The following is a 492,047-nucleotide window of genomic DNA, read 5'->3' on the forward strand; positions in this document are numbered from 1 at the left end:
TTCCCAACAAAATTAAGAAGAAAGAAAATAGACCTAATTTATTTATAAAAAAAAATGACGGGATAAATGTGTTAGAAGCAAGGGGGAGTATTTTGAGGGGGACTAATGGCAATGTGTCTTTTACTATAATAATTTTTTTTATTTAAACATTCACCATATTGTTTGATCACACCTCACATATAGCGCTTTCTGAGTAACTGGCACCTGAGTAACAGGCACTGTCGTAATTTAATCCTCATGCCACCTCTGAAGTAGGTACTATAATGACACTTAATTTACTGAGGAGGAAAATGAGGCACAAGGGGATGAAGTTATTTACCCAGGATAACACAGCTAGTAAGTGACAAAGCTGGGACTGGAATCCAATAAATCCGGTTGCAGGCTCCATTTTGCTATGTAGCCTTTTACAGAATTTACTTTTTTGTGTATGGGTTTCCCATGCAGCTGGCGCTCCACCAAAGAAGCAATGCACAGCTTCAGACTATAGCAGCCGCTCTCCAGTCTGCTGGGGCGCCTGAGGCAGGAAGCCCGGAGGCACCTCCCCTGTGCCCACCGGCCAGCGCTTATCGCCGACAGAGTATCCCGCTCAAGCGCGCTAGGCCAGACCGGAAAAGGCGTTCCCCCCATGCGTTGATGACTGATGGAGGATCAAGCAAATGGAAATGGATCTTTTCAGAAAGGGGGCGGGTTCCTTGAGCAGTTAAATCTGCGCGGGAATTGGCCCTCGCGCAGTCATGGCGGCCTTCCGCGACATGGAGGAGCTGTGCCAGGGGCTGCTGAGCCTGCTGGGTGCGAACCACGCCGAGGCGCAGCAGCGGCGGCTACTGGGCCGCCACGGGCAGATGATGGAGCGGATGCTGGAGACACAAGACGGAGCCGAGCAGCAGCTGCGAGGTGAGGGCCTGGGCCAGCGCGGGGGCGGGGGCGGGAGCGCGGCCCGGGCTCTAGTCCTTGTGATGGGAGGGGGCGGCCAGGTCAGCCCCGCAAATCCCTCCCTCCTGGGTGGCTCCATCCTCTGCCCTATTTCCGGTGGGACCAGTGGGCGGGCGCTGCTCACTCTGAGTCTCAGTTTCCCCGCCCATGAAATGGGCTTTGGGACAGCGCCACCTCCAAGGGTTTAGTGGTGAATATACAGGAGCTTGGAGCGCCTGGCCCAGTTCTAAATGTTATGTGAGCAGGGGTTGGGGAACTCCGGGTGTAAATTAGGGTTCAGGAGTCAAAGTGCCAGGTTTAAAACCCAGCACCCCCATTTCCAGAGGTGGTTCGGATGTTACACTGAGCACCTGCTGTGTCCCAGGCGTAGTGCCATCCCTGAGATGGCAGCAGGGAATAAAACAGACAAAATCCCTTAGGAGGCTGATATGCTAGTGGAGGGATTACGGAGAATAAACAACAACAAATGGATACATCAGGAAATGATGGGCTAAGAAGAAAAAGTAGGTGTAGGGAGGAGTGGTGATGTTTTGGAGGAGGAGTCAGTGGAAGCCTTCTGAGATGATGTTTTAGCAGAAGCCCCAAGGAGACGAGGGAGGGAGCCAGGTCTATGGTGAGGATTAAATAAATTGATGTGGGTGAAGTGCCTCCTACTTTACATGGAGAGAACACTGGAGAAATAGTACCATGGTTGTCGAATCTGAGACACCATCAAATGTAAGACTCTCAAAGGTAAGAAAAGAAAAGCTCCGCTAATAAATATCTTAATATGCCACAGAGAAGGCTAGATCCAGCCTTTCCCACAGGTGAGGCCCAGATCCTTTGACTTAGATTTCAACTGTAAACTCATGAGCCCTGTGGTCTCAGACCAGTGGCTTCCCACTCAAGCCTCAGTTTCCTCATCTGTGAAATGGGACTGCTGATAGCACCCATTGTTGCTTCTATTCTCAGTGCCAGGATGTTGTTGTTTTTTTCTTTTTAAGGCTACAGAAATTTTGTGGTGTGTGTGGTAAAATAGACATAAGATTTGCCATCTGAAACATTTTTAAGAGTACAGTTCAGTGGCAGTAAGTATAAGTACATTGTGCTGCCATCACCACCATCTATCTCTGGAACTTTTTTCTTATTCCACACTGAAACTTTGTGTACTAACTTCTCATCCCCTTTCCTTTCTACTTTCTTTCTCTATGAATTTGACTCCACTAGGGACCTTGTATAAGTGGTATCATGAAATATTTGTCCTTTTGTGTCTGGCTTATTTCACTGAGCATAATTTCCTCAAGGTTCATCCATGTTGTAGCATGGGTCAGAATTTACTTTTTAAGGCTGAAGAATATTCCATTGCATATATATGCCACATTTTGTTTATCCATTCATCCGTCAATGGACACGTGGGTTGTTTCCAACCCTCGGCTATTGTGAATAATGCTGCTTGCTGTGAACATGGGAGTACAAATATCTCTTTGAGTCCCCTGTTTTCAGTTCTTTTTTGTATTTTTCAGGAATGGACTTGTAGGATCAAATGGTAATTTCGGTTTAATTTTTTGAGGAACTGCCGTTTAGTTTTTCACAGTGATTTTTTTGTGCCAGGGGTTTTTAATGCCTATTTACAGTTACATTTAATGAGGAGGTGCCATTTGTGTTGAGACTTGAATGACCGAGGAGCTAAATGGGGAACGGCTCAGGGAAAGAGCGTTCCTGGCAGGCGGGAGGAAAAGGCACAGTCATGAAGTGAGGGTGAGTTTAGAGACCCAAGAGAAAGAGACAAAAGATGGGGTCAGCAGCCTCCAGACCCCACCAGGCCTGTGAGTCTCTAGGAGGAGTTTGGGTGTCCATCTAAGCATGATGGGTGTCCTGGTCAGGGTCATCCTGTTCTTTTCTCGTTTTCTCCTCCGCCTCTCTCCTTTCCTCTTTTATCTTTCCTCCTGCCCCCCCTCCATTAACTCCCTCTCTAGAGCTGGTTTCGGGAGAAGATTAGCATCACCGAGGCTGCCTGGGTTTTAGCACAACAGATGGATTTGGGGCTGGAAAGAGAAGAGTCAGTGTTCTAGGCAGCTGGGGCTTTGAGTCAAACGGATCTGGTTCAGATCCAGATTTCGGAGCTCTGTGTGCACACGTGGACAAGTTCCTGAACCTCTTTGGGCTTCTTTTTTTTTTTTTTTTTTTTTCCAGATTTTATTGGGGAAGGGGAACAGGACTTTATTGGGGAACAGTGTGTATTTCCGGGACTTTTTATTGGGGAACTGTCGTGTGTTTTTCCCAGGACTCATCAGCTCCATCCAAGTCAAGTTGTTGTCCTTTCAGTCTTAGTTGTGGAGGGCGCAGCCCAGCTCCAGGTCCAGTCGCTGTTGTTAGTTTCAGGGGGCGCAGCCCACCATCCCTTGCGGGTGGGAGTCAAACCAGCAACCTTGTGGTTGAGAGGATGCGCTCCAACCAACTGAGCCATCTGGCCACCCGGGAGCTGAGCAGCAGCCCATTGAGTTTGTTCTAGTTGCGGAGGGTGCAGCTCACTGGCCCATGTGGGAATTGAACCCGCAGCCCCGATGCCCAGAGCTCGTACTCTAACCAACTGAGCCACCCGTCTGCCCCCCTCTTTGGGCTTCTGTTCTTCGGCTTTCAAATAGCGAGAGGAGTTAAGCCACCTCCTTCAGAGGGCTGTGAGAATGCGCTGAGTAGGGGCTCCCAGGACATCCTGCACACTTAGCGCACACTCAGGAGGGTGAGTGGAGAAGGGGCAGGAAGGCTGCGTAAGAAAGCCAGACCCTCAGCTCTCCTAACAGGAAATCAGCAGGCACCATCTCAAACAGACAAATCAAGAAATAGCAGCATAAGCAAATTATTTAGAAATATGAAGGTCAGTGCCCAAGAAAACAGTGAAGAGTTGAAAGTGGCTGCTGCAGGGGGTTGGAGAGGTGTGTGTGTGTGTGTGTTTAAATTTTCACAGCCATATACATGTAATACTTTGATTAAAAATGAAGTTGATGTCAGTTTGTAAACACTTAAATGCCAGCCCTTCGGGAAGCATTTTCGTCTGTGCCTTCTCTGAGTCGGCATGTTCCTCCTACTCTGTGGGAAGGAACACAGTAACCCTTTTAAGGTGCTTTTGATCTTTCTAAATGTTTTGTTCAACAAGTGTTTATTCTGAGTAGGTGCTGGCGATACATGGTGACTATAAGATGCAGTCTCTGATTTGAGGAAGAAAGATGAGGAATAAGTAATTCAGTGTGATAGGGGCTGTCGTGGGGGCACAGTCGTGCCCCGGCAGGGAGAGGAGCGTGCCCCACCACCTGAGCTTTCATTCGAGTCTGGGTCCAGGTATGTCCCATGGAGGACAGACAGATGGAAGTCCAGGACTGTGAAAAACATGGCGCGTTTGCAGAATGAGACATCTATGCAGCCAAAGCAGAGAGAAAAACATGTGGCAGGGTTAAAAGCAGGGAGAAAGGAGGCTGGCAAGGATGGTGAAAATGCTCAAAGGGACCTGGACCTTATCTGGGAGACACTGGGGAGCCATGGGAGGTCTCTGAGCAGTGGAGTGACTTCACATTTGCCTCTGAAGCAGCCACTCTGAAGGCAGAAGGCAGAAAGGATAGGCAGGTTGGCAACAAGAGAGACCAAGGCAGGGCATGGTGGGGAGACTGTCCAGGGTGGTCCTGGAGGGAAAAAGGACATGCACGAGGGAGGCAGGGGGACCTGCCAGGCCTGGATGGCCAATTGGATGCAGAAAGTGAGTCAGTCCCAGGCTTATTGCTCGGGTGACAGGATCGATTGTGACATTATAAATTAAGAGTAGGTGTCAAAGAAGGACCAGAGTGTGTGTGTGTGTGTATGTGTGCCTGTGGATTCGAATGTGTTTCGGTGAAATGGCAGCACTTAGGCAAGGTCCAGGTGGAACTGCCTGGTAGGTGTTTGGACAGAGGACAAGCAGGTCAGGTTGCTGCAGACAGGGAAGTGGGAACATTTGTTGTTGATGGGGGTGTTTGAGGCCACAGTCCGGTGAACCGCCCTCTGCTCCTCGGGCTCTCCTGGGGGAAGGGCAGAGCCTGGGGAGCCAGGGTTGCGGGGCCTCAGCCTTCTCCCACCCTGCAGAGATCCTCGAAGCGGAGAAGGACGTGGCCCAGAGCCTTCTTGACGCAAAGGAGCAGGCACAGCAGGGGAGCGCTGCGTTGCAGCAGATTGAAGCCGAGCTGCAGAAGGCCAGCGAGGAGGATGCTCAGCTGAAGGCCAGCCTCCTATATCCTTTCCTGCGTGCCTGAAATGGCTGGGCCGCAGCCGCGTCCGGGAGGCGCAAGTTCGTTTACGCTACCGTGTTTCCCTGAAAATAAGACCTAGCCGGACAATCAGCTCTAATGCGTCTTTTGGAGTAAAAAGTAATATAAGACCTGGTCTTACTTCACTATAATATAAGACTGGATCTTATATACTATAACGTAATATAATACCGGGTCTTATATTAAGTTTTGCTCCAAAAGACACATTAGAGCTGATTGTCCGGCTAGGTCTTATTTTCGGGGAAACCAGGTAGAAAAGAAGCTTGGAGCCAGAGGCCCTGAGCCCCGTGTGGCTGGTGTTGGCCCCTAGGCAGCCCTCCCTCCAAAGCCGGGGATCCTTAACTGACTGCCTTACTCAGCTCAGCAGGGAGCTAGAGGACCTCAAGGAGATCGAGGCCAATCTCGGAAAACAGGAGAGGGAAGTTGATGAAGACACAACGGTCACTATCCCTGCAGCCACGTAGGTCCCACAAGGCCGGTGTGAGTGTGGCCTGGGTGTGTGCACTCCCACAGCGCTTTGCTGGGGTCGATGCTGGGGTAACTTTTTTCACTTTGTGTTTTTTTTTCTTATACAGGTACGTGGCTCAGCTTTATCACCGAATTAGTAAAATTGAGTGGGATTATGAGTGTGAACCGGGAATGATCAAAGGCAGTATCCTTTGTGGGGAAGAAAGGAGCCCTGTGCGCTGGTGGTGGGGGTGGGGGATGTAAACGGTGCAGCCGCCGTGGAAAACAGGATGGTGGGTCGTAAAAAGGAAACAGAATCACCCCGAGATCCAGCAGTCCCCCTTCTGAGTATAAATACAAAAGAACTGAAAGCAGGGACTGGACCAGATACTCGCACACCTGTGTTCGCAGCAGCGTTGGTCACAGGAGCTGCGAGGTGGAAGCCACCCTAATGCCCGTTGATAGATGAATGGCTAAACCTAATGGGGTGTCCACATACAATGGACTAGTATTCAGCCTTAAAAAGGAAGGACATTCTGACACCTGCTCCAACTTAGATGAATCTGGAGGACATTCTGAGTGAAATAAGCCAGTCACAAAAGGGCAAACACTGTGTGATTGCACTTACAGGAGGTCTCTAGAGGAGTCAGATCCATGGAGACAGGAAGTAGATGGTGGTGCCAGGAGCGGGGGCGGGGGAGGGGCGTGAGTGTTTAATGGGGACTGAGTGTCAGTGTGGGAAGGTGAGAAAGTTGGAAATGGATAGTGGGGATGGTGGCACAACAATATGCATGTGCTTAATGCCATTGAACTGGACACTTAAAAATGGTTGAGATGGTAAATTTTACGTTATATGTAGTTTACCACAATTAGAAAAAATGTAGTACATGATCAGTTTTAACTTTTTGTTCATAAAAATGTATTTCAGTCTCTATCTGAATAAGTTTTCTACAGCATTGTTCTTCCACGGTGGGGTTGTGGGAACCTGTGTGGCAGGTTTCCTTACATCCTTGCCCTCAGTCCATCACGGCCCCAGGGTTGCCCAGCCCGTCCACCTGGACAGCACCCAGCTCTCCAAGAAATTCATCAGCGACTATCTTTGGAGTTTGGTGGACACGGAGTGGTAGCCAAGAGCCTCGTGAATTGTGTCTCACACACAGTGGGAATCGTGTCTCACACACAGTGGGTGGTTGGTGCCTTGGTAGTAAGATAAGCTTAAAATTAAATGTTTGTACATAAGTGGGATTTTTACTGGATTTCTCTGCCACCCCTCCCTGATTTCAGCCTCAGATGCTAGTCTGGCCTGGGCTAGGTAACCATAGAGCTGATTTAAATGCTAGGCCTGTGACTTCACATCTGTGACAACACTCTACAGACGGCACCATAGTATATGATAATAAATTTCAGGTCTTTATCATTTATTATTCAGGTTTGTCCCTTTTTTATTCATTCACGGTATGAATATCTTTGAGTGCCACTGTGTGCCAGAACTATGCTAGGTACCCAAGATGAAGGTGACAAAGATCCTTCTAGCCCATGGAAGAAGCAAGCGTGAGCAGGTGCCACCCTTATGCCTGGTCAAAACACATTTCCTAGCCTCCCTTGCAGCTAAATTCAAGCCAATAAAATGTAAGTGGAAGTGTTATATGAGACTTCTAGAAGGCTTTTTAAAAGGCAAGGGAGTATCTCCTTTCCTTTCCCCTCTGTTTTCTGGAATTTGGGTGTGATGGCTGGAGCCCTGGCAGCCATAGTGCCGCATGCAAGGTATGCTGTCCTCTAGGGGTGCTAGGAAACTGGCTCCCTAATGATGGTAGAGCTGGTATCAATTCTGGACTCCTTGAACTGGAGGGGGATCCTAAACTCTCCTGTGGGGCGGCCGGACGGCTCAGTTGGTTAGAGCGCAGACTCTGAGCAACAGGGTTGCTGATTTGATTCCCACATGGACCAGTGAGCTGCGCCCTCTGCAACTAGAGTGAAGACAATGACCTGCCACTGAGCTCCCGGGCGGCTGGATGGCTCAGTTGGTTAGAGCGCATGCTCTCAACAACAAGGTTGCCAGTTCAACACCCGCATGGGATAGTGGGGTGCGCCCCCGCAACTAGATTGAAAAAAAAATATGGCAACTGGATTTGGAGCTGAGCTGCGCCCTCCTCAACTAAGATTGAAAGGACAACAACTTGACTTGGAGCTGATAGGTCCTAGAGGAAAAAAAACAAAAACAAAACACTGTTTCCCAATAAAGTCCTAGAAATACACACTGTTCCCCAATATAGTCCTGTTCTTCCCCAATAAAATCTTAAACAAACAATCTTGAGTGTGCCGTTGTTATTTTTGTGTTTCTATCAAACAGCCAAAATAAACCCTAACTGATTTAGTACACCACCTAGACCAGGGCTGGCCCAGCAATGTGTTCATCTAACCCTCATCCTCAGTGATTTGGGTACTACTATGAGTGGGAAGCTTGTGGCCTGCCTGCCTGCCTGCCTGAGGGGACAGGAAGTAGAGTCCCATTGGTACATTTTGCCCCCTGGATACAGCCTTGCCTGAAGCCAATAGATTATTAGTTACATGAACCTCTGGGTGTTGGGTTCCATGCACCTCCGTATAACTGAATTGTTTACAATAAGCGTAATTAGTATTTTCAATCAGAGAGGGACATTCTAGGCAGAAGGAACAATAAGTTCCAGCAGCATCTGAGCACATTCCAGTAGGCACTGAAAACATTCCATTTCAGTGACCCGAGTAGGTCCTGGGGCAGAGAAGCCTGCCTGTTTGGCTCCAGGGAGATGGACCCAAAAAAGAGGGCTCAGCCTCCCTGAAGCATAAAAAGCCCCAGTCCACTTGGCTTGAAAGATTGCCAGAAGTACTTCAGGGGCCTGTGCTTTAATGCCAGGGCCTGGCTTTACATATTCAAGTAAATGTTCACACAGCCCTTCTGGGCTACTTTCATTTTCTAGGTCGGTAGAGTTTTTTATGGTGTGAAATGGGAGCAGAGCCATCTACCATCAGCCTGCAAAAGCAAAAGACTAGACCTAGACCAGAGTTATCCCAGCTCAGCCCTGGTGACATTGGGGCTGGTCATTCTGTGCTGGGGACAATGCTGGACGTTGCAAGAAATTCAGTATATCCCTGGCTTCCACCCTCTAGGTGCCAGGAGCACCACTACCCCCAATGTAATGTTCACAAGTGTCTGGCTATTGCCAGTGTCCCTGGGGGGTTGCCACACACAAGGCTGCCCACCCACCTTGCAGCCTCATCCAGGAACCAATCAGGCATTGGCCAGTGGCGAGCTGAGTAACAGCTGTCACCTGATGGCCTTTCCTATTCCTGCTAACAGCTGGCCTCTACCGGCTCACCTGTGTGGGTAAAGGTGCCAGGAGTGCACCCCCCCCCCCCCAGCCCTGCTAGGCCCCGAGGACTTGGTAGAATAGCCAGCCCAGCTGAGAATCTAGGGCAGGAGAAGAGGCGTATTTTCCCTAGACCCAGAGTGCCTGGGAGAGTGTTCCGCCACAGAATAGGCCTATCTGTACCCCTGGCCCAGGGCCTAAGCCCCTGGGGGTCTGCTCTCAGGCCCAAAGCAATCACCTGGTTTTGTTCTGGGAGCGGACCAGGAGGCATTGGCCTGCCTGCATCTCAGTTTCCCCAAGAAGAAAGTCCCTTTAGGGAGGCTGCATGAACCCAGGCTCAGAAGGGCCGTGTCCATCCGTCTTGGATCCCCTAGCCTCTGTCTCCCCAGGCAGCCCCAGGGACTGACCCGAAGGAGTGAGCAAGTAGGGGAGGAACGTGGCCTGGCAGGGCCGAGGCTGGTGGGTGGGTTCAGGGAGGTTCCTGAGCTCACAGGGAGGGGAGAGGCCCTGGCCCTCGACATGCCTGAGCCCTGACTCAGGGCTGGCTTGACGCCTGGGACAGCCAGCGGGATAGCCTTGGGCCCGCAGCTTCCAGCCTGCTCGCCCCCTGCCCCCACCTCCCTCAGAGAGCTGCTCCATTGGCAGCCACCAGCTCTTTCTGGAATTCTGGAAGCCGGCCAGAGGCACGCTGAGCGCTAGGCCCAGCCCTGTTGAGGAAGGATCAAGATTATATCCCCAGAACCAGGGAGTGGAGAACCAGGTCACCAGACTCCAGAACTGAGGGTCAACTCCACACCACCGCCCCCATTTCTATTCTGGCACCCCCTCAGGTCCAGCATGGGCCCAGCACCATCGCAAGGGGGTGAGGAGTATCCATTTTCCTGGTGGGGAAACAGGAATGGCAGGGTTTAGTCAGTTGTCCCAAGTCACAGGACAGTGACACCCCTGGAGTCTGAACCCTGGCAGTAGGGCCTCAGGGCCCAGGGAGAAGCATTTTGGCTTTTCAGAGAAACAGCCTCTGAAGCACCTGCCCCTTGTCTAAGGTCACACAGGTAGACAGAGACCAAGCAGGGCCTGGAACTTGTGCCTCCACTTGGACAAGCTCTAAAGGGTGACAGAATCAGACAGGTTCTGTTACTGGAAGGCTGGCTGTTCTCGGCACGGTGTCCAGGTTCTTGGCGTCTCGAGCAAAGAATTGAACGAGATACCGAGGTAAAGTAGTGGAAAGCAGTTTATTAGAAGACATAGTACATTTCAAAGAAATAGAAGTGGACCCGAGCAGCAGAGAATGGCTCAAGGGCCGAAGGTGACATTAGGAGGAGAAAAGTACACTCCAAAGAGTGTGGAGCGGGCCGAGCAAAAGAAGAGGCTCAAAAAGGCTCAAAAACTGGCGAGAACTTGGAATTTTTATCCTTTTTTCTCCAGAAGGGTCTGTTCCTTTCCAGGCGTGGGGCCACTTGATTCACACCTGTGATTGACAAGAAGCTATTACTTCATCTTTTTAGACTGCGCAGGTGTGAGTGGCCGGTTTGATCTAGTTGGGTGTCTTGTACTCATTTGTTCCTCATAGGGGTGGATAATTACAATGAAAAGGGGAAGTTTTGGGCAGAGAGGGGAGGTCTTTTAGGCAGTTGAATACTATGGGTTATGCAGGAATGCAGAGACCCGATGCCCGTGTCTAACTGCCTGCCTTGTTTTCCCCTTGAGAGACGTGATCCCCATAAAATCTCTATGGGAAGTTGAGGGACAGGAGGTGTATTCTGTATCTTCTTCCTGCTGGGCAGGGGCATAGAGCTGTCCCTACGTATTGGGGGATTCATGGAACCCTCGCCCTGTCTGATCTCAGATGAGAGGAAGGGGTCCGCCTTGGAAGACCGCGTTGACTTCTTTGGTTGGGACTGGCAATCTTGCTGGGGTATCCTCTGTATCCCCAAGGCCCCTGAATGAGGAAAAATAGATTTGAATTAATAAATCCATTAGCTATACAGAACCTGTGGCCATTCAACCAGGCCATTCAGGTGGCATCAATTGTCGTGGAGCTGAGCCCAGAATAGGTTGGAAAGAACATTAGGCTTCAGTAATTACAATCAACAAGTACCCTGGCCTGGGAGGGGGGTGTCCAGAATGGCTTGGGGATGTTGGGAAGTCACAGGCTTTTAAGTATTTATCTGAGAGACATGCTGTGATGCAGGCCAGGAGCAATCTTTATAGTCTAGGATTCAGAAACTGATTAGAAGACTAATCAAAGCCGGGGCTAAGGAGCTAAGAAACTATGGAAAAGGAGACTTAAAATTTCTGTAGTGAGGGAGGCTTAAAACTTTTGTAGCGGGGGAGCGCTCCCATATCAGTTCTAGATACTTAAAGTCATTCTTGTTCAGTGACTGTGAATCAGGTATCTGCACACCAGGCCAATCTGGCTGACATTGGTGTTTCCTGGAAAAATAGCCAAGGGGCCGAACCCTTCACCAGGGACCTCTGACAAGCTTGGTGAGCTGAGGCTGGGGTAGGCCAGGACAGGTCTGGGGGCATCAACACAAAGATGCTTAGTTTCCCCGGGACTCTCCATGTGTGGCTTGCACTGGTCCACCCTCATGGTCCCAGGACCTCCCGGTGGCCTTCCTGACTGACAGAAATGTGGACTAAGCATCTGTGACCTGCCAGCCCCCCTTCAGGGAGCCACACTCCAGGGGAGGCCATGACAAACTGGAGTCGAGCAAGTGCTATGTGCCTGGCTCCGTGTTTCCTTACAGGTGAGGAAACTGAGGCACAGAGAGGCCAAGCTATTTGTGTAAATGTTTGCAGCTGATGGATGGCAGAGCTGGGGTTTGAACTCGATCCTCAGCTTGTGCACTTAACCCTGACCTACGAATGAGGTCATTTCAGAAGTCATTTCAGTTTGTGATAAACGCTGTTGCTATGGGAGGGAAGGCTCTATAGGGGACCCAGGGGGAGGTGTCTTGTGAGCCCAGACCTGGGGACAAAAGGCAGAGGCCAGTGTGAAGGGAACTTTGAGGTCCACCGGGTCTGGTTACGCTGGGCCTGCAGTCCAATGAGACATGGGGAGGATTTTCAGAGTCCAGGGAGGGCCCCTGAGTGGGGCCCTGGTAAAAGGGAGCCTGATGCGGGCTGGACTCTTGACAGAGGTCACAGTGCAGACGCCCAGCCTGACTAGGGGGGCTGGTCTTACTATGAGCCCCCAAGCTACCCCACTCCATCTCAGACAGCATGCGAGAGGAGACCAGGGTAAGCAGCTGGGCTGGGGAGGGTGGGGCTTGGGAAGGAGGGAGCCCCTCCACCCAGGGCAGGAAGCCACACTGAAACCTGAGCTGTGGGGAGGGGAGGCTGGACTGGACCCAGGAGTCCTGGGAGCTGGACCTTCTCCACTTCCCCGCGCCCGGCTGACCTGTTTAATTGAGTGGGTGATGTGACCTGTGCTTTCACACTCAAAGCCCTCAGCCTCCCATCCCTTCAATGATCATGGGAATTCACTTCCTGAGGAAGGGAAGGGAGTAGGAGTGGACCCCCTAGTGGGGGAGGGCCAGCTGGCCAGGGAGAGGGGGTTGGGGCAGCCCTCCGCCTCTTCCCCGCCTCCCCCTTCCCTCCCAAGGACCTGGGCCCAGCCCCGCAGGCTCCAGCCTGACTCACCGCAGGCAGCTGTGGTTTGGGATGCCAGGGCTGGGGGCGGGCAGCTGCAGAGGACAAGAGTTGGAACATCAGGCTTGGGGGAGCAGCTTCCCTCGGCCACCCACCCCATCCTGCCAGAGCTGTTGAGTTCGGGCCCCATCTTCAGGGGTGGCAGTCCCCAAGGTCCAGACTGCTCCCACCCCTGCAGGACCAGCACTGTGGGACAAGCACTGAACCCACAGACCAGGGAGCTGGTCATACGTCCAGGGGCCAAATCTTAACCTGGGTGATATCTATGCTTTTCACTATGGAATGCCATTCTGAGCGCAGAAAATCCCCCACGGTGACTCTCACACCAGCTGGCAGGGGAGAAAGGCAAGGGGAGGGGAGTCTGGGTCCATGGACCCCGAACCTCCCCTTTCCCATCTGTAAAGTGGGCGCGGGTCACTGTTCCCTCCTCAGGAGGCCTTCACATCATGAGGAGCAGATCAGTTAATCCCTGAGACAGGTTTATCTTTGTCAGAAAGCTCTTAGTCCATCACCTCTGGCCTCTTACGTGCGGCTCAGCTTACACGTCTGTCTCCTTTCCCCTTGAGGTGCCCTCCAGCCACCTCCTGGCCCCTCCTGTGTGCAGGCCATTCAGGATCATTTGTCCCATTTTCCACATAGCTGAGCATGGAATCAGTCAATCAACCAATTATCGACGGCCTATGTGCAGGCCCCGAACGCTTCCTGTGCGGCCTGTTTAGCTTTCGCCCCAGAGGCATTTTGGAACCTTCCCAAGACAAAAGGCGGAAGGAAGGAAGTGCCACCCTGTGGACACAGAAAAGATAACAGTCCCTGGGCTCCTGGCTTTTGCCTCCAACCACGCCTCCTCCCCACCCCCCACACACTCACAGAGCAGGGGAGGTGGGATCAGTTTCCCTCTTTTCAGTCGGGGAAACTGAAGCTCTGATGGGCCCACAGTCACCCATCTCAACCCAGGTGGCCTGGCCCCGTCTGTGACCCATCTGTGCTTTTTTTTTTAAATATGTATATATATTGTGGGGACGGAGCCAGGAGTGCAGTTTCCAGGCTCTCAGCCTCACGTGGAAAGATGCTCACTCGGGTAGTACAGGGCCATCAACTGTGATTGGATGGCCATCAGCTGTGGCTAGTTGGCCGTCAGCTGTAACCAGTGAGCCACTGGCCACTAATATAACTGCTGTGGCTACGCTAGCAGCAAATGGGGGCTAGAAAGCAGATGGTGGCTGAGCTAGCAAGAGCGGATTCCAGTTAGCAAGTGGGGTTGGTTGGTTGACAGAGAAGCAGAGAGCAGGTAAGCAGGTCGTATGGATCCTGTTTGCTGTGTCTCCAACCCAGCCACCAGCAAGAATATAGTGGTATGACTCCCCTATCTGTGGCTCCGTGGGTGTTCCTTTTTGGCCTCACCATGTCCTGCGTTCTTATGTGGGGAGCAGGACCAGAGACCCTGCATGACACCCTGCATGACAGATATATATAAGATTTTATTGGGGAAGGGGAACAGGACTTTATTGGGGAACAGTGTTTACCTCCGGGACTTTTTCCAAGTCAAGTTGTTGTCCTTTCAGCATGCACTCCAACCAACTGAGCCATCTGGCCACTCGGGAGCTGAGCAGCAGCTCATTAACTTCATTCTAGTTGCGGAGGGCGCAGCTTGCTGGCCCATGTGGGAACCGAACCCGCAGTCCCATTGCCCAGAGCTCGCGCTCCAACCAACTGAACCACCCGTCTGCCCACCCCCCGAACCCCCTCCCCTATCTGTGCTTTTTTCCACCCCACTGCCCCAACACTCTGGGTTGCCTGCTGCTGGGTCCATCCTGCCCTCCCTCGCTTCACCCTATAAGACAGGGAACCCCATTTCCCAGGTCCTGCTGGGTTCAGCCAATGGGGGCATTGGTGCAAGTGGGGGCAGGAGGTGGGAAGAGGCAGGGGTCTCTCTCTGTCACGGACAGTGTCTCCCCAAGGCTCACACAGCTCCTGGGCTCCACATCCTCCTTCTGCTGTGACTTATTTCTAGTTGCCTCTTTGTCCCCTATTTGTGTTTTTTAAAAATAATTATCACTAATTAGCATTATTTTAAATTGTGGTCCAATACACATAACATAAATTTACCTTTTAACCATTTTTGAGTGTACATTTCAGTAGTATTGAGCATATTCAAATGGTTGTGCAGCCATCACCATCATCCATTTCCAGAATTTTCTCACCTTTCCAAACTGACAACACTCTGTTCCATTACCTGCTAACTCCCACCCCACCCCTCCAGCCCCTGGCACCCACCATTCTACCTCTTGTCTCTATGAATCTGACTCCTCCAGGGACCTCATATAACTGGAATCATACTTGTCCTTTTGCGACTGGCTTATCTTACTGAGCGAGGTTCATCCATGTTGTAACATGTGTCAGAATGTTACTTTTTAAAACTGAATATTATTCCTTTGTATGAATACACCATGTTTTCTTTATCCATTAACCCATCAGTGGACAATTGGGTTGTTTCCACCTCTTGGTTATTGTGAATAATGCTGCCATGAACATCGGTGTACAAATATGTTTGGGTCCGTTTTCAATTCTTTTTGGGTCTATATACCTAGAAGTAGAATTTCCAGATCACATGGTAATTCTATTTTTAATTTTCCAGGGAACCGCCATACTATTTTCCACAGTGCCTGTACCATTTTACATTCCCACCTACAGTGCACAAGGGCTCCAATTTCTCCACATTCTTGCCAACACTTGTTATTTTCTTTTTGGTTTGTTTTTTATTAGTCATCCTAACGAGTGTGAGGTGGCATCTCATGGGTTGCCCCCTTTGTCTTTTATACTTAGGTCTCTGTATTAAGTTCTTTCTGTCCAGCGACATGCTGTGGACTCTGACCGTACCCAGTTGATATGCCAGGACTATTTGTGGTTTCACTGCCATGCGCAAGGCCAGGGGCCTGAAATGCCTACAGGCCCAGGCCCAGGTAAAGCTGGGGTGTATAAGAGAATGGGGGTACAGGGTACTGAGGAGGACCCATGTGGCGGAAGCCTGAGGCTCTAGCCAAATGTTAGGCGGAATCTGAAGCCAGATTCGCCAGAACTTAGTATTTGGATTTATGCTGAGAAATCTGACTTTTTATATCTCAGCGATAGTCACATTTTTATCCTTTGTCTTATCTTTTAAGGGGACCTCACACCAACCACTCATTCCAGGGGCCCAAAAGTTTGAAGGGAGGCAACCTTCAGAAATACCACGTGTTTGATGGAGCCTGTATGTATGTGTGTGTGTGTGTGGGGGGGTCTCAGCCCCAATCACTACCCCCAGATCCTCGCATGGCCAGTTCTAATTCTGGACTCAGCTTAAATGTCACCTCCTTAGAGAATCCTTTCCTGCCCCCTCCCCACCTGGTATTTGTCTGTCCCATTACCCTGTTTAACATTATTCTTCTAAAATATAGTAATTGTATCTATTTCCCCTTCTAAAATGTCAGGTCCCTGAGGGCACAGAGGCTTACTCACTTTCATTGTCTTTTATTCACTGCAGCATCCCATATGCCGAGAACAGGACCTGGCACACACACAATAGGTGCCCAGTAAATATGTGTTGTATGGATGGACAAACAGATTTAGCAAAACCCCAATTCAGGGAAGCACCCAGCAGAGTTGCTCCCCAGCTGAGCCCAGTATCACCCCTGAGCCTGCAGCCTGTCCTGAGCTTTGGGGAAACGCTCTTTCCAGATCCTTCTCCCTGCCGAGTCCAGTACATTAATATGGAGGACGTGCGGGAACAGAAGACGAAAGCACTTCAGGTTTAGCCAAATGGTTCATTTAAGAAATGTGATCCGTCACAGTAAGACATTCAGGCTATAAAAACATTCTACACAGTCGTTTAAAATCAAAACCCATCCTCCCAGAGCAGCCCACAAAGACAACACCGACGTGGTTTTCCCAAAGCGTGCGGCGCACAAGCCGAGTGAATCATCTGTACAGAAAGACGAAGCATCTCAGGGACAATCTCCCCCAGTGCAGACACCCCCAGGGGTCACCGGACAAATGCAGCACCCAGGGTTTGTAAAAATAAATAGATCTTTTTTTCATATATATGAGTGATAAGTGTTTCAACAAATATACAAAGTGCAAACATAACAAAATGCCTCACTCTCCTGTACGGGGTTTATTTACAGGCTTCAGAAGAGAAACACCGCTCAGTTTCCTACAGGATGGAGCAGCGTCTCGTGGGTGTAGTGCACAACTGACAAGGAAGCCATGGGAGGCTCCCCCCGCTGTCTCTTTGATTGTAAACGCGACATGTGTGACAATGTCGAAAAGCATTCTTGTTTCATAAGTCCCATACAATAACGGCACCGAGGGGATGTTTTCCAGGGCTGAAACGCCATGCATGTTTCAGATGGACACCCACCAGTGACAACGGTCTTGTCGGGGAAATTAATGGCTCAGGGGCATCTGCATAGAAGTGGAAACACTAGCCAGAGAGTCCTGATCTTGGTTTTGAAGAGTTGGGAGAAAGGCCCAAGACAGCACTTCAACCACCCTCCCACCCCTGGGGGCCCTCTAGGCCTGGGAGCCTATCCCGGCCAGAACAGAAAACAGTGCAAAATAATAACGAATGTTGACTTTACACAATGTACAAGCCTGAGCTGGAAAAGTGCAAAGGCACCTGGAAAGGGCTGGGGCTGGGGCTCAGGGCTGGTGTCCACATAGCCACGCCCGGGCTGGAGGACGCTGTTAGAGGTCGGAGGCCACGCATCTTCACGAACAAGGTACCCAGGTGTCTCAGGCACTTAATAAATATTAAGGGTGATGGGTGGCTCAGGCTTTCCCTGGGGAAATGTTGAGGTTTTGGTTAATGAATGAGGCTCAGTTGGTCACCCCCAATGTGCTGGGTTTGGCCATGTCAATACCAACACCAGGGTCGCCTTCCCGGCTTAAGGGGAGGGCACATACCCAGCTTAGAAAACACTAATTTGATCCTGATCTGGGGTGGCAGAGCAAAAGCTTATTCTGGTGTCCAGCAAGGCTTGCAAGGCAGAGGTAAACACATTTACTCCTGAGTTTAGGGGCCCAGCAGCTGCCTGGGACCCTGTGGGTAGCACCTGCTCCCCCATGTTCAGAGCTATTTGCTTTCTCTCACTCGGTGTCCATCCATCAGTCCCTCAGGTAAGGAGCCAGTCGAGGAGGAGAGAAGGTCAAGAAAAAAAATCCCAAGCAAAACCCATTCTGTGTGTGCCATCACCTGCCTCCCAGACGAATAAATATATAAAACAAAGCTCTGGCAGACAGGCCCATGGCTGCCAGCGCTGAGGTGCAGCCGCCAGCAGTGCTTTTGGCCACTTCTTTCTCTGAACGGAACAGGAGGGCGTCGAGGTCTCAAGAAGGGTTTTGGGCAGGTCAAGGGTCTGAGAAGAAAGTGTTCTTCCTGCCCTTGACGAGCTACAGCTTCTGGGGAAGGACAGGATTCGAGGCAGCAGCTCATGCCACGTCATCATCCAGGCTGACCATCTGTCTCTGTCAACAAAACGATAAACGCCGGAAATAATCAGTCCAACATCCAGTAAACATGGCCAGAGGCCACCTGCTCCTCATCACCAGCCTGGACCAGCACAGTCAGTCACCTCTGCCCTGGTCTCCTGGCTCCTGACCTCGGCCCCAGTCTGTTTCCCCCACTGCAGCCAGAGGGCGCCTGCAAGCACCCGAGTCAGGCCACATCCCTCCTCTTCCCAGAACCCTGCATGGCTCCCACCTCACTCAGAGCAAAGCCCAAGTCCTCCCCATGGCTCACAAGGTCTTGCTCCATTAGCTCGACCCCCACTCCCTGCCCTTGTCCCCTCCCTCTTTCTCCATCACTCTCTGCTCCAGTCACACTGGTTGCCTTTGTGCTCAAACACACCAGGCTTGGCCCAGCCTCAGGGCCTTTGCACAGGATGCACTGTCTGCACACAGCACACTCCCTGCTCAGGGAAGCCCGCCCAAACCACTGTATGTAAAAATGGCCTCCCCTCCCTCCCACCCCCCACTGACTTTCCTCTGCTCCGCTTCCATGACTTATTGTCTCCCCTTTCCAGCCCACAGCGTCACCCCACCATGAGGACGGATTTGGAGGATCCCCCATCTTCCTCAGGAGCCATGGCACCAGAGCTGGGCGGGGCACTCACCGAAGGGTAGGTGTAGCCGTCCTGGCTGTGGCAGATGTGGACCTCGTCCTCCGTGGTCTTCTGGTACACGGGATTGTCGAAGTGGATGCTGTTTATGCTCTTCAGCCGCCAGTTCTTCCAGAGCAGGAAGGTCCCAAGGCACAGGACGGTAAGCAGCACTGTGGGGGCAGGCGGCCTGGCATCACTCCCCATCCTGCCCCCGTGCCCCAAGTGAGAAGGGATGCTGCCTTCAGACTCCCCGCCTTTCTACTTGTTAATGGTTTTGTTCTGATTTAAAACAATACTTGTCCATTATAAAAAAAAAATAAAAAAAAAATCTATCCATAAAGCACAACAAATGTCTCACTTGAAGACCACTGCAACTGCCTCACCCCAGAAATGTTCTATTGTTGTGGATTATTCCAGGTCTCTTCTGGGATTACCCACACATCGGCTTTTTTAAAAAATGGCATTGTTCTCAATATACCGGACCACAACTCACTCTCTTCCGTTTCCACGTGGGTGGGGATGGATCGCTTTTCCCATCATTTATGGTGGGCATTGGGGTGGCATACCCTGTCCTCTCCCTGCTCCTTCCCCTTGATCCAGGGCACAGTGAAGGGCTCACCCAGCCCGGGTTTGTAAGAGTCTGGCCAGTGCTCAGGGCGCAGGAGAAACTGAGGCTCTGCTGGAAGACGCAGGGCAGGGGCCACCCTCGACAGCCACCAGGGAGGTGAGGGTCCCACCTGCCACCTGTCAACCCACAGTCAGATGACTGTTGAACACCAAAATGCAGGTCTCTGTGAGTAGGCCGGGTGGTGAAGGGACACCTCAAAAGGATTTCCTCAGAAGAGGAAAAAGGGCTGTGCTGCTCACCTGAGCTGTGATTGACAGGGCTGAGGGAAGGAAAAGTGGAGCTCCACAAACTGGCTCCTGCCAGAGAACCATTCACTTCATCTCCCCCAGGTGTCAGTGAGGCCTTACCTACAGCGCCTGTCACTGCACACACACCTTGGAGCTCGGCTCCATCTCCCATTTGACACATCAGCTCTCACTTTGTTCACTGTCAGCTCCCAGGGGGCGGGGTGTTTATTTCTTTCACAGTTGTGTCCCCAGGGCCCAGAAGCGGGCTGTACTGTGTACGTGCTCAACTCGATTTGTTAAGTGAATGAAGCTAGAAAAGGGGGTGCAGGGATGAATGGGGCATGTGGTGGGGACACCCCATTCCTGGGAGAAAAGGTGCCTGGGCAGGGAGGTCAGTGAACTGGGGGAGGACGGGCCAGCGGACTCACCAATCGGGAGGACAATGTACAACGCTCCCATGCTCCTTCCGCTAGCAGGGTCGTCCAGGGCTGTGGAGGAGAAGGCAGGAAAGTGATGCTCAGATCCTCAGTCAGAGCCATGGAAGAAACGCAGCAGGTGTATGATAACCCACACACAAAGGCTTCTCATTGCCCTTAAAAGTGCAGAGGAACTTGGTGCATCTCCCGAGCTTCAGGGGCCCCACGCTGGCCTGCCCCCAGACTTTATTTGTTAGCAATCAGGGTTATGGGACCCCACGTGGCTTGAAGAGGGTTCCTTAGACCAGCAGCGAGAGGTACTGGAGAGGACTTTCGGTCTCCAAGAGAGGAAAGCCTGCAGTTAAATTCCCAGTGGTCATTGGTGGAATTTTTCAATCTGGTTCTGCATCTGATAACAATGAATCTATTCTGGATGGGGTAGGGGTCACCTTCTGACCCTGTAATGCTCACCAATTCCAGAGTCTGAGTTGGATCACACCAAACCTCATAGTCCTGTGTCAACTGTCCCCAGCTAATAAAAAATATGGTGTGGGGGAGGAGACCTCATTATATAATCACTAACCACGCATGCACACCTGGGCCAGATAATGTAAAGGCTCCATGCAAATGAAAGCTTAAAGGTCTCTAAACAGGCAAATGGGGGCTGAGAAGACTTGAATAAACCACATCTGGGTAACACGCACACCGGTGAGATACGATTAACATCATGAGTCATTCAAATCTACCTGGGTTTTAATTCTACAAGCTGTTGGATGTGTGTGTACTAAGTTTATATCCAGTATTACATTTGTGCATATTTAAGAAACCTTATAACAATAATAATTTAGGGCAGCAGCAGGGTCCTTGAGTTTTTCCCTTAAAAGAGGTCCTTTGCGAAATTCCAGAAGCCCTGGTTGGGCCCATCTGTGAAATGGTTTTTTCAAGTAGTGGCCCCCTTAAGCGAGAAGGGTTTGACACCTCCCACAACCACAGCAGTTCCTGATTTATCTCGTTTATGGTTGAACAAAGGCTTCCGCTACTCTGAGGGGGAAAAAAAAAAAGTCTGAAACTTGCTGATGTGACTTTTTTTTGTCTGGCCAGAAAAAGTCCACGAGCTCCACTTCTGGATGCTCAAAAAACCAGGTCGGGCGCCCTCTGGTGGACAAAGACGTGAACGCTGGGTCTTTGGTCAATTCACGGAGAGCTCCACTCTGACCTCCTCCAAGGAGGTCATAACCTTTAGGACATAGATCATGACCTTGAGGCCACACTAGGGTGAAGAGAATGAGGCACTTGCCACGGGTACAAAACTTAAAAGGGCCCACCAAAACTCAAGTCATCTAATAGTATTTTAATGCGCTATTTTTAAAAATCAAAATTAATTCCAGTACCCTATGATGAACAAAATATCCAGGTTTTTAGGCTCCGATCATACTTTATGTACAAGACCAGGTGGTCTGCCCCGCAGGCTGTAGTTTGATGATTTGTTTTTTAAAAAATAACAAAACTTGAAATATTGTTTGAGTCCTGGGTTGGTTGGTGCTTCCTTAGATGCTGCATGAAGGGTGCCCCACCTACCTCACCCTCGTCCTGGCCCAGTCACTGAAAACAGGACAGTGAATGGGCCTGGATAACATTTCAGACTCTTATGCCCCCGCGTCTGGCAGACTCTGGGACCAGCAGCCACCATGCGAGCGCCCAGGCTCCTCACAGAAGGTAGACCCCGCGATCCCCACTGTTACCGGGAGGTGGGCGGGCACTGTGACTAGCCTCATTTTATAAGTAGGGAAACTGAGCCTTCGGAGATGCACAGGCCATGTCAGAGACAGTCAACGAAGGAGCCCAAACTAAATCCACTCTCTAGCTTGTCATCAAGATGCTCTGGCCTCTGAAGGAGCCCATGAGGTGCTCATCCCAGTGAGTGGATGTGGGGTGGTCCCAGCCTTTACCTTGGAAGGGCGTAGGACCCGTCTTAGTGGTGGGCTCAGGAACGGCCGTGCGCTTCGGCCCCACCGCGGTCATGTGGACTGTGGCAGGCCTCCGGGTGGTCACTACAGATTCAGGGTCTGAAAGAATAAACATTTCCTGAGTGCGCCGTGGCCCGAGGGCCGCTCTGACAGTGCTGCTAACAGTGCAGAGGAAATGAGTGCCATCAGCCACAAAGAAATGAAAACAAATGCAGTGAAAATACAAACCCATTAATATCTCTGTTATTACATTGTTTGTTTTTCAAAAAGGGAGATTTGCAGCGTTACTAACACACTAGCTTCAAATCGAGACTTTCTCTGAGGATGAGAAGAATTGAAAAGGACCGTTTCTCACTCGATGTCCGTATCTCAAACCTCCCAAGGGGGCCGGGCAAAGTGAACTAGACATCAAAAGTAAACTGAGTCTATCTAAGTGCCCAGCACAATGTTGATAGGCCCAACATTCAAGAAAGGCAGACTCTGGGTACCCTAACTCTACAGTCCTTACAGTGGCCTCCTGGGGCCTTGCTCTCGCATTTGGCAGATGAGCAGAGAGGCTCAGAAAGTTCCAGCTACAGGGCTGAGCTGCAAGGGTGTCAGGAGCAGGACTTGTGCTGGGCAGGCTGGCATCCCCACCTGTGAGGCAGTTCCTCTTGTCCTCGGCCAGCAGCATGCCGTCGGGGCAGGCACAGGTGAACTTGGGCGAGTGGGGATTGATCTGCGGCGCTGGGAGACACAGGTACTGGCAGCCGCCATTGGGGAGGGTGGGCCTCTCACACCAGTTCACCCCTGAGGCAGAAAAGGCGGGGAAGTTAGGGTGACAGTGAGGTCAGGAAATTCTAGAAAATTCCAGAGCACCGTTAGGGAAGTGGGGGAGGGGGCGACCATCCCATCTTTACCTCTTGGCTGGGTGAGGTTGTGAAAAAGGACAATGTCCTCTGGTGATAACAGGTTTTCCGCCATCAAACTAATGTCAGACCCCGTGAGGCGGTTGGCACTGAAAATGGCTTCGTTGATGATATCTGTCCAAAATACTTTATCCTACATGGGCATTAAGGTAGATGACAGGTCCCATTAGCCACTGGGATGGGACACAGACCACTGTCTTCCCAACCCCCAAATCTCTGGGGTTCTTTGGGAAGAAGCAGTTCTAAGTGGTAGCATCATTTCTTCTTTCTTTTAAAAAATATTTTTAATTGTGGTAAAATACACATAACATGTACCATCTTAAACATTTTTGTGTCCAGTTCTGTGGCATTAAGTACATTCACACTGTTGTGCCACCATCCCCACCATCCATCTCCAGAACTTTCTCATCTTCCCAAACTGAAACTGTCTCCATTAAACACTAACTCCCCATTCCACCACACCCAGCCCCTGGTACTCCCACCATTCTACTTTCTGTGTCTGTGGATTTGACTCCTCTAGGGACACTCTGTAAGTGTAGTCACACAGGATTTATCCTTTTGTGTCTGGCTTCTTTCACTGAGCATCATGTCCTTAAGGTTCATCCTAGTTGCAGCAGGTGTCAGAATTTCCTTCCTTGTTAAGACTGAATAATATTCCATTGTGTGAATAGACCACATTCTGTTTGTCCAGTTTTCCTTGACAGATACCCAGGGGTTGCTTTCACCGTTTGGCTATTGTGAACCAAGCTGCTTCAACATGGGTGTGTGAATACAACATTTCTTTAGAGCACAATTCTCCCACTGGGGCGCTATTTGGGGCCGGTAACCCTTCGTGGTGGCCCCCTCTTCTCTTGTAGGCTGTTCAGCAGCATCCCTGGCCTCTACCTACTAGATGCCAGTAGTAACTGCCCCACAAATTGTGACAACTGAAAAATCTCCAGATATTTCCAAATGTCCCCTGAACAGCAAGATGGCCTCCGATTGAGAACTGCTGCTTTAGACCTTTCAAGACTCTTTTGGCAAGAATAAAACAGAAATAACTCCAGGTCTAAGACCTCTTCATAGTCTTAGGCAGTTTTCTGAGTTAGTCTTGGCGTGAATGAACTAAACAATGTTTGCTGACCCATTCGCATGAGCGTTCATGCCTCATACATGAATGGTACCCAGTGAACAGCACTTGACCGTGAATTTTCTCAAGCCCCAAAGGAGCGATCATGTACTCCCAACCCCCACCTCAAAGATGGCCAAGGAAAAGGGGTGTGCCAGCATTTTCTTGTCCTCCAAAACTGTCTTCCGGTTCTGCCCATTGACATCAATGCTGGAGATGGAGTGGAGCTTGGAGTCGACCCAGTAGAGGCGGCCACTGGAAAGATCTAGAACCCACAGGTGGACAAGGAAAGGTCACATGATGAAACTGGAGGGGCCTATGAGTCTGGCCACTCTGCTCCCAGCAGGAAGGAGCCCCCGAAGGACCCAACTGAGATGTGACCAGAAAGGCAGCTCTGACCATACCCCCCAATGTGTGAGCCAGGGGCTGGGGTGGGGAAGCAGGGTGTGGGGTTTGGGGGAGGGTTTAGTTGTGGGAGCTGCACGGTCATGTTCAGCCGTGGCCTGGTCACTCTCCTCTCTTCCAGGATGTGCCTAACCCCCTGGGACCACAGTCCCACAAACATACCCAGGGTGATGCCATTGGGCCACTGGATGTCCTCTGTCACCAATGAGTAAACGTCCACACCATTCAGGCCCCCCTTTTTGATCTTGGCAGGAGTCCCCCAATCCGTCCAGTACATGAAGCTGGTGGGAGAGCAGGGAGAACAGACATGTGAATGCCGGCGGGGCAGCTCCCAGCCAACACCGAACAGTAGCTCCCACCTTTGGAGGCCAGGACTCTGAAACAGTGCCTGAGGAGGCCCCGAATTAGTTCCTTCTGCTCCCCCAACCTCACCTACTCTCCTCAGGCCTGCCACCTGGTGAGACCTGGAAGGATTTTAGAACCTTCAAGAACAAAAGGAGATTTGGATTCCACTATCAGGACAGGGGCCCTGGAATCTGCACCCTATGCGCTGCTTTCTGAGGGTTTTTAAAATTTATTTTTTGTAATTAATTTTATTTTTCACTTTTCAAATATGTATACAGGCATACCTCAGCGGTATTGAGGGTTTGGTTCCAGACCACCCCAGTAAAGCAGTGCTGCCTTGTGAGCGATAGGAGAAAAAAGGGGGACAAAATTCTAAATTTCCATGTGCTGAATATCAGGTAAATGAATTATGGCCCATGCAGTGGCCAGGGATGAAATCCCACCTGCCAAATGAGAGAGGCAAGTGCAGAACAGAGAGCGAAAATGGGCCGCTATTCAGGTATAGAGAAACACAAGAGCAGACACACACCCCACACACATACCCCACTTACATCTAAGTGGATTGTTTCTGGGAGCCTGCCTCTCTCTCTCTCTCTCTCTCTCTCTTGGCAGCTGAGAGGCTAAATTTACTGGACTGCATGTCCTTCTACCAAATGAGAGAATTTATCTTATTCAACTGGGGCCCAAACTTGACCGGCCCACTTCTACCCCAGGGTCGTACTCCCAGCCAAATGCTCCCTTTTCCTCTGATTACTGCTGCCCATCCTGGGGTTGTCAACATCCCTCCAGAATTGTGAAATTCCACACGTGACATGTTATGGCAGCAGATGTGGTTCCAACAGGTACAGAGTACACGGGATGGGGCCATGCTTTCCTCCAGGGGACACGTGGACTGGTCCCTGTGGACCCTGGAGTTGCTGAGCCAGCCAAGGTGTCCTGCAGACACCGCCTGTGGCCCCCACAGGGTGGTGACCTTTGGTCTTTGCAAAAACCGGCCATTGATTAACACTGGGCCTGTGTAGTTTCACCTTTCTCCAATCCTCTCCTGGCATAGGACACTGCCATAAAAGACTAAATCAGAATTTTATTTTCTAATTTCCAATAAGTATTAATTACTAATACCAACTTAAATCAGTATTTTAATTTCTGGTTTTGGATTCTATTGCACAAGGCAGGACTTTTCAGGGTCCACTTCCATGTCAGGTGACACAGCAGACATCAGAGGGATTGATCCTCATGGTCCCCAAAGGGCAGGTGGGGAAGGCCCCTGGTGCCAGCCCCCACCCCACTCAATCTAGTCTCCTTTGGACACAAACCTTGCCCCCTCACTCTGAGTCCTAACTGGTTCTTCATTCTCTCTGTATTCCTCAGCTTTGGGGATACCCACCCATGCACGGGATCCACCACAATGGCCCTGGGCTTGGACCCTTTCTCTTTGAAGAGCGTCTTTCTCTTCACGCCCTTGGTGTCGGCCACGGAGATGGTGCCCAGGATGGAGTCGGTCCAGTATATGTTGCTGTGGATCCAGTCCACCGCCAGCCCATCAGGGGCCTGGAGGTCCTCGCTGATGACAGTGTCATAGGAGAAGCTGGGTGCTCTGTCAATCTGGGTGCTGAGGAGGGAGGAGGAGGAGAAGGAGGGCAAGGGCTTCAGTGCCAGGGGCCATTATTTCACCTGGGTCGGGAGGGATGCAGGCTGAGGCTCACCTGTAGATCTTCCTTTGGGACAGGTCAGACCAGTAGACTCTGTTGCTGGCCACCTCCATGTCCAGGGCCACCACGTTCTTCAAGTTCGGGATGAGGCTGGTGTATTCTCTGCGGTCCAGTGTCATCTTCCTCACCTCGTGGCGGTTGGTGAAAAAGAGGTAGGCGATGGTGCCTGTGGAGGAAGGAAGGGTGCTCAGGGGAACGGGAGGGACTCCTGACCCCTGCTTGTCACCCTGGGAGGCCTGGCTGAACCAGAGGAGACAACCAAGGCACAGGGTGAGGTGCCTCCTTGGTGTATTAACCATGAGGTTCTGATGCTCTGACCTCTGGGGCCTCGCCAGTTCCCACAGTTACCCACTCGCCTCAAGTGCAAACTAACCGGCCCACACATACCACCTCCTTTATTGGGGTATCACACTCCAGGCTGCCATCTCCCTGTCCTGGTCACCCCAGGGCCAGGAATCAGACAACCAGGGACAGTCCCTACATCCCAGGGCCCACTGAAATTATGCAAACTAGCCAATCCTAAACTCTTTTACACTGCCTCACCTGTTCCTTCCCAAGGAAACCACAACAAAGGGTCCTGCTCACTTCTTCCCCTCACATCCTCTGCTTCCTGACCAACCTTGATGCTTCCCTGTGGGGCACAGTGTGGTGTGACATGTCCCCTCCTTTCAGGAACTGTGAGTTACAAACTGTCTTTACAGTGGCCGTCATCTCCTGATCTGTTGGCCTCACCAAAGGTGCATAATAATATAAACTACATTTTAAAACACCTGGGCCCCAGCATTTTACGTTTTAGGACCCAAAGTTAAAGAAATGATAATGGTTAATGTGCAGGGAGCAATTCCTTACAGTGCAGAATTCTTTTTAGTAATTTTCCTACGAAGTTTTCCCTCATTGATCCTCATACCCCTACAAGGCAGGGACTATTTTCAACCTCCCTTTACAGATAAAGGGATTGAGGCTCAGAGAGGGGGAAGTGACTTGCCCAAGGTCACCCAGGTAGTGAGTGGCAGAGCCGGGATTTGAACCCGGGTCTCTCGGACTTTGAGGTCTGTGCTATACCTATGACACCAATATTCACCAACAAACTGACCACTTCTGCAACTGACCTCACTCAGAATATCCCTTCCCATGATGCCATCCCCACCCCCAGGATGGCACCTGTATAGACACCTAATGCTACAGATTGGAATGAAAGTAAAAGGTCAAATCATGCAGGATTTCAGGAACTGTGCTCCGAGTTTTTCCCAGAACCGGGACGTGGGCAGGGTTGTGACCGAGGGTGGCCGGAGGCTGTCTAGAGGGATGATAACAGGGGCGAAGGACTTAAAGCCTAAGAGACTCTTAGGGAAACAGGCAAAGCTCGAAAATATTTCTGCAAAACTGGAATTACCCTGCAAGAGCAGAACATGACACAAAAAGAACATTTGAGGGACTGTACGGATGACAACTCTGCCAGAACAATTACTCCTCCAAAAACACAGGATTCCTTGATTTAGGTGATTTGAAGAATTAGTGCATGGTTGAAGTTCTAACCTAAACTTCAGGTAGAAAAGAAACTCAACTATTTCTACTGTTTTGTTTCATTATGATCTATTATATTTTGGTCTCTTTTAAATGCACTTACTTTTCTTTTTGGTACAGGTACTGCAGCTAATAAGAAGAGATAGAGGAGGTGCGGGCTGTTTGAGGCCATGGCTTTCCACCTCTTGTCCCCTGAAGTCCCTGGCGGGGATGGGGGCTGCAAACTGTCCCCCATGGGGTTGACCTGTGTCTGCTGAGAAGCTGGACACCTGAGAGCAGCCTTCCAGAAGCCTGATTTCTAACTGCGCTGTCATTCACCTGCCGGAGGTCTCAGGAGCAAACAGCCTGTCCCCGGGTCATTTCAGTCTGTGCAAAGTTCAGATGCTGAAATCCCTCACCTGTTTGCTTTGGGAGCGGCCAGGCCAGCTCCCTCCCACACCCTCTGTGTACTTACCTGTAGCCTTGCAGGCCTTGGTGAGGGCGTCGAACTGGAAGCCCTTCTCACACTCGCACTTGAAGCTGCCCTCAAGGTTCACGCAGAGCTGGCTGCAGGCATCAGGGTCCTCACACTCATCGATATCTGTGCGTTGGGACAGAGAAAGAGGTTTGGGACATCCCCATAGGCTACGGGTAGAGCGATGGGCTCTGACCCAAAGCCATGCCCCACATGCCTTGTTACGTAACAGATGGTGAAACCAAGGCACAGAGGGTTTGGCGACCATGTCGGAGGAAAAGGCCAAGGAGGCCCAGCGCCCACCCTGCTCGGGAATCACCTTCGCATCTTCGCTGGTCCGCCAGCCGGAAGCCCTTGGGACACAAGCACTCGTAGCCAATCTTGAGGTCATTGCAGATATGGGAGCAGCCGCCCTTGTTGTCCAGGCACTCGTTGGTCCCTGCACCGGGGGAGGGGCACAGACCAGTCACACTCAGGCCTCCAGCCACCCCTTCCCTGCCACCCTCACTATTTCACCATCGTTATCACAGTCACAATGACTTTGAGGCCGTACCAGGACCCCTAAGGTGACTTAAAATAATCACTGTCATGAGCAACAAAATGGATGAACCTGGAGGACGTCACGCTGGGTGAAATAAGCCAGACACAAAAGGACAAACACTGTATAATTTCACCCATATGAGGTCTTTAGAGGAGTCAAATTGATAGAGATAAAGAGTAGAACGGTGGGTACCATGGGGAGTTGGGGGGAAGTTAGTGATTGATGATGGGGAGGGACAGAGTGTCAGTTTGGGAACATGAAAAAGTTCTGGAGATGGCTGGTGGGGATGGTGGCACAACAGTGTGAATGTATTTAATGCCACTGAACTGTGCACTTAAAAAATGGTTAAGATGATAAATCTTGTTATTTTCTTCGATCACAATTAATAATTTTTTTCGATTATAAAAAATGAAAACCACATACCACGGTTACGTATATTAACTCTTCTAATCCTCCCAACAACCCTTAAGGTAGCTGAACCACAGCTGGAGAAACTGAGGCATAACCAAGTTAAATGACCTGCCCAAGATCACACCACTGAACTCAAACCCAGGGCATTGGCTCCACAATCCATGCTCTAGCCTCTACACCAGGCATAGCCCAATAGCTAAGAATGGTTTTCACATTTTTAAATAGTTGAAAAAGAAGAATGAGAATCAAAAGAAAAATGTTCTTTAACATCACAGAAAAATTCTATGAAATTCAAATTCCCGTGTCTGTAATAAAGTTTTCTTGGAACATACGTTCATGTGCACACATCTGCACGCGTAGGTATGGCTGCTTTCCTGCTACCATGGTCTAGTTGAATAACTGTGACAGAGACCACATGACCATAAAAGTCCGAATAGTTACATAACAATGCGTCGCAGAGAGTTCCCAAAACTTTACAAGCATCCCATCAGCCAATCCCAGCAGACCTAGGATGTGTGAGCAACTATAGTCCCTCCTATGGATGTGAAAACTGAAACGTGGAAGCAAAGCCTCTTATCCTCCCCATATCTGAGCTTCCCAGAGCCAAAGCACCTGGGGGCACGGATGGGCTGGAGCCTTGTGACCCCACAGCACGCATGTGCGGGTCCCACTCCTAGCTCCCCATGAGCTCGAGAGCTGCCAGCTCCCCGGGGCTCACCACACTCCTGGAGGGGCTCATCCGACCAGTCCCGGCAGTCCCGGACCGAGTTGCACACTTTGTCCATGGTGATGCATTCACCGCTGTGGCACTTGAACTTGTCGGGGCCCTGGCACAAAGTCACTATGAGAGCCAAAAAAGAGGGTTATGTGCTTCTGAGCTGCAGGACCCTGCTTAAGGCTTTTTAATAATATAGGTAATTTGTACAAAATTATATGCAAATGTGTTCACTAATAAAACATAATAATTATTGAACACCCGTGAACCCAGCTTAAGTATTAGGATGTCACCAAGAGTAGGAGTTGGCAAACTATGGACCACGGCCAAACCCACCCACTGCCTGTTTATTTAAATAAAGTTTTATTGGCACACAGTCTGGCCTATTCATTTATATACTGTCTGTGGCTGTTTTCTCGAGACAGTGGCAGAGTTGAGTAGCTGCAACAGAGACTGTGGCCCACAAAGACAAAAATATTTACTATCTGGCCTTTTATGGGAAAAGTTTACAGACCCCATGACTTAGATCATACTGTATTACCGTCCCATCCCCTTATGCTCTGCTACACCCCCAGAGGTAACAATGATCCTGATTGGGGGTTTACCACTCCCTTATTTTTCCTTAATGGTTCTATCAGACATGTATGAACAACATATTGTTGAATTTTGCTTGTTTTCGAGTCTTGTAAAATAGTTGTATTCAGTAATCTCTTGTAACTTGCTTCTTGCTGTCAGCCCTGAAGTTATGAGGTTTGTATGTGTTGCTGCTGAGGGTTGTAGCCTCATTTTCTGAGCTGTATGATAGTCTGATGCGTGTCTACGTCATCATTTTAATATTATTTCCACACACCTGTGTTCATAGCAGCATTACTCACAATAGCTGAAAGATGGAAGCCACCCAAGTGTCCATCAACAGATGAATGTATAACACAATGTGGTCCATCCATACAACGGAATATTATTCAGGCTTAAAAAAGGAAGGCAATTCTGACACGCTACAATGTGGATGAATCTGGAGCACGTTATGCGTAGTGAAATAAGCCAGACGCAAAAAGACAAACATGGTTTTACTTATACCCTAGAGTAGTCAAACTCAGAGAGAAAGTGGGATTGTGGGTACCAGGGGCTGGGGGAGGGGGATTGGGAACTTAAGTGCTTAATGGGGACAGAGTTTCAGTTTGGGAAGATGAAAAAGTTCTGGAAATGGATGGTGGTGATGGCTGCAGCACTACGTGAATGTACTGAATACCACAGACCTGAACACTTAAAAATGGTTAAGATGGTAAATTTTATGTGGTATGTATTTTACCAGTTAAAAAAAAAGATAGTGTATTATTAGAATTTAACTTTTTGTTCACTAAAATGTGTTTGGGCTTATAAATATCTTCACAAAAAATATTTTAAAAAGCAGTATCTTTACATGATGTGTATTTTACCACAATTACAGTTTTTTAAATTAATTCTGCTGCTGAGGAAGCCTTGGGCTGCTTCCAGCGTTTGGCTGTCAGCACGGTGCCGCTCTGCATGACCAGAGCCTGTCTGCTGGAGTCATTCCCAGGAACGGGACTGCTGTGTTATAAATTCAGGGAAGAGTTATACATGGAATCGTCTTGTGCGTGTAACTCTGAGCTCAAAGATCCGGACTGACCACGCCAACCTCACTAAATCTCGTAGTCCTGAAGTAGGTGCTTTCATCCTGTACATTTTTCAGATCAGGGGGTTCAAGCAAGTTGCCCAAGGATACACACTGGTGAGGGGCTGACCTGGGCACCTCCACGCTCGTCTGGAATCCACCCCGCTCGCCCCACGCCCCTCCTCGGGGCACGGAGCTCACCATTGACGCAGCCGAGCTCATCACTCTTGTCCTTGCAGTCGTATTCCTTGTCGCACTGCTGGCTGCCGTGGATGCAGGTCCCATCCAAGCACTGGAACTCGTCCGGCCGGCACGTGGTCTTAGCTGGGAGAGACAGAGATCGTGTAGATTTTTCTCAAGCATTAGCCAAAACGGGACAACCCCCACCTTTGAAGCAGCAATTTTCCAACAGCCTCACAGGAGCCTGCTGTCCTGGGCTTCGGGGACAGCGTGTGGACTGAGGAGGTTTAGACATGAAGAAACACATCCACCCTCCTCCACCAGCAGAAGACAGCGGCTCATCCATTTTATCTCCTTCTTCGAGCAGGATAAAGAGGAAAGAGGGGGTGTACCTTCCCACCACAGGGGGAAGACTCCCCAGGTACATCTGTCTTTGTATTCTCAAATTTAACCAATGTAGAGTTTAGAAGATTTTCTTTTATGGTGGTAAGCACTTTTTTCCTTAATGAAGTAGAATCACAGAAAGTTATTACTAAAGTAATGGAGCAAACGTTGGAAAATAGGAAAGGGGAGGAAAGCACCCACAATCCAAATACCCCACCACAACTTTTAAGGTTTTCCTAAACTTCTCTCCAGTTTTGCCTGATATGCATGTTTTAGATCACATTTAATTCATTAAAAAGCTACAGACCCAACAGGCCATTCTCAGCAGAAAAGCAATGATGTGATCTTAAGCTAGACAGAGGCAGGTCAAGTAAATTATGATAAATCAGATCAATACCACCAAGCATAATGCAATCATTCAAAGGACAGACTGCAGACATGAGAAATGTTAATGAAATGACGCTATGTGATAAAGGACTACGTAACAATTACATCTCAGAGGATACACAGGGTGACTGGAATAGGGTAATGGCCATGGTCCAGACCTTGACCTCACACAGGATTAGCTTTGTGCTTAAACATGTTTATGTTTTCTGCACTTTCCTGTGGGTTATATTGTACAATAAAAATGTTTACAGGGCGGCCGGATGGCTCAGTGGGTTAGAGCACGAGCTCTGAACAACAAGGTTGCCGGTTCAATTCCCACATGGGATGGTGGCTGCACCACCTGCAACTAAAGACTGAAAACGGCGACTGGATTTGGAGCTGAGCTGTGCCCTCCACAACTAGATTGAAGGACAATGACTTGGAGCTGACGGGCCCTGGAGAAACACACTGTTCTCCAATATTACCCAATAAAATTTTTTAAAAAATTAAAAATTTTAAAATTTGATTTCAAGATGTCAGTGAGAAGAGATAATAAATCTGTGGGCAGAATGATCCCCTCTCCACCTTTAAAAAAACAATGCAAATTTTGGGAGCTCTGTATGTTCAGGTGGATACTTCCTCTGCTGTAACATATGTAAAAAGGGGAATGATCTTATTTCTAACCCCTATGTAATCTTTGCAATAAAGAATAAAAAACAACCAAAGGTGACTTTAGCAAAGCACTAACTTGGATGACAGCTAAAATGGTAGGCAGACCGGATTTTTACTTTCACAGGTGTGTTCTCAGAAGATTACGCTGCCTTTCTGTGCCTCAGTTTCCCCATCTGTAAAGAGTAGGGGAAACCTGCACACAAGATATGGGGATGAAATGAGTTTGAGACTAGATCACATACAAAGTCATCCATTGTCTTTAATAAGTGATGTTAAAAATGTTTAATTACACCTACATAGCGATTACAACCCTATGAAATCTGCGCATGTGGGCAAAGATACTAAAGACACACAAAGATGAAAACACTTTCTCGACTGACAGTGATTCTCCATCGCGGTCCTCAAAATAATGGCCTGTGGGTTCAAGGAGAACTGACACAGGGCCAGGACCAAGGCCACATCCTTTATGTGCACCATCTCCAACACTGGAGCCACTAACCATGGGTGGCTATTCAACTTTCAATTAATTAAAATGAAACAAAACTAAAAATTCTGTTCTTCAGTTGCACTATGCAACGTTGGCAAGCGGCTACTGCACTGGGCAGAGCAGACGTGGGACGCATCCCAGAAAGTTCGCTATGGGGTAGCATTGGATTCTAATCGCAGATGGCCAAGGCCAATGCTATTGCCCCATTCTACAGGGGAGGACACCACAGCGCAGTAAGGTTGAGTCCTTGGCCAAGGGTCACACAGCTCTGATGTTACCAGCCTGGCCTGGAGCCCAGGATCCTTTGTAAACCAAAATATTAGGTCCGTGCCCAAGTAATTGCGGTTTTTGCAATTATTTTCAACCTTTTAAACCGCAATTACTTTTGCACCAACCTAATAATACTGCCACTTGTGGCTTGCGCCCCTTGTCAAAAAAGAGATTAATTAAATAGGCGTGTGACTGGAAATCGTTTAACCATCTAAAGGCACCTGGGGGAGCACGGGGACAGGTCAGGGGATCCCGCTAGGCGCCCCTACCGCAGTTCTCCTCATCAGACTTGTCCTTGCAGTCGGGGCCACCATCGCAGTGCCAGCTGGAGTGGATGCATTCTCCGCTGCGGCAGTGGAACTCCAGGGCCGAGCAGGGGTTTTCCCCATGTGTGGCGGATATGTTGCGGGCACCACAGTGCAGTGGCCATTCGTCTGAGCCATCATCGCAGTCGTCGTCACCGTCGCAGACCCACAGCTCAGGGATGCAGGTGGAGCTATTGCACTGGAAGCTGGAGGGGCCGCAGGTGGGGGTGGGGCAGGAGGCCTCGTCGGAGCCGTCCAAGCAATCCCAGTCCGAGTCGCAGACAAACCCTGGAGCTATGCACTTCCCGTCGTGGCAGCGGAACTCGTCCAGGGAGCACGTCTTGGGGGCTGTGCAGACAGATGGGAGACAACCCCGTCACAGGGAGACCCCCCCCCCATCTCTCAACACTAGCCTGTTCTACAGAATGAGGACACTGAGCAAGGAGAGGCCAGATCCCAGGTAGTGGATCCTGGAGAGGTGGGGGGGTAGTAGTCAGGGGTCTTAGACTGGACTTGGAACCACTGCCTAGGTGGGACTCCCCAGGGCCTCAGTTTCCTCATCTGTTTGTGCCTCTGGGCATTATTATGAGGACTGGTGAGAACAGATCTCAGGTTGGGCTGGGCACAAGGAAGCCTTATTTAAGGGTTATTATTATTAAAAGAGCCTCACCCCCAAAAAGGTGGTAATTATGTGAGGTGATGAGGTGCTAAGTAACCTGATTGTGGTCATCATTTCACAATGTAAGTCTCGGTATCCTTAGGGGATTGGATCCAGAAACCCCTGCAGATACTAAAATCCAGGAATGCTCAAGTCCCTTACATAAAATGGCGACGTATTTGCCTATAACCTGTATTTGCATCTAGGCCATCGCAGGATATGCCTACGCATCACTTCATTTGCATAAATTCAGCATAGTTCTTGGCATGTGGCAAATTCAAGTTATACATTTTGGAACTTTCTGGAATTTCCCCCCTCCCAATATTTTCGATCTGTTGGTTGAGTCCAGGGAGGCAAAATCCACTGATGCAGAGGGCTGACAGTATATATGTCATATTTTAATTATATCTCAGTAAAGGTGGAAGAAAAACTAAGTGCCTGGAAAAGAAGCCAATCCATTTCTTTTGTTTAAATGTTCCCCAAAGAGTTGTTTCATCAGATGACCACTAATGAAGGTTAGATGTGTGTTTCTAAGGTAAATGTAAGTGAACACTCACATCTTGGTTAAAAAAGAAAAACTCTCTTAAGGGTTTTTATATTTCACATCAACATGAAGATTTGATGTTATCTTAGTTACTTAATTTTTCCCCAATTATTTTGTTTTTGAGAGCCTTACTCCATTAAAAATAAAAATCTATACAACTGAAAATAACAATAAGTAACACATAAAATCAAAGAGCCAAGACAGACACCCAGCTCTGAAGTGGACTCCCCTCCAGGACTCGGCCTTGTTTCTTTGCAGAAGCTTCAGCTTGGTGAAGCTTTCCTCCTCTTAGCGGTTAGTTGGGTGAGCGAGTCTTGGTGGGTGAGCACCTACTGTGTGCTCAGCCTCCTGGGGCGGTTGATGGTGGTCACAGTGACTCACCCGCTGGAACGTGTGCCATGAGGTGGCCACTCAGCAAGGACAGGCTCACTGAGTGTGCTAATGACCCTAAGTGGGGCACCATCGCTAGCCCCTGCAATGCCTTCTGGTCAAAGTGGGGTTCAAAGGGTGGGAGGAGGGACTTGGTACGAGCCCCCAGGAAATGAAGCTAAGTGAAGAGCAGCTGACCCGCACCTCGGACAGGACTGCTGGGGGCACAAACTCTGACAGCTGCTGGATCCCACTTGGGCCACACTTACGACAGCCTTGCTCGTCTGAGCCATTCTCACAGTCCACCTGGCCATCACACCTCCAGAACTGAGGAATGCAACGGTTGACACGGCCACCGCAGCTGAAGTCCTCCAACTTGCAGGTGACAGACCCTGTGGGAGAAACAGGACTGAGCCTTAACTCAAAGGGAAGACCAATCTGCCTCGCCAGTCCTAGCTGTGCCAATGAAGAACCCAGAGTTTTCAGAAAGAGGGTGCCAATCCCACCTTTCTAGGTCAAATTTTAATGGGGCATGTTAAAAATTAAACATTAGGTGCCAAAAAGGATTTGGAATGAGATCGAGGAGCTGGTTATACAACATTGTGAATGTATTAACGTTACTGAATTGGTCACTTTAAAATGGTTAAATTTGTATTGCATGAATTTCACCTCAATTTTTTTTAAAAGAGCTGTTAAACGGAAGTTCTAGTAATATCTTCCCTCCCCATCTCCCAATTCATGGTTGAACACATCAGTCTGATGGCCAATTTCCAACTCATCTGTCACCCTCTCTCATCAAAAAGGGTTGAGATGGGTATCACGCCCAAAGGGGACTCACTGCACGTCTCCTGGGACTCATCAGAACTGTCCTTGCACTCAGCACTCCCATCGCAAACCCACTTGTAGGAGATGCATGTCCCATCTTGGCACTGGAACTCATTTCTTTCACATTTGTCTTCCACTGAGAGAGAAGGAAAGAGGAAGGAAGGTTCAATGCCAAGGTCAGAAACTGACCATACTACCTGTGTCTGTTTCTTGCCAACTGAAGAATGAACCAGAAATATAACCCTTTTGTAACAGTGGTTCCAGGAAATGAAACGTGCACAACAAATTAAATTTTATGAACCAAAAAATACAGCAGAGGGTGCAGAGAGAGAGAGAGAGAGAGAGAGAGACTTGTCAAAAATGTGTAATTGTTGTTGAATCCAAAGTGAGAATCCACTGGGATCTGGGAACAAAATATTAGAACTTCTGTTCACATTAATAAAAAAAATTATTTAGCATATTACACACCTGTATTGGAAACAGTAATGAAGAAAATTGACACTGCAAAAATAATTAAAACTTGGAGCCGACCCGGTGGCTCAGGTGGTTGGAGCACCATTCTCCTAACGTTGAGGTCACGGGTTCGATTCCCACATGGGCCAGTGAACTGCGTTCTCTACAGCTAAAATTGTGAACAATGGCTCTCCCTGGAGCTGGGCTGCCGTGAGCAGCCAGAGGTGGGTGTGAGCTACCGTGGGCTAGCGTGTGCTGCAGTGAGTGGCCAGCAGCCATCGTGAGCAGCTGACCAACGACCTGTGACCAACTGCCTCAGCCAGGGGGGAGCGCAAGGCTCATAATACCAGCATGGGCCAGGGAACTGTCCTACACAGCTAGACTGAGAAAACAACGTCTTGAACCGGAGAGGGAGAGGGAAGCAGAAAAGGGAAAAAAAGTCATTAAAACTTGAGGAAATTTTTCCAGTAGGTAGAGTGGAAATATTAAAAGAAAAAAATGAGAAATTAATGTGGAGGCCAGACAGCAGAGATCCCGCTGCAAAGATAATCACACAGAGGGTGCCAAAAAATATATATACACATTTTAAGAGGAAAACTGTATTAAAATTGTAATACTCAATATATACCAACAACAAAAGATGAATACAAGTCATGTTTGACTTCTCCAATTACAAGAGATGCTCAAAGTGGTTACTGTCAGCATCCAGACACTTCTGATTATGCTGAACTACTGCTTGAGCAACGTTGACCAAAGTGTCCACTTGTATACATTTTTTTGGCACTCTCGGTATATCTGAAGGTTGGATCCAAAGAAATGGAATAGAAAGAGTAGCCTTAGCTGTAATAAGAGAAAAGTTTTCCTAGAAAAAGAAAGACTCAGATTTTCACACAAAAATAAAGACAAAGTGTTTGGGAAATTTCCTAAAATACATGATTTTTGCACCTGGGAAAAGAGATCAACATTATATCGATTGCATTTTGTTTTAGGTATTATGCTTTGATTTAGAATGTATTGCTATGTGTGAACTGGAATCACAGCAAACTTTTATTGGGTGTTGATACCTGGTAATAAAAATCTTTTAATCCTGATGTATAAACTGATTTTCTATGTAAATTAAAACAATGAGGCCAATAAAAATTCTGATCTGACTTATCTAAACATGCTTTATATTGAATAAATAAGGAAATAAGACAAAAACAATAAATCCTGCAGGTAGCAGGATTTTCCTGATGAGTCAAATGTTCTATAGGCAAATAGTATATAAAATATAAGTTTTGATTGATGGCTATATTACTTACATGTTTCATTATCCTCGTAAGAAGATTAAGAAGGCTTTTCTATTTATCAATTAATTTTGAATGTTAGCCATAACCAAGAAAATTGTTTAATGGTTTGTGCAAAATTTGGCCACAAATTTCTACAAAAGTTGCAAAAATTTTGTGCAAAATTTTGCACAAAGGTAATTCATGCATGCATCATACTTGAAGCAGAAATCACATTTCCAGAAAGTGATTCCACTCCTGGGAGAATCTTCTGGACAAAAAAGAATTGGAGAAAGTAAATAATGATTCATCATTCTGGATCTTGACGAGAAAGGACCAAGATCTTACAAGCTGTGTCATACATAGTCTTTTTATATATTTAGATGTGTCTTTTCCCTTGATATTCTCTTTAAACACCATCAATTTGAAAATCACCTTCCTGAAAAATAGGACACCATTTGCTATATTTTATTACGTTCCTCTGCTTTACTGTGGGAAATTGTTCTGCTATTCAGAGTGTGTTACATTTATACAAGAGTCAGGCAGGTTTTTACCACAGCCATAAGATGCCAGGAAAAGGTAAGATGGGTTATGATTTTCCATGACCTGATTCTAGCTGTCAAGGAATATTCTGTATTTTCAGGACTTTTGGAGGACCTTGCAAAAAGATCATCTTTCACTGCCCTAGAGTCTGTGGAGCACAAATAAACATTTGGGTTGGTTTTCCTTGTAAATAACTACTTATTTATTTACTGACTCTTTACTTATTTATTTACTTATATATGTATGTGTGTATTTGAGGTCTCAGATATGCATGGACAGAGGGAGAAAACTGATTTGACATATCCAGTAAAGGGATCCATGGAAGAAAGGTATGCCCCCTTCTCACGTCTACTTTGATGGTCCACCCAGCCCCTTCATGCAGATTCCCTGAGAGGCACTGTGTGAGGTGGTTAGACGGACCTGGGTGTAAATGGCTTTCCGGGCCATTTAACTAGAATGACTTGGGCAACTGACTGAACACTCCTGGGCCTCAGTTTCCTCATCTGTAAAATGGGAGATCAATTCCTATTTCTAAGAGCATATTAAAGACCAGAACAAAAAAGGAACCCTGCCCAGAGGCTGACATAATAGACATCAGCTTAAAAACAGACAGATGATATGTTCATCCAATGGGACATGACTTTGAAATAAAAAGGGACAAGTAGCTGATAAACACATCGACACGGATAAATTGCTGAAACATTTTGTGTGTCTGGTTCCTTTTGTTCAAAAGTATGTACTCTGATTGCATTTATGTGAAGTGCTAGTTCAGGCAAAACTAACCTATAATGATAGAACTCAGATTAGCAGCTGCCTTTGGTATGTGGAGGCGGTAATTAAATTAGAGAAAGGAGCACAAGGAAACTCTCTGGGCGGCTAGAAACATTCTATATCCAAATGGGAGGTGATTACATGGAAATAAACATTTATAAAAACTCACTAAACTGTTGTTCACTTAATATCTGTCCATTTTATAGTATGTCAATTATTCCTCAATTTAAAAAGAAAACAAACTCTGGGTCTTCAAAGTTCAAGTCCCATGCTCTTGCCAAAAGTTAGGAAACCAGTTAGATGAGATTGGGACAGATAGGAGGAGGGCCCAAAGGAGGATAGAGGTGATAGAAATACAAGGAGTGTTTCCTCAGAACTTGGTAAGTGTGAATTACAAGGTCCAGGTGACAAGGACAATGAGCGGAAGAAAGGGAGGGAAGAGGAAGCAAGTGAGTTGAGCTTTGGAATTTGCCAGGGTCACACACACTGATAACTGTATTATTGCCCAACCGCTGATGGGAGCAGGTTGTCTCCTTCGGAAATGCATCTACAATACACCATGTTGCTTATGGCTGAATTATGATCGTTGATTCACTTCTCCTTGACGCTGGCACACAGGGTGGGCAAAAAGCAATTGGGATTTGAAGATTCTCAGGAAAAAAACTAAAAAGGAAGTTCAGGCAAGGGACACTGGCAACGAGGATCTTGGAGGAGGCGCCTGTCGTCACCCTCCCAACACAGCCGATCAAAGCTTTAGTTACCACCGTAGACTTAAGAATAACCAAACCTGTGGAGAATTGTATAAGTTTATTTGAGCCAAACTGACGACAATTGCCAGGAAGCAAGATCTCAAACGCTATGCAGAATTGATAGTTTTGCTGATTCTTTTACGTGTTTGAGATTAAGGAGGGAATGTAAGGCAGATTACATGGAGGTGGGAAAAAGCAAGGTGGGAGTTGAATTACAGGCGAGTTAACAGGATTATGTGCTCTCTTGTGGGTGGTTACTCTTCTTGCAAAAGTATGTTAACCTAGATGCACAGAAACGATGCATGTCCAACAATGGACAGGGTTTGCTTAAGGCAAAGATTAACCTTTTACTAAAGAAGTTGCATGGCTGAGGTGTGACTACCGGCCATGACCTGCCCAGTTAGGGATTTATGATCAGATCCTCCTGTGAGTTTACTTTCTGTAAAACCCCTTTTTCATCCACCACTAATGCTCTTGCCTCCCAACATTTGCACCAGGATCCATCCACAAACAAAACGTGCCACTGAAATAATAACATCTTAAGGCCCTTTAAAGAGGGATAAAGATTAAAAACAATAAACCTCTTTCCTGGACATCAAGACTTCACCTGGCAGTTCTCCAAATATTTGCTAACCACAGAAAGTTGAAGTCCTCACCAACAGGAAGACCCCACCACTACCTATTTCAGACAAGGTCATCCAACAGCTGGCCATCAGCTCCAGACAATGTTTGAAAAGTGGATAGATTTTACTGTTAGTTTCATTTAAATTTCAGCGAAAGTAAAACAGAGCAGACACCTCCATATCTCCTCCTGCTGAGGATGCCTAAAATTACATAAGCACTCCAAAAAAAGTCTCTAAACTCTAGCCCTTAGAGCTCTCTTGCTATGAGTGACCAATCAGGAACAAAGTTATCGAAACAGAAAAGGAGAATACACAGTTCTGCTTTTTCTCCAGCGCACAAATGAGGTAGCAAATGCTTTCGATGTTTGCTGTCCCGTGCTACTGAAGATAGTTGTGGTAAGGGAAATCAAAATTATAGATAGAATCATTTCCTGGAAAAAAAATAAATGGCTGGAACTAACAGAGTTAGCTGAAAATGAATGGGAAATCAATTTACCAGGATTCTTTTCCAAACTCAGATGCCCAGGTATTTTCCCCAGGAGTGATCTCTATCCCCAGGTTGATTTTATTGCCAGCAACTTTGGGGAGCAGTAGCCTGTCTCTGTCACTTCACTGTTCACTGCTGGTTACTTCCGCAGTTCTTAGCAACAAATGGTCACTTGCGTGACAGCTGGGTGAAGTGTGGATGTTATTAATGTACTTAATCAGAATGTGAAGAGACCATCAAAGCATGAGCAACAAAGGCTCTAGAATTGGATCTTATCAGGGGAGGAACCCTACAGATAAGAGCTGGACTAGCCTGGAAAGAAAGAATGAAGCACATCATTCCCTTTAGAGGTTTGCAGTCTCCAAAAAGCTCTCCCTATCTTTTACCAGTTTGCCTGGAAGAAGCTGCTAAAACAGATACAACTCTTAGGAGGACATTACTTTCTCTTGGAGTTTTGGTATGCCCTTGGCATATTTGATACTCTACTCACAACTGTTGTATACATGTAGATGTGAACAAAAAACCATCTCCATCTTTGTGTCCCTTCATGCTGTGACTTTTAACCAACCTCACTGTCCTTGGTAAGCATATCAAAGCCTTCTGGTGAATGAATGTCCATGTTCCTTAAAATTTAACCATAAATACTTTTGTTAGTAATGGCCAGGATGACTACTGAGATGAGTATCAAACTGGGATAATATGGGCCACAGGAGGTATGGCCCTTGGCACGACTGCACTGTCCCTTTGTCTTGTCCGTCATTTGTACCTAAGTTATACTATTGGAAAAAAAAGGTGCAGTAACAGGCGTCTTCAGCAGAGAACAATTTGTGTGAAACCGTTGGGTCTTCTCTTCCACTCCGACCCAATCTTCCCTTAAGTAAATTACCCTATAATAAATTCTGTTATATTCTATAGAGTTGCCTGCTTTGTTTGTCAGTCTTAAGATACCTTCTCCTTATGGAGGCTGTTACTGCACCTTTGCTCCAGTAGGACAACTGTTAACAGATTTTGATCCGGCTAAGTGAAGGCCTGCAGTTCAGATTCCAACTACTTCATTCACAAAGGAAACGGACAATTTCCCACCTCCCCGCCCCGAAATGCTTTGAAGACAGCTAAGGAGCAAGCTGGGGGCAGCCAGGGTTGCTACGAATGTAGGGCATCTTGTTTGCTCAGGACGAGAGAAGTAGCTGCCAGCTCTCAGGAGTTTGGGGAACACATCAGGACTCAGAGCTTCCTTGAGAACAGGAGATAGATCCCCAGCCACCCAGTGAGAGAGAAAACTAAAGTAACCATCACATCTTGCTCAAGACTTCATTGCTATTATTTCCTTCTAGGGAAGGAGTCAATCAGTGTATGAACTACAGGTTAATCAAGTGTCACTTGACCAAGCCACGCTCCCTCCACTTCAGGCAACTGGTGGTGAAATTATCACCCCAGTCCTCTGCTATGTGAGGGCAACCTCCCTCCCTTTCTCCCTTCCCGGCAGAAACCCATATGTCACAGGTAGGCATTCCACGAGTTCAAAGCTCTCTACTCAAAGTCAACCCTTTGCCCCATAAAAACAACTTCCTGCAATCCCGTTAACCAGGCAATCCCAGTCCTTTTATGGGCTGCGCTGGTTCAACATAGGAAAAGGCCCATGTTTATCTATTACCTAGGGCAAGGTCAAACGCCTCTGGAAGCTCATTTTAAAAAAACCACTCAGGATCATGCACCAACTAGCCTCTTGCCCAAATCTAAATTTGAAACCCCCTAAAATGAAAATCGCCATGTGATGTCGCTGGCTCCCGGTGCCTGCGCCTCCCCTAAGTGCCTGTCCGAGGAGGGACCGGCATTTCAGCCTCAGAAGGAACCCAGGCACGTCTGCGACTTAGTCCCGTGCAGGCGAAGCGAGGGAGGCCCTGAAAACAAAGGGGGATGAAGCCCTCGCCACAGATCGCGGAGGAAACCGCAAAGAGAACCAGGCGCTCTGCGGCGGCGGACCCAGGGGCCCGGGGCGTGTCGCCTCCTTTGTGACAGGAGCCGGGATCCGACACGAGGAATATCCTCGGCCCGCCTCACCCAGAACGAGGTGCAGCACGACTCCTGAGCCAGCCCCGCCCCATGCAGCGCGCCTCCGCAGTAGCCACCTACCATTGGTCAAGAGGAGAGGCTCGAGGCTCGCCTGTTTGAGTCGCGCCCAATGGGAGATCGGGGGCGGGGCGGGGGGCGTTGGCCTTCGGCAGAAGCGCGCGTGCAGCGGCTGGGGCCCACGCGTTCTGCTCTGCTCCGAGAGTTAGTGGCGCCCTCGGGCAGCACAAAGCCAACTAGGCCGCCTCGGTAACTCCTGCCCGCGGGCGGGCGCCGGGGAGCACCTGCAGGGACCTCCAGGCTGAACAGCGGGGCTTCGCGTCACCCTTGCCCCCAAAATAACTCGGGGGAGGGGTCCCTCATCCCCAGGGCTGGAGGTACTCGTGCCTTGCTCTGAGGGAGACAAGGGGATCCCCCCCTTCACAGAGACTTGTGGGGAAATCGCATCCTGTTTCGCCTGACTCCTCCAGATTCCCCAAACCCTTGCGCCCCTTACTCTCCCTTCAGCTGTTCCGAAAGGACTTCGTGCCATTTCCCCCGTCTCCCAAGGATGGAGTGATTTTTCGTTTTCCCCTTAAAAAAAAAAAAAATTACCACGGGGCTCTCGGAGTTCGAGGAGCTCACCTCGGCCCCGCGCGGGCGCCTGGAGCTAGCCTTACCTGCAGCCCCCGCCGCGGCGAGGAGCAGGGCGACGGACCAGCACAGCCTCATGCTCCCAGCCCCCTCCAGCAACAACCCGGCCCAGGCCGTTGTCCGCTGTCCGCGGCCCTCAGTGTCCCCGCTGGAAACCCGGGCTTCGCGCAGCCCAGCGGCGACTGCACGCGGGGCCCCAGTTATTTGCAGCATTTCAATGCGAGGTTTCTCGTAGGGGGGAGGAGTTTGCAGTGGGGTGATTTTCAAATATCTTCACCTCGCTGTGAGAGGAGGAGTTGAGAGAGGAGGAGTTTCGAACGGCTGATGTGACATAGGCCCCTTAACCCGTGAAGCCCTGACGGATTCCACTGCTTTCCAAAGCCGCTCCAGGGCGGGCTCCTTGCTTTGTCGAATTTGGGTAGCCCGTGAAAAACAGCCTCCCCAAACTGGAAATGTGCCTTCTAAAAGTGCCTCCTTAAGCATCCCTTAACTTCTAATTGCTACCTTTCTCTTTGGTGGCCAAAGATGAAACCGTCTGTCCTTCCAAAACATCTAATTGGCTAACGGCAATCTCCCCTCTGCCTCAAAAGGAAAAACTAGAAATGTTGGAAACTTACCCCTTCCTTTCTCTATTGCCTTTTCCTTTCTAGGAATTGTATATCGATTTCAACTGAGTTCAGTCCTATACAGTTTTTAGATAGCTTTTCCAAGTTACAGTATAAATGGTAATCAATAAGGCATTTAAATAAAATCCTCACAGAAGTACAGCCAAAAACTGATTTTTGGTGGGATCCGGCACTTACATGAATTAGGAGCAAAAACGTCTCTGAAATCAATTGACCCACAACCTGGAGTCTGGACATTAATTTTTTAAATTATTTCTTTATTAGCATTTATTTGATGCTGAATTTACTTCTGGGCCATAAGTTTGTGTTCCTTCAGTTTCTTCTGGGATATCTTTTTCTTCTGGGCAAGCTTCTCTTCTAATTAAGGAACAATCTGCTCCTTTTCAGTTAAGATCAGCTCAATGTGGCAGAAAGAGCTCATTATGGGATAACCTGCCCACGAACTCTAAGTTCTGCGCCACCGCATCTTGGGAGCTTTGTTCACCTGGCTGTGCTCGATCACCAGAGGGTCTACATCAAAACCCTTAGGTTCAGCATTACTCTCTGCATTTGTAGGTGTGTGCAGCAAAAATTCATCACTCTTTGGGCCGCCAATCTTTCGTCCATCCCCACTGTTTGGCCTGGGCACACCTCCCAACTCCACTATTGTAAGACGGAATTGCACACATTGCTTCTATAAAGTGACATTCTTCACATACGTGGTGGCGTTTTAGATCTGCATACCCTTGATGGCCTGTGCAGTATCATGAGTGTTTTTAAAGTGAACACAAAGATTTGAATCTCTTGATTTGCATGACTTTGTGGGGTTTTCTGGATCAAGTGAATAGCAAACAGAGCTGATAGAGAGCAGCTTTTAAGACTCAGAGTCTCTTTTGGGATTCCTGCAGTTAGTTGCCAGTGGCCCCTTGCCAAAAAAGACTCCCACAACATCTGGAATTCTTGGAGGGTTCCCCCAAGAATGAGCAGAGTTCTCTGGGGCTTACAAACTGAGCTTGGCGGGGCATGCTAAGCTCTCAGCACGCTGATGGGGAAACCCATGAGAGAAGACAAAAAGGGGACTCAGAAACACTCAGAACACTCAGAAAGAAAAATGGTGATTAATCCAGAGGAAGAAATTTATAAGCAGAGTGTTTGGCAGTTAAGAGCCCCAACTCCAGAATCAGACAGAGCTTGGGTGAGTAAATTAGCTTTCACAACCTGGAAAGGGGAGAAAATATGCCTGTTTCCCTTACTTGGCAGGTTCAATGTCAGAGTCAAATGCAATAATTAGCCATCACCTAGATAAATTTACAAGGATGGACAAGTTCTGGGAGTTGTTGCAAAATGTTCAATGTGTCACCGTTAAATTCTATCCCTTATACCATATGCTACTTTTTTTTTTTTTTCCAGTCAGTTAGGATCATAGATTTGATTTCCTTTCAGAAAAATTACAAGACATATTGTGTTGTTTCTATTGTGAGCCCAGCTTTCTCTTAACCGCCTGGGAGTAGGAGGTCCTTTCCCCTCAACAGGTCTGGAAAGAGTGACCAGGAAGAGGTTTTCTTCAGGAAGGGAACTTAGCTTAATGTGTCTCCGGAGCTAGTCCTATGTAGATGAAAGGGCAGGCCTGGAAAAGAGCCACAGAAACTCTGAAAAGAACATTGCTGGGGTGCCAAGGCCTGGGCAAGTTCTCCAGGATAGCTCTCCCCGGCTCTCTTGACCTGCCTGAGGAAATCGTGAAGCCCCTTCTGTCCCTAACACCACGCATGGACATGGTCATATAGTACCCTGTGAAGGGGTCATGATGATTCATTTCTCAACTTCTACCTCTTGGAGCCTCCATTGCTCTTCTGCAACTAGCTCAGAGGGTTGTGAGAATTAAGTGAATTTACATACGTACGTATATGAAGTGATTGGAGCCATGCTTGGCATAATAAACACCATACATGGGTTCGCTTTTTGTTTTTGGTTGTCTTTGTGTTACAACTGCAGCTTTTTTTCTTCTTCTCTTCAAGGAAGAGTTTCTTTCTCATTGGCTCTTAAAAGTAATCCTTCCCTGGAATCTGCTTCATTTGAAAGTTCCTGGGTTTGCAAAGTCGTCTAAAACAACCCAGGCTAGGCATTTTCCTTATTCTAATGGACAGCCCGCCTTGTCCCGGTCTTCACCTCGCTAATTCACCAGGAGGCTCAGACTACAATAAGGCTCCACCCAAGGAAGTCAGGCCTTTTGGCAGAGGTGAGCCATGGCACTGCAGTCTGGCCTTTGGCCCAGAGAGAGGGTGAGTAACCAACCACAGGTGCCTTGGTGCTTTTTAATAGGTGCGATTAGGGACCTGCCTTGACTTGGTTGCCATCAATTATCTCCATAAAATACCTGTTAGCCACGTGAGGGCACAGACCATGGCTTATATCTCCAGCACCTGTCTGTAGCAAGGGTTAAATAAATAAATGAAAATAAGAGAAAGTATCATGGCAGTGGCTGCAACATCAGAGATGCGCTATTTCTAAATTCCACTATCCTTGGGATTTTGATAATTTGGAATTCAAATTTTGTCCTGGGCTATGAGTCCTTCCTTTCAAATAGAACTCTAGACTCGATAACATGTCTATATTGAGAACACAGAGACAGCCCTGAGTCGGTGGTTGGTGGAGATTCAAAACTGACTGTCATGCCGGGTGTCATGCAGGGTCTCAGCTCCCGCTCCCCACATAAGACCGCAGGACATGGTGAGGCCAAAAAGGCACACCCACGGAGCCATAGGTAGGGGAGTCATACCACTATATTCTCGCTGGCGGCTGGGTTGGAGACACAGGAAGCAGGAGCCACACGATCCGCAACCCGCCGTCCGGTTCTCTGCCAACCTACCTCCTTGCTAGCCGCAACCCGCTGTGCTAACTGCAATCCGCGCTTGCTAGCTCAGCCACCATCTTCTTGCTAGCCCCCATTTGCTGCTAGCGTAGCCACAGCAGTTATATTAGTGGCCAATGGCTCACTGGTTACAGCTGACGGCCAACTAGCCACAGCTGATGGCCATCCAATCACAATTGATGGCCATTTACTACCTGAGCCAACACCTTTCCACGTGAGGCCGAGAGCCTGGAAACTGCACTCCTGGCTCTGTCCCCACACTGACCAAGATACCACCTTGTCCTCAAGGACTTCAGGAGAGAGAGCAAGGCAGGATGTACCTATAAACACAAGGCCACGCAGTGCCTGAGAATGCAGAGGCCAATTCTAGTACAAGAAGTGGAAGGGTACTAGAGGAAAAGGATATTTGCATTTAGTTTGAAGAGTTGAAAACATTCCCATGGTTCAAAAGCAAAAAGATTTTTTTTCAGATCAGAAAAAAGACAAGGATGCCGCTTTCATTACTTCTATTCAACAACGTAGTATTGGAAGTTCTAGATACTATAATTAGGCCAAAAAGGAAAGAAAAAAAAAAGACATCCAAATGGAAAAGGAAGAGGTAGAAAAGAAGTAGAAGTTGTATGTGTAGAAAACCCTAAAAGAGTCTACACACACACACACACACACACACAGACACACACACACACACACACACACACACACACACACACACAGACACACACACACACACACACACACACACACAATCAGTCTAATGTGTCTTTTGGAGCAAAAATTAGTATAAGACCGGGTCTTATATTATATTATATGACCTGGTCTTATATTAAAGTAAAATAAGATGTGGTCTTATATTAATTTTTGCTCCAAAAGATGCATTAGAGCTGATTGTCCGGCTAGGTCTTATTTTCGGGGAAACATGATAATATGCAAATTCAACAAAGTTGTAGCATGTAAAAAACAGTTGCATTTCACACACTACCAAAGAACAATTCAAAAAGGAAGTTAAGAAAACAATTCCAATTATAATAGCACCAAAAAGAAAAAAAAATCTTAGGAATAAATTTAACCAAGAAGGTGAAAGACTTGTACACTGAAAACTAAAATATGTTGCTGAAAGAAATAAAACAAGACATAAATAAATGGAAAGACATGCTGAGTTCATGGATTGGAAGGCTTAATATTGTTAAGATGAGATTGTTTGCAGTTTGAGGAAGGAAATTTCTGTTTCCTTCCTCACAATTTCATGAACAGAAGATTCATTCTTACCGTAGCTCTTAGCAACCTCAGCATCTGATTTCTTTTTTTTTCCTTTCCTTCCTTCCTTCCTCCCTCTTTCCCTTCTTCCCTCCCTCCCTTCCTTCCTTTCTTCCTTCCTAGGAGTGCACAGCTCACAGTGGCCCATGCGGAAATCAAACCGGCAACCTTGGTGTTATTAGCAACACGCTCTAACCAACTGAGCTAACTGGCCACCCTTTTCTTTTTTTTATTAAGTCAAGAACACTCACCTTGGGCCTGCCCTGTGGCTTAGGCGGTTAGAGCTCCGTGCTCCTAACACCAAAGGCTGCTTGGTTGATTCCCACATGGGCCAGTGGGCTCTCAACCACAAGGTTGCCAGTTCAACTCCTCGAGTCCCGCAAGGGATGGTGGGCAGCGCCCCCTGCAACTAAGATTGAACACGACACCTTGAGCTGAGCTGCCACTGAGCTCCCGGATCGCTCAGTTGGTTGGAATGCGTCTTCTCAACCACAAGGTTGACGGTTTGACTCCTGCAAGGGATGGTGTGCTGTGCCCCCTGCAACTGGCGACGGCAACTGGACCTGGAGCTGAGCTGTGCCCTCCACAACTAAGACTGAAAGGACAACAACTTGACTTGGAAAAAAAAAAGGCCTGGAAGTACACACTGTTCCCCCAATAAAATCCTGTTCCTCTTCCCCAATTAAAAAAAAAAAAAAAAAGAACACTCACCTTTTCACTTAAAGGAAGTACTTTAACGTATCTGAATTGCCAGCATCACTACTCTTGCACTTTGAGGACGTTATTAAGAAAAGTAAGGGTCACTTGAACACAAGCACTGTGATACCGTGACAGTCAATCTGAGAAACAATACACCTGCGAAGGGACTAACTGGCGGGGAGCATATACTGCACAGACACACTGGACAGAGGGGTGATTCACGTTCTGAGCTGGATGGAGCAGGTTGGTGCCAGATTTCATCACGCTACTCAGAACGGTGTACAATATAAAAGGTATAAATTGCTTATTTCTGGAATTTTTCATTTAATATTTTCAGTCCATAGTTGGCTGCTGGTAATTGAAACTGAGGAAAGCAAAACCACGGATAAGGGGGCACTACTGTATATAGGAAATCTCTGTAACTTTCCATACAATTTTGCTCTGAACCTAAAACTGGTCTAAAAATAAAGTCTATTAAAAAAAAAAAAAAAAAAAAAGGTTAAAAAGTCCAAAAGGTGAATATAGTGAAAAACCCCTTTGCTCTCCAACCATCATCACCCTCCCCTCTGACAAGTGGGTCAGCTCCAGTTTCAAGTGTATCCTTCTAGAAACATTTTAAGGATTTATAAGGAAGTAAGCATGTTGGAACCCCCTCCTTTTTTCTTCTATAAAAGTGTAGCACCCATTCAGCAACCCTGGCTTTCTCCTAAAGAATGTTCTGGAGGAGAAGGTGGGTTTCAAATCCGGCCAGCGATGGACAGGATTTTCGCAGACAGGAGAGATGCTGAGGTGAAGATGGAAGAGTTTAGCTGAAGGGCAGGGTGCGTGCTTCGTGGAATTGAAGGAGGTGCAAATAAAATTGGGGTGACACAGGAGGCCTTGGCATGCCTCTTGAATGCGGAAACTATTTTAGGGTTAGTGAGAATGCTTTGAGTTCATCAAGGCTGGGAGTGGCAGGATCGAAGTGGTAAATTGGGCAGATGGCCTAGTAATTAGGTCATGGGAAGAGGAAGGGAGAGTGACAGGAGGCCTGGGTGAGAGTTGAGGCGGGGCAGGGAGAACAGGAAAGAGGGGGAAGTTCACACCTCTTAAGTTTTACTTTATATTTAAGTCACGGGCTGGTTATTAATCCCCATGAACCCTGAAATGAAAAGCTTGGTCATGAATGGTCCTGGCTTTGTCATGGCTTATGGATTACATCCATGTGGAGTGCATTGCTTACAGCTGCTCCCAGGTGGAGAGTTTCCTGTATGGTTTTGAATTATCTGGAATGATCTGGAAGACCCCGGAAAGCTTCGGAGGTATGGGAAGTCTGACCAGAAGTGGGAAGAATCAGTGTTTCATTTCGATTAATGCACCTCTGTGACCTCGGACAAATCACTTCCCTTTTCTGGGTCTCTGTTTCTTCTTATTTATCCCTCATTCAACAAACTTTTCCTGAGTATCTACTCTGTTTCAGGAACGAACATTCTAGGTGCTGAGGACACAGCTGAAACTAGACAAGGATCCCACCGCACGTGGAGCTGATGTTCCAGTTGGGGAGAAAGGCAGGAGACACTTCAGCAAGAGGATTTTGGTAACCAAATTCATGGTAACATGAGGAAGAGAGATTGGTGTGGGAGGTGCCTATTTTTATTACTTTTTAATTGAGACATAACATACGTTCAATAAAGTGCACAAACCTCAGGTGTTCAGCTCCAGAGACTTGTTTTAAATAATTACAGCTGTGTAGCCACCACCTGGAGCAAGGTAGAGAATATTAGTATCGTCCCTCATGCCACTGGGCTGACCTTAGATGGCGGAAAGGAAAGGTGGGCTGTCTGAGGATGGAGACATTGAAGGTGAGACCTGGAGAACAAAATGGACCTGGCTGAGGGAAAAGCATCATGGGCCGAGGGAAGGGCAGGTGCAAGGCACCTGAGGGACTGAGGTTAACACATTGCAGCTTGTAGGGAGGCCACCGTGGCTGGATGGAGTGAGTGGGGGGAGGTGAGGGCAAGGTGTGACAGGGGCAGGTTGTGCACTGCCTTGTGGGTGGCAGGGAGGACACTTTTGCCCCAAGTAAGGTGGGAGCCATGGAGGGTTCTGAGCAGAGGAGGGATGGGACCTGAGTCCCTTTGTTCGCATTGGGGAGTTGTTCGCAGGGTGGGAGTTGGGAAGTCAGGGAGGAGGTGACTGTACTGGTCCAGGTGAGTGATGACAGACGGGGCTGGATCCAGGTGGGGCCATGAAGGTTAGCGATGGTCAGATTCTGTTTACATTTTGGCTGAGATGCCACAGGGGGTCCCAAAGGCCAAATCAGGTTTTCATTTGCCAGCAGTTTGTTGTTGGTCTGCAAAGTCCTGGCTACAAGGCTTCCTAGGCACAGATCCCCCTGGATGGCAGAACTGGGCGTGCATCTCCCCATGGTTGTTGGGAACAGACTTATGTATGTGAGTTTCCCTGGCTGCTGAAAAAAGAAGGTCGAGACACAGATGTAGGCAGGAGTGAAGGTGGGATGAAGGTCCTGACTCCAGTCAAGACTGTACGTCAGCTGTCTGGGTAGAAAGTGGTTACACCCTTGGGAAGCACATAGCCCTGAGTTCCAATCTGAGAAGGTGAGTGGGAAAGGGTGCTTTTCATTCCATATCCTCCTATGATGTTTGATGTCTCACAAGGATGTGACATTTTCATGTATAATTTATTACTTGTGTGATTAAGAAAAAAATGAAATAAACCAGCCACAAAAAGACAAGTGCTTGCACTTACAGGAGGTCCCTAGAGAAGTCAGACTCATAAAGACAGGAAGTAGGTGGTGGGGCCAGGGCCTGGGGGAGGGGAGTGAGTGAAGGGAAGATGAGAAAGTTCTGGAGACGGATGGTGGGGATGGCTGCGTAACAGTGTGAATGTGCTGAATGCCACTGATCTGGACGCTTAAAAGGGGCTAAAATGGTAGTTTTTATCATTATGTGTATTTTGCCACAATTAAAAATAGAAAAAGAAAGAAAAAGAAGAACATAAAGAAATAGAAAGAAAGGAAGGAAAGGGAGGAAAAGAGAAAGAAAGAAATGAAGGAAGGGAGGGAGGGAGGGAAAAAGGAAGGGAAGAAAGAAAAGAGGGAAAAAAACACCCTTCTGTCAAAGCTCCCGCAAGCCACATGTACGACCTTGGCTCTCAGCTTCCTACGTCAGCCATCAGCCATCGCAAGCAGAGGCCTCAGGGTCAAGGGCAGCGAAGCCTCCCAGAACTCTCTTTCAGGCCACCCTCACCCTGCTGCCAGGAACCCATGGGAATCCAGGGAGATAAACAAAGCCCATCAGAAATTTCTGAAAGGGACTTGCAGCCCTGTGCTGGCTCTTCTCATTCTGCACCTGAGGACGTCTGGGCCATTTGTTGTCCGCCTGGAATCCAGGGCTCTTTTCTCCGGGGTTGAATTGATGCAACTCTTGATCTTAGGTTAGGTAGAGACGTCACACCTGTCTGCAGGCTGCCGGCAGCTAGAGCGCTCTCCTTTTTCTCCCCAAATTTAAAGAATTAATTAATAATTATAAAATACACACAACATAAAATTTACCACCTTAACCATTTTAAGTGTCCAGGTCTGTGGTAATAAGCACATTCACACTGTTGTGTCACCATCCCCACCATCCATCTCCAGAACTTTCTCATTTTCCCTTCACTCACTCCCCTCCCCCAGGCCCTGGCTCCACCATCTGCTGCCTGTCTCTATGAATCTGACTCCTCTGGGGACCTCATATAAGGGGAATCACGGTATTTGTCCTTTTGTGTCTGGCTTATGGCTTATTTCACTTAGCTTAATATCCTCAAGATTCATCCATATTGTAACAGGTGTCAGAATTTTTTTTTTTTTTAAAGCTGAATAATATTGCACTGTATTGATACACCACGTTTTGTTTAGCCATTTATCTATCAGTGGACACTTGGGTTGAATAATGCTATCAACATGGGTGGGCAGACATCTCTGTGAGTCCGTTTCCAGTTCTTCTGGGTATACATTCAGAAGTGGGATTGCTGGATCATATGGTAATTCTATTTTTAATTGTTTGTGGAAACTTCACACTGTTTTCTGCAGCAGCTACACCATTTGACATTCCTTTTCTTTTTTATTTATAGAATCCCAGTTCTGTTTCAGCCTATAATGTACCCAGTTAAAAATACTTTCCCAGACTCCCTTGCCACAGCCGGTGGTCCTGAGACCCAGATCTAACCAATGAAGCAGGTGGAAATCTCTGCCCTGTTAAAAATACAATCCTTGACTGTTGGCTCTCGGCCCCTGGTATTCCTCTCCTCTGGCCTGGATGTTACATTGGTGCCTGGAAGTGAAGCTGCTGTCTCAACCGCATGGAGGTGAAAGTCATACTCTGAGAATACTAAGAGCACACAGAGCCGGGACTGCCTGCCATGTTATTTGCAAATAATAATAAGTCCCAAGTTATTTAAGTCAGCTGTTCTATTACATGCAGCTGAACGCAATCCTAACTGATCTGAAAGGTTTGAGGTAACTGCGCTTCAGGGATCTTTGGAAACAGTGTTTTAACTTTGCCTTGATTTTTATCCGTAAAGAACCATGGTGAGCACATACCTCTGAGACTTCCTGTGTGACCTTGGGCAAATACTTGACTCTTCTGTGCTTTTATTTCCTCCTTCATTAAATGGGGATGAGGATCACCCTCACTTGTTAGGACTAACATTTGGGTCAAATGTGTTAATGGTATTAGCTGGTCTTATTATTATTAAATATATATATATTTTATTTTTTTTATTGGGGAATGTTGGGGAACAGTGTGTTTCTCCAAGACCCATCAGCTCCAAGTGGTTGTCTTTCAATCTAGTTGCAGGGGGCGCAGCCCACCATCCCATATGGGAATTGAACTGGCAACCCTGTTGTTCAGAGCTCGCGCTCTAACTGACTGAGCCATCGGGCAGCCCCTAGCTGGTCTTACTATTATTGTCGTTGTGGAGATTCCAGACGCCTCATCCTGGCATTGAGATCTCATCTCTCAGCCTGAACACTAGGCACTGCACACTCTGACTTTGTTCATGCTGTTTCTTCTCTCAGAATGTTTTTCTTTCTACGCCTCTCATCTAACCTTAGTGGGCATATTGGGATTTTCCCTGCCCAGCAGCCATTCTCCCTACTTCTCGTAACAGGGGAAGGAGAGACTACCTCTCCCTGATTCTCAGTTCATATATTTTGGGGAAGGAATAGCCAGTCTCTGCTTCCAATCTCAAGGGACTGGCCACATGACCCCGGCCTGACAAAATAAAAAAATCACTCCCAACCTTAGAGATTGATTTATGGATGGGCATGTGACTCAAGCCAGCCAATGAGAGGATTAGGAAACAGGAGCTGTCTTTCTGTTGGAATAGCTGGGTTAGGGAGGATGGAGCAATGGGGAAGGCATCCCATTTGCCACCACTAGCGGAGGGCCTGCCAAGAGGGAAGCCCCCAGAGAGGCAGGAACAAAGACAAGGCAGGGAGTCCTGACCTCATGGCTAGATCTGAGCACCTAGATACAGCCATGCCTGAAAGGCACCCCCTGGATTTTTCAGTTACGTGTGCCAGTATATTTCCTTTTTTGCATAAGCCAGTTTGGGTTGAATTTCTGCCAGACATGACAAACTAACTCTTATCCTCTAAGGCTCAGCTCAAGTATCACCTCCTCCCCCACACCCCACCAGCCTCCTCTCCATGACTGGTGGCCCGAGTGTCCCTCCAGTGCTCTGCCACGATCACCCTGTACATCCACATGGTCACTAGAATGGGAACTGCTTGAGGGTGGGGACTTCATTCTTGTTCATGACAGCGCCCCCAACCCCCAGATGGAGCTCGATACACAATGAATGAATGAATGATAAATGCAATACTTCCTTGAGAAGCCTTTTTAGACAGTGGGGGTTTCCATAAAGTCACCTCAAGAATCACCTAAAGAATGAAAATTGATGTTTTTATTCATTTAAAACCCCCTGAAACCAAATGAAATCTTTTGTGCAATGTGAATTTTTTATGGAGAGAGGGGTCCTAGTTTTCATCAGATTGCCAAAGAATAAGTTTTACAACCTCTGCCTTACGGAAAAAGTCCCTCTAGGAGATGGAGGTCAGGAAGTTAATTCAGTCTGAGTTTAATTGTGTCCCTCTTACGTAAAACAGCCAGAGTTTGAACATCTTTTTCCCTTGGGTAAACTGGTTTTAGTGTCCTTAAAATATTAAATGTCTGTCTTCCTAAGGAGAATGAGAAAAATCGTTCATCCCCTACTTTAATAGATGGAGAAACTGAGACACGGGGAAGGGAAGGGGTTTGCCCAAGGTCACAGAGCAGGTTGGTAGCAGAGCTGGTCTCCCCCTCTTTGAGCTATGCCCCCTTTATTTTGTTCAGGATCTGAACCTCTTTACTGTTGTTTGGGGATCTGCCAGCTGCCTGCCACTTTAGACTTTCCAAAGGCCAGATATTTGCTTTCCCAGCATCCACTGCACAAGAACATGAGCATGTGACCTGGATTCAGCCAATTATATCCTCACACCCAAGACTGACTCCAGAGCCAGACTGCAGATCTGGCACCCATTGTCCTTTTGATTCTGAAACCACCCAATCCGTTTTGTGACATCTGCAAACAAGAATCTGCTTGATAAAATGTCTATTAGATTAAAACCGAACTGAAGTAACCCATGTCTGGGGCTAAAAAAACCACTCATGTCACTTCAAATGTCAAATTCTTGGTCTCATGATCTCCTACTTAGAACATTCCTCTGAGGTTGATCTGAATTCCATTTATTTTCATTGTTATCTTTGTTTAATTATAGCACGTACTTAAATGTAAAAACCTTAGAAAGTAGAAAACTTAGAAGCTTCTCAGAAGAAACCAATAGACAGACACCCACAATGAATTCAAGGTGATTGCTGTTTGTATTTCTTTCTTTCTTTCTTTTTTTTTAAAGATTTTATTGGGGAAGGGGAACAGGACTTTATTGGGGAACAGTGTGTACTTCCAGGCCTTTTTTTTTTTCCCAAGTTAAGTTGTTGTCCTTTCTATCTTAGTTGTGGAGGGTGCTGTTCAGTTTCAAGTTGTCCTTTCAGTCTTAGTTGTGGAGGGCGCAGCTCAGCTCCAGGTTGTTGCCGTTGCTAGTTGCAGGGGGCGCTGCCCACCATCCCTTGCGGGAGTCGAACCGGCAACCTATGGTTGAGAGGACGCGCTCCAACCAACTGAGCGATCCGGGAGTTCAGCGGCAGCTCAGCTCAAGGTGCCGTGTTCAATCTTAGTTGCAGGGGGCAGAGTCCACCATCCCTTGTGGGACTTGAGGAATTGAACTGGCAACCTTGTGGTTGAGAGCCCACTGGCCCATGTGGGAATCGAATCGGCAGCCTTCGGAGTTAGGATCATGGAGCTCTAACCGCCTGAGACACTGGGCGGGCCCCTGTATTTCTTCTAGTCTTCTCTCTCTCTCTCGATATATATGTATATATTTTTAAGTATATTTTAAAAAATATATAGCTATGTAGATTTTTATGAAATGGGATTATTCTCTATGCACAATGTGGTAGTCACTAAGCTTGTTCTTCTAGATCCAAAAAGGACTGCTCTTTTTTTGTTCCCAAGTGAAGTTAGTGTGGCCTTATTGATTGAGCCAGAGAGTTTTTCCTAGCTTGGCAACCCGTGGAGGCACATGTCAAGACAGAGCCTCCATATTCCTGGGTCTCTGAGTGACTACACAACACAAACTCGTGTGTGAAGAAAAAAAAATTGCCTTTTGCTGATGTAAACCAGTTAGATGATGGGGATGTTTGTTACAGCAGCATATAACCAGCCTGTCCTGACTGGTAACATGTTTTCTTACTCTTATTTTAAAATAACTATAGACTCACAAGAAGTTGCACAAATAGTAGAGAGAGGCCCCGCATAGCCCCTTCCCCTAAAATCCCTCAGGGTAGATAAGATCTTACCTCACTGTAGTACTTTATTAAACTCAGGAGATTGACATTAGTATAAAACAATTAACAAGACTATAGACTTGACTTAGGTTTTATGACCGATACCATATTGTGGCCCGTTCCCCCCCTTTCTGTCATGAACCCTTCCTCATGCCCGTGATATGAAATTTAATGGCTGTTCAGTATCTTCTGGATGCACCTTGGCAGGCATTGCCACTCCATTCCTGTTGAGCACTTTCCCATCAAAAACATGGAAATGATACCTGTTCATATATTTTTGTATCGCAAATGATTTCTTTAAGAGAAATTCCTGAGAAAAGGGTATATTTTTAACTCATCTTGTCAAATTGCTTTTTAGAAAGCCACATTCGGGTGCAGTTGTGGATATGAGGGCCTGCCTTCCACCACCTTGCCAACACTGCATGTTATCATTTCACAAATCTTTACCAATTTGCTAAGCCGAATAATAATAATAATAATAATAGTAATAAATTTTATCATTGTTTTAATTTGCATTTACTTGGTAGTTAATAGGATAAAATCCTGTTTCACGCACTTGTATTTCTTCTTTGTGGTTCCTCTGTGGAGTAAATAGGAAGAACTTCACGGTTGTTAGTTCCTCAAAGTGTGTGTTTAGTCAGCAAACAAGCTAGCATTTATTTTTCAGTTTCCACCAATTCATATTTACCACAGCCTTCTCGTTTGTTACTTATGAACAAGCCTTCATGGGTGTCATGGAGTGTACTTTGAAAACACCTTTTTAGGATTCTCTTAGGGAGGGCCTACATACTTCCTCCCCCAGATTGTCAACAAAGGCAAGAAGGGGCGGAAAGAGACATTTGAGATGAGGCTCATGCACGTGCAAGTGCTCAGAAGTCTGCGGTACAAAATTTCAGTGCGGCTGAGGTTAGACTATGGCTGGAGAGATGCCAGGTTCAGATGATCAGGGCCCATGTGCACTCAGGAATGGCAATAGTTTAGAAGCCTCTGGCTACGTGGGAAGAGCAGCCGGCAGGGAGTGAGGATGGCAGCCAGGGAACCAGGGGGGAGCTGACCACACGGGTCAAGACCAGTGATGGTGAAGGTGGTGGACCAGGTGGGGGAGGAGAGGTGGATAGACTGAGAGTTACTGAGAAAGGGCTGAGCTGGGGGACTGACTGGATGACGGAGCCTGAAGGAAAGGAATGACCACTGACTTGGATGGCTGGGGCCTTTGGGGCCACCTGTGAGGTGGCGATACAGGAGCAGAATCAGATGTGAGAGGAACGTGATGAATTGGGCTCTGGCCACCTCGTAAGTATTAATTCTCCGGAAGATACAAATGGCCTTATGGCAGTAGAAATCTTTGAGACCATGACATAAACTTAAAACCCAACTATTCTGTTGAATTAAACATTGATGAGGAATCTAGAAATGGTTCTTAAATTGTATGAACACGTGTCCAGAACCTCATCAACTTGGAGAAGCTCCCAGTTCCATCCTCTTACCCCTTGGCCCCAGGGGTACCAGCAGTGTGGGATGTGGTGTGTCTGGGATGTATCCTGATAGACCTTTCTCTAAATGTGGCAGTGACATGACCCAGAGCAAATATCTGGGATCCTGGGTGTGCACTAAAGATGGCATCTTGCTGGTCATTTCATTGTGCCACTTGCTTTTCTATCCTTAATAATGCTCTATAGATCTTTCCATGTTAATTTAATTAGACTGGTGTCATTGGAAAAGTTGTTTTAGGATGTTCTAGTTACTGTCGCTGCACAAGAAATCACCCATCAGCCTAGTGGCTTAAAACAACAGTTTAGTCTTTCTCATGGTTTCCACGTGTTGGGAATGTGGGAAGGGCTCAACTAGGCTGGTGCCCACAGCTCGGGGAAGAGCTGGAGCAGCTGGAGATTGGCCAGCTCTCTCTCTCATGTGGTCTGGGTGGTCTCAGCATAGGCTTGTTTGGGCTTCCTCACAACATGGAAGTCTCCAGGCAGTTGGGCTGTTTCATGGCAGCTGGTGGCTTCAGGTGTTGTATTCCAACAAGCAAAGGTAGAAGCTGTGGTGCCTTGTCTCCCTCTCAGCAGTCATGGTATCATTTCCACTGCTCTCCATGGGTTACCAGTGAGTCCCAAGCTAAACTCAAGAGAATTAGTCTATGTCTTGATGGGGGGATGGGGGATATTCTTGTGGCATTTTGTCACATGTGAGGTCCCATACTCTACCTGATTGCCCCCCTCCCAGTCTCAGTTGTCACGGCACTCCATGGCCCCCATCTTGCCCTGACATCTGACATTCCAGCCTTAAGCCATTCCATGGACATCCCCACCCATGACTTACTGAGGCCTCCTCTGTCCCCAGCCTGCACCCCATTGCTCAACCCACCACCCTTTCCATGGGGCTATTTCACTCTGCCAGACCCAGGCAAGACTTTTCTCCCTGAGGGCTCTTGTGCCTCCCAAACCTGGGCTCAAATCTGTGTGGCCTCGGGCAAGTCTCTCAACCTCTCTGAGCCCTCCTGCAATCTGCAAAATGGGAATAAAGTCTCCTCACCCCTCAGGGTTGTTGGAATAAATGGGGAAGGCAGGCACTGGCCAGCAGGGCAGAGATGGAGGGGAAGGGCTGTCCAGATAGATGGGTGCAGGGAGGGGAGGCAGCAAGCAGCTGTCACCAGGAGTGGCAGTTCAGGCTGGTGGAGGTCCTGGGTTTGTGGCCAGTGTCCACATGAGGGCCAAGCTGGTTCCAGGACCTCAGGTCAAGGGTGACGTGGGAGAGGCAGGCCCGCAGCTTTGACCTCTCATCCCCACCACAGTCCACGTGGCCCTGGGTGACCATGACACTTGGCTTTGCACATGTGGATGCTCAGCCAAACTAACTCCTGTCAATTCCCTTCCTTTTCCCTTCAAAAAAATTATTTTCCTTTAGTCACCATACAAAATACAGAAATGCCTCAAGAAGGAAGTAGAAACCTTCCTGAGCATCTTTTGGTTTATCTCCCACTGGGCTGAGAAGTGCAGAGAGCTGGCCAAGGTCACACAGCCTGGAAGTGGCAGGCCCAGGATTCAAACCCATGACCACCTGGAGTGGAAGTTGAGCACCGCTTGAGAACCACCGGTTCCAGGACTGGGTGCAGCCTTGGGCAAATGCTTCCCTCCTCTGTGCTGGCTTCTCATCTGAAAACGGGGTAACCACCAGTGGGTAGTGAGCTCACACCTCATTTCCTGTGTTTTCAGGCTTCATGAACCTCCTTCTCAATGTGGCCCCCAATGCCTGGCCCCTCAGCGACTGAACCCACATTAGCTGGGCACACAGGCAACAGTGGAAAGGTGGCATTTCTCAGCTTCCCGAGAAGGGTGTGATACAGCTAGATGTAACCATTTGACTACTATGCCAAGGGGCATGTAAGAGTGATGTGTCAGTTTCCAGAGAGGGTCTCTAAAGGGGGGGAGTAGAGTGGGCCCTTCTCCTCCCCAATTGCCTCCTTGTTGACAGCTGGAACGTGGAATGGATAGATGGAGCATCAGCAGCCATCTTGGGCCATGAGGCAACTTTGAACATAAGGGTGGTACATAGTGAAGCAACAAAACAGGAGTTTTTCTCCGACACTGTTAGGCACCAACTGTACACCCTGACATGAGAGATATAAAGTCACATCTAAAGTCAATTTTACTTTGGATTTTGCTCCCATTCACCAACAAACTGTATCATCATACTTTTCTCATCTTCAAGTTCTGAGTGTACTTTTTTCCCTTCTCAAAGGACCCATTTTTCAATTGACCTCATTTCGAATACCATGAAATCAAGGGTTTGGTGAACTGACTTTCTGTAAATATTAAAGTAAATGCAAATCTATTAAAATAAAGTCCAAGCTATTCAAAGAAAAAAGTGTGGATTTCCAAAATGATCGAGTGAGGATCCTGGAAAATCTGTTTCCTAACAGCAACAATAAAACTAGACAGAGTTGTCAAAAACAACCATTTCAGGATTTATCAATGACATCTGACAAACTAAGAAGTGTTGACTCAAGAAAACTGCCTGAATGGCGAGCAGTGGGAGACTGGTGTTTTTTTGCCTGGGGTTGCCCCCAGCCTGGGACTCCCGGTTCCTGCCTGCAGACCGTAAATATCACTGCTGGGGCAGTGGTGCTGATTTGATCTGGAGCTGAGTGGCAAACCCTCAGGCCTTTGGGCACAATGGAAACAGCAGGGCTCTCACAGTAGAATGAACGGGCCAGGCCACGGTCTCCTAACTGGCCCGCAGTTGCCAGGAGGTCCAGGAACCAGACAGCCTCAATTGGGCCCATGCATTCCGAGGGTCTGCGCACATGCTCAGGAGAGCCGGAGAGGGCCCCGCAATCCACAAATTTAAACCTGCTCAACGGGAGGCCATGTGCATGACAGAAAATTCAAGAGGCAGAGGGCAAAGGCAGGTCTCACCTGCAAAATGCCTGAGCCGAGGCCACCGGTATGTTCCAGCACCACCTCTGAGCCATCACTGGCCGACCCGGGGTGACTTCTAGAGGAAGCCAGATTGAAAATAAGAATTAAAACAAAACCCCCAAACTGAATAGAGTCACCAGTGGCTGCACACTGCGGGGGAGACAGATCCTACAGTCAGTTCAGCAATGACTAAAGAAACACAAAACACCACAACTCCCTGTGGGAGGAATCAGAATTCAGACTTGTTACAACCGATTATTTTTAAAATGTCCACTTTTGAACAAAAACATTTCAAGACATGCGAAGAAATAGGAAGCCGTGACCTACACTAGGGCAAAAAGCAGTCAATAGAACCTTTCTCTGAGGGGGTCCAGATGTTGGACTTGAAATCAACCATTATAAATATGTTCAAAGAACTAAAGGACACCATGTTTGAAGAATTAAAGGCAAGTATGACAACAGTGACTCAGGAACACAAGGTCTTAATGAAGAGACGAAAATCAGAGACAACCCAAAGGAGTTCTGGACTTGGAAGCCCTCCCTGCTCACTGGGCTCCCAGGTGCCCCGGGTTTCGTCATCACGACACTGCTCGCCATGGCACCTGCCTGTTCGTGTGACACCGCCCTGATCCCGCCTGGGCTGCAGGTAGGGAAGGGACCCAGCTGCTGTGTGTGGCAGGGCGGCTTGCATAGGTCATGGGGAATGACAGTGACCCCCGTAGGGTCAGGCACCTGAACTTGCTGTCAGACAGTCTGAGGCCTGGGTAAGTCCTTTCCCTTTGCCTCAGTATCCTCCCCTGGGAGAGGTCCCCTGGGATCTGGTGACAGGACAGGAGGCTCCATACAGGCTGCCAGGGCCTTGCACCGCCAATGCGCCAGGACCCGGGACGAGTCCACCAGAAGAAGGCACGGTTGTGAGTTTTGTTGTCGGTTTAATTTATTACTGTTTGACATCCAGTGACACTGACATACCCTCGCTGGGCCTGCGGAAGCCGGGCCCGGCGAGCGTGACCTGTCCAATAAAATACAGTACAAGGAGTGGACGGCTACACACATGCATCCACGGCTTAAACTACAGTGATTCCAAACTGCGGTCGCAACAGTACTGTCAGGAAAGGAAAAGAAAAACAGATGTCGTGTGTTCCCCAATTCTCAACTTTGTTTTTTGTCATTTTAAAACAGTTAATGCTGTTACAAATGCTACTGATGCCAGGGCAGGGCCAGACACAAACAGTCCTACATCTTCTCTGCTGTATAAATATGGAAGATTTTAGTTTATACAGTTCTCCTCCACGTCTGAAACTACATCTGCTGCTACCCATTACTGCTAAGGGCTACACCGTCTCGGCTCTGGAACGAGGGGCTCGGGGTCGAGACTCTGGAATGTCGGGACTCAGTCTTCCTCACTGCCACTTCCTGAGCGGTCCTGTGGGGGGACAGGAGGAGAGAGCATGAGTGGGTACCCTCGAGGGATCCCTGAAACGGAAACACCAATGTGGGCAACAGAGCCACTCCTCCTGGGGCTGTGTGAGCAGCATAGGTGCCGTGAGGCTCGAGGTGCAGTGGCCTCTGGCCTCAGCCCTTCTGCCACGACCATACCCCGACGTCACTTTTCTCCTGAGGCCGGGCCCCCTGTGCCCACACTGACTCTTCCTCAGGAGCTGGGAGTCTCACTGCTGTCTGCCCTCTCTGTGGCTGTTCCTGACCACGTAGGCTCTTGGCTTGCCCTGTTAAACATTTTAAGCAGCTTGGGAAAGGTCACAAAACGGCCTGCAGGGTCCGCACGGGGCACATGGGGCACCGTTATAGCCCAGCCGTCTTCTCCAGAAACACGGGCCACCTTTCCCCATCAGGATGTCACTGACACCCTCAGAAAGTCATGTGTGTTTTTGGTCAGATCTATGCCAAGGGACTTGGTTTTGCTGTTCTCGCAAATGTCTATAGAAGACCAGCAACACGGAAAAGGCGCTTACTGAGCTTGGCCAGGAGCCTGGCCCCATAATCCACTCCACCACCCTGCTCAGTACAAGTGGAAACTGAGGCTTCGAAGTGAAGTGAACTGCCCCGGACCCACGGCAGGGAAGGGTCAGGGGGCAAAGCTTACTTAAACCCAGCAAGTGGGTCTGCCCCCCACACCCCCGAAACTGTCCATTGCGGGCTCATGTAGCTTCCCCCATTTGTGGGGACTGCAGCTCGTGTGAGGGGACACACGTCACCACGGCACCATTCAGCCCCACTCTGTGTTTGTTCCGCATTGTTTTTATAACTGCGGAGCCAGGGGTTCTTGTTTTTTTAACCCACTAACACTGTTTGGAAATCCTCCTAGGCAGGAGCAGAGGGGCCTGGGGTGTGTCATGTGGGAGGAGGACATCATGACAGCCGTGACTGGATGGCACTGTGTGTGCTTGGGGAGGACATATGCCGAGGGGGCAGGGACTGTGTGGGGGCATCTTCAATCCCAGTGTCTCCTGCCACCACCCCGCCCCCCAACCCAGGGCTGCGGTAGGACAGGTGGCGTCCTGGGCAGGCAGCTCTGCAGCTGCTGCAGCGGGAAAAGGAGGCCCACCCCATCTCCCAGGTGCCCAGTGGTGCTAAGTGTCACATGGAATTGGGCTTGAGTTACATGCCAGGGAACGCTGAGCCTCAGTTTCCCCATCTGTGGAGTGGGGGTGTTAGAGCATCTACCCCCACAGGGACCGTGGGGTAAGGGCCCAGGACCTGGCATGGGGATGGACCTCCAATGACAGGCTGCTGCCCAGGGCCCTGTGGCCTCACCTCCTCCTGCTCCTCCTCACTGTCGTCGTCGCTCACCACAGGCTTGGCCCGCGACCCGCGGCTTGGCCGCCGCCGGCCCCCTTTCAGCCGATCCTGTGCCTTCTCCTTCCGGCCCAGCTTGATCTTCACTTTGACTGAGCGGGCTGGGGTGGCGACCAGAAAGAGGGGAAAAAGAGATGAGCTCAGGAGAGCACGGCACCTCCTGGGTTGGGGGCATCTGGGAGCTGGGTGGGCTGTGAACAGGCGGCGCCGCAAGGCCTCTCTGGTTCCCATAGGTGAGTGTGAACCCCAAGATGCCGACTGGCTCCGGAAGCCCCATCCACCCACCCAGGCACCCCAGGACTCACACTCGGACTCCGAGCCTTCCTCCTCGCCCTCGTCTTCCTCCTCGCTTTCCTCGCCCTCACTGTCATCCTCTTTCTCTATTTTCTGCCGCACACTGGTGAAAACGGACTGGAGGACAATGGAGTCTTCGTAGATCTGGTGGAGACACAGGCTCGAGTGGGCTGGGGCCCGACGGGGGCTGCCTGCCCATGCCACCCCACCTGAGCCACAGTTCTGGCCAGGACAGCCCACGTGGGGACAGGGGTAGCTCAATAATCCTTTCCCTATCGGTGTCTGAGAGCGTGTCAGGATTATGAAATCATCCTGGACAAAAGGTCAGGCGTGTTAGTTTAGAAACAGCCGCAGGTTCCTTCCTCCCCCAGAATCACAGTGAGCATCCACTTTTAAAGGATCTGAGGTCTAAAGCAACTAGAAACGCACACCCCATTTAAGCCAGCATTGCCCCCAACCTTCTGATGTAAAATCTCTTTTCCAGGAGGCACCTGTTCCAAACACTCTTGGGAAAACTTTGCTACGTTTAGGCTGTGTGAGTGTGAGTGTGTGTGTTGTTCATCTCATCATAGAAAAAGACACATCCACAGGATTTCCAAGCAGTCCCCTAGTGAATTCAAAATTAAATTCCAAGATATACACAGACCCCTCCCAGGGCCCTCCTCGATGGATGGGACTGAGTCTATTATCTGTATTTCACTTATCATTTGTTTTTCTGCCTTTTCAGTAACGAACACATATTGCTTTTGTAATTTGTAAAATATTCCAAGTTGCTGGGAATTATTTTTAAACCAATCAATTCAAAAGGGAGCAAGGGGCATGTTGGCCTGAGGCGGAGCTGTGAAGGTGGCAAAGGCCTGGAGTGGGTGCCTCCTCCCCCCGCGTCCTCACCAGGGAGCCCTCCAGGTTGAAGGTCTGCGCGTTCTGACACAGCAGCATGACGTCCTTCTCCAGGTCGTTGAGGCTACGGTACTTGTGGTTGCGGATGCGCTCCTGCAGGTGGGGGGCGGGAGAAGCAGCCTTACCTGGGGACCCTGCCTCCTGCCTGGGGACTCAGGCGGGGACTCCCTCTCCTAACAAGGTCACAGCCCAGGCTCCAGGCTCCTCTGTAGATGCAGAAGTCCAGACCCACTGAACACAAGGGCCACATGCACGACTGGAGGCCTGAGCTGCGGGTAACCCTGAAGGAGCCCTGAGCGCTGGCTGCCTGCTGACACAGCCCCAGGACCTTCAAGGCCACGAGGAACCCCAAGAGCCAATGGTGGGATCCCCGGCCAGGGGGCCCAAGGTCCTGGGTCAGATTCCCCTAAACGCCCACCCCGCACTTGGTCGTTACCTTAATCTTCTTGAAGTCCACAGGCTTGCGGATGAGCTCGTAGTACTCGGGCAGCTCCTTGCGAGAGGGCAGCTGGATGAACACCTCACTGAGCTGACGTCCACTACTACTGCAAGGGGACACAGTGGGCGTCACTCACAGGCCCTGCCCACTGGGGCAGCCCCCACCTGTCATTGTTTGTGGACAGAGAGGGTGAGAAAATCAAAGGCAACTTGGAAGTTCTTTCCTGTACACGTGTTGCCTTGGGAGTTCTGGAACATTCCCGAGAGGCAACCAGGCAGAGGCCTTGGCACTTGAAGATCACAATCATGCACGATGCAAAAATCACTTTGCTCACGTTGGGAGCATTAAGTGCCAGCATTTTCAGAGATGGATTTTGCAAGCACGTTGTGTGACCCCCACGAGCATGTTGTGTGTCTCTTGCGGGCAGCACTTAAGAGCAATGAACTTCAGAGCATTTTGCAAAAACCCGAGGAGGGAAGATGCCGCCCACCAAGACGTTAATGGAAGACAAAAGGCTGTTTCTAGTCCTTTCCCCTGAGAAAGCACTTGTTTTCCACAAGGGATCAGAGAAAAGACGTGCCACTTGTGGCCCTGAGAGGCAACGGGCCTCATGCACCGTCTCTTGGGTCTCACTTTTGGAAGAATCCATGCACTGAGCCAGGTCATGCCACACCTGAGCCTGGCTGTGTTGGAGACAGAACTCAGAGGCAACACCACTCCTGGGGTCTGCCTGAGGAGGGAGCGAGCAGGTGCATCAAGGACTGAAAGACCAGGATAGAAAACAAGCTCACTAGTGCGATTTCTCTTTGTTCCCACAGCCTTGCCTGACCCGCCCCAGGGGTCCTGCTGGGACTCCTGAGACAGGCAGCAGAAGCCCAGGGCTACGGCCCAGGGAGCTGGTGAGTTGGTGCCGATCCTGTTCTACAGGTGCCGTTTCCTCACCCAGGCACCCACACACTCTGGCGGTGGTTTCATCCACGTCCCACAGCCAAGGTGTCTGCCCTGCTGCCCATGGCGCCTTCTGCTGCTTCACCATTTGGGCTTTGCAGTCACTTCTCAGAGACCGTCGATCTGGGCCCAGCGCTGCCAGCGGGCTGTTTAAGCTTGTTTTGCTCCACTTCTCATACTTTCTTTTCAAGATTATTCTCAAAGGACAGAGCAGCCCGCCCACTCCATCCTGCTGCTGCCCATCCTGACTGCACCCCATTCCTGTTTCTGTCGACTATTGTGGAAGACAGTAGGGACAGTACAATTGCTTTTTGGGTTTTGTCCCTGGGTACTCCAATTTCACAATGCCTTTAAGGAGCAGCTTGGCCAGGACTGCCCCCCTGAGGCTGTTCCCAGCTGGATTGCGGGCAGCCCATTGCTCACTTGGGGTTTCTGTGCATCACGAGGCCTCTGGCCCAGCAGCCGGGCTGGAACCTGGTCCCTGCACCTTACTTGCCTTGCACAAGTGCCATCACTCAGTCCTTGCTCTGGGCCAAGCGCACCTTAACACTGGTTCCCACCAAGCTCTGTTATTGTAATTGTTGCAATGAGGAACCTGAGGCAAAAGTTCAGCCGGCCCTGGCTGGGCACAGCCCACCTTGGGCCTTGCCTTCCAAACCTTCCTTCCTAGTGTTACGTGATGACGCCAGCAAGTGGCAGCTTCCCTTCCAGGTGGCGTTTTCAGCCACATCCTGCCCTGTGCAGGGTCCAGCTGTCACAGATAAGGGAGGACGTGCGACCTCTAGGCCACCTTCCCAGTCAGCGAGCCCCTCCCGGGAGGCACAGGTTTCTTTTCTCTCATGAATGGGTTGTGGGTAAAGTTTGGCCACAGGCAACCGGAATTTATGTCAACTCCAAAAATGAGAACAGGTAACAAAACACGCCGGCTGCTCCACCACGGATAAACAGACCGGGGAGAAGGGAAAAGAGGTCAGCCCAGCTCCGCTCTGGGAAACTTTGGTCGTAAAGCTCAGGCAGAGCCTGGATCGGAACCCGGCCCACAACTCAGCTACACACATCTGGCTCTCCCCGTGGAACCCTCTAAGCAAAGAGCCCTCCATTTTACACTCTGACCCAGGACTCCTGTCCACAGGCCTAAAACAACAAGTTCCGCAGGGTGACAGTCTGTCTCCCAAACAAAGTACAAAGGACTCTGAGGTTTTCTATTCTGTTTCGTTGAGAAATGCCAGTTGGGGCCCAAAACATTCATTTCGCAGCCCGCTAATGGGTAGCCTCCCAGCTTGAAAAGCCCTGCTTGCAGCCCCGTCATCTATGGCAGCCACACAGGTGGCCAGCCTCGGGGGGGTGTGGCCCTCCAAGGAGCTCTGAAAGTGGGACTCTAGTGCTGTAATGCAGCAAAAAGTTTTGTAAAAAAACCCTTTCTCCTGTCAGGCTAAAAAATTGTTTGATAGAAAAGAACGGGAACAAACAAACGCTCCTCTTATAAACCTTGAAATTGTGCATAAACGCACACCCAGCACCGGGCCCCACAAGCCTTGTCTGCTGCAACAAGCTCTGAGTGCCGATGGCCTGGAACTGGGTGTACGTGAGCGAGGGACAAGTGCCAGGACCACAGGGGACTTTTAAAATTGTCCACTCTCAGACAGCCCAGACCTCTTGGAAAGCCACTGCCGTAAGATTTTAATTGCTCTTAAGTTCTCTAGAGAGCCCCCCCCCCGTCCCCCCGGCTGCTGCAATACACTTGGGGCCAAGCGCCGTGCAGGCTGACTCACCAAATTTCCTCACCTCTGTATTAGAGGTGGACACCTCACAGCTCCCCACCTCCTGGGAATAAATCCCAAAGTCCTTCTAATGGTCCCATGATCCTCCAGGAAGGGCTGCCCATGGCCTCTAATGTCGGTGTCCCTCTCTGCACCTCCTCACACATACCTTTGGGCCCATGAAACCACTGCTCTCCCAAGGACCTGAGACTCCCACCCTTACCTCAGCACAAATGTCACCTCTCCTGCGAGTGCTCTCGTCCATCTAGCCCTCACACGTCTTAATAAAAAAGGCATCTTGAGCTGTTAAGACGAAGGCACAAATCTTCAGCGCTCAAGTTCCTGAGGGGTCTGAGACTCCTGTGAGCGTCCCTCACATTTGATACCAGCTCAGTTTGGCCTCTTCCTCATGTTATGGGATCACACAGGGTGCGAGCTCCCAGGCCTGGCAGCAACCCCCTCCCCCCAATCACCACCTGTGGGATTTATCCCTGTTGGCGTGCGCTCATGCGCTCAGATAACTGCTCTGTGCCCCAGCGTGGCACCTGCCACAGCCCACTTGTCCATCTGCTGTCAAGGGCACCCAGGCTGTGTCTGGTTTGGGATATTACGAAGCAAGAGGCTGTGGACTCGCATCTCTCGGGGACTTACCCGGGGGTAGAAGCGCTTGGGCACACAGTGGGGGACACTCAGCTTTAGCAGATACTGAGTGTGTGTCCACCCCTGCAGCAGCGGGCAAGCTGTCGTGGTTCTGTGCACTGACACTCGCCCCTGTCACGACTCCTTGATGTGGCTGTTCTACATCTTACATGGGAACTGCTATCTCCCTGTGGTTTTAATTCCTAGCTCCTTGATGAACATGACGCTGGACACCTTTTCACAGGCGTACGGGTCAGCTGAAGGCCTCTCAGGCAGTACCTGTTCATATCTTTGCTTTCCCAGGAGTTCTCTGTGGGACACACTGATCGCAAACACCTTCTCTAGTCTATGGTGTGTCTTCCTACTCTCTTGGTGGTCTTTTGGTGAATGGATCTTAGTTTTAATCAAAGTCCAATTTATCAACATTTCCTTTTATACTTGATGTTTCTCCTGTCCTGTTACAGAAATCTTTGCCTAACCCAAGGTCACATATAACCCAAGAGCATTTTCTTCTTAGAAGCTTTGATATTTTCACCTTTTTGCATTAGCTATGAGGCCAGCTACCCTGATTAGTTTCTGTCTGTAGAGTTACCATCTACCCCACCCGACACCACCTAGAATATGAACCACAAGGGCAGAGACCTTGCCTGTTTTATTTACCTCTATCTTCGGCACCTGAAACAAAGGCTAGTACACAGCAGGTGCTTAATAAACATTCGTTGAATGGAGGAAGAAAGAGCTCAGGGTGAAAGTCTCAGGGTCATGGGGCGGGGTTTGAACCTGGGTCTCACCAAAGTCACCTCTAACCAGGGTGCCTCATTACCCCTCAAACCCTGTGTGGTCAGTTATATACCACCCTGTTCCAGAAAAGACTCTGGCAGCAACGACCAGGAGTCCTACTGCACAGAGGGCACGCGGTGTCAGCTTCCTGTCTTGTGACACTTGCTCTGAAGAAGCTTCTGCAGGCAGAGTTGCTTGAGGTCCACCCCCGACCCTGTCCCGTGTCCGCCTGCCTTGGCAGGGATAGGGATGGGAACGAAAGAGCCTGGAAAAATCCTGAGGCTGGCAGGATCAGGTCTGACTCTAATTTAGACACGAAGGCAGAAGTGCCCGCCCTGGCCCTAATGCCTCCAGCCTGGGCGATCACCTGGCTGGGCAACAACAGTGGCTGCTGCTGACAAGGCGTATGACGACGAGAATAGTGATGCCTCTAGATGTCAGCTCCCATAGCAGGGACTTTCCTCAACCTCGTTACCGCCATCCCATCATTACAATGGGACGTGACAGGCAGGAGAGGCTCAGAGAGACCAAGGCCCCATGTAGTTTCACGAGACCTTCTTCTTGGAGCCTGAACAGCCCTGGTGGGGACCCTTCTTATTTAACTTGCCTAGATAGTGTGTGCCTCTCTGTGGAAATGTGCCCTCCCCTACACCGACTCTGGGTGCTGGTGGGGCGACCCATCATCGAGTCCCATCCTCTACCAGGACACAGACAGGACCAAGCACAACACCTCACCCATCTCACCTCAGTGATTGGTCCAGGCAAGGGCCTGAAACACAGCCAGCCAATCAGAGCCCTTCCCTGGGATTTTCTACCAGGATTTGGGGAGCAACAGTCACTTTCCTCTTGGGATATGAGGCACTGAGGAAGGAGCCCAGAGCTGTGGTAGTCACGGTTCAGCTTTGAGAACTGGGTGGGAGAGGAGAGATGGCTGATGACGCGGGGCCTCGAGAGCTAGTCTTCACTAACTCCTCCATGGCCTCCAGGACAAAGGAATCCCTCCTCTGCTGAGGGACTTAGAACTGGGTTCCTGACATATAGAGACAAAAAGTCCAAACTGACACATCCCTTTGACTATAGTATTATATTTGTCTTGAAGATAAAATTATAACACACAGAGAAGAAACAAACAGAATCAGAAGAGACCAACAGCGCCCTGAATAGGACAGAACCATGGATTCTTAGTATCTAAGGGATCACCCATCCATAGCCCTCTCTAAACAGATGGAAAAACCAAAGAGGCTATGAAAGCTGGCTGCAGACACATAGAAACTTGGTGGCAGGCAGGACCCAGAGGTCCCCTAGGCTAAGTCAGGGACTCTTAACCCTTTCGTGGCCACTGCTCTAAACCAAGGGTCAGCAAACCTTTTCTGTAAATAGCCACTGTAAATATTTTAGGCTATGGGCCTCATACCGTATCTGTTGCAATTACTCAAATCTGCCATTGTTACACAAAAGCAGCCACTGACTTTATGTAGGCAAATGGCTTTGGGTGTGTTCCCGTAAAAGTTCATTTATAAACAATGAATTTTTAATTTCATATAAGTTCACATCATGATATCATTCTCCTTTTAATTCTAATTCCAAATCACCTAAGAAAAACCCTTTTTAATTCACAGGCTATCCATATGCAGCCGGTGGGCCAGGTTTGTTTTTTTGCCGATTTGCAGATTTGCTAATTCCAGGTGTGAAAACTAGAGGAATAATGTCTGTGACAGGGATGGTGACCTACTGCTCGCTGTCCTTACTTCTGCATCCTTGGACCAGGGCAGACGCCACAAGTGGAACACAGCACCAGGCACTGAGTTCCCATGGCCTCGGCCAGGCACCAGCAACCAACGGAAGGTACTCAAGACAGATAAGACTTGTCTAGTATAGAAGTGGTCCCGAGCCGCCTGGAAGGAATCCCTGTGCCCCTCAGCCCTGCTCTCCTTCCTGGAGTCCAGTTCACCATCTTCCTATGATATCTCTCAATGACATCTAGCCCTGGACGATTTTCTCTTTTGACTTTCAATCAGTGAATGGAGCCAGCAAGGGCCCTGGACTTGAGCAGCTCAGGGTTTTCAAGATTGATTTAGCAGAACATTTACCTGAAATAGAATCTCAAAAGATACTTCCTAACCGAAATAGGAAAATGAAACACATTTAATGTACAGAATTATTTCTTAGGTTCAATTTTTGGACACATGACCAAGTCAAGGATATCTTGATGATTAGAAAAGCGAGCAATCTGGGGCAGATCCATTTACTTACAAATATCTATTAAGAGCCTCCACCTGCGGGGCACCCACCCACCCACCCCTAGAAGATGCATCTCAGTGTTGGATTTATGGCTCTGCCGTACAGAAAAAATCCTGACTAAGCATGAGTGAAAGAAAATGATATTCACCAATGAGCCTGCCAATGAGAATGGTCTGTAGACCGCCTGCCCTGTCAGCACTCTTCCTGTAAAGGGAAGGTTTGGGGAAGCTCTGCTGTGGCAGCTGCGTGCAGAGGGCTAGATTGGCTATAGGTTCTGAGGGTGATTGTCTAATAAGCTGATAGTTTCAAATGAGCCAATGACACATCTGGGGGACACATTTCTTAATACAGTTCAACAATACAATCCAAATCTCCTTTTAAAGAACCCCCGCCCCCCCGCCACGGTAACCTAAGCCGGGAAACCACTCAGTTTGAAAACCTTATTTTGGAGGCCAGATCCTCAGCTTTGGAGGAGAGACAGAAGGCCCAGCCAGGGTCACAGAGCAAGGGGAGAAGCCGCATCGTCATCCACGCATGCTCCTAAGTGTGGCAGTGACTTTGCGTGTACACGCTGGCTTCCCCAAGCAGACAGTGAATGCCACAAGGGATGGCACTGTGTTGTGTTCTGCTGTGACACGCTCAGAAGGTATTCACTGGGGTGACAGGACAATGAATGGAGCACCCAGGACCAGTTTATGGCGGGCGGAGTTGGTCACGTGAGTGCAGGGAGGTCCGAGACCACTTTGTGCAGGGCTGGGGGGACCGAGGCTTGGAGAAGCGAGCTTGCTTTTCTGAATTAATCAGCGTCAGCAGCTCCGAGTGCTGAGCAGGCACACGGCAGAGGACCCCCACCCTGGGAATCCAGGGTGCCGGGGTTTCTCTGGTCTATCCAGAGAATGAGTAGGGGTGTGTCTGGGGCTCAGCGGGCTGGGAAGGTGCTGCAGGATGAGGCTGACAGACTCACCTCCACACCCATCTGGAGACCTTCACACGCACTCTTCCTTCCTCCTGCTAAGTTTTCACCTTAGCTGATTTACATTTTTTTACTAGGTTCACCACAGTTCAACGTTTCTCAATTCATCTTTCTATCCTCTTATCTGTCTCTTGGCTTAATTTTAAGTTTTACCTCCTTTTCAATTTCTCATTTACTCGCCCTTGTCTTCACACCTCTTTTTTCATCCTTTTCCTTTCTTTCGTTTTTTAGCCCTTTGGAATATTCCATTTTATACCTCCTGTGTTACTATCCTCCTTTCACAAACATCTCTTTACTGTTTTCCCTGCGCAAAGGAGTGGCATGTGCTTGCTGAAATGCACTGCGCACTTTAGAAGGATCTCACATGGATGGATCTCCAGGGGAGGCAGGGGGGCAGGGGATCCAGGTGCAACCTGCTCACCCAAATCTACTTGTTTCTAGAGTCCAGGTATCTGCCCTGTCCTGTTTGAAGCTTTATGTAATTCTAGTTTAAAACCATTCTAAACCTGCTGTCCTGTTTTTGGTGTGATCTGTGTCTACCATGGTGATCACTGGCAGAGAGCGAAGTCTGGGGATAGAATCAGTCTGATAAACAAGGCAGGTAGAGTTTCTTCCAGCAAATTCTGTGGCAGGCTCAGAACCTCTGCATGGCTCCCCAAGGCCACCCTGGCTAATCTTCCTGTGGCTCTGAGCCCCACTGGGCCCTTAGCCTGGCCCGCACCCACGCTCAGGCTGGCCCAGGGCCTGACGCTGTGCCGGGGATCACGCTGTTCCCACAGCTACCTCACACCTCTTATGCCAAGTTCCAGGCTGGGCGCCAGGCAGATAGGGCTGACCTCAGTCCTGGACCCGCAGGCAGACGCCCACATCCTCCTCCTGGAGCACACTCATTCTGAGCTCAGCCTCCAGATGAAGGGCGATCTGGCCTTCCAAAGGCTGAGGCTAGAGAACCCTGAGGCCCCAGCCCCTTCCAGGAAGGGCTCCCATACTTGCCTACACTCTGGCCTCTCCCTTCCCCTTAGAAGCCTGTCCTGAGGGGCCAGGAGCCAATTGCAGTGACCTCTCCTGCAGAATGCTTCCCTGGGACTTGTTATGTTGTTCCAGTTTTCTTGGAAATCAAGGCATAACATTTCAACTCTGAAGAGCCACCTTCTTCTTGATTTTAATCAAGGAAATGCAAGAGCAGAAGGGAAGTGCTGCCAGTCCCAGGCCTGGGCCGAAGGTGTCGCCATAAATCTGGCTGGTGCCCTTCTTCACCCACAGTGGATGTGGGTTGGTCTCTGGGCTGCATGTTTGGCCCACGTTATCTTATTGGGGGTCTCCCTCACCCCACTTAGAGACTTCTACTTTGTGCTGCAGACGTGGAAACTGAGGCAGAGATCCCTATAGGGCTGCTGCCTGTCTCTGGCCGTAGGAAGAAGGAAGGGGACCCCGAGGGCCTGCCCAGTAGGCTCAGCTGTGGAGAACTTAGCCTGGGCTGTATACATCACCACCTTTCTGAGCTGCCTGGGTGCAAGTTGCGAGTGGCTCCTAAGAAGAAAGATGTTCCTTCTGTGGTCTCAGCATGGTCAACAAGTTCAGGAGTCTCGGTGCTGACACCTGCCCCATATGCAGTCTTTACAGGAGACGATTCTGCCCTGTTGCTGGTAGTAGTTGAGCTCTATACTGTGGCCTGGGGAGCACGGAGAAGGTTCTGTGGGGTCCTCTGGAGGCTGCCTGCTGAGGCCATATCTCCAGCAGATGTACTTCTCTGAAACCTTTCAAGGGCCCCAGGGGTGTGGCCCAGAGCATATTCCGCTGACTGGCATGTGGAGATCGTACACCAACGCTCCTGAAGGATCAGGGACAAAGACCACTGGCAGCACGCATAGCCCCAAGACAAGGTCCCAAAGCTGACCCAGGATCCTGTGCGTGCCTGACTTACTTGCGTGTAAGTGCAAACTCCTCCTTCCAAATTAATTCCTGAATTCTGGTTTTGATTCTGGGTGTTGACCAGCGAGTCCTCTGATGCCATTTGAGATTTCCAAGCCCCAGGCCCTGCGTGCTGGCTTGGCCCCTCTGGGGCCCTCAGCTTCCTCTAGGCCTGGAACACGTGTGCACTTGGCCGGCAGGCCCCTACATGTGCTGATGCCTCTGCCCATGAGGTTTATTCCCTCCGCTTCTCCTGGTGGCCCCTGCTCGACTTCAGGCTCTGCTTATAAGGCGCTTCTCCAGGAGGCCGCCCTGGACCCGGGCCATCTGCGCCAACTCCGCTCAAAGGCAGAGTACTGCAAGCTCTCCAAGCTTTCCTGCTGTGGCCCCAGAGTGCAAAGGGAATTTGTACCACAACCCAGTAGAGGGCTATGGCTGTAAAGGCCAGATGCCACACAACTCCAGGAGGACCTCTGGAGGCACGAAGGGAGCAAAGCTTCCAACACAGGACGTTACGTTCCGGTGAATGAAGACGTACATACAAAGGGAATATCATACAAGACTGCATTGGTATTTAAATACAACGGGGGGATCATGAAATAAACAGTGAAAAACAACGGCTGGAGTGATGCCAAGCTGATGGAAGGGCGGCCCTGCCGAGACACGCAGCAGAGGCAGAGCTGGGCTGCTACCATGGAGGCACCGCACCCAGGTGCCACCCTGGCTCCCACCTGTGGTCACTGGGCAGTGAGAGCGGCACCACACCCTCCTGCTCCACAAAGCAGGCTCCTGACTGAATCCAAATGCTGACAACACTGTGAAATCATTCTTTGGTGTCCAGGAAGAACTAAGCTGTAACAATTCATTTCCTCCTTAGGCTCCAGATTTAACTCAAGTATAGAATTTAGCTAATTATAATTTGGTTCCAGAAAACGCATTTTTAAAAAAAATCCAATGTTTCATTTTCTCTTCTGGAAAGAAGCAACTAACTGGAAGTTTGAGAGAAGAAAGTGCAAGTTAAGCGACCTGTAATTGTATCCCATTCCAGTTCCCTTTGGTGTGGTGCAGTGGCCGGTCCTTCGGAACCTTCCAGGTGTGACAGGTGGCTCATAAAGAATGCAACCTGGCCCAGAGAGAGGTTTGGCCTTTGCCCTTGGCTCCTGGGAGGTGATCTCTCAGCCCCTGGAGTGTCTGCCTCACGGGTGCCTTGGGCCCAGACAGTCTAAGAATGTGATTTAGGGCAGGTATGTTGTGTCACATGGTATCAGCTCGACCCGCAGAGGGGCTGGAGACACGTCAGCCATGTGGGCAGTTGGTTAAGTCTATGTGACCAAGTTCCAGTAAAAATTCCACACACCAAGGCTTCCCTGGCTGGCAATGCTCTGCGTATGTTGTTTCATACAGCTGCCGGCACTGCGACTCCATGGGGAGAAGACAACAGGAAGCGCCAGGCGTGGAGCTCTCCTGGATGCTGCTCCACACACGTCTTCCGTTGGCTGATTTTAATCTGTATGCTTTTGCTGTAATAAACTTACAACCATGAGTTTAACAGCTTTCAGAGAGTTCTGCGAGTTTTCTAGAGAATCATCGAGCCTGAGGGTGGTTTTGGGACCCCTGAACTCTGCAGTGGGGTCAGAAGTGAGGGCAGTCTGTGGACCGAGTGAACCATATTGTTGTTTTCCCCGTGGTTTTAAATTCAGTTTGTCACGAACAACAAAAATATCCATTAAATAGGTCAACTTTGTACCCAAACATCTTTTGAAGGTATTTGCCAGGTTACGAAAGCTTTCAACCGGGAAAACATGAGTATTTTCCTGAGTTTATGTGCCTGCTTGAGCTCTTCCTGTGTGACCACCAGCAAAACTGTGAATCGACAGCCCCATTCCAACCGTGAACCAAACGTTTCTCAAGGCCAGCACGCGGTAGTTTCCTTCAATGCTTGTATTTGTTGCCCCCTTATTAACTCCTCTACAGTTTTTCCCTGTAAATGGAGAATTCTCAGTTCTGTGATGTCATCTGTTCCAGGAGGATCTGAGGTTAAATGTAAACCAAGCATCACGTCCCGCCACATGGCTGTGATGTCAGCCGGGAGAGCAGCCGCGTCCCAGTGTTGCTCTCCTTGAACTGGATGTCAGAATCCCTATGAGGATCTCAGCCCCCTGTAACAGCAGTCTCCGCACAGGGGTCACTGAACCCGAAAAGCTAGTTGTAATTTACTGCCTGATTTAACACTCCATCTTACGCAGTCTGGAAGAACAACTGTTTGTAGCAGCTGGGGAAGCTGTTCTCTTTTGGCACGTGATATACAGCTAAATATGATGCTAAGGAAGGTTTTTCAGTAAAGTCACAGGATGACTAAGAAAGTGGACTGACACCTGACATATTTTTTTAAATCTGAAAATATCCCAGGCCTCATTAACGAGTTCAGCTTTTTACAAACAGATGTGTAACATCACACAGGAAAGCACACACATCTTACGTGTATGTACACCTTGATGAATGTTTTTGTGTATAAACTCAGACTAATAGATAAATTTTCCCAACATCCCAGAAAGCTCCCTCGTGGTCCTTCCCTGTTAATTCCCCCGTCTCCACGTAACCACTGTTCAATGCCCATTATAATGGACCAGCTTCTGAACTTTGTATGAACTGGAAGCACACAGTAGGTACTCATTAGTGTCTGGCTTCTTTCACGTAATGAAAACATCTGGAAGATTCTTCCATGGAGCAGTGATATTTGTTTTTGAGGCGGTGAGAACTCCACACATTCTCCCGGGGGGAACACTGGGCTGTTTCCTTTGGGGCAGTTACAATAAAAGCTGCAGTGAACGCGCTTGCACAAGTCTCTTGGTGGACACGCATCAGCCCTCTCAGGTTTACAACGAGGGCTGGAGTTGCTGGGTTCGAAGGTTCTGTTCCTCCTTCTGTTGAGCTTTGGAAGATACTGCCGAAGAGCTGCACGCTCCCATGAGCAGCGTGTGAGGTCCGATTGTTCCACGTCCTCATCAACACCTAAAGGCATTACAGCCATCCTGTTGGGTGTGTAGAGGCATCTCACCCTCATTTTACTGTGCATTTCCTTGGTGTGGTCGATGCAAAGGTCCTGAGCACCATTTCACATGCTGACTGGTCATCAGGACATCTTGCAGGAGGTGTCTGTTCATGCCTTTGCCCCATTTTAAAATTGGGTTTGCTTTTCCCAGTCTGTGGCAGGAGTTTTCACTGCCCTCCGTCCTTTGATGTTCTGACTTTTAGTGAGAAGTGGTGTTTGCGTCCTGTTGAAGTCTACGTCTACTTCAAGGCCATGAAGTTTTTCTCCCAGGCCTTCTTCTAGAACTTTGTTTTCCCTTTCCCATTTATGTCTATTATCCATTTCAAATTAATACTTGTATGGTGTGAGGCAGGGTTAATGATAGCCAATGACCAGCATGACTTTTTGAAAAGTCCATCCTTGCCCCACTGACCTTCGAGGGTCTTCTTCACTTTGTAATTTTAAGTTCCCCCCACAAGAACATGATTGGGAAGAAGACACCAGGGTCTACTGGATTTTTGCACATTTCATATTTTACCTTCTACAATTTTCTTTGTGGAATTTGCCTCAAAGGTCAAGTTTGCACATTAGCATCAATATTTTCTTCTCAATACTGATACTAATTACATTTTTAGGTTCAGCAGTTGAACTTGCACATGAATATTTTTCAGTTTAACTGTTTCTCTTCTAATAAATTATTTTTAAAGGTCAATTTGTATCCTTAAATCACTAAAATTTTGTGCTTGTTAAGCCTCTCTCCAAAGATGCACCAAGGGCTCACATCTCGACACTTTTCTCTGCAACTGATTAAAATTCTCCCTTACTTTGCTTTATGACTAACTGCAAAGCGCTACTATAAAGTCTAGCGATACAACCCCCGTGATATGGGGACAAACGTAATAGCCAGCATGTATCAGGAAGTGGAGTAAGACATGGGAGCAGAAGAATAAGCCAAATTCTAGGCAAGGTGCAGGCCTTGCGTCCCTGGCCACCTTCTGCAGTTCCACACAACCCACACTGCGCTGGCAGAATGTGTAACGTCTCCTTGGAGGGCTATGGGAGAACCATTATTTTCTTATTATTTAAATGGTACTTGTGATCCACATACAGATCCACTGCAGCTGAAAGCATGTACTGTCCTGTTTTTGGTGCCTATGAGGACGGGTACCAGTGCTTGGGGCGAGGCCTTTATAACGTGGCTGACCTGCAGAGGCCCAGGGTGAGAACTTGCTTGTCGTGAAGTATGGGGAGATGGCAGCAAGGGCGGGAGAGTCTATAGAAGAAAAGCCACACCAGCCTCCACCATAGTCCACCGGCCTGAGACAGGCACCCACCACAGCGCAGACGCCCACCTCTCCGCCCACCTTGCTCCATCCCTGCCCCTGAACCCAGCGGCTACCCCTTTCCTGCCTCTGCTGGAGAACTCATCCCCAGAGCTCCCCTCCTCAGGGCTTTCTAACCCCCCCCCCCCACCTCGCTTTATTTCCCTCTTCTCACGCTGACACTGCTCATGTGCTTTCTTCTTCCAGAACCTAAGATTCACAAGGGCAGGGGCACCGAGACACAGATTCAACCAGTGTCTGTGGAGCGAGCGAGCCAACCAACACCAGCTCCCAGGTGCCGGGAGGACCCGCGGACGTCCGCCCGCCCCAGGCCTCGGCTTACCTGTCCTTGTACTTGATCACGGCATCCACAATCTTCTTCATCTTCTTGGTGAGGTTGGGTGGGTTGGGGGAGAGCTTCTCAGCGGGCGGCCGCCCTCGCTTCTTCTGCTTCTTGCTCTCGTCGTCCTTGTCGCGGCTGCGGGTGCTGGTGGTTGGGGTGGAGGAGCCGGCATCGCTGTCCCGCTTGCGCTTCCGCGACGACTTCTTCTGCCGGACCTCCTCTTCTATCTCCTCCAGCGTGCCCTCCTCGATGGCCTTCAGGGTCAATAGTGGTAAAATAGGACAACCAGCACCGAGGTAGACAAGCAGAGGCCGCGGCGCAAACCCGAGAGGTGGGCGCGGCTCCCAGACGCCGAGAGACCAGCGCTGCCTGCCCAGCGTGTACCCCGCACACACAAACGGTTGCTCTGTATGAGTTAAAGTGTCACAGCCTCACTGTGCGGAGCCCAAGGAAGGGACTCGTGAAATCCCTCCACCCAGAGGTGACAGTGCTAATACTTCTGCTTGCACATTTTTAAAAAATCTGGAGTAAAACAGGTATAATGTAAAATTCACCACTTTAACCAATTTTAAGTGCACAGGTCAGCGGCACTAGGTATATTCACACTGTGTGTGGCCACCACCGCCACCACCGCCACCACCTCAGGGCCCTCCCGCCCGCTCCACACACACTGTGCACTATCAAGACCGCACGGAATTGCATCCACATACCACATCGTGACTGATGTTTTTGATTACTACATCCTGGATATATTTCCTGTCGTTTTTCTGCAACATAATTTTTAATGCCTGTTTAGTATTTCATTGTACAAAGGGCTTTACTTGCTCTTGGGCATTGGGTTGTTTCCATGACTTGGGCAGAGGCGGCTAGTCTACATAACACCGTGACCAATCTCTATCTTTCTTGTAGACAGATTCCTGGGAGCGAAACTGCTGAGTTGAAGGACATGAATGTGAACAATAATAATTTTAAAATAATCTTGATTTATCCATTCTCAATAAGTAATTTGCACTTGTACCTCTGAAAACAAAGTGAAGGGAAGTCAGGTTCCCAGGAAAGCTTGGAATCAGAAAAGGAAGTGGGGCCTGGACCCAAAGAGATGTGCTGGTCACTCATCTCACATTTATTGGCCATGACCATGAGCTGGGTTTGGGGCCCGGTGTTGAGGACACAGCACTCAATGGAACCAGGTGGGCACGAGCCAGACAGACTTCCTGCAAACATGGTGGCAAGCGTGCTGAGTGCTAGTAGAAGGGTGAGTGCTCTGACTGTGGAGCAGACATGTCTTGTTTGGGGGTCGGGGAAAAGAGGTGGCACTTAAATTGAGATTTGAAGGGTGGAGGGAGGGCACCTGGCAGGCAGGAGGGACTGAAGCAAGGTTGGCATGGGGGAAGGCAGGCATGGGGGGTGAAGGGGTAGTGGGTTAAATGGTGTCCCCTAAAATTCGTATCTGCCTGGAACCTCAGAATGTGATCTTACTTAGAAATAGGTTCTTTACAGATGTAATTACTAAAGAATCATGATAAGTTCATCCTATGTTAGAGTGGGCTCCAAAACCAATGAGAGAGACAGAAAAGGCTAGTCAGACAGACACAGGGGAGAGGCCATGTGAAGACGGGGGCAGAGAATGGAGTGATGTGCCACAAGCCAAGCAATGTCGGGGCCACCACAGGCTGAAAGAGGCAAGGACCATCCCCTAGAGCCTGCGGAGGGATCAGGGCCCTGCTGACTCCTAGCCCCCGAGAACTGTGGGAGAATAAATGACAGTTGTTTTAAACCACCAGGTTTGTGGTAATTGCAATGGCAGCCCGAGGGATATCTATGATAACACCATGGTCTCTGGCTGCATGGCCAGCGAGACTAGGACCAGGACATTCGGAAGGGTTTGGGTGCATATGGCATCAGAGTGGCCACCAAAACAGTGGTGCCAACTACACACTCACCACTGAGAGAGGAGAGTACCTGTTTCAGGCAAATGTATTTTTTATTAATGTAAATTTTATTGCGTATGACACATAAAAAGGCATGTGCTTGCTCAATGGGGAAAGAATAGTCTTTTCAACAAACGGTACCAGGACCAGTGACTATCCACATGGTAAAGAATGAAAGTGGACCCTGACTTAATGCCTATACAAAAATGAACTTAAATAGGATCATGGACGTAAATGTAAAAGCTGAAACTCTAAAACTCTTGAAAGAAAACATAAGGGTAAATCTTTGTGACCTTTCATTTGGTGATGGATTCTCAGACATGACACCCAAGGACAAGCAAAAAGAAAAATAGAGAAACAGGACTTTATCAAAATGAAAAACTTTTGTGCTCCAAAGGACACCATGAAGAAAGTGAAAGACAACCCACGGAATAGGAGAAAACATTTCAAATCACACATCTGATAAGAATCTTGTAAAGACGATGTACACGTGGCGAACAAGCACATGGAAAGATGCTCAATGCCATTAGCCATCGGAGAAACGCAACTCAAACCACAGTGAGATACCACTTTGTACCCACTACAATGGATGGAATCAAAAAGACAGCTAATGGGCCGGCCCAGTGGCTCAGGCGGTTGGAGCTCCATGCTCCTAACTCCAAAGGCTGCCGGTTCGATTCCCACATGGGCCAGTGGGCTCTCAACCACAAGGTTGCCGGTTCGATAAAAAAAAACACCACCACCACAACAACAAAAAGACAGCTAATAAGAATTAATGAGGATATGGAAAACCTCCCCTATATTCTGCTGGTAGAAACGTAAAAGTGCGGCCGTTTTGGAAAACAGTTTGGCAGTTCCTCAAAAGGTTAAACACAGAACTACCATTTGATCCAGCAATTCCACTTCTAGGTATATACCCGAGACAAATCAAAACATATGTCCTCACAAAACTTGTACAGTAACGTTCACAGCAGCATTATTCAAAGTGGAAACAACCCAAAACTGGAAAAAACCCAAGTGTTCATCAACTGATGAGTGGGTAAACAAAATGTGGTATATCCACACAACGGAAGATTATTCAGCCTTGAAAAGGAATGAGATGTACTACAACGTGGATAAACCATGAAAATATTCTGCCCAGTGAAAGAAGCTAGACACCAAAGGATCACATATTCCACAATCCCATTTACATGAAATGTCCAGGATAGGGTGGTTGCCAAGGGCCAGGGGGAACAAAAAAATAGGAAGATAGCTAAAGAGGAAAGGGCTTCTTTGTGGGGTGATGAGAATGTTCTAACATTGACTCGTGACGACAGTTGCATGACTGAATATAGTAAAAACCACTGACATCTTAAATGGCTGATTTCTGTGGGATATAAATTACACCTCAAAAACATAAAAAGAAAGAAATGTGCACAAAATATTAACAACATATGGGCAAAAGGCAGCCACTGTCAAAAATGCGGGGCCGGTGACGCGCCATAGGAGCTGTTACGGGTCTATAATTGGGCCCAAGTTCCCTCGTCAGGGGTTTTCTTCTTGGCTCTGGAGCCCTGGGCTGGAAAGTAGGACACCCCACCTGCCCCACCCCAAGGTTCTCCTGGTTCCCCGGCATGTTTCAATGGCCACTCCCACAAACACCTTAGTGGGCGAGGTCACAAGTCTGGGGTCATCTGAACTCCCAGGAGGGGACTGGGGCTGCAGTTAAGCCAGGGGAACTTCAGGGTGTATGCCCAAGGGCCACATGTCTCATTCTGGGGTGTGGCACTCAGCAGAGTGCAGCTGAAAGCTGCCATCTGCCTTCTGGGAAGCGTTGCTTCAGAGACATTTTGATGAAACAACTGTCACTGGATTCTTAATTGTCACCTCTGCACTCTGAGCCCCGAACATGGAGAGGGGTCTGATTTATCACCATAACCCCAGTGGTGACCTCATTGCTGGGGAATATGCAGATGCAGTGGGCCCCTGGCTGGGGTGGGGAGGAGTAGGGTTGAGGGGCTGAGTCAGGAGGGCCCCCAGGCACCCACGGCCCTGACTTGGAATTCTGCAGCTGCGGCTACAAGGGCCGGTGCCACTTGTTGAAAATGAGTGCTCATGTCACCTCTATCAGCAGCTTCGGCTGCCAGTCGCATGAGGGGCTTGCGCCCCTCTGCCCCTTCCTCACAGTCGGCCAGGAGTCCAGCCCCCAGGTGTGATGTGCTACGGGGGGTGACGTGCCCAAAGTGGGCTGCCTGACCCCATCAGTCCTCCTGAGCACCTCAGAGGGCAACTGGACTCTCACGAGTCTCTCGCTGGGTTTCGCACGGACAGGCCCTCAGGAGGCCAGCACCGGGCTGAGATCGGCAATGTTTTGTATTAACCTCGTGAAGAGGGGAAGCCTCACACCTGAAAAGGCCAGTTATACCCAGCAGTGAGTTTTGAGCTGCTTGGGGACGGCATGGGTGCTCCTTCCCGCATCAGGTTAGGAGGAACGGAGCGAACCTGATCCTGTGTTAGAAGTGACGAATGAAAAGCAAGAATGGCCGAGCCTCTGCCCCCAGCCCTACCCCTTGCCGGCCCTCTCTGGCATGTACCTTGAGCCACTGCTTCTCCGTCAGTGAGTCACTATAGTCCACCTCTTTGCGGTGGCGGGAGCCGCGGCCGAACATCTTCTCCTCCTCCTCCTCGCAGGTCAGCCGCTCCACCTCAGCATCGTCCTTGATGATCCAAGAGGGGAGCTCGTCCTCCTCCATCAGGCGCGGCTTCCGCTTCGGGTTTCGGGCCTCCTCACGTCTGCGGTCCAGGTCCATGCGCTGGGGAGCAAGGGAAGGGGTGGGGACAGGGAGAGAGGCGTCAGCGCGCGAGGGCCAGTGGGATGTGGAGGGGGCATGCTGACAAGGGGCTGCTTCTCTGCCTCAGGGACCAATGCTGCAACGGTAGTTAAAACAGCAGCTCTGGGTGTTGTGGTGGCCAAGACAGCCTGACTGCTATGTCAGGCCCTGGCTAGGGGCTCTGCTTGGGGGGCAGAGAAAACTGGGAAGGATGGGAAAGTCACAGAAAGGGGGCTGAAATGGGGTGACAGCTCCAGGTATAGCTTTGCTAAGAGGCACAAAGCCTGCCGGGACCAGGAGCCCCATCCGATTCTATGCTTTCCACCCAGGGGCATAAGGCATCTATGACCAAGGCCCATGCCAGCTCCTTGGCCTTGGACAGTTAATACCCTCTGAAAGGGAGCATGAAGGACAACAGACTAAGGAGAACAGGCATTTGGGGATGAGGGTCACAAACAGGAGGGCTGGGGGTGTGTGTGTGTCTCACGACCCCCTTGACACGCTTAGGACACAGAAGGTAGGTCAGTTAGGAGGCACTGTGAGGCCACCCCTGGCTCCATCACTTGCCAGAGATACCACTGTCACTGAGACCTCTTGCTGTTTGAGGTCATCAGGATGGGGCATGTGAACCCGAGAGCCCTGCTTCATGTAGGTGGGAGACGGAGCACCATAAATGTGTGCAAGGCAGAAAAGGGCAACTCTGCCCCTGGCGACAGTGCTTACCATGAACAGGTCAAACTCCTCCTCGTGCCGGGCAATCATCTGGTTTACGGTCTCATCGTCCGGCACTTCATCTTCTTCCTACAAGATTTCACATGTTTAGTTCAAGGGCGGAGAGGCCGGGGTGGGCGGCGGCGTCCATGGGAAATGAGCTGGTGGTCCCAGTCCGGCTGCGGTGGATGGGGAGCCACACGGCAGCGAGAGATGCACACGCACACGCACACGCACGCTCCGTGGGATCAGGGCCCTTGCTGGCCGTCTCAGCCGAGAAGCCGAGGATTGAATGGGCATGGAGACTGAACTACCCCTCTCACCTTTAGAGGTGGCTCCTCCAAGTCGGGGTTGACGCCCGCTGGCGGAGGGGCAGTGTGGGCGAAGCTGGCACTGCCGCTGCCCGTGCTGCAGTGTCTGCTCTGTGGATAAATAGAGGACTTCAGTCTCCAGGGCTGTCAATCCGGCGTCTTTTACCAGCAGTTTAGAAAAAAAAAACCACTTCAAAGAAAAAGCAAGTACTCATCCTCTTTCCTTTCAGCCCACACTCCCTTTACTCCAAAGGGATGCAAAAAAAAAAAAAAAAAAGTGCAAAAAAGGTAAAAAAACAAAAATGAAAGCTGCTCATGCGTCCACCACTCACGCTGGGGGAGGGGGTCGGGGCCGGCACTGCCCTCACCTCGTCCTGCTCCTCGTGCTCCAGGATGGCCTGCAGGAAGGCGCGCCTCTCGTGGCTGGAGGACTTTTGGTCGAACATCCCGGCCTGGATCACCTTCTGGTCAACATTGAGCTTGTACTTGGCCGCAGCCAGAATCTTCTCCTCTACGCTGTTGACCGTGCAGAGGCGGAGCACGCGCACCTCGTTCTGCTGCCCGATTCGGTGGGCACGGTCCTGTGCTTGCAGGTCCTGGGGAAGAGAGCGCGGTCAGTCCCAAGCCAGCTCTTTCCAGTTTTAAGGGGACCTTGTGAAGCCATCGGGAGTGGTGTGGACCTTGATTCTCCAAGCCTGCCTCCTGCCTGGACATCCTGCTTGCCCCAACCAGCAGCTGCACGGCCGGCAGCTCAGGTACAGGACATAGAGCCTGTGCCAGGGCGATTTCACCCCAAGTTCCTGCAGAAGTGTCACTTTATACCCAAGTGGGATTTAAGAGATTCTTGAGAAGAAAGCAGTTTTGGAGGAAAAGCCTGTGGGGGGTTATATTCCCAAGCAGCTCCTGTCAGAGCAGCAAGGGGCCCCTCGCCTGCCCTAAGAGGGCCCTGTGCTCAGCGTGGCCGTAACACGGTGAGGGCACCATTCACAGGACAGGGCCAATGCTGAGCAGCATGCTAGCGATGCCCACTTTGGCCATGGACCCTGCTACTTCCTTGTGTGCAACCCGGGCCTGAGTCTAACCCTCGAGCCTCAGGACCACTCTGCCGGCACAATCCCATCTCCTGGTTACTGCAGCCTGAGAGGAGAGAATGGGCATCTAGTGCTCAGCCCAGTGCCTGGTGTGAAGCAAGATGCAGTGAAAGTGGTAGCTATGGCTGCCAATGCTGTTTGTATCATCACCCCCAACACACTACCAGACGGGCTCCCACGAAATCCTGTGCCAGGGGCCTGGCCTGTGTGGAGCTGAACTCGAGATTCGCACACAACGGGGGTGGCAGAGGCCACAACTGGTGGGAAACAGGAGTGTGCTGTATCTACTGTTTGGCTTTCTGGCAGGGCCAGCACTCAGTGACACACTTCCTAGCCCTGCAGTGAGCTTAGTGGCCTCTGGTGCCTCCCAGTGTGACAGAGGGAGGACATGGCTTCACAGGAACCACTGTCTGCTGTCTGCTAATGGGGGAAGCACATCTCAATCAACTCCCAGGAAACTGGCCAGTCACTGAGATCTGGGCCCGAACTATTCCCCAGGCTGACAGTAGAGACACTACAACCACCCAGAATGTTCGCCCATCAGATGAGCTACAGTTTACACACTGATAATTGGCTCCACCAGGCTATGGTAGGGGCACGTTCATACGTCGTCAGTGGGAGAGAAACCTGGAGAGCCTTTCAGAGGCCACCTAGGCAGAAGTGACATCATCATGAAGGGGACACACTCATGGACCAGGCAATCCCATCTCTCAGGGTCGCCTGGCCGGTGCTCCAAGACGGGAACAACAGGGCTTCCTGAGAGGGGCTAGAGGTCGTGCTGAGAAAAAGAAACCCAGATGCCTACCTAAAAGTCTCAGGATTAAAAGTCTCAGGGCCGCCATAAGCTGGGACAGCCAGCAGCTGATTAATGGCTGACTAGAGACCCAGTATGCTCACACGGAGGTAAAAGACACCAGCTGCTCATGGGAAGGGACATGTGCTGGAACATGCTGTAATTTTGTGGAAAACAGAACATACAGACAGATGACGGCATACGCTCAGAGAAGAGTGGGATAGGTCGGGAAGGGGGAGAATGGACTCTTAACTCTGAGTCACTGATATTTACATTTAAAAAACACATTACTTTTATAATAGAACATAGAAAAAGTTAAATACCTTAAAACTGTTGTACCTATAAAATACCACATCCCGGTATCTACTGGCATGAGCCCCGTGGAGGACGCACGGGTAAGAAACAGAGCAGCAGTATAGTGCACACAACGTGCGCCCAACGCTGTTTACAAAGCAGTGTGAGTGAGAGCACCCACGCGAAACACGGACGGGAGGACCTGTCTCACTGCAACAGCGTGAGTACTGCCGGCTGACAGGACTACGGCCTTGCCCCCTTTCTTTACAAATTTATGAAATACTAGGATTTTTACAAACACATAACAAAGGAATATATTTTTGTCACCATCAGAACAAAAAGCCACTTTTGGTTTGAGAAACGGAAAGGAATACTCTGGGCTTCTCTCCAAGGCCTAGAGAGGACCGAGGAGGCTGGCGGCGCATGACGACGGGCAGCGTCTCCCTGAGGCCTCGAGACCCTCCCCACAGCGTGCTGGCAGCTTTTACCTGGTGGGGGTTCCAGTCACTGTCAAAAATGATCACAGTGTCGGCTGACTGGAGGTTCAGGCCGAGACCCCCGGCCCGGGTGCTGAGCAGGAAGATGAAGTACTCGGAGCCGGGCTCGTTGAAGGTTTTCAGCAGCATGCCTCGGTCCTCCGCTTTCGTGGTTCCTGCCGGGCGCAGGGAACACCGGTTAGTGCGGCGACGGGGAAGGTGGACGGTGGTGAGGAGACACAGAGGAAGCCAGACTTTGCAGAGCGGAGACAGCATGCATGTGCCCCACAGGGGGCCACCTAAGCCACAGCCACTCTCCTCAGCTCGTGGCGGAGCTGCGATGACACCGAGCGACTCAGATTTACGCTGACACTACTGAACGCCACACTCCTGCCTCAGCAGGTGAGAAGGAGCCCCAGGGCTGTCTGCACCTCTGCGTAAAGCAGGACCATAAAGCGGGACCGCGACAAGAAGTAGACGAGTCAAGGGCTGGAGCTAGCAACACTCGGGCCCCAAGTGTTGTCATCCGTGTCACTCGTGTCATCCGTGCTGTTAGCTCTACCCCTGCCCAGCTCTTCCCCCAGGTGATGGGATACACCCTCGCTGAGGTCGGTGACACTGCTCACTCCCAAGACGTGAACCAAGCAACCAGCCAGAGGTCTAGCACTGCCCTCAAGCCTACTGCGATGGGCTTTCTTGGTCCACAAAGACAGGCAAGCACACAGACGCTTTATATCAGGGGCTCCTTTTCCTTTGGGCAGGACAGGCTTCCCCTCTTCATCAAGTCACAGGGACTCTCAGAAGATGGCCCAGGAGGAGAGCCTCAGCATCATGAGCATCTAAGCTCCTCGGGCTGCTGTCAGTTCATAGCAGAGCTGCTTTTGGCAAATTCAGGAGTCATTTTTGGTAAAACAAAAATTAAACACTTCCTGCCACTCACCTATAGGACATGCCTGGGCTGCAGACGTGTCCACAGCTGCCCCAGCTCTGAGCAGGGGTGGAGGCTGAGCAGGGTACGGGCAGGCCCAAGTGGAGGGGCTGCCTCCCCAGACGCCCAGCCTGCTCCCTCACTCTAACCACTCTGATAGTGGAAGGTTCCATTTCACGTGTCACTAACCCCCACCCTTCCTCCGTTCTTCACCAGAGTTTCTACCTCTGTAGTAATGACCACGAGCAGTACTAGGGATGAACCATGCCAAAAAGTATTCATCCTTTTGCAAAGAATGCTTCTCGTGGAGAAAAAGATGGGGAAAAAAGGGATATACAGGTACTGGAATGGATGGGAAGGAACTCACTCTGCATACGGCCTCTCTGGGGAGCTGGGACAGTGATAGACAAGAATGGGTCCTCCCAAAGGCTTGGCCCCTGAAGGATGGAGGTGCAGCTGGAGAGGCCGAAGAACAGAGGGAGGGATGAGGTGAGGCACACGATCAGATGTGTGTTAGTAAAAGCTGCCCGGGACGGAGTTCCAAGAACAAGACGAGGAAGGCACGTTGGGCACACAGAGCAGGTTCTGGGTGGGGACGAGGAGGGCACACACTGACAGATGGTCAGTCCAGCAACCACAAGTTCGTGGTCTGTGAAACCACAGTTCCCCAAGTTGCACAAAACAGGGGCACAGATGACTGGGGTGTTCAGCCATGGAGACGCACCCGGCAATGAGCTTAGATAACGGCTTTGAGAAGTGTAGGGAGAGAAGAAACCTGCTTAACCATTTTCGCCCCAGCAACTCCCAAGTTCACTCCCACCATCTGACAGAGGGTGGAGACTCTCTGTATGGCCTCCCTGCCCAGCTGACATGTCACACCACGTCCTGCGTGCTGTCAGCATCTCACTCAGCCCCCTATCCCCCAAGCTCCCATGTGCTGGGACAAAGGCAGGGATGCAGAACTTCCCATGAGTACGGGGTCACAGCAGAAGTGCTGTGTCCCAGGGGGACGTGCTCCCCTCCCTCCCTTTCCTATTGCTCTTGGTGCTCACGGTTCCGACGGGACAAGCCTGATTCCAGCTCCAGGCCTGACCAGTGACAGCTCTACGGCCACCTGGGCAGTGGAGAGAGATGGGCATGTGGCTCGCAGCAGCCTAATGAGAGCCAGCCCCCGAACCTCTGGGGAAACGGGCTGCCTCTCTGTTGGGTACACTGAGCAGGCAGAAGGGAAGCCTGGAGACAATGAAGCCTCGAGCTCCAGAAAATCTGCTCCGTCATCTGGACACCCGGATCCAGCAAGCACTGGGGTTCAGTTATGTGTGTACGCTTTTCTCCTTATGCACACAGGAAATGGGTTTGTCACTTCCAATCAAAACAGGACTACTGTGGACCCCTCACCCACTGGACCCAATGCTGCAGTACAAAGACCCAGCCAGTCTCCCAGGCCCTGGGCGCTGATCCAGCCACAGGACTTCCCAGTCCCGTAAGCCTGTGTCACTGAGCACGCTGTGACGCTCACTCTGACCAAAACACCCCGCGTCTCAGGGCCTCACCCTGCCTTGCGAGGGCGGGAACGCTGGCCAGAAGTTCCAGCAGCAGTGGATAATGAGGCCCCTTAACAAATGTCTCTCTCAGTCACACTCACCATCCAGCCTGAGGTATTTAAAGCCACGATATGCAAAATAATCTTCCATGATAGTCATGAGGGAGGTCATCTGACAGAAGAGCAGCACTTTATGGTTGGTGGCGCGGAGTTTGGGCAGGATTCTATCGAGAAGCTCGAATTTCCCTGAGGCTCGGTACAGGTCCAGCCTGGTGAGCGGAGAGAGGAGGGAAGAACAGTGTTAACGGCACCTTGTCGGTGGGCAGAGGAGGCCGCTCCCACCTCCAGCCTGACCTGGGCCAGCATACGGGGGCTGGTCACCATGGTCAAGGGCACAGAAATGCTTCCTAGGCAGACCGCCCCCACCCAATGAAGTTTCAGCAAAGCCATTTCTACCGAGCTAAAATCATCTCAGTCCATCCTTGGTCAAGGGTGACCCTGTAATCATCATCCAACTGGGATACTTGCAAGAGTGAGAAGAGACGCTGTTAGTGACTATTTTGGGACAATGTCACCATTTCGTTCAAGAAGCAGGAGCAAAGGCCTACGCTGTGGAGCCCACCCCACGCCATAGCAGGCTGAGGGGCCATTGCAGCTTCTCTAAGTCACTCCCGTCAAGAACCCCTGGTTTACACATGTGGACACTGAGGCTGATGGGACAGTGCTGATGGGGCCATGGCTGCTGATGTGGCCCAGTAGGGACTCAAACCCACGTCTGTGGGATCCTACTATACAATTTGGTATCAACAAAATACACACCAAAAATAACTTTTTGCTCTTTGATGTGGTGCCTCTGTTCTTGGAAGTGGTTTAGTACCCCCCAGAAATGACTGAGGCTTTAGCTATAGGAATGTTTTAGCAAGGCTGCTGGCAATGGTGAAATCTAGAGGCAGTTTCCATGTCCAACACCAGGGGCTGTACTTTATAATTATAAACAATACTGGAGAAAACACACCCACAGCAAGGTGGGGAGAGAATCTCTCTGTTGGTAGATAGTGTATAGGCTCAGAGTGGTTAAGAAAGCTGTCAAAGTTCACAGAGCCTGGAGGTGGCAGAGTAGGGCCTGGAAGCCAAGTCTCCCTTAGGAATTCTGCCTCTTGGGATTAATGGTGGGCAACTCTCAAAGTGTGGAGGACTTCATTTTATTTGAGTTTGTCTATATTTTCTAAAATTTTCTGCCATGAATAAGAGCTTTGAAATCTGACCTATATAACAATGGCAATAAAGCCAACAAAACAAGTGAGAAACACCGCCTGCCCGTCCCATCCAGCTGGGAAGCTTCTCACCCTTGGACAATGCCGCCGGTAAACCCCAGGTGCTCAGAAAAGGACTCCTGCAATGGAATGAGAGAGAATTCAGTGGGCGGCAGAAACAGGCCACCCGGCGCCGTGCCTCTGAGCCCTCACACCAGTCCTCAGCGACCACCCACAGTGGCTCCAAGGCCACACACCGACACCGAATGCTGCTTTTCTATCCCACCCTTGTCCCTTCCCTCATGATCCTCCGATGAAAAACTGGAAGTGACAATGTAACACTCTTAACCACCCAAATCAGCATGCAAAGACAGTGTGCCCCTGAGGTCATCCAGGGAGTGCTAAAAATGGAATCCCAGGGGCACCAGGGGATTGCAACAACCCTAAACATTACGCCGAAAAATATGGACATATACGTGCTTTCCAGAAGCAGGAATCCCGATTCTCAAGGGCACTGTGGCCCAAAAGGTTCTGACCTAGAAACTTCACGAAGAGGAAAGCTGCTCTCAATGCATCGCCCCAGGACGGCCCCATGTGTCAATTAGCAGGAAAAGCTAGTATGCTGATGAGCAGAGGCAGTGTGACCTCACAAGGTGGGAAATGACCCCAAAGAAGAGTTTCTGGGTACTTCCACCTGAGGGTGAGCTTTCAGGGGGTTTCATTTTCATCACACATTTCCCTACACTGTTTAGATTCTTTCCCATAAGCACTTGCAAACAGAAAATCAATAGACAAACATACAGGCATCACCTATTCAAAATATTAAAAATTATTTTTCTTCCAAGTTGTCAGAGAAAAGCAACACAGCTCTGCCTAGGGGCTCAGCACCAACAGATGTCTCTGAGAGGAGGGCCTTGTGGGGTGCTGCTGGGCCTGCTGTCCCCCGTGATGGATGGGTCCTCAGGGCAGGGCGGGGGCTGGGCAGAGCGGGCCTCACCTCGATGTGCTGGAACATGTACGGGTGGTTGCAGATCTTCCTCAGCTGCATGATGGTGTTCATTAGGGTCTTGGTGCCGCCTTTGCCCTGGAGAGGCAGAAGAGAGGATTCTAAATCGGGTCCTGTCCTTGGGTGGGTGGGTGGGGGGAGGACTATGGAGGGAGAAGTTTCGGGGGAAGGCGTGGCTCACAGCAGGGAAATCACGAGTGAGGAGCTGGCTCTTGCAGGGGCTCAGAGGCCTGAAACCAACTCTGGAGGGAACACAGCCTCCCTGGTGCACTGGAGGGGTGGGAGGAGGGGAGGAAGGGAAATAAGACCGACAGAGCTAAGGCCAAGTCACAAAAACTCTAAGAGGCCAGCTTTGTCCTGGGCACTATGGGGAGTCCCTGGAGGGCTGCAGCCAGATAGGCCATGATGACTCAGGAAGCTCTCTGGCTGCAGGGTGAAGGGAGGATGTGGGGGTGGCTGGGTGCCGTGGGCCAGAAGTAAACCAACAAACACACTGCTGCCATAGCTAAGGTAAAAAAGGGCCCAAACAAAACATCTAGAGGACGAAATGGGGAGGCAGGGTCAAGCTTGAGGTACTGGGCACAGAATCAAAGGACCTGGGAGGATAATTTCAGTCCTCGTAAGGGGAGCTAGGGGTGGGGTGGGGTGGGGACCCCAGAGCGATCCCAGAAAGCAGAAGCCTGCCCAGCTCCCCTCCTCTCCACTGTAATCCCTCCCCAACCCCAAGTCACTTGGTGACAAGTGGTCATGGCTGTTGAGGCAGATTTTTCCCAGATGGGAAGGTGGGGCTCACTAGAACCCTCTAACTCTGCTGGAGTTAGTACTGGGCCCCAGGCTGCCAATGGTCATACCTGTAGGAGCCAACATTTCATAAACTAAGGGGACACCAGACAACAGCTTACTTAAGAGGGTCTTGGGGAAGTAAGTGTGCCCCAGAAACAGGCCATGATCCTCTGCTCCCGCAGTCCTACTGACGGGGTGTGTTCACACCAGCTATGACTTCATCAGTGGCTCTGCCATGCCCTCAGAAGCACGAGCAGATTGGGCCAGTAAGAATCAAGGAGGTAGAAGGCCCGCCTGCTGGCTACAGCGCGCTGAGGCTCCCCACACCTGGCTGCGCCCAACCCGGTGGAGCAGTGGGGCCCAGGCCAACCTTCTTGTCCTTCTCGGAGCCGTCGGTCAGTAGCACCCCCTTGGCCTGCATGTGCCGGTACAGCACACGCTGCAGGGCAGACATGTCGCACTTGATGACGTACTCCACCTGCAGGGGGCACATGGTTTCGAGATTCTCAGAAGCATCCTGGGCCCTGGGATGTGTGCTCTGATCGGAGGTAATAGTGAGGAGCCCCCACAGCTGGGGGCATCAGGGGACTCATGGACTAAGGTAGATGTACCAGGACAGAAATGTTGTGCGGGGGGCGGGGGTGTCCTGGGCATAAGGGGCAGCTTGGCCACCTTCAGAAGGCCTCTCCACCACTGGCCAGAAACAAAGGGCAAGGATGACTGAACGGGGTACTGTAGCCAGCAACCCCAAACCCTGCCAAGGGGAAGAAGGGGGATCCTGGGGCTGCTCTGGGACTGGTTCCCTAAGCAAGAACCCAGAGCCATCTCATGGTGGGGAGCTGCCCAACACAACAAGCCCATGGCTTCGGAGCTCCTGTGACACGGTTAGGCAGGACCTGCCCAAGCATCTGCCCCACTGACAACGTGGGATTCTGTGCTCTAATCTAACACCTCTGTCTTCTGCTTTAGATGCTTTAGTGACCCAGAGGGGGTGAGTGGCTGCCATCAGGATGGATCGACTCTAGAATAACGGGGCAAGGCCAGGGCCATGAGACCATAGGCCCAGGCGCACAGGAGAGGCACCTGACCTGGCCCACTGGGGAGCCCTCACGGTGCTACACTGCAGCTGCTTCTGCTTAAAACTCCGTTACCTTTTCGGGCAACTGAGCCTCAACCTCCTTCTTGAGCCGCCGGAGCAGGAAGGGCCGCAGTACTTTGTGGAGACGACGGATGATGAGGATGGTCTCCTCCTCGTTCAGGTCCACCTGGCACACCGAGAGAGATGTAAATGAAGTGTGACTTCTGAAGGTAGAGCAGGGCCGTGTGCAGGCGAGCTAAAGGTTATCTGGAGTCGGCCTACGCCCAGCCTCTCCTTTTTAGACTGCTTTCTTCTTTATGGGGCTTGGCAGGGCACTTCTGCCTTTGGAAAACAGCAAGGATCTGGTCCTTCCCTGGAAATCCTGGGATGTGGCACTAAAGGCCCCTGGGCAGCAAGCCGTGTTTCTTCCCCAAAGTAATTCAAACTCGTGCCCAGACACCCACCAACATGTCCAAACGAAAGCTAAGTGGCACCGTGGGGGCCATTCATAAAAGGTATATACTGGATGATTCTCACAGAGGCTCCACCACTTGGAGCCCCATAACCGCTCTCCTTTCAGCCAGAGTGAATGGAAGGCAAGAAATACTGCTCTCCCAGGGTACCTGCTACTCTGATCAAATTTTTAAAAAGTGAAAATAAGACGACACCTAAACGTTTCTTCTTTGGGTTCCCTGAAAAAAAATCTCGTTTGGCAAAGCTTTTGCTCAACTTGAAAATGGATAAAACTAGAACGTGTGCTCCCCAACTCTTGAGATGGGGGTCCTGGGACTCTTGGGAGAGATTTGTTTCTTCTTCAGAAGGGCTTCAGTCTCAACTGACGCCAAGGAGGGAGGACCCCAGGGACGAGGTTAACAGAAGCCACACCACACACATGGTGTGGTGGCCCCAGCTGTCCTGCATTTGCCTGAGGAAAACCTCCTAATCAGGAACTAGAGAGCAGTGACACTCCTCGTTACCATCTGCAGTTGTGCCCACTTCCTCAGTCACCAGGCTCTGGCGGCTCAACTGCCTTCAACAGAAAACGCAGCTGGCCCACAAACACAGCTCAAAGCCAATAGAACAGGAGGCTCATTCTGGAGCTGGCTTGGGGACTTCATCACATAATGAAGACCTGACCGCTGACAGGCCACATGCCACAATCTGGTTTGCAGACTGACAGTGCCTCCCATGGCCATACAGACAATGAGATACACTGGTCACAGAGCTATTTAAAACAGAACTTACAGAATCTGACCATGTTGCTTCTGTGACTGAAAACTCCTGAACTTCCCACCGCCCTGAGGGTGGAACCTGAACACACTGAAGGGACCGACAGGCCCCTCAGACACTCCAGCTGCCAGGCACACCCTGCTCTGGCCCCACGGCTGCCTCAAGGCCATACTCCTCATTATGCCCTCCCCGCACTGGAGCGCCGGGTTAGGGAAGCCCTGAGCGTCTCCCCACTGTGCCCGCCCTGTGCCTGGAGCGCAGGGTTAGGGAAGCCCTGAGCGTCTCCTCACAGTTCACCCTCCCGATCTCTGCCTCTCTCTGGGGCCCTCGTGGCTCTTGCAGCCTCAAGGCCAAGGCTGATTTGTTCCATGAACACATGGACTCGAGCTCCGGCACCCAGCACAGGCCTGGCCCATGGTGGTGGGCACTAAATATGCACCCACTGAGGCAAGCAGCTGGCCCAGGACCGTCAACACAGGCACAGGTCCTCTGAGCATGACCCACCATGTCCACGTGGCTAGCCACCCACACACACCTTTTCTCCGGTCATGGCAAAGGGTGCATTGAACCACTGCTCGAAGGTGCTGCAGCTCTTGAAGATGGTGGGCAGCAAGAAGTTGAGGAGTGCCCAGAGCTCAGGGAGCTTGTTCTGCAACGGCGTGCCCGTCAGCAGCAGGCGGCGGGGGGCCACGTAGTGCGTGTTGAGGACCTGTGTCAGCTTGCAGTGGTGGTTCTTCATGCGATGGCCTTCGTCCACGATCATGTACTTCCAACGGATCTGTAGGCCCAAGAGCAGGTGTTCAGCGGAAAGGCCGCAGGGCGAGACTCTCACAGCCACTAAGCAAGAGGCTCTAAGGGGAGGGGCCATCGAGGCGGAGAACGTGGGCATGACGTCCCTACGGGGGGACCAGCACATAGATGCACCACACAATGCACCTCCGTAAGTCAGCATGGAGTGAGGACAGACAGACAGGCTGCTGGATGGACAAAAGCATGTTGCAGAAAAGTACTTTGGTTTCCCCCCAAAATGACATATGCTAGTACGGAGCAAGAAAAATCCCCAACAACACACCCTTCGCTGATTAGAGGCCCCCAGAGGTCTAGAGGGGACATGGTGCGGTAATGAGTCCATTTTCTAATCAGTAGGCTGTGCCTCTAAAGGCAAAAGTGGCACAGACAGGCGCAGAGTGTGAGCTCTGGGGGGCTGGGGCTGCGCCCCACAACCTGTTGGTGCCTCCACACCTGAGGGTACGGGTTCCATGCTGATCCTATGGGTGCATGGGAGCCCCAGAACCACCCTGCGTGAGTCTCCCGGGGACACAGTGAGGCCTGAGTGAGGCAGTACACAGCAGCCACCTCCCACGAAGAACCTCCATCACATGGCATTCACGTTAGTTAAAGCCCTTGCCAGAGACGCACAGGACGGCTCTGGACTGAGTTAGAGGGTGAGCCCCACCGCACGTCTGCTCCCTGGCCCTCACTTTCCTCACTGTTGACTTCGGGATGCCCATCAAGCCCCCAGTAGCATTCTGACTGAGTCCCAGAGGCGCGGCAGCATATAAACACCTCCTCGGTCCCTGGGTCAGACTCTACCCGTGACCTCACTGGATGGCTAGTGCAAGGCCAGGTGCAACATCTTCAGCCTTGACACCTCCCCAACCAGGAAACCAGCTTCTTGCAGGCAGGCACGGAACGGTGTGTTTTATATCTGGGTCACAGTTTCTTCTCAGTAATTAAATGTGGCTTAACTAGAGCCGCCTTCACAACTACGTCAGCTAAGAGGCTTGCATAGCCTCCACTGAATGCGCCAGCCCCGCAGCCCAAGGCTGACACGCCACACAGGGCCTCAGAGCGAGTCATGGGCTGGTTTCCCGTGGCTGCGATCGGGGAGGCACAGCCACCATGGAGGGAGGGCCGAGGCCTCTAGAGACAGGTGGAGACAAGGCTGGACTTCTCGTGGCCTTGCCAGGGACTCTGCAGGTGGGTCAAGAGGCACCTGTATGACTAGGTTCTTTGGGCAGAAGTACTGGGAGGAGCGAGCCCACAGGCTGTGTAGATGGTCCCATCTCTGGACCTGAACCTGGGAACAGCCAGAGGCAAACCCAGGGTCACCTTGACCAGGACCTTTCACACACACAGAGCAGCTGTCTTTAAACACACGTGCAGGGGTATCACTAAAAAATTACTTGCAAGGGGCTCTGAGATGATGAGACGTGTGACACAGACATGACAACCCTGGATCGGCAGGATCACGTGCCCCTGACAGCACTGAGTACCTGGGCCTGGTTGCTTTACACGAGGACACGCTACCTTTGCAAGGATGTGCTTGTCTTTAATGATGTACTCGTACGTTGTTAGCAAGACATTGAACTTGCCGCTCCGGAGCTGGGGGACAAAAGCCCTTCTGGCTGCTGGAGAGCCCTGTGAGGGAAAGAAGACATGAACACGTGAGCCTCCCAGGCCCCCAGAGGCCGAGTCCCAGCACCCCGATGACGGAGGAGAGCTGGGCAAGGCTGCTGGCTCCTGCCCTCCAACCCCAACGCGCGAGTGCCAACTGCAGGGAACGGAGAAAGGCATGTGGGGCATTGGCAGCCCGGACCCTCTGGGGGGCTTGCTGCCTGCACCACCCTCTGCCCCAGTTCCAGTGGCCAATCAGCTTCCACCTCTTCCTGGGTCCCATCTCAGGCCTCCAAGCTGGAAACCACAGCTTCCCCCTAACTGCCTCCCACGCGAGCGTCAGCCATCGAGATCACTTCGACGGCGGCTCCAGCCTCTTCTCAGTTAGCGAAGCTGCCCAGACCCTCCCAGTTCCAAACTCCTGGCCAGTGTGACCCAGGCCCCAGTTTTCTCCAGGCTCACATTCCAGACTGATCTTCACTAGGTCCCATAAGCTTTTGCCAGAACTGCACTTGACTCTCCAAACATACCAAGTTCTCCCCACACATGCTCTTCCCTTTGCCAGGACCCCCTTTACCCCACAGCAAAGAGCCTCACAGCACAGGGCGAAGGGCGTGGGCCAGGGAGCCCAACGGTCAGGCATCACCTGGCTCTGCCACTAAGAGGCTGCGTGAGGCCGTATGCCTCAGTGTCCCCACCAGGACAACAGGTACACTTAGGCCTCATTTCACAGGGTGAAATGATCTAGGTAAGTCCTCATACATGATGAATGAGTTTTAACCAAAGCTCAGGTGAGAAGGACGAAAGCTTCCAGTGAGTGCATCAGTCACCAGATTTCACAAATTAGCGCATAACTTCACTTTAAAAAAATGAGCATTACCCCCAAATAAACAAGTGATCTCAAACCGGTGTCAATAACACGATCCTATGTATGTACTAACATAGGAACATGCGCACCTATGCCTCATGTATTAATGCAGGCTGACATCCGTCTGCACTCACCTGCATTCCCCACTCTCCCACCCTGCCCTCACCCACGTTCACCTCGTCAGGCTGGGACATACCTTGTAGGACACCTTCACCACAGAGGGGGCCCACTTGTCAAATTCATACGCCCAGTTTGACAGTGTTCTGACAGAAACAAGGAAGCAACAGTCAGGTTCTAGTTCCGGGAACAGCAGCTCACTGTTCACCCCGATGTCCACTGGGAGGTGAGGCCCACATAGTTGTGACCCTCAGAGCTGGCAGAGTAATTAACCATCTCCAACGGTGGCCAAGCGAGGGAAGGAGGAACAGGGACACACACAAGGGTGGGGGTGGGTATAGGGACAGGGAAGAGCCTGGGTCACCCTCGGCCGAAACCGGGAGGCCAGAGTGGGCTGTAACCATGGCTGGACCTCACAGACCAGTTCTCTGTCACCACTGTGGGGGTCACAGCCCCATGAGAACAAGCCATGTGCTGCAGACCTACTGCCAGAAAAACCAGACAGACTCACGGTGCTTCGTTTCAGGTTCAAAATCGTGCTAGAGACCATGCTATGCTATGGAGAACTGGGAGAACAGGACACACCATCTGTATCTTTTTGCCACTTTGAAACAAAGATGGGAGCCACTGGGGGCTCTGGCCCAGTAAGAAACGGAACGAGGACAGTGAGCAGGTGAGACCAAGCTGGGCTCAGGCAGAGGGCGGAGTGGGAGCAGGATGGGAGTGAGAACTTGGGGGACTTCTGAGCAAGGCCAAGAAGAGGGGGGAGAGAGACAGGCAGTGACTGGACGTGAGGGTGGGCAGAGGCTGGTGAGGAGGCACAGGTCACTAGGAATGGAGGCAGCCTCAGGAGAGGGTGATGGCAACAATAAAGCCAAGTTCACAAGGGGGCGAGTTCTCAGAGAAATACTGGGACACAGATTTTCGGTGGGGGACCTCAAAAAGTCTAGGCTGGGTGGTGTGTAAAGCCAGAACGCAAAGGATGAGTGGTAGCGACTACCGGTTCATCCAGCTCTTCCCTCCAAGGAGCTCCATGAAGGTGGTGCCGTCTCCACCTTAAACCCACAGCTCCAAAGCTCCCTGGCAGCCAGGGCCAACCAGGTGCTCACAGTCGGAGCCAATGAGAAGGAAGCTCAAGTCACTGGGGGGAAAGCCAGGGAAAGTTCTTGAAGGGAGGTGGGGAGTGGGGAGACTCAGCTACCGTATGCTCCCGCTCCCCTTTGCCCTGCCCATTATGCTGGGAACTGAGATAAGATGACAGAGGCAGTGCAACCATCTTGCAGCCATGAGGTAAGAAGTCTGAGAGCGGAAACCACACGCAGAGTGACTGAGCAAAACAACGCAGGAGCCTGGGGCCGTGACAGCAGCTTCAAGCCACTGCGCCGCCTCAGAAGGCCTGGCTGCGGACTCCCCCTTACTGAGCGTCAGCAAGATCGCCTCGGCCCAGTCACCGAGGTCTGGCTGCTACCGCAGGGAGCAATGGGGGGCAGCTCAAGAGAAGCCGAGGGCTGAATCCTCAGGGGTGGGAGCACATGCAGCAGGAAGGGAAAGAGTCGGGGGGGGGGACTGAGGAGATAGGGGGAGCCAGAGGTCAAGAAGGGGGCAGGACATGCAAACTCATGGGGGACAGCTGCACCCCAACCACTGGAGGGTGGAGCAGGATGCTCACAGTCTAAAAACATTCTCCAGGGCATGGAACACATGACATTTGACAGACTGGACCCTTGTCTGGGGGCACATGGGCGTAACGGGCTGAAGGTGAACACATGGCATAACCTCACTGAAGGGAACGAGGGAAAGGAGCGCACGTAAATGACCTTGGGAAATGGGGTTTTAACCGGAAACTAAGTCGAAAGACGAAAGGAACTGGATCTAAACACAATACTCTAGTTGGTCAAGTTGGTTCTCACGGGTTAACTATTCTGAAAGTGCTGTACACTGGGAACGAACAGGGCGAAAGCCGTAGAATGAACTGCGGGGTCCCAGCTGAGTCGGAGACAACAGTACGAACATGTGTCTGACTTACTAAATGTCAGGTGACTAGACACAGCAGTGATGGCAGGCAGGTGCGTACAAGGCTTACACACACACACTAAGCCCTAGTGCTGTTCACGCAGAGGGCCCAGGACCTCCCAGAAGCAAGGAGCACACCTAGCATCCCCACGTCATGGTTTCCAATTCCATTCTCTGACAAGACAAACCAGGCGGATTCTAGGCCTGGGGCAGGAAACGGACAAGCAGAGCTTGGAGCCTCTTTGGGTGCTAAAGAGCAGAGCTCAAAACACCCCACAGTGATGGGGGCGTGTTACAGGGACAGAGCTCCTGATGGTGACAGCTGGCATGATTTGAGCGACAAAACAGATAAACGAGTATGGGCGTTTAGCCCAAAGTATAATATAAATACCTGTGAGTCCATGCTGATAGAAATGATTTGAATAAATGTACAATTGGGAGAAGAAATCTTCTGTACAGAATCCCAAATAATTTATGTATTTATTCCCCCTCAAGGAGGTAGAGCCCACCCCATGTGTACGGGCTGAAGGTAATGACTTTTTTCTAGAATACAGTATGGAAGGGGGGAAAATGAGCAACTTCACAGCAGAGAGAGCTGACAAATACTACCTCAACCAGGAGATCAAGGTCAACATCAACCGTGAGAAGTCATGGTGAGTGTAACTGCCCTTGATGTGATGCGATGAGAGGGGCACTTCACCTCTAGTCTTCCACCCCCAAACCCATCATGCCGCATAAACATGAGAAAATTACAAAACACCTGTGCCGTCCTTACCACCATCAAAGTCATTTAAAACATGGAAAGTCTGAGGGACAGTCACAGGCCAGTGAAGGCTAAGGAGACATGAATTAAAGGATCCAGGAATAGAAACTGGACCTTAGGGGGGAAAAAAACCATTGAAATTCAAAGTTCGGAGTTCAATGAACAGTAATGTGCCAGGGCTGGTTCCCAAGTTGTGACAAACGTAACAGTCATGTAAGAAGTTATCAACAGCAGAGGAAACTGAGGGGAGGGTATCCGGGAACTCTTTGTACTATCTTCACAACTTTTCCATAAATCTAAAAGTATTCAAATAAACAACCACAATACAATGACAGGGACATGTTAAAACCAACTGGAAGGGTCCCCCAAGGCCACATCTGTGACAAGTTAAGGAAAAAAATAATGACAGTGTCCATTCTGGGTTCTCATAATGGTAAGAGCCCACTGTAATATAAAGAATGCCCTGACTAAATAGATAAATTGGGGAGAAGAGACAGTTCTTTCCAGAGGAATTGCCATACACGTGGAAGGAATGATGAAAAGAGAAATCCACTATTTATTTGGTCCCTCCTACGGTAATAATTTCAGGTGAGACCTATCTAACAGATGCTGAAATTACTGGGACAGTACGATGAGAAATGGGGTATTTACATGGTTTCTAAGTGCCTTCCCACAAGATAGTTAGGATTACAAAGGACAACTCTTAGTGAGGAAACCAGCAGGCACCGCATAACCCTCCCGTGATGGGGCCCCTTGGCACGTTGCGCCTCCCAACAAGAGGCCCCAAGAAGGGCACAGCATGCCTCCAGAGTGTCAGAAACAAGCACATCACACAATCACCATCTGAGGGACGGTCTACCAAATGCCTGGCCAGGGTTCAAGTGTCAAGATCATGAAGGACAAAGATGGACTGGGGAACTGGCACAGATGTGCCACAGAAACGGGACAGCAAAACACAAAGTGGGATTCTGGACCACAAAAAGGTTATTAATGGGGAAACAGAATAAGGTCTCTAGATTCATTAACAGTTTTAAATCACTGCTCCCTTCCTGGGGTTAAGATTTGAGAGGCTGGGTGAAATGTATATAGGAATTCTTTATACTATTTTTGCAATCACTGTAAGTGTGAAATCATTTCAAAATGGAAAGTTAAAAACGAAAAACCCAGGCCGCAGTACAGCACATGGGAGAGAGCTATCCCGATGAAGATGAAGACACGTCTCGGGGGAATAAACAGAGAGAGGGGACTTCAATCTCTGCAGTGATGGGTGACAGTGTGCAGGCAAGTGCAGCAGGAAGCTGAGAAGCAAAGTTGGGTTTGACCTGGAGGTAGGAGGAGTCAAGGCCATCTGCCAGCCTGGGATCTCCTATTGCACCAGAAACAGCTCTCTCCATGAAGCCTGACAAGGCGGACCATTTTATACCACGAGGAAGGGAAGGCAGAAAGAAGAAATAAATTTCTCCAAGTTAAATTACGGGAGGCTTCTGGGGCCTCCCAGCTGTGGGCGCGTGGCTGGAGGCCTGGCTGTCTTAAAGGCAGGAGGGCACGAGTACTCTTCCCTTCATTTGCTGGTCTGATGGTGACGGGGTCCCCACTGAGCACTGGGCCAAAGTTAAGGGGGTTCCCCTCCAGGCCAGGCCAAGTATACACAGAAGCCTGGCCACCATCAGAGCAAACCATCCCCAGGACCGACACGTGACCTGCTCTGGGTCAATGAGAAGGGGCCATCAGACTTCTGGAAACACCCTGGTGCAGGTGAGACATTCTGTGGCACAGGCTGAGCTGGGAAGGGGGTGCCTAGAGAGGCTGGTGGACTTTTGGACCCAGAGCGGTGTCTGCTAGAAGAGGCCAGCGACACAAAAGGGTGGTGAATGAGAGCCTCCTGGGACGCTGTGTGGGTACCCCGGCCCTACCACACATCCACACGTGAGCATCCGTGATCCCTGGGCCGGGCGCGGACATGACTGCCAGGGTTCCAGTGCCACTAGTAAGGAGTGGAAACTGGGTTTACTCAAACAGCTCCACTCCACTCTCCTAGCAGGAGGATCTTCAGCCCGTGACTCCCTTGTGTGGGATTTGCTGGTTGGCAGGCTTGAAAAGAACCCTAATGGTATCCTGGGAGAGCTCCCCCAGTGGAGACAATGGATGGAGACTGTCACCCGCCCCTTTCCTATCATGTCCTTTGAAACCAGGGGCAGGCTGTTAGGGGCTAAGTTGTGGCCTCCTAATATCCACATAGTGAAGTCCTCCCTCCAGGACCTCAGAACAGGGCTGTGTTTGGAGAGAGGGTTTCTAAAGAGATAATGAAGTTACACTAAGGTCATCAGGGTGGACCCTAATCCAGTGACTGGCATCCTTGTAAGAGTAAACCAGGACACAGACGACACAGAGGGAAGACTACGTGAGGACACGGGGAGAAGATGGAAATCTGCAAGGCTGAGAGAGGTCTCAAAAGAAGCCAACCCTGCTGATACCCTGTTGTCAGACTTGTGGCCCCGGGAAAACAGTGCCTGCCGTTGAAGCCACCACCAGGCTGTGGTGCTGACTGGGGCAGCCCGAGCACACTGACCCACAGATGTCTGAGTGAAGGCTGGGGTGCCAGGGACAGCGGGGTGCCAGCAGCGGGCGCACTTACGAGAGAGGGACGATGATGAGGAAGGGCCCGTTGATGCGCTTGTGCTCCATGAGGTACGTGATGAGCGCGATGGTCTGGATGGTCTTCCCCAGGCCCATCTCGTCGGCCAAGATGCCATTCAGGTTGTTGTTGTAAAGGGACACCAGCCACTCCAAGCCCTTAATCTGCAAGGAGAGGGGTGGCTAGTCTGAAGCCCCCGTTGGGTCTGAGCACGCTCCCCACGCCTCGGGGACTTGAGCACATCAGCCACCCACCACCACGGTCGTCTTTATTTGGTACTTTGCTCTGAACCATCCTGGTCCTTTTTTCTTAGCCTCATCCTCAGCAATCATCCCCGTCAAATCACAGGGCTGCTGTGTTAGTAATGTATGTACAGTATAGAAAATGTCTTCTTCGGGTGCACATCTGAATAGCTAAGTTTCTATGTCACAACATCTGTCACTGACACCAAGCGACACAGCCACTGGGACAAACCTGCCCACAACCACGCGGCACACGCTTCAGGGGAGCATGAGGGCTTCAGGGGAGCCTGCCGATGAATCCACCACTTGGCCAACGGCTGCCTAACCATTATGTCAAGACTCACTGAGAGCTTTCCAAAGCCTGTGATCTTCCTGCAATATAGGCAGTTACAGAGAAGACAGTTTCCAAATTGAATATAATGTTATGAAGGAAAACTTGGATATTTTGTACCAGGTTAAGGAAGTTACTTTTGGCCAAGCTTTAATTCCTTTGATTATACTGGTCAGTGGAAATTTCCACTGGTCACTGGTTTCGACTCTTTGGAACTTGATATTGGCCTGGAGGTTCTGAGAGTTCTTTCAAGAAAAGTTGGGGTTCAGGGGTCACAACCAAATGGAAAATCAGGGAGACATGTTCTTTGGTTGGAGATAAACCAGATGCCTCTTAGGAGCTTACAGATGAGCTTGGGATGTGGGGACACAGAAAAGGGAACTAGCATGAGCAACTCCGGTTCATGGCTGTTCCAGGCCAGGCCTCACAAAGAGCTTTAGCACCGGCGTCACCTCACCCTCACAGAACGAAGTGGCTGAGCCCAGGGCTCTGGGCTCCTGATCTCTAAGCTCACTCCTGTCTCACACTGCACAGAGCTCCAGGGAACATGGACCAAGGGACTGTGGACCCACACCTGGGGCCTGTCCTGGTTTGACCACTCCAGAGCTGTGTGATTTTGAGGAATCACCGACCTCGCTGTTCCACAGTTGCCCCCCGACCTGTAAAATGCGGAGGATGACAATCCCTTTGTTAGAGTTGCTGGGGATTCAGAAGCTAACCTCATAGAACACACTGCTATCCTGCCCATCAGGCAGATCAAGCACCCAGCAGATACTGATATACTGCACCATTTCACTTCCTCCTGGTGGCTAACCTAACAGATCACGTGTCTGCATTACAGACAGGGAAACTGAGGCTTAGAGGGAAAGAGCGAGGTACCCAAAGACAAAGAGTGGAACATGAACTTGGGTCTCGCCTGACCTCAGCAGCCTCCCACAACCTGGGAACCCCTCTGCCAAGACTGCCACGTGGGCATGTCCTCCTCCTACCCCGCCTCACCTGGTACTGTTTGAGGACGCCATTGACCATCAGCGCCGACTGCTTATCCACTCTCTCAGTGACGGCGTGGGCCACTGCATAATAGGACTGCAGGCCACGAGCAAGGGCCTGGGACACGCCATACTCATCATCAACATCTTGCTTGGCATTCCTGGAAGCAAACAGAAGCACTGTGTGAGGACACACATCGCCATTTATGACAATGTACTTCTGACAGAAGACTCTGGAGCCCTTCCTGCTTGATGACCCACAACCTGAGCCTTAGGGTAAATAAAAGTGTAACTAGACAGTCTGAGGAGAGACAAGGTAGCAACTACTAACCCAGGGGAGGGAGAGGGGTGCTAAGACTGGACTCCCCTTTGTGTTTCCACGCTGGCTGCTGTCTGGATGGCGATGAGTGCCATCCAGGGAGAAGCTGGGATTCTAATGGTCCTGCCCGTCCCCCTGCGGGAAGCTGGTGGAGTAGGAGCGTGTGCAGGGACGTCTTACTCAATGATGTGCCGGGCGTCCACCTCGGAGACGTCATCACTGTCTGGATCTGGAATCTTCTTCTTCTCCTCCACAGGCAGAGTGGGAGGCTGCGCTGGCTGTGGCTGTTCCTCCTCCTCCTCCTACCAATAGATGAGCCCGTGTCACTTCAGGTCACCCCACAGGGACGGGCACAGGACTCATAGGGGAAATCACACTTTTGGAAGCAAGTGATGTTTTTACAACCCTCACGCCTCTTATCACGGAATGTGTCATGACTCTTCTTTGCATCTTTAATTGCTCAGTATATTATTTTTAGTTTTCTAAGCACAGAGTCCAGACATTCCTTTTTAAGGCTATCTCAGGGTATTTTGTACTTTTGTTACTAATAGTAGATTCCTTATGCTCCCCTGTACTCATTAAACAAAGTATACTACACATTTGTTGCCCAATCCATTCAAGCAGTTTTTCACTTGAATCTCATGGATTTTCTAAGTATTAAACATTTCGTAGCCAATTTTCAATCTTTATTGCTCTTTATTTACTTCCAGTTTTATTAATATGGCTAAAACGCCTAAAACTGTCAAATAATACTGGTGATAACAGGCATTCTAGTTTACTAAGAGGTTTTCTATAAACATATAAATTAAGTATGAGTGTTGTGTTTCATTAAAGCGATTTTTCAGCATTTACTGAGCAGGTGATAAAGGGATTTTGCATGACATGTTGATAAAATACACATGTGTGTATTTCCCAATATTAAACCATCCTTATATTCCTGTATAAGTTATATACAAAATCCCACCAGATTATTTTCTTTGTGTATAATGGAACTGCTATAAAACCAAAAAAAAATGTATTTGTAATTAATCAAAATTCAGTGGGATTTCCCTTGGGGCATGAAAAATGATTTCATAGATCACTTGGAATAATGAACAGATGATAATAGCACAAACGTTTTGCCCCCTCCCTCCCACCCAAAAAAACAAACCATAACTGGTACAGACTTATCCTAACTGATAGTAACATGTATAAAATTAAAACAGGGGTGAGACTTCTGGCTAAGTCTGAGTGAGGTGGTCAGCAATTTCTCTCCTCAAAAAGCGACTTTACAACTGGACAAAACTGGCAAAAGCAATCATTTCAGAGCTCTAGGAGACTGAGAAGTATTAATGCTTGAAAAACCACTGACCTATGGGTAAGAAGAGTGGGAACTTGTAGTGTTCTTACTTGGGACTGCTTGCATTTCTCCTGCCCCACAGCTCCGTCATGAAGGTTCTGCGGGCAGGCAGGCTGTGAGGGCTGGCTGCTGAAGCTGATGGGGAACTAATTCATTTTGTGGCGGTGGGCAATCGCCATTCCAGCGGCACTATTGGTGGCGGTGAGGCTCTCAGCAGTCATTGGGAAAGCATATTAGTAGCTGAGGCTGTGACTATGTGCGGGGGAAATGAGAAAGGGCCTGGCAGAAAGTAAAAGCCAGGGCAGACTTGAAAATGGCCTAAATGTGAAACTTGTTTCCGCTATACACATTAACCCATTGGCAGGAGACAGAAGCCTTACTGGCTGGCTCTAGGTGTTTAAGTACAATCTCTGCCCGATCGAATGACTTCTCCTTAAGAGTCAGGATTAAAAAAAAATGAGAATAAAATACAAACAATAAATTGATCAGAGACACCAAAGGAAGCACACACTGTAGGGAAAATAATTTCATATATTTAGCCCAGGTAAATTACTAAACAGGCAAACAAACAATACCACCAAAACAATCCCCACTAGAGGTGAAGTCAGACTCTAGAGTGGCTAAAATAGGCTTCCCCTAACAATGACAATACCAGCAAAAAGGAGGAAAGTGTGATAAGTACTCAGGAAAAAAGTAATTGAACCAGTCTTTATTCCCAGATGTTGGGACTTAGCATACAACCTTTGAAACTATTATTATACGTATGTTCAAAAATATTGTAAACAAGTCCAAAAAACTAAAGGAAACCATCTTTAAACACAATGAATCAAGAAATACAGAATATCAATAGAAGACAGAAACGATAAACTCCCAAATTTGATGGAAAGAATAAAACTACCCAGCCAAAAAGCTGAACAAACACCAAGGAAAATAAATACAAAGAGAGGGTTCACAAACTGCTAAAATCCAAAGACAAATAGAAAATCCTGAAAGCGAGAAAGATGAAAATGAATCATGAAGTACAGAGGAACATCAATACAATTAGTGGCTAAATTTTCATCTGATACAAGAGGCCAGCAAATAGTGGAACGACATAGTCAAAAAGAAAAAGGCTGTGGACAAAGAATTCTATATCCTGCTAAAGTATTCTTCCAAAATGTAAGCTAAAGAAATACCTTCCCAGATAAACAAAGACTGAGAGGGGCGGCTGGTTAGCTCAGTTGGTGAGAGCACGATGCTCTTAACAACAAGGTTGCCGGTTCAATCCCCCCATGGGCCACTGTGAGCTGCGCCCTCCACAACTAGATTGAAACAACTACTTGACTGGAGCTGATGGATCCTGTAAAAACACACTTAAATAAAAATAAAAGTTTAAAACAAAAACGAAGACTGAGAGAATTGTTGCTAGCAAACATGCCTTACAATAAATGATAAAAGAAGTCTTTAAGCCTAAAGGAAGTGACAGCAGACAGTAACTCGAATCCACAAGAAGAAATAAACAGCATCATACATGGTAAATACATGCATCAACATAAAAGACGCTATAAATACATTTTCCCTTACTTCTTCCCTAATAACTTCTTTAGACTAAGTATGGAGACTACATAAAGTATTAATCAGAAGACTGTGTGTTGGGTTTATGACATATGTAGATGTAATATATATGACAATAACAGCACAAATGAAGAACAGCAAAGAAGTTATACTGGAGCAAAATTTCTATATTTAACCAGAATGGAGTTATTATTTATCTTGAAGTATACTGTGATAAATTAAGATTCATATTGTAATCCTCAGAGCAAGTATAAAGCAAATAACTAAAAAAGGTTAGTAATGATTGAAACATACAGAATAAAATGTTACCCTAAAAAAGTCAACACAAAAGAAGACACTAAAGGAGGAACAGAAAAACAAAAAAAGACAAGAGACAAATAAAGAAATAGCAAAATAGCAAATGTAAACAAAAGTATATCAATAATTAAATTCAAATGAACAGACAGGTTTAAAGTAACATATAATAAACGAAAAACGTATATCATACCAACAGTAATCATAAGAAAGGTGAAGTGACTATACTAATATAGATCAAAAGACTTTAAAACAAGAAATATTACTAGAGACAAATACAGATATTTTATAATGATAAAATATTAAATACATCAGGAAGATATAAAAACGAAGTATACCTATCAACAGAGCATCAAAATATATGAAGCAAAAATTGACAGAGTTCATAGGAAAAATAAATTCAACAAAAATAGTTGGAGATTTTACTATTTCATTCTCAACAACTGATAGAACTAGACAAAAATCAGCACAGATATACAGGACCTGAACAATACTATCCACTAGCTCAACTACCATATATAGAACACTCCACCCAAGACTGCAGATCCTTTTTAAGTGAGCATGAAACATTCTCCAGAATGCTAAGCCATAAAATGAGTCTCAATAAATTTAAAAGAATTAAAATCATACAAAGTATCTTCTCCTACTACAAGAGAATTAGAAATCAAAAACAGGAAAAAATCTGGGAAATTATCAAATGCTTAAAATTTAACAACAAAATTTTCCCCCCCTTCTTCTGCCTCCCCCCCCACCCCACTCCGGTTCAAGCCGTTGTTCCTCAGTCTAGTTGTGTAGGACACAGCTCCCGGCACATGCTGTATTATGAGCCTTGCACTCCCCCTGGGCTTCCCCTGGCTGAGGCCAGCCGCTCACAGCAGTTCATGCCAACCTCTAGCTGCTCACGGCAGCCCAGCTCCAGGGAGAGCCGCTGTTCACAATCTTAGCTGTAGAGGGCGCAGCTCACTGGCCCATGTGGGAATCAAACTGGCCTCCTCGGGGTTAGGAGCATGGTGTTCCAATCACCTGAGCCACTGGGCAGGCCCCAACAACAAACTTCTAAATTACCCAAAGGGTCAAACAATCAATCAATCAATCATAAGAGAAATTAGAAAATATTTTGAACTGAATGATAACAAAAACAACTTATCAAAATGTATAGACTGAAGCTTAAGCAGTGCTTAAAAGAAAATTTATAGCTTTAAGCATCTACACGTCAATAAATTTATAGTTTTAAGCACCTCAAATCAATAACGCAAGCTTAGCACAATGAAAGAGATATCACTACCGATCCCACAGAAATATGGTAAATAACTTTATGTCAGCAAATAACTAAGATGAAATGGACAAATTCCTAGAAAGACAAATTACTAAAACTGACTCAAGCAGAAAAATCAGAATAAAACCTGTAACAGCTAATTGAATTATTAATGGTAACTAAAAATCTCACAATGGAAACACCAGGCCCAGATGGCTTCACTGGTGAATTCAATCATATATTTTATGATTAATACCGGGGCAGTCGGATGGCTCAGTTGGTTAGAGCATGAGCTCTGAATAACATGGTTGTCGGTTCGATTCCCACATGGGCCAGTGAGCTGTGCCCTCTACAATTAGATTGAAGACAATGAGCTGCTGCTGAGCTTCCAGAGGTGCAGCCAGATGGCTCACTTGGTTAGAGGATGAGCTCTCAACAACAAGGTTGCCAGTTCAATTCCCACATGGGATGGTGGGCTGCACCCCTTGCAACTAAAGATTGAAAACAGCAACTGGACTTGGAGCTGAGCGGACCTGGAAAAACACACTGTTCTCCAATAAACTAAAAAAAAAAAAAAAAAAAAAGACAAATACCAATTCTTCACAAACTCTTCCAGACAGAGGAGGAGGGAACATTTTCCAACCCACTCTATATGAGGTAAATGTTAACCTAATATAAAGCCACATAAAGATATCACAAGAAAACTACATACCAATAACCCTCCTGAATATAGACTCAACAGTCCTCAACAAAATATTAGCAACATTGACATACAAAAAATATTGTACACCAGGACAAAGAAGAACTTGTCCCAGGAATGCAAGGTTGGTTTAATGTCCAAAACTAATTTATGTAATAAAGCATATTATTAAAGGGCAAAAACCAATCAACTTAACAGAGAAAAAAAGTATGAGACAAAACCTAGCCTGTTCACAATAAAAACTCTCAATAAACTAGGATTAGAAGGAAATTTACTCAATCTGATAAACAGCATCTGTGAAAAACCGACAGCTAACACCAATCAGCACTGATGGACTAAATGCATTACTCCTAAGTTTGGAAACAAAGCAAGGATGTCTGCTCTTGACATTTCTATTCAACACTGCACTGAAGAATCCAGCCAGTGCAATATGGCAAGAAAAAAGAAATTAAAGGCACATAAACAGGAAAGGAAGTAGTACAATTGCCATTATTTACAGTAACATGATCCTTATGTGAAAATTCTAAAGAATCTACAAAAAACAGGGGCCGGCCAGGTGGCTCAGGCGGTTGGAGCTCCGTGCTCCTAACTCCGAAGGCTGCCAGTCCAACTCCCACATGGGCCAGTGGGCTCTCAACACAGGTTGCCCGTTCAACTCCTAGAGTCCCTCAAGGGATGGTGGACTGCGCCCCCTGCAACTAGCAACTGCAACTGGACCTGGAGCTGAGCTGCGCCCTCCACAACCTCCACAACTAAGACTGAAAGGACAACTTGAAGCTGAACGGCACCCTCCACAAATAAGATTGAAAAGGACAACAACTTGACTTGGAAAAAAAAGTCCTGGAAGAACACACTGTTCCCCAATATAGTCCTGTTCCCCTTACCCCCCCAAAAAAAAATCTACAAAAAACAAAAGCCAAACTATCAGAACTAACAATATGAGTTTAGCAAATTAACAGGATAAAAGATCAATATTTTAAAAAATCAATATAAAAAATTGTATTTCCATGTAATAGCAATAAAATGTCCAAAAATACAATTAAGAAAATTCTATTCATGACAGCATCAAAGGAATGAAATATTTAAAAATTTAACGAAAGTATAAAAACTATACTCTGAAAACTACAAAACACCACTAAGAAAAATTAAAGATTATCAAAGTAAATAGATCATCAAAAATAAATTCCATGTTCATGTACTGGAAGAGTAAATAATGTTAAGTTGCGATTTTCCCCAAATTGGTATATAGATGCAAGTCAAACATAGTAAAAATCCCAGCAAGCATTTTTGTAGTAATTGATGAGCTGACCCTAAACTTTATATAGGAATGCAAAGGATCTAGAATAGACAATAAAAGCAATAAAGTTAGGGAAATAACACTACCTGGTTTCAAAATGAATTAGAAACTACAATAATCAAGATAGAGTGGCAGTGGCACAATGTTAGACACAGAGAGCAACAGAATAGAACTGAGTCAGAAACAAATCCTTAGACTTATGGTCAACTGATGTCCCACAAAAGTGCCAAGACTATTCAATGGGCGGAGAGTGTAGTCTTTCCATAAAATGGTGCTTTGTAAAATGGATATCTATATACAAAATAATAAACTTAGACATAGAAATCAACTCAACTATGACCCCAAATGCAAGACATTAAGCTATAAAACCTCTAGAAGAAAACACAGGAGAAAACTCTTTGTGACTTCAGAGTTTTTAGATACAACACCAAAAGCACAATCCATAAAAAAAAAAAAAAAATTTGAAAAACTGGATTTTACCAAAATTAAAAAATTTTGCATTCCAAAAGACATCATTGATAAAAAAAGGCAGACCACCTAGAGATATTTACAAGATATATCTGATCAGGGACATGCATCAAGAACATATAAAGAATTCTTACAACTCAATGAGATGACAAACAACCCAATTAAAAATGTACAAAAGATCAGAGCACACTTTCAGCAAAGAAGATACATGAGTCCCGCGTATCTTGGTCGTGGAGCAGTCTCACGTGGTCTCCTCTGCAAATGGGCTCCGGGGCCTGGCGCCTCCATCCCTCGCCCCATCACCCGAGATCTCGCGCTGAGGCCCCGAGGGGTCGGCGCCGAGGTTTCTACCAGCCCACAAGCAAGAGCATGGCAGCCAATCCCTCCAGTGGCTTGCTCACAGCCACCCACAACTACTACCGGTGCCACCTGGGTTCCACTTCCAGTCACAGCTCCTGTGGAAGTGCCGAGTACCCCGGGGAAGCCATCCCCCACAACCTGGGTCTCCCCAAGGCTGACCGGATCACTGGTGGGCAAGTTTCTTTTTCGGGAAGTCCACTGTCCCATTCAGGGCCACAGTGCTGGAGTCCCCAGAGCACCCACAATCTCCCCAGGACTCCAGCAGCACGATCTCCTGTGACCTGGCTCAGGAAGCCACAAGGAAGCAGCCTGGTGGCCAGCCCAGCAAAGCCAAGGCCGGGCCCCATCCTGAGTGGCCACCTCCAGCCACCAGACTTCCAAACGCTGGGCTCTTCTGAGCCCCTCCCCACCTTGCCCCACAGGCTAGGCAGGCTGCAGCAAGCGGAAGCAGTTGGGCTCTTTTGTATCAAAACAGCAAAACACAAAAAAGGAACTTGAGCCTCTCTGAGCCACACGTGAGCCTGCTGCCATCCCGTAACTGTGTGCCTTGCACCAAGTGGCAAATAAACAATCATCCAGCCAAAAAAAAGAAGCTATATGAATGATACATAAGCCTCAGAAGAGATGTTCAACAACATTTGTTACTAGGAAAATACAAATCAAAACCACAATAAGTTATCACTACACACCCACTAAGATGACTATAATACAAAGGGCAGATAATACCAAGTGTTGGTAAGGATATGAAAGAACTGGAACCTGTGAACTGGCACAACCACTTTAGAAAACAGTTTGGCAGTTTCTTAAAAAGTTAAACATAAACTTACCATATGACCCAGCAATGCCACTCCTAGGTATCTACCCAAGAGAAATGAAAACATATGTCCACACATAGACATGTACGGAAATGTTCACAGCAACATTATTCATAATAGCAAAAAATGGAAACACAATTGCTCAACTGGTCAAAGGGTAACAAAATGTGGTGGAGCTATACAATGAAATATGACCCAGGAATAAAAAGAAGTGACCTCTTGATACACAGAACAATATGGACGAACTTCAAAAACATGTTAAGTGAAAGAAGCCAGATATGAAATACTACACGTCATGACTCCATTTACATGATATACCTGGAAAAGGCATATCTGTAGAGACGGAAACTACATCGGTGGTCTCTGGGCCTGGAGGGGGCAGGAACAAACTGAAAACTGACAGGAGGGAGCTTTTGGGGGTGACGAAAATGGCATATAGCGATAATTGTACGCGTACAACTCCAAAAATTCACTAAAAATCATTGAATTGTACACTTACTATGGGTGCATTTTATGGTATGTAAATTGTACCTCCATAACTCTGTTAAAAAAATTACAACAAAATGTTACACTGGTCTAAGAATCATTAGAATGGTAAAAGAAACCGAACAGGTAATCCTAAAAGGACTCTTGTGGATATAAATACCAAATACACCATTTTTCAAAAATACCATAGGTCAATGGAGAAGGGATGGGTTACGTGGCACGCCAATTCTCTTAGTACCACTGGGAGGGGGAAAAGTTAGAGCTCCACCCCATATTCTACACCAAATAAATTCCAGATGACCTAAAGTGGTAAGGAGGGAAGGGAGTGAAAACAGGACAAACAGAAAGATATGTATAAGTGAACAAAAGCTGACTTCAGGACGAGGTAAATACCTCAAGAACACTTAAAAATTCAGTTGGAAAATACAACTGAATAGAAAGAGGCAAATGAAGCAAACCATTCACAGAAGAAACTTAAATGGTAACACCTAAAACAATGTTCAACCTTAATAGAAATCAAGGAAATGCCCATTAAAATGTCCTTTTTAAAAATGTATGGGAGTGGCGAAGCTTTTGAAGGCCCTTAAAAGCCTCTCAGGACACTGACCCCAGCTGAAGAGGAGAGCAGGAGAACCCTTTGCTGGACGGATGCTAACTGCGAAGCACGCCTGCCATAGAAACTCTGTCCCTGGGCTCCCTGAGTTACCCTCCCAAGTAGGCAATGCACGACGGACAGAGGAGCAGGCTCTCCAGCAGAGCTTTGTCAACCAGGGAGGAAATAGCCATCACCTTAACGTGGCATAATTAAATGACTTAGAGAATATGCACAAAACCATTTATGATGTTTCCAAAGAAGAGATTATAACAAGCAAACGTACGTGATCTAATGCTCACAACTTCACACTGGTTATTTTGGGGGGACGGCGTAGGAGGCAGTTGAGCACTTGAAAAGTAACTATGATCAAGGACATTAAATTCTACCAAATTTGATTAATTCAGTTTAAAATTAAAAGTCATGTGGCCAGAGGCTACTGCATTGGACATCGCTTCTCTAAAGCACCAACTTTCCACCAGGCCTGGGGCGTCGGCTGCCCTCTGCCTCTGCCCATCTCTTGCCCCCTATGATGCCCTGCCGGAGTACGACAGGGTCACAGCATTCAGGGGTGTGACAAACGCACAAGGGGTAGAGGTCACCGCTACAGAGTGCTGAGGGCCTCAACAGCAGGAAGTGGATTCTTACCTCCTCCTCTTCTTCTGAGCCACTTTCTTCACTATCAGATCTTGGAGCTACTTCATACCTAGAAAAAATATGACTGTTTTTAATATAAATCTCCCCGACTGGCATGATTCACTTTCCTTAGCAAACTGGCTTGTTTCCAAACGCAAGCAAAATCGCCCCCAGCTGCCAGCCAGCTCCCAGGGAACGAGGCTGACTCAGGATCCTGGAACTTGCAGCTGGAACTTGAGGTCCAACTCACCCCGGGTTCATCTCGAGCCAAGCCTCCAGCTGCCCTGCTTTGGGGGCGTCCGTGCCCGTGAGGATCTTCCCGCTCTCCACGTGGATCACTTTCACAGGCAGGTCACTCATCTGGCTGGTCTCGTCCAGAGGCTGAAAAAGAGCAACCTGTGTGACTGTAGGTTCGGTGGTGTCCATACCTCTGGTGTTCGCTAATCATGGCCAACTGGGAAAGTGCCCTCCCAACTCCATGGCCAGAAAATGGCACTCACACGTGGCCAGTAGTTGTGAAAAAGGGTTACCTGCATATTTATAATTCAGGAAAAATATATAACCCATTGATGACAGCAGTTTCTTTGAGGTAATTGACATACATGTTTTCATTTCCAAACAAGTACTATATTCATCGTTCAAAACTCGAAAGAGTAGAATAAAGTGTGAATTCTCCCCCGTCCTGTCCCCCCGCCTGACAGCTCTCTCTTCACAGATGCCCACCAGTATCAGCTTCTCGTGCATCCTTCCAGACCAATTCCATGCACAAGAAACAAGGACTGGTTTCTCCCTTTTACACAAATGACTGTACTATTCATATTCTCTGGCCCTTGATTTTCTTCCATCCATACTGTGTTTGATGTTTCATTCTTTTTTGTTAAATAGCTAACTAGAATATTTGAAAAATGAAACAACTAATTTCCTGTTAGCAACAAATATGGAATGCTTCGATTTCTCATTTTCAGATATCAACTTTGGATGAACATTTCCCCCTTCAAATTTCCTGATCCTTTCAGGATCAGGATGGAGTTCTTAGTTTTCACTGTGAAAACTAATAAAGGAAAAATTGGATACAATTAAATTGGACTAAAATTGAAGGCCAGAAGGCCTATAGAGGGAGCTCTAATGCCCTACCACTCAACAGCAATTATACCAAATAAGTCAATTACAGACCCCAACAGGAAAAGACCTACCTTGCACTCCCAAACAGGAAGTGCATCTACTTTACGACCCAAACAGAAAGGTTTTCCTCTTGCCCAGCAACAAGCCCAGCCAACTGAAACCCAGCTCAACCAATGAGAAGCTGTCATCACCTGAACTTTTACTTTATTCCAGTGAATTTTCCTTTTTCTTGCTGATGATTTCCTTGCCCCACCCTTGTTTCTATAAAAGCCTTCCATCTTGTGTAATCCCTCAGGCTATCTAGCTGCTTGCTACATGAGATGCTACCCAATTCATGAAACGTTTAATGAAGCCAATTATATCTTCACATTTACTCAAATTTTATTAACAGCATCTTCCAGGTACTTGTACCTCCCCCTCCTCTCTCCAAAGTGCTGTATCTCACCATCAACACAACCCACAGAGCATAGAGATGACAATTTCACCCTCAGAGTGGCCCACCATGGAAGGTGGCACAATCCCTGCCACACAAACCCTCTGTGACTTTCACCCCTGAGTGTGCCTTGGGAGTGGTTAACGGTGCTGATGCCTGCACCTGCCCCCCCCCTCACCCCACAATTCTGATTCAAGTGCTCTGGGGTTTTATAAAAGCTCCCCAGGTGATTCAGATGTACAGCCAAAGCTGAAAACCACTGGCTGGGAACAAGGACAATTCACAGCCATCTGTTACTAAACAAGAGGAATAGCTGCAGTAATTGCCCAACAGAATTCCCTGAACTGACGTTTCCTTTGAACGTCCCAAACAGTCTTACAATGACTATACTATAGTAAAATGCCACCCCATATTTTTCCCTAAAAATTCAATACAACATTTTAAATAAAATCATGTGAAATAAATATATTCAAGTTAATCACTAGTTGTTACCACCTAGGAAATGGCCCACAGGAAAAAGTGTTCATCTGCTATGGACTGAATTGTGTTCCCCCAATTCAAATGCAGAAGCCCCAACTCTCCAATGTGACTGTATTTGGAGAGGGGGTGGGGAGAGTAGGGTTAGATTAGGTCATGAGGGAGGGGCCTTTGTGATGGGATTAGTGTCCCTCTAAGAAGACACCAGAGTTCATGCTCTCATCCCATGTGAGAACACGGGGGAGAAGGCAGCCGTCTACCGGCCAGGAAGAGAGCCCTCACCAGGAACCAACCTAGCTACTTGCTACACCCTGATCTTGGATTTCCAGTCTCTAGAAATATGAGAACATAAATGTCTGTTATTTAATCCACCCAGGCTACGGTGCTATGGTATTCCGTTACGGCAGCCCAAGATAAGAGAGCATCAAAAGGTAGTGTACAAGGAGGCTCATTACAACAATGTCTGCAACAGGAGAAAAAGGAAACAATGGAAATAGACAACAATAGGGGAGGAAGAACAGAGCTGCTCAGTGCAGATCTTTGTAACAACTATAAATGGGAAGCAACTTAAAGAGCTATCAGTCTGAATGATGAAATTGATTCTAATATATCAACACAATAAAATGAAAATAGAACTACTGGCTTGATATGGAAAGTGTCTCAAGATATTCGACTAAATGGGAAAAATCTAGCTAATGCCTAGATTAACCCAAATAGTCCCCAAAAAAAAACAATGAGGATATAAGCATAAAGACTTTGGGAAGTACAGAGAAGATGTCACCCAGGGATCACCATGCGTGCCTGAGGCTTCTTACTTTTCATGTTATCATTTATATTTTTTCTGTAAGAAATATGACATTTCAGTGACGTCCATGAGCTAATGTGGGAAGATGTCTGAGATACAATGCTAGGTATGAAAAAGAAAACCATCCAGTGGCTCATGCATAGAAAAAACCAGAAGCAAATACTCCAATGGTTACTAATGGTTTCCCTCTGGGAAGTGGGACGAGGAGGGGTCAGGGGAGGATGTATACTAGGACATGCTTCTTATTGACACATCTCAGTTTTATACATTTCTCTTCCAAATGAGTGTACTACATTGGAACGGCTGCCTTCAGGAGGCGGGCAGGAATGTTATGGAAAGATGGGTATGTGGTACAGCACTTCTCTCTGAGTGGGCCACTTTGTATGGTTATGACTTTTGGAACAAGCTAGTATTTCACACACTAAATAAATAAACAATGAATAAATAAAACCAACAAAGGTAGAGCAAACCACACCATTGGGGCACAAGAAGGAAACTATGCCAAGTAACTTTTGTACCCAGTATTTGGAGCACAGACTCTCGGGAGGAAGATCGCCAAACAAAAACTGACCTCTAGCTAGGAGACTCCTTTTGCGGAGGGGAACACGCTAGCAATTCTGAATATACATCCTGCATATTCTAGGACTGAGCAAATAAGGAAACACATCGTAGCTAATGGGAGCCAGGTTTCTGCTGTTTCAACATGGAAAGGGAGGAGGACACAAACAACCCCATGGTACTGGGTGAGAACTGCTGGCATCAGTGTGACGCCAAGGTTTTTTACATAGCTAGCAATGCAGATGTGGAGCACACATACACCTATTTCCTACATCTGTCCACTGAGAGGGCCTAGAAGCAATGACACTGCAAGAACAATGAGCCCTCCTAGACCCTGGTTTCTAAATATCTTTCTCCAAGAAAAGGAGCCAGGGTTCCATGAAGAAATGGTTCACTCCAGGGCTTAGGCAGGAAAAGCAGACGGTGAGCCTGAACCATTCTGGTGTGCAAAGAAGTCAGGAAGCCCCCAAAGAATGATGGGGACATGTCAAAAGGATGCAGGAGCCAATCTGAAGGGGCTCCTACTGGCCTAAACTGGAGCAATTTGAGCATAAATGACAGTGAAGGATTAAACTACGTGAATCCATTAAACTAAATGAGAATCCAGGAATCGGCACCAGGAGCTGGAGAACTACAGCCCATGGGCCAAATAGGAAAAAAAAAAAAAAAAAGCTTTTCCTTCCTACAGAAAGCCAACTACAAAACCCAAAAGAATGATGGGGAAATCACCATTCCGTAACCATTGAAGCAAAAACTGATACAGGCAGAGATAATCAATAGATGCTGAAACCAGTGGGTGGAAGTATGAGGAGTTTACAATATGTGTACACAGCCTCAAGTATCTCCCCACAAGGTACTTAATAATTACAACAGGAGAAGCAGTAACTTTACAGGGGACATGCCTTGGCCGACACCAAGGGATCAAGGTCAACAGCACCAGTGATGGAACAAATCTACGCCATATACTCGATGTGACGCACCAAGAAATACAGAGTGTCACTTCAGGGTCTTCCTGAGAAAACACATAACCTGAATCTAATCACAAGGAAACATTAGTCACACCCGAACTGGAGGCCACTATAGGAAATATCTGGCCTGTGCTCTTTAGAAATGCCAAGGTCATAAAAGGCAAGAAAAAGTGAGGAGCTGTTCAATTTCCAAGGAGATGAAAGGGACCACCGAGAGTGATGTGTGACCGGGGCTGTCTATTGCCGTGAAGGACAACAGGACAACTGGCAAAACCTTAATAAGGGCTGTGGATTAGATCATAGTATCGTGTCCATATTCATTTCCGGTTTTTGATCATTGTACAGTTATGAAAAGAATGACCTTATTTTTAGGAAACATACACTAGAACATACAGAAGTAAAGGGCCATCATGTTTACATGACTCTCAAATGGCTTAGGAAAAAATGAGATGTGGTAGGTGAATGTGATGACCACTACACTACGGAAATGGGCGAAAAAATGATACGTGAAAACGGAAGCTGGGTGAAAAGTACGCAGGAATTCTCTGTACTGCTCTTACACCTCTCTTGTGAGTCTAAAACTGTTAAAGTCAAAACTGAAAAATCAATAATGTGGCACGTGAACATAAAAAGATCTGGAATATTTACAACGCTTCTCTGGGTAGTGGGATCAAGGAGGGGGTGGGATGGTGGCAGGGGACATACATGGCTTCTTACCATCATCACATACAGCATTTATAGTTTACAGAAAAAAAAAAAATTTAAAAGATGAAACAGACCTAAGCTCCAGGGCTGATATTGCCACGAAAAGAAACCCCTGGTTCCTCACCTCACCATCGGGTCCAATTGCAGGCGTCTGTCCTTCTGCGTTTTCTGCCTTCTGGAAGTAAAGAGAGACACGGTCACTACCTAATGGCGGAGCTGAGGCAACACACGCTCCCATCCCGCCAAGGGGCAGGCACGCGGCCAGGCCCCAGCGAACCTTCTTTTTCTTCTTCTTCTTTTTCTCCTTGGCGACCTGGGCAGCCTTGTGCTGCCGCACCAGCTCCGTGAGGTTAGCCACATACTCGTCCGTCTGCTGCAAGAGGTAGGCCAAGCGCTTGTCCTTTTTCTGGTCGATGAGCTTGCGGTATCCTTCCTCATCTTCGGCCTGCAAAGGTGTGTGGTTACAGCGCTTGCTTGTGAGACATGCTCGTCCATTAGCACCCAAGGCAGGCAAACCAGAACGAGAAGTCTACGCGGGCTGTTAACCAGCAGCCAGACCCATATTCAGGTAGCGCTTACGCACTGCGGCACTGTGCTGTTATGTGCCAAATGTGCCTTTCACGCCACCGTCAATGCTCCCTTCAGTATTTCCCCAACTCCTGCCCAGGGCTAGGCCCTGGAGGACCTGCTACACAGAACACAGCTCTGCTCTGACATGTTTAAAAAGGCCAACAGCAAGTTCTGTCCCCTTTGCCCACAGACACACCCCAAATCCAAACCCTTCTCTCCACGTGGTCCAAGCCACATGGCCCCCACAGACCCCCGGGGCAAAGCCCTCCCAGCTTTCTAAGAATAAGGTGGATCACATCACCCTCTAGCTTATGCCTCCCATGGTTCCCCTGCATGTTCAGAATTAAATCCAAAGCCCTGCCCATGGCCTCCCTTGGGTCATGGCTCCACGTGACCTGTCATTGGGACTGACTTCTCTCCTCCCGGGCACGACGCCATTGCAGGGACCACCTGCTGTGCGTAGCACTTGGCTTTTCCCCATCTTGGATGCTTGCCCTTGGTTCCTCTATCCCTAGGAGGCACTTCCTCCACATTTCCACACTTGTGGATTATGCCCACCCTTCCTGTATCACCCTGTCAATCCCATCCTCATCCTGCTTCATTCCCTTCAGTGCACTTGCCACCACTCAAAACTAATTGTTGGTTTCACCCGGGCCTCTCTCTCCCCAGGGCTGGCACCAGCCCCAAGGGCGGCGCGGGTCCTACCCTCACTGCTGTGTCCCGTACACACAGCAGTGCCTGGCAGTATCTGCCCACAGAGAAGGATCTGCACAGTGGGTGCGGTATGGGATTCGGGGCTCACCACCAGCAGCTGACGGCAAAGAGGGGTTGTACGTCTATGTGCTGGAGAACGCAGCAGCCAGCTAACCGGCTGACGTCACCCCATCACTCTGACCATTCGGGCAACGGTCTGAGGCCAGTTCTTTCAGAAGAAACCCAAGCCCTTTCTTTCTCTCTCTCCCACATCTAACTCTGAGCAGTAAAACGACTCAGTGTAATGCAGGAAGATGGGTCTCTTGTCCCTGCGACCCCCAGTGCATACAAAGGGACACGAAGTCACAAATGCAGAATCTTACCATGAGCCTCCGCATCCTCTCCTTCTCAATTCTTTCATTTTCCTTCTTCTGTTCCCGCTCTGTGTTGGCGTGGTATGTGGCCACTGCCTTGGTGAGTTTCTGAATTTTGCCAGTGACCGATCTGTGATACTCTTTGAAATCCTTGGCATGCTGAAGAATGCTGTTGAGGTATTCCTGCAACGACAAACACAAGACAAGACTACTTGACAGGAGTCACTGTCACACTTCCCCAAGAGAGGCAAAACTTTCAAGGCAGCTTGTTTAAAACCAAGAGGACATAATCAGAACAGTACTGTGACAGTTTGCCTTGGTGGGTCTGCATTCTCTGTGTGAGGATAAAATTGTGTTGGCAGCTGGTGAGAGGCCCTCCACTGTACACCGCAGACAGGCAATCAACCTCGCTGAGACACGCTGTAATGGACATCAACTGCTTCCAAATGCCCCCACCCTCCAAGTTATTCCACTTGGAATTTTAAGGAAATAGCAGAGACTGGCTGAAAAATTCAAGTACGAGAATGCCTATTCCAGTGTTATTTTTAACACCGGAAAGTTGAGAATACTCTAGATGTCCCCAAGCAGGAAACAGTTACATAAACTACTGGACACTGGACACATTGAGATGGAATACAATGCAGACATTAAAAATCACGCTTCACGATACTTTAAACAGGTCAATTTGTGTATATACATGTTTAAAAAGCACGATTTAACTTTTGATTACTATACGTATACCGAAAAAAATAAGGTTGGAATGATACATATACCCAAATATTAGCAGTAGACTACACTGATTGTTGACTTTTTTTTTTTTTTAATGAGGGCGCAGCTCAGTGGCCCATACGGGGATCGAACTGGCAACCTTGGTGTTATCAGCCCCATGCTCTAACCAACTGAGCCAACTGGCCACCCCACTTTTTGTTATGTTAAATGATACTAGTAATAGATGTTGATTATAGGAAAACTTCAAAAAATATAAATGAGGGGCTGGCCCAGTGGCTCAGGCGGTTAGAGCTCCATGCTCCTAACTCCGAAGGCTGCCGGTTCGATTCCCACATGGGCTAGTGGGCTCTCAGCCACAAGGCTGCCAGTTCAATTCATCGAGTCCCACAAGGGATGGTGGGCTCCGCCCACTGCAATTAAGATTGAACATGGCACCTTGAGCTGAGCTGCCTCTGGAATGGCTCAGTTGGTTGGAGCGTGTCCTCTCAACCACAAGGTTGCTGGTTCGACTCCCGCAAGGGATGGTGGGCTGTGCCCCCTGCAACTAGCAACGGCAATTGGACCTGGAGCTGAGCTGCGCCCTCCACAACTAAGACTGAAAGGACAACAACTTGACTTGGAAAAAAGGCCTGGAAGTACACACTGTTCCCCAATAAAGTCTTGTTCCCCTTCCCCCAAAAAATCTTAAAAAAACAAAAAAAAACAAAGAAAATATAAATGAGTGAACAATAAACAGAATCAATCAAAATCCTACTTGAGTACAGATCTTGGTCTCCTTGACTGCTCTTTTAAAAACCTAACTCAGGTCAGTCCCTCTTCTCTTCAGGACTGTCCGTGGCTCCTACCTCACTGCGAGCAATAGCCCAGTTGTCCCCTCAGCCAATGGACCTGCACGCTCCAGCCACCCCTCCCTGTCCTCACCACCTTCCACTCTCCCTCTTGCTCACTCCACTCTGATTACCAAGGGATCCTTGCCTTTCATAGAACACACAGGCACATTTCAGCCCCAGGGCCTTTGCACCTCCTCATCAATCTGGAAAGCTCTTTGCCCACATATCTATGTGGCTCTCTTTCAGGTCTCTGCTTAGAGCTCACCTTCACAGAACGAACTTTCCCAGCCATCCTGTGTCAACAGCTCCCCGTCACACTCCACCCCTGCTTCATGCTCCTCTATATCCTATCACCTCCCAATGTTGCCTGCCCACTGGATTATGGCCCGTCTTACCCTACCACTCAGTTCTTTTCACTAATACATTCTTAGTGCCTAAAATACTATTACAAACAGAAAAGAAAAATTGCATGTTTAGACACAAAACAAACAAGACTCAACGATGCGCGAGGTGAGGACCCAGGTACACAGGTGGGCTGGCATGGAGAGCCACGCGGCCACTGGGGACGCACCTGGTGCTTTTGCCGGCGCTTGCGCTCCTGCTCGATCTTCTGCTGCTTCTCCAGCTTCTCGGTGATGCGGGCCTCGCGCAGGGACTGCCGCTTGCTGCGCTTGTAGGCCTTGGCGTTGAGGGCTGTCTCAAGGGCCGTGTCCCTCCTCATGCACACCACCACTTCCTGCCGCAGCTTCGGAAGAAGAGGAGAAACTGGGATGGGTACACCTTGGTCAGGTCCACACAACATGCACAATTACAGTACAAGCTAGGCAGACCACGACTGCTTCCACACGGGGCCTTACGAAACGCCAGAGCACAGATACGTGTGTGGAGGACGCCGGGGAAGTGCCCAAGGCTGGAGCAAGCAGGAGACACTGCTTCTGGACACCAAGCAGCAGGTCCTCTGACACCCGCCGGTCTCCAGCTTTGCCTTCGCTCAGCCACACAGCAGTATTTCTTATGGGTCACTCAAGAGTTCAGCACCCTCAGATAATAGACCCATGTACATTTCTGCTTCAAGCTGGTAACTGCCGCCTTAGGGAACAGCCAACGTGCTACCACTGTGCAGAGCATGGAGAGGAAGGAGGGCACAGCGAGCTACCGAGTGTCGGTGCGCACTGCTGCTTTTAATGGCTGAGGTACATTTAACAACTGCCCAACGAACAGTTATTTGAATCTAAGCATCAGCATTGGCAGAAAGGGCCCTTTCCCTAAAGCAACAGGCCTGCACCTATGCCCACCTGCCTCTGGAAGTTCAGCAGCCTGAGGGCCTTGAGCTCAATGGTTGCTTTGGTTCGCAAATCCCCGGCCAGCGACCCGGGAAGGTTTTCAAGTTCCTGAATTCGGTGAGCGATGCGAGCCTGCAGCCTGGGAGGCAGAAACAGAGAAAGGGACAGGCAATGAGAGGTCTGCTTACGAGGAGTCCGCCTACACCATTTCTTGAAAGCTGGAGGCTGAGAAGAATCCATCCTTTAAGAGAGGAAGATGCTGGTCATGAGGCAGGAGATGGCTCAGAAAACGATGGCGGCCACCGAGCACTCAGAGCCACAGGAAAGCGGACAGGGTGCAGCTGGCTCACGGCATCTCAGCGGCATGAGCCAGGCTCTCTCTCCCAGCCCTAGGAACTGACTTAGCCTGGGAGCCCGTGTCCTCATCTATAAACTGGGGAGATCCCTCAAGAGCAATGCCACAGGCTGTGCCTGCAGTTCAGAGAGATAATCCCCTTACTCAGTCTTTCACACATATTTACTGAGCACCTACTGTGTGCCCACCACCTTATCAGAAAGACAGGCCATTAAGGAGTTAAAATATCTGTGGGAACTCCAGAATGGCAAGTACTTTGAGAAGGGGGCTGGAGGTGAGGGAGTGGGCAGGGGTTCTCTGAGGAGGTGACCTCAGCAATGAAGCCTCGGTGAGCACAAGGAGTCATGCATCACCTACGCAAAGGCCCTAGGGCAGAAATGGGTCTAAACTGTTAAGGAAACGGAAACTGAAACCAGGAAAGTGGGGCTGGCGAGGACAGAGCATGGGCAGATGCGGAACTGAACGGAGTTTACTGGATAGGGACAGAGAAGCCCACACCAGGTTTTAACCTGGGGAACAGATCTAACATTAAGTGTAAAGAGAGACTTCCAAGTACTGTGTGGGAAACAGACTGTATAGGCAAGGGTGAGGGCAGGGAGGCTGGGAGGAAGTGCAGAGCAGGGGGCAGAGTTACAGTGAGGGGTGGGCAGCCATTGCTGGGGAGGGGAGGGGAGCTGAGGATCCTGCGATGGGACACAGGGGTCAGGGAGGGCGAGCAAGAGTCAAGGGGCTGCGGGCGGGTGGGCACATGGGACAGAGACAGCAGGGAAAGCAGGGGATATGAGGACACCTGGACAGGCCATCTTAAAGCCATCCAGATGGAGCTGGGGGGCGGCGGGGGAGGCTGGGTACAGAAGCTGGAGCTCCAAGCACTGTCACAGCTGGGAAGCACCTTAGATGGTCATCAGGCAGATTTACTGCTGCATCTGGGGATACACAGTGAACGAGGCACAGCCCCTCCCCTCAGGGAGCATACATTCACCAAGGGAGGCCTGCTCTGTGTAAGCTATGAATGCAGTGGGGAAACGGGAAGCGTCAGGTGCTTGGGAAGTGACTCTGAGACAACCCCGGCGGTGTGGGATGGAGCACACATACCTGCTGTGCCCCAGGCATCTCACACGGCGCCTGGCGCCCAGGAGGCCTTGGCAAAACAGCCAGCATTACTGACATGTGAGAAGGAGCCACTGCAGAGCTTGCAGGGGGGTTTTTGGGTTTTTTGTTGAGTGCTGATGAACCATAAGTTGGATACACTGCGTTGGCGACGAGAAACAGGCACGTTCATTCCAACACACATTGCCCGATCCCTATGGGGGCAGTTTTGCAGCATCTACAAAATTTCCCTGTGCACGTCCCCTGTACCCCAGCAATGCCACTTTCAGGGACTTATTCTGACATATGTGTACACATGTGAAATGAGAAACAAACACACAGTATATTTACTACGGCATTGTCTTAACGACTGATTAGAAACGTAATGTCCATTTAGCCAGGTCACCGGCTGAATAAATGATGGTATCACAACCAGGCAAAATACTGTGCAACCAGGCAAAAGAAAAGCTCCTTTTGGAAAGATAGGGAATGATCTCCATAATGTTGCTATGGGAGGAAATACATCATGAACCGTTTAGGGACAACTGGGCTACCTGCACCTATCTGCCTGTATACGCACAAAATTTCTCTGGAAGGATACATGCCAACCAGGGAACTGGGAGCCTGGGGAGAGAGGCAGATGGTGATTTTTGGTTGCAAACCCCACTGGCCTTTAGAACTGTGAACCACACCAACGTGTGGGGCTGAGCGGGTTGGGGGCGGCACCCTGGAGTCCTCACCTGTACTCCCGCTCCTGCAGAATCTCCACGGGGTCCAGGCCTCGCGGTTTCTGGATGGGGGTGATGCGGCTCTGCTTCTGGTGCAGCGGCACCATGGGGGCGGGCTGGGCTGGCTGCCCTGGTGACTGCGTCTGGGGCGGCATCACGGGGGAAGCAGCGGGCGGGACAGCGGGGGGCGCAGGAGAGGGACGGCCTGTAGGCTGAGGGGGGATCAGCTTCTGAGGTGTGCTCGTGGGGGCAGCAGCATTCGCCATGGGTCCTGGGGAGAGTCAAGCAGCAGGTCAACTGAGCTCCAGCTCAGTCCCAGATGGAAAGGAAAAGCCTGCTGGGTGCTCACTGCCCTGGGGTCACACGAACTGCGAGGGCCGCACCTCCCCATCTCCCCCTGAACTGGCAGGTAGCTTCGCTCTCACTCAGGGGTCTCCTCATTCCTGTCTCAAGGTCCAAGCCCCTTCCAGATCTCAGCCTCCAAGCCCTTTCCTAAAGCCCTGCACTGATCCGAGGGCCGACCCTGAGCTCGGGCTTTCTGGGCTGTGGCCTCACAGGACCGGCATCCGCCTGACTCCCATCCGCCACGATGCCAACAGAACCTGACTTCAGCGATTAGCTTGTCAGTGCCCCTCACTAAACCTCCGGTCTAAGAGGATGGGAAACAAGTCCATTTTTCCCACTGCTTCAACCCAACAGAAGTGACCCTCAAATACTTGCTAACAACTACACTGACAGCAGACAGAGAGGCCACACATGGTGAGGACAGAACCCTGAGCCGCTGTCAGGATGCCTGCCTCCCATAGCATCAGGGAGTGGGGATTCTCAGGATCAGGGGGTCGCTGCGACCTCCAGGCTTGGAAGCACCACATCCTGAAGGACTGCGTCTGTGGCTGCAGCCATGCCTCCCCGTGGCCTCTCCCTGGAGTCATAGGGGATACATTCATTCATATCATTCTCTTCTTGTTATCTGTTTAGAGACCCCAGAATCTCTGCAACCCACAGGACAAGGGTGGGCAAGAACCGTGGAGTGGAAGCAACCCAAGCATCTGGGAAATAACCAAGAACAGGTAAGGCCCCAAGAAGCGAGGATGTGTCCTCGGCCGTCTACCTGGCCAGGCTCCTCTTAGGATAGATACAGCACAAGTTCGTCATGGGACTCAGGGCACAGACACGACCAAGACAGAGGGAACTCACCTTCAGGCCAGGGCTTGGGAGGCCCTCCAGGGGGCTGGCCCGGCATCCCGGGGGGCACGCCTGAGGGGCCCGGGGGAGGCATGTTGGGCCCTCCCATTCCTAAACACAAGGAGAAACAAACAAGAGGATAAACATGTTCTGTTCTCCTCCCTGCACCTATCCCGTGGACTGTCCTATTTCCAGGGGGCACCCAACAATCCCGTGTGGGCATCGGGGGTGGAGGGGAGCTGGAGAACGAGCATGTATCCTGATAGCAGCCCTGCCTACCCGAGCGCCCTGAGCACTGGGCACTGTGCTATTCCCTAGGTCTGCCTGACACTGCTGCCCCCACTATGTGTGGTTCACTAAGAGACCCTTCCCTCCCCCAAGGGCTCGGGACAGCGGGCCTTACCGTGAGGCCTGCTGTAATTTGGAGGTGCTGCTCCCGGACCTGGCCCAGGGCCAGGGCCGGGGCCGGGGCCGGGGCCAGGGCCTGTTGCAGACACAGAGGGTGGAGGTAGTGTTGGCACCTGCTGCTGCATCCCGGGCATCGGCCGCTTGCCCTGCACTGCCATCTGCAGGTGGTCGGGCAGAGGCTGTCCCCTGGCCAGCATCTTGTAGGCCATGATCTGGGCTCTGAGCTGGTGCAGCTGGTTCTGGTTAAACGGGGTTGGGCCCCGGTTCTGCTGCCCCAAAGCCTGTGGGTCAGCGCCATCCAACGGGGCCCCTCCTGGACCGGACGACATCTGAGGGCCTGAGGCTGGGCCGCTGGCTGGAACTGGACTAGAGGCATGCTCAGAGCCACCCAGGGGCGAGGGGTAACCTGCAGGGAAATGCAGACCCGAAAGGTCGCTCAGCAGCGTATTTTTAAGACAAAGATGGTAAGCTTTCCACAAGGCTTGTACTGGCACCTATCCTGAAACATGGGATGGCCAAATGTTTTCATTCTTGTCCAAATAAGAGGTACCCAGAGTGCACATACCAGCAGCCTGACCGGTGGCTAGAATGATTAGTTTTGTTTGGCCCACCTTTCAGTAAGTTGCTGATGGTCCATACTGAGAGGTTACATAGATCCAGGCTTTCTCTAGGCCTGCCCTCCTGGCCCTCACCTTGGCCAGGCCACTCCCCTCACTTCTGTTATCTGGGGATCCCTGAGCTTCCTGCCTTAATGACAGGAAGTCAACTATCCATCACTTCTCAAACTTCTGGAAATGCCATCTGGAGCACTTTAGTGCAGAGTCTGTGACTCGGCCGGTCAGGATTAGGCCCAGGAATCTGCATTTAGAATATGCTCCAGGATGGCAGCAGAGCTGCTAACCTGAGAAGCCCACTCTCCCGGGCTGCTGTCACACACCCAGTGCTACACGGCTCCTTCCCACCAGCGTCTGCCCTTCTGGGGCTTCCCTGAGACAAGATGGCCTGAGCAGGGCACCAGCCAAGGCCAAGCTCCATAGCCTCCTGAAGCGGGTCTCCCACCGGCCTAAGTCCTGCCTGGGGGAGACCCGATTAGGAAAATGACCTCAGGACTCCGGGGGGTGACCAACATGAGGCAAGAAGGGAAACAAGGTAATACCTTGGGAGTGCTGGTCCATGGGGCTCGGCGGGGGGCCCATTCCTGTGTGGCCACCCGACCGCATCCCCATCCCCTTCATCTGGTTGTAGCGGGGGTCGTCTGACATGCCTTTCTCATGCATGGACTCCATTGGCTGCGAGGGGGCAATGACAAGGCACCATCAGCAGGAGCAGGAGGAGGTGTCACAGCAAAGCATTACCCGAGAGAAGTTCAATGTCACTGAAAACATCCACCCAATGTCGCCACGGTATTTACTGAATCGCGAACATGACCAATCAGCTTATGTCTAAGACATGGAACTGACAGCTACTGATGTGTCCCGCAGATGCATAAAATAATGCCGTCCAGGGGAGGGTGACTGCCTGGGAAACTGGGGGTCCGGAGGCAAGGGGACAACTGGACCAGGGTGCCTGGCGAGAGCAGGAAGACACTTTCAGATGGCCAAAACCCCATGAGGAAAGGACACGAGTGACAGTTCTGGTTGGGGCAGTTTTAGCTAGGACGTAAGACTCTCTGTTCATTGTCATAAGGAGACCTCATAACCACAAATCTTTAGATTAGGGACTCTCTTCCTTGCGAGACTGTAAATAAGAGGGCTACATAGAAACTCCTGTCCACAAGTATGGTACCCACATGTCAGATGTCCTCACTGAGCCGAGGGCAGCCTCCTGCCCGCTAGCTGAGGGAGTCTGTCTGTGCCATCGTTCTGTCCCTCCTAGGAGGCACTCTCAGGCCGTGGCTGATCGATGACACCTACTTTCCTCCTAACGCTCAGCACGGAGCACTTCCTCTATGGGAATGGCTGCCTATGGGGACATGTCCCAAGACACTCCCAGGGCACTCTGCTAGGCCCTGGTGACGCAAATGTCCCGCTCTCCGGGAATTTAGTTTAATGGGTGACCCAGCAAAGTCAACTGCAGCTCAGTATGTGCAGTGAGAGGAGGCTGAGAGGGTGTCTGGCTGGGACATGAGCAGCTGCCTGTACCAGAAATGAGTGGGGCCCTCAGGAGGCTGACAGGAGCCCTGGGTGCGGGCCTGCCCTCCACACCCTCTTTCCTGGGCTGGAAGAGCTGCCCGATCGGCTTGCTTCCACCCAGAGCATGAGCTCAGTACAGACAGGGGGGTGTCCTGTCATCATCAGACGCGGCTCCTAGGCTCCGGACACTGGGTGGACACATGGCAGGCCTCTGACAGACGTCTGTGAACGTGCATGTTTGTATGAGCAATTCTAGGAGGAAGAAATAAAAGGGGCGGAGAAGGATAGAGAGGGCTGTGCTAAAGGAGAAGCTGGCCTAACCAGTGTGTGTGTGGAGGAGTGAGTCACCAACAGCTTCCCAGCAAGGCAGTGACGAGACATACTGTCCCGAAGTTAACAGAAATGTACAGGAGATGGGAAGGCAGGGAGGGGGTTTCCTTGCTATGCTAGAAGCCACTGAGGTGTCACAGGCCTGGGGTACAGACAGCGACGGAGGGATGAGACAGCTCTGCCACCTACTAGCTGAGCGACCATCTCTCTGAGACCCTGGTTCTCATCTGTAAAATGGGCATAACACCCACCTATACCTGATGGATGGGGGTGGGGATGAAGTGGAATATGGTGCAATCACATGGGCAGCCCTGGTAGGGAGCCCGGAGGGTCAGCAAGGACCCCTCACCCCAGGCCACACCACGGGCATCTTTCACCTGAAGGCCTCCTGTGGTCCCTGAGGCTGGGAAATGGCACCTTTTCCTGCTAATGCTAATCTATATAAGGAGATAGTTCCTTGTTTCCTCCAACCACCTCCCAGGAACACAGAGAAAGAAAGGAAAACTATTTGTGTTGAGAGGTTTTTTCACCTCATTGGCAAAAGGAGACCTGATCAGGTCAGGTAAGCGGTGAGACGGTGGTGCCCGAGTGTGGGACAAAGGGCCTACATTGCCCTGCTCTGTGGGTTCCCTGGGTACGCAGAGCAACCCCAGTGGAGACCACGTGCCTTAAGCTATCTTTTAGGGATCTGAACATTTTTATCCAAAGGCAACTTAGGAGCAACGTTACCACATTTCCCATGTAGAATGGGTGTGGGAGACACGGGGCTGGGGTGCGGGGGTGGGGGCAGTGCGGACAGACATGGCCGCCAGCCCCAGCAGGGGCCAGGATGCACGGCTCCCCCTCCCAGCTCTAATCACGCAGACGAGCTGGTCAGGACGGGGGGCCAGGGCTCCCTACCTTGTGCATCTGGTGCATGTTGTCCTGAGCGTACCCTCCAGGCCCCTGGCTTGGGATGGGGTGTCCTGCTGAGGGAGGCCCTGGGCTGGGCCCCATCATGCTGTGGGCAGAGCCAGGGGAGGGACCCGGGCTAGGGCCCAGCATGGCTCCAGGAGAGGGGCCAGGGCCCGGGGAAGGGCCTGGCCGAGGAGTTCCGCCCAGGGGTGGGTCTGGAGTGGACATCTTCACAGGAGCTGCAGACAGTGGCCTCCTGCTGGAAAAAAGTCTCAGTCAGTCTGGGGGTCATGGCCATCGGCTAGGTGGGTCAGGGTATCGCGGGAGGACCAGTCATGTTAGAAGCACCCATCTGACAAGGAGCTGGCACATTTGACATGCAAGCCCCTGTCACCAAGATCTTTCTCCTCTATTCCCCTGGAAGGAGGGCATACATCAGGCACACAAAATCAAATCAAAGTCCCCTAAGTAAGGTGGGTGCCTCGCTTCTGATTACAGCAAAGGGTGACGCTGGCCTGCACTTCACAGCACACTGCTCAAATGCTCACCTTCCAACTGAACAAAAAAGGAGAGCATGACTAAGGCCCAAATCCTTTGCTGGCAACAGCATCTGACCGGACCCTTGTAAATTCAACAAAACCAAACAGTCATGGCAAGTGACACTGGTTTTCCATTTAAGGCAGCGAGACCAAGTTTCCTTTAAAATAAGTGAATTTAAGTTTAAAAAGTAGGTACACTTAAAAATAAGTATTTACATGAATGGCACTCTGATATCTCAAATACTTCGACAGTGATAATCAAGTGTGCAAAGTTTGGTGACGGTTGTTGTAAACTAAAAACTGATACCCGGAACTCTGACCTAGAACCTCCATAAAGAACCATAAATAAATAAGCTTAAAAAAGTATCTAATGTTGATAAATCATGCTTGCTAAGAGGAGCTGATAAATTTTATAAAGGCTCTCTACAGTAAGTGTTCAATTTTCAGGTAATCCTTAATCTGTTATGTAGTTATACAGCCTTAAATAAAATTCTCTTTAATAACCTCTTTCATCATGATGGAGTAATACAGCCTCAGTGCTGAAATCTGGAAAACACAAAAAGAATACAGAAGCTTAAAATCACTCATCACCCACCAGACACAGAAGTTAAGCGCTTGCTGGTCCTGAAGAGAGGAAGAAGCAACTCCGCCCTCCTTACCCCTCCCTCCCAGCAGAGCAGAGGAGGAGGTGTGTGGGGAGAGAGGGCCGGTGGGGATCCTCAGAGCCCCCAGAGCAGTGAGGGCGGATCTGAGCCATCCAGCCTCCTAACGCTGAGGCTGCTGGTTGATTCCCACATGGGCCAGTGAGCTGCGCCCTCTACAACTACGATTGTGAACAACAGCTCTCCCTGGGGCTGGGCTGCCGTGAGCAGCGGGAAGTTGATGTGAGCTGCTATGGGCTGCCATGGACTGTTGTGAGCTGCTGTGAGCGGCCAGTGGCTAGCGTGAATGGTCGGCAGCCAGACCGAGCTGCCATGTGCTACCTGAGTGGCCGGCAGCCACTGAGAGCTGCCGTGAGAGGCCGACTGACTACTGACAACCGGTGACCGACTGTCTCAGCCGGGGGAGCGCAATACCAGCAAGGGCCAGGGAGCTGTGTCCTACACAACTAGACTAAGGAACAGCGGCTTGAAGGGGGGGGGGTAGAAGGGGGGGGAAGGAAAGCCCCTTTCCTGTTGGCATGTCACATACATGGTTTTTGCTTTGGTTTCCAAAAGGAATCTTGTTGCCCCTAAACTTTACTGGGCACTTCTGATTCTAAGGGACAAATCCTGTTAAGAAGTGTAAGAACACTTTCACTTCTCTTGATTAATAAAATACTTAATTTGAAAGGTGGGGTTATTTTCCTCGATAATAGATGAAAAGCCCAAACTTCTTCATTCCAGTTTCCTGATCAAATAATTGGAGCAGAGAGGGTCCAAAACCTCGGCAGGGAGGGCAGGGCAGGCACCAGCGGCCGGCACAGTGGCCTGATGGGAACAGACCCCAGTGTGAGGAAAACGCTCTCCCAGCCTCTGGGCGTCCTGGATTTCCTCCAAAGTGCAAAGAGCCTCCGTACTGGACCTTAAATCAACCATACAGAGTCCCGGAAAATTGCTGTCTGCTCACAATCACTTCCCCACAAATCCAAACCCAATAAGCTGGGGTTGGGGAACGGGGGACCCACAAATTTTAAAATACAGATATATTTGATACAAATTCATTTGGGAGCAAAACCTGATCTAATTCACTTCTATGTGGATATTCACACATTCTGCCAAGGAAACAGAATCCTGTTTGATCCTGAGATGCCATCTAAGTCTCTGCCATGTGACACAGGTCTGTGCCCTGTATTTCTTTTGCTAAAATGCTGATTCTGGAGTCTGAAACCTCTAGTCCAGGGGAGGATGCCCCTGTGGTCACATTTCACAGGTGAAGCCAAATGACACGGACATGGCTGCAGCTGCGTGGACAATTATGGCGCCCCAGGGCTCCCCTCTGGCCCCTCTTCGTCCACAGGCCCTTTCAGGTCCACAGAGCACTGCAGTGAGGTGGGAAGAGGCACAGTGGTCCTGCAAATCCTTAAGGATTCCTGCAGCATCTGGCAGTCCAGGGTTTCTTTCTCACCTGGAGGTCTCTAAGTCAAGCCAACTGCAACTGACAGCAAAACAGACTCCATGCCACCTCGGGGACATCATCTCCCTGTCTAAAGGCAGACATGCCAACCAGCCAACACTGGAAGTGTCTTTGGAATGATGGCTCCTCTAAAGGTGGTTTATACTTAGAATCAGCCTTTCCCCCTCTTCTTCCCATCAAAGCGCATGGCACCTCTAGGAATTACCTGCCTCCACTCAGCAGTGCTAACTTCATCGACAATACACAGAGGCCACCACAGATACTGGAGGGCACACAAAAAGACTCCCGTGCCCAAATATGGCAATGTTGGCTTCCGAGAAGCACAGCACTTCACAACTTTGAAAATGATATTTGCTTCAGAAGCTGCCACCTCTGAAGGGTCAGGCTGCAACGAAGCAGGAAGCGCACAGAGCCACTACCAGCAATGCTTCTGGAGTGAAAGCTCAGACACATGGGGGAGCAACAGTAATGGGGACCCAACAAAAGCGCAGACACGATACAAAGCTGTCCTAAGCAGCACAACAGGTAGGGCTCCATCACACACTGAGGTGCCCAACCAAGTGCTGGCCTGCAAGTGGGCATGCGCCGTCGTGCTGGAGACGACAGGACAAGTGGAACCGGGAGCGGCTCTCTGATCCTCAGTGCAGTGCTGAGGAGGGAGGGGCTCTTCCTTTCATTTACCTGACCTGAGGTGCAGCATACCTGAAGTGCCCGATTCTAGGTGCACGGCTGCATGAAGCCTAGACCCGACATCGCACTTCCAACATTTCAGAAGGCACCCTCGGCCCCTTTCCCAGTAAGACCCTCCTCCCAGGCAGAACCACAGTCCGGCCTCGACCACTGCACGTTAGTTTCACCTGATATTGAACTGCATCTGAAAAGAAGATCACACAGCAGCGTCCTCTGGCTTATCTGGGCGGGGGTATGCATGTTGCTGGGTAGCAGTCATTTGTGCTTATTTGTCCTGTTCATGGATCTCAGGCTACTAGGTTTGGACTAGCGCGAATAAAGCTGCTACAAACAACATCATCTGGGGAGCGTGGGTGCTCATTTTTCTTGGGTATCCAAAACTCGAACTGTTGGCCATAAGGAAAGCTTAACTTAGCTTGGGTGGATAGTGTGCTTTTCCCAACTAGGACTGAGGTCTGACACACCGCCCTCCCCAACCCTCTACCCCCGCAGTGCGTCAGCCTTCCAGTTTCTCCACGTCAACACCAGCACTGGGCGCTGTCAGTCTTTCTAGTTTGTAACGTCCTTTGGGCATATGTATAATCATATCTCATTACAGTTTTAATTGGTATTTCCCTTATGACTAATGGTGCTGAACACCTTTCCGTATTCTTACTGGCCAGTGAAATAGCCACTTCTGTAAAGGTTCTACGTTTTTGCTAACATTTGATTGGGAATAAGTGGTTGGCATTACCATGTCCCAGTCTATGACTCACATGTGCTCACTTACTGGTGTCTTGTGATGAAAAGGAGATTCTCAATTTTAATCATGTCTGATTTATCAAGTTTGTTCCTTTATGGTTAATGGTTTGGGGGGGGTCCCGTTTAAGAGATTTTTGTCTACCTGTGACATACCAAAAAATATGTATTTGCTTTCTACCTTCTATACCTGACACAGAGCTTCTAAAACCCTTGTAATTTCCTAAGTGACAGGGGTGATAGCAGCATATTCCATAGAGCTCCAAAATCCCTTAGAAATTCCTGAGTGATACACACGCCTTTTGTTCTAATGAGGTTTGTTCCTAGAAAGCTTCAGGATGGGGGTTGGCTGCCAAAAAGACAAAGCCATGGTTAGAAGCTTGAAACTTTCAGTCAAACTCCCCAACCTCCGGGGAGGAGAGAAGGGCTGGGGTTTGAGTTAACTGATCACTTACGTGGTGCAGCTTCCATAAAAACTAAATTACACCGTCCAGAACCTTCTGGGTTGGTGAACATACCCACATGAAAGGAGGGGGACGCATCCCAACTCCACGAGAACAGAAGCGCCTGCACCCAGGACCCTTTCCGACCTCACCTTCTGTATCTCTTCATCTGACTGTACGTCTAATTCTTTAGAATAAACTGGGAAACATAAGTAAATGTCTCCTTGAATTTTATGAGATGTTCTAGCACATTTTCAAAACTGAGGAGGGAGTTCTGGGAACTCCTGATTTGCAGCTAAGTCAGACAGAAGAGTGGGGAGCCTGAGGGCCCACTAGCTGTGACTGGCATCAGAAGTGGGGACAGTTTGGGGGACTGCGCCCTTAACCTGTGGAGTCTGCACTAAGTGCACTTACTCCCAGAACGGAACTGCAGAATACCCAGTTGGTGCGCAGAAACTTGGAGAATTGCTTGATGCGGGAAATCAACGTCTGGTGTCAGAAGTGTGAGCAGAGGAAACAGGTTTCCCTCTACTACCTCAAGCTCATGGGATAGAAGGGAAGGAATACTTTAATATCCAAGGGGATTGTGACTTGCCCCTGCCCCTGGTGACTTACAATTGCTGAGTCACAAAGAAATTACAGGGAGGAGGATCCAGCCCGAGAGGGAAGCAGGGCTGTGGGCAGGACCTGGATTTGGTGGGCAGGACCCGGATATCCTCACCAGGCCTTCACCACCACACGACACGCAAGGACTATCACTGGCCTTGCGGACAGAGAGGTCCCTGAGGCTCGGCAACCACACAGCAGGTCAGTGGAGGAGCTGGGGTCACAAGGCCAGGCTGCAGGGCAACCCAAACTTCGAGCATGGACTCTGTCATCTGCCATGTGCGCAACGCTGGGTGAGTGACGTGACCTGAGCTTCTGGTTCCTCCTCTGTAGGCTGGAGCTGAGACCCGTGCCTCCATCAGGGGTCACAGCCAGCATGAGATGAGCTAACACATGCAAGGCTCAGACAGGCAGGATGTGCTACCACACTTCTGCTGAAATTGAGGGTCCTCACATTTACCGAGCAATTGCTTATTACTGGTCACTGCTGTCCTAGAAGTGTCACTCAGATGAAGTCCTTCCACCCTTCTTTCCCCATACAGAGATGAGGGAATGAGCCACATAATAAGTAACCACTCTGGAGAACTCCCTAAGTGTAGCCTCCCTGCAGGGCAAACCTGGATTAATGCTCCCGGCCCTCGGCGCTCACGACACCTCGCTCGCCTGTCCCGTCCAGAAGCAGAGTCTACACAAGGCAAACTGCAGAACTGGAGGGGCAGCGGCTCCCTGAAGAGCAGCACAGCACTGGGCAAAGTCCAGCCTGGAACTCAATGGGCAGGATTGAGTTCCTAACCTGGGAACCTAACCTCCAGGTTCCCACTGCCACAAAATGTGCCAGCCAACCCTTCCTGAGGGGCGGGGGTGGGCCTGGCCCTGCTGAGAGCTGGGACGGGTGTGGGATGGGGTACCGCTGTCCTCCAGCGAGATGCCTACCCAGGAGGGCCAGATAGGAATTCGAGAAGAAAGAGGGCAAGGGACGCCCCTTTTCGCCACCCCTTCCTTCATCACCAAACACCCGTGCCCTTTTCTCTACAGCAAACTAAAGAGCTGGCTTTTCCAGCAAATTCCTTGGGTCCCCGAGGTCATGCTAAGTCAGGTCTCGGAGGTTTCGGGTGGCTTCTATGGTGCTGCCCGGATTCCTGAAGCAAGTCTCTCTCTGACCTGTCACTTGGTCTCTGGGCTGGGAAAGGGAACGCGTCTTCACACAACACTGAGATCCATCTCAAACCAGACAGCCGCACCTAAGCGGATGAGAAAGAAATGACGAACAAGGGAATGCAGGGGCCAAAATGGCGAAACCGCTAGCATGTGTGTCTGGGAGCGTAATCCAGATGTGTGTGGCACATGGGTTGGGTGCATCACGGCTCCATGAGGAGGAAGGGAGCCTGGGAATCCAGGCATGCAGCCCAAAGGAATGTGACTGGAAGTCAAACTACTAGGGGCAAGAATCAAAAAGCTGAAAATTAAGACGTTCAGGAGGACACAGATAAAAACAGGCTCCCGGGTTCCTAGGGCCAAAGGGTCTGGAAGTGACTTGGCCACAGTACCTCGATTTCTCTGAGAACCACCTCAATTGCCAAACCACCATAAAATGCCCCCATGATCCGTGCTGCAGAAGTCGTGGCACCGTTAACAATGAATGAGGGAGCTCTGTGCACGTGGACACAGGATGATCCAAAAGAAGCAGGGGAAAGAGTCAAAGTGCTTGGAATGAGCCCCATTTTGGTAGGCAGACCCCTGAACATGGTTTGAACTGCATGGGTCCACTTATATGAAGATTTTTTTCAATACTGTAAATATATTTTTTTCTCTTATTTATGATTTTCTTAACATTTTCTTTTTCTCCAAATTATAATACAGTATATAATACACGTAACACACAACGAATGTGTTAGTTGACTGTTTATATTATCGCTAAGCTTCTGGTCAACAGTAGGCTATTAGTTTAGTTTTGGAGAAGTCAAAAGTTACACGTAGATTTTCAACTGGGTGGGGTGGGGAAGGGGGGACCCCTAACCCACACATTGTTCAAGGGTCAACTGTACTGTGTACACGTTAATCTAAGCCTAGAAGCCAGCCCAAAGAAAATATATACCAAACTGGTTGGCAGCGGGCAGCACACAGCTTTCTGGATGGGGAACGTACATTTTCCACATCACGGATTTCTAGTGTTTTTTTCCTTTATGTGTGTTTGTCTTTTACAATAATCCTCTATTACTTTTTTTTTTTTTTTTTTTTTTTTTTTTTTTTTTTTTTTTTTTTTTTTTATTAATTAGTTTCAGGTGCACAAGACAAAGCAAAACTTAGACATTTAATCCTCTATTACTTTTGTAATCAGATTTTTATAAAACACTTAAAAGAAAACAACCCTAGGTCAGAAAAATACCCGAGAATTAAATACCCAGAAAAGATGCCTTCTGTGGAAATAAAAGAGAAAAATGAAAGGGTCTGAGGACTGCATTATTTTCCATCTACTTTCAACTTCATCAAAATTATCATTTAAAATAGAAACGTCTGTCGCCATTCAAATGAGGAACCAGACTGCTGGAGGATTAAAGGTCTAGTTTCTTCTTTCCTAACACCCTTGCTTTTCTCTTATAAATAAAAAAGGACCCTGATGGCCAGCCATTGTAGCAGGGACCCTCTAATATCTGCTTGCTGGAATTATGGTTTGTTTTGCTGCCAGAAAAACAGCCCCAGGTTGGCCCCAGGATATCTGCCATGTAGTCTTTGGGTGTGGAGAAACACGTTTCATCAGCAGATACAACAGGGCAGTCAAGTTATGGCAGGGTGCTCAAAGCCATCCAGGGCAGCTGGGCAAAACCAGCCCCCTTCATTACATTTAAAATACAAAACATTTCCCTCTGAATACTCACTCTACTAAGAAAAGCCTCCACACGGGACCTGATGCTGTGGGGCGCTCTAGTCCTTGAACCTGGGATGGACTTAAGGGGCGAGGCATCTGTGGTCTTAAGGATCCAGAGGAAATGGCTTATTCCTGAGACTGTGCTTCCCCAATGCTGGGTGTCCTGTAGCATTTTCCTTGCAATATAATTAAGCAGCAAAACCTTGCCCTACATTTAAAAGGGAATGCCTTTCAGAAAGGAAAAAGTCATGTCATGATGATCAATGAGAAACTCAGTTCTACCATGTTTCCCCGAAAATAAGACCTAGCCGGACAATCAGTTCTAATGTGTATTCCGGAGCAAAAATTAATATAAGATCCGGTCTAACTTTAGTATAAGACCAGGTATAATATAAAATAATACCAGGTCTTATATTAATTTTTGCTCCAAAAGACGCATTAGAGCTGATTGTCTGGCTAGGTCTTGCTTTCAGGGAAGCAGGGTAGGTATCTAAAAGGTAGACAAGCCAAATTGTTAACAGGTATTATTTTTAGCACTGGGAATTATGTATCACTTTATTCGTTGGAATCCACCCCTTACTCTTTAAAAACTTTTTCATTCACCTGAAAACCACTGGTTTTCTGCCCTGAGGCAGTTCACAGTCTAATCCAGAAGACAGGTATAGTGTCCACACGGTAAGAACACGAACACCGTCCTATCTATCCACTAGATGGACGCTTTTCAAACTCTTTTGACCATGACCCAGAGTCAGGACATGGCCCAACACAAACACACCTCAGGTAATTGCAACAAGTTTTACAAATCCCTCCTCACCCTGGTCCCCTGAAGGCTGGCCAAACCTAGATGGATGTCATTACTCACCGCTGGGTATGTTGTGGTGCCTGCTGTGCATATGCAACACTGAGCACGACGCGGGGAGAGGGCAGGAGAGCAGGCTTCCAAGGTGGGAGCTCAGAAACTGCAAGCGTGGGCAAGACTGAGCTGGGAGGCATGGCACCCACACCTGCCGAGTATCACTTGGGACAGGCACTCCCAGCCACCCAAAGACCCACTCTGGGCTGAGCAAGGTTCCAGGCAATGGGCATCTAGCAGAGAACAAAGTCCCTGCCTGGTGGGACTGATAACTGAGTGACAGAGACAAGCACATACACAAATATGACATGACATCATGTAGGAGGTAGAAGTGCTATGAAAAAATAATCAAGCAAACAGTTTAGCTGATGGAAGGTGCTCTTTCAATCATGGTGGCCAGGAATGGTCTCAGTGATGGGGACATATCTGAGCAGAGACCTGAAGTGAAATGGGAGTCACATGGCTATCTATGGGCAGAGGGACCAGCAAGTGCAAAGGCCCTGGGGTGGGACCTGGGGGCAAGGGGTGTGTGGCAGATGAGGTCGGAGACGGGTAGGAGAGCAGATGGCAGACCTTGAAGGCAGTGGTGAGGAAGGAGAAGTCTTACTCCAGGTGCAATGGGAAACCACTGGAATATTCTGGGCAGGGCAGTGGCTCAATCTGATGATGGTTTTAGATTTCTCTGAACAGGCTGATGGAACAGATGTGGGGCAAGGGGGGTCAAGGACGACCAAGGTGACCCTGCGGAAATGGCTTATTCCTGAGACTTGGGGCTGCTCAGCCCTGACGCCAAGCTTGGCAAAGCCCAGCCAGGCTAGATTTCAGCCCCAACTCACATCCCCTTCGTTCAATACTGACAAGTGTGGAGACTACGGGAGTAACAGGATTGTATGGTCAGAGAGGTTAAGTCATTTGCCCCAAACCACACAGGAAGTAGAATCCTGCCTCAAGTCTGTCTTGAGTAACTGATTCCGGCTGAGGATCAGAAAGCAGAGGAGAGCCTGGCAGGGTGTGGAGTGCGGGCAAAGGGAAGCCCTCCTCCAGGCAGGAGCACATAGGGGGTGTTCTGTGGAGGTGGCCAAGGCACTCAGCACACGTGCAGCCCAGGCTGTGATCAGTGGTCACCAGGGCCAGATGCAGCTCACAGGGTGCAGTGAGTGTCACCATTAGGACCGTGATACTTTACTGGGACACCACTCCGGGCAAGTCAGGATGGCACACTTCAAACCCTGCCGCCTCAAGTCTCCAACTGTCACAGGTGAAGCAGCAACTGTCATGTGGCCACCTGTTTCCTGAGCCAGTGGGGCTGACCTGCTGCCTAAAGAGGAATCTAAAGCAGCCCAAGGAGACATTTGAAAGGCCACTGCTACTAAAACTGGGGCCCATCCTCCTTGATCACACTCACAGCTGGTGAACTTCACACTGAACAAAACTCAGACTGTTCTCAGCAAAATGCAAAAATGAAGACGTGCCCCTTCAGCAAAGTAAATGAGTCCCAAAGTAAAGCTCTGGAAACAAATCTGGGTGCAAAGGCCAGGAAGGGGCCAGAGCAGGTTTATGTCCTGCTAACACATCCCGTTTTCTAAAGAAAGCCCCTGCCGTGAGATAACTGGAGGGAAACCCATGCATCCCCTCCCTTCCTCTGCCTTGTGAAATCTAATCCCCCCACAAACCCAGTTACACCTGGCGCTTCCCGAGGCCCTTTCCCATATAGGAAGATGAGTAGAGGCCAAATTTCCCATGTCTGTCAATTCCATATCCTGAAAAATTAGTAACAGCCGCGTGCAACTAGAAAACTCCAACCAAGGTATCACTGATCATATTAATGAGCCTAATACTTCTTCAGGGTGACAGCTATAAGGTTGACAGCAACAGCAGCTCCATTTTGGCCTCAGACCCAATTCTGACATGTTGCTCCTCTGACATTTCCCCCCATATTCCTAGAGCTGTTACTTCCTTTTTATAGGTTTTCCACACCCCTTTTATTCTAATTTTTTTAAAAAACTTTGATTCGCTTTGAAATGTTCCAATCAATGTTACAAGTTATGAGGAAATACATGAAGTGAACAATGAACATTTGATATCTTCAAAAGCCATGCCACCAAACACACTTCCCTCTTTCTAGTGCCTTATGGTGAAATTGCAAAGCATACAAACTTTTAAGTATTAAGGACAAAATGAAGGAGTTGATGCCTTCGTTACCACCTTGAAAACATATGGAACTACTGCAAAGGGACAAAAATATATTCTGTACCCACCAAGGTATTGTAGGAATCTTCATAAATGACAACAGCTACCAATATGCGTCAGGCACCTTTCGACGCACTCTACATTTGTCATTTTGCTGTTGAGTCTGTAGCAATCCCACGAGCTGGGTACTATTACTGCCCCCTTCTGCAAATAAGGAGATGGATCTGAGCGAACCAGAACGGGGCCCTTGCGTGCCTGCTGCCGATGGAATCGCCAGCCCCTAGCAGTGCCTGGCTCGTGGCAGGCACTCAGTGCACGTCTGTTCACTGCATGAATGGGAAATGAGTGCTTAGGCCGCTTCTTGCACAACTCCATTCACACTGTGTTCTATCTGTGGTCGGTGTGAATGGGTCCCTCTTGGACCACATCTTGCACAACTCCAGGAGGCACCTTTCACATTGTGTTTGTTCTACTGTCAATGTGAATAGGTCCCCTGTGCCATGGCAGCCCTGATGACCGAGGCCAAAATCAGCTGGCAAATCTGAGGACTTATTATGTGCCAGTAAGCTACTGTCAACCCCATTTCTCTGAGGCACCAAGAAAAAAAGTGGCAAAGCCTGGCATCAAAACCCCGGACGGCTGACTGGAGAGCCCCAGGTGAAGAAATAGCCCTGGATGTCAGTTTCTTCATTAGCAGAATGTTTTCACCAGACATTCACCCAAAATATGGGGTTCCTCCCACCTTCCCACATGTGCTCTAGGGTTACCTCCCAGGGTTTTGAGGGTCCACAAGGAGTGGCAAAGGTATGTAAATAAAAATGCGTGTATGTGGGATGCTTTGCACAGACAGAAAAAACTTTGGAGACCACGGCACTGATGTCACCCACCCCCACCGAACTCAAACCCTGAAAGATCAATGTCTCCAGAAGAGTGAGACACAAAATGATTTTAGAAGGCACGAGGACAAACATTTGTTATTTTCACAATTATGTATGCATTGATTGTAAGGCAAATTAGTAAAATATATATAACTAGCTCACCATATGCGGGGTGCTGCAGTGTGTTAAGCAGCTTCAAACCGTGTTTCCCCGAAAATAAGACCTAGCCGGACAATCAGCTTTAATGCGCCTCTTGGAGCAAAAATTAATATAAGACCTGGTCTTATTTCACTATAAGACCAGGTCTAATATAATATAATATATACCGGGTCTTATATTGATTTTTGCTCCAAAAGGCACATTAGAGTTGATTGTCCGGCTATGTCTTATTTTTGGGGAAACACGGTATGTTATCTCATTCAATCCTCACAACCACCGTTTGAGGTGGCATCACTGTCATGCCTGTTTCACAAGTGGGGGGACCCACTGATAAGTACCTTGCCCAAGGTCAAGCTAAGATTTAGAGAGTTGAGTGTGAATCCAGGAGGTCTGATTCCAGAACAGCACTCCTCACCACCGTTCCACACTAACTACCAACCCACACCCTCCTTCTGGGGGAATGAGGTTTGGGAAACAATAGCCTAGAAAGTTAAAAACCAACAACTAAAATGTTTACTGCTTACAACCCACCACTAATCAGTCCTGTACCAAGCACTTCACGCACATGTTCACTCAATCCTCCCAAGAGCCCTTTACTCATTGCACAAACGTTTGCTAAGGGCCTACCATGTGCCAGGCCCAAAGAACACTGCGGGAGACACCACCCTACTCTGATGGCCCTCAGAGAAGACTGGATGTGGAATTACAACCTGGAGTTAACTTCTACACAGGAAAGGATCAAGGCAATGTGCGAGTGTAGCAGAGGGAACAATGACTATCACAGGGCAGTCAAAAAACAAGCCTGGACATCCTCCCTGACTCTTGAGTAGAGGCCCCCTCTTCCAGGCAGCCTCCTTGATCTCTGGCTCCAGCTACTCCCCTGGGTATCCACTGTAGTCCTTTCACAGTAAGAGTTGTGAAGATTAAATGAAAAGCCCAGGGGAGTTGTTCCCACATTTACCACCTGTTCTCCTACAAGATTGGAGAGTCTCCTCAGGGCATCCAACCACCAATCATCTGACACCCAGTTAGGGACTCAATGGATATTTGCTGAACAATGAAGAAGGAGATTGAACCAGACAGCAACAACAGGGCTTCTCACTTCCCAGGAACCATTTTCAGGCTTTCACCAGCTCCATTTGTGACATTATTCCCATTTCACAAAGGAGGAATCTAAAAGGTACAGAGATTAAACTATTTACCTAAAGTCACACAGCTAAGTGACCAACAGCGCAAGGAATCAAACCCTAATTCTGTCTGTCAATTCAAACCGAAAACTTGTTTCAAATTCCTGGGAAGTGGCTCTTTCACTTATTTATTCCCTACTTTTCCAAGGATTCACTGGGAGAAAAAAAATAAAATCAAGACTGGTGTCTTCCAGACCGTCAAAACACTCTCTTAAAGGACCATGCTTTAAATAAAAGCCTTCATCTGGAAAATCAATTGGGAGGAAGGGAAAAGGATGCAAAACAAATACACTGCTTTCAATAGCAAACGGTGCCGGTCCTCCGCCACTTTGCTGTCGACCACTCAGGGCAAACATTCTGAAGTCACTACTTGCAAGGGATGGGCCAAGTTATTTACCTTTCCTTGAAAATCTAGAATACGTGCTTTTTAAAATAAAATCTTAGGTCGGCTAACCCAGGGGTGCTGCCAGGAGGCATTGGACACATCTGGGTTTTTTTCTTACGGAGCCGCGATCACAGCCTCCCTAAAGGGCAATATTCGGTTCGGACCTTTTACAACATAGCCAGAAAATCCCCGAAGCCCGGCTATTGTTGCAGCCGCCGCAGAGACCCCTGGCCCGCCGAGGGGGTAGCAAGCTTTGTCCCACGACCCTGGCGAGAGCGCGCGCGGGGGTCGCGCGGCCTCCACGCGGCCCGGGCCCCCACCCCACCCGCCCGCGGATGCTGTAGCCGCCGCGGCCTCGCTACACTGTGGCTTTCCCCGCGCGCGCGGTGCCGGACAGGCTTCTTGACCCTCGGGCGCCGCCGTACCCCAGCCCTGCTCTGGGCGCCAGTGGCCCCCTCCCCCCTCGGCCCCCCGGCTCCATTCAAACCACCCTCCCAAGCCCCGCGCGGCGCTCCCCCCGCGGCCCGCGTTCCTTACCGGGAGCCGCCGGCACCGCCGCCTTCCCGGCACCTCCCCCGCCCCTCCGAGCGGGGCCGGAGGCAGAGTAAGCTTCTCGCCTCTCCTCACGAAACAAAGAAGCCGCCGCCGCCACCGAGCGAGAGTAAGCCTCGTGCGCGCGCCCGCCTCGGCCGCCCCCCCACGCCTCCCGCGTCCCCGCTGCGCGCGCAGTCACCGGCTTCCTCCCCCCCACGGACGGCCTCTCTCGCTTCCGCCGCCCGCCCGGCCTCGTGCGCGCGCCCGCCCGCCCTTCCGCTCTCAGCGCGCGTGCGCGTCGGACGGGGGACAGGGGAGGTGGGCCGGGCCAGAGAGAGCATACGCGCCCGACGCACCTCCCACCGATGTCCAGGAAGGTCCTGCGCCTGCGCACAGGGGTCTTCTTCTTCCGCACGTCGCGCGTCCCGACGCCGCCGAGCGTGCGCAGAACGAGCGCCACTGCGGCGGTGGTGGTGCCGGCGACGGCAGGTTGGGGGATGGGACGGGGAGGCGGTGGCGTCTGCAGGGAAGGGATGGCCGAGTGGCCCTGATAGTCGGAATGAGGACCTGAGACCCTGTGAGTGAAGCTGGTCTGAGGTTGAGCAAAGTCGGCCAAGCGCGGTCCTGAGAATCGCTTTCATCCCTGGTCGGGGGATGGCTGGGCCTGTTGCGAAGCCAGGTGGGCCGCCACCATAGCTGTCTTTTCTGCCTACCTAGTTCTATTAATTAGTTTAGCAAATATTTGTTAACCTGCTCCTGTGTCCCAGGCGCAAGTGCAGCGGCACAGAACACAAAAATCTCAAACCGCTGTGGTGCTCACGGTCTAGTAAGGGAGGCAAGTGAGAGACAAGAGAAATAAGTAAAATACGTTGTGTTGAAACAGAGACATCTTGGGTCGTGAAGATTTTAAATGGGACAGCCAGGGAAGGGCTCGATGCGAAGAAGACATTTGAGTCAAGACATCAAAGCAGTGAGAGAGCCTTGTTCCTAGTGTGAAGGCCCAGAACTCTAGGCGGCCTCTTCTGTGTTCTGAAAGTATCTGCAGCGCCACCTCATTTAGTCCCCCAACTGGACAAACGCTCCCCAACGTCAGGTTCCACTCTCCCCACCTTGCCTCTGAGGCCTGCTCTTCATTTTTTAGGTGTCAGCTGACTCACCAACTCAAGCCTCACCTCCTTTTTGATCACTGATTCCTTTTCCCTTCACATTTCTTGTGTACCCTCTTTTCTGTTGTCTGTCTCCCTCCCCTCAATTTAAATGACAAAGATGTTAATTTTAGTCATTAGTGAATACCCAGCATCTAGCATGCTGTTCCCCTCTGCCGCATACTACATACTTCACATTTTTTCCAATTGAAAGACTAATAGGTCGCCTATTGTGTGTCATATCTGCATCAGCGTGTTGAGTCTTTCCAAGCCCACCCTGAGCCGCTTGTAGCGTAGAGTAGAAGAGGATCTCACACTGGAATCAGAAAGACCTGGATTTAAAACCTGACTCCATGTTAGTAGCTGGTGGGTGCCAGGCAAGTTCACTGGACTCATCTGCACTACCCGTTCTTCACCTGTAAAATGGAAATAATAATGGCGCCCATCTCCACAGGCTGGTTATGAGGAGTCCATATGCAGGTCACCTTGGAGTTCCCTAAACCTTACCTCGTAATGTTGAGTAATACACAGTAAATGGGCAAGTGGGGTCTCAACATCGATCTTTAAGTAATATTTCTTAAGCGCCCTCAACTTGCTAAGCACTGAGCTGATCTGGCCTGCAGTGATAACACTGGGAAGGCAGGGCTCCTGCCCGTGGAGCGGACAGTCAGTGAGTTCAGTTGACAGTCTCCCATATTGATCACACACGTAATAGAAAAACCTAAGTGCAAGGAAGAAAAGCCTAGGGTGTGATGAGGTCATACCATGGGATCTTCCTGGGACTGAGAAGTCAGGTAGACCTCTCTGAGGGAGAGGTACGTATGTCGAAATCCAAAGGATGAGCAAGAGCAAAGAGGAGGATGACACTAGAGAGGAAACAGGATGTGCCAAGGCCCTGAGGAGGAAAAGAGTGTGGGAACAGAAAAAGGCCCAAGGGGCCTTCAGGGGGAGGTGAGTAGCAGCCATACCAGGTAGGGCCTTGTGGGCTTTGGTGAGCATCTTCAGCTTTTTCTGGAGCACAGTGGGAAGCAGTTGAAGGGCTTTAATCAGGAGAATCCCATGGCTGTTCTGGCTGCTGGGTGGAGACTGGGCCAGCAGGTAAGGAGAGGAAGTGGGGAGTCCCTTTAGGCCATAGCAGTGGCCCAGGGTAGAGAAAGTGGTGGCTTGCACTAATGTGAAGGTGGTAGAGGTACAGAGAGTTGGAGGAAGAATAGATAGAAATTGGAAGAGTGGACCTGAGAGATAAAGGAGGGTCAAGAGTGAATTCCCAGCTTTCTCTGCAACTGGGATGATGGGGACATGGAAACTCTGGCAAGGAAGGGTCAGGAGTCCTGTTTGAAGGATACGATATCTGTTGGGAACAATACTATACACCAGTGGTTCATGGCTGTACATAGGAATCCGGGTTAAGCAAAATGGATGTCTTTAATATATATATATATATAATTTGATTGGAGAAGGGGAACAGGACTTTATTGGGGAACAGTAGTGTGTTTTTCCCAGGACTCATCAGCTCCATCCAAATCAAGTTGTCCTTTCAGTCTTAGTTGTGGAGGGCACAGGGGGCGCAGCCCACCATCCCTTGTGGGTGTTGAACCAGCAACCACAGAGCCCGCGCTCCAACCAACTGAGCCATCTGGGAGCTCAGGGGCAGCTCAGCTCAAGGTGCTGTGTTCAATCTTAGTTGCAGGGGGCGCAGCCCACCATTCCTTGGAGGGAGTTGAGGAGTCGAACCGGCAACCTTGTAGTTGAGAGCCCACACTCCAACCAACTGAGCCTCTGGCCACCCGGGAGCTGAGCGGCAGCTCATTGACTTCATTCTAGTTGCGGAAGCGCTGCTCGCTGGCTCAGGTGTGAATTGAATCGGCAGCCCCATTCCCCAGAGCTCGTGATCTAACCAACTGAGCCCCCTGCCTGCCCCATACTGGCCTTTTAATAATGACCTGCCCCAGGACTCAGACCTTTGTCCTCTCTCTACATTTACCCCTTTGGCTTCCAGTCTTGTGACCTGAAAAAACTATCTACTTCCTAGGTAGTATCTACCCAAAGGAATTGAAAACATATACTCAGATACTCGTAAACAAATGTTTATTGCTACTGCACTATTTACAGTAGCCGAGATGGAAACATTTCAAATGTTCCTCAACAAATGAATGGATAAACAAATTGTGTTGTTATACATTCAATGGAATATTTAGCCATAAAAAGTAATGTAGTCCTAAAACACACTACAATGTGGATGAACCTTAAAACATGCTAAGCAGAAGAAGTCAGACACAAAGGGCCACACAGTGTATGAATCTATTTCAAATGTTTAGAATACGCAAATCCATGGAGACAGCAGATTGCCAGGGGCGGAGGGTAATAGGGGGAGTAACTGCTTAGTGGGTAAAGGGTTTTATTTTGGGACAATGAAAATATTTTGGAACTAGATAGAGGTGGTGCTTACACAATATTGTGAATGTACTAAATGCTATGAAATTGTTCAGTTTAAAATACTCAGTTTTGTTACATGAATCTTTTAGAAAAATGTCTACATGCTAATGATTTCCAAATGTTTATTTCCTGCCTCGACCTCACCCTCGAGCTCCAGAAAATTACCTCTCAGACACCACCACTTGAGTATTATATAGGAGTTAAAATTTCAGTTCTATCGTGTCCCTCTTTTGCTCAGAACCCTCCAATGGCTCCCATCTTGCCAAGAATAAAAGGCAAAGACCATCAAGAGAAAGAGAAGGCAAGCCACAGGCTGGGAGACAGTGTATGAGAAGACACGTGAAAAAGAACTGTTACCAAATACACAAAGAGCTCTTAAAACTCCACAATAAGAAAATGAACCCAATTTAAAGATGGACAAACCTGAACAGACACCTCACCAAAGACGATACACAGATGGCAAATAAGCATATGAAGAGATGTTGAACATCGTGTCATTAGGGAATTGCAAATTAAAGCAACAGTGAGATACCACTGCACAGCTATCAGAATGGGAGCAATACAAAACTCTTGAAACACCAAATGCTAGAGAGGATGTGGAGGAACTCTTAGTCGTTGCTGGTGGGAATGCAAAGTGGTTCAGCCACTTTGGAAGATAATTTGGCAGTTTCTTACAAAACTAAACATACTCTTACCATGTGACCCAGCAATCATGCACCTTGGTGCTTACCCAAAGGAGCTGAAAACATGTCCACACCAAAGCCTGCAAATGGATGTTTATAGCAGCTTCAATTACAATTGCCCAAACTTGGAAATGATCAAGAAATCCTTCAGAAGGTGAATGGATAAACTGTGGTACATCCAGACAATGGAATATTATTCAGCACTAAAAAAGAAACGAGCTATCAAGTCACAAAAACATGGAGGAACCTTAAACTACATATTACTAAGTGAAAGAAAGCAATCTGGGCAGGTTTATCCATATCGTTCCAACTATATACTAGCACTCTAGAAAAGGCAAAACTATGTGGACAGTAAAAAGATCAGGGGTTTCCAGGAATTAGAGGGGAGGGAGGGACGAATAGGTGGAGCACAGAGGATTTTTAGGGCAGTGAAACTACTCTGTAAGATCCCACAATGGTGGTAGAGACATGTCACTATACATTTGTCCCAATCCATAGAATGTACAACACCAAGAGTGACCATGTTGTAACCTACAGCCTTTGGGTGCTGACGCTGATTCAGTGTAGGTCCATCGCTGATACCAAACGCACAGCTCTGGTGAGGGATGTGGATAACGGGGGAGGGGGTCTGTACACCTGTGGGGCAGGGGGTATATGGAAACACTGCTTTCTGCTCGATTTTGCTGTGAACCTAAAACGGCTCTAAAAAAAAAAGTTTATTTTTAAAATGTAAACAAAAAAAGCCAAAGTCAGTTACCATAGGGGCCTACAGGCAGGCCCTTTGCTCCTTCCCTGACAGCATCTCCTCTTACCCTCCTGACTCTCCACCTCAGCCACCCATCTCCTTGCTTGTTTGTTGTTCTTCAAACCTGGCACATTCCTGCCCTGGGGCCTCGGTCTGTATGCTCCCAACCCCTGCATGGCTCTGTCCCAGAGGCGTGTAATGTGCGGATGCCCCGTCCTGCATGCCCAGGTCATTTTTCTCTGTGGTACTCATCCCCCATGCTGGAACATAAGCTTTGTGTCTGTCTCTGTCACCCACGTATTCCCCAGCACCTAGCACAGCACCGGATTCCTGGTGCAAAGAAGAGGATGAATGAATGAGTGGGTGGGTGCTAAGGAAGGAGCTCTCGGGGTGACTCAATGCTGCTTCTCCTCACGTGGAATCTGGGTCTATGAGATGCTTGCTGAGGCTCAGTACTATACCCCCAGCTTCCCAGGTGCCAATAGGGAAGAGAATGCGCAGGCCCTGGCCTGGAGTTACACTGCACTGGGCTCTGCCCACATCTCGTGTCCTTGGCCACGGCACCTTCCCCATCTGCCCTGTGGGGCCATAACACCTGACCCTACTGCCTTCCCAGGCAGGAAGGGTAGTGTGAGGTGCATGGGGAAAGGTGTACTGGTAATACAAAAAGGTGTGTGAAAGACCAGATGTTCCCAGTGTCACTCCCCATGCAGCAAAAATAAAACTCACTGTTGGTTTTTACCATCTCAGTCTGTGTTCATGTCTCCAACCTGTGTATCTGTTGGCCTATGAGGTGGGAGTTTCTCATATTTTTCACATGGCTCAGAGGATCTGTTAGGGGGTCTCCAGAGATGCAGAATCAATAAGATGTTGGATATATGCATATACATCCTATTGATACTATTGATACTATTTCTCCGAAGAAACAAAATATACAGAGAATATGTATATATGTATATGTATGTATATATATATATATATACACATATATATGTGTGTGTGTGTGTATATATGTGTGTGTGTATATATATATATATTTGGGGGAGGGGAGAATATACATATATTTAGATTTAGATAGGATAGAGATTTTTTTCGTTGGTTTATTTTCAGTTTTTATTCTACCTTTTTTGTTGTTGTTAGGTAGAGATTTATTTTAAGGAATTGGCTCACGTTGTAGGGTCTGGCAAGTCCAAAATCTAATCTGCAGAGCAGCCAAGCAAGCTGGAAATTCAGGTAAGAGTTGATATTGCAGTCTTGAGTCTGAATTCTGCCAGGCAGGAGGTTGGAAATTTAGGCAAGGTTTCTATGCTAGAGTCATAAAGAGAATTTCTTCTTTGGGAAACCTCAGTCTTTGCTGTAAAAACCTCAACTGATTGGACAAGGCCCACCAACGTTATGGATGTTCATCCACTTTATTCAACATCAACTGATTTAAATGTTAATCACATCTTAAAAAAATACCTTCACAGCAATATCTAGTCTGGTGTTTGACCAAACAACTGGGCACTGTGGCGTAGGCATGTTGATGCATAAAACCAACCATCACAGAGAAAAATTGATTTCTCTCCGACTCAGCAGCAAGGGCTTCAAATAAAAAAGCTCACCCACGTGAAAATGTAAAATGCATCCTCGTCAGTCGTCACTATAAAGGAATAATATTTGAGTAATCTCTCCAGATCTTCCTTGCAACATGAAATCGCTTATTTGTTAACCAAATGTGTATTTATTCCTCAAACATTACCTACTACCCTGAAAACGGCCTCACAAGGAAGTAATTTTCCCAAATCAGACAGTGAGACATGTAGTATGGGAAAACAAGAAGCAGTTCTTCTAAATTACAAACGCAGGACAATAGATTTCTTTTAGCAGGCAGCCGTGATTTTAATTCAACACAGCAAATAACCAGCATGTCACATTATACTTGCACTAAACCATACCACTTCCTGCAACTACAGGTGGAAATCTACCCACATTTGTCATAATTTTACAGGTGTTTTGTTCTAGGTAGAGTATGTTTTATTTTAGGTTGAATTTATTAAACTCTTCTAAAACACTAGTTCTGAATCATTACACTTTGGGCCTCCATCAAGAGTAATTGACAATAGATTTTATACACACACACATTTGACATAGACATTTGACCAAAGAGGATATACAGATGGCAAAGCAGCACAAGAAAAGATGTTTAATGTCATTAGTCATTAAGGAAATGTAAATTAAGACCACAACGAGAAATTACTACATACCTATTAGAATGGCTAAAATAAAAATTAGTGATAACACCAAATGCTGGTGAAGATGTGGAGAAGTGGGAATACACTGGAACACATGAATACATTGCAGGTGGAGATGTAAGTGGTATACCTACTCTGGAAAACAGTTTGGTAGTTTTAGAAGAAACTAAACAGACAACTATCACATGACCCAGTAATTATACTGCTGGGAGTTTATTGTAGAGAAATGAAAGCTTCATGCAGAAATCTGTGCATGAATGTTTACAGCAGCTTTATCTGCAATAGACAAAACCTGGAAGCAGGCCAGGCGTCCTTGAATGGTTAAACAAGGTCCGTCAGTACCGTGGAATACTCCTTAGCAATAAAAGGCAACGAACTATTGATTTATGCAACAATTCAGATGAATGAATCTCCAGGAAATTATGCTGAGCACAACGTTTTTAAAAAGCCATTCTCAAAAAGGTTAAAGACGATCTGATTCCATTTATATAACATTTTCGAAATGGAGGACAGATTAGCACTTGCCAGGAGGGAAGTGGGCATGGTTATTAAAAAGCAGCAGTGGGGATCCTTGGGGCATCGGAGCTGTTTGGTATCTTGACTGTGGTGGTGGAAGCACAAACCCACACACATGATAAAATTGTATAGAATTTAATACACACACCCACACACAAATGAGTACAAGTAAACCTGAGAAAATCTGAATAAGATCAATGAATTGTGTCAATGTCAGTATGCTGACTCATATATCTCAATAAAGCTGGGCAGGGAATAATGGAGTTATTTACATGAAATAAATATAAATATATCCTGGCTGTGATATTTTACTATCGTTTTACAAAAGATTACCATTGGGGACTCACACAAATAATTGTACAGCCATGTTCATAGCAGCATTACTTACAATAGACAAGATATGGAAGCAACTTGAGTGTCCAAACAGGTGACTGAATAAACAAAATGTGGTCCATTCATACAGTGGAATATTACTCCGCCTTAAAAAAGGAAGGAAATTCTGACACATGCTACCATATGGATGAATCTTGAGGACATCATGCTCATGAAATAAGCCAGATGCAAAAGGACAAATACTGTGTGATTCCACTTATATGAGGTACCAGGCAAATAGAGACAGAAAGTAGAGTAGAGGTTACCGGGGACAGGGGAGGGAGATGGGGAGTTAGTGTTTAATGGGGACAGAGTTTCAGTATAGGAAAATGAAAAAACTCTGGAGATGGATAACAGTGATGTTTGCAAAACAAAGTGAATGTACTTAATACCATTAAATTGTGCACTTAAAAAATAGTAAATTTTATGTTATTTATATTTTACCACATGAAAAAACGGGGGTTACCACTGGAAGAAGCTGAGAAAGTGTGTGAGAATCTCTCTGTATTATTTCTTACAACTGCAAAACCGGTTAAAAAAGAAAAGAAAAACCAACTGCATCTAAATCAACAATGATCTCAATAAAATTTTCCATTAAAAACTTAAGTCAGTATGCAGGTAATTAATCGATCCTAACATTATTTTATGCTTTGACTGCTATACAAGTATTTCGTTTTATACTGCAGTGTAAGAGTCTCCTTCAAAGTTTTTAAAACATATATGTGTATATGATGGGATAAATTTTTCATAAAAATATTAAGATGAGATTAAACAAAGCAAAGCTTCGGATCACTTGTATTTCCTCGGATGTCTTTAAGCTGCTATTCAGGCAGAGAGTGAGAGCGAGAGCGAGAGAGAGAGCGAGAGAGAGAGAGAGAGAGAGAGAGAGAGAGAGAGAGAGAGAGAATATCACACTCCTTTCCTGGAGATTCATTCGTCCCTTTTATTGCTGAGCAGTATTCCACGGCACTAATGGACTAGTTTGTTTAACCATTCACCTGTGTGAAGGACGCCTGGCCTGTTCCAGGTTTTGTCTATTACAAATAAAGCTGCTCTGAACATTCCTGCACAAATTTCTGCATGAACATAAGTTTTCATTTCTCTATGATAAATTCCCAGCAGTATAATGACTGGATCATGTGATAGATGTCTGTTTAGTTTCTTCTGAAACTACCAAACTGTTTTCCAGAGTGGCTGTACCACTTACATCTCCACCTGCAATGTATTCATGTGTTCCAATGTATTCCCGTTTCTCCACATTTTCACCAGCATTTGGCATTGTCACTAATTTTTATTCTAGTCATTCTAATAGATACGTAGTGATTTCTCATTGTGTTCTTAATTTACATTTCCTTAATGGCTAATGACATTAACATCTTTTCTTGTGCCTTTTTGGGCAACAGCGGGAGCAGGAATGAGATCTGGTGAGTGCACTCAGCTTCTCCTTCCCAGTTCATTCACGATGAGGGCACAGTTTAAACTCTGATTGTGTCACTCTCCCTCCAAGATCCGTAGGATCCAAGGAGGGAGGCAGAGAGAGCATTCTGGCTGAGCAATCCTGTGCAAACATCAGGGGACCTGCAGTTAGGTGTGTATGACGATTGTTATGAAGCAGGTGGTGAAGGAACCCCAAGGGGGGAGGCAGGAGGGGTGCAGAGACTTGTGGGCCATATTAAGACATAGTCAGGGCCTATTCTGAGCCATTCAAGGATTTATGTAAATAGATAAGGCAGGCATTCTGCCCCGAGGGGTGTCGGTGTCTTTCCTCCTTTCTAGACAATGGCTCCTCCCAGAGATCAGACCCGAGCTCTGCTGAGACAGCCTGCCACCTCCAAGCTCCTCAGCCCTGCTGTGTGAGCCGGGACAGCTTTCTGAACTTCTGGGCTCAGCTGCCTCACCCGTGACAAGGGCAGCAGGGTGACAACCGTCTGAAATCTTGCCAGATTGCCGAGAGGATGCAAACGGTCCCTGGCCAGCAGTGACAGCATCACCTGGGAGCTCGTCAGCAATGCAGGTTCCCAGGCTCTGCCCCAGATCTGCTGACTACGAGGCTCTGTGGGCGGGGCCCAGTGATCTGTGTGTTAAGGGGTCTTCCAGGGGATTCTGACAGCCACACTAAAATCGTGTTTTTTAGCACACATTTAAATCTAGAGTTTAAAAAAAATGGTCATTTTGAATTAATCACGTGGCCACAATAGGTGGGCATACCTTGTTGGAGTTCCACAGCAAGCAGGTGGGGAACGTCTGTGAGCCTGTGGATCTGAAACCTGCTTCCTCAGCTGTTCACAGACGTTCTGGATGGTGGGACCACCCGGGGCACTCTTTAAGAACACATGCCAGGGCCCCAACAAGAGGGTCTCAGAGTCTCCAGGAGATTCCCCAGGCTGTGTTTTAAACAAGCCCCCTCAGCAGTTCACCTACCTGGTGAATGTGGGGAGCGCTACACAGGCCAATGTTATGTCTTTGGATATTTCTTTAAAGTATGACGTCCATCAGGACGGAGGAGGTGCACAGTACATACCATGTTTCCCCAAAAGTAAGACCGAGCCGGACAATCAGCTCTAATGTGTCTTTTGGAGCAAAAATTAATATAAGACTCGATCTTATTTTACTATAAGACCAGGTATAATATAATATAATACCGGGTTTTATATAACACCGGGTCTTTATAATATAATATAATGTAATGTAATATTGGAAGCAACCAAAATGTCCCTCAATAAGTGAATGGGTTGACAAACCCTGGTACATCCAGACAATGGAATATTATTCAGTGATAAAGAGAAATAAGCTATCAAGCCACCACAAGAAGACATGCAGGAACCTTAAATGCATGTTACTAGGTGAAAGAACGCAATCTGAAAAGGCTCCATACTGTATGATTCAAATTCTATGACATTCTGGAAAATCTACATGTGAATGTTTAGAGAAAACTGGAGACAGTAAAAAGATCAGGGGTTTCCAGGGTTAGAGGGCAGGGGGAGGAATTAAGTGGAGCACAAAGGATTTTTAAGCACTGAAACCATTCTGCATGATACTATATTGATAGATACATGTCACTACAGCTTGTCTAAATCCATAAAATGCACAACACAGAGAGTGAACCCTAATGTAAACTATGGACTTTGGGGGATCATGGTGTGTCAATCAATGTAGGTTCCTCAATTGCAACAAATATACCACTCTGGTGGGGTGATGCTAGTTGTAGGGGCAACAGGTATATAGGAAATCTCCGTACTTTCTGCTCAATTTTGCTATGAACCTCAAAATTCTCAAAAAAATAAAGCCTATTAAAAAAAGTGGACAACATCAAGAGTGAACCCTAATATAAACCCATGGAATTTAGTTCAGAATGAATCAAAATGGGTTCGATTGTAATAATTTCAATTGTAAATAATGTTCCACATTAATGCAAGATGTTAATAATAATAGAAGCTGAAATCAATGGGGTGGAGGGCTGAGGAACGGGAAATGTGAGAACTCTGTAATTGCTGCTCAATTTTCTGTAAACTAACACTGCTCCGAAAAATAAAGTCTATGCGTTTACAAACTATATGTACTTACTTATATGAGCGTGGTCCTCAGCAAACCCTATGCTGTATCTACCATCGCCCCCATGTTATAGTTGGAACTGAGGCACAGAGAGGGTAATAATCAACCCAAGGTCAAACAGTCCTGGCAGAGCTGGCTTATTCACACCAGGGCAGGCGGCCTATGGCATCCGTGCCCTTCACCACTGCACTGTACCACCTGCTACAAATGACAGAAGCAAAAGGAGATGCAGAGCTAGAGACAGGGACAGGAGTAGCCTGCCTGCAGGTGACAGGTGAAGCCATAGAAGGGAGAGGACCCCAGGTGACCGCTGTCACTTGTGCCTAATGGTCTGTGACAGTGCTGGGGTTGGTTTATTTAGGTCTTATCTTACATACTATTATTCGTCAGTGTTCTCCAGAGAAACAGAAATAATAGGGTGTGTCCATAGATAGAGATTTGCTATGGAGTTGTGTCCCCAAAAATTCATATATTGGGGCCCCAACCCTCAATGTGACTATATTTGGAGATGGGTCTTTATGGAAATAATTGAGGTTAGATGAGATCATGAGCGCGGGCCTTGATCTCATAGGATCAGTGTCCTCACGAGACAGCAGAGGGCAATCTCATGTTCACTTTCTCTGCCATTTGAGGACACAGTGAGAAGGTGGCCATCTATAAGCCAGGAAGAGAGCCCTCACTAGAAGTTTCTGGCACTTTGATCTTGGACTTCCCAGCCTCCAGAACTGTGAAAAAAAATTAGCTTCTGTTTCAAAGCCACCCAGTTTATGGTATTTAGGTGTGGCAGCCTGAGCAGACTGATACAAGACTGATTTTAAGAAATTGGATCCGGTGATGATGGAGACTGACAAGTCCAAAATCTGAGACCCAGGAAGAACTGATGCTGCAGTTCAGGCCCCAAGGCCCTCTGCGGGCGGAATTCCCTCTTGCTCAGGGGAAGCCAGTCTTTTGATCGATTCAGGCCGTCAGCTGATTGGACGAGGCCCACCCACATTATGAAGCGCAATCTGCTTTTCTCAGAGTCTGCTGATTTCAATGTGACTCTCATCCAGAAACATCCACACAGAAACATCCAGGATAATGTTTGATCAAATATCTGGGCACGGTAGCCAGCCAAGTTGACAGATAAAATTAACCATCACAGCACCAACAAAGGCTAGAAACATGTGGGCACAGGAGACTGTGTTTGCTGGACACTCTGGACAACTTTGGTGTGGACACATTCCATTGTCTGGATGGACCAGGTTTGGTTTATCCATTCACTTATTGAGAGACATCTTGATTGCTTCCAAGTTTTCACAATCAGTGAATAAAGCTGCTGTAAACGTTCACTCTCTTGCATGGACATAAGTTTTTAACTCATTTGGGTAAACACCTAGGAGCATGATTGCTGGGTCATATGTTTTGTAAGAAACTGCCAAAATGTCTCTTAAAGTGGACATACCAACAAATTCAATCTTCGTCCCCAGGGCTGGCAGAGGAGCTCTGTTTTCTCTCCTTTGCCGGGTGAAGCTGGCCACAGGGAGTGTGAACTGAAACAGCTAAAATGTAGCATCTATCCCCCTTCTCTGAGGAGAAAATGGCCCACGTTGGGTCCATTTTCTCAAGGGTTTGTCAGAAGACGATCTAAGGCGAGGGTCTCAACCACAGTGTCAGTGACACTTTGAGTCAGGTAATCCTCTGTTGCGGGGACCATCTTGTGACTGTAGGATGTCAAGCAACAACCCTGGCTTCCACCCATCACTGCTCAGCACTGAGGCCAGAGCCCAGGCTTTGTCTGGCCTTCCCTATAGAAGCTTCCTCACGACAGGGGGCCCAGTGTCCTGGGTTCCTGTTCTTTCTCTTCTGTTTGGTCCTTTACTGTAATTGACCATCTCACTGTCTGGTGGCTGCTCAGTGATGATTGGTTTGGTGTGAGCCAGTGAAGAAAGATAGGATTAGGTTTTATCTCTCTCCTCTGTGTCCACTCTCCTCCATGTCCTCTCTCTAGAACTGCCCATGTCCCCACCACCAGGACCCCGTTGGTTGTTCAAAAGACTAAGAATGGGAAGGGGAGACAGTCTTAGGCCCAACAGCTCCTTTCAGCCTTCAGCTGGGGGTCCAGGAGCAGGGATAACCCTATAAGACATCTGTTCCCTTGCCCTGCTCTGCCCTCCCCACTTCCCTGGACATGGGTCTAAACCGATCTCTCACCACTTACAGATGTCTGTACACTGACTTGAGTACAGATGCTGGGCCCACGGGGGATGGGACTGTCTCTACATGTTGATGTACAGAACTTTATCAGTCCACAAGACTAATTAACTTATAAAAATTCAGTAACTAGTATTTAACGCTGATCCACTATTATAAAGTATTCTATAGGAAAAAAAGAAAAAAGGATTCTATATTTATATGACTTCAGAAACTCTTATGTAATAAAGGACACCCTCCCTCCAGTGTCCAATGTCTAGTTCCAACTCCAGAGGGGGGACAGATTTGCATATTTATTTGTCTGTTATGTAGTCCATGTCCATGTTTACATGTCCAGAATCCTGTTTAAGGTTTTAGGATGCCTTCAATACTTTCTGAAATAAAAATATTTCCTATTTTAAAAAATTTCACCTCCTTGACCCCTGGGTTCTGACCACCAAAAAAATGTCTCCAAACATGGCCAGATGTCCCTTGGAGGTTAACATTGAGAAGCCCTGATTTGGGTAGCTAACCATCCTTTCACCTTCACCTGTTCTTTGGAGGATCACAGCAGGAGTGACTCATCACCCTGCCCCCGGGGTTTGTGCAGACCCTGCAGGAGAGCAGGGGTGTTACAGAGCCAAGTGGCTGTCCCATCCACCCCTTTCCATCCACCTCCTCTTTGCCTCCCCTGTAATATCTCCTCCCTTTCTTCACTGACCTCATTCGCAGTGCAAATTAAACCTGGGAGTGGCATCTGTGAGATTGTGGCAGAACAGGTTGTCCAACCCTGAACTGGAGAAACGAGAACCTGTCTCTGCCAGAGCTGAGGGTTCCATGAACCTCACCTGCACTTGTGCTCCTGTCTGCAGGGTGACCTTGGGAAAGGCACAGTGGGTGGGGCCTAAGTGGCTCTGTTTCTTCCAGGGGAAGGGTTTCACTGTCCTGGGTTTCTCTGGCAGTTACTTCTCCCTGGGGCTGCTCACCAGTTCTAATGACTTTATAAACCCAAAACACTTCTAGGAAGGCAGAAGCAGACTCAACACTGGGAAGTGACTACCACCTCACCCCCATGAGAGTGGCTCCTATCAAGAAAACAGAAAATAACAAGTGTTGGTGAGAATGTAGAGAAATCAGAGCTTTTGTGCACTGTTGGTGGGAATGTAAAATGGTTCAGCCACTGTGGAAAACAATATGGCGGTTCCTCAAAAAATTAGAAATAGAAGTACCATATGATCTAGCAATTCTGCTTTTGCGTATATGATCAAAAGAATCGAAAGCAGGGTCTCAAAGAGATATTCGTACACCCCTGTTCATAGCAGTGTTGGCCTTAAAATTTATTTTACCAGCAAAAATGGGTTTATTCAGAAATAGCAGAGAATTGCAATTTGGGATATGCAAACTATAGCAAAACCATAGGCCAGTCAGAGAACAAAGGAGAAGAACTGTTCTTTTATAGAGGAAAGGGGTTAGTTGGGAGAACTTTTATAACCAAAGTGCCTATTGGAAGAAACTGAGAGCTTGGAGTGCAGTGGCTTTTCATTGGCTGGGTTGTGACAGTCTCACATTGGCTCAACTGTTGCCAGGAAAGAGAAAAATCTTCCTTTCTCCTGCTGGGATATAGAGTAGAAAACATTTTCCTCTTGGAGATGCAAGGTACATCTCTTCCTGTTTGAGGCAACCAATGATGAGTGGTAGGACCTGAAAGCTCCCCCTACAGGCCCTCCCTACTCCAATCTTAGGTTTCCTTTATTAATTTTCATAGCAGCATTATTCACAATAGCCAAGAGCTGGAAACAGTCAAGTGTCCATTGACAGATGAATGGATAAACAAAATATGAGTATATCCATACAATAAAATATTATTCAGCCTTAAAAAGGAAGGACATTCTGACACCTGCTACAATGTGGGTGAATCTGGAGGACATTATGCTGAATGAAATAAGCCAGACACAAAGTGACAAACATTGTATGATTTCACTTATAGGGGGTCCCTAGAGGAGTCAAATTCAGAGACAGAAAATAGAATGATGGGTGCCAGGGGCTGGGGGAAGGGGATGGAGAGTTCGTGTTAATGGGGAGAGTTTTAGTTTTACAAAATGAAAAGAGTCCTGGAGATGGATGGTGTGATGGCTGCACAACGATGGGAATGTGCTGAGTGTCACTGAACTGGACACTTAAAAATGGTTATGATGGTAAATTTTAGGTTATGCATATTTTACCTGAATTTTTTGAAAACCTCATAAGCAATAATAAATCCAAGTCACCTATCTCACCTCCGCTGAGCGCAGCCAGGTAGTCATGACCGACCTCCGATGCAGGCTGAGAGATGTGAAGAATCTCCAAATGAGAAGCATCAACTCGATCGTTAAGAATCGACTCTACTGGCCTATCCGGTCACCCTGAAAAAAACATGGAGACAATTTTCATCTGATCAAGATCATGACAGTCATATTTATGAGGGGACCTGGAGGTCCCCTTCACAATGCTCTCTTCAGCAGCCTGAAGAGAGCATTGTGAAGGGGACCTCCAGATCCCCTCATAGACTTTGTCTCATCTGACAGGATGGAACTATGAAAGTGCCAGCCAGTCCCTGAGTCAGCGCGCACGTGGTAATAACTGCTGGCGGCTGAATCAACCACCAATGGCCAATGATTTAATTAATCGTGCCTATGTAAGGAAACCTCCGTAAAAACCACAAAAGGACAGGGTTCAGAGAGCTTCCAGTTGGTGAACCAGGTACATCCACATTCTAAGCCCCAAACTGCATGGGGACAGAAGGACCTCGCCCTGTGTATCTTTTCAACTGGCTTTTGATTTGTATTCTTTAATATCCTTTGTAATAAACCAGAATCTAATAAGTGAAATATTTCTCTGAGTTCTTTGAGCTGTTCTAGCAAATTCATCGAACCCGAGGCCCAGCTTATGGGAACGTCTGATCTATAGTTGGAGGGTCAGAAGCACAGGTGACGACCTGGACTTGGTGATTGGCATCAAAGGGGTGGGGAGGTCGTATTAGTCTTGTGCAATAGAGCCCTTAACCTGTGGGGCTAGATGCCCCAGGTGGGGGGTGCAATATGGATCTCATTCTCAAACTGTGGCTGTGCAGTTTGGTCTGTCCTCAGGGCCCTCTACCCAGGGACTAGCACAGAAGCTTGCTTTTGTTTTATCCTCTCAGAGCCGTTCAGGGTGAGGCAACTTCCCAGGTGACATCTGCCAAAAGCTATAGAGACATATGCTACCCACCGCCATCTGGGTCAAAGGATGGCAGAAGGACCAAGCAACAGGCAGATCAAAAGCCTATGAAAAGGAAATGAGGGTGGGATCAAAATGGGACACTAGAAAAAAAAAGGCAATCGAGCACAAAAGAAGGCAGGAACAGAAGAATGAAGGAACAAAAAAGAGATGAGACATAGAGAAAAGAAAATAGTCCCATGTATTTCTCAGCAGATGTTTCCCCAGCACTGACCATGGCCAGACACTGGAGATTTAACACTGAAAAGTTTCTGTAGGGCACAGGGGTGCATCCTCCTCCACACACATCAATTTGCAAAAATAAGCGAAGATTATTGCCAACCAGGGAAGCACAACCAAGTTTCAGTGTTCAGAGTTTTTCCTGGGGTTAGGTAAGCATTGTTAGGTCAGCTGCGGGCATGGTCAAAGTGGCCAGGAGCCAAAAATACCCCTCTGCCAAGTCAGACCCCTCCTCGCATGATAGAAACTGGGGCCCCTGGTGATTCCCAGAAAAGGCAGCAGACCCTGGTGCGATAAACAGCTCCGGATGCAGCCGCTCACGCCAGATCTGCACTGGGGGTGCCTGCTCACCTGCCACCTCACTCAGCCAACCCCCACCCCAAAAACTGCATATATACCTCCCTCCCTCTACCCTGGGCGCGACTTTACCGGCCCCCCCTCTGCGGACCGGTGAACCTCGCTGGATTGTGGAGAATAAAGTACTCACTTTGCTCAACCCGCCTGACTCTCTCAGTCTCATTATCTCACCGCAAGCCTTACAAGCATCACTGATTGAATTGTTACACGACTCACTGAAGCATTTCCACGGTGGCTCAGTCTCTGGCGCCCTCTCCCTTTTCTGGAGCTCCAGCTGATATCACGTGGCTCATCCATCTAATCACGTGGTTGGTCTTCCTGGTGTGGCCAGCCCTCATTCTGAGTATCTCCTTAGCCTAAGTGATCCAGAGTCCCACCATGAGTCATCTAAACAGCACAAACTACTAAGTGTGGCCCAAAGGGCCCACCATGAAGCCAACACACTCGTGTTACAGGGGAAATCCCAAGGGTTTAGGGGTTACCTCCCAGGAGCCAAGACAGAGGCCAGAACTTTCTTTGGATAATTCTTCACTATACAATGTTATAGTTGAATTTAAAATTTGTCAAAATAATAACTCCTGTCTAGATCAATTGTAATAAAATTGTAAAACATCAAAAGCGAAGAGATGACTTTCAGATCAGCCAGAATAAAGAGATTATCCTCAAAGAAACAACAATTATACTGACAGCTGACATTGCAAAAGCACCATTGGAAGCCAGAAGACAGGGAATCATATCTTCAATATACTGATTTTTAAAAAAACAGAGTCAACTTTGCATCAAAAATCGTTTTCAAGAACACAGTGAAATGAAGACATTTGTAGGCAAATAAAATAGTTTGCCACCAGCCAACTTTCATCAAAGGAAATTTTAAAGAACATTCTCCAAGCAGAAGAAAATTTACCCCAAACTTCGGAAGGGCCAAGACCCAAGAAGGAACATTGAATGAAAAACGGTAAATGCGGTTAAATATAAATGGATGTTGAACTTGAAATTCTAGTAATAATGAAAAATACACAGGTTAGCACTATTTTTTTAAGTAGTATGCTGGCCAGAGTTCAGCCAATGTTTCCTCAGCACAGGAGACAGACCAGATCCCTGACGCTTATGTGTCATGTGACACGGCAAACATAAATGTACGAATCCCTGTGTGATCTCCTTGTGGCAAGCGCTCTGAAGGCTGAGGGTCTGAGCAGGGGCTGGGCCCCGGAAAGTTCTCTAGAATGATGCTGCAGGGACAGCTGAAGAAGGAACTGGAGTTAAGGAGGTCGCGATGGGCGGAGACTGTATAGAGAGAGCTGGCCTCTCAGGACAACTGGTTTCTGTGAAAATGAAGCCTGTGAGCGTACAACATGGTGCGTGTCCGACGTGGTTGTGCAGACTGCCACCTGCCCTCATGCACCAGCTGAACTTCTGTGTCTGTGTGCACTGGGCCGGCTCCGTTTGCATTCAAAGCCTGGCACAGGTGTGTGGCGCTACTGCACAGCTGGTGTTGTGTGCAGGGAAGTGTGCCATTTGTTTTTGTTTTAAGTTGAAAGAAGCTGTGCTTCAGCCCAGAAGACGGGTAAGAACCAATCTGAGCGTCGCTGTCATCTCTGAACACAACGTGTGGCTGTCTGTTATGTAATTTGGGTACTTCTGTGATCTTGAAATAATTCCTAACTTAAACATATTTTCTCAACAACACTAATCATTAGGGAAATGCAAATCAAAACCACAATGAGATACCACTTCTCCTTGGGGTGGCTATTCTATTTTTTTATATGAAAGAAAATAACAAGTGTTGGGAGGATGTGGAGAACTTGACACCCTTGTGCGTTGCGGGTGGGAGTGTGAAATGGTGCAGCCGCTGTGGAAAACAGTTGCAGCTTGTTGTAGCACATGGCAGAATTTGCTTCCTTCTTAAGACTGAATATGATTCCATTGCGTGCATATATCACATTTTGTTTACCCAGTCACCCATTAATGGACACTTGGGTTGTTTCTACCTTTTGGCTCTTGTGAATAGTGCTGCTATTCACATATCTGGTCAACACCCTGCTTTCAGTTCTTTTGGGTACATACCCAACAGTGGAACCCCTGGATCACATGGTAATTTTATGTTTAATTTTTTGAGGACCTAGCTATTTTCCATCGTGGCTGCAGCATTTTACTTCCCACCCGTAGTGCCAAATGTTCCAATTTCTCCACATCCTCACCACCAGTTGTTATTTACTATAACAACCTGATGCATGTGAAATGAGAACTCATTTTGGCCATCCTCATATTTTGAAAAGTGTTTTAACTCTGTAACAGCTTTCATAAACCCCCAAAGGGTGAGACTTACAGGATTATTTCAAAAGCCGACACCCAAATGCTTAACTTTTCAGGAGAAGTAGGGAGACTTTTCAGAGGACTGAAGGCCACAGATGAGAAGTGAAGCTGGGAAAAAACAGAACCGCAAACATCATGGCCTCGCCGAAGACGAGCGCCGTCCCTGCAGGGATGCCGACCACCTCCCACAGACGCTGTCCCAGGAGTGACATCAGAACCGGCCCACACAGCACACTGCCGACTCTGTGCCTGGCCAGTGCTCAGCAGGACCCAAACAGTGGAACATTCTAAAAGTTCAAGCATGAATAGCATCCAGGAGTGCTGGTTTCTCAGAGCACCCCTCCCTGTTTTCAATTCAAAGGACTATGAGAATTTCAATTAAATACCAAGAGGGTACCAAAAAAATGTATACACATTTTAAGAAAGGAAAACTGGATTAAAATTGTAATACTCAATATATACCGGTAACAAAAGATGAATACAAGTCACATTTGACTTCTGCAATTACAAGAGGTGCTCAAAGTGGTTACCATCAGCATCCAGACACTTCTGATTACGGCCAACTACTGCTTGAGTAACGTTGACCAAAGTCAATGTTGTGTACGTTTTTTGGCACCCCCAGTATTTTTCATTTAATTATTTGCTGTGAAGGGTGAGAGCCAACTACAAAGTTTAAGGATACAGTCCACTCAAGACTGCCTTCATTTCTGATATTAATTGCAAGATCAGAAGTCCTCAAGACCACCCAGGGGTTTGATAATTTACTGGAAAGACTCACACAACTGACCGAAAGCTCTTATACTCATGGCTATGGTTTATTACAAGGAAAGGATATAGATTGATATCAGCCAAGAAAGAGGAACAGAGGGCAGCGTCCAGGAGAAGTACCAAATGTGCAGTTTCTGTCAAGCTTTACTCTCCTGGCATCCATTTGTGACAATACACACAGATTATGACCAACCAGGAAAGCTCACCCAAGCACAGGGTTCCGAATTTTTACTGGGGCTCCATCATGTGGGCACAATTGCTTAAGTGGTTGATTACCCAGGTCCACTGATACCACATGACCCAAAGGCCCCACCTTAAATGACATTGTGGATCTTTCTGGCCAAAATCATCCCAAGGCCCCGAGGCAAACAAAGACACTCCTATTAGACATGCCATCTTAGAGTTGAACTCCCGGAAGATGGGGACAAAGGCCAGAACTCTTTTGGGGCAAGGTTAAACTCTTACTACACAGTTTCCCAGTCCATTTTCTTCAGAAAATGGTAAACTCCATGAAGGCAGGGACTGGAGCCATCTTTGCTGTCTCCCAGTGCCAGGGAGTTTGTTGGATATAAAGAGTGGGAACCATTTCTTTTTTAAAAAAAGATTTCTTCCAGTATTGACTCAAAGGACAGGGTGTGAATGTGCCACCAATGATGGCCTGGGTCCTCAGCAGGAATCAGAGGCTACTAACTTCCGGCTGCCCTCTTAGCTGTTGTCCATAGTAAAGGTTCTTCCTTTGATGATAATGGCCACTGCAGTGCATTGAATTCTTGTGTCTCGCAAAATTCTTACGTTGAAATCCTAATGCTCAGTGGGATGGCATCAGAAGGTGGGGCCTTTGAGAGGTGATTAGGATATGAGGGTGATGCCCCCATGAATGGGATTAATGCCCTTATAAAACAGACCCCACAGAACACTCTGGCCCTATTTCTGCTGTGTGAGGATACATTGAAAAGTTGGCCATCTACAACCCAGAAGAGAGACTTCACATTGTCAACAGGCTGCTATGAACACAGGTGTGCAAGCAAGTATCTGTTCAAGATCCTGCTTTCAATTCTGTGGTGCATATACCCAGAGGTGGAATTGCTGGATCATATGGAAATTCTATTTTTTTCTTCCTGGGGACCACCATACTCTTTCCCATAGTGGCTATCATCACATCTGTTTTCCCTGTTATCTTCTAATTAGAACAAGTGATGCTGTCTGCCATGTATGATGACAATAAAAAATTTACTTTGAGAAAATTCATTAGATGAAATGGTGAAGTTACTGAAATAAAAATAAAATTCTGCTAAAAAATCTGGGTGTAGAGCATATAGAGGCGTAGCTCCAGCTCTCTGACTGCTTCAGGTGATTTATAGACCAAGTATGAACTTTCCAGGTGGGCTTTTTTTTATTTTTGCCTTATGTTTTGTTTTTGTTCTTTTTTCATTTATGCTTACAATTAATGATGCAAACATTTCTGCTTTATCCTGCTATTAATATGGGACAAACCTCCAACAAAGGGGTAGACTAGAAGCTTTTCCTGACATCTTTTCTGTCAGTTTTGTATATTTCATTTTCATGATGGTTCCAGGCAATATTCACGGATTTGTCAGTAGAAACACAAACTAACAGACTTTTGGCAGTAGATATCCTAGGAGCTGCTGGCATATTAATTGCTTCCCACCCTTTCTTGCCATGACTGCAGCTAATAGATCCAGGCCCCGCTGTCTCGATGGTAATATTATACCATATCGACGTCACTGTCATCCCTACAAGAACATGGTCACACAGGGGCCCAGGGAGAGCCAGGAGGTGAAAAAAATACTGGTACAGTTTTTAAAGCTCCTTTTAAAGCATTGTAGGTCAAGTTTACAATGCTTTATGAGCAGAAAGACTCACAATGGGCTTCGATTGTTTTGCAAGGTAGCATTTCAAAGCAGAGCTTCATGGAGCAATGAGTGGCCTAAAATCCAACAGGCAAAGGGACCGTCCCCTGACCACATGCTAACGTGGAATAACCTTCAAGCTATGGTCTCAAGAGCAGAGACAATAAAGAATCTTACTCTTTGGGGGGAAAAAAAAAGCATTATGATGGTAAGAAGCCTAAATATAATCTATGGCCACCAGGATCTAATGCTTGGGATCCAGTAAGTGTCATTCATCGCTCAATGATTGGACAGGATTTTCCATTTGCAGCAAATCAGGCTGTCATTTGAGGTCACCTCAAATCCCTCCCTATAAAAGATATGCTGCAGGATCTGAATTCATGCATTTAACTACAAGTAATGACTACCTTAGCCCATTCAGACTGCTGTAACAGAATACCATAGGCTGCATGGCTTACAAACAACAGGCATTTATTTCAGCTCTGGAGGCTGGGAAGTACAAACAAGATCAAGGTGTTGGCTAATTTGATGTCTGGTGAGAGCTCGCTTTATGGAGGGACATCACACGGTGTCCTCATATGGTGGAGAGGCCAAGAGAGCTCTCTGGGGTCCCTTTATAAGGGCACTAATCCCATTTAGGAGGGCTCCTCCCGCATGACCCAATCACCTCCGAAAAGCTCCACTTCCTAGCACCACCTAGGGAGTTAGGCTTTCAACATGAATGGAGCTAGGGCACAAACATTCAGACCATAACATTGACTGTGCACTACAGGCAGCCACCTGCTCCTTCACACCTTCCAGTGTGGGTAACGGACAGAGAAAACATTAACAAGTACTAACCAGAAAGGCAAAGCAGGGCAAGAGGCAAGAGAGTGATCTCAGACAGGGTGCTCAAGGAACACCTTTTTAATAAGGTGATGCTGAGCAGAGCTCAGAATGAAGGGACGGAGCCAGGCAGTTATGTGGGAAAAACAGCTTTGGGGTGGAAGAAACAGCAAATGCAGAGGTCTGACCATGCTCTGTGTACTTGTGTTTGAAAGACACTAGGTACTGCATGGGGAAGGGGAGAGTAGTGACACATCAACCAGGAGGGGTTTACAGGCCACTGTGAAGACTTTGGTGGTTACTGGATAATCTGTTGCCCTCACAGGCACCTAGGAAGCATTTAACAAGTGCTGAGGGCTGAAGAAAAGGAGGCCATCTTGTTTTTATCCCACAGTGTGGTATGTACTAAAAATTAGTTACCTTAAATTGCTTTCTGAACAAGATAGACAGAGGTTTTCTTTTCTTTTTCTAGTTTCTTTGAATAATTTTTTTAAGCCAATAAGCAGCTACAGACACAATTAAAAGGTAAACAATCTTTAAAAAAAAGGAGATGAGAAACAGCAGACACATCCTTCACAAAGCACAACTCTATTAGTGTTCCCCCAACATCCCATAGGAGGCCCAGCTCTCCCTGTAGTCAGGAGTTCTCGCCATTATTGTGCAGGGGGATGAGAGAGCATTGTCCTGCAGGGTCTCTGGTCCCGCTCCCCGCACCAGAACACAGGATATGGTGAGGCCAAAAAGGAGCACCCACAGAGCCATGGATAGGGGGTTCATACCGTTATATTCTCACTGGCGGCTGGGTTGGAGACACAGGAAGCAGGAACCACACGATCCGCAACCTGCCGTCCACTTCTCTGCCAACCCACCAACCCCCTAGCGTAGCCACGGCAGTTTTATTAGTGGCCAATGGCTCACTGGTTACAGCTGATGGCCAACTAGCCACAGTGGCTGGCCATCTGATTACACCTGATGGCCATTTACTACCTGAGCCAGCACCTTTCCATGTGAGGCCGAGAGCCTGGAAACTGCTCTCTGGGAGTCTGTCCCCACAAGCATTCAGCATGATGGTGTCAAATGGAAGGTGTACAGGCACTGCTGGGATCAAGGTCTACAGGTTGGGCCCTAGACTTGAGTGGGGGTTGATCACCCGTAATCTCTGCCAGGCTGTGCTGGATTCCAGAGCTGCAGTCGACAGCAAACCCAACCAGCATCCAGACCCCAAATTGGTCCCCGGTGCCAGCTATCCTCTGCATCATAAGGTAAACATTCACAGGACGCTCATTAGTGGGAGGAGAGGCAAAGCAGATGCCTTCAAGTGAAGGGGAATGGAGCTCGGTGCTGTCTCCAGAAGACCCGTGGGCCCAGTAATGACCATCAGGAGCTGCACGCCACTGCAATCCACACTGGGTCTCCAGACAGCAGTGGAATTGGCCACTGGGCCAGCACCAGGCAAAGGACACTCAGCAGTAGAGTCAGCATGAGGAACAAACATAGACAACTCAGCCGGAGAGTAGAATGGGGAGGGAGTGGACAAAATAGTCCCTGCAAGGTCAGCTCTTCTGCTTCAGGTATCTTCTCCTCCTGCAGCCCCACTTTTTGTTGTATCTTTTGTTTTGGATTTTTTTTGTAGGCTAAGATACATGGTCTCACTTTAACTCATGTCATCTGATGGGGTCTCTTGCACCCTGGGCCTTGGATCCTCTTAGGTAGCTACTAACCAGGAAGTCCTAGGGTGGTGTGCACCACAGAGCCCAATAAAGGTGATGACATGGGCAGTTATGAAAACTGGCATTATTTTAACAATGGTTTGTACCTCCACTGTTTGTTTTCTACATGATTTAAGAGATTAATACATTTTTTAAAAAATGAATTATTAGTCTAAAAGCCAGTATTATTGTAATGTTGGTTTGTAAGCTCTACATTTTTATACATAATTTAAGAGACTAATACATTTTTTAAATTGTTTATTGGTTTTGGACACACAATGTATAAAAATGTAATTTTTTGACACTAACAACTGAAAGGAGTGGAGATGTAAAGAAGCACAGTTTTCATATGCTATCGACAGGAAGCTGGTATAAATCCAAATTAGTGTTATATCTTTAGGATGTTAAATGTAATCACCGTGGTAACCACAAAGAAAATAGCTCTAGACTATCCACAAGAGGAAATGAGAAAGGAATTTAATGTTTCACTACAATCAATTAAAATACAAAAGAAGACAGCAAAGCAGGGAATACGGAATATAGAAACAGCTATCAGGTGCGTGGAAAACAAACAGCAGCGTGACAGAGGTTAAGTCCCTTCTTATCCATCAGCTTTAAGAAGGAAGGGAATTCTGACATGTGCAATCACGTCGATGAACCTTGAGGACATTATACTGAGTGAAATAAGCCAGTCACAAAAAGACACATACTGTGTGAACTCATTTATGTGATTTCCCTAGAGGAGTCAGATTCATAGAGACAGAAAGTGGAATGGTGGGGGCCCAGGGCTGGGTGGGGGAGACGGGGAGTGAGTGTTTAATGGAGACAGTTTCAGTTTGAAAATATGAGAAAGTCTTGGAAATGGATGGTTGGTGATGGCTGCACAACATTTGTACATGCTTAATACCACTGAACTGTACGCTCCAGAATGGTTAAGATGGTAAATTGTATGATATGTGTATTTTACCACAGGTTTTTAAATTGCATAAAAAAGAAGACATATCTTTCGTGGGGACAGAATTTCAGTTTAGGAAGATGAAAAGGTTTTGGAGGTGGTGGTGGTGGTGATGGCTGCATGTGCTGAGTGCCACTGACCTGGACACTTAAAAATGGTGATGATGGTGGGCCGGCCCGGTGGCTCAGGCGGTTAGAGCCCCATGCTCCTAATAACTCCGAAGGCTGCTGGTTCGATTCCCACATGGGCCAGTGGGCTCTCAACCACAAGGTTGCCAGTTCAACTCCTCGAGTCCCGCAAGGGATGGTGGGCTCCGCCCCCTGCAACTAAGGTTGAACACGGCACCTTGAGCTGAGCTCCGGGATGGCTCAGTTGGTTGGAGCGCGTCCTCTCAACCACAAGGTTGCCAGTTTGACTCCCTCAAGGGATGGTGGGCTGTGCCCCCTGCAACTAGCAACAGCAACTGGACCTGGAGCTGAGCTGCGCCCTCCACAACTTAGATTGAAAGGACAACTTGAAGTTGAACGGCACCCTCCACAACCAAGATCGAAAGGACAACAACTTGACTTGGAAAAAAGGCCTGGAAGTACACACTGTTCCCCAATAAAGTCCTGTTCCCCTTCCCCAATAAAATCTTTAAAAAAAAAATAGGGTGAAAAAAAAACCATAGGGTGGCTGAATGGATAAGAAAACAAAACCATTACATATGCTGCCTACGAGAGACTTAATTCAGATTGGAAGACACACAGACTGCAAGTAAAGGGATGGAAAAAGTTATTTCATGAAAATGGAAACAAACAAGCAAAAAGCAATACTTATACCAGACAAAAATAGACTTTAAAACAAAGGCTATAACAAGAGACAAAGAAGAACCCAGTAATTCCACTTCCTGGTATTTATTTGAAGAAACAAACCCAAAATGCTACTTCGAGGGGATGTGTGCATACATATATTCGTTGCTGCATTGTTTACAATGGCCAAGATGTGGAGGCAGCTTGAGTGTCCATTGATGGATGAATGGATAAAGAAGAGGTGGTACCTGTATACAGTGGAATATTGCTCGGCCAGGGAAGGGAGTGGGTTCTTGCCATCTGCAGTGACATGGATGGACCTGGAGGGTGTTGTGCTGAGTGAAGTATGTCAGACAGTGAAAGACAGATGCAGTGTGTCTTAGCTTATATGTGGAATCTAAAGAATGAAATAAAGAAAACAGAAACAGACTCATAGATACAGAGAACAATTTGATGGTTGCCAGATGGGAGGGATTGAGGGAGTGGGTGTAAAAGGGGAAAGGATTAAGAAGTACAGATTGGTAGTTACAAGATAATCATGGGGATGTAAAGTACAGCACAGGGAATATAGCCAAAGATATGGTCATAACTACGTATAGTGCCAGGTGGGCACTAGACTAGTCAGGGGGATCACTTCTTAAATTATATAAATGTCTAACTATATGCTGTACACCTGAAATTAATATAAAATAATATTGAATGTCAACTGTAACTGAAAAATTAAAAGGGGAGGAAAGGTGAAGGGGAATAAATTGTCCAAATCTCCAGGTATAAAACCAATAAGTCATGGGGGTGTAATGTACAGCATAAGGAATATAGTCAGTAACAGTGTAATAGCGTGGTACAGAGGGTTGCTGGACTTATCATGGTGATCACTTCTTTAGGTATAAAAATGTTGAACAACTATTGTATACACCCGAAACCAGTATAATATTGTATGCTAACTATATTTTTAATAAAAATCTTTCAAAAAAACTGATAAGGAGGTGGCTGGCGCCCACCCCAGGAGATAGAAAAGGGGGGAATCTGATGCCCTCTGGTGGTCACCACGTGCCACACATTTGTCAGTTCCACCGCCACCCATAGCCCAAGTCAATTGATGTCACCGAAATGTCCTTCAATAGGTGAATAGATAAACTGTGGTAATCCAACTAATGGAATATATGTAGTGATTTTAAAAACTGAGTGATCGAGTCACAAAGACATGCAGGAACCTTAAATGCATATTAGTACATGAAAGAAGCCAACCTGAAAAGGCTCCATACTGTATGATTTCAACTTACACAACAGTCTGGAAACGGCAAAACTGTAGAGACAGTAAAAAGATCAGTGGTTGCCAGGTGTTGGGGTGGGGAGGGATGAACACATAGAGCGCAGAGGATTTTTAGGGCAGTAAAACAATTCTGTGTGACACCATATGGTGGAGACATGTCATTCATTATACAATTGTCCAAACCCACAGACTGTACAACACAGAGAGTGAACCCTATGTAAACTATGGACTGTAGGTAATAATAAATGTATGAATATTGGTTCATCAATTGTGACAAATGTCACCCCACTGAAGCGAGATGTTAATAATAGGTGATACTAGGTGGTAAGGGACAGAGTATGGGGGGGGGCTGTCTATACTGTGTGCTCATTTTTTGTGTAAACCTAAAACGGAAGTCTATTTAAAAAACAGCTTTATTGAGGATAACTGGCATAAAAACTAACACCAAAGGACAAATACTGTATGATTGCACTTACATGAAGTTCCTAGAGGAGTCAAATTCATTGAGATGTAAAGAAGAAGGATGGGTGGCAGAGGCTGGGAGGGGTGGACGGGTAGTGAGTGTTTAGTGGGAACAGAGTTTCGGTTTCCGGAGCTGGATGGTGAAGACAGTTACAATGCGAAATGCAACAATGTGAATATACTTAATGCCACTGAACTGGACACTTAAAAGTGGTTGAGATGGTCAATTTTAGGGGTATTTTAACACAATTAAAAAAACTTAGAGAGGGGAAAATGGGAAATCATACAATTATTTGAAGAAACTGGAAAAATCCCTTTCTAAACTTGACATAGGAAAAGCCTTTCTAACTATGGCTCTAATTTATTTAATTTATCAATAAAGTATTGATAAATGCCGCTACATAGAAATAAACTTTTTTTGTGGGGAAAAAAAATATTTACAACTCAGGCCACAGGGAAAAGCCTAACAGGCTAATATGAAGAATTCTCATCAGTAAGTAAAGATTAGTAACCAAAGAGGAAAAGAGCAAAGGATGTGATCAGTCACTTCACAGAAAGCAAAATGAAACCACGCCTCAAAATGCAAATGGCTTTTAAACCTATCAGAAGATGCTCAACCTCACCCCTAAAAGAAATGCAAATTACAATTAGCATTTTTCAACTATCACATTGGCAAATTCCCAAAGCTTGGTAACAGGCCCAGTGGTAGAGGCTGTGGGACAACTGGCATTCCATACACTGCTGGTGGGAGGGGAAAATGGGCCGACTCCTGTAGGGAAATGGCAATACTGACCAAAATGACAAATGCACACACATGAAATTTACCATCGTAACCATTTTTAAGTGGCATTAAGCACATTCACATTTTTGTGCAGCCATTACCACCATCCATCTCCAGAACTTTTTTCATCTTATAAGTATGAAACTCTGTCCCCACTGAACACTCACTCCCCATTCCCCGTTCCCCAGCCCCTGGCACCCACCATTCTACTTCCTGTCTTTATGATTTTGACTACACTAAGTACCTCGTATAAGAGGATTCATACAGTATTTGTCCTTTTGTGACTGGCTTATTTCAATCAGCATAATGTCCTCAAGCTTCATCCACATTGTAGCAGGTGTCAGAATGTCCCTCCTTCTTAAGGCTGAGTAATATTCCATTGTGTGGATGTATTCATATTTTGTGTATCCACTCATCTGTCAATGAACACTGAACTGTTTACACCTTTTGGCGATTGTGAATAACGCTGCTATAAACATGGGTGTGCAGATAGCTGTTTGTGTCCATGCTTCTAATTCTTTTGGTATATCCCTAGGAGTGTCATATTCCTGTGTCATATGGTCATTGCATGCTTAACTTTTTGAGGAACCACCAAACTGTTTTTCACAGTAGCTGCGCCATTTTGCTTTCCCATCAACAGTGCACAAGGATGTCAGTTTCTCCACACCTCACCAACATTTTTCATTTCTGGTGTTTTGAGTATAGTCTCCCTGATGGGTGTATAGGCACCCATCTTATAACCCAGCAATTCCAGTTTGGGGCATTTACATTCACCCTCTGCTGAAACTTGCATTTGTTAGTTCATTCCGTACCCTGGCCACCCTCCCATATTGGTGCAGATAATCTTGCCCTCTTGTTAGTTTCTGTGGTATTCCATAAGGGGGTGGGCCTGGGGTTAACTGTTGTTTATTTGTGGACATTTTTATTGATTTCAATTTTTAGAGTTATACATATTTAGACAAATACTTTTTTTGGTGATACTCCAAGAAATACAGTCTTCATAACCTACTTTCAAAAACCCAGCTTTCACTCTTAATTTGCTAAACTGCACTAAAAGACAGGAGTCCAGGGGAGGCCGGATGGCTCAGTTGGTTAAAGCCCGAGCTCTTAACACAGGGCTGCCGGTTCTATTCCCACATGGGATGGTGGGCTGCACCGCCCACAACTAGATTGAAAACAGTGACTGGACTTGGAACTGATAGGCCCTGGAAAAAACACTCTTATCCAATTAAAAAAATTTTTTTTAATAAATAAAAGACAGGAGTCCATGGGCTATGTGCTCTCAAGCAGAGTCGTTTGGTCTCTGAAAACTCTCCTCCAAAATGACCCAAATTTCTGTGCTAATATATCTGCTAAGGGGATAAAGGTGGTTCCATGCTCATCTTTAACTCCAAACTGGAATTCTCCCGTGACCCCAAGCTTGGGCAAGGCGAGTGGCTGACCCCATCTGCTGAAAAATGTAAGGCCAGCAGGCTACTCAGCTGTTGTTCCTTGAACCACTCCCAGTTTTGTTTGATGTCCCAGATTTTACTCTACACAATGTAAGGGATGCAAAATGTATAAAGACTAACCCAACCAATACCCAAATACCCGCCACCCAGATCTTCCACTATAGCTAAAGTCTCCAGCGTGCTCCTCCCCCATTTCCTGCCCTGGACCCTGCCAGAGATAGTGACTGTCCCAAATCTGGGGTTTAACCTACCCTGGCACGATTTTATATCATTACAGAGAAGTGGCTTTTGTCGGCTTTTAAACTTTATTGCTCTTTGAATGTGAGCCTTCCTGTTTGATTGATCCTTTCAATGCATGGTTTCATCTCTGAAATCCACTGAACACTGGCTACTTGGAGGAGTAAAATTTCCATTTTAAAAGGCTGGTTCCTCACAAATATTCTTAAAGCTTCTCCTGCAAACTGTCCAGGTCATGACCTTGTGAGGCTCTCCTAAGGCTCAGCCGGCTGTTAGCTTATCGCTCTGGTATTGTTGGTAATGAATCCAATCACTGTTGTCCGTGTGTTTGGTTTTGTTTCTTGTTTTCCTTTGAAGTTTTGCTTTATTTGAGGTTGTTTGAACCTGTTGTTAAACTTTTTTTTTTTTTTTTTGGAAGGGGAACAGGACTTTATTGGGGAACAGTGTGTACTTCCAGGACTTTTTTTTTTTCCAAGTCAAATTGTTGTCCTTTCAATCTTAGTTGTGGGGGGCGCAGCTCAGGTCCAGGTCCAGTTGCCGTTGCTAGTTGCAGGGGGAACAGCCCACCATCCCTTTTGGGAGTCGAACCGGCAACCTTGTGGTTGAGAGGATGCACTCCAACCAACTGAGCCATTCAGGAGCTCAGAGGCAGCTCAGCGGCAGCTCAGCTCAAGGTGCCGTGTTCAATCTTAGCTGCAGGGGTTGGAGCCCACCATCCCTTGCGGGACTCGAGGAATTGAACTGGCAACCTTGTGGTTGAGAGCCCAATGGCCCATGTGGGAATCGAACCAGCAGCCTTTGGAGTTAGGAGCACGGAGCTCCAACCGCCTGAGCCACCGGGCCGGCCTTGTTGTTAAACTTTTGCTAGAAGGCATTATGCCATACGCAATCAACTTCAACTTGCTTTGATCTCACCCCACGTTATGTTTGGGTCAGGGGTATAGAGGCACATAGAGGTGGTTCATTCATCTTCACTGCCGAATGATGTCTGACAGGGTCTGAATCTTCATGTGCCTCCAAATTCATACGTGGAAATCCAAACCCCCAGTGTGATGGTATTAGGAGGTGGAGCCTCAGGGAGGTGGTTGGGTCACGAGGGAGGAGCCCTCCTGAATGGGATCAGTGTCCTTGTAAAGGCACTCAGGGAGCTCCCTTGGCCCTTCCACCACGTGAGGACACCAAGAGAAGTCTACAACGCAGGAGAGAACCCTCAGCTGACCATGCTGGCACTTACATCTCAGACTTCCAGCCTCCAGAACTGTGAGAAATAAGTTTCTGTTGTTTATAAACCACCCGCTCTAAGGTATTTTGCTGTAGAAGCCCCGACAGACTGGGCCGCCCCCAGCGTCTGCACATACCACACATTATCTATATATACATTGACGGAGACGTCATCATTTCCTTTGGACAATCTTGAGTGTCTCCAGGCATCCACGGAGTTCTCTAGGAATATCATACCTGTGCTCACAGCAGCGGAAGACACACACGTGCTTTGACGCGACTGTCAAACAGTTCTTCTAGGTGCTGCACCAATTTCCATCCCACCAGTTGTAAGAACTCCTGGTTTCTCCACACCTTTCCACACTTGGTACTGTCCGACTTTAACGTTTGCCAGTCTGATACCTGTGAAATGGCATTTGTGTTGGGATCACCGGCCTCCTTTTCCAAGCTGACTCAGGTCCATGTGGGCACGCCAGGAGACAATGTGGCTGTGGTCTCCACCCGACCAGTCCCACTGCCTCTTCCAGAGACTGACCGGAGGCTGGGACAGCAGCTCTCAGGAGCCTCTGTCAACAGCCTCTCAAAGCCTTAAAGAAAACAAAGATCAAACACTGAGCCAGTTTTCTGAAGGAAAAAAAATCTGATTACCTAATTAGCATTTCTTATTACATCCTATCCAGTGATATGCTGTCATTGGGATATCTACCAAACAGCTTACGTGGGTAGTTTTTTTGGGGGTCAATTTAACTTTACTTCCTGTTTTTCGTTATATATACATGTATATATATGAGAATATGTGTGTGTGTGTGTGTGTGTATATATATATATATATATGTGTGTTTTAAGGCTCTGGCGAGAGTCTGGAAGAATATGTTAACTCAGGGGGATGGGATTATGAGGCTGAATTTCTCCTACTAATTTCTGTATTGTTTTGATTTTATACAGCAAGCATATTGCCTTGGGAAAAAAGAAGAGTTTTTAAAAAAAGCTTTATGACAAGGGATATCAAAGAAATACTTGCACACAAATGCTCACAGCAGTACTATTCACAATAGCTCAAAGGCGGAAACAACCTGAATGACCATCTTTGGATGAACAGATAAACAAAATGTGGTCCATCCACGCAGTGGAATGTTACTTAGCCATGAAAAGGTACAGAGCCCTGACACACACTATACGAGAACCTTGAAAACACAGGCTAAGTAAAAAGTCAGACATAAAAAGTCACGTATTATATGATGCCATTTATATGAAATATCCAGTCAGTAAATATTTAGAGACAGGAAGCAGATTGGTGGTTGACAGGAGCTAGATGGAAGGGGGAATGGGGAGTGACTGCTTAATGGGTACAGGGTTTTATTTTGGGGTGATGAAAATGTTTTTGAAATAGACGTGGTGCTCACACAATGATGCGAATGTTCTAAATACCCCTGCATTGCACACCTTAAAGTGGTTAACTTCATATTATGTGAGTTTTACCTCAATAAAAATAAAAATAAACAATAAAAAAACTTACAGCCTTACCAAGGCCAACTATCCTAGCATTTTTTCCCAGATTCAAAGTGAGTCGCGTAAGAAAAAAGGGGGTAGGGAGGGAATCCCTGGCACATCTCTGTCAACTGCAGTGGATCTAAGAAACAGTTGTCGGCAGGCCCTCCTTGGCCGCACACAAGTAAGATGCTTGCAGCCTCCCAGGCAGCTTCTGGTTCCAGCTGACTCTAGGATGGCTCCTGGCTGTTGCCCTTGTTCTGGCCTCACCTGGTCCAGAGGTGGCCCTCCTCACAGATATTGTTTGCAATAATGAATGACTGTTAGTAGCAGCCGTCTGTTCTGCCTCAAGTTGGAGGAAGAGACACGGCACCCTTGCAGCCGCCCTCCGGGAATTCTCCAAAGGGCAAATCTGGGACTTGTCATGGGTGGCAGCGATCTCTCCCAAAGTCCCATCTGGTAGCTCATGGTAAATCAATGACAGCATATGGATGGATGCCTGTGCCTCATTAATTCCACCTAAGATTGCAAGAACTAAAGTACTGGGCTCCATTTCACTGGGCCCCTAGTGACATGATACACGCATTTTATCAGAAAGGATAAAGTTGTGAGAAGAAAAGCTGACAGGAAACCTAATGGGAGGGACCAGTCTTACACAGTGGGACACCGAGACATGGTGTGCTCTCCATGTGATGCAATAGTAAGCAGCAGCGCCCTCTAGGAAGGACCGTGCTGGAACACATGAACGGGATTCTGATCAAACTTCAGCCCTGACTTCAGCCACCATCTACCTACCATCTCTAAAGAGCAGTACACGGATGTGTGCTGACAGCACTACCTACAAAGCTGCTTCGCAGAACAAAAGCAAACTAACTGGTCAGCGGGTCCCACGGGGTAAGCCTGAAGAGCCAGCCGGCGTCTCTGAACTGAACCTCGGGTGCCCTCTGCTGGTCTCTCTGATTACAACAGCCGGCACTAAGGACATTCTGAAGGCCAATTGCAGGCCTGGCCTGGCCGGGCCAAATGATGAAAGCGAATCAAGAATACATTTTAAGAGGAAGGGAGAACTGGAACGTGCTCATATTAGATTCAAGTGTCTTTTGGCTCCGAGCGACGCCCACACCCAGGCTCCGGGCTCGATGGGTCCTCCATACACCGAGCTCTCCCCAGGGGGCGGTCCTGAGCCAGCTCCACGCCGGCAGGCTAGGCTGTCCACAGCTGGGGAGGAGCAGCTGCCCCTCCAAGGTAAAGGGGGAAGGGCAGGGATGGACTGAGAGCCTCAATCTTCCACACACAGCTACACCACGGACTGCAAATGATTTCGTGTGTTTTTTCCCTAACAGTCCTGAGCAGAATCATTCCCATTTACAGGTAAGGAACTTGAGGCAGAGAGACGTCACTTCACCACTCCCAGGTCAGTCACAAAGCTAGTGTGAAAGCTGAGATTCAAGTGCCTTTTTTTTTCTAAACATGCAACACAGTATTAACTGTAGTCACCACGCTGTACAGTACAGCCCCATGACTTATTTATAAGTGGAAGTTTGTACCTTTTGACTCCCGTCACCATTTCATCTACCCCCGCCCTCTCAACAGCAACTAATCTGTTCTATGAGTTCGTGTTTTTCTTTTTTAGATTCCACACGTAGGAGATCATATGGCATTTGTCTGACTTATTTCACTTAGCATAATGCCCTCCAGGTCTATCCATATGCTGCAAATGGCAAGATTTCCTTCTTTTCATGGCTGAGTAACATTCCATTGTGTGTACACACCACATCTTCTCAGTCCATTCATTTACTGATGGGCACCCAGGTTGTTTCCGTATCTATTGTAAATAACGCTGCAGTGAACATGAAAGTGCAGGTATCTTTTCAAGTGTTTACTTCAGCTAAATATCCAGAAGTGTAATTGCTGGGTCATATGGTAGCTCTATTCTTAATTTTTTGAGGAATCTCCATACTGTTTTCCATAGCGGCTGCACCAATTTACATTCCCACCAACAATGTGCCAACACGTCATTTCTTATCTTTTTGATAATAGCCATTCTGACAGATGTGAGGTGGTATCACGTTGTGGTTTTGATTTGTATTTCCCAGACTAGTGATATTAAGCACTTTTTCATGTACCTTTTGGCTGGCCATCTGTATGTCTTCCTTGGACAAGTGTCTATTCAGATCCTCTGCCCATAATTTTTAATTGGATTGTGTTTTTGCCATTGAGTTGTATGAGTTTTTATATATTTTGGATATACATGATTTGCAAATATTTTCTCATTCATCAGGTTGCCTCTTCATTCAGTTTATGTTTTCTCTTTAGTTTGATGTAATTCCACTGGTTTTTCTTTTGTTGCCTGGTGTCAAATCCAAAAAACCACCAAGATCGATGTCAAGGAACTTATTGCCTATTTTCTTCTAGTTTTATAGATTCACTAATTTGTGACAAAAGAGCCAAGAATGCACAATGGGCAAAGGACAATCTATTCAGCCACATGCAAAAGAATGCACCTGGACCATTATCTTACACCATGCACAAAAATCAAGTCACATGGATTAAAGACTTGATTGTAACAATGGTATTTGTGTATCTAAACAGAGAAAAGGTACCATGTTTTCCCAAAAATAAGACCTAGCAGGACCATCAGCTCTAATGCGTATTTTGGAGCGAAAATTAATATAAGACCTGGTCTTATTTTACTGTAATATAAGACCCGGTCTTAGAGTAATAAGTAATATAGTAAACTAAGTAAACTAAGTAAAATATAGTAAAATAAGACTGGGTCTTATATAATATAAATATAATATTAATACAATACCAGGTCTTATATTAATTTTTGCTCCAAAAAACGCATTAGAGCTGATAGTCCAGCTAGGTCTTATTTTCGGGGAAACACGGTATGTTTATCTAAACATAAAATACGGTACCGTGTGTAGCCTAAGTGTACAGTGTTTCAAAGTCCACAGTGGTGGACAGTATGTCCTAGGCCTTCAGTCACTCACCACTCACCCAGAGCAACTACCAGTCCTGCAAGTTTTATTCATGGTAAGTGCTCTATACAGGTGTGCCGTTTTTCATGTTATACCGTGTTTAGCTAACATACCTTTTCTATGTTTAGATACACAAGTATTTACCACTTTTACAATTGCCTACAGTATTCAGTACAGTGACACGCTGTACAGGTTTGTAGTCTAGGAGCAGTGGGCTGTACCGTGTGGCCTAGGAGTGGTCAGCCATACCACCTAGGTCTGTGGAAGTGTACTCTGTGATGTCTGCACAATGACGAAATCTGCTAATGACACACTTCTCAGAACACATCCATCATTAGGTGGCACATGACAATAGTGACAGTGTTACTTATGATTTGCGTGCCTTTTTTCTTGCCTAATTGCTCTGGCCCAGGTCAGTTACAAAGCTTATGAGTGTGAAAGCTGAGGTTCAAACCCTACTTTAAAGCCCATTTCTTTCCCAGATCCTACTGCCCTTATGGAAACCGAGACAGTATGTCCACTTTGCTCTTTGTGGCTCTGGGCAGGGCTGAGACCAGAAGGCCTCTTTCCCTGGGCTGGCCAATGGAAGGGGAGCCAACCTCGGTCTGCTTGCCACTTGCTAGCCTGACGATACCAGCTCCCACCCACAATGGCCATGTGTAGTATCTCATTTAAGTCTTTCCACATTTGCTGGGGCTCACACTGGGCTGAGCACTGTGGGGAGATGGGAACTCATCAATGAACAAGGAGACCTGGACCTGTCCTGTGGGAGCCTGTGTATGGTCCAACACGCAGAGCATGAGGAATACCTGGTCCCCAGTCTAACAGCTCCCGGTCCACACGCCTTCCATCAAACTCAGGAGGCCAGAGGTACTGGAGTGGGGAGTAAAAATATGGTAGGATTCCTCTGGGAAAGGCCAACCCTCCTACCAGAGACAAAGCCACACGGACTTCAGGTCTATAGCAAGCCCCTTAATTCCTATGAACACTTTGAAAGTTGTTTAGTTTGTTGCCAACCACTGCTGAGCTTGTTACAGGGGGTTTGCATGGAACACACCGGGGCAGGAAGTCAGAAGGGGCACTTAATAACTGACTCAAGCAATGTAGACGTGCAGTCCTCCAATACTTCTGATCACAGTGAGGAACAAGTCTCACTTTGATGCCAATGTGGCTTAAACACTTCCCTGAAGTTGGCTAATCTCTCTCTCTCTTTCTCTTGAACAAAAATGTCAGGATTTAAGTTCAGAGCCTTTGGCATGTCACACTGTAGGATTAGAATACAGTACAATATTATTTGTCTTTTGTTTTCATTGCGTTCTTAAATATTTATGTATTCAAATTTTATTTATGGCTAATGATAGCAGTACTTAATTTCTGGCAGGATATTATCAAGATCAAGGATGGCACTGTGAATTTGAGAATTAAGTGGGAGGGTTGGGAGTTACAGTTTGAACCTTGGCTCTGCCACAGTATTGGAAAAATAACAAACTTTTTGAACCTCACTTTTTCCTTTGTAAAATGAAAATGCTGACTTGGAAAACACTCCCCTGCCCCCAAAATAAGGATAAAAATTACCACGTGTCGAATGCACCCATAGTACGAATGGAGGAAGGTTCAACTACCAAAACTTAATAGCAAAGCACACGAATACAAACATGGTAACAAAGCTGGCTGTTTCATCTCCTGGTTTTATTAACTAGCCACAGGCCACCTAGTTAGTCTCATTCTTCTAATAACTTAGTTTTTAAAGTATGATTACCATAACCTAGCTAAGTACCAGCTATGTACACTAACATATTCCTTTCCATAGGATTCTGTTTTCAACATTACTATAGTATAACAAAGGCAGAGTCTGATTCCATATAGACTTCCAGTTCAGAAAACTTCCAAGTTTTATCCTTCCAAGTTTCTTTAACATCACTATCAATACGCAAATGGTACAGAGCAGCTTGTTTTTGCAAAAAGTTTCCCTGTAAAATCCAAACAGTCCTACAATGTCAATCTCTAGTTTGGTATTGCTTATGTAAAATGTTATCATTTGGGGGAAGCTGGGCAAAGGGGACACAGGATGTCTCTGTATTATTTTTCCGGTTTCCTTTGGGACTATAATTATTTCAACATTAAATTAAAAAAAAAAAAAAGTTACTCATGAACATGAGAGTATAAACATTACAGCTAAAAATTTAAAACAATCTGAAAGGCCTGAGAGATATACTATACCTCCGGGGGATGGTGAGGCCCAATCAAAAAGGCTTACACATGTGTAAGGCTCATTACAAATTCTGGCAGTGATAAACATATGGTCTTGTTGCTCTGCTCTCCCCAACTCCTAGACCAAGAAGGCGCTGAATTAGCTTCAGCTAACAAGGAACGATGTGAAAGGAAAAAAAGACCCCCTAATTTTATGAAAACCCAGCGGGGGAACACTCTGCATGTTATTCAGTCACTCTGCACTTGAGGCTCACTCACACCAACTGCATAATCCGGGCAAACAGTCTGCCAGGGCTCGGAGCTGTGTTGGGACCCTGCCCTCACTGTTTCATCTTGGGTCCTCCGACTGCATAAGCAAGTCGACCTGGCTCAGGGCCAGCTTGTCCTTCTTCTCCTTCTGCAACACCTGCTCCTCCCACAGCACCTGGTCCACCTGATCGTCGGTGAGCACGACAGGCTGGTATTTCTCGTCAAAGAGCCGCTCGTTGGCCTCCGAGTGCAGCTGATGGGGCCCGACGACGCGCAAATGTGCCGGCAGGTGGAGGAACTCGTCGTCATTGATGTCACAGTCGCGCATCCGAGCCCCCAGCACCCACCAGCGACCCACGAAGCCCACGTCCAGGATCCGGTCCGGGAACTCGTCCCAGCGGGGCTGCAGGTAGCGGCAGCGGGCCTGGTAGAGACTGGCCTGGGCGTCGTAGGGCGCCTCATACACCAGCGAACAGAGGCCCAGGTTCACGTGGCGCAGGCAACCGCGGCCCCGCAGCCAGAGCAGCCGCTGCACGTACGCTTCTGAGTCGCGATTGCGCGTGGCCGGCGCCAGCAGCAGAAGGGTCCCCGACGCATCCAGCAGCGCCTCCTCGAAGGATGCCTCGCTGGGCGCCAATGAGCAGCAGGCCGCCGCACCGCCCAGCAACCCCACGTACACGGCCGCCCTTACTGGCCGGGCCCGCGCAGCCGCTGCCGCGTCCCCGCAGGCCTCGGCGTAGTCCCGGAGCAGCGCGCGGGCCCAGACGCCTAAAAGGAGAGAAGCGCGGTGAGAGAGGTCCAGCCGCTGCGGCTACCTTTCCCTCCGCTAGCGGCTACTCACCCAACCGCGCCCACGCGCCTGGCTTAGAGGCCGCCGCGTCCTCCACCCCTCCGCGGCTTCGCGACCAAAGTCTCTTCAGAGCGGCCGCCGCCATTCCCTTCCGGCTTAGCGACCGTTCTCCGAAGAGAAACGCCAGGTGTTAAAGTAAATGGTCCGGGCAGTCTTATCTGCGCAAGCGCTAAAATTGCCGGAAGTGGCTTCCCATCGGAAGAGGATAGAAAACGGACAGGCTCCGGATGTTGCTCTCTGGGCCGAGCTGGATTGATTGACCGGTAGGCGGGCCGCGCAGGCGCAGAAACCCCTGGCCACGCGAGCTGAGACGGCCTCAGGTAAAGAGGGGGGTGTTGCACCTGTGGGGCAGGGACGGCGAGTTCACGCCCGGGTGAGTGCGGTTAGCCGCCAGACCCGGCTCGGGGCTGACTCCACGAAGGGTGCCGCGTGGGATTGCGGGAGGGCCTGATTGGCCTCTGTCCTCAGAGCGAGGTGCGGTGATGCTCCTGAGCGACCATGGCAGCGGCCGACGAACTAGCCTTCCATGGTGAGTGCGGCTGCGACCTGGCCAGAACCTCCTATCCAGGTCCCAGCCCATATCTAACAGGAGCGGCAGTCTGTTGTAAACCCTGACTCCAGGCATGAAACCGAGCCCTAACTCAAACCCCACTCCAGCCCTGAACTGTGACCTCATACCCAGACCACTACCCCAGACCTGACCCCATCCTCGAACCAGCCCTCAATTGCAGTCCCTTGTTTGGAGTGAGAACACACCTTCCTACTCCCCAAAACTGAGGCAGCTGGGCCAGGCCCTGAGTTGGGGAGAGCACTGGGATGACCCTGGTTAGTCTTGGACCCCAGATGAGCAGTGGACCAAACCAAATTGTCTTGATCTCACACACATGCCTGTGTCCCATATTTATTCTCGGTAGAGTTTGAGGAAGCTACTAATCTGTTGGCCGAGACCCCAGATGCGGCCACCACCAGCAGAAGTGATCAGCTGACCCCACAGGGGCACGTGGCTGTGGCTGTGGGCTTGGGAGCTGAGGACGAGGTGGACGACAGTGACAAGACTTCGGTGAGTCACATAAGTCCCTGTGCCCCGCCTCCGTCCAGCCCCCCGTTGACCCAGGGTGGAAGGGCAGGCACTGACAGCCCGCACTGTGCAGCTTCTACAGGAGGAGAAGCAGCAGCCCGGATTCTGGACCTTTGACTACTATCAGAGCTTCTTTGACGTGGATACCTCGCAGGTCAGGCCCGGGAGCCTTGGTGGGATGGGCTCGGAGTCACGCTTAGGGTTCAGCTACTATTTACTGAGCACTTCCTGTGCACCTGGGCAAGTTGCTGGAGATACACACGTGGAGAACAAGAGCTTGCACCCAGGCTAGCAGAAGTAACAGGTGCACTGTGAGGATTATGACGCTATAAGGATTATGACGTGATGACTGGGGCTTTTGGAAACATGATGCGCATGATGTGGTAGGTTAGAGAAAGGCCTCCTGGAGGAGGTGAGAGATTTGCTGAGACATAGAGGAAAAGGAAGACTTGTCAGGGCAGAGTGGAAGGAAGCATAAGTATGTTCCAGGCACAGGGGACATCATATACAGAGGATCAAAAGATGACAGAAGGCATGAACTATACTCAATCTGGTTGGAGAGAGAGGTGGGGGATAGGTAGGCAGAAGCCAGATCACAAAGGGCCTTGTTAGCTGTGTTAAGGAGTTTGGGTTTTATCCTGAGAGTGCTGGAGAGTTATGGGTCTAGAGCAGAAGATTGAGTGGAACGAGCTGATATGCAATGTGGAAGGTGGATCAGAGGCCCCAGGCCAGAGTGGAAGATAATAAGCCAGGGTTAGAGTAGGAAACCTGTAGGAGAGACATGTGGGAAGAATACTCAGGACTTGTTGACTGACCATACCTGGGTTAGAGGAGGCAGCAAGGGCGGCCTAGTAAAGAGGAAGATGGCAGGCCCAGAAGTCTTTCAGAGTAATGGAACACTGGAATATTGAGTGGGGTCTGGCCAGGGGAAGGGGCTCCAGGCCATGGGAACAGCCCATTACAATCCCAGAGGGAAGAACTGATTCCTTTCAAGCAGTATGGAGAGGGGTGGGGGGGCAACAGAAAGCCCCTAAGGTCAGGGGAGGAGCTTGGCCCCTTTCCTCTGTGGGTGGTAGGGAGCCCTGGCAGGCTTCCATCCTGGGCCCTGGCCTCGCCTCCAGGTTCTCGACCGGATCAAAGGCTCGTTGTTGCCCAGACCCGGCCACAACTTTGTACGGCACCATCTGCGGAATCGGCCGGACCTGTATGGTGAGTGAGGTTGTGCTTTCAGCTCATTCAATTATTCATTCAGCAACTGGGAACTGAGTGCCAGGCCCTAGAATACAGCTGAGAAGAAAACAGAATCACTCACGGAGAGCATGAAACTTATACTGTGCAGGGTGACAGAGACAAAACGATTGCAGAGAGTGATGTGCAGGAAGAGAAGCAGCTGGTGTAGAGGATGCGAGTTGCCACTTTGCATGGGTTGCTCAGGGAAGGCCCCTCTGAGGACGGTGAGGGAATGAGCCTTGTTGGTGTCAGGGCTCGGGGGTGGGGAGATCTAGGGGAAGAACACTCCAGAAGGGGCATGAGCCCCGTGGCCAAAACACACCTGAACTGCAGGGCACCATTGTCGTTGGAGCAGAGTGACCTGCCAGGAGGCCACCAGGGTGACAGATGGCACAGGCCTCCTAAGCCTCAGTGAGAAGGGATCTTACTTCAGTGCTCTCAGGTGCCCTCTGGCCACTGTGCAGGGCAAGGGTGGCAGCCCTGGTTCAGGTGTGGGATGGTGCTGGGGCCCAGCTCCAGGGGAAGGAGTGCTTGGATTTGGGCCTGTGTCTTGACGGTAGACCTGATGGGATTTGCTTACCCACGTGGTGTGGGATGGCCAGAGAACAGTCATGGACGACACCAAGGTTTATGCCTGGACTATGAGGAGGATGGAGTTCATTGATGGGAAAAGCTGGGTAGGTTTGAGAGGCAAGTGCGAGCGTGGAGGAGGAGGTGCCCATGTGGAAACACGGACTATAAACCCAACATTCAGGGTAGAGGCCCGGACTTGAGACGTTTGGGAGTCATCCGCCCAGAGGTGGCACAAAGCCTGAGGTTGAATAAGGTCATGCGAGGGGTGAATACAGATGGAGAGGGGGCCGAGAACTGGGCCCCTCTGGCTCCCTATTGTTAAAGAGATCAGGACATTGAAGAGTTTGAGGAATTGCCGGTGACATGAGACAGAAGCCAAGAATGTGGAGAGTGTTTCCAGAAGGAGGGAAGATCAGCTACAGCACTGTTGAAAGGCCAAGAAAAGTGAGGACTGAGAGCCAGCACTGGCTTCAGCCACCAGGTTGTCATGGGTGTGAGCTGAGTTAGTTGGGGTGGAGACAGCCCAGAGCTTGGGAAGAGGCTGGGACAAAACAGGGCAAGTCAGCTGTCCTAGGAGCTCTGGGCCTGGGACCCTGATCGCACCCCACCCGCAGGCCCTTTCTGGATCTGCGCCACACTGGCCTTTGTCCTGGCCATTACCGGCAACCTGACCCTGGTGCTGGCCCAGAGGAAGGACCCCTCCATCCACTACAGCCCCCAGTTCCACAAAGGTAAGCAGAGCAGGCAAGGCCCAGCCCTGGGGGAGGGAAGAGGCGGGGGGGGGGGGGACGAGGCTCCGGGGATGACTGCCTGCCTTGCCCTGCAGTGACGGTGGCTGGCATCACTATTTACTGCTATGCCTGGCTGGTGCCGCTGGCACTGTGGGGCTTTCTGCGGTGGCGCAAGGGCGTTCGGGAGCGCATGGGGCTGTACACCTTCCTGGAGACCGTGTGCGTCTACGGCTACTCCCTCTTTGTCTTCATCCCCACCGTGGTGAGTGTGGCCCTCGGGGGGCGGGGGGCAGGTACCGTGGAGACACCTGTTGCTAGCTGCCATGTCACCCCCAGGTCTTGTGGCTGATCCCTGTCCCGTGGCTGCAGTGGCTCTTTGGGGCGCTGGCTCTGGCCCTGTCAGCCTCTGGCCTGGTCTTCACCCTCTGGCCCGTCGTCCGCGAGGACACCAGGTTGGTAGCCGCTGTGCTGCTGTCTGCCGTCGTGCTGCTCCATGCCCTCCTGGCCATGGGCTGTAAGGTACGGGTCTGGGGTGGTCACAGCTGGGCCTTGGGGTTGGAGGTCAGCTTGCTGGCCCGGACGCTGACCCCAGGGGGTCTCGGTTCAGTTTTATTTCTTCCAGCCGCTGCCTCCGGAGCACATAGCACCTCCACCCCAGGTCATCTCTCTGTCCCCAAATACACTCCTGGCATCCACCTCACCAAGGACCATGGTGACCTAGGAAGGCACGAGCCTGCAGGTAAGGAACTGTTTCCAGCTGTGGCTGAAGGGCTTCCGGCCTTCTCCTTCCCCTCCAACTGAGAAGTCACAGGGTCATTGCTAGTTTCTCTTTTTCAGGTCCAACACGAGGGATGCCCTTGCCTGCCCTGCCCCCCAACGATGACTGAAGGCTCCCTTGACACTTCGAGATCACTCTGCTACTTTCCACACTTTTCTTACAAAGCAAACACTTTTATTTTCTATGCAAAGGTGATTCAGAGAATTTATATAAAGGCGGGAGAGGGGTGGCTGAGCAGGGAGCGTCCAGTGCAGCTGTCAGCCCGCGGGCCGCCTACTGCGCATGCTGCTTTCCCCAACAGGACAGGCAGGAGAGCAGACAGGGCCACCCTAGCCTCCGCTGTGCCCACCCTTCCCAGCGTGCCCAGTTCGCAGGGCCTGACCTCAGCTCCACCACATCCAAGTTAAGGGTTGTTAGAATCAGGGCGGGGGGCAGAAGTAGAAGAAAATTGCCTGTGCTGAAACATACATTTCCTTGTTTATTTTGTTTTTTTCTATTTTTTGGAGGGAAAGGTCCCTGCAAGGTCCCTTCCCAGCCTGGGAAGGGACCAAAATGCCATCATTATAGTAGGGACTGAAACGTCTACAAATATGGAGGGAAATACACAGGCCTAATTTTCGCTACAAGGAAAAGGACGCCTTCCATGACAGATCCTTGAGGTTTCTGTGCCTGCCCCCAGCGGCTAACAGTGACCCTCCCCATCCAGGCCTGCCTGTTCTAGCTCTTCTTGGGGGTGGGGGACCCGCAGGGACTTGGGGACAGGACAGCAGCAAGAGGCATGGGCCAAGGACGGAGGGCCTTCCCGACAGCCAGGGTGGGTTGTACATTCAAGTGTGAGGTGAACCCTTTTGTGGGAGGGGCTGTGGGGCTGCGCAGGCCCAGCCCCACCCTGTCCTGAAGATCTGGCAGGGCCACCCCTCACCACTAACCTCTGAGTTGGGGAGGGGATGCTGGCTCGGCCCGGCCGGCCTGGTTTCTCAGAGGGTCTGTGAATTGACACTGGTTCTTTTCGTAAAAAAATAAAATTAAAAAAAGCAGCATGTCACGCCCATCGTGACCAAGGCCTGGTAGTTGAAGGGAAGGCCCTGCCTGGCCAGGGCTGCTTTCCCACTGGAGACAGGCGAGCGGGGCAGGCGCCGGGGATGGGGCGGCAGCTGCTCCCCACAGGGCCCACAGCTGTGAGGCCTGGACACGCCTGTTAGGGGTGATGTTAAACCCAGGTCAGGGTGGAGGGCAGGAGGGGGAAACAGGGCTCCCACGACATGATCTTCTGTAAAACATGGCAGCGACACGCCATATTTGGATGGAGGGCCAAGATGTGGGTGGGCGGTAGGGTGAGGGTGGTAGCGGCAACATTGTGTAAAAAAGTGTCCGAGTTCCCATAGCAAAGAGGCTGTGACCGGTGTTTCGGCTTCTCCAGTACAGGGGTGAAAGCCGCCTGGGCGGAGGGGTGGGTGGGCAGGGTCTTCATTTGGTTTCCTGGTGCTGTCAGTCCATTCCCCGCTGGAGGGGCCTAGCTCCCATAGTGCATGGTGTTGGTTGGGATGGACATGGGCGAGGCCATCGAGATGGCGGGGCCACCCATGGTGAACTGGCTGTTGACCGCATAGTGGGCACTGGAGCTGCCGCCACTGCTGCCCTGGGCGCCGGAGGAGCCTGTGGGGCGAGGCGTGGACATTGAGGGCTGGCTCTGTCCCCTCGCCCGCCCAGCCCCACAGCAGAGTCAGAGGGAGAGAGAGAGCAGGCGAGAGGGCGGGTGGGTGGCCCGGCGTTCAGAGCGCTCACACCCGCGGGACCCACTCCCTCGTTACCTTGGACAATCCCCGTGCTCATTATGGAGCCCATCCGGGAGTGGGTGTGATTGACAATCCCCGTGTTGGCTGCGCAGCAGAGGGAGGAAGGAAGGGAGACGGCGTCACCGCCCCCGGCCAGCCCCAGCCCACGTTCTGCCCGCAGTGGGCGCTCCCACTCGCGAATTCACACCAGGGTGCAGAGAGGGTGGGCACAGTGGCGGCAGAGCGAGGCAGAGAGGAATGGAGGACCTCAGCCAGGAGCCCCAGGAAGAGGAAAAGGATAACGGCGATGGTGATACAGAGGCCCAAGTACCCAGGTATCCTGGGGGGCACCCCCCCCTCCGCACCCAGACCTGGGGATACTCACCTAGAGGGATCAGGTTGTTGTGGCCCACGCTGGAGCCACTGGCGATAACACTGCTCAGGTCATAGGCGGTCGGCATCCCTGTGCCCAGAGAGGGAGGCGTCAGGGGAGGGGACAGGGTCCTGGGCGGGGTGTGAGGGGCCAGAACTGCCAGCTTTGCCCTGGGAATGCAGGCAGGTGTGACCAGGAAGTGGACCTGCTGCCACCCACCCGCATGGGGGCCTCACCAGCCACGGCCATCCCACTGCTGAGGTTGTAGCTGCCGCCCGTGTTCCACATGTTCTCCGAAGGGGATGTGTAGTGGGAGCCAGGCGGGGGCGACGGTGTCGTGCCTGTGTATCTGCGGCAGAGATGGACCCATGGGCAGGGCCGAGGGGCTGTGGGCCAGGAAGGCGCCCCCCACGCAGGCCAAGGACCCATCGTACCTGAAGAAGGGGTTTTTCAAATCTAGGAGGTTACTGGATTTGGAGCCCGTCTGGTCTACCTGGGCCACAATACTGATGTCGTAGCTCTGTCTGTGGAGAGGGCAGGGGAGAGTGGCTATGAGCTGCTGGGTGCCGGGCCCCTGCCTCCCCCAGCCCTGGGCGGCAGCTCACACCTTTTGTTGGCAATAAGCAGACATGTCCCTGAGAGCGTGTCCCCGGCCTTGGCGAACAGTGGTGACTGGAACAGGCACCGGACCTGGTACCAGTGGGTCAGGGGCTCTGTCGGGGCCGTGGACAGCCACACGGTCATTCTGCCGAGCAGGGACAGGCATGTACTTTACCGGGCTGGAGCTGCTGCCCTGTGCACCTTCAGCTCTCTCTCCCCAGGTGTCTGCCTCTGACAGGGGTCCCCTGGGGCCCTGCAGCTAAGAGGCTGGCCACGCAGGCAGCCCCAGCTGCGCACACACACACACACACACACACACACACACACACACACACGGGGAACCAGCCATGGGTGCCCATCCACCCTGACATCTGTGCCAAGACACAGACCAGGCCCTGTGAAGGACAGTCACTCAGAACAGGGTAGACACGTTCCCCTCCCACAACCACCTCTGGCTCAAAGGCAAGCTCTCACTGCCTTTTGGAAGGGACGGGGGAATTTGGAGGGGTTGCGTGCTGCCCTCCCAGCCCCCAGCTCAGCTTCCGAAGCAGCCAGGCCTGTGGATCACAGCTGCAGGGAAGTCCTGGGGGGCCGGGGACAGCATGCTCCGCTCTGTTGCACTCACATGGAGCCAATGAATGCGACGTCAAACCAGAAAGCCAGACCATGAACCAGCCCGGAATGCAGCATGTGGAATTTGAATGGGATTTCTATCCTGGAAGGCAAAGGGCAGTGATTGCCGGGGAAGCCGAACGGGCTGCTAGGAGAGTAGAGGGGTTGGCGGTGCGCAGTCCTGGACCCCGCCCACCCACCTGCCCTGGGGCAGCAGGATGCCTATGGGAGCCAGCCGTGGCCCGAGAGGAGGGGCACGGGGGCTGGTACCTGTGCAAATCCCCTTCTTTGGCTTCTAAGAAGTTCACTGTGTACTTGACAGACTTGGCCATCAGGATCCGGATGTCAAATGTGTCCTGGAAGAGACCACAGGGGTGACCTGGCTTCAGGCTCAGGGCCAGCGAGGCACGAGGCACGGGAGAGCCCTGCCCTATCCTCGAGTGTGGCTATGGCCTCTAGGCCATTCAGCAGCTTAAACAGTTCGCCCTTCTCAACCATACTGGGAAGGATGAATAGGTACGACACCATGGAGGACAATTAGGTGACAGCTCTCAAAATGACAAGTGTTCATATGGATTAAAGATATGGCAGTTTCACTTCCAGGAGTCTAACCTATGGGTAGATATGCACATGTACAAACTCACACGCATAATAAGATTGTCTATAACAGTGACGTACTAGCAATCCTCTAATTAAATCAACGATGGCCCATCCATAAAAGGCTGTGCGTACATACAAAAGAACGAAGAGGCTCTTTGTGAACAGATGGGGAAAGATCTCCGAGATAAATTGTTAAGCAAGTCCACAAAAAAAAACACAAGTTAGAGAACTGTGTGCTAATGTCCGTTCCCAGCTACGATGGAGATTCTCTATCAGACTGACAACACTCCGGCCAAGAACTATAAGAGCCGAATAAAATACAGAGAAAAAGCCCCAGTTGTTTGAAAGCACTGGAGAGGGACTGCAGCAGCCACAGCTTTGGGGACCAAGAACCTAGAGAGACAGGAGATGTTTTTTGGCCTGCGCCTTTCCCCCTTGGGGTGGGACCTTTCAGCAGCCTCCCTGCATAGGGAAAGCAAAGTGGGGGCTCCAGGTTACCAACGCAGTTGGGACTCAAGGGGCCAAGAGTTAAAAGAACAGGTAAATGTGGAAATGCAAGGTGGACGTTCTGTATGCGATTTCACATCGTGGCATTTGCCAAGTCATAAGTTATGCATGGGATGGGGTTTAGAGACCAAGACACCAAACAGAAGACCACTTCTAAGATGCTAAAAAGCCAAGGAAAGGCTTAGCATTGGTGCTGAGAGGCTGGAATGAGGGGCTCTGGGAACCCCCAGGCTCACTGAGACCACTGAAGCTCCTGCCCAAAGCCCTGGTTCTCCAGGTGTGGTCCCTTCCAGACTGAGCACCCTCAAGGTCAAAACTATTTATATAATAAGACTCAGATGTTTTCTGCCTTTTCCATTCATTTGCTCACCTGTGATATCACAGCAAAGGAATGCAGAAGCAGAATCCAACTGTCTTCTGTTAAGCCAGATATTAAAGATTTGCAAATCTTTAAAAACCCACTATTCTCGCTGAAAAGTTTTGGAAAATAATTTTTTCTTAAAAATACTATTTATGTTAATTAAATGAATATTTTTAAATTTCTTGGGCTTAGTTTTTAATACCCATAGATACTGACAGTTACCAATATACACAACACACTTAAACAGAGAAGTTCTTTGGGATCCTCCATTTTTAACAATGTGAAGGGGTCCTGAGACCAAAATTTTGAGAACCACTGCCCTACAGGGAAGCCAGGAAATATACCAGCCAAGTAAAGTCTGAAAAGCAACCACCAAATATCTTAAGTGCATGACAGGACCAAGGTGATCTGTCCATATGGCTAACGGCCTAAAGAAAACAAATCCTTGGAAGGAAAAACACCATCCAGAACCTCTATACTTTCTCATTCTAGCATTGGATGACCAGGCACCAAGAGACACCAAAGGATGAGAACAAAAAAACCAAGAGAATAAAACAACAGAAATACACTTAATACTTAGCCAGATACTAAAAGTGATCAAAGACTTATAATTAATATATTTAAGAAAAAAGGTGAAAATATTTCACAGAGAACTGAAATAATAAAAAATAAGCCAAATAAAATTCTAGAACCGAAATTAAGAATTAGAAAATCAGATTAGACACAGCGAAGAGAGGATTAGAACTGGAAGGTAGATCAGTAGAAAATAGGAAAATGACGCATTTGAGAGACTAAAGGATGGAAAACACAGAACAGAGTGTAAGACTCATCTGAGACATGATGAAAAGATCTAATGTATATGTAATTAGAATCCTGGAAGAAGAAAGAGAATGGTATGGAGGTATATTTAAAAGAGATACAGCCTGAGAATCTCTCGAAAATAGTGAAAGACTTCAAGAGGAGAAAGCAATAATATAGACTATATTAAAACAAAAGAAGGCAAGAAAAGAGTTAAAAACAAAAACAGAATAGAAAAACAATAAAATGACAGATTTATACCCATAAAGAGCAGTATTCACAGTAAATGTAAATGTTCTAAATATTTTAATTAAAAGACAGAAAACATTAATCTGGTTCAAAAACAAATCCCAAATATATTCTACTTACGTAAGAAGACAAAAGGCTGCAAGTAGAAGGGCAGAGAAATATATATTATACAAAAATTAACCAAAATAAAGCCAGAGTAGCTGAACCACTATCAGGAAAAAAATAGACTTTAAGGCAAGAAATACCACGCAAGATAAAAAGAGCCATTTTTAATAATGACAAAAGGATCAACCCAACAGGAAGACATAATAATCCTAAACCTATACGCACCTAATAATGTGGTGTCCAAAAATATAAAGCAAAACCTATCAGAACTAAATCGGGAAATAAATCTACAATCACTGATAGATAGGAAAAGGAGATCGAAAAATCACTAGAGACAGAAGATTTGATCAACATACTAACAAATGCGAGCTAATTGACAGTAATATAATTCTGCACTCAACAAGCGATTGATACACAATTTTCTCAGTACACACAGAACATACACCAAGAGACCATATACTGGGCATACAGCAACTCTCAAATTTCAGAGGACTAATATTATACAGTGCATGTTCTCTCACCACAAAGTAAGAACAGTATGTTGATTATGCTATATATATATATATATTGAGAAAGCAAGGTTTACACACACACGCGCGCACACACACGCATTTACGTATAAAACTTCTGGAAAGCTACAAGAAATACTGTTTGCCAATAGGAAGGAGAACTGTGTCTGGGGACAGGAGTCAGGAAGCTTCACACTTATACTTTTTGATTTTTAACCATAGGTCTATATAATCAGTTCAAAAATCTCAATAATTAAAGTCAATCAAATAAAATCATTTGACCAAGGACCAATTCATCTAGTAATAGTTAACGTGCTTACTGTGTGCTGAGCCCTCTACATGCCTGTCACTTTATTCCTGACGTCTCTGTGAGAGAGCTCTGTGCAGGGGCAGAAGTGAGAGCTCAGAGAAGGAAAGTGGATTCCCTAGGGCTGCACAGCTTGCACAAGGCCTGAAGGAAAGCCTGTGCCCCTGACCTGTCACCGCCGAGGAGGGCCATCCCCAGTGCTAACGCGACAGCAGCCTAGCTGCCCCACTCACCACCACAGGCTGCCGGAAATACTCGTCCACAGCGGCGCCTCGAAGGGCCGACAGGTCCACTCCATGGAAGGATGGCTGGTACCTGCAGAAAGCCCCCGCCCCCCACGGCAAGGTCACCAGAGCAGGAGAGCCAGGTGGGGCAGCCTGCCTTCTCTCCCAGCTGGCCCCCGTCCTGCAGTCCTACTGAGAAGGGGGGAAAGAGGCGGGGCCGCCCAAGAAGGCACCAAACGGGCTCTCACCAGAAGTTGGCCTTGGTGAACTGCTCCATGTACAGCTGTTCATCCGTGAAGGGCGCGAGGTGGACATCACCAATGGTAGGGAACATGTTTCCTGGGAGGCAGGGAGGGGTGCTGGCATCATGGTGGGACATCCCTAAGGCCAAGGCCTGGCAGAGCCTCCAGAGGGCCCCAGAAGCCTCTTCCCAGTCCCTCATTCATTCACGCGTTCGTGTGACAGAGGTACTGGACACCTACTCTGCCAGCGGCTGTGACGAGCACTGACATGCAGCATCTCACTGAACCTGGACAGTCAGCTGGGCCTGTCCTTATGTCCCATCACTATGGCTGAGACAGGAAGTTACCCACTAGTTTCAGGGGTAAGCAAGTGGGGCCCAGGGTGCGACCACACCTCCAGGGCCCTGCTCCATAAGCCAGGCAGTGCCTCTTGCACCGGCATCCATGGCCGTGCAGCCTGAGAAAGTGAAGCAGGGGGCCTGGACAGAGTGAAGCTGAGCCCCAGACTGTAACACTGGGGCCTTAGCTGAGGCTGGAGGCAGGGAAGGGGGTCAGCTGCATCCCCGCGGCTGGGACAGGCTCTGGCAGGAAGGTGGGCAGCTTGGCCACCCTGTCTGGCCCATGGCCTGAAAGGGGAACGGGGCAGGGTCTCCATCTGCGTGGCCCAAGGAACAGGTGAGTCAGGGCCAGCAGCACGGAGATACGGGGCTCCCTAGGGAAGCCCAGGCGCCGAGTCACCTGGCTTCAGGTTTGTGGGCCTCCCTCCCTCCCCCTCTGCAGGGAAAGGGCCGAGGCACTAGCAGGAATCAGGCAGGGAGGAGAGCTGTTCCACTCTGGTCCAGAGGTCACTTGTGGGACCACCTGCCAAGGAGGAGTCTGCAGGACCCCTGGCGACATCATGGGAAAGTGCCCCAGCCCTGAAGGCACCTAAAGGGGCGCGTCCTGAGATGGAAGGAAGCCACACTCATGCGGTAGACAGGGGTCAGCGCTGGTCCCGGGCTACTTGACGGGGGGGGGTGGGGTGTGCAGCTGCGCGGAGAGCCTGACTCCTGTCCGTCCTTATGTTCCATAAGGAAGACCCACTCTGCCAGGGCCTCCACCCCTCGCCAGGCTTAGCCACCTAACGGGCATAATGGGAGGAAAGTGGGTACAGACAACCCCCCCCCCCCCGGCAGCCTGGCTTCCCACACTTACACCTGGGACATGAGACACAGGACACGGCCGTGGGAAATCCAGGAGTGGGGCCTGAGGCAGGTCCCTGCAGCCTGGATCCAGGAAGACTGGAGGACCAAAGTGGGCGCTTCCCGCAGACTAAACCACCCCTACCCTCCATGAGGACACCGTCCCCTGGCTTCCCACCCATGTCCTGGCCAGGTACTCCTGTGCCACACGCACACGTGCACGCACACACCCTTGTTTGTATAGAAATACTCAAATACAAACACCCAAACTGAAAAATGGACACACGAGTAGACCTTCAGAATCAGGCGCAGACCCCCGGGACAGATGGGCAAGTCCAAACAGTGATTTGATGACCCAGGAGCACTGTCCATGCCCCACTGCCCATGTCCAGGCAGTGACACAAACAGGAGCCACAGATGGCATGCCAGACAGCTGCCCCCGCTACACACCAACCCCCACCCTGTCTCCCTGGCCCAGAGGAGCACAGGGGCCTGTCCAGCTGAAGGCCAGGGGACAGGGCTGGGAAGGAAGGCGACCCATCAGCTCCTCTGTGCCCCCCACAGAACACCTTCTGCACCTGCCCACTTCCCGGACACCAGGCAAGGCACGAGACGGGAGGCAGCCCCTCTGGACCCTGACCAGGTGAACTGGCAGATGGATGTGTAGTCTGTCTGGGGCCCAGGGTTCCCAAGCCACAGCCGGCTGGGAGGGGAGGTGTGGGGGGCAGGGCCAAGGCCCCAATGCCCTTAGCACCCCAGGATACTGAAACAGGCTAGCAGGGCACTGAATCACCACTGTGCCCACTGAGCAGCTGCCAGGGGCTCCCCACGGGGGCCCCAGGGCCAGCAGGGACACTTACCGCCAGGCCTCAGGTACTTCTTGGCATGGAGGTAGCTCTCGAGCATGCGCTCATTGAAGAGCATGTAGCCCATGGGCTCCGAGATGATAATGTCCACCTGCTCGGGGAGGGAGACCTCCTCCACCTTCCCAGGGATGACGACGATCCGGTCGGTGAGGTTGTTACTCTTCACCAAGACCTGCAGGCGAGAGGGCTGCTGGGTCAAGGGGTCCCCGAGCCAGCCGCCTGCCACGCGTCCCCAGGGGAAGGAGGGCCTCCGGCCACATGCAGCCACCCAAGTCCCTCTGCCTCCGTTGGCACCCTACCCACGGCCATGACCAGTCACGGGCCCAGCCCTCCCTCAGGGCTTTCCCCGCTGCAGCTCCAGGTCCCCTGATGACAACTACTAATGGGAGGAGAGATGGGGATGGTAGGCTTTGCTACAGCCACCAAAGCCGAACTGGGACACACCTTCCACCCCAGCAATTCCAGGGCTAGAAATCTGCCCTACAGACACAGTCACACAGGGGAGGTGACACGTGTATGAGGAGTTCAGTACAGAATCTGTCTGTGCTACAAGAACTGGAAAGCAGCCCGAGTGGCAATAATAGTCTGTGTCTAAACAAAAGTGGTCCGTCCAGGCAAAGGGACACTCTGTGACCACTAGAAAGGTAAGGAAGCTTCATGATGACAGCTGCAACAAGCAGGAAGGGAGCAGAGCACGTGCAGGATGGTGGTGGGCTACCATCTGCGTAAGAGCCGGGCGGGGCAGGAGCACACGCTCGCCTCCGGAGCCCCCACGAGCTCTGCAGACTCACGATGCATTAGGGGGTAAAAAAGTATTTTGTCTCCCTCTGACAGGGCTGCGCAGCTGGGAGCCAGGGGTGGGGAAGGAAGCACCTTCACTGCTCACCCTTTTGTGACTTTTAGGTTTTGAACCTTCTGAATGGTTTCAGCGCAAAAGGGAACAACAACAAAATGACAGCTTAAACTAATGAAATGAAACCCTGTTGTTACTCATATTTCACAAGTGTGGGAAGTGGGGTTCAGAGAGGTGGGGCGTTCGCCAAGGCTGAGATCCCACCCTGGTCTGTGTGACTGCATAGTCCCCTGAAGCACGAGGCTGTCCAGCCTCTGAAAACCCCAAACATCCCCTGAACCCAGTAGGTGACCACCAGTCATGGAAGGGACACCACCTCAGGTCCAGCAAGCCTCTCCCTCCTGTAACCACTTGGTTTTGGGGACAAGAGACCAAAGTAGACAAATGATGTCTTCAGGTTCCCCTGGATCTGGGGTTCAGGTCTCCTGGGGGCTCCCAGCAGGGCCAGTTTCCCCAGGCTGGAGCGGGCACCAGCTGCAGGACGAGAACAGGCTGGGCTCGCGTGGGCTGCTGACCTCTGCGTGCTGGGCCATGGTGCTGGCCTCTACCGCGTAGATCTTCCTCGCTCCAGCTTGGGCGGCGAAAAATGACAGGATCCCAGAGCCACAGCCAACATCAAGAACGATCTAAGGGAGGAGAGGCCAGTGAGAAGGAAGCCCCGATGAAGCAGCGGTGGTCGCAGATGTGCACATCACCAGGCCCGGGCTCCTGCAGACCCACGCGGCCGAGCGCACCCGGGCCCTGCAGACCGCCTCCCACAGCACGTGCAGCTGCCCACAGCGTGGTTTCTGAGCGGCCTGGAGTACACGGGGGTCCCCGGTTCTGGATCTGGAGATGGTAGAACAGGATTTCTGAAGTCAGCTAGGCTGTTAAGACCATCACATGCTCTTGGACCCGATTCAAGAAGGACTAGTTGAGGGGTGGCCGGTTAGCTCAGTTGGTTAGAGCGTGGTGCTAATAACACCAAGGTTGCCAGTTCGATCCCCGCACGGGCCACTGTGAGCTGTGCCCTCCTTAAAAAAAAAAAAAAAAAGGACTAGTTGAGCTGTGAACTATCTGTGTAGCACAGTGGACACCTGGCTGTCAAACGTGATCCTGTAGTTTCTCTGGGAAAGAGCGCTCACAAGGGAAGGACACCTCTGAGCCCCTCAATGGGACCACCGAGGTCCACACAGCGGGCAGGAGGTGGGCAGCCTCCGACCCCAGGCCCCTCAGGGTTTCCCCACAACCTGGGAGGAGCCCCCGGGGAAAGCCTACACAACCCCAAGCCCACAGGCTCCATGGCCTCTGAATCAGCCAGGCCATGCTGTGGTCCTCCCTAGAAACTGGCTTGGGAGCTAAGAAGTGTCCTTCTGGGGCCTCTGCAGCCCTCAAAGGGGGGTGTTGGGGGTGTTGATGACAGTATCTCCTGGTTGCATGCTGACCCCAGCCCAGAGAAGCAGCCAGTGCCTGGGCTGGGGCAGGTGAGCTGCCCAAGCCCTGAGGCCACTGGGCACAGTCTCAAGAGCTGCTGGCCCCCATAATGTCGGCTCTTGGAAGAGTCCAGGCTAGTGTATGGTACAGCATCGCTTATTCTGGATTTCTCTGATTGCTCCTGTGTTAACGGAACCTGGATAAAAGTGCCTGGTGGACATGTGCACCTGCTTTCTAAAGCAGAACTGCTCTGGGCACAGCAGCGGGCAGAGCGAGCGCCCAGAAGGGGCACGGGGACAGTCGGACAGGAGGGCCTCAGGGTGCCTCTCAGAACTCAGGATGAACCAATAAGTGGATCCCTGTCCTGGGAGAGCTGGAAGGTACTTTGCTGAAGGAGCGTCGTGCCATTCCCGGGCCCCACACGCTGCTCCAGCACAGCACACACCAGCACACACCAGGAAGCTTGGGGCGCCAGGAGTGCTAAGAGGCTGCTGCTGTGTCCAGGACAACCCCTCCCCAGGTTGTGGGGGTCAAGCCCTGAGGCCCAGGGGGCTTTGTCCTGAGGGAATTCTCAGCAATGTTCGGGGGGGGGGGGGTATAACCAAGACAATGGAGGAGACAGATCCACCCAGACCATGCTGAGAGCCCCCAAAGATAAATCGAGAAAAACACAAGCTCCCATTTAGTTCAAAGGGGGAAAAGAAGAGAATAAACTTTCACTTCTGAACACAGGTGCCCTGTGCTGCTCTTTTTACTGCTCATGAGTATATTGCGTGTCCTCAAATAATGTGATTTCCTTCAACATCGTTCATTACGACATTGAGGAGATGCTGCAGGAACCTAACTCCCATTTATACCATTAGCCTACATAAAGCTGATCTCCTTATACGTCCTTTCGCCTTTAAGTCGGAGAACTTAGCAACACTGAGGACTCACTTTACACTACTTGGTAATATTGAAAAGATATTAAAAGGAACAACAGAAATAACTAGGTAGTTACACTATATCCATGTGACTTCATAGTATGTCTCAAGACACACCGTTAGGGGGTAAAAAAGTATTTTGCCGGACGAGCATGTAGTAGAACACAATCTGATTCTGTACATATATAAACAAGATTAAAGAACTCTAAAGTATGTATGTCGTACATGCGTGGGAAACATCGGGCAGTGGTTGTTTTGGAGGGAAATGACGGAGACCTTTCATGTCTACATTTGTACATGCTGGGTTGAGTTTTTACAATAAGTGCATTTTGCTTTTGTAATCTGAAACAATTAAAGATCAAATCCATAAGCAAAGGCAAACGAGAGAGGCACTGCCATGGCGGGGCGCGCTAGGAGCCTGAGGGAGGGTGTGGGGACAGGAGGGGGATGCAGGGCAGGTCCCGCTCACCTTGTCCTTGAAGTCTGTGTGGTTCTGCAGGATTGCGCGCTGGTAGGTGCCCGTCCGCACGTAGTCCTGCATCATGTTCTGCTGCTGGGACAGGTAGCCATAAAACTGGAACAGAGACACGCCAATGGCACAGGGCACGCGGTGGCACAAACGGCCAAGGCCCTGGCCAGCCCTCGATAGAGGAGGGCGCACTTTGGGCACAAACCTCCCGAGGAGGCCGCACCCCCTCTGCCAGCCCAGACCCTACTGGCAGCTGCTGGCTGCTCTGGGAGAGGGACCGGGAAGCCAGAGGCAGCCCCCAGGAGGGACACCGCCACCATCACCGTGGCCAAAGGACACAGCTGGATGCTACCTGCACCTGGAAGCCACCAGGAGAACTCAAGATTTGCCACAGGCAGGGTTCTGGGATCAGGGGCTACTTGCCCCATCTTAGGGGCCCCAAAGTGGAGTAGATCAAAACAGAACCCTAGGACTCAGAGCGCCAGGCGGGCGAGGTGCTGCGGGGTCTCTCTGTAAGACAACGGGCGATCGGGAGGCAGCGTGGCACCTGGGCAGGGGCATAGGCTTTGGCATCAGGCAGGCCTGGCTTCCCATCTTGGCTCTGTTGCATAATAGCTGTGTGACTTGGAGCAAGTCACTTAACCTCTCTGAGCCTCAGTTTTCTCATCTGCAAAATGGGGACAATAATAGTACTTACCTCCTAGAGTTGTTGGGAGGGCTCAAGTGCTTCTGTACCTGTGAAAGCGCTTGCACCACTGCCTGGCGTGCCCTACGTGGTCAGTACAGTCTAACTATGCTACCAGTACTCAGAAAAGCCTGTGCACCTGAACTTCACCTGCACTCAAGTCCTTCCAGCAACCCTCCTAGACAGGTCCTGGCATCTGTTTCACAGATGAAGAAACTGAGGCCCAGCAAGTGGAGGAAAGCTGCCCAAGGTTACGCGGCTAGTAAGGGGCAGAGCCAGGAGGTGAACGCAGATGGGCCTGCCCTGTGCTGCGCGGCCTCCCGGGGGCCACTGGGTGGCGGTGGCCTGGCCGGGGACTGCACGTACCCACCTGGAAGTACTGCACGGCGGAGGACTCCTCCGTCCGCTCGCTGAACACCGACCGCTCCAGGGTATGGCCCCGGCAGGTCTTCAGGATGTTGTAGAAGGAACAGAAATCTGGAAGGGGGAGTCAGGTCAGGCATGGCTGTCTCAGTGGACTTCTGTCTAGCTATGTCCTGACTGTCTTGTGTTGAGCATGTGTGACTTGGCAATTTCTTTTTTCCAAAAGCAATGTTGAAACTTAAGGAAAAGAAGGGCTGCCAAACCCGCCACTTGGTGGCTGACACAAGAAGGTAGGCGAACGTGCTCCCCATGGTTGCGTGGACAGAAATTTCACAGGGCATAAGCCCCCAGACCAGGGTGTCAGACTTCAGGGATTCACCCCAGCGAGTAAGTGCAAGTGACACACGGCAGTGTCTGAGCATAGCAGTGGACACAAGGGACGCCACCTCTGTGTCCTGTAACAGAGGACTGGTCAGACCCGAGTGGACACAGAGAAGCACGTCAGGGAACGATCGCCATGGGTCTGCCGGACGGGATGGTATCCAGCCTTTAAAATGAACTCTATTAACACAGAGTGGTGACCACTAACTGTATCAAGTATAAGAAAGCAGAACAAAATGAGAGACAGACAGTGGAATGGTGGGTGCCCAGGGCTAGGGGAGGTGGGTGGGGACTTAGTATTTAATGGGGACAGAGTTTGGAAGGATGAGAAAGTTCTGGAGATGAATCGGTGGTGACAGCTGCACAACCTGAGTATACTTAATGCCACTGGGCACTCAAAAAGGGTTAGAGTGGTAAATTTGTTTTGTTACATCTCTGTTACAATTTTAAAAACTGATAGGAATGAAAGAAAAAAAGTAAAATATAAACATCCACGGAGTAGAAAAAGACTACAGGAGTTGACAACACCAACTCTTAAAGGTTATTAGTGGTGGTGTTTTTTCTTATTTTTTTAAACAATGAATTTAAATTTTTTATGTATATAAAAAAAGGAAAGGAAGTATGGAGCATAAGAATGCCTCCGGGTGGGGGATAGTCCCCACCTAGCTGCTTTCTCCACATCCTGACCTTCTCTGCAGGGGGCAGCTCTGAAACCTAGTGCACGAGGGGAGGGTGGGCGGCCCTAGGCTGGCCCAGGCATGGGGAGTCCCCTCCATGGTGGCACTGAGCCAAGTGAGGGGGCTCTGAGGCGCTTGTGGTGGCCGTGGGCAGATGGCCTCTCCGACTAGGGCTCTCTCCCCAGCCCCAGGGCCACCACCAGGCCCACTGCCTTCCGCTCTGCAGTGACCGAGTCCTGTTGCTGGACCGTCAAGCAGTCTCCAGTCTTGGGCATCCTACTTCCTCCACCTGCCCCCCTCCAGCCACCCAAGCCCTCCTTAGTAAGCTCATGTGTCCACTTCTGTCCCTGCAGACAGGTCTGTTTAGGACCCTCCAGTGGCTTCTCTCTGTGCTCAGAACAGAGCCCCCACCTGCCTCAGGCCTTAGTCTTGCCCCCTCCTGTGCTATCAGGAAAGTCGGGCCCCAGGCCCCATCCCACAGGTTCCTCCTGGAGGCCTGGGGTGCAGCCCAGCTGGGGGGTCTGGAAAGGCCTCTCAGAGGAGGGGACTTATAAGCTAAGCCCAGAAGGAGCCAAAGGAGCCAGTGAGGGAGGCTCTATGGCATTCGTTCCAGGCATCGAGAATGTGCTCTGACCAGGACAGACCTCCATGTGGGAATGTGATTCTGAACGGCAGCAGAGCCTTCGCTGGGACAGAGGGGCAGCCTGGGATTTAACGGGGCGCCAGGCCCCCAGCAGCCGCGGCCCAGAGCCTAAGCCACTGGCACTGGGCACTGTGCGTGCTACCGGGACAGGAGGGCACGTACCGTTGGGGGTGGCGAACTGGATGAGGACACTGTTGCAGCCCAGGGTGATGATGAAGGACTGCTTGCCCACTCGGCTGCACTCTGTCTCACGGGACACCGAGCACTTGAATACACACACATCTTCATCTGCAAGGAGAGAGGCGGGCGTGAGCCGACGGCCCCGGCCAGCGAGCAAGGTTCCCGCCGGCGGCCTTTCAGTCTTCTCCTCACCACCCTCCGCCTTCCTTGGTTACCCCATTTCTTCCGCGGTGCCACAAACCCCTCCCTGGAAGCGCTGCCGTGTGCCCTGGCTGCCCACCCATGCAGTTAGGACACAGGACACAGCCTGTCCAGTGGGAGAAGACTGCTGCCCTCAGGGGACCAGGACCAAGACGGGGGGGCTGCCAGAAGCTGTGGGGCCCAGCAAGACATCTTGGCCCAGGACATTCCCTTCTGGAGCGAGTCCTGGTACTAGGTCCCCTGTCCATCCAACAGACACTAAGGTGGGAAGACAGTGACAAAAGGGCAACTTTGGCAGGGTCAGAGGGTCCCAGGACCTGGCAGGAAGCCCAGGCCCAGGTGAGGGCGTCAGGCATTCACTCTCCTAATGTTCGGTGTCACATGGAGGCAGGGGACCAGCAGCCTTCAGGGCTGAGCGGGGCTGGGGTAGGTAGGGGTCAAGAAAGAATTCTGGGTGACATCTCTGCTTCATTTAGCTGAGCCCTCTCCTCCTTGCATTTATGTGATTATAAGTGTGGCCACTGGAGGCAGACAGCCTGGATCCACGTCCTGCCTATGCCGCTGAGTGTGTCACTAGGACAGATCACTTAGCCTCTCTGAGCCTTGCTTTCTCATCTGTCAAATGGGACTAATGGTGGGAGAGGCACAGGGCCCAGCATACCTGCAGGATGCACTGCGTCATGTGCCACCACTATTACTGTCACCAGTTATTTATTCACTGGCACACAGTACATCCACGTTGGCCCAACTCAGCATCACCAGGCACAGGACAAACCCACAGGACGCTGTGGCTCTGATGTGATGCAGCAGGACAGACGTGGCATCTGTGATGCGTTTTTGACACAAATTTTACCCTGGTCCTATCACAAGGGGACACCAGACAGTATGAGATCGTGGGACAGTCTTCGATACAACCTGCCTGGTCTCCTCAAAATGGCCAATGTCAGTAAACACCAAAGTTTCTGGAAACTATTCCAGAGGGAGGGAGACTATAGAGACGTTGACCATCAAATGCCAAGTGTGACTGGACTGGAGCTGAAGGAAAACTTTCTCAAAAGCTATAAAGGACGAGTGGGGAATGTGAATGTGGACTGTAGATGCGATCATTTTAAATGATTTGGATGTGACGGTAGCACTGCGGTTCTGCAGAAAAATAAGAATGCCTTTATTCTTAGAAGACACATGTGCAAGTATTTTGAGTGGATTCTTGTGATGTCTACAACTTGCTTTCAAGTGGCTCATCAAATCCTCAATAAAACACACGTATAGAGAGAAGCACAAGTACAGATGTGGCAAAAGGTTCCCCATCACCCAGAATACCCAAAACAGTCTTGAAAGAGAACAGAGTTGGAAGACTCACACTTTCTGATATCAAAACATACTATCATGGTATAGTACTGTGTTTCCCCGAAAATAAGACCGGGTCTTATATTAACTTTTGCTCCAAAAGACACATTAGGGCTTATGTTCGGGGGAGATCATCCTGAAAAATCATTCTAGGGCTTATTTTCCAGTTAGGTCTTATTTTTGGGGAAACACGGTAATAAAAACAGAAAAGTGCTGGCAAAAGGACAAACATATAGATCAATGGAATAGAACTAGAGTCCAGAAACAAACCCTTATGTTTAAAGTCAACTGATTTTTAACAAGGGTGCCAAGAACAATCAATGAGGAGAAAATGTTATCTTCAATGAATGGTGCTGGGACAACTGGATCTCCACCTGCAAAAGAATGAAGTTAGATCCCTACCTCACACCATATTAAAAAACCTAACTCAGATGGACTAATGACCTAAATGTAATTGTGAAAACTATAAAACTCCTAGAAGAAAACACCAGAGTAAATCTTTATGACCTTGGATTTGGCAAAGGATTCCAAGACATGAAACCAAAAGCAAGAATATCAAAAGAAAAACTATATATATTGAACTTCATCAAAATTAAAAACTTTTGTGCATCGAGGACACTATAAAGTGAAAAGACAACCTATAGGATGGGAAAAAAATATCTGCGAATCATGTACCTGATTAAGATCCAGAGTCCAGAATATACAAAGAACTCTCAACAACAACAAAATAAACCCAATTCAAAAATGGGCAAAGGTCTTGAAAAGACAGGTTTCTCCAAAGACAACATGCAAATGGCCAACAAGCCCATGAAAAGACATCATTAGTCCTTAGGAATTGTACATCAAAACCACTATGAGATACCACTTCATACCCACTAGGATGGCTATAATTTAAAACAAGAAAAAGGGTGGGGGGATAACAAGTGTTGGCAAGAGCGTGGAAAAGTCGGAACCCTCCTCGTACCCTGCTTGGTAGGAATGGAAGATGGTGCAGTGTCTCTTTTCCACAGAGGAGATTCTTCAAAAAGTTAAACATAGAGCTACAATTTGACTCAGCAATCCCACTCATAGCTATATGCCCAAAAGAACTGAAAGAAGGTATTCAAACAAATACTTGTATGCAAATATTCAAAGCAGTACTATTCACAATAGCCAAAAAGTAGAAACAACTCAAATGTTCATCAATTGCCAAATGGATAAAAAAAATACGGTGTAATCCATACAACGAATTGTTATTCAGCCATAAAAAGGAATGAAGCCTTGACACATCTAACAGAATGAATGAAGCTCAGAAACATTACGCTCAGTGCAAGAAGCCAGACACAAAAGGTCACCTATATATGATTCCATTTATATGAAATATCCAGACTTGGCGAACCCAGAGACAGAAAGTAAACTGGTGCTTGTCAGGTGCTAGGAGGAGGGAGGACGGGGAATGATTGCTTAATGAATATGAGGCTTTCTTCAGAGTGATGAAAATATTTTGGAACTAGACAGAGGTGACAGTTACACAATACTGGGAATGTACTAAATGCCACTGAATTGTATGCTTTAAAATAGTTTATGTTAAAAAAAAAAGTTTATGTTATGTTAATTTTATCTCAACAGAAAAACGTTCCCAATGGGTGGCCCAGATATGAAGGGTGTTCACTGGGCCCCCTGCTCTCCTCCTGTGTGGACTGGGCCGGGGCTAGGCCCTGAAGGAGGGCTCCCAGGGCCACAGTGCAGGTTCTGCCAAACCGCCTCACACCTCAGGAGCCAGGTGCCGCCCTGCTGGGGGGTCGGGGCACCGAGTATGGCCAGCCTCCTGACCACACGTAGGTAGGAAGGGCATATTGGCAGGGCACTGCTGCAGGCTCACAGGGGACCCAAACAAGGTGCTCCCAAGTCCAGCTCTAAGCGGATCCCAGGAAGGGGCCCCACATGTTGGCATGGTGCCTGCACCCACACCCCTTCTGGGGCAGGAGATAAGCCAATCTGTCAGCTGCGCCAGGGTGACAGCAAGCAGACCAGGGAGGACCTCTGTTTACGAAGCAAACCGATCAGTTGCCCTAGGTGCCCTGCAACCTGGCACTAGGCAGGCAGCCACAGGACCCGTGGCTGAGCAAAGCTTGGCTGCGTCCAGAGGGCCTGGGCTTGGGCCTGGGAAGCTGGAGCTGAGGACAAGCCACCTGTCCCATCATTGCAGTGGCTCCCAAAGCCCTGAGACATCCTTCTGTGAGAGTCAAAGCTATGCCACCCCACAGGCCAGTCCCTGGCACATAGGAGGTACTCGATAAATATTTAACAAACCCCCCCAAAAAAAAAAAAAAAAAAAGCTGGACCATGTTCCTACGTGCTTTGAAAAGCCTCAGAAGACCAAGCTCTCTAATTGGCAGTGACGGCTCTGCGTGGCCTGTACCCCTCATTCCCCCACCTCTCCACTCACCAGACCCTTTCCCACGGCCACACTCAACCGTCCCACAGACCAGCTCTGGGCCTTGGCACGTGCTGTTCCCCTCTGCCCTTCCCTCACTAGAGCCGGCCCTCAGGATGATGGCACAGGTGGTGACATGCCTCTGCCAGCTGCACATGGCGCTCAGGCTCACCCACTGCCGTGACCTGCAGCTGGGCAGAGCACAGCTGGAATGTACACCCTGCCTCCCGGCTCCCTAACGGCTCCCCAAGGGGAGAGCGTCCCCCTAGGAAAGGGGGCCTAGGACCCAGAAATCACGGGGCCTGGCCCGCAGTGATGATTAGGTCCCAGCAAAGGCACGATCCTCTCGCCACCCTCTATTCAGCCATCAGTGGGCAAGCCACAGAAGAGGCAGGAACTTGAGGCCTCTGTGCCTTGCCCCCAGACACCAATCTAGAAAGCACCGGCCTTATCCCATCAGCCAGTGTTTTCGGGGGCTGTGTGCACACGGCTGGGAGAGGTGAGGGACAGGGAAGCAAGAGGGGTTAGCACGCTGCTGTGACAATATAAGTGGGGGAGACAGACCACAAAGGGGACTGAGGCCAGGAGGCTGTGCTGGGGTCCCTCCAACGGGAGTTGGCAGAGCTGTGGTTCATTTCCTTGCAGTAACAGGAACAGCAGCGGAGCTGGGACCAGGCCTGCAGGGGACCCAATCTTCTCCCAAGAGGCTCTCCCAAGGTAGGGTGTGAACGCACAGTGTGAGAGAGACCAACCCAGACCGAGGGACGTTAGCCATGGCATGGATACCATAATGTGTGCCCTGCTCCTGGGCCCAGCTGCGCACCATGGGCTGGCCTCCCACCTGCCAGCTGGCCACGTCTGTGCTGCTAAAACTCGGGGGCCCGCAGATGAAGGCCTGGAATCACCAGGGACACCACCACTGGGTTGCCCAAGGGGAACCCCAGTGAGGTCGGAAAGTTGCCCCACCTGCCTTGCTCCGTGAGAAGCAAGACCCCTGTACATCCATGTCACAAAAACAGAGTTCCCACGGAGAGCCAGGCCCGAAACCCAGACACACCCGGGGGCGGGGATGTGAGGATGTCACACTGCAAGCAATACTCTCCCAGTGCAGGCTGTTCCTACGCTTTGCCTGAACCCCTCAGAGCACCCCTGTGAGTATCCACTGTCACTGCCCACATGGGTTCAGATGAGGAAATGGGCTCAGACAGGTTAAGTATCGGACTCAAAGTCACACAGCAAGTGAGTGGCCCAGATGACTGGCTCTCGGGTCTGTGCTCCTACCCAATGTGCTGTCCAACCTTTGTGCTTCCTAGAGCAGGAGCTGGCCAATTGTCTCTGTAAAGGACCAGACAGAAATATTTTCAGCTTTGCGGGCCGTATAATCTTTGCTACTACAACTCAACCCTGCCACAGCCAAAGCGCCTTTCCTTGGGAGGACGCTTGTTTTATTGGCACAAACAAGCGAGTGTGGTTTTGTGCCAATAAAATTTTATCACAAACCCAGCAGGGGCATCTGGAACTGCAGGTGCAAAGGGGCTGAGCGCTGAGCCCCCTTCTGCACCCACTTCCTCATCTGCTCACCAGACAATGAGCATGGAGACACCGTCCCCATCCCGGAGAAGGTGCGGAGAGTGGGTGGCAGTGACAGGAACGAGGATCTGAGTTCGTGATGAGGGCTGGGGCTGGGGGACAAGGGAACCTGCGGTGACACCTGAGCCAGACTGGGAAACGGACTGGGAAGGAATCCTCCGCTGAGAGAAACGGCACGTGGGCTGGCAGGGAAAGGGGGCTGTGGTACCGTGATATATCATATATGTATTTGGTCCCTGGCACAGAGCTCCTAACACTCTTGGAATTTCCTAAGTGATAAGAGTGATAAAGGCGTTTTTGATTCATAACAAGCCACTTTCAAGCACTGCAGAACTTGTCAGTGAGGTGACTTTCGGAAAGCCCCTAAGAATCAGGGGGACCAACTAAGTAATCAGAGTTGGAACTTGCAGTCTCCACCCGGTGGCTGTCAATAGCCAATGATTTAATCAATAATGAAGCCTCCATAAAAACCCAAAAGGACTGGGTGCGGAGCGCTTTCGGGCTGTTGAACACTGGGAGAATCGGAGACAGTGGCAGACCTTCCAACATACCTTCCTATCCGTCTCTTCCATCTGCTGTCCTGAGTTATATCCTTTTGTACTAACCTGTAATCTAGTAAATAAAATGTTTTCCTGAGTTCTGAGCCACTCTAGCAGATCTGTCAAACCTGAGGATGGGTTATAGAAAAACCTGCCGTATAACCCGTCGCTCAGAAGTGCAGGTAACAGCCTGGATCTGTGACTGGTGCGGGGAGAGCGGGGAGTCCTGTGGGACCGAGCCTTTCACCTGTGGCAGCTGATGCTACCTCCAGGTAGCAGTGTCAGGACTGAACTGAATTACAGGGCACCGAGCTTGGGGTGTGGGAAGCCCCCCACACGCACACCCACACACATACTTGGTGATCAGAAGCGTTCAGTGAGACACACAGGAGGAGTGGTTTTCCTTGGGAGGGCGCCAATAGGGAGAATGGGGGTGACTGACGGGGGCCCGGGGAGGTTGCGAAGACAGACTGGCAGGCAAGACAGGTGCTTTGTGGGAGGGTTGTTGGGTCGCAAGAGGCTGAGGGAGGCGTGGCTCAGGCGTCTGGCTCCTCCCACAGCCACATGCACTGAGACAGACAGATGACAGGGACAGAACTGGGAGGAGGAGACGGAAGGCTGGGAAGGAGACAGCTCCAGGGGGCACAGGCTGCCTGCTCCCCACCCCCCAAAGCCCACCTCCTTGTCAGCTCCCCAGACAGCACCCTGCGATCCAGGCAGCAGAATCTGGGGGACCCTGAGGGGAAGGGGGCTCCCTGGGCCTGGTTTGAAGGAAACTCCCTGCTCACCATCTCACCCTGGGCCCGGCCCCCGGAAGGGCCTCAGGAGCCAGCGTCCTTAGGAAGAGGGGGACATAGGGACACCCGGCTCAGGGGCACTGACCAGCGGTCCCAGGGAGTGTGCGAGCCTCCAGTCCCCCCCAGTCACAGCGTCTAACGCAGCTCATCTGCTGTGGTCTCCTGCCTGCTGACGACCCCTCCATGGCTTCCCAGGGCCAAACTCCTTACAGGGACCATGAGCCCTGCAGACGTCTGCAGCTTCACCACACCCCTCCGTCTCCCTGTCGCACCCCACCCCCAGGCAAAAGGACTTCTCTCTGGCCTTCATGCTCCTGAGACCCAGAGCACCCTTCCTCTGTTCCCTAGTGTCCCTGTCACCTACTGCTGGAGGTCCCTCAGCACTTCCTGCACAAGCCCGCATCGCAGGATGGCTCCATATTTACCTCCCGTCTTGTACAAACCCAGGGCTCCGGGCGTGGGGGCACTCAGGGATGCTGAGCGAGGACACGCAGTCAGGAGGCTTCCCTACATGCAAGAGGCAGGCAGCCAGTGTGGGGAACCTGGTACACGGCCGGGGAAGATCCCTTAGCGGCTCAGACACTGGACACTGGGGAGCCCCACACAGTAACCTTTCTGCTCCTAATGTCCTTGCCCTGCCGCTGGCTTCTGGAAAACAATGGGGGGGGGGGCTCAAGCCCTCAGGCTGGACAGACCTAGGTCAGAGGGACCCTGTAAAACAGGGACAAATGCCTGGAATTAAACTCTCCTCCCGGAGAACCTTCCATCCTCATGCAAGATGGGGGAAGTTCTTTCTCTCATGGAGAACAGGGAGGTGGAGCACGAGATGGGAAAACAGCCTCTAGCTCAGGGGAAAAACAACAACAAAAAAGCCACATTTCAAGTCCTTGATTCTCTAGCAGGAAAACTATTACAGCCACCAAATGAGAAATAATTAAAGCTATTTATCTTGGCAGACTTGGGGGAGTGGTGGAGGGAGCAGAAACACTTGTCCAAATGTGAGGTCTTTTATTAAGTCGCCTCCTGCTGCCAAATAAAATATAGGCCATTCACCTTCTAAAGGAAAAATATTCCAAGTAAAGGGGGGAGTTAGGTGAAAAGAAGGATGAGGTACGGAAAAATCAAGGTGCTCTCCCCACCTGCCCAGCGCCTTCCCTCTGCTCAGGGCCCCCAGGCACTAGCTCCTGCCTCCAGCTGCCCCGCGCCAAATGCAGGCACAGGGACCCCAGCGGCGAACAGGATTCCAGGCCCTGCCTTCCCACTTCCCACGCTCGCAGGCAGCAGTGGGAGGCCGCTGGCATACGGTACACCAGTGAGAAGGTAGGAAGAGGAGCTGGAAAGAACTTGGAGTGGGGGGGTCTGGTCACAGATGTGGGGTACGATGCAGACTGCGGACTGCTTCGGGGAGCTGGCAACATCCATGTCAAGCCAGGTGCTGGGTGACACAGGGCTCGGATCCTGGAAGGGCCTCTCGCCTCCCAGAGGCACAGGCCCCACTGCCCTGGCGGCAGCAACTGAGTTTCCAAACTGTGGGCCCTGGAAGCTTCCCTGTGTCCCTGCGTGGCATGGCGCCTCCGTGGCCAGGAGAGGGAATAAGTCACTCTCCGACCACCCAGCAGGGAAGGCCAAAAAGGGCAGTGGTTAAAATGATGCATGAAGATGGACCTGGGTTCGGGAACGGACTTGCCGTTCTCCTGTGACTGGAGGCCTGGGTCCTCCTGTCACATGGCGATCATGACAGCCCGTGCGGTGAGATGACACAACCCGCATGGAAGGCCTGGAAGCTAAGCCCACCACCTGCCTGCACCCCCGACCTCAGGAGCCCCATCTGTGAAATGGGAATGAAATAATGATAAAGCCCCTCCCTGCTGTGAGAATTCGCTGAGATAGTAGAGGTGACAGTAAGTATACTAAGTACTCAGGGACCGGGAGCGGCCATCATGGCTGTCATCAGATCAATCCCACCCCGGGAATCCTAACCCAACCCGGCCTCCCTCTCCAGCAGTAACCGAAGCCGGGTGCTCTGGTGCTGTCCTCAGAGACATGCCGAGCAGCTGCTGCCACACACTGCCCAGAGCCTGGGTATTTGAGGACCATGAGGTCACCCGAGGCTCCATGGGCCGGCCCCACGCACCTGCAGCCTGCATCTAGGCACCTCTTCCCAGGACAAACTGTCAGGCCCCGACCTAGCAATCCCAGCGCCTTCCTCCACAGCGCTACTTGTAAATGTCACACAGGACCTAACTGGATCGACTGCTCAGAGCAGCAGCAAACCTAAACACCCACTGAATAGTGAATGAGGGTGCAGCCAATGAAGACACAGACTTCAATCTGTAGAGGCAGCCGCGTTAAGACGACCAAGCCACACCGTCAGGGACGGAACAGTGTAAAACACAGAGGGTGACAAAAAAATGAATATATATTTTAAGAAAGGAAAAAATTGTATTAAAATTGTAACACTCAATATATACCAATAACAAAAGATGAATACAAGTCATGTGTATACATTTTTTTTGGCACCCTCGGCATATGCGCCATAGGTGTAAAATTGAGGGGGGGGGAGGGAGGAGCCAGGGGCACTGCACACCTGGGGCTTGTCTAGAAACACAACAGAATGACTTCAGTGGCTGCCTCAGGAAAGGAGGGACACTTTTCATGGACACGTTCCTCTCCCATTGTTGAAACTGCAGAACTTTCAGCACAGTGGGGTTCTGGGACAGATTTATGCATGCATGCCTGCATGCGCCTAAAACACCGCGCAGGACAGTCCCACCACAAGACCAAAGTGTAGGGACAGGCCAAACTCGGGAGGGAGGAAAAGACAGGCTTTTCACATTACATCCTCCTGAGTGGTTGGAATTTTTCATTCTGTACTCAAAAGATAACGAGACAAAAGGCAATCATTACATCGCCAAGACCCTCCCAGAAGTGAGCAGGTGTGACTAGGTGCCCCTCCCAAACCTGCTGGGCCGGGAACATAGTGGGAACAGGCCCTGTGCCCTCTCCTGTGCAGCCTCGGGCCCTGTGTGACCTAAGGACCTTCTCGGCTGGAAGGTGGAGGACACTGGGTATCTCAGCCTGCAGCCATGCTATCTCCCAGAGCAGGCCCACCCCCACCCACTCCCTCTTAACTGGGATATGATGGAGGCGGGGCAGCAGGCTGGCCAGGTCGGGGTGCCCACGGCCATGAGAGGCTTGGGTTCTAAGCCTGGGGCAGTGGGCCTCCATGCCCGACAACTGCTACCTGGAAGGGAGGCCACACGGCAGGGTCCAGTTACCAGAACCCTGGTTCTGGAGTCAGTTAGGCCAAGGTTTGACTGAGCTCTGCCAGCTGCAAACAAGGGGACCGTCACCCCTCCCAAAGCCTCAGCTTTCACGTCTAAAAATAACAACGCATTCTCAGTGTTGTCATAAAGACTAACACCCTGTGCCCACCCCAAGACACAAGGGCCACAGCAGGTGGCGTTGGCCACCATGTCCCTAAGGCACTGTGGCCAGATGAAAAGAAACCCAGAGAAAATTCTGGCCACAAGACCATGCTGGGCGCAGACCAAGCATCTGGCCCTGTCCCCAGCCTTGGTGACCAGACCAGGATCCGGGACGCTCCTCAGGAACACGGGAGCAGCCACGGGGCAGCGGCTGACACACACTGGCCTCACACAGTACCTAGGCACATATTCACTTAGGTTGGGTTTTCAGGCCAGGTCACAACAGCTCCTGGAAAAGGCTGATACCCCCGAGTTGCGGGAAGATGAGGTTACCTCCCTGGGAGGAGACAAGATGGGGGGTGCCTTCCTCTTAGTGGCGTTTTATTTCTTAAGGTGGGGGTGGAAACACAGTGTTTGCCGTATTAGCCTTCATTCCTTTCAAAATATTTCGCAATAACTCAACACAGCCACCTCTGCTGGCCCAAAAGGCTCACACTGAGGTCCAGCGTTGGCAATTTACAGGGCAACTCAAAAAAAAAAAATCAAACAATTCAATCTACTCCAGGAGGGGCCTGAGAATACAAGTTTCCCATGAGGGCTAATCATTTCCAAAGTCACCCAGCAGCAGAACTCCGGGGGGTGCATGAGCAGGGCTGAGGATGGAAGCTCTGGGACTGAGAGGTAGCCATCTGGGGGCAGAAAGGGGGTGCAGAGTTGGCGGGTGAAGAAGGCAGCAACTCCCGGCCTACCTGGGGCTTCCTGTTGGCATCTGGGGAAGGCAAGCCCCCTGCAGGCCCAGCACTACTCAGGCCACAGGCCTCCCCACCTCCTGCTGGGTCTCAACTCAGCTACTGGCTGAGGATGGGGGGTGGGGTGACGACACCTGAGAAAGGCAGGCAGGCCCACCCTGGGCTGCCCCCGGGCTGACCACAGGATGGAGAAGGGCCCCTGCACTAGAGACACCCAAAGTCTATAAATCAGCGATGGTTTGCTTCCCAAAGTCAGAGGCCAGAGAGGGATACTCAGCAGGGGCTCCTCTCCATGGGGAGGCTGGGGGTGGGGGGGGCGGCGGGGGTGAAGACCTCTGTCTTCAGGGGTTAAAGGCTTCGGGCCCTGTAGGCCTGGTCTGGAGGGGCCCGAAAACAAGTCTAATTATGGGGTGTTGGAAGGGCAACTCCAAGCAAAGGAGGCCCAGACAAAGAAAGGGCCTGGCTTTTCTGAAAAGAATCCCAGGGCACCGATTGGGCGGGAGCTATTACATGCAAATGTCTCCCCATCCATGCTAATCAGCCGAAGCCTGGCTTTGTGAGCTACAAAAGGGATGGCAGATGTGCGCCAGTTCCTCGGCCCCTGCAAGCACAGGGGCTCAGCGGATAACTATGAAGAAGGCGGGGGTGGGGTGAGCAAGGAAACAAACAGGCCGCCCCAGCCCCTCGCTGCTCCACAAGCTGGGCCTCCAGCCTCCTTCTTCTCCTGACCTCTCTTTTCCAGCCATGACTTTGAAGCTGTAATTTATGCAATACTAGGCACACCTACTGCCACGCAGTGTGCTGGGTAATGCTCCCAACCACATTCAGCAGAACACTTAGCTTGTATCTAAGAGGGGAAACTGAGGCACAGAGTGATGACATGCTGCGGGTGGCTCAGCAGCCTGTAGGAGACAGCCTACCCACACCCTGACCTCTGGGAGATTTGGGCCTGGGAGGCCAGAGAAGGCCAGCCTGGGGCGCTGGGAAGGACACAGGCTCCACGTCTGGGCAGAGCCAGGCTGCAGACGGTGTCCCCGAGCCACCACGACAGGGAGGCAGTGAGCCTGCCTCCTACAGCTGTGAGGGGGCACCCGAGAGTCCCCACCACCTGCGACACATGGCAGCGGGGAGGACAGTGCTCTGCAGGGACAGAGGTGGGCAGGGGAGGCTCCTGGCAGGAGAGACACATAAGGAGGCCTGGGAAGCCGGGGTGGCATGAGGTGTGTCATGCCACCCAGGCTGTGCTGGGGGACTGGCCCTCAGGGCAGTGGGTATACTCCACACTCTGGCTCCTGCCGCTGCTGGGCACAGAGTACCCAGGGCAGGAAGTGGAGCCGGGAGGAGTGGGAATGTGGCTCCTAGGAGTGGGGAGCTGCCTTGGGCAGCTGAGGGGCCTCAACCCGAAGCCCGAGTGGCTGGGGAGAGGCAAAACTGGTAGAGGCCAGAGAACAGGACAGGGTTAGCCTCGAAGGGAAATGAGTGACAAAGGAGACTGCAGCCCAGGGCTGAGGCGACTGGAATCCTCACCAAGGGCCCGTGTTGAAAGAAAGGTGTGACCACTGGCGCAGAGGTGAAACCGGAGGGCCTGAGGCTGCACCACTGGGGGAAGGGCCCCCGCCAGACCCCTGAGGCTCCAGGAGTTCCGCAGGCTGCACAGCAGGCTCAGAGGACAGGATGTTTGAGGTAGGAGGGCTGCCTCCCACCCACCTCACCAGATGTGACTCCAGATGTAGCACAGGCAAGAGGGGACACTGTAAGGACTCGGCAACTAGGCAGGAATGAGGAAAGATTGGCTTTGGGCTCCAGAAGAGCCCAGGGGCCACTGCCCTGACACAGGCCGAGGACGAGGTAGGTACCTCCTCCACATCAGGTGCGGAATCTCCTGGTACGGCTCACCGGCGGCCCAGAGGCAGCAGGGCTGATGGAGGCCCCTGAGCCCACCTGGGGGGCATCCCAACTCTGCTGCCCACCACCACACAGTGCCTCAGTTTCCTCGTTTACAAAACGGGGGTAAGATCTGTGGCTACTGTGGCTCCCGATGGGCTGTACATAGTGTAGGGAGCAGAGAATGGGGTGAGCCGAATCACACCTGTGCCAAGCGCCCTTGTGCCAACAGCACACAGCAGTCAGCGCCCTTCAGAGCTGTTCTTTGGTTGGGTGAGTCAATGAACGTACAGAGCCTGGCTGACACATGCTTGTGCTCGGTAAACATTAGCCATGGGAGGGCCTGGAAGCTCGATGAGCATGGCCTGGAGCTAAGGGGAGTCAGAGCCACCCCGCGAGGAGAGGCCGCGCAGGCACACAGAAGTCTGAAAGCTGCAGCCTGCCTCTGCCTTCCCCTCCAGCTCCAGGAAGAATGTGGCGAGACCTCTGGAATGTCCCTTTGGGTCTGCAATAGGCCCCCCCAATCTGTCTCTGATTATGGATTCCCAAGCCCCCTGCGGGGGATCACAAGAGCATCCCTTTTTCATTAAGGCGCTTTCCTCGCTCAGAATCCCACCCGTGCCTGGTTGTCATGCAGGTTTCTATCCATAAAACCATTCCCCTCTGACATGTGTAACGCATCCAGTAAAAATGAACCCCAGCCACAGCCACAGGAACACAATTAGCGGGGGAGCAAATCCACTAACAAGCTAAAAGAAAATCAGCCCAGACCCACTCTTGCCAAAGCTGTCAGTGATGAATCACTTGAAAGAGACAGACAAAAACACGGAATAAAAGGGGGTTCTCTCTTCTCTATGCAAGGAGTGAGAAGAAGACAGAGCCCCTCCCTGCCCCAAAAAAGGTCTGGACTTGTTTTCATGAATGCCCAGTGTGGCGGCCGGGGACAGACCTGACAAAAAGTACCCAGAGGCTGAGGCAGTGGCCTGAGTTCTCATCTGGCGTCGGGTGGCAGGTGTACAGGTGGACACAGCTGTCGAGTGCGCCAAACAGAGCACCTAAGGCCTGGGTGTCTGTGACTAAACATTTAAAATAAGCAAAAGAATAACCCCCCCCCCCCCAGGAGACACACGAAGGCCACAGAGTCTCCATATCCGACTCCCGCAGGCCTGGGTGGGGCTCGGTCTCAATTTCCTTCATATAACTGGTTTTCTGGGAACAAAGGGAATGGGGGTGGGGGGAAGTCGGGAACTCCAGATTTCTCACCCAAAAGGCAGAGCTGGGCAGAGGAACAAGCGTCAGGGCAGGTGCCATGGTTTCCCTGGGCAGAAGGTGCCCATGTCCCCGCCCTGCACTATTCTAGGTCCTGAATCCTGAAACTCCCAAACCAGTCCCTGAAGAGAGGACAGGAGGGTGACCACATAAAGGGAGGGGCTCCCTCCGGAGTCACTGCAAACCAGGAGGGGCTCAGGCAGGCTCTCCAAGGCCACTTCTCTGTGCCCAGCCCAGGCTCTACTTGTCCTGGGGTTGAATGACCACCCCCCACCTAGGACACATCTTCTCTTCCAGGCCACCCAGCAGCTTGAGGTGATATTTATAATACATATTATACTGTGTATTACTCATCTGCTGTGTGTACTGGGCTGACACTAGCGCACAAAACCGTCCTCCATTTTCCAGAAAGGAAACTACAGCAAGATCTAGGGTCACTTGGCCAGGGTCACAAAGTCACATCAAGGTTAGGCTCCCAGCCTATGCTAATCATCCAGCAGCTTCTGATTCAGAGCAGTGGCTAGACTCCACCAGGAGGGGGGAGAATATTCTAGCCAGGGAATGCAGAGCAGGGGAGAGACAGGGACCCAGGAGAGCAGCAGGACTGACCTAGAGACACTGCAGACCCCAGCTGCCTGGGAGCAGGCTGGCCCCCCAGCCGAGCCACTGGCCTCTTATCCTAGAGTTAGTTCCCTCCTTCCCGCCTCAGCTCTCTCTCTGGCCTGAGCCTCCTGGCCCCACACTTAAGCTCATCAGCTGCCATTCTCTTCATCCTGGGCCCATGAACCACATTCAGAGAGAAGGCAGAGAAGGAGCCCCACAGTGGGAGATGGGGCTCCTTCTCTGCCTTCTCTCTGCTCCCCAAGACTGGACGTGTGCCCGGGTGGGGATCGCGTCTGATTTGGGCAGCAGGGTTGTGCCTACAGTCCAAGCACAGACGTCCACCCTCGCCAAGGCCACCTGCCACCAGCTCAGCCCCAGTGAGGCAAGGGAGCTGAGATGCGGGCGTCTCAAGCTCCCCAGGATCACCCTGCTGGGAAAGAACAGGAGACAGAATGGGACTGGCCCACAGTCACAGGGGTCATTTCCCTCCCAACACTCTTGGAATAAACGCCGAGCCCCTTTTCTGGGGCCACCCCTCCCCAGGTGTGCTGCTCCAACCACGCTGGCCACTGGCTCCTCTTGGCCATGCCAGCCCCCAGGCTCACTCCTAGAGAAGGTCTTCCCTCCTGCTGGAGAGCAGACCTATTTTAAGCACTTTTAGTTCTATTAGCTCACAACAACCCCCCAAGGTAGATGCCATCAAGATCTCCATTTTATAGTGGAGGAAACAGGCAGAGAGGAAATGCGGATGGTGAGGCATGGGGGTGGGACTTGGCCGCAAGCCCCCACCTGCTTTCCCCCTGACAGCTTTAATGCCCCATCCTGAGCAGGACCTGGGGATTCCACAACCCTGTCCCGGACCCACCACCCTCCCCTGGCGTCCCAGAACTGCAGCGCATGTTATTTTCTCCCAGGCACAGACCACTAGGAGCACAATCACATTCAGGTACTTACTTAGCACATGTCACACAACACCGCCAGGCCCGAAAATGTGGGGCCACGTGCTTACTCAGGTGTCACTGTATCTCGAGCTCCTAAAACAGTAACTGGCACACAGCAGGAGCTCAGTAAAAATTTTGCTATTTAAAGTTAGACGCATGGTAACTACCACATAGAACGACAGCAAGCCCACTCCCCATATATTTTTCCAGTTGAAGGAATGAAAGATCGGGTCTCCCCATCTTCAAAGAACTGTTGGGTCCTGTCATCTTGGGTGAGGTCAGCTCCTCTACCTCTCTCTCTGTGCCCCACCCCAGATCTGCCATCTGGCTGGGTCCTCGCCACACCCCAGCCCTCCAAGGGGGGCCTCTCAGCACAAGCCCACACTGCAGACCTTATTCCTACCCAATGAAAGCCACTGCCCCAGACCACAGACATAGAGTGCCTTCCTCTCCCACTGCCCACCCCATCCCTTACAAGCCAGCGGCACAGTCTCCACTCCCCAATCTGGTCCTGTCCTTCCAGGGCGGTCAGCCTTTCTTGGGTCACAGATCCCTTAGAAGGAGATCAAAAGCAGGGGAACTTCTGCCTCCCACCAAATGCAGAGAGAACCAATGGCAACGCTACGGCCCCAGTTTACCAGATACAAATGGAGTGAAGCGTATTACATGTGTTCCCTCCAGAAAGGTGCCCTTTCTGTCACCCTTTTCTACAATCAAGAAGGCTCCTCCAAGGTCACAGCCACCAACTCTTGTCCCTCTACCCTTATGCAAAACGGCACACCATTTCAGGGGATCATGAGTCACCTCTCCACCCCAGGAGCCTTGCACAGACTTCAGGTTAAGAGCCCCAGCTCTGAGGCTCCACTCTCCACCAGGAGCAGCTAGCTCTGGCCCCGGTCTGGCCCTCCAGCCCACCCACTCTGGGATAGACATCTTGCCCAATGCCCTGGGAAACTGAACTTACCCCCTCCCTGGGTAGCAGGTAGATCCCAGAGAGGGCTCCCCAGAAAAGGAACCCCACTTGCCACTAAGGGTTCCTGAGCCTCCTCCATTCTGCTAAATCTGGCCTGATCCGAAGTCCGCCACCTGAGTCATCGTAAGTCCACACAATCCTCCTCCTTCCGCCGAAAGGCCCTATACCCCCACTAAGTCCAGACCCCCACATGTAATGCTGGCTTGCGTGCCACGTGATGCCTACTCTCTTTCCAGCTGTGATCTCACATACAGGCCCCAACAATCCCTACAGGGGTAGCATGCCGAGTCCGCGGCCCCTTGTGTTTGGATCACAGGCCGACTTGAAAGACAGTGTGGGTTCAGTTCCAGGCCACCAATAAGGCGAGGATCACAATAAAGCAAGTCGTGACCTTTTTGCTGGTGGAAGGTTTTGCCTTCAATTTGCAAAAAAAAAAAAACACCTGTGGAGTGCAATAAATGAAAGTGCAATCAAATAAGGTGCGCCCATACCAAACTTTTCAGTTTTATAAAGGTAACAAGGTACAGAGGACGCAGACCGTCCCTGGCAGAGCATGGCCTGTAACCATGTTTCACAGGGAAACATGGGACCAGTCACACTAAATAGGATACGTGGAGACAATAAAGAGCCCCACGTGGCAGAGTTCGGGTCAGGTTAGATTCTGCTGTCAAATGAATAGTAGGCTAGGTTTTCTTAACGTCTGGATTTCCAAATTACCAAGGAGGGGCTGTGGGCCTGAACAGGTGCAGGTGGAGGTGAGGAGGGGAAGGGGCTGGGAGGTGGGCAGTGGGTGGGGCCTGAGACTGGAAACCAGACCAAGTTAGGACTTGGGGTAATAGCCCTCACCTGCACAGGGCTCAAATTCAGCCGTTGGATGGAGTGTCTGGGGGCCAAAGGAGGCTGTAATCTAAGGGAAAGATGGCTTCCCACACCCAATGGAGCCCTCGATTCAGAGAAATTCTTCTGTATTTGAAGAAACAGACCACTGCAAGTGACAGGACAGACGGCTACTGGCGCGAGGACTGTGTTGGGGCAGCATGACCAGGGCCAACTGGGGTGGCATGCCCCTTCTGAAGGTGGCACCATGATCTACCTGGTCTCAGGGCATGTAGGACTCAGGCTGCCAGGCTTTCTGATTTTTCAGAAGTACGAAGACAGATTTTGATGAGAAGTCACCCAATTTAAAAAATATTGGACGTCTACTTTTATTTTAATCGCACAGCCAAGCAAACTCTGCGGGCAGGTCATTTACAACAACCCTGATCAAGGGTCAGGGCCTTTGCCATCTTGTCCCCAATGCCCTGGGCAGAATTTACCTTTTGTTCCATATCACAACTTCTAGACCTCTGACATGCTTCTGGGGCAGGCTAAGGTGAAACTTATTTGGTTACATTCCTGTTGCGTTCTCTAGTTTGGAAGCTTCCACAGGCTTCTCTCTCCCTGCTCCCATCTACAGCATAACCTGCTACCAGAGTAATCTTCAGAAATACCATTTTTATCATGTTAGGCCCCTATGAAAAATGGCAGACAATTCCTGACCATATACAGGAAAAGGCCCTGTCACTTATAAAACGTGACTTGGGCCCAATCCTGTTACCTCCTCTTTAGCTCCTCCGTTCCTCAGAGGGATCCCTTTTCCTCCGTGCCAGTCTGCTGTCATCACCCCCCATCCACTTGACCATCTCTCCATAAACCAGGAATGTGCTCCCCAAACACTCTGGCTACATCCACATCCTACCCACTGTGGCCAAGGGGACTATCTCCCAGTGTCTGTTCTCCCTGTTACCTACAGGGAGAGAAATCCTGAAATTAGCTAAACACATAGTCACTCGGACTAAAGACTACATTTCCCAGCCTCCCTTGCAGCTAGTGGTAGCCACATGACTATATTCTAGGCAATAAGATGAAAGGAGAAGCCCCCTCAGCCAGCTTCTGGGCACCTCCTTTAACAGACACCCCGCCTGTGCCCTTAGTATGTTTTGTCCCTTCTTTATCCTGCTGCCTGGAAACCAGGGTGTAATAATAGCTAGACTCCAGCCACCACGCTGATCTGCAATGACAAGACGTCACTCCAGGAAAAGTCTGGGTCCGAGAAGTTCCTTGAGCAGAGGCTCCACACCAGCCCTGGTCTGCCAATCTCCAGACTTTAATACAAAGAGCATGAGAAATAAAATGCCATCTTGTTTAAGCCACTGCTGTTTTGGGTCTGTGTTATGCACAAATTGAACCCTGATCACCTTTCTTCACTGAATCACTCCGCAGTGAGACGGCAGGTCCAACAGCTCTGAACTCCAAAGCCAGCTCTGCTGCCTGCCAGCCATGTCACTTGGTCAAGCCTTTCCACCTCTGGTTTTCCTCCAATAAAATGTGAGTGGTGTCCTTGACCTCCCAGGACTTTTTTTTTTTTTTAAGATTTTATTGGGGAAGGGGAACAGGACTTTATTGAGGAACAGTGTGTACTTCCAGGACTTTTTTTCCAAGTCAAGTTGTTGTCCTTTCAGTCTTAGTTGTGCAGGGCGCAGCTCAGCTCCAGGTCCAGTTGCCGTTTTCTAGTTGCAGGGGGCACAGCCCACCATCCCTTGCGGGAGTCGAACCGGCAACCTTGTGGTTGAGAGGACACGTTCCAACCAACTGAGCCATCTGGGAGCTCAGCGGCAGCTCAGCTCAAGGTGCTGTGTTCAATCTTAGTTGCAGGGGGAGGAGCCCACCATCCCTTGCGGGACTCGAGGAATTGAACTGGCAACCTTGTGGTTGAGAGCTCGCTGGCCCATGTGGGAATCGAACCAGCAGCCTTTGGAGTTAGGAGCATGGAGCTCTAACCGTCTGAGCCACTGGGCCGGCCCCTCCCAGGACTGTTTTAAGGACCATTGGTAACATACAGCAAGGGCCTTACCTGTCAGGTCAACTGGCCCGCAGTCCAGAAAGTGTACTCTATCTGGCCTGGGCAATCAGCACCCAGCACAATCAAAACAGAAACACACACAATGAAAGGCTTTCTGCTTTCTCTAAAAGCTGTGGCACCCCTGGCTGAGGTCAAGTTCCCACAGTGCCCCCTCCTCCTGCCCGCTTCATTCATTTATCCCAGGGGTCCACAAGCTTCTTCTGTCAAGGGCTAGCAAATAAATATTTCAGTTTTGCACAATACTATGATCTTGATTGAATATTCTTTAGGCTTTTTTTCTCCCCCTTTTTCCGCCTCCCCCCTCACTCCTGTTCCAGCCATTGTTTCTTAGTCTAGTTGTGTAGTGCACAGCTCCCTGGCCCATGCAGGTATTAAGAGCTTTGCACTCCCCCCAGCTGAGGCAGTCGGTCGCCAGTTGTCGGTCAGACACTCACAGCAGCTCACGGCAGCTCTCGCCAGCTGCCGGCCACTCACACTGGTCACCGGCTGCTCCTGGCAGCACAGAGCAGCCCACAGCAGTTCACACCAACCTTCAACTGCTCACTGCAGCCCAGCTCCAGGGAGAGCTGTTGTTCACAATCTTAGCTGTAGAGGGCGCAGCTCATTGGCCGATGTGGAACTCGAACCCGCGACCTTGGCGCTAGGAGCAGGGTGCTCCAACCACCTGAGCCGGCCCTAGGCATTTTTTTTTTTTAATTTTTTTAATTTACTTTAGTGTGTTTTTCCAGGACCCATCAGCTCCAAGTTAAGTAGTTGTTTCAATCTACAGGTAGTTGTGGAAGGTGCAGCAGCTCACAGTGTCCCACGTGGGGATTGAACCTCAACCTTGTTGCTAAGAGCACCAAGCTGTAACCAACTGAGCCATCTGGCCGCCCCCTTTTTTTGTTTTCTGTGTTTTTGTTTTTTTAAACCAACCCTTCAAAAATGTACAAACCTCCCTTAGCTCTGACTGCAGGCCTGGCCTGGCCCACAGCCCACAGTGCCCACAGGCCCTAATTTATACCATGATCCTTTCCCCAGCTGCCCCCAAGGTCAAGTACTTCAGTCTGCCAACACAAGTTCATGTAGAGCCCGGGACACAGTAAATGCTCAATAAGGGACAGCAGCCAGTAGCAACTCATAGGCACCAATGATAAATGTGAATGTCCTTCCAGTGAATGCCCTAACTTGTCACCTCAGCATGACACTGAACGTCCTAAAGGCTAGGCACACAGGACAAACTCTTCTGTGCCCACTCCCCCTCCCCCAGCTGTCAGGGGGACTACCAGGAGCGTGACTGAAGAAGTCTCAAGGGTTCCCGATCTGTGGGAGCAGGCCATTCTTCACCTTGTTTTCACAGGGGGTTTTTCTCTGGGGTTTCCACACTCTGGCATGCCCCCCCCACAAACTGAAATTTAGCCCCTGTCAGAGCAAGTGCTGCTCTATAGCTCTTCCTAGCCAAGAGGGAAGAGAGAGTCCAGAGAACCAGCCTTACTGACTCGTGCTGACCAAGAAAGAAAAGTGACACAGTCATCTCCAGAAAGGCCGCCGTGGGGCTGAGGAACTGAGAGAAGACTCTGCTCTCCTCCTCAGCCACCCCATCGTGGGCTTTCCCGAAAAGCTGCCTCCTTTCAAGGGGAGCAGCCTGCATCCAAGAACTCCAGAGGCTGTGCCAAAGCTTCCTTAAGCCCAGGAAGCCTGCACCTCTGCCCAGGGAAAATGGCCTGCTCTTGGTAGCTCCCATTTAGCCAGTGCCATGGACACAGGCCAGGGTGACCTCAGGTGGCAAGAAGGGATGGGGAGAGTTACCCTTCACTGCAGGGTGACTGGAACAGGGCCTTCTGGAGATGTCATTGCTCCTACATGGATGGTGCAGACATCAAGGAACAGGGATGGATGTCCTACTACCCACAGCCAGTTCTCAGCCCTGCCGCCTGAGGCAGAGGTGGCAGCCCAAGGGTCCCTCTCCCATCTGCTGGGGGAGTGAGACAGTTGGGCAGCCCTGCAGCTTAAGGTCTTCCCTCCTAGAAAAGCCAGCTTTTCACCACTTCACAACAATCACACCACTGTCGATAATATCTTAGAAACATCGACTGTTTACTGCTAGACACCCTGCTTCACACCCCCACGGTCCACTTCACCCACATTCCCAGGTCCCAAGTGGCAGGAGTCCCACTACAGATGAGGAAAGCAAGGCTTTGTGCAGGTGTGTGTTGCTAGAGGTGAGGAAACAGGCTTGGAGAGGTAAAATGGCTAGTTTAAGGCCACACCAGTCAGACTGCATATTCAGAACCCTTGCCAATACTCAAGGTTGCCTCTGGTCCACCTCCCATATGTGAGCCACCGGGAGAGTCACGCAGGTGTCCTGGCCAATGCCCCGTCCTCACCCAAACACAGATTCGAATCCCAGGGGGTGTCCTGGAAGCACAAGCAGCTAACAGGACCCCCACCTCATGAGAGACAGGTGAGCAGAACTGGGCTCCTGACGCCTTCTCACCTGGCCAAAGCATTCAGGTCCCAGAAGGGTCCAGGTGGGAAAATTGAGACCAGGGAAGGAATAAGTTCATCCCAAAAGAAGGCCTAATGCTCCCAGCAGCCCGGTTCACCCACAAGTCCTCCCCAGCTGTCACGTCCCCACACGTCCAGTGGCTGACCATCTCTGACCTTCTCCAGGGGACTGTTGGCCAGCACTCCACACCCTGCAGGCAGGCTCTCACATCCAAGAGCAGCATGCAGCCCACACCCCAGCCCTGGGACTTTGCACTCCCGGACACCCTTCAGAGCAACGTGTTCTGTGCACCCACCCTCTCCAGGCCTGCTCAGGAATCAGTGCTGCCTCACCCTCAGCAATAACCCAGCCAACTTTGAGGCCATCGCCAGCCCATTATGGGAGCAGGTGCTACCTCCAAAGAAGTGTTCATTTCATTTATTGAGGAAATACACTGTGCCACACCCCCATTCTATCTATAAGGAAACTGAGGCACAAAGACACACGGCCACTGCAAGGGCACCAGTCTAGCCCACGTAGCAGACCAATAAAAAATACACAGAAGCCCTAACCTCCAGAACCTATGAAGGTGACCTATTTGTTAAAGGGTCTTTACAGATGTCATTAAGGATCTCGAGATAAAATCATCCTGGGTCTAGGGTGGATCCTTAATCCAAAGACAAGTGTCCTTATAGCTAAAGACACAAAGACAGAGGAGAGGCTGTATGAAGACAGAGACAGAGATTGGAGTTCTGTTGCTGTAAGCCAAGCAACACCTGGAGCCACAGAGGCTGGAAGAGGCAAGAAAGGGTCCCCTCCAGAGACTCTGGACGGAGCGTGGCCCTGCCAACACCTTGATTTTGAACTTTTGGCCAGGAACTATGAGAGAATACATTCCTGGTGTTTTAAGTCACCAAGTGTGTTATGTCAGCCCTGGGAAACTAATACAAGCAGGTTCAGCTGACTCCAGAACCCTGTTCTCAACCACACACCAATGTTATGTGAGCATAAAAGGGAAGAAAATCTTTCAGACTCCTGGGACTCTATCATCCCAGACTAAGGATCTCAGTTTGAGAAACACAGACTTTTTCTTGTTTTACAAACAATGTATCAGTTACGAATTACCTCGAAAAGAGAAGTGTTATCTTCATAGCTTGTAACAATTCAAGATTATCAACAAAAGCAAAAAAGTAAAAGCTCTCCTGGACAAAGACGTGAATAGGGGAAACTGGGTATGGAGCAGGTATATGGAACCCTGTGCTATCTTCTCAGTAATCCTATAAACTTTGAACTGTTTTAAAGTAAAAGAAAAAGTTTAAGCTGGAGTTTAAGTGTCTGTCCTGAGCTCCGATGCCCACCTGGGACACCCTCTCCTCGTCTGGTCCAAAAGACCCAGCTCTGCCCCAGCAAAGAGAGGTGCGACATTGGGGAAACAGACCTAGCTCCTCTAGTTTGGGTTTTTCAAGTCAAGGCACAGGGAGAACCCTGTGTGAATCAACTGCTCCACAAACTTCTCTCACACCCCATTCCCAAAGTGTAAAACAAAAATCACACAGACCAATGCAAATTAAGGGACCCGACACATCAGTGCAAGAAACTCTGAGAGACAAGGCTGAATGAAACTGAATAGCAAAAAGTGAAGGAGGAATCAGGAATGGGAGAGAAGGGATAAGAAAGAGTAACTAGAGGAAGAAAAAGGATGAACTCGGGGTACTTGGCAAACACATTTGTAATTTTTTTCCCCACTGAAATGTCAGTTTTGAAACCAGCTTCTGAAAACATACCCAGCTTCGCATATCCCCTAAAAGAAAGATCAGAGGACTTGTGGCGGGGGAGGAAACTGCTACCTCTTCGAAGCACGGCAACATGAAGGGGCCCCACTGGTCCACGTTTTTACCAGGAGCACATCCAGGGGCTCGCACCACCCTCGCGTGGGCCCCTCTCCCCTTATCTAGAAGTTTCCCACTCAGGCCATCCGCACACCAAGCCCTCTAAAAGGGTGAAACCGTTCCTCTATGTCGCCCCAGACTGGGCACCACTTTCCAACTGTCCTTAGTAGTCCAGGGGGGTCCCCCAAGATGGCCAGAGGCTGCCCACACCGCTCCCTCCAGCCCGCCAGGGTGGCCACACCCGCCCGCGAGACTCCTACCTCTCCCAGGGCCCCCTCCTTCCCATCCAGCCCCCACAACCCCGGCTTCCTCCGAATTCACCTTCCACTCTCGGCCCCCCACTTCCTGCCCACCCCCTCCCAATCTCAGGGCCCTCACTCCCCGATTTCCCGCTTCCCTCAGCACTCGGGGCACCTCACCTCTGGCCACCACGCACGCCCTCTTTTCTCCCTCTGCCCCTTGACACGTTCCTCCACACCCCTCACTCGGGGCCCCCCACACCCGGCTCCCTGGGCACAGCCCCACGCACCCCACACCAGGCCCCCACGGCTTGGGGCCCCTTTACCCTCCGGACGCCGGGCCCCTCACCCACCGCGTCCCTCCCATCCCGGGCCCCCCGCCCGGCCTCGTGCGCAGCCCACGCGCGGCGCACGGCCCACGGCCAGGCTCCGGGACCCCGCACTCACGGCTGTAGAGGGCGATGCCCGCCGCGTCCGGGCCGGCGCGCACCTCGAGGCGCAGCGCCTGCTGCTCCGCGTGCCGCTGGATCTCGCCGTTCGCGTCGCCGATGGTGAGCAGGCGGGCGCCGGTGAACACGGACACGGCCGCGCAGGGCCCCGCGACGCCCGTGCCCGCCACCCCCACGACTCCCGTGCCCGGCCCCGCCGCCGCCGCCGCCGCCGCTGCCATCTTAGACCCGGCTCCAGGCCCCGCCGCCGCCGCCGCCGCGCCTGGGCCCAGGCCGCCGCCGCTGCCGCCGCCGCCGCCGCTGCCGCCGCGCAGGCCGAGGCAGAGGCCGAGCCCGGCAGCGCCGCCTGCCGACTACGCGCCGCCTCGCTGATAGCGCCGACGGCCCGGCCCGTGGCGCAGCGCCCTCTGCCGGCGGCCCTGGACGCAGGGAGGGAGCACGCCGGGGGATGGGGCCAGCCCAGCCCCGCCCCGCCCCGCCCCGCCCCGCGCGAACGGTCGCCGCTTTGTGAGGTGGCTCCGCGTCCCAGGAACGGCGGGGGCGGGAGCGTGCGTCAGAGGGCGGTGCTCGGACGCGAGGACACGCCCCTAGGCCTGAGACCCGCCCCCAGTGCGGCGCGGCTGGAACGGCCGCACTAGTAAGGCGGTGCCGGTGCGGAGGCCTGGGAGGGGCGGGAGTGCGCCAGGGAGCGGTACACGGAGGTGTGACACGCTCCGGGTCCCGCCTCGCGCAAACCGCAGCGCTTTGTGAGGCGGCTCCCCTGCCCCTGGAACAGCAGGGGCGAGCCTGAAGCCCGACAACTCCGACACGCCCCTGAGACTGGGCTCCGCCCCCTGGTCCTGCAAGGCTTTGTGAGGCGGCTCGTTGAAGTGCGGAGTCCAGCTGCGACGGGGCCCCGCCCCTGTACCGGCCCTGCTCCCTCCCACTGGGCCTTGCTTTGTGAAGCATCGGCTCCTGGGGAGAACCAGAGTGAGGGGCGGGGCCAGGGCCTGGGACACGCCCCCAACCTGTGGCCCCACCCCCACCCCCAGCCCACCCTCCTGGAAAAGCAGTTCCAGGTGGGACTTGGTCTCTACACCGCACCTAAACCTCTTGGGAATGCTCCCTCCTGCAGCACTCCTCTCTTCCCCATCATCTCCATTCCCGTCCCACTGCGCTCCTTTCTCCCATCCTTGGCCCTTCACTGTCTTCACTGTCTCCTCCCCCACATTCTTGGACCCCCTCCCTCTGAGCCCATCACTTGTCCCCTTGCCTCCCCTAATTAACTCTCCCCCCAATGATGGCTGGCTAGTTGGTTCACCAGAACATGGCCAAGTGACCCTCTTCATACACACACGTATACACATCCATCTTCCCTCCAAGTACCCCCCTTCACTGCTCCAGGGCCCCATTCCCTTTTGGGGGAGCCAAAGAGGCTTGTGGATACTTTCCATCTCCTCAGCTCCCACCCTTCCCATACCTCCTCATTTACTACTCTTTTTTTCCTAATGTCCCTCTGCCCCCACACCCCATCATTCCACTTCCTGTACCCACCAGTTCTAGGACTTCAGCAGAGACTCCGTGGGGCACTGTCCCCTCCTTGTATCCCATGGGCCTCCCGACACACCACCCTGCCTGCAATTGAGGGGTACTCCCCTCACCCACCAGGCATCCATCTGCTGGACCCCAGAAGTCCCTGGCTTGAAGGATTATACTCCGTAGAGGCCTTGGGAACAGCTCAACACGTGCTATAATTAATAACTTAGGCATGCCAGCAAGGCAGACACACAGAACACACCCTCAAGTACCCTATGTTCCAAAAACCCAGTTGGGTTGGCCAAGGCAGGTGTGCCAAGGGAAGAGGAAACCAGAGGGCTGTGTGGAGAGCTCAGACCTCTTGTGGCCCAGCTGGGGGTCAGAAGGGATCCTAACATTTCCTTCCTTGGAGATCTGAGAAGCTGGGAATCCAGAGAGGCTTCCTGCATTCTGTCCAGCCTCTGGGCTAATGCCTGCACCCCCTCTCCCACTCCTGCTCCTCTGTGAAGAAGGTCCCAAAGCCAGGGGTCCCTTTGTCACTGTTCAGTTCCCTGAGAAAGCAGCAGCCAGAACCCCTCAAAGGAGCTGAAGGGACCTTGGGCCCCACGCAGCCCAGCCAGTTCAAATGAGAGAATGCTGAATGGAGGGCAGAGCACGCGAGAGAGGGGGACCCAATTCTCAGCCTCACTGGCAAGCCCGGAAGGTGCTGAATTCAGGGGGCTCAGGTGAAGATGATGTGGAGGTGGGCCTCTTCCGGGGCCCAAAGTTGCTGGGAGTCGCAGTGGAGCCTGAGAGAGCATCCAGGGTGGCTGTATCTCCTTCTGAAGTCATTTTCTTTGTCCATGGAAGAAAAATAGAGAGAACCAGGTGATTTGGGGTTTCAGGGTCTAGGTTTCCCCATGTTCTGAGCCTGAGACTCCCTAGTCCATCAGGTCTCATCTCATCCACATACACATACCCCACAGCTTCAGGGCGTTTATCTGCCTTCTGTCCTCCTGCCTTCCTCTCTGCTGAATAGGGGAACAGGCAGCTTGGGTTCAAATCCCAGGTCCAGCACTTCCTAATGGTACGACCACAGTCGAGTGATTTAACTCCTCTGTGCCCAGTTTCACCTTTTGCACAATGGAGAGACCGCTAATACCCCCTCCTGGGGTTGCTATAAAGCATAAAGGAATTAAATAGATCAAGCATCTGGCCTATCATAAGCATTAAACATTTGTTAAGTGAACACAGTTATTACTATTATCTCCAGCCCCTCCCGTTCTGGGCTTCCTCCACCTTGAAGGCTCCTCATCCCAAATGTTAGTCAAAAAGAGAGAAGTTTGCTAAAACTGAAGCCACTCCCAGTCCTGCTCCTCCCTAGCTAGGTGACCACAGTACAGCCCATAGACAGCTTCAGTCACCTTGTTAAAAAAAAAAAGTCAGCCGCACCCCTTAGGGTGTGACAAAGTCAATATCAGTGCAGTAGCACAGTATACTGGAGACCTAACAGCTGCTTCATTTTCATTTCAGCCAACAGCACAGCTTTCTAACACTTGTAAGAGAAACTAGAATTGAAAGCAAGGACTGGCATAGATACTTGCATACCCATTTTCATAGCAGCATTATTCACAATAGCCAAAAGGTGGAAGCAACCCAAGTGTCCATCAGTGGGTGACGGGATAAACAAAATGCGTATACATACAATGGAACACTATTCAGCTTTAAAAAGGAAGGAAATTCTGACACGAGTTAAAACATGAAAGAACATGAATGAACCTTGAAGACGTTATGCTAAATGAAATAAGCCAGACACAAAAGGATAAACATTGTATGGCATTATTTCTCTATAAAATGTCCAAAAAAGGCAAATCCCCAGAGACAGAAAGTAGAGTGGTGGTTGCTAAGGGCTGGGGGGAGGTAAGATTGAGAAGTTAATGTATAGTGGTGACAGTTTCAGTTTTTCCAAGATGCAGCCTGGAGATGGATGGTGATGATGGTTGCACAACGTGAATGTATTTAATGCCACAGAACTGCACACTTAAAAATGATAACAATGGTACATTTTGTTATGTATATTTTCCACACTTCTAAAAAAGAAACTAGAAAAGATCACTAGAATTTACAACTAAGGAAAAGAAGCACCGTGCAGTGTGTCTAGCATGCTCCCATTTGTGTTTAAAAGGGTGAGCATACACATTTGCTATTTTCACCTTTGCTTGCATTTTCCAAGAAGCTCCTAACAATGGTTAGTCACTATGTGTGGGCAGAGAGGGAGACCAGTGGGTGGAGAAGGGTTAAGTGATAGAAGAAAATACTACTGTATATATAACTTTGACATATGGATGTATTTCCCAAAAATTTTTAATTAAAAAAAAATATGGGCAGTCAGTTGGCTCAGTTGGTTAGAGCACAGTGCTCATAACACCAAGGTTGCCAGTTCAATTCCCACATGGGCCAGTGAACTGCACCCTCCACGACTAGATTGAAACAACTACTTGACTTGGAGCTGATGGGTCCCGGAAAAACACACTGTTCCCCAATAAATAAATATAAACATATTATTTATATATATATATACTATGTAAAATATTATTAATGTATATTATATATATAAGAACAAAAATACTGAGAAATAAGTTGTTTTTCTGTTTTTCATTGTTTCATTTTAAATATCTTTGTAAAAAAAGAAAAATCACCAGGCTAGTGCCTTAAGCCTCGTGGCTTCTCACGGAAAATTTTAGAACTTGCCCTGCCTGCTGGCTTTTTCTTAACAGTTCAGGATTTGTTCCCTGAGCAGACCTCTGAGGGCTGAACAGACTGGCGCCAAGCTCCTTCCTTGCCACCACCTGTTTACTAGTGACTGGGGGGTCAGTTTAAACTTCCCTGCTTCTTGCTCCAGAACTCCAGACTCACGTCTCCATCTGCTCTTGGTCATCACCGGGTGAGGTGGCCAGTCCCTTGTCCCTCCAAGCCTGCCCCTCCCTAGAACTCCTCCACGCCCCCTCCTTCTCCCTCAGCCCGCTTATCGAATCCAAAATAAGTGCCGTGTTTCCCATCCGCAGAATCTACCTGATCTGCATCTGTTGCTTCTTCCACCTCCGCTGCCAATACGCTGGATCAAACCACTTCACGTACCCGGCCCATTACGTCCACACTCTCCAAATCTCTCCTTCCAGCAGCCGCAAGAGGGCGCCTGTGAGCACCTGCCTAGGTTACCCTCCTCTGCTCTGAACCCTCCATGGCTCCCACCTCACTTTGGGGTAAAAGTTAAAGTTCTCCGCGGGCGTCCTCAACTCCCCACTTCGTTCCATCCCAGTTATATGGGCCGGGCCAAGAACGTGTCCTGAGCTTGGATCAATCTTCCATAGCTACCTCCTGTTTGCCGCCCATCTCTGAGACATCTTGGATCTTCTAAGTGAGAAATGAGCTTCCTGGTCACTCCTAGCCCGTGTACTATCATCTGTCTCCCCCCACAGAATTAAGAAGCTCTGAGGGAGTGCGGCTTCGTCCTGTTCTTGTCCAGACACCTAGGAAGGGTGTGTTGACCAATCCCATCCTCCCCCCGCCTCCACCCCCACCCCCACCCCCACTTCCCATCACGGTGCCTCAAGCTGACTAACTCTACCCCAGATGCCCTGACAGCAGTCCTAAGGCGTCCACTTGTCCAAATGGGACCTCTGAGGCCACCTCAAGTGGGACCACCTGCTCCCCAGACCTGTACCTCTCTCTGTGTGGAGAGGAGCAGCTGAACATTTTCTTGATCCATGGTGTTCCATGGCTTAGATGTCTCTAATTTAGTTTAAACAAAAAATAGTAATAAAGTACAAAGACCAAGGCCACCCCAAGATTCAGCTATGCAGAGGAGTCCTATAGACCCAGGTTCAAATCCCAGCCCGTGTGATCTGGGGGAGCAACACCCCTTGATAAGCAGTGTGTGTGCAGTGAGAGACCTTCCCCACTAAAATGGAAATGCACAACTGGGACATTTAAGCTGAAGTCCCAGAAACTGAACGCAAAATTACGCTTTTATTTATACCAAGAGGGGACCACAGTGTGCATCAGATTGTCACAAGGCTCCATGACCCCCAAAAACTACCAGGCCACCCTGAGTCCCCTCTGTCACCATTCTGAGGGGTTGGCCCAACTGAATGCAAAGGCAGTGCTGACCCTGACAGCAAGCACCCCCACAGCTCTGCCCATCGCCACATGAAGGCCTGGACATGGCTGCCTCCGATACCCCAGGATTTCTCAGAGCCAACTCTGAGCTCACAAACAAATCCCTGCTCAGTGATTCTGGGCTTTTTCCAGGCCCCTGAAACTCAGAGAGAGCAGGTGGACCAAACCCGGTGGTGGCCCCCACCTCCCTGGGGTTAAGACAATCAGCAGAAAACAGGGACTAAGAAATGAAATGACTTACGGTCGAGATGGCAAACAGGGAGTTATCGAAGGACATGTCTGAAAGATAAAGAGAGAGGAAAACCAGGACTGGAGCCAGTTTAAATAACCTGCTCCGTGTCCTCCCCCCAAAGCCACAGGCTCAATGTCAACCCAGAGGAAGGGATGGGATCCATCTCCCAGAATCCTCTTTGTTCCCTTCCAGCCCATTCTGCAGGGTGAACCGTTCACAGCTGCAAATTCACAGCTGCAAATTCACAGCTGCAAATTGCATCGTGTCCCTCTCCTGCTCCAAGCCTTCCTTCAGCAGCCTCTCACTGCCCTCCAGAAAATGGGTGCCTCATCTCAACTCCCACTTTCTGGAACACCTTTCAGCTCCTCCCCCCACCCACAGTTTCTCCCCAAAGTGCCTCATGCATGTCTCTGCTTAAACATCATTTTTGGGGGGAATCACCCGCCTAGCCCCAGACAGGTCTGGCAGGCCATAGGCTGTTTTCCCACTGGAATGTGGGCAGAGACCACCTCTGTCTTGGTCATCGACAGAGCTCCCCCAGATCTCAACACACAATAGGTGCTCAACAAAGGTATGGGGCAGTGAAACAAGTAGAGAGAACGGAGTTTCTCTGTTAGGGCCTCTTCCTGAGCATCGCACATCACAGTCTGGCTGCCCCTCGCCCCCTGGTGGAAGCCGGCAGAACGACATGTTTGGACCACAAGTAGGGCTCCATTTAAGGACGGCGCCAGGCACTGTGAAAGCACCCGGCTGCCCTGGTGGACAACACAGACTCAGTCTGTCCCCGTGGAGCTGACAGTCCCGCGATGGAGGCGTATATTACATACACAACAAGCAATGATTACTTGATTGTGTTTTACTGAGGTGTAAGAATGACACGGTGCCTGCCCAGCAGCCGCCAGAGGGCGGCATGGTTACTAAGTGGAAAGTGCAGATCCTGTCTAGGGAGTCAGGGGAGGCTTCCTGGAGGAGGTGATCTTCAGACTGAGACCAGAGGGATGAAGAGTGCTCTAGGCAGAAGGCAGAGTGTGTGAAATGCCTGAAGATGGGGCAAGGAGAGAAGATGAGAGGTGAAACCTGGGGGAGGAGGTGAGTAGGAAAGGGGAAGGGTGTATTCTTGACCCTAAGGAAAGTCATCAGCCCTAGAAGAGGTTCAGTAGTAAATAGTGAGGCCTGATGGCATTTGGAGGCACCCCCCACCTGGGGGTGGAGGGCGGGTACAGGAGGGAGAAGGAAACACAGACCTGTGGTGGTGAAGTTGATCTGGGCCCAGCAGGATTCTTGCTCTCTGCAAAGGGATTCAGGAGACAGTGATGACTCACCCATCTCAGGCAGGAGGCTTGTTCCAAGGCCCTCAACTTGACCTTCACTCCCCACCCACTCTCATACTCTCGTATCCTCTGTGAATCCTATCAGACGGAAATTCTCTTGCAGGAGCCCCACAAGCCTGATGAAGTCATGATTAGATCTTGGGGCTGCTGCTAGCTCTCTGCCACCAGGCAGCAGGGTGTCCTGGCCGTAGGAGAAACTAAGTCCAGGACCAGATGGGACACCCTAATGTCGAGGAACCAGGGCATCAAAGTGGGCACTGCACAACCCCAGGGGACACCACTCGCCTCACCTCACTATCAATTTCTAGAGTGACTAGACCCTTTGGAGGTAAGCGGAAGGCTCAGCTACTTGCTCCCTGTGTGACTGAGTGCTGTGTTTCAGTCTCCTTGTCTGTAAAATGGGACTATTCATAATGCCTGCTTCCAGGGCTGCTATGAAGATAGTGGGAGCTCCAGTTTCAGAGTCTCCTAGCACAGTGCCCCACACACCAGTTCTTATCAAAAGGCCCTCCCATCTGAGGGCACTGTTTGGAGTGGAGCTGTCACCCAACCAGGGAAGTGCCCTTATGTTGCCAGGACCTGGCCAGCTTTCAGCATCCCTAACACCCATCAGGAACTCCCGCCCCTGATTAGTTCTTTCCCCCAAACCACCCTCTGAGGGTCTCCAGAGATGGTCTCACCTTTTCTTCTGCAATTTTTTAACTTTCACTGGGGACAAAAAATAAATAAGCATTTGTTAGATTTTGGTCCTGGGTGCATCCTGGTTGCAAGTTTCTAAAAGCCAAGAAACCAAAAGCCCCTCTCAGACATTTCTGACCCAGCCTTGCTTTCTCCACTGGCAAATTTGCTACTCAACAGGAGAGTTACTGCAAACATTTATTTTCCCCAACTACATGAGTAATGTTTGTTGCTAAATACTTGAAATAAGGTGCAAGCATGTAAAAAAAAATTTTTTTTTCCCCCTCCAAAATTTTTTTTTAATATTAATTTTAGTGGGTGCCAAGGGCAGGGTAGGGAGATGGGGAGTTAGTGTTTAATGGGGACAGAATTTCAGTTTTGGGAGATGAAAGAGTCCTGGAGATGGATGATGGTCATGGTTGCATAAGAGTGTAAACGTGCTCAATGCCACTGATGTGGACACTTAAAAAGAGTTAAAATGATAAGTTTTATATTATGTATATTTTACCACAATAATATATATAAATTTCCCCTGCCCAGCACCAATGTTGTATTTCTGGAGGGTTCTTCACTGCTAAGTGTTGGAGTAAGACCTCCTCAACTCCATGCTCCTAAAAAATAAGTGTGAGTGGGAGTGCATTCACATGTTCCAGGGGTGGCACATTGAAGCCGGTGGACCACGCTTTCTTTGCTGACTGGTTACCTTTCCTGATCACCATGGCAATGGCCACCAGTCCAGCAAGGAGGAAGGCTCCAGCCAGGCTCAAGGAGAATGGCAGGATCCATGTGGTCGCTAGAGGAAAACGGAAAAAGAGAGAGTGGTCAGGTCATAGAGTTGTGACAGGGAGGAGGGATACCTGTCATTCCTGCAGGTTATCTTGGGGGAGCCATCCTACCTCCCAAAAACCCCAACTATGTGGCTTGGATGTAGCTGGACCCTAGAGACAGCAAACCTTGTGTTTAGCCAAGTAGCATAGTCGCTCTACTGGTCATCGTGAATGATTCTCAGGGATGGGCATGTGACCCAAGCTGAGCCAATGAGAGCTAATTCTGGGACTTTGGATAGACCACTGGGAAGAGAGGTTTACTCCTCTGGCCAGTATTACAAAGCTGGTAGGATATATACTTCTGGAGCTGCTGGGCACGATTTTACCACCATGAGAGGTAGGGCTTGCCTGAGAATAAGACACAGGAGAAAGCAGAATTGAGAGGTGGTAAATGAGTCCTGACACCTTTGGGCACCTGGATCCAGCCATGCCTGAAGTCAGATCGTGAACTGACTTCAGTTCAGTGAACCAACAAATCCACTTCTGTTGCTGAAGCCAGTTTCTATCAAGTTTTCAGTTACTTGCAGCCTGAAGAGGCCTGCTGGGTTCAGTCTGGATATCAGGGGGTCAGAGGACATCCACCCCAGCCTCACAGTGGACCCTGAGGCCCACGCAGAGGTCAGCCGCAAAAGCAATGAAGCCCCAGCTTGAGTTTCCTTCTCTGCAAAGGATTTGGGTCCCTTCCCTGGAGAGAGAAGGGATCTCTCAGAGCAGCCGGGAGCAGATGCCCTGACCCCAGTGGAGGTCAGGAGCTAAGCCAGGAGGGGGGAGGAGAGACACACACTTGGTATTCTCACAGTGTTAGCCCTTGTTCATTCATTCATCTGGGGCAGGAGTGGAGTTATAACCTCCCCACGCTGAGACCACAGTACCAAGGTGATAGAAGGGGGCCTTTGACATTGGAACTCAAGGCCAGAAAAGACACAGAGACTGTTCTGTCATCACAACATGTGAGCCTCTGCTGGCAACAAAGTTCTCTTTGCAGCTAGAAAGTCCCAGCTGATGGTGAAGCACAGGCTCCACCTGGAGGCTCCTCCATCCCTCCCACTCCTGGATCCAGAGCCCACCCTCCTCCTCATCCTGGAAAGACCACAGAAACACAGCAGTCTTCCCAGGACTCTGTTCCACTCAGATAACAAGCCAGAGTCTCTGCTGTAGCCACAGGCCCTGCACAATCCTTTTGGCCATATCCCTGCTTTCGTCTCTCCACTTTCTTCCATGCTCACTAGGCTTCAGCCAAGGGCGCCTCCATGTTCCTCAAATACACCAGGTGCACTCCAGCCTCAGGGGTTTTGCACAGCCTGTTCCTTCTACCTGGAACCCTCCTACCCCAAACACCCATGTGGCTGGCTCCTTATCATTTAGGTCTTTGTTCAAAAATCACCTCCTCAGAGAGGGCTTCCCTGGTCACTCTCCTCTGTACTTAAAATGACACTCTTCACCAGGCTGTACTTCATCCTTGGCACTTTACTTGCCCCGTGCCGGCAGGTTGTATATTTATTGGACTCCTTGTTTATCGTCTGTTCCCATCCCGTCACAATGTCAGCTACAAGAGGGCAGGGACATTGTTTCTTTTACTGCTGAAACTGCACTGCTAAGGACAGTGCCTGGCACACAGACACACAAATTTATGTGGCCAGGAGCCGGGGAGTAGCAGAGCATGGAGGTTTAATGCCTGGGGTTTGGAGGCCAGTGGAACCCCAGCTGTGCCTCCTGCTAGCAGTATGACTTGGGAAGTCCCTTCATCTCTTGTGCCTTGGTTTCCTTATCTGCAAAATGGGAAGAATCATTGTACCCATCGCATGAGGATTAAAGAAAAGGTGAGTAAGTCCTGGCAAGTTGGAAGCCTGGCTCATCCTGTGATGACTTCCACGCAGAGGGAATGGCACATGGAAAGGCTTGGCAGTGAGAAAATGGAGCCCCGGGCAGTGAACGCCAATGGGTGGGTCTTACCTGGGAAGGAGACATTCACGGGCTCACTGCGGTCTGACAGCTGAGGTTTCCTGTGCTCGCCTAGCACACCGTACTGGCAGTAGAATGTTCCTCCCGCAGCCTCCCTGCTGCCACTTAGGTTGAAGGTGACCCCAAGCTGGTCTGCAGGGGCCTGCAGGAACTGGACCATATTCTCCTCTTGGTACAGCGTAAAATTGGCCCCTGGGAAGCCCCTGGGGGCCATGCATTTAATGTAGATGGGGTCCTCCTGGCTGCTGGGGTGTGGGGGTACCAGTAGGATGGATGGCGCTGGGATTGCCATGGAGCCTGCAATGCAGAATAAGGGAGGGTGGGTGGGTGGGTAGCTAGAGCAGAGGCCAACCTGGCTGTGTCCTTGGGCAGGTGGCTCGCCCTCTCTGGGCCTCGGTTTTTATGTCCTACTGGAGGCTAGTCATCCCACCCCCACTGCGGTGTTGAGGAAATCGAGTGCCTAGCATGTGGTGAGGGGTCACTGCTTTTGAGCCATGTTATTATAGCAACAATGGTTGTTACACAGCGATGCAGTTACACTCTTGTTACTTCAATCAACAGCACTGACTATATGCCAGGCCCCGTTTTAGGTGCTGGGGACAGAGCAGTGAGTGTAACAGACAGGCAGGCAGACAGACATGCCCACCTCAGGGAGCTGAAGTTCTCAAGGAGAGAAGGAATGCTACTCAGCACATCAGAGTAATAAGGCTGCGTTAGCTGGGGTGGCCGCGCAGGGCTTCCCTGAAGAGGTGACATAGAAAGAGCTGGGGAAAAGCATTCAGGCAGAGGGAACAGCATGGGCAAAGGCTGGGAGACTGACAGGGGCTTGGGGTGTTCCAGGAGGCCAGGGTGGCTGGAGGGGATGAGTAGGGAGAGAGCGGGAGGGGAGGACAGAGGGCTTCTGTCTTGCTTCCCAGGCTGTGGTGAGGAATATGGATTTCCGAGTTCGGTTTTCTGCAGGAGGGACCAATGTCTCCCCAGCTGCACAAGTCTCCTGAGCAGCGTGTCTGGCTCAGGTGAGGGCTACACAAGCCCTCCCTTGTCCCCCAGCAGATCTCCCGTTGCCCTGGCCTTGGAGGCCTCAGGGGCCCAGCAGGCTGAGTCATAGGGCATGGCCCCACTGTCTCCAGCGGGGTGCTGTTTCTGATATCCGTGATGTGGGGGTAATGAGGAGCCCAATAAGAGAAAGCCATGCTCCTGGGGCATTTCCAAGGCTCTAGGGCAAATCTGTCAGGGCTCAGCCTTCTCCAACATCTGGGGAGGGCAGCCCCGCACTGGTTTCTGCCCCCAGAGCAGAGGCCAGGTGGGTGGGCATCAGGGGGAGCGGTGTCGGGGTGGTGCAGGGGTGGCAGGCTCACCAGCTGCAAAGAGCAGGACAGTCCAGGGCATAGCTCCTCCTGCGTTTGGCCGAGCAATCTGGCTGAGGCCAGCGCAGCCCACAGCTTGCCACAACTCCTCCTGTGAGGCCAGAGAAGGGAAAGGAGAAGCTGGGCTAATTTGAGTCGAGTGTTTCGTCACTGGCAGGAAGTTGCACACACACTAGGGTGCTGAAAGGGACTCTCTCCTCTCCCCACCCCTTCCATGGACACACAGAAGACCCTGGCATCTCTCCGTGCCTTGGTGGCCATGGTTCTGCTGATAGGAGGGACAAACAGATGAGATGGTTGGGGGTGTGTATATATTTTTCCTAACCCTGAGAGGACTGCTGGAAATGAAGGACAAGGGCCGTGGACTGTTTGGGAAACTGACTCATGCCCAAGACACACTGCAACCCAACCAGTGCCAAAGTTCATACACACGTTGGGCAGAGGTGGTTAGGCATGGTGGTTAGAGCTTGGCCTCTGTGACCTCAGGCAAGACATGGTCTTTCTTTGAAGCCTCATCTTGCTGCTCTGTAGAATGGGGCTAAAATAAGCAGACAGAAGATCCAAAGAACTCATGGTATGAAGTGCAATGCCTAGTGGGGTGTGAGCCCTCCCAATGTGAAGCCACAGGAAAGAAAAGCCTCAGGAGCTTCACCAGCCAGGAGAAATACTAGTTCCAGAACTGAGGTGATGATATACTTTGCAGGATAAATTGCCTCCCATTTACAGAAACTTCCAAAGGTCTCTCTGACCAGTAGGTTTGCTTAGGTCTCTAAACATTTCTATTCACATCAAGCAGGTCCACCTGGAGGTTTACACCCAGGAAGGACGCAAGTGTGTGGTCACCAATCACCAAAAAGGGCATAAGAGTAGCCTTTTTTCTTTGGACACACAAAGCTCATCCAACCTCAGGGCCTTTGCACATGCTGTCTCCCATGCCTGAGATACAACTCTATCACCCTGATCAAATCTCACTTTTCCTTCAAGTCTCAGCTTAAATACCGCGTTTCCCCAAAAATAAGACATAGCTGGACCATCAGCTCTAATGCATCTTTTGGAGCAAAAAGTAATGTAAGACCCGGTCTTATATAATTATAAGACCGGATAATATAATAGCAGTCTTGTATTAATTTTTGCTCCAAAAGATGCATTAGAGCTGATGGTCCAGCTAGGTCTTATTTTCGGGGAAACACGGTATTACATCTGGGAAATCTTCCCAGATCCTTCTGAACTTAGAAAAAAAAACCTTGCTAAAATCTCCCATAGTGCCTTGTAATTTTATTTTCTTGCAATTAGCATGCTTGTTATTTCCAAGGAATTTGTCCATTTCATCTAAGTTGTCAAAATGTACTGGTATAGAGCTGTTCATAGTCCCTTGATATCCTTTTAATGTCTGTAGGGTCTGTAGTGATATTCCTTCTTTCATGCCTGTTGATAATGTGTTTCTCTCTCTTTTTTCTTGCTTTGTCTTACTATGCGTTAATCACTTTTATTAATCTTTTCAAAGTAGCAACTTTCAACTTTGTTGTTTTTCCTCAATTTCCAATTTTCCATTTCTTTGCTTTTTGGTCTTTATTTTTTCTTTCTTCTATTTATCTTGTGTCTAATTGGCTCTTCTTTTATTACCTTCTTAAGATGGAAGCTTGGTTTTAAACCTTTATATTTTAAACCTTTTAATATTTATATTTTAAACCTTTATATTGCATTTAAAGCTATACACTTCCATCTCAGCACTGCTTTAACTACATCTAACATTTTGATATATTGTGCTTCATTATCATTGTTAGAAAGGTTATCTTATTTCCCTTGAGAATTTTTCTGACCCATTTTCATTTAGAAGGTGCGTTGCTTAATTTATAAATATTTGGGCTTTTTTGATAACTTACTGTTAGTGGTTTTTTAATTTAATTCCTTTGTGGTCAGAGAATATGCTCCATATAATTTCAATCCTTTGAAATGCATTGATTTTTTTAATGGCCCAGCATATCTTGATCCAAATTCTATGTGCAGTTGTTTGATATATTCTATAAATGTCAATTAGATTAGGTCAAGGTGGTTCACAGAACATGCTTGAATGTATTGAATTCATCCAGCGCTCTTCCTCCAGAGGCACAGGGCTGGGGTCCTTGCTGTCTCCTGCAGTTTCCCAATGCCTACCAGTGCTTGGCACACAGTGAACCATAAATATCTCGATTGTGTGACCTGAAAGCCAAAAAACATTCATTCAGTCTATTTTTGTGGTCCTATCCTATGGGTGTAGAAGACAGAGTTGAGATTCCTTCCAGATTTCTGACTCCAAAAGCCTGGAGGAGGGGCATTCTAGGTAGAGGGAATAATTTATGTAAAGGGCTTTAGATATATGTAAAGACTTCATCTTGAGAGCATTTAGTATGGTGCAGGAATCTGTAACCTGGAATTCTGAGTTCAGAAAAACATCGATTTATGCCTGTATTGGTCAGCTCTCACACTGCTGTCACCCTTAAGAGGGACAACTGAGGAGTCATGGGCAGGGTAAAGGGAAATCAACAATGGATGGTGACTCCTGGGGGCCTGGGGGCTGTTACCAGCTCAGGCCAAAGTTGCTGGGGAGGAAGCAGTCCTGGCATTTGGAGAAAGCTGGGATTGTAGGCCTTGGTAGAGATACAGACCAACAGGGTGGGAGCCAGGGGATATATACCTAGACTTACCTCTCCTCCAGGCCTCAGATCTCCTGCCAGGGCTGAACCCAAGTGGCCAGGTTGATCCAGTGTATAGAGATCACCCTCCTGGGGAACGGAGTGGTGCAGGGAAGGGTGAGCAGCTCTGGTGTGGGGTACACAATGACTGCTGAGCACATACTGTTGGAATATTTGGTTATAATCTCGGGGGATCCCTGAACTTCAGAAGCCAGTCTGCAAACTCCCCATTATTGTAAGAACCCTAGGCTAAGATTCTAGGCCAATACTACAAAAGGACCTTACATGATGTGGCCTCTGCTGACAGCTCCCATCTCTTCTCTGGTTACTCTTCTCACCTTCATCACCCCCTCACCTCCTTTCTGTCCCTGGAGCCCTCTGAGTACTTTCTGACCTCAGGGCACTGTTCTCTCTCCTCGCTTTCTCCTGTCCTTTCTACTTCCAGTCTGAGTGTCAATGCCACCTCCTCAGGGAAGCCTTCTCTGACTCCATCCAGGCCATATGAGCCATACCACCTACAACCCAGCATTGACTTAGTGCCTGTGACTACCTGAAATCATCTTAGTGGAGTGACACTAGCATGATAGCTCCACAAGGACACGGACAGTGTCTGTTTGATTCACAATGTCAGACCTCAGTAAATATTTGTTAAATAATGGGGGGAGGGGAAGAGTTTTTGTTTTTGTTTAATTGAAGGAAATAAGAATCACCCATTCAGAGCCCAGATGTCAGTGAAAATGAAGGAGTCATTAGCTCCAAGTCCCTCCAGAAACACTGACAAATCAAGCAAAAACAGTCAGAATCAATTTTATCTGAACTCTGGAAAAGAGCCAAAGGTTTATGCCAACCAAGCAAATGCTCATCTGGGAAAAAGGCAATGTGAACATGGCAGGGAAGCTTTGTGGTGATTTCCCTTTCTCTCATCTCCTTTCCCAGCATGGTGGGTCTCGAAGATAGCAGCCTGTGCCCCCAATATGGGGCCCTGATCCCTCCTTCCTGAGGGAGCAGAGCAGCCCTCTTTCTCATAGTATTGTTTGTCTGTTCTGACATGTCTGGAAGCTACCTTCAGCACTGACTCCATATACTTGTCTGTTTAATTCAGAATGCACTCCTAGAAAATGCTGTAAGGCAAAGGGAGACCCACAGCCACCTGGGCAAAAGATTACAATTGAGGACAATGATAGACATGCCAAAAGCTGGGAGGAAAAGCTGGGGTGAGAGTTGCTTTGGGTAATTAGAGCCTTCAAAAGTACCCATATATATTGGGGAACTTAGAAAGCAACATGCATGCCTGGAGCAAAACAAATCCTCAGAAAAGACTTGAGAAGACAAGCTTTCACTTCTGGCGGATCTCTAGGTTCAGCACAAACAGGAAGCGAAGGTTAAGGCAGAGCTGAAAAATGCTCTGGTGAAGAGTTGAAGGAATGCTTCATAGGTCTGCAGAGTGGGAGAGGTTTTTCATTGTTTCTTTTTCTTCCTTTTTCTCTCCATAATATATAAATAACTCTTATAACTTAACAGCAAAAAGACAACCTGATTTAAAAATGGATGAAAGACTTGAACAGACAGTTCTCCAAAGAAGATATACAAATGGCCAACAAGCACATGAAAAGATGCTCAATATCATTACGGAAACGCAAATCAAAACCACAATGAGATACCACTTTACACCCATTAGGATGGCTATAATAAAAATAAAATAGAAAATAAAAAGTGTTGATGAAGATGTGGAGAAACTGAAACCCTCCATACATCGTTGGTGGGAATGTAAAATGGTGCCGCTATTGTGGAACAGTTTGGCAGTGCCTCAAAACATTAAACACAGAATTACCATATGATCTAGGAATCCCACTCCTAGGGACATACGCTAAGGAATTGAAAGCAGATACTCAAACAAATACACATGCATGCATGATCATAGCAGCATCATTCACAATGGCCAAAACGTAGAAACAATTCAAATGTCCATTAACACATAGATGAACGGATAAACAAATGGTGGTATACCCATACAATGGAATATTCAGCCATAAAAAAGAATTAGATACTGATATATGCTATGATGATAAATCTTGAAAACATTATCTAAGTGAAATTAGCCAGTCACAAATGATCATATTCCACTTACATAAAATATCCAGCATCAAGAAATCCATAAAGGGAGATTGGCTGTTGCCAGAAACTGGGGTAAGTGGGGGAATGAGGAATAACTGCTTAATGAGTACAGGGTTTCCTCTTGGGATGATGAAAGTGTTTTGAAATAGGTAGCAGTGGTAATTGCACATTGTGAATGTACTAAATGCTACTGAGTTATTCACATTAAAAGGGTTAATTTTATGTAATGTGAATTTCACCTAATTAAGAAAAATCCATTAAAAAAAAAATCACCCATTCTCCACAACTACTTCAAAACGTCCAAGCAGAGTCTGAACAACAGAAAAACTTTAAGTTCCACAAACATGACTGAACATAAACTTTGACATTTAAAAGTGGCGTTATGTTCCCCAAGTTCTCCAAGTACAGGAAGGAGCTAACAGCCACCAGCTGTATTTGAAGAGTAACTGTCACCACCTGTCAACTTCTCCCAGGCCTATCTTTTTTTAAAAGACTCAAAATTTCTGTCTAAACATTTTTTCTTATATTTAGACAGAATCAACCAGCAGAGTCCATTTCTCCAATGACTTCTTTGCTTATCTGTCTGCTTCCCAGAGGAAGGTCGCCTCCAAATCCTCTAAGCCAGACTGAGGGACAGGTTAAATGGTTGGATGATAAACCTGGAATATAACAGATAATATTTACTGAGCGCCTATAACGTGCCAAGCACTGAAAAAGCATTATCTCAATCATCACAACAGTCCAATTAAGTAGGCCTAGTATCACCCCTATTTTACAGATGAGTAAATTGAGGCACAGTTGGGTGACTGCTTCAAGTAAAGGGTGGGGCATGGTTTGAACTAGGGAACCAGGCTCCCAGGCCCACTTTTCACCTTTTCTCTGCTGACTCTAAGCACCTGGGCTATTCTTCCCCTGGGCCACTTCAGTCACCCTATTTACCTGCCGGCCCCTCCCTGAGTTTGAGACCCTTGGGGTGCCGGGTGGGCCCACGCCCCTCTATTGACTGCAAGGAAAACCAAGCGCTACGGGCCAGCTCTCATCTCACTAAATTCGCATCATTTCCAACCAGAGAATGATGGTTCTAAGGAGCAAAGATAATGAGGGGTTGGATTCCAATTTGGGGAACACGCTTACAGAACAGGGGAAACATGATACCCGGTTAATATTGGAAAAGGCTCTGCCCGGCCCCAGCTGAGTCTTTTTATACACGAGCCCTACGGGTCGCGTACAGGGACGCTTCCTGCCTCTCTTTTGGCCGGGCTCCATAGTCCGGATCGCCCAGCTGTCCGGACCCGAGGCGTATTCTGGGAAAACCGCAGGGCTGTGCCTTAATAGAAGGACCCGGCCGCCTCCACTTTAGTTGTCTTAAGGTTTGCCTGAGAAGAACGCATCATTATGGTACTTATTTATTTTTCCATCACTAGCAATTGAGACTAGAAGTGGAGGCTTTTCAGAAAAACGTCTCTAAAAGGTTTAACTTTTCCGAGAGCATCAGGGATTCATTCGGGCAGCTACACTCTCAGAGGTAATTCACTCCCGACTCCGCTGGTTTCGGACAACGAGAAGGGGCTGCCAATGAGCTCCGCCGAGTAGCAGAGGGGCAGGGCTAGCCCTTAAAGGAGCCGCTACCCGTTAGCAGACCGGAGGGTGACCCGGATGATGGCGGCCGGCGCGGCCCTAGCCTTGGCCTTGTGGCTACTACCGTCAGTAGGGGTGGGAGGTGCAGGACCCCCACCAATCCAGGACGGCGAGTTCACGTTCCTGCTGCCTGCAGGAAGGAAGCAGTGTTTCTACCAGTCCGCGCCGGCCAACGCAAGCCTCGAGACCGAGTACCAGGTAGAGGGGTCCCGGGCGGGCCAGCGAGTAGAGCTAGGGGAGGGGGCGTGGCCAAGCAGCTGCGGCGAGGCTTGCATTAAAGAGGGAAGGAGGAGGAGCCCCTACGTTAGGAACACGGGGGCGGAGCCCGGGACAGCGAGACGGAGAGGGTGGGGACAGCGCGTGGGAGCGGAAGGGGTGGGAGTAATGGAAGGCGGGGCTAGAGTGAGACGCCCCCTCGGGGCGGGGCCATAGGGAAGAAGAGAGGAGCCCTTCAGGGGATCGGACCCTCGCGGGTGGGCGTAGCCAAAGGGTTGTGTAAGATTGAGTTGGTGGAGTGACCAGGATTCGCTACGAGAAAGGGCGCGGTTTTTCTCCGGGATTGGGCTGAAGGCTGGACCCTGTGGTTTTATGTGGGGCGTGGCCAAGTACGGAGTGTGGCCAGGTAAACGTCGATCAAGGACTCCCGACGGGGTCGTGACCAGATGAAAGAGCCGATCCCAAAGCTGTCCTATCAGTGGGGGCGGAGCCAAAGCAAGGGGCGCGGCCCGAAGGACGGGTAGGGACAGGACCAGGTTGCAGGTGTAGGTGTCAGCACTCAGGTAGGCCCCTGGTGGTCTGTATGGGTCTGTGCGGATTGTTCAGCCCTGGCCTTCTCTGACCAGTGCCCTTAGCCTAGCCCTATACCCATCTTACCTGCCCCCCAGGTGATAGGAGGTGCTGGGCTGGATGTGGATTTCACGCTGGAGAGCCCTCAGGGAGTGCTGCTGGTCAGTGAGTCCCGCAAGGCAGATGGGGTGCACACGTGAGTTAAGTCCTGCTGCCTGCTGGGGTTCGGTTACAGCCCTGCCCCTCCCAGCGGCCTCGGGTTACCGACCTGACTGTTCACAAAGTCCAGCAGGCCGGCCATTCAGGGTCATGTCTGTCTGTCTGCCCAGGGTGGAGCCCACTGAGGCCGGGGACTACAAGCTGTGCTTTGACAACTCCTTCAGCACAATCTCCGAGAAGTTGGTGTTCTTCGAACTCATCTTTGACAGCCTGCAGGATGATGAGGAGGTTGAAGGCTGGGTAGAGGCAGTGGAGCCCGAAGAGATGTTGGATGTCAAGATGGAGGACATCAAGGTGTGCCCAGGCTGAGCTGGGGCCACCTCTCCCAGATCTCTGGCATTGGACAGCAGTATACCCCTACCCTCCCACCTTGGCTGGGGTCCTCCTTGACCTGACCCAGTCTCCTCTAGTAGTGGTGTTCCCAACTATGTTATATTAACAGTAGCACCTCAGTTAAAAGTAGCACATTTCTAGGTTAAACCCTGTTTTAAGGGCTTAAATAACTGATTAAATCTCCATAACCATCCTAAGAAGTAGGTAATGTACTTAATCACCCATTTTATTGAGGCACAGGATGGCTAAGTAACTGTCCTAAGGCCACACAGCTAGCAACTGGCCGAGCCAGTATTTGAATCCAGGCAGTCTGGCTTCAGCAACTGTGCTTTAACCACTAGTAAATACATTCTTTACACTTACTTAAGCATTCAGTTCTCATAGCAATCCTGAGGAGCGAATTGAGGCCCAGAGAGGGTAATTAACTTGCTCATGGTCACACAGCCAGTGAATGGCAGAATGATGATTTAGACTCAGGCAGGTAGCCTGGTCAGAGTCTGTGCTCTCAGCTCTCTTCCCCTTTGCAACATGGACTCACCCCATTCCCTCCAGTTTTATCGGTCTCTGCTCCTCAAAGGACTGAGGCCTGACTCTGCTCCTCCCTATGCCCCACAGGAGTCTATCGAGACCATGAGGACGCGGCTAGAGCGCAGCATCCAGATGCTGACACTGCTGCGAGCCTTTGAGGCACGTGACCGCAACCTGCAGGAAGGCAATCTGGAGCGGGTCAACTTCTGGTCAGCTGTGAACGTGGCTGTGTTGCTGCTGGTGGCCGTGCTACAGGTCTGCACACTTAAGCGCTTCTTCCAGGACAAGCGCCCCGTGCCTACATAGCCCCTGCCCCTGATGAAGTACAGGGAAAAGGAATGGCAGCACGGTGCATGCGTGTGAGACTTGGAGGTCCCTTCCTGAACTTAGTTTCCTACGGAATTCGGAAGGCTGTGTAGTCCTGGCCTGAAGTGGGGCCCATATGCGTGTCTTGTCTTCTGGGCCGGAAATACTAGCCGGCTTGCAGGCATGGGCCATCCAGAATGGGTGGCTCAGCGGTTGCACCTGCTTTCCTGGAAATTATGCACAGGGGGGATTGTAGCACTTGAATGCAACCCTGGGATTTTTCTGGCCCCACCTGTCCCCTACTGTAAATGTGCCTTAGCCTGAGCCTTTCAGTTGCACCAGCACTGTCTGGTGCAGGAACGGGCCCAGGAAGCAAACTTCCCCTTCCCTTCCCCACTGGCCCTAGGAGCCAGGTGGTGGTGGGAGGGGTCTGGCGGCTCATGAGACCCTATGCCTTCCTCTCCTTGCTGCTCAACCTGAAGCCTGTTGCTGCTGCTGGGAAGGAGACGAGACTGCAGTGTTCTTGCCAGGACAGTCACTTTATTAACAGGAAGGGGCCCAGCCCCTCGGCCCAGCAGGGGTGGGTGTGAGGTCTGGTAACAGAATTCCAGGAGAGGGGCCTGCAAGACCACCCGCCCCTCCCAATCTCCCTGAAGGGGCCCCGACAGGGTTGAAAGGTAGCCCAGCCTGCACAGGAGCCTCACAGAACAAAGGGTAGTCTGCCTGGGGACTGGAGCCAATAAATTATGATCATAAAATCACAGAGCCTGGTGATTGGGGCTCAGGGAAACCAGCTGGGACAGACCTGCCCCCAAGGGGGCAGCCAGGCAGGCGGGAGAGGTCTCCCACGAAGCTCAGAAGAAGGGTCTGGCGGGAGCCGATGGAGGTGGTCGCCTGGGCATAAGAGAAAAATCAGAAAGCAAAGTTTAACTGTGTCATCGGCTGGGCCAGGCCTGGGGCCCTGAGAGGGGGAAGTGCTCAGGACTGCAGGGTAGAGAGGGGGCCTGACCACTGCAGTTTGGGGTGGCGGGCCAGGATCCCTTTTCCCTTCAGTGATTCTGGCACCTGCCCCAGGCCTTTGTGTGTGTACTGTGGTGGGGTCGTGGGGGTTATCTGCCCCAACTCCTGAGTATTAAGGAAAGCAAAAGCTGTCCTCTGTAGAGCATAGATTCCTCTAGAAGTGAACCCTCTGCACGAGAGCAGAGGCCCCATGAGTGAGGTGTGGGGGGAGCCCATGGTAGGAGGGGTGGAGTCCTCTTCAGAGGTCTCCGGGGGAAGGCCCTGCTGGGGGAAGGCAAGCAGCCCACGTCCTCAGCCTGAACACCAACACAAAAGGCCCACACAGCAGCCACCAGAAGCTTCTTCCCTTTATTTTAGTTTATTAATAGGATACAGAGTGCAGGCACTTACAGTGGTCAAACCGAGCGAGGAGCGAGCAAGGGTCTGCTCAGAGAGTGGCCGCCTGGGGCCCGCCCCATGGGGGAAGCCTTGGTGGAAGCCGAGAGGCCCCCCAGCCTCCCCACCCACTCAGCCCCAAGCCCAAGCCACCCTGGGGACCCAGGAGGAGAAAGGGGCAGAGAGGAGAAAGACAGCGAGGCCGGCAGTGCTGAGGGTTCCGGACCTGGCAAAGGCACCTCTGGCAGCCGAGGCTGGGCCGTGCAGTTAATACGGCCAAGGAAGGAATATGTACAACTCGGGCAGGGCAGGTAGTGCTAGGCTGGTGGGCCTGGCTTGCCACCAGGCACTCCCGCTGCTGAGAATCGGACACACTCCTTGCGCCCCAGCAAGGACTGAGGGTACAGGCACCCTTGGTACCCAGTTTTGAGAAGGCCTAGGCCTGGTCTACTCAGGCTTTCTAGTCCAGAGAAGCCCCTTGGGCAAGTCTTCCCCATCCCAGCTGGGATTCCTCATTCAAGATGGCGCTCGGGGTACAGCTCCCTCCTCTGCTACCAGATGCCCCATCCCCCAAAGTGCAACACCCCAGCTGCCCCTGCCCCGGGGCTCCAGGGCCCCTTCATTCAGTGCTGTGTCCAGCTGGGGATGGGGGCCAGGCCAGCCCGACTGGGCAGGGTAAGGAAAGAGTCAGGGAGCCTGGTCCCGACATGGGGATGGGAGGGCGAGGAGTGGCAGAGGGGCCCAGACCACTGAAGCTCCGGCACTAAAGGTGCACAAGGACCCCCCGAGAACGTGCCCCCCGCAGCCTAGTCGAGCAGGGACGGCTCGGTTGGGCGGATAATGGTGGGCCGGCTGGGCGCAGCCGGGGGTCTTCTGCTGCAAAGAGAATAAAGACAGACAGGGAGGGGGAGACGCCAGTGAGGCAGGAAGCAGGGCAACAATGAAGACCCAGGCCCCACCACCCTGCCCCAGGGTGCTGCCCTCTGCTGCCAGGGTGCCAGGTAGGAGTTTGCCAAGCCTAGGCATCGGTACCCTTCACTCGTTCTGCTACTCTGGGCAGGTCCCCCACCCACCCTGGACTCAGGTTCCTCATGGGACAAATGTGGGAGTCTGGCATGCAGGGTGGGGAGAGGAAGGCCAGGATTGTGCCGTGACTGACGTGTGTGTGTCCTGAGGAAGCAAAGGCCAAAACCATGAGAGTCCCCACGTGAGGAGTCCCAAGATCCGTGGGGGGTCCACCCACTCAGGCAGAGGACAGGCCGGGAGCCCTGGAGTCACCTGACTCCACCACCCCGTGATTTTGGGCAAGGGACTTGGCTTCTCTGGGCCTCAGTTTCCACACCAGTCAAATGGAGATGCTGGTGACTCCACTTCCTACAGGGTGTAGGCCGGTGGCTCTAGATGGCAGGTAGTGAGAGGGGGCTAGCTTACCTGGGCACTCCGGGGGGGATGCCGGGTGGAATCCGAACGGGCCGAGATGGGATCTGAGGCGGGGCCAAGAAGGGGTCATTATTGGCAAACACGCTTTGGGGTCCAGGCCGGGATGGGATGGGGGGTGCTGACAAGGAGGCTGCTACCCCCACGGGCACAGGCATCATGGGAGGCCCCGGGGTGGGGCCCCTCACTGCTGGTGGCCGGCCTGGGGGGTGCACGCTGGACATGGGTCGGCGCTGCAGAGTGGGGCTGTGGAGGAAGGAGAGGGTGTGAGCTGGAGATGGTGAGCAGGAGCACCAGGCACGCCAGTATGCCCGGCCGCCTCTGTAACGGGTAGGCACCAGCTACCACCCAGGGAGATGCGAGTAAGCGCCTGGTTCTGGGCAAGGGGTAGTACAGATGCACTGCAATCCTCCGCCCATTCCCCGACCTGTCCTCCCGCCCAAAATGCTTGGCCACCAAAGGCTCCTGCTTCCCTCTGACCTCACTCCCGCAGACATTTCCCTCTCACTGGCCTGGCTCGGGCCTCCCTACCTCCATGACTCCTCTAATCCACCCTCCATAGTCCAAGATCCTACCACAGCCCAGCCCTGCCCTGCAAATCCAGTCCAAATGCTTCCAGAGGCCGCAAGCCCCTGCCCTAGGTGTCCCCCTGGATCCCCCTGGGTCTGAGCACCTGCTGCTTCCCAGGCTGGATACTGTGTCTTCTCCCTAAGTAACTCCATGGTTCCCTAAAGTCTCAGTGAGGCTGATACCTTGAGATTTCCCTGACCTACCCTCTCCTCCTACCATTTGCCTCCTAACCCTTCCACTGGTTAGGTGTCCCTGCCGGATACTCTGTGAATTGCCCACGCCAGTGTCTCACTTCCATCCAACAGCTCTGGGGCAGAGGGGAGGGGATGTGCTTGTTATGTCCTATGCCCCTCCCGGCCCCCCCGCACATGTGATTGTAGGCTGTACTCTGTGCCTCAGGAGACTGACCCCTAAGGCTGGTGTCGCCCAGGCCTCTTGCCCTCTCTGGCTTCCATTTGGGCTAAAGAAATGGAAGGCACCAGGAGACAGGTGGCACTTGACCCCTTCTCTCTTCTGGTCCCTTCAGGCTAGGTGGGCTAGCAGCTCCCATTCTCACTAGCCCTGGGTGCTGTGCCATCCGGATCAGGCCCCTTCAACCTGCCCACCTGCGGGTTGTACCCTGACGAACACATGGGGTGGGGTGGAGGGAGCTGGGAGCCCCCAGGCAGCAGCCTCTGTAGCATGTGGGTGGTGGGTGACCAGACCTCTCGGACCTGTGGCTGCTGGTGTTCTGGAGCCAGGTGTCATCAACAGGTGGGGGCACGGGCGTGGACACGGTGCTGGTGCTGATGTCCCCGATGATGTTGAGCGCCTCCTTGAGCGCATGGTACATGCGCAGCATGTCGTCCCGCCGCTGGGCCTGGTCGGCCGACTCCTCCATAAGGCTGCTCTGGTCCGCCGACGAATATAGGTAAGCCAGGAGCTCGTGGTGGATGAAGGCCTTCGTCTGGGGACAAAGGTCAGAGAAGTCAGGACTTCCCACCACACCGCCCGTGAACTCAGCCGACCATTGCAACTGGCTGGAAAAGCAGCCACCACACTGGGTCGGGCAGTCTTTGTCTTTAATTTATCGTAGAACACGTTTAAAATGCAGGTGAGCTTTCCACCCAGCAGTGTTCCAAATGATTCAGGGACGCTTTCAAGTGTTCTTCCAACCCATTTCAGGAGATTCTTATTAAACTTATTCCTAGACTCTTACCTCTTTTATTGCTATCTTTTCTGCTATCCTTTTGTCTTCAAACTGGCTTTTGTTCAAAAACAACAGCAGGTTTTCCAATAATATTTATTTATACTGTTGATGCAATGTCGTAGGAATCTAACTCTTATTTATTTATATCAATTAGCCTATAGTATTTTTTTAAAATTTAAGTATAACTGGTATACAATACTATATTAATTACATTAGTTTCAGGTGTACATCAATTAGCCTATTGTAAAATTGGTTTTGTTATACCTTATTTTGCTTAAAGTTGCAGAACCTATTGATGATAAGTGAGGACATACTGTACTAGTTTCTGTTCATTAATTTTATACTTAGTTCGTGAATCCTCCTACAGGGTACAGCAGTTTTGCAGTTACTCTTCTTGGGGTTTCTAGGTAAACATGTTCCTGTGTACATGAGCTTCAAGAAATAGGAAACATTTTTCCTATTTTTATAATGTTCACACCTCTAAATTATTTTTGTTGTCTAAGTGCATTGGCTGGTAACTTTACAGGAAAGTTAAATAAAAGTAGAAATGGCCAACTCGTTCTTGATTTTAGAGGGGATGCTTCCAGAGTGTCCCCATTAAGGTCAAGAGTGGCCTGAGGCTGTAAATACATAAATTCAGTGGATATATGACACCTCATAACAGAAGACTCCTATAAATTGTCTATATTGGAAATTTTCTCAAACTTTCAACATTTGCAAAGATGGCCATACTTCATAGTTTTTGACTTGTGAACCATGTGAATGCATCAGCTATTTAAACACTTAAATTTTGAGAAACTAGTAAAAGGAAAAATAAAATATAATCTTAAGGTACAGTGACAACTCCTTTGTTCACTCTGGCCTTAGCCCCCAACTTCCCCTTCTAAGAAGCTTGTACAAACTCCCAGAGATTTCTATGTATATACAATATGTATGTATTTCCCCTCCGTTTTTTACACAAATGGAGCCTTCCTGTATATTCTGTTTACTCCATACCTTTTGCACTTAATAATGAAAGTAATTATAGATATGGAGATATTCCTCATTCTTTTTTTGTGTCTGATAGAATGGATATTCATTAAACAGAGTATATTAAATGGATGGAAATTTCCAATATTTGGCCACTACAAAACAATGCGGAAAAGAATAATCATGTATGTGTTCAACTGGCATGTGGCAAATGTCTCTGTGGGAGAAATTCCTGCAAGTAAAACTGAAGGGTCAAAACATATATGAATTTAAATTTCAAAGCTGCAGAATGATTTATATCATAAATCTCATTTAGGGCCTCCCCAGTGGCTCAGGTGGTTGGAGCACCGTGCTCCTAAAGCCGAGGTTGCCGGTTCGATTCCCACATGGGCCAGTGAGCTGCGCCCTCTACAGCTAAGATTGTGAACAACAGCTCTCTCTGGAGCTGGGCTGCTATGAATAGCCAGAGGTTGGTGTGAGCTGCCTTGGGCTGCTGACTGCTACCACGGGCTGCTGAGTACTGCCGTGGGCTACCATGTGCCTCCATGAGCGGCCAGCCGCCAGCAAGAGCTGCCATGAGCTCCTGTGCACAGCCGACCGATGACCAGCGACCGACTGCCTCAGCCGGGGGGGCTGACTGACTCAGCGCAAGGCTCTTAATACCAGCATGGGCCAGGGAGCTGTGTCCTACACAACTAAACTGAGAAACAGCGGCTTGAACCGGAGTGGGGGTAGGGGGGAGAAATGGAAGAAGGGAGGGAGAAATCTCATCCATATGTGAAGAATATACCAGGGCACCCACGACACTTAAGAAAGGACTGTGAAGAAAGGAGCGAAGGGAAGAGACAGGATTTTTGCTTTAGATGCTGTTATACCCTGTTTCCCCAAAAATAAGACCTAGCCGGACAATCAGCTCTAATACATCTTTTGGAGCAAAAAATAACGTAAGACCCAGTCTTATTTTACTGTAATATATGACCGGGTCTTATCTAACATAATATAAGACCAGGTCTTACATTAATAATTGCTCCAAAAGATGCATTAGAGCTGTTGATTCGGCTAAGTCTCATTTTCAGGGAAACACGGTAGTTAGAGCTTTTTAGTCATAACACAAATCAAACCTGGTCTATATAGCTTCCTGAATACCTACTGCCGAGCAAAAGGCCTGAAACTGTGAATCACTGAACCCTCCCAGCAGCCTAGAGTGGGAAACAGTATAGCTGCATTTCACCAGAGAGGCCTAAAGCGCTGAGAGGCTTGCGAGCCCAAGGGCAGGCAGGTAACTCCCTAAAGGTAGGCTGGGCCACAGGCCACCAGGGGGCCAAGGTTGCCAATACCAGACAAAAATTGGGGACAGACTCAGTCTGGCTTTGAATCCCACCGCCCACTCCTCTGAGTGGCTTTGGACAGGTTTCTTGACCTCTCTGGGCCTCTGTTTTCCAGTCTACAAAATGGAGGTGATAGCAGTCCCTCTTCTAGGGTTATTGTAAGACTAAAAAAAATAATTTAGAGAAAGTGCATACGTGTTGTATTAGCTTCAATTACCGGATTAATGGGAGGGTGGGCTCCATGTGGCCTGCACCTTCCAATTTCCCAGGACAGGCTAGGAATCCTGATTTTGATGGTTAAAAGGTGGTGACTCACTAATTTTAAATTTGATAGTGTGTTCAGGTCAAATATAGCTGTAGCTGCCTGAGGCCCTCTCCGAGACCGGTGGCCCTGGGGGACAGGCACTCACGTTATTGATCATGAGGTGCATGATGGTCTTTGGCATGAGGTCGCGGATGGACTTATTGATGATGGCCACGTATGAGTCCACCAGGTTGCGAATAGTCTCCACTTGGCGCTCCAGCTGCGGGTCCATAGAGAAGGTGTTCTCCTGTGCTCCCTCCTCGTTTTCTGCCTGCAAGTGGGGAGGGGAGGCGGTGAGGGGTGACATCAGCCTCAGGCGAGTGTGGGGAGTCTCCCTTCTTTGGAAATTGCTTGCCCTGTCCCACCCACAACCAACCCTCCAGGGCTGGCCCCCGATGGCCACTTTGGCACAATGTGGCCCTGCCTACCCTTGGCCTGAGCTGCCCAGACGGGGGGCCCATGGCACAAAGTGGACTAGTTCTTCTCACTGGGGGACTGCAACAACATGTTAATTTGTTCACTCTGCCTCAAGGACAGGAGGAGAGAAAACAGATCAGACAGGATGCAGTCCCTATGCATCCTTGTCTTTGCCTTCAGCTGGAGAATCTTCTGGACCCTGATAACAAAACCCTCCCCTAACTTTCTGCTTTGTTTGCTCGAGGGCATTGGGCTATGTGCCTTCAAAGAGTTATGGCAAATACAGCCTGGACATAACCCATCCTATGAGACCCCAGTCCCCATCCTCTACAAGATGGGGTTCGCTTAGCCAAAGGTATGCCAGCCAGACAGAGCGGGCGGCTCCTCACCTGGTCCTTCTCGGGGTAGACGCCAGCTCGGAGGAAGGAGGCCTTCCAGCTGTCCACGTCCTCCTGTGAGTCGCAGGCCAGCTCTATCTGCCGCAGGTCCTTGTACACGTTCCTGTGGGGGAGACGCGCGTGCTGACCCTGACCGTGGGTGCAGTGAGCTCTGGAGTCTGAGTGACTGGGATTCACTTAAACCAGACACACACACCAGAGACTCCAGGATGGTAGCAGCACCTGTACCCTGTCCTGTCCCACAGGGCAGGCATGGCTGAGATGGCCAAGCTGCCCCAAAGCCTTGGTGTGAGATTTGGGTTTGAGGTTAGGCACAGCCCTGTGACAGAGCTCTGGCCAACTGGTGATCAGTAAGTGGCTGCCCTGAGAGACTTCTGGAAGGAGTTGTGAAGGGAGGGGCATGCCTTTGTTGCTATTCCTCCTCTTCCGTGCTGCCTGGCAAATAATCAGGATGGCTGGAGTTTGGGCAGCCACCTTGAACAGAGAAGGAAAGCTGAGGCGTAAGGAGGGCCTAAGCCCAGATGCCTGTGGAGCTGCCCTGGATGGGAAAGTCTGAAGTTGATTTATATAAAACCCCAAAACTGCTATCTTGTTTCTGCTACTATTATTCTGGATTTTCTGAACTCTTAAATAATACATTCGATAATATCTTCACCCCCTGCCCTGGGGGCACAGGACCAGGGAGGTGGGATAGCTGCCTTGATGTCACACAGCCCAGAAGAGTTTCCCAATAGGCCTGTCCCACTGCAGAGGCAGGGTCTCCCACGTGCCCCCGAGGGCTTCTTAGACAGAGGAGGGAGGGGGGAGGCGGATGAGCCTAAAAGAGCTATAAAGGTTTTTGGAACCAGTTGATGGCCAAAGTAGGTCTCAGAGCTTTAGGCCTGTCCAGAACAAAGCAGGACAGAGCTTTTCTTACACAAAACAGGAGGCTTGACTGGAATTGGTGGTACAGACGGGGGCGCCTGTGAGCACCGGAGTCAGGTCCATTCTCACCTGCTCAGAACTCTCCACGGCTGCATCATTTCATCCCAGTCTCTGTACAGAGAGGTCTTCCCTGACCACCCATCTTCCCTGACCGCCCATGGCATTTTTGTTTCTCACCTGACTCCCTTTCTAGAATGTAAGACTCCAGGGCAGGGACTATAAACCTCAGAAGTGCTCAATGGATGGTGGTGAATGACTGAAGGAATGACTGGGGGAAACATCGGTTTCCCCCCTGGGACCTCATGGGCCCTCACCTCTGCTCTGTGTTGAAGATGGCGAAGACGTGCTTGTTGGACATGAAGCCCTTCTCTACATCACGGATTTTGAGGTTGTCCAGAGGCAGCATGTACTTCTTCTCTTTTTCCTGAGGATGGAAGGGGTAAGGTCATCCTGGGCTGTTTAACTGAGGATGTGAGGATGCGCAGGGCTGGACTCGACCATGAGGACCACTGCTAACACCTGATGCTTCCCATACTGGCTGCTTTACTCAGATTAACTCATCAGCCACCATCATCCCCTGGCTCAACCCTGCCCCAGCCATGCCAGCCTCCTTGATGTTCCCTGAACATCTGAGGCGAGCTCCCGCCCCAGGGCCTTTGCACATCTGGGGCTGCTACCTTGAATGCTCATCCCTCCCAATGCCTTTGTGGCTCCCTCTTTGCCTCCTTCAAGTCTTTGTGCAGAGGGGACCCTCCTGGCAACACCTGCCCTGCCCCTGCCTGGATCTCCCTCCCACTCCCAGTTCTCCCCTTGGCCCTTCCCCTCACGACACAACACACTATATATCTTGCTCATTAACCTAGGTTGCCATCTGTCACCCGGACTGAATTCATCAGATCCTCGAGGGCAGGGACTCCTATTTTAGTCACTGCTTACACACAGTGACTGCTCAAAACTGGCCAGCTCTGACTCTATGCAGAATCCACTTCTCCCCTTCAGGCTGAGGGAATGAAACCATTAACTTGGCTACAGCCTCACCACAAGACTGGGAGTGCGTTACCACTATGTTCCCACTTACAGAGGGGAGACTAAAGCACACAGAGGGGCAGCAGGGTGTCAGGGGCAGGGCTGGGATTTCGGATGATCCCAGAGCTAGAAAGCAAGGCCCCACCAAACTGATGCCTGAAGCCTGAAACCACAGAAGTGTCACTCGCTTCCTAAGGGCAGCCCCGTTCAGGAAATACCAACCAACGGCGGGGCACAGCAGTCTTAATGGCTTCTGGGGAAGCAGGTCTGAGAGGATGGGTCCCCTGGCCAAGGGCATGGGCCTGGTGAGTCATACTCCGGAGTCCAATGCTCACCCACCAAGCACTTACTGTGTGTCCAGCATGGGGCTGGTGCATCATTGTTAGTCCTCACAGTAGCCACCTGTGGGTGTGGTACGCATGCACATACTAACTAGGTTTTCACATGAGGAAACCAGAGCACAGAGCCACGTGACCCACAACAGCCCTCAAGGACCAATGAGAAGTGCTGTTTGTCTATCAGCTCACAGAAACCTCCCCATCCCTGCCAGGGAAGCATGATGCTCAAAGAAGGACGTTGGCTGCCAGGGACACACAGAAGGCAGAGTGGGCCACACTGGGACATGTGCCCCAATGCCAGGTTTTCTCCACCACCCTCCTGGCCTTTTACCTTCTAGGCAACTTTGGAGACCCACTCCCTCACCCAGCAGTTCACTTCTTTTCACCTCTCTTGTCCCTGGCTCACAGTAAGACCCCAGAAAGAAGCCCAAGATGGCTGCTGCTTCCAAATTTAAGAGCAGCGAGTGATGGAGGGAAGGGGGCCGGGGCTCCATGGCTGGTGGGGGCTGGCTGAGTTTCAGGATTATGGGCAGGGAGGCAGGAGCAAGCTGCAGGCTTGGTGCGTGGGCTCAGTCCTTTGGCGTTAGAAGCTCAGTGAGCTCTGTCCCTCCTTGACCATGTGTCTTTGGGCAAGTCACTTCCCCTCTGCCTCAGCATCTGTCAAAGGTAGACAGGAGTCGTGCCCTCCTGGTTTGAGGTGAGGATTCACACAATGTCACAATGTGTGAAAGTGCTAAGCATGAGCCCACCGTAAAGCTGGTGCTTACGAGGCACCAGGGGTTTTCTTTTGTCTGTCTCGCTCTCGTGGCTCAAGGATCGGCCTACCAGGCTTTAGGCAGGGGGCAGAGCAGGGCAGAGCACTCTTCAGGCTGAGCCACAGTCAGACAGGAAGAGGGGCCTGGCGGCCCCTGAGATAATAGTCCCTACATTCAGGCTGCGGACTCGGAGTCCAAGGGAGGGAGGGTGGTAAAGAAATGGTGGACCAGTCATCCCAGGCAAAGCCTGGGGTCCTCCTACTTCTCAGGGAAGTTTTGGGGGCTTTAGAAGGGGCCTGACCAGAAGTTTTAGAAGGGCCTCCCTTGCCCCCACCCTGCTGTGTCATGAGGAAGGAAGCTTCTCGTCAGCCAGACAGGCCAAGGAACTGAGTCAGTCCTTTCAGACCCCAAGCGAGACGCCACATCTGGTACTGTTTATAGTGATTCCACCCAGAGTACGACGGCTGCCTCCCTGATGTTGCTGGCGCGCGCGTGCGCACACACACACACACACACACACACACACAGAGGCATGTGTGCGACACACACACAGGCACGCATGCACACACAGAGGCATGTGTGCGCCTGCCCCCACCCTGACCCCCAAGGAGACCGTCTCCTGCACACAGAGGCTTCAGATCCAAACCCTCCCTTCTCCCCACCCCCTCCTTAGGATTTCCTGAAAACCCACAACTTTCTCCAGATGCAAGCCGGCCCAGCCTTGCCACGTCAGAAGAGCCAGAGCAGATTGTCACGGGCAGAGCGGTGGCTTCCTCGCCTGCTTGGAGGTGCTGAGGCATGGTGGCCCTTCTGCTGCCTGGGGGGCCCATGGGATGAACAGCCGGCCCCGCCAACCCAGTGTTCAGACTACCTGTTCAGGGGGCTCTGAATGTGTACAGTAGTCTGCACATTGGTTAGGCTGGGCTCGGGCCAGCAGCACGTCAGGACTGGGCCCCCCAAACTTGCTGCCACCCCCTCAGAGAGGCAGACCTGGAGGTGAGTGTCATCGCCCACCACCCTATTTCCCACCGGGGTGGAGACTTGGACAGAAGATTCTGCATTCCAGAAGGGCCTGGGGGGGGGGGGGGAACAGGCACCAGGGAAGGCAGGGAGCCCCAACACTGAGGTTGGGGGTCCCTGGCTGAACCACCCTCCTATTCCTACCCTGTACTGTAACCACCTCCTCTTATTTATTTTTTAAATAAAGCAATGTGGATAGACGCCTTGCCCCTCTCCAATGCTTCTCTAAGCCATAGGGATGGCCGCCATGTGTGACTGAGGGTCCCAACTGAGACACTAACTTGGGAGGGGTACAGGACCTCACTCCTGCCCCTCCCGATCTGAGCCTGCTTTGTGTCTGGGGCACACATAGGGCCTCTTTCACGGGCTGCTGGTTCTCATTACTGCCGGCGGGCACTCCACTTTCCTCCCAACACTGCCCCTGCCTCTGGTCTGGGGCCCCAAGGGAAGAGTCTGGCGCTCCTGCTTTCAACCCCCAGATGAGGGGAAAACAAAGGGTCCCTCCTTAAGTTCAAGAAAAGAAGCTCTGAAAATTGGACACACAATGGCACCATGCAGCGAACTAAGCTGGGGTTTGGGCCCAGAAATTATTCTACAGCTGCTCAAGGCTGGTGTCAAGCCCTGGGGACCCCCAAGCCCAAAGGCGGGGACCAGCCCTGGGCTTGCCTGACAGCTGACAAACCACAGAGCAGGTTGGGTTTCAGACTGCGGGGGCGGAGAGACGGGAAAATGTAAAAGCGTCACCTCACCCCTCACCCGGCCATTTTGAGGAGCTAATCTGGCTACATAAGTTCCTTGAGGAACGCCTGGTTGCCCTCCCTCCACATCCCAACACCACGATGTTGTGGAGTCATGGACAACCCCCAACCCTCGTTTAGAAACAGCTACCCAGGCAGGGTCCCTCCCTTTGGGGTCTCAGAGTTCCTGACGCTTCCAGAATGTTCTAGGGTTGAGTTTCTGGCCTTGTGTGGAGTAGGATGATGTTACCCTTTACACCCTCCCTTTGGAGGAACCACATCCAGCCTAGGCTGTGGGGCAGTGGTCCAGGCCTGGGCTGAGGTGTCTCATGGGTCAGAGAGCTCATGCTCTTATCCATCATAGGAACCCAGTTTTGCTCTGTGAAATGGGCAGAGTCACAGCTTGGAGCTTCAGTTTCCTCACTGACAAAGTGTGAGGATTTCCTGAGGAGGAGGAGGAGGAGGACGGTGCCCTTTACATGCAGCCTCGGTGGGTTCCCCAGCCAGTGAGCCTGGAACAGACTGTGGGCTTCATAAACGAAAGGGCCACAGACGGGCCTTGACAGATCTCTACCTGCCTTCTGTCGGAGCCTAGGTGGAAGTATACATGGTTGGACCCAGGCCTGCCTGATCCTGGATGGTGTCAGTGAGGCATCTGGTGTGAGCCACTTCTGCAGGGGGTCTTCCTAAACCCCAGGTAGGATGGCTCCAGGGGCAACGAGAAGACTGACTTCTCCTCCAAGGGCACCTGGTGCCAGTGCCATCCCAGTTGAGCAGGACACATAGCGGCCATGTGTCTAGATTCTGGTCAGGAACGCATGAGCACTCTTATTTCCCTTTTTGGGGCTGCTAGAGGCCACGTGGTGATGGGCATGGGGGCAGCCATCTTGGACTGTGAGGGGAGGCAAAGCCCAGGCTCTGGACAGCATCGAAGCACAGGGCCACCAAGCTCACCAGGGGCACCGGCAAGAAACAGACTTCTGTGTTTGTAAGTGCCTTCACTTTGGGCTTCTGTCACAGACGTCTACCAATGCCCTGGCCAACAGGGTGACGCAGGAAAATGACAGAAGCACAATGCCCCTTGCAGGTGACCCTCAGCACGTGACAGTGGCAACAGGAACCGAAGGAGTGGCTTCACTCCTCGGCCACTATGCCACACTTATGTTGTTCCCTTAAGAGAACTAAGTAAAGAAATAGGACACTCAGGATGGGAGGATGGGCCAGGGCAGAAGCGGAGGAGGGACACGGACAGACAAACTGCTCACTGGGCCGGGGGTGCACTCACTCACAGCCGCCTACCCACAGGTGTATGGAGACCAGAGCAGAACGCAGCATGCAGTGCTGTTCCTGGTGCTGTTTTGTGAAGCCTCCCTCTGTCCTTCTGATAAGGACAAGCACATGTGCAATGTTCTAAAGACAGACAGTATGGCTAAGCACTTCGCAGTTGGCAGGGGCCACTCTACCCACTTCAAAGATGAGGAAACTGAGGCCCAGAGAGACTAAGGGCCTGGCTGAGTCTATGTAGGTTATAGAGCACAGAATCCCAGTACCCCAGCAGCCTGCCTGTGAGCCTAAGTCCCTGACATCAGGCTGTGTCCCCTCAGAGTCAGGGTCCCCCTTGCTGTGACTTTGGAGGCTGAGGTTAATTTCCAGCCTGCCAGTGGCTCCGAAGGGCTGGAGATGTGCGATGCCTGGCACACCCTCCATTAATGGTGAGCTCTAGGCACAGTGGCACTTGGGGAACCTTTCTTTAATGAACGAATGAATGAAAGCACAAGCCAGTAAGTAAATGAGTAAAAGAGTGTGTGAACAAGTAAGCAACCATCCAGGCCACCCATTCTCGCCCTATGGCCACATCACTGCCGGCTACTCACCTCCTCATTCTTGTACCAGGACAGAGACTCGGCCGTCAGCACAAACCAGTACTCCTTGGAGCCACCCTTCATCAAGCTGATGTTGTTGATGGTCAGCCAGCCCCTGCGGATCACCTGGGGGGAAGGGTGCAGCTCAGTGGGGGACCCATCGCCCAGCCCGGCCCACCCCCAGCACAGCAGCCAGTGCCCTCGTCCCCAGCAAGGCGGGAAGCCAGGGGACCATGGCAGAGACACCTCCAGCCCCAAAACAGACAACCCAACTCTGCCTTGCCCCAAGTACTTCCCGCTGGAAACTGGCATGAGGCACTCGAGTAGACAGTCACCCATGCAATGAAGCAGCTCTTTTTCTCTCTCTTTGGCTCTTTTTCTCTTTTCAGGAGCCAACCAGCAGATGCTCAACTCGCAGCTTCAATTCTGCTGCCTGCTCTGTCAGCTTATCTGCTCAGCTCGCCGGGGTGGGTACTCAGTGGGCACAGGGACCTGCCCTGACAACCAACCCCTCCCCCATCCCCGGGCTCCTTTCCCCACAGGCTCTTTTCAGAGTATAACGATGCAGGGACGCCTATACCCAGAGGGCTGGGGACAAAGGTTTGAGCCCGGGGGAACTGCATGGGATATGCTCCATACTGGCCTCAAGCCCCACGTCCCACTTTTCTCTGCCTGACACGTTGGGGTTCTGGGCTGGGAGACCCCATGGAGGGGGCTTATCAGGCCATAACTGTCACCTGAGTGAGAGGCAGAACCCAGGCCTGTGCGGGAAACTCACCTGACAGTTAAATGCAAGCAGCCTGGGGGGCCATGCTCCCATGTTCCCTGGACCATGGAGGCATGTGTGGGCCAGAGCCCTCCACCACTCTGGACTGGGGACCCCGGGGCAGTGGGAAGCACATGGAGGCACAGGAAGGGTCGCCCCAGGCCAAGGCAGCAACAGACTGGGCCAAGCTGCAGAGGGTGGGCTGCATGTGGTTAGACAGCTGGGAAAGTGTTGTGACCCCAGATTGGGGTGGGGCAGGAGCACACTAGATGGGGCTGCAGGGATGCCTCTGGGGCCCACATACCTTCCTAGTGGGTGGGTCTCAGGAGGGGCTTCACCCTGCCTACTCTGATCTGTCCCCAGGCCTGTTAAATCTTAACAGGTGCCCAGTCCCCGGCCCTCATCTCTCCTGGGGCTGAGTGTGGGGCTCTCAGCACAGAGCCCATGAAGGTGGAGGTGGCCACAGAGCGCCCAGAAGTCCCTGCCCAGGCTGGGGATAGCATGAGCTCCACCTAGGAGCCCTTAAGGCCAAGAGTATAAACTTCTCCACATCTGGGATGATGAGATAGCACTTGAGTGTTGTGGCCTTCAGGAAACAGGCAGTGACCTCTGGCACCTACCCACCCATGGGCTCCCTGGTGGGCGAGGGGGCAGAGGCCATCAGCCCCAGCAAGATCATGGAATCCTCCCGGGACTCAGGGTGACCAACTCACCCCGGTTTGCCCAGGACTCTCCCGTTTAGCACTAGAAGTCTCGAATCCTGGGAACACCCTCACTGCTGGGCAAAGCAGGACAGCTGGTTATGCTGGGGGTAAGGCTGATCTCCAGAAGTAGGCCCAAGGCCATTCTGCGTAGGACCCGGGAAGGAGCCCCTGCATCTGGCCACCAGTGCCAACCCCAGAGCTGTGTGGCTCTGGTCATGCCTGTTCCTTTGCTCCCCCAGCAGCAGGTGGAGGGTCTTCCCTGACTTAGTCCAGGCCCACAGAGTGGGTGCTTCTAACCTTCAGTTCAGTCACTGATTGATAGCCAGGGGAGGGAAAGAGGCGGGGTGGAGAAACAGGTTTTCCAGTGCTCCCCAGAGCCCTCCCATGGCGAGGCCTCCACATTCCCGGGTCCAACCTGGTTCCCGAGGGCAAATGTGCCCTGACCACCCCTTGGTGGCCTGGCTTGCCTGCATCCACTATTGGTTAATAGTTGCCACAGCTGGCAGGCAGGGCCTTGGCTGTGCTATAGGGCATGTGGCCACGGGGTGGAGGCCACGCCAGGAATGGTACATCTGAGCCTCAAGGAAGGAGGTTGCTTGTCAAGCCTGGAGAAACCCTCAGGTCTCTTCTCCCTCAAGCCACCCAAAGAGATACCTTCATGGGGGCCCAACTGGGGTCAGAGACTAAATTCCACCCTGGGATGGTGCAAGCTGTGGGTGGTGGACACAGGTGCTGAATCTAGAGGAAAAGGAGTAGTTGGTTCTCCTCATCCAAAAGCCAGATTTGTGCCCAAGGGGACTGGGCTTAGAACGAGGTGGGGGATGGGAGTGGGGTAGGCAGGGGAGACAGAAGAAGCAGGTGGGGCTCCCACACTCTAGGGTGTATAGCAACAGGCATGCCGGGGAGGGTGCAAGGGCCACAGGGACAGGAAGCATGGGCAGCAGGCAAGAAGCAACACAGCTAGGGACCACCAGCAGGGTGTACCAGCCTCCTACTGGGTAAGGGTCCCAGCCCCTGTCGCCTGGACAAGGATGGCAACCAGAGCTGGGAGACTCAGGGACCAGCCACACTTTGTGGCCAGGGGTGTGGAATCCATTAGGAAAAGAATGACTAAGCCTCTCGGGTGAGGGGGTGTAGGGAGAAGCAGGCCCCTGGGTTCTTTAGAGGCAGGAAATCATTCAAGTTCAAAGGGGGTTGGGGGTGACACATGGGAAAATGGGAACCATGGGCCAACGGTAATCCATTTATCCTGCCACTGACCCACACCCCACTTGGCCAAACTCTGGCCCTTTCTGCATCTTTTGAGAGAATTCTAGGCTCTGGGCACAAGTGAGGCCCAAGCACAGTATCAGATCAGCTACTAGACAGATCCTGGGTCCTCCACAAGATCCCTGCCACAGGGCAGCAGTGGGGCCAGACCACTGCCTCAGTGGCTGGGGGTAGGAGAGTATTCTGGAAAAGGAGGCCTGTATTAGGGCTGGAGGCCCAGGCCGTGCTTTCTGAGGTGGAGAGCTGGGGCTGAAGCCAGCTGCCCAGAGGTGGGCACCTTGAAAAGAACTCAACTCTCAGATATGTGCAGTACCTGCTCCCCACTGGGCTGGGCCACACATGGAGAGGAGGTATAACCTACAACAGGGATGGCAAATACCACTCAATGTGGGGGCCACACCAATCAACGAGTAGGAACTGCCCGGAGTCCTATACTGAGAATTCTAGGCTCAGTGGGAAAGGTTGCTAGAATCAACTAGTGATGTCTGCCATAAGCAAAGGTATGGGACGGGGACAAGAGGAACAAAAGAGCTTAATCCATCTTCGTATCTGCCATGGAGGCAGGATAGTGGCAGCATCCAGAAGAGAGTTCCCTGATCAATTAGTCATGTCTGTCATGGGACTGTGTCACATACAAAACTATCACATGGGGAAAAAATTTTTCTTGCCAGTTAGTCACATCTGCCACAGAATGGGGAGTGGTGGCATGTTTAGGAAAGAATGGCAGGATTGATTAGTGGTGTCTGCCATGGATGGGCACATGAAAGAAGAGAGGCACAAGGGAAAGAGTGCTGGATCAATTAGTAATGTCTGCCATGAGCACAGGAGAGGAGAAATTTCTGCATGGTGATGTCTGCACTGGAATTGGAGTGGCGGCAGTGGCAAGTTCCAGCAGGGCTTGAATAAAATCTTCCCTGGCCAGGGATGTGAGGGGAGGGAAGTGTGTGGTGTTACCCAAGTATTTGCCATCCCTGACCTACAGGAAACCAGGTCAACGTGTCAGGAATGGGCTGGAGGGGTGGGCCTCTCACCAGGGCATGTTAGTGTCTGTGTGAGTCAGCTTATGCCCAGGGCAACATGACATTGGGCATCAGCTGTGGCAGGGGGTTTTAAAGTTAGATGTTTAGTTGTTTTGTTATTTTGGGGGGAAGGGAATGTTAAGGGGTGGCAGGATGTCCACCCTACTAGATTCTCTAATGTTTGCTACCACACTAAGTGGGTACTTACCAAGATCTCCCCCTTTGAAAATGCAAAGTTAGGATTGTGGATAAATCAAAGAAGAGCAGGCGGAGGAAAAGAGACGTAAGGGACATGAAGGAATGGAGAAAAAGCAGGAAAAGCACAAAAATGGGAGGAGAGAAGAGCAGAGGAAAAAAACAGCAAAAGAAAAAAAATTACATGCTATTAATTATATTCATGGTGTTAATATTTAATTCATTATCATCTCCTGAAACAAAAAAGCAACAACATATGTATTACCTACAGCAAGCGCAAAAAAATCATGCAGTGGTTACAGCCTTCTTTTACAGAGGGCTCTATAATCGTGCAAGATAAACAGCAGAGTCCCACCTCCCCCAACGATGTGGAGAAGTGGGGGATATTGGCAGAAATTTTCACAAAGATGATGATTTTCTCAAAAATAAAGTACCTAATACTCGCAAATATAAGGCTGTTCCTATTTCACAGGCCTCTGGTTGGGCACAACATCAAGGAAGAAAACCCTGTGTGTGGCTTAGGGTTTCTCCAGGTGTGGGGGTCAAAGCACCTCCAGTCTCCTCAGAACTGCTTGTCACAATGCAGCCTCCCATAGGCTCCAAGTCCTCGGAGATGGTAACCCAACATGGCCACACACACCATGAGTGATTGAGCTGCCCTGAGGGTGAAGTTCTAACCATGGCCTTAGATGTTCAGACAGGGCCTTCCAGATGCATAAAATCTGCCCCCTTGACCCTGCCAGAGCTCTCTTTGGCTCTCAGAATCTGGTGGGACAGGCCACAGGCCAGGTGCCATCACCAGGCTCAGCAGTCCCTTATTGCCCTCCCGCCCCTGCCCAAGGGTGGAGCTGCGGGCCCTGGATGGGTGGCTACCTGGTTGGGAATGGCTCTCTTCTTGTTCAGCTGTGTGCTCCTCTGCTGGGCGCTGAAACCAAAGCACAGAGAGACTCGTGTGGGCAAGACACCGGGAGGACAAGGAGCAAGAGGCTCTCATGGCCGCGTGGGCTACACTCCCACATGAGGAGGCCAGTGACCAGTTAAGGGCCAAGTCAGAGAGAAGACCCCCTGCACACAAAGGGCTGCCCAAGGGAAAGAGCTCAGGTTCATGGGATGGGAAAACGTACGGAGTTAAACTGAGGCTTTTAGGCCCTGACATTAGCCACTCCTGAGTACCAGCTATTTCCAGAAATCACTGGGTCCTGGAGCCTCAAAGAGTGGGCATGAGAAACTGGATTAACAGGTGGCTGGAAGGTAACCATGGTGGCTTCAGAGTAACCTGAGCGCTGGGCCGTTTGGGGTTCCTCCCACTCTCAACCCTGCCCCTGACCCCAGACCAAATCCTAAGTGGTTCTGACCTGAGATGTCAGACTGTGGGACAGCTGCTCGCCAATAAAACATCACTCATCCTGGATGGCTGCTGGCCCAAACCAGAGGACACTCAAGGTCAACAGGGTGTGTTTCTACAAGGTCTCTTATTTGTCTACAGTCTCAGATCTTTTTTTCATCTAGCCTGTTTCCTAGCTAGTTCATGCCAGAAAATGAGTAAATGAGTGCAGATGAAGTCCGCATATCTTGCACATGGGCACCTACTTATCTCCCTTATTGTCCTAATATATTTCCTACTTGGACAATCACATCACCATCTGCAAACAATTGACATCTCCTAAGACGTCATATTTTCTTATCGTATTGCTTTAGTTGGACTTCAGAACAATACGAAAAGGCAAACCACCTTATTTCATTCCTTTACTGACTGCCTCTGGGGTTTTACCTTAAAGATGAAGCGGGCTGTTGGGTAAGCTGTGTGTGTGTGCACGCGCAAAGGAAAAAGCCTTCTGTTTCAATAAAAGTTGAAACATTAAGAATGGAGGCAGAATTTTACCCAATGATTTTCCCAACAATGAGTTTATTCAATAGGGTTTTTTTCTCAGGGCCGTTTTTAATGTTTAGAGGACAGTGGGAAGGCAGCCCAGAACATCTGAGCAAACCAAGAAATTTGATCAATGTCTGAAGCAGACAGGACCAAGCTAAGCCACACATGGTGATGGCTCAGTGCTAGAGAGGTCCCAGATATGCTATTTCCTAAGGGCTTCCTGGCTCCCTCCTTTTCCTGGCAGCCACCGTGGCTGCACCTGTCCCTTGCCTGTGCCCAATCAGGGAGTCCTCACTTCCCTGGGCAGGGGTTAAGTCCAGTCTTTCCCTTGGTCTGCAGGGGCCTCCTGGTGATGGGGCCTGGCCTCTCATCTCCTCCTTGCATAGGTCTCGCTAGGCTCCTGCTCCTCAGCTTTCCTTCCCTGTCTTATAACACTTTCTTGGGGTCCCCTGCCTGTCATCTGGCTGTCATGACTTCCTCAAGAGGGTCTCTCCAGGACTCGTCCTTTGTGCCCCTTTCCCACAACCCCTCACTTACTCTACTTTCCAACTCTCATTTTCCTGTGACAATTTGCTCAATGACAAGGCGTCCTGAGCCTCTGGGCTCGGAAAGGGCAGGCCCAAGCTGGCTTGTGCACTGTGCTAGGCCAAAGGCTCTGAGACAGCACTTTATGGCTGTTCAGTGGGCCCCTGGGATATCCCACCCAGAGCTGGGGTCCTGGCTTATACCTGGGCCCCACCCCCAGCCATTCACACACCAGAGAAAAGGCACACAGCAGGCAATACCCACCAGGTCACCAGCTGCTCAGTATAGTAACAGCTGGGGGAGGTGGGAAGGCCCAGGAATCCAGAGGAAAGAGTGGAGTGGTCAAAGGAAAAACAGGAGAGATTGTGAGAAGGAACTGTGGATGAAGTGTGAGAAGCAGAAACATCAAGGTGAGGAAAACAGCAGCAAACCAAAGAGGGGGAACCGGCGTTTTCAGCCCACACACATCTGGCTGCTAGGGGACAGGAGCAGGAGGGGCTGCTCCCCAGGCTCTGAGAACCCCACCGGAGAGGCGGCCCACGGCTAGGGCCCCTCAGCCCAACTCCAGCAGGGACAGCCCAGCTGGGGCCCAAAGCTTCTGATCATGCCCTCATTCATTCATTCATTCATTCATTCCACTCACCTACCCTGTGCTCAGCACAGAACAGCTGCCCAATCAACTGTGTTGAGTGCACTAATGAATTTTCTACCCAGGTAACTACTTAGCCCAACAGAGAGATCCCTGACAGAAAGACCCTCTTGCCCCAGCCGCTAGCCCAAGACTGGGTTCTAGCAGGCCCCTCCTCAAAGAAGCCCCCACGCACTCTCAAGGCCATGCCAGAAGGCCGCCTTCTGGACTCCCATGGGCCCTCCACAGTCCCGCCCTGTCACTAAGCACACTGTATTTTAACTGCCCATGTGCATGTGTGTCCCCAGCACAGGACTTTCCTTGAAGGGTGGGGATCTGGATCTATGCTTGCTCACTGCTGTCACACAGGGCCTGGCACGGAGAAGGCACACCAGCAATATTTGCTAAATCATGCAAGGGAGTTGGCTATCCAACGGTCTGTTATTTTATTGGGCTCAGGCAAGATCTTTGTGAGCTACCAGAACAATCCACATGGCACCCAAGCTCGCTGAGGAGGGCCCAGGAGCTGATGGAATAACTGGATGACGCCTGAGACCACCAGCATTTATATCTATATCCAGCTAAAATCAGAGCTCCCTGATCTGGCCCTTTATCCAGGTCCCATGGAAGGTTCTGGTTTAAAACCTATATTGTACGGATGGATGCCATGGGCAATCCTAAACCCGTGAGACACTCACAAGTAAGTAAGTGTGGGGAGTCTGGAAAAGCTGCACCAGTCTACGAACAGTTCTGAGAAGTCCCGTGGGAGAGGAAGCACGGGATGCTGGCTAGCCCTGCCCCTTCCTAATGAGTCTCACCCCAGGACTGCCCTTTCCTCCTTCACCTAACCACAGGGTGCCCCATAGGAGGTGTGCTGGGGACAGTGGGGACGGGGCCGCTCCTGGCCCAGGCAAGCTTCCAGATACTCTCACCCCAGGACCCCTGATAGAGAGACCCTCGTGCCCCAGCCCACCGAGGGAGTCCGAACTCGACTGTGTGGGAGCGACACTGGAGGCACCCACCAGCCGCTATTCTGAAAAGCACGTACTTGGCAAATCCGATGAAGTCCTCGTGGTTTGTGTTGATGTAGGACTGCTCGATGTCGATGAGAAGAAGAATCTGAGGGAAAGAAGGGGTCACTGTACGTTCAGACGGTCCCTGATTTCCTATGATTTGATTTACGACTTTACAATGGTGTGAAAGCCATACACATTCAGTAGAAACCGTACTTCCCATTTTGAATTCTGATCTTTTCCCAGGCTGTCGACATGCGGTATGACACGTTCCTGTGACGCTGGGCAGCGGCCGTGAGCCGCAGCTCCCCGTCAGCCACATGATCACGAGGGTAAACAGCCAATACTCTGCAGTGTATTCTTTGTGTTAGATGACGTAGGCTGATGTAAGTTCTGAGCACATTTACAGTAGGCTAGACTAAGCTATGATGTTCTGTAGGGTAGGTGTTAAATGCATTTCCAACCTACAATATTTTCAACTAATAATAGGTTTATCGGGACCTAACCCCATTCTAAGCTGAGCACAGCAGCTGGAGCACTTCTCGCACCAGCCAGCAGGGGGAGCCCAGAACCACACTGCTTCCCAAGCAGAAGAACAAGGGTAACACATACATATTGGGGAAGGGGACACGGGAGCTTCCAGGCGTCAGGGCCTCACAAGTAAGACTGGGCCAACAGAGCAGAGCAAGGCAGTTCAGCGTGGTGGTCACGGGCACACCCTTTGGGGCTGATCACCTGGGCTGCAGGTTCAGCACAGCCACTGCCAGGCTGTGTGACCCCAGCCCTCATGTTACCAAGCCATGGAATGGGGGAGACAAAAGCCATACTTTAAATAATTCACAGTATGTAAAGTATTAGCTAGCACTTAGCATTTCCTAAGTGCCGCATTTAGACAGCAAAGATAATGTGGTCAGTGAAGAACATTAAAATGAAACACACGCACATACACACAGGTACACGTAAGCCAGTCGGATGTCATCTCAGATAAGGGGCAGGCCCTTAAACAAACCATACAATGTCCATTCCTGTCACCTCACTGTGCCTCCGAGCCCTCGAGCATAGAACGGGCCGGGCACTAGTCAGACTTTGTGGGGCTGCAGGAAAATACTGGGGTGCTCTGTCCGTAGGATCCACTGTCGCTGGTTTTATAAAACCTGAATCCTGTCACCCTGGAGCCCATGGATCGAGCCTGGCAGTGTTGACAGTGAGGCAACGAGGGGCTGTGGTGTGTATAGAAGGGACAGCAGGACCCTTGCCAACAATGCCAACAAAACAAATTGGAATCTCTCAAGCTTTTTTGATACAGCTTCCAATCTACAGAAGCTACGAAGGAACAGGGCACAAGATGGCTAGGGGAATCCTCTGTGGGACAAATGAGCGGGTTTCTTTTCCATCAATGTCAAGGGAAAAGGAACCATTCTAAACAAGGTGATATCACAACCAAATACTACACGTCAGCTTGTTTCGGTTCTAGTTTGAACAAACGGCTGCCAAGAGACCACTGGGTTCGGGAAAGTGACTCAGAACAGGTGTTGGGCCGTGTGCAAACAGAATGAAGGCCCTGGGTGCATTCAGCAGGGGACATGTGAGACTCACGCTTGACTACGTGGAGGAGTCCGACTCTCTACCTTTGTGTGTGGTTAGATGGTCTTCACAAGAAAACTAAAACGCCTCTGGCAGGCAAATAGATAAACAAGCTGTGGTCCACACATTCAACGATCAGAAGCAACAAACTTTGATAAACCATAAACAGGGATGAATCCTGAATACATACAGCATGCTGCGAGAAGGAAGTCAGAATGAAAAGGCTACATATCGCAGGAAACCATTCACAGAACATTCTGGAAAAGTCAAAACCACAGGGATAGGGGCAGCCAAGTGGTTGCCACGGCCTGAGGTGACGGGAGGGGTTGCCAACAAAGGCGTAAAGGATGAGAATTTTAGCGGGGTGGTGGTGATAGAACCATTTTATATCTTGATTGAGGTGGGGTTACTGTATGCATTGGTCAAAACTCAAAGAACTGTACACTCAAGATTTACTGCAAGTAAATTATACCTGAAAATTAAGACAAAAAACCAATACCTGATCCTTGGTTCTCCCCTCCCGTTCCCGGATGTAAGTGGTGACAATTCGCTCTGTCTCCTCTCTCAATCGGGGGTAGGAGCTGAGCTGGGGGGAAAGCAGAGTGGCAGCGTTGGCTAGGTCCTCATGGAATGGGGAGAAACATGAACCACACCAGAAACACAGGGGAAGGTGGGTGACATGGGGTGGGCCCACTGAGTCCCCACCCCACTCCTGTCTCATAGCTGCTCTAGCTGGGAGACAGGGGGACAGTGGGGAGACAGTGGGCCAGAAAGAACGACAGGGTGAACACGCATAAGCAGAGAGGCTTTTCGGGAATGTAATTTGGAGGTGGAAAGTGGCAGAAAAAGTGGGTGACAGCCACCCCCTCCCGCCCCGCACTGGGTAAGAGCAAGGGCACTGAGTGTAATTAAAGCCGCCAGGTCACTGGGGCGAGCGCTCTCACCGAGCTTGTGAGTGTGTAGTGCTTGTTCTAGGATGGTGGGTCAGCATCTGGGCCATCTACCTCGGAGGGACCCCCTTGTGGAAAACTGTTCCCCATCATCTCACCTTTGGAATCCACTCCTCCAACACCCCCAGAGCCTCAGCCTTTACAGCAGTAACCAAACCAAACACATGGGGAGCCCACCTTCCACAGTTTGGGTTAAGTCCCCAAGTTGGGGAAAATTGAGTGAACAGTCAAAAACTCATGGAAAACCTATTAAATGTCCCATGACATAAGAACACAGGTCTGCACATTGCAATGTTTCACTGCTTTGGTGATAGTTCAGAAACCCCCTTTCCTTAAGGGTTCCAGGACCGGGCACTGACTCTCATCCCCACCGCCTACTTAGTAATCGCATTTGGCAACACCGAAGTCCTCCCAGCCCCTTTAGTAGCCCAATCTGCAAAGGTGGGCACACGTGCAATATGTCCCCCCTTTTGTCTGCCGATGCAAAGTTGAGATGTCACTAAATGACAAGGGGCCCACAGAAGGGGGTTCCTGCCAAGGCAGAGTCTCCCAGATGCGTAGGTTAAGACTAACAACAAAGGGAGAAGATGGGAGACAAATGCATAGGTGATAATAACAAAACCTTCTGTTACCTTCTCGGCACACTTTTTAATGACCGTGGCCAGTTCTGAGACCACGAGATCAACACACTTCAAACTCGGCTCTTTGAGTTTTACAATCTGTTTTTTCACAATGGCTTCAAAGGCCATGTCGGGGGTGAAGAGCCCCGTCCTGGGTCATGCGGAAGGTGGGACCAAGTAGAAAGACACCCAGGGACAGTGCAGGCCACACACCCGGGACGGGAGACAGAGAGAGAGAGAAACGAGAGTCAGCTGGTTAGTGACATGCATGAAGGAGCCTGTGCCCGCATTTGCCCCGGAAGCTGCTTCGGATCAAAGAGGCGTCCTGGGTCCGAGGGGTGGGCTTGGTCTGGGGTTTAATTATAGAAGTGCTTTATCGGTATCATCATACAGACGGATAAGGGCATGCGGATGCCTTAAGTTTTCGTATCTGCGACAACAGGCTGCAGGATGATAATCTCCAACCCATCTGCGTTTCTTTCCCCTCCCTTTTCCAATCGAAGAAGCTTAAGAAGCAAATGTGGGCTTTTCCAGACTGAGAACAGAAGGCTCAAGCAGAAATCCCCTGCCTGGGAGGCCGACCCAGAGCCATCGTGGACGTGCAAGCATAAACCGCCCACGGGGAAGAGCTTCAGCTGCTTGGCCAAAGCATGCTGCCCTGGGAACCAAGCCCTCGGGGGATCCCAGCACATCCTGCCGGGTGGAGGCCGTGGCCTGTGAACACAGGCGCTTGTGACCTAGTGGATCTGACGACGGGCTGCCTGGGGGACAGCACTGCTCCTAGGGAGAGCAAGGAGAATGGCAGAGGCAGTCAGGAGCCAAGCCCACTTTGGGACCCGAGAACTTATTATGCTGTTGGTCTTTGGGCCTTGCTTGGTAACTAGGGACAGAGAAGTGGCTGGCACCAGGGCAGCCTGAGCGCTCTAGGCATCTGTCAAGAACGGGTGACCACCAAGGAGGTTCAGGGAGCTTGGCCTCCAGCAGCTGACGCGGGGTCCCTCTCTGCTTCCCAGAAGGCAGCAAAGCAATAGCCCAACGACACCCCCAATTCCATCAGACACATGCTTGGCTTGGTATCAGGGTCCCAGGGAGCCCTACCCACCAATATGGCCAGTTCTGGAGGTCTGGCACCACCACCCCACAAGTTGCATCCACCCCAGCCTCTGGAAAGAGGCCCTGTTCTTAGAAACCGAGGCAATATGGGGGATAAAGGCACTATGGGACACAGGCTGGAGCAGCACTGGGAGTCTGATACCAAAGCCCCGAACCCCAGTTTCCACACGGCCAGGAGTCCCCTGCCAAGGGGCCGATACCTTACTGGTACACTGCCTAACTGTATTGATTAGCTCCTGGATAACCAGGTCGACACATTTCAGACAGGGCTCTTTCAGCTTGACGACCTGCTTTTTCACAATGGCCTCGAATGCCAGGTCCGGGGTGAAGAGCCCAGTCCTAAAACCATCCGAACCCGGGGGCAAGGGAGATAAGTCAGAGAGAAACAAAGCACGGTCAGCAATTTCACAAGCACGGGGCAGGTTCCCAAGAAAGAACCAAGGTCATGGCAAGTCAGACGCCTGTATCCACTACCTGAAAACCCCCAGGGTAAGCTGAGGACCCCGTGGAGATGTGGGAGTGGACGACTGAAGTGACGGCTGTTGTAGGAACACGAGGGGACCCAGGAGGCTCACAGGGGACAGATGCTGGGTTCCTGTCATCAGGATTCAAGTCTGGCTCCCCACCCTCAACTCCCAGGACAAATATGAAGTGAACCTCCTTGGCTGACCATGGTAACTAGGGCTCATGCCAACCGACTGGGGGGCTTAACCAATGTTTAATCCAAGGGCAGCAGGCAGTCCTGTGGCCCATGACAGACTCACAAGGACCGAGCACACCCGCCTTCGAGTACACCAGGAGACACACAAGGACAGACTTACAGCTACTGAGAACCACCCAGGAACCCTATCAAGGCCTCACAGTCAGGGCACCCAGAGGTTTCGGGGGACCAACTGGCTGGAGGGTGGCACCGCGGAGGTGAAGGGAACAGTGGCGACACTCCCTGTGGAACTTGCCTGACTCCGTGAATGTTCTTAATGGCGTAGCTGATCTCCCGTCGTAAGTCCTTCTCATCGAACTCCATCTGAGAACAGAGAAAGCAAACGTATGCAAGGACGTACAGGTAATCCCAATAGGTGTGTGTTCAGGGAATGTTACCTCCCGTGTGCATCTGCATTCACGTGACAGAATATTAAACTGGTCAACATTTCTAAAAATATTAACACATTGCGTACAGATCACGAGAATCTTCACAAAGGATTTAAACCCTGCCATACGCAACGTGTTAAAAACTCAGTATCAGCAACAATTCTGTGAAACTAACACTCTTGTTCTTTTAGAGGAAACATAAATTCATATAAACTTTATGAACTACTTGCAGTACAAATCAAGAACTTCCTAAAATATATCTATATTGTCACTTGGTAGTTTTTAATGCACTAGAAACTTATCTTGAGGAATTAATAATTAGTTCCATTCATAGAACTATTCATAACTGCTGAAAAATATGAAAACAGCCTAAACATCCAAAAATGGTAAACTGGTTAAATGCATAATAAGACATCAACAAAATAAAATATTGTTTTGTCACTGACAATGCATGAAATGTTTATAACTAGTTTCAAAAGATGGCCACCACACGAAAACAGCAGGGGCAGAGACACATAATTTTTAAAAATATACAGAGGGTGCCAAAAAAATGTATGTACCTTTTAAGAAAGGAAAAAACTGTATACCGATAACAAAAGATGAATACAAGTCACGTTTGACTTCTGCAATTACAAGAGGTGCTCAAAGTGGTTATCATCAGTCTAATTTTAATCAGTTTTTTCCTTTCTTAAAACGTGTATACATTTTTTTGACACCCTCTGCATATGTGCACACAAGTACGGATGAGTGAATATATGTGCCGTGCTTGTGTATGCAGGGGGCTTCCTCATTTGCATAAAAATTCTGAAAGGATACACATCCAGGTGCTAATAGTTGTCTGTGGGTATTAAGATTATAAGAGTTTTTTTGCTTTTAGCATTGATCTTTAGTTGAAAAGAATTTTACTGGTGGTTTTTATCAAAACGATTACGTGGGCTCCATAAAAAGTAAAACTTCAAGCAAAATTAAAAAAATAAATCTCAAATCCCAGCATCAAGAAGTATTAAGAACATCCTTGCAGAGGTATGCAAAGACACACATCCGGACATACATGTGCGATTTCATATGGAAGGATATTATACGTATTATCCATTGCACATGCTGGCTCCATAACTTGCCTTTTTGTATTCTCTTTCTTCAACATGGTGGGGACATTTTCTCATATGAAATTACCTCTATTTTCTATGTATTTTGCAAAGAACACATACTGGTTTTTGTCAGAGGGAAAAAAATGGAACATTTTGTATAGCTCTGCCAGGAATCTGTAAACTGCCTGCTCAGGGAAGGAAGCCCGAAGGGGACGCCTCCCCCAGGCCACTCTGCTCTCAGCGGGCTCCGGCCTGGAGGCAGGAGCTCAAGACCTCAAGCCCTGGGACGAGGCTGGGCTCGAGACTGAGCAGAAGGGTGCCTGGCAGAGACAGGAGGGCCCAGCCACGCTACCTTCACCAGCTCAAAAGGAAACCGCTCGTGAAAGATGCGATTGATGCGGGCACCGCCAGAGAGCTCCAGTGTGTCCACTTGGTCTCCAGAGCCCTCGATCCTCTTTTCAAAGTCCACCCCAAACTGCTGGACCATCCTACAAGGAAAAAGAAAAGCTGAATGTCAAAGCGGAGGTTTGGACGCAGCTCCAGCGTTATGTCCCTCATCAAGCTAATTTACATCTTTTCACTTTTTAGCAGCAAAATGTACACACAGGTGAAAACAAAGAAACAAAATTCAGGGGCTGTAGGTGGCAAGCATTCGCTATACACCAGGCCTACTCTGTACTCCTGCTATGATTATTCGTTCATTGAATCAAAGGGGGTGGTTACTACTCCCACTTTGCAGATGACAAGAGGTACAAGGGTCATCTCTACCCTGAGGCTTGGCCTGATCCAACAGGACGATGGCCCCTCCACACAACTCGGGGGGCTTCCGCTGGTTCCCACCATCCCCAACCTGTGTGGGGTGGTACACCACCACCATGGGCTGTGAGGCCTTGGATGGGTGGCTCTGTCCTCTGAGCTTTAATTTCTTCATCTGCAAAGTAGGTGGATTGTTACAGCACCTCCACCCAGGGTCACTGTGAGGAGTCAAGGAGCTTCTAGATTTCATCTACTCCAAGAAGTCATCGATCCTAAACTGTACCATCAGTCTATGCACCCACAAAAAGAGAAAAAAATGCTGTCTATTGATGGTAATTCACCTAAAACTTCCAAATTCAGAGAAGTGAAATTTTTATTTTTAAAAAGTGCTCCTATAATTGACAAAATGTGCTAATACCACGTGTGGCCCCTTAGAATCCAGATCGTAAAAAGCGTCGCCGAGGAGCACTGTGATAATGTGAGCAGCAGAGAAGAACTAAGGTCTTTAGTAGCGTCTTGGTTTTGCTTAGCACTTCTTTCTAATCACTCCCCACAAGTCCCTTGCACTGTCTGCCTTAATCATTTCCTTACTTCTGTCTTTCCAATTCTTGATCTACTCAAGTACAGCACACCTCGGAGATACTGCAGGTTCCGTTCCAGAGCACCGCCACAAAGCGAGTCAACGAATTTTTTGGTTTCCCATGGCAAGTTTGACCTTTACATTATACTGCAATCTATTAAGTGTCCAATAGCATTATATCTAAAAAAACAATGTAGATGCCTTAATTAAAAAATACTTCATTGCTAAGAAACGCTAACCATCATCTGAACCTGCTGCAAAAGTGCTGATAGACTTTCATGATGGAGGGTTGCCACAAATCTCCAATTTGTAAAGAACTCAGTATCAGCAAAACTCAATAAAACAAGGTATGCCTGTATTGTGCGGGGTTTCTCCGAAGGGGAGCTGCTTCAATGGGGACCAGCCCCCACGGGGCCTGCAGCATGGAGCCCCCAGTGCTCTAGCAGAGAGAAATCTAGCTCTTACGAGCAAATCCAGGAGATGTCAGTGTACTGCTGGGGTGGCCAGACCCAGCGCTATGAGCGCCAGTCTCCCAGGGGCCCTAGAGTACAAGCCACGCTCACAGAGCACCCTTACCATCTGTCACTGGTTAAACTGTGTCCCCCGAGCTCATGTTGATGTCCTAACCTCCAGGACCTCTGAATGTGACTTTATTTGGAAACAGAGTCGTTGCTAATGTAATTCATTAAGATGAGGTCATATTAGAGTGTGACCCTAAGCCAAGGTGACTGGTGTCTTTAGAAAAAAGGGAAATTTGGATGCACCCAGGGAGAAGCCATGTGAAGCTGAAGGCAGAGACTGGGAACACCGAAGACTGTCAGCAAACCACCGGAAGCCTCCAGAAGGAACCAACCCTGTTGACACCTTGATCTCAGACTTTTGGTGTCCAGAACTGCAAAACAATAAATTTCTATTGTTTAAGCCACCCAGTTCGTGGTGTTTTATCACAGCAGCCATAGCGAAGGAATACAGCAATTGTCCAGGGCAGGGGAGATTGACAGATGACCAGCAGTCACCAGAGACGAGTGGTCCTGAGTGTATAGCCATAGTTGCACGTCTAGGAAACAAGCATTTCTGTTTCTAGTTCTAGAGGAGAGAGATCCATGTGCAAAGCAGAAAAGTTGAGGAAGGAGAGTAAGCCTGAGAGATGCTGCCATCCCCTCTGACTGGGGAAAGAACCTGCCGGGGTCTTTTAAATGATCTGCATTCTAGTCACAGCTGGTAGGTAAAGAAAGAGGTTGTACAACTTCATTCCCTGACACGGAGTGATGACCAAGCTGTGCTGGGGGGGGGATGAAGCCAAATACAGGACAATCTATCATAACGTTGGTGACAAAAGTAAAAACGGTCAGCTTTTCTGTCACTGGCTTCCTGTGGGCCACATACTGCACATGCCTGCAGACATGGGTATCAGTAACACCTTCCTGCAGACGGTGTAAGTGACACAGATTCAAACTTAAGTGCTGCTCGACCCAGCGACCCCTCTTAGGAGTCTGCCCTGCAGAAATCCTCCCATGTGCGCTCAACGATGAATATGAGAAGCATCTGTTGAAGCAAAAAATACCCAAATGTCCCTGAGAGGCGTTGGATCACAAAAATAACCTACGGGATGGGCCAGGGGGCCAGAAGAAATGGAAGGTTCTCAGTGATGCTTCTGTCATTTGTGCTTATTCTGTTGTAAGGCAACAACCTGAAGACGGAACCAGGGTGCAGAGCAGGGAGTTTTCAGCCTCTGCATCTCTTTTATAGTAAAGGCTGAGGAGAAAGTTATGCAACAAGCCATTCAAAGGGACAACCACCAGTGGAAAAGGAAGAAACAGGGTCTCCGCCTGTCTGTGTGGCCTGCAGGAGCCAGGACCCACGGATAAGATGCTAAGGAAGAAAGGCCCAGCCCTCCCGGAGGCTGCAGAGTGACAATAGAGCACTTCCATTGTGATGTCAAAACTACCTGCAGGGCCCTGGTGGAAAAGGACAATTAATGTGCTAGGCCCCGGAGGATGTGGACTGTCTGGAAAGCATCCCCTGGCCCAGTCCTACCAGGCTTCTCGGACAGCATTGAGCAGTATTTCCACAAGATCCCGCAATGGCCACGAGATAACAGCCACTGCTGTCATTTTAGTGGCAAGGAAAGTAAGGCTCAGAGAGACATGGTCACCTGCCAGTGGTTGCCCAGCAGGCCCAGGCTTACTCCCAGGCCATGGCTTTTGCAGTATGTGGCCTCTAAATCTCCTCTTAAAATCTGCACAAGACCATGGTTCGCTCTGTAGAAAGCTTTGCAGAATGCAGTTGAGGTTATCTGGGCTTAAAAGCATTCTCACCCTAATCCTACCACCATGCACTGCCATGTGGCCGAGAGGGTAGGGGAATGTCAAGCCTACCATGGTCACAGGGGACAGTGTCCCTCTGGTGTGTCTGTGGGAGGAATCTCATGCATGGAACCATCTGCCATATGAGCTGCCAGGGACTTTCTGGAACCCACTATAGCCAAGCCCTTCCAGCACTCAGGGTCCCCGGCAGGGCAAAAACCAGGAGTCCAGGAGCAGGAGGGGCCCCAAGAGGCACACCCACTCCCCAGCCTCACAGCTACACAGCTGCAGTGGGTCCCCCATGACTCTGATCTGGACTGAGAGTCAGGCTGTGGATTCCGAGACCAAGCAGCAGCAGCTGACACAGGGTCCGGCTCCAGCCCCCACTCCCGCCCCCCCCCCCCGCATGTCCTCCTGGCAGCAGCCAGAGGGCACATGTGAGCACCTGAGCCAGCCCATGCCCATCCTCTCCTCAGAAGCCTCCATGGCTCCCACCTCACTCAGAGCAAGAGCCCAAGTCCACCCCATGGCCCACAAGGCCCTGCACACTTGGCCCTGAACACCCCCGCTCCCTACCTCTTCCCAACCCTTCCTTATTCACTGTGTGCCAGCCCCATGGCCCTCCTCCAACATTGCCGGGCACAGTCCTGCCTCAGGGCCTTTGCACTGGCCAAGCCCCGTGCCCCAGGACTCTACATAGCTTCTTCCCTCACCTCTTTGCCTGACTCTCACTGTCAGAGAGCTCTTCTTGACCTCTCTATTTGCCCACCCTGGCACTCTCTGGCCCCTTCCCCACTTTAATATTTTGCCATTTCACATACTGTCCATTTTCTGATTTACTTATTTTCTGTCTCATCCCTCCCTCTCCCCTCTGTGAGCACATAGGGCAGGGGTGGGCATCTGCCCTGTTTACTGCAGGGACCGCAGTGCTCAGGACAGGGCCTGACACACAGGAGGCCCTTGGGAAATGTTTGTTGAGTGAACGGATGGATAAATGAGGATCGGTGCCCAGCCCGACCCAGGACCCTGTGGCTGGGTGGAGGTCCCAGTGAGCCAGGCTGGGGGATTGCAGGATACATACTGCAGCAGGGCTTTGGTTTTGCGTGTGGGGTCGTCGGGCCGGAAGTTCTTGTACTCCTCCACCTCCTTCTCCAGAGATAGCAACTGGCTCTGCAGCTTGCTGCGCAAGGTCGGCAGGGACTCCCGGATGTGGTTTGTCAGTTGCTGTAGGAGAGAGGCCAGAGGTCAGAGGTCAGTGTAGTCATGAGGAAGGGGCAGGCCCGCTCTGCCCACCGAGGGCCATGCCACAATGGCCTCTGAGCCCAGCACCCTGCTCACAGCCTCAAGAGAAAGCTGGAGACTCGAGAGAACATCCAGCTGGAGTCACACTTGTGCCATGGGGCAGGGAGAGGCGGCACAAGGCCGTCCACAGCAGTGACACACTGCAAACAGCCCGCAGGGCCTCTGTAGCACCGACCAGCTAGGGTGCTCACGCCATGGAAGACACGCAACCGTGTGCAACGACTGGGCAGAACGGCGTGTGCTGACCCAGAACAGCCACCCACCAGCGCCGCTCAGTGAAAAGCCCAGGAGGCCACCGCAGGACCACGGACTGAAGGACCGACTGACAGGCGACCGTCCACGCTGACTGCAGGACACCAGGTGGGTGTGCAGGCATGGGGATGGGCCTGACAAACTAAGTTGGACACGACTCCCCAAAAAAGATACAGAATGGATGCATGAAGTGCTCCCTCTGTGAAACAGAGTAAGAACATGTTTTCATTTGCAGAAATAGAGAGAGGGAAGCTTCACAGGAAACAAATGCAGAAGGAAAGGGCAGAACAGAGCAGGGGGCCAGGAAGGAGACCTTTCACCGCAGCCCCCTTCCTTCCACTGCTCTGCTTTTGCATCATGTGGTTTTATTAGTCACATATTTTAAAAGGAGACAGCACTGCAAAAAAGGCCAGGGCAAAATGAATCTCAAGAGGTGTCCTTAGAGAAAAAGCCAGGTACAGAATAGTGGGTAAACACCTTACTGCCCAGGTAGGAAAGAAAGGCGGGAAGGAGGGAAGGGCGATACAGATACTTTGGCCCTCCAGGCCCCGAGTGTCTCTAGAAGGAAGTCCAGGAAATGATGCCACTCGCACCTCTGGGGAAGGGACCCATCATGGGATGGGAGGAAGTGGAACATTCACTAAATTTGGGCCATATGCATTCACTTTTTTCTTTTTTAACTAGTATGGAGGTGGGGGAGGGAAAGAGAGGGAAAAGAAAAGGAAAGAGGAGGGCAGGGAAAGGGAGAAGGGAAGGAAGGGCAAAACAAAAGCCACAAAATCAGCTAATACCCCAAAAGCTAAAACCTGCATTTTGTTGCCATCTGACCTACAACAGTAAAGAAGTTACAAAGTGTCCATCAAGCTAGACATAGGGCTGAAGGAGCATCATACTCTGTGGTATGAATCCGGGCTAGTGACCAGTGGCCTAAGCAGGCCCCCCGCCCCGCCCCGCCCCCCCCCCTCCTGTGGGAGCGGAAGGTCTCTAAAGGTCAGGAGCCATGCTACATGCTCTGCAGACCACTGTGGTTTCCAACAGCAACCTAGAGCATTACAGCAACTCCAAGTAACTCCTGGGGAAACGGAGGGGTGGAAGGACAACTGCTCCAGGAAGCACCTGATATGGAGCCAGGCCCCCAGGAGGCCAGCGGGGCTGCAGGCCCTCAGAGGAGGCTGCAGCGACCTGCAGGGGATTTTACTTCCAGGGAGTTTTACTTCCCGTCCCATTCCTCCACGCCGCTGCCCAGGCAGACGTGCTTCCTTTCCTGGAGGGCCCCTCCTACTGGACACTTCCTTCCCTCTTTGCTCCCCTAAGCTGGAGCCCGCTCTCTTCCTGGCACCCATCACTACCGAACACTTGATCAAGCATTTATCTGGTGACTTGTTCCAAGTCTGTTCCCCCATTAGAAATCTGCCTTCCCAGAGGACAGGGTCCTGCTCTCATGTTGCCACTGTGTCCTCAGGGTATACATGAAGGAATGACTCTTAGATTGTAGCTCTGAGACCCTGCCACCATCCAGGAAGCTGCCATCAAGTATCAAGGAGGGAATGTCTTGCAACCCCAGACAGGCAAATCAGGACAGTCCGTAAGGACAAGCACTGCCTGTTACACTGTGGCTACATAAACCCCCATCAGGGACGTTGAGTAAATCAGCACATATGCAAAATGATGTTATTAACGGCTGCCTTTCATTGACTAGAAGAGGAGAGGCCATCCCAGTGGCCTCCAAAGTGAGACTGGTTAAACAGATTGGGGCCCATGTGCTTAGGAAACACTACACAGCCACAGCAGACAGAGGAGGGCTCTTCCTGCAGGAACAGAGCTCCAGGAGAAACTAACTGCTGAGTAGAAAAAAGCAAGGGCGGCATCCATGACTGTGTCATCATTTATGGTAAGAGTGTGATTCGCAAAAGTCCTTTTTGCTTTTATGGACAGAAAAAAAGTTGCGTAGTACTAACAGTGGTGCCCTGTGGGTTGGACAGAGGCACTTCACTGTACACTTTTTATACTGGTTTTGTTTAGGAACCCTGTGACTATATATACACACACACACAAATAGCGAGAGAAAAATAGTGAAATGCTGGAGTTATTGACGTTTGGTACGTCCTGCATTTCACGCAGCGTCTGCACTGAGCACTTAGCAGACGCCAGCCTGAGGGGGCGGGGATGGTGATGATTCCCGATTGATGGATAAGGGAGGGCGGCTTGGAGAGGGTGGGCCCCTGGTCCAGGGCTACTGGGTCAGAAGCTGACCTGGGCTTTTTTTGGACCCAAGAGGGTCAGGCTCTGAAGTCTTCCCACTTAGCAACTATCTGCTATTACTAGCTGCTCTGCTTTGGTGCAGGCCAGGTGTTCATAACCCAGGTCACCAACCTCAGGAACTGTATGCAAACTTCTGGATATGTGACTAAATCATTACAATGATAATTAAAATAATAGAAATAGAAATAATAATAGCAAGGGTAATAACATTACTGGTACCAACTTACTCTTCATTAGGCCCTGAATCAAAAGTGGATTGAACCCATTCTGCTAAAACAAGAACTGCTCTAGACCAAGGCCAGTGCCATCGTGGACGATAGCTATTGTGCAGTGTACAGCATGCACAACTGTACAAAACCACTGCCCTACCTGATTCAGAGTCTTCTGTAGGTGTGGAGTGCCCATGCGGTCAGCCATGTGCCGGTAGGCTGGGTGGGAGAGGAAGAACTTCCTCTCGGCCGCCAGCGCCGCGCGAATGTCTTTCTTGCCCTCGATGTCCTTCTGGCTGCGGTTCACCACACCAATGTAGCCTATGGGGAGAGAGGGTCAGGGTAGAGGCACTGCCAGGGGGGCCAAAGTGCCCAGGTGCCCACTGCAGCCCAGGCACACAGGGCCAAGCAAGGTGCAGGTGAAGACGTGGATTCTATCCTACAGGTCACTGACAGTCACAGGCTGTACGTATTACTTAGAAAAAAATACAGAGAATGCAAATACCGGGCAATCGAAAAGCAACGTTAAGTGTCTTCAGGAAGATTACATCACATCCAGCCTGGTTTGAGGGGGGTAGATAGAGACAAGCTTTGGAGAAGCTGAAAGCCACAAACTGAGCTTTAAAGATAGGTAAGAAAAACGTCTCAAAAAGTACAATTTGGGGACAGCTAATTTTGACAGACATTAAAACCTATTCTAAAGCTATTATACTGCAAAAGATTGGGTACATTGGGGTATGTAAGTCCAGAGAGATGAATGGAACAGAAAGTCCAAAACCACCCAGCAGCAGGTGGGCGCTAACAGCTAACACTTCCAACTCTGGAGGAGGGAAGCTGGATTATTCAATGGTTGCTGCTGGCAAAACTGGGTGCTTCCCAAAATTGATTCTTGAGGGATCATAGATTTACACATAAAATATGAAACTACAGAAGTATTGGGAAAAAACATGGGTGAGTTTTAAAAATGTATTTATATTAAAATACTCTGAATGAAACATCTTAACAGCTAACCATGAGTACATGAGAAATGGGACTTGGGGAAATGGGTTGAGAGAGTGTCTCCTCAATTGAGAACCTTCAGTATTATTTTGGAATTTTTTTTCCAAATGTAAGAAACTATATTTTTCAGGCTAAAAATGCCAGTGTGAAGAAAAGATCTGTACTATTTGGACACAAAGAATAGATAGACAAAAACATAAAAAGGAAGAGAAAAAAGACAGGGGAAGCAGGATGGTTGGTGTTCAAAATGCCAGAACCGCCAGGAGCCCCCGGGCGTGGGCATGATGCACCGAGCGCTACGGGTGTACGAATGGGTGTCATGGGAAATAATGAAGTCAGCCTACTGGTAGGTGCTCAATAAACAGAGGCAGTTATTCACTGTTATTAATATAATTAAAGTTGGAAAAGTAGACTGGGGATAGGTGGCAAAAGACCTGTTCTCTCAGCAGTGGGGGTCTTTCAACGTTTCTCTTGGGAAGAAGGGGAGTGGCACCTGCTGAGTCTTGTGAAGACCTGACTGCTTTTTGTCCACTCCATATTTGTCAGTATGTCCACTTTACAGATGGGGGAACCAAGGCACGCCCAGAGAGGATCACAGAAAGGATCAGTAGATCCCAGATCTGAACCTAGATCCATGGGAAGCCCAAAGTTTCCAATCACCTGTGTCATCGTGAGCAGAAGGAAGCAGCTGGGGCAGAGCGAGGCATCTGGCTTGGGTTTTGGTTCCTCTAAAGGTGCCAGGGGTCTGAGTCTTTCATAAGCCAAGAAAAGGATACGGGGCGGCCGGATGGCTCAGTTGGTTAGAGCACGTGCTCTTAACAGGTTGTCAGTTCAATTCCCACATGGGCCAGTGAGCTGCGCCCTCCACAACTAGATTGAACACAACTAGCTGCTGGTGAGCTGCTGGTGGGCAGCTGGATGGCTCAGTTGGTTAAAGCCTGAGCTCTCAACAACAAGATTGCCAATTCAATTCCCACATGGGATGGTGGGCTGCGCCCCCAACAACTAAGATTGAAAACAGCGACTGGACTTGGAGCTGAGCTGTGCCCTCTACAACTAGACTGAAGGACAACAACTTGACTTAGAGCTGATGGGCCCTGGAAAAACACACTGTCCTCAATATTCCCCAATAAAATAAAATAAAAGATAAAATAAAATTGGAATGCCCTAAATATTAAAAAAAAAAAAAAGAAAGAAAAGGATCCAGCTGGAGGGATTGTGAAAGCCACAGGACAAAGGAGAAAGCTGAAAGAGAGCCTGAGGTCGTAAGTCAAGAGGAAGCATATAAGTGAACGGAGACAGGAAGAGCCACTTTCCTGGAAACAAACAGGAAGGCAGAGGAGGCAGAGACAGTGAGTAAGGATGAAGGAAGGTGAGGAGGTTCATGTCATCTGGCAGCAATGCTGAGCCCCACTAATATCCCTCGGAGTCTAAGATGGTGGCCTGAGACGTGTGTGAGGGAGCATGGGGGCAAATGGGATCTGCTTCCCTCTTCAGCACAGACCCTTCCTTCCTAAACCTCTGACATCAATTTGCTCTTCAGCCTCTGATCCTTGCAACCAAGCAGGTTTTTGGGTTTTGTCCCTAACTACATTCTGTCCTGATCTGCAGCCACCCCATGTCACTTAGTGTCTCAGCAGTGCTGAGGGAAGGTGGCAATCAAGGTCTGAATGTTTCCCCCATGCCTATACCAGATATTGCAGAGGGAAACTCCGGGAGCAAAAGATAAGACCTAAATGGTGCTGGCAAGGTACGAGAGCCAGAAGGTGCCCACAGCTGAGAGCTGATCCCAGAGGGCAGGAATGGGAAAGGAAGGAATGTAATTAGGGAAGAAATGGCCTAAAAAAAAACAAAGACCTAGATGGACAGTCAACACTACGCCACAGTGAAAATCCAGAACCAACCTAAGTGTCCAACAAATGGGGAATAAGTAAGAAACAGCCAACACACCTCCATATAAGGGAATCCACAGGACCTTTTGAAATCATCTTGATGAAATCAAAGATGTTGAATTCATCTTTGAATTCATCTTTGAATTCAACATCTTTGAATTCATCTTTGAATTCCCTGTTGTGGGAAAATTCCCTGTTGTGGGAAAATGTTCTGCTATTCTGCTATGTGAAATGGAAAATCAAGTCACAAAGCAGCACGGTGCTGGAGGGCTGGCGTTCAAAACCAGCTCTGCCACTTGCTAGCCGTGAGAGCTGGAGCAAGAGATTTAGCCTCTCTTTGCCTCAGCTTCTTCATCCATAAAGTGGGAATGAGAATAGAGCCATCGTGTTGGTTATCAGAATGAAGTGGGCTCTTACACATCAAGAGCTTAGAACAGTGCCTGGTAAATACCAGACACTTAATAAATAAATGTTTGCTATTCTCATTTTTTGGAAAGGAAAATACTTAGGGGACCCGTCCAAAGATCTGAACCTGAAACTGAGCCTAATCAGGCCTCTGTCTAGATCTAATTAGCAGTTTACATGGACCTACCATTGGCCAAACCCCGAGTGTGGGATGTGATCTGGTTTCTTCCACAAATGAATGTTATAGAAAAAACAAAGGGCCTGGGAGGGGGAACTGTTCAAACAGAAACTTAGGTATTTATGTGTAAAATGATATGATGCCTAGGATTTGCTTTATAATCCCCCAGGAAGACAATGACAACAGAAGGTAAGGACATGCGGGGGATTCAAGATGAGCTGTGTGTTGATAACCACTGAGGCTGAGTCCATAGGGGCTTCTTGCACTTCTTTACTTTCAAGAATGTTGAAAAATGTTCATAATACAGTGGTACCTCGGTTTTCGAATGTCTCCGTCGACGAATATTTCGGTTTATGAATGCCGTAAATTTTATGGGTCTATGGTATCAATAGATAGTAGAATTCATGCTAAATTTGAAGTTTTCGGGGTTGATTTTAAAGGTCTGGAAGGCATTAATCCATTTTGCATTACTTTCTATGGGGAAGACCACGAACGGTCTTCCGGAACGGATTACGTTAAAAAAACCGAGATTAAAAAGAATAAACAAACAAAAACCCGCGATACCACTGTAGTAAGTATGAAAATTAATAAAAGTTACAAATTCTGGGAAACTTTTTGGAAGGAGAGCCACAAAGTGGTAACTAGTGACTATCTAAAAAATCATAAACAGCTGACCCTTGAACAACTCGGTAGTTAGGGATCCCGACCTCCAGTGCAGTCAACAATCCACATAAAACTGTAGCTGGCCCTTTGCAGAGCAGGTTCCCAACCAGAGTTGACCCTTGAACACGGGTTTGGACCGCATGGGTCAACTGAACTGTGGTCATTTGAACTGTGTGGGTCAACGGAAAAAATCCATATGTAATTGGACCCACGCAGTTCAAACCTGTGTTATTCAAGGATGAACTTTATTTGTTTTCCCATGTTCCCCAAATGAGCGGTGTTAACTGTGTAATTGAAAAATGAATGTATACAATCAGGAACAAAAAGACATGTATGTTCACTCAGAAAAAAAGGAGTTAGAAAAGCTGGGAAACAGGTGACAGGGGAATGTATCTGGGAGCACTTGCCAAGGTCTCAATAACGAGAACAAGAAAAACAAATTTTGTTCACAAAAAGCAGGGGTGCACCAGCTCTTCTGCTCAACCCCACCTATCTTCCCTGCCCTCCTGTGGCCCTTTGGCCCCCCAGGTCTCCCTTCCCTGGCCCTGTGGCCTCCCACTGCCCCACCCTATGGCCCCACCTCGTGGCCCCCAGACCCCACCAAGCCACACCTCTTCTCAAGGGGAGCAGCTTGTTCTCCAAGATGTCCCTGGCATCGGTGCCCTCGTCCATCAGGTCGAGCTTGGTGATGACGCCAATGGTCCGCAGGCCTGAAAGAGCCCAGAGGTCAAGGGCGCCATGAGGAAGGAGCCCCAGGCCACCATGGGCCCAACCGAGCCCCCCAACTTCCAGGCTGTGCGACCTGGCACAAGCCGTAATGTCACCTGCCTGAACACCAGTTTTCCTCATGTCAAATGAAGACAGTAACAGCACCAATCTCAGGAGGTTAGCCATAACAATAAACCTGGCACGGCAGGTTTTAGTAAAGCATGGCAAATGTTTCATTAATAAACCCTAGCCACCGTCATCGTCATTCGTATGATCAGTGACCGCATCTTACGGCTGCAGCATCAGGGGAAACCTCATCACACTTGCGGGTCAGAGGCGCCATGCTGTGCTCTCTGTGTGCAAAGTCCCAACAGAAAGTGCAAACCATGGTGACTGTTTCTAGGGTAACCTTTCACCTGAATGGCCAAAATTCCACTCTGGACGCCATCTATTGAATTCCACTCCTCCCCAGGTCACCCAGAATCCAGAGGGCCCTCCTAGCAAAGCCTGACACCTGTCGGGATTGAGGGAGGCCCAGGGAGATCTCCGGTAGGTGCTAACTTGGGCAATTAGAGGATGACAGCATGCCCTCCCTGGGGCCCCTGCCTGCTCCCATTCTGCTGTGAGGTTGGGAGCTGGCATCACCTCTTCAGAGGCCACAGGTGTGCATATGCACAAAGCTCATGCCTGGTGGGGAGGGGAGAGGCAGAGCAAGGTAAAGAGATGTGACGGGGGAGGGGATCTGTGGGTATCAACTCTATTGGAAATGTCCAATGTCACCAGAACATTGTTTATTAGAGACCTGAAACAACCCAAATGGTCGAAAACAAACAAGGCAACAATGGGGCGCCTGGTGGATGGCTGTGTATATATGTCCCTATGGTAATAGGAATGCATGCACACATCACAGAAAAATAAATGAAGATCATCCCATTTTAAAAATGTGCGTTTAAATGGAAGAACAAACTTTGAAAGGATATCTGCCAAGTGTGGTCACCAGTATCTCTGCAGGGGGAGAGGGGCTGTCACTTTCTGGGTTCTATATTCTACAATGGTGACATTTTTTGAGTAGTAATTATGAATACTTTTACACTTGATCTTAGCCAAAAGGCCGAGAAGCGATTATGAATACTTTTAAAGGCAGAAAAACACTTTTTTAAGGAAGAATGCCAGCATCAAGTTCACAAATGGTGCTCAACGATATTCAATCAGATTTTCTCACCACCTGATCAATCCTCTGCAGCGTCTCTGTCACAGTCACACCCCATTTGGTAGGACCAGACTGTGGGGATAGGGAGGCTGTCGGCAGGGGTGGGCCCTCCTGGGAAAGTGTGCCTGGGATGACTTTGGGGGGGGTGGTGGAGCCAGCACAGCCGGTCCCCCACAGAACAAAGACGCTTAACACACAGCCCTAGACTTTGAAGAGCTTGCAGTCCAGGGAGGGAAAGGGTCATCGGCAGCCACCCAACACTGATCACCCCCTGGACGTGACTCAGAGCTAGAAACTGGGGAGCGTGAGCCACAGGCCCCGTCTCCCCCAGCTCCTTGCTGGTTCCCGACTCCCTCGAAACCACTATGGAATCAGGCAGTTGGAGGACATTTTGTAAAATGTATTTCAGTCTGTATCACACTCCTTTAAACCTCCGACACTCTCAGAATCCAGCCAGGTCCCACGGTGGCCCACGAGGACATGGCCCTGGCCACAGCCCCGCTCTCCCCTCCCCAACCCTCCCTTCAGTTCACTACTCCAGCCACCCAGGCCTCCTTGCTGTGTCTGGGGCACCCAGGCTCAAATCACACCCAGCCTATTTGGCATCCACTGTCCATTTTCCTGGGTTTTGCCTCTTTTTATTCTTCTGGTCTTGCCTAAAACCTCACATCTTTACAGACCCCTGACCCCTCCCACCCCAGGCACTCTCAAAGGGTTCTATTTTATTCCAGCACTGTCCTCTACCAGAAATTATCCTACTTGCTTATTTCCTTGTTGGATTCTGTCTTCCCCATTGGAATAGCACCCAGTGGCCGGGACCCTGTCAATTTTGTCCCCTGCAGGGTTCCCAAGGCCTAACAGAGCCTGGCACAGCAGGTGCTTAACTGAGATTTATTGAATAAATAGCCACTGGAAAAGTTTGACCCAGTACAATGTTAAAAGGGGCAACAAATTGGGAGGTGTGAAATGTCTATTACATTGTTTTGTACACCTGAAACTTAAAAAAACAAACAAAAACAACTTACACGATTTCCGTAAATAATGTTAATAAATTCTTGCATAAAGGAAAAAAACAAAGTTTCACCCGAATGGCCTGAGCCCGAGATGCCACAGTCGTCCCCACTGCTCTCTGTTGCCCCAACTGGCTTCATTAACTCGTCATTCTTTCATCTCCCCTTCCGGCCCTGAGCAGTGATGGAGACATCTCTGTCTTCTCAACAACCCTGCAGGTGGGGAATGCTGCTCCCATCTGGGGAGAAAGGGGACCAAGCCTCGGGAGGGTAAATAACTTCTAGAGGTGGGATTTGGATTTGCACCTGGGCTCTTCCCATTTCCCTAAACTAGCTTTCAGTGCAGGCGAAGTGGGGACCACCTTGTCCGAGGAGGACTGCCCAACTGCCACACAACGGCCTCCCAGGGGACGCCCTCCAGCACCACGGGTCCGCATGGGAAATGCCATGTCCCAGATGGCCTTTTCCTAGAGAGGCGAAGTGCCGAAGAGAATGCCAATGACTTGGAATTAAAGATGCTGGACAAGTGGCAATGCTCCGAGGCACCTGGAAGAGGGAGCTGCTGCTGCTGCTGTGAGGTTTGACGGTTACCTTGGGGGTCAACCTCCTTGGCCATCTTGAGGGCGTCCGAGTTGGCCAGGTCCATGTTGGCAGGGGTGACGGCAAGGATGAGGCTGCTTTCCCGGCTGATGAACTGCAGGATCATGTCCTTGATCTGGTACTCAATGTCTGGGGGCTGGTCCCCCACGGGCACCTTGGTGATGCCTGGGAGGTCGATGAGGGTCAGGTTCAACACTGGGAGGGAAACCAGAGGGAAGGTCATCAGAGCCTGGGGAGGGGAGGCACACACAGCCACTGCAGCCACTCAGCCCATTTCCCCAAAGGCCAGGGGGTCAGGCCTCAGCATTCCTCCTGCAGCAACAACTGGATCACCACTTTTGATCCAGTAACTTCCCTCCTAGGATCCTATCCTACAGACACCCTCTATCCACTCTATTTCAGTGATGGTTTTAAATGAGGACATCTGCATTTGCAGACCGGAATCCTTTTGAATGGCTAAATTAATTCAGCACAAAGATTCAGCCAATACCAAGACTCCATTAAAAACAAAAAGATGACACTCTGATTAAAAAAACACACTCCGAGATGCATTCATACAAAAAGCAGGAATAAATCATTTTTATATAATGCTACAATTTAATATACGTGGTGAAACAGACATATATGATAAACACATGTATATATTCAGAAATGCTTACATATGTAATAAACACATGTATATATTCAGAAATGCTTACATATGCATTATCATTTGAAGAACATGAAAAATATTTGTAATATTGGGGGCCAGGGTAGGTTTTTGCTCCATATTCTTTTGTAATTTTTTAATACGAGTCATGTGTAGGGATCATTTATTCAAAAACAAATTTTAAAACTCATCGCAAGGAACCCACACTGAGGAGTTAGAGTCTGCTGGAATATTCCCCAAGCGCTGTCTGAGCTGGCGATCTGTGCTCTGGGCCAGAGGCTGTATGTGGCCAGAGGCTGCTGTATAAATGAAGCACTTTTAAAATCAGGACATTCTGCAGAGAAATCTGTCCTTCTGGATCCTCCTGAGAAACAGAAATCCTGGCTACCTTGGGCTGGTTTCACTAGCCACTATGTGCCATCATCACCTGGGAGTCAAGTGGTTGTCTGCCTCTTTAAAGGACCACACAAAACTGGCAGTTAGAAAATAGCCACAGGGATGTAAAGTACAGCAAAGGGAATCTGGTCAATAATAATCATAGTCAACAACAATAACCATGTACGGTGTCAGGTGGGTACTATACTTATGAGGGGATCACTTCATAAGTTATATAAACGCCTAACCACTGTGCTGCACATTGAAAAATAATAAAATATGGACTGTCAACCATAATTGAACACAATTTAAAACAAACAAAAGGAGAAGCATACAGCTGCAGTTTGTCCCGGTCCCCACGGCTTCCAACAGTCTGCCTGGCATGCCGTTTTTCTTAGAGCTGAGATCAATTTCTCAGTGCCACGTTCCTACCAAAAGTGGGAAGCTACAGGTCAAGAGGACAGTGTGTGTGTGAAGAAGATGGGGGGCACATGTTCTTTGGAATAGCGAGGCCAAGCCGACCTGTTAGCTTTCCTGAGCCCCCATGACAGGTTTGTGCCCGCGCTGCCTACCGTGTGGAGAGTACACCCGCAGGTTGATGGGAACTGGGGAGATGCCTTTGTTGGTCCCCGTGACCCTGTCGGTCTCCGCTTCGATCTCCTGTCGAACTTCATCAAAGTCTGTAAACTTTTTGGACTTGCAGTGCAAAAACTCGGCATATTCTGCAAAGGGAAAAAAGGTGCTCAAAAGGAGAAAGAGAAGTGGTCTTGCAGTAGGTGGGGAGCAGACAGCCTTGTGGAACAGGCGCTTTGCAAGCAGAGAAAGTGAAGAATCAGTTACAGTTGCTCTAGGAATCTGGGGAGCAATAGATTCCTCCTCGTGACAAGCATTTGAGGGGGGCACTCCTATAGACCGAGCCCCCTTCCCGTCCTCAGGGATTCCACAAGGAACAAAATTGGCAAAGATCCTGTCCCCATGGAACGGACATTCTCTTGAAGCATTTTGCAAAACTACACATGGTAATAGGTGTCAAAGAAAAAAAAATCAACAGGTGGATGTGACCAGCATTTATTCTTTTATTTATTTATTTATTTTTTCTATCCAGCATTTATTCTTTTTTGAGGAACAGAAGAGGAAACATCGGTATTCGTCACTCAGAACGTGGGTGATGTACATTTGATGAAACTTCTGCTGTAGTGTCATGTGTCACTGAGCCCTGAGTCGTGAGGTAGAACCTGCCTCACTGTGGGTCACAGTCAAAAGAGACACAAGCTGCTATCCTAGTGGGATCTCAAGCCACCAGCGCAGCTGGCATATGTCCCTGGGACTCATCTGTCCTTCCCCAAGGCACTCACACAGTACCGGAACAGGGCACAACTGCTGGCCTCAGCAAAGCCTCTCGTTGCCCCTCCTCCCCTTCTGGCTATTCAAGTGGTCCCCCACCTAGACATGAACCGCTCAGAAGAAATACTTTCTAGGTAGGGCCTCCAGTCGATGTAAGAGATCTCTTCTGAGCCCAGGGTGTCTGAAAGCCATACTGATCCTGAGATAAAGGGAAATAAATCAGTGACTAAAGAGGCAAAGCTGGTCTTATCATTAGGCCAGAGTAATCCGAAGCACCAGTGTAAGATAAAGCAAGAAGAAAAATGCTCACTGTAGGATGTAGGTGCTGAGTTTACAGGTGTTTACGATACAAATTCCTCAACTTTTCCTTATGTTTGAACTTTCATAGTAAATATTGGAAACAAGGCTCAAAGATCACAGCTCCTGCAGTGATGCTAGAAAGAGGGAAGTCATGTGGCAAACAGCCTAAAGAACTGGACCACTGCAGAGATGCAAAGACGTGTAAAACCGTGCTCTTTCAAAAAGGGAAAACCTGGAAATCGTCTCAATGTCCACCAGGAGGAGACCTGGCTACATAAATCAGAGCACAGACATGCCATCAGCTGCCTCAAAAGAAAGGATGGTCATGGAAGCCTGCGACAGGGAAAGGCCAGGCAGGTCTAGAATCTCCACCCACAGGTGTTAACGAGACAGAAAGAAATGAGTGCAGGGAGGTTCGCCATCCATCACAATAACCTAACAAACTACCGTGTTTCCCCGAAAAGAAGACCAGGTCTTATATTAAGGTTTGCTCCAAAAGATGCTTTAGGGCTTATATTCAGGAGATGTCATCCTGAAAAATCATGCTAGGGCTTATTTTCCGGTTAGGTCTTAATTTTGGGGAAACACGGTATGGCCAACACTCAGCCCTTGCTCGCTCTGGCCAGGCCCAGCGTGTGGTCCCATGTGCTCCTTATGAGTGAGGACCTTAGCAGGCAGGCATCTCTGTGATGCCCATCAGATAAGGAAACTGAGGCCCAGAGCGGTGAAGTGACAGCCCAAGCTCAGTGGTGGAGCTGGGATTTGAAATTCAGATCATCTATGTCCAGGCAGTAGCTCCCAAGTTGCCTGGCCTTTCTGAGGCCACCTGCAGGCTCTTCCCCGCTGTGGCCAGCGTCAGGGGGACTCCAAGGACTCAGATCTCTGAGGACCTTGTCCAGCATGGGCACCAGCCACTCGACAGCAGAGGCAATGCCAGCTGGAGGATCCAGGATCACCCACCCCACCCCCATCAGCTGACCCAGGTCCCAAGGACAGTCATGCTGTCCCAAGGACAGCCCTCCACAAGGGCAAGAGGAAACATTTGGCTGCTCTTCCTGCAGCAGCCACCCCAAAATGGAACAGTCCTCCAATCCCTACAGCAAACCTCAGTTTTCTACCTGCTTAAACCCTGGGCTCAGCACCCCAAAGAGATCATCTCCCTTCCAGGAGGAGTGCAGGGGGGCGTGGGATGAGAAAGGGGTTGGGTGCCACGACATGGGCCCTCCCCCTGCAGATGTCTGCCCCGCCAGGCCTGCTGCCTAGAAGGCCCAGCCCCACCACCTCCTCTTTCAGGGACTGCCTGCCTGTCACCTCTTCCAGGGAGCCTTCCCTGACTCCACACCACCTGGCACCCCATCCTGCATCTTGGGCCTCCACCCCTGCAGAGCCAGGTCACTGTGGATCACGTTTATGGGACCAGAACCTGCCAGTTGTGGCTTCCCATACCCCAGTGAGTGCTGGCAGCCTCCTATCTGTGTGGGTGAAGGATATGCAGGAGACAGTGCTGGAAAGCTCTGCTTCTTCCTCAGCAGGTCAATGAGCAGCAGGAAGGTTCAGGAGCCAGCCAGGCCCATCCCGCATCACCTGCCTTCTTTACTAGCTTCCTTGTCACTTTGGAACCATGTGTTAAATTCCAGTTATACCAACATTAAAAAGCTTTCACCCAGCCTGCTTTCCCCCCATCTCACTGACCCTCTTAAAGCCAAACCTTGGCCCCCCTCTCCTCAAAACCCTCCATGGCTCCCACCTCACCCAAGTAAAAGCCAAAGTCTTTACTACATCCCACAGGGGACTACAAAATTTCCTTCCCCTCCAATTTCTGACCTCAACTCACTCCCGTCCAGCCATGCTGGTTTCCCGGCTCACACTCCAGGACTGCTCCTGCCTCAGGGCTCTTCTGTTTGCCTGCTGGCAAACTCATGGCTCAGTCACCTCATTCAGGTGTCACCTTCTCTGTGAGACCTGCCCTGGCCCACACCTCAGATGACAGAGCTCCCCGTTCAGTGTCTTATCCTTATGCTTTATCATCCTCCAAGCTCTAATATCATTTACCTTCTTATTCTGTGTATTTTCTCTGGTTCCCAGCTGGAACCAGAAAAGAAATCTGTGTTCATTCTGGTCCCTAGGGCTCCCTCTGGGCATGCAGTAGACGCTTAATAATTATATGCATGACTGAATGATTCTGTAAGAACATGGTCCCTACTTCAGCTTCTGTGAGGTGGCCCAGCACCTCCAAAGCCACCACGCTGGATATATAGGAGGCTGCATGGGGACGGGGTCTGGCGAGCCACCTGCTGTCTCTTCTCCTCCCTCCCTCCCTCCCTCCTTCCCCAAGCACTTACTACTTGAGGACATAGGCCCAGCCCCAGCCAGGTTCCTTGTCTGACAGGGAAGATGGACACTGCGCAGATGTGTCACAGCAGGTACGACAGAGACCCAACAAGCCAGGAACCGGGAGGGGTGGCCCACCCAACTCCAGCCCCAGCCCACCCCAAGATGATGGAGGAAGTAAGGGCGGGGATAGGCAGACAGCCCGTGCCCAAGCCGTCTGTTTCATGGGCGACCTTTCCGCCGTCCTAAGGATGCTCGGGACCAGGGGGAGACTACAGAGCAGGGAGGGGGGCTGCCCACTGGCCAGCCTCACTTTCTGTACTTTGGTTTCCCTGTGAGGAAAATAAACACAGGAGAAACAGACAGGAGGGGTTAGCCTGGGCCCCCACAGCGCTGTACGTGCTTGGATACTGGAGACGATTTAACTACACCATCTCAGTAAGTCAGAGGCGGTCTTAGGACGAAGCCCCTAGCTTGCAATACCCGAACGGCTCCTTCTCAACTCATCCCCAGCAGACAAGGGCAAGCCCCTGCCCACTCTGCCTGGCCAGTCCCTGTTGCAGAGCTGCGCCTGTCAACGCCCAGCCGCAGTGTTTTCAAACCTTCTGTTTCTCATGTGCAGGTAACAAAGCCAGTCCCACCGGTCCCTGGTCCCTGCCACAGCATTTCGACAGCCACACAAACACCCCTGCACTCCTGGCAGACAAGCAAGCAGCTTCCCTGGAAGAAGGGGCAGCATGTGTACTCAGGCCTCAGGGCTCCGTGGGACTGGAGCACAGCTGGAATGAAGGAATAAAGCAGGCCCTCATCCAGCAGTCACACTGCCAAGCCTGAGGAGCCTGCGCCCTTGCCCACCACAGGGCTTCCCCCCTCAGCCCAACTGTGGGGTCAGTGAATGCACTTGCATTTATTTTCCAGAAGGAGGTTCTGCTCTCCCCACAGAATTTGTTCCCTGCCTCCTTCAGGTCTCGGCTCTAAATTCCTTGCTTGGGGAGGCCCACCCTGACCTCCTGATGCCAGCAGCACCCCTGCCTGGCACTGCTCACACTGATACACCATGTGTGTCCCCTGATAAAGCTGGAGTTCAGGAGAGGGACTGAGGGATTTGATTTCAGTCATACTCTACCTAGTGTGTGGTACAGAGTAGCTGGTCAATAAAGTTTTATTGAACAGCCTATTACAAAGTATTAGGTGCTGTAGCCTGGGAAGATATCACCCCATGACTGCTAAGTGGGTCCCCCCTGTGCTAAACAGCTCATCCCCCAGCTTGGGCATCCCCTCGGCCTCTCAAGAAGGTGTTCTCAGAAGGGAGGTGACAAGTGCATACCACTGCCTTCTGGGGGTCAGGCTACCTGGGGCATGAGGAAGCACCCCCGTGACAGAGGCCATGCCCCAGACCTGGCTTTTGGACTCTCCTGTTTGAAAGGCGCTCAAGGAGACCCATAGGACTGAAAGCAAGGTAAGAAGATCACCCTCTCTACCCCAAACACAGACCAGGTCACATGCCTGCTGGCATTTCTTAAGAATTGTGAAATGTCTTGCTGGAACAACCTGACTTCAGCCCAACCCCGCAGCTCAGGCACCACGTGATGTAAGGAGCCGACAAGAAGAAAAGACGGAGGTGGGGTGCCTCGCCACACCCATCTATGGGGGCTTCAGGTGTCCCACAATGAAACGACACAGAACCCAGCGCTGAGACGACAGGAGAAAGCGATCAAACACAGCGCTGGGCCCACGGGGAGCCCACAAATAGCTTAGATGCTGGTCTAAAGGCACTTGCAAGGCTGCCTGGAGCCTCAGTGCTCTGCATGGAAGGGCTCTGCCCTGATCTTCATGGACAGATCCCATCCTCTCTCTGCTCAGAACCCAGCAAAGAGCAGAACCACCAGGACCACCCATGGCAGCCGGACACGGGGCCTGCCTTCCCCAAACCTGGCGCAGGCAGTTGTGCAGGTCTGGTTGACTTGGCCCGGGAGGAATTATGTGGGGCAGATTTGATCTCCAGGGACTATTCAGAGCCTTTAGCCAACCAAGAAGGGACAAAGCACATGGCATCTCCGAAGTTCATTTGGTCCTCAAGCTCCCTCTGACTTGAGACAAGCAAACATGTCCCAGTCTAGGACACACTGCCACCCAGGGCCTGTGATTTACAGTAAGAAATATATTTGGTTTCCCTTCTTTCCTGGCACAGAGCTCCTAAAATTCTTGGCAAGTCCTAAGTGATAAGAGCCATAGAAGAGTCTAGATACTCGTAAGTCCCTTTCAACCACACCTGAGTTTGTATCGGGGGAACCAACCATGTGATTGGAGGGATGGCACTTTCCGCCTCACCCCCTGACCTCCTGGGGGTGGGGATTGAATCAACCACCGATGAGGAATGATTTAATCAATGGTGCCTACATGACGAAGCTTCCATAGTAACCTAGAAGAACAGGTCTGGAGAGCTTCCAGGCTGGTGAGCACCGGCAGCGCTGGGACAGGGCATGGAAGCTCCACCCCTTCCTCACGCCTTGCCCCACGCATCGCTTCCATCTGGCTGTTCCTGACTTATATCCACTCATAATAAACCAGTAATCTAATAAATAAAATGCTTCTCTGAATTCTGAGCCACTCTAGAAAGAAAATTAATTGAACCCGAGGAAGACGTCACTGGAACCTCCGATCTATAGCCAAGCTGGTCAGAGACACACGTGACAACCTGAACTTGCAATTGGTGCCTGAAGAGGGTTCTTGTGGCACCGAGCCCTTAACCTGTGGGACCTGACACTATCTCCAGGTAGGTAGAATCAGAACTGAGCTAAACTGTAGGACACCTGGTAAGTGTCTGCTTAAAATTAGGGTAAGTACTTGATGGTGTGGAAAAAGAAGACACACCGAGAAGGTGACAGCCCTGGCTGGCATCCTGACCAGCCCCCAGGCTGACCCCAGCCAGCTCCCAGCTTGGTTTCCTCATCAAGACACAAGGTCTATAGGCTTTACAGAAAGGACCCTGCCAGGGCCTGGCTCACAGGTAAAGGTGAAACACAGCCATTGATAATCCCACCCACAGAAGAGAAGGGGCACCCAGCCCCACTGGGGGGACAGCGCTGGACAAAGCTGATCAGTGCCCCTGCTCTTGTGGCACCGGAGTTGGAGCAGGGGGAGAAAGACCATTAAGAAAATAAAAGGACAGGATGATGTCACATAACACGGGCTGCATAGGAACTAAGGCAGCCGGGACTGGGGTGAGGGAGGGGGTCCCCCAGGGGAGCAGGAGGATGGCAGCGTGTGCCGGGCAGGGAGCACAGTGAACACGCGCACAGCCTGAGGATGAGAAGGGAGATTGTGGCTGCAGCTGGGGACCAGGGGCCAGCAAGGCCACATCAGGGACACAAAGCCACAAGGAGGAGGCCGGGAGCCAAGTCCTGACATCCCCTCTCTGGCTCCTGTGAGTACCAGCCAAGGTCAAGGCCAGGAGGGGAGGCCCAAGAGGCCCCGGTCATCTGCATCCACAGAAGAACAGTCCTAAGCACCCAGGGTTTATGAGGCCCAGGCGTTGTTCCCAAGGAGGAGCAGGATTCACCTGTGAGCCACCAAACTTCCTAGTGGCTGAGGTCTGAGGTAATTTTTAAACTAAACCAATGAAAAGTAATGTCTCACCAAGACCAGTCTGGAGGAAGAGAAGCTGGACGCCACTGGGCGTCCCAGGAGCCAGAGAGGAGTACTGAGCCCCAGCCTCAGGGCCACACCACACCACAGGGGGTGCCGGGGCTACAAGGGAGGCGCCATTGCCACCCCATTTTACAGATGAGGAAGCCAAGGCACAAGAGAGTGAAGCTACTTGTCCAAGGCCCCAGACAGTAAAGAGTGGCAGCCTGGCTCCAAGTCATGTCCCAGAGAGCCAGGGACACAAAAGTTCAATCTCTAGGAACAACATGGCCCCCGTAGCCCCTAGAGGGCAGCAGGAGCCCCAGCCATCACTGCATCCCACACTGCACTCAGCTTCCTCCCTCCAGTCAGTGGGGTGTCCCACCCCCCACCCACCTCCCTTAAGAGACCTGGAATGCCATGATCAGGTGGGGAAGGGGGAGTATGCAAGCCCATGTAGGACACCTGGCTCCTCTCCCCCACTTGTACCCCCACTCCAGCCCAACAGAATCAAACTCCATCTCCATGGCTGCCACCCTGTCCCTACCTGCCCCTGGGCACCTGATCCCTCCTCCTCCTAGGGGTACCTGCCCCTGCAGTGGTCTCTCTGGTCTCTTCTCCACCAGCAGCTAAAGGATCTGGTTAAGTCACACCTCAGCCTAAGGCCATACTCCCCAAGAGTGAGTTTAAGACCGGGCTTTCAAGATGACCCTCCCCTGTGCCCTCAGACAAGTGGCTTCAGCTCAGAAGCCTCAGTTCAGTCCTCTGTGAAGTGGGGATAACAAGAATAGAGGTTTCAGCATGAATCTGGGTCAGGCACTGGGCACATATGCGCCCGCAAGTTCCTGCCCTTGGTGTTCCCTGAAGGCTGTTGCTCATCATGTGCTTCTCCTCCCTCCCCACAGAAGGAATTTCAGTTCCTCCAAGAGGCCCCTGGGCCTGGGGCCTCATGGTCCTCACACATAGTGCTCTCTGCTGGGAAGGGCAGTCCCTCCTTCCCCGACAGACCCATTGCACTGTCAGCCTCAGCGCACACATCGCTTCCTCGGAAAAGCTCCCCAATGTCCCCACCTGCTGTGATGGAGTTAGTTGTCATCCCCCCACCACACAGGCTCCCATCTGATGAGGGCCAGGCCTGTGTGTCTCCTTCCTGGTCTGTCCCTAAGTCTCCCTTATCTGTCTCCAGGCACTAATGGGAGTGCCAGGAGGGCGGTGGCAGGTCCTGGTCCTGCTTCTCTAAGTGTCCCAGCCCGGGACCAGCCCATGGCACACAGTAAGTGCTCAGTAGACCAGTGCTGGGTGACAGCCACTATGGAGGTGAGGAGGGAGCCCTCCCACCATGACATGGTCCTGACCTTCCAGTGCAGGAAGCCAGCCAACCTGTTCTCCCAGCAAGCTGACCCCTAACAGGCTGGCAACAAGCACACCACAGCGGCTGGTACAGACCCCGCAGTGAGGGCCCCTGAGTGTGCCAGACACTGTTTTAAGGGTGTACCTATATTAAATAACATTGTCTTCATGGCAAGCAACCCACAAAGGCGGTGCTATTATTATCTCCACTGTCCAGACAGGAAACACGGCTGTGAGCAGCAGTCCTCCCTAGGGGCCAGCCAGCCAGTAAGCTGCAGAGCCAGGACTGGAATCTAGGCAATCTTAGCTCCCAGCCCCTACCCACCAGGGCAGAGGTTTCCCAGTGTGGCCAGGAGCCCGGAGCATCAGCACCACCAGGGAACTCATTCAAATGCAGATTATCACCCTTCTTCCCCATCAACTTGCAAACCGGAAGCAGAAACCCAACAAGCCAAGTCCCCTGAGGCTCTGATCCACAGACTGAAACCTGCAGCTCTACGGCTGCTCGTTGCAGCACAGCTGATTGGACAGCTGAACCCACAGGAGGCAGCCCATTGGCTCGTCCATGGCCTATGACATGGCAGAGCTCACATAGAGGAGACACCCCGCCAATCCACTGCTGCCTCTCATTGGAGCCACGCCCTCCCACAGGTGGGTGGGGCGGAGTCAGAAGAAGAAGACAAGAGGACTAGACTGGGGCACAGCTGCAAAATCAGATCCCAGATCTGGTGCCAGCTTCTTAAAAAGGCAGATAACCTGGCCTGGCCTTAGTTTCCCCGTCCGTAAAATACGATTATATCAGCTGCTTTCTCAGTGTTGAACCGGCCAGGGCTGGCACTCCAGGTCAGTGGGGAAGCAGCACAGAGACCCTGAATGGAGACCTCCCGAGGGCTGTGGAGAGAAGAGAGGACCCACCACTGATGGCTCCCTTCTCTCTTCCACCTTCTCACCTGAGATGCTTTCCAAGGAGGCCTGAGTGGGTTTCAAGCTGGAAGACATGCCCATGTCAGGTCAGACTTACATGGGAAGAGCAGAAATAAACTGAGGCCACCCAGGGGAAGACAGAAAAAGAAATCTACATGTGGGCCATTCTTTATTCAACAGGAAGTTCTCTCCCAAAAGTCAATGTCATAATTAAAAAAGAAATGGCAGGGATGCTGCTCTAATGAACACAGGAAACATGGCAATGGAGTGTAGCATGGAATTGATCAGGGCATGTAAACCAGCCATGGAAGGCATTTGGGGGACAACTGGCAACCTGAGTATGGACTGGCCATGAGATAACGTGCAGGAATGATCACCTTTCTTGGGTGTGGTCTATGACTGCAGGAGAGTGACCTTATTGCAAGGGAAGGCACACTGAGGCATTATGGGTCGATGTCACAATGTCTGCTACTGACTTTGAAAGCATTCAGCAAAAACATGTTATTTGCAATACAGCAAGCACACATGGCACCTGGCAGCCTGTTCACGGCTGAGGACTCTTGGGGTGGGGGTGGGTGTTCAGTGAATTGTGCTTCAACTTCCCTGCACATGTGGAAAACGTGAATTCAAATCCAGCCATCAGAGACTCTATCATAAGCCCTCTGGCTCCTGCTGGACATGGTATCTACATTAGTTTCCTGCTACAGCTTCGACGCACCCCACTGTACCTGTTTTTGAGAAGATGAGCTGCAGAATGAGAGGCCGCCGGGTGACGATTCCTGAACCTCGGGGAAGGAAGTCCCTGTGGGAGGGGAAAGGGACAGAAATTACTCACGAGGCTGGTTTTGCAGGACAGGAAGTATGACCACACATGGTGGAGCAATCCCCTCTTGCAATTTGGGCGACCTCAGCAAAGACACCAACCCCAGCAGGGCACTGGGGAATACTCTGGCCTTGGAGGGTCCTGAGATCATAGGGGGTGGGGGACGGGAGGACTGGATGGGAGGTTGGTGGCAAATGGAACCATTTCCCCCAGCTGGCTATGCTCCAGCCCCAGCACAACCAAAGGGCGCTTTCCTTAACAAATATTTGAACCATCTCCCCCAGATTCCAAAGAGATTAGTATACATGTTTGAAATTAACAGAAGGCCATGTATACGATAGAAAGACTGAAAGGAAAAGTAGTTGATGACAAAATATGTGTTTTGTATCCCAAAAAAACAAACCAGCTATACAGGCAGGAAGAGGACAAGTGGTTGCCCAGGGGTAGAAAACAGAGACGAGGGAGCTTTCTGGGGTGACGAAAATATTTTAATACTGGACTGTGGCAATGTTTGCTAATATTTACTGTAAATTTACTAAAAGTCACTGCATTTGAAATGGGCAAATTTCCTAGCATGTAAGTGATCCCTCGATACAGCTTTTTAATAAAAAAAAATACCTGTTATGTATTTCTATACGGAAATACTACCTGCACCAATTTACACTAGTACGCGTGGACTCAGGCAGAGTGGGAAGACCGGAAGCCGCCCCGGACCAGTAAGAAAGGAAAGCAAAGGAGCAGGGATCAGGTAGGCACTGGAGCAGAAGCAGCATTTTCAGAGATTATTAAAGCTATGCAAAGGACCCTGTCATTTCATGTAAAGTGGAGAAAGAGTCTAGGCTCAGGGAATGTCAAACAAGGTTTGCACCCAGGTAAACGTCTGGATTATCTGAAATCTGTGCAGGACACAGAACAATTGGGACTCGACAGGTGTGTCTCATATGCACCAAGACAACAGTGTCCCTGGGTTCCTAGCATAGTGTCACTGGTGCCACCTCACTCCCCAGTACTGTGGCAACCATTGTCTCAGGGGGCACCCGACCCGTGTTGGGAACCCCATCTGGGACCCTGGAGGGCGCCAAAGGCGGCCCTCAGCTGGAGCAGGGCCTCAGCATCCCTGAGAATGTGCACACCCAGTGAGCAGAAGGAAGGAGGAAGTGGGAAGTGCACCTGCGCCACCACACTCTGCACAATGGAATCCGTGCCCCAGTACCCTGTGGGCTGTCCCACCACACTCATGCGGCGCCGCCCCCCGGCTGGGAGCAGGGACACAGCAGTGGCCACACAACATGTGGAACTGCAGCCCAGCCTGCAAAATGAGGGGCCTCCATAGGGGTGCTGGACGCAAGCAGCAAAGCGGGGCACTCGACTGGACAGGCCCACAAAGGGGTAAGGTGAGGGTGGTGCTGGCAGTCGTGATGAGAAGGCTGGTCGTCATTATTAGGGCGAGGCCACTCAATGGGGTTCAGGGGGTTATAACTGTGTGCACTTGTATAGGTGTGTGACTTGAAAAGACCCTTCTGGCTGCTGCAGGTATGAGAGTGGAGCCATGAGGCAGGGAGAATGCACCTGCGCTGTTCCAGGTGAGGAGGATGGGGCTGAACCCGGGGCAGGGGGTGGTAGGGACCCAAACAGCAGTGGACAGACACTGGATACAGTCAAGAGGAGTTTAAGAGATGAGCGCGGCCATGACCAGGGGCCAGGCTGGACTGAGAAGAACCATGGAGGGCGGGAAGGGCCAAAACAGAGGAAAGAACATCCACAGGACATGCACAAGCCCCTCTAGGATTAGGGGAGCCCAAAGCTCCTGGTGACATAGTCAACCTTCCACACCTACGCTGCTACCCATGCAACCTAGCTCCCGAGGGTGACGAAGACCCCACGGACTATGCCTGCCCTTCGAGAAGCATTTCATACCCACTTCACGCAGCGTGACACATTAAACTACCGACTCCCATTCTCCCATTTGGCAGATGAGGAGACTGAGGTGCAAAGAGGCAATGTGGCCTGGCCAAAGTCACACGCTCGCTCACACAAGTATGACTCATGCCTACAAAGCACGATGGAGGCGCTGGTGCACCACACCAGCATCCTGAGATGGACCACGTGAGACGTGGGGGTGGGGACAAAGAAGACCAGCCATGGGCGATAGAGGGCTTGGGGCTGGCATGGCCAAGAAAGGCCCCTCTGAGAAGGGAAAATGAGGGGCAAGCTACATGTAGGGGTGCGGTGGGCAGGGCAAGAGAAACAGCAAGGAGGCCACATGCGGGTAACCAGACCCCAAGGTAGGCTTTATCTCAGCCCTCGCCAAAGGGGGGTACCCAGTGTCTCTAGGAGAGCAGCGCCCTTTCATAAAGGATGCCAAGCTCTCCCAGGGAGGTAGCGGGTCTGCTGGGGGCTATTTACCTCTAGAGCACCACACATGACCTTGACCCTGGCTCCCTGAAGCTGCAGGCCACCTGGCTCACAGGCAGGGCCCTGACAGGTAGGGACAGAGGCACCTTGCACATCAGAGACTCTGGGAGCCAGCCCTCTGACGTAGAACCCCCAGCCGCAGCAGTGACACCACTCGCGCGCCCTTCACAAGAATCTCCCACTCTACCTCTTCCGTGCGACTGGAACGTGTCAGTGAGCAAACAATACAGGAGCAGTGTGTGACTGAACCCCCATGCTGACACGTGCGACCAAAGCTGGGTCCTTTTCCTTGCTGACCCATGTTCCACTGCATGGATGGACAACAGTTTGTTCATCCATTCACTAGCTGATGGGACATTTGGGGTCTCCCTAGTGCAGGGCCATGAGAAAACTGCTACGAACATTCTCGTACATGCCTTTTGTAGACATATGCCCTCGTTCCTACTGCTGAGTCATAGGGTAGACTTGAACTTGAACAGGCAAAACTAGTCTCGACTGATAGAAATCACAGAGCAGATAGTTCCCTGTGGGGAAACGGACTGGAAGGGGCACGAGGGGACTTTCTGGGATGATGACAGTGTCCCTTGTCTTGATCTGCCCCGCGATTACCGGGGTGCATGCATTTACTTTAAAAATCAAGGTGTATACTTAAGATTGAGTGACTTCCTGCATCTAAGTTACATCTCAATAAGGTCACAAGTACAAATCAAGTCCAGGAGGACAAGCTCATGAAGACTCAGATAGGAAAGTACAGAGAGAGCAGAGCATTAAAATTTGCCCACGGGAGAATCATTACCGTCTGGTTAGTTTCCCCGTAAGACTAGCTCAGATCCAAAGTACTTTAAAGCCCATGGGGGTGGGGTAGACTAATTAAATAATTTATGGCCTATCCACACTACTGTGCAGCCACCAAAAACCAACCAAACAAACAAAACTCTTTATCTCCTGACGTGGAACTTCCTTCTATATATACAGAGGAAAACAAAAGGTGAAGAAATGTGTCTGTTTTGCGACTGAAGGAAGAAAGGAACAAACAAACAAACAAACAAAAGCCCGAGCCCATGGAAGCGGAGCCTGCTGGGGGGGAGGCGATGCATGTTCTGGAACATCTCTGAATTGTGCATCACCCACATGGATTCATGACTTTAAAAAGTTACTTTTTTTTAAAGTAGTTAACCCTTGTCAAGTGCTCACTGTATGCCAGGCGAGGAGCTGAGAACTTCCTGGGGATTTATCACCTTTAGCTGTGACACAATCTACCAGGATGGTCTGAGCCCCACTTTACAGATGTAAATAGGCCTAGAGGACGCGCAGCTGTGTAGGGTCACCCATTGTCCAGGCGGCACAGCGTGGACGGAAACACATGGAGTCTGAGCTTCTGACCAGCAGGTCACCAGGCCTCTGGGCCCTCACCGCTGACGCAGAAACTGCCGGCGTCTCCGGAGCCGGGGCCAGGCCTTCTGCCACTGGTGTTGGCACGTGCTGTCCTGTGCGTGTGTGTGGGTGGGGGAAAGGCACCGCGAGCACAGCGGTGACACCACAGACATGGACAGTGAGAGCCTGAGAAGAACACGAGGGCAAGTGTGATGCCCAGGAAAACCGAGGGCTCTGGGCACGTGCAGGGGAAGTCGGCTTTCTGGGGCTGGGACCTGGTGGAGAGTGGGAAGGACAAGTGGAAGACAAGGCCTGGGTGAGGGAGGCAGAGCCTGAAGGGGAGAAGGCTGGGCAGGTGTGAGGGGCCTCGCAGGCCAGGAGCCCTGGGATTCGTCCGACTGTGTTTCTAGAAGCTCCCGGGCTGCTGAGTAGAAAGGGCAGGGACACCCATCGTTGGCCTGGGCAGCCCCCAAAAAGCAGCCCCCCAGAAATCTCCAAGGGGCTCAGTGAGCAGAGGCCTGTCCAGCTGTGCCTTAAGGCTACCCACAGGGTTTCCTGGCACACAGCAGCAGAGGCACTCTTGGGACCTTTCCAGTGGCATGGTGGAAGGAACCCTCCTCCCAAGCAGCTCTACCCAGCACACTGACTGTCCACTTATCTGAAGGCGACTTTCAAGCCTCAGTCATCTGCTTCCTCCTCTTGACCCCACCTATGTTCCATGGGTTACCACATCCCTCCCTGTGACTCAAAGCATCCACCTGCCTCCTCCTCCTCCTCCCACAATGCCCTTCATGCTGTGTGACCTTGGGCCAGTTTCCCTGCCTCTCTGGTCTGGGTTTCTTGGTTAGTAAGATGGGGATAACACCACCCACCTCACAGGGCAGCTGGGTACCAGAAAAATAGGCATCCCATGACTTGCTCCCCACAGCCTTGGCTCAAACACCTCCCTAGGGAGACTTTTCCCACCCTCATTCACAGCTCCACCCCCACCCCACCTTCCTTCTGTGCCTCATTTTTCTCCCCAGCACTAACATTCGATGTATCACTTATCTGCTTCTTGTCTGCCCCTCCCCCATGTCAGCACCCTAAGACAGGATCTTGGGTTTATTCTGTTCCCTAGGACACAGCAGGTGCTCAGTAAGTGTTAACTATGATTATTTCAGCACCTGGCCTCTAATCCATGGGTCCAGGCCTGGCCCGAGGCTTTTGACCTATCCTTCTCCTAGGCTATCTATGATCTGGGCTCCAAATCTCCTTTGTGCAGAGACCACTTGACCAACCCCAGGTTTGACAGGGTCCCCCATCTGCCCATCCCACCGCTCCTTGCACCCTCCATTAAGAGGGTGCACTTCTGGTCTCCAAGCCTTTGGGGGGCTGTACCCTCTGCCAGGAAACCCTTCCCCACAGGCCCTGCTTGCCCACCTGTGGGCAGGTGCAGTCGATTGCACCCCTCCCTCCCAAATGCACGTTTCCTACTTCCTCCAACCCAGCCTCCAATGGAGGCCTGTGACAGGCTGGGACTTCTTCACCTGGCCTGATCACTGCTGGGTGTCCAGTACCTACAACAGTGTCTGGCATACAGCAGCTTTTCATAATACGTGCCGAATGGACAAAAGGAACATGGACTCTGGAGCCAGACAGCCTGGGTTCAAAGCCCAGCTCGGCCCCTGTGAGCCGTGAAGCCCTGGACAGGTCCCCACCCTCTCTGGGCACTCATCCCTCGCAGAGGGCCTGCCTGGCTGTGTGACCTGGCATGAGTCACTTCACCCCTGTGGAGCCTCGGAGCACGGACTCAGGGCTCATCCTGCCTCTCAGCCCCCACGCTGCCTCCACCCCCAAATGCAACCACTTGTCTCCGTGTCCAAGGCCACCGGCTCAGCCCATCAGCGCTTGCCTGGACCATTGCCACATCAGGCAGCCCACCCTCAGCCCCACACTCGGCTCTCCCCAGAGTGGCCACAGGGCACCTGTGGATGCCAAGTCAGGGCATGTCCCTTCCTGCTCAGAGCCCTCCCAAGGCTACCACCTCCCTCTCGCTCTTTTTTTTCGTTAGTTTCTGGTGTACAAAGCAATGTAATAGACATTTGCACCCTTCACAAAGTGATAACCCCCCCAATCTACTACCCCTCATATATAGCTGTTACAATACCACTGACTATATTCCCTATGCTGTACTTTACATCCCGTGGCTACATATATGTATGTATTTAATTATAGTTGACATTAAATACTATTCTACTTCAGCCTCAGGTGTACAGCACAGTGGTCAGACATGTACACAGTCTATGAGGTGATCCCCCTGGTAAGTCCAGTGCCCATCTGGTACCCTACATGATCTTTCCAACATTATTGATTATATTCCCCACACTGTATCTCGTATCCCTGTGGCTATATTGTGACTACCAATTTGTGCTTTCTAATCCCTTCACCTTCTCCCCCCTCGCATCTAACAACCACCAGTTTTTTTTTCTCTATATCTCTGAATCTATTTCTGTTTTGTTTGCTCATTTATGCTGTTCTTTAGATTCCACATATAAGTGAGATCATATCGTATCTGTCTTCCTCTGTCTGACTTATCTCACTTAGCATAATATTCTCCACGTCCATCCATGTTGTTGCAAATGGTAAAATTTCATTCTTTTCTATGGCCAAGTAATACTCCGTTGTATAAATGTATCACAGTTTCTTTATCTAATCACCTATCAATGGGAATTTCGGTTGTTTCCATATCTCAGCTATTGTGAATAGCACGGCAATAAACATAGGGGTGTATATATACTTTCTAATTTCTTTGGATAAATACTCAGGAGTGGAATTGCTGGGTCAAAGGTAGTTCCATTTTCAATTTTTTGAAGACCCTCCATACTATTTTCCCCAGTGGCTGCACCAACCTGCAATCCCACCAGCAGTGCACGAGGGTTCCCTTTTCTCTAACGTCCTCGCCAACAAACACTTGTTTGTTGATTCAGTGATGATGGCCATTCTGACAGGCGTGAGGCGGTACCTCATTGTACCACCTCCCTCTCCCAAAAGGCCCTGCACGACCTGCCCAGGCACGGCGCTGCCCTCACCTCCTCCTCTTCTTCTCCTTCCTCGGTTCCTGCCACACTGGCCTCCTCCATGTTCCCCAAACATACCAGGCAGGGTCCTGCCTCAGGACCTTTTTTTACAGTGGCTGTTCCCTGTGCCTGGAACCCTCTCCCTACAGCATTCCCAAGGCCAGCAGGCAACTCCCAGTCAAACTGTCTCTTCCCAACCCCCACCCCCAATGAAGCAGATCCCATCTGTCACACAACATCCTGCTCAATTCTACCCAACTGACAACTTCCAGGTTACTGATTTGTTCCCACGGCTGTGATCTGTCCCTTCTCAGCCATTAGAAGGGCAGCCTCACAGGCTGCCACTGCCATGGCCACTCCTCTGCCTGGCACATTGTCTGGCCTCTCCCCAGCTCCTAACACAGAGCCAGGCAAGAGGCAGGTGACCAATGCTTGTGGGATGAAGGATCAAACCTGCCACTGGAAAAATGAAACTGAGGCTTAGACAGCAGTGGCGTGGGACCCCACTCCGGACGCCACCCCTTCACAAAACTCCCAGCAGGTTCCTCCCTGCTCAGGAATCCTGCAGGTTCCAGAGCCAGCCCCGCCCTTGGCACTCAGCCCTAGTGTCACCTGCTCCATAGTCTCATCTGGCGACCAGGCCAGGAGCAAAAGTAGGAAGTGACCCATGGCGACAAGCAGCCCTGGCTTTGGGCTTCTCAGGGCCCAGCTGGAATCGAGGCACTGCCCTTTCTTTGTGGACAATCTGGGCAGCTTGGGTCACCTCTTTGTGCCTCGGTTTCCTTGTCTATTCAGTGGGAGTAATGCCACATGCCTCAGAGGGTAATTGGAAGAGTCTGCACAGTTCTTACCCAAAAGAGAGCATTTAACCCATATAATCAAAGGAAAACTCAATACAAAGTGAGCCAGCTCACATCCCTTCTCTGCTGCTAAGTGTTCCCATGGCCTCAAGGCCCTGAGCAATCACCCTGTCAACTCCCTACCCTCAGCCCCCACCTCCCTCACTAATTGTAGCCAAACCTCGTGACCAAGGGACAGCCAGGAGTCCAAACCTATTCCTGCCTCAGGGCCTTTGCTTGTGTTGATTCCCTGAGACGTCTCCTCTGTGCCTTTCCACAATCCTGGTTTCCTCTGTTCACTCAGGACTCAACACAGATTTCAACTCCTCTGAATGTCCCCTGCTGCCCCGTGTCCTACATCACCCCGTTTTCATTCTCCTGAGTGGGTTTACAAGGACGGCCACTCCCTGCGGCAGTGCTTTCCACAGTGAAACGCATTAATCACACAGATGTCCGTCAGTAGGGAACTGGCTAAAGTGGCCTTGGAACTGGCCCAGGAAGCAACCCAGGCTACGGTGTTGAAAGCCAAGTGCAATGCACAGAACCGATTATGTCCTTTTTTTTTTTTTAATGCTTGTGCACGTTTCTGGCCTACATAGGGACAAGAAAATTGGAGGTGACACTCAGCCCCTTGACAGACGTGGTCTGTGGAGTGAGAAAGGAAAATTTCCTGTTTTAGAGTCTCCAAAGTGATCTTTTACAACTTTTGTAACAGGCAAATATTAATTTTTAACTTCTCAGTTGTACTGAGAAGCCCCAAAGCAACTGGTCAGCCAAGCAGCCTTTTCAAGGGCGACAGGAAAGCCGCTGGCATTTTGGGATCAAGGTCTCAGTGCTGAGGGTCCCCTAAGGGACCTTCTTATTGCTCTACACAGCATCACTCAAGGGCTGGCCACGTGACCTAACCAGCGCGGTCACTCACATCCTCATCTGTAAAACAGGGTGTGGTGAGGATGGGAAGAGAGGGTGCAGGTGGGGGGGATGGGGACTGGGGAGCACCACCATCTCTGCAGCCCCCAGCCGGTGGTCGGCCACATGTGAACTCCCAGCTCTGCTATGTCACCACCTGGAGGGGCTGAACTGAACCCAGGCAGGATGTTAGTGAACATACAGGAAGGAAAAAGCCAGACAGCGCCCCACTCCATTCTTGACATTCCAGAACCATCCTCCTTGCAGGTTTTTTCATTCAATAGAAGAGTGGGCAGTGGCCCCTGGGGCCAAGCTCCTTCTCAGAGCCTCTTCTAGTGTGATGGTGCCACACTGTGAGGAACTGTCCCGGCAGACGGAGTGCAGTGTGACAGAGACACACCAGGCTCACTGTCCTCCCATCGTCTCTTCCCCACCCCCTACAGCCAGCTCTCAGCCAATCCTGTCCGTTGCCTAATACCCAGACCAACCCCTTCTCTCCTGCTCAGCCCCAACCCTTAGGCTAAGTTCTCTGGGTCACAGCCACACTCCCCCCATCTCCCTGGGCCTGGCCCTGCCCCATGTGTTCTCAGCCCAGCATCCAAGGAGAGCTTTTCAAACTGCAAGTCAGATCATACTGCACATGTACTTAAAACCCACCCGTGGCTTTCGGCACACTCAGGACAAAATCAGTCTCCTCCCTGTGACTCACAGAGCCCTGTCCTAGCACTCTGTCACCTCCCGGCCATTCCCTGCTCGAGGCCCTGGGGGCTGATGCCTCAGCCTGGGCTGCTTGGCCACGAGATGCCCCCACCAGCACCCTCCACTCTTCCTTAGGACACTGGCTGGCTGCTGCCTCCTGGGAGAGCCTGACTCCCACCTCCCCAGACCTGGCTCTGTCCCCTCCCCCTACACAATCATTGCTCTGATCTCAGCATATAAGCTCCCTTTCTGCCTCCTGGACGCGAATCCCACAGCCTGTCAGCCCCATGAAGAAAAGGATTCTGTCTGCTTTGTTCACTGTCGGATCATAGTGTCTGGCACAAAGCAGGTGCTCAATAAACACCTGCTGAGGAGTAAATGGCAGGACCAGCTTCCGTCTCTGGGGTACATATGACACAGCACTGAGCTGAACTCCATGCATTCAAGTCTTTCTTTCACCCTCACAGGGGCTCTCGCTAACCCCTTTCTTAGATGGGGAAACTGAGGCTAGATCATTCAGACCAAAGTCACACAGCTAACAGCGCCCCCACCAATGAGGCACCAACCCAATCTGCCTCATTCCTGTCCCCATCTGCAGGACACCATCCAGGTCACCACATCTAACATCCAGGAACAAAGATGGAAAGGAGACCCTGAATTCTGAAAACAGGAAGGCCAGTCACATCGCCCTGTAGGGACAACTTAGCAAGCAGACGTGGTGGTGGAGAGACGAGTCTACAGCTGAACAGCTCAGCCACAGCCTCGCTGTGTGACCCAGACAAGAGTCATCCCATCCCCAAACCTCACTTATTCCACCTGTAAAATGGGATAACAGTGCCCACACCATCAGGCTGTCAGCAGGACTAGAAGGATAAGACACGCGAAGTCCAGTACCTGGCACATGTAAGGCCCTATTCAACAGGACAGTTCACAAAGGTGACAGGGCAAGGGGACTCCCCTCCATGGCACCTCAAGAAGGACCCTGGCACAGACTTTCCTGGCAGACCTGGCAAGATGATTCTAAATCCTCTTCCTGTCCAACACAGCAACCCCCTTCCAGGAATCAGCCCTGGGCATAGTGGATGCATAAGCCTGAAAACCCTCAAGGCTCTATCAGGAGGGGAAATCTAGAAAACTAAAAGCTCGAGTAGGAGAGTGACTGGACTTAGTGGCACTGGGCCAGACTGAGGAACACTACGCAGCTGTAAATAAAGCACAGGGCAGGGGAAATACAGCAACTCAATAATAAAAGCTGGAGACATCAATACCCCACCTTCAACAATGGATAGAACCAGAGACATAAGTCAACAAGGAAACATAAAATGTAAACACCATAAATCAACAAGACCTAACAGACATGTATACAACTCTCCACCCAATAGCAGCAGAACACACATTCTTATCAAGAGCACATGGAACATTCTCTAGGATAGGCTGTATTTGAATGAAGTTGGACTCCTCCCCTACACCATTTGTAGGAAATGTGCAGAATAAGTAAATTCATAGACAGAAAGTAGATTAGTAGTTGCTAAGAGCTGGGGGTGGGGAGTGACTGCTTAATGGGTACAGTTTCTTTCGGGGGCATGAAAATGTTCTGAAATTACATAGTGGTGATGGTCATTGCACAACAATTTACAAGAAGAGGGAGATGGTTTCTCGAGCATTTAATATGCCAGGCAATGAACTGGGGCACCCACAGGAACAAAGCCACGCCATCAGGGCACTCATCTTCTACTGGGTGGAGATGGACAATAAACAAATAAATAGGCAGGACAATGACAGGGAGTGACAAGTACTTCCAAGAAAAATTAAACAGGGCTCGAGGATAGAGTAACAGGGTGGGGGCATTTTAGCAGAGTGGCCAGTGTGGGCCTCTCGAGGAATGGACATTTGAGCAGAGGCCTGATGGAGGTGATGAATAAGCCATAGGACCATGTGAGGGGAAGAGCTTTCCAGGCAGAGAGAACATGTGCAAAGGCCCTGAGGTAGGACTATCTGTGTCTGACATGTTTAAGGAACAGTGAGGAGAGCAGGTGGCTGGAACAGAGCAAGGGAAGGAGTAGCGAGAGACCAGAGAAGACAAATGATGGGGCAGGGAGGAGGGTAAGGAGATCACACAGGGCCTTGTGGGTGGGAGTGAGGACTTAAGCTTTCACACTGACAGAGCTGGGAGCCATGGCGGGTTTTGAGCAGAGGAGGAGCGTATACTTACACGCTCCCTTTGGCCACTGTAAGGAGAACAACCTGGGGGGTGTGGGCAGCAAGGCCAGAGATGCGAGACCTAGGAGGAAGAGGCTGCACTGGCACAGGAGAGCAGTGACATTGGAGGAATAACACTACTGTAAATACTAATAGCGAAGCTCTCGATGTACTGCTACATGATCTTTTCTGTGGAAATCAGCAAGCTGATTCTAAAATTTACCTGTAAAGGCAAAGGAACTTGAGTGGCCAAAACAACTTTGGAAAAGACAAACAAAGAAGACTCATCCCAGAACAAGACAAACGGAGAAACAAAAACTCATAGACACAGACAATAGTTTGGTGGTTACCAGAGGGTAAGGGGGGAGGGGTGATGGTAGAAGAGGCTAAAGGGGGTCAAATACATGGTGACAGAAGGAGAACTGACTCTGGGTGGTGAGCACACAATGTCATGTATAGATGACGTATTACAGAATTGTACACCTGAAATCTATGTAACTTTACTAACAATTGTCACCCCAATAAACTTTAATTTTTTTAAAAAAAGACCCATCCCACCTGATTCAAGACTTACTATATAAAGCTACAGTAATAAAAAAATGTGGTTTTGGTCAAAGGGCAGATGCATAGAATGGACCCCCACAAACATGGCCAACTGATTTCTGATAAAGGCAACTCAATGGAGAAAGGATGGTTTTTACAATAATAGTACTGGAACAACTGGACACTCATACGCAAAACAAATTATAAACCTTAATCTAGGGGCAGCCCGGACTGCTCAGCTGGTTAGAGCATGAGCTCTGAGCAACAGGATTGCCGGTTCGATTCCCACATGGGCCAGTGAGCTGCGCCCTCCACAACTAGACTGAAGACAACAACTTGAGCTGAGATCTCAGTGGGCGGCCGGATGGCTCAGTTGGTTAGAGCCTGTGCTCTTAACAAGGTTGCCAGTTGGACTCCCGCATGGGATGGCGGGTTGCGCCCCCGGCAACTAGATTGAAAATGGCAACTGGACTTGGAGCTGAGCTGCGCCCTCCACAACTAAGACTGAAGGACAAGAACTTGACTTGGAGTTGATGGGTCCTGGGAAAAACACACTGTTCCCCAATCAAGTCCTGGAAATACACACTACTCTCCTTCCCCAATAAAATCTTAAAAAAACAAAACCTTAATCTATACCTCGTAAGTCATACAAAAATTCACTCAAAAATGTTATCCCACTTATAAACCACACAGAAACCTGCACATAAGTGTTTATATCAGCATTATTTATAATCATCAAAAAATGGGAGACAATCCATTTGTCTTTCAGTGGGTGAATGGTTCAGGAGTTGGTGGTCCAGCCATAGCAGAAACACGCCTCAGCAATAGGAAGGATCCAACTATTGCTGCACACAGCGCGGATGGCTCTCAGATGCATTGCGCAGAGGGACAGGGATGCATGAGCCCACTTCCATGACATTCTACAAGACAAAATCACGGGGTGGAGTACCCAGCAGTGGGCTCCAAGTGCAGGGAAGGGGAGGCATGACTACAAAAGGGCAGGGGATTTGGGGGATGACGGAAGTGTTCCATGTGTTGATTGCAGTGGTGGTTACTCAACTCTCTGCATTTGTCAACACTCTTAAAACTGCACGCTAAAATGGGTGTGTCTACTATGTGTAAATTATACCTCGAGAGAGAAAAAGAACAAACGAGCAAGCACTCTGTGCTAATACACTAAAATCTCCAAGAAGTACTGTTAGTAACAATTTCACTGCTCAGAACAGGATGTAAAGCTGAGTATGGGGGAGGGGATATTCAAAACACATTCTTATTTGATTCTATTTGCATTGAGAAACTGGGGGGATGCACAGGAGACTGAGAAGGGTAGTTAGCTATCGGGGTGCTGGCTGGAGAAGAGGCCTCTCTCTGTTCATCCTCTATGATGGTTTTGAACTTGGGGCCATGTTGGACATATCATATATTCAAACAATTATCGAACCCTCAATGCTTCAGAAGAAGAATGTACACAGAGGAGAAAAAGGAACTTTGCGGTGGGGAAAGCTGAGCCCCACACCTAACCAAGAGATGACGGGCAGCGTCCCCCTGGTCAGCGTTCCCCCACTAAGCCTTGTTGACACCATGGACCCGATAGGATGCAGAGAGAGGGACACTTCACCTCTGTGGTCTTCCCCCAAACCCACAGCCCCAGTAAAGCATGAGAAAATACTAGATAAAACCTTAAATTTGGGGGTCATGAGAAACAAGAAAAGATGGTGGCACTGTCACAGACCAGCAGAGACTAAGGAGCCATTCAAAGGAAACGCAATGTGAGATCCTGGATGTGGCCCTGGGATAGAAAAAATATATAGTGGGAGAACTTGGGACAATCTGAATAAAGTCTGGCTTTCAGCCATGACAATAATATACTAAGGTTAATTTCTTAGTTGTGAGAAGTGTCCCATTGTAAGGTTAGGATGTTAACCTTAGACAAAGACAGGTGAAGGGTATATTGGAGCTTCCTGGATCTTTGCAACGTTTTTGTAAATTTAAAGCTTATTTATCTTTCATAAATCTAAAATTACTCCAAAATAAAAAGTCTGTTAAAAACAAAGGTAAAACCCCCTCAAGACACTAAATAGCAAGGACTTTGCATGAGGTGGTCACATTCTGGCAAGACTTCACGGTCAGAGATGGACTTACAAACACATTGAAGGGGGCACGGGGGACATTTACACATAGAACTATAGAAGAAGGATCTGACAAGAGCCACACACTGAGGGAGGTGGTTCCCACACATAGGGCAATGGAACCTCTGCCTTACTCTGTGCCTGTCCTAAAGGAGTGAATTTTATTTTACAATGAACAAACAGTAGAATTATTCTGTGATTAAAAAAGAGTTGAAAAATCATGCCAGCAGTCCTTTTTCACTTAGTGCTGAGAGTGTGTTCCAGGTAGGGCCTCCCCACCTCAGAAAGCAGCCTGCCCTGAGCTCCTCAGTGATCTGTGCCAGGCAGTGCCACTCGGAGATGCCACCAGACCAGATGCCGCAGAAGCCAGGCTTCTGTCGAAAGGGCTTCCGCCCCGGCCAGGGAAACTCCGTGTTGCAAAGACATGAAGGCATGCCAGCCCAAACCACAGGAAGGCTCTCCAGCTGAGTGGGTTGCTCCTAGCCTTGTTCACAGGCCTTGGTCTAGATTTCTAGATTGCTGGCACTCATCACCCTGCCAGGTAAAAGGTAACTTCTCAAGGCATCATCCTCAAAGCCACTAACTGCCCAGATACAAGGGTCCAGAAGGACCCTGCCCATCAGTGCAGAAGACAAAGGTCCTGAGCCTGGGACAGATGGGCCTGTGTCCCGGCGGGGGCTGGCCTGGCCGTGCCAGGGCGTATCACCCAGCAGGCGGGTGTAACCCCAGCTGGGACTGTTCCTGCCTGCTCTGCTCGCCTGCCAGCCTACCAGCCACAAAACATTCTTATCACTGGGAAAACGTGTCATGGGGCACAGTCTCCGGGGCGCCTCCTCCTACGTCTGGACATAGGAGTGTCACCGGAGCCCTGGACAGCTCTGCTGACTGCTTGTCCAGAGCCCCATGGGTCTGTGCTTGAGTGGATTCAAGTTTAACCAGAGGAGGTCTCCCGTGACAAACAGAGCAGCTGTTCTCCACGCTTTGGCACGTGCCTGGAAGGCTCCTGGGAGTTTAAGTTGGTGTGGGGAGGGGTCTGGCACTGGGCGCTACTATGTTACGGCATCTCCCGTGGTGGGTATTAATGGGCTGCCAGGACTGAGGAGCAACAACTCCCAGGGGCTTCCTTTCTTTCCTTGGTTCTTGGTCTAAGTGGGCACTTGGGGGGAAGGGAGGTTGCCTTCAAACCTCAAGTCTCTGTTTTAAGAGTGCTAGAATGCCTGGGCAGAGCGGTGCCCACTCCTGCTGGGGCACCCAGACAGGAAGCAAGAGTCAGATGGGGCACCTGACTGGTAGCTGTGCAGGGCCTGGGGAGGGGGCACCATCCTACAGGTGGGAAGCCAACCCAGAGAGACACCCATGCCTGGCCAACCTAGGGGTCTTAGCCTGTTATTATTATTACTCTTAGTTTCAACGGGGCAAATTACAGCCCTCCCCATATAGACAAGCACTTGCTCTGTGCCCCTGAAGCACCCCATGCCCCGGTCCATTCACGGTCCCACACCCCTAGTGGAGGGTGACAGCAGGCACTGGGAGAGCAGGGTAAAGGTGACGGCACCGAGCCAGGCTGTGAAGAGGTGAGGAGGCGGTACAGACATGCTGACCAGTTCCAAAGCTGCTCCTTGGTGGCATCCTGGACACCATCCCCAGGTAGGTGAGGGCCACACACCCAGTACTGGCCATCAACTTCCCCGTGTCCTCCTCTCCCACAATCTTCTACACAGGTATCCCCTGTCCATGTGCAAATCCTGGGCTGGACGACTGGAAACAGCCTCCACATGCATCGCCAGGGGCTGGTAAATAAACAAAGATGCCTTCGTATCGTGAAAGGCCCGATGGGTAACAGGCGTGAGCACGAGCTGGGGCCCGCAGCCAGGCGAGGTGAGCACACAGGTCCGAGTTCAGCGGCCACCTGTCTGCTTCTAACCAGCAACTGCCTGCCCCGCTCAGCTCAGCAGAAAGACCTGCCGCCTCGTCCCAGGAGCTTTCCCTGGCCGCCATCCCCGTCCCAAGGCTCCCTATCGGGGCCTCCAGCTTGCACGCGCCTCCACTCACTTCGCACTGAAACGTGCCTTCTGAGAGGAAAAGGACCCCTGGAGCCTCACTCACCATAACGGCGCATGCGAACACAGCCTCTGCTGCTTGCTATGACGGCGCCATTCTCCACCGGGGACAAATACTGGCTGAGCGGACAAGTGGGTAAGTATGGGGGCTCAGAGCCCCCACGTGCCTGCCCCATTCTGCCCCTTTACTGCCTTGTCTGTGAAATGAGGCCGACCCAAGAGGATGTGCCGGCAGGACTCCGCCTGGCACATGGAGGTGCCTCAAAGACGTGGGAAGGCCATTCAGTGCGGGAGGAAAACCAGAGTCACGCCCTGCTCACCACGGAAGGAGGCAAATCGAAGAGGGGAGGCACAGCACTGGTCACCCCAATGGGCACTGCGAGGACTCCACAAGGGTTTGCATTACTCCTTGACCCCTGCCTTGTTCTAGAAACTTCTGAGGCCACGCTGAGGCACAGACAGTGCAGGGGGAGTGAAAACTAGACCCTACGAAGCCAGGCCCAGGGGAAAAGGAAGTTGAAAAGAACAGACAAAGCCAGGGGTGAGGGTGCTCCTCCACGAGCAGGCCAGCAGGCCTGGGGAGGAGGCGTCCCAGGCTGGTTGAGGCCCTGGGTTCAAGTCTGACTACCTGCACCCCATCATCCTTGGGCAAGCCTCTGTGACTCAGTTTCCTCATCAACAAACAGGGATCCAGCACTGCTGGCCTCAAAGTAAGTGGAGCACCTTGTGCCAAGGCCCCAGTGCAGACCATGGCACAAGGAGGGCGCTGTCATCGACCGTCAGGACGGCCACAGCGACCTCGCGGGCCCCTGGCCTCCATTCCCGAGCCCTGGGACAGCCGGGACGCTCCCAACGGCGTTACAAACATTCCAACCCGGAAAGACCTCTAAGATGTTTTGAGTGGTTGGAAAACAAGTTGCCAAATTGTATAAACGGGGTGATCCCAATTCGGGAAAGGAGACATACTAAACAAGAACCCCTGCAATGCGGTGTATCTTCTATAGCTGCCAGCACGTACATATGTACATAAATGCATGGGGGGTCTGGCAGGCTATACCCCAAACCGAGATGGTGTTCCCACGCAGAGCTGGGAGGAAGGGACAGGTGGGCCGTGTGTTCTTCCCCTCATCTGATTTCCCTTTTCATAAGAACACTGTCACCAGTGTTTACTTGTGTAATTAAAATTTAGGACAAGGAGGCCTCCGACGGGCAGCTTCCTGACCCTCACGTGCCTGCTGGTTCTTGCCTCCCTCTCAGGCCCTTTTCCACATGTGCAGCCGGCACCTGGCAGGCCGGGCATGCAGGGCCGTCCATGCTTGCCTTTCCATCTGCCTGGGACACACTTCTCTGGGGTCTTCAAGGGGCTGGTTCCATTGCAGGGCATCCACCCCGACACCTCTCCTGAAGCAGACCCCACCCTCTCACTACTCCCACCATTCTCGATGCACTTCTTGATCCTCAGAACATTCTTCCTCATTTAACCATTCACCTGATCTCTGTCCATCTCTGTCCCCACTGGGTCCTCAGCACCCGGCACCAAGCAGATGCTACTTAACATGTTGAGTACGGCGGGGTTTAAATCCCTCGTGAAGATTCTCATGATCCATATGCAACGTGTTAATCATGCCAACTGGACACACAGTGAATCAAACGATTCCAAACGCCAGAAGCTGCTCAATCTGTGACCTCAGCCCCATCTTTAGACACAAGGGCCATGGCGTCCACTGTCCACTCCGCTCCTAAGAGCTATGGCCACACCTTCCCGTTCCTGCTGTCCCCAGGTGTCTGTCTGGCTCTGGATAAGGAAAGTCCAGCTCAGGTCCTGGCTCCTGCACTCATCCCTGTGTGACTTCAAGCCAGGGTAACTCCAAGAGGGAAACCCCCCCAGCACCCAGCAGGGGCCTCACCACCAGTACTAACAGGAACTCAATCATACACAGATGCAGTCTTTCCTCTCTATCCAGCTTCGGAGGCAGGGCAATTGTTCTTTTATTCAGATTGCAGCTAATGCCCTATAAATATCTCATTATTGGCTTGTATTTTTCCAGAGTTTTAACACAATAAGGGCTTAATTATAGCATGCACTTGGCAACCCCAGTAAATTAAGGGTTAGCTGATGTTCCCATTTTTCTCTGTAGTCAAGGGGCCTGTAATTTCGGCATTTTCATTCAAATCAGGCAAAAGCTTGGCAGATGTGGCTCTGAGCCACATGCAAACACCCAGAGAGGCATGGGTTCCATTCTAAGACAGGCCCCTTCCTCCCGCAGTATCTTTGAAAACTCTCACTCCAGAACTTTCCATGAGACCATCTTCTGCCCTCACCCAGGACTGACCTGGCTGATTACCAGGGGATTTCAATCTGTGTACGTAGCAAAGGCCATTATCCTTAAACAAATAACTCTGAACTTTAGAGAAAGTCGTCTTCCTGGTTATGAACATAATCCCAAAATGAGCAAAAACAAACCAAGAATCCACGGGGAGACAACCCCCACATGGAGCTCAGGGACATACATCTTTCAAGGCTTTTTACTACATAAATACAACTGTTCCGAACAAGATGGGATCACAAGCCATTCGGTTTGCGACCTAACAGGTCTTACAAGGCTTTCTGGTCATTAAATCCTCTTCTAGATCACTCCTGAGTAGCGATTTCACAAACAGTTATCTGTACACATTGTTTGTCCAGCCAGTTCCCTACTGTAGGGCATTCTTGCTCCCAATTTCCCACCACCATAAATAAATGAGTGGAAATCATTTTCAGAGCCAAATATTTGCTCACAGCCACCGTTCCTACTTAGAAACAAACCAGGAACAGGACCCGGGGAATGGGTGTGCATGTGATTCCCCAGCTGGGTCTGCCTTTCACTGACAGGCACTCAATTAGTGTTTGTGCTAAAATGCACTGTGACTTATGTTAACAAAGTCATTAGGAATTCCTTTTCTTTAATGAAAAAGAAATTAAAAACTGACCCTCAGAGTCCTGACCCAGGGTTATGCCAAATGCAGGGGTCTAATGTTTCACAAGGATTAACTAATTTGATCCTAGGCCCACTCCCAGGAGAGAGGGACCACTGTGATCCCCATTTTCCAGAGGAGGAAACTGAGGCCCAGAGACCTGAGATCATTCAACTAATGTGCAGCAGCACGTGGACGGCCACATTCCCACAGGCACCTCTGGACTCTCCCTGTTGTGGCTGACCTGGGTGTGACAGACCACCAGGCAAAGGCAATTTGGTTTTGCCCCAAAGAAAGGACAATGGAAATAGCAGCCATATTTCCAAGTGGCTTTAAACACTTAAGATCCATTAGGGAACAAACCAGCCCAAAGGGTAGACCATGTGCCCCATGTCTGGCAGGGACATGAGCCAACGGTCATCCTGCATTTGTCCAGCACCCACTGCCAGGCAGAAGCCATGTCTCCCTGGAGGGACACATCACCAAAGACCAAATGGAAACACAGCTGGAGATGGTAGAGTCCCACGGGCAGCTGTTTCTTGTTAAAAGAAACATTTTTCTGTACTAGGTGTACCAGACTAGTACAGGCATTCATGGGAGCCACTCACTGAGAAAATCCAGGTCAGGCTGAAAATCAAAGGCGAGGCCCTCAGCTTGCCCAGGAGGTAGGTCCCAAAAGGTAGTAAGGACACCCCCCACAGCTGTCCCTCAGCTCAGAGCCCTCCCCGTGGCCTACACCCCCCTACACTGACCAGAACACCTCCCTAACGTCATCTCCTCCTCTGTACTAGCCTCCAGGCACACTCCACCTCAGCACCTCCGTACTGGCTGTTCCCACAGCCTCAGATGCTCTTCCAGCAGATCTCCACTGGTGGCTCTTCCTTCACCTCCTTAAGTCCCTGTTCAAATGTCCCCTTCTCATGGAGGCCTTCCCTAACCCCTCCCCCATTTAAAACTGTAAACCTTCCCCCACCCCCCTTCACGTGCTCTCCTTAATCCTGCTCTTTTTTCCCCATAAGTTATCACCTTCTACCCTGTTTCTTCTTTATCTGGCCCCTGCGGCAAAGCCAGCTCCCCCAGAGCAGGAGTTACGGTTATCTTGCTCAGGGCTACGTCTACAGCCCCAGAACAGGGCAAGAAACACATTTCAATGAATGAATGAAAAATGCAGAGCGTTTTAGACACCCTCTCAAGCACTCTAAATGGTCTCATTTAATCCTCACTCCACCCTCAATGTGGGGCACCCGGTGCGTGACATTATCTGCCCTAAGAGGTGAAACACACCTAACAAGGATGCCTGAATGGGGCCTATGAGTAGATATTGTTAACAGCTCCATTTCCTAGCTGGGGAAACTGAGGCTCAGAGAGGAAAAACGTACAGGCCTCAGGAGTTGGAGGCCTCAACTCTGGCCTCCTCCAGCTCTTTTACCAAGGAAAAATTTCCCAAGCCCCCTCTTACCAGCTCCTGAGGCTAAATCACAAGGGTGAAGGTATCTGCTGGTGCAGAGCAGGACAAGCCAAGGGCCAGGAGGCAAATGTGAAATGGGCCTGGGCAAGCACTAGGGAGCGGCGGAGACTGGCAGCTCAAGTGGCTGGCCAGTCCTAGTCTGACCAGGCAGCCAGCGGCTGCTGCTTCTGAGATCCAGGCAGCGCGTGCCAAGTGAGACATAGGAACAGGCGGCCAGAAAACACTGATTGTAACAGCAGCAACCATGGGTACACAGGTACAGCCAAACACAGTGGAGCTGGGCCTCGGGACGAGAGCCTATGCCCTACGCTACTAAGCTCTAAAGATCTCTCGGTGTTTGTTAGCACTGCAGAAATCTGGATTTTTATGCAAAATCTAACTTTTAAATATTGACAGCTAATTAAAAACAAAACATTTTAAACACCGTGCAGGTGAAACAAAAGACCCAGATTTAGGCCCCGGGGGCCACTGATATGCAATCCCCATACAGGACTAAGTTAACTGGGTCATTCCCACTCCAACCACATTCTTAGAAAATCCACGAGGAGGAGGCAATGAAATGGAGCAACCTGTGCTGACCCCCAGGCACATACCTTGGACCCTCTCTTGTCTGTTCCTCGAAATCAGTGGGGCATCCACTGTACTGGTTCACAATAAGAAGAACAAAACAACAGTTTGACCAAATGCCCAGAAAGAAGTAGGGAGTGGAATTCAAAGTGAAGTCCATCTGCCATCCCCTTGGATCAGGGCTTTGTAGCTGAGTGGCCTTCCCCACATTCCAGAAATAATAAGAAATTTGTTCTGCTGGAACACACCTACCCAGAGAGGCCTTTTGACAACTTTGGTTCTCAGGCCCCAAATTAATGCTCTTAATGAAGGATGTCGCATTGCGGGTTTAGGGGAGGAGGTTGCTACAAAAGCCAGCTCAGTAGTAGTTGGCAGTCACCAGAAGCCAGCGTGGATGGGAGAGAAAGGCAAAGGGCAGAGGGACAGAAGAAAGGTGGAGAGAGAAGAGAGACTCTCCCCCTCAAAGCCCCCAATTCCTCACTTAACAGGCTCAAGCAAAAGTGCTCAGCTCTCTAAGCCTCAGTTTCCTGCTCTGTAAAATGGGATCATAGCAGTACCAACCTCATAAGGCTTAAATGAAGTTGTGTGAAACTTGAGACCACTTTAACTTTGATTAGCTTTTGTTGTCAATATGAGAGGAACCAGCACAGTGAATAATGGCCATATAGACCTACTGTGTGCCAGGTACTATGCTAAATAAGCACTTTCAACACACTTTGTCACTGCATCCTTCCAACAGTCTTGAGGGACCATCACCCCATTTTTAGGAGGGGGAAACAAGGCTCAAAGAGGTCAAAAACCTGTGCAAAGTCAAAGGCAACTAAAATGGACAAAGCTTTGCAGATGTCCACCAGAAGCCTGGACAGACAGAGAGGCCCACAACCCAGGCCGAGCTGACCCCACACCTTTCTGTCACAGTGGACAGAGGGCAAAGTGCCAGAGACAAAGCAGCAAAGGAGGAAATTCATGCCAGTGGGAACAAAACCCCAGGCCTCCGGGAAGGCAGAGACCGGGCCGCATGTTTAGCTGGGCTCCAGTGAGCACCAAACTGGTGGCCTCGGGCAAATGGCAGGGCCTTTCTGAGCCTGCCTGCTCATCTCTAAGGTGGGGATAACAACCTCCACCCCACTTGCTCATAAAGGAACTCAAGACTCTGAACCAAGAAAGAACTCAGCCTGGTTGCCTACTGGATGAACATTACTCTTTCACACTGATAACAGGAACAGTAATCATGACAATGACTATGACGTTATCATTTGACAGCCAGTCACAAATGGAGTCCTTCCCAGAATGGAAACGTGGCCGCCCATCTGGGAAGCGGAAGAGCAAGAGGCAGAAGAAGGGAGAGGGGAGAATCAACCGCCCTCAATGGCCACAGGACCACTTCTCTATGTTAGCTTCCTGAATCCCCGAAATAGCACAGAGAGTGAAATCTGCCCACTGAAAAGATGGGCAAACTGAGGCTTCTCAGGGCTGTCCTGGGAAGACCTTATCCCAGCTCTTACCACGGAGGCCTGATCAGACAAGAAGTCCCTTCCCAGGCTTCAAGAGGGCCCCCCATTTGCAGGCTTTAGCTTGGTGTCTGGCCCCTGTGTTCCGGGGTCCTGGAACACCCTGTCATGGGCCAGGAAAGAATCCTGGAGAAAATTCGCCCCAGAGTCCTAATTCCAACTGACAAAGGAGTAGTTCAAGTCTCATCCTTCAACTCCCTTCTCTTCTCTAAATTCCTATCACCCCCTACCACAGAGGGTGGGCCAGACAGGGGCTGTTAAGGGCACTGATGGGCAGACTAGACGGACAGACACTAGGACAGAGGAACTAAAGGATCCACTTGGAAGAGAGGAGCCAGTGTTTGCCAGAGACCAAACTGAAGAGTCAGGCCAGGAAAGCCAGACAACAGGCTCCCCTAGGTCCAGACAGCCAGTCAGATAGCAGAGGCCAACTGGGGTAACCCAACAGAAGGATGGCTAAGTGTTAAAGTCTTTCAGGGGCACGGATGGGCGGCCAGACTACACTGGTCATCCTGGACAGCGAGCCAGACAGCAGGGGGCTGCCCTGCAGAACTGGACAGATGGACAACCAAATGGTGGTGGCAGGCAGGTCTACCCAGGACAGAGAGACAGCTAACCAGACGGCAGGGACTGCTCCAGATAAATGAGCAGCCAGCCAGACCGCAGGGGTCGGCCCAAAACATATCTAGGTTTTGGACAGAGAAGAGAGACCTATCCGTGACCCACAGGCAACCAGATGGTAGAATTCACCCACTAAAAGTGGGGACCAGAGTCGGCAGCGGTCCACTGCAGCTCCTGGCCCACCCCCTGACCCCCAGCCGGTCAGACCCTCCTTGGGCCTGCGCCGACTCCCCAGCCTTTGCAGGGAGCCCTACACTCAGGGCGTCCAACAGGACCCGCCTCCCAGTCCCGGTCCCCACCGCAGGCACGCAAGCGCCGCAGTTACGCCGGCGGCGCAGGGCGCGCCATTCCCGGTCCGCCCTCCGCGCCCTAGGCCGCCGCCCGCCCGCGGTCGCCGCCGCGCTCGCTCACCGGCCTACGAAGTTCTCCAGCACCGAGCTCTTGCCGGCGCTCTGGCCGCCCACCACGGCGATCTGCGGAAGGTCCAGGTGGCAGCTTTGGCCGATGGAGCTAAAGGCGTCCTGCAGCTTGTTGACCAGCGGGATCAGCTCTTCCATCCCGCGGTTGCCCATGGCGCCGGCAGCCCCTGCCCGAGCGCCCAGCGCTCCCCGTCCGCCCCCGGCCCTCAACGACGCGGCCCCGCGGCGTCCGCGGCCGTTGCTCCCTGCCCGCCCGGACCTCGGCGCGACGCCCGGTCCGGCTCGGCCTCACGGTCGCCACTTCATCCGGTTCTCAGCCGACACCCGACCCGAGCGACCTCCCGCCCGGGCCTCGGGGCTGCGCCCAAAGCCCGCGCGCCACGCTCAATTGGCCGGCCAAGCTGCCACTTGTGAGCACGAACCAATGAAAGTGAGGCACGGACTTAAGGCTGAGTGAGCCTTCCCCCTGGGGACCGCCTCGCGGGCTCATTGGATGTTAGAACTGTCGCTGTTATGCGAAAGCCAATAGAGACGGGTACCGAGATGTCAAGGCCGGTAGGTGGTGTTTCGGCAAAAGGCATGTTGGCTCCGCCTGCTAGAGGGAGGCATGAAAATCTGCCAGTTTTATTGGCAAGAAGATCCTCCAGTCAACAACGCTGGCCAATGATGTTAGGGATCGATCCTTTAGACCTGGGTTTGTCATTTGACGCTACCTACTTCTCTAAAAATTTCCCATTGGCTTATATAAATATCACTCCATTCCATTAGCCAACAAACCGAAAGAGGGCGGACTTTAACCTCCGAATCTTAACTCTGATTGAGAACTGTACCTGTCAATCAACAATATCCCGTTCTTACTCGTATTCTGTATGTATGTCTATTAAGTTTTCTGGAGCAGAGGCTAAGGCCCATCGAACCCTCCGAAGGGCGACACTTATTGGTGGAAATCGGTGGTGATCAGCACTTGAGGGTTTCCTGGCTCTAAAGAAAACTACCAGTCCCAGAATACATCTCGGCCCGGGGCTTGCAAACCACCTCTCTGCGCGGGGTTCCAGGGCGCTTCGAAGGTGGGAGTTCAGCGATGCTAATGGTTCCTAAGGAGAGGCAGTCTAGCTCTGCATTGTCGTCTCCCACTCTCATTCCTATATAAAGTCACACCTCCACGCCTTTGCGAATGCTGTATCCTCTCCTCGGATTACCTTCCGCTCACACCCGTCTAGATGAGACTAACGCATCCAACGTTGTTCCCCGGCCTCTTTAACTTCGCGTCATGATCTTTTTAAGTACCTATTGAAACTCAGCGGATCTTCTGTCCATGAAAAGACATGTTAAGAAGTGATTTGATCCTCCTGGGCATAGATGGATCAGAGAGAAACTGAGGACTTCGGAGAATGCAGAAGAGCCCAGTAGGGAGTCAGGAGCTATGGAGGTGGGAAAATGCACTGGAGAGGAGGATGGCAGAGCGGCCTATACTATATGACTGCTTCAAGACCCAAACTTCAGGTCTCAGAGAGATGGGCAAAAGGAGACCAACAAGATTTGGCACTGCAGCCTTGGCTAGAATAGCAAAATAACCTGGAAACACTCTTAACTGCCCATCCATGGAGCTAGTTAAATAAATACTGTGCAGCAGCTATAAATAAGATGAGGAACTCCTCATGTACTGACATGTAAACAATTTGAAAAATACTAAGGGGGAAAAAAGCAAGGTAAAGAACTGTATAAAGGATACCAACATTCATGAAAATATGTACACATGGAAAATTTCTGGAATACACAAACTGATCAAAATAGTTGCATTTTTATGTTATTTGAATGGTGGATCCTACGTATGTATTACTTTTTCAATTTAAAACCCCTTATCTTCTAAAAGCACCAACTCTGTAATTGACCATATCTGGGTTACATGCTGGGCCTGTTTATTTGCTGGGTGATAAAGACCAAGTGACTTGATTCCCCTAAACCTGTTTCTTCATCTGTAAAATGAGGAACATAGCTATTCATGCAACATAAAGTTGCAAAAATAAAATACACATAACAACCATTTAGAACAAGGTCAGGCACAGTGTAAGCACTTGCTAGATCACACCTATTGTCATTATCACTGTGTTTTCTGACAAGATTAAGCCACATGTTGGAAGAGACAAGGCTAAGGGCATGAGCTCTGTAGCCAGGCTGCTACTTCCTCAGTGGTGACCTTGGGCAAGCTACTTCCCCTCCCTGGGCCTGCTTCCTCACCTGTAAAAAGTGGGAGGACAAGAGTGCCCACCCCTAGAGTGGCTGGGGGGCCTGGGCAACGGGAAAAGGAATGCAGCTCTCACTTTGGGGCACTCCCTACATACTGGGCTGTGCCAAGTGGTTTCCAGATACCAGCTGTTACTATGGTTATTAGTTACTACTATCAAAGGGAAGCAAGGGACATCAGACGCGATGACACTCAGACCAGGAATGGGACCAATACAGGCCACCGGCCCAAGAAGGCACAGACACACTCTGAGTTACAATAAAAAACCAAATCCTTCAATACCTTCCAGCCCCTCCCCCTGTCCCCCAAGCCGGGTCAGCTCAGTGTGATTCCCACAGAGGCCAGGGCTTCAGTGGCCCAGGTGGGACAGAGGGTGGGGTCCCCATACATGGTGCCCATGAAGTCCCGCACGAAGTCGGGAAAGCGTTTCTCCACGATGCTGGCGCGCACCGCTCCCATCAGCTGCAACTATGGGGTGGAAGTGTCAGTGTCAGCCGCCTGCCCTGAAGACCCCGCCCCCACCCTGCCTCGCCCACCCAAGCCACAGGCCCACCTGGTAGGCAATGTTGTGAACAGTGAGGTGGTGCAGGGCGGCAGTGTTGTCGCTATGGAGTAGCGCGTGCAGGAAGGCCCGGCTGTGCCTGGGGACAGGAGGTCAGGGCTCAGCAGTGTAGGGTCCTGCCTCCTCCACAACTTCCCCCCGGCCCCAGATCCCATCCTCTCCTACTTCTGGCAGGTGGGACAGGAACACTCGGGGTCTATGGGGCGGAAGTCCTTCTGAAAATGCTTCTTCTTCAACTGCAGGTTCCCGGTGGGCACCAGGGCAGAGCCAAAGCGCTGGGAGAGGAGAGGGGGGAGGGAAGGCAGGTCAACCATGTTTTCACCCTCTGTCCCCCACACCCACTTTAGCACCCCCCCAGGTTCCTGCCTCTACTGCCCAGAGCCTCACCGCTGTCCGCGTGGGGAAAACGCAGTCGAACATGTCGCATCCAAGAGCCACGCAGACCACCAGATCAGTGGCATAGCTGGGGGTGGGGCCATGGGGGGAGACGAGCACAGTACCTCAAGCCCTGGTCACATACCCAGGTCCTCCTCCCGACCCTCAGACTCCCCCTGGACTGAGACCCTCAGAACCACCCCCAGCAGAGGGCCATGTCGTCCTTAGTCCCCTCCCAGGCAGGTCTGTCTTTCCCCCCATACCACTGGGCAGGGGGTGCCCAGAAATCCACTTCCTAAAGGGGGGCTCTCTGCCCCCTTTTGGACATACCCAACCCCCATCAGGTATCGGGGCTTGTCCTTAGGCAACCTCGAAGTGCTCAGCGCCACCATCCTCCAGAACTGGCCCTTGCTCTCACCCCCACTCAGGCCCCCGATGGCGAAGCCCGGCACGTTCCTCTTGGTCATCTCTGGGGGTACAGGGCAAGGTGAGGGGTGGCCAGACAAAAGGAAATACTGCTCCTCTTCTTCCTCCTCTGTGTCCCCATCTCTGCCTCTCCTTCATCTCCATAGCCTTGTGTAGTCCTGTCACCCTTCCTCTGGGCACCCACTCCAGCCTCCTCATGGGCCTGTGCTTCCTGTCCTACTGGGACTTTTCTATGGTTCCCCATCGGTTCCTATCACACTCCTACTCAACAGCCCTCCATGGTTCCCCAGGCCCTCAGTGTATCAATTAATGCTGTAGAGTCTAGAGCTCAAGGCCTGGGCCCAAATCCTAGCTCTGCAACATCTGACCTGTCTGGCTTGGGTTGAGTGACTTAACAGTTCTATGCCTCAGTTTTCCGGTCTGTAACCTCAGGAACGTGGTAGCTCCCACCTTACAGGATGGTTATGAAAAGTCAGTGGATCAGAACTTAATCAGATCCATGATCAGAACGTGGCATAGTGTCTGGTAAACACACCAAAATTGATGACTATTGGAATTACTATTATTCTGCAAACATTCTACTCCATTCTGCCTCGGCCTTTGCTTCAGCTGTTCCTTTTGCTTGGAGTGCCGTTTCACCCATTAACAACCACTGTCTGAGCACCATCGCATGTCAGGCCCTTGTGGGGCCCCCAGCGATGTGACAAGCTCTGTTCCTGCCAGCACATGGCTCTACCTTCCAGGCAGGTGGCCCGGAGATCCGCATCTAGCCCACCCTGGATGATGGCGAAGAGATTTTGCTTGTCCGGCCGCCGATGGGCTGCAATGCAACGGTCCAGCCAGCGGATTGATCTGCAAAAGGACCAGTTAGCAATTTGGACCTGGTGAAGTGGTAGGGAGACAAGGCTAGTGCGCGCGCGCGCGCGCGCGCGCGCGCACACACACACACACCTGTACATGGCCTCCTCTACACGTGGCCCCGTCACAGTGCTACTGACCACGTCGTCTAGCTGCATGATGATGTCCGAACCTGAGGGGTGAGAATGGGGCACTATCACTAGGAAAGCTCCCACCTCCTGTTGGGGACAGACTGGACCCCAGAAGTCCCTCCTTGGGTCTTGCTGACTTCCACATAACCCCCTAATCTGTTTATACAACAGCCAGAGGGAGCTTTCAAAATACATATCTGCTCTTGCCTCCCCCAGCACATAGAATAAAATCCCACTTCTGCAAATTTACCCTTCAAGAACAAAACATTGTGCGTACAAAGTGATTCATCGTGGTGTGGCAAACATAGCAAGATGGAAACCCAAGTGTCCATCAACAGGGGTCTCGTTAAACAAACCATGGTCCATCCCTTGACATCCCTGTACCTTCTTCACGGTTCCAAAATACAGACACTTCTCAAAATAAAAGACTTTTTCTAATGTTTATGGCACATTCATTTGGTAGCAAAACCCAAGATGGTTATAAACCCTTTCAAAAATCCAATTTAGTATGAAGATTCAAAAAGCGTTAATCCAGGGGCTGCTGGTTGGCTCAGTTAGTTAGAGCACCGTGTTCTTAACAACAAGGTTGCCAGCTCTATCTCCACATGGGCCACTGTGAGCTGCGCCCTCCACAACTAGATTAAAACAACTTCTTGACTTGGAGCTGATTGGTCCTGGAAAAACACACTTAAAATGAATTTTAAAAAGTGAAAAGAAAAAAAGTGTTAATCCAATGAAAGTGAAGTGAATGGTATACCGTATGATACAGCAATTCCACATTTGGATATATACCCAAAAGAATTAAAAGCATGGTCTTGAAGAGATACTTATACTCCCATGTTCATAGCATTATTCACAACAGCCAAAAAGTGGAAGCAACCCAAGTGTCCATCAACAGATGAACAGATAAACAAAATGTGATGTAGACATAAAACGGAATGTTATGCAGCCTTGAAAAGGAAGGAAATTCTGACACCTGCTACAACATGGATGAAACTTGAGGCCATTATGTTAAGTGAAATAAGCCAGTCACTAAAGGACAAATACTATATGATTCTATTTATATGAGGTCCCTAAAGTAGTTAAATTCTTAGAGGAGAAGGGTAGCTGCCAGGGACAGGGGGAGGGAAAGGAATGGGGAGTTATTGTATAATGGGGACAGAGCTTTAGTTTTGCAATGAAAAGGGTTCTGGGGAAGGATGGTGGTGATGACTGTACAACATGTGAATTTGCTTAACGCCACTGAACTGGACACTTAAAAATGGTTAATGGTAAATTTTATATTATATGTGTTTTACCACAATTGGAAAAAAAAAAAGTGACATGTAATACCACAGGATACTGCCCCACTGAGATGCTGTGTAATAAATGGTACGTACCCTCTATTATCTTTCTAAAATTTGAAAATTCTGACACCAATCCGGCCCTGAGAATTTCAGATTAGGGATTGTATACTTTTATATTATATGTTAGAAAAGCTCAAGGAAATATTGCCAATACGTATCATTATAGAAATTATCACAGTACGCCACATTAGCCAAAGATGGGGCTATTTGACAATCAGTAAAGAATGATCCAATTGCAGTGGACTGAGATGCATTAAATACATTTAAACCCATGAGTTCATGGTGATCCTAGAAAACTAAACATTAGTTTGTCCCTGCTAGAGATGCTAAGTAATCAATCCATAAAAACTAGTAAATAAGGGAAAAGAATGAATCCCACATTTCTTACATAAAATGAACTACTTGGTCTCCCAGGAGTAGGTGAGAGACAGTTCTCTTTACAGAAGTAATATGGATAATAAATGAAAAAAGAATGACAGAATTAGAACATCACCATTTTGCATCTCCTAATGGTATAATGGTGCCAGGCAAGAAGCATGGATGATTCATTGGGAGAGAAGGGCAGACATTAGGCGCCCCTTGATGGAAATATAAGCAGTGAAGTCTTGCCAAAAGGAAGAACTTAAATTTGGCTGGAACCTCTAGATCCATGTGCCAACCTACAGGAAATCTAGGAGGCAGCGAAAAACTGTTAATCGACACCATGGGAAAGTGATCAGCACAAATCAGACTGTGTGAAACACTACAGGCAAAGAAACCAGCCTTCAAGAAGCCAATTGCAAAAAAAAGAAGAAACTATATACTATGTAATATACATAATATATGAAAGAGCTTTATGAGACCTTTCAAACAATTGTAGTATCTGCACATTATTTAGAGCCTGAAGTAAACAGATTACAGACAGAAAAATATATCATTTATGAAACAACTGGAACTTGGAACACTGGCCAGATATATGATGATGTCAATTAATTGTGAATTGTTTTTAGGTAGGATGATGGTATTGTGGTTATGTTTTTTAAAAATCCAACTCCTATGTTTTAAAGATACAAATTTAAATACTTATAGATGAAATGATAGGATGTCTGGGATTTGGTTTGATATATTACAGATGATCTACGATTAACTGGCTAGAAAAAAAAATGGGGTGGCTAGATGGCTCAGTTGGTTACAATGCAAGCTCTGAACAACAGGGTTGCCAGTTGTATTCCCACATGGGCGAGTGACCTGCGCCCTCCACAACTAGATGGAAGGACAATGACTTGGAGCTGATGAGCCCTGGAGAAATACACTGTTCCCCAACATTCCCCAATAAAATTTAAAAAAGAAAAAGGAAAGCCTTTAAAAAAAAAAAAAAGCTAGAAAAAAAAGACCAAAGCCAAAAAAAATTTAATTAATTAAAAAATAAACAGGAGATGTAAGATGGCAATTATTTTAAATCAATGAAGCATAACTGTTCAATGGTATATTATTTGACTATAAAGAGGAATAAAGTACTGATCACACTATCATATGATGAACCTCAAAAACATTATACTAAGTAAAAGAAGCCATTCACAAAAGACCACACATTGTATGATTTCATTTACAGGAAATGTCTAGAATATGCAAATCTATACAGACAGAAAGTAGATTAATTAGGGCTTGGGGAAGGAGGAAAGAGGAGTGATTGATAATGGGTATGGGATCTCTTTTTGGGGTAATAAAAATGCTCTGAAATTAGATTGTGGTAATGGTTGTATAATTCTGTGAATATACTAAAAACCACTCGAGTGTACATTTTAAATGAATGAATTATATGTTCATCATATCTCAATAAAGTTGTTTAAAAAAAAAGAAAAGAAACAAAACAGAACACAAAGGGAGAAAATAAACCAACCAGAAGTTGGGTTTTTTGGGGTTTTTTTTAAGGAGGGCGCAGCTTACAGTGGCCCATGCAGGGATCGAACTGGCGACCTTGGTGCTACCGGCACCATACTCTAACTAACTGAGCTAACCGGCCACCCCCAGAAGTTGGTTTTTGGAAAAAATCAACAAACTCAAAATCAATAAACCTCTAGTAAACTGAAAAAGAAAAAAAGAAATTAGGTGGTAGCCGGTTAGCTCAGTCGTTTGGAGCATGGTACTTCACCAAGGTTGCTGGTTGGATCCCCACGTGGGCCACTGTGAGCTGTGCCCTCCTTAAAATAAATAAATAAATAAATAAATAAATAAATAAATAAATAAATAAATAAATAAGAAATCACAAGTTGCCAATATCAAGGATGAAAAAGGAGACATCACTACAGACCCTATGACATTAAAAGGATAATAAGAGAATATCATACATTTTATGCCAAGAAAGTTGAAATAAAGTTCAATGGCCAAATTCCTTGAAAAATCCAACTTACCAAATCTGATCTAAGACGAAACACAAAATCTGAACAACCTTATCACCATGTTAAATAAAGTGAATTAATCATCAAAAAACTTTCTACAACAAAACTGCAGGCCCAGGGGACTTTACAGGAAAATTTTATGAAACATTTAACATAATGGCCGTGACCTGGTGATTGTTGAAACTGGGTGACAGGTGGATGAGGTTGTGTCTGTTTCAGGATATACTTGAATTTAATAAAAGAAAAGCAAGTTACAGAAGAAGACTGTGCCATAAATAACATGTTCTCATAATGAGAAAAATTAGAATAGAATTGAACTTGCTTGTATTTACATAAACTCTAGAAGAATGTATAAGAAACTAGAAATACTGGTGGTCTGTGGGAGTGACAGAGATGAATGGAGGACAGTCATGGGAAGGGCACTGTACACATTTTTGTCTAGAAATGTATACAAAATGTATTCTTGTTCAATTGTTTTTTTAAGGACAAATCAAAACTCACAAGGCCCTCAGGACATACCCGAGTCACCTCCTTGTCCTCACCTCCCACTCTCCCCATTTCCTCATTCTGCTCCAGCCAGACAGGCCTCCTGACTTTTCTTCCAACATGCCAGTCTTGGTCCTACCTCAGGTCCTTTGCACTGGCTGCTTCCTCTTTCCAGAACATATTTTCCCCTTTGGACACCTAGTTTATTCTTCCTCATCCACTGAGCCTGCAGACTGAATCATGTCCAATAGTTCTGTGTACTTGGCCTTCATGGTCATAGTTCCAAATTTATACGTGTCTTTTAGAAATTTTTAAATAACTTATTTGAAAAAATTATACATACACGATTCCAAATGTTCGAAGTACCCCCAAATTTTAAAAACTATAACAGGATATTCAGTGAAAAGTCTCTTGCTCACCAAGAAAGGAATTACAAAGGGGTACAAGTAAACTTTTAGGGGTGATGGATATATTCTCTATTTTGATTGTGGTGAACGTTTCACAGGTGGATACATAAGTCAAAACCTATCAGAGAGCACATCTTAAATATGCACAGTTGACTGCAAGTTCATTATACCCCAAGTTAAAAAAAGGAAAAAAAATTAAATGTGCCCACCCGTCTACCAGCTCCCCATTTCCTGTCCCCCAGGGAATCTATATTAGTTTCTTATGTTTCTTTCCATAGATATTGTATGCAAATAAAAGCAAGTCATATATGTAGGTTTTTTCCACACAAATAGAAACATACAATGCACTCTATCTGTACTGTTTTAGTCCCTTTTCTAGTTGTGACGTTCTCACCAATGCTTGTCTCCCTTGTGGATGTAAGTTCCATGAATAATGTTAACACCCAGCACTATGATTATGAGTAGATGCCAAAGAATTTATGGAGGAACTTAAAAGCACCATCTGGTTAGAAGATGGGAAAGTTTGAACCTGTTTCTTTAGCACTTTACAAGATTGAGAAAATGTTAATTGTCCTTATCAAGGAACTCGGGAATATTGTTGGAGATGGGAGGGGCCTAAAGCCTTACCAATCACCTCTTGTTGAATCCATTATTTCAACATATCTTTGCTCAATTAATTTGCAATTTGAGTAATAATAGCAATAGGGTAATAATAATAAAAGTTACTACATGTCAAGCACTGTGCTAAGAGATTTACCAACATCACATGAATCTTGTGAGCTTATCCGCTTTTAAGTTGGCTCAAATGAAGCTCAGGGAAGGGGAGTGATTAGCCCACAGCCACGCAGCACGTAAGGGGCTGGGCCCGCCGTACCTCTATCCCCGAAAGGCAGGGAAAGGGGCCGCTCCCCGGAGTCTGCTCACCCAGCGCGTTTTGGATCTCCACGGACCTCTCCGGGCTCAGAAGGGTCTCGTCGCCGTCGTAGGGGGAGTGGAAGCGGACGCCCTCCTCCGTCACCTCTGACAGGGACACTAGGGACACCATCTGGAAACCGCCGCTATCCTGGGGGAAACCCCACCGCAAGGCAGTCAGGAGAGGGGTTGGGGAGCTCCACCTCGGAGGAGCGCTTTCGCATTCCGGCCCCGATCCCACCTCACCGTCAGCAGATTGTGGGGCCAATTCATGAAGCCGTGGAGACCGTGCGCTTTCTGGATCAGCTCGGGGCCCTGGGTTGGAAGGGAGGGTCAGGTTAGGGGTGAGCGCGACCCTGAGAGCTCCTGTGCGGGAACAGGGATAGCCAACTTCGGTCCCCGCCGTTTTCTCGCGCCCAGCACAAGGCCTGGGCCACCGGGAGCGCTCAATAAGCGTTTGTCGACTGACTTTTGGAGGAGTGCCCGGGTCTAGGAAATGCACTAGGGCTCCCCAAGCACCGCCACCTCCCGGGACAGGCAGAGCCCACCCACCGGCCTCAGACCCAGATGGTAGGTGTTGCCCAGGCAGATGCGGCAGCCCAGCGCGTCTAGCTGCTCCGCTGTGATGCCCTTCATGGTGGCCTGTGTGCCCACTGGCATGAACACTGGAGTGGCCACCGGTCCGTGCGGCAGCCGCAGCTCTCCTGCCCGAGCCCTAGAGAGGCTGCACTCCGCCACCAGACGGAAGATCCGCGGGGCCGACTCAAGTGAAGTCGGGCTCGCTGCCGCCGCCATCTTGCCTGCCAGAACCACGTGGGCAGAATTCTGGGCGGCGCCATATTGTCTAATGCCACGTGACGTGTGATGCGTCACAAATCTTGGGAGAGCGTCAGGGGGACCATGGCAACAACTACGGTCGTTTGCTAGTCCTATCTGGGTTGCCAGTTCTCTCCCACCCGCAGAGCACTGTTGCGTATCAAAAATTGTCTTGTGATCACTTTGTAAGTTATATAATTGTCTAATCACTATGTTGTACACCTGAAACTAATATAATATTGTATGTCAATTGTAATTGAAAAATAAAAATTTTAAATTGTCTTGAGTTCGAGTCCCATTCTTGCCACTTCCTCGCTCTACAATCAAAGCTTCTCTAAGCCATAATTTTCTCCTCTATAAAATGGGGCGAATAATAGCATCGTGGTATAAGGACATTGTGAAGATTGAATTAGGAGGATGGATGTGTATATAGATCATTACACGTTGCCTGGCACAGGCTTTTGTCTGTCCTGTTCATTGCTTTGTCCCAAGAGCTTAGAATAGGACCTAGCACATAGTACCTGTTCAATCAACAGTAGCTTATTCAATGAAGCAGGAATCCCAGATTTACAGAAGGGGAGGCTGAGGTCCTGAACCTGGCCATATCTATTCAATCAATGTACACCTACATATACATCCCCACTAATGCCAACCTCCATGCTGCACAGGGATGAGAGGCTGGGTCACGGATTTGTTAAGCACTGACTGTGTTCCACTAATAATAATATAAAAAATACGTAACACTGATCGTTGTTGGAAACGGAGCTGATAGTTATCCTGGCCAGCAGAGTGCGCCATTGCCCAGAGTCCTTCCTCTCAGGACCACTGGCCTAACGGCTGATCTGAGCAAGATTCTGACCTTCAGGAGCCTTGGGTTAATGATGACAGTTTCTCAGGGTGGTGGAGAGTCTCACGGGACTACATCTGGAAAACACCTTCCCCCCCAGGAGGCCCACCTCAGGGCCTTTGCATTGCCATTGTCTGCATCACTTTTCTGATTTTTCCCATGGCTGGATCATATTTCACCATTAGTTGCTCCTAACTCCCCCAATCTTAACAACCGTTCATTCTCCATAACTCTGTATCACATAGCTTTTTAAAACTTCTATACACTGACAATGCCCCAAATTTTATTCCTCTCTTCTGAACTCCCATCTCCTAACAGATGCCTCCTTGACATCTCCATGGGTGTCTATAGGTATCCAAACTCTACATGTTGCAGAGCTCCTGATTGTTGCCCATCCCAAGCTTACCTCCCAAGCTACACCCTTCCATCTTTCCCTTTTCAATAATAGCAACTCAATCTTTCCAGGAGCTCAGACAGAAACTTAGGGATACTCCTTGACCTCTCACTGTTTCTCACACCCCACATCTGATTTATCAGCAAATCCTGGCTGTGCTTTCAAAATCTAGAGAGAATCAACCACTTCACACTCCCCTCCATAGCTCTTTCCCTGGTCCAGATACCAACAGCTCTTGCTGGGATTATTGCAGTCGTCTCCTCACTGTTTTCGTTTCTGTTACTCCTTACACCTGAAGGCATTTTAAAACAAATGTTTTCAACATTTCAGTATTATGCATAATATGATGTCTATTGCAGGTTTTTTGAAGATGCACCATATTAAGTAAAGAAAGGGCCTGTCGATTCCTAGTTCACTCACAGATTTTTATCATAAATAAAATTTTATTGTACACTTTTCCATAGAGAGATAACCATATAATTTGTCTCATTCAATTTAAAATGCCTGATGACAAGTTTTCTTTTCTAAGTTATTAATAGATGTTATTTCCTTTTCTGAGATAAATCCAACTTGATCATGGTATCTTTTTCTATATTTTGGCATTTTATTTAGAATTTTTGCATCTCTGTTATAAATTATATTGGTCTATAATTTTCCTTGCTTGTAGTTGTCTTTGCCTGAGTCTGGTGTTCAAATTATGATAATCTCATCAAATAAACTAAGGCGTTTTCCTTACTCTTCCTATTTTCAGGAAGAAATTCTGCAAGATTGGAATTATCTGTTCCTTGAATGTTTTATTGACTTCACCTGTAAATCCTTCTGGTTATGTATGTTATTTTCCTTATAGGAATATTTTAAACTACTGATTTAAGTTTTCTAATGATTAAAAAGGACTATTCAGGTGTTCTATTTCTTCTCAAGTCAATTCAGGTAAGTAGAGTTTTTCTAAGAATTTGTTCATTTCATTTAAGTTGTCTAATTTGTTGGCCTACAACTGCTCCTAAAGTCCTCACATTATTATATCCCCTCTTTGTGGATTTCAAATGCAGAGATTTGAGTTATTTATAGTCCTTGAATGATGGCACTTTATGAGAATGATCCATGTAAGGGCTCTCTCTCCCTCCTTTCTTTTCTTTAATCCTTATCTCCACAGCCTATGGATTTCTGTACATCTTTTTATTTGATATTAAAATAACTACTACAGTTTCCTTTATGTTATGGTAACCCTGAAATATTTTTGTACATCCCGTGACTTTGAAATTTTCTGTCTTGTTTAAGATGTGTCTTTAGAAAACAACAAAGAACTGGATTTTGTACTTTTTAACTATTCCAATAATCTTTGCATTTTACTGACAAGTTTACTCTATTTACATTTATAATGGTTACTGGTATGTTTGTATCTGATAGTATCTTTTACAGACTTTCTACTTGTGTAGCATCTGTGTGTTCTTTCATTTGCTTTTTCTCTCCCATCTCTCTTGCCTTTTCTGAATTGATCAAAACAAAATTTCCCCTTTATCAATTTATTTTTTCCTCTTATTTTACTGGAACTTATATGCTCTGTCTTTTTTTGTGGACTTGCTAGCCATATTAAATGGCATACTTAACAAATTAAAGATTACCCAGTACCTCTACCATATCCCAGTCAACATAAGGCCTCTAGACACTTTAATTCAGATCTTCAAAGTCTTATTTGTCCAGTGTTTGATATCTTGATTGGGTTTTCTGCCCACAAATTAGGTGTTGTTGTTGCTGTTGCTGTTTTACACAATCAGTGCAATATACAGCAATATCTTTGTAACTTCTACTCACTGAGACGTTGAATCTCAGATGAATTTCTGTTTGTCTGCAGAACATCTTTGAGACTTCTTTCAGTAATAAGAACCCTGTATTGATAGACTAAATTTTGTTTACAGAAAAATACATTTATTTTGCCCCGATTCTTGACAGATAATTTCACTGGGTATAAAATGCTAAATTGATAATTATTTTCTCAGCACATTGAACATATTCCACTTGTGGCTTCCATTATCACTATTAAGAAGTAGAATCACAATCTACGTATAATTTATTATCTGTTTTTGTCTTTCTAGTTTCTTTAAAAAATCATTTCTTTTTCATTGCCAGTTTGCAATTTCACAGGATGTGTCTAATTGTGGATTTCTTTTAATTTACCCTGTTTTGGATTCCCTGAATTTCTCCTATCTGATGATTGGAGTCTTTCCTTAATTTTGGAAAATTGTCAGTTATTTTCTCTTTGAAGAATTGCACTTCCTGGAACTTAACCTCAGCACAGGTAGCTGAGGGCAGGATGAGAAATTCTGACGTCTTGCTGCCCCTCCTGAGGAAAAAGCCCTCTGACTGGGGTCTGGGGGAGAGCAAACCCTATTGCACCAGTCTGGAGTGGAGTTTCCATTTCACTGAACTGGTAGAAGGCAGGTAGGAGATGTCAAACACCACAGACACTCACTGTTCTAACCAAATTTTCTTGTAGATTTTCTTGAATAGATGTTTCCTCATTTACTATATGCCATAGGACCATTTCCAGAAACTTTAAATAGTTGTTTTTTGAATAGTTTTTGCCAACTTGACTGGGGAGTGGATCTGTGAAGCTCCTTACATTAGCGTGCAAGAAATTGATTGCCTTTTAATACTTTTTGATGTTATTTCCCATTTAAAATGTTAAATACATTTGCAATGCATACATATATCAAATAATTATATTGTACACATAAAACTAGATACAATGTTATATGTTAATTATATCTCAAAATGGGGGGGGGGAATAAATCTCTTAGCAAATATGAAAAAAGGTTAAAAAGATAAATTTTATACTTTGTGGGCCGGCCCAGTGGCTCAGGCAGTTAGAGCTCCATGCTCCTAACTCCGAAGGCTGCCGGTTCGATTCCCACATGGTCCAGTAGGCTCTCAACCACAAGGTTGACGGTTCGATTCCTTGACTCCTGCAAGGAATGGTGGGCTGCACCCCCTGCAACTAGAAAACGGCAACTGGACCTGGAGCTGAGCTGCGCCCTCCACAACTAAGATTGAAAGGACAACAACTTGACTTGGAAAAAAAATCCTGGAAGTACACACTGTTCCCCAATAAAGTCCTGCTCCCCTTCCCCAATAAAATCTTTTAAAAAATATATACTTTGTATACCTTACATAGTACAAAATTTATATTAATAAATAAAAACACATGTACACTAACAAAAAAATTAAATATAAAGAAAAATTTTAAAACACAGGCATATGGGCAGCCGGTTGGCTCAGTTGGTTAGAGCGCAGTGCTCATAACACCCAGGTCACCTGTTCGATTCTCACATGGGCCAGTGAGGTGCGCCCTCCACAAATAGATTGAAATTAAAAAAAAAAACGACTTGACTTGGAGCTGATGTGTCCTGGAAAAAGCACACTGTTCCCAAATAAAAGTTTTAAAAAACAAATCACAGGAGTTTAACAAGCTTTACTTATGACTCAATTTTTTTTTTAATTTATTGGGGTGACAATTGGTAGTAAAATTGCATAGATTTCAGGTGTACAATTCTGTATTACATCATCTATAAATCCCATTGTGTGTTCATCACCCAGAGTCAGTTCTCCTTCCATATGACTCAATTTTAAGTAAATAGATTTATTCAAGGTTTTAAAATACATAATACATTACCACATGGTTTAAAAATACATGGATAAAATGTATACTGTGAATTATCTTTCCAACTCCTGTCTCCTGTCCAAATAGTTCTCACCTCTAATATTAAGTAATATTTAGTATTCATTCTTGTAACACTCATAGGCATGTTTATCATCATATACAAGCAAATATGTTGTTTTTTATTGTTGCTGTTGTTTTGTTTTCAACTGATTATATAGACCAATGGAGTTTTTTTCATTTTCTGGAAACTTTAATACTTTAATACTTTTTATAAACTTATGGAGTTTTTAAGTTGTCATTTTGCATCAGTCATGGATCATTGACTCATGGAATTGCCTGAACAATATTCCCAAAACATTATTACTTACTCCAATATAAGTTTCATAATAGTTTTTAAAAATTCAATAGCAAAAAGAGGAAGTATGGGAGAAATTTTGCTGGTCATCCCCCAACATTTATTACACTAATACAATTATATTTTACCACACCTAGTCCCTGTGACTTGCTTTATGTTTTTTACAATTGTGTTTCTAAGATTCATGCATGTTGTATTTAGTTGTGGTTCATTCATTTCTTTTGCAAATCAATGTACCATTATGTATTGGTATAAATACACCAAAGCATACCTATCCATTCTCCCATCAATGGACTTGTGGACACTTTAGCCTTTTTGTGTTGTTTGTTTTTGCCATTATAAACAGCGCTGTGAGAATTTGTGCACACATCTTGTTCTATTCCATGGCAAGAATCCTAGGAATGGAATTGCAGAAAACTAGACCAGGTAGATAGCCAACTTTACAAGGCAGAACCAACTACTTTTAAGTTAATTACACCAACTGATATCCACAAAAGCAGCATAGGAAAGCTCCCTTGTGTCACATCCTCTCAAACTCTTGTATTTTCAGAATTCTTAAATTTTGCCAATCAGGTGTGTGTGAAATGGCATTTCACTGGGGTTTCAATCTGCATTTCCATGAGTCCTACTGATATTGAACACCTTTTCAGATGTTGGAGCCATTTTATCAACATCTGTCATTACTCAACTTAGGTTATTTGGCAGCAGAAATCAACATGGCCGAGCTGCTGAGCACTTCATTTTTTAATTTAGTGTTTGTGTGTGTATATATATATATACACATATATATACACACACATATATATATACATATGTTTTTTTCCTTTCACATGAAACAAAAATACAAAATGGCAATTTTTAGAGGTTGTAACTACAAGAATCTTCATTGACCTATACTTTTATGTTTTACACATTTCTGCATTTGTAATATTTTAGTTTCAAATGTATAAAAAATTCAGAAAGTATAAAAGTCAAACTCATTTCCACCTCATCCCCTATTCACTTTCCATCTCAGCCTTTCCTAGTTATATGTTTGATTAGATTCTTGTGTCTTTCCAACCTTTCTTCATGCAAGCAGAAGCAAATACAAAGCTAAATACTTATATTTATCCTTTTATTTTTTCACAAAAATGGCCTTGCTAGTTACACTGATATGACGCACCTTGCTTTTTGTCTACACTTTGGAGACCGTCCTATTGTCAGTACATAGTCTCCTTTTTCTTTTTAACAGTTGCCTTGTAGCCCAAAGTAGGGGTAGACCATCACTCACTTATGGGGTCTCCTGTTGATTCTCACTTGAGTTTTGAGTAATCTTTTGCTTCTATAAACAAGGCTGCAATTAACAATCTTGTATTTAAGTAATTTCACTTGGCAGCAAGTATATCTTTAGGAACAACTTCCAGCAGTTGGATGACTGGGGTCAAAAAGTATATGGAAGTAGCCGTTTCCCCACAGCCTCTCCCTCACAATTTCACCTGTCCACTTGACAGAACTGTGGTAACTCCATGTCGTTTTAATGTGCATTTATTTTTCTTACTCCCACTGAGGATTGGCATCTATCCTTTACTCCCACCTTCTTGAAACACTGTCTTCCTGTAGCTTTTCTGGCCTCATTATCCTAATTTTAAAAAGTTTTTATTAAAATTCATCCAAATAAAAATAATATGATGATGATGATCACCAGCCAACACCGCCAATATTAATGGAGCAGGTGCCAATGTGTCAGGTGTCTGGTAAGCGCTACACTCTCATTGCCTCACTTGACCCTCACAGTACAATGAGGTGGGTATTATTTTTATCCCCACTTTATGAATGAGAAAACTGTGGCAGACACATTAACTGACTTGCTCATGGTCACATGACTAGTGACCAAGGAACAGGCATTGAAATCTCGTCCTGTGGAGCCCTGTGAAGTCATCCTCTTATACAACTTCTTTACCTGAAGGAGAGGCAGTGTTAGGGATTGCAGCACGGAGGAGTGGAAAGATTACAGCCAGAGAAACATGAGAAGGAGGATTCAAGCTCTGCCATTCAAAAGCCAGGTGATTGGTAAAGTGATCGTCACTCTCTGAATCTCAGTTTCTTCATCTTTAAATGGGGGCAGAGGGTCATTATGAAAGTAAGCAGGGATCGTCGCACAGTAAATGCCCAAATACACGCATGAATATACATGCGATAAATAATACGGAACACCTACTCTGTGTCAGGCACTGTTCTCACTGCTGGCAACATAGCAGTGAACAAGCACACAAAAATCCTTGCCCTGGAGGGGTGAACAATAAAAATTACTAAAACATACGTCTCAGGTAGTGAGGAGTGCTGGAGAATAAAGAGGGCAGGGAAGGAGAGGAGGAGTTAGAAGTGACTATTTTATGTAGGGTGGTCAGGATCAGACTCACTGAGGTGACATTTGAGTTAAGGCCTGAAGGAGGTGAGGGAGGGAGGAGCCATGATGGGAACTGAGAAAAAGCATTTCATGCAGTGGAAACAGTGAGAGCAAAGGCCCTGAGGTGGGATTTGTCTGGATGGTTTGCGGTGGAAAGGAGGTCAACGTAGCTGGAGAGAGTGAGGGAAGGAGCAGAAGATGAGGGTTGGGAGGTCAAACCACGAAATTTTGCGTTCGTCTGAGCTAGATGGGAGGGTAGGGTGGGATGTGGATTGAAGCGAGCTCTTTGTATCAGTTAAAGGTAAAGGGGGGGTGGCGGTGGAAGGGGGTGCGGCCGAGGTTCAGTGGCATCGACTTTAGGATTTTTGCGTCGCTCAGTAAGGTGGGCTGGGGGCATTAAGTCGGCCCTTGAGTACGCGTAGGGAGAGCGGTTTCAGCACGCTGGACAGCGCCCCGCACGTTGCCTGGAGACTCAGGGAAGCGGCCGCCTTGTGGGCTGAGCCTTCGAAGGCGTCCTATTGGAAGCGGCGCGCTGTGCGTGACAGAGGGCGGGGCCTGTAAAAGCGTTCTATTACAAGCGTTTGTTGACGACACAAAGACGCAGCGGGCGAAGTCAAGGGGCGAGGACTGCTGGGGGTGGAGTCTGTGAAACGCTTCTTTTCCGAGCGGGGCCTATAGATTGGGCACGGAAGAGCTGGGCGGGGTGGAGCGCATTGGCCTAGGGGCGAACAGCAGCTTTGAAAAGGGGGCTGTTTGCAGAAGTGGGGCCTCTGCCAACATCCGCGCCCCTCAGGTGGAGGCCTACGCATCACCCAAGGTGCGTGACCGGGATTAAGGATGCTCAGTAGAATCCCCCCGACCTCCTCTTCCCAAGGATCACTGCAGCTGCCCAGGGTAGACCCCCAAACTGGCCTTGAGAGGGTATTGAGGTCCTGGGACCCAGAAGGGCAAGAGCTGGATTTTTGAGCAGAATGGGGAATCCGGAAACCTCTGGAGAAGTGGGGGTTTCGAATACCTCTAACATTGAAGTGGGGGTCCTTACAACCCTGGGAGCCTGGGGTTTTTTGTTTTTGTTTTGGCTTTACCCATCCGAGGATGAGGGGGGCACTCCTGTGATATTTTCACACACACCCTTCGCCTCCTGGGTGTTAAGGGGCTGAGCTTAGGTGCCAGCTTCTTGGGATATACTGGGAAGACCACGTATCTAGGACTTAAAGACCCTTGGGTAATAACCTTTGTGGCCACTCCCTAGACATTTCAGCTAGTTTTTGCTTGTTTCCCCACAGCAGAGGGGAGGACCTGTCAGTCTGGGCACTCCCTCTTTGCTGTATCCTGTGGCAAGGAAATGCCCTTCCCTTCCCTTTCTGGGACATGCAGTTTTTACCCCTCGAGTCTGGGGGCTATTCCCTCACCAAGTCCAGAGGACTCTGCTGCCTAAGCACCTCTGAACCTCACAGCCTGGATGTTCCAGAATTCAAGCCACTTTATTGGCCTGTTGGCCTCCATTCTCACCTCTCCCACACACCTCTGCCCAACAACCTAAGGACTGTTCTGAGGCTCCATTCAGCCTGGGGTTTTCCCAGTTCAGAATCCTTCCATGACTCCCAATTACCTTAAGATGTTAGAATTCCTCTGGCTGACTTTCAAGGTCCTGCCCTGTGTGCCCCTCACTGGTACAGCCACACTTTTGCCTTTTTGCAACCAAAATGCTTCACCCACTTGACTTCAGCTCCTTTAAGTCCATTCCCACCACTTAGCTGACTTTCTGTGCATGCTGTTCCCTCTACATGGCATACCTTTCCCTCCCCCTCCCTAATATACCCCTTGTTCAGATTCAACTGTCCTGTCTCACTTGAAACACAGAAAGCCTTTCCCGACACTCCCTGCCCAGCTGGGACAGGGCCCTCTTGGTGTCCACTGCCGTAGTCCCAGCACCCTCTGCAGGACTGATACATAAGCAATGCCCAATAAATACATATTGAGTGAATGAAACAGTGAACACAGGAAGTTTCCATTTATTCTGGAATGGGTTAGAATGAGCATCCGGGTCAAGAAGGCTTGCTGCTAAGGGCAGCCAACATGGGGCTCACATTTGGAGACTGAATCCTGAGGCTGAAAGCCCAGCTGCATAGAGCCAGGCCTCAGGTGGAAAGGCCCTGGTGACTATGGAAGAATGGTCAATGGTCTGAGGGAGTGAATGCTTCTCTGCCAGGGCCGAAGGTAGCTGGGCAGCTCGGTGAAAACTTCCAGGTCAGACTGGACCTCGGCCCAGACACACCAGGGTGCCTATAACTGCTCATCTGGGGAAGTGGAAATCCTGGATCTATGCCCCATTGCTGCTCAGAGACCGCCTTTGGTCCAAGGTAGCTAATTCCCAATACCTCCCCCCAAAATCAGTCCAAATTCCTGGAAAGGCCCTGTACTTCCCCTCGGATGTCATCTCAACCCACCATGCCCATGTCCAGCTGTTCCGGTTGTGTCATCTTTCTTCTGTCCTTTCTTCCTTCCCTCCAAAGGCATCCTGGGGCCCTCGGAGGTGTTGTATCCAGTCGCGGGTCACTGACCCCCCGGCCTATCCACCGAGTACCGTAACTTGATCAACTCAGAGTAAGCATGTGAGCTGCATGGTTCCTCCTGCTCAAGCTCCTGGTGATCTCTGGTGGTGACTGAAAGATGCACAAGCACTGTCCTCCTGCAACGTGTAGGCCAAAGCAACTCTTCATCATCAGCCAGCTGTTGCCCACCACAGTCCTGGCCGAGGAGGAGTTAATGGAGAAGCAGCTCAGTGAGGCCCTCCTCCAGGATGGCTTCCTGGGCTTGAAGGGCAACAGACCCGGGAAAGCCTTGGTCAGCTCTGAATGGGTGATGCGCCAGCAGCAAGGCCTTCTCTGTGCTCGAGGCAGAAGCCATCTTCCTGAACCCAGCTCCTCGGGGTAGCATGTCCTGAAGGCTGGATACTACTATCGGCCAGCTGCATCACCGTATCAGCACCACCAGTGCTTCTCCCAGAGGCCCCCAAGCAGAGTTGGGGTGCCAAGAAATCTGGGCTCATGAGCTGTTCCCTTGGGACAGGTATTCACTGTGCTGCAAAGACACTGCTGGCTCTGTGCTGTCCATCCAGACCCGACCAGTGATCCTGGCTAATCAACCCCCAAGGCTGTGCCAACAGCCCAGGGTGGGGTGGGTGAAGCCTTCATCCAGCCTGTAGAGGGTTGAAGTGTTCCCCAAAAGGTTATGTCCAAATCCTAACTGCTGATTGTGAATGAGACCTCATTTGCAAATAGGGTCCCTGTAAGCATAATTACGGATCTTGAGATGAGCTCATCCTGAATTAGGGTGGGCCCTCATCCAACGACTGGGGTCTTTATAAGAGGAACAGTTGAGACAGTGAATCTTGTTCAGGAATTTGAATGTGGTGGTGGTCACTGCTTGGGAAACTGATGGAGAGACCTGTGTTGACAATGCAGGTAGAGTTTGAAGGCATTTGGCAGGTTTCTGAGTGACACAGGCTCTATCCACAGCCTGTATCCTCTCATCTCAAAGACAAGGTCCCAAAGATCTCACGTGGGTCTTTTCCCCCAGCCCCTAGATGTGTTTGGGAGGAGCTAGGATGGGTACCCATCCCTCAGGTCTGTCTCCTCTCCCCACTTGTGCACACACTCAAGGGATTCCAGGGCACTTCAGGCTGACCCAAACGTTCACACTGTGAGCCACCTCTGACGGGCTTCATAGGAGGTGTCCTCTCCTGACGGGCTGGACCACGTATCTGGGGCCTCCTCTGTACCAGCAGAAAGCAACTCTTCCAATATGTTCGAGTGCAGGACACCTTTCTTTCATTTCTCCAAGAAGGCAAATCCTCAACATCTGAAGGCACACTGGAGTTTCTGCTTCAGCAGAGTGATCCTGCGTCAAGAATGGTTTGTGCTTCTCCTAGGGGCCACGGTTAAACCAAGCACAGGAGGCCAAAGGGCTGTCTGGGTGGGGCTCAGGCCACAAACACTGCCTGTTCTGAGGGTGAAAAGGCAGCAAGTCGAGAGGTCCCTGCAGAGGGGGCAGTCCCAGGCCTTGCCTGCCCACAAGGCTCTTCCAAAAGAAGCCACCTCCTGGGAAGGTCCGAGTTGAGAAACGCTGCTCTGGGGAGGGCTCCCCCACCTCCGCACTGCTGACATTTCAGTGTAGAATGTTCTGCAGCATCCTTGGCTTCTACCCACTAGGTGACAAATGTCCCCAAGCACTACAAAATTGCCCAGGATTAAGAGCACTGCTCCTGGGGAATGTGCTGGAACAGGGCTGGGCCACTGCCAAGAACCCCAACTGAAATTCTGGACAGCGGCAGTACCAGAAATGAAGGCTGCGGCTGTCACAGAGCGCCATCCCACCACAGACGGTTCTGTGGCTGGGCTTTCTCCTATGTTGGGGTACTTCAGCCAGATTCAGTTGAGCTTTTTCAAATCAGGTTCCACCTGCCAAACCCACCAGGACGTTTTACCCCATGGTGACTTGAACTGCACTTACACCACACCCATTCTTAGAATGGAGAAAACAAAGCATGCTGAATTATGTGAGCAAACCCCAAACAGCAGCATGGGCCACGAGGTCGCACTGCAGAAGGCCGGGAACGGGGTGTGGCGCTTGCTGGGACACGAACTGGTTGCTGGCCCTGGCCAACTCAGAGTAAGGTGTCTACTGGCCTGGAGCTGGGCCCTGGAGCCTCTCTGGTGACCAGGGACCGTCCTGCCACCCATGCCGCACTTTCTCATGCTGGCAACAGAGTGGAGAAACCTGCCCATTGCTCTGCTGGAGGGTCAGACACCCAGGCCTACGACGGTGCAGAGTTTTCTTTCTTTTTCTTTATTTGTCTACATTCAGCTGAATTCAGATGTACTGCCTGAATGATCCAGACATACAAAAAACCCACTCTTTCCCACTGGTTTTTAAAATAAAATCTTCACTTATAAAACTGAAACACTAAAGCATTAAAATACAGAAAGCTCGTTTAACTCACTTCACAAAAGCATTAACAGATGAGGTATCCCTTCTGTAACTATTTCAAGACAAACTGAGTTAACACTAACACCAATTGTAAATAGACAGAGGGATACTGAACTGCAAGAACTCAGAAAACTCTACTCAGACAAAGTTGTAATGGCAACTAACAAACCATTGAAGACGCAGAGTCCCAAACACGGCTAAATATGGGTCACAGGACGGGTCACAAGAGTGCCCAGCTGCACCTCACAACACAGCAACGTGGACGGGGTAGGGCGAGGGGGCCCGGAGGGGCCACAGACATGTTAACTGTGATGCATAAAACTGAATCTTACAACGAGGAGGGGTAAGTGCAGAAGGTACAAATCTTCACCCTCGGGGCTTTATCTGTACTGGTAGTTCATGCTGTGGTCTGCGTTCCTGCCGTAGCCGCCTTGTGATGACTGGTAGGAGCTGGGAGGGCCGCTATAATTCTGGCCGGACCCCGGGGAGTTGTAGTTCGACTGTGACGAGTAGCCTCCTAAGGGAGAGAGGGAATGCGATCAGCCCAGCAGAGGCGGCGGCAGCAGCAGCAGCGGGAGCTGTGACTGGGGCCGCCTGGGTACAGACTGGGCCTACCGCCCCGCACCAGGCTGTGTGACTCTCAGTATTGTCAGCATTTTTTCATGTAGGTGTTAACATTTACGAGTAAGGCAATTTCTGGCCTCTGAAAAGCCAAGAAGCTGGAAGTACGCCTAAGTCCATGCTCACACAAGGCCCCAAGTGCCCGCATCTTCTACTTCGTTCTCTCCCCACGCAGAAGCCAAGAGGCAGCTGCCACTGCAGCCTTGCCCACGCTGCCACACCCCTCCTCATAGCCTGTGTGTGGCCCAGGGCCCCCCATGCTGTGCCACCTGCAGCTCCAGGCCCACCTTGTTTGCCTTGGTAGGAGGAGCTGCCCCCAGAACCTCCTCCGTAGCCCCCATGTGACCCTGGGTTGTAGGATGACCCGCCTGAGCCGTAGCTGTTCCCACCGCTGCGGCCTCCGCTACCACTGTAGTCTGGGGGAGAGAAGACAGCGTGGTTAAGGGGCCTTGCACTGCAGCCCTGGACGTGGCAGGCCCTTGGCCAAGACATTGGCATAGGCAAACTTCCCTGTCCTAACTGCTTACATTTGGCATGTCAGTCCCTCCATGAAGTGCTGGGGGTTGGCTGGGGCCCTGCAAGGTTACCACGCCCTGGGCGGGTCTGATCACACTCAGAAGCCCAGTTCCGAACCACCTTCCCACCTGCTCCTCCAACTCGAGCAGTTCAGGAACCGGGCAGCCAGCCCAAGTCCTGGCCGCTGCTGCTGCTGCCCGCTGTCCCATCATGAGCCACCAAACATCTACGCTTCCCTAGCTGGGCCACCAGCACAGTAGCCCACCGGGTCTGCACAGGAGGGAGGGAGAGGTGGAGCGAAGTTAATTCAAGCTCTTGCAGGAGCTACTCGGACCCCAGTCTCCAGAGTTCACCTCGCAGCGGCTGCCCAGACTGACTCCAGCCTCTAGAACCAGCCTCAGCTCACAGCCGCCGGGGCTTTGGCCGGGGCTCTGCTAGACCCGCCTTCAGAGAAGGCGACAGAAGGGAACAGCCAGGTGCTAGGCCAGGGGTACTCTGCCAAGTCCCTTTTAGTCTCTCAGCCAGAGGCGGGGCAGTGCTGCACTTCTGGGGGACTGGACACCAACTCACTGAATTTGCTCTCGTAGCTGTAGTCAGAGCTGCCGCCACCCCCGGGGGAGCTGTAGGAGTTGGAGTAGGAGGAGTAGTTGCCTTGGCCGTGACTATAGCCTTTCTGCTTGCCCTGCGGGGGGCCGTAGTTGCTGTACTGGCTCTGGTTGTACGACTGCTGCTGGCCTGGGTGGGACTGGTAGCCGGAGCCATAGGAGGGCTTCTGCTGGCCGCCATGCGGCTGCTTCTTCCCAGCATGTTTCGGGGGCACTGGGGAGTTGTAGTTGTCGCCTTGGTAATACGAGCCGTAGCCGGAGGAGCCACCACCGCCCCCGCCGCCGCCGCCACCACCGGCATTCCCAGAATGCCCTCCATTGCTGTAGAACTGACCTAAACAGGAAGGCAGCAGGTCAGGTGGAGGCTCGGGGAGACGGGGAACGTAGAGGAGGGAAGGTCGCAGCTGTGGGCCCTGAAGGCTGACCCACTAGCCCACTGCCCAGGCGGGGGCAAAGTAAGAGGCAGGAGAGAGGAACATCGGCTCCGGTCCCTAAAGCAGCCTGGTCTGGGCTGGCCCAGCCTTCAGCTCCACTCACCCGTCAGCTGATGACAACAATGGATCTTTGCCAAGCAGCAGCACGAGAGCAACTTTTGCAGCAGATGTCAATGTTACAATGAGATGGGCTCCGAGTGCAGGATGACATTCACGACTAGCTGACCTCTACCCAGATGTCCCCAACGGTGACAGGAAAAGCAAAGCCCCGGAGAAGCAGCTAGCCCTCCCCCGCTGTGCTGGGAAGAGGATTAGTCACAGGCCTGGGTGACCCCACGAAATGCTCTTTAATGAGGCCCCCAAACCTGGTTTCATTCCTGGAAGACCAACTGGTCTGATCTGGTTCTTGGAGAACCTGGAGTAGAGACTTAGCCACATGACCTGGGGCTTCTCCCTGGTGGGACTTGTGCAAACATGTCTTAAGGAGCAATTCAATAGCCTTGTGGGAAAAGGAGACTGACTAAGGCTGGGATCAGGAGATCCAGGTGGGCACTCAGGCTATAGCCTCAGGGCCCCCCAAAGGGCCCCTCCTTGTTCCCAGCACAGCTGCTGGGCGCGGGCAGGAATGAGAGCAGGACTGACAAGCGTGCAGCAAGGCCGCCACATTCTCAGGCCCTGGAGCCGAGAATGTCACGGAGAGCGCCCCTCCCCCCTCTGGTCATTCGTTAAGGCCCCCAGAACACACGTTCATCAAGCTACAGCCCCCACCAGACACTCAGGTGGACCTGTGGGGGACAGGTCAGCTAAGGTGAGGGGGGAGGGGGAACAAGGGTTGTGTGGGTGGCCATCCAGCCTCGGCAGTGGAGCTCCTGGGCTTCCAGAGCAGGTAGGCACGGGCATATCTTTGCTGGCTGTAGCTCTGCCTCTTTCCACAGAAGGCCAGGGCTGGTGCCTGGTCAGCCAGGCTATGGCCAGTGTGGGTGGGAGGGGGAGGGGATGCGCCCACACAGCCTGTCCCTTCTTCCTCCCTCCCCATGTTTAGCACCAAGGGTCCCCTGCCTCTTGGGTGGAGTGAATTTGGGAGTCCTCACAAGCCTTCCACCCACTGAAGATGTGCGCCCCACAACAACGTGCCTTGGGTTGTTTGAACAATAATTTGGATAAAACTGATCTCCGCCATAGGTTAATGTCTTCAGGCGGGCTGCCTCCCCTCTCCCTCCCCCGCCCCCGGCCCCATCACAAAACCAAGAAGGACGTGCCCCGCAATGCAAGAGAGCACACATGCGAGGAGCCAGAGAACAGGAGGTCCTCTTTGGGTCCCCTCTTAGAGCTCTGCCGCATCAGCGGCCCTTCCTCAAACACGGGAATGAATGAAGACGCCGAGTAGTGAGGGCTTGTTACTTTAACATGTATTGATTAAAAAAAAATAAAGGGATGGGGAAGTTTTCAATGTCATTCAGGATAACTATTTCCTGGTATAAAAAGACATTATACTCAAACAATAACTTTCTAAAAAAAAAAAAAAAAAAAAAAAATACATCATGCAATCAAAGTTTTAAAAAGTTTCACTGAATGTTTCAAACCTCTGGGAACACATTATGCAGTAACCGTTTTGACCAGTTTTTGCCTGAATAAACGCAAAATCTTGCAAGTCAACGCAGAGGCAGACTTTGCTGCAAAAAAATCTGCTGATGAGAGCCAAAACCAGGCTTGTTTCCAGGGACTCCCACCAGGACACAGGGGCCTAAATAAAGAGCCCAATCACTGTGTGTGTCTCTGCACACAGGGAGAAGTCACAAATGCAAATCTGCACCCTAAGGTGAGAGGGCGGAAGCTTCCCGGGCTTCTGGAATCTGCCACAGCTGCACGCCCCGGCAACAGGCCCTGCGGAGGCCAGTTCTTCACTGGAGAATTGAGCTACATACTAGGCTCTTTCTGCTTGCTTTGGAAGTCCCATAAAAAGATTAACAACAGAAATTCTAGAATCCCATGCATTTAGAACTGTGATTAGACTTGCAAAATTCTGCGTTATCGCTCCCTTAAAGCCTGTCTGTTTCTTGCACTAAATGATGGAAGCACAGTTTTGATACCTTTGAGAGTTCACTTCTAGCTAAACCAGCCATAGACTATCGCCTCCCCAAACAAACCCACCAGAGCATTTACAAGAGGCGGGAGAGGTAACTTAGCACAAGATACAATTCCCAAATGTTCCCAACGTTTTACATGCTTATTAAAAAAAAAAAAAAAAAAAGTCGGTTGCTCTGGATACAGATGTGGTGAAATTGTTTTCATCACTGTCAAAGGCATCAACCAGATTTGGGAATTTGTTAAAAGGTTAAAAATTCATACAAAACCTGCTGTAAATTAAGACAAAGGTAGATTAAAATGTATCATTATGTCTCTTAAATAAAGTAATGCTTTCCATAAAAAGCAAAGGTGGGCTTTTGCCTTGATGCTGACCAACGCTGGCTCTAGAATTCTGTGCAATTCTGCACAAAAAAATGCACTCTGAAAATTGCTTTCCACTTATTGTGAACTTCAATATGACCAAGTTCAAAGGCAAATCACGATAAAAACTGCCATTGTCTTAAATTCTGCAGGCTAAGAGTTTCAGACAAGCTGCGGTGACAAGCCACGGTTGAGAAACCCAGTGAAGCACAGGGGCACAGCACGGACACTTTGGGTTTTGGAGTTCGAGAAAATTGGAGTAAAAAGTTGATTTTGTGTGCAATACTTTTAGATGCTCTAGGAAGACCCAAAATCATGATAGCCGTAGCAGTCTGTGAAAAAGTCACCTACAAAAGGGGGAGACAGAGCAGAGAAAAAAAATTAGAATTCTTTTGAAAAATGGCACAGAGCGCCACATTTGAAATTCATGTTTTAGATTTCTCTGCTCCTGTAACCCCCCAGTGAAGGCTCCTTCTCAAGACAAGAGCTGTGCACTGTCAGGAAAAGCATATTCACAGAACTGGTGCTTCGTTCGCATGGCTTAAAGCAGAGAAATTTAAAATTTTGACTTTAAAGAAATTTTCAAGTCACACGTGTGTGTTAACATCTACAGAGTAAATCACACTTTTGCAGGATGGGGGGTGAGGGTGGGGGAGGGGGCTTTGAGGACCACTTGACCTAATCACTAAGAACGTGTGGACCACTCTGAAGTCTCAGGGAGGCTGTTGGTGGGCCACCCTGCTCTAACTCAGGCACAGGAGCTAAACTGCAGCTTCTTCCCAAGCTCAGACAAAGAGAAACACACACTTACTGTAGCCAGCTGTTGCTGAGTTGCCTCCGTACCCGTAGCTGCCATACCCAGCGCCTGGAAGGAAATAGAGAGTTACCAGGGCTGGAGACAGGTCTCCCCTGTGCCTGCCTCTCCCAGCATCTCAGCTTGACCCCAGGGGACTCACACCCCCCAGGGACCAAGCCTGGCCCACGGGAACAGGACAGGACAAGGGTCCTCACCAGCATTCATGTAGCCTCCATGGTTGGCACCACCAAATCCTCTCCCTCTCCCTCGACCACGGATGTTCCCTCCTCTTCCCCGCCCTCGAAGGTTTGGGGGCGGGGGCACTTCGTTGTGCATGGGGCCTCCCATGCCAAAGCCAGGGTTATGGGGCTGGACAGGAGAGAACAGACAAGTTACATTCGCCTCATGCTAAAATAACCAGAGAATTTGTGCTGAGGCCAGAGATCGCAAGGGCAACCAGTTACCTTAGCAGCAAATTTCGGTCCACCTCTGACAGGCACGGGCGCTCTCTTCTTTTTATTGGCTTCGAGGGCGAGAGGGGCGTCAGGGAACAGCTTTTCTAGTGCCGCAAGGGCAGCGTACGCTTTTGCCACCTTTTTGTTTGAGCCAGCACCTTGAAACTTCTGTCCATCCACCTCGACCTGGGGAGAACGGACACATGTCCAGAGTGATTCAACGCCTCCCTAAATGTCAGGGGAGTTCTCCAAAGACCACAGGCCTTCAGGGGAATGGCCCCAGGGCCACTCACCTCCATGACAAAGCGCTTGTCATGGCTGCCACCGGTCTCTGAGATGAGCTCGTACTTGAGGCCACGCCTCTTCTCATTAAGCTCCATGACAGGGTTCTTGCCATGCTTGGTCAGGATCGGCCCCTGCTGTTTTACGTTCTCAGGGGAAACAGAAAAGAAAACCAACACACTCAGCTAAGGGCTGTCCAGCAAGTGAAGGACAGCCATACCCACGTCCTGGCCGAAGCCCTCTGCTCCATGTATCCTGCTGTTCTTTGCCACCCTCACCTCCCAGCAATGCGATCACCTCCCCCCGACTCTCTCTCTCTGGGGAATGGTCTGTCCTCGACCAAGTGCCACCCCAGTGCAGATGTGAGTGCTGGGTCAACATCGGCAAAGCCCTCTTGAGTTGTGGCTCAAAGGCTCACAAGCTCTAAGTTCCCAGACTGGAAGGTGACTCCTTTCAGGGGAAATGAAAAGGACCAGTAACCATCCAGGCTCACAGGACATGGCTGCCTGCTCCATCCTGTCAGGCACTCCGCGGAGCCCACCATGGGCTCACCTCGGCAGTGGGATCTGAAGTGAAGGCAGCGCTGGGGGTCGAGGCGGCTTCTACCACAGGCGGAGGGGCCACTACAGCTGGCTTGGCTTCAGTCTCCTCAGCCGAGTCCTCCCCTTTACTGGAGTCCCTGCCTTCGGCACCCGTAGGCAAGCCCATATCCTGTAACACCTGGGAAGGAGACCCACGGGGACGCCAGTGAGGGAGGGCTCAGCACTGGGGCACCCCAAATCAGAACCTCCTCGGGTGGCATCCAACAATATGGAGGCAGTTTTTTCCTTTAGCTCCTCACATGCCCAGCTATGTGTGGACACCTTCTGCCCATCAGCCATGACAAAGGCATGCCTGCCACATGTGACGTGGCAAACACTCGAAAACCTACCCATTTCAGCGTTCACATGCACACCCTCACGATGCCTTCCCCAAGGGCTTAAATAGGGGACAATGGCTCTGAAGGAGCGCCCGAAGAAGAAAATGCTTTTGCTGTCCGGGGGACAAGGACAGGCTGCACAAGATGGCCGCCCACCCTACCTTAACAGCAACGTGCAGCTTGGCAGTCTTTTTGGATGGTCCAGAGGCCTCGAATGAGCTGCCATCGACCTCCACAGACATAGTGAAGATGGGGGCGTGGACCGGGCCGGCCTGGGAAACCAGTTTATACTGCAGCCCCGGCTTCAGCTGGTTCAGCCTCATCAGGGCGTTCATGGCCTGCGGAGGCTCTGCCTTCTCCTCTAGAGAGAGACCAACATCACTCTGCAACATCAGTCAAGCCGGAACCGTGGCAGGGCACTGGCTGCTGACACCTCTTCGTGGGACAAGCGGACTAGGCGGCCACATCCGCCAAGGCCTCCCTGTGCTGTTCCCAGCACGCGCCACCCAAGGGGTTGCCAGCTGGGGCACATCCACCCCACTGGTGTTTCATACTCGGGTTGTACTTAATAGTTTAAAAAATGACTTAAATATGCCCCCCAAAAGTAAGGTTTTAAAAAGCAGGCATCTCCCCACTTTGGGGTGAACCTTAACTGGAAGCAGATAGAGAGTAAAGAAGACCCAAGAACGAACGCCTATACCTTTCTTCTGAATCTTCTTCTTCTTTTTGCTCGGAGATTTTTCCTCCCCATCCTCCTCCATTGGGCGTTTCATGGGCGTAATGGCATAGGTGGTACTGGGGGGGATTTGAACTGAAAGAAGAGATGAGGACAGAAGCGACTGAGTCCAGTCTGGCACTCTGCGGAGAGTCTATGAGGCCGCCCAGCCAGGCCCCCTCGGCACGCTTACCCGTATAGTCCACTGGGTTTTCATTCTTTGGTTTCTTGGGCATCTTAGAAGGCAGAGGGTCCATACCCAGAACTTTATGCAGCTGGCCAAACGCAGCGAGTCGGAGAGCATGCTGGAAAAGGGGAAGAGGAACAGGAACCTGACTCAGCCACCCTGCACTCCTGGCCAACGTGTGTGCGCTTGCTAATGCCTTCTGCAAGGGGCAGGAGCTGAGGGGTTTGCTAACAGTCTCCCCTACAACAGCAAGGGGTCCCCCAACAGCCAGGGGAGGGCCTGACTACCAGGGCCCAGCCTTGCTGTGGGGGAAGGCCAGCCTGTGACCACCCGCCTGGAGAGGAATACAGGAGACCCCAACCTGGGGACTGGTTGCCACACGGAGCCACGTGGGGGGCCTGCAAGGGAAGGACCCCTGGAGCAGTCCACACAGCAAATACATCTCCCCGCTGAACTCGGTGTCTGAAAACAGCACTCGAGCAGGCTGAGGGGCAGGCGACAACCACGCGTGGCGCCAGGGGAAAGAAGCAGCCCAGATTGGGGCGCCCTGTATCAGGCATGATCCTTTTGCCTTCAATCCCCAACCTGAGCCTGTGAGTCCAGTGGTGACCCTGAGAATACCCAGTAATGGAACTAGAAGCCAGTGATTACAGACTGGGTAAGGGCTCACGGTGGCAATGGTGATGACTATACCTGCGCACTCTGTGTGATATCTTCCCGTTGCTGTCTGTCTAGATGCCCAATAGCATCAGTGGCTTCTTTTTCACAAGGGTCATAAATGCCAGAACCATCTGAAGGCAGGAAACAAGGAAGATATGCAGAGGATTATCTTTTAGCATCTCGGAAGAGTTGTGCTGGCTGAGGGAACCAGATGCGTTACCCCCCACGCCCCATCCACACCCAGCTCTGGAAAACACGCCGAGCTCGGTGACCCACTCAGCATCCAGCCCATGAGAGAAATAATCCACATGTGTCTCAGAGCAAGGAGCTCACGTGGGAGTGGGTCACCACTGTCCCGGATCCGCCCTGAGTCACAGCTGCGGAGCCGGCACAGGGCTGGATATGATGGTGCAAGAGGGTAGTCACATGCTTCAGCCCTAGGGGGACACGGTGCTGCTGCTGCCCTAACCCAGTCAGAGGGACCCGCCAGGAAGTGGCCTCGGGGCCTTGATCCCTGTCCTTTCCCTGCAACTTGCAAAGCACAAGGCCCCAACCTGGCATCACGATGCCTGACGCCAAGCATTCCAGCACTCTCCGCAGGGCCTCGCCAGCACCCATGGGTCTGTTGGCTGTGCCGATGGACTTCTCACAGAGAAGCTCGAGGGGCTGAAAGGTAAGAGGGACAGTTAGCCAGTGTCCAGGAGGGGGCCAGCTGATGCTGAGGAGCTGTCACCGTGTGGTGTGTGGAGACGGGCTGGCACAGGGACTCGTAGCCGTCCAAGTTCACAAGTCAGGGCTAAGCCAAAGATAGGACACCCAGAGCCAGGCTCAGCAGATTTTTTTTTTTTTTTTGACATTTCTTAAAAGAAGCACATGTTCCATCCTTTAGGTTGCGTAGGCCAGGAGGCCAAGTTGAGGCTATTGTGTAGGTACTTGTATTTGAAAATAAAAAAATCATTCTTAACTGTGGGCTGTATAGGAAAATAGGCCAATGGCTTGAATTGGCATGTAGGCCCATGTGCTGACCTCTGAACAAGAACGGCTACAAAGGCTTGGTGATGGAGTGAAGCATGTCATGGTACGTGTGCCCTGGCCAGTCACCTCCCTAGGTTGAGCTGTGCACTTGCCATGAGGGTTCCTGGTCTCACTGTCACCTCCCACCCAGGATGTGGCATACAGTAGTTGCTCAACAAGCAGCTATGATGGGGACACATCAGCCACACCCCCAAAGAGCCACTCCAGCCATTACCATAAGGTATTCCTGGACTATGGGAGAAGGTCTCTGCCCACGTGACCCCCAGGGGGCCATAGCTACAAAGCGCCTTACCCATCCTCTGAGAGGTCCCCAGGTGGGCACACGGGTGCACAAGTCTCTCAGGACCCGGATGACAATGACACATGACTTCAGCCCGTTGGCTCTGGCCTAGAAGAACAAAGCACAGGCTCTTTATACCAAGACACTTCCCGGAACACAAGGCAAACGTGAACAACACAAGTCTCAGGGCGCTACTTTGTCCAGGGTAGAAGGGTGAATATTCACAACCATCAAATGTGTGGTCGCCAGTCATGTGGACGAGAATAATGGCACTCTTGGCACAAAGCAGCAGCAGCCCATCTACTCAGTCACAAGCCTCCTTGGGGGTGTCAAATTGTTATGTGCGCTGTGTTAGCAACTGCACACCTGCAGGTGCTAAGTTCAGCACGGCGCTCTTCAATGTTACCAAAAGTTTATGGTGCAAGTTAGCCAAGTTAAAACTTAGGAATTCTCTACCGAAAGACAAATAGAAGAACAAAATGCAAACCTGGAACCACTTGGCGTGTCGGAGAGACGCCAAGGCAGCAAGGCATTTCTGCCTGTCCAGGACGTCCGGGGGGTCGTTGACTGATAGCGTTTCTATTCATGGATGGAATAAGAAGACAAGGCACAGTTTGACCAAGGGGTTTCTGTCAGGTGGAAAGGGGATGTGGCAGCTTCCTAAAGGGCAGCAGAGGCTCCCAGAATCTCAAGTCATCTCCACCCTGGACCAGGGAAGGAGAAGCCAGAGTATGTTAACTCTGCCCAGAGAGGAAATCTTAAAAATCGGAGGCCCCTCAAAAAAAAACAAAAACAAAAAACAAAGCAAAACAAAAAAAACAAAAACAAAAAAAACCCAAAAGAAAAAGAAAAAAGAAAACACAAGTGGGAAGTTACTCTACAAGGAATAATCCCATAGGGAATGGGACACAGATAGGTGGATCCTATCTTCCAACAGACTGTTACCTTGCTTCCTTCCCATGATCTCCCAATAAATTAGCTATGCTAAAAATTTCAATGGGGAGGGGGGACCCCACACACACACATACACAACACACACACAAAAAACCCACAAAAAAAGGTGGGGGGAGTGGAAATGAACTCCCTCTGTGCTTCCCACAACAGCCATCCCAAGGCATCTGCAGCAAAGGGGACCACCTCTGCCCACCAGGCGGGACTGCCCTAGCCCCAGCCCTTGACAGAGAGAGTCCTGTTGGTCAAAGGTCCAGCGTCCCTAAATTGATAAACTAGTAGGGCTTTGGTAGTTGAAATCAGATATCAGAACCAAGGTAATCAAAGAACAGCAACAGGAGTGCCAAGTGTGAGCCTCTGCTGCAGCAAAACCAAAGTGTTTGTCCCTTCTGCCGGCTGTGTATCAGGGATTTGGACAAGGCCTGTTTCCTTTATTTTGTGGTGTGAGATTTGTGATTAATAAACATCCACACAGAAGAGACGCATGAGGGGCTCTGGGTGGACTTGAAGTTGTGAAAGAATTATTAGCACCTGAGGTTTTGTTTTGAAAAAAATCACACAACTGTTTAAAACTTTATCCAAAACTCTGTATCTTTGTGTTTCAATCACTGCACTGATAAAAGCAGCCAATGGAAGGAAAACAAACGAAGAGGCCCTCAGTTCTGCGGCACCACAAGCTGTTAGCACAACTCCAACATGATGTTCATGCAGAAAGCATCTGGTTTTCTTCCGTATTTTAAAAATTGTAACATCACCCGAGACACGCCTTTCCAAGGCCAGAGAATGGCTCAACAGAAAACCCAGGTATAACACTGATGACAGATTCAAAGATTAAGATAAACCAAAATGGTGCAATCATCTGAAAAGTGCTACTCACTTTTAGTGCAACGGTTTGGTCAAACTCCCCAGTACCAAAACCGAATGGGAGATATGATCTCAGAGTAAAGGTGGGCAAAACTACACCGATATCCTTTTAGCAACGCAGTCTAAAACTGAATAGCACATTTGAACAGTGAGGGAACACCACGTTTCCCAAGTCCTGCTGGCCTTCTCAGCCTCCCTACCTCCAGCTAATACTTTCTCCATTTCTTCTCTCACAACAGGAGATGTCAGGTGGATGGTCAAGGACAATGGAGGTTCTTTTGTGTTTTTTATCACAATCGCAGCGTCATCAGCAGATTGGAGTATTTCGTATTTGTCTTCTGTAACGGCCTAAAAAAGAAAAGGCAACTTTCAAAACACTTTCTCCTCAAGGGAATCAACACTTCTATTTAGCCCTGCTTGTTACTGCAGTAGACAGGCCAACTTCTTGGGGCATGACAGATAGCAGTCCCTTCATCCAGGGGGTCAGGACCTCCCTCTTGATGGCTATGTCTTGGCCATTTTCTGGGTATTTCGTAAAGAGAGAAGTGATTTTCACAGGGAGCTTCATAATGCAACAAGTAAAAGTTTAAGTTCTGTGAGGAGACAAGAGTATGAATCCTCATTTTGTCATGTGCTGGTTGCATAACTGGACAAAGCATTAATCTCATTAAGACTGGCTTCTAATTTGTAAAATAGACTTAATGACATAACCTACACCACAACGCTGCAGGAGGCTTCAAGCAGGCCCTACATGGAAAGCAGTGCCCAGCACAGAATGGGCATCCAGCCACCGCTATTTCCACACCTGGAGGAGTTGTGTGGAGTAAAAATGGTGTGAAGTAGTTTGTATCACATGTTGCATATTAAAGTATGTACTTGCTGCAAATGAATGTGTCTACAAGGATGGTTACAACAGTCTGACTTCTGCTTTCTTCTTTGTACCACTTATATACCTTGATGAAGAAAATTCAAGCTTTTATGGTTTTTTAAAAAGGTAAACATAAAGTATGACGTTGTGGGGAGGACAACCGCACTTTGAAAAATCTAAACTGGGGTTTCTCTCCCTCAGCAGTACTGGCCTTCGGGCCGGAATATTCTAGGGCGTGGGGCTGTCCTGTGTATTGTAGGATGATGAGCAGTATCTCCAGCTTCCACCCAACTGATGCCATTAGCACCCCTACTCGTCATACTGTGACAACAAAAACTGTCCCCAGAATCTGCCATAGGTCCCCTGGGGGACAAAACTGCCATAAAGAAACACTAACTTAAATCAACAAAAATACACTTGATTTATATCTTTCTCTAAAGAACCAACTCTTTATAAAAAATTGTCCTTCGTTTAGAAACACACCAACTTAATTTTCTTCAATTAGTATGCTTTTTATAGACGAGGATAAAATTAAGTTAAAAATTACTTAGTACTAAAACAGGAAAGCTTAGGGATTCATCTTAAATACCTCCCCAAAAGTATCTACTATATTGCATTAGTTCCACATTTCAATTCTGACCTTTGTCCTGAAACCTAAATTGTTAGTCACATGCGACAGAATGCATGCTTACATAAAAAAGTGAATAGTGTTCCTAAGGAATGAGATTTTTTTGTTTTTCCTTTCTTCTTTTACTTATCCTGTCATTAAATCCAGAGTGACTGTGTCCCCAAGAGGCAGTATGTGGCCGTGATGAAGCCCAGAACTCACCAACTGGGGATGCTGGGGTCAGTTACTCAGCATTCCTGCACCTTAGTTATATCTTCTCAAATACTTAGACGATAAAGCCCTAAGAGGAGCGTTGTGAAGATGAAATGATACTTGTGAAGAGCACGCCTGGCCTAGGATGGGGTGCAGTAAATGCTCAAGAAATGTCATAGGCTATTCTTTCTGCAATACTTTTGTAATGAAACAAACTGGTATTTTGCTGTTGTGTTTAAGGAGGGCGTGGCTCACAGTGACCCACGCTGGGATCGAACTGGCAACCTTGATGCTTTCAGCAGCACGCTCTAACCAACTGAGCTAACCGGCCACTCCTTAAAATGGTTTTAGAAAGTTTTTGTTTATGGCCAGGTTTGGATCGGGGAGGAAGAGCTAACCATTGTACAATCTATTCCTCTACTCAATGGTGTCTGGATGTGAAGCTCACGCCCAGGGAGGTCCTAGAACCGCGCTCTGGCAGCCGGGGGCCATCGCAGTCTGCCAGCCGCTGTCCACAGAACCTTGGTGGCTCTGGGGCATCCTGCCTGTTACCCATCCTGAAGGCGTGCGAGTTAACAGGTGCGAGGGTGGGTTTGGAGAGTGCCTCGTAGCGCACGGCACACTTGGGCATCGCCTCCTCTGCCCCCATCCCCACTAAGCAACATCCAGCCCCACCCAGTGGAGGCCGTCACTCACAGTGAGCTGGATGGCCAGGTTGTCAGCCACTTTGTCCAAGAGGGCGGTCGTGGGCTTCTCCTTGCATAGCAGCACCAACTCCAGGTCCAAGTCTCCCTTGAGCAGCAGGCCCTTCGCCACAAGGCCAACACGCATCACACCCCGCAGGGTTCTGGTCATATGCTCTGGCTTCTGCTCCCTGAGGGACAGATCAATGCATGGTGAGGGATTCAGTCTAGCCAGAACCCAGAGGACCCAGAGAGGCTGGAGTTTCTTTAGAAAAGAAGATGCTCACCTTTACACTGGCCAGTCTCCCTAGGGGGAAAAAAGAAAAAAAAGAAACCCATAAAACTTCAAACTTACCCTGCCCCTTCTTTGGTCTCGTCCTCCGGGGGCATGTCCAAGTTCTCAGACTCAGCGTGCTCGCTACTGCCTTTCTCCTGCTCATCGATCCAGTCGGACACAGCTTTGAGAGCCCGCTCTGTGTGGGACACCATGTTCTGGACTGCCTCCAGCTCCTCTTGGGTTGGATACACGGAAGAATGCTTTGCCATCACATGGCGATCATCATTCACAAAAATTCGCAATGGACGCTGAAAATGTGGAAACTCAGTAAAAAACAATGCAAAGAGACAAAGCAACCCACCACTTATCTTTTAAGCTGCACAACTCATAACTATGCTTTATCATTCGTGTGAAAATAAGATTACAGTAGTCCCCCCTTATCCGCGGGAATACATTCCAAGACCCCTGGTGGATGCCTGAAACTTCAGGTAGTACTGAACCCTATATATACTATGTTGTGTTTTTGTCCTGTGTGTATAAAGCTCTGATAGTTTTTTATAAGTCACGCACAGTACGAGATTAACAATAAATAATAAGATTATAACAATATGCTATAAGTTATGTAAATGTGATATTTCTCTCTCTCAAAATATCTCATTGTACTGTACTCACCCTTCCTCGTCTTCTTGTGATGTGATGATGACACAATGCCTACGTGATGAGATGAAGTGAGGTGAATTTGAATTGTTTATTCCTGGAATTTTCCGTATAATAATTTTGGACTGCGGTTGACAACAGGTAACTGAAACCGCGGAGAGCAAAGCCGCAGATAAGAGGGGACTACTGTATATGAACACGAATGAAGGTCAGAAAAGTACACCAAATATAACAGTGTCCTTTCTTTCTCTAGGCAGTGGGGAAAGGGGGTAATTATACATTTCTATGGTAATTTAATTGTTACACTATGCAGTATAATTTAAAAAGTCTAATGAAAAATGACAGAATCAAACGTTTTGAGGCAATACTACAAATACTTGTACACAAACGAAGAAATAGCATCTATGATTTAAAAAACAACTTTCTTACCATTTTTATTTCTTCGGTAGTGTCTGGAAATCAAATTTTGCTTATCTTTTCAAATTATGACAGATTTCCTTGGTGTTATCAATACTTCGGCTATCTATAAGATCAGAAAACCTTTTTAGTTTCAAGTATTTCATAGATGGATGAATTTTAGCAGCCAGACAGCGGTGCTGCCTCATGAAGGAGCCCTGTTAGCACAGCAGGACACATCTTTGTTTCCAAGTAACCACCACTAAGCCAAGGTATAAACAACCAATTATAAAACTGCCTAAAAATGAAAACTGGTTTCTGGAAACCAAGTCTCACTTCAGGCCCACAACACTCAAATGATTTTTACTTTTTCTGTCTTTCAACATTTCTTATATAAAGTATGCCAATTCTTACAAATACAAAAACAAAAATATTAACAAGCCTCCAGAAAAATGGTACAGGTAGAAATGTTCAGCAAAATCTTGTGGTATTTGGAGAAGGAAGGAGCTCTGGTCCTTGAGGATAATGAAGACACAATAAGGAAAGCAGGAGACACAGGGCCCCAAAGGCCTCTACAACCTGGAAAGGCCAAGAACCTTCTGAAACATCAGGTGGATGTGACCACTAAACCACATGGACACACCTGTGGGTTCAGCTTTGCAGAAGCCGAGACAACTGAAATGCACAATAGAAGTCTTCAAGACAAACGCAATTATAACTATAATTTTGGACTCTTTAAATAGCATGCTGACTACAACCTACTCAATTCCCACTCTGTGCAAATAGTCTGGTCCACAATGAAATCTTCCAAATAAGAACAAAAAAACCCATCATCATGACATGCAAAAGATGAATGCACCCATCGCATGCCAACCACCTAGCAGCCAGCTCCTTCAATCTAAGCCAGTTACCAGCCAGGGCAGCAGGCTCATCCTGGAAAGGCAGCCACTTCTAGGACAAACATCGATGTGATTGGCCAAAACAAGAATTTCCCACAATTCTTCAGGATGACCTAGCAATCAAAATAAAAAATTTAAAGGTTCCAAAGTAGAACTTAAAAATTTAAGAATGGAATTGAAGGTGATGCCCCTGCAGAGCCAGACAAGACGAAGGGATCAAAGGCTTCAGGGATCAAAGGCTTCGTGGTAGGGGAGGGAGAAGGAAGGGGAGAGGGGAGTGGAGGACCAGTCCCTGGGCTCAGCTGCTGGCTGTGCGTGGGCTCTTGGTGAGCCACTTGGTTGTCACCAAGTGGGAGCTTCCACACACACCTGGGTCTGAAACCCTGCTTGCCCAGTCGCAGTACCCATGTGGCCTTAAAGCTTCCTTGGAGCTTCTTTCTATACCTGCAACGCGAAGCAGCAGCCGCTATTCCTCTGCAGGAGACTGAAAAGTGAATGAGTCAACCTATGCAACGCATGAAGCGCAGATCCCACAGTCCGATCTACACCAACAGGCTGCTGCGGGAGCTAGTGGTGAGTGATGCACATGCAAAAGCGCTTTCTGTGGTCAGGAATCATCACAGTTCAGTCAGGAACAAATGATACTGTGGTTGTGTTCGCAAAGAACATCTTTACCTTAGATGCATATTTAAAATAATTTTATGGCTAAAAGCACATTCCTACTATTTGCTCTTAAATACTCCAGTGAGGCAGGAAGTGGAGAGGGATGAAACAAGACTACACAATATTGATAGCTGCTGAAGCTGGGGGATGGGTATATTGGGATTCATTTGCATGTATTTGACAATTTCCATAAATTTTTTTTCTAATGCACAGTAAACTTAAGCACTCTTACAAACTGCAACCATGGCAGGTAATCTAAAAATCAAACCAAAGCTCAGAAAACCAATTCTAAACCAACAAGAAGCAGGCCTCCAGGAATCATAGCCTAATGGCGAGAACCCATGTTAAACAGCCACCAGTTCTGGCCATATCTACACTGGAACCTCATCAATCTGATAACAAAAGCTGATGTTTAAAGACGTAATTATTTATTCAACACGTACTCAGTGTGTACCTCCTCCGTGCCAGGCCCTGGACTACCTGGTGGGACATGGCCCGCAAGTCCCGTTTCCTAAGACGCGGCCAGCTAGCACATCCTGAAGGACAAACTCCTTCCGTGCAAGTCTGACGAGGTGCAGGAACCAAAATTAATATAAGATCCAGTATAATATAATATAATATCGGGTCATATTAATTTGTGCTCCAAAAGTCGCATTAGAGCTGACTGTCCGGCTAGGTCTTATTTTCGAGGAAACACTGTACCACCTATTCATCTCACATCCCTCCTCAAATATCAAATCTAGCCATTTCAAAAAATAACACAGCTTAAATCAAGGTTCCAGGTGGCTCAGATCTTTGTAGGGTTGATGTTGTCTAAAATCTACTAAAAGGAGCTCCTGGAAGAAGTGGCTGATTCAGTGCCTGAGACAGGAACTGTACCAGATGGGCACGGGTCAGTCACACTGCAGTGTCCGAAAGCAAGAAAACGCTCAGAGATTGTCCCACTACATCTGAGGCAACTGAGTCTCAAAAACAAAAACAAAAAACACCTTCCACCTATATGAAAGTTCTAGAATAGGCAAAACTAATAGATGAGAAAAAATTCAGAATAGCAGTTGCCTTTGGGGAACGGAAGCAGGGAACACCTGGAAAGTAGCCCAAGGGTGCTTTCTGTTGGTCACCGTCTACGTTTGGTAGGGGTTGGGTGTATGCAATGGTCAGAACTCATTGAATGGTACACTCAAGACATGTGCATTACTTCAAAAGAAAAACCTGTAAATACTGGACTGTAGGTAATATTCAGAGGAAAGAGTGTTAACTTTCTGCTACTTACTCTAAAATGCATCATAAAAATACTGAAAAATGAACAGAACAGATGGATGAACAGATGTGTGAAACGTAAGTACAGTCAAATGTCACTGGCAGAACCTAGGGTGTGTACACAGGAAGGTGGTCACTGTAAAACTGTGTCACCTTTGAATTTTTCATAATAAAATGTTTGAATTTTTCATGTTTCAAATATATAAAACTGATTCAGCACATCATGTTTATGCAAATCCATGAGTCCATAACGATACTTAAAAAAAAACTAATTTGCGAGGGCCAGCCCCGTGGCTCAGGCGGTTAGAGCTCCGTGCTCCTAACACCAAAGGCTGCTGGTTCGATTCCCACATGGGCCAGTGGGCTCTCAACCACAAGGTTGCCAGTTCAATTCCTCGAGTCCTGCAAGGGATGGTGGGCAGCGCCCCCTGAAACTAAGATTGAACATGGCACCTTGAGCTGAGCTGCCCCTGAGCTCCCAGATGGCTCAGTTGGTTGGAGCGCATCCTCTCAACCACAAGGTTGCCGGTTCAACTCCAGCAAGGGATGGTGGGCTGTGCCCCCTGCAACTAGCAACGGCAACTGGACCTGGAGCTGAGCTGCGCCCTCCACAACTAAGATTGAAAGGACAACAACTTGACTTGGAAAAAAGTCCTGGGAAGTACACACTGTTCCCCAATAAAGTCCTGTTCCCCTTCCCCAGTAAAATCTTTCAAAAAATAAAAATTAGAAAAAACACACTAATTTGCCACCATTGGAGATGTCTGCATCCCAACTCCATGCTCGGAAAATTACTTTGAAAGGTACTGAAGTACACCCAGTTGGTGTGGGGAATCGCTGCTATAAACACCATCTGACAAGTAGAGGTGAGCAGCAGAAAAACGCCTCCTCCTCCCACTGGGGATCAAGATACTCATTGTGTCAAAATGGCAGCCAATGCAAAGTGTCTCCGGACACACACACACCCCTCAAATGCACCTATTTTCAGCAAATGTCCTGCATGTAGATTTCCATCTGCTGTTTTCACCTCAGTTTAAAACTGGGAACGGGGGTGTGCCTCTGCTCCAACAGGCAGGCCCAGAAGGGACCCCTGATGGGATTCCCGGCACTGTGGCTGGCTCTGACCACCCCTCTTGGCCCACCTGTGGTCCATTCATCCTGAGCCCTCCTCCTAGACCAGGCCTTGGTGGTGATGCCTCCTGATGCAGGTGGACAAAGCGAGTAAGAGTACTCATCACCTGAACTAAAACAAATGTTTTAGAACTGGAGCCAACACTCCTTTGCAGGGCAACAAAACCCACCTCCTGCATCTCTTCTGTGTGAGCCCAGATCTGTCAACCAAGCCAGCCTCTCTGAAGCCAGCTGCTCTGATCTTAAATACCGGGGAATCCATCTCATTAACAAACAGGTCTTCTGGATGAGCAGAAACCTCATCAAACTTTTTTAACCAGAAACACTGCTAGCTACCGAGAAGCCATAATACCCACACACGCAACACTCCACTGCCCGCAGCAACCTAACTAAACAAAAGCTCCGAATGGCTGCACACAGCTGCTCCTGCAACCCTGTTCATGATGCAAACCTGGGCACGAGGAAAGCCTAATTTTCACTAGCCCACGGGAGGAATGAGTGGACAGTGAAGGGTCAGGATTTTAAACAGGACCTGCATGGTTGGAGATGTTCTAACACACAGGAACCAGGTTTCTTTCTTTTGTTCTCAAAACCAGCCCATCCACTGCATGGAGTTACAACAGAAGTTTAAACCACAAAACATATGTTTGCAACGTGATGACCATCTTTCTGACTTCTCGCTAATTAGAATGACGTTCATGGCACTTGCTGCAGGGAAAGAAACATGCCCAAGTCAGCATATGTGGATCAGCAAATGTTTGTAGAACGAACAGGTGTAGTGGCAACACCCTAACAGGTATGGCCCCATTTACCTTAGAGGGTGGACCACCCCTTTCCAGAGTATTTCACAAAACCTTACAGCTATCCCAGCAACACTGGGGAATTGTCCTGAAGTGGATGCTGGTCCTAAAAAGACTTTGAAATATACAATGACCCAACCCAGCTCCTGGCTTCGTGATGTCTGGAACTATCCTACCCTGGGGTATGAAGTGAAATGATAGGCATGTACTACTCTTTAGTGATTCCATAAACATTTATAGATTCACACCAAGGACACACAGAAAATGATTTCAACAAAGCAACCCAGGCAGAAGATGCCCATCTCACGTCTGGTTAAGGACAGCACTCTGAGAAATGCGTTAGGCCAACACAAATCTCAAGTCGCTAGTGCAATAGTTCCGAGTTCTGTCTCCAACAATGTCTTTATTGGTTCATAGGGAGGTATAAAGTTAGGAATAAAGATTTTCACAAATATTTTCAATGTAAAGGGCCACCCTTTAAGCTTAATTTTATTTCTATATCTTCAGTGTTAAAATATCCTTTTTTCTTATGAAAAGATGAAGATGGTGTATAACTAGTTAAAAAGATATCTTCCTTGGGGCGGCCAGATGTCTCCATTGGTTAGAGCACGAGCTCTGAACAGGGTTGCCGGTTCGATTCCCACATGGGCCAGTGAGCTGCGCCCTCCACAACTAGATTGAAGACAACGAGCTAACGAGCCGCCGAGCTTCCAGAGGGGCAGCCAGATGGCTCAGCTGGTTAGCGCGTGAGCCCTCAGCAACAAGGCTGCCAGTTCAATAACCACACAGGGTGGTGGGCTGCGTCCCCTACAACTAAGACTGAAAACGGTAACTGGGGGGCCAGACCAGTGGCTCAGGCTGTTGGAGCTCCATGCGCCTAACACCGAAGGCTGCTGGTTCAAATCCCACATGGGCCAGTGCCAGATGGCTCAGTTGGTTGGAGTGCAGGCTCCCAAATACAAGGCTGCCAGTTCGACTCCCACAAAGGATGGTGGGCTGCGCCCCCTGCCACTAACAACGGCAACTGGACCTGGAACTGAACTGCGCCCTCCATAACTACGATTAAAAGTACAACAGTTTGACTTGGAAAAAGTCCTGTTCCCCTTCCCCATTAAAAAAACAAAACAAAAGAAAACAGCGACTGGACTTGGAGCTGAGCTGCGCCCTCCACAACTAGATTGAAGGACAACGACTTGGAGCTGATGGGTCCTGGAGAAACACACTGTTCCCCAATATTCCACCCCCCCAAAACCCCCTGGCATTGTGGAACACCCACAGGTCTTAGAGCAGAAGCCCCAGGTTTGCATTCACCTGGGCTCCCCAATCTGGTAGCTGTGGGACCTCCAGCAAATCACTTGCCTTTTTGGAGCTGGATCACAAATGACATGAAAACACAACCAATGCCTCATAGATGCAAATAATGATTAAAGGTGACAATGTGGGAAAATGCTTTTTCAACTGTAGAACTACTTATGCAATTTATCATAGGAGTAATTTCAATTACTCTTGGATGAACCAATAGAAATGTTTTAAAATTTGCCTGAGAGAGGATATAACTGGGGTTTCTGGGAGGGAATTCCTGCCTGTTATAGGGAATTTTTTTCACTTTCCCATTCCCAAATCCCGAGAAAAATTGGTCGGGAAATCGGGAAAATCCGCTCTTTGAACCCAGGTGGTTGGTAGTGTCGGCCGCTACTTTGTGAAAACGATTCATCGTGGAGAACAGAAAACAGTTTGTATCTCAGGATTCAGGAATGGTAAAGAACCAATTCCCAAGAACGGGAGCGAATTCCCGCCAGGAAACCCTAGATATAAGGGAGAAGGTTTAACATGACTCCAAGCGGGAATTACCAAACCCTCTTTCCAATATGCTGTTCAGGTAACAAGGAGGTGAAAGAAGCCAGCACAGGAAATCTTCCACACCTGCTGGGGAAACAGGCAACCCATCCATCTATCCTCAGTGGGAAGCCTTGGAGGATTTTCTAATGTAGCATACAACTGAACTTCTTTACTTTTCTCAAAGCAGTTTTCCCCCTAGTTAAGAAAAAAAACCTGCTTGTCGAAAGTCATTATCACTCAGACGTAAATTATTTTAGTGGGAACTTTTAAATGAAAACTTTCCACTTTGAGATAATTGTAACTTCACCTGTTGTAAGAAATACCAGAGATTAAGTGTACTCTTCACCCAGTTTCCCCCACTGTTAACCTTTTGCAGACTAGAGTACAACGTCATAACCACCATACTGATACTCACTCATACAGTAACATCCCGACGATTGGCAAAAGGATCCCTCCTGTTACCCTGTATAGTCACATTCACCTTCCAACTGTCCCCCATGCCTAACCCCTAACAAACACTACCCCATTCCCGATTTCTATGATTTTGGCATTCCAAGGATGTTAGGTAAGGGGAATTGTAGTATGTAACCCTTCATGATTGGTTTGTTTCATGCCGCATAACTGCCTCAAGATTCATCCAAGTTGTGTATCAACAGTTGGTTCTTTTTTATTGCTAAGTAGTATTCCATGGTATGGATGTACCTTGGTTTGTTTAACCATTCACCTGCTGAAGGACATTCCAGGATAGTCTCTATACCTCAAAATCCTTAATTTAATCTCTTCTGCAAATTCCCTTTTGCCATGTAAAGCAACATAGTCACAAATTCCAGGAATTCGGACGTGGACATCTTTGGGGAAGACCATTATTCTGCCTATCACAGTGTTTTTACCATCTAGGCCAGGGGTCGACAAAATGTCACCAGAAGAGCAAATCCACCCGCTGCTTGTTTTCATATGACCCAGAGCCACAAAGGGTCTTTACACTTTTAAATGGCTGAAAAACATCAAAAGAAGAAGACTATTTTGTCATATGAAAATTATGTGCAATTCAAATATCAGTGGCCATCAATCAAGTTTTCATGGCACACAGCCATGCTTCTCTTCATACTGTCTGGCTGCTTTCACACTACAATGGCAGACTTGAGTAGCAGTGATAGAGACTGTATGTAGCCTGCAAAGCTGAACATTTTTATTCTCTGGCCTTTTATGGAATTTGCCGCCTCCTGATCTCTAAGCCATGAACCAACATTTGCTGAATCCAAGTCTGTGCCAGTATGTTTCATGTGCTCTCCTTGTAACAACCAGAAATGGTAAGGCATGTCATTCATTCCCCTGCAATACGGTTGGGAAAACCAATTAAGCCCTTTTCCTCCCCAGGCTGCCGTTATCCTATCAGGAGAATGGGACTAATACTTGCATTTGCTTTGTAGGTGTTGCCAGAACTTGATACTCAAAAAGCACTTAGCACAGGTCTGGGGTACAAGGCTTCAACAAACACTAACCAGGAGTGTGGTTCCATTTGACAAAGGGGGCAAACTGAGACCGCTTGCCCAGACCACATAGCTGATGAGGGACAAAGCTGTGACTCAAACCAAGGCCCTCTGGCTCCAATCCAGGCATTTCCTTTGGCAGATACTGGAAGAGGCAGAGCTAAAGATATGACAATGGTAGGAGGGACATGTGGAAAAGTTGGGCCATTAGGCCTGGCTGAGAGCAGGGGTGGAGTGGGGAGGTGGCCGTTGGGTTCTGGCTTGGCTGGGCACGACAGCCAGCTCACCCAACGTGGCGGGCATAGGCGATAAGGGAATCAACACAGGCTACCTAGTCACAAGGCTGGTGCCAGGACATCAAGTGCCACCCAGCCCACGTGGCTTCCGGAGAATGGCCAAGTCTCCAAGGCCTGCAGCAGCTCAAGACCTGGCCACACAGCCAGCCTGGCTTGAGCCTCCCCTACCTCTTTCCCAGAAGTATGTTCCTGAGGAATGGGCTTCCCAGCTGCCCAGGTGCGTCCCTTTGACAAAAAGTTTGGGGACAGCATCTGAGTGGGAAAGCTGGAAGCAATTCTACTGGTCATAATGCTAAGAACAAAAGATAGAGTACCTAGTGTGTGCTAGGCACCAACCAGACATTTATTTCTAGAAACTCATGTCATCCTTACAAAGTTCTCAGGGCAGATGGCACAATATAGAAACTGAGGCACAGTCAAGCAGGAGACCTGACACGAGGATTCACGGCCCCTTCTTTGGAGAACCGGTGCTGCGACTCAGACGCTCGGCCAACAGCTTGGGTCTCATTACTAAAGGTCCTATAGACCGAGCACCGTTTCTTTGCAAGCCTCGTGTCGGTGAATCCTCCCGGACCCCTTGTGAGATCCCCAATGTATACAACTTGTGCCTAAACTAAGCCCCGCGCCCCTCCAGTGTCAGGATTTGGCTGGCGCTCGACAGACGTTGCTAGGCAAGTTGGCAGGTGCGAGGTTGTGATTCAGACGCTGCCGAGATCCGGAACAAGGAGTTGTTGAAAAGGTTTTCTACCTGAAAGAGATGAGAAGTCGTTCAAAACTTACAGCCTACTAGCGGGTCTTCCTAGCAAAAACGTTGGGACGGCGCAGCTAATTTGTAAAGGATGCAAGATCCAGTGCCTGCCCTAGGTTTGAGTCCCCTGGCCAAGGACTAAGCCTCCGTTTCCTTATCCTTCCTTATCCACAAAATGATTATATTTTTAAAAAGCACTTGACAAAATTCTTTGTGCAGAACAAGTGTCCCCAATTGATTGCTATTATTTAAAAAGTAAGGTGTAAAAATATTACAGAAATGGGGGCATGCTCTACCTGCATTTCTTTTTTATTTACACTAGTTAGGATTTTGAACGGATCATCTATTCACGTGATATAAAAGGGTGTGAGAAAACAGTCTTCCTCCCCCAGACACTCTCCTCCTTGGCAGCCATTGTAAAGTTTTTTTGTCTCTCCAGAGATGTTTTACTCCCAGAGATGCTTAATTGTATTTCGCATCTTATTTCCCTTCATAACTTGGAGATCTTTCTTAAACAAATAGAGCTTGAGATTGAAGAAAAGCTTGGTAAAATTAATGGCGCATGTATTCAGACAGTTGATTAAAGTAAGTTTAGATTGTTCGAGGTCACTAATAATAAAGGTGACAACTGACTTTAACACTAAAGTTAGAGATCACCAGTGTCTGACCGGAGGGAACAGGATCCGAAACAGAGTAGCTTGACTAAGCCAACAGCGCTACCAAGTGGCAGAACAGGGAAGGTTTCTAGTTTTCTGACTCAAGTACAAAACTTTTCTTGGGAGGGGCCCACAGTTAACGTTTATGAAGAACTTGCTTTCAAGGATCTTACCTTGTAAGACAACCCCTATCAGAGGGGCAATAAGCACAGTAAGGGGCAGGTACGATCCTGATTTCAAGCCGACTTTGGATCAAACCACAATCTCCATGGAGGAGCCCTGGACAGATCTGGAGAGTTTTTCAACCTCAGCTTTGCTGGAGTAACCAGCCTGGAGTGAATGCTGGAGAGTTAATGGTTGTGACTCTTACGTACTGGACTTATGGCCCATCAAATCCAGAGGATCCACTGAGTTGCAGTTAAAGTGGAGGAAACCACAACTTCCTTAAAAGTGCAGTCTGTCTGGGCCGACCCCTACCCTACCGCACTCACCAGGAGCTGCTGGATAAGAGGTTTTCAGCCCAACTTCTGACACTGCATTTATCATGCTTCTTGTCTGTGTTCTCTCCTTGGTCACCATACAAGTTGGAGACCTAAGAGGCTAGCTGTCCTCTCGTCCCTGTATCTCCACCCTAACCCAGCCTCCTACCTTTGCCTTTCCATTACGACATGGTTAACAACCCTGCATGTACAACCATTCTGTCACCTCCTTGCCTTAACTGACACCCCCTGTCGTCCAGCTATAACCGTCTCTTCCCTATTACACCTTCCCTTTCATTGGTTGAAGATTAAGGTTTGTCCCCTCCTCTTGCAGTCCCTCTAAACAGTTTTTGCCATCAGTAGGACTTTGATGTCCTCATGAACATCTTCCACTCATTGTCTTCAGAGATTTCTACCACTTCAGCCCTGCCCCCAACTCCCTTGATCACACCCAAGAACTCCCCTTGAAAGCTTTCTGAGCCAGGTCAGCTGCCTTCCCACCCTCTTAGTAGAGTAGACATGTGTTGACCACAGTGTTTTGGGGGAACCATCCTTCTAGCTTGCTAAATATGTAGTTCCGTTGGCAGGTCCCCACTGCCTGACTCCAAAATTAGGCCCATGACTTGGCCACAGTGAGTAGCTTAGTAGTGACAAAATCTGGTCAGTCAGAGCCAGTGAGTACTAGGCCTGGGACTTTAGGGTAAGAGAAGCCAGAGAAATGATCTTGAAGCCAGAGAAATGTAAGGTATGGTTAGAGGGATAGGAGGTATACTTTGATGAAAGAACTTGACAGAGAATGAAACCAGCCCCAAAGAAAACTAAACCAAAAGATGGAGTGAGAAATGGTATGGTGTTTCCTCAAAAAAATTAAACATGGAATTACCATATGACCCAGCAATTAAAAGCAGGGTCTGAAAGAGATGTTTGCACTCCCATGTTCGTAGTATTATTCCAATAGCCAAAAAGTGGAAGCAATCCAAGTGTCCATCAGTGGGTAAAGGGATAACCAATGTATATTCATACAATGGAATATTATTCAGCTTTAAAAAGGAAGGAAATCCTTCCTTCCAACATGGGTGAACATTGAAGGCATTATGTGAAGTGAAATAAACCAGTCACAAAAGGACAGCTACTGTATGATTCCACTTAAAGGAGGTTCCTAGAGGAGTCAAATCCATCGGGACAGGAAGTAGAGTGGCGGGTGCGGAGAAGGAATGAGCAGTTGTTTAGTGGGGAGTTTCACTTAGGGAGATGAAAGAGTTTTGGAGATGTATGGTGGTGATGGTTGTACAATAGACTGAATGTGCTTAATACCACTAAACTACACTTAAAAATGGTTTAGTGAGGGGTGGCCGGTTAGCTCAGTGGTTAGAGTGTGACGCTGATAACACCAACGTTGCCAGTTTGATCCCTGCATGGGCCACTGAGCTGCACCCTCCTTAAAAAAAAAAAAAGTTAAAGTGATAAACTTTATGTGTATTTTATGACAATTTTAAGAAATTAAAAGAAAAAATGGAGTGAAAGTTAGGTTGTGGCCACATCATTTGAGCTCCAGGAAGTTGAGACTTGTGGGGAAAAACACAGCCACACAGTGATGCTATCATTTGGGCCACGTGTGGGACCCCAATCACCTTCAGGTCATCATCCTCACCTGCCAGGACCCTTGCTGCTGCCCTAGTTCCTGCTCTGTCATCCCACAGAGCAGCTACCTGTGACTTGCCTGCTGGACCTCCTTGTTCTGAGAACCGAGACCTGACTTTGGGGAACCACCTCTCTTCCTCTTTGTTCCTGCCTCCCAGCCTCCACCTGGGTCTGGCTCATGAAACCCACAGCTCCCCTGGTCCAATGACTGGTTCGGAGATGACAGTTCACTAAAATGGGCCAAAGGAATGGCAGATCGGGATTTGCCTCTGATCATCTGAAAGTTCTTTCTGCTGGGGCTACTGGCCTGGGAGGATGTAAGTCCAGGATATACAGCTGTGTCCTTTGCTGTGTCCTTTCACACCTTATTACAGTCATTCATTCAAGCACCCTCCCACCTCAGGGCCTTTGCACTGGCTGTTCCGTCTGCCTGAAACACTCTTCCCTCCATACTCAGAACTTCCTCCTCTCAGCTCTCTGCTCGAGTGTCACCTCAGAGAGGCCTGCCTGCCCTGACCACCATTTCTTAAAGAGCAATATACAATTACACTGCTTTATTTTCTTCAAAGTGTTTATCACCACGTATATATTGATATTATCCATCTCCCTTGCTAGATGGTAAACTCTGAGACCAGTAAACAAGGTTCTTGTTCACTCCTATATGTCTACTATGTGAAGTGCCCAGCTCAGGGCACTCGAAACAGCAAGTGAGTGAGTGCATGAGTCACCCACCACACTGCCCACTCTGTGCCCAAGTCAGTCCAACCTTACAGATAGAGCGCCAAAAGGAACGCCCCACTTCTTTTAACCAACTTAAAAGAATAAGGTATAATATACACAATCCTAAGTGTATAGCTTGGCAAATGTTTTTATAGTATACATCGGGTAAGCACCACCCCAATCAATATAAGGAATACTGTCATCACCCCGGAAGTTCCTTTCTGCCCTTCCTATCCAATTCTCTTCTTACATCACCAAGATTAGCTTTACCTATTCTAGAAAGTTGCAGAATTGGAAACACAGCATGGCCTTCTATGTGTCTATTAGTTGCCTGGACCACTTTGAGTTTTCAGCCATCCTATACCTGGCCAGCACATCTGTGCTCTGCATGCCTCCTTTCTAAAAGGTCAGTGGTGCCCCTTCCCTGGTCTGGGTTCATCCTGAATCATTCTGGATCTGTACCTCTCAGAGTTGCAAACCACAGAAATGAATGCTGGCCAACCCAAGCAGAAAAGAGCTTTGGTAAAGCCTGCTGGTAATTCCCAGACCATGCAGGAGGGTGGGAGGAGCTGGCCTGGAAGACCATGCCACCAGGAGCACCTGCTAGGGACACAGTGAAACAACCAATATATAACCCTGCCCTCGTGGAGCTGACCTGGGGGGGGAGGCAGAATGAGGCACAGAAAGCAAAAAGGGGTAGGTATGCACTGAGCGGTCAGGTGCCAGAGGAAAGAGAGAAGGACAGAGAGGAACTGACATTAGGGAAGTCAGTGTGTCTTGGGTCAGTGGGTTCAAGTGGTGCCTCGTGGGAGAGGTCAGCAGGGGTCTAACTGTGCCAGGCAGGGCAGCTCTGGGCAATGGGGAGCCATAGGGGATGAGACAGTGAGGGTGGGTGGTAAGAGCTGTGAGTTTCAGAGCGATCCCTTTAGTGGTGTAGAGAAGGAATTGAATGGGGTGCCTGGAAGCGGGGTCCCTGAGGGAAGGCTGGGCAGGCTATAGGCACAGAGGAGGAACTGGGGCAAGGCCACAGGCCCTTGGGACAGGGGAAGCTGCAGCTGAGGCGGGGCAGCTGCTTACACAGAGAAGCTCTGTTCTCTGACCCTACTGAAGCTTTTGGGCTCATAAATTTTTCAGCCAAACAGGTCTTGAGTTTCAGATTCCAAGGCGCCTGGCCCCGGCTTTTGCGTCCTATTTACTGCCTGAAAACATCCCAGGGCCCCAGGCGAAGGGCCCTTGTGAGGTACAGTGATTCCAGGGCTGGGGCTGGCAACATGTGAAACCCCCCGAGTCACCTTCTGAGCTTGGGACTGGTAGGATCGTGGAGGACATCCCTCTTTTGGGCAGAGCCAGCATAAAACCTTGGGGTTTGCTGGGCTAGAATTCCAGCTCTGCCACTGCTAGCAGGTGACTTTGTATAAGTCGCTCACTCACTGAGCCTCAGTTTTTCTCTGTCAAATGAGGATAATAGGTTTCCCTAATTCTAAGTGATGTTCCATGGAAGGGTTCCTGTATGGGAGACCGGGAGGGCAGCACCTGGGTATAGTGAACCCCACAGAGGCCTGAGCTATTGCTGGTCATAGTAATACTTGTACCCCACGATGCAGCAGAGCAGTTGGGTGAAGGCTGGGACCCTGCTTATGAAGACTCAGATTCAAATTCTGACTCTGCTTCCAGGCTGTTTGGCCTTAAGCAAGTGGCTTCACCTCTCCCTGCCTCAGCTTCTTGAGGTGGAAAAAGGCCTGGTCATTCCTCTCCAGGTCCTCCACTGCGGAGAGAGACCCCAGAGCAGGTGGCATGAGGGAAGGCCACAGGCAGGGGCTTCTGGGGACACAGCATGGGCAGGCGGGGCCACAGAGAAGTCCCAAAGGGTTAGGAAGCAAGACATACTGGGGCTGGCGGAGCGGACTATAGTGGGCTCGGCAACGGGACATATACACGCTCCCCACACTCCCAGGCAAGGAAGCCCCGCATGCACCCCCAGTCTACAGGAAGGAAGCAAGGAGCAGGCCTCCCTCCTTCTCTACTCCTCGACTTCCACTCGCTTCCCCTCCTCCGCACTCCCCTTCAACAGGATGTCTCTCAACTCAGGCGACATGAAGTAGGGTCGCTCCTGAGAGCCGTCATTCCTTTCCAGGTCCTCACCTGGGCTCCCCCCAGGAACCAGCAGGGGGAAAATAGGGTGGTCAGGAAGGGAGGGGAAGAGGGAGGCAAGGAAGAACAGGGAAGCCAGCAGGCATGGAGGAGAGGACGAGAAAAGAGAGAGAAAAAAAACACAGATGGAGAGACCAGAGTTAGTGGCAGCCACACATTGCCCCCCCAACAAAGCCGGAAACTCGGAAGCCAAGGGCCCAGGGGCAGAGCATTGTAGCTGCAGCCTGGACCAGGGGACAATAGGATGGAGCAGCTCTGAGCGCAGGGAGGAAGCTGAGAGGGCATGCCAGGGCCCTAGGACGAGGAACAACTAGTCCCTGGGAAGCTAGGGGCCCCAGGCAGGTGACTACATGGACCCATGGGAAAGACGTTCTGCCCAGAGGGGAGAAGTGAGTCAAGACCCAGCAAGGGTCAGGGTGAAGGTCACTCACAGAAGCAGAGGAACAACGTGTCCACACACATGCCGTAGACGCTGAAGAAGCCATGGGCAATCAGGTAGGAGCCGATAATCACTGTCTGGGTGATGGGACAGGAGCTGTTTCTATCCCAGCTCCTCTCAGAGCAACCCCCACCCACCCAGTCCCTCCGAGGAAAGGATCACATCATTCCTCTACTGAGAAGCCTTAGGATAACCACCTAACTCCTCACCCAGGGGCAGGGCCCTACCATCCACAGGACATTCCTTACTCTCTTTAACCCCAGGGCCTGGGCACGTGATGTTGCCCTGACTTGGTCTAGTGGATTATGCCTCTTCATTGTTCTGCTTTAAGCTCAAAAATCAAGTCCTCAGGTACCACCTCCTCCAAGAAGCCGCCTCTGATGTCTAGACCGTTTTCTGCTCTCCTAGTACTGAGTATCCCTCCGCCGAGGCCTCATCTGGCTGCATTTTATGGAAGTTTAGGGCATTCCAGGTTTTGCCCCCATCCCCACTAGACTGTGTCTGTCCTGATTATTGCTATGTCCCAGCAATTTGGTGACTCACAGGGCCTTGGTAGGTACCTGATACACATTTACTAACTGAAACGAGGGGACCTTAGAGAGATTAAATAAACTGCCCAAAGTTCCACATCCTAAAGCTAGCAAAAAGAGATAAAAATGTAGGTCATAGGGCTCCAAGGCCTGCACTCAGATATAATGCTTCTCAAAGTGCTGATCTAACCCCTCTACCGCCTCCCCACTTCACTCTCCACACCAGCCACACTGGTTTCCTCACTGGCCCTGGCATGGTCCTGCCTTAGGGACTCTGCCCATGTTCCCTCTGCCTGGATGTTGCCTACATCTCCTTCAGATCTTAGATCTCACATCGCTTCCACAGTGACACTGCCTGGACTCCCAGACCTGTCCAAATCCTCCACCACAGGTTCCAACAGTTCCCTAATTCTGCCCTGTGGCGTGTACCAGTTTGCAGTCACACATTTACCCATATCATTATTGATTAATGTCTATTTACCTCTCGACTATAAGGCCGGTAGAGGGAAGCCCGTTCTCCCCCTATGCACGGTACATAGTAGGCGCTTAATAAATGGTTGTGGGCTCACTAAACAACCAATCCCCTACTTCTGACTGCCCACATCTGTCCAGTCAAAGGAGACCAGTGAGTCCCAACACCTTCTCCCCCCGCCTCTGCCCATACCCAAAGGTCCATACCAGTATAGGGACCCAGTAATAATTGAGAGGCGGTGCTGTGTCTTGCACGATCCTAATACGATGGGTGAAGAAGAAGAAAGCCAGGATTCCTGGAGAGGGGTTGGAAACCGAGATGGTTGTGAGTTCTAGCTCAAGGAAGTAGCATCCCCAAGACGACTCCACCCACCCCAGAAGAAGACATGAGGACGCCACAGCACCACAGGTTGGGTGAGCAACACTCACCCACACTACCCACAACCAGAAGTTTGCCCAACAGGAAGAGGAAGTCTGTAACTTTGTCCAGGACAGCCACTCTGCGGGGACAGGTAAAGAGCCGGTGTGAATGCTGGCTCGGGGACCAGGGGAAGAGGGAAGCGGTGCGATGGTGTGTTCCCTGACCTGATGATGTTTCTCATGAGCAGGAAAAAGGCGTTCCTGGCTGAGGTGCAGAAGTTGGTGCCATAGATGGCAATCTGGAAGGAGGTAGGAGGGAAGAAGGATCAGGCCCCCTGGGTGAGAATGAGGGCTCCTCCCAGCCAGCAGGAGTCAGTGGGTTGGTTCTGGGTCCCAAACTGACTCACCATGATGTAGGCATTCCTGTTGAGGAATTTGATGAACTTCTCCAAACACCAGAAGCAGCATTTGAGACAGGTCATAAGGAACTTGGCAAACTTGTTGTCCGCAGCTGGGAGAGAATGGAGGGACACAGAGATGAGGGGAGACCCCCCCCTCCCCTTTATGTGTACTTGCTGCACAGTCCAGAACTCCCAGAGTCCACCTTCTCAAAGAGACAGGGAGAGGAGACATCCTGATCCAGGACCCAGGAGGTCGTGCCCCCAATGAGGGACCCACTCTTGAAGCCTTTCAGCCCAGCCTCCAAGACAGGAACCAATCACAACCCACATTGCTGCTCTGGCCCCGCCTCCCATGCAGAAGACAATCTTTGCACTCCTTGGCCCCAACCTATAGCACAACCAATCCCAGCCCCACAGCCCCTCCCTTATAAAAAAGAAAGCAGTCTTAGCCCCACCCTCCAAACAAATACCATCCCAACCCTCTTTTCAGGAACGTGAGCTGGCCCACGGCCATTGGTCCCTGTGGCTTGATAAGAACTCCACCCAATGGGCTTTCAGTAGCGCCTCCAAGATGGGAACCAATCACCCAAGCTCTTAAGTTCCCTGCTCCTCTCCATCGTCAGAAACCAATCACTATCCCACCACATTAGACCCCCAATCTTAATCTGCCTTTGAGCCACAACTCCCCAATTTAAGGCCAAAGTCAACAGCATGTGCACCTCACCTTTTAGGCGCTGATCCAAGTACTCCAGCATCACTCGGATGATCTGTACAATGGCCAGAATGAGGGCACCAAAGGCCAGGGAGCCTGTGTGGTACCTGTGGGCCAAGGGCATGGTCAGTGACTGGGCCAGGCCTCCTTCACTCCATCTCACCCTCACCCCCAGCCCACTGGTCCCACCTGAGCGCCCGGCTGAAGGCAGAGAAGAGCGGGAAGGCAGGCAGGTCATCTGGCTTGTGCAGGGCCCAGTAGTAGGAGGCGAAGGCCCCCGCTAAGGTGACCTGGCCCAGAGCCAGCACGAAGTTGGCCAGCCAGAAGAACATGAAGGCATTGAAGATCTGCAGGCCCAGCAGGGCCCGGTGGTAACCTGACTCACCCCCATAGAAGGCAAACTGGCAGTGGGCACCAGGGCACAGGCGGGATTCATTGGAGGAGGGGAAGGTCTGTGGGAGGGACACAGAGCCCAGTCACAACCCAGGAACCTGGGGTTTGGAGTGGGCTCTGGGCGTCAGGTCTGGGTCAACTACAACATGGGGTGGGTCAGGAGTCATGGGGATCAGAGTTAAGGGGTTGGGGGCTCAGGATTGCAGCTTGTAAATGGGGGGTTCTAGAAGCAAGCCTAGGGATCATGGACTCAATGAGTGTCAGTGAGGCAGGATAGGCTATTTTGGGGATCGGGGTGGGGTCACGTGTCAGTGGAATGACTATGTGGACAGGACAGGAGTGGCAGAGATCAGTATGTGGACCACAGGTGTAAGGTTAGGGGTTTGTGGAAAGCAAGGAAGGGGCTCTAAAAGCAAGAACTGGCCATCACTGAGTTAAGAGAGGGGTGTGGAGCAGAAAATAAGGTCAAGGGGGAAAAAGGCAGGTGGTCCAGCACTCAGGGATGGGACAACTGCCAAGTTGGATCTCTTCCCCTCCCTGCCCCCATATCCAGCACAGGATAGACAACGGGCCCCAAATGTTTATTGAATGGTCCCCAAATAGGGATGAAAGGTTTCAGATCCTCTATGGGCTGCTGGGGAAACAGCCACCCCCCATCTATCCTCAGTGGGAAGCCTTGGAGGATTTTCTAATGTAGCATACAACTGAACTTCTTTACTTTTCTCAAAGCAGTTTTCCCCTAGTTAAGAAAAAAATTCCAGGGGCGGAGATATATAGGGTAGAAAGGCAGTTAATATGGTGGGGTAGCCATCCCAAAGGTGAGTGACCCATAGCTGGCACCAGGGGGCAGCAGCGGGCCTCCAGGCAGCCGGGCTGGGCGCTGCTTTCCAAGTCCAAAGCGGCTAGACTAGACTGTGGCATCTCAGGTGCCTGGGCCAGGGGACAAAGCAAGCCTGGGACCACGTGTCCAGACCATGTGACTGAGAGGAGGGGGGGCGGGAGGTGGAGAGGCCAAGGCCGCCTTCTGGAGTGTAGGCACCAGAACCTAATAAAGGGCATTTGTTCATGAGAAACCTGAGCCGCCTGCATGATGGAATTCAGGCGGAGACAGGGGCCAGCAGACAGGGCTTCCTGCCCCTCCTTCCCCTGGGGACAGTCGCCCCAGCTCTAGAATCCCAGAGCAGTCAAAGCCGGGGTTTCCCCTCCCAGCCTCCCACTGCCCCCACAAACACTCCAGGCTCAGGCTCTGTACAATAGGCACTTTATTAGTGGTTGGAATGCAGTTACACGCAGGGGTGTGTGGACAGAACGGGGGTGGGAGGTCTGACAACAGGCACAGTACAGAGACCCCAGGCAGGGATTTCTCCCTCTCCGGAATCCTGGACGGTGCTGATGAGCAAAGACATGAAATCGGGGGCTTTAGGATATGCTGAAGGGGGAACCAGGAGACCAGGTCCCAAGCTCAGCAAATTTGGCAAAAGGATCCCTCCTGTTACCCTGTATAGTCACATTCACCTTCCAACTGTCCCCCATGCCTAACCCCTAACAAACACTACCCCATTCCCGATTTCTATGATTTTGGCATTCCAAGGATGTTAGGTAAGGGGAATTGTAGTATGTAACCCTTCATGATTGGTTTGTTTCATGCCGCATAACTGCCTCAAGATTCATCCAAGTTGTGTATCAACAGTTGGTTCTTTTTTATTGCTAAGTAGTATTCCATGGTATGGATGTACCTTGGTTTGTTTAACCATTCACCTGCTGAAGGACATTCCAGTTCTTGGCTAGTATTATACAAATAAAGCTGCTATGAGTATTTGTGCATCAGTTTTTGTGTGAACATAAATCTTCTCACCTTTGGGATAAACACCCAAGAGTCAAATTGCTGGGTCATATGGTAGTTGCCTGTTAGTTTTGTGAGAAACTGCCAAAGTGTTTTTCCAGAGCTGAAGCCTTAGATTTTAAAAAACAAACTCAAGTAACTTCATCAAATTCAACTCAATTCACCTTCTCTCCAACCCTGTCAGCTCACACATCCGCTCTGTGAAGCTGTGGTCATTGTTGAGCTCTCGCTGGGCAGCCCACAGACCTCCCTGTTTACTGGGCAGCTATTATCCCCTCCTGTAAGCATTCTGCACAGGTCACTCACAGGACAAATATTTATTAAGTACCGCTATGAGCCCTGGGGCCAGGCTGGTATTTCCATATTGTTGACATTCAGACAGTTTTTTTAAATTATGAACACAAAGGATTTATCAACCTGCAAAAAAAATCCACGTGTACCACTGAGAGGAAAACCTAACCTGCAAAATGTCATTCTTTAACCACCACACACACACACACAAAGTAATAAATCAGTTGAAAGGCAAACAGCAGAAGAACAAGTGGCCTGGAAGATTATCCCAGTTAAGGCCTTACCCTTGAGTTTGAACCACAATCCTACTGAAAATAAGAAGGAAGGCTGTTTGGAATGTTCGAGAAAAATTGCCATGGACCTCAAACTGCCAACAGCACTACTTCTCACTGATCACCCAAGATTATAAAAATAGTACGGAGCAAACTTAAACTCTAATAAAAGGATGCGCATTTAACTCTGTGACTAAATGCTCCTTGGTGATCACATATGGCCCCCAAGGAAACAGCCGAGACAGTAAACTCATTTTCCTGTTAAAACTAGTGGGTACATTTTCAATTTCTTCATTATATGGACATTCAGTGACAAGAGAAAAAAATTTCAACTGGACATTGCTTGCTCAAGACATCTAAAAACAGCAGATGCTAAAAGTCTGTCTGAATTCCCAACTGCAACTTATAATGGGATCACCTATAACGTGCTGTCTTAGAAAAATTCCACTGGGGTTTAACAGAGCATAAATATGGCAAGAAACCATTTTTAAAATTACAAGGCTCCCTAGCAAACACTTGCCTGGCTGGCTTTCACTATTATTTCTACAACCCTGCTAGCATCAAAAAGAGGCAGCACCAACTTATCCTAAACAACAAATCAAAGAGGGAAGCTAGTTGTTTCAGCAGAAATTGTCAGATGCTGCTGCTGCAGGAAACTGAAGTCAGCTCCATCCCTTCAGGACCCGACACCCTTCACTAACGAATTGTGTATAGACTCATGTCAAACCACCATCTGCCTCACATTCCAAACCCTTCCGCTGGGGAACAAAAACTCAAATCTTCCTCTCTCAGGACTTTGCATCCAATATAGAGAGTCTAGAAAATCCTAATTCCTGTGAAGGTTCAATCAAAGCATGATGTGAATAAAATGTCACCACTTCATGGGCCATATATGCTAATACTAGAATGTGACATTTACATATCGTTCAAAACTGCACAAGGTTAATAAACTTACTGACAAAATGTAGCAGGTCAAGTTCAAGGAGGTATAAACCCAAGTTTCTTGGGAAAAGGAATCATTCCTCTGAGCCATAAAAGGTGAAATCAAGAGTAACTGGGGATGGGGGGGGGGGTCAGAGAAGTAATTAAGAGGGAGATGTCCCAGCTCAAATAAAACTTCTAAAGCCTTATTCAGAAGCGAGAACATTTCCAACCCTCACACCTCGCTGAAGCCTAAAGACAGACAAGATGCCACCTACTGTTTACCCAGAGAAGAGACTTACAGACTTTCATCACCACAGACTGCACCTGTCCTTACCTAGGGAACTTAACCAGGGGAGCACGAAAACGAACACCTCATATATGACATATGAATATTAGCAGCCACTCTTCCCACTGTGGGTTTTTTTTGACAAAAAGAATTTAAGAAAATAAGAAAGCCTTAAATTCCTCATTCCCAGGACTCTGGGTCTCCAAAAAAACAAACAAACAAACAAAGCCTTCTTAAGTATACTAGAAGGAGCTAACGGAATTTTTGCCTGTAGGCATTGGATGAGTTCAATCCTGAAAAACAAAAGTGCAAACAATTCGACACCACTCCACTCCAGAAAGAGAGTGATTCCCAGGCTTGCTCAAGCTCCTGGAGGGTAGGGAAACTGGTAGGTCAGTGTCCAGTGCTGTCAAGGCCAAGCCTGGCAGTAACTGCCAGCCTCCAATCAGCTCCAGACAACACTAGGGTCTGCACAGATTCCACTGGCAAATGGCAGGGACCCGGAACCGCCCACATGGTCAAGAGACAGCTCAGGAGCAAAGACCCCAGGAGGAGGAACAGGGATAGTAGCACCTGCCTGTGCCCTACAGCCTTATCTTATTTTCCTTTTTCCAGCTGTGAATGAGCCAGCCTCTGGTTCCCACACTTCATTCACAGCCTGAGCGGCTGCTGTCTGTACATCCCACGAGACCACACACAAAGCATCACATACAATGCACAGTTGCAGCACTGTGAGCAATCCCTGGAGATTCCCAACCAGACACCTGAAGGAAAGAGAGACTAAATTTGAATCTTAACTTTCAGGTGACACCTTGTGTTTTCCCGTGGACCCCAAATATGCCACCAGACCACTAGTAAAAAGGAAAGACTCCTAAGCCATCAGAAATAGATTCACAATATGGAATACGTGAATCCAGAAGAGAGAAGCTTATCACAGAAATTAACGCCCCCTAAGCAGAATCCCAAGCAACTTTAAATAAATTTTGAAAATACTGTGAAGAGATGGCTTACTCTCCCCAAGTTTAGACACTGAGTTGGGGGAGAGCATGCTGATCACTGTACGACCCGAATTCATCCAGGTGGAGGATTAACCTGGGCACAATCTCAGTCATTCAACTACTTGAGGAAATAAGGTAGAAGAGAGTTTTTAACACTCATGTTTGGGTCCCAAACTTGCAGATTACGGTGCACTCAAATATAGCACCGTACCACCATTTTGGGAGAGGATGCAAATCCTAAGCAATGTGGAAAAAGCTCAACATCAATGAAGCACCTGTACTAAAAAAAAGGGAAATCTCAAACCCTCCCTCAAGTTTAGATCCTGATATGGGGGAGGCCTGGCTGAACAGACTTGGGAACCCAATGAACCCAGAAAGGCCTCCTCTGTAATCCGCGTAGGGACAGAGTTCCAGGGAGGGGGTCCGCCTCTCCGCGCCGTGTAAAGACAAAGGAGGCCACGTTTCCCGCCTCCGGAACCTGGGACCCTCCCGAAACCCGGGGCGGGAGTGGGACAAAGAGGAAGAGGGGGTGAGGAGGAGGGGTGGCCCCTGCCGCGCGGGCCTGGATGCTCCAGGCCCGAAGGGGGTGTGTGCTCCCAGCACGTGCGCGCACGCGGGGCGCCGCCACAGACAAAGCCCGGCCCGGGGGAGGCTGCGGCTGGGGGCCCGGTGCGCGCGCACCCCCGGCGCGAGGCGCTGCCGCGGGACGAGGGGCCGCAAGGGGGGGACGGATGCGCGCGCACCGGGTCCTCGCCGCCGATGCCGCCATTTTGTTTCCTCGGCACAATGGGAGAGAGTAACGGCCGAGCGCGGGAGCGAGGCTGGCGAGAGGGGAATGAACCAGGCGCTAGGGCGAGGGGACCGGGGAGAGGCGGGGAGCGCGGGGCTCCTCCGGCCTTGTCACCACGACACCTCAGCCAGGACCGCGCTGAGGGGGAAGACGGGAGGGGGAGGGGCAAAGGCGGGAGCAGGCCCAGCCGCCGCCACATTGGAGCTTACCTTGTTGGCGTCCCCTTCCCGGACCGCAGCCGCCGCCGCCCTCCTACCACAGCCCGCCGGGGTCTCCCCCCAAAAGCCACGCGGTGCGCACCGGGCTGCTGAGTCCAACTGCAATGGCGAGAAGAGGAGGAGGAGGAGCCGGGGCCGGGGGCGAGCGGGCGGTCGGGCGCGCGCCGGGGAGGTGCGGGACCACGTGACAGATCGGAGCCCCGCCCCCCCGCCGCCGCGTTGCTGCTCGACGCAGGCCTAGCCGACGACGGAGGGAGGGACGAAAAGAGAATTAGGAGGCGGGCTCTAGTCACGTGACAGGAGCGTAGACGTTGTTTAGCTTGTCACGTGGCATCGAGACGTCTCCCGTTTCGAAGCCTTGCTTGATCCTGGGCCACGTGACAAGGACTTTTCTCTTTCCCTTTGTCGTATTGGTCGGCCTGTATCTTGTGACAACGTCGGCTCTTTTTTTTTCAAGGGCGGTTTTAAGACGCCATTATCACGTGATGCGGGGCGAAGGGCGGAGCCTCCTGCACCTTCCAGTTTTCGCGCCTGCGCGGCCGCCATCTCACACCCGTCGTCATGAGTACGTTGGCGGAAACGGCTCGGAGAGGCTCTCCAGTTAGCGTCCTCCTAGTGGCCGGATCTCGGTCGAGGAGGTGTGGCCTCGAAAGGAGGCCGACCCACGGAGCTTCCATCCCACTCCTCTCATCACCCGCGATAAGTGAAGACCCAAGGTACCTACCTGTACAAGGTACGGCCGGGCCTGGAGCCTCCGAAGGTTAGAGCCTATCTAGTCTGATCTTCCAGCCCGTTTCACAGATGGCGAAACTGAGGCACAGAAATGCTTCATGACTTGCCTAAAATCATACAGCCAGCAGGAGCTAGGATTTGAACTCTGCTCCTGACACCATGCTCTTGAACTCTATGCTCAATGAATAACTGATTAACTGCGTATTTACCACGGACCAAGCTCTGAGCTAAGTGCTGTACCTACATCAGTTCACTGAACCCTTGAGGCAGCTCCCAGAGGGAGCCAACACTGTTGTTCACCCCATTTTGTGAATAAAGAAACTGATTTTCGGGTATATGAAAGGCATAGCTATGAAAGGTTCAGGGATATGAAACTTAAAGATAGCACAGTACTAGGAAGAATGGAGCTGGCACTGGAACTGAGCCAATGCTGGGTTCCAAAACCTGGCTGAGAGTCAAAACTCTACGGTTAGCTTTTTGGTAGATGTGTTCATTTATTTAGCATCTTAGTACCTGGTAATTCACGTCCCTCAACTAGTGCTATCGCCTCTGTCCTGGTCTCCTGGTTTCTGCCATTGTAGTCCCTAAAGGCCAGGGGCACATATGAACACCTAAGCCAACCAGGTCCCTGCTCTGCTCAGAACTCTCAATAGCTCCCATCATTCTCAGAATAAAATCCAAAGTCCTTCCCATGGTGCACAAGGCTCTTTATAGCTCCACAAGTGCAGTGCCTGCTGTGTCTCCAGCATCTAGAACAGAATCTGGTACATGGTGCCTGTACAATGTTTGCTGAAGGAAGTTATAAATGAACTTGTTTATATTAAGTAACCTATATGCTTATCAAGATTAACAAAAAACAAAAAAGAAACACCTTATACCACAGCAAGAATTCAGAGGAAGAGAAATCACTCTTCCTCTCACCCCTGGCCTGGAGCCCTTACTTCCTCTCCCTGGAGGCAGTTCCTCACTGATTTCCCTTTCTCCTTCCAGACACTGTCTACAGTTCACATACATAAGCAGATTTGTAGCTATTTATCCCCCAGTTTTGTCATACATACTTTTTCCCATTTTGCTACTTTACAGACTAGCATAATGGCACATTGTTTCCCATTGGAGAGGTTAGACCTACTTCATCTTTTTACAAGGCAGCATAGTATCCTACTCTGGAAACAGTATGGTTTTTCATTAAACCAGCCCCAGAAGCTTTAAAAGGATACAAATGCCACACACACACACAAAGTAATAAATCAGTTGAAAGGCAAACAGCAGAAGAACAAGTGGCCTGGAAGATTATCCCAGTTAAGGCCTTACCCTTGAGTTTGAACCACAATCCTACTGAAAATAAGAAGGAAGGCTGTTTGGAATGTTCGAGAAAAATTGCCATGGACCTCAAACTGCCAACAGCACTACTTCTCACTGATCACCCAAGATTATAAAAATAGTACGGAGCAAACTTAAACTCTAATAAAAGGATGCGCATTTAACTCTGTGACTAAATGCTCCTTGGTGATCACATATGGCCCCCAAGGAAACAGCCGAGACAGTAAACTCATTTTCCTGTTAAAACTAGTGGGTACATTTTCAATTTCTTCATTATATGGACATTCAGTGACAAGAGAAAAAAATTTCAACTGGACATTGCTTGCTCAAGACATCTAAAAACAGCAGATGCTAAAAGTCTGTCTGAATTCCCAACTGCAACTTATAATGGGATCACCTATAACGTGCTGTCTTAGAAAAATTCCACTGGGGTTTAACAGAGCATAAATATGGCAAGAAACCATTTTTAAAAATTACAAGGCTCCCTAGCAAACACTTGCCTGGCTGGCTTTCACTATTATTTCTACAACCCTGCTAGCATCAAAAAGAGGCAGCACCAACTTATCCTAAACAACAAATCAAAGAGGGAAGCTAGTTGTTTCAGCAGAAATTGTCAGATGCTGCTGCTGCAGGAAACTGAAGTCAGCTCCATCCCTTCAGGACCCGACACCCTTCACTAACGAATTGTGTATAGACTCATGTCAAACCACCATCTGCCTCACATTCCAAACCCTTCCGCTGGGGAACAAAAACTCAAATCTTCCTCTCTCAGGACTTTGCATCCAATATAGAGAGTCTAGAAAATCCTAATTCCTGTGAAGGTTCAATCAAAGCATGATGTGAATAAAATGTCACCACTTCATGGGCCATATATGCTAATACTAGAATGTGACATTTACATATCGTTCAAAACTGCACAAGGTTAATAAACTTACTGACAAAATGTAGCAGGTCAAGTTCAAGGAGGTATAAACCCAAGTTTCTTGGGAAAAGGAATCATTCCTCTGAGCCATAAAAGGTGAAATCAAGAGTAACTGGGGATGGGGGGGGGGGTCAGAGAAGTAATTAAGAGGGAGATGTCCCAGCTCAAATAAAACTTCTAAAGCCTTATTCAGAAGCGAGAACATTTCCAACCCTCACACCTCGCTGAAGCCTAAAGACAGACAAGATGCCACCTACTGTTTACCCAGAGAAGAGACTTACAGACTTTCATCACCACAGACTGCACCTGTCCTTACCTAGGGAACTTAACCAGGGGAGCACGAAAACGAACACCTCATATATGACATATGAATATTAGCAGCCACTCTTCCCACTGTGGGTTTTTTTTGACAAAAAGAATTTAAGAAAATAAGAAAGCCTTAAATTCCTCATTCCCAGGACTCTGGGTCTCCAAAAAAACAAACAAACAAACAAAGCCTTCTTAAGTATACTAGAAGGAGCTAACGGAATTTTTGCCTGTAGGCATTGGATGAGTTCAATCCTGAAAAACAAAAGTGCAAACAATTCGACACCACTCCACTCCAGAAAGAGAGTGATTCCCAGGCTTGCTCAAGCTCCTGGAGGGTAGGGAAACTGGTAGGTCAGTGTCCAGTGCTGTCAAGGCCAAGCCTGGCAGTAACTGCCAGCCTCCAATCAGCTCCAGACAACACTAGGGTCTGCACAGATTCCACTGGCAAATGGCAGGGACCCGGAACCGCCCACATGGTCAAGAGACAGCTCAGGAGCAAAGACCCCAGGAGGAGGAACACACAGCAAATGATGTCTGTGCAGCCCCTGGGGAACAAGGGACAGTGTCAGTCAGGGTGGGAGCCTTAGTGCCCTGCATATCATGGACCCATTGTATCCTGCACACGTACTCACATCCATGTGTTATTTGGACATGCGTCCCTGAGAGGTGCGAATGCTGTATCAAAGTGCACATGCATTTTAAATTTTAATACCTAATGCTACACTGTCCTCAAAGAAGTTTGCAGCAATGTCCAGCTCTCTTGATTCACAGTGCCCATTTCCCCACATCTTTCCCAGCATTAAATAGTTTTAAAAAATTGAAGCTATTTTTATAAGATTAAATATGAACACAATAAAAATTAAAACCACATGGGAATGTGTACAATACAGAAATAATTCTCCCTTTCACATATACCTGCCCATAAGTAACCTCTGCTAATGATTTCTTGTGTCCTTTGGGCTATTTATTAGGTACAAATGTTAAAAAAAAATTTTTTTTGTTAACTCAAGTGTGATATGATACAGCCACTGTTCTGTCTTGCTTTTTTTGCTTAATACATTTAGGAATCCATATCATTACTTAGGACTCTTGTACATATTAACAGCTGTGTAATATGACAACCTATGGATCCATTGTAACTTAGCTAATTAGTTCCAAAGGACAGACATTCAGATGGTTGGATTTTTGCTATTTTCCAAAAGATAGCTATTTCATGCATTTTTGTCAGTGTGTGCAAGGTTTATGGAGAATTTTCTTCCTAGAATTTTAATCTTTAGAACAAAAAGTTGCACATTTAAAATCTTCATGTTTCCAAATTTCCTCCAAAAAACTGCAACAATTAATTTCAGAGCGGAGCATGTGTCAACATATTTAAATCTTTGCTAATCTGTGATGGAAAATTCTATTTGGCTCTTTTAAATTGCATTCCTTTACTTTCCAGTAAGTTTGAGCATTTTTCCATAACTTCATTGTCTACCAATTTCTTGTTTTAGAAATTATGTTTTCTAGTCTTTTGCCTGAATTAAAACACACACGCGTGCGCGCATACACAAAACATTTGTAAGGATTCTTTGTATATTAAAGAAATTAGTCCTTTTATCTCAAACATTGCGATAATCAAATCACAAACATTTATCACCAGTTTGTTGGAGAACAGAAGGGGAGGTGTGAAGAAAAAGGGGGGGGCAGTATTACCAGACACACCCCACACATACACAGAAACCTAAAGCCCTTACCTGTTGTAAATGGGTCCTTTGAAGGTGGGATCATACTTCTGTGGAGTTCCTGAAAAACAGCAAGATTGAGCTGGGTGAACCAAGGGACTGGGAGGCCACCCTCTCCCAGATACCCCTAGGGGTATCTTTGGTCCCAGAAGTAAGTTTCAGAAACCCTGCGGATTTTCTGCCTCACTCATCCTCCAGGCGAGCACATCCAAGCCCCTAGCAGAGCAAGTCAGGGATGGGGTAGAAGTTGATAATTGGATTCATCAGCTGGAGGCCACCCACTGCGGAGGGGGCTGGAATGGGGGCCTCCTGAGAGCCAGGAGGAGAGAAAAGGGTCCAAAGTGGTATCCCCACAGGAGCGGAATTCGAGGGCAGGCCCTTTGGGTGAGGGGTGCTGGCAGGTGATGGTAGGGGTACTACAGACAGAGATCGACATTTCTGCTGCCCCCTCCCAATGGCCAGGCCCGGGTACGGGAGGACTACCTACCGTGCTTTCCGTAGTAATGCTGTCGTTCGCCCCCCATCCCTGCGGGAGCCCAGCCCCGGCGGCAGCCCGCCTGTTCCCGCGCCCCCTCGGCCCTGAGATCTGGCTGGTCGGGCGTCCCAAGGGAGGGACCGAAGGACCAACTTGCCGCGGCTCCTCCCAGCAAAGAGCCGGGCGGAGCGGCCCAAACCGGTCTGACCGGCCCCAGCCCAGCGGCTGCCTAGGGTAGGCCAGGATAGAGGGAGGTGGGAGGAGAAGCCGGGTGGGGCGGCAGCTGCTCCCGCCACTCACTCCTGAGCCGAATTTAGCCCTGCCCGCCCCCTGCCCACCCCGCGCCCGGGGAACCCTGTGACTTCACTCTGGGGCCTGGGCCTGCCTCCCCACCCACCAGGCCACACAGCTTAGCACACCTCTCAACCCTGAAAGGGTGCCTAATATCCCCCCCTCTCCAGATATGGAAACTGAGGCCCAGGGAGGTCAATTGGCTGGTGGCTGGCCCCAAACACCCATTTGTAGAGTATTTGAGCTGAAAATTCTCAAACCAGTGAATGTATTTTATTTAGGGCTGCACTTTTTAAAAAATTAAATGAATGTATTTTATTTAGGGCTGCAACAGTTAAACCCTGGGAGAGTCTATATAAAAACCACATGGCCAGTCTCTTGAAAACCAACAAACTGGGGCTAGCAGCCCCCATACCACATCCTGGCCTGGCACTGCCCTAGGGAGTCCCTTTGTAGACCCCAAGGCTACACACCCGAACGAGCTTATCATCCCTACACACTCTCATAATGTGAGAATGGATCCTGAAGCCAGTGTTTTATAGAACAAGTATTTATTGAGCACCTACGGGGAGCAGGCCCACAGCTGGAGTGGCAAATCAGACTTAGTCGTGTGAGTCTGTCCTTGTGGAGTCGACATCCTACTGGGTGGCCCTGGGTGCAAATGCTCCTTCTGCCCCATTGAGCTAGAGGACCCTTAGGCCGGGAGCTTGCCTTCCCTGAGCCTCAGTTTCCTCAACTGTGAAATGGGGCTAAAGTATAAAACCAACACTTGTCAAAGACCAGGCATGGGATGCCAGAAGGTACACAGTTGGCATGGAGTTTACAGTTGGAATGGATGTATTTCAACTGTATTATCAGTTTAGGGGTGTTCAACTGATGTAGGAGTATGCAGTAGGTATGGGGGTACCTCCAGTATGGGGCATAGTCAGGGTGGCATTATATAATCAGTGTAGTCATATGGATGACGTGGTGGTAGATAATTGCCGTGGGGATGTTTAATCAGTGTGGGGCATACAGTAGGGGTGGGGGTATACAGCTGGTGGGAGGTATACAATCAGCATGGAGTTGTACAGGTGTAGGGATGTACAGTTGGCAGAGGGTGCACTTCAGTTGGCTGTACCCCACATGCCAACCATCCACCCCCATGTAAACTATATATTCCCTCAATTGACTGCATCTCCCAAAAGCCACTGGAGCCAGTTGTATGCAGTACAGTCAACTATATGCTGTCGGCATGAGGGTATAGTCAACAGGAATACACATTCAGTGTGGGGCATACAGTTAGCATGGGATTATACAGTGTGGTCATATACAGTTGGTGCTTAATAATTACAGCTGCTGCCTCAGAGTCAGGCAACACACCCCACCTCCACCCCACTCTGATCACTAATTCCGTTCATCTCTAGAGAAAGGCCACCTCCCCACAGTGGCCTCTAGTTGTAGAGGCCACACCTGACCCCTGGCCCAGACTTCAGCAAACAGGCCAGGCTCCAGGCTCCAAGCTATGCCCTTGAGTGACCAAGCCTCCTAAAGAAATCCTGCGGTTTCCAAAGTCCCTGCCTTTCCCCTGACAGCTGAAAGGCCAGCTAGTCCCACCCCACCCGTTCTGAGCAGTGCCCAGGCCGAAGCTTCTTTTTCCAGATACACTAGGTCCCTTGAGGACATTCCTGCACTCAGGACTTCAACCACTATCTCCATCCTCCATCCTGATGATTCCCAAATGTCGCTCCCTGGGGCCTGGCCCCCCCCTCACCCCCTCCCGCCCCAGCTGCACTCCCCTGTGACACCTACCTCCCAGTGCCCCACACGGGGTCCTCACGGGTGTCTCACACTCAGCATGCCACAGCTGAGCCCCTCCCTGATCATCCTCCAACCTGTCTCGACTCAGAAATGGCAGCTCTGTCATCCAGAATGCTCAGGCCAGAAACCCGGGACTCTGCTTAACATCAGCTCTGACTTCAGCATCTACCAAGAATCCAACCATTTCTCACTCCCTCCTTGGCCCCCACCCTTGTCTCCCAGCTCCCACCCTTACCCCACACTGTCTGTTCCTCCCACTGCGGCCAGAGGTGTCTTTAAAAACCTGAGTCGGCTCGTCCCTCCTCTGCCCAGAAGCCCCATGGCTGCTACCTCATTCAGCAAAGCCCAACTCACCATGGCCCACAAGGCCCTGCCATCTCTGCCCTGGCCCTTCACTGCTGTCACCTTCTCCCTTATCCCTTTGCTCATTCCATTCCAGCCTCACTGGCCTCCTGGTTATACCGCGGACTCACCAGACAGGGTCTCACCTCAGGATCTTTGCACTTGTTCCCTCCACCTAGAAAGCTCTTCCCCAAGATGTCCATGTGGCTCCACCTCCTTTAGGACTCCGCTCAAACAGCACCTCCTCAGAGAGGCCTTCTCTGACCATTCTATCTAAAACAGCACCCTTTCCCCTCCATCCTATATCACCTTATTTTATTTTGTTTCTTATCACCATCTGACCCGTCATACATTTGCACGTTGATCACTGTCTGCTCCCATGCCAGAGTAGGAATTTATATCTGTTTTGTTTGTGGCTTTGTTTCCAGTGCCTGGCATAGAACAGGCACTCAAGAAGTGTTTGTTGAATGAGTAACCACAATGTATAATTCATGTATATATAGTTGACCCCTGAGCAACACAGGTTTGAACTGTGCTGGTCCACTTATACATGGATATTTTTCGATAAATACATACAGTACGGTAAATGTATTTTGTTTTCCTTATGATTTTCTTAGTAACATTTTTTTCTCTAGCTTACTTTATTGAATAATTTAGTATATAATGCATATAACATTCAAAATATGTGTCAATTGACTGCTTGTTATTGGTAACGCTTCTGGTCAACAGTAGGATATTAAGTTTTGGGGGAGTCAAAAGTTATACAGATTTTTGACTGCACAGGGGGTCGGCACCCCTAATCCCCACATGGTTAACTGCATAGCTAAGACTGAAAATGAAAATGTAGCTTAGAGTTTTCCAGGTGTGCATATTTTAAAACTTAATTTGTGAATTTTATACATAAAAGAATTTAATACATGGCAAATGTGAAATTTCCAGTTGGCAAGAAACAGATAAACCAGTCAGTAGGCTTGACTGTGCATTTGGAAGAAAATAAAGGCACACAGAGCCAAACAATTCCACATAGATTAGTCATGCAAATATATAAAAACTCAAATGATTACAAATATGAAGGGAAAACACAGGAGCATATTTCTACCATCTAAAAGGAGGTGAGACCGGTAAGGCAGGTGGATGAGAGATAAGGGAGCACTGAAAACTTCTTGTGTCAGCTGAATGGCAGAATGGGAGCAGTCACACAATGGCTGGTGCTAACAGAGGAGGACCTTTTAGACACGGACTCCCTGCTCTTCACCACTCTGGAGGTCCTATCATCAACCCATTTTATAGCAGAGGAAACCAAGGCTCATGGAGGGGAAGCAGCTGGCCCCGTCACCTAGCAACAAGTGGTCGTGAGTGGGAGCCACTGAGGGTGTTTGAGTAGGAGCATGACAAGGCCAGGCTGGGGAAGGGAAGACCCTTGGGGAAGTCTCAGACAGCTCTCAGGGAAATTGGTGGCTGCCTATGGGACAGCTGAGCCATGACCTTGCTGTGTGAACTTGAGTTATCTCTCAGGAAGATGGAACTAAAGACGCAGAGGGGCACCTGGCATAGGTGTGGCTCAGGTCTGGCCTGGTGGGCACTTAGGAAATACAAGAGGGGACGGATACTGGTACTGTCATCCAATGGGTTCCACTAGTTCTCACTAACATTAGTAGGTGGAGATAGAGGGAGGGGTGAGGCAATTACTGATGGTTTCTGATGAGCCTGATCCAAGCCCTGCACAATGGGAACCTGCTGAAATCTTTGCAACCTTGCTGCAAGGTAATAAGAAAAGTACGAATGCCTCCATTTACTGACCTGTTTGCCATGTGCCAGGCACACTTCTAAAATGTTACACAGTTGAACTCAGTTCATCCTTAGAGCAACTTTGTGAGGTTGAGCCTATCATTATACCCCCATTTGACAGATGAGGAAACTGAGGCCCAGAGAGACATAACATGCAGATAGCCACAAAGATGGTGAACATAGAGCCAGGCCACCAACTTCTGACTCAGTGTCTGTATGAGTTTCTTGTGGCTGCTGTAACAAATTTATCATCTTCAGGTTCCAGAGGTCAGATATCCAAAGTGCATCTCACTGGGCTAAAATGAAAATCAAGGTGTTGGCGGGGCTGCATTCCTTCTGTAGATTCTCTTTCCCCGACTCTTCCTCTTGCGCTTCTAAAAGCAGCCCTCTTTCCTTGGCTCATGGCCTCTTCCTCCATCTTCCAAACCGACCTCCCTCTTTTTTTTAGAAGGACCACTGTCCTTGGCCTACTTGGATAATCCAGGATAGTCTCTATACCTCAAAATCCTTAATTTAATCTCTTCTGCAAATTCCCTTTTGCCATGTAAAGCAACATAGTCACAAATTCCAGGAATTCGGACGTGGACATCTTTGGGGAAGACCATTATTCTGCCTATCACAGTGTTTTTACCATCTAGGCCAGGGGTCGACAAAATGTCACCAGAAGAGCAAATCCACCCGCTGCTTGTTTTCATATGACCCAGAGCCACAAAGGGTCTTTACACTTTTAAATGGCTGAAAAACATCAAAAGAAGAAGACTATTTTGTCATATGAAAATTATGTGCAATTCAAATATCAGTGGCCATCAATCAAGTTTTCATGGCACACAGCCATGCTTCTCTTCATACTGTCTGGCTGCTTTCACACTACAATGGCAGACTTGAGTAGCAGTGATAGAGACTGTATGTAGCCTGCAAAGCTGAACATTTTTATTCTCTGGCCTTTTATGGAATTTGCCGCCTCCTGATCTCTAAGCCATGAACCAACATTTGCTGAATCCAAGTCTGTGCCAGTATGTTTCATGTGCTCTCCTTGTAACAACCAGAAATGGTAAGGCATGTCATTCATTCCCCTGCAATACGGTTGGGAAAACCAATTAAGCCCTTTTCCTCCCCAGGCTGCCGTTATCCTATCAGGAGAATGGGACTAATACTTGCATTTGCTTTGTAGGTGTTGCCAGAACTTGATACTCAAAAAGCACTTAGCACAGGTCTGGGGTACAAGGCTTCAACAAACACTAACCAGGAGTGTGGTTCCATTTGACAAAGGGGGCAAACTGAGACCGCTTGCCCAGACCACATAGCTGATGAGGGACAAAGCTGTGACTCAAACCAAGGCCCTCTGGCTCCAATCCAGGCATTTCCTTTGGCAGATACTGGAAGAGGCAGAGCTAAAGATATGACAATGGTAGGAGGGACATGTGGAAAAGTTGGGCCATTAGGCCTGGCTGAGAGCAGGGGTGGAGTGGGGAGGTGGCCGTTGGGTTCTGGCTTGGCTGGGCACGACAGCCAGCTCACCCAACGTGGCGGGCATAGGCGATAAGGGAATCAACACAGGCTACCTAGTCACAAGGCTGGTGCCAGGACATCAAGTGCCACCCAGCCCACGTGGCTTCCGGAGAATGGCCAAGTCTCCAAGGCCTGCAGCAGCTCAAGACCTGGCCACACAGCCAGCCTGGCTTGAGCCTCCCCTACCTCTTTCCCAGAAGTATGTTCCTGAGGAATGGGCTTCCCAGCTGCCCAGGTGCGTCCCTTTGACAAAAAGTTTGGGGACAGCATCTGAGTGGGAAAGCTGGAAGCAATTCTACTGGTCATAATGCTAAGAACAAAAGATAGAGTACCTAGTGTGTGCTAGGCACCAACCAGACATTTATTTCTAGAAACTCATGTCATCCTTACAAAGTGCTGAGGGCAAATGGCACAATATAGAAACTGAGGCACAGAAATGCTTCATGACTTGCCTAAAATCATACAGCCAGCAGGAGCTAGGATTTGAACTCTGCTCCTGACACCATGCTCTTGAACTCTATGCTCAATGAATAACTGATTAACTGCGTATTTACCACGGACCAAGCTCTGAGCTAAGTGCTGTACCTACATCAGTTCACTGAACCCTTGAGGCAGCTCCCAGAGGGAGCCAACACTGTTGTTCACCCCATTTTGTGAATAAAGAAACTGATTTTCGGGTATATGAAAGGCATAGCTATGAAAGGTTCAGGGATATGAAACTTAAAGATAGCACAGTACTAGGAAGAATGGAGCTGGCACTGGAACTGAGCCAATGCTGGGTTCCAAAACCTGGCTGAGAGTCAAAACTCTACGGTTAGCTTTTTGGTAGATGTGTTCATTTATTTAGCATCTTAGTACCTGGTAATTCATGTCCCTCAACTAGTGCTATCGCCTCTGTCCTGGTCTCCTGGTTTCTGCCATTGTAGTCCCTAAAGGCCAGGGGCACATATGAACGCCTAAGCCAACCAGGTCCCTGCTCTGCTCAGAACTCTCAATAGCTCCCATCATTCTCAGAATAAAATCCAAAGTCCTTCCCATGGCGCACAAGGCTCTTTATAGCTCCACAAGTGCAGTGCCTGCTGTGTCTCCAGCATCTAGAACAGAATCTGGTACATGGTGCCTGTACAATGTTTGCTGAAGGAAGTTATAAATGAACTTGTTTATATTAAGTAACCTATATGCTTATCAAGATTAACAAAAAACAAAAAAGAAACACCTTATACCACAGCAAGAATTCAGAGGAAGAGAAATCACTCTTCCTCTCACCCCTGGCCTGGAGCCCTTACTTCCTCTCCCTGGAGGCAGTTCCTCCCTGATTTCCCTTTCTCCTTCCAGACACTGTCTACAGTTCACATACATAAGCAGATTTGTAGCTATTTATCCCCCAGTTTTGTCATACATACTTTTTCCCATTTTGCTACTTTACAGACTAGCATAATGGCACATTGTTTCCCATTGGAGAGGTTAGACCTACTTCATCTTTTTACAAGGCAGCATAGTATCCTACTCTGGAAACAGTATGGTTTTTCATTAAACCAGCCCCAGAAGCTTTAAAAGGATACAAATGCCACACACACACACACACACACACACACACACACACACACACACAATTAGTACAGTAAGCTCTGGAGACTTCTTGGTTGTTACCTCTAGGATGAGGACAGCTGGCTGAGGGTTTGTAATGGGTTCTTTCAGATGGGAGACTAAAATCCTGTGTGCAGTTGAGGGCTTATTTTTAATCTTCAGCCCCCACACGGAGAATATATTAATTTTGTTTATATAAGAGTTTAAAAATCCTATTTAAAAATAACCCTCCCTTTGAGGATTTCTGGGGCAAGGGCATAAGAGAACTTTCTGGGGTGATGGGAGGACTCTTACCAAAAATCTGCAATTTTTTTTGTTGTTGTAGTTGTTGTTGAGGGCCAAATATTAAAGATTTTAAGCTTTGTGGTTCACATATTATCTCTATTTATATGCTTTTTTTAAAAAAACAACCATTTACTGATATAAGCGTCATTTTTCGTCCGCTGGTTTTACAAAAACAGGCCACAGCCCAACAATGCGAATATGTTTAACACTACTGAGTTATATACTTAAAGACAATTAACGTGGTAAATTTTGTTATGTATTTTACCACAAAAAATAAAATAATACTGATAGGCCCTCCTTGGGCATGAGGGGCTCCTGGGGTGCAGGTAATATTTTTCTCCTGAGCTGGGTGCTGGTTACATGGGTGTGAAAACTCCTGGAGCCTCATAAATTTAGGACCTGTATCTTTTATGTACGAATTTTCTGCTTCAATAAAATGTTTAAAATATTCCTCTCGATTGGTTAAAGATAAGATGGTCCACTCACAAATGCACTATTTGATGCAGCTGTCAAAAGTGATTAAGGGGCCGGCCAGATGGACCGCGGTGCTCCTAACACCAAAGTCACTGGTTCGATTCCCACATAGGCCAGTGAGCTGCGCCCTCTACAGCTAAGATTGTGAACAACAGCTTTCCCTGGAGCTGGGCTGGCGTGAACAGCCAGAGGTTGGTGCGGGCTGCTGTGTGCTGCGGCGGGATGCTGTGTGCTGCGGCGGGATGCTGTGTGCTGCCGTGGGCTACCGTGCACTGCCATGAGGGGCCAGCAGCCAGCGAGAACTGCGGTGAGCTGCCGTGAGGGAGCTGCTGTGAACCGCCCGTCCATGACGGGGGGAGCACAAGGCTCATAATACCAGCATGGGCCAGGGAGCTGTGTCCTACACGACTAGACTGAGAAACAACGGCTTGAACCGGAGTGGGGGGGCGGGGGATGATTAAGGAAGCTTTCCAGGAACTGACATGGGAGATCATCTCCAACATATATTAAGGGGGGAAAAAAGCAACATGTGGAACAAACACCTTTCATTCAATAAATATTTGTTGAGCACACTGTGAATACACCTCTAAACCAAAAGGCATGCATTCCTGCCTCATGAAGCTAGCACACTAGGGATTTGCCAAGTTTTGTTAAATAAATAAATAAGAAAATAAAACAGCCATGAAATAAGGAATATGTACATATTTGCATGCAAAGGTCTAAGACCTGGATTCCATTTGGAAGAAAACACAAGATGTAGTACTGATGGATGCCAGGAAGGGAGTGTGGAGCTGGGAGCGAAACAAGGTGACTTTTCAGGATAAAGCAATAAAGTCTTTTGTATCTTTTGTATTTTGAAGCATGTGAATGTATTATATATTATCTCTTTTTTAAAAAGTTGTAATTAAGAAGTAAATACCCTCTCCTAACATTTTTTTTTTTTTAATCAGATGCCAGAACCCCATTGTTGGCTGAGTTAGACTCTCGTGAATTGGGCCATGGAATCCGTTTTTTTAAACGAGTACCATTACTTTTTTCCAGCCTCCCCCCATCAGTGTATTGTTTTAGGTTCTAGAATCTTATCCCATGCTGCTTGTGCCAAGGGTGGGAAGGAAGGGCACGCTCATCGCTGCCCCCATCACTCTTGGAGCCGCTGCCTTCCTGTAGACATAATGTCTGCTGAAAAGGGAGCTTCCTGCCCTGCCCAGGCCCGGCACATTCTATGTCCTGACAAGGCTGCTTCTCTATCAGGTCACAGAAAATCTATGTCCCCAGTATTACCAGCCCCAGAGGCTTCTTGAGCACCTGGAGCTTGCCAGAAATCGGGCAAAATGCTTCCCATCACACCCTACCCTACACATGAGGATACAGAGTTTCAGAAAGGTCACCAACATGCTTAGGGCCACACCACGCGTAAGTGTTAGAGCCAGGATTTGAGCCTATGTCTGCCATATGTTACCTGTAAATTCATGGAAGACATTGGGGTACAAGGGAAAGATATGGGAGCCACTTTTGCACACTGTTCCTAAAGGAAAGGGCCTCATTATCTGGTAGGGTCTTCATGGGGCAGCCCAAGGGGCCCAGGTTTTTTATTCTGATGAGAATGAACTATTTATAAGCTAAGCAAGACCTTCACCCACTTTGAAGACACAAGCCATATGGCCTTCCCTGGGAGAGGTGAGGGCCTGGCTGCAAAATTCAGCTACAGCATTCACTGGAGGCTCCTCTGAGTCTTATAGAAATGATTAAGCAACTGTATGGTTTGTTTCCTGTTCCCCCTGCCTGAAATACACTTCTCCCAAATTTTCCCACAGCCATCGACTCAACCTCCAGCTTTTCGTCACCTAAAATAACACCAGATGATTTCCCCCACATATATGGTGTCCCGTTCTGTGCTCCACAGCACTAACAACAACCTACAATTACATATTTATTCCCTTGTCTCTGAGGTCAAGGATTCTGCTTTGTTCACTGCTGTGTTCGCAGTGTCTAGACCCTACCTGTGAGATGCTCAATAAATACTTGTTGATGGAATGTGCTCCCAGCACCCAGCACCAGGTGTGCTGGGCATAGAGGTCCCCTGTCTCGGGTGTGAGCCAGGCAGGGCCTGGGTTTGCTCAGGCCCATCCATGGCTGGCTCCCTTTGGCCAAATTCAAGGCTGAATGAATCACATCATTGTCCGCTCTGTCCTCCATCCTCACCCCAGTCCAGCCTCATGTAGACCAAAGAAAGATCCCTCAGGTGCTGCCCACAAGCAGGCAGGGCCTGACCTGGACTGCAGGCTGAAATTTCTAGATCAGAGACAGCTGGCCACACCCAAGGGATGCACAGCATGAGCAGTCACAGGGTCTGGGGCTTGAGCCAAAACCAAGAACAAGGGGGCCCCTCAGGAGGCTGGTATGTAGCTTCAAGCAAGGAGAGCAGTGGCTGGGCAATAGCCAGGTCCCTGGCCTCTGGGCAGGGAGGGTCGCAGCCTCCTCCAACTGTCTCTGTCTGCAGCCTCTTGAGGCGACAGTTCCCTGTGGGGGAGGCACAGCTCTAGCAGGTTTTTCTTTATTTTTGAGCGGTTTCCGGCACGTTCCCCAAAGCCACGCAATCTCACAGTTTCCAGGAAGTTCCTGTCACTCAAGAAGGGGTCGCAGGGCCCCTTTGCCCTAGGGCAGTGTCTCGTGGGGCCCGTGCCCAGCTCATCCGTGGGGACCCAAAATGGAGAAGGAAACTGAGGGCCGTACCCCTCCCCCCGCCGTGAGAAAAAGGGAGAAAAACGCACAGGAGGGTGTGGTTGGAGAGGGGCCTCATCCTGGCCCCACTCCCTGGGCCGCGACGAGAAGGCCGCCATGAAAGATTCGCGGGAGGGGGGTCCCGGTCGCCTGGATCCCGCAAAATGGCAGCAGGCACCCCCCAACCGCTTGCACAGGGTGAGGAAAGTTTCCCAATTGTTTCCGGCTTTCTACCTGCCTCCTCAGCGGAGGTGCTCTGGAGACCTGATGGGTTCCCTCCCTTGCATTCAGTCTGCCCAGTCTTGCCTCAGTTTCCCCAACGGGCCGAAACCCCAGGACAGCGACTTCCAAGGAGATGTGAGTAGGAGGAAGAAATGGACAAAAAGGACTGGAAGAGGAGAGGGGTTGGAGGAGTTTGGGGCCCAGCTCCTTTTCGGGGCCCCGGTCGCCGCGCATCCCCTCCCCCACCTGGCATCTGAGCCGCCAAGATAACGGACCTCCCCGGGAGGAGCATGCGCCATGCATCCCGGCCCATCAGCCCGAGGGAGAGCAGGGGCTCCAGGTAGAGGACACGGGGCGACCTGGCGGGAAAACGGGAGGTGGGCTCGGCGCAGAGAGGGATGCAGGCCCGGGAATCACGCGAGCCCCAACTACAACGCGGGTGTTTAAGATATCAGACATCCCCCTTCCCCAAGGTCCCCACAACAGCAGAGGCGGCCGCGGGCCAGAGGCGGCTCCTACCGTAGGCTCCGTCCTTCCGCTCGTCCTCCATGGCCAAGGCAGGCGGGGAGGGGAGTCCGAGCCAGCGCGACCCCAGCCCGGGAGGGCGGGAGGCTCGGCCCGCTGCAGCGCCCCGCCCCGGGCCGGGCCCCGCCCTCCTGGCCTGCTCTGCGCGTCCTCTCCAATGGGAGCCCCACGCGGGCTGGGGCGGGGCCCGGGGCGGGGGCAGGCTGCGGAGGGGGTGGGGCCTCAACCTTTGTTTCCCAAATAGGCTCAGGCAAGACCCTCCTGATGTGTTTGGTGCAAAAGGAGCAGTCGTCTTTCATTCATCGATCCACCCATTCATTCGTCAAATAGATATTGAGCGCTTGCTGACTGTATGCCAGTGAACAGACTAAATGATTATGCCATGTTTCATTCATCACATTGGCAAGAACTTGAGTTTGGTTAACATCAAGCCGGGTAAGCAGATGCTGTGGGTCAGAATGTTATCTGGCAGAAGGATTAAATAAAATCCAAATGGTGTCCATCCTGTGCGATTCCTCTTTGCCATCACAGGCATGTGTGCATTGGAAGTCCATGCCAAAGAGTGTGACCTGCAGCTTTGATAGTTACTGTGAAAAATGAGGGAGACATACATGGCCACCAACAGAGGACTGCATAAACACTATGGTAGGGTCACAGGAGGGGATACCATGCAACAGATAAAACAACGAAGTCATCAGCGAAATGCAAATTAAAACTCAATGGAATACCGCTGTTTGCCTCTTTGTGCGGCCCATGTATCTCTCAGTCTGCTGGCACCATGAAGATCTGGACTTGGGAGCATGCCTTTGACCACCCATGGGAAACTGTTACAACAGCTGCAGTGCAGAAATACCCAAACTCTATGAATCCAAGTGTGGTTGGAGTTGATGTATTGGATAGATATATAGATCCTTCTGCAAAGTTGCACACTCATAGACTTAGCACAGAGTGGGAACTGCCTTCCATTGTTGTGGGTTTTTTTAAAAGATTTTATTAGGGAAGGGGAATGGGATTTTATTGGGGAACAATGTGTATTTCCAGGACTTTTTCCAAGTCAAGCTGTTATCTTTCCAATCTTAGTTGTGGAGGGCGCTACTCAGCTCCAGGTCCAGTTGCTGTTGTTAGTTGCAGGGGGCGCAGCCCACCATCCCTTGGACGGCAACCAAACCGACAGCCTTCGGCATTAGGAGAACCAACCACCTGAGCCACCGGGTGGGCCCCGCCTTCCATTGTTACATCTCTTGTGTAGCAAGAACCAAAACATGTACAAAAATATTCTGTAGTTGAGCCTGTGGAGAAAACAATGGAACTTAAATTCCACTAGTATTTCATTTACAAATACGGTTTCAGTAGATAAGAGACTTATAAACAAACCACATCCTCAGGACCCAGAAAAAAACTTTTGACTCAAGAAGCCTCAGTCATTGTGAAAGGAGTCAGTCTCAGTGGTTATCTCGAAGGACGGATGGCAAGTACGATATCTTCAAATGCTAATAAGGGCTGAAAAGCAATGAAATGAGTAACATAAATTAAATGCTGACACTGAAGAATTGATGGCTTCGGCAAGAGGGAGCATAAGGACACCGATGGCAGCAGCAGCGTTTGTAGAGAAACAATGATGAAAGTTGGTATACAACACCCAGTACCCCAGATCTTTACTAGCTGGCAATATATTTATTTGTTATTTAAAAAACACAACTATAATTTAGGTAGAATATTTTTTAATAAGCTGAAGAAAGGCTATGTGACTTTTGATCAAAACAAAGAGGGGCAGGGTTTCTAAATAAAAAGGATCATCCGAAATTAAAAAAAAAAAAAAAAACTCAATGAAATACCACTACATACTCGCCAGAATAGCTAAAACTAAAAAGAAAGACAGGGGCTGGCCTGGTGGCTCAGGCAGTTGGAGCTCCGTGCTCCTAACTCCGAAGGCTGCCGGTTCCATTCCCACATGGGCCAGTGAGCTCTCAACCACAAGGTTGCCAGTTCGACTCGTGGGCTGCACCCCCTGCAACTAGCAACGGCAACCGGACCTGGAGCTGAGCTGCGCCCTCCACAACTAAAACTGAGGACAACAACTTGAAGCTGAATGACACCCTCCACAACTAAGATTGAAAGGACAACAACTTGACTTCGAAAAAAAAAAAAAGGCCTGGAAGTACACACTGTTCCCCAATAAAGTCCTGTTCTCCTTCCCCAATAATAATCTTAAAAAAAATAAAAATAAAAATAAAAAAAGAAAAACAGTACCAAGTGTTGTCAAGGATCTAGGGCAAATGGGACTCTCCTCCACTGCTGGTGGAAATGTAAGATGACACAACCATTTGCAAGAAGGTCTGGGAGTGTCTCATAAAGTCAAATGGGCACCTACCGTATGACCCAGCCATTGTACTCCTAGGTATTTACCCAAGAAAAATAAAACTACTTAAAAAAAAGAAAGAAAATAAAAACCCACAAAGACATGTAGACAAATGTTCATAACAGCTTTATTCATCATGGCCAAAAATTGAAAGCAACCCAAATGTCCATCAATGGGTGAGTGGTTCAAACTGGTCCATCTAACCATAATAAGGAATTAACTGTTGGTAAGTGCAACAGTATGAATGAATAAATAAATAAATAAATAAGCTTTATGCCCGGTGAAAAAGGGCAGACACCTTTGTATGAAGTTGTAGAACAGGGATAATTAATTAATCTATGATACCAGAAGGTGATCAGCGGTTGCCTTTGCAGGAGGTAGTGACTGGCAGGGCCCCGGGGTGGCTTCTGGGGGACTGGAAACAGTATTGTGATTACACAGATTGGTTCAGTTTGTGAGTTACTTGACTTTCTTAATATATGCTACATTTTAAAAATGGAAAGTTTTAAAATAATTTAAGAAAGAAGGAAGTGACTCTGCAGGTTATAACAAGAATTAATAATGTTTGTAGGGAGCTTATTCAGCATTAGGGGAGGAATTAAGTGCTTTATATTAAATCTTTATATCCATTTTCTAGTTGGGGAAAGGCACACAGAGAGGTTAGGCAACTTATTAAGTGCTTTTCCTTAAATCCTTGCAACCATTTTCTAGCTGGGGAAAATGGCACAGGGAGGTTAATTTACCCGCAGTCACAGTTGGTCGGCATGGGGCTATACGCGTCAGAGAGCCCGACTTCACAACCCACACATGGTCCACACCCCTCAAGCACAACCCTGCCAGTGTAGCCCAGCTGGGCTTCTAGGTCCTACTGGTGGGTAAAAATAGCAAGTGGTGTTTAGTGTTTAGTCATGCACGGTGAGAGAGAGAGAGAGAGAGAAGAGAGAAACATCATACACACAGGCGCACACACACACACCTTCATGAAACTAAACAGAAAAAGATCTGAACACTCCAGTGGTTGTTAGAGGGACCAGGATGGAGTGGGGCCGGCAAAGGGGACAAGATTTTCTGATCTGAACTCTCTCTCTCCCTTTTTTAATCGCAGGGATTATTTATTTGTTTCTTGGGTAATTAAAACCCTATTTCAAAAAATAGATTTAAACAAGCCAGTCACAAAAGGACAAATACTGTACGAATCCACTTATAGGAGGTTCCTAGAGGAGTCAAATCCACAGAGACAGGAGGAAGTAGATGGTGGTGCCAGGGGTTTGGGGAGGGGGATGGGAGAGAGTGTTTAATGGACAGAGTTTCAGTGTGGGAAGATGAGAAAATTCTGGAGATGGATGGTGGGCATGGTTACACAACAATGGGAATGTACTTAATGCCACAAAACTGTACATTTAAAATGAATAAAATGGTATATGTTATGTATATTTTACCACAATAAAAGTTTTTTAAAAATAGATTTTAAAAAATAAGGTGTAACACAGGTGACAGGGGACACTTGGGAAAGCCCAGAGGAGGGATCTGACCTAGACGTGGCATGGGAGCTCAGAGAACGGAAACAGACACCTGTCTGAAGCAGACACCTGTCTGAAGCAGACACCTGAGAGCTGAGTGAGAATGAGGCACAGAAAGCAAAAAGGGGTAGGTATGCACTGAGCGGTCAGGTGCCAGAGGAAAGAGAGAAGGACAGAGAGGAACTGACATTAGGGAAGTCAGTGTGTCTTGGGTCAGTGGGTTCAAGTGGTGCCTCGTGGGAGAGGTCAGCAGGGGTCTAACTGTGCCAGGCAGGGCAGCTCTGGGCAATGGGGAGCCATAGGGGATGAGACAGTGAGGGTGGGTGGTAAGAGCTGTGAGTTTCAGAGCGATCCCTTTAGTGGTGTAGAGAAGGAATTGAATGGGGTGCCTGGAAGCGGGGTCCCTGAGGGAAGGCTGGGCAGGCTATAGGCACAGAGGAGGAACTGGGGCAAGGCCACAGGCCCTTGGGACAGGGGAAGCTGCAGCTGAGGCGGGGCAGCTGCTTACACAGAGAAGCTCTGTTCTCTGACCCTACTGAAGCTTTTGGGCTCATAAATTTTTCAGCCAAACAGGTCTTGAGTTTCAGATTCCAAGGCGCCTGGCCCGGCTTTGCGTCCTATTTACTGCCTGAAAACATCCCAGGGCCCCAGGCGAAGGGCCCTTGTGAGGTACAGTGATTCCAGGGCTGGGGCTGGCAACATGTGAAACCCCCCGAGTCACCTTCTGAGCTTGGGACTGGTAGGATCGTGGAGGACATCCCTCTTTTGGGCAGAGCCGGCATAAAACCTTGGGGTTTGCTGGGCTAGAATTCCAGCTCTGCCACTGCTAGCAGGTGACTTTGTATAAGTCGCTCACTCACTGAGCCTCAGTTTTTCTCTGTCAAATGAGGATAATAGGTTTCCCTAATTCTAAGTGATGTTCCATGGAAGGGTTCCTGTATGGGAGACCGGGAGGGCAGCACCTGGGTATAGTGAACCCCACAGAGGCCTGAGCTATTGCTGGTCATAGTAATACTTGTACCCCACGATGCAGCAGAGCAGTTGGGTGAAGGCTGGGACCCTGCTTATGAAGACTCAGATTCAAATTCTGACTCTGCTTCCAGGCTGTTTGGCCTTAAGCAAGTGGCTTCACCTCTCCCTGCCTCAGCTTCTTCTGGTGTAAAAAGACCAGGTCTTCCTCTCAGGTCCTGAATTATCAGGAAAACCATAGTTGGGAAGACCAGAGTCAAAGACAGCAAAAAATAACAAACTTAAAAGAAACAAAAAAAGACATGAAGAAGTACTAGAAGATAAGTGCCCAACGAATGTGCACTACTGCTCTGGTTATTGTGTTATTGTCAACGACAGATGCCAGTGGAGGGGGAATGGGCAGCTCTGAGAGCCGCAGCTCTCTCTCTTCCCTTCCTCAAGTCCCCTGCAGGGATGCCCACTCCACCCGCAGGGGCTGATGAAGGTTTGGGGCTGGCTTCAGGGAAGGAGGAATGAGGCCTGGGAGAGCTGTGTGTCCTCCCCTGCAGGCCTGCAGGACGCTCTGTGAAGCAGGATTTGTCCCAGCCAGGCTGAGATTGAATTTCCTTTTTCTCTCCTCCTCCAAACTTCCCTGCAGACCACATCACACAGTCAAGGAGTGGAACTGGGGTCCACAGTAGTTGATGTGCAGGGAGAAGAGGCACAGGCATGAGTTATGCCCAGAAACTCAGTGAGCATAGCCTGTGGCAGCAGCACCATGGCTGCTATGCCCACTCAACAGAATGGGAGACTGAGGCACAAGCGGTGCAATCACTAACCCAATACTCCACAGTCAACAGTAGAGTCAGGATTCAATCCCAGTACCTGTGCTCTTAACTGCCATATAGTAAATACTAATAATTATAGCAAATAATAACAACATTATTAAGTGTCGGCTACATCCCAGGCATTGCCCCAAATGTCATGTTACATGTAAGAACTCATGCAATCTGCACTATAACTTAATTAGGAACATGCAGTTACTAATTGTATTTCACAGATGTGCAAACTCAGATCCAGGGAGAGGAGGCCAGGTGCCCGAGGCCACCCCGCTGGTCCATTGCATACCCAGGACTTGAGCCCATGCAGCTATCTCCAGAGCCGATGCGCTCAACAAGCATATATAAACAATATATAAACAACAACAAAAACAATACTGGTACCAGCTTTGTGCCAGGCTCTGCTCTGGGAATCTTTCTGGAATCTTTCTCTTGGGTGGTCCCGATTCATTAGGTTGTAGTGGAAATTTTTCAAAGGCCAGCCCTTTCTCTGATCTCCCTGCCCACAGCCCCTTATTCATTCTCCAACGCACACTCTCAACCCTGCTGCCAGTTCAGTTGCCTCATCATTCCCATCCTCACTTCTCTCCAGGGATCATCTTGTTTTGGGGTTTTTATTTTTATTATTATTATTTTTTAAGATTTTATTTGGGAAGGGGAACAGGACTTTATTGGGGAACAGTGTGTACTTCCAGGACTTTTTCTAAGTCAAGTTGTTGTCCTTTCAGTCTTAGTTGTGGAGGGCACAGCTCAGCTCCAGGTCCAGTTGCCATTGTTAGTTGCAGGGGGCAGAGCCCACCATCCCTTGCGGGACTCGAGGAAATTGAACCGGCAACCTTGTGGTTGAGAGCCCACTGGCCCATGTGGGAATCGAACCGGCAGCCTTTGGAGTTAGGAGCGTGGAGCTCCAACCGCCTGAGCCACCACCGGCTGGCCCAGGGTTTTTATGTTGTGTGTCTATTGCCCTCCCTAGAATGAGAGCAGTGGAGTGGCTTTGTCTATGTCGCCATCCCTAGCACACAGAAGGTGCTCAGTAAATACTCACTGAGTGAATCATCAACAGCATCATCACCATAATGAAAGCAGCTCCTATATGCCCAGTTCAGCACACAGTAGGTGCTCAATAAATGTTTGTTAAATGAATAATATTATAGTCATAATAGTAATAACCATTTATCTCTTCAACATTCTATCAACATCTTAACGTCACACAGTAGGAGCTTATAAATATTTTTGGAATGAATAAGAGTAACGTTAGGATAATAATAACAGCAGCTACATTTGTCCTACTTGGAGTGCAACCCACAGTTCCTATCACTGAGTGAAAGAATGTACTAGTGAGTGAATATCTGAGTGAAAGAATAATTCATAAATTTTTATGGTATGAATGAAAGTATGAATGATTTGGACAAATATTATTGAGCACCCAGTGCTGGGCATTGGAGACACAGACAGGAACAGGACAAAGTCCCTGTCCTATTGGGGCTGACATGCGTGTGGAAAAGACAGAGGAGGAATAAGATAAATGGATGGATGGGTGGAAGGATGGACGCATGGATGAATGGATGGATGGATGGACGCATGGATGCATGAATGGACGGTCTAGGGTTTCCACCCATCAGCACTCCTGGGTGCGATGGGAAAGTGAGGCAGGGCAGCGGTCCCTTCTGAAGCCCTGCCCCTTCCAGCCCCCGCGTTCTTCTTGTACGCCGACAGCGCCGCTCACCTGGCGGCCTCCCCTTTAAGACTCACCTGGGCGCTCACCTGCGCGCGGGCGCTTCCGCAGGAAGAAGGAAGCAGCGCCACAGTCGTCTCCTGACCGCCCTCCCCGCCTCCTAGATCTGCCCGCTGCTTCCATGTCTGCCTCGGCTGTCTTCATCCTCGACGTCAAGGGCAAGGTGAGGCTGGGCGCAGGGGTGGGGCGCAGGTGGGGGAAGCACAGGTGAGGCTGCGCTCCCCCGGACCCAGGGTCGGCTTCTCCGAGCGGGCAGGAAGGCCCCAGAAAGCCCTGGGGCGTGCGAACACTCCCTCCACCAATCCCGGGGAGTTCCGGGGAGTCCCGGGTCCAATCCCATCTCCACTGTTTTCTAGCCGCGTACCTGAGGCAAGGGGCTTCGCCTCTCTAAGTCTCAGTCTCCCTTTCCTTGGAAATGGGAATAACAGAGATTCCCACCCCATGACAGTTAATACAACCTGATGCGTGTAAACCACTTAGCACAGGATACTGCTGCAAATTATCAGACGGTCAAAGATAGAAATCATTATTTCTATCACCATCATCATCCACAGTATTAATATTTGGGGAAAACAGCAGGGTCAGGGAGACCCTAATTCCCCTTTGGGGCTGCCTTGTCTCTTTCTGAGCACCGTCTCCTTCAGCTTGTCATTCAATAGCAATAATAACAGTGGTGGTGAAAATAACATTCCTGATAATAATAATAGCAAGAGCTAAGGCATTTGAGGACCTGCCGTGTGCCCTCCCTGTTCTAAACACCGGACTAAACAACCTTACCAAGTAGATGCTATTATTATTGACTGCTTACTGCCTGCCAGACAGAGCTGTATGAGCTGAAAGAGGTATATGGGCATACCTTTTTTCTTTTCTTTCTGTTTGGCATAATCTTACTTTTTCTTTTACTTTTTTCTTTCTATAATCTCTCCTTCGTTTCATCCTTCCTTTCCTTTTTTATCCCAACCTCACCAGTTTGGTGCATATGAAGTCCTGGGCAAGAGCAGGAATTCTGGAGCCAGGGCACCCTGGTCCATCTCCCAGTTTCCCAGTTACTATGGACATGGTTCCTACTTCAGTTTCCCCATGTGTACATGTCTACCTTACAGGGTTGTGGTGAGAACTTAATCAGCAAGCAAACATCCAGTCTTTAGTAGAACAGGACCTGGACCTCAGTGAGGACTCTAGACACATTAGCTGTGGTTATCATGTACCCATTTCACAGAGAAGGAAACTGAGATGCAGAGAGGCAGAGCCTTGCTCAGGCCCCTTGGCCAGGAAGTAAGGTCAGAACCAGGCACTCTGATGCCCCTGGGTGGAGGGTCCTGGGATCCCAGTGGTGACTGGACCTTCTCTGCCCACCCTTAGCCCTTGATCAGCCGCAACTACAAAGGCGATGTGGCCATGAGTGAGATAGAGCACTTCATGCCTCTGCTCATGCAGCGGGAGGAGGAGGGCGCCTTGGCCCCGCTGCTGAGCCATGGTCGGGTCCACTTCCTGTGGATCAAACACAGCAACCTCTACTGTATCCGGCTACAAGTGGGATCCATGGGGGCCCAGGGTGGTGGCAGCTTAGACCCAGAGAGGGTAGGCTGAGGACAGCAGTTGCATCGCACATCGGTGGAAGCTCAGGCAAGAGTGGGGTGGAGATAGGCAGAGATGGGGGAGGTGGTGGGGGTGGGGTGGGGGGGTTCAGGATCCGTGTTCCATTTGATCCCTTTCCCAAATGGCACCTTTTTCTTAACCTCGCTGCCCACAGTGGTGGCCACCACGTTGAAGAACGCCAATGCCTCACTCGTGTACTCCTTCCTCTACAAGACAGTGGAGGTAGGTCCTGGCCTCCCATTGGCCTGTTGGTCTGTCTGTCCACCTGTCTTGCCTGCCTCTTTCAGGGTCCATCTCTCCTAAGAAGCTTTGCCTGACCTCCCTGGGGGTGCCCCCATCACAGCCCCGTCACTAGCTGCTATGGGATCATCTCTATAGGGCAGGGATCTAGGGGGTCATTGAGAGGGTGTCAGTGCTCATATCTGAGCCAGAGGGAACTGGATTCCAATCCCAGTTCCCTCCACTTCCTGGCTGTGTGATCTTGAGCAAGTCACTTCTCTCTATGCCTCTAAACTGGGGGTTACAACAAGTCCTGCCACGGGGTTGTTGTACAAATTAATCAAATTCATACCTCTAACATGCCTAAAACAGTGCTCAGTATACAATAAGTGCTCAATAAAGGTTTGGTGTTGTTAGCTTTATCACTAATGTTATAAAATCATATGATTTATTGAATGCTTACTATGTGCCATTCTCAATGACTGAGAAAGTACATAGTCAATACTTTTTAACAAGAAATATTTATTGGTTTGTCTTTTCTCTGTCAGACAAAGAGAAGACACAGCTATGCATTTCCCTGTCTGTCCTGAGGAGACATAAAGGAGGTCAAACAGGAGAATATTAAATCAGTGACTGGGGTGTTAGTCTCACCATAGCGTGACACTCAGGGGAGGGGGCCTGATTGAGGAGGTGATATTTGAGCTGGTTGACAAGCAGCCCTCTGTGAGGCAAGCTGGGGGAAGAGTGTCCCAGGCAGATGGAATGGCTTATACAAAGGTCCTGGGGTAGGAATAGAAAGGTCAGTGAGATTGAAGCAGAATGAGGATTGGAGGGTGGTTCAAATCTTGATGATTGACAGGTTTCTGCTATGCTTATGCCGACTAATTCCCAGGGTCTCTTAACTTGGGGTTCCCAAACCACCACGGGCCTGTAGTTCATGAACTTAGTCATATTTCTGTATAACAGGTTTCCTTTGCCATTCTGTTTTGTTTTATGCATTTACAAATCTTATTCTGAGGTGGGTCTGTGAACGTCATCAGATGTCAAATATGCAGGGATCCATGGCCCCCAAAAATCAACAGTGGTTCTGAGCCCTTCCATTTCCTCCTCTGGGAAGTTTTCCTGGACCTCCCACGTCTGGGCTCCTACTTTCCTTGTGTTTTCCTCATTATTGTACCCAACATGTTGGATGATATTACTCCTGTTACCAGTCCATTTTTCCCACTAGACTTTTCCATGAGGACAGGGACCCTGTGGGTTTTCTTCACCATTAATATCCAGGCATTGATATACAGTAGGCACTCAATAATTGCTTGTTGGCTGGATGGCTGGATGAGTGGGGACCCAGCCCTACATCAGCTGCACCTCTGTGGGTGTCTGCTCCCTGCACCCCCAGGTATTCTCTGAATACTTCAAGGAGCTAGAGGAGGAGAGCATCCGGGACAACTTTGTCATCGTCTATGAGCTGCTGGATGAGCTCATGGACTTCGGCTTCCCCCAGACCACCGACAGCAAGATTCTGCAGGAGTGAGTGGGCCATATGGGCAGCCACAGGGCAGCTCACAGGTGGGAGGAAGTCAGGGAGGGCCAGGGGAGTGTCACTGGGTCCACCTGCTCATGTCCCCTGCCTCCTGCTAGGTACATCACACAGCAGGGCAACAAGCTGGAGACAGGTAAGTCGCGGGTGCCACCCACCGTCACCAATGCTGTGTCCTGGCGCTCTGAGGGCATCAAGTATAAGAAGAATGAAGTCTTCATTGACGTCATAGAGTCTGTCAACCTGCTGGTGAGCCCCAAAACTTTCACCCCACCCCTACCACGGCCTGGGGGCAGGATAGGGGACCCTCTGCCAATTGCCCCCACCGTGCGTGCATCCTCAGGTCAATGCCAATGGCAGCGTCCTGCTGAGTGAGATTGTGGGCACCATCAAGCTCAAGGTGTTTCTGTCCGGAATGCCAGAGCTGCGGCTCGGCCTCAATGACCGCGTGCTCTTCGAGCTCACTGGCCGTAAGTGTCTGGAGAGGGGCTCATGGAGGAGCCAGAGACCCCCTCTGTATCTGGGGACCCAGAGAATTGCAGCCCCGTCTGAAATAAGCTTTCATGTGCCCTCTGCTGGTCGTGGCCAGCAGTGCAGCTGCTGGTTCATTGAGCAAACACGGCTTCATTATTGAGTGCCAGGGGCAATGACAGAGAGCAGTGAAGAAAAAGATAAATCCTGGCCCACTTGGCTGACATTCAAGTCTATCCTAGGAGACAGGATAGCATCGTATTTAAAATATTCGCTGGATTCAGATCCCAGCTCTGCCCCTGGCCAACTGGGTAACTGGGCAAGTTACTCAGCCACTCTGGGCCTCAGTTTCCTCATCTATAAAATGGGGGTGATTGTAGCAGTGGGCGATGAAAGTAGAGGTAGGAACCCTTCCCTGGGCCCCGGGGTCACCCTGCATGCTTGGCTCCGAGTTTCAGGGAGCAAGAACAAGTCTGTGGAACTGGAGGATGTGAAATTTCACCAGTGTGTACGACTCTCTCGTTTCGACAATGATCGCACCATCTCTTTCATCCCACCTGATGGCGACTTTGAGCTTATGTCCTATCGCCTCAGCACCCAGGTGAGGCAGGGTCAAGTCCTCTGGCAGGGAGCAAGAGTTTACCCCAGAGCCTCCCAGAACTCCCCCTTCCTCTGTCTGCAGGTCAAACCGCTGATCTGGATTGAGTCTGTCATTGAGAAGTTCTCCCACAGCCGTGTGGAGATCATGGTCAAGGTAGGCCGGGGGAACAATTACTCACAGTGCTTTATCTGTCCCTCCTACCCCGTCACTGATCTAACTTCATTTCCCACCTCCCTCCTGGTTTCTCACTTCCTTCCAGCCACACTGGTCTCCTGGCTGGTTCTCAAACATGCCAGGCACCTTTCCCTCCATCCCACCCCCTGGCCTTTGCACTGGCTATTCCCTATCCCTGGATCACTCTGCCCCCCACCCACCTAGGTATCCTCATGACTCCTTTTCTCATCTCAAGTTCTTTGCTTAAATGTCACCTCAAAGAGGCCTTCCCTGATTTCCCTATTTAGAATTGGATCCCCCTAGCATTCCCCACCTCCTTTCTTTGCTCTATTTTTTTAATTCTATTACTTATCACTGTCTGATATGTTTTACTTACATATTTACTTTCTTAAAAACATAGTGTATTTATATGATTTAAATAATGATGAATTACCCAGCTTATTCAAATGTACTTGACCAGAGCCTCTGAACCCCTACGTACCCCTCCCCCAATTCCTGCTCCCCTCTTGCCCAGAGGTAGTCACGATCTTGAATTTTATGTAAGTTATTTGCTTATCTTTATAATTTTGCCACCCACATGTGTAACCACCAATATTTTGTTTTGCCAGTTTCTGATCCTCATAGCTGTGGATTCAGGCTGTATGTTTTATATATGACTTGCTTTCTTCATGTAACTTTGATTTTTAAGATGAATTCTGGGAGTCATAGCGTAGTGCAGACACTTCTATAGCTGTAGAATATTCTACCATGGGACTCTTCTATGTCCCTTCTCTGGGTTGTTTCAGTTCTTGGCTATTCCAGTCTGCATTGCCATAAACAGCTCTGTGCGTGTCTCCTGGTGCCCCAAGCAAGGGCTTCTCCAGAGCTTATAGTTTAGCCCTCTTTTACTAATGAGGAAACTGAGGTCCGGGGGACTAAGATGTCACTCATCTAAGAACTTGGGTTCACCTGGCTCAAGAGTCTGTGTTGTTAGATTTGACTTTATTCCCCGATCTTGGGGTCTCAGGAGCTGGGTTGCAGAGCGGATGGTCACCAGGAAGGGTCTTGATGCTCCCCAATATCCCCATCTCTACATGCAGGAAAGGGGAAGGGGCTATCAAAGCTAGTGCATTTCAGGAAGACTGCCCCCCATTTACTTCCATGTTCTCTGCCCCTGTTCCCACTTCTCAAATATCCCTCCTCAAATGAATAAATAATAGCAGTAATCATAATCCTAGCTACCACACATGGAACACTTAGAATCCTTGTATTAAAAGCTTGTCCTGTATCACAAAACACTAAAATATAGAGGCTGCCAAAAAAATGTATACACATTTTAAGAAAGGAAAAAACTATTAAAATTGTAATACTCAATATATACCGACAATAAGAGATGAATACAAGTCACGTTTGACTTCTGCAATTACAAGAGCTGCTCAAAGTGGTTACCATCAGCATCCAGACACTTCTGATTATGGTGAACTACTGCTTGAGCAACGTTGACCAAAGTGTCCACTTGTATACATTTTTTTGGCACCCCCGGTATATGTAGTATGTCACACAGCTCTAGATATATAGTGTAACTTCATTTATTTGTAAGGAGTGCATGTGATGGCTGAGGATGCAGACTTAATTTGAATCCCTACTGTACTAGTTACCTGCTATGTGATTTGAGCAAAGTGTTCTTTCTGTGCCTCAGTCTCCTCGTCTGGAAAATGGACATTAGGAATGGATCCTACTTTAAAGAATCAGTGAGAGGGCTAAGTGGTTGGCACATGGCAGGGGCTCCATAAATGCCAGCTCTTAAATGAAAACTCTTCTGTGACAGGCTGAGAGGTGTCATTTTGAGCCAGGCAAAGGTGTGTGACACTTTACAAATGGAAGGCACCAAGGGCAGGGTCTCTGGAGTCTCGTGAGTGTGGACAAGCTTTGCCACTTGGCTGTGTGTCTCCAGGCAACTGCCTTAACTTTTCTGTGCCTCTGTTTTCCTCATCTGTAAAGTGGGCAGGACAGTGGTCCCACTTCAGGGATGTAGAGGCTCTTGATAAGACCTCACATGGAAAGGGTTTGGTGAATAGTTGCAGAATCTATGAGCAAATTCTTCGTGCCGCATGCTCTCTCCCCAACAGGCCAAAGGGCAGTTTAAGAAGCAGTCGGTGGCCAACAGCGTGGAGATATCTGTGCCGGTCCCCAGTGATGCTGACTCCCCGCGCTTCAAGACCAGCGTGGGCAGTGCCAAGTACATGCCTGAGAAGAATATTGTGATTTGGAGTATAAAGTCTTTCCCGGTGAGCACTGGGGAAGGGTGGGGATCTGGGGGCATCTGCCCCGACTGCTTGAGGGCCAGGCAGAGAGCCAATGGGAAAGCCACATCTGCATGCACATGGTTGTCTTTGGGGGGGATAATAAAGCTTGACACCAGGCCAGTCTGGTGGTTAAGCTCCCCCTACTCAGCTCTGGAGGAAACCAGCCCTTCATTCAGATTCCTACTCTTGCCTCTCTGAGCTGGATGGCCTTGGAAATTCCTCTTCCCATTATGGAGCCTCAGTTTGCCCATCTGTGAAATAGGCAGGATCATGCTACCCACATCCTTGGGTTGCTGGAGTATTTGGCCTGACCCTGGAATCTGGGGAGAGGGTGGGTGTTCATCAGGGCCTAAAAAATGCGAGATGGTCATTAGAAGCACCCTCCCAACCAGGCTTTAGAGTCAGAAGTTTTGGCTGTGAATCCTGGCCAGGACCCTTTACTTTCTTGTCTGTTAAATGGCCTGAGACTGAATGTCCTCCAGAGGCTGCTGTGAGGATGGTCTGGGGCTTATAGGCGCCCCTCGGTGTGTTTGATACCCCCATGTGCCTTCAGGGGGGCAAGGAGTACCTGATGCGCGCCCACTTTGGCCTCCCCAGTGTGGAGAAGGAAGAAGAGGAGGGCCGGCCCCCCATTGGGGTCAAGTTTGAGATCCCCTATTTCACCGTCTCTGGGATTCAGGTGAGAGAAGCGGGCAGGGTGGCTCTTCTCCTTGACTTCTGTGGGTTCTCCTCTCTCCCATCTCTTGTCTCTCAGGTCACTGCTGCTCCCTGGCCTGGGTCTCCTCTCTTTCCACTTATTACTTCGTGCCACCTTCTTCCCCACTAGCTCATTCACTTGGGTCCCTTTCCCACCCTCAAGCTGTTCACCATTCCCTTGGCCTGTGCCACCCTGTCCTCCCAAAATTGCCGTGTCCATTTCCTTACACTATGCCATCTCTTTCCCACTGTCCTGGACCACCTTCCTTACCCCCACTCCCTCTGCTCATGCCACATCTTTGCCCCAAGCCATGTCACATCATTATTCCCAGCCTGTGCCATCTCATTCTCTCAAGTTGTGTCACATATATTCCCCTGGCCCCAGCCAGCCCTCTACCCCAAGCCTTGGCCACCTCCTTTCCTTCCCTTCCAGGTCCGATACATGAAGATTATCGAGAAAAGTGGTTATCAGGCCCTGCCCTGGGTCCGCTACATCACCCAGAGTGGTGGTAAGACAGCCCAGCTCCCTGGGACGACAGGGTCAAGAAGAAAGGGATGGTCGTGGGGCTTTGATATATTGTCGCTTGGAGAGCTCCAAAACTCAACAGGCCTGGTCTCAGGCCTACCCCATCTTTGTCACCATACCACCCTGGGCCTCAGTTTGCCCGTTTTAAAAATGGGGGCAGTTGCCAGTTCCCGGTTTTGGATAAGGGGCTGAACACATAACACTCCCATTTGCTGCCTAGAAATAGGCTTGTTGCTGTGGTTACAGTCCCTCTATTTGACACCATCCTTAATTTTGTTACATCCTCACAGGGTTGGTTGCTCATGGGCACTGGGGATGGGGAAGGGCGGGGACAGTCCCTCTGTTCCCTTTCTCCAGTTCTGAATCAGGCCCTGCCCATTGTTTCCTTGCAGATTACCAGCTTCGCACCAGCTAGAAGGATGAAGAAGTGGGGGCTTGAACATGGGCCTCCCTCCCCTTAGTCCTTGACTGCACACTTTAGAGGAAGGGAGGGAGGGGATGTGGGGAGGGTGTATGTGAGCAGGCCCTGGTTGACTTAGCAGTTTCTTGCTTCCTGCTCCCAGCACCTGGCCTCCTCCCGGCCTTGTCCTCTACCCATAGGCTGGAAGGGATGGTCTCCCTACCTCCTTCTACCTTCGGACTCCCCACTTCCACTTTTATATGAAGAAAGAGAGGAGGGGCTTGAAGGCCCCCTCAAAAGTGCCTTCTTGCCAGTAACCTGCCTTAGGGGGTATTGGAGCCTTTTCTCCTTCACAGCTGCTGAGCCCACTCCTCTACGTTTTAGAATGGCATTAAAAAGATGAATTTAGCCACTGTGTATATGTTTCTTGGCCGGGGACTGGGGATGCTAGGGACTGAATTACTGGGATGGGAGTGAACAACAAATCTATTCCTCAGCCCTGGTGATAGGTCATCTGGGCTCGCCCAGCTGCCTTCACCTCCGGGCCCGTGGCTCCGGACTTCCCTCCCCCACCACGGTCAGTTCCCCTCATAGCCGCCAGAGGGCGCTGTGACTTCTAAGTCAGATCCCTGCTCCTCTGCTCACACCCTTGCATAGTTCTCATCTTGTTAAAAGTCAAGTCCTCACTGCAGCCCACAAGCCTGATCTGCAGTCCCCCTCCCACCACCTTCTCTTTACGTCGCTCTTCCTGGACACACCAGGGCCTTTGCATTTGTAGTACCCTCCACCTGGCATGCTTTTCCTTAGATATCCACATGGCTCCTTCCCGTACCTTCAGGTATCAAATCAATGTCACCAACTCAGGGTGGCCCTCCCTAAACTATTTTCAATGGCCTTCCTTTCCCAAGAGACTATCACTTACCCCGTTTTATCAGCTCCTTAGCGTTTACCACTCTGAAAGGACTTAGTTGTTGTCTTCTTTCGCCCTAAACGTAGAGGCCTCAGAGCAGGTGCTGCCCGGCTCGCTTAACAGTTAGGCGTCTAGTACACAGTAGGTGTTCAGTAAATGTTCGAATGAATGCCTCTGTAAGAACCACCTCCCAGGCTCAACCACGTGGCAGTTGCAGCATGAACTGTCCTGCTCGCCTTTGCACTTGCTGTGCCAGGGCTAGCTCAGCCTGAGCCAGAACATGATCCCTTCTTTCACCCACTCTCATTTTCCCGTTTTATTTTCTTCACGGTGTTTAATGGTATGTTAAATTATTTAGGTGCTTGAATGTGCGCTCCCCAGCGCCGGTAACGGTTCCTGCACACGGTGGGTGGACGAAAAAACGCTCCGCGCCTCGTAAGGGCGAATAAATGCTTATCACCGAGTGAATGGTGGAACCCTGGACTGGGCGGCCCCAGTCCTGCCTCCCTTTCCCTCGGAGGTGCAGAGGTCCTGGAGCAGCCCGCGCTACCATACCCCTGACCTTTCTCCCCTGGGTCAGTTAAACCGGCCTTCTTTCCCGCCCGCCAGCCGAGTTTGAAAAACCGAAAACCCCGCCATTGCCGGCGGTCCACCGGTCGCCGCCTCTCGGCCAATCAGGAGCGGCACCGCCCACACCGAAGCGTAAAACGTCCTCGGTGACGAGTCGCCATTGGCTACACTGGATGTGTGGGCGGGGCGCCGCAAGGTCGCGCCCCGGGCAACGCGGCTGGGCTACTATGTAGCGAGTTCGTAAGAAAACAAATCCGTGGCGTTAGGGGGCGGGGCCTCGAGCACGCTGGCTCCTCCTCCCAGCGGTCGGCTTGGCGGCCGCATCCGCCGCACTGGTTCAGAAGAGACTCCGCCCGTCGAGGAAGAGGGAGGGTGAGTTGGGGGGAGACCCAGCCCCAAAGGGGCGGGCGCCGGGTTGGGCCCTGCGGGCGGCGGAGGGTTGGGCCCAGCTCCCAGCCCCTCGCGACCCACCGGCTGACAGAGGGGAGGAGCCCGCCTGGAGGGCCGGGGTCGCACCGGAGCCTCCGACTGGCAAGCCGGGCCAGGACCCTGGCTCAGGCCGGGCGCGCCGCCAGAGGGTTGTTCGGACCGGCATCCGTGGTTTGCCCGGTACTGAACGCGTTTGGGTGGGGCGGGGGGCTTCGCAGGCCGCCAGTGTCGATATGCTGCTGGAGGAGGTCCGCGCCGGCGACCTGCTGAGCGGGGCCGCGGCTCGGGGCGACGTGCAGGAGGTGCGCCGCCTTCTGCACCGCGAGCTAGTGCATCCCGACGTTCTGAACCGCTTCGGCAAGACGGCACTACAGGTGAGGCCGGGCCGACCGGCAGCGAGAACTGGGATCCCATAATCTGGTCCCAGTGGTGGCTAATTGGGATCCAGTCTCCATCTCTGGGCTGACGTTGCTCCCTGAGGTCCCCTTTCGTAGGTGGGTGGTGGATGGTGTTAGGATGGGGGAGGGGAAGTTTTTCCATCTCTGGAGTATTCCTTGTTCTCTGGGCGCCGGGGATTCGGTTTCCCTGGGGAGGTTCTTATTCCATGAGTGAGGGTTCAACTTCTTTGGATCCCGGTTTCATGGGACGGCTCTGGTTTCTTTGGGCTTCTATGGGGGGGATTCCATCGATGGAAGAAGGGATTATCTGAGAGGTATCCAGTTTCTTTGCGGGGCGGGGGTGACAGGAATCTCCATCCCTGGGTTTTTTCAGATTTCTGGTATATTATGTGAGGTTCCAATGGAGGAACAGTTACAGATTGCATGGTAGTCCCCATTCCGTGCGAGTCATTTTATAAGGGAACCCCCTTTCTTGTGGGGTCAGGTGCTCAGGGATGCATTCTGATTATATGGGAGGGGCTATTCCTTTGAGAAGGGGTTTCAGATTCCCTGGGCATCTCCTTTCCCTTGAGGGGGCTGTGAAGTTCTTTGGGGAAACGGTTCTCATTCTATGAGGCCAATTTCCTGGAGGGGGGGTTTATATTTCCTGGTAATTTCCCTTCTCTGAGGGGGGGTTCTCTGGTTCCTTGGGGGAGGTTCTAAGGTTCCTTAAAAGTTCCTATAGGGGCTATTCCCAGGGGCATGTCTTATCTTTAGGGGAGTCACCAGTTTCTTGGGGGTCCCTATTCCTTAAGAGACCTTGTTCTCTGGGGTCTCAAACGGCTGCCCTCAAGGACTTGTGTTCCCTGGGCTTTCCTCATTCTCCAGAGGACCTCTTCTCTGCTGTTCCCTATTTCTGAATGACCCCTCTCTCCAGTGACTCCTTTTCCTGGAACTCCTCCCTTAAGGACCCCCTACACTCTGCCCTCGCACAGGTCATGATGTTTGGCAGCCCCACCATCGCCCTGGAGCTCCTGAAGCAAGGTGCCAGCCCCAATGTCCAGGACGCCTCTGGCACCACTCCAGCCCATGATGCAGCCCGCACTGGATTCCTCGACACCCTGAAGGTTTTGGTAGAGCATGGTGCTGATGTCAATGCACCTGATGACACTGGGGCGCTCCCTATCCATCTGGCAGTGCTAGAGGGCCACAGAGCTGTGGTCAGCTTCCTAGCTGCTGAGTCTGATCTCCATCATAGGGATGCAAGGGGGCTCACACCCCTTGAGCTGGCACGGAGAAGAGGGGCTCAGGATCTCATGGACATACTGCAAGGGCACACGGTGGCACCGCTGTGACCTGGGGCCACCCACTCCAGCAACAGGACCCAGCTGGGTTTTGTCAGTAAAGGAGGAAAGAAACACTTTCTCTTCTTGCTCCTCCTGCCCACTGCCAAAGGTGGCGGGGCACCAGTTTGTGGCTTATTGGTGTTGATTTCTGGGGGGTGTGTGTTTACGGGGCATTTCTCATTTGTTTTTCTCACCCCTTTTGGTGTGTTGGGCAGAGAAGGGCTCCAGCAGTCAACAGCCACCTAAACGGTTCAGTTTCCTTCAAGCCCCATACTGCTGGGGCTGCAGATGAGTCCCAAGGGCAGAGCGTTTAAAGCTTCAGCCCCAGAGTGAGGTCATCGCTTCCAGGGCTCCTGGAACCTGGCGACTTTGGCTGGCTGTACCCAGAGAGAGACCTCAAGTGTGCACACTGCTTTCAAGCATGGGGGGAGGGGGGAGTTCCAAATGAATAAAAGGGTAGCATGAGTTCATATTTTGTTTTCCAGTCTCTTGTACAATGTTAAAGAAAATATTCTATTTATTAAGCTTTATGGAAAAAAGTTGTGTGTGATAATTTAATGTTTTTACCCATTAAATTAAGACTTGTGCCTGATCACAGTGCTGGTGGCTTCTGATTTTTGAGTCTGCGATGGAGAGTCGCACGTCCAGGATGTTCGTGGGGGCGGGGGGCACGGGGGTCGTGGCTCATGGATGCTTCGGGGAAGGGGAGAGAGTGGTAATTGTCAGGGCACCACGGGGGAGTGCGCTAGGTGGAGCAGCGGTTTGCGCTGTCGGAACGGAAGGGAAGCAGGAAACCGCGAGTGGAGAAAGGGCCCCCAGATGTCAGCTGGGTGCCGGAGCTCCGGGGGTTGGGTGGGGTGGGCGGTGGCAGCAGCCTTCCCCGCAGAGGCGTAATACATGGGCGGGGACTGCGGTCAAGGGGCGTAAGGAATCCCGGAAAAACCAGGGGTGGGGTTAGGCGCTGTCCGCGAGTCTCCGCCCTCTTTAAAGCTCGAGTTTGGGCGGGGCCAAGAGCAGACCTGCCTGCTTGTGAGGGGCGGTGCTCGCGGTACGCGTGCGCAATGGGCCGCAGAGCCGCCATGCCGGAGTCGCGCGGGCCGTCACCCTTGCGGGTGAACGCAGCGTTCGCCGCACGGTATGGCCGCTACCGGGAACGCGAGGAGCTGCAGCGACGTGAGTGCAGGGCGCATGCGCACATAGCGCCGGCGCTGCAGGGTCGTCGGGACGTGGGGGTGTTGATCTGGTCCTCCCCAGGCTGATCTGGGGGGGCTCCCGTCTGTGCCCCGCAGTGAAAGATCGCTACCGGGACCGAGACAGCGGTGACGACTCCAGCTCCGAGTCAGACTCCAGCGACGAGCGCGTTGTGAGCTTCCTCATCCCGGTCCCGGACGTGCGGAAGGCATTCAAGCCCCCCACCGCATCCTGACCCCTACTACAGGGGGTGGCTAACCCCCAACTCCGTTGCTTCCTGCCGGAGCGTCCAACCCAGTCCCCAATCCCATGCGCGACAGCGCCCTTCCCTTCCCCAGGCGGTTGCCAAATCCCCCTCGCCCCCCTCCCCCGCCAAGGGTCCATCTGCCCATACTGATGTGTTTTGTGCGAGCCCTTTGTCCCCCATTTACTCTTCCAAGAATCTAACCATTTCTGTGTCCTACTCTGTCCCGGAAGTGGTACATCTCTGCCACATGGGGTTGCTCCCCACATCTGCTGCATCTTCCCACCTCACTGTGCAGCCAAGCCCCTCCTGTTGTTCACTATGTGCCCACCTTCCCCATGTCAATCCCTTGTCCCAGGAAGTACCCTCCCTTTGCCCCACTACCTACTTCTGTCTCTTACCCCGTACTTAGGTGTGGCCTGCCCTGCCTTCTCCCACTTTCACCCAGCCACACCGGCTTCTCCCCAGTGGCATCCCCGTTCCTCCTAATGTATACCCCTCCCACCACCCTAATTCCAACACCCTCTTAGTCCACCTGCCCCAGTTCCTTACTGCCCCCCCTCTTGAAGTCTCTCACCGATCCTTTTTCTGCCCTAGGAATTTGACCCCCAACAGGAGCGTGACTTTTACAGGACTCTCTCCTTGTTGAAGAAAAAGGACCCCCGCATTTATCAGAAAGATGCCACCTTCTACCAGAGAACAGGTCTGAGGCTGCTCCTTCCCAAGGCCCAGATTCCTCATTGCCTTATGGTTTGTTGTGACTATATAAGGAATCATTTTACTTCAAAAGTGCTTAGTAGAGGGTCTTAGGTGTGCTTGGTACTTACTGTTCAGAGCATGAGATACTCACTGAATGATCACCACCAGGAACTTACTGCCAGGTGGTAGCTGGTGTGATACCTGTTGTATAGCAGGGAACTGGTGGCTTTTAAGCCTCTACCTGACCTAGCCCAGCCCAGTGGGATTCTCTCCCTGGGAAGGAAGGGGATTGTGGGTGATGGCAGGTGTCTTCTGGTGGCCCCGCAGCAACGTCCTCGGAGAGCGAGGGGGAACTGGCAGTCGAGAAGCAAAAGAAGGTGCGGCCCATGTACCTGAAGGACTACGAGAGGAAGGTTATCTTGGAGAAAGAAGGGTGAGGAAAAGGCTTAACACATACCACCCCCTATCCCACCTTCCCAAAGCAGGCAGACACATGGGGAGCTTAGGGGCAGGTGTGGGAAGAAGCCATTGACTCACCAGAATTGAGGGAAACCCAGAGAGCAGGCTCCTTGGTGACTGCTTGTACCCCACTGGCTCTTCTACCTGTTGCTCATAAGCATTCCCCACCCCACTGGGATGGACAGGCTGTGGGGAGTCTGTTTTGAAGCCCCCACCCTTCCTTGCACAGCAAATATGTCGACGAGGAGAATTCAGATGGGGAGACCTCCAATCAGAGACTCCAGGTGGGTGGGGTGGAGGCCTGGGGTGGGCTGAGGGGCCCGAGGCTGAGCCTGAGGCCCACAGCATCCTCTCTGCAGCAGGTCTCATCAAAAAGTTACGTGGAGGAGCAGCAACAGCTCAAGAAAAGGTGAGCTGGGGGGGCGAGTGCCCAAATGGATAGCATTTGAGGCTCTGGGGTTGGACAGGCCTGGGTTCAAATCCTGTTCTGTTGCTTAATGGCTGTGTGTTCTTGGGCATGTTACTTTTTCTTTCCATACCTCAGTTTCCTGATCTGTTAAATGGGCTTGATAAGGCCCTCTATGTCTCAGAAGTACTCTGAGCTTGTGAATGGGGTTAATCTTGGGGCAGTGGGCAGGGGCCAGCCTGCCTCTCCTGAGACTTGTTCTCTTGTGTGAGCAGCTTCCGGGCATTCATAGAGGACAGTGAGGATGAGAACAGTGCTGGAGAAGGTGGCTCTGGGTTGTTGCAGAAACGTGCCAAAACAAAAGAGGAGAAGGTGTGTGCTGGGGCTCTGCTAGACCTGGGCTCGTGGCAGGGAGCAGGCTCTGGGGTTCCTGCAGACCCTGAGCGCTGGCCTTCCCCCAGGCCCAGGACCATGCTGACTATGTCGAATGGCTGAAGGGGCAAAAGGAGATTCAGAACCTTGAGACCCTGACAGAGCTGGTGAGTTTCCACACGTAGTTGCTGAAGGACTGTATTGCCTTTCCCGCCTCTAACCAACCTTTTTCCAGAAACCAACCTTTAAAAGGGTAGCTAAGAACAACATACTCTGGAGATAGGGTGAACTCATCTCTGGGCCTCAGTTTTTACATCTATGAAATGGGGATACTGCCTCTCATCTACTTTACAGGTTGGCTGTGAAATTTGTCACTTGATTCCACTTGGTACGCGTGTCTGCCTTCCTTCCCTGTGTCCGAGTCTATAACGTGGGTCCTGTCACTGCTTTACCCCCAGACTCACCTCAAGGAATATTGGAACAACCCAGAACTGGATGAAGGGGAGCAGTTCCTACGGGATTACATCCTCAACAAACGCTATGAGGAGGAGGGAGAGGAGGAGGAGGAGGAGGAAGAGGAGGAAGGGTGAGCAGCCATGTCCCCCACCAGGGCCCTGGAGCCAATACTGGCCAGAAAGCAAGGGGTACCAGGTGATTACTTTTTTCACACAGATGGTAGTAGAATTAGTCATCTGTGAAGAAGGGCCGCAGAGTGTGGGCTCTTGGAGCCAAGTGGCACTAGTTCAAATCCTGACCCTGCTGCTAGACTTCGGGGCCTCTGTTTCCCCGTCTGTATAGTGGGGCTAGTGGTAGCACTCTACTGTAGCGTTCTTGAGAGGATTGAGTGAGTTAATATGGCTGGTATACAGGAGCTCGGCTGACGCCAGCCCCATCTCATCCCTCAGGGTCTCAGGTCCTCCAGTCCAGTTGGCTGTGGAGGACTCCTCAGATGAGGGGGAGCTATTTCTGAAGAAGCAGGAGGACTTCGAGCACAAATACAACTTCCGCTTTGAGGAGCCGGACTCAGCCTTGGTGGGTGGCCAGGGCTGGGCTTTGGGAGGAGCCGGCTTGTAGGGCCCAGGCCAGGAGATATAACAGAATCATCTCTGGTCCACAGGTCAAGACCTACCCTCGGAGCATCACGTCCTCTGTGCGCCGTAAGGATGAGCGCAGGAAGGAGAGGAGGGAGGAGACTCGGGAGCGAAAGAGGAGGGTGAGTGTGGGGGTGGTGGGTTCGGGTGGGCCCCCTAGCCTGTGGGGAGAGCCTATATCTTCCTTCTCCCCACCCCCCGGCCTGCCACCCACAGGAGAAAGCGAAAAAGCAGGAGGAGCTCAAGCAGCTGAAGAACCTGAAGAGGAAGGAGATTCTGGCCAAGCTGGAGAAACTGCGGCAGGTTACCGGCAACAGGACGCTGGGCTTTGAGGAGCGGGACCTCGAGGATGACTTCGACCCCACCCAGCATGACCAACTTATGCAGGTGTGGCCCCTATTCCCTGGCCCGGTCATGCAGCTCAGTGCTCAGGAGCGTGGCTCCGGAATCAGTGGTCATTTCCTGGCTGTGTGGTCTCAGAAAAGTGATTGGACCTCTCTGAGCTTTTGTAAAGTGGTCTAACCATAGCATCTATCTCAGAACTGTAGTAAGGATAGCTGGAGAGGAATACATATAAAAGTTTTAGCTGGTAAGTGCTCAAGGAACAGTGGGTTGCTGTATTTCCTTTAAACTCATTCATTATGTCGTTAATGCTTTTTGTTGTACTTGTGGGAACATAGCATCAGGCCATAGAAACAGGTGATAAGGCTGTGTGTGGGAAGCAGTGGGGACTGCAGGAACCCCAAAGAGGCCCCTGACCATGTCTGGGAGGTCAGCGAAGGGGACTGAGGATGTATAGGTGGGCCATGTGAAAACCAGAGTGTGTGTGGGGGTGCTGTGTAGTCTGAGTTTAGTCTTCCCTTTCTAGAAGTTTCTCCCTCCTGAGCGTCAGTTTCTCAATAGAATGGAGGTAGTTTCTGTGTCAGTGTGCTTGTACATATGCAGTGAGATGCAGCCAGCTTTGGGCATATAGTAGGTGCTCAGTAAATGACTTGATTAGCAATATCTGCCGTTGCTAGGTACCCACTGGGCATTGGGGTTCCAGTAAGGGCCCAATACAGTGTCAGCCCTCTTGGAGCTCATGGAGTAGCAAGAACCAGTGTAACACTCATTGATCACCTACTGTATACCAAGCACCAGAAAGCATAGCGGTCCCTGCCCTCTCGAAGTCCCCAGTCTAGTGGCAGGCACTTAACTGTATGGTTATAACCTTCAGGGTTCTTAGCAGTGATGGGGACACGTAGGGGGAGGTGGGGTCTTAGAGGTGTCCCCTGGCCTGCTTTGTCAGGCCCACATCAGCAGCTGCATTCTGAGAGGGTGCTGGGGAGCCATGAGTGGTGCAGGAGGAAAGCTGACTGAGGGCAGTGGGCCCTGCTTACCCTCTTGGCCCCCTGACCTTGCAGAAATGCTTCGGGGACGAGTACTATGGCACCATGGAAGAGGAGAAGCCGCAATTTGAGGAAGAGGAAGGGCTTGAAGGTGAGGTCACCAGGCTAGGGTGGGAATGCTGGGCCTAAAGCCTGAGATCCCACCCTGAACCCCCTGAGGCCCCCACTTCCTGTCTGTCCTCTGGAACCAGATGACTGGAACTGGGACGCATGGGCTGGACAGGAGCAGGGTGGAGATTGGAGCCACCAGGAGCTGCACTGTGAGGACCCAGGCTTCAATGTAGGTGCCATGCGCAGGGGGATGGCGGGGCCTTAGAGGGTCCCAGGGGTCCTGAGGGCTGGCCTGACCTGCATACCCCGGCAGATGGATGCCGACTATGACCCCAGCCAACCACGGAAGAAGCAGTTTGAGGCCCCCTCTACAGGCAAGAAGAAGCGCAAGTCGCCTTTTGCTGCTGCTGTGGGGCAGAAAAAGCCCATATTCAACCCTGGTGAGGCTCTGGGCGGGCAGGCAGTAGGCAGGCAGGGGCTCCATAGGGCCTGGCTCACCCCAGCAGCCTGGCTCTCCCCATGCAGAGGACAAGACATTTGAGGAGTACCTGGACGAGTATTACCGGCTGGACTATGAGGACGTCATCGACGACCTGCCCTGTCGCTTCAAGTACCGCGCTGTGGTGCCCTGTGACTTTGGGCTCAGCACCGAGGAGGTAGGACTCCCAGTGGGCGCGGGACACTAGGAGATGCCCAGTAGGTAAGAGGTAGCACAAGCCAGCAGGTGCTGCCACAGCACCTGTTTCCTCATCTCGAAAATAACAGGAATAGTGCTAATGACAGTATTAATAATATTTCCTGCCTCACGGTTTCTGTGAGACGGAGGGCTTCAAACAGCCCCTTGTAAATATTACAGTTGACCCTTGAACAGCATGGGGATTAGGGGCACCGACCCCTGTGCAGTTGAAAATCCCTGTGTAACTTTTAATTCCCCAAAAACTCAACTATAGTTGGCCCTTCGTATCTGTGGGTTTTGTATCTGCATATTAATAGCTTACTGTTGACCAGAAGCCTTAATACTGTAAACAGTTAACGCATATTTTGTTGTACGTTATATACAATATTACAATAAACTAGAGAAAAGAAAATGTTAGAATCATAAGGAAGAAAACATTTACTGTATTTATTGAAAGATCCACATTTAAGTGGACTCGTGCGGTTCAAACCCGTGTTGTTCAGGGATCAGCTGTCTTTGTTACTATATATCTGCAGCAGGGTGGCGATTAAGACTAGGTGGGCTCTGGAACCAGATGGCCTGGGTTCAAATCCTGGCTTAGCTACTTACCAGCTGTGAGACCTTGGGCATGTGACTTTAGGCTCAGTGCCTCAGTTTCCCCATCTATAAAACAGGCCTAATAGCCCCCACCTTGTGGCTGTGGGGCTGAAATGAATGTGTGGCTTTTTGAACGGCACTTGTCCCTTAGCCATGATGGCTGTGGGTGCTCCACTCTTCATGGTCAGTAAAAATAGCCAATGTTTATTGAGCTCATATCACCTGCATTCCCTCAGTCTTCTCGATGACCTTCCAGGAGGTTCTGAGGGGATGCCCACCTTATGAGGAAACGGAGGCCTGGAGGCAGGAGCCTGGGAGATGGGAACCTGGCCTCATCTATAATTAGCACATTTGGTGACTGGCATAGAGACCCCTGCCCTGAGGCTGCTGGGATGTGGTGAATGGGTGCGGGCTCCAGGGCCCCAGGCCAAAACTGGAATCTGTAATCAGCCACTTCCTGGCTATGTGACTTGGAGCAGAACCCTTTTCTGAGTGTTTTCCCATTTGATGTCCTCCACAAAAAACATGGATTGCCCTCAACAGAAATCCGATCTCTCCCATCATCATGACCTCCCTGCCAGGTGGTACTAGCATCACCTGCTTTGAGTGATGAGGTGACTGAAGCTTAGGGTCAGCGCCCCTTCCCCCTCTCCCCCCAGGGCTAATGCACCCCTTCCCATTCCATACAGATCCTCGCTGCTGATGACAAGGAGCTGAACCGGTGGTGCTCCCTGAAGAAGACCTGCATGTACAGGTGACGGGGGGTGGGGCCAGGTATTCAGGAGAAAGGGTGGGCAGGCACACACGGTCACCCCCAGAGCACGCACTGACAGGCACGTCCACTGGGCACTTGCAGGTCGGAGCAGGAGGAGCTGCAGGACAAGAGGGCATACAGCCAGAAGGCCCAGAACTCATGGAAAAAGAGGCAGATCTTCAAGTCGCTCTGCCCAGAGTGAGTGTCACTGGCTGGGGGAAGATGGGCTGGGGAGCCTGCCAGGCCCGGAGGGGTTTGCATGTCAGCCATTTAGTGCATGACCTTGGGAATGCCCTCTCCTCTCGGACCTGGATTCAAACCTGGGCTACAGCTGTGAGACCTTGGGCGTCACTTGCCCCTCTAGGGCATTTCCTCATTTATAAAATGGAGATAAAGACGGATCATTTCTTGTTGGTTTTTTGGGGATTAAGTGAATCAATTTGTTAGAAGTGCTTAAAACATGGTAAATGCCGAATAGGTTTTAGCTACTGTTACCGTGTTAGTTCCTGGTCTATATATAAAGCAGGGGTGGTAGGAGTTCACAGAGTTGGTTTAAGCTGAAATGAGTTAATTTATGTGAATAGCTTAGTGTAGGCCTGGGCTCAAATACCAGAATTATCTGTAACAGTCCACTGTCAGGGTTCAGTAGAAAAACCCTGGTTTTGGTGTCAGATCCGGGTTTTAATTCCAGGTAGGCCCTTGAATTGCTGCATCGTCATCTCTCTGTTCCTCTCCTTTCCTCATCTGTAAAATGGGGGATGTGTACCCAGGAAGGGGCCTAATCATGCCTGGCTTGAGCCCTGACTTTCCTCCCCCAGGACAGAGACACCCACGGAAGCCACAGGGAAGCCACAGAGCGACAAAGCCAGCCCGCAGGGGCAGCTGCTGGCACCTGATGGGGCCTGTGGGAAGCGGCTCCGGCCTGAGAGCCCCCCAGCAAAGGAAGAGGCGGACCCTGCGTCACCCACTGAGAAGCCAGCCCCCCAGAGGCAAAGGAAGGGCAAGAAGGCTCGTCTCCTGGGCCCCACCGTGACGCTTGGTGGACACAAGTTCAGCCATCAGAGACTGCAGGCCTTTGGCCTCAATCCAAAACGGCTGCACTTCCGCCTGCTGGGCCGGCAACGGAGGAAGCAACAGGGGCCCAAGAATGGCCCCTGAGCACCATGGAGCAGGCAGGGTCCCCCAGATTCCTTCCCTCCAATTAAGCCCCTGAATGCATCACCCTCTTGTTGACTGTTGAGCTACAAGTCTGTGGGCAAGGGAGAATTCCCATCTTACAGATGTGGAAGCTGAGGCCCATTTAACAAGCTCCCCAGGCAACTTGGAAACCTCACCTTTAGACACACCCTGGGCCCCATCTCTTACATGCTGGGTCCAGCCATAGCTGAGGTCAAGTCAAACGGCTTTATTAGCCCCCAGCAGTCACAGTTCCCCATGGCCACCAGCCCTTAGCAGGACGGGGGCCTCGAGACCAGTGATGGGCACAGGCGGTCCAGTGCAAACTACAGTACTTGAGTCAGGCCCTGAGTGGTTGCCCAGGAGCCCGCCCTCCCTCTGCCCTGTGACGAGGGCCCAGCTGGTGGGAGGCGGGCCTGCAGGCTCTGTCCCTGGCTGAATGGCCCCAGCCTGGAGATTTCCAGGGCTGGTCTCAGCTGCTTTATCCAGGGGGTGAGGAGGGGGAGTCCCATCACCACCAAAGTTCAATAAGCTCCTACACCCAGTGTGACATAAATAAAAAAATAAATAGTGTCTGTTCCATCTTCTCCCCCATCCCATCCCTTTATAAAAACACAAAGTCCTCGGAGCTTGGGCGCTTGGCCTTGAGGAGCCGCCCAGTTCGAGGAAGCTGCAAAGCTGGCTGGGAGAGCTGGGAGCAGAGGTGGTCCACGCTGTGGTCCTGAGCATGGCCCTCAGCCAGGGTGAACATGGGGTATCGTTCTGTGGCCGAGGAGGAACTGAGGACCTGATGGGAGGAGGGAGAGCAGATCAAAAAGCAGTAGCCATGTGGCTTATCCTGCAGGCGTAGCTAGCCTATCAGGTACAGGAGTATTTAAAAGGTGCTGCCTGAACTCAGCTCCCATTCCTCTAGGGCAGTGGCCCAGGCCAGACAATCAGCACCTTCTGTTCCCTGGGACAGTGACTGGTTCAGTGAAGAGCATGTGACCAGCCAATGAAAGGCAGCCCTGGAAATTCTGCTGTGAAAGGGGTTCCCTTTGCACTGAACTAGGAAGTAGGTGCCAACTCTTGCCACCATAAGGGTAAAGCCCTGATGGTATAGTAGAGCCAAGAGATGGGGAGAGGTCCTACCACTTGAGCTCCTGAGTACAGCTGTCTGCCATACTAGCAATGCTCCTAACTTCACATTCTGTCCCTTTTTTGGGGTCTATTCAGAGCTGGGCCTTTGTAGAATGACAATCTTGGTAACAGCCTACAAGCAGCCTGTTAAGGTCTGCTGACCTCAGGACTCTGTTCCTCTCCCACCCCAGCCCAGCCCCTTTCCTCCCCACCCTCCACCACTCTTCTTGCTCACCCTGGTCAGCTCTGAGCACAGTGTCTCAAACTCCTTCCTGTCTCCAGCATAGAACCCCACAGTACAGCTTGGGTCCATCTTGGCGAAGGCCATCTTGCGGGGTGAGGTGCAATGGAAGGACTGGGACAGACAAATGAGGGTAGCTCGGGACCCCAGCTCCCTCCACATGCCCCCAACCCCACCCTGGGATCCCAGCTCACCTCCAGTGGGAAGTCAGCCTGGCTGACATCCACAGTCGACTGGCAGTAGTGGGGGTCCAGGTAGAGCAGAAAGTCATCTGCAGGGGAGGAGGCATGAATGGGGCTGGGGAAGGGTAAGGTGGGGTGGGGTGGGATGGGGCAGGCCTACCCTGGTAGCCGATGAAGTACAGTGAGTGCCGCGGCTTGCCCCCCATGATGCCCAGGCACAGCTCTGAACGTAGGAGCTCCTGCAGGGAGGAGAATGGGCAAGGATGAGGACTCAGGGCAGGTGCTATCAGGCAGTCAGTTAACACACATTTAGCCAAGGCCCAAAGTGCAAGCCCAGGCCTGTGCTGAGCCCTGAGGGCAGCAGTGATCAAGACAGACAATACCACTGTCTTATGGAGCAGACGTGTGGGAGATGAATAAGGAATAAGATCCGTGAGTTATGTGTCAGAAGGTGATAACACTGGGAGAAGAATAAAGGAGAAGAGGGAGCTTTGAAATTATAAATAGGGGAGTCAGGGAAGGCCTCACTAGGAGGTGCTGTTTCAGCAAAGATGGGGAGTTAAGAGTGCATCTTGGAAAACAGCAAGTGCAAAGGTCCTGAGGCAGGTGTGTTCTGAGAACAGTGAGGAGGGCTGTGTGGCAGCAGCAGAGTGAGGAGAGTGGGAGCAGATGAGGTCAAGAAAGGGTCAAGGACATGGTTCAGGGTCCTGTGGGCTATGGGGAGATCTGGAGCCTTTGTTCTGAATGCAAACACACCAGGGTCTTTCCAGCCTTGCCGTTCCCTTTGCCTGGAACACTCCTCGTGTGCCGCTGGCAGGAGCGGGGCTTTCCCAGGCTGCGCGGCCACCCACCTCTAACCTTCATCATGTTAGTTTTGGTTCCTTTACAGTCTGAGTTGTAATGCCAAAACTGTCTATTTGGTTCCAAACCCACTGCCTGTCATTCTATTAGAATGTCCAGTCCCAGAGGGCATGAATTTTTTCCTGTTCGCATATGAATCCCCAGCTGCTGGGAGAGTACTTGGCACACTAACAGGTGCCCTTAACTATTGGATAAACAGATGAAGGAATGAAGGAAGCACATAAGTATATCTAATCCAAGCAGAAAAAAGCCTGGCGGGCTCCTGGAGGGAGGCACGATGGAATGTGGCGGAACCTACCTTCACACAGGGCACATACACGGGGTTGAGAGTCTCGCCACCCAGCCGCACGGGCACTAGGATGACCACAGACTTCCACTCAGCTGTGGGGTCTGGCCTAGCCACCAGGCGTGCCACGTCTGCCTTGTACACTGGAAGGACAGGGTAGCAGGTCACCTTCTCACCACCCTTCAAGCTTCAGAGTGTGGCCCTCCATCCCCAGGGGCCCAACCTCGCCTGAGCAATCTCCGGGGGCGGGGGTGACACTCCCATCATCAGTGGATAAGGACATGTTGCAGAGCCCCCCAACTCTCCCAGATAATCCCAGGGCCTCCAGGCAGGTGTGGACACTTCCATTTTGCAGAGAGTGCATCCAAGGCCCTGAGAATTGGACGAAGAACATATAGCGTGGAGAGTCCTGACTGGCCCTCACTGACTCGGCGCCTGGGTTTGCCAGACGGAAATGGGAGTGCAGAGCGGTTCTCTATGAAGGACTGTGTGTCCCTGCTCCTCAAGTCCGACCCACTGTGTTCTGTTCTCCTCCTCCTCCCTTGCGGGTGCTCAAAGAAGTACACTCAACCCTTTCTGAAGACACAGATGCTATAATCGGAATACCAGTGTTCCCCCAAAATTTTTGATCACCTTAACCCCAAGGTGATGGCATGAGGAGGTACGGCCTTTGGGAAGTGATTAGGATTTTGAGGGTAGAGCCCTTAAGAATAGGATTAGTGCCCTTATAAAAGGGGTAACCCCCAATTTTTTAAAACTATGTACAGTGACGAATGTTAACTAAACATTGTGCAATGTACACAAATATCGAATCATGATGTTCTACACCTGAAACAGTAAGTCAATTACACCTCAATGGAAACAAAACAAAAATGAGACCCCAGAGAGCTTGTTTGCCCCTTCTGCTATGTGAGGACACAGCAAAACGAAAGGAGTGGGCCCCCACCAGACACCAAATCTGCCTGCACCTTGATCTTAGACTTCCCAGTCTCCAGAATTATGAGAAATAAATTCCTATTGTTTATAAGCCACCCAATCTGTGCTATGTTTGTTATAGCAGCCTGAATGGACTATGACAATGACTCTCCATGAAAATTGAAACTTGCCCCAAACCCCTACAATTTTGTATAAAAATTCAGTTTTTGTAGATTCCCTGATACCAACCCATGGAGACTCCTATTAAGACCCTCTCTAAGCGGATTTGGAGGATGATAGGGAACATTTACTATGTGACAAACACTACTCTATGGGTTTAACTTGTATTATTGACTTATGTAATTCTTAGGACAACCCTATGAGGCAGAGGAGACCAGACTTTTCTACGTGTCCGAACTGTTTACAGAGTAAGAGTTAATTGGACTTGAGAGAAGGAAGTCCTTCTGTCCTTTAGTCTGTCACTTAGGCAGCAGCCCCTGAAGTTTCCTTCAGAAGGAGTGGAGGGATCCTGAGCATTTCCCAGTGTAAGCCTTAAATCCTTTCCAAGGATCCCTCTGACCCAGTATTTGTTTCAGCCTCTGAGAAAGGTGGGTCCTAATAGGCAGCTGAGGTAGTGACTGGCTGAGGGTGAGAACTCTATCACCTTGGTTCCCAGTCCCTTACCTGTGCAGTCCTGAGAAACGTACACCACCAAGCGGGTGACCTCTGAGCAGTTCTCAACAGCTTTCCTAGAGGCGGGAGGAAAGGCTTGAGTTCCTGGGGGTACCCAGTGGCTCCCATGTCCCCTATGGCGGCCCTCACCTGAGTATATGTGCCACGAGAGATGGCCCATACCAGTCACCTGCCTTCTTGCCTGAGCTCTGCCCAAGCTCCACCAGCTGGTGTAGGCTGAAGGGGGCCTTGGGGTGGTCAGCGAACCAAGACACAATCTGCCGGTGTCGGCGTTCCTGCTCCAGCTCAGGGGTGCCCTGGGCCCAGCAAGGGGGCATCCAGCGAGCAGGCCCATGGTGCCGGTTGGGAGAGGCCAACCCTGACGGCTCAGGGGGGCTGAGGCCGACATTCTTGGCCCATGTCCAGTCTGGTGAAGATGAAGTACATAATCAACTGGTGCCAATGTGTGGGGGGCACAGTTCCCATTTACTCATGCTTTACACACAATTCTAATGCTCCTGAGATCCCACGTTTAACAATTTTTACATTCCTGAAACTTAATAACTCTAACAATCCCCCTCCCCCACAAAACTTATTTTACACACAATGCTAACATGAATTTAAACTCTTAGCTCACAAACAATTCTAACACTGCTGACCTATGTGGTTGGCTTGTATTCCTGCTGTGCACTACCCCCTCTGCCCCTCACCTCTGGGCAGGAAATGCAGCAGGAGGCCCTGTGCCAGCATCATCTGCCCACTGCGTAACATGCAGCCCCAGCCACAGTCCGAGGTCAGACAGCCCCCAGCGAGGGGCGGGAAGTCCCGGCGGTATGTGAGCCACAGGCGGGACATGAAGTCCCGCTGGAAACGCTGGATGTCACCTACAAGAGCAGGCTTGTCAACTGCCACCAGGAACACCCCTGGGGGCCTCCCTCAACCCTGGCCTGGGGCTACCAGCTCACCCTCACTCTCAAAGCGGTAGCGGCGGCCGCAGAGGTGGACACTGGAGATCTTGCTAAAGCTGGTCCGGCTTTTGACTGTCCAACCTGCGGAGACGTGGGACAGCGAGATGTCGGACATGCAACATAACTGTTATGACAGCAACAGTGCTCCTATTCCCCCACCTGTGAAATGGGGACCATTCTACTTCCCATTTCAAGGGTGGCACTGGGGAATCCATGCCACATTCCTCTTAGATGGAGGCAGGCCCTCTAGGAACAGCCACACCAGTGTTTGTCATCAATTCAGGATGAGTTAAGGCAATTCTAATTATTATACCCATTTTACAGAAGGGGAAAATGGAAGCACAGGGAAGCAAAAAAGCTTGCTCAAGGTCACAGAGGAAGGGACAAGATTTGAAAACAGATTCCCTGGTGGACCTGCCTTAGATCCGCCCTGGGCAGGGCAGGGCGGGGGACTCACAGGTGACTCACAGGAGAACAAATGGTGGAATACTCGGAAAAGAGGGTAGGGTCTGCTTCCTTGACTTCCACGGACCTCTAAGCCTGGCTGAACCCTCAGCTTGCTCGCACCGCAGAACCCAGCCCCCTGGGCCCGCCCCCTCCTCACCGTACTTGACGTTGTTCCAGGCAGTCAGGAACTTCGCCTTAAACTTGTCCACTTCGTCCGGCTCCCCGGGGGCTGCCGCGGACGAGCCCAGAGCGGGACCGCTGGCTCCAGAGGACCCCAGGCCGTTGGGGTCCGAGACTCGGGGCCCCCGCGGTCTGCGGCCCTCGGGGTGGCGCGCGTCCTCGGGGCTCCCGCTCCCGTACTGCACGGCGGCCGGCGATATGGAGTTCATGGGCGCGCGGGACGGGGGGTGGTGGGCGGACCGAGGGCCCGGGTGGGGGCCGCGCGCCAGCGCCCCAGGGGCCAGGACGCGGACAGGACGCGACCGCCCAGGAAGGCGCTAGTCGGCTCCCGACGAGACGACCAGGCCCCCGAACCCGGCACTGGACGCTGTCACAGCCGCCGCCGCCGCCATTTTAGCGGCTCTGACTCGGAAGGAAGGCGGGCGTGACTGATCCGGACGCCCCGCCCCGGACCCCAGCCAGGTCCCCGGCCCCGGTCCCAGGTGGCCGCGCTGGGGCCTCCAGACGTGGCGGCGCCCCACAACTCACACGCCCATCCGCAGCCTTATCGCAGCGCCCAGGAGCGCCGAGCCCCTTCAGGCCCTTATCGGAGGCCCCAGAGCCGGGAAGCCCCGCCCCGGCCCCGCCCCCGCCTGCGCGCTGGGGACTGACCGCTTGGCTGGGCCAGGCGGGGGTCTGAACCTGCCCGAGTCTCTCTGGGGACCAGAGCGCACAGCGTCCCTCTGCGGGTTACGCACCCAGAACCGGCCTCCGCCTGGGGCCAAACCTGTGTGTGATACTTCCTCCCCACCACATTTCCCCCTCCAGCCACACCTTTGTGTGCCTGTTTCCCCAGGAGCAAAAGGGGGCTCAAATACACGTCACAACATAGATGAATCTTCCCAACAATCTTGCTGAGGGAAAGAAACCAGACAAAAAAGAAGAGTATATACTCTTTGGTACCATTTATGTCAAACTCTAGAAAGTGCAACCTCCTAATACCATCAGTGATTGCCTTGGGATGGGGTGGGGAGAGGCGAGATGGAGGAATTTAAAAAGGTGGAGAGGATACCTTTTGGGGTCGTGGATATGTTTAGTACCTGAATTTTGGTGACGATTTCCAGGATGTGAAAACTCATTGGAGTGTACACTTGAAATGTGTGTTGTTTGTTGTATGTCAATTATGCTTCAGTAAAGCTGTAACAATTTTTCAATGCATCTAAATCAGAGGAATGTCAGAAGAAGGAGCTGAAATCATCCGTGTAAAGTTCTTAGAGTGGCATTTGAGGCACAGTTGGGGCTCAGCGAAAGCCAGCCACTACCTGAAAGGCAAGATGACAGAGTAAACTCTGTGAACCACAGATAGGGTGGCCTCTAGTGGCCAGTCCAGGGACACTGTCCTCTGCTGGCTGAAGGAAGTCAGAACAGGATTTGGGTGAGGGTGTGGGACCTGAAGAAGATGTAAAAGGACAGTAACCTCCCGGACTTTTCTTCTGCTCTCCCTCACTCACTTCTTTTCAGCCACACCTGCCTCCTTTCTCAAACTCAACAGGTACCATCCCACCTCAGGACCTTTGCACCTGCTGTTCCCTCTCTTCCCTGAGATATCTGCATGGCTCTCCCTCAGCCTTTTTCAGGACTTTATTCAAGTGTCACTACCGCAAGGTGACCTCCCTCAAAATTCCTCCTTTCCCTGGGCTACTGTCCCCTTTCCCTGCTATATTATTTTTCCAGAGCAATTACCACAACCTGAGTAAGTCAGCTTTGGCTGATGTAACAAATACTGCAGACTGAGTGGCTTAAAAAACAGACATTTATTTCTCACAGTTCTAGAGGGTGGAAGTCTGAGATGAGGGTGCCAGTATAGCTGGGATCTTGGTGAGGGCCTCTTCCTGGTCATGTCCTCATATGAGAGAAATCTCAAGTCTCTTCCTCTTTTTATAAGGGCATTATTCCCATCATGGGGACTCCACCCTCATACCCTCAACTAACTCTAATCACTTCCCAAAGGCCCTACCTCCAAAGACCATCACATCCTCACGAAAGAGATCTCAAGTCTCTTCCTCTTTTTATAAGGGCATATTCCCATTATGGGGACTCCACCCTAATGCCCTCATCTAACTCTAATCACCTCCCAAAGGCCCTACCTCCAAATACCATTACATGGGGGTTAGGGCTTCAACGTGAATTTTGGGGGGACACAAACATTCAAACCATAGCACTGATTTTACACACATACACACAAACACACACAAACACACGCATGGTCTGACAATCAACTTCGCGAACTCATCCTAGAAAAAGTGCTATATACCTCATTGCTGAATATCACTACGGTCACCTTTGAAGCACTCCCCTTGGGAAGCTATGCACTCCAGCACCTAGTCCACCTTTCAAAGCAATTTTGGAACTCTTTTTCTGGAATGGACATCAGAGCTGTCATCCTATTACCCTTGACGCCCTGAATGTCATCTAAATGTCTTCCTTTCAATATTTCCTTTACCTTTGGGTAAAGAAAGAAGTCACTCGAGGCCAGATCAGGTGAGTAGAGAGGGTGTTCCAATACAGTTATTGTTTACTGGCTAAAAACTCCGTCACAGACAGTGCCCTGTGAGCTGGTGCATTGTCGTGATGCAAGAGCCATGAACTGTTGGTGAAAAGTTCAGATTGTCCAACTTTTTCACGCAGCCTTTTCAGCACTTCCAAATAGTAAACTTGGTTAACTGTTTGTCCAGTTCGTACAAATTCACAATGAATAATCCCTCTGATGTCAAAAAAGGTTTGCAACATCATCGCAACGAGTTCGCGACCTTAATTGTCCGACCTTGCGCACATGCACGTACACACACACACACACACACACACACACACACACACTGCCCTCCCAGCTCCAGCCTCCAGCTCCAGTGTCCCCTTGTTCACGGCCTCCTGGCTGCCACCACTGACCTCTCAAATTCACACAGCAGCAGGAAGAACCTATCTATTCATAAAATTATTTTTTTTCAAATGATACATTTTATTTATTTTTAAAATATTTTTCATTTTAAAATCTCTTTTAATTGAGGTATAATTAACATATAACATATTAGTTTTAGGTGTACAACATAATGATTCAATATTTGTATATATTACAAAATGGTCACCACAATAAGTCTAGTTAACATCTGTTAACTAAAAATAAAATAGGGCTTCTAAATATAAAAATACTTTATAAAAATAAAATTATTTATGAGCAATTTTAACCACACCAAAAAAAAAAATCTAGGCCAGGGCTGTCCAGTAGAAACGTAGTGTGAGATATAATTTTCAATATTCTAGTAGCCATGTTGAAAATATATACAAACAATCCAATTAAAGAATGGGCAGAGCATCTGAAAGATGACCATCAGGTACATGAAAAGATGCTCAACATCGCTAATCATCAGGAAAATGCAAATCAAAATCACCTTTAAAATGGCTTTCATCTAAAAGATAAGAGATAAGGGATGGCTTGTTAGCTCAGTTGGTTAAACCAGGTGCTCATAGCAAGGCTGCCGGTTCGATCCCCATATGGACCAATGTGAGCTACGCCCTCCACAACTAGATTGAAACAACTACTTGACTTGGAGCTGATGGGTCCTGGAAAAACATACTTAAAATAAATAAAAGTTAAAAAACAAAAGATAAGAGATAAGAAGTGTTATAACTTAGCATAATGCCCTCAAGATCTAGCTAAGTTGTCAAAAATGATAAGATTTCCTTCTTTTTTCTTTCTTTTTTATTATATATGTATATGTATATATATATATGTATATATATATATATATAAAATGGAATATTGTATGAGGTCTGACAATTAAGTTCACGAACTTGTTGCAATGATGTTGCTAACCTCTTTTGATATCAGAGGGATTATTCATTGTGAATTTGTACGAACTGGACAAACAGTTAACCAAGTTTACTATTTGGAAGTGCTGAAAAGGCTGCGTGAAAAAGTTGGACAATCTGAACTTGTCACCAATAATTCATGGCTCTTGCATCATGACAATGCACCAGCTCACACGGCACTGTCTGTGATGGAGTTTTTAGCCAGTAAACAAATAACTGTGTTGGAACACCCTCCCTACTCACCTGATCTGGCCCCAGTGACTTCTTTCTTTACCCGAAGGTAAAGGAAATATTGAAAGGAAGACATTTTGATGACATTCAGGACATCAAGGGTGATACGATGACAGCTCTGATGGCCATTCCAGAAAAAGAGTTCCAAAATTGCTTTGAAGGGTGGAGTAGGAGCAGGAGTCAGTGCATAGCTTACCAAGGAGAGTACTTGGAAGGTGACCATAGTGATATTCAGCAATGAGGTATGTAGCACTTTTTCTAGGATGAGTTCATGAACTTAATTGTCTGACCTCATATATAATATATAATTATATATATAAATATATAATTATATATAATATTATGTATTATGTAATATTATATATTATATTATATATAATTTATATAAAATAATATATATTTATATATAAATTACATATTTTATATAATAATATATAATTTACATTTATATAAAAATGTATATAATATAATTTATATAATTTATATTTATATAGACATAAATATAATATATAAATTATGTATATTTATATATATAATTTCTTTATCCATTCATCCATTGATGCATACATAGGTTGTTTCCATATTTTGGTTACTGTAAATAATGCTGCAGGGAGCATGGGGGTGCAGATATCTTTTTGAGATAGAATTTTTATTTTCTTCAGGTATATTCCAAGAAGCGAAACTGTTGGTTCATATGGTAGTTGTATTTTTATTTTTATTTTTGAGGAACCTCCATACAGCTTCCCACAGTGGCTGCACCAATTTACAATCCCACCAACAGTTTGTGAGGGTTCCCTTTCATCCTCATCAACACTCATTACGAGGTGTGATCAAAAGGTACTGTGAATGTCTAAATTTAACACTTTGTAAGCGGACATTTTCCCGCCAAATCGCATCGTAACGTGGGGCTTTTTTGACATTTTCTCGCCAAAATTAGACTTTCCGTAAAATATTCATATCTTTCGATCTATTTGATATTTTTCTATGAAACTTTCAGTGTTTTAGTTTAAAAAGAGGTCTCTATTTATTTACTTTGCAAAATTTTTGCAGGTTCCAACTAGAGGCGATATGACGAGTTTACTCGTTTCCCGCAAAAAATGTGTTTTAAAAAAATGTATTATGGTAAAAAACACATTGCGATTAATCCCCCTCAAAATACTCCCCCTAGCTCGAACACACTTATCCCATTGTTCTTGCCACTTTCTGAAGCAATTCTGGAAGCCCTCTTTCCTGAGTGTCTTTACTTCATCCTCCATCATGTCAATGTTCCGTGTTCCACATCGCTTCTGGTACAGCAATTTCTGTCAAATAAAAACATGGTGTGTGCTCATCTACCTTATTCACCGAATCTGGCACCATGCAACTCTGGCTCTTCCCTAAGTGACTTCTGGCTCTTCCCCAAAGTCAAAATGACCATGAAAGGAAAATGTTTTGAATTGATTCAGGACATTGAGACAGTCTGGTAAATGACAGCGTAACTAATGACACTCACCAAAGAGGACTTCCAGAACTGCTTCAGAAAGTGGCAAGAATGATGGGATAAGTGTGTTCGAAGAGAGGGAGAGTATTTTGAGTATTTGGCCAAGCATGGGGAATTAACAATGTATCTTTTACTGTAATACATTTAAAAAAAAAATTTTAAACATTCACTGTATTTTTTGATCACACCTTGTATTTCTTGCCTGTTTAATAATAGCCATTCTGACAGGTATTAGTTGATATCTAATGTGGTTCTGATTTGCATTTCCCTGATCATTAGCGATGTTGAGCATTTTTCATGTACCTGATGGCCGTCTGTATGTCTTATTTGGAAAAATGTCTATTCAGATCCTCCAAAAAGACATAGGTATTGAAGTCCTAACCCCACGTACCTGTGGCTGTGACCTTATTTGGAAATAAGGTCTTTGCCAATGTAATTAGTTAAGATGAGGTCATATTGGATTAGCCTGGGCCCTGAATCCAAGATGACTGGTGTCCTTATAAGAAGACAAAGTGACACAGACACACAGGAAGAAGGTCATGTGACCATGGAGGCAGAGATTGGGGTGATGTAGCTGCAAGCAAACCAGTGAACAACAGTAACCATCAGAAACTAGGAAAAGGCAGGGAAGGATTCTCCCCTCTCCCTTGAAGCCTTCAGAGAGAGCATGGCCCCACTGACACCTTAACTTTGAAATTCTAGCTTCCAGAACTGTGAGAGAATCCAGTTCTGTTTCAAGCAACCCAGTTTGTGGTAGTTTATTACAGCAGCGCCAGGAAACTAATGCAGCCTGTTGATCCCTCCTCTTGTCTAGGCCTCCGCTTGCCCATCACCTGCTCCAAGAGGCCTGCCTTGACTTCTAGCTTGAGCCAGACCTCCTTTATGTGTTCTCAGGCTTCCCCTGACCACAAGTGTAATAATTCCTAATAATTCCTGTGTCATTGCTTGTTAATCACTGTGACAGCGAAAGTCCCATGAAGATGAGTGGCCATGATTCTACTACCATGATTCTTTCAAGAACATCCATTGTCATTTGCAGCACGCCCACACCAAGGGCCAGTGATGACAATGAGGGAAAATGAGCTGCACTTGCTCTCCAGTGCCTCTGGTGCTAGAACATGCTAGATACACAATTACAGTTTGTTGAATGATTAAATAAATGATAATAGAACTTAGTTGTCCTCAGAGCCTCCTCCCAGCTGTTTCTGAGAGTCTCCACAGCTGGCTTCTCTAGGGCTCCAGGTCAACTTCTTGGAGCCTTGCCCTACTGGCTCTGTCTGTCTTAAGTTATTTAACCCTCAGCACAACTCTATACAGTAGGTACAAACATTACCCCCATTTTACAGATGAGGAAATAGAGGCTCAGAAATAAGGGTCATACAATAGAGGAGCTACTATTATTCCCAATGGTAATCTTCATAGGTGCCTTTCATTTAAAACTCAGAAAGCAACCCAATAAAAACATGAGCAAAAGATTTGAACAGACTCTTCACAAATAAAGATAACTGGGTGCCAAGTAGCACATGAAAAGATTCTCAACATCATTAGCCATCAGGGAAATGCAAAATAACATGGCACTGAGATGCTACTGCAAAGCTGTTACAATAGCTAAAATGAAAAAGACTGACATTACCAAGTTCTGGTGAGGACATAAAGGAACTGGGACATTTGAAGTTCATGTAGTTTATTGTATGTCAACAGTACTCGATGGAATTGAAAAAACAAATCAGTATGGTAACATTAGGGCACCAAAGCAAAATTTCACTTGAGTGGAATTCAATAAAGTAGGAGTGTCTTCTCGTGCCTGTAGTTTGGCTTTAGTGCATTAATTTTATCATGGGTCTCTCAGCAATTCCAAGAATGTTTCCACGCCTCTCCACCCAGTTCCCATGCCCCTTAAAATAAATCAGGCTCTAGAAATCCCTTCCAGGCTGAGCAGTTGCTAGAATAAATGACACACTCTTCAAGAAAACATAAATATGGATAGATGCTTTCTCACGATAGATCATTTCCTTTGTCCAACTTTCTTGCTTTCTTGGAGCCATCTGTCCTGCCTCTTGTGCCTATAACACTGAGAGCTGTGTGAGAGAACGCTCTAGAAATGAGCTATTTGTGGCTGTCTTTTTGGCTGAAAGGATGCAAAACTCTTTTTTAATTCAACAAATGTATCCTGAGCATCTATTACGTGGCAGATTCTGGGCTGGATTTGGTGCTACAGCAATGGATAACACAAATACTGTTGTATCCCCTTGGGGTCTTGGAGGTAGGATGTGAGAAATAGATGATGAACTCATTACACAAATGATTACATTGTTATGATTTTAATAAGGGTCATATAGGAAAACACAAGCTTGCAATAGGGGAAGTACACTAGTTTGGGGGGGCTGTGATCCAGGAGGACTTCTCTGAGGAAGCCACATTTAAGCTGGGCTCTGTATTAGTCAGAATAAGTCAACTTTCACTGCAGTAACAAGCAAGTCCAAAGCTCAGTGGTTTAACACAACCTAAGTTTATTTCTCCCTCATTTTACTTATCCTACATGGGACCCAGCTCCACACAGTTGTGCAGGGGTCTGGACTGATGAGGTACCCACGCCCCATCTTGTAGGAGCTGTACCATCTGGAACTCATCACCTCAGTGGGACAAGAGGGAGACAGGAGAAGTGTGTGTGGGCTTTTTGATGTTTCTTGCTCAGAAGTGAGTGACATACAGAAGTGATGTATATCATCTCCACTCACATTTCAGTGGCTGGAATTAGTCAAGGGAGCCACTTAATTCAATGTAGTTTTTCATTCAATGGATACCGGTCTATCCTAGAAATGTCTATCATGGGATCTAAAGGATGAGTAGAAATTAGTCAGAAAAAAGAGAGGAAGGAAGTGCATTCCTGGCAGAATGAAGAGAACATTCAAAGACAGTGGAAGCAAAGAGACAATTCGTCGATGGGCTCAAAATTTAGACAGAAAAGGGTTTTCAATCAAGACCACTATTTCCAGCCAAAATATTGATCAAGCGTAAGGAGCAAGTAAAGACATTTTATTTTATTTAAAAATAATATTTTCGTTTCGGATCACAAGGTACGGGGAAGGGCAAGGTCTGTGACTCCTTGGCTGTCTGTAAATGCCCTTGTACAACAGCAGGCTCATCCTGCCCCCAAGTGTTCTTTCACATACTAACACCTGCAGAGTGTAGCATAGTCCGTGACCGTGTGGGAAGTTTAAACTTGTGTTTTCCAGCTCACCAGCAGATACTGAAACTGAACTGGTTGTTCCAGCTGTCAATTTCCTAAAACTCTCACAAACAAGTCACAGGCAAATTATTCCTGTACAGCTCTGAGAGCCATTAAAACTTTTTCTGTTTAATTAACATTTATAGGCATGACAATGGTTAGTAAAATTACCTAGGTTTCAAGTATACAATTCTGTAATACATCATCTATACATCACATTGTGTGTTCACCACCCAGAGTCAGTTCTCTTTCCATCACCATATATTTAACCCCCTTTACCTTCTTCTACTGTCCCCCCACCATTAAAATTTTTTTAAATGCCTTTTCTTAAACAGTAGTGACTATGGCCCCTTCTAAGGCCCAGGCTGCCTGAGGCCCCTGGAAGGCAGCCCCTGGAGGTCCCCCACATCTAAGAATAGTGTAGGAGGAAGGGCAGACCAGGCTAAGCATGGGGAATGAACAGTCAATTTTATTAGGCTCAGACCAGGAGTCCAAGGTCTTGAGGACCTCTGTGTATCTGTCAATTTTCTTCTCCATGTTCTTTTTTGCCTGTTTCCAGAGCCTCATGGGCTGTTTTTATTTCTGGTAGTGGATCTTGGCCTTCTCCTTCCTCTTCTCTTCCAGAGTGGCTGTAACTGCCTGGTACTTCCAGCCAACTTCATAGCCAGCTGCCCTAGTTAGGCAAAGTTCCTTGTAGGCTTCAGACTCACAACGTTGAGGGCAGCAGGAACCACCATTTGCTTTTTCTTGTCATAGGGTGGTGGGATCCCATCAAACACTTTGAGGTGGTCCAGGGCGGCCGGGCTCCTCTTGGTCTTGTGGGGCAGCATCCTTGCTCAGTCAGCCAAAAGACGCAGCTGGGAGCTCGGAAGTGGTAGGGACCTTGGGATGGGTTGGTGTTCATCCGCTTGTGGACGAAGTCCAGGTACTTCAACTCGTTTCTGAAGAAATTGCCAGAAATGTTGATGACCTCACAGTGCACAATTACCACCTTCCGTCCCAGCTTTACCTCCTTGGCCACGATGGCTGCCAGGTGGCCCAGGAGATGGCCTCAGCCATAGAGCACCACCAGTAAAGACATTGTAAAGCATGGAAGGGCTCAAAAATGTTATCTCTTATGCTCTTATGTTCTCAGAAAGTTACTGCATGATGCATGCCACCAAAACAAGGGGGTAAAGCAAGAAAAACAGAAGACATGAGATTGAGGAAACGGGTCCCAACATAGGCGATGAAGAGAATTCCCAGGAGGATGATACGAGGAATTACCCAGCAGAAAGAACCCAGGAGGAAAACAGATTGCTACCAATAGATTATCTGGCAGATTTGATCATATGGAAACTTGAATTGAGATGCATAGCCAGAACTTCTAAGAAAGACAAGTAAGGAAAACAAATAAACAAAAAAGACAACTTTAGGTGGAGAAATTATACATATTAGTTATTACACTTCTCAATTGTATCCTTCAAGGAAAAATAAAATTACATATTCATAAAAGCAATATAAAGAATGCGAGTCACCAAGACATCAGGTGAATGCATGTCTCATATCCAGTCGATGACTCAATGGTACTATATGATGGCTGGAAGGCATCTCAAACCTAATCAACCCCAAACTGAGCTTCCCAAATTGAACTCCTGACCTTTCTGTGGTTCCATGGACTTCCCATCTCAGATGCCTAAAACAGAACCAGCCATGATTTGGGGATTCTCCATAGCCCAGATGAAGATGTTCAGACCAACCTTGGGATAACCCCTCCCACATTCTCCAACCTGACCAACCAGAACAGCCCATCCCCCAGGGCATTGGTTTAGTTATGACATGTGATCTGAACTGGACCAATGACATTCAGTACGGGGACTTATGTTTAAACCCTAGACTCTTTCCAAGTGGCTGCTGAGTGAGCATAAATGGATCCACAGTGCCAGGCAGAATCTCTGCCACCCAAAAGCAAACTTGATGAAATGAAAGCTCAGCCCAGCCAAGAAACAAGAGAGTTAAATTCCTGGTGATGCTGGAGTTTCTTGATCCAGCTATGCCTGAAGGCAACCCAACTCTTAGACACCTAGATTTTCAGTTACACGAGCCAATTCATTCATTCCTTTTGTCTCCCCTCATACTAGTTTTGAGTTGTTTTTTAGTTGAACTTAGCTTTTTGTTTTTTGTTTTTCTGGAATTTCCTGATAAATACAACCCCTACTCAATGCCAGGCATTGCACTAAGAGTTGACATAACTGTCTCATTGAACTCTAAGAAAGGGAATAATTATGATTCCTATTTAACTGATGAGGAAATTGAGGCTCACGGAGCTAAATTCATCGGCCCAAGATCATCAGAGCCAGGATTCCAATCCACATCTGTCTGAACCCGATAACCTGCCCCTCTGTGACAGTAAGGAGCAGTTGCCAGATTTGGAGATTAATTGGCAGGAGGTACAGTGTAGGGAGGGGCCGGAGGATGGGGCAACAAGAGCCAGATTCCAATGACCTTTGACCTTTGACGAGCTCCCTGAGCTTTCTTCAAAGGGCACCAAAGCGTTATGGAGCATTGTGAGCCGGGGAAAGACAGGAAGAAGGATCTGCTGCAGTGTGGGCAGTGGGATCAATAAAAATAGTAACAGGGCCAACCCGGTGGCTCAGGCGGTTAGAGCTCCCTGCTCCTAACTCCGAAGGCTGCCGGTTCGATTCCCACATGGGCCAGTGGGCTCTCAACCACAAGGTTGCCGGTTCGACTCCCACAAGGAATGGTGGGCTGTGCCTCCTGCAACTAACAATGGCAACTGGACCTGGAGCTGAGCTGGGCCCTCCACAACTAAGACTGAAAGGACACCAACTTGACTTGGAAAAAGTCCTGGAAGCACACACTGTTCCCTAATAAAGTCCTGTTCCCCTTCCCCAATAAAATCTTAAAAAATAATAAAATAAAAATAGTAACAAAAAGTAATAACTATCTAAACCTCAACAGATGTCACTTCACCCCTACTAGGATGGCTACAGTAAAAAAGGATACAAAACAACAAGTGTTAGCAATGATGTGGAGAAATCAGAACCCCTATACATTACTGGTGGGAACGTAAAATAGTTCAGTCAAATAGTTCAGTCACTTTGGGAAACAGTCTGGCAGTTCCTCAAAATGTTAAAGTTACCATATGACTCATCAATTCCACCTCTATGTATCTACCCAATAGAAATACGCACAAAATAGAAAATGCACAAAATATCTGTACACAAATGTTGATAGAGCATTTTTCAAAATATCAAAAGAGTAGAATCAACCCAAGTGTCCATCAGCTGATGAACAGATAAAGTGATATATATAATCTATACAATGAAACATTATTCAGCCATAAAAAGGAATGACATATTGATTCATGCTACAACGTGGATGAACATTGAAAATATCATGCTGAGTAAAAGAAGCCAGACACAAAAGGCACATTGCATATAATTCCATTTATACGAAATGTCCAGAACAGTCAAATCCATAGAGACAGAAAGTAGGTTAGTGGTTTCTATGGTCTGGGGGATGAAGAAATGGATGTGATGGTAAGGTTTCCTTTTTGAGTGATGAAATGTTCTAAAATTAATCTCAGAAATGATTACACAACTCTGTAAATACACTAAAAACCATAGAATTGTATACTTTAAATGGGTGAATTACATCATATGTGAATTATACCTCAGTAAAGCTGTTAAAAAATAATGCCTGACATTTAGCAAGTGGTTAGCTCTGGGCCAGGTAATGATTGCTTAATACTGATAAGATCACTGTGAGACAGAAAAAGACTTCCGTGACTCAATTTTATAGATGGGGAGACTGAGGTCAAAGAGATTAAGCAAGTCACACAGCAAGGTGGTGGTCAGACACCAGTGGCCTAACATTTGAAGCCTCACACACCTGACCCTTGCCCCACACCCAATTTTACCCTCCCTCCACTTTCCTCCCCCTAAGTCAAGCTCCTGCCCAATTGACCTGACTTCTGTTTCTTTTATGTATACATTCTTTTCAGTCTCCAGGCTTTTTCATGCGCTGATCCAATCCCCTTGTGCCCAGCCATTCTTTCCCCTATCCATCCCACATAATCTGTGAAATGTATGTCTAAGTGTGAGAGAGCAAGAGAGGAGAAGTAAGGGGTACAAGGAAGGGGGCGCCTATAGAGCTGGTTAGGAGGAAGGATCAGGGCCTGCCTCTGCTGCCTCTGGAGGATTTGGCCCTTGACTCATGTTGACAGCATTTGGACCCATTGGCCTGGGTTTAACCCAAGGTGTAACTGAGGACACTCACAAGAGGGTGAGGTCAGATTTTCCCCTAGGGAGTTTGCTAGGCCTGGGGTAAGCAGGTGAGAGGGGAGAGGCGTGGTTCTGTCCAATTCCTTCCCAGCACCTCGGGACAAGGTGATCCCCCACCCCACCCCGCAAGCTGCCTTCTCCTCCCTTCCCCACCCCAACTCATAGCATCTTCTTAGAATCTTTAATAAGAAGTCTGCAAATGCAATGGAATACTATTCATCTGTAAAAATAACTGAAATCCTGATGCCTGCTACAATGTGAAAGAACCTGGAAAACATTATACACAGTGAAAGAAGTCAGATACAAAAGGCCACAAGTTGTATGATTCCATTTATATGAAGTGTTCAGAATAGGTAAATCCATAGAGACAGAACCAGATTGGCAGAGGCCAGGGCCTGGGAGAGAGGGCATGGGATTGACTGCTTAATGAGTGTGGGGTTTCCTTTTGGGGTGCTGAAAATGTTTTGAAACTAGATAGAGGTGGTGGTTGCATACCATTGTGAACTACTCAATGCCACTAAATAGTGTCTTTAAAACAATTAATTTTATGTTATGTGAATATCACCTCAATTTAAAAAAATAAAAGGAAGTACACTAGGTCTTTGCTCATGCTGATTCCTCTTCCAGAAACACGCTTCTTCTTATTCTGATCTCAGTTCACTTCGACTCCCCAAAGAGGCCTTCCCTCATCTCCAGATATAAAATAGTCCCCAGTCACTCGTGTATCAGCCTATGATATTTTATTTGTTTACGGAACACATCACTATGCAGATTGATCGTATTAACTTGTGCGTGGATGTTTTTTGATCTCCCACTAAAATGTGAGCCCCTTATGGGCAGCAGACAGTGTGTGCTCCCATTTTCAGATGAGAAAATTGAGGCTCAGGGCAGTGTAGAAACCTGAAAGTCTCCCTGCCATATGTCTGCTCTAGAACCCATGCTCCTGGCATCTCAGCCAGGGATCTCAAACTCAAATATCTTCAGGGACCAGCTTGGCAATACAAATGTCCAAAGCTGCCAGGTGGCATGGCCTGGGAGGGTCTGCCCATCAAGGGCCTCTCAGGCAGACATTTTCACCTATTTAAAAAAATTAATAAACTTTATTTTTTAGAGCAGTTTTAGGTTCACAGCAAAACTGAGTGGAAGGTACAGAGATTTCCTGCCTGCCCCAACCTCCCCAACTATGGACATCCCACAATACAGTGGTACATTTGGTACAATCCATGGACCTATGTGGACACATCACTATCCCCTGAAGTCCATAGTTTACATTAGGGTTCACTCTTGGCGTTGTATATTCTGGAGGTTTGGACAAATGTGTAATGACATTACAGTATCATAAAAATCCCCTGTGCTCTGCCTATTCATCCCTTCTCACCTCTTAACCTCCATCAAATTCTGATCTTTTTATTGTCTCCAGAGTTTTGCCTCTTTTGGAATGTCACAGAGTTGGAATCACAGAGTATGTAGCTTTTTCAGATTGGCTTCTTTCACTTAGTAACATGCATTTAAGTTTCCTCCATGTCTTTTCATGTCTTGAAAGCTCATTTCTTTTTAGGGTTGACTAGATATTTTATTGTCAGCATGTTCCACAGTTTATTTATTCCATTCACCTACTGAAGGACATTTTGGTTGCTTCTGAGTTTTGGCAATTATGAACAAAGCTGCTAGCAACATCGTGTGCAGGTTTTTGTATAGACCACACTTTATTCCTTAGAAGCAAGACACCAAGTCCAGTCCCCCTCAAGGAGAGGAGAGCTTAGCTCCACCCTTAAAGGTGGGAGTATCAAGAATTTTGGGACATAGGGCTGCAGGTTGGCTCAATGGTTTGAGCGCAGTGCTCATGACACCAGGGTCCCCGGTTTGATTCCCACGTGGGCCAGTGAGAAACAACAACTTGAGCTTGGAGCTGAGCCACTGGTGAGCAGCTAGAGCCCAGTGCTCATAACACCAAAGTCGCCAGTTCCATTCCCACATGGGCAAGTGAGCTGCGCCCTCCACAACTAGATTGAAAGCAGCTATTTGATATGGAGCTGATGGGTCCTGGAAAAACACACTGTTCCCCAATTTAAAAAAAATTAAAAGAAAAAAGAATTTTTGGACATAGGTTAAGGTCATCAAAGTGATTAATAATATATTTGGGGAGAAACCTTGATGCTGTGCAAATGTCCTATTTTTCCTTAAAGTTTTGCGCATCAACTTTCCCATCAATTAGTGGATTCTGTGTGCAGTGATTATTACAGGGCTATTCTGTTAGTTTTCTATTTTCATCATTCATTGTACATTTATTAATTAGAATTCTTCTCTCAGGAAAATTTGTGCTTTCTCCCATTTTTAAATTGATTCTGTCATGTCTTTAAATCAGGATAGACTTGCAGTCATTTATTTTATTCTTTGGGTTATAATCCAAGACTACTGCTATTTATTTATTTTTATTTTTTTAATAAGTTTTTTTTAAAGATTTTATTGGGGAAGGGGAACAGGACTTTATTGGGGAACAGTGTGTACTTCCAGGACTTTTTCCAAGTCAAGTTGTTGTCCTTTCAATCTTTCAATCTTAGTTGTGGAGGGTGCAGCTCAGTTCCAGGTCCAGTTGCCATTGTTAGTTGCAGGGGGCGCAGCCCACCATCCCTTGTGGGAGTCAAGGAATCGAACCGTCAACCTTGTGGTTGAGAGCCCACTGGCCCATGTGGGAATCGAACCGGCAGCCTTCGGTGTTAGGAGCACGGAGCTGTAACTGCCTGAGCCACAGAGCCGGCCCCTGCTATTTATTTTTCATTGTTCAAATTGTTCCAGCTGTGGACAGTGAGAGTTCTTTTAGGCTGGCTCCTGTGTCCTTTTGGCTTTTTTTTTTTTTAAGCACTTTTTGGCATTGGAAGATGCTTCAAGATCATTTTTCATTTTCTCTGCCAGAGCCCTAGAATCAGCCATTTCCCCAAGGAGTCCTGGTTTCTCATATTGGAAATAGTATTTAGAAACCCAGATCTGGGTGCTGAGTGTACTCATTGCTACTGGGGTGTCACTGCTTCTGGAGGCAGGTGGAGCTAGGAAATATGTGTGTGTATCCTATCACCTGAATGTACACATATCTATATTTATTTTATATCTAACTATTAAAAATAAACATGTCATACTGATAACCCCAGTTCAGCACCACATCACTTACTCATATCTTTCTTCTCCAACAGCTGTCAATATCTGGCTGTCAATATCTACAGTATATCTACAAGGTCTGACAATTAAGTTCGCGAACTTCTCACCGTGGCTTGTATTGGCAGCACTGTACAAGCAGCTCAGTAAGGTTTCATAACCTCGGTATATCAGTATCTCATAGCTGTGTTCGTCTTGACATGTGGCGGTGTCTTGCTGAGTGGCATTCATTATTGTTGCGTGTTTTTGTGTGCCGTTGTCAGAATGTCTGAGCTTGAATCAGAGCAACGAACAAACATTAAATTTCTTGTTAAACATGGCAAGAGTGGAAGTGAAATCAGGGACATGTTAGTTCAAGTTTGTGGGGATAATGTCATGAAGAAAAATGGTACTGTACAAACGGATTAAACATTTTTCTGAGGGGAGAGAACACGTCACTGATGAAGAAAGGTCAGGGTGGCCAGTAACAAGCAGAACTGACAAAAACATTGCAAAAATTTGTGGAATTGTGTGTCAAAATTGTTGGCTGACTGTGAGAAGCATAGCAAACCAAGTAAACATCAATAGAGAAACAGTTAGGAAAATTTTAACTGAAAATTTTGTCATGAGAAAGGTGTGTCCCGAAGCACCTCACCTATGAACAAAAGCAAAGGAGAGTCAAAGTTTGTCAAGACCTTTTGGAGAGGCAAGACGATGTTTTTGGGCTGTGTTATCACTGGTGATGAAACATGGATGTACCAATATCACCCTGAAACAAAGCGTCAAAGTGCACAATGGAAGCCAGTCAATTTATTCTCCATGACCAAAAAGTTCCATCAATCCAAATCAAGAGTCAAAACAATGTTGCTAAACTTTTTTTGATATCAAAAGGATTATTCATTATAAATGTGTACCAAATGGACAAACAGTTAACTAAGTTTACTATCTGGAAGTGTTGAAAAGACTGCGTGAAAAACTGGACAAAAACGACCTGAACTTTTCGTCAACAATTCGTGGCTCTTGCATCACGACAATGCACCAGCTCACATGGCACTGTCTGTGAGGGAGTTTTTAGCCAGTAAACAAATAACTGTATTGGTACTCCCTCCCTACTCACCTGATCTGGCCCCCAATTACTTCTTTCTTTACCCAAAGATAAAGGAAATATTGAAAGGAAGACATTTTGATGACATTCAGGACATCAAGGGTAATAATATGACAACTCTGGTGGCCATTCCAGAAAAAGAGTTCCAAAATTGCTTTGAAGGGTGGACTAGGCACTGGAGTCAGTGCATAGCTTCTCAAGGGGAGTACTTCGAAGGTGACCGTAGTGATATTCAGCAATGAGGTATGTAACCCTTTTTCCAGGATGAGTTCGTGAACTCATTAATTGTCAGACCTTCGTACTTATTTGTTCAATGCTAGCATATAAGTAGATCCAGAATTGTTAACCTGTACCCTTTGTGAAACAAATTTGCCGACTAGAGTACCACGTTTCTGTACAGTTCAGACGGAGGTTGAAGGGGAAACCTCTGAGCTAAGCAAATAAGCCTGTGGTTGTGAGCTGGTGTTGGCCCTCTGGCCTCCAGTCTGAGACCCCCATGACTGCTCTCTGGTCACTCACTATGAGAAAGTTGTCATTTTGCACCTCCCTGAAGCCATATTTACCTCTCAGGATTATTTGGAGGAGGGTGGAAAGGGGGGTTGGGAACACCTGCTGCAGTCCCCTGGTTCTCTTGAAGGGTGTGGGTCTCAGGGGAACACGGGAGGCATGTACACTTTCAGAAGTGCAGACATAGCTCAGCAAGAGAGGACACAGATGGGGCAGGGTGATCCCTGTGGGTGAGGGCCCTGACAGCAGAACCTGCTAGGCAGGTGTGCTGGCCCAGGCATGCATCAAGGCGGGTGGGTTGTAGCAGGAGCTTGGAGGCCAGGGGTGCTCTTCTGCTAAAAAGAGACCAGGCTTGGCTGGGTTGGGAGTAGAGGAGCTGGAGGTGCCTGGGTCCTCCTAATGCATTGGCAGGGATACAGTGGGAACCAATAGTACCCAAGAGAAAATTTATTGGGCTCTAACTGTATGCCTAGGCTCTGTTCTAATTGTTCCTTTTATCCTCAACAACATCTCTCAGAGTGGGTGTTGTTATAATCACCATTTTACAGATTAGCCAACGAGGCTCAGAGAGGCATCAATTCAACTGAATCTGGCTCCAGACTCCCAGCCCTTAATTAACATATACAAGGACTGGGCAGAGGGTCTGCAGCTGTGGGTCTAGGGCACAGATGCACAATAGGCCAGATGAATAAATAACCAAGGGATGCTCACATGGTGCCGACTACCATGTGAGATTGGGGAGGAGGGGGACAGATCAAGGAAGGACTCTCTGAAGGCGGTGACCAGCTGAGAAGGACGGGAAGAAGGCAGACTGATCCCCAAATGCCAAGGTCTTGAAGTATGTGAAGAACAAGCAGGCCAGTGTAGCTGGAAGGAAGTAAGGCAGGGGGAGAGTGGAGAAGTAGGAGGAGAGGCTGCAGGGCTGGGTGGGCCCTGATGAGGACCCCGGGTTTACTCAGAGAGACACAGGGAGCCATGCAGAGTTTGGGGCCCAGGAAGGGGTGTGATCTGAGTTGTAAGAACTGTGGCTGGGGGTGTGGAATGGCGGTGAGGGATGGAAGCACAGAGGAGTCCATGGAAGCCCCTGCCATCTGCCTGAGTCTCAGGACCTTGAGTCCCTAGGCTCCCAGTCTATGGGAAACAGGCGCTGGGAGGTGGCAGGAGTGGGAGGTGCTGGGCCCCCAGTGGCAGGAAGAGCCTCCTTCCGCTGCTGCGTCGTGGCCACGGGAGGTAAGATTGTTGCCTGGGAGGTGGCAAGGCAGCCACCGCCCTCCTTGGGTGCGGTTTCTCTTTGCAAAAGGGGGTCATTTTCCGAGTGCCCGGCGTGGTTCTGCCGCGTTTGGGGACTCCAGGGCTCATTCCAGCGGGCTCGGTCCACAGGGCTCTTGGACGTCGGTACCCAAGCGTTAACCTCCCACCGCCACCCATCAACCCCACTGGCTGTGCTGCCCCGCGCTTGGCTTTCATTGGTTAGAGCAGGTCCTGAGGAAGAGCGGGAGGAGCAGCGTGACAAGAGCCGCAGGGGTCTCCAAGGGGGTACGTGGGGGCGCAACTCGGCCTGGTTGTCCCTCTCGGTCGCTGCCCCAGGGTCGCCCAAGATTGAATCCCCTCCTCAGCCTCGCGTTCATTGCCCCTGGGGCGCCCTCACCCCACCCGCAGCCCGCAAAGGCTGCAGCAGCCGAGGGAAAGGGCACTGTCCTGGGGAAGGTCCCTTCCGGGCCGTGGCTGCTGGTCGGAGAGTGGGGGAGCTGAGCTCGGCCAGGAAGCTCCTGGGAACTGTGGGTGGGGGTGCGGGGCCAGCTGAGACTGGCCCGCTGGAGGAGCGGAGGCCTGGGAGAGGCGTGGGAGAGCAACACAGACAGAGAAAGACACACACAGAGACAGGGAGAAACAGACACCGAGACTCAGAGAGACACAATGAGAGAGACGCACACAGAGAAACTGAGGGAGACATTCATTTATTCCTTCACTCATTTACTTACTCAGAGGATACTTACTGGGCACCGGCTGTGTCCCGGCAGTGCCCATGACAGACGCAAATCCCTGCCCTCAGTGGGGTTGACAGTTTGATGGTGACACAGCCCAGAAATACGATAAATGAGTAAATCCCATCCTCGGGAGCAATAAGGGTGGGGGAATGGGAGAATCAGAGGGCATATGAGCTAGATCCCCATTATGGGGGTGGGCGGAGGTTCCCACCAGAATCCTGCCTGAGCCTGCTCTCCCCTTCTCTCCCCAAGCCGGAGGTGGAAGCGGGGAAATGGGGAGAAGCCTGCCCCCGGGAGCCGCCGGGACCTATCTGTTGTGGGGATGGGATTCGGGGTACGGCCATCCCTGCGGAAGACCCCTCCTAACCCACGCTGTTGGGGTCCCTCCGCCGACCGGGGAGTCCGTAGCGTGCAGCCCAGGAGGCTCAGTTGGAAGGTAAGAGGAAAATGGGGAGGGACCAGTGCCCAGGAGCCGGAGGACAGACGGGACCCCTCTGCTGAGGACTGGGGGAGAGTCTCAGGCCGCGGCCGTCCCCGCTGAGAACCCTCCTCTTCCCGCGCCTCCCGGTCCTCGCACTGAGACGGGGCGTCCCTGGGAGGGCAGCCCAGTCCCGGAGGGGGCAGCCGAGCGCTCGCCGGTGCCAGTCGCCGCCGGGTCGCGCTCCTGTACCGCGGCGGGTGGCACAGGCTGGCAGCCATGAGCTGGGTGCCGGGTTCCAAGGGGCGGGGCAGATGCTTGCGACCGCCGGCTATCCGCGTTTTGGGCCTCCCCCTTGCCTCTTGCCCGCCAGCTCCAGCTCCTCCCCGCCCCCCCGCCCCGGAGCGGCATCCGCTCGCTCCGCTCCAGGCTGTGCGACTGTGCTGAGCTCACGACCAGGGCGCAGGGTGAGTGTACAGCACTGGGTTCTTGGGGGCGCGGTGTTCCGTCTGACCCAAAGGGGTTGCCCTGGCCACTACCCGTGTCCCTTGCTTGGGGTTCCTGGGCCTTTCCCAGAGGTCTCCTGGGAAGGGAAGAAGGCGACTACCGGGCTAGATGCGGGGTGCCGGCTGGGGGCGGGGGCGCCTGGAATCTCCCCGACTCGCCCTCTTCGGGCCACACCACTACAAGTTTCGCTACCTCAGTCCTGCTGCCGGACCAGCCGAGACCAGGCGGGAGGTGCAGAGGCTGTGAGCTGGTGCACATTGTCGCCATCAGAGCAAGTGTAACCTGTGTCTGCGTGTATGTGACGCCCCCTCCCCCGCTGGCGGTTGAGTCCCTTATTCTCTGTGGGTCTGTTTTTGCGCTTGGTTCCCTGTGTGCAACTGAAGCCGTCTGACATGCATTTGTTCCTGACATGTCTAAATAAGTCCATTCCCCTCCCCAGGCCTCAGTTTTCTCATCTGTTAAGTGGGGTCTGCGCGATTGTGTAACCGTTTCTGCGTGGTTGTGTTTGTGTGGGAGCATGAAAACTTTTGTGCCTGTTTCTCTGCGAAGTACTTTTCAGCCTCAGTTTCCTCGCCTGTAAATTGGGACTGAGGGGAGAGATGTGCAGGGGATTAAAGGGCACAGTCACAAGTGGGAAGTATTATTATACTTTAATGACATGTGTGCCCCTCTACAAGAGCCTGTCTGTGCGATGTGGATCCTGTCTGCTGCCCTCTGGCTCTGCCTCTATGAATTGAGTGGATAGGTTTAGCTTTCTCACGAGGTTTTGCAGTGGATGAAGGGAGTTTGGCAGGAAAAAGCCTTGTGTGCAACAAGACATGTAGAGTGTGGGACTGGGACTCCAGGATGGGGTGTGGGTGGAGGTTGTGAAATTGTGGTCTGTATGACTGGGTGAGACCCTGTCTGCGTGTGAAAGAATTTGTGTCCCTGTATGTCTCTGCCTGTGTAGCTTTGCCCATGGGTGAATATATTTTCGTGTTTTCTTGATGGGGTCTGTGTATGTTTGCCCTAGTTCGTGTCACTGTATTTATATGTCCCTTTCTGTATGTGGCGGTATTTGTGTGCGTTGTCTGTTTATAGTTGACTATGCCTCTGGATATCCGTGTTTGTGTGTGAATTACGAGTATCCCTCAGCAACTGTGGGACTGTGTCACCCTGTCCCAATATTATTTCTGTGTGGGCCTGTCTCCATGGCCAGCCCCCTTCCATCCCGAACTCTCCCTGAGCCCCAGTGTACATGTGGGGTGGAGGGCAGGGGGTTAGGGCTCCTTTCCCAGTTCTGCGAGGCACATACTCGCCTCCGCAGGCCGCGGGGATGGTGCGAGCCCAGCCTGACACTGCACCCGGCCTCTCTGCAGCCTTGGGGCGGGAGGCCCATGGATCCGGGGCTGCTGAGGCCGGCGCCGGTGAGCGATGTCATCGTCCTGCACTACAACTACACCGGCAAGCTCCGCGGTGCGCGCTACCAGCCCGGCGCGGGACTGCGCGCCGACGCTGTCGTGTGCCTGGCTGTGTGCGCGCTCATCGTGCTCGAGAACTTGGCGGTACTGTTAGTGCTCGGACGCCACCCGCGCTTCCATGCGCCCATGTTCCTGCTCTTGGGCAGCCTCACACTGTCCGACCTGCTGGCTGGCGCCGCCTACGCTGCCAACATCCTACTGTCCGGGCCACTCACGCTGCGCCTGTCGCCCGCGCTCTGGTTTGCACGCGAGGGTGGCGTCTTTGTTGCGCTCGCTGCTTCTGTGCTGAGCCTCCTGGCCATCGCGCTGGAACGCCTCCTCACCATGGCGCGCAGGGGACCCGCGCCGGCTGCTGGTCGCGGGCGCACGCTGGCACTGGCGGCCGCCGCCTGGGGCGTGTCGCTGCTCCTCGGGCTACTGCCAGCGCTGGGCTGGAATTGCCTGGGCCACCTGGACTCCTGCTCCACAGTCCTTCCGCTTTACGCCAAGGCTTACCTGCTCTTCTGCGTACTCGCCTTCCTCTGCATCCTGGCCACCATCTGTGCGCTCTACGCGCGCATCTACTGCCAGGTGCGGGCCAACGCGCGGCGCCTGCGGGCGCATCCTGGGGCTGTTGGGGGCCTCTCGAGCCGAGCGCGCCGCACGCCGCGCTCACTGGCGCTGTTGCGTACGCTCAGTATAGTGCTCCTGGCCTTTGTGGCGTGTTGGGGCCCCCTCTTCCTGCTGCTTTTGCTCGACGTGGCGTGCCCGGCGCGCGCCTGCCCCGTGCTCCTTCAGGCGGACCCTTTCCTAGGCCTGGCCATGGCCAACTCTCTTCTAAACCCCATCATCTACACGCTCACCAACCGTGACCTGCGCCACGCGCTCTTGCGCCTCGTCTGCTGCGGCCGCCGCCCTTGTGGCGGAGACGGGGGCGCCTCCCCGCGATCCGGGAGCGACGCTGTGGCTTCAGACGGCCTGCACCGCTGGCTGCCCCCAGACCTGGATGGCAGCTTTAGCCGCTCCGAGCGCTCGTCGCCCCAGCGGGACGGGCTGCACATTCGCGGCTCCAATAGCGCGCCCACAGCCGCCGAGACCCTGGTAGCCTCACCAGCACCAGCTGCAGACTGACGCCTTCTGGCCCGCCATTGCCCTCCCTAAGAGATGTTTTGCAGACTTTTTTGTTTTTAAATAATTGAATTTATAGGAAAAGCAGCCGGACATAGTGGAGGAAGAAGAGACACGGGGAAATGTACTTTATTGGCCCTAAGCCCCACAACAATAAACAAAACAGACAAGAATCTCTGCCCTTGTGGAATTGACGTTCTGGTGGGGGCACAGGCAATAACGGAGTGAAATAATGGAGACAGTTCCAGTGACAATACAGTGATGCGAATGTGGTCAGAGGAGGCCTCTCTGCAGAGGTGGTGGTAACTGATGTGAGCTGAGACGTCATTGTCCTGGGAACACCTGAAGCAAGAGCACAACAGGTGCAAAGTCCATGAGACTGGAACGTTCCTATGTGCTCTATAAGAGCAAGGGCCCAGGTGTGGCTGGAGCATCAGTGAGGGTGAAGGCGGGAGGAAACAAAGGCAGGAAGATGACAGAGCAGATCACTGTGCTCTGGGAAGGACTTTACTTTTGCTCTAAATGAGGTGGGAGCCATGGAGAGTTATAGGTAGAGGAGGGTCTTGATTTGGTTCAGGTGTTCACAGATCTCTGTGTGAGGCAAAGGTGTAAGCTAGGAGAACAAGGTGAAAGTGACTGCACTGGCCCGGGGGAGTGATGATGTCAACTCTGGATAGATTCTGGAAATGGCGGAAAGAATTACTGAGGAATTGAGTGTGAGAGTGAGAAAGATAGGAGTCAAGGACAGCTCTGCAGTTTAGAGGAGAGGACGCCAAAGACAGGACACCCCAAAATTTGACTTGGGGAGTCTCAGCCAATTCCTATCTGAAACAAGATGTCTTTGAGTGTGGTGTCAGATCCTTCATAAAAAATGAAAATATAAAACAAGAAGAATTACAGCTTATTGTGCCTGGCTAGTCGCCCCACAGTGGTAAGCTCAGGACACACCTTTTTCTCACCCTTACTGCTACCTTGCAAGGTGGGTTTCCTCACCCCCATTTGACAGATGAGGGAACTCTAAGCAGTGAGTACCTTGCCCCACTATGTGAGCCAGGATACTTGCCCAGGCTGTCAGGTTCCCAAGCTCAGTCCTTGTCTGGCTCCTCCAGAGGGGTCTGCATTCTCGGCCAGGGGCGATATCAGGGCCCCGTTTGTGTTCATAAAAGGCTCCAGACGCGCTGGCCACGGTCCTCGGCTGTCCCTGAGCGCAGTCCTGACCCCTGTGCGGCCTGGACCGCTGGGTGGGGCGTGCCGCGGGGTGGCTTCGGGCTCAGACTGTGGCCCGCCATCTGCCGGGAGACTGCGGAACTGCAGGCAGTCACAAAGCCCTGTGTTTTGGAGGCACTCACCCTGCCTGGGGGCCTGAATTTCCACCTGCCACGCTCAGGTCCCAACAGGCTACACGCACGGGAAACCAACCTATTCGTGGGACACAAACACTCAAGCCTCGGGTCACGATCCCAGGACTGGACCCAATTCCCCACCTGCCCTGGTGCCCCCAATCCCAGGTTCCTTTAATATTTCAGTGGAGCCTGAAGTTCACCCCATTGTTTGGTTACTTGATGGCGTGATGGTAGATGTATTCACTTGTTCACATTTTACAAAATTCAAAAAACAAGTCCCCTTCTTGGACGTGATCACTGTGGGGATTCCTGGGAAACTTCCAGAGCTATTCTGTGGATAAATGAGCTGAAATATAAATACATCTTCCCTCTTTCTACACAATTTTAGCATTGCTCTGCATCTTGCTTTGTTCACTTAATAGTATATCCTGGAAATTGTTGCCCATCCACAGATTTTTGTATTGTTTGGCTGCCTTAGTCTGCTCAGGATGCCATAACAAACACCACAGCCTCGGTGGCTGAAACAATAGAAATTTATTTCTCACAGTTGTGGAGGCTGGAAGTCCCAGATGAGGGTGCCAGCATGGTCGGGTGCTGGTGAGGACTCTCTGCCTGGCTAGCAGACGGTCACCTTCCCATTGTGTGCTCTCATGGTGTAGAGAAAGCGAAAAGAAGCTCTCTGGTGTCTCTTTTTATAAGGGCACTAATCCCTTCATGGGGCCCCACCCTCATGACCTCATCTAAATCTAATCAATTTAGTCCATATCACTTGTTCTTTTTTTAAAAAATTTTTAAATATTGAAGTAAATAGTCATACAGCAAATGTCTTGCTCCTTTTCGCTGACTGCATAGTATTTCCCAGTATGGATGTGCCACCACTTATTACACGGAGGGACCTGTGGGTTGAGTCCAATCCTTTGCCTTTATATACAGCGCTGCAAAACAGTGTACACGTATGTGAGTATACCTTAGATAAATCTCTACAAGTGGCACTGCTGGGTCACAGGGCCTGTAGGTTTGATTTTTAGATATGAGAGGTTGCCTTGAGGATGGTGCAAGTTTTCCCACAGCTTCCGCCACTGCCAGTATTTGCCGACTATGCTATAGCGTCGCCCGCTGGAGGGGTCCAGAACCGCAGATTCCCGCATCTGGGAAGGCGGCGGAAGAAGGGTACCCCACCACATGCTCCCGCGCGGGTTTAATCCCAGACTCTGAGCAGGGACACTGAATCCTCCAAATTCAGTCTGGAGGCTGGCGGAATTTTTTCTTAGACCTTCTTTGCGTTTCCATTATTCACTTAGTTTTCATAGAGGACTCTTTGAAAAATAGCCTTAAATACATTTATTTAAATGTTAACTTTATATCATAAACAGCGTAAGTGGCAAGTCAGTATTCCTTGCCATGAAAAATAGCGATAGTTAACATCTGTTAGGCACTAGCATTCGGATTTAGTGCTCCCGGTAACCAAGGTGCTAGCATTATTACCACCTCAAAGGGAGAAAACTGAAGCATGGAGAAGTCACAGGCCCACCCGCACAGAGCTAGAGAGGGTGGCAGAGCGGGCCTTCGAACGCCCCGCAGCCGAGCTCCACGCACCTCTACATTAGAGATAACTTAAAAATATAGACAAAGAAACCCCAGCTAGATAGATAATTCTCGCTGGATCCTGTGGTCGTCGACCGTGAGACCTGCGTTAAAGAAAGAAGCGCAAGTCGTAGAGAGCAGCCCCGCGCTGAGACAATGAAATAGGTCGAATGAAAGGGACAGTGCGAAGGGGTAACGGGCTTTCCTGGCCGTGCGCCCTCGACCGACGCCCTGCTTCTCGCCCTTGGGCTCCGGGCGTCTGCGGGAAGGGCGGAGAATCGCGGCTCCTTTCCCGCCGCGCCCTCTCCCCGCCTCCTTCCCGGGTGTCCCGAGGCCTCCCCTCACCCGACGGTCGCGACCCCTCAGGCTTTGCCGCCTGGGAGCCGAGGTACCCTGACAGCGGAGGTGCCCGCGGGTCCGGGAGAGCGAAGGTTAGGCGGGAGCCGCCCCAGGTCGGACTGCGGCCCCTCGGGTTTCCGGGAAGCTCAGCGCGCGGGTGGCACCACATTACCCAGAGCAGCCGCCGTGTCCCGGGTATCCCCGCCCCGCGGCAAGAACTGCCGAGGCTACGCAGGGGCCGAGGTGAGCGCGGCGGCGGCGGCGGCGGGGAGGAGTGTCCACTGATGTCCCGTGTGGGCAAGGACGCGTCTGGCCTCGAACCCGGGGCCCCGATTCCCGCGGAGCTGACCACGCGGCTAGGTGCGCGGAGAGCTGCGGTCCCTGACCCCGCCGCGCCGCAATGACGAATGCTGTGGTCGCGGCGCTGGGGTTGCGCAGCTTGGCGACAGCCCGCGGGGTGGGAGAGGGGGGAGCGGCCCCGGTGCCAACCCCGCCGCCTGAGGCCCCGGGCCGCGGGGACTTTTATTCTGACACGGCAAGCGCCAGGCTCTGCTTAGTCATGGTGACCTGCGCGCGCTCCGCGCCTCCCACCCCCACCCCCACCCCCCCAGCGCAGCGATGGAGGCGCCGGGGCCTGGGCGACGGAGGCGGAGCCCGAGCGCGGCCATGGCGGGGTGAGTGAGCGGCCTGCGCCGGGGCTGCGGGCCCGGCGGGCGGGTAGCGCCCCTGCAGCCGTGCCGGGGGGCCGGGAGACCTGGCGCCGCGGGCCCGGTGGTCTGGGGGGTTCCCGTGGCCCCCGGAAAGCCAGGAGGGCGCGGCTCGAGTTCCATCCTTTTGTTGGACGGCGCGATTCGCGGGGTGGCCCCGGAACCACACAAGCCGGACGAGAGGCCCGGGGAGCGCCGCTCGGACGGAGTCCCGGGGACCCCGGGGCGTTGGGGGGCTTGACCTGCGCCCTGGGATTGGCAGTCAAGAGGCCGTGGTGGGGTTACTTCCTTCTCCAGGCCTCGGTGGCGACTCAGGCGGGGCATGCGCAGTCCCCCACCTAGTGCTTCGTGAGGGGAAATGCCCAGTGCCCAGGGGGCACCGTTGACCTATTGGCCAAAGACCAAGAGGCAGACCCGGGGCCTTGGCTGGGGAGAGGCGGACAAGCGGCGCCCCAGGCCGGGTGAAGGAGGGTGCTCTGGTAGGCACAGTGGCGTGGGCAGTCAGCCAGCCATACCTTACTGACCCCTGTGCAGTGCCAGGCCCCAGGCTGGACTTGAGGGAGGCACATGAGAGGGTGGGCACAACCCTGCCCTGCCCTCTGCAGCGCTGGGGCACAGGGCCAGAGGGACGGGTCACCCTTCAACAGGCAAGCAAAGAAGCTTATTTCAGTTCCTGACAAATACGGTGATGGAAATAAAACTGGGAGGTGACTCTATGCTGAGCCCCAGAAAGATAAGATGGAGAACCTGGGGATCCTCTTGCAAATCCACCCCCTTTTCCCCTCAGGACCTTTCAAAACACAACTCATGCTCCAGCTCTCCAGACTCCACAGGTTTCATGGAAACCCTCCTTTCAGTAGTCTTTGTCTGTCATGACACACCTCCTTGCTTCTCCAGATTGTCTCTCATTCTGCTTCTGAGCCTTTTGCACTTACTGTTCCCTCTGCCTGGAAAACTAATGACTGTCACAATGTTGTCATTTTCTTCATGATCTCAATTTCTACTTAAGTCGCTTATTTTATTTATGGCCATCCCCCCCCCCCCCCAGGTATCGACTCCAGCACAGTTTTTGTTTGTCTTGCTCCCTGCTGTGTCCCTGGTGCCTAGAACAGTGCCTGGTACACAGTAGATGCTCAATAAATGTTGGTGAGGTGAATGAAGGAGTGCATTGGACATGCTCTAGGAAGGGAAGGGCTACCAAACAGAGTGAGCAAAGGGGAGAGGTGGACAGGGACAGAGTCTGAAGGGCTTTGCTGGCCATTGAAGTGTTCAATTTTACTCTTCGTGCTGTAGAGAGGTGTGGGGGGGATTCTGAGCAAGGGGATAACATCATCTGACATGTTTTAAGAGGGACCCTTGGGCTAATGAGGCCATAGGACATTTAGCAAGCACAAACGGATGCAGCTTCACCTGGGCTTGGCAAGGAAAAACTGGTCTAGGAGTTGCTTTATTTTAATAAAGGCCTGGCCCCAGGCCCTGCCCCCAGCCCTGTGCTCTCCCTCCTCCAGGCCCCTGAGTGCCAGTGGTGGTGTTGTCCCTTGTCACCTGGAACCCCATGCAGCCGGAATCCAGGCCTAGCAGGGCTGGGGCCCGTACCCGATTCCTACCCCTGAGGTCACAGTGCCCCGAAGGGGCAGGGGACACAGTGATGTACGCCTCCACCGAGTGCAAGGCTGAGGTGACACCTTCCCAGCATGGCAACCGCACCTTTAGCTACACACTGGAGGACCACACCAAGCAGGCTTTTGGCATCATGAACGAGCTGCGGCTCAGCCAGCAGCTGTGTGATGTCACGCTGCAGGTCAAGTACCAGGACGCACCTGCCGCCCAGTTCATGGCCCACAAGGTGGTGCTGGCCTCGTCCAGCCCCGTTTTCAAGGCCATGTTCACCAACGGGCTGAGGGAGCAGGGCATGGAGGTGGTGTCCATTGAGGGCATCCACCCCAAAGTCATGGAGCGTCTCATCGAGTTCGCCTACACAGCCTCCATCTCCATGGGCGAGAAGTGCGTGCTCCATGTCATGAATGGTGCTGTCATGTACCAGATCGACAGCGTCGTCCGTGCCTGCAGCGACTTCCTGGTGCAGCAATTGGACCCCAGCAACGCCATCGGCATCGCCAACTTTGCCGAGCAAATCGGTTGTGCTGAACTGCATCAACGTGCCCGCGAGTACATCTATATGCACTTTGGAGAGGTGAGTGAGGGGAGGGTACATGGAGCAGGGCTTGGGGACGGTATCGGAAGGACCAGGGATGCACAGGTGATTATCACTGTCTCCCCCTGAGATAGGAAGGGTCAAGGCAAGGAGCTGGAGAGAAGTGGGGCTCTGAGCTTCTAGTCTACCCATCTGGGCCATCTCTGGGAAACAGCTGAGGCAAATGAGGCCTTCATGGGGATCTGGGCTCCCTGGTTTCTCTGGGGTCTAGGGTGGGGACAGGGTGTAGTGAACATGACAGCAGCTCAACCCTGGGGTGTGCAGAGCAGGGCCCCACATTTCAGGCAGTCCAGAAGTAATTGTTGAACGCCCATGACATGCTTCCAACTGCCAGTGTGACCCCAGATGTGTTTTCTTTGGTTCACTCAGTGTCATCCTTATTTTATTGGTTTCATTTTCATTTTTAAATGGAGGAAGTTGTAAACAGAAGAAATAATAAGTGCTTATTGAGCCCTTGCTTTGGGCCCGCTTCTGTTCTAAGTGATTTCCATCCTTTAAATCACTGAATCTTGCCAACCATCCCAGGAAGATGTATGCTTTGGAGGGCATTCCTGGAAATATTCAAAGCCCTCCTCCAGTGGCTGGAACCAGCTGGGGTGGATACTACTTTGGTCTCCATTTCATTTCTTTCCTTCTCTCTACACCACATGTGGGGTTGACCAGTGGCCTAGAGCTGTGGCATTAGTCCTAGGGCTGATGGCTAACAGGAAGGTGGTCTATGAGCAGGGTTCTCCCACTGGCCAGCCCAGTGTTTGTTTCAAGGGCTTGCATGGGCTTGGAGCACTAGAAAGGTGGCGACCTGCTGATGTGGAGTTACCAAATTTCTACAGATCAGTGCCTGCCAAGAAAACTTTGTTTGGGGTCCTGTATGCCCTAGGAGTAGCCTTGCTATAAGGTAGCTACTAATACAGTGTTTCCCCGAAAATAAGACCTAGCCAGACAATCAGCTCTAATGTGTCTTTTGGAGCAAAAATTAACATAAGACCTGGTCTTGTTTTACTATAACATAAGACTGGATCTTATATAATATAATATAATATAATATAATATAATATAATATAATATAATATAATATAATATAATAATATAATATAATACTGGGTCATATATTAATTTTTGCTCCAAAAGACGCGTTAGAGCTGATTGTCCGGCTAGGTCTTATTTTCAAGGAAATACAGTATAATCCCCATCTACAGAGGAAGAAAACAAAGGCACAGAGTGTTTCAGATATTTGCCCAAAGTCACCCAGTTAAAAAGTAGTGGGCCAAAATTAGAGCTCAGACTGCTTTCTTCAGAGCCTGTACTTTTTTCCTAGAACATTCTATTGCTATTCCTTTTTAGTCAAAAGTAATTTCAATTTTTTAAAAAAGATAAGGTTCTTATAGTTCAAACAGAAAATGATACAAAAAGATACAGAGTGCATTGTGTCTGCCCATTTACCTGAGTAGATATGTACTACTTGCCTGACATGTAGTACTAACTCATTTAATCCTCACAACCTATGAAGTTCATACTATTCAGATTCTCATTTTACAGATGAGGAAACAGATTGTCAGAGGCGGGTTGAGTGACTTGTCCATGGTCATACTGCCAGTTGAGGGGTTGGGGGAGACACAGGAGTCAGCCTGTCACACTATCGCCTTCTGCAGGTGGCCAAGCAAGAGGAGTTCTTCAACTTATCCCACTGCCAGCTGGTGACTCTCATCAGCCGGGATGACCTGAATGTGCGCTGCGAGTCCGAGGTCTTCCATGCCTGTATCAATTGGGTCAAGTACGACTGTGAGCAACGACGCTTCTATGTGCAGGCGCTGCTGCGGGCCGTGCGCTGCCACTCGCTCACGCCCCACTTCCTGCAGATGCAGCTGCAGAAGTGCGAGATCCTGCAGTCGGACTCCCGCTGCAAGGACTACCTGGTCAAGATCTTCCAGGAGCTTACCCTGCACAAGCCCACACAAGTGATGCCCTGCCGGGCACCCAAGGTGGGCCGGCTCATATACACCGCCGGTGGCTACTTCCGCCAGTCACTCAGCTACCTGGAGGCCTACAACCCCAGTGATGGCACGTGGCTCCGCTTGGCAGACCTGCAGGTACCTCGGAGTGGCCTGGCAGGCTGCGTGGTGGGCGGGCTGCTGTATGCTGTGGGCGGCCGGAACAACTCGCCTGATGGCAACACTGACTCCAGCGCCCTGGACTGCTACAACCCCATGACCAACCAGTGGTCACCCTGTGCCCCCATGAGTGTGCCACGCAACCGAATCGGGGTTGGGGTCATCGATGGGCACATCTATGCCGTTGGTGGCTCCCATGGCTGCATCCACCACAACAGCGTGGAGAGGTGAGTCACACGCCCAGAGGGGTAGGCTCCAAGGGTCCCGCTGCTAACAGTTCCCATGCCATTGGCATTTGGGGATTGTCCATGTTGTTGAATGCCTAGCTCTGTGCCCTGTTTCCAGAGAGCGGAAGCCTCAAAATGAAGCTAAATTCCTGGGAGATGTATGATGGTGACCTTGGATGATGTGTCTGGGCCTGGGGAACAGGGCCATCACAAAACCATACGTACACCTACTTTGTGCAGATTTGGAAAAAGTTCCATCAGTTTGAAATTATAATATGCTAATTTTGTTAAAACATGATCCCTCCCTGACATCTGCCCAAAAATTGTTGCAATAAACAGATTATGAGGTCTGCTATGTAGAAGGTGCCCCCTTAGATGTAGTGCCCTTGTGCAGTGCACAACTTGCACAACTGTGCTTAGTGACCCTATGTTTAGAGGCCAAGCATTTTGGGCTTTCAGCTTTTGCATAGCCTAGTCCTCTGCCTTCTTCTTCCAGAAGTGTGACCCAGGCTATATTTCTTACCTGAGAACTTGTTAAAACAAACTCCCCAGCCCACTGCTGGAGATGCTAGAGATCTATCATTGGTGGGTGAGTTTGGAGCGAGGCTGAGGGATGGGAATTTTAAACCAAATACCCCAGAGGTTTCTAATGCATGTGATCTGTACATAGGATGATTGTATGATGCGTCACCCTCAGTAGGCCACTTTCAAGAAAAAAAAGGGATACTATTAATTAGTCCAGGAGAACAGGCATGAACTGGGAGTGCCTAGGCCCATCTTTGAGCATCACATTTTGAGAAAAATCAGCCTAGTTGTTAGAGTTGGGGTTCTGGTGCCTGAGAGGGCTGGGTCAGACCCCAGCCCTCCTGCTTCTTCAGTGACCCTGGACATACCACCTTAGCCTTCTGTGTCTTCATCGTGCCATCTGTGAAGGGTTGGACAGTAATAAGAACTGCTGGCCCCACTATGCGGGGTGGGACATTGGTGAGATGATGCACGTAGCACTCAGCACAGGGCCTAGCGGTGGTACGATGGAGCCACTGGGTCCAATAGATGTGTGTGTGACCTTGAGCCATGACAGCTCTGAACCTTGGTTTCCTCAGCTGGAAAATGGAGCTACTGTTAACTTGCACCTTGGAGAACAGTTGTGAGGCTTAAAGAGTCCAGGCACACAAAGCTAGCAAAATGACAGTGTTTCTTGAGGATCAGCTATGATTGCCATTGTCGTTGTTATTATGCCCTTGCAGGTATGAGCCAGAGAGGGACGAGTGGCACTTGGTGGCCCCAATGCTGACGCGGAGGATTGGGGTGGGAGTGGCTGTCCTCAACCGTCTGCTCTATGCCGTGGGGGGCTTCGATGGAACGAACCGCCTGAACTCAGCGGAGTGTTACTACCCAGAGAGAGACGAGTGGCGAATGATCACACCCATGAACACCATCCGAAGTGGGGCAGGTGTGCGGGGGCTGCGGGGAGGGGCCCGTGAGGGAACACCCAACCCCAGGAGTGAAACTCAGCCAGGCTGGGTGAGGCCTCCTGTTTCCACCTTAAATAACCCTGTGGCACACACAGGAGAGCTAGATTCTGACAGAATCCGAGCTCCGAGCTCCTGCCTTTGTTTCTGAAGGGTCCCTCAGGAGAGGGAGGAGGGGGTGGGGGCTGGGGCCCCTACGGCCAGGCCCCTGAGTCACCCTCTCTTCATGGTGTGGCTTAGGAGTGTGTGTCCTGCACAACTGTATCTATGCGGCCGGGGGCTACGACGGTCAGGACCAGCTGAACAGTGTGGAGCGCTATGACGTGGAGACGGAAACGTGGACGTTCGTAGCTCCCATGAAGCATCGGCGGAGTGCCCTGGGGATTACTGTGCACCAGGGGAGAATCTACGTCCTCGGTGAGGCTCTGGGGGGGTGGGGGGACCTGGGTGGAGAAGACTAAGTAATTAGCCTCATCTTTCAGGGGCAGGCTCAAATCCGTAGGAAGGCCTCTTGTGGTTTCTTCCTCTTCCTTTCCCCTGCCCTTGGAGGCACTGACCATCCCCTCTGCTCTCCCTGCAGGAGGCTACGACGGTCACACGTTCTTGGACAGTGTGGAGTGTTATGATCCAGACACGGACACCTGGAGCGAGGTGACCCGCATGACATCCGGCCGGAGCGGGGTGGGTGTTGCTGTCACCATGGAACCCTGCCAGAAGCAGATCAACCAGCAGAATTGTACCTGTTGAGCCACTTTGGTTTCTGGGGGAAAAATGGTCCCATTGAGAGTATTGTCATTTTTGTACAGAAACAGGGACAAAAGAAAAGGGACAGAGCAAATGCTTATCCTCCAGGATGGGAGGCTGGGATGCCTCAGTGTTCAAATGACAACTTGAAAGAAGGCCAGAGTGGGAACCCGTGAGCCCATCAGAGTAGTCCCAGAAATGTCCAAGAGAGCCTGCCTGGGATGGGGTATGGGAAGGGTGGGTTCCCAGGAGAGAAACCCCCATACCCACTACCCCAAGACGAGGCCTGGCTCCTACACCAGCAGCCGCCGCCTCCCTTTGGGGTAAAAGCAGGGGTTGAGGTCGGGCTGGTTTTTGTTCCCTGCATCTTTGTGATTGGTTCCTAGAGGCCTGGGAAGGAGCCAACTGAGGCCTCAGGGGTGAGGCCCTTCTGGAGGTCCGGACCCTGGGAGGGGCCTGTACATAGAAACCACTGGATATCTCTGCCCTGGACAGTTATTTTGTTGATAAGTAACCCTGTAACTTTCCAATGAAAATAAAGAACAAACTAACTAGTGTCTTCCACCAGGCTCTCAGCTGGAGGTCTCCAAACCAGGGACTCTTCTGAAATGCATTCAAGTCTTTGATTTAGGGCTTGAATTTAAACCAGTTTATCTCTGCCCATGGCCTCTTGATATGTAGGGCATGTTTTTCCCCATAGGCAAGCCACACAGGGCTCACTGTCTGTCACTTTCAGCTGCTTTGAAGACAATGACACATCTCCCAGGGCTTCTCAAGGTTAATATCATGTGTGCACAGTTTATATTTTAAGGCACGCCATCCCCAACACGCCTTCCAAATTTGGAGAAAATCTGTCTGGTCATTTTAATGTGCTTCAATAACAGACTGAGCCTTTTTTTTTATTGAGGTGCCTGGGTATTAAAAGGACAAAGTGGTTCTTGGGAATTTTCTTAGGCAAAGGGCTCAATACCAAGTCTCGTCTGAACAACATGTGTGCAGGCAGTATGTGGCCCAGATCTTCTGCCAATCAACTTTATTCATGTTGGGGAAGGGGGTGGAGAAAAGAAAAATGAAGTGTGATCTTGATTACAGGCACACCTCAGAGATAGTGTGGGTTTCCAGACCACCGCAGTAAAGGGAGTCATAACCGTTTGTGGAGGTGGAGGGTCTTGCCTTCAATTTGTAAAAAATGCAACACCTGTGAAGCGCAATAAAGGGAAGCACAGTGAAAACCTTATTGGGAAATTCACAGGTTCTTCCCAAACAGCTTAGAAAGCAAACATTTGATTCCTTCCCTTCCAGGGAAAACCTGGTACCTCCCCTCTCTGCAGCTTCACTCATTCAGTTGACCTGAAGCCTACCTTAGTTGTGCCCATTCTCTGTCCTGGGCCAAGGCTTTTATGGAACAAGGAAATCTATGTCTGCTGCACTGAATGGCTAGGGGAAAACTAGGAATTGTAAACTTAACATCTGGCTAGCCTTTTAGCACTTACCGTGTTTCCCCGAAAATAAGACCTAGCTGGACAATCAGCTCCAATGCATCTTTTGGGGCAAAAATTAATATAAGACCCAGACTTATTTTACTATAATATAAGACCGGGTCTTATATTAATTTTTGCTCCAAAAGATGCAGTAGAGCTGATTGTCTGGCTAGGTCTTACTTTCGGGGAAACGGTATAAAGTATTTCTACACATTATTTGATCCTCAATAGTGCTCTGAACTAGGAAGGACAAGCCTGAATTCTTTACAGATGAGAAGCAGAGGTTCAGAGAAGTGACTTGCCCAAGGTCACTTGGCCACTAAGTGGTGGAGTTCAGATTCGACCTGTGTAATACACCAAAACAGCCATTCTCAACCACAACACACTGTACCACTGTGTTTGTGAGAATAGATATTAAAGAGGGCACATGGGGTCAATGTGTCTAGCAATGAAAGTTCCAGAAACAGCAATCTATAATCTAGGGTCGGGATTTACATGTGATGCAGTTGCCAGAAGCCACGCTACCTACCCTAGAGTCGTTTCCTTTCATGGGGGTTAGAGCCTGGCCTTAAGATCAGGTTTAACTGATTCAGAAAAGCAGTTTAGCTTTTAGCAGTCAGGTGAACAGTTTCTTGTCTGCAAAAATGGTACTCGGACACCTACTGGGCACTAGGCCGTGTGTGAGCTGCTGGGCCAACAAAGGTGAGTGTTTATATTCACTTTCTAACCACAAAAATAAATTGTTTTTAGTCCTTACTCCTGTAGGCATTGGGGCTATGGCAGTGAACCAGCCCCAAATGATCCCTGTCCTCAAAGAAATGACAGACCAACTCATCCTGGTTTGCCTGGGACTTTCCCATTTTGAACACTGAAAGGTTGGCATCCCAGGAACCCCTCATTCCCAGGTAAACTGGGACCATTGGTCACTCTTCGGGTAAGCTAGATGCTGAAGCAATATTACAAATGTGCTGCGTGCCAAGCAGATGAGGGTCATGGTTAAATTCACATTTTTAAAGTCGATGGCTCTGGAAGCTAGGTGGAAATGGCTTGTCTGGGGATGAGAGTGGATGGGGAAAGGCTCAGCAAACAGTTATTGCAGTAGCCAGGTGAGAGGATGGCGGTCTGGATTAGGCAGGTGGCCTTGGTGGCCTTGGGAGTGGAGTAGAATCTACATGTGAAGAGTCTAGATATGAAGGGTGAAGAATTCAGAATCATTCTGGGTGGTTTCAAGCTTAAACAGCCATGAGTAGGGAAACTTGGAGGAGGCTGCAGTTGTAGAAGGGAAGTGATGATGGCATGGGGTGTGTTGGGTTTGAAGACTCAAGATACAATTGTTTTAGGAGAGTGCACTGATTTTTCTAGCCCTCAGTCTTTAATGCTTCCAACAAATAGTTTTTTTTGTTTTTTTTTAAGATTTTATTGGGGAAGGGGAACAGGACTTTATTGGGGAACAATGTGTACGTCCAGGACTTTTTTCCAAGTCAAGTTGTCCTTTCAATCTTAGTTGTGGAGGGTGCTGTTCAGCTTCAAGTTGTTGTCCTTTCAGTCTTAGTTGTGGAGGGCGCAGCTCAGCTCCAAGTCCAGTTGCTGTTGCTAGTTGCAGGGGGTGCAGCCCACCATCCCTTGCGGGAGTCGAACCGGCAACCTTGTGGTTGAGAGCCCATTGGCCCATGTGGGAATCGAACCGGCAGCCTTCGGAGTTAGGAGCATGGAGCTCTAACTGCCTGAGCCACCGGGCTGGTCACAGATAGTCTTGAATGGCTGTTCTGTACCAGACATGAAGTCAGGCATTCAGACACAGTGGGGAACAAGCATAACACTGGCCCTTTCTCATTAGAACTAAAGTTAATTACATAAAACATAAATATGTATGTTTGAAGGACAGGAGCATGACATATGTCAGAGGCCCCGGGGAAACATTCTTGAGGAAGTGGTTTTCTCACTGAAATCCAAAGGAACTGATAAGTGTAAACTAGGTGAGGGAAGTAGGGGCAAGATTATGGACAGGAAGCATCATGTGCAAAGGTCCTGTGGCACTGAACAATAAATCTAGGTAAAGTTTTGAGAGGAGGAACATGATGCCAGAAGAGGCTAAAAGATTGTCGGGGCCAGAACATACAAGCCCCATGAGTCACTCTCATTTATCTTTAATTATTAAATACCTAAGTTTTTTTTTAAATTAGAACATTACAGATAAAGCTGAAATCTCACTATCCATTCCAGTCCCCTCTAAATCTTTTTTTAAAAAATTGCACTAATGTTCTATATGTTTCCTTACATAAATGACATAATGTTGCCTGTATTATTCTGCAACTTGCTTTTCCCACCTCAGGAGGACTTCTCAATATATCTGTAATGTCACATCATTCCTTTTATCAGCTACCTGATGTTCTGTTTTGTCTCTTCCACCATTGATAGACTTTTAGGTTGTTTCCAGTTTCTCAGAATTACAGAAAAGGCTGCAATGCTCACTCTTAATCATGTCTCCTTGGGCACAAGTGTGTGTATTTCTCTAGGTGGATACTAAGAGATGGAACTTATTAGATCATAGGGTAGGCACAGCTTTACTTGATGCTGTTAGATCACCCTCCAAAGTGGTTGTAATAAATCATATTGCTGTTTTCTAGAAGTCCCGTATAAATTCATACACAAATTTATCACTTTCTCTTGATGGTTCTCCCCTTTGTGCTATATTTAAGAAAGACTTATGGTTCTTGACATTTTCTGTAGCTTCCTTATCCATTTAAGTTATTGTCTTCTGCCCATAAATTAATTGTTCTGCCTAAGTTAATCAGAGTTTTTTTTTTTTACTGGTTCTGTTAGAATCAAGAATCCTGAATAATAGAAATTTTAGAATATTTTAGAATAGAATCAAGAAATTTTAAAATATTTTCTTCAAACATGTTCAAGTTCTATTTTTGCACTGTTTTTAAATCCACCCAGAATTTGTTGGTATGTATGATACAAAGTGGAATGTAATTTTTTAAATAAGGATAGCTGATTGCTGCCAAACCATTTATTTTCCAAACCATTTCTTGATACTCATTCTTTACCTATAGTGTTGAGCTGCAATCTCAATCATATACTAAATTCCCATATATACATGCAATTCTGTTCAGTTTTTGACTTTTCTGTTGACCTAAATATCCATTTTTGCACCAATTCCATTGTTTTACTTATTACAGTTTTATAACTTGTCTTATAACATGTCTTAACATGTTCTTATAACATGCCTTAATAGCAGATAGAAAAAGTCCCCCTCCTTGTTCTTTTAAAAGGTCTGGGCTATTACTGCATATTTCTTCCTCTCTATGAAGAAGAAACTCCATGAAAAATCAAATTTTTGATTGGATTGCATTAAAATTATTGAGTTGGGGAGAAATATTTTTATAATTTTAGATCTCTCTGTTCATGAATTTAGTATATCTATTTAGTGAAGTCTTCTTTGCTATCCTCAGGAAACCTTTATAATTTCTCCACAAAGGGCTTGCAATGCATTTATTAATGGGAATTTTATAAGGTTTTGTTGCTATTGTCAATGAGATCTTTACTCCTGGATCCTTTTAAATTGTGTGTGTGTGTGTGTGTGTGTGTGTGTGTGTGTGTGTGTATACATATGTGTGTATATATGTGTGCCCATAAATTTTATATATATATATATATATATATATATATATATATATATATATATATATATGGAAGTCATTGATAAAAATCTTCCACTGGCCTCTTTGCTGAATTCCCTTATTCTACCAGTTTTATTTTTCAGCACATAGTCAAATTATAGGCAAATAATTATAGTGTAATGTCATCTTTCCCAATAGTTACACCACTCCTTTCTTTTTCTTGTCTTGCTATTACCTAAGACCATCTGTACAATGTTGATTAGTAGTGGTAATAATGGACGTAATTGTCTTATTCCTAACTGCTTCTAATGTCCCACCATTAAATCTGATGTTTGCCAAAAGATTTTCTGTAATCTATGCCTTAAGTTTCGCTGGAAACTTTATCAAGTTTAGGAAGCTGACTTCTATACCTAGTTTTTTAAAAATCATAAATGGGTGTGGAATTTTTCAGAGCTCTATCATTAAGTAGTTGAGTATTAAGAAATTGATTTTCTGATAAGTACCCAGTTCATGCTGATGCTACTTGTCCAGGGAGCACACTTTGAGACGTACGGGTGTGGAACAAGAACAATGGTGTAAAGGCAAATTCTGAGAAACAACATTTAAGCAGTAGATGGGAGTAAGAGGAACCCCAATAGAAACAACAGCAGCAGGAAATTTTGAGGAGAACTAAGGAAAGTATAGTGTCACAGAAGCCAAGTAGAGAAAAAGTTGAGCACAAAATGTTTTAAGGAACAATAATACTATTAAGTGCAAAGAGGTTTAGAAAGATAGAGACCTTCAAATGCCCACTGGATTTGGCGATTGGGAAGTAAGCTTGATAACGATTTCGGAAGAATTGTGAGGGTAAAGTAAAAGATGGCTTCGATAAATATTTATTGAGTGCCTACTTAGAAAAGGCACTGTTGCCGAGGAGACAACACTGAGTCAGTGAAGGAAGCTGTGGAAGTGGACACGTCTTTTGAGACATTTGGGTGATGCAGAGAAAGATGGGATGATATCTAAAGAGAACGAAAGGTTGGGGGTGGGGTGGAATTCTGTTAAGATTCAGAAGACAGAGTATAAGCTGAGGGGAAATGTTTATAAGCTGAGGGGAAATTCATAAAAAAGAGAATGAAGGTGAAGGGGAAAGACAGGATGGACTCATAGGGATGGCGAGCAAGTAGCTCCCGGCTCTCAATTGGCTGGATGACGTCTAAGGTAACTTTCAGCTCTGTGAAGGGTACTGTAGTTCTGCATGTACAGAGTCCCTTGCTTGGTACAATACAACGTGCCTTCAAGTCAATGAATATCTTCTCTCTTGGGAGTATATTCTGGTTTTGAAATATGTTCATGGAAATTATATTACAGGAGATAGAATTTAAGAAAATAAAAAATATAAATATACGTATATAAAAGAATACACTAGTGTCAACAGACTAAGCTTGAGACCCGTGTCTGGCACTTAGTACAAATCTCTGTGCCTTATCTTCCTCATCTGTAAAATGGGGATAATAACAGTAACTAGCACCTGGCAAACACAGTAATACAATAAATGTAGTGTTATTGACTAAGAATGAGATAAGTACTGGAAACCTGCGATGCTAACCTGAGATAATCTGAATTATCAAGGTTGTTATAGAATGATAATGATAACATGTAATGGCCTCAGAGCGCTTTACCTGCGTTACTGTTAATTCCTCGCTGGCTCTCATTACCTGTGAAAAACCAGTGTTTCCACCAACCTCTATTTTAGGATGGTTTTGTAGCTTCCCATGACCTGCAGGGCTGATACAGGTCTAAAAGGAGTGCAGCACCCTCTTGTGGGCCTCTGCATGAAAAGAGGAACTATTTCCAGAGAAGGAAAGTTAGAAAAAGAACAAGATTGGACAAGTCCCAGGGTGTAGAATGCCCTTAACCTTGACTTGTACTTTTTTAAAAATTAGCATTCTTCAAAACTTCAGGGAAAATTATATTTTTTATAAGTCAAATACAACTTGCAAATGCACCCAGGAAGCTCCCCATTTAAAGGACTCTCCTTCCTGTGAGCCCCAGCACCACATCCACATGTTAGGGTTGTAACTCTGATGTTATTAGGCCACAACTTAAGCAGGGCACCTAGGAACACTTTTCAGACTACACATCCCAGCATCCTCTGGGATTCAATCAGCTGGTTTAGACCACTTTGGTGGGACACCGGGAACTGAGCAGTCTGATGCTGAGTTCAGTTGCCTCTTGGCCTTCATTTCTCTCTGCTTCAGATCAGGAAAGATGAACCGCATTAGCCAAGGAGTTGGTGTTTCTTTCTTCAGTCTCAGATCTCTTCGTGTGGGTTCCCTTTTATTTCTAGGCTATGACTTCCCCTTATCATATTTCACCCTCCGTGGCCATCTCCCAGTTCCTCTAGAGATTCACCAAGTGAGAGATTCAGGAAGTGCTTCAGTGCCTACCATGTTCCAGGCACATTGTAGAGACAACTGAGAGCAGAAGACATGGCTTCTGTCCTCCTGCAACCTATAGCCAACTAGGGGAAGAGACAGATATTTGCATGATTTTTCATTAACATAAACTAGAAAGCCTGAGAAGTGCTCTAGGAAAAAGTAGCTTGCAGAAGTCATAATGCATTTTTCTGTCTTGTATTCATAATTATTATTCTACTTTTCTGTCCTGTTTACCATTGTATTTACTGACACACAATAAGAGCTTCACACATATTTGAATGTCGAGTAGAATTCTTGTTCACAATAGATGTGCAAGAAACATTTTCAGGATTGCATAGAATTGGGCAAGTCTTCTAGATGCTTCTCCAAGGGTGTGGATTTCGTCAGCTCTGTGCAAGAGTGGAGCTGCTCAGCCTGTTAGGATTTCAGTTCAACACAAGGAAGCCCTTTTGACTTCCCTGTTACCATCAGATCTCTTGAAATTTCATGGAACAAAGTAATCCCTGTTCCAGGTGACATATCCAGGTCTCACACATATCCAATCACTGGATAAGTACCTGCTGACTAAGTACCTGCTGACGATGTCAAGAACTGTGAGAAGCACTTGATAAATATTTTAAGGTAGCTTTAGATTCTTCCTGCAGCTCCCATTTTAGGAGAAACAGCCCCAGTTCCTTAAATGATTTCTCATGTGACATGGTGAGTTCCTTTATCAGCGAGTTTCACTCTCCCACCCCCATCCTGACAACACTTTGAGGGTGATCTGAGTCTTACCTTCCTGTCTCCCCATTTGGGGACAGGGAGTGCAGTAGAAGGCTTTGGGGCTTCTCATATGTATGGGAACCACTGAAGCTTTTGCAGGGGTGCACCTCTAGTTGGAAGTGAGGTGGTTACTCTCAGAGAAAAGGGGGATGATGGGTCCTTTCAGGGTGTGGGGATGGCAATGATAGGAAACCATCAGGAGACGGGGGTACAATGTCAGGCCCCTTCTCAGGAAGACGGAACAATACTGAATACTGGGGATATTTAAGGAAGAGGGGATGATGTGGGGTCCCCTTAGGAAGGGACAAAGAAATGGGAGGGGACCCCTTCGGAAGAGGGGGTGACACCAGGGTCTCCTTCAGGAAGGATGTTGGGGTCCCATCAAGAAGGGGACTGAGACCAGGGTCCCCTCAGGAAGGGCACTCAACACCAGGGTGCCCTAAGGAAGTGGGGATGACTCTGACGTCACACTCAGGAGGAAGAGATGATGCTAGGGTTCGTTTCAGGAGGGAGGGAGGACGCCAGAGTCCTCCTCGGGAAAGGTGGACGTCTCAGGGTGTCACTCTCAGGAAAAAGGGGTGACGTCAGAGGTTCCCCTCAAGAAGGGGGAAACGACGCCAGGATACTCTCAGGAAAGGCGGATGATACCGGAGTCTCCTTTAGAAAGTGGGAACGACTCTGGAATCACTCTCAGGGAATGACACCAGGTCGCCTCACCCGCCTCAAATCTGTCGCTCCTGCGGCGGACTGAGCTCCTCTGCTGAGTCCTCGGGTTCAAAAGGCGAAGCGGCCGCGCCTCTCATTGGCTGCCTTCTTGGCTAATGACAACTACGCCAGCCAATTGTAGTGCAGAGAGAAAATCTTCCCCTCTGTTTTCGCCATGCCTCCTACCCGATCTGCGCGTGCGCGTCCTACTGGTCCTGCTGTAGTTCTTTATTCCCACTGTAAGGGGGGGGGGCTGGAAATCCCAGCCCGACCTATGTCTATGACCCATTTTATAATAATAGTACCTACTTTAAAGGCTGTTGTGGGAATTAAGTGCGATAATTTACGTAAAACAGTGCCTGACACATAGTAATCACCTTGTAAACCTGGGCTATTATTTGCATTTTACAGCGAGGGAAACTGAGACACAGAGTGGGTAAGAAACTTGCTTAGACTAACACAGTCATTAATTGGCAGAGTCGAAACTAGAACATAGGCAAACTGAATCGAGAGCCTGTGTACTTATCTACCATACGTTTGTGGCTCCCAAATTATTTCTTTCTTCTGATTATGAAACAAACTTCTCCTTGATTATAAAAATAATACGTGACGACTACAGAACAGAAAACACAGATCTCTTTTAAGCCCACCACGGGAGAGCTGAATATTTTTTGATGAACAAGCTGCTTTTTCTATGCACATATTTTTTAATAGGATCATACCAGGGTATAATGCAGAACGTTTCAAAACCTGCTCTTCTCATGGTAAACATCTTCTCATTTCAATATAGACCCACCTCTTTGTTTTTAATGGCTGCATATTATTCCATTATGCCAGTGAAGCGTAATTTAATGACCCTCTAGGGTGGACATCTGGGTCT

The 492,047-nt window shown here is 49.7% G+C and overlaps 18 protein-coding genes, 2 long non-coding RNA genes and 3 pseudogenes across 62 annotated transcripts; 11 read left to right on the plus strand and 12 right to left on the minus strand.

Moving 5' to 3' along the window:
* The first annotated feature begins 499 nt into the window (after window positions 1-499).
* On the plus strand, window positions 500-7,959 carry SPC24 (SPC24 component of NDC80 kinetochore complex). Its single transcript, XM_019745040.2, has 5 exons — window positions 500-894; window positions 5,023-5,167; window positions 5,560-5,664; window positions 5,780-5,856; window positions 6,672-7,959. The coding sequence occupies exons 1-5, from the start codon at window positions 735-737 to the stop codon at window positions 6,776-6,778; spliced, it is 594 nt and encodes a 197-aa protein (XP_019600599.1). The 5' UTR covers window positions 500-734; the 3' UTR covers window positions 6,779-7,959.
* A 2,265-nt stretch (window positions 7,960-10,224) lies between these two features.
* On the minus strand, window positions 10,225-13,375 carry LOC141572815 (uncharacterized). Its single transcript, XR_012498305.1, has 3 exons — window positions 13,165-13,375; window positions 12,644-12,687; window positions 10,225-10,937 (listed from the first exon to the last, which is right to left on the minus strand). It is a non-coding gene; the product is annotated as an uncharacterized LOC141572815 (long non-coding RNA).
* A 3,057-nt stretch (window positions 13,376-16,432) lies between these two features.
* On the minus strand, window positions 16,433-44,678 carry LDLR (low density lipoprotein receptor). Its single transcript, XM_019744988.2, has 18 exons — window positions 44,464-44,678; window positions 36,857-36,979; window positions 36,288-36,410; window positions 34,412-34,795; window positions 31,985-32,107; window positions 30,154-30,276; window positions 28,803-28,922; window positions 28,484-28,609; window positions 26,500-26,671; window positions 26,181-26,405; window positions 24,611-24,729; window positions 24,169-24,308; window positions 22,927-23,068; window positions 22,664-22,816; window positions 22,010-22,126; window positions 20,073-20,132; window positions 18,802-18,959; window positions 16,433-18,154 (listed from the first exon to the last, which is right to left on the minus strand). Exons 1-18 carry the CDS (start codon window positions 44,648-44,650, stop codon window positions 18,119-18,121), a joined length of 2,631 nt encoding a protein of 876 aa, XP_019600547.2. The 5' UTR covers window positions 44,651-44,678; the 3' UTR covers window positions 16,433-18,118.
* A 6,271-nt stretch (window positions 44,679-50,949) lies between these two features.
* LOC141572816 (uncharacterized) lies at window positions 50,950-56,755 on the plus strand. The gene is made up of 3 exons (XR_012498306.1): window positions 50,950-51,165; window positions 51,324-51,440; window positions 53,978-56,755. It is a non-coding gene; the product is annotated as an uncharacterized LOC141572816 (long non-coding RNA).
* A 6,374-nt stretch (window positions 56,756-63,129) lies between these two features.
* SMARCA4 (SWI/SNF related BAF chromatin remodeling complex subunit ATPase 4) lies at window positions 63,130-148,460 on the minus strand. 4 transcript variants are annotated; one of them, XM_074338171.1, is made up of 36 exons: window positions 148,171-148,460; window positions 135,028-135,069; window positions 133,991-134,243; window positions 131,785-131,917; window positions 130,624-131,034; window positions 130,233-130,331; window positions 129,048-129,306; window positions 126,876-127,002; window positions 126,152-126,325; window positions 124,031-124,204; window positions 122,662-122,829; window positions 122,509-122,559; window positions 117,567-117,697; window positions 117,329-117,386; window positions 107,701-107,822; window positions 107,212-107,362; window positions 105,640-105,803; window positions 100,308-100,374; window positions 99,157-99,267; window positions 97,382-97,624; window positions 95,690-95,803; window positions 94,909-95,016; window positions 93,747-93,833; window positions 92,843-92,889; window positions 91,599-91,765; window positions 89,038-89,201; window positions 86,740-86,967; window positions 86,384-86,482; window positions 86,073-86,150; window positions 85,113-85,331; window positions 80,609-80,871; window positions 66,658-66,766; window positions 66,213-66,314; window positions 65,333-65,465; window positions 64,986-65,128; window positions 63,130-63,636 (listed from the first exon to the last, which is right to left on the minus strand). In XM_074338171.1, the coding sequence occupies exons 3-36, from the start codon at window positions 134,210-134,212 to the stop codon at window positions 63,604-63,606; spliced, it is 4,959 nt and encodes a 1,652-aa protein (XP_074194272.1). In that variant the 5' UTR covers window positions 134,213-134,243; window positions 135,028-135,069; window positions 148,171-148,460; the 3' UTR covers window positions 63,130-63,603. The 4 variants fall into 4 exon arrangements, with proteins under 4 accessions (XP_074194272.1, XP_074194273.1, XP_074194275.1 ...); XM_074338172.1 differs by lacking the exon at window positions 135,028-135,069 and having other exon boundaries at window positions 80,609-80,862; window positions 148,171-148,332; XM_074338174.1 differs by lacking the exons at window positions 86,384-86,482; window positions 135,028-135,069 and having other exon boundaries at window positions 66,658-66,763; window positions 80,609-80,862; window positions 148,171-148,332.
* Window positions 114,797-115,299, plus strand: LOC141572711 (pancreatic progenitor cell differentiation and proliferation factor pseudogene; annotated as a pseudogene).
* A 38,190-nt stretch (window positions 148,461-186,650) lies between the features above and the next one.
* On the minus strand, window positions 186,651-188,438 carry TIMM29 (translocase of inner mitochondrial membrane 29). Its single transcript, XM_019744972.2, has 2 exons — window positions 188,284-188,438; window positions 186,651-188,210 (listed from the first exon to the last, which is right to left on the minus strand). Exons 1-2 carry the CDS (start codon window positions 188,375-188,377, stop codon window positions 187,522-187,524), a joined length of 783 nt encoding a protein of 260 aa, XP_019600531.1. The 5' UTR covers window positions 188,378-188,438; the 3' UTR covers window positions 186,651-187,521.
* A 42-nt stretch (window positions 188,439-188,480) lies between these two features.
* Window positions 188,481-193,722, plus strand: YIPF2 (Yip1 domain family member 2). The gene is made up of 10 exons (XM_019744971.2): window positions 188,481-188,612; window positions 188,761-188,821; window positions 189,207-189,352; window positions 189,444-189,524; window positions 190,492-190,579; window positions 191,788-191,904; window positions 192,000-192,166; window positions 192,241-192,423; window positions 192,512-192,643; window positions 192,742-193,722. Exons 2-9 carry the CDS (start codon window positions 188,791-188,793, stop codon window positions 192,623-192,625), a joined length of 927 nt encoding a protein of 308 aa, XP_019600530.2. The 5' UTR covers window positions 188,481-188,612; window positions 188,761-188,790; the 3' UTR covers window positions 192,626-192,643; window positions 192,742-193,722.
* On the minus strand, window positions 192,832-233,554 carry CARM1 (coactivator associated arginine methyltransferase 1). Of its 2 annotated transcripts, XM_074338176.1 has the most exons (16): window positions 233,260-233,554; window positions 208,561-208,686; window positions 206,705-206,811; window positions 205,650-205,754; window positions 203,360-203,470; window positions 201,986-202,163; window positions 199,951-200,041; window positions 199,712-199,793; window positions 196,313-196,398; window positions 196,056-196,145; window positions 195,438-195,575; window positions 195,265-195,354; window positions 195,067-195,179; window positions 194,843-194,920; window positions 194,494-194,562; window positions 192,832-194,338 (listed from the first exon to the last, which is right to left on the minus strand). In XM_074338176.1, exons 1-16 carry the CDS (start codon window positions 233,480-233,482, stop codon window positions 194,196-194,198), a joined length of 1,830 nt encoding a protein of 609 aa, XP_074194277.1. In that variant the 5' UTR covers window positions 233,483-233,554; the 3' UTR covers window positions 192,832-194,195. The 2 variants fall into 2 exon arrangements, with proteins under 2 accessions (XP_074194277.1, XP_074194276.1); XM_074338175.1 differs by lacking the exon at window positions 194,494-194,562 and having other exon boundaries at window positions 194,059-194,338.
* A 1,418-nt stretch (window positions 233,555-234,972) lies between these two features.
* LG07H19orf38 (linkage group 07 C19orf38 homolog) lies at window positions 234,973-252,754 on the minus strand. 2 transcript variants are annotated; one of them, XM_019744864.2, is made up of 10 exons: window positions 251,274-251,407; window positions 248,016-250,777; window positions 247,215-247,530; window positions 245,323-245,422; window positions 243,956-244,261; window positions 241,879-241,968; window positions 241,178-241,205; window positions 240,411-240,454; window positions 239,176-239,213; window positions 234,973-235,610 (listed from the first exon to the last, which is right to left on the minus strand). In XM_019744864.2, exons 4-10 carry the CDS (start codon window positions 245,351-245,353, stop codon window positions 235,461-235,463), a joined length of 687 nt encoding a protein of 228 aa, XP_019600423.2. In that variant the 5' UTR covers window positions 245,354-245,422; window positions 247,215-247,530; window positions 248,016-250,777; window positions 251,274-251,407; the 3' UTR covers window positions 234,973-235,460. The 2 variants fall into 2 exon arrangements, with proteins under 2 accessions (XP_019600423.2, XP_019600424.2); XM_019744865.2 differs by lacking the exons at window positions 247,215-247,530; window positions 248,016-250,777; window positions 251,274-251,407 and adding an exon at window positions 252,630-252,754.
* Window positions 251,643-254,686, plus strand: TMED1 (transmembrane p24 trafficking protein 1). The gene is made up of 4 exons (XM_019744866.2): window positions 251,643-251,954; window positions 252,641-252,738; window positions 252,872-253,055; window positions 253,710-254,686. Exons 1-4 carry the CDS (start codon window positions 251,775-251,777, stop codon window positions 253,926-253,928), a joined length of 681 nt encoding a protein of 226 aa, XP_019600425.1. The 5' UTR covers window positions 251,643-251,774; the 3' UTR covers window positions 253,929-254,686.
* On the minus strand, window positions 254,449-334,223 carry DNM2 (dynamin 2). Of its 21 annotated transcripts, none has more exons than XM_019744854.2 (22): window positions 333,848-334,223; window positions 309,994-310,067; window positions 299,962-300,111; window positions 298,357-298,560; window positions 295,449-295,547; window positions 290,861-291,021; window positions 287,757-287,899; window positions 283,386-283,521; window positions 281,813-281,880; window positions 281,057-281,195; window positions 278,673-278,759; window positions 276,625-276,695; window positions 275,213-275,242; window positions 273,424-273,475; window positions 272,564-272,575; window positions 268,610-268,723; window positions 263,174-263,283; window positions 261,927-262,038; window positions 261,227-261,391; window positions 258,035-258,276; window positions 256,755-257,006; window positions 254,449-254,822 (listed from the first exon to the last, which is right to left on the minus strand). In XM_019744854.2, the coding sequence occupies exons 1-22, from the start codon at window positions 334,006-334,008 to the stop codon at window positions 254,783-254,785; spliced, it is 2,622 nt and encodes an 873-aa protein (XP_019600413.1). In that variant the 5' UTR covers window positions 334,009-334,223; the 3' UTR covers window positions 254,449-254,782. The 21 variants fall into 21 exon arrangements, with proteins under 21 accessions (XP_019600413.1, XP_019600422.1, XP_074194281.1 ...); XM_019744847.2 differs by lacking the exons at window positions 254,449-254,822; window positions 281,057-281,195 and adding exons at window positions 255,278-256,199; window positions 279,756-279,894; XM_019744849.2 differs by lacking the exon at window positions 254,449-254,822 and adding an exon at window positions 255,278-256,199 and having other exon boundaries at window positions 258,044-258,276.
* Window positions 334,224-336,353: 2,130 nt separating this feature from the next.
* QTRT1 (queuine tRNA-ribosyltransferase catalytic subunit 1) lies at window positions 336,354-344,809 on the minus strand. Of its 2 annotated transcripts, none has more exons than XM_019744845.2 (10): window positions 344,534-344,809; window positions 344,228-344,296; window positions 343,994-344,132; window positions 338,415-338,493; window positions 338,200-338,315; window positions 337,407-337,506; window positions 337,050-337,125; window positions 336,828-336,937; window positions 336,654-336,741; window positions 336,354-336,568 (listed from the first exon to the last, which is right to left on the minus strand). In XM_019744845.2, exons 1-10 carry the CDS (start codon window positions 344,774-344,776, stop codon window positions 336,416-336,418), a joined length of 1,173 nt encoding a protein of 390 aa, XP_019600404.1. In that variant the 5' UTR covers window positions 344,777-344,809; the 3' UTR covers window positions 336,354-336,415. The 2 variants fall into 2 exon arrangements, with proteins under 2 accessions (XP_019600404.1, XP_019600403.1); XM_019744844.2 differs by having other exon boundaries at window positions 337,368-337,506.
* A 9,615-nt stretch (window positions 344,810-354,424) lies between these two features.
* On the minus strand, window positions 354,425-396,848 carry ILF3 (interleukin enhancer binding factor 3). Of its 8 annotated transcripts, none has more exons than XM_074338183.1 (21): window positions 396,591-396,812; window positions 373,810-373,910; window positions 372,932-373,025; window positions 371,924-372,153; window positions 371,582-371,759; window positions 369,398-369,545; window positions 367,870-367,961; window positions 367,395-367,490; window positions 366,622-366,733; window positions 366,101-366,198; window positions 365,414-365,525; window positions 365,206-365,316; window positions 364,667-364,866; window positions 364,139-364,306; window positions 363,598-363,723; window positions 363,314-363,490; window positions 363,065-363,218; window positions 362,865-362,918; window positions 359,137-359,505; window positions 358,338-358,466; window positions 357,268-357,946 (listed from the first exon to the last, which is right to left on the minus strand). In XM_074338183.1, exons 3-21 carry the CDS (start codon window positions 372,932-372,934, stop codon window positions 357,810-357,812), a joined length of 2,694 nt encoding a protein of 897 aa, XP_074194284.1. In that variant the 5' UTR covers window positions 372,935-373,025; window positions 373,810-373,910; window positions 396,591-396,812; the 3' UTR covers window positions 357,268-357,809. The 8 variants fall into 8 exon arrangements, with proteins under 8 accessions (XP_019600503.2, XP_074194284.1, XP_074194283.1 ...); XM_074338182.1 differs by having other exon boundaries at window positions 363,598-363,735; window positions 396,591-396,716; XM_019744944.2 differs by lacking the exon at window positions 373,810-373,910 and having other exon boundaries at window positions 354,425-357,946; window positions 396,591-396,848.
* Window positions 387,264-402,230, minus strand: SLC44A2 (solute carrier family 44 member 2 (CTL2 blood group)). Its single transcript, XM_074338718.1, has 14 exons — window positions 402,094-402,230; window positions 401,619-401,667; window positions 400,349-400,427; window positions 396,591-396,836; window positions 396,205-396,412; window positions 391,818-391,957; window positions 390,774-391,060; window positions 390,597-390,691; window positions 389,879-389,982; window positions 389,697-389,770; window positions 389,541-389,611; window positions 389,319-389,407; window positions 388,103-388,187; window positions 387,264-387,662 (listed from the first exon to the last, which is right to left on the minus strand). Exons 1-14 carry the CDS (start codon window positions 402,128-402,130, stop codon window positions 387,541-387,543), a joined length of 1,686 nt encoding a protein of 561 aa, XP_074194819.1. The 5' UTR covers window positions 402,131-402,230; the 3' UTR covers window positions 387,264-387,540.
* Window positions 402,231-414,265: 12,035 nt separating this feature from the next.
* LOC141572857 (PRELI domain containing protein 3B pseudogene) lies at window positions 414,266-415,392 on the plus strand (annotated as a pseudogene).
* Window positions 415,393-421,048: 5,656 nt separating this feature from the next.
* On the plus strand, window positions 421,049-429,942 carry AP1M2 (adaptor related protein complex 1 subunit mu 2). 2 transcript variants are annotated; one of them, XM_019744954.2, is made up of 12 exons: window positions 421,049-421,189; window positions 422,389-422,545; window positions 422,780-422,847; window positions 424,241-424,371; window positions 424,483-424,630; window positions 424,725-424,851; window positions 425,311-425,453; window positions 425,535-425,606; window positions 427,736-427,894; window positions 428,466-428,591; window positions 429,042-429,117; window positions 429,527-429,942. In XM_019744954.2, the coding sequence occupies exons 1-12, from the start codon at window positions 421,148-421,150 to the stop codon at window positions 429,547-429,549; spliced, it is 1,272 nt and encodes a 423-aa protein (XP_019600513.1). In that variant the 5' UTR covers window positions 421,049-421,147; the 3' UTR covers window positions 429,550-429,942. The 2 variants fall into 2 exon arrangements, with proteins under 2 accessions (XP_019600513.1, XP_019600512.1); XM_019744953.2 differs by having other exon boundaries at window positions 425,305-425,453; window positions 429,527-429,690.
* A 1,253-nt stretch (window positions 429,943-431,195) lies between these two features.
* Window positions 431,196-433,758, plus strand: CDKN2D (cyclin dependent kinase inhibitor 2D). Of its 2 annotated transcripts, XM_019744979.2 has the most exons (3): window positions 431,196-431,386; window positions 431,662-431,817; window positions 432,816-433,758. In XM_019744979.2, exons 2-3 carry the CDS (start codon window positions 431,677-431,679, stop codon window positions 433,173-433,175), a joined length of 501 nt encoding a protein of 166 aa, XP_019600538.1. In that variant the 5' UTR covers window positions 431,196-431,386; window positions 431,662-431,676; the 3' UTR covers window positions 433,176-433,758. The 2 variants fall into 2 exon arrangements, with proteins under 2 accessions (XP_019600538.1, XP_019600537.1); XM_019744978.2 differs by lacking the exon at window positions 431,196-431,386 and having other exon boundaries at window positions 431,435-431,817.
* Window positions 433,759-434,168: 410 nt separating this feature from the next.
* Window positions 434,169-442,850, plus strand: KRI1 (KRI1 homolog). Of its 2 annotated transcripts, none has more exons than XM_019744973.2 (19): window positions 434,169-434,339; window positions 434,456-434,529; window positions 435,199-435,304; window positions 435,628-435,733; window positions 435,989-436,043; window positions 436,119-436,168; window positions 436,441-436,537; window positions 436,627-436,704; window positions 436,996-437,123; window positions 437,443-437,569; window positions 437,655-437,750; window positions 437,845-438,015; window positions 439,032-439,107; window positions 439,208-439,296; window positions 439,381-439,507; window positions 439,593-439,723; window positions 441,030-441,094; window positions 441,197-441,292; window positions 441,913-442,850. In XM_019744973.2, exons 1-19 carry the CDS (start codon window positions 434,228-434,230, stop codon window positions 442,250-442,252), a joined length of 2,124 nt encoding a protein of 707 aa, XP_019600532.2. In that variant the 5' UTR covers window positions 434,169-434,227; the 3' UTR covers window positions 442,253-442,850. The 2 variants fall into 2 exon arrangements, with proteins under 2 accessions (XP_019600532.2, XP_019600533.2); XM_019744974.2 differs by having other exon boundaries at window positions 434,171-434,339; window positions 436,122-436,168.
* Window positions 442,480-448,765, minus strand: ATG4D (autophagy related 4D cysteine peptidase). 2 transcript variants are annotated; one of them, XM_019744976.2, is made up of 10 exons: window positions 448,119-448,765; window positions 447,512-447,595; window positions 447,257-447,430; window positions 446,697-446,973; window positions 446,559-446,623; window positions 444,972-445,102; window positions 443,973-444,051; window positions 443,825-443,901; window positions 443,625-443,744; window positions 442,480-443,057 (listed from the first exon to the last, which is right to left on the minus strand). In XM_019744976.2, exons 1-10 carry the CDS (start codon window positions 448,348-448,350, stop codon window positions 442,875-442,877), a joined length of 1,422 nt encoding a protein of 473 aa, XP_019600535.1. In that variant the 5' UTR covers window positions 448,351-448,765; the 3' UTR covers window positions 442,480-442,874. The 2 variants fall into 2 exon arrangements, with proteins under 2 accessions (XP_019600535.1, XP_019600536.1); XM_019744977.2 differs by lacking the exon at window positions 447,257-447,430 and having other exon boundaries at window positions 448,119-448,495.
* Window positions 448,766-457,254: 8,489 nt separating this feature from the next.
* On the minus strand, window positions 457,255-458,008 carry LOC109454321 (large ribosomal subunit protein uL13; annotated as a pseudogene).
* Window positions 458,009-467,087: 9,079 nt separating this feature from the next.
* Window positions 467,088-471,611, plus strand: S1PR5 (sphingosine-1-phosphate receptor 5). Of its 3 annotated transcripts, XM_074338186.1 has the most exons (5): window positions 467,088-467,184; window positions 467,335-467,490; window positions 468,195-468,378; window positions 468,734-468,827; window positions 470,226-471,611. In XM_074338186.1, exons 1-5 carry the CDS (start codon window positions 467,088-467,090, stop codon window positions 471,435-471,437), a joined length of 1,743 nt encoding a protein of 580 aa, XP_074194287.1. In that variant the 3' UTR covers window positions 471,438-471,611. The 3 variants fall into 3 exon arrangements, with proteins under 3 accessions (XP_074194287.1, XP_074194288.1, XP_019600590.2); XM_074338187.1 differs by lacking the exons at window positions 467,088-467,184; window positions 467,335-467,490; window positions 468,195-468,378 and adding an exon at window positions 469,065-469,161 and having other exon boundaries at window positions 468,723-468,827; XM_019745031.2 differs by lacking the exons at window positions 467,088-467,184; window positions 467,335-467,490; window positions 468,195-468,378 and having other exon boundaries at window positions 468,724-468,827; window positions 469,065-471,611.
* A 2,974-nt stretch (window positions 471,612-474,585) lies between these two features.
* KEAP1 (kelch like ECH associated protein 1) lies at window positions 474,586-482,737 on the plus strand. 4 transcript variants are annotated; one of them, XM_019744982.2, is made up of 6 exons: window positions 474,586-474,943; window positions 476,916-477,601; window positions 479,272-479,957; window positions 481,205-481,410; window positions 481,670-481,846; window positions 482,010-482,737. In XM_019744982.2, exons 2-6 carry the CDS (start codon window positions 476,963-476,965, stop codon window positions 482,174-482,176), a joined length of 1,875 nt encoding a protein of 624 aa, XP_019600541.1. In that variant the 5' UTR covers window positions 474,586-474,943; window positions 476,916-476,962; the 3' UTR covers window positions 482,177-482,737. The 4 variants fall into 4 exon arrangements, with proteins under 4 accessions (XP_019600541.1, XP_019600542.1, XP_019600540.1 ...); XM_019744983.2 differs by having other exon boundaries at window positions 474,813-475,060; XM_019744981.2 differs by lacking the exon at window positions 474,586-474,943 and adding an exon at window positions 475,112-475,374.
* The last annotated feature ends 9,310 nt before the right edge of the window (window positions 482,738-492,047 follow it).

Source organism: Rhinolophus sinicus, linkage group LG07 (genome assembly GCF_036562045.2).
Source record: "Rhinolophus sinicus isolate RSC01 linkage group LG07, ASM3656204v1, whole genome shotgun sequence".
Taxonomy (NCBI): Eukaryota; Metazoa; Chordata; class Mammalia; order Chiroptera; family Rhinolophidae; genus Rhinolophus; species Rhinolophus sinicus.

Bases quoted from the DNA above. Each gene is read 5' to 3' on its own strand.
- SPC24 (XM_019745040.2), top strand. From the start codon at position 735: ATGGCGGCCTTCCGCGACATGGAGGAGCTGTGCCAGGGGCTGCTGAGC. The intron at 895-5,022 runs GTGAGGGCCTGG...CCCACCCTGCAG, and splicing joins AGCCGAGCAGCAGCTGCGAG to AGATCCTCGAAGCGGAGAAG. The intron at 5,168-5,559 runs ATATCCTTTCCT...TGACTGCCTTAC, and splicing joins CAGCTGAAGGCCAGCCTCCT to TCAGCTCAGCAGGGAGCTAG.
- LDLR (XM_019744988.2), bottom strand. From the start codon at position 44,650: ATGCTGCAAATAACTGGGGCCCCGCGTGCAGTCGCCGCTGGGCTGCGC. The intron at 34,796-36,287 runs GTAAGTGTGGCC...CTGTCTGCACAG, and splicing joins CTCAGACGAGCAAGGCTGTC to CCCCCAAGACGTGCTCCCTG. The intron at 28,610-28,802 runs GTGATTCCCGAG...CCCAACGCACAG, and splicing joins GGACCAGCGAAGATGCGAAG to ATATCGATGAGTGTGAGGAC.
- SMARCA4 (XM_074338171.1), bottom strand. From the start codon at position 134,212: ATGTCCACTCCAGACCCACCCCTGGGCGGAACTCCTCGGCCAGGCCCT. The intron at 130,332-130,623 runs GTAAGGCCCGCT...CCTTGTGTTTAG, and splicing joins AAATTACAGCAGGCCTCACG to GAATGGGAGGGCCCAACATG. The intron at 127,003-129,047 runs GTGAGGACTCCA...TCTGCCTCCCAG, and splicing joins CTGCAGGAGCGGGAGTACAG to GCTGCAGGCTCGCATCGCTC.
- TIMM29 (XM_019744972.2), bottom strand. From the start codon at position 188,377: ATGGCGGCGGCCGCTCTGAAGAGACTTTGGTCGCGAAGCCGCGGAGGG. The intron at 188,211-188,283 runs GTGAGTAGCCGC...CTCTCCTTTTAG, and splicing joins AGGCGCGTGGGCGCGGTTGG to GCGTCTGGGCCCGCGCGCTG.
- YIPF2 (XM_019744971.2), top strand. From the start codon at position 188,791: ATGGCAGCGGCCGACGAACTAGCCTTCCATG. The intron at 189,353-189,443 runs GTGAGTCACATA...CGCACTGTGCAG, and splicing joins ACGACAGTGACAAGACTTCG to CTTCTACAGGAGGAGAAGCA. The intron at 192,167-192,240 runs GTGAGTGTGGCC...TGTCACCCCCAG, and splicing joins TTGTCTTCATCCCCACCGTG to GTCTTGTGGCTGATCCCTGT.
- CARM1 (XM_074338176.1), bottom strand. From the start codon at position 233,482: ATGGCAGCGGCGGCGGCGGCGGCGGCGGGGCCGGGCACGGGAGTCGTG. The intron at 195,576-196,055 runs GTGAGTGCAACA...CCTGCTCGGCAG, and splicing joins GTCGCATTCATTGGCTCCAT to AATGACCGTGTGGCTGTCCA. The intron at 194,339-194,493 runs GTAACGAGGGAG...CTCGCCCCACAG, and splicing joins GAGCACGGGGATTGTCCAAG to GCTCCTCCGGCGCCCAGGGC.
- LG07H19orf38 (XM_019744865.2), bottom strand. From the start codon at position 245,353: ATGCCCTGGACTGTCCTGCTCTTTGCAGCTG. The intron at 241,206-241,878 runs GTAACCAGTCAG...TTTTGTCCCCAG, and splicing joins TGCCATGGTGATCAGGAAAG to TGAAAGTTAAAAAATTGCAG. The intron at 239,214-240,410 runs GTCTGTGTTTCC...TTTATCTTTCAG, and splicing joins GATCAACTTCACCACCACAG to ACATGTCCTTCGATAACTCC.
- TMED1 (XM_019744866.2), top strand. From the start codon at position 251,775: ATGATGGCGGCCGGCGCGGCCCTAGCCTTGGCCTTGTGGCTACTACCG. The intron at 251,955-252,640 runs GTAGAGGGGTCC...CCTGCCCCCCAG, and splicing joins GCCTCGAGACCGAGTACCAG to GTGATAGGAGGTGCTGGGCT. The intron at 253,056-253,709 runs GTGTGCCCAGGC...TATGCCCCACAG, and splicing joins TCAAGATGGAGGACATCAAG to GAGTCTATCGAGACCATGAG.
- DNM2 (XM_019744847.2), bottom strand. From the start codon at position 334,008: ATGGGCAACCGCGGGATGGAAGAGCTGATCCCGCTGGTCAACAAGCTG. The intron at 279,895-281,812 runs GCAAGTTCCACA...CGCATGACCCAG, and splicing joins AAGAACATTCACGGAGTCAG to GACGGGGCTCTTCACCCCCG. The intron at 258,277-261,226 runs GTGAGTGCCTGT...CTTTGTCCCCAG, and splicing joins TGCACCTCATGATCAATAAC to ACGAAGGCCTTCATCCACCA.
- QTRT1 (XM_019744844.2), bottom strand. From the start codon at position 344,776: ATGGCGGCGGCAGCGAGCCCGACTTCACTTGAGTCGGCCCCGCGGATC. The intron at 344,133-344,227 runs GTGAGGTGGGAT...GGTTTCCCCCAG, and splicing joins GGCCCCACAATCTGCTGACG to GATAGCGGCGGTTTCCAGAT. The intron at 336,742-336,827 runs GTAGGAGAGGAT...TCCTGTCCCCAG, and splicing joins TCCTGTCCCACCTGCCAGAA to GCACAGCCGGGCCTTCCTGC.
- ILF3 (XM_019744943.2), bottom strand. The intron at 367,962-369,397 runs GTAGGGAGGCTG...ATCCATGAATAG, and splicing joins GGAGAAAGTATTAGCTGGAG to AAACGCTATCAGTCAACGAC. The intron at 359,506-362,864 runs GTAAGTGTGTGT...CTTCCTGTTTAG, and splicing joins CTCAGCAACAGCTGGCTACA to GTCAGTTCTACAGCAATGGA.
- SLC44A2 (XM_074338718.1), bottom strand. From the start codon at position 402,130: ATGGGGGGCGAACGACAGCATTACTACGGAAAGCACG. The intron at 401,668-402,093 runs GTAGGTAGTCCT...GCTGTTTTTCAG, and splicing joins GCATTACTACGGAAAGCACG to GAACTCCACAGAAGTATGAT. The intron at 389,771-389,878 runs GTGAGTCAGTTT...ACCTCCTTCCAG, and splicing joins ACAGGAATGCCTACATCATG to ATTGCCATCTATGGCACCAA.
- AP1M2 (XM_019744953.2), top strand. From the start codon at position 421,148: ATGTCTGCCTCGGCTGTCTTCATCCTCGACGTCAAGGGCAAG. The intron at 422,848-424,240 runs GTAGGTCCTGGC...CTGCACCCCCAG, and splicing joins TCCTCTACAAGACAGTGGAG to GTATTCTCTGAATACTTCAA. The intron at 429,118-429,526 runs GTAAGACAGCCC...GTTTCCTTGCAG, and splicing joins CTACATCACCCAGAGTGGTG to ATTACCAGCTTCGCACCAGC.
- CDKN2D (XM_019744979.2), top strand. From the start codon at position 431,677: ATGCTGCTGGAGGAGGTCCGCGCCGGCGACCTGCTGAGCGGGGCCGCG. The intron at 431,818-432,815 runs GTGAGGCCGGGC...GCCCTCGCACAG, and splicing joins TCGGCAAGACGGCACTACAG to GTCATGATGTTTGGCAGCCC.
- KRI1 (XM_019744973.2), top strand. From the start codon at position 434,228: ATGGGCCGCAGAGCCGCCATGCCGGAGTCGCGCGGGCCGTCACCCTTG. The intron at 436,044-436,118 runs GTGGGTGGGGTG...TCCTCTCTGCAG, and splicing joins CCTCCAATCAGAGACTCCAG to CAGGTCTCATCAAAAAGTTA. The intron at 439,724-441,029 runs GTAGGACTCCCA...CATTCCATACAG, and splicing joins TTGGGCTCAGCACCGAGGAG to ATCCTCGCTGCTGATGACAA.
- ATG4D (XM_019744976.2), bottom strand. From the start codon at position 448,350: ATGAACTCCATATCGCCGGCCGCCGTGCAGTACGGGAGCGGGAGCCCC. The intron at 447,596-448,118 runs GTGAGGAGGGGG...ACGTCTCCGCAG, and splicing joins CTGGAACAACGTCAAGTACG to GTTGGACAGTCAAAAGCCGG. The intron at 447,431-447,511 runs GTGAGCTGGTAG...CTGCTCTTGTAG, and splicing joins CTACCGCTTTGAGAGTGAGG to GTGACATCCAGCGTTTCCAG.
- S1PR5 (XM_074338186.1), top strand. From the start codon at position 467,088: ATGGGAAACAGGCGCTGGGAGGTGGCAGGAGTGGGAGGTGCTGGGCCC. The intron at 467,185-467,334 runs GTAAGATTGTTG...CTCGGTCCACAG, and splicing joins CTGCGTCGTGGCCACGGGAG to GGCTCTTGGACGTCGGTACC. The intron at 468,379-468,733 runs GTAAGAGGAAAA...CTTGCCCGCCAG, and splicing joins CCAGGAGGCTCAGTTGGAAG to CTCCAGCTCCTCCCCGCCCC.
- KEAP1 (XM_019744982.2), top strand. From the start codon at position 476,963: ATGCAGCCGGAATCCAGGCCTAGCAGGGCTGGGGCCCGTACCCGATTC. The intron at 479,958-481,204 runs GTGAGTCACACG...ATGCCCTTGCAG, and splicing joins CACCACAACAGCGTGGAGAG to GTATGAGCCAGAGAGGGACG. The intron at 481,847-482,009 runs GTGAGGCTCTGG...CTCTCCCTGCAG, and splicing joins GGGGAGAATCTACGTCCTCG to GAGGCTACGACGGTCACACG.